Consider the following 527,825-nt stretch of genomic DNA (forward strand, 5'->3'; position numbering starts at 1 on the left):
TTACCACATGATTGATATTTATGTTTACACCGAAATGTTGACTCCTGGGCTGGTGATACCCTCGAGGACGAAACGTCCACAAGCAATGGCATCGACCCAGGGGTTTGAATAGTTAAATAGTACGCCAGACGCAGGTTTCGTATACATTAGACTCATCAATGAAAGTTAGCTATGCCTGGAATAAAAAAGAATCCTAATACTCCAGTCCCACTAGGCCACGATCGCACTACGATCTGTGAAAAACTGCAAATTTTGACGAGCGTAGTGTGATCATGTAGATCGCAGTGAGGTCGTAATACGGTCGTGGTAAGGTCTTGGGGATCGTGATGAGCGAGGTCAACTTTGAACATGTTCAAAACAAGCGTGGTGCGGTCGTGGTGAAATCAGGTCGTAGTAGAAGCGTAGTGAGAGCGCAGTAAGGTCGTGGTAAGATCGCATAGGTCGCTGTACTATCGTAGAGAGAGCGTGATTCTATTCGGGGAGACTACGCTACGATTCCCTATTCGTTACCTATTCCCTATTCCCTATTCGTTGCCTATTCCCTATTCCCTATTCGTTGCCTATTCGTTACCTATTCCATATTCCCTATTCGTTACCTATTCGTTACCTATTCGTTACCTATTCCCTATTCCCTATTCGTTACCTATTCGTTTCTTATTTGATTTTTCATATCCTTCCCCCTTTTTAATTATGGCATGGAATAGTTTAATATGGCTGACGTTACCATGGAAACGGCACAATTGTGAGAAAAAAAAAACAGTTTTGGGTTTTTGGTGAACTGTTTGGATATGCTTCAACTCAGAATCATCATATTTTAAAACAATGTAGGTGCCCACTATGTACAGGTATTGGATGATTTTGGCGATCATTGGAACTACTATGTTGCTATGGAAACTACACCAAAATTATCAAAATTCTCCAAATACTCAAAACTTCATGAAACTTCACAGTAATGATGAGCAACATTGGTAGATGTGGCATTTGGAGTTGGAATTTCCAAAATAGGTCTTGTTACCATGGAAACAATGCAAAAAGGTCAAAAATTTCAAAAAAAAGAATTTTGAGTAAACTGGATGAAACTTTACAGGAATGGTAACTGGCATAGGCAGAGTTGGATTTTGAAGTTAGAATTTTCAAAATGGCCGCCGTAACCATGGAAACAGCAAAAATGTCAAAAATTTCAAAATGTTCAAACTTAATGAAACTTTGCAAAAATGTTACTAGACATCTGTAGATGCTCTCTTTGACTTTGGAATTGTCAAAATGGCTGTCGCTCACCTGGTAATAGGAGAAAGGGTGCCATCCGTTATTGCTAGCAATTACAAATCTAGTTGTTAATACTCTTACATATGGTAATAGTTCTAAATTTGTTGAGGTAAAATGATCTTTTATGACCTATTTATATGTGTTTGTGCTCAACCGATCCTTTTACTTCATGTTCGATACGCATTTGTTCCTTACTTGTTTTTTTATACGTTCTACCTTTTAACTGCTTTATGTCCGTATGTTTGAAGATGGATCTTGGTTCGACGGGATGAAATCACCGTGTTAGCGCTTGCATACAAAAGAAGATGTGGTATGATTGCAAATGAGACAACACTCCACATTAGACCAAAATGACACAAAAGAAGATGTGGTATGATTGCAAATGAGACAACACTCCACATTAGACCAAAATGACACAGAAATTATCAACTATAGTTCACTGTACGGCCTTCAACAATGAGCATAGCCCAAACAGTGTAGTCGCCTATAAAAGGCCCAGACATGACAACCTCATACAATTCAAACAACAAAACTGACGGCCGTATTTCATATACAAAAAAATAAACGGAAATATGTAACACAAAAACAAACGATAACTACTTAATTTCAGGCTCTTGTCTAGGGACAGGCACATCAGTTTCAATTGTTTTGTTGTCTCTGGTGGAAGATTTGGGCTCTAAGAGGTGATATAACTCTATAAGTGCATTTATATCCGTTCCAGCGCTCGGATAATACCCTGTTAAATATTTGTTACTTATTCGCTTTTAAAAAGTTTGTTGTACGTTGCACCTTTTAGAAAAGAATTTTCAATTACAGGGGTATTTCACTGGTGGTAATAATGTGTTCTTATAGATGTACTACCCCTATTAGCGCATATGTACTCGTTCCAGCGCTCGGATAATACCCGGTTACGTATTCGTTCCTTAATTGCTTTAAATGCACGAGGTATAAGTTGCACCTTGAAATAAATCGTTTTTTAATTGTGTTCATGTCTCTGGTGGTAACAATGTGTTCTTAGAGATGAAATGACCTTATTAGAGCGCATGAACCCGTTTCAGCGCTCGGTTAATACCCTGTTACCTATTCGTTACCTATTCACTTATAGTGCGTTTGTTGTACGTTGCACCTTTTTGAAAAGGATTTTCAATTAAATTCACATCTCTGGTGGTAATAATGTGTTCCTATAGATGAAATACCCCTATTAGCGCGTATGTACCCGTTCCAGCGCTCAGTTAATACCCTGCTACTTATTCGTTCCTTATTTGCTTTTTATGCACGAGGTATACGTTGCACCTTGAAATAAATCGTTTTTTTAATTGTGTTCATGTCTCTGGTGGTAACAATGTGTCCTTCGAGATGAAATGACCTTATTAGAGCGCATGAACCGCGGTTAATACCCTGTTACATATTCGTTACCTATTCGTTACCAATTCACTTATAGTACGTTTGTTGTACGTTGAACCTTTTAGATAGGATTTTTAATTAAGTTCATATCTCTGGTGGTAATAATGTATAATAACACATTGTTACCACCAGAGACATGGGCACTTATTTCAAGTGTCCGTTCAAGTGCTCGGTTAATACCCTGTTACCTATTCGTTACTTATTTACTTATAATACGTTTGTTGTACGTTGCACCTTTTAGAAAGGATTTTTAATTAAGTTCATATCTCTGGTGGTAATAATGTATAAGAACACATTGTTACCACCAGAGACATGGGCACAATTGAAAAACGATTTATTTCAAGTGCCCGTTCAAGTGCTCGGTTAATACCCTGTTACCTATTCGTTACCTATTCGTTTCTTATTCACTTATAATACGTTTGTTGTACGTTGCACCTTTTAGAAAAGGATTTTTAATTGTGTCCGTGTCTCATGTTGTAAAAATGTGTTCTAAGAGATGAAATGACCATATAAGCGCGCATGTACCCGTGCCAGCGCTCGGTAAATAACCAGTTACCTATTCGTTACCTATTCACTTATAATACGTTTGTTGTACGTTGCACCTTTTAGAAAAGGATTTTTAATTGTCTCCATGTCTCTTGTGGTAACAATGTGTTCTTAGAAAAGAAATTACCCTATTAGCGCGCATGTACCCGTTCCAGCGCTCAGTAAATACCCTGTTACCTATTCGTTACCTATTCACTTATAATACGTTTGTTGTACGTTGTACCCTTTAGAAAAGGATTTTCAATTGTGTCCATGTCTCTGGTGATAACATAGTGTTTTTAGAGATGAAATGACCCTATTAGCGCGCATGTAACCGTTCAAGCGCTCGGTTAATACCCTGTTACATATTCGTTACCTATTCGTTACCAATTCACTTATAGTACGTTTGTTGTACGTTGCACCTTTTAGAAAGGATTTTTGATTAAGTTCATATGTCTGGTGGTAATAATGTGTTCTTTAAGATGAAATATCCCTATTAGCGCGTATGAACTTGTTCCAGCGCTCGGATAACATCCTGTTACTTATTTGTTCCCTATATGCTTTTAATGCGCAGGTTACACGCTGCACTTGAAATAAATCGTTTTTCGTGTGCCCATGTCTCTGGTGGTAACAATGTGTTCTTAGAGATGAAATGACCCTATTAGCGCGTATGTACCCGTTCAAGCGCTCGGTTAATACCCTGTTACCTATTCGTTACATATTCACTTATAATACGTTTGTTGTACGTTGCACCTTTTAGAAAAGATTTTTTAATTCAGTTCATATCTCTGGTGGTAATAATGTGTTCTTTTAGATGAAATACCCCTATTAGCACGTATGTACTTGTTCCAGCGCTCGGATAATACCCTGTTACTTATTCGTTCCTTATTCGTTTTTGATGCGCAGGGATAAACGCTGCACCTTAAAAAAATCTTTATTTAATTTTGTTCATGTCTCTGGTGGTAACAATGTGTTCTTAGAGATGAAATGACCCTATTAGCATGCATGTACCCGTTCCAGCGCTCGGTTAATACCTTGTTACCTATTCACTTATAATACGTTTGTTGTACGTTGCACCTTTTAGAAAAGGATTTTTAATTGTCTCCATGTCTCTTGTGGTAACAATGTGTTCTTATAGATGTAATACCCCTATTAGAGCGCATGTACCCATTCCAGCGCTCGGTTAATACCCTGTTACATATTCGTTACGTATTCGTTCCCTATTCACTTATATTCATATCTCTGGTGGTAATAATGTGTTCTTATAAATGAAATACCCCTATTAGCTCGTATGTACCCGTTCCAGCGCACAGTTAATACCCTTCTAAAAGGTGCAACGTACAACAAACATATTAAAAGTGAATAGGTAACGAATAGGTAACGAATAGATAACAGGTTGTTTACCGAGCGCTGGAACGGGTACATGCGCGCTTATATGGTCATTTCATCTCTAAGAACACATTGTTACAACATGAGACACGGACACAATTAAAAATCCTTTTCTAAAAGGTGCAACGTACAAAAAACGTATTATAAGTGAAAAGGTAACGAATAGGTAACGAATAGGTAACGAATAGGTAACAGGGTATTAACCGAGCGCTGGAACGGGTACATGCGCGCTAATAGGGTCATTTCATCTCTAAGAAAACATTGTTACCACCAGAGACATGGGCACAATTGTAAATCCTTTTTTAAAAGGTGCAACGTACAACAAACGTTTTATAAGTGAATAGGTAACAAATAGGTAACGAATAGGTAACAGGCTATTAACCGAGCGCTGGAACGGGTACATGCGCGCTCATATGGTCATTTCATCTCTAAGAACACATTGTTACAACATGAGACACGGACACAATTAAAAATCCTTTTCTAAAAGGTGCAACGTACAAAAAACGTATTATAAGTGAAAAGGTAACGAATAGGTAACGAATAGGTAACGAATAGGTAACAGGGTATTAACGGAGCGCTGGAACGGGTACATGCGCGCTAATAGGGTCATTTCATCTCTAAAAAAACACATTGTTACCACCAGAGACACGGACACAATTGAAAATCTTTTTCTAAAAGGTGCAACGTACAACAAACGTATTATAAATTTTGACAATTCCAAAGTCAAAGAGAGCATCTACAGATGTCTAGTAACATTTTTGCTAAGTTTCATTAAGTTTGAACATTTTGAAATTTTTTATGTTTTTGCTGTTTCCATGGTTACGGCGGCCATTTTGAAAATTCTAACTTCAAAATCCAACTCTGCCTATGCCAGTTACCATTCCTGTAAAGTTTCATCCAGTTTACTCAAAATTCTTATTTTTGAAATTTTTGACCTTTTTGCATTGTTTCCATGGTAACAAGACCTATGTTGGAAATTCCAACTCCAAATGCCACATCTACCAATGTTGCTCATCATTACTGTGAAGATTCATGAAGTTTTGAGCATTTGGAGAATTTTGAAAATTTTGGTGTAGTTTCCATAGCAACATAGTATTTCCAATGATCGCCAAAATCATCCAACACCTGTACATAGTTGGCACCTACATTGTTTTAAAATATGATGATTCTGAGTTGAAGCATATCCAAACAGATCACCAAAAACCAAAAACTGATTTTTTTCACAATTGTGCCGTTTCTATGGTAACGGCAGCCATATTAAACCATTCCATGCCATAATTAAAAAGGGAGAAGGATATTAAAAATCAAATAAGTAACGAATAGGGAATAGGGAATAGGTAACGAATAGGCAACGAATAGGGAATAGGGAATAGGTAACGAATAGGGAATAGGGAATAGGGAACGAATAGGCAACGAATAAGGAATAGGGAATAGGTAACGAATAGGTAACGAATAGGGAATAGGGAATAGGTAACGAATAGGGAATAGGGAATAGGTAACCAACTTGACACCCATTTATGAAGATTGGTCACAAGGAAATCCATTTCAAAAATACAATCATGTGATGACTATACAGAAGCCTTTTAACAAGAACTGTTCGAGATCGGTCCATCGATACTGGTTATCTTGCGATAAGACCATTTCGGAGACCTTTGCCTACGAACAGACACACAGTTGCCCGTATCCAATATAGTGCAGAGCTCGCCAAAGTTGGAAAGTACTATCGTGGAGGAATATCCATTGTTCCAATGGATTTCGGTTTATCTTCCTTGGCCCGATCGTAGCTCGAATTTGAACCATATCGAGCATATATGGGACACTATTAGGCGTAATGTGGACGAAGGGGCATTCCAGTTCAAACACGTCATGAAATAAACAATACCCTTCGTCAAGAATGGTTGCTGCTACCTTAGCAACAAATTAGTTGATTTATGGCAGGAACCAGAAGACGTTTAGATGCGGTTTTCCCTTTGAATGGAGGCTGCGCACGAAGTACTAATTCTTCGATGATGCCTGACATTGTAAAGTTCGACTACAGTAATATTTGTAAAATGCATCTTTTGTACAAAAAACACTTCAATAAATAAGGCCGTTAGTTTTCCCATTTGAATTGTTTTACATTGTCTTATCGGGGCATTTTATAGATGATGCAGTATGGGCTTTGCTCATTGTTGAAGGCCGTACGGTGACCTATAGTTATTAATGTTTGTGTCATTTTGTTCTTTTGTGGATAGTTGTCTCATTGGCAATCATACCTTATCGTCTTTTTTATCATTTTGTTATAAAATATTTGGCTAGATAAAACATTTTTTTCATACATGTTTTGTTCGTCTAAATGCCAATGTTATCATTAACTACGTTTCAATGTTGTTTTACAAATATTTTATCATTTTCCATCCAAAGGAAGAGCCTGATGTTTCAGGTTTTAAAACATGAAGGTGTTGCAATACTTTTTCCATGTGTATAATTATCAAAAGTACCAGGATTATAATTTAGTACGCCAGACGCGCGTTTTGTCTACATAAGACTCATCAGTGACGTTCAAATCGAAATATTTATAAAACCAAACAAGTACAAAGTTGAAGAGCGTTGAGGATCCAAAATTCCAAAAAGTTGTGCCAAATACGGCTAAGGTAATGTATGCCTGGAATAAGAAAATCCTTAGATTTTCGAAAATTCCAAACGCTCATTTGAAGACGATTGTCATATTTGTAACACGTTCTAGATGTACGGCAAGTACACGCACAAGTGAATAGGAAAATATACGTTTTCGTCATTATTCCATTTTTCTTAACGAAGAGTGGTCTAGCGAAATCAACAACAGTTGTCGTAAACGGAATAATGTCGGTGACTCTATCCTTTAGAAACGGAGGTGAAATTTTGCTTTGAAAACGATTTTCTGTCCCTTTTCGACACGTTCACATTTATGTACGACGAGATTCACTCACTGTCTAAAAGACGGTATCAAATATGATTGGCGAATTTGTGTAATTGTCAGTCTAGCTCCTGGATGTAACATCGGCAGGTGCGCGTTCAATATGAGTTTAGTCCGTAAATTCCTTCTTCTTCGGTAACAACACATGAAATTTCACAGAGTCGTCAAGCGGTGAATTGTGTATTCGCCCGGCGCATCGAATGAAACATTCAGTGTCTATAAATAAGCGCAATTGTCTTAATAAAGGTAGATTCATATCCTGTGAGTGGATCGACAGTTGTTCCTTTTCACTTCTGATTTTTTTTCCCCTCTGAATGTCTATAATCCGCGTTCGAGTTGCACACTCGATTTCAACTTTCGTTATTTATTTTTCGCGTCTATAAATTTTTCTCAGATTATACGGACGCTTATTTTTACACTGATTCACAAATTCCAACACGTAGCATGTAACTCGTAGTAACTTCTTCAGTGACGAGAATCCTGATAAATAGTTTATTTTCGAAATTCCGTTCAATACAAACGGTTTTATATTTTCTCTGTCATCTGTTGTCGTTAACACAAGAGTGTCTTGTTTCACCTCCGTTGTTCATTTAGGCCATTTTTTTTCATCCGATTACCTTGTATCCATGTGTAAATAGTAAAGGCGAGTAATAGCTTTAAACGCAAGAACGTTTACTGTTTCGTATGCTTAACTTGGAGTCAGTTCGGCAATTGACGAAGTAACGGACCTACTGTTACTTGGAATGGTGCTTTAACGTTAACCAAAACAAAACAAAAAAGAAGAATGAAATGGAGTGAACCGAAATTTAACAAATTCACAATATTAGCTTTTGCAATCACTATAATTTTGACGTCGTCATTAAATTAGTTTTTTTAATCCTCTGTTACTAATTGATCAAATTCTACCAACTTCACCAGCATATAGAATTAAGGAGATGTTATATATGATTGCCAATCAGACAACTTTTCACCATCGACCGTTTTTGGCAACTATAAAATGCCCCGACGTGAAAAGTTTCAAATAATTCCATGGTGAAAGATAACGGCCTATTTTAAAACAAAACAATTTACGACAATTCATGAAAATCAAATATGAGTGACATGAACGAACGACAACTATTGAAATCTGAAGCTCCTGACATGTTCCTAACGGTACCTAGTCATAAAAAGTGTAATGGGGAATTCGATTTATCAACAGACATGACCACTGTTACTATTGATTACCTAAGCCGCATTTGGCACAACTTTTTGTAATTTTGGATCCTCAATGCTCTTCAACCTTGTACTTGTTTGGATTTATAAATATTTCGATATGAGCGTCACTGATGAGTCTTATGTAGACGAAACGCGCGTTTGGCGTACTAAATTATAATCCTGGTACCTTTGATAACTAAAAATAGAACATAGTGTTAAAATGCATCTTTTGTCTTAAATTCAAAAACAGTTTAATCAGATCTAACAGGTGAAGGTCTATCTCCTAAGAAGTTTTCAGAACAATTAGACTATTTATTAAGGAGTCATTGCCTCTGACATGTCAATTTTTTGGTAAATTTTAAATTGTTTTGAAAACTTTAACAGATTCAGAGAAGTTTTAGCACATCAAATGACAAAATATAAGATCTATAAATAATTCAAGATGATCGAAATATCAAAAATTCTTTATCGGACGTTTTGCCCTTGAAAGAATAATTTTACTAGATAAAGAGGGATTACGCTCATATCAAAATATTTATAAAGCCAAACAAGTACTAAGTTGAAGAGCATTGAGGATCACAATTTCCAAAAAGTTGTGCCAAATGCAGCTAAGGTAATATATGCCTTGGATAAGAAAATCATATTAGTTTTTCGAAAAATTAAAAGTTTTATAAGCAGGAAATTTTCATAAAAAAACAAATGACAATGTGCACTATTGATATTCCGAAGTGTTGACTACTGGGCTGGTGATACCCTCTAGGACAAAACGTCCACCAGGAGTGGCATCGACCCAGTGGTGTAAATAGTTACCAAAGGACTATAATTTAGTACGCCAGACGCATACAATAAACACATTCCATTATATTTACGTTTTTACTACTGATATTACAAAAATGGTTTTGATTAATAGTTATCCCACAAGGACGCGGTGTGTTAGTGTAAATTCAACCCGATGGCCGGAGGCCACAGGGTGATCTTACACTTACACACCAGGTCGATAACTATTTTACATTCCAGCTGTTTGAGATAAGACGAAAAAAACATTTACATGAATGTGACCTACCGAATTAGACTATTTACCGGATTTGTAATCACATAAGCAACACGACCGGTGCGGTGCCACATGTGGAGCAGGATCTGCTCACCCTTCCGGAGCACCTGAGATCACCCCAAGTTTTTGGTGGGGTTTGTGTTGTTTATTCTTTAGTTCATGTGTACTATAGTTTTTCTGTTTGTCTTTTTCATTTTTATCCATGGCGTTGTCAGTATGTTTTAGATTTATGAGTTTGACAATGTCAAATCGATCCACTTACCAATTGTCCCACACTAAATCGCAACTTTAAAAAAAAATCGCCCCACTCTTTAACGGTTTACCGAGTCGCCCCAATTTAGAAAAAGTGTAAAATCAAATTGAACAATCAGACTGACAACTGACTTATTAACGAAAGAGGTTTAAACCCTACTGAATAAAGGTCTGACAACTCGCCCCACTTATAGAAATATTTTGCTTCCTTTGAGTATGTGAAATTACTCATTTTCGTTTCCAGTCGTCCTGGTGTACTGGTATGTGTCGTGGCTTGATATGCTAAAGGTCTTGAGTTCGAATCGCTGCACATACACTGGATTTTTTTCTACGTAAATATTGATAGATAAGGCTTTTCCGAATAATTAATTATAAGTTTTATAGTGGATTTGACATTCCCGCAAAAATGTTACAGAACAAAGGAAAGCATGCATTTAACAATGAAATTCAAACTGGACAGTGTCCAGGCAGAGCACCCCTCCTAAAACAAAGGAGCTGGGATGTAAGTACACTTAAGTTTAAACATGTTGTAAATTGATTAGCTCTAAATCAATTTATGTTTTTATAACTCTTAATCTGTTACAAATTATTCAATCTATGCCAACATTTATTCATACAACTTTTAACCTAAATTTCAAAATGTTGACATATGTTAAATGAACCTTGTCCGATCACATATATTTAAAAACAAAATTCAAATAAGGAAATATTAACAAAGGACAACAGCAAACTAAGAACAGACCCCTGTTGCTTTAACTGACAGCAAAGTCAATCAGCTAAAACATCCAGCACATTTAATTGCAATATTACAGTTTCTACAACTCCAATATGTTGTTTTTGGGAGCATGTTTTAGTCCGACGGATCTATGGTGAAACCAAACAGCCATCACAAACGAGTGATGCAGCAATAAGCACGTCTGTAATTCAAACTGTACAATTCCATTCTGTTCTATATATATATTTTCTTTATAAAATTAGACCGTTGGTTTTCCCGTGTGAATGGTTTTACACTAGTAATTTTGGGGCCCTTTATAGCTTGTTGTTCGGTGTGAGCCAAGGCTCCGTGTTTAAGGCCGTACTTTAACCTATAATGGTTTACTTTTTAAATTGTTATTTGGATGGAGAGTTGTCTCATTGGCACTCACATCACATCTTCCTATATCTATTCGAAATTTATTCTATTATTTCCATTATAAGTACCAGTAACAAGATTGTATAGAGTAACAAGAAGTTTCTTATCTTTTCCAGTTACAAGCCTTTTTCCCCCAATAAATAATAGTACTTTATTTGATAAAAAAAATTATTCAGTGGGAATCGGCCATGTTCCCAAAATTATATCATATAATCAGGCGTGGAATTTTTTTAAGATTGAGCAGTAATTTACAAAATTGTAGATGAACCCGTTCTATAACAGAGGTGTTATATTCCCTAGACTTCACACCCTTATAATAATATAGGCTTAACTACTTTGTCAAATAATTCTAGTTGACATTTAATATTCAAATTATGTAATATCCCCTCTTTTTTTTTTTAGAATATCGTACAAAGCCCTTGTTGCTTTGTCAGTTTGAAACTTCCTGTTCTAGAAAATAATACACCAAGATATGTGAATTCTTCAACACTATCTAACTCAATATCAGCATATTTAAAACTTAAAACTCACATTTTGTAGTGGTCTACCTTTAGAAAAAAATAGTGACTATTTTTCGCAAAGTTTAAGGACATTGACTTTTAATTCGTCCATTTATCACAATATTCCTTTAACATGTTTAAAGCGTCTAATTGTTTTTGTAGATCTGCTTGTGTTTCTGACATAAGTACAGTGTCGTCTGCGTACAATACAACAAACAGTTTTAAATAAATATTTAGCTCGTTCTCTATATGATCTGAAAGAGATTTCAAACCATTTATATTTTTGTTCTGAAAAAAAAAGCTTTTTAAATCATTTAAATAAATAGATAACAAAAGTATCGGAGATGAATGTTCTCCTTGTCTTACACCTAGGCTTACATGGAAAGAAGTCTGAATATTCTTCATCACTAAAAATTTAAGATTTCACATTTTCAGTATATACATATTTTAAGAATATAGTGACATGTTGAAACTGGTGGAATCGTTGTTTTCATTGTAGTTTGTGATAGTAATTTCATTCTTATAGGCGAAAAAAATTAAGCAACACGCCTATTGAAGATCATTGAAGGTTTAAGTTTTAATAATTAACCTAGCGTACAAAGAAGTTCGGGAAGATATAAAAATGTACCCAGAGATCAAAGGTTATGTAAACTTTGTATAAAATTGATGATGAATACCATTTTTTACTATACTGCAAACTAAACTCAACTTTTAAGAGATTGCTTATTTTTAAAGATTAATAATTTAAATCCTGATTTTACAAATTATCAACCACTTTTAAAGCTAAAACAACTTTTAAATCCTAAATCTGAGCTTTTGACAGAAATTGGTGACTTTATAAAGCAATCATAAGAATTGCGAAAATGAGGTCCATGTCCATCAAAGGCTACATTAATTACCATTTATAACTATGTTTTTTTTATGTTTATATTTGTAATTCTTCACTGTCTGTATCAAATGTTGTATTTGTGTTTGCTTGACCCATATGGGTGTATTTTTGCAAATAAAATTATTATTATTATTAAGGGAGCTACCATTTGATTTTTATGGGGGGAGCTAGGGTGAAAATTAATTTTTTTTGTCCTGCATTATTTTTAGCTGTAATCTCTGTCCTGCCTTTTCATTTTTCACTCTGTTTGGTCCTGCCTTTTTTTTTTAGTTTATCCTGTAGCGATTTTAGTTTGACTGTATAAATTTGTCATTATGTAACATATCTTTTTATTATTTTTATTAATACGTTTGGGTTAAATTACATTTCTACAGGGCAACGCCCAGTTTTTTTTATTTATTTGAACGGTTTCTATATCATTTAAATTCACCGCCCGGTATCTAATGAACCGCCCGGTACCCCATCTTTGGAACCGTCGGGGTACCGTCCGGTAACCTCATCTTTAAAACTGTCAGGGTACCGCCCGGTAGCCAAACTTTAGAACCTTTGAGGTACCCCCGGGTATCTTTAGAACCGCCCGGTACCCCATCTTTGGGACCGTCGGGGTACCGCCTGAAAATATGTATATAAGGGGATGCGAGAGAGATCAGAGAAGAATAGAGAGATTTGAGATTATAAGCTAGAAGTGTTGAGAGTAATATTGTGTTAGTGAATTAGGATTATTGTTCAACTGTTGTATTATGTCAAACTGATATACATTTAACAGATTACATAGTGATTTGATTTGAAACTTTGTGTTGTGGTTTGTTTTCTTTGTGCCATTTGAGTATGGATTTTACGTAATTTACGCTACCAAAATAACACATCGACAAACACGAATCCATACAAAAACGACAACGCTACAATCCTGACTTTTTTTTACCTAAATTGTCGTCCTGACATTTTTTTTTTGCAAGTGTCTCATCCTTCCTTTTTTTTTACTCAAAACTCCTGTCCTGCCTATTTCATCCTAGCCCCCCCCCCCCCCTAAAAATCAAATGGAAGCTCCCTAATGTAACAATAACGCAAGTAACCTTAGTCTTAATTATTATTGTTACGTTCGTAATTAATCGGATCATTACCCAACCCTGTATTCCGGCAATTAGTCTTCAATGTAACGATAATATTTTTATTATTGTTATATTTTCATGTAACCGTAGCCAGTGCCTGCATACTATGGGGACAATTATTTTACTTTTTGAATCACGTCAGTGTCCTATTCAACGCGGACTTCTACGAAGACACCTGCAGCAGACGAAATATGTTTACCCACAAAGCCCTGTTGTACGTCCGGACAAATATGGCTACCGCCGTGTTGGCAAATCCATAAACACCATTATTTTATTAGATTTTGTCACTTTTAGATGATCATTACTCATTTTCACCTTTGATTATTTATACCTATGATAATGTCCTAACAGAATATTAAGATGTCATGGATTGGGGGCAGTCTTTCGTCAATAACTGGTCAGCTAAGCAACTTGACCAAAGACATCTTAACAGAAGGCACAGAGGAAACAAGTGGTAAACATTATTCATGGTACTCTAAAGGTTCAAATAAGAAAATACGAAAGTATCGTATTTTCCCAATGATAAACGGTTATACACAGTACTGTTTATTTTGAGTAAAACAGAATAGTGTGTCGTCCAATCATGCATGACAACCCTACCTAACCTTTAGTCCGAGATTACTCTGACGTCCAACGGCTGTTTTGTCAGACAAGCTAGGGCTGTGGGACGTCAGAGCTCGTCCCATATCAAAAAGTGGATATTTGCCCACCCAAATTTTGCTTTGTCGCTTCTGGAGCTGACTGGGGGCCTTGGAATTTTATAAATCGGGCATCAATCACTTTGTTTTTCATTTATCTCTTCATTTATGTAAGTTTCACCTACCTGCCAACCTTTATTTTTCTATATTTTAACAGTTTTCATAGGGACCCCTCCATTTCAGCATTTTGACTGTCACTTTCAAATATGGACGTCAAATTACGAGAGAGTTTGTGGCCTCAAGACTCAAATATGCAAATATTTATATTTTTTTACCTCCTTGATAGGAGATTGATGTTTAACATCTAGAAGCAACCACATTTTTTCACCTCCTTTAGAGGAGATCGGTAATCAGCATTTAGTTCCGACCACAATAACAATCGGAAGCTCTCGGATCTTTAGGTAATTGCATCGTAAATGAACCAGGTGTTATAATATGGTCATTTGCACTGTTTTCTCATGGTCACGTGATAATCTTTGAAAATGACAGTCAAATGCTGAAATGGAGGGGTCCCTATGAAAACTGTTAAACTATAGAAAAATAAAGGTTGGCAGGTAGGTGAAACTTACATAAATAAAGAGATAAATGAAAAATGAAGAGATTGATGCCCGATTTCTAAAATTCCAAGGCCCCCAGTTGGCTCCAGAAGCGACAAAGCAGCGCATCTATTTTGGGTGGGCAAATATCCACTTTTTGATATGGGACGAGCTCTGACGTCCCACGGCCCCAGCTTGTCTGGTAAAACAGTTGTCGGACGTCAGAGTAATCTCGGACTACCTAACCTTATAACCTCTATATCTTTAGCCCCTTCAAAGGAAAACATCACAAATTCTGTGCTTTGGGTGGCGGTGCTCATTATTTACAATGGTGCTGTGACTGGATCCCATCATCGCAATTTATCCATGAATTTTGGATCATCCTTCATTGTCCTTCCACTATTCATTTTTGCCATTACATGTATGTACATTATTTACATATGAATATCATTTAATATACCGGTAGTTCATGTTGTATTAGCAATCCACAACAACACCTCCTGACATTTTAAAAGTTATATGTTATAATTAAAAGTTTATGGCGATTTTTATCAAAGATAAAACAAGTCTTTCCACACAGGATTTTGCATTAATATATAAAAGTGATGCCTCAATAATCGTTTAAAATCTCAAATGACCTCACTATCACATACAGAATATATATACAGTGGCTTTGCCTGCTTAAAAAACGTATTTAAAGTTAATGTTCTAAAAATATTTGCTCTTTAATTTAAAATCTAAAAGTTCAGTGTTCACACGGGATTTATACTATATTGTGATTGAAGTATACATTTGTGTATGTATGGTAAAATCTGAAAGTATGTTCACTAGGAATCTGTAGGCAAGCAGGTCCTTTAAGTTCTCCCTACCCCTTCCCCTCTTCATGCAAGTTTATCTTCTGTGCTGTGTCTTTTTGTCCAACTGTACATTCTCTTTATGTGCAGCTTGAAGAAAAAGTTTCTGTAATGGTTTTCCAAACAGGCTGCCTTATATTTATTTAGATTGATGAGTTTTGCACTGTCAAGGAGCATTTGCCTTTTTGTTGCAATGTTCAAGTCATGGAATCTTGTGGTGTTATTCATTTCATTTTGCCACATTTGTATTATACAAATGTATATACAAATGTATGTCCACAAATCAGGCAGGTGGGGTCTGTTTCTTACATGTAGAATTGAAACCGTTTTGTTTGAAGTACATATATGAAGATTATTTTCTGTGAAAACAAATTAATGCAAGATACAGTGACAGAAAGTAATTAATTTTCTGTAACTGTATCTTGCATTAATTTGTAGGAACCTTTACTTAAATAATTGAGCTGATCTGTAACAATAACATCTTCATGCCTTATATATCATGAACTGTAGTACGACACTAGATTAAAACTGACGAGGAAAGGTAACACACGACCACCGAAAAAAAATATTATTAGTGAAGCCCAGGTGGTCATGTGGTCTAGCGGGAAGGCTTCAGTGCAGGCGATTTGGTGTCAAGATATCTCAGTGAGGGAAGAACAAAAAATTTGCGAAAGTAAATTTACCGATCTAACATTGTTGGGTTGATGTTTAGACGAGTTGTATATACATGATATATATATACATGTAAATGAGAGTCAACATCTTCCTAGGTTTATAGCTTTAATAATAAGGATGACTGATACCTGAAATGAATACACAGTATATTAGTAAATGATTAGTTAACATGTACATGTATATATACATTTGTAGACAAGTCTAAATTGAAAACATACTTTGTTCTTAAAGTAAAATCACAAAAATACTGAACTTCTAGGAAAATTCAATCGTAAAGTCCCTAATCAAAAGGCAAAATTAAATGACAAAAAACATCAAACAAATGGACACCAACTGCCATATTCCAGACTTGATACAGACATTTACAAATGTAGAAAATGGTGGATTGAACTTGGTTTTCAAACCTATCATTGTGTTGGATAAAAACAGCAATTTTTATATATGTGCATGTAAACAAATTGTTTTGTAGAGGGTCTAAATACCGGTCAAACAACATTTTGAAAAAAAAACATAAAACATTGTAAAAGCAAAAAAGTATATTTTAACAAAACGCGTTTGACTATATTTGTCATTGCTTTAGGTGTTATCCCCATTTGTTTGATTAAATATTTCTCTTAGTTGGAGGCAGTATGGTTGTCTATAATAGCTTTCATCCCCTTTATTTGAACTTTGGTCGATATATTATGTAATTGTATCATTGACAGTACATGTACTAGTCTTATAACCACATCCCCTTCTTTTTATATGGAAACTTTAAATTATATCCTGGTAGTTAAATCGCAATAAGTAATTTGTTAAAGTTGTTGTTCTAGAGTTGTAGGACTTGACTTACGCAAATTTTGAATGTATCTGATAAAGATCATTTGTTACATACATATAACACATTAACTTCAGAGTTTGCCTAGATCAATTTACTCAGGTTTCAAATTTGTCCTTTACTTATTCAGATGCTTCCTGTAAAACTAGATATCCTCATGGTCAGGTTGGGAAATGTTCAGGCTGAATTTCACACAACTAGATACTTTGGCCCTGTCTTGCGATATTGTACCACATGCATGACATTTACAAATCCATTAAAGATGAGTGTATTAAGTTACAATTTTTCTCATTTGCATCTGTGTCAGTTTGTTCATTTTGGTCCTTCAGAAGAGCAACATAACTAATTAAAACAGCATCAGTAATGCAATTTATGACATGTATGAAGTGTATAACCAACTTTTAAGTTTCTATATTTAGTCTTTGCATTCTCAGATGTGAGAATAGTGGGCTGGCTATCTGGCTGCTCACCTCCAGAAGCAGCTGGTAAAGATATTTCTCTTTTTGATAGGAAAATGTATAAATTTATATATATAAAAGAAGATGTTTGTATGATTGCAAATGAGGCAAATCTCCACCAAAGACCAAAATGACACAAAATTAACAACTACTGTACAGGTCACTGTACAGCCCTCAACAATGAGCAAAGCCCATACCACATAGATTAGATTAGGAACTGTCAATACATGAACAAGACACATGTGAGGAGAATTCAAATGTCATACATGTTTATTAAAAGGATAATTATAAATGTCCTTCCCGAAATTTGTCTGTAACTTCATTCAGAACCTAAGTGACAATTCAAATGATAAAAAAAGAACAACTGTCAGTTAAAATAATCCACTAAAGAAAGCTCCTTTTTGACTTTATCATGCTTATAGGTCACTGCTAGGCATTTTTGTCAGAATTGTCCATTTCTTTTTAAACTGTGTGGACTTCATGTTTGCACACTTATTTTTGTGAATTTAATTGTTTGTATTAACATGATTAAGGACATAAAAGTTGGATTCAAATCTGAATGTCAATTTATTTAAATTCTTTAATTAACCACTGTTTGTAGAAGCGCCTGTGACCAAGAAATATGGAAGGACATTTGTTAAAGAATTTTATTTCTTAATGTTTAATCATTTACATTATTTTAACGATTATTCTCACATCGTTTAGTAGATTTCATACAAAAGTTATCCATAGCATTTACTGCTAAGCATGGAGATATGTTGTGGTTGAAGTATTTGTATTTTATTCAAAGTCAACATTATAATAAATTTAGATCTTCCTTCAATGTATAAACTTGAAGTAGAGTTTCTATTGATTTATGGAACAGTGTTTTAATTTAAAGTTTTATCAGTAAAGTTTGAAGGCACACCTATATCTAAAACATACAGATTGGAAGCGCTTATCTCGTTTTTCCCGGCCAACTTGCAGATGGTTGGACGATCGTTAGAAACTGAAGTATGTGTCACTTAGGTTAATTTACAACAGTAAGCCGGGGCTTTTTGTTTGCTTTTGAGGTAGACGTGGCGAGCTATGCAGGATATAATGGCGTCCCTTGCTCATCTGTAGGACGTTTCAGGTAGAGTTTTTTTTTATTTTGGAAACTTATATTTGCGCCTTTCTTTGGTTTTTAGGAAGATATGTTTTACATGTGATGTTGGTTATTTACATTTTGTATGAAATTTTAAAAAAAAAGAAAGGGTAGTAAGCATAGTTTAATCAATACATCGGGTTGTCATGTTTTTTTATCTGAAGTTAGTCATAATTGTTATCAGACATACCTTATATGGACATTTTGTTTTATAGATCAAGGAACAGAACTAATCATCGCTAAAGAAAAAATACAAGATTGTCAAAATATTATAACAACTTTAAATTCTGAGGTAAGCATTGGAATGTTGAAAGACCAGTTGTCGCAACTGCTTTTTTATGTGTGTTTTTTTTTTTTTAGCAAAAATCACTTCTTCATGTTCTTAGTCCAAACATGCAATTATAAGATTGAAAAGAAAAACTATGCAATGATTTGGACTATAAAAAAAATTGCCTGACTGCATGATTTACATTATCAATTTGGTTTCGTGGAGTTGTAAATAAGTTTAGCTTATTTAAGGATACTGTAAATTCAGAAATTATTGCGATGTTTTTATTATTGTGAAAAATTTGTTTTTATTATTGTGAAAAATTTGACAAAGTCATAATCGCATAATTTGAATTTGCATTTTGAAATTTTTCACATGAATTTAAAAATATAATTTTTTCTCAATATCTCTAAAAATTACTTAAATATAAATTGAAATAAGCCCTTATATTATGTCAGACTGTATGTATAGCTTGATCTATTTCCATTCAAATTGTTTTATTATTTGCATGGAAGACATATAAAAATGGTTGGCCTTTAAAAGAAGTTTAAATGGTTCTATATTTTCTGTGCTCCATACTAATTTTCAAAAGAAGTTTAAATGGTTCTATATTTTCTGTGCTCCATACTAATTTTACCTGTAGGTTAATTTAATCCCCTGCACATGGAACATCTTTCACCATTAAATAGAAAGTTAAATAAAGGATAGTTTGTATTTAGTATTATAATTATCTGTTAAACCTTCCACAATTGTTTGCTGAGCTCTTTGTTCATTAGTGTTTACATTTGTTAATATTTACACAGTATGACAAACTAATTTCAGAACGAACGACTGAAACAACTCAACCATGATTTGGAAGAGAAAGCCGAATCCTCTGAACTGCAAATCAACACTATATCTCAACAATATAGACAACTTCTGGAAGAAAGGCAGGTATGTTGTGTACAGATCAGTAAATCAACACTTTATTCTTTGATTACATAACAGTATAACCTTGAATTTTTTTTAAATGAAATAATATTTCATCTTATAGACTTTCAAAATTGGAAGAGCTTATACAAATTAAGTCTTATTTTTGTCATACAGGTTGAAGGTCTAGCTATTGAATGATCCAATTATAACTATAGCTAGCTCTGTTACCACCCATAAATTTGAGCACACATCCTCTTGTTACCCTTTTTCACAAACACTTTCAGAAAAAGTCAAACTTAAGAACAATATGAGTATCAAAGATGCATTTGGGGATTATTTCTTGTAGCATCCTTTAATAACCATGCTTCTTCTATCTGAATAAAGAGTATTTTAAATCATTAATAATTTATATGTCATATATGTACTTAAATTTATTAATTTTGGGCCTCTGATTTTCACATTGGGTTCCTAATCTTTCAAGCATCAATTTTCTACCTTGCTTCTTATTGAAAAAAAACCCACCTGATTTCTTCTCTTTATCAATCTGTCAACATTCATGGATCTGGGAACTACTTTTGCTAGGCTTAACTGAAAATTCAAGTAACAGCCATTAAGGCCTTAAATTATAGCCAACTATATATTTTGGCTTTTTCTCATTGTTGAAGTCTGCACTTTGTTAAACTATAGTGGATAGTCTCATTGGCAATCATTCTTCATCTCCTTGTTGTTTATATGGTCACATATAGATATAGGAAGATGTGGTTTGAGTGTCAATGAGACAACTCTCCATCCAAATATCAATTAAAAAAATTAAACCTTAAACCATTATAGGTCAATGTACGGCCTTTAACACAGAGCCTTGGCTCACATGGAACAACAAGCTATAAAGGGCCCCAAAATTACTAGTGTAAAACCAACGGTCTAATCTATATAAAACAAAAAACGAAAAAAGAGAAACACAATAGTTTTAATAAGCAATTTCTAATATAGCAAAAAAGAAAGGCAAAAGTAATAACCACACAATTGACCTTTGATCTTTTGTGAAAAGTTCTCAAGTCTCATTTTATATTGGTAGTGAAAGGGAATTACCAATTTCTTTAATCTTTTAAGTATTGACAATATAAAACTCAAAATTTTCAAGCTTTTAAGTACATGTAACAGCAATATAAATACCAAATTATTAAAGCTTTTACCTATCAGCAATATAACATACCAAATTTTCAAGCTCTTGAGTATAGAAAATATAATGGACTAAATTTTCCTAGCTTTTGTCAGTATCAGCAATATAAAACACAAAATTTTCAAACTTTTAAGTATCAAAAATACAAAATATCAAAAGACAATATAAAAAGTAACAGATCCAGAAATTTTCATAAGTGTGGGCCCACTGACTGCCCAAGAGGGGCCTGCTCCAGTCACGCTTCAGTGATTCCCTAAATAAGCAACCAAATTTTTTCCCAAAAAGGGGGGGGGGGGCTGCTCCCCCCTAAATCTGCCTCTGTAAAAAGTAAAAGAATCAAATTATTTGGAACTTTTTTCAGGCAGAGATAAAGAAGTTGAAGGATGATCATCATGAGTTACTGTTACACCAGAGTACCACAGACTATGGTCAACAGAAAACAGAGTATGGAGAATATAACATGTCAGATGGTTAGTACTTTCTCATTTTATAAATGGAAGCAAATTCACCAAAAATTATCCTGTCTCAGAATGGCAGCATTAATAGTAATATTTTATATGTAAGATAAAATCTCTTTAGAGCTTGTGTTTTCTAGGTTGATAAAAACATACTTTTATTTTTTTTAATTTTATTTTGTATATGTCTTAAGGATGTTTGATACTCTGTTAAAAAATAACAAGCTTTTTAAAAGACTGTTAGTTAAAAAATAACAAGCTTTTTAAAAGACTGTTATGAAATGATAATATATAATAAAGAAACTAAAAACACAGAAAAAAATGGAGGGTCTGTGTGCTTGTTTTCGAGATGTAAGCCATTGAAAATTTGCCGGGAAATAATGATCTCTAGATTTTTCATACATTTATCATTGGCACTTTTTTTGTTTCAAAAACTATGAAAAAATAACAAGAATTTTATAAGATTTTGAAATACGGCTTTTTAAACGATGCAATAAAATTATGAAAAGAAATGTAGGGGTCAGTGGGCAAAATATTTTAATGGCAATACATGTATAAACCATTCCGAAAATCTGTCAAAAATTGAAAAAGTAGAGGAGCAAACATCCTTAGTGATAGCTGATGCAATAAAGCATGATTTAGGTACTCATTATTGAAAACAGGGAAGGAAATGTTATATACAAACTCATGAAAAATTTTGTCCTGATTTAATACCTAACCAGGTGATTCAGGTAGTAATCTATATGATCTATTTATGTGGAGATTATTCACAGTGAATGTTGGTGTTTCACTCTGAAATATCACTCTGTATGTCACTATATAGTATAGTTTATACACATGAGAAGGCTGTAAATCAGACTGATCACCTAAATCTACTGAATGCCCTGTAAATAATATAGAATTGACCAATTTATGCTAATTTTGTAGCATAGATGGACATCTTTCATAATATATACTGTTGACATACAAACTGATGGAAATTTGCAGTAAAAGTTACTTCTGAAACCACTTTTTCTATAACGTAAGGGTACCCAAATTGCACCTAGTACCCAAATTGCACCTATTCAGAAAAAATAGCAAGGGAAATCTTGCAACATTTCCTAGAGACTAAACAATTTGTATTTTTATGATTTGATACTATGCACGTCTTTCAACATAGGTAAACATATTTAGATATGCACAAAACGTTCACAGTATGTATCAACAGATGGACTGTTTACTGAAAAATCAAAATGTACGAAAACGTCACCATGCGACGTCATCAAAACGTCATCTTTTTAAAATTCGCAAATACAATATATTATAAGTATCCATTTCATAAAATATGAAGTGTTAGCATGGACAAATATCCAATTGTTCAAAATATTTGAAGAAATTAAACAGAAGCTCGGTTATTAGACTTTTGACGATGTGAATTTAAAAGCATGGATGCAATTTGGGTACTCCTCATTACAGAATCATGGATAGTTTGGAGGTTGATTCAAACCCAATTTTTTATGACTCAATATGGATTAAAAATCAAACTGGTGTACCTATACAACGAAGAAGGATAGAGCTATAAAATAAACACAGTATGGACAATTTTTTCTTGCTCATAAAATAACGTAGGTGAAAAAAATGTCAAATTAGGTGCAATGTGGGTACCGTCACGTTACATCATTTATTTTTAAAATTCTGTTAAAGTATAGAAATTTAAGCCTAATTATATATTTTTAAAAATAACCTGTTTGTTTGTCTGAGATTGATATAATGGGAATCAATTGAGAAACAGTTTGGCTATCTTTTTTTAAATTGATAAATGTATTTATTCAAATTTCCTGCTTCTGACGGTTGGACCCCCCCCCCCCCCCCTCCCCCTTAGTTTGATGAACTATGCAATTGAATGGGGATATATAGTTAGAACACCTCCCCTGTTTTATCTTTAGTTGGAATACCTCTTTAAAAATTGGCTGGATCCACCCTTGTTATTAGATATAAAAAGTTGTGGTAAGAGTGCCAATGAAACAACTCTCCATCGAAGTCACAATTTTTGAAAGAAAAATCATTATAAGTCAAACTGCAGTCTTCAACACGGAGCTTTGGTTCACACATCACAGTAAACTTTCAAGGGCCCAAAAAATGACTAGACATATGTCAACTGCAGAATCCATGCGAAGTTCAGCTTACTTCCATATTCTCCTTCAGATAATCATTTGTAGTGCTAAAAATAGTTGTTTTGGTTGTGAATACTATATATATTGTCCCTGCTTGTGACACAGGTGACGCTTAATGTTTATCAGTAAGATTGTACTCCTGTGATATTAAGGTCATTCAGAATTCACCGACAAACATTCTTCTGTTGGCCTTGGAGGCTATATATATTGTCATCTGAAGGTCACACGAGAGTGAGAAATTATTTATACAAAAATAACCATTTCCAAGGTCAATTACCAATATTGCAATGGTCAATTTTTCAGTGGAATATAAAAAAAATAAAACTTGTAAAAATACAAGTGGATGGAAATAGGGAATCAAGTAGGAGAACAGAGAAAATGAAAATACTGCAAATATTTGAAGGTTGTCATTTATGGTTTTTGAGAAAGTTTTTCTAGTCAATAGAATATTTGGATACAGAAAAGTTATGAAAGATTTGACCTTTTGGTGTAATAAAAACATCTTTTTTTCTGTTGTTTACGAAAGATTAAAAAAAAATCCTATTAAGGTACATGTGACATTTATAATATAGTCTGCAGAAAGTTATTTTTGTTACTACAGTATTTGATGTTGTTTTTTTTTTTAATTTGATATGTATTTAAAAAAAACACTTTTCATTACGGTCATGTTTTAGTGTTCTTTCTTCCTCAAATTATGAGGTCAAACTATTTAGTGGTCAAAGTAAAACTTATAACTACTGTAATATGAGCCTTTCAACACTGAGGTTGTGAGTCTGAATCCAACACATGGCAAGTTTGATCGACTCAAATCTCAATGGCCTTAGATTGTCAGTTTTCCTATATAGCACCACGGCTAAAAAAACACTTCAGTGTTCATGTGGCATTAAACATCAATCTTCCTAAAATTATGAGGTCACAAAATTTGCATTCCTGTAAATTACATTTCACCCCTCCTTTTGTTTGAATCAGTGCATTTGCTGTTCATGCTGTTGCTATGTCTGTTATATTGTCCACAAATGTCAAGTAAGTAGCTTAACTCTTCGGAATTCGATTGAGAAACTCTTCTTTGTCAATGTTATGATATTAATCATGTTAGTAATTCAAGGCGAAAATACTATATGTAAATTATATACTGTGGATTCATTTATTTTCGTGGGTACCAATTTTCGTGGATTGAGAAAAATTTACATGTTCGTGGATATTTAATTATGTGGTTTTGCCTAAATTTGCATACAAGCCTATAGAAAATTTGGTGTTCGTTGAACATTTAATTTTGTGGTTTACCTGTTCCCACGAAATCCACGAAAATTGGTATCCAAGGAATAATAATGAATCCACAGTAACCTGATAAATTTGAAAAGCTGATGAAAAAACGAGTAAAACAAATCTAGAAACAGATAAATAAAAAGATGATACGTCCAGTATATATATCTGAAAACCTTAAACATCACTGTTTTATTACCTAGCATTTTTATTTTGTTTTCCCTTTTCATACATTCTCCAAAACAAAATTTGCATCCATATTATGTCATGGGATATCTGTATCTGCTTCTGCATCTGAAGAAATTTGGTTCACAGACAAAAGCTTCATGATAGACTTTGATAAGTCCTAAAACTGTCTTGAAATGTGGGAAATAAGCTAACAACGCTATAAATGATTGAGCATTTACACCAATTCCTTAAAATATCAGAAACTTTCTGATACAGTCATGCCAGTTGTAAACTTAAGTTTCAGAGTCAAATGTTTTAAAGCACTCAGACAGACTTGATAAACAAACACAAGCCCTACAATCTGCTAGAAAAAAAAAGGTTGAAAGACGAGTGAGTGGTAAAATTGTCTGAAAAGATGCCTTACAACTCACAAGCTAAAATGCTTTAAAGAAATTTGATGTCAGATTATATATTGAGCTTATAAGTCAAACATAATTTTGTATTGATAAGTCACAGCAAGTTATTTGTTTCAAAGATTTTTTTTACCGCATTTTCTCACAGAAAAATTTATCCAATAATATTGCATGTTACATTTTAATGAAATCTTTGTAGGAGAGCCGATTTTTGATAGCGTTACTACACAACGTCTAATCTGTTCTGTTATCGAGTCAAGTTATGCTTTTATCTTGAGAAAAATAGAACATTTTTGTATTTTCTATAAATGGAAGTTTGTCCTAACTTGTCACTGATATCTTATTTTATCAATAAGTTTGTTAGATATCAAACATTCTGAATTACTGTTTTATGCCTCGAAAGATGTCACCATACGGTACCATGTTATTTTTGCATGGTGATGAAAGTTTTGAATGATGTTCTTTTTTGCAATAATTTTATTAGTTTTAAATATTTTTGTTCATTTATGTAATCATTAAAATTAAACTAGGACTTTTTAGGCTCCTTTTTATGTGATTAGGTAGGCAATATCAAGCAATCAAAATTTGATTTTTGGCCTAACAAACAAAACATCCTTAATTGAACCCCAGGAAAACTGAAATATTACTTATATGTAATCATGATCAACTAAAACTTTCACTGATAATATGTATATATATTCAATTCCAAAAAGACCATACCAAAACTCTATGAGTAAATAAACTTATCATAGATACCAGGACTAAATTTTGTATATACACCAGACGCGGGTTTCGTCTACAAAAGACTCATAGTTGACGCTGGAATCAAAAAAAGTTAAAAAGGCCAAATAAAGACGAAGTTGAAGAACATTGAGGACCAAAATTCCTAAAAGTAATATTAACATACAGGAACAAATTCTAAACCCTAGCTACTTATATTTGAGAAACTAAAGTCTAAAGGATTTCACTGACCATCTGACACTAAGAAAACAAGGGGTACTTGAACAAAGCTCACCAATGAATACCTCCAATTCCCCATAAATTTGCATAGTGTGTTTTATGTAATTCCTAAAAATCTTTAATTAAAAAAAAAATAATTATAATGTCAGATGCATATTGTGAACAGACATACCAATTGACAAATGAACAGAGGGGAAACATTAATTTTACAACGTTGCTTCAATAAGTAAGAATATTATATATAACACACCTATCATGCCTATGGGAAAAATCCAGACCCTCTCAGATAAAAATGTTCAAATGATATCTTTCAGACCCTTTCTACATGTAATTATATTAAGAAAAATTGTAGACCTTCACTGACACCAGATAAGAGCCTCATTAGTAATAAAGTAAACAACCTATTAGACAAGACTAGAGCCTCACTTAACTTGCTGCCAACATACAAACATAATCTCAAGGTACCAGATTAGACCCTCGCTGAAGTTAGTCATCATGGAGGGTAAATTTCTCTTTAGAATAGACCCTAACCTAACTACAAACATAATCTAGGGTTCCAGATTAAACCCTCGCTGAAGTTGGTCATCATAAAGAGTTCCAGATTAGACCCTCGCTAAAGTTAGTCATCATGGAGGGTAAATTTTCACTTCAGAACATGAAGCTATACCCAGACAAGAGTAAATAGAAATCTCAATTGAAGGACAAATTTATCATGTTTGTAGTGACAAGTGTAAGCTCCTTTCAATATTTGTTTAAGTTTTTTAAATCTCCGTGCGTTTTACACAAAAATTACCTGCCTTTTTTAAACAAGATAAAAATATATTAGACATTATCAGCTTTGAATTGTTACACATAGGACTTTGTATAGTTCATTTTAGGTGAAGGATAAGAGTGCTTTAGACAATTGTTCTGACAAGAAAGTTGGTACACTTCACCACTTCTTGGAGGTTCAGTTATTTAACATGCTTTTTAAACATTTTTGGCAGTTCTAAAATTATATTATCGGAAATACCTTATGAAATTATTAATTAATTTATGGAGATGACTAAGACAGACTAACTTGTTTTTAAAAAAAAACAAACATTTGTGGATTTTAAATAAACCATTTCACAGATTTACTTTTCATCTGAAGGTGAACATGTGCTTGCACACCTTATTTCAATTTCAGTGATTGTCTGACAAACAAAATTTCCTTTTGGAGCATTTATTTTAAAAGTCAGAATTATTTATAAATCCGAAAATTTCAAATGTGACCAAAATTCACTTTTTTCGTTTTCGAAAAAAATAATTCTCCCAAATTATCAATAATTTTATTTTTGCTCTTTAGAAACAAAAACATGTATAGGCTCGTGTTGAAGGCCGTACTTTAACCTATAATGGTTTAATTTTTAAATTGTTATTTGGATGGAGAGTTGTCTCATTGGCACTCACACCACATCTTCCTATATCTATATATTATTATATATATATATTTCGCTATTAGTTGTAATTGAAAATTCTAACAACTTGATTAACATATATACCCCACACACTTTATTCAAATCATGATTTCCAAAAAATATCAATGGACACAGTGGGAATTTTGTAAAGGTAAAGAAATATTAAAAGTCAGCAATTTTCATACAACCGATTCCATCAAATCACAGGTAGACAAACAAAGTTACCTTTAAATTAACCAATTATATTTGGTGTTAGAGTGATAATGTTATCATAGTCTGACCTATTTATCTGATAACATTTGATCATGCTGTTTATTAGTTGTGGTTAGACCATGCCAGCATGTATCCAGCCAATCTCCGACTAACTTTGAGATCAAAGCCTTGATGATGTTATTGTTGTTTGGTCTACAAGTGTCTGTTTAGTACGGTGTGGTCACACTGATTGTGGTTAGACCAATGTCCATGTCTGTATGTATGCAGACAATCTCCGACTAACTTGGAGATCAAAGCCTTTATAATGCTATTGCTGTATGGTCTATAAGTGTCTGTTTAGTATGGTGTGGTCACACTGATTGTGGTAAGGGTTTAGTATTGTGTGGTCACACTGATTGTGGTTAGACCAATGTCCATATCTTTATGTCTTTATTTTTGTTCCGCCTATATGTGCCTGTTGCTCATCCAGTGGTCATACTGATTGTGGTTTAGACAAAGTAAAAGTTGTGGTTAAGACATAGTAAACATTGTATCTTTTTCCCCAAATTATTATAGACATACTAGTGGCAATATCAAACCCTATGGCTCAAAACATATTTACAAATCAAGTTGAAGAAATTAAGATAGTAAAACATAATCAATTGATAAAATTATTTTGGGTAATTTAGAGAATTCCAGTTGTCTTTGAATTATTGGTAGTTATTGTTAGCCTCTGCAAATCTTTAACCACAAACAGGCACGCCTCTGGGTGTGGGAATTTCCCGTTGCACCGGAGACCTATTGGTGACCTTCTGCTGTTGTCTGCTCTATGGTCGGGTTGTTGTCTCTTTGACATATTCCCTGTTTCCATTCTCAATTTTATTGCATAATATTTGTTTTCCATGCCTCTGTCTCTCAGAACCAAGTGACTGGGACACCAAAGGGAAGTAATTGTCAAGAGTACTTGCACATGCTCATGCTTCCTTGAAACTCCCCGCCGAGACTGGTCTGATGTACTATTATTTCTAATGAGCTACTTCTTTGTCAAAATAAGTTATAGTCTCAAGTTTGAAAAATTAACTATTTTTATTATTTTAATTGTGTAGAACTTGTTGAAAGGGAGAGGTTTTTCAAATAGATATATTTCTAATTCCAGGAGCACAGGATGATTTGGACTTCAGTGATAGCATTAATATGCAACATGAGATCAATAACCTCAGGAAGGAAAATCGTAGGTTACAGACACAGTGCAATCAGCTGAAGGCTTTGTCAAAGGTTAGTTATTTATAGCATAAAATCAACTGCTTTTAGGAAGGTATAGTATAGGCTTCAAACACAGTGTAGACTTTGTCAACGGTGAGTTTAGTGACAATATAAAAGTGCAGCATTAAAACAAGTGTCTAAGGAAGGAGAATCGTAGGTTACAGACTCTGTACTATCAATGATTGCTTTGTCATATTATAGGTTAGTTGAGTGGCTGTTTTTTTACATGATATATTCAGTCTGAATTTAGCTGCTTTATGGTAGGTGTAGCATACTGTGGATTCATTAATATTTTTAGATACCAATTTTCGTGGGTCAAGGTAAACCACGAAATTAAATGTTCAATGAATGACAACTTTTCTATAGGCTTGTATGGAGACTACAGCAAAACCATGAAATCAAATATCCACGAACATGCAAGTTTTCTTCAATCCACAAAAATTGGTACCCACGAAAATAAATGAATCCACAGTACATAGGTTACTGATGGCTTGGTCAAAGGTGAGTTAAATGTCAGTATAAACGTACAGCTTGAAATAAAAAAAACATTACAAAGGAGAGACATTGGTTATTGTTGTAATGTGGTCATTTCAAGGCTTTGTCAAAGTTAGTTCAGAGTCAATGATGTTGTATATTATGTTTGTTTTTCCTTTGTTGTTTTGTACATATATCAGGCTGTTGGTTTTCCGATTCGTATTGTTTTACATTTGTCATTTGGTGGCCTTTTATATCATACTACATGTACTATGCAATATGGTCTTTGCTCATTGTTGAATGCTGTTCATTGACCTATAATAGTTGACTTCTTTATCATGTTGTTTCTGGCAGACAGTTTTCTCATTGTCAATCATACCATATCTTCTTATTTTGATATTAACTGAAAGATTGCATGGTCATAGACAGATAAAGAGTCAGTTTCATCAATTCTAGCTAATTAACAAGATGTAAAAATACCACATTGGATCCCTCAAAAGATGTAGAAATGCCACATTGGATCCCTCAAAAGATGTAGAAATGCCACATTGGATCCCTCAAAAGATGTAGAAATGCCACATTGGATCCCTCAAAAGATGTAGACGTGCCACATTGGATCCCTCAAAAGATGTAGAAAGGCCACATTTGATCCCTCAAAAGATGTAGAAAGGCCACATTGGATCCCTCAAAAGATGTAGAAAGGCCACATTGGATCCCTCAAAAGATGTAGAAAGGCCACATGAGATTCTTGTAAAGATGTAGAAAGGCCACATAGATCCTTGAAAAGATGTAGAAATGCCACATGAGATCCTTGAAAAGATGTGGAAAGGCCACATTGGATCCCTGACTAGATGTTACTAAGAAATGCCACATTGAATCCCTGACTAGATGTAGAAAGGCCACATGAGATCCCATACAAGAAGTTGAAATGGGACCCATTACAAAAAATATGCCACATGGGGTGCCATATTTAATCTCTTCTTTAAAAGAATGAGTAGTATTAATGGCAATTCTTTGCGAGATTGAGAAATGCCACTGTTTAGATCTGGCAAGATTTTGAAATAACAGAAAACTGACGGATGGATGTTTAAAAATGTAAAACATTTCCATCTTATCTGAGCATTATGTGTTTTTAGAAATAAAAGTTAATTTATTTAAAAAGTGAAATAGTTGAGAAATTTCACATTCCAATATATCATGTAATAAATTCCCTAAAAGAACCCTACCATGATTTAACAAGAAAAAACTTTAATTTTAAAAATAAAATCTGAGATTTTTACATATAGTTTAATTTAGCATGCTTGAAGTAAAATTACATTGCATTGTTAACTGTATTAAAGTTGTTTGAAATCCTATAGAATTGAAAATAGAATGTCCTTATTAAAAAGTTGTGAAATATTGTACCATTGAAAGGGTATTAGAAATGTTTAGATATTGTATTTTAACATTTACAAGCGTTGTGATATTGACACAAGACAGGAAATTGGTTGTCGTTTTATTCTTTGTTGAATTTGACCAAAAACTTGTGTGATATTAATATAGCTACCTGTATTTTACCTGTGTAAGGACAAATCTATTCAAACTTTTATTACTCAATCTTTTTAACCGATCACATCATTTCAAGTGGGTTTTTTGTTTATTTAATTGTTTTATGTTCAGTGTGTCAGCGTCGGATAGGATGTCGTAACTGTGAAATACTATTCAGGTTTTATAGAAATAAACGTGTAAGTACCTTAGTACTCTTATACTATTTTTTTTTTTTTAATAATTTCAAGCACATGTTTTAATTTTAAAAAGTATGGCTAGACTTTTTTTGGTTTTAACTCTTTTCAGTGATAAAAAATATAAAAGGTATTGAGGACATGTATGTGTATATTTTTATCTCATGTCCGTGTAGTCCTACTTTTTCCGTCAGGTTGAAAGCGCAATATGTTAGAAACATTTGAATATAATTTAAAGCCCCACCCAAATGGTAATCCAATTAAAATGTCATTTTATTATTGATTCGTACATTACATCACAAAAATCTTTATTCAGTTTTCGCAAAACTGGCTGAAAAATATTTTCTGAATATGTACCTGTAAACACCTGCTTTTATCTACCTTTATATTTCACCTGTTAATTAAGTAAGTTTAGATGATATTTGTAATCCCTACATTTAAAATTGTCATGACAGTTGGGCCCTTATCTGTGGTTAGATAGGTTGGTTTCTAAGAAGGCCATCGCTGATAAGACCAGCTAAAGTAACTGTTGTCAGTTGTTTATCATTAGCGTTACTTAGGACGGGAGGAATTCTACTGTGCATGTTATCAGCTCGGCTTTAATCTGCTCGGTGGTAAGACGGTACCATTGCTCTAGCTGGTACGAGATAAGCTAGGTCAGTAGAGGCCAGCTTTCCCAGGATGTTAGTTGCTGACTCACAGGATCTATTTCTCTCTACGTAATTTTTATACGCCATGAATCGGACTCAGTGCTAGGTACGTACAGTTTGCTTTTTAAAGTGATATGTCTTGATGGTTCATTTTCTTGTCAGATTTGAAGGGAAGTGTCTGCATATGGTATATTTTAACATTTACATAATATCCATGCCAAATAAATCAGTACTGAGTAGTTACTTGATTCTTACAATGCATGAGGTTTTTAAAGTTCAACTGTTTTCTTCCAGATGTTTCTTTTTTCATTCTTTTTTGGTTAACAAAATTTGAAAGGGTTTAAAAAAAAACTCGAGCTTTTTAATCAAATTTTCCAAGTCTGAAAAAAAAATGTTTCAAAATTTTCCATTTCTCAACATGCATTATAAAATGTCAGCGAGAGTTAGCCATATTTTACTGTTAACTTTTAAGTTTAAATAGTGTAAAATAAATGATAAATGGTTTCATCCAAGGTTTTTGTAATGTGCATAGCGTGTCATGTTTAATGTAAGTTATGTAAAGAAAATCGCAAACTTAGCGCAAATTTGAATGAATTACAATGGTCTTGTCAATTTTATCATTTAAAATATAACAGTACAGGAAATGCGTTTAAAGTTAATTTGAATAATTTATGCGTGAAATAGTACTAAAAAGTTGGATTTTAAACTTCTATCAGATGGCATGTACTTTATAGTTGTTACATGAGAGAAGTTTTTTGTCATAAATTATTTTTGTTTAATTGTCTAAAATATCTGTTCCATAAGTTTTGAAATAGCAGGAAAAAGATTGGTTTAATCTTTAATCTGAATTTACAATCCTTTAAGAAAAAATTGTTTTAGAAACTAAGTTTATTTAGACGCAATACTATCATCTTTCTGAAAACTGATTTTTGAATGGATAGGCCAATATGATGATCTTTAGAGAAAAAAAATAATCTTGTAATATTTTGACCTTTAAAGATCGTGACCTTATAATTCGAACAATAGATGAGGAAGCTTTTATATAAATGAGGAAGAACTTTGATCTGTATTCCCAAAAAACTTAATACCTTGAAGTTAGTCTTCATTTATAGGGAAAAAATTATATGAGTTTAAAGCTCCCTGTTTTTAATAGTTTAAGGCTATTTCGTTACAATTGTTAAATATAGAGTTACCATAAGTCACATGATTTCAATTACTTGATTCTGATACCTGAGAATTGTACCTTTTTTTTTAATTGAAAAATCATTTAATTTCATTATAATTGGTCAATTTGAAGAGGGGTACTTGTTCCCCATACCCCCTTTTAATCTGCACATGAAAATTAGTCATTTCTTATGTCAAGTCCCAAACTGATTATAAATTTCTTTCACCTTTTGTGGTAGAGATATAGGTATTTGTTTTCAGATAAGAGCTAAGTATTAGGTGACTCTATGCAAAATAATCCATTAGTCAGCAATATTTAAATTGAAAGGTTTTCTTCCTGAAAAAAAGAGGTTCTCATTTAAATTACTTAAGGTAAGACTAAAAGAAGACTTCTATGAGTTGATAAAGGACTGAAGATTTAAGGTAAATTCCGTTATAAATTTCAGTAACAAAACCTAGCAGGTATTGATGTAATTCTCTTTATGTCTGATTTTATTTTATTGAATTGGTAATGAAAAGGCAGGTTCTATGAATATGTAACATGTAGAAATGTCCCTAACAACCCTATGTACTGTGTCAATATACAGAGTGAATTACGACAAGACGTGCTTCAATGCACAATAAAAGGCTTTGGTAATGAAGGAAGTACTGCACCCTGTCTCAGGTAAATCTGTCTACCAAAGCAACCCCCCTTTTTTCACCTATCAGTAAAGGTAGGTGTGGACATTGAGGCTTATCAGTACTACAGGTAAATTTAAATTTGAATTTGAAATCGAATTTGAATTTGAATTTAAAAGTTTCATGGACTGAATGACATTGCTTGTTAAAATGAAAGTAGACCTTTTATCATGTAAGATATGTCATAAAAATGCATGTCTACATGTAAATTGATATGACGCATGTCAATAAGTGGTATCTTAAATTTAGTTCAGACTGGATCATACATTTATAACTTGTTTCTTGTCTATTAATAGTTGTCATTTAAGTCATCAAACAGCAGTGTAGAAGACATTTATTTTCCCCGAGGCCAAAGCTCCATAACTTTATGGTTCTCATTCTTTGCCACTTTACCTTCTCTGGTCTCCTGAATGAAAAAAAATCCTATATTCTTTCTTTGAACAATATTGGAGATTTTGTTTCCATACCTGCCAACTACCATGACTACTCAAAATCTCCACGAGGGATTTTAAGGACAAGAGTCCCCAAATGCATAATTTATTCATGTCACAGGTGTTTTAATCAAATTATGATATTCTGGTTTTGATAAGAATTTACATATTCTAAAATGCCATTTTAATTCTTTTCAAAATATTTTTTGAGGTATTCAGTTTATAATATGGGTATTTCATGAGTCATGCCAAACCCTTCATGGTGAAAATCCGTAATAACCATAGAAAGTTGACAGGTCTGTGTTGCAGATTTTGTAATTGGAAACATGTGTAACATTGTCATTCAGGGCCTTTTAAGTTTACTACATATGCAGGATGGGTTTTGTTCATTGTGGAAGGCCACACAGTGACCTATAGCTGTTAACATCTACATGTAGGTCATTTTGTCCCTAGTGGAGATTTGTCTCATTGTCCCTGGTGGAGAGTTGTCTCATTGACAAATGGCAATTATACAACCTCTGTTTGTCTTCTTTTTCATTGGTCTGCTGTTTCATTGAAGTATACCCCATATCTCCTTTTATTCGTACAGATAATTTATTTATGCCTAGATGATTATATGATCAGGACAAAAACTTTCATATCTACTTTTAATATATATCAGATAATTTACTCTCTGATCAAGATAAAAACATCAAAATTTTAATCATCTTATATACCAGATCAAATTAGAATTACCTTTACCTTAATTTGATCTTTCCTTTTCTTTAGTGCAGTTATGTCATGTATGTTATTCATTGCATAGAAGGTTTTATGTCAAATTTGAAATAGTGGTAAAATTACATATATATGTAGTACCTATTTTAAGTTTAAATGTATAGAATTCATGTTAAGGTTTAAAATTTATGTTTTCTTTTTCTTGTCATTCTTTTTGACTGTGGAAGAATTATTTTGTTGTCAAAAAATTGGAAATCAGAAAAATTAGTATTTATACTTTATATTGTAACTAATTTTCTCAGAAACTGTTTTCATTTTAGCCATTTATACTGAATACTTTGTTGGTGTTTTAAAAAGTATTTTTTACTTTGTTTAATTGTGTATTCATATTAGAATGAAATAATTTTTACTTTTTCATAAATTGCTCGAGAATATACATGTTGGTTTACAGTGGACACGAAAATTAGTATCATACGAATCTGGCAGAGTGAAACATATTACTCCCCTCCCCCCCCCCTGAAAGCTGGGACAGTTATGTAACAACACATGAGAACAAAATTTAAATAAAAAGTTTTAAAGGGCTTAAAATTGACTCATCAGAACGGGACCTATCACAAAACAAATATTTGGTTTGATAAATTGAGGTCTTAAAATATGCTGATTTTCACATCTATTTAAATGATCTGTAATTGGTTAGAAAAATTTGGATGGTAAACAGACTATTCTATAAAACATTGACAAAAAATCAATGTCTTGAAATTTAACCTAATCATTGAAATCAATACATCTTGGAGATGATTGTTCTATATTTTGACCCGACCACATGTTCTAAGGTTTAAGTGCTAGTGATTTTTTCGTGGTGGAACATACTTAGTTCTGATTTTTGTCGACCACATTTGTACTTTAAGTGTGTAGTGATATTTGAGTTGTAAAACCTGGCTTGTTCTGATTTTTATCTTGTGCATGTTTTTACTTTCAGTCAAGTGGTAATGTTTCAACAGACGATAAACATCAAAAGGAAATAGAAGATTTACAAAAGAAATTAAAGGTAACTTTTAATGATTTATAACGATGATTTATTCTATACTAAAGTTTATTGCTTAGTTCAGTACAATACAATTCAGAAAATATTTCTTACAAGGAAAATAAAAAAAAAGAAAAATACTGAATTTGTCTTGCTTTATCTCAATTAAAGCTGATTGTATTATAAATGAAATATCATTTCACACTATTTAAAAATAATAAGAAGTGTCAAAATTTCTCCACATCTAAATTGGGTTTAAAAATTGGGATGTCTTATTCATTACACATAATCACAAGAGGAGTGCTGAAGGGCTAATTTAAGTTGCAGGACAAAAATCAGACTGTGAAAAATCTAGAGGTTGTATTGCTTCACTGAAAAGATATTATGGGATAGACAACACATTTTAACACAGGGGCTGGATTTAAAAAAATATTTTTTTTTGTAGGAAGTTACTCAACAGTTGGAAACAGAAAATGAGAACCATCAGCACGAAGTGGCCTCATTACAAGATGTCCACCGTCAAAAAGCTTCCATTCTTCGGAAAAAATTCAAAGATGAAATTACACAGTATAAACAGAAAATCAATGAATTGGAAGGTAAGTCCTTTCCCATAATGCATTGCTTTAAAACGAAAATTTCAGGGGCAGAACCAATTTGCACCAATGACAGTTTTGAAAAGGTATCAATTGTGCCACTATCAATTTTTCTGATGGTATTTATTGCGCCAATAAATGTAATCAAATTGCGCCACTTTTACCTATATATTCTTTTTATCTATATCATACATGGAACATCTCCCAAATATCAAAGGTAACTATAAAGAGAAAAAACTCACAACAATAAAATATTAGGAAGCATTTGTTTAGTAATACATCAAATTGTGTTGAAGTAAATTTATGATGTAATAGTTATGTGCAAAAATAGGGAATTTAAGTTCATTTCAACAAACTTTCACCTTTTATTAGGAAAAAGTTTAAGAATGGAAATATAATGTGTACTTATAATTTTGACGGGACGTATTATGGTATACAGGTATCCGTCCGGCTGTCCGGCGTAAACATGTCGCACCATAACTTGAGAACGACTTATCCAAATTACATGAAACTTAATATAGTTGTTTCTTATGATGGTGAAAATAAGATTAAAACTTTTTGAGTTACGGCACTTTGTAACTAAAACAGGGGTGTGTTTTTTTCACATGTCGCACTGTATCTCAAAAACGATACTTGATTATGGCTTAAAACTTTAAACACTGCTTTAAGTTCTCAGTTATATTAATCTTAATATCTGTATACTTTTTGGTGATGATTCAAAATTTTATTTTTGAGTTATTGAGTATTTTGTAAAAAAGGGGGAGGTTTTTTTTACATGTCGCACCATATCTCATAAACGATTTATGATTATTGCTTAAAACTTTACACATGTCTTTGTTATATTAATCTAAAGATCTGTATACTTTTTGGTGATGATTCAAAATTTCATTTTTGAGTTATTGAGTATTTTGTAAAAAAGGGGGAGATTTTTTTTTCATGTTGTGCTGTATCTCAAAAACAATTTATGATTATTGCTTAAAACTTTACACACTTCTTTGTTATATTAATCTAAAGATCTGTATACTTTTTGGTGATTATTTAAAACTTTTTTTTGGAGTTATTGAGTATTTTGTTAAACAGGGGAGTTTTTTTTTTACATGTCGCGCCACATCTCTAAAATAATTTATGATTATTGCTTAAAACTTTACACACTTCTTTGTTATATTAATCTAAAGATCTGTATACTTTTTGGTTTTGATTCAAAATTTTATTTTAGTGATATTTAGTTTTTTGTAAAAAAAAAAAACAGGGTTGGGGGTTTCACATGTCCCGCCGTGTCTCAAAAACAATATATGATTATTGCTTAAAACTTTCTCAGAAACTATTTATGATTATTGCATAAAACTTCCACACAAGACGTCGGGCATATCATGCGCTCATGGCGCAGCTGTTTATTAAGTTTTAGAGTCACTATTCTCATTAAAACTACAGTTTTATTTTGGAATAACAGATAAGGGTAAATATCTATGAAACATTACTAAGATATTATATCTCTTTTTAGATGGTTCTGGAAATGGGGACCAACAACATGTGGTTGTCAAAGAGTCACCAGAATGGAAACAGGTAAACATTATTTCTATTGAGTTTCATCAAAATACTTTAATTTTGCGCTTTCAAAAATTGTGTGGGTTGGAGGACAATATTGTGCAAGAATTTTTCAACAACTTTCACAATAAAAAAAACTTTTTATATATATATTCACTTTGCTTTAAGATTGATAAAATGTTTATTGTAATAAATATTTTATATAAAAAAAACATAATATGGAATTCTCATGAGAAAAAGAACTTGAAACAAAAAATAATCACTTATCTCAAAAATTCTTTAATAGAAATGTTTCAATTTTTTTTCTTATAGTTGGAAGAAAAGCTGAAATCATTGGAGCTTGACCATAACAAACTAAAGAGAGATCATGAGATTGTGTGTCAGGAGTTAAAGCATGCTAAAAACCAACTTCTAGATCAACTCGACTCCAACCATGTACATATTGTTTTATTTTTTTTACATTAGTAGGGAGGTGGGGTGGAAGTTTGAAAGGTTAAGAAACATTAGTTTATATTAAGAGAATTGAGACATGACCATGTATTAAACAAATATAGTTTTTTTTATTGCTGACCTGTATCTTAACAGTTATTAGAGTTGTCTTTCTTTTTGGAGGTTGATTAATGCAAATTGCTAGTAAAAAATGTGCTATAAGAAAAATTTGAAAAAAATCAGAATTATGATTGAGAAAAATTCAGATATAACTGAAGATTCCTAGTGTCAACAAAATTGCAGTTTGAAAAATACTTGAAAGAAATTGAGAAAAAAAAGTCTTTTAAATAAAACCAAGGAAAAGGGGGATAACTGTTATAAAAAAATCAACTACAAACTTTTTGTGGTGATGGAGACCAGTTCCGTTGTCATTTTACAAGTATAAATTGTTGTTTGAAAAAAAGCATGTTGTTATTAAGGATCTCTTAGTTTTCTACCCTCCATTCAAAAAGAATGAATATTAGCCTGGACAAAGGGGAGATAATTTGAATTGTCCCTTACAGTAACTTGATCAAGGGAGTTAACTAATTGATTTGATCACATGTTATCGTGTTGCTGTTAGTTTTACTGCAGATATTTTATCAAACACATTTTCCTTACAAAGTTTAGGAGTTTATTTCTGTCAGCATAATTATTTTGATTTTTTTCTAGATCTATCTTTTCATGATTTAAAAAAATGGTTAATTCATTTTAAACTATGACAATAGATGTTTAAAATTAAATAACTGTTACAGTTAAAATTACTCAAATGGAACTCATATTTAATTAATGCAAAGTTTTTTTTGAAACATTTGAATGGCCTTCTGTTTATTTCCCATTCTTTAGTTTTCTCTGCATAATTATGTAAATTCTTCTTTCACTGTAGCTGTCTGCATGTAAATCATAATTTGTGGTTTCTTAAGACATGCATGGATTCTTCATTATATTTAATTAAAGAGATGAATTTTGACGACATGCATGGTTTTCTTCAATGTGTTTATTTCAGAGAATGAATAGAAGTATTGTTTTCCTCACAGCAATTAACAAATGTGTTCCAATCTCCCAACTAAAAGCATGACCTTCAAAGAATGATTTTATTTATTTTGGTGTAAAAAAATATAAACATGTTACTCAATATCCAAGGTTCAGTTTTAAACAATGAAGAATTTATTATTATTTCAATTACAATATAATATTAAGAAAAATACATTTTCCTATGCTCTATTGTTATGCAATTTTTACGTCTGAAGAGGAACCTCCAGACATAACCATATTAGGTAATCTCCCAATAAAGAAAATGAAAGAATTAAACAGTAGAAATTTAAAATATGTGCATTCAACAGTCTGTATTTGTCTATTTGTAAAACTGTTGTGCACATCCCCTCTTGCCTCAAGTTGTAGGGCATGGAAGAATCAATTACTTTCATGATCAAAGTTTAAGTCACACCCCAAAGCTTAAGAGATGAAAGTTTTAAGGCACCTCATAATAAGTTTCTTGCAAATTGCTTGGATATGAGGGATGTTGAATCCCTATTGATTTATATGGCTGCTGTAGATCACAGTTTGGCTATGAGATTGATAAAGTCAATTTTTACATCTAACATTCTTCAAATATTGCCCAATGCATGGATAGCTTAATCCTCTTTGATTCAATGTCTGAATTCATAGACCAATGGTCACTCCGTCTCAGTAGATAATAACACTTGTAAGTACCAAATACTGCAAATCTTCCTTAAGAATTGCCAAACGCTTTGCCATGGCAGATGACTTTTATCGTAAATGACTCAAGAACAGAAGCCATAGGTTAAGGTCATATTATAAAATTAACACCCATCCTTGTCACTCAATTTAATATTTCTATCTATAGTTGTAAAGGCTAATTGAACAATGATCATTTTATCACATAGGTCTAAAATATAAGCACTAACATATTTAGAGGGTAAGGACCAGTCATTAATTTATCATTCAATAAAAGTTAAACAACTTAAGGGATGAAAAGGACTTAATATTATTTTGAAAAGTTAAAGACTGAAAACCTTGGAATTGATTAACTAAGACCAAATTTCAGGCCCAATCTTTGGAGATACTTGGTGATCTTCGAACATTTCGTAGAAACATGGGATGTGAGATGATAAATCGTAGACAAAAACTGCTGGAGGAAAAACAGTACTTCGTTCAGCAAATCATTGACTCTGTTCAACAGGTTAGACATTTTATGTAGGTTCTTTTTAATTAAAAAAAAACACTTATGTCTCTGTAGACTGATTTCCAAGAGTTGTCTCCCTTTTAGACTGATTTCTCATACAATCTGATTTCTAATAGTTGTCTCCCATACAGACTGATTTTTAAGAATAATCTCCCTTGAAAGTTGATTATTTATCATTTTATAGGTACTATTATATAATTATAATGCAAATGTTCACAATGCAAAATGAATTCATATTGAAAACCCCATCTTACACAGACTTCTTTATATCCAAATTTGAACAATGATTCTCTTTCTGAACTCTTGTATTAGCATGCACAGTTTATAATACTTGTTATTGTATAAAATCTTCAGTCCTCATCCTTTCAGATGTCTGTTAACATAGCATTATGTTTTATAAGCATATTGTTTTATGAAATAGAAGGTATCCAATTTTCCCCCTCAAAATACTACACAGACAGTACCCCTTCCAAAGAGAGATAACTCATGTAGAACTATACAAAAGCCTTTAAGGGAAAGTAAATGTTTGAATGAAGGAAAAAAACGGTCAGAACTATGACTCAGAAATGAAAATTATTGTCATAAAGACTTAATATTTTTTTTTCCTTTTACAGCAGCAAGAATTAAAAACTGAGATAAATGACCTTGAGGGTGAACAAGACCGTGTGATTTCTGAAGCAGACTCAATGGTTACAGAGTTGGGAAAAACACCGCAACAAAACTCTACATCAGGTAATTACAAAAAAAACATAGGTTTAGATTAGAAGGCTTCTAAAATTATCTAAAGTTTAGAATCAGTTGTTGTCTCTTTGACACATTCCCCATTTCCATTCCCAATTTTATTTAACTTTGTCAATTGTAAATTAGTTATATATTTTATATAGAAGTTTTGAAAAAAAGATTACATTGTAAACCCTTCCGGAGCACTTGAGATCACCCCTAGTTTTTGGTGGGGTGCGAGTTGTTTATTCTTTAGTTTTCTATGTTTGACTGTCTCTTTGGTATCTTTCGTCCCTCATTTAAATGTTAAACTTTGAATATGAAGTTTCTGTATAGTTGCAGTGGTTTAACAATTTTCAATTTTTCAGCAGTTTTGGATAGTATTGAGAAGGAAAATCTTTTATTAAAGAAGAAGAACTTAGAACTCCAAGAACAACTCATTATATTAGAAAAGTCAGTTCATACATTGACTGAGGAGAAGAATATATGTAAGTTTTTATCTCACTGTGACCAGCTGTTGTAGTTTAAGTCATAATTTTATATTAAACACAAATGAGATCAGATTAATCTTAGTCATGTGATAAGAACATTCTGATGTTAAATTCTTTGCTGAGCAGGCCCGTAGCCAGGAATTTCCAAATGGGGTGGGGGGTTTGTTAGACTCACAAACTCGACTTTAACAGTCCCAATTGGAACAGAACATTGACTTTAAAAGTCACAATTCGAACTGAATATTGACTTTAACAGTCACAATTCGAACTGAATATAGACTTTAACAGTCACAATTCGAACAGAACATTGACTTTAACAGTCACAATTCGATCAGAACATTGACTTAAACAGTGCTTATTTGTTTTCAAAGGGGTGGTTCGTCCCAACACCCTGGCTACAGGTACGCTGAATACAGGTTGATTTTACATTTGGTTTAACTTGAAGGCGAAATTCAAAAAAGTTATGCCTTGTGTTAGGGTATTATTTTTTGGTACATTTTTAGGAGCCTCATAGGAATCAAATCTTTGTTATATCTATGAAATAGGATGAAACAAAATATTTATTATTCAAGGGGGAGGGGGGAAATCTGAAGATATTGTTGAAAATTTAATCTTAAATATGATTGGATCTTAAGTGTTTTAATTGTTGGTTAATTGTGACAATTTCAAACTTTTTGGGAAAAGATTAGTACTTTAGACATTTCCCATCTCATTATTTAAAAAAAAATGTTTACCAAATATTTAAATCTTTTATAGACAGCAGTAATGGAGCTGATCTGGAACAAATCCAACAGTTTGAGGCTATCAAGTCTGACCTCCAGTCAGAGAAAGAGGCCCTAGAAATGGTATTGATGGACTTGAGAAGCCAATTAAAAGAGAAAGAAGAAGATTTAGAAGAAGTTAAAGCTAAATTAATGAAGCAGGAATCTGATTATCAGTTTCTAAAACAACAGAAGGTGTGTATTGTTCTGTTTTGTACTATGTATCCCATGTATCAAACTCTGCTTAAGGTAGCTTTGGTTTCTTCCTCCATCTTGGATTTTGAAATAGCAGATAACAAACAATCTGTCGAAATTTTTAATGAAATTTGCAAATTTTGACAGTAGTGTGTAATTCATGTGTAAGACTTTTCATGTTGGTATAGAAAATTATGTGTTTTATCATATTTAAAGCTGTATTTTTACAACAAAATAACCCAGAATAATCATCCTTTTCATATAAGGGGAGATAACTCAGATAAAGTATTTTTTACCAATTATATAATTTATTTATCACGTTTATTGTGATCAATAGTTTAGAGAGCTGTAAACCTTTTTCTATGACTTTTTGTCTGTAAATTATAGTAGGAAACAATATTAAAAGGGAAGTGAAAAGATCTTAGTTGTATCTTGTCCTTTATCTTTCATATTTTGTTTTTGTTGTTGCAGGATAAGATGGAAGAATCATTTAATGAGACAAAGATGGGTAAGAGATTTATCAATAACCATTGTATATCCTTGTAGATGTTGTTAATGAAGGTTTAAAGTATCTTAATTTAATTTGTGAAATTAGGAATAATTATATTGAATATCAATAGATTTCCCCCTTAAAAAAAATCATACTGATAACATGCATGACAATTCAAATTTGACAATCTGAATAAGATTTTAAGTTCTAAGCTACTGTTCAGTACCGTTTGTGTCAAAGCACATGACAGCTTTTTACTAGTGAATTTATTTTTAAAAGTATGTAAATCTTTTGAAGCAGTACACATTCTAAAGGATAAAAAAAGAAAAAAATTGACTCAAATTTACCTTCCCAAAATAGTTCAACAAATAGCAGTTTAAACATTATCTATTTTTAGAATTATCAAATACAGAGTTTATCATATCTTCGTTGGAAATGGAAAAGGAAAGTCTAGAGAAAACACTTAATGAATCTAACCTTGAAGGAGGTGAAGATTCACAGAAACTTAAAGATGAACTGTTAAACAAATCTCAGCTTATAGAGGAACTAGCTTCAGAAAAAACTGATCTGGAAACCAGTTTATTGGAACTGGATGCCCAGCACGAGGAAGCCATGAATCAGGTTATCAGTATACGAAATGACTTGTCCGGAAAAGTTGAAAGTTTGCAGACAAAAGTAAAGGAACTATCAAATATCAGGGATCAACTGATGGAAGAAAAGAAATGTCAGGAAAAAGAATTACATGACCTTACAGAGGTTAAAGATCAGCTATCTGGGCAAGTTCAAGGTCAGACTGCAGAGTTAGAAGACTTGAATAATGTCAAGGTGCAGCTGGAGGGACAAATTCTCAGTCAGCAAGCTCAAATACTTGAACTGAAGGAAACAATGGAAAAACTGAAAGTTCAAATAGATAATAAGGAAAAAGAAAAGAATGATAGACAGACTGATGAAGAAGAGGGTCTCAATAAACTGAAAATATCTATTGAGGAGAAAGACCAAAAGATTAAAGACTTAAGTTCCAGTTTACATGCATTGCAGGAAGAAAATGCTGAGCGTATAAAATCTATAGACGATAAAAATAATGAATTAAAAGTGGTAATGTCTTCTGTTGAAGGGTTGACGAGAGAAAGAGATGAACTTGCTCAAAGTTTAGAAGACAAGGATAAATTAGTCTTATCTTTAGAGCAAAAGATGAAGGAAAAGGATGAAAATATAAGTAGTATGGAAGAAAAATATAATTTTGTTAACGAAAAACTTCAGCAGGGTTCGGAAGCTGAAACAAGTGATTTCTTACAACGAATTAGTGACTTACAAGACACTTTGACACAAAAAGAGGAACTGATAAACAATTTAAACTCCGAAAGTCATAATTTTACTGCCGAAAAAGATAAACTTGAAAAAATGGTTAATAAATTACAAGAGGAAAGGGAGACAACTGATAAAAAATTGACAGAAATGAAAGAAAAATTTAATAATGGTGCTATGACTATTAATAATTTACATATGGATGTTAAGGACATGAAAGAGAGGCTTTCTCAGGCCGATAGTGATATAAATGATAAAAGTCAGAAAATTAAACAATTAAGGGAAGAATATGAATCTTGTACACAAACATTGTCAGATTTAAGAAATGAAAATAATGTGCTAAAACAAACTTTAGAAACTAGTAAGGATGATCTAGAAAAACTAAAATTATCTGAAGATGTTGTTAAACTGAAATCTGATCTAGAAGAAAAAACTAAGGAATTGCTAGCGTTAATAGAAAAAAATAATAAACTAGAAAAAATTGAGACTGAATTTTTAGAATTTAAGGAAGAGGCTGAGAAACAGATATCAGAACTGACTGAAAGTGTATCTGGAAAGGACGAGGAAATTATTAACTTTAGAGAAGATGTCGCCATACTAAAAGTAGAATTAGAAGATAAAGTTGAATTTCTAATGACCGAAAATCTATCTTTGGAAAATAAGGTTAAACATTTAAATGAAGCAATCGATGGGAAAGTTCAATATTATGAAACTTTGATTAAAGATTTAAAGAGTGGTGGTGAAGTTAGTGTACCAGTAACTGAGGAAATTAAAACTCTTACAAAACTAAACAAAGAAAAAGATACTGTGATTAAAAATTTGACAGATGAATTAGATCGGTTAAAAGCATCTGTTAGTGAATCAGAAACTTTAACAACATGTGATTCATTTGATTTTGTTGCTAAGGAACAAACAATCTCTGATTTGAGGGAAGATATTTTATCTTTGTCAGCTGAAAATGAACTCTGTCAGTCAAAAATACAAGAACAGATGGTTCAAATTGAAGAACTTAAACAAAATGATGAAAAGTCAAAATTAGATAGCCTAAATTTATCATCAGAACATAACTCGGCAAAGGAAACAATTTCTCGGTTACAAAATGAGATTGAATTACTAAGAAGTACTATTCAGGACCAAAAGGCAGGTATAACAGAGTTGAATGACAAGTGTCAAGATCAGGTACATTTATTGAAAGAGAGAGAAAGTCAACTAAATAAAGAAGAAGGTATCTTAGTCCTATTACGTCAATCATTGATTGAAAAAGATCAACAGATTGAACTTCTTGATAAACAAATAAAAAAGGCCACGCTATTGATCCCCGAGGAAAGAAGGCGACTACTGGAAGCAGATGATGTTCGCGATTTTTCTCTCTTGGCGCTGGAATATCCAGAGAAGAAAGCAATAGAAGGTGTGGAGAAAGGGACTTTAGAACAGGGAGAGAAAGAAGAAGTTTGTGAGGAGATGGTAAGAAAATCAGCTTCTCAAGAAGAAACTGGAAGAAATATCGAAGAAAATGGAAGAGATTTTGAAGAAACTGAATCACGAAATGTCATCGAAGAAATGGAAAACTTACAAAGTTTGATAAAACAAAAAGACGATGTTATTAACGATCTGCAGAATAACAATGCTTCTTTACTGAAGATGTTAGAATCTAAATCTGTCTCTTTAAGCGATAAGACTGTTGTGGATATTCATAGGTTGGAAAATGAAGTCAGGAGTTTAAAGATGGAAAGGGAACAAATAATGGCAGTGATGAATGAGAAATCAAGAGAAGCAAGCTCTTTAAAATCTGAGGTCCATAGGTTAATGAATGTTGTGGCAGCTTCAAAAAGTGCAATAGACAAACTTCAGAAAGACATGATACAGGGTCCAGATGTGAATGGGGAGAAAGACGATATGCATAAGCAAGCTATGCAGAATCTGTCACGCTTGATACGAGATAAAGATCTTGAAGTAGAATCTTTGAAACAGAAAAATGAAACATTATTGACTGTCTTACAGGAATCTTCATCAAGTGGATCAGAACTCAGTACATTAATGCAAGATAAAGATAACTTAGCTAAGCAGCTCAAAGTTTTACAAGATGAGCGAGATCAGATGGTTCTGTTCGTTAATCAGAAACATGAAGAAAGTTTGAAATATCACCAAGAAGTTCAAAGGTTGACCCAATATATAAACACTGAAATGGAAAAACATAATAAGATACAACAAGAATATGCTAACTTGGCTCCACAGTTTGAGGATAAACAACAAGCATTGTTGAAGGCTCAGAATGAACTTATAAATTATAGACAAAAGTATACGGAACTAGAAGTCAAATATGGAGAAATGGTACAAAAAGTCAATACTTCTGGAACTGTTGACGTCTCTTCTTATAACACACAGACAGACGAACTCAAACGAACCCAGGAAAAATTAAAAGAGTTAAATGAAAGTTTACGTGAAACTGAACAGAAAGTAACAACACTTCATCAACAGAATGTGGAATATGAGGAGGTTATAGTTAAACGGGATGCAGAGCTTCACAGCATGAGGAAACAGGTCGATACTCTTACATTCCAATTACAAGGAGCTGAGGGAGAGCTGTCAGATTTGAAACAGGAACACAGTAAATCAGAGAAGGAAACATCAGATAATATATCACACATGCAAATGTTAAAGGAATCCAACAACAGACTGACGTTAGAGGTTCAAGATAGAGAGTTTGAGATTAAAAGTTTACAGGAGAAAATGCAGACACTGACCTCTGTTGTCCATGGTCAGAAAGATGAGGAGGGACAACTCAATAAGTTACTACAGGAGAACGAATCAGTGATGGCACAAGTTAAAGAACTACAACATGAAAGACATCAGACCATCATGGCATTGAAACAGAGACAGATTGAGACACAAGAATTACAAAGAGAGGTAAGGTATTAATTAAAGACAAAATTAAAACGAAATTTAATTTTATGTATTGAAAAACATAGGTGAAATCTAAATCAAAAGGAGATATGGATAATATTCTAGAGACAGAATTAAAAAATAATTAAAAAAAATAAAAACAACATTAAGATACGGAACATGGAAAGTCTAATCTCATTTTGAACTTAGATAAAACACAAATGACCTTTGTGATGACCCTGGTGAAGCTTATAATTCGTGATGAGATATTTTCATCATTCGCCATACTGAAAGGTCACCAGGATACTGATTGGTTTCAAATAAGATTTAAAAATGCACAAAAATATTCAAACACTTCAGATTGGTTAAAAAGCCGTTTTTAGAAATATTTTAAATTGTAGATGAATGAAAACATTAAAAAAATCTTTTATTTTTTCTCTTTATATTTCAGTGTCAGAAGTTGAAAGAAAAGGAAGTAAAATATGCTAAAGAGTTGGAAAGACTTAGAGGACATCTTCTTCAGGTATGTAGGGTTTATACTGACCCAATCATTTCATATTCAGATAGTGTATCACAATGTTAGCATTTATCTAAGAGATGGAAGAGATGGAAGGGAGAAATATATGTCAAATCTCTTATAATGGATCGGTGATTTATGTACTAGTATATGGTATCTGGTCAAAGATAGATAGAACACATATTTTTAACGCAATTGTGTACGAGGCATCATAACCCTTCCCCTAACCTGGGACAGTGGTGTAACAGAACAACATAAGAATCAAATTGAAAAAAGTTTAAACTCATCAGATGGATACAAATAGAAATATGTATATCAGAAAACACAGTGTGGACGTGGCAAGGTACTTATACTTCTGAACGACAAGTAGACACTAAGTACAGATCGCAGAGTACTTGCAGTTACTGTCAGCTAGTTCAAAGCCAATAATAAATAATGGTACTTAATTTGTTTTCTAGATGGAAGAAGCTTACACCAAAGATGCCTTGGAGTCTGAGGAGAGAGAGAAAGATTTACGTAATCGTCTGGCTTCAGCTGAGGAGAAAGTCTTGTCTTCTTCATCAGCTGTGCAGTCAGCAAGGTAAAATTAACCATCAATTGTTGCATATCATAAATGCAAAAGCCCCTAAAAAAATCAAATATATGAGGATTTTGAAAATGCAACACAGTAGTGTGGGAAGAAAAATAATTAAAAAAATCAAGACATTAACCAAGGAATAAAAATAACCAAAATGTATTTTTCCTTTAAAAGTATGGAATACACATAAAAAAAAATTAAACTCCTGCCCCATCTGAAGGGGGTAACAGTCTAAGAATTATGTTAACATGTGGTTTTTTTATGATTATAGTCAGCAAGCTGTCCATCAAGTAGAGAGTTTACAACAACAACTACATACAGTAGCGTCTCAGCGTGATCAGGCCTATCTACAACTGTCTTCTCTACAGGACCAGTGTCAACAGTATGCTGTTTCCCTGTCTAACTTACAACTGGTTCTAGAACAGTTTCAGAGAGGTAGGTTTATGGAAAAGATGATTGGTTGAAATATAGTTTGTTTGAAAAATATTTTTTGGGGTAAATGGAAATTTTCGAAGGTTTTTTATAAAAAAAAATATATAAAAATAAGCACTCATGCCACATCTTCTTATATCTATTAGCAAAAGAAATTTTAGTTTTATATACATATTGTCAAATTATTTCAACTTTTATTATAATCACTGTAGCAGCAATGCATATTTTCATAGATCTTTCTTTTTTTTTTCAATAGAAAAAGATACACAGGTTTCTGGTGAAGTAGAAAAATATCAAAGAGAGAATGAAAAACTTAAAAAGACAGTCACAGAACTTAGTGCAGAATTAAAACTAGTCAAGGTTAGTATATCAGTCTTTACTTGTGACATTTTAGATTTAAAAATAAAACAAATTTTAATTTATTTATCTCTGTAAGATTTTAACAGTCTTTTATTTGAAATGTGTTGTCATGTGAAGTCAAGGAGAAAATAAGTTTAGGTCAATGTGATGGCTACCTAACAACAAACAGACTCCCTCCTCCCAAAAAAATCCAAAAAAAAATCCAATCTATATTTTGTTTTTCTGTCTACACTTATCCTTGTATTTATTCTCTTTAAAACAATAAATAGGAAAAAAAGCCAATAAAATGGATTTGTTATAAGACAAAATTTCATGAAAAAAACAATATCCAATTTTTTAAAGGACAAGCACTTTACATAAATTTTAATAGTCTTTGATGTTATTACTTTTAACAACTTGTATATATTTTGTGACTACAGGAAAAATTATCAGATGCAGAAGATGGCTTAGAAGCAGCGGCCAGACTTCATCAACAGTTAGATAAATGTGATCAGATTATAGCAGCACTCAAAGAAGAAGGTCAGTCAACCATTACACTTTATTTTTTTAAAGGATACAAGTAACATTTTTTATTGATATAAGGAGCATTTTCAGTTGCCTAGTAACACAAACCTTTTTAGCTTCTTGCCTATATTTGCTAATCGTTTTAACTGTAAGTATTTTTAACAGTAGTTTGGCTTTTAGCTCTCTCTACCTGCAAACTGCCCAGGATCTGTGCAACAGTTCGCTTTGACCTTTTTGACCTTTAAAAAGCTTAATTTGGTTCTGGAGTTTTTGCTACTTGCCTACTTTGCTTATTTAAAAATTTGAATTTTTGCTTGAAATTTTCTTGCTTCGGTGGTCATGAGTCAACTGGTTGTTTAATATCAGCTGGTAATCCTGAGGACTCGTAGATCTCAGGATACTCGCTGGTGTTTACCAAACAGCTGTTTAATCAGAATTGGGGCAGTTCGTGCAGGCAGTAGATGCTGTATACATAAATACAGATATATACAAAAGCTTATATAGTATAGACATATTCAGTAGATGCTGTATACATACATACAGATATATAAAAAAGCTTATATAGTACTTACATATATTCATAGAATTATAGAAACACAAGAGCTTTTAATTAGAATCACTAGTTTTAGTGCTTAGATTAATAGATGCTTAAAACCAAAAGCTTCAAAAGAATTTATAACAAGACATAGAACATTTCAATCCCCATATATTCAACACCTTATATTTTATATTTTAATTTCAGATAATTTAATTTTTAATTATTTTTCTAGTTTAGTTTTATTAATTGATTGTTGGTAGCCTAATCTCAGCTGGTAAATCTGAGTTGACCTTTGATCTCAAGTTACTAGCCGAGATTATGTTAACTTCACACCCTTTCACCTTTACCAAGATTTACCTGTGCAAAACACACCTGGTTCACCTGTAGTTACACCTGTATTTGATTGTTGTTTATTGACGATTTTTGCCATGCTGTTTCTTTACATATTTTATTTACAAATAAGTGATTTGTACTTTTAAATCTATCGAAAAAAAATTATTCAGAAAACAGCCAAAATTTATTGAGTATCATATTGGTAAAGATTTTTGGAAATGAGCCTATTCTAAAATTCTATTTCTGAGAAATGCATGTTAGATCTTGGGATATATTTTTTGGCATAACGGCATGGAAAATTAATATGTATATTTTAAAACTAATATCTTCAAAGCATGGTAGCATGAAATTCTCTATTCATTTGATTTTATTTGCTGACAACATTTTTAGTAGTAACCATAGTTACGATATGCTGGATTTAAAAAGAATGGTTTGTCAGAAAGTAAAAACTCGCTTATGCATGAATTGGGCTTTGATAAGAATAAACCAGTTTGAGAAATGCAGTGCAGGAAACCAGCTTGAGAAATTCAGTATTGGAAACCAGGATAACAAATTCAGCATAGTTGAGCAGCTTTGAAAAATTAAGCATTGGTTTCCACTTTAATTCAGCTGTACAATTTTAAACATGGACCACTGCAAATGCAATATGCTATTCAGTCAAAGTAAACATCATGAGAAACAAGCTTGAGAGTGCCAAGATAAGATGATCAGCATTCAAACATTTTTATCTGAAGTTAAAACACTAGCATGAGAATTGTATAACACAAAGTTCAGCATGAGTTCTATATGTTTTATGAATGTCTATAAATTGCACTGAAGAGATGAATGCATGAGAAGTTGAACATCATGAGTAACCAGTGAGAAGCCATTAGAAACCATATAAGCATGAGTAACTAAAAGTAACCATAAGTAAGCATATGAGCATGAGTAACCAAATCAGCATGAGGAACCATGTAAGCATGAGAAAACATATCAGTTTGTGTAACCATTTGAGCATGAGTAACCATATCAGTATGAGAATCCATTTGAGCATGAGTAACCATATCAGTATGAGAAACCATTTGAGCATGATTGTCAAATGACTATGAAGCATGGTGCTGTATAATCCATGAGTAACCGTATGACCATGAAGCATGGTGCTGTATAATCCATGAGTAACTGTATGAGCATGAAACATGGTGCTGTATAATCCATGAGTAACCGTGAGTAACCTTAACAGCATGAGTAACCATATCAGCATGAGTAACAGTATGAGCATGAAACATGGTGCTGTATAATCCATGAGTAACCGTATGAGCATGGAGCTGTAGTTCATGAGTATCCATGAGTAACCATATGAGCATGAAGCATGGTGCTGTATAATCCATGAGTAGCCATGAGTAACCACATGAGCATGAGTATCCATGAGTAACCGTATGAGCATGAAGCATGGTGCTGTATAATCCATGAGTAACCACATGAGCATGAGTATCCATGAGTAACCGTATGAGCATGAAGCATGGTACTGTATAATCCATGAGTATTACATCAGGTACTGAGTGTATACTGTTTTCAGTACCTTTTGTAATTCTCTTAGTTTGTACACTAAAACACTCAGAGGATGTACACTATAACACTAAGAAGACTTTGAACAACATAATGTTTTTGCTCGCTGTGTGTGGCTTTGTTTGATATGCTTTATTACTAACACTCCTTCCTTAAGTTCATTGTCTTGTTATAAATCTAATATTTGTTAATTTTTAAGATATACAGGGTTGTTGGGTTTTTTTTTTGGAGGGGGGGGGGGGTTACTAAAAAACAAATATCTTTTTTGAAAGTCATGTATTAAATATGAAATGAAAAGTTTTATCCAGTTGATTGCCATGTTTATTTCTGTTTTAACATACAGTACAAATCCGTGAAGCTACCTTAAAGAATGCAGAGGTTGAAATTAGTGATCTGAGGAACAGTAAAGATTCAAAGGTCGACAAGTAAGTAACAGTCAATGCTGAAGTGTCATTTTTGCACAAATGGTTTCAAAATTTTATTTGACAAGTTTTCATGCTTGTAGCATATTATCCAATGTGTTTTGAAAAATTTAAAAAAAGAAAAAGCAACTTGTAAGCTATCATTATTTTTTCATAGTGGAATGACCCACTTTAAAAATCATTGAAAACAAATTTAGAAAAATGATTTAACTGCAAAATTTTCACTTCAGAAGATATTAAACTTTAAAAATGTTTATTTTTTTACTAAAACAAAAAGCCATGAAATTGCCAGGTATAAGTTAAAGATGCATTAGATTTCATTTTTTATCTGATAGAAACTTTAAAAAGGATCTGAATTAAGAAAATTGTAGATGATTAAATCAGTGCTTAGACACAATTTATTAATTATTATGAATTATTGAATGATCTTTTATGATTTCAGGTTGGTAATTAAAAGTATGTTCCTTGGATATTTCACTGCCCCTAAAAATAAACGGGATGATGTCCTTCATACTATTGGCAGTGTACTCAATTTTACACCACAGGAATTTGAAAAGGTAAAATTATCTGAATTTGTGAAATAAACAATAAAATTTGTTGGAAAACAAATTACTTGTTTTGATTCTCTATTAAACTAAATGTTTACTTCAGTCTTAACTTTAGTAACATATGTTGATATTTATTTATAATTAAATATCTTAAATTAAAGCAAAGATCAATATGGATATAAATAGTGTATTTGATAAAAACCACATTATTGATTAAAAGAAAACAAAATTTGCTTCGTAAATATGAACTGAAACAACTGTTATCAATTGCTTAATTTTAGTATTTGCAGCTGAAAATTTTGTTTAACTTATTTTAAGATATAAGCAAAGAAAATTAATAGTCAGAAATATTAAAAAAAAATATATGTACATGAATAGATTGAGATTATATATTTTATTTTGATTTTTAGATTACTGGCGACACAGGTAAAGGTGGATGGATGTCTGGGCTCCTAAGATTCGGAGGGACACCAGTAGCCACACCCCCTACCACACCCACAAGACGGCATACAGTCACAGCAGCAGATACACCAGATAGGGTAAATATTACTATAGTTTTGTGAATGATAAATTAGATGTAAATATTTTGATAAACACTGAAAAGATAAAAGTCACACTCCACACTGAAAAGGACAGAAGTTACACTTCAAGCTAAAAAAAAACCAGAGAGAAACACATTATACTGAAAAAGCAGACAAAAACACTTCTCGAGTGTATTGATTTTAATTAACTTTTCAATGAAATTCAAATTAAATATTTAAAATAGATGAATAACAACAAATTTCTTACACAGAAGTCATGTATTATTGCTACAGTTTAAGAATAAAAGGATTAAAAGCTAAGATAACTTGAAAGGAAATATGTTTTGAATTTGACAAATTTTATAATGATATTAATAAATTTTAATATTTTATTACAGTCCTTTTCTGAATTATTTGTGAAATTCTTGGAGACAGAATCCTCACCCAAACAAACAATGAGACTTCCTGCCGAGGAGATGGCCGCAGACGTACAGCGACATCACAAACCTGTGTTTAATCCATTCACAGCACCAAGACATGTGAACAACGAAGGGAGACAACCTCATGATGAACGACATTTACTTATGCCTTCGTCTCCATTATCATCTACACTACCCGTGTTCTCTCCTGCTATGGACACGTCACGTCCAACACAACCAAAAACTTCTAGTGCTTATTTAAATGATGTGTTAAAATCTAGCTGATAGTGGTTTATATTTTATTGCAATTTTAATTTATTAAGAAACATATGTTTTTAAATAGTTGGTGGGCTGCATGACTCAAGTTTAATTATTTATTCCAGTATTTCATCTTGATCAGAAAATAATGTTTTGTCATGATATCATGCCATCTTGTCAGGTTAAAATGCCATGCAATCATGTGATCATTCTGTGTTGCCATGTCATCTTGTCATGTGATCATGCCATATATTTGCCATTTATCATGGTGTATCATGGACTTGGGGATGTGTAAATGCATGATTTGAATTATTTGTCATTGATTTTGTTGATCACAATATTTGTAAGGGTATTATATTTTATCAGTTTTAAATATCAACCCAGTCATATCATGAATGAGATATTTATAAATATATGAATATCATCAGTCTGAAATAGACTCTATATTTTACTGAAAAATTAACTATACAATTGTCAATTTCATCACAGACCACCAATGAAATTAAGGCATTTTAAAAAGACTGCCCTGTGATGACTGCTATCTGTTTGTTTGTTGACCTTCTATTTTACTTGTACTTGGAGGTTTTACAATGTGGTTATTAAAAATGCATAATCCCTACAGTGCTGTATTTTATTTTCTAAATATAATGTGGCATGGATTTTTCTAGATTGAAAATAGTGCAAACATGATTTACTGCCAAACTCTGTGATAGAATTGGGGTGTAAATTAAATGTAAACACATGGATCTGAAAATATTATAAAGGTTGTTAAATGCAAATTATAGATATTTAATTTGTTATATGGAATTTTCATATTTTACAAACATGAAAGTAAAATTTTGTTTGAAGAGAAAGATATTTATTTTATTCCACTTACTATTTATTTTCTCTTAAACAAACAGAAAAATGAATTTTAGTATAAAACACATTTTTGAATTTTCAATCTCAAATTCATTAATATGTTGAAGGTTTGGAAAGAATTAGATTTCTAAATTCTGTGAAAGAATCCACATTCATTTCAATCATGTATAAAAGAAAAAAAGTTTTGGTCTATGACTGATATTAAAGACACAAATTGTTCATATAGTTTGTTATAATATATATATTGTTAATAACTGTACATTATCACAATAAATTAATAAAATATTTTCACATACTGACTGTTTTATTTCCATTACACTAGCGATTTGGGGTATTGAAATTTACACTGATTTAAACTTTGTGGTGATGATGACAAAAGATGGCTGTTAAATATACAGTGCTGAATAAAATGCAACTTGCTAATGTGATAAGAAAATGTTGATATAAAAAAGAAGATGTGGTATGATTGCTAATGAGACAACTCTCCACAAGAGACCAAAATGACACAAATTTAACAACTATAGGTCACAGCCTTCATCAATGAGTAAAGCCCATACTGCATAGTCAGCTATACAAGGCCCGGAATGACAATGTAAAACAATTCAATTTCTATATTATTATGTATTATTAACCCTTGTTTTGTACTAAACAGACAAACTGATTTTCAAATTGCTTGGACACGTGTAATCCTTTCCAGACACATAATTATCACTCCTAGTGGACCAGGCTTTGCTCTTACCAATTTAAGAGCTTTTACAAGCTTTGACTTCTGGGCTTTTGATTAACCCTCAACAGTGTAGTAATTATGTAAATATATAAAACTAGTGTTCATATTTATCTTATAAGTACAACAAGAGTGCACGCTGAAATGTAAAGCCTTCTTTACTGACCATTGATTTATGTTGATATTCTTAAATATAATGCTTTATTACAAGTATCACACAAACTTCAAATGATCCAAAAAATGAGGTCAAGGTCAGATAAACATAACAGGAAATACATGTGTTACTTAAAATAATTCAATACACCTTATAAATTTTACCTATTGTTTATAGTTTTTAAGAAACAGACTTAAGCAGGTAACCAAACATTGTCCCATGAACTATGAAAATGAGGTCAAGGTCAGATGAACCATGCCAGACAGACATGTACACCATACAATCATAATGCTTTTATCATAAAGTTAACCGTTTGCTTTTAGTATCTACGAAACAAACTTATCCATGAAATCTTAACATTGACCAATCAACCATAAAAATGAGTTTACGGTCAGATGATACCTGCCAGACAAACATATACACCTTACACTCCTTCCATACAACAAGGACAGTTGAACTATTGCTTACAATTTAACAGAACAAAACTTATTTTACAACACACCAAATATAGTTGACCTTCTTACTTGTAGAATACAAGAAACATACTTCACCAGGAATATTTAACATTGACCAATGAAACATGAAAATGAAGTCGAGGTCAGATGAACCTTTTGAGGGTCAAGGTTACATCTAACAATCATACACCAAAAAAAAAGTGGACTAACAACAGTTACTGAAACTTATCATTTATCAATGAACCATGTTATATAGGTTAAGGACAGATCATGATAACAGCCAGACACATATGAACACCTTTACTATCATTCAATACACCAAGGTTAACCGACTGCTTACAGTATGGAAAACAGTCTTGATCATATAACTTGATCTCTGATCCATGAAGTTGGTTGAGGTCAGGTGAACCCTGTCTGGCTGACATGTGGACCTTGAAAGGAGACCATATGATATAACAAATATAGCTAGTGAATCTGTGACTATGAGCTACTGCAAACTGATAATGCCCCCACCAAAATACTTGACGGTAAACAAGAAGTTGTTGAGAGATGTATCTGAAAAAAAACCTCACATCATAAAGCAGACTTATATAAACCTGGAAATCAAATTTCCGAAATCCTAGTAGTGTAGTTCCTGTAAAAAAGTGATGAAAATTCTCGATGTGGATGTCATGTGTAAAATGATTTAAGTGTTCGGTATACAGAAAATTGTTTAGTGATGAATCTGAAAACACATCAAAGGGTATAGCTGATTCATATAAACCTTGAAAGTGAAACCAAATTTCATAAATCCTTATAATGTACTTCATGAGAAAATGTTTAACTTGGATGTCATGTGTAATATGATTTGAGTTTTTGGTAAACAGAAAGTTGTTGAGTGATGAATCTAAAAACACATCATACTGTATAGCTTACTCTTATAAACCCAGAAACAAAATTTCAGAAATCCTTGTATTTTAGTTCTTCATGAGAAAGATGCACCCAAAAATATTCAAGGGATGGACTGACAGATGGAGGGACAGACAGAGGTAAAACAGTATACCCCCACTTTTTAAAGCAGGGGTATAATTATCCTATTACTCATAATAAGTTAGAAATTGACATGACAAAAACATTTTTTTTTCAACCAGTTGCTTAACCATGAAATTGAAGATCAGGACATTCTGTGACTTTTATTCCTGGCAAGACAATAAAACCAGAAAAGGTCACATGTCAAATTTTTAACTGTATCATTTTAGTAAAGATGTAAATATAAGCAGTGGACCACTTAAAGACCTGCTTTTATTCACTAGTCTAATTAATGGCTTAGTAACATAGGAAATCATGTTGCTTTGAGCAAGGCATTTGTTTTCTACACAAATTACTACTACTTGAGGCTTTTATCTCCATAAAATAAACAAAAGTCTAGTTTAATTATTAGCTGTTTTATTACATATCACAGTTTATAATGGTTTCATAACAAGGAGGATTACATCCCCTTTAATCAAGTCTACAAAACTTGATTGTCCCCCTTATATCAAAACTACATGAGAGAATTATTTCCCCTTATATCAATTCTACATGAGAGGATTGTGTCCCCTTAAATCAATTATACATAAGAGGATTATCTCCCCTTGTGTCAATTCTAATGAGCCGGTTTAACTATCATACAATAAAAACATCAATGTTATGGTTAGTTTGATAAGAGAATAGTAAAATATTAGTCTATAATAAACCAAGGATTTGTATAGTGATCCTTGAATAAACCTACTATTACATTTCAAAATCATTTTGTTTTATCTGAAAGAGTGACATTTCAAATATAGAAAGGTATTTATTTTTAACTCTTTGTTTGGAAAAAAATGTTACACTTTAAGAGAGCTATTGATTTAAATTAAAATAGAAACTTTTCAATCTATTTCTGTGTAAGTCTATTATTTATTTATATGTGATGAAACTAAAGTGGTGTTTTTAACAACATAACTTCAAAGGTTTAAATAAATGCATGCAGTCTAATTTTAATTGTTATATAGTTGTGATTATTTTGAAGAAAAACTTCAACTGTGTGATCTTGGACATAATTATCTTCCCTTTGACACATTTCTATTATTATTCTGGTCCCTTGACACAATAATATCATCTTCGAATGACACAATCTTATTGTGAACAGGAAGTCACTACATATATATTTTCTAGACATAATATTTTACATACAATCTATTATTAACAAAGATAAACATTACAGGAAGTTTTGTTCTCAAGATAAAAATTATGAACAATATTTTCACATAAAGGCTTTTAAAAACATAAAATTGCATCTTGCATTACTTTTTGTAAGTAACAAATTTATAAAGCTCCTAATCATCCAAATGTTTACTTTCCCAAAATACATATATGGTGACAGAACAGTATTTCTGAATGCAGATCATATTTTGTACAACATATAAAAATATAATTATATATCATAGTGTCTATTGCTACTGTATCCTACTATCTTAAAATCTTTTTAGGTGTAATACCACCAAATCATGGTACATCACATCCAGTTGTTTACGAAAATAGGTTGAAAAAAAAGTATTCCCTTGAATTTGACAGTTGTAGGCAATTAATCCTACATTTTATTGCAGTAAAACCATTTCTGTGTCATAAACACATGTCTTTGGTATTTCAAAACACCATTATTTTTTTTATTTGGGATTTCTATAGAATATTTTGTAATCTTGAGGTTACATGGTTACTGAACCTTGTACACAGATAAAATAAGGGGAGAAATTTGATCGGTTGACTTCCAATTATGCTTATTTTCTTATATGCAATGACATGTTATGTGATTTTTTTCCATAGTACTGGACAGGATAAATCTTTACTCATGCCAAGTATTTCTATATTTGAAACAAAGATAAATTCTTCACATAGGCCTGCAGACTATCCTGATTTATGGCGGTTATTCCCCATGAGAGGTGTTGACCTGAATTTTCAAAATTCTTTATCATATAAACTAAACAACTCAAAACAGGCATTTAAATGAGTTAAAAGGACATACATGTACATTCTCATACAAACGATGTGGCCTGATTAGTTCCAATCAACTCACTTGGTGAGATTCTTGTAAAGGAAAACATAGACGTGACATTAAACAATAAGTGTGATCAGATCATTAAAACATATTCATAATGACATATATAACTATTGAGGTAAATAACAAATGTTCTATTTTCTTCTTCCCGGTTACGAGTCGAACTCTATAACAGTGTAATTGACCTGGGCGCATCTCAAGCAGACAGGAGGTCATTCAAAGAACTTATCCACATATTAAAGAATCATGGAAAAGGTGACTCATGATCAGAAAGCAATCTTATTAGGTTTTTTTTATATTTTGTTAAGAAAGCAAAGTTACTGTAAATTTATCAATAATTGTGGGGTATTGCAATGATCAGAGCATGCATTTTGTAATCTGGTACATATTACTGTATGCAGTGTTTCAAAAAATTGCAATAACTGAACTCACATTTTTGTTCATTTTTCATCAATCTCATTAATTTCTGAATTTAGTTACATTGAAAAGCACTCTTAATTTATACTTTTCCCATGATTATTAGAGACATGTATCATATGAAATGCATTTTAAAAGTTAGAAACAGAAAGACAACTCCATATTATGAAATATATTCCATTGTAATTTCATGTCAATTTTCTTTCCTGACCAGGCAATATGTGAAGAATAATAATCCACTTCATGATGTACATGAATGAGTTTGTGAAATATCAAAAATAAATACAGGCACAGATCCAGATGGGGGGTTTCTGGGGGTTGGAACCCCCCTTTTTGGGGGGATGATCAATGCATTTGAATGGGGACATGTAGTTGGAACCCCCCTTTGTTCTGGGTTAGGAACCCCCTTTCTAAAATGGCTGGATCCGCCCCTGAAATATAAGAAGCTTTTTGTTGGTTGAATCATAAATTGCATGATTTGCTACAGATTAATATCTAAAATAGAGTCCAAATACGATTTAACAAAAAAACAAACAATGGTTGATAAGTATTCAAGAAAGTAATATAAATATCTTGAAGATAGCAAGAATGACAATTTGTATACCCTTATATATGACTTGTGTTAAAACATTTGTATGACCTTAAAATATCATTCCTAATACACATATGAAACATGCATAGCACTTATTGCTTTTAAACTTGTATACCAATTCCATCTTGACTAGTTTATCACATAATAGTCATATAAAAAAATACTATCAATATACCTTATAACAATTAAATACTCACTGACAATTTGCTTTGGCTATTAACAGACTGCCAAAAAAAGTTTTTATAATTGAACTGTTTCACACAATAAGGCAAGCAAGATGATTCTGTTGTAGGACTAATTCACCTTTACAAACAAATCAGTCTTTCAACACTTTGTTTGTTTCTATGATTAATTAAATGAGAAAAGTCTGTGCCCATAAAAGATTATGCCTGACACATCTTTCTTTTTGGTTTAAAAACCACGGTACAAAATATAAAATCTAATTTAAAATATGACTTTTGCTTGTAATATTAGAGAAATGGACTTGATCACAAAATCCTTACATTGATCAATGGAAATTGAAAATGAGTTTAAGGTCAGAGGCTTCTAAACTACAGACTGGATTTTTTTTCATTTTATAAATTGCTTTCAGAATCAGTATCTGAGGAAAAACTTGACAGGAAACAGACTGACACCAATAATTAATGATTTCTTGTTTCTGTTCTAGCTTTGTAAGATATATTACAACTGAACTGTTGACTTTTTATAAAAGCACTAAAACATGGTAACATCAGTTATATATACATGTAGTGACAAAATATTCAATATTATAAATGGCCTGCTACAATATAGTGCAACTCTTAGTATCATCTTCTGAAGAAATACAAGGGCAAGTAAATCCTGGCTGATGTCTTGAACCAAACTGTCGTTGACAATCAACAATATACTGTTCATACATACTGTCTAACATGTATGCAGCTTTGATCTGTTCCTGTCGAGCTGGTACCTCTAAAGCTTTGGCACATTCCAGGGAACAAGTCCAATGCATAAAAGGAACACATGTGTTTCCAAGGTAAGGGTTCTTAAATGTAATCACTTTGTATCCTGAAATAAAATAAATATACGAGATATGAAAACTTTATCAAGTTAAGTTAGAAGCATTATAAGCACACAAAAAATGTACATGAAGTATGAATAAAAAGAAAATGGAGACCCTGCATAATTGTCTTTAAGACAGCAACCAAAGACACAAGAACTCTAAAGATATCTAAACGTCAACTTATAAATATGAAAAGATATATCATTAAAAACTATTATAGTATAGTTATATAATTAAGGAGAATTAAAAATTGTGTTGATTCATAAAGGTTTAATACTAAAATATAACAATGCATGTATAACACACAATGTGATTAGTAAATCAGGAACTGCAGAACCTTTCCATAATGTTGTAGTGGGGTTCATGTTCATGATGTTGCTCAGTATTTAGTTTTCTGTGTAGTGTTGTAGACTATTGTTTGTTTTTGATCTATTGACATGGTGTTGTCTGTATATATTCTTATACTTGTGCTTTCTAGAGCCCTCTAAATATATCGTCGCTGTTATGCAAAAACCTCGTATCTCAATTTTTTGCGGAAATCTTTTTATCGATTACTTAGGATTAAATATGTATGATCCACTGTATGCGAAAATATCTGATCTTCTAACCAATCATTAACTTGAGTTCTGACATGTGACGAAAAAGTGAAGTCGGATTGGTGAGACATTTTCTTGTGCGAAAATATCGTATCTCAAAAGAAAAACACATGGCACGGCAGCTGACATTATAACAGGTACAATTTTAGGTTCTCAAAGCTAATATAGCTTTGAAATAATGAAAAGCTTTGAAAAAACAACATAGGTGCAGAAATATTTGCTTGTCTTGGTAATTGATTGGTTAGAAGATCAGTTATTGTCGCATACAGTGGAACATACATATTTAATTCTAAAAAATCGATTAAAAGATTTCAGTTTTTACTGCCTGGTGTAAAATTATCAAAACCTTAGATACGAGGTTTTTGCATAACAGCGACGATATATCTTCTTACTTTTTAAAAACAATAGAAGACTATATAATCATTTGTACCTTAGCATATGTTAAAGTATGATGTACATAAATATATAATTCTGTATAACGTATCATGTACAATCTAATATAATGATACATAACCTTTTGTTTAGGATAAGAAGTTCCTTAGGATATGTGTTCTGAGGAATCCATTACAGTGGAACATATGTAAACCTCTATTGATCTAAGATATACCTACCTTTAAGATATGTTCTAGTCAATCTAGTGACTCCATTACAGTGAGAACATACATTAAAGCCTTCCCAAACATAGATCTTAGATAAACCTACCTTTAAAACATATTGTATTGACCTCAATACTGTAGGAACACATTTGTATAAATATGGGTACAACAATACCCAAGCTTTGATCTCAGATTTACCTACCTTTTAGATATGTTCTAGTGACTCCATTACAGTGAGAACACACACAAAACCCTTACAGAACTATAAACTTAACCTTAGATTTACCTACCTTTAAGATACGTTCTAGTGACTCCATTACAGTGAGAACACACATTAAACCCTTACAAAACCATAAACTTTACCATAAACTTAACCTTAGATTTACCTACCTTTTAGATATGTTCTAGTGACTCCATTACAATGAGAACACACATTAAACAAAGAATAAATATCAGCTATATAATCTTTCAATATGCCAGCCACATCAGGATCATTAAAAAAGTCTTTACGTGTTCCAATAATTGTCTTAGCTGCAAGAAACTGTAACATGTCCGGTGAAGTGTCTGGAAGGACATTTGTTCCTGAAGTCGGAATTATCCGAAAGTCTACATCTGTGTGATACCACATAAAAGTTGACTTGAAATAATTATGGTTGCCATGGCGATGGACGGTTTCAATGCCTGGCATCTCTAACAGGAAGCCAGGAAGGGCATCCAATTGGTTGTTGTCTAACAGGATTGTTTTTAATTTTGAACAGAAGGCAAGTGTATATGGCAACGAGTGTATCTGCAGACGATTATTTGTTAATGCTAAATATTTTAATTTTCGTAATCGTCCTATATCTGGAGGAATAGCCTCTAAACAGTTATACTTCAATGAGAGTATTCTCATATTGTAGCACCGAAATAACTGGAAAATTGAGAAAAAGTCATCATACATATACATGCATAACACCAAAAAATATGGATGAATTTTTAAACAACTATAAACATGATAAATAAATGTATAGTTCAATGTAGTTTGTGTGCGTTCTTCATGAAAGATGCTTTTACTGATTAGTTTCGGGTAAGGACCCTTTCTTTTAAAATTTCATGCATTGACCTTCTGAAAAGTAAAAGAGCTTCTTATTAGCTTCTTCAATGGATTCCATTTTCTTTTAATGAGTTTTATTTCCTGTGGTAGTCTATACTGGCTTTGTGTGCACCTGTCTAAAGTCAGGAGCCGGTTGTTCAATTGATGTCATTTGTTTGTGTTGTTCATAAGTGTTTTTGGTTTCTGATTTCTTTTACATAAGTACTTGGATTTTTTTACATAAATAAGGCCGTAAGTTTTCTTGTTTGAATTGTTTTACATTGTCTTATTGGGGCCTTTTATAGCTGACTATGCGGTATGGGCTTTGCTCATTGTTGAAGGCCGTACGGTGACCTATAGTTTTAAATGTCTGTGTCATTTTGGTCTTTTGTGGATAGTTGTCTCATTGGCAATCATACCATATCTTCTTTTTTTATATTGGCTTATAGTTTTTCTGTTTTAATTGTTTAAAACTAGTCATTTTGTGGCTTGCTGTTCTGTGTGAACCTAGGCTCCATATTGAAAGCTGTACTTTGACATAATTGTTTATTTTTAAACATTATGACTTACATGGAGAGTTGTCTCATTGGCAGTCATAGCATATCTTCTTCAGTAGCAGTTTCAAGTGCCTATTGTGTTCTTTTCAAAATTAAGTATGATGTTTGAGCAATTGTTTGGCCTATATCGGTCCCTGACAGTGATTTTTAAAATGTAGTTTGGACTTTGACCTACTTGTAAATCATCTTCTACATATTTTTAAGGTAATTTATATAATTGTCTTCAAAATGCATTGTAGTTTTAAATAAACTAACCTCTTTAGGTAAGGTCCTATCCTCACGAAACTTAAATATACTATCTAAATGGAACTCTGTAATCTTGTACAGCTCCACATAGGTTGTCAGTAAGTTGTCTGAAATTTGTAAACAAAAATAAATGTGTTCTGTATATGAGCTAAAAATCACTTGTGATGCTGAAATTTCATAGTGAATGCTGTGATTGTAAGTGATCAAATATGAAATATCTTTGGGTATATTCAAAATGTTTTCCCAAACTAGTATAACTTGAATTTGTCCTTTGGAAAAAAATACACTAACAGTCAGAGCTCAGACATAAACAAGTCGAGTTTTGTTTTTGACTTAAATAAGTCGAAACATGTATTTATTATAAAAATGTAGTTTCAATTTTAGACTTATCTGAGTCAGAAAATGACAGACTTGTTTAGGTCTATTTATGTTGATGAAAATACTTAATTTTACTTGGTGGCCAAAGTACAGCACCTATGACAGCAAAAACCTGTCTGAGAGTTCACAAGGACTTGAGCTATCTATATTTAATTATCTAATTGAACATCCTTACTAAACACTGATGTTATACCTCATTAAGTGTGGTTCCAGGTGGTTGCATTGTAAGGTTAACTAACATTATCTCTGATTTTTTAGACTCTCATTCATATTTTTCTTTAGAAGACAAAGCATTGTCTTTCAATGTTGTCATTATTTGATTTAGACGCATGAACTTTTTATAAATATGCGTGGGTCTTGAAGTTAATCAATTTTGATAACTTATCTACTTGTAGGAGTCGATATTTGCAACGTTTTGATTCTGGACAATTATTTCTTGCTTAACAATATTTTACTTATTAAAGTCGTATTTTGTCTTGCATTAAAGGGAGATAAATCCTAAACTTCCAAATCTAGACCTCTATGAGTCAAAAGCAGATTAAGACTTATTTATGTCTGAGCTCTGACTGACTAAGGAGGACTTCACTGTTACTAATCACCTGCAATCAGCTCAACAGTAAAATGACAGTTTTTACTTTTGGTGTGCAACATATACATAGAAAATAATAGAAGTCTTATGACTTATGTTATCCTTAAACAGTTACATCAGTTTCAGTATTATATTTTTGGTTCTGTGATATAGAATGTTAAAGTTCACACTTAATCTTCTAAAAAGTTTAATTGCAGATTTGAAAAACAAATCTTGAGAAACAATTTCATGAGACGTCAACATGATGGGAAATTATAATCTGGATCAAATCTTACGGATGATAATTTATATAATCATGATAATCATATCCAAAATTTACTTATGAATTGAACAAAGTGTAAGGGATTCAAATTCAACTGTGGATTTCAGATTAGGAAACTGGATTAATGTGATATATATCTGAGGGAGGATATCTGTTATCCGAAGTATCTAACATATTGTTCGTTTTATTGTGTTTTTGGTGATGTTGTACCCTTTTAGACTTGATATAAATCATATTTTGTAGTGTACTGCATTATGTTTATATGATCCATCGCCACGTAAGATTTATCGTTGGCTATTTTTCAGTCATTTTATATATATATATATGTCAATGTATGTGAGATGTTGTGTTGACAAGTATGTAGAAATACAAACCTATAGGTAACCTATGATGCTGCTTTGAGTCATGCTTACAAAGCTGAATCAATCGTTTTGGTTGGCGATGAAGGCAAACTGACAGGTACCATAACTCTTGTGGAACTTTCTGAAACACATAAAAAAAACATATTTATTTTCATTTAAATTTAGATTGAATGGATTTTTGTTTTATCATTCAAAAAGCGATACATTTGTAAATAAAACTTTTAAGCATACATGGAAGTCAAATGCAACAGTTTTTTCATTTGAATTGTTGTACATTGTCTTATCAGGGCCTTTAATAGCTGACTATGCGGTATGGGCTTTGCTCATTGTTGAAGGCCGTAACGTGACCTATAGTTGTTAATGTTTGTGGCATTTTGGTCTTTAGTCCAGTCAAACTAAGATTTAACCTCAAACTAATTGCAACAGAAAATGTTTTAGTTCTAATCTATAGCATTATGCCCTTTATATACACAGAAAAAAGTCCTAAAAAATCTAACTTGAGAAAAACTCAAAATCAACATTTTTAATTTCCTATGGAAATTAACATTAGAAGGGGAGATAACTCTTACAAAAATGAGTCTTTTTAGGTAAGTTTTTGGTTGTTTTTCTTGAAATTTAGGAATAGTATATTACTTTGATGGGGTTGTAAGTTTGTATTTGACTTAATTATATAATCTTCTACTCATTAAATGTACAAAACCGAAATGTTATGGGTAGTTTTATTTTTTTCGTGTATTTTTCATTAAAGAAATTGCAAATTTGAAGCTTAGTGACCATTTTGAAAAAATAATGTGAAAATTTGGTATTGTTCATACCTGCATATTAATTTTTTTCAGCAACTTACCTATCTTAAGAAACTTTAAACCACAAAAAGAAGAATACATGCTTAATTATTTTAATTAAATTTGCGATTCTCAACCTTTACATGTTGAACAATTCAATAAATGGTAAACTAATTAATTACGAAATCGAGATTATAGCTTGATAAAAGATAAGAAAACACCTTTAGAATTGTTTGTTATACTCTAAAGACCACTTAAAAATCAAGAATAAATACATTCTGATGAACAGAAGCGGTAAAAATATAATTTTGTATCAATTTTAATGGATATTTCTGTCTTTTTTGCAAGAGTTATCTCCCTTCTCAATGCAAATCTCCATAGGAATTTTAAATGGTGATTTTTTTAGTCTTCCTCAAGTTAGATTTTATAGGACTTTTTTCTGTGTGTATTTGGGGTATAATGCTAAAGATTGCAACTTTAAAATCTTCTGTTGCAATTACTTTCGGGTTAGGGTCAAATTTATGCTAGATTGACTGGACTACTTTTGTGGATAGTTGCCTCATTGGCAATAATACCACATTTTCTTTTTTATATGTACAGTGGATGTTGACATGCAGATGTATTCTTTAATTATTTTTTTTGTATTGTTGTGTTGTTGTCTCATGTATAAAATCTAATTTTTTTATGGCAGTGTCTGCGCGTACCCTCATGCGGGTACGAATAGTCAAATTGTTGTTCTAGGCTGTGCATACCCACATCCGGTTTTTCTAATAAAATGCTATCGAATCGGGAATGAAACGTGACATATATACGAAAATTATCGATAATAAGGGGATATTTAATAAATACAATTTGAAAGTATTATTTTTCATACTCTTCACTCGTTCTACACGATATTCCCATATTATCGATAATTTCCGTAGATATTTCACGTTTTCCACCCGATTCGATGGCATTTTATTAGAATACCGGATGTGGGTACGCGCAGCCTAGAAAGGCAATTAGACTATTCGTACCCGCATGCGGGTACGCGCAGACACTGCCTTTTCTTATCTATGATGTCTATATAAAGAGACAGCAAAATGTTTTAATGTATGCTTAATTACCTGAACTATATCATTAATATCAATGACATCATCTGAGCTCTTTTCAAGTTTTTCTTGAATCTGCTTCCTCAACCCATACCAAACTTCAGGATGACAGGAAAACTTCTTGAACAATAGAAGTTCAAATCCATGATAAATATTGGTCATATTTTGTATTTCAAGGGTTTGTAGGTCTTTAAAAGTTTTCTCATCACACGAATTTTGGTTGAGGTATCAGGGAAACCTTACACGACTGACTCAGTATGTTTATGCCACCTCTTCATCATCATCCTGTCATGTTGACTATTGAAAAAGGGGAGATAATCATGTTATTTATTTTAGAAGTTTTGTGTTGCAATTCTGAATCTCCTTTATATCAATAAAATACATTAAAAGTACAGGATAGGATAGAGAAACTGCTAGTTTATGTTTTTTCAGTCACGGAAATAATATATTTGCTAGCACTTATCACAAATTAATCCGGAGTTCGCCCATTTTGTGCTGAATTTACACATATCCGTGCACTTCCGTTTCATATCCAAGGTCAAGCGAAGCACAGACCGCTCCGTGAGTATACTAATTTAAATGTTCTGTCTATGTCTGTTTGTAGTCGGCAATTAGTCTTGCTTTGTATGTATTTACCCAAGAAACTTTACACATAGAAAAATTGAGTTAACTTATGTCCTCTCAATGAGAAGTACTTGCCATAAACGAAGCAATGTCCTCTGAGGCTCTGTGGGTACAACTACAAGTCAAATCGGCACCCATAGAAAAAGTCAAATCGGCATTATGTCAAATCGGGACTAGTCCCAGATATGTATAAATTCGATCATGGTCTATTTTTGGAGTTGGATTTTATCTATTCCAAATAATTATGACGTCTTGAAAGGTTATTACATGTATTATAATTGTTTTCTTTGACGCCTAACTTCAACAGATGAGTAGTTTGGTTGTTTTAATAAATTGGAGATGTTATAGTATAAGTATTTTTTATTGATTCATATCAGTTTATCGTTACAGATCATGCCTGAGTACGGAAGACAGATGATTTATCCCTATACAGGGTTTGGGAAACTAGCCCGATTTAACTACAGATATAGATGGCACAATGACAGAATTCTGAGATTCAGAACCTACTTGTTACCATTTGTTATTTATCTGGGTTGGAAAATCCAGTCTGTATGTAAGTGATAGTTTCTAATTTCATCCTAGGCATCTAGTTTGGATTTTTACTTTTAGTAGAGACTTCTAAAGAAGATACCAAAATCATACATGTACCTTGGTATAATATGTAAGGTTTCAAAAAAAAATTATTAAATAAAACACCAGTTTGACATCAACACTTCATTAGACTAACTTTATTAAAAAGCCTGTCCACATGCTTCAACTATAACTATACAATTCATAAACAGAAATTAAGCACTGAATTAAAAACCTGGTACGTTAAATTTTACATCACAATCTTCTTGCTAAATTTAGAATTTAAAGGAAAATGAGAAATAATAATGAATTCTTTTCCCACATTATTAAGTATTTATTTATCTTTGTTTCAGTGAGGGGTGGAGAAGACATGAGAGAGTACTGGAGAAACAAGAAGACAGAACGTCGTAAGTTTTATTTCTTTTTAACAGAAGAACCTGTAAAAATCACTTCATATTAAAAACTGAGAATCTTGTTTAATCTTTACCATGACTCTGTTCTGGTTTTGAAAAAAATGATTGAAATTGCAAAAGAATAAAGAACACTTTAATCCAAGTTATAAGGAGTCTGTTGGGTTATTGTCTTATTGGAATTCATACCACATCTTCTTATTCTATATTAAGTCATAATATCAAAGTTATTGAGTTTATTTATCATGTTTCTAAATGTCGGCTGGTATACATTTTAGTCCACAGTCTATGAATCCAAAATTCAAATTACCATGCCAGGTGCAGTTTAGCATCTTTATAGATACTATAAGCAAGAAAATCTGGATTTGCATTGTTGGTTTATGGTCTTCTAGGTTTGTTTTTGATATTGTATATAACTGTAAAAACAATGTGGCATGGTCATGAGACATCATGGACATGAGTACATTATAAAACATTTTCAAATATTGGTTCTAGTTTGGTTTTTTATACTGCTGCATGCGTTTTGTTTTAGCTAATGTCTCATCGTGTTAAAATTCACTAAATTGCAGTGAGATTTATTTCATAAAACGGTCTTGACAATTGCACCCTGAGATATAAAATTGATATTTTACCTGGCTAATTTGTGTTTTCTATTTTCTCATTTCAGATAACTGGTTTGCACCTGTATCAGAATGATTGTGACCTGTAGAGACAATTTTACTTTCTTATTGATAAATTATCTGTGTTTCGTATTTCATACATAGAAATAAATTGAATTTAAGATAATTAGTTATTTCGACTATATTTATTTACTTTGGTAAACAATTTAAAACCTCAATGGAAAAATGGTTAAGGTTGAGGTTAATTCACCATATCAACACTATTGTGAAGGCTTGAGCCAATGTCATAATTAGGGCTATTCCATTAAAATGTATGTGAGAGGGTAGGAAGGGACTACATATTACTATATTACTATACAATATTACTACAACCAAGAACCATTTTAGATATTTTTTCTTAATTGGCACATACTGAAAAAAGACCCATGATGCACATTCTAACTTCCCTTTGAACCCTCCCACATATGTTTTAATGGAATAGCCCTTATGTGATAGTGTGTAAGTTACTAATATATGGTTCATGGTTTAACCATGCACAATTCAGTCTTAGTTTCTATAGCAATGAATATTTCATCAACTATTTATATGTATTTTGGTGTTGCATAGATTTTCACAGATCCAATATCCTCCTCCTGTCCTACACCAATAAGACATACAGTATTGCCGTGCGTTATTGTGCAAATTTTTTGGAGTAGTGGTTTTAAAACAAAACCAAAAACTTCTGTTATTTTAAAAAAAATGAAAATGTATGATTGCCAATGAGACATCTCTCCACCAGAGACCTAGAATGATGAAGAACTTAATAACTATGAATCAGCTATGGCCTTTAACAATTCTGCATACAATGTAAGCTATTAAAGGCCCTGAAATGACATATGTAAAACAATTAAAAACACCACATTTTTTTGCCTGATTTTGATATAATGTTGTGGGGTAAAACACTTGCTTATACCAAACACTCCCCTAACCTGGAACTGGTGTAAGAGTATAAACCATAAAATTCAGTTGAAAAAGATTGTATTGATCAGATCTAAACAAAGCAGAAAAAAACTAACAAAGACACAAAGTATGATTTCAAGCTTTAATCTTCTCATTTTCTCCAGTGTACAAATTGTTATCTAATTTAAAATAAACACTATAAAAAATCTGAGACCAAAACTGGACAAGTAAAATTAAGAAAGAACTGCTACAACCACTGACAAGGTTCCTGACTTGAATGGCCACATGAATATGTGAAGTTCAACTTCATTAAGCATTCATTACCTTCCCCTTTTTAATTTCAATCAGTATAAAATTAACGCAGTTAAATATTAAAACAAATCTCTTAAAAAGTGTACTCTTCCTGTTGTATGATTTGGTAGATTTACCTTTTTATATTGGGCCACACTAAAAAATATCTTGTTTTGCCCAAACCCTACCCAAAGGTTGAGACAGTGGGTAGGTAGGTAGGCATTTTTTTTTTTTTCAAAAAAAATAAATTGAAGTATCTGATGTTTATGAGTCTTCATGCCTATTTGATTAATAAAAAACTTCTTCAAATCAAAACAATAAAAGAATTTGAGTAGGCAGCTTTTTTCTGGGTAGGTACCGTTAAGGGAAACAAACCTAATTTTTATTATGGCCTTGGGCGTATTAAATAGGTGAACAATTATGTGATTCATGTACAATGATCTGGGTAGCTACAGTATGCAGGACTCACTGGTTTACCGTAGTACAGCCAAGTAATGTTGTGCCAATAACTGCTTCAATGATGATAACTAAATCATCTAGAATAGAAAGGTTTTTGAAATATTTGTATCAAGGTAGCTGTGAATTGGCTAGAATATTTTTTTTTTTATTAATTAAAGGACTGCTATAATGCTGTTTTAGTATTGTGTTATGTTAATTTTGTCAAGGATGTTGTCTAAATATGTCAAGGATGATCTGGGTAGCTGTGAACCAGCATATGTCATAGTATTGTTTAGTATGTTCTGTCAATGAGGATCTTAGTAACTTCTATCCTTTACGGGTAGACTTTTTCATAGATAAATTAAGCCGTATAAGAAAAGTAATATGAGTATGTTAAATTTGATGTATGCCTTTTTGTGCTTCTTCGTTACATTTGTTGTTTTTATACGACCGCAAATTTTGAAAAAATTTTCGTCGTATATTGCTATCACGTTGGCGTCGTCGTCGTCCGAATACTTTTAGTTTTCGCACTCTAACTTTAGTAAAAGTGAATAAAAATCTATGAAATTTTAACACAAGGTTTATGACCATAAAAGAAAGGCTGGTATTGATTTTGGGAGTTTTGGTGTCAACATTTTAGGAATTAGGGGCCAAAAAGGGCCCAAATAAGCATTTTCTTGGTTTTCGCACTATAACTTAAGTTTTAGTTAATAGAAATCTATGAAATTTTGACACAAGGTTTATGACCACAAAAGAAAGGTTGGGATTGATTTTGGGAGTTTTGGTTTCAACAGTTTAGGAATTAGGGGCCAAAAAAGGGCCCAAATAAGCATTATTCTTGGTTTTTGCACAATAACTTTAGTTAAAGTAAATAGAAATCAATGAAATTTAAACACAATGTTTATGACCACAAAAGGAAGGTTGGTATTGATTTTGGGAGTTTCGGTCCCAACAGTTTAGGAATTAGGGGCCAAAAAGGGACCCAAATAAGCATTTTTGTTGTTTTTCGCACCATAGCGTTAGTATAAGTAAATAGAAATCTATGAAATTTAAACACAAGGTTTATGACTATAAAAGGAAGGTTGGTATTGATTTTGGGAGTTTTGGTCCCAACAGTTAAGGAAAAAGGGGCCCAAAGGATCCAAAATTAAACTTTGTTTGATTTCATCAAAATTGAATAATTGGGGTTCTTTAATATGCCGAATCAAACTGTGTATGTAGATTCTTAATTTTTGGTCCCGTTTTCAAATTGGTCTACATTAAGGTCCAAAGAGTCCAAAATTAAACTTAGTTTGATTTTAACAAAAATTGAAACCTTGGGGTTCTTTGATATGCTGAATCTAAAAATGTACTTAGATTTTTGATTATTGGCCCAGTTTTCAAGTTGGCCCAAATCGAGGTCCAAAATTAAACATTGTTTGATTTCATCAAAAATTGAATAACTGGGGTTCTTTGATATGCCAAATCTAACTGTGTATGTAAATTCTTAATTTTTGGTCCAGTTTTAAAATTGGTCTAAATTAAAGTGCAAAGGGTCCAAAATTAAACTAAGTTTGATTTTAACAAAAATTAAATTCTTGGGCCTCTTTGATATGCTGAATCTAAACATGTACTTAGATTTTTGATTATGGGCCCAGTTTTCAAGTTGGTCCAAATCAGGATCTAAAATTATTATATTAAGTATTGTGCAATAGCAAGTCTTTTCAATTGCACAGTATTGTGCAATGGCAAGACATATCTAATTTCACAATATTGTGAAATAGCAAATTATTTTTTAATTAAGAGTTATCTTTCTTTGTCCAGTATAGTAAGCAAGAAATATCTGCAAGATTTTTTTTTAATTGGAGTTATCTTTCTTTGTCCAGAATCAACTTAAATCTTTGTTATATACAATATACAATGTATATTCACTTTTTACTACCAACTGATAAATTTAAATAATCTTTACCATTCAGTGATAACAAGCAGTTTTTTTACATCTTAATATTTTATGATGTATTTAAATGAGTAGTAATTGTTGCAAACTCCATTAGAATATTTTAATTGAAATTAGTTTTGGAATAGGGGAAAGGGGGATGTGATTAAAAAATTGGGTTCAATTTTTTCTCATTTGAAATTTCATAAATAAAAAGAAAATTTCTTCAAACATTTTTTTGAGAGGATTAATATTCAACAGCATAGTGAATTGCTCTAAGAGAAAACAAAAATTTTAAGTTCATTTGAATACATTCATTCTGTGTCAGAAACCTATGCTGTGTCAACTATTTAATCACAATCCAAATTTAGAGCGGAATCCAGCTTGAATTTTGTGTCCATACTTGCCCCAACCGTTCAGGGTTCAACCTCTGCGGTCGTATAAAGCTACGCCCTGCGGAGCATCTGGTTATAGTGATATTAAGATGATAACACAATATTGACTGCTGTACCCCTATTTTTGACATTTTTACTCTTTCTGTATGTTTGTTTTGTTCATGCATCGTTGACAATGTAAAGGAATTTGATGCGACTGTCATACAAGTGAGAGGTTTAGCTAACTATAAAACCAGGTTCAATCCACCATTTTTCTACATTAGAAAATGCCTGTACCAAGTCAAGAATATGACAGTTGTTATCCATTCGTTTTATGTGTTTGGACTTTTGATTTTGCCTTTCGATTTTTGATTTTCCTTTTTGAATTTTCCTCGGAGTTCAGTATTTTTGTGTTTTTACTTTTTGCGCAGAGAAGGATTAAGGTATAGCTGTGAACCCGCTTGAAAAACAGGACTGGTATAGTGTTGTTACGTATGTTGCGGGAATGCCCTAATGTTTGTCAAAGGGGATCCGGGTAGCTGTGAATCAGCTGGAATAGAAGGACTTTAACAGTGCTGTTTAGTATGGTCTCTTAATTTAAAATATCTGTGTGTTTATTTTGTGGCCTAAACGTTTGTGACAAGGAGGAATCTTGGATTTAGAGTTGCTGTGAACTAGTTTGAAAAAAATACTTCTATAGTTTTGTTTGTTATATTATCTTAGGATCTTAGTAGCTGTGAACCAGCTGTTATTGGCTGGACTTCAAAAGTGTTGTTATACCCCCGATTTAAAAAAAAGGGGGTATACTGTTGTTCCTCTGTCAGTCCGTCCGACTATCAGTCCGTCAGTCTGTCCGTCCCATGAATATTTTTTGTCGCATTTTACTCAGGAAGTCCGAACTACATTTCAAGGATTTCGGAAATTTGGTTTCAGAGTTTATATAAGTCTGTTATACCGTTTGATGCGTTTTCAGATTCATTACTGATCATCACTCGACAATTTCCTGTTTACGGGCTTCCAGTTCGTATTTTATTCTGTAAAGGAGTATCTATTGGCTGCCAATATGTTCTCCTCTAAAACTGCTTAAAATGATTGAAACCAACGATTGTCTGTTTCATCTGTATGATGTCAACTATAACGTTTGTGAATATGTCCAGTTAGAACATAAGAGCAAAACTACATGTACAATTTCGGCTAATCACCAATTAAAATAACTGACAAAGTAAAACTCGTAAACATAAAAAATTCTATCTACCCAAGTCAATTTTTTGATAATATTTTTTTTCGGGGTTCGTATGGATAGTAAACCCGGCAAATTGTAACAAACCCCTGCGACTAGATAAACAAATTAGTCAACGTGGCTGTGATCGTCAGATCGTGAGAGCCGTGGTGTAGTGGTTAGGGCATTGGACTACTAACACAGTTTCCTGGTTCGATTCACGTTCCGGGATGAAAATTTCAGGAACCCGTGTTAAGAGAGAGAGACATATCTCATGCACCCTAGACACCCTAGCTTGTAGATTTCGAAAAAAGAGTAGGCTACTGCCGCTAGAAGGCAGCCCCAACATGGCCGATGGTGGCTAGAAATGAATCAATGGGTAAACGGTTAGTTATATCTATTATCTTATTAAACCCGCTTCGAAAAGAGGAAAATCTGAAAAAGGACCAGAATTTTGTTAAAATATTGAGACTTAATTACCTTCGGTTCATTTGAGTAAAAAATGTTAGACGACCTCTTATACAAAAGTTGTTGTCTTTAAAATGTTCTGATTATTTTTCAATTTGTCCAATTTTGTGAAAGCAATAGTAAAAACAGGAAAAATGACAACAAGACAAGATCTGCAAATAAGTTAACATGGCTTCACCTTATCCAATGAGTTATTTCTTTTCAATTAACCGGCTATTTTTATCATTTCTTTTTTCGTGTTGAGCTCATATATATAAAATTGACTTTTAAGTAGAAATTTAAGAAATGATCGGCAAGATTGTGGCTCAGTGAAATCTTAAGTCGACTATTTATTTCCATGTAAAGATATTTTTACCATTTTTTGTGTGTTTTTGTCTTATATTTTGAAAAGTATTTCAACATACTTGCAATTGTCTCCATATAGTCATTTCTCTTTCATACTGCTATACTGAACCAAAAGTGGCTATTGTTGAAGATGCAGGTGAGAAACTGAGAGACACAGGATTTTGATAGGTAATCTATAATGTCTCTATAGGTTTAATTCTGGGTTGGTTTATTTTGCGTACCCAAGGTTTGTATTATATATACATATACAAATCCTTGCAAGCAAGCATCATACACTATTGTTTTTGTCCAGCAAAGCGCGAAATGTTGTATGGAACTTGACATTAAAATCGGGGGTCCTCGGTTGCGGAGGGGTTGAAGTATTTACTACTGTGATCACTCAGTAGCCAGTCAACACCGCAGTGAGGTTGTGAGTTCGAACCCCGCTCGTATGGGTGCACTCGACTTTAATCTTTTAATTGACTATAGGAGTCACGCCAGTTTTCCAAACGAAGGTCGGTGGTTTTCTTCCACCAATTAAATCTGACCGAAACGAATTAGCCTGAATGCGGTGCTTAAAAGTGACGTTAAAACACACACACAAAAAAAGAAAGAAAGAACGAAAATAAAATTAAAATGAATCGCAGAAACTCTGAATTAGAATCATGGAAAATGCCTTGAGGGGAATTGTAATATTTTGCTTTTGCCGCAAAACAATACCCCGCCTTTTCCCTATACATGCATGCTAAGGGGACGACCATTTGATATTCTGGGTGAGGAGGATTTGTTTTGGATCGGTTATTTTTTTTTTAAGAGGACAGGTTATCTATTTTCTGCACTATTGAAGCAAGATTTTTCATTTTCATTAAAGCAACGGACTGATTATTTATTTTCACAACTATATTTATGACTATCATAAAACATACAATTTTTAAATTTTGTGTGTTTATCATTAATAATGTATATAATCAGAATTAATCTAAATGAATCATCTATATTCCGAACTCTATAAACAATATACATACACAGTATCATAGTTTTGGCCCGTTTTTTTGGGGGAAAAAAAGATGAATTAATTTATGAAGAATCAGGTGCTCTTACTTTCGATTAGACCTGCTGAGTTATTTATTTTCAATACATTGCAAGTCACGTAACTAAGTTATTTTTAACTACCACAGAACAAACCATTTATTTTTCACGGTGACTTATTAAAGCCGAGCTATTTATTTTCAAAATCCTCCTGCCCCCACCCCCCACCAGAATTTTAAAATGATCGTCCCCTAAAGTGAGATTTAGTAGTAAAATCCTTGTCGTATTAACGTATGTTCAAACGACTTAAAATTACACATAACACTCTCTAGAGAATAAATCGTTTCGTCAATTCTGGTCGGATCTGCAATACCTAACTTGGTACAACCATTGTAAATTCCAAGATGGCAGCGTCCATATCAACATTTTGCATTTCTGATAAAGTATTTCCCCAGCTGATCTTAGGCCATTAGTACACATGTAAAGCGGTATTTCCTATTTATGATAATATGTAAGCACATTGAATACTACAGGGAAATAAAAAAAAAAGTGTCATATGGCTGAATATGCAGGATTTGTAGCTGGAGTACAGAAAATTAAAAAGTCATGAAACATATGACCTCGGAATTTTATTTTCTCTGCATTTATGAATTGTGATATTTTCTTTGCTTATTTTACTGTTTGCTTTTTAATATATTCACTATTTTATGTCTTTTCTATCTATGCAAAGCAAGCAAAAATCAACATAAACAGGTTGGAAACAACAACCCCACCCCCCAATTTTTACTCGAATGTAACTTAAATAGACAATATAGACAATATTAAAGCTAGAACAGCAGATCATATCTTCTCATTAAAGTCTATTGTAGACAAATATAAAACTAAAAAAAAGAAAATTTTTGCAGCATTTATAGATCTGCGAAAAGCCTTTGATACTGTCTGGAGGGAGGGTTTATTCTACATTCTACTCCAAAACAGACTTCCAGGCAAGCTTTTTAATGTCATCCAATCAATGTATAATGACAACAAATGCAGAATTAAATTTCAAAATGGTATGAGCCATGAATTTATATCAAATTATGGAGTAAAACAAGGGGATGTACTTAGCCCCACTTTGTTTAATATTTATATAAATGGCCTTGTAAATGACCTTGATCATGCAAACACTCAACCAATTATTATAGGAGATGTTAAATTAACATCATTATTATATGCAGATGACATTATTTTATTATCTGAAACCCAAGAAGGGCTACAAAATGCACTAAATGAGTTAACTAAATTTTGTTCCCTATGGAAACTTGATGTTAACAAACAAAAATCAAAAATTATAATATTCAATTCTAATGGAAAATCTCACTGTAATTATTTTAAAGTAGAAAAAGAACATCTTGAGACTGTTAAATCTATTTGTTACCTTGGAATAACTATAAATTGTTCAGGAAGTTTAAGTCATTCAAAAAAAAATCTTATGGAAAAAGGGAGAAAGGCTTGGTTTAAAATTAAAAAAACAGTCTCTTTAGATAATTCCTGCAGTATGCTTGAAAAATTATTTGATACTTTAGTTGTTCCAATAACTCTTTATGGGAGTGAAGTTTGGGGTGTAAGCCAAGTGTTCAAAGATTCAGATCCATTTGAACATTTACATATTAAATTTATTAAAGAAATTTTAGGTGTACAGTGCAAAACAACAAATGTAGCCTGTTTAACTGAGACAAACAGAATCCCTTTGTACTTTAAAATTCAGCTTTCAGCTATAAAATTTCTAAACCATATTGTAAACTCGCCTAACACTTTAGTCCATAAAATATATAATAATGTAGAGAAAACAAGTAAATGGGTTAACATTGTAAAAGACTGGTTAAATAAATTAGGTTTTGGTCATCTCACTTTTGATACTTTTAATTTAAAATATCACATAAATAGTATCCAACAAAGAATCTATGACCAGGCTTATCAAATTATAAATTGTTCTATCAATAAATGTGAAAAATTAAATTTCTTTTGTCATACTAAAAGAATTAGAAAAAGGCCCCCATATATTGATATATGTAAATTCAAAACTGACCGATCAGTTTTCAGTAAATTTAAACTAAGTGCACATTCCCTAGCAATTGAAAGAGGGCGTTATACCAACATTGAAAGAAGTAAACGCATTTGCTTATCCTGTAACAGACAAGAAATTGAGGATGAATACCATTTCTTCTCAATCTGTCCATGCTATACATCATTAAGGGATACCTATATACAAAATATTAATAAAAATCTTAATTTCAATTTTATTAAATTGCAGTCCACTATAACACTTAAGCATTTGACTGTACTTTTAAATAGCAGTCTACCAGTCATTATAAAAATCACCATAAAGTATATTAATGATTGTCTTTTATTAAGAACATCTGTATAACTTGTATTTCTTTTAATATGCAATGCCAACCTAATTTTTGTTTGTGTTCTTTTTTCAATTGTTCATGAACATTAATAATGTGTTAACTGTTGATATTTATAGCCTTTTTTTCTTCTTTGCTGTGAATACCACTGTCACTCTAATATAATTGTAATCAATTTAACTATTGTACGTTTATTGTCTTAATTTTGTATGCCATAACCATTTAATGTAAATGTGTTTGTGCGAATAAAATATTGTCTATTGTCTATATTGTAACTTAAAAGAGGAAAAAATAACTATATTTGGAACAACATTTTAAAGAGGTAAAATTATTTTTAATAATCATGATAATAAAAAAGAAATAAATCCAGGAACATTACAAAATTCTTGGCAATGTTTGGCATGTTTGGATTCAATACCAAACTTTTTCATAGTTCTTTGGGACCCCCCCCCCCCCCCCCCCCACAATATAAATGTATGCTCATTTGTTCTAAAAACAAATGAAAAAGTGGTATTTGTTATCACTTGAAATTTACTACTCATGAACACGATAAAAGGATATTTGTCATCACATTGATGGGTTTGTTCCTCATCTGTTAAAAACTATAAAATTGAATAAGAATGTGAAATGTGAAGTCAAAAGTTGACACACTGTTACAGCACTTCATATAAACATGAACTATCCCTTTTGGCACAATGTTTGGGGTTCTGGAGTCAATTTCACAAAAAAAACTTATGACTAAGATTGATCGTAAATATACTGAATTGTTAATGACTTAAATAATGTCCAGTCTTAGTCGTAAGTTTTTTTGTACAAAGTTTTCCAGAGTAATTTTATGATTGGTTCATCTGATTTTTGCAATTTTTGAAGCCACAAAAATTGGAACAAATCACAGACAAACAATTCAAGTTGGATTCATGGATATTAATTTTTGTAGATTCGGCAAAAAATGCATTTTCATGGGTATTTAATTTATTGGTTTTGCCAAGGTCTGCATATAACCTTATAAACATTTTGTAACTTGTTGAACATTTAATTTTGTGGTTCAGCTGCACTCATGAAATTGGTATCTAAAAAATAATAATGAATCAACAGAAGTCAGCTATAAAAGGCCTTGAAATGTCAAATGTAAAACAATTAAAACAAGAAAACTAATGGCCAAATTTATGTACAAAATAATGAATGAAAAATATGTATGTTACACAGCAACAAATGAGAACCACTGAATTACAGGCTCCTGCTTTCAGACAGGCACATACAGACTGTTGAGGGAACTTGGGTTTAAGTTGTTTGAAAGGCCAATATAATGCATATACATTTGTACATTTGAAAAGATAAAAAAAATCATTTGATAAAATATAAGTGTCTCTCAGCAATGCTCATTTACACTTTTTAGATCTGTTGATATGCATAAACAATGTATGTATTGTCCATATTAACTATTACAATTTGTGAATTATGAAAATATCTTGATTATCAAAGGGGAACAACTCTGACAGCCATTTCTTTCAAGTAAGTTTTATAATGACATCTTCTGGAGCAATGATAAAAAAAATTAAAAAATATTCCAACATGAACAAATTTTATGGCATTGTTAATGTTACATGTAAGTCCAGTGTTACTTCTGTCAGGTAGAAAAAATATATGTTGACAACTTTGTTCTTTTTTTCTTCAGATTGAAACAAAACTAGATCATCATGCCTATCAAGGAATTAGTTGCCTCCCTGAGTGACAATCCATACTTTGGAGCAGGAGCAGGATTGTTTGGTATAGGAATGTTTACTGCCTTAGCCAAGAAGGGAACACAGATGGGTATGATACTATTCAGAAGGCACTGTATGATGAGTCTAGAGGTAACCAGCAAGGACAAGAGTTACTATTGGTTGTTGAACTGGATCTCCATTTGTGGAACACATACGCAGCATTTGAGTGTAGAAACATCATTCAGTCAGTCGGAAACAGGAAAAATAAACACAACATTTGACTTCATACCAAGTCCTGGTAGCCATTTCTTTAGACATAAAAGTACATGGATTCGAGTGGAAAGAAATAGAGAAAAACAAATGGTTGATTTCCAGAGAGCTGCACCCTTTGAAAGTGTTACTCTGACAGCAGTTGGTTTCAATCGAAGTATTTATTTTGACATTTTAGAAGAAGCAAGACAGTTAGCGCTTCAAAAACAAGAGGGTAAAACTATTATGTATACAGCCATGGCTGCCGAATGGAGGCCATTCGGATATCCTCGGAGGAAAAGACCGATTGAATCTGTTGTATTAGATGAAAGAATATCAGAACGTATTATAAATGATGTTAAGGAATTTACCCAGAATTCTAAATGGTACATGGATAGAGGGATACCTTATAGACGTGGATATTTATTGTATGGACCACCTGGTTGTGGTAAAAGTAGTTATATAACAGCATTAGCAGGTAATTACAATATATTTTTACTTTCACTGTATTTGAAGTTTTAAAATTTCACTGAGTTTTGTGATCGGTGAAATCAAAAATAGTAAACAGCAAAATAAACAAGGTAACAAATGTTTAAACTTGCAATTGCATAATATGATTATATATGTACATTTGTACATGAACATAGGTGCTTTATTTCCCTCTTTTGGCACAAGATTGAGATACACTGAGATAAAAAGAAGATGTTTACCACTCCTTTAAGTCTTTTGATGCCTGAGGTAAAAATAAAAAAGAATGTGATTATTTTTCAGGTTAACATTCATGTTCAAATGTTTATTTGATTGCTGGCTATATATTTTAATTTACTCCTTTTGAGTGTTGAATGACTATGACAAGATAAAAGTCACCTAAAATGAAATCTGAAATTCTATTAGGAAATGGCAACATTGTCATTTCAAGAATGTTTTTTTCTTGGTTTTATTTATAATTTACTTCCTTGTTTATTTTAAAGGATCCCTAGATTACAGTATATGTGTGTTAAACCTGAGTGAGAAGGGTCTGTCTGATGACCGACTGAATCATTTACTGGCAGTTGCACCAGAGCAGAGCATTATACTACTAGAAGATATAGATGCTGCATTCTTAAACAGAGATTTAGCAAAAGAAAGTAAGATTTATAATAAAGGATCCTGCAGTTTTTGGCTCTATTGCTTTATGGAAAAGGGAGTGTTTTACACCAGCATTACATTTCTCTAAAAATTCAAATCCTAGTTCAAGATTATGAAGTATTATTCTAATTCTATTGAAAGGTATTTTGTTATGTGAAAAACAGTCTTGAAATTATATACAAGATTTTTCCTATTTATTTTTACCTTCGTCAGCAATGTATGAATACTGTATTTGATTAATTGATTGTAGTTTGATATGAATGGAAGGCAATTGAACATATGTTGAGGTTAATATCTATCAGGCAGAAAGTCAACAATATAGAAAGAATGAGAAAATGATATAAAAGTTTATATATCATGCATATAGTCTTCAACAATGGACACATTTCAATGCTTAAATAGAATTGCTGCAAGTTTAAAAAAGTTAGAATATAAATTTAACACAAACAAGACATAAGAGCCATTGTTTGAGAAATTTCATAGCATACTTTCCTCCTTGATTTGATACTTGTCACAATGTTGATACATGTACAGATATAACAAGATTAAGACCATATTACCAGAAAGGAAGTTAGCCGCTTCTCAGTAGCATACATCCTCTTTGATTACTATTTTGTTTTTTTAAATTTAGACATCATGCCATTACTGTAAAACCTATAAGACTTGGCTATGTCATGAAACTTTCTAAGTTCTATTCATATATACATGTATTACAACTATTATTAGATTATAATATTAACAGATATTATATATAACCACAGACCTTAAACTGATAATTGGTGACCATACATTTATGTCAATATAAGATTAATAAAACTCTTGCCTTTAAACAATAAAAAATCTTCAAATAATTTTGAGTGACCTAAATAATATTGAACAAATGACTCTTTTATTCCAGATCCTGTAGCTTACAGTGGAATGGGACGTTTGACACTCAGTGGATTACTGAATGCTATGGATGGAGTAGCCTCAGCAGAAGCCAGAATTATTTTTATGACAACTAATTATTTAGAGAGGTATTAGTAAAAAGATTTCTTAAAAAAGTCCCTCGTTTGATCAGTAAACAGCATTTATAACATCAAATGTTGTATTTCACTGATTTTTATCATTCTTTTTTTCAATGGATGAAAAATGACATAAGGGAGACAACTCAGGATGAAAAATTAAACAAATTGTCTGATATTGCTAGAATATGATGAGGCCAAGCTTCTGTCTTTGAATAATATTGATACATTTGTACTTGTTCAGTTTCATAAAACATGATGAATCAAGATAGTTTACAAAGAAATATTATAAAGATGTTGAAAATGTTATGGTCCTTGGTTACACAGTTATTTTCATGGAACTAAAAATAGAACTTCTGAAAATAGGACAACAATACAATAATGTTATTCAAAGTATTTCTACACAAAAAAATCTATTTAAATCTATAGAATTTTTTATTTAATTAAAATGGACAAATTTCAAATTTTGCCTACAAATTATTATCAGAGCTAGTTTTTCATTTAATTATATGGACCATAATTTGGTATTCGGCCTTTGGTTTCTTTTTGTATCCTTTTTTATAAGTTCTAAAATTTTAACTTTTATTTTGTGGGTTGTGTTGGTGTTAGAATAGTATGAATGGAACAATTTAGTTTTTCGAGAAAAAATTAATACATTTTGATTCACCGTTTACGTGACATGAAACCAAACAGGAAACCAATCTTTATTTTCTTTATTTTGCACAATATAATTCAAAAGGCATAAATAAACACCATTACTAGTGTTACTAGCTTCATGTTAATATTTAAAATCTATTTTCAATGTTATATTAAAGTTTTTTTTAAACCTGACAGGAAACCATAAGAAACCGAAAGCATTTTTTTAGTTTTATTTTATTGCAAAATCTGCTTAAAATAATCTGAACAGTATACTTTTTCTTAAAATCCATCTTAAATGTATCAGTATTATAAAACTCCTAAATATGTGCTTGTTTTGAAAACAATTAGTACAATTTATTCAGAATTTTCCATATTTTTTCCATTGATACAGGATACCATAATCGTTGTATCTTGATGTTAAAGCAAAAAAAATGTATTTATATTTGGTTTTGATATTCCAGTTATATACAATTGATTCCAAATCATTGGCAATGTAACATTCTTTAAATCCAGTAAAGAAAAAAACTTTTAACTTGGAATTAAAATCTTTAAAATAGGCACAATGTGATACTTGTGACCTGTACACCATCTACATGGTTTCCACATTTTAACCTACTTTAGTGGGCTAAAATCAATAAAGTACTTCCTTTCAAGTCATGCATGGTAAAAGTTTACTTCTCCTTTGACAAGTTTATTGCGTTTCTGATAAGTGTTTGCAGAACATGAATAAAAAATATTAATTAAAAACTGTGACAGGATTCCAACTTTGTACATTCTAAGTGTAACGGTATATTAACATGTATTTGTTATTAAATTATATTTATTCACCTAAAATATCCAGTAATATTTACTGCTGAAGTTAAATCAATCCAACGAGCATTGGTACAATGATAAGAGACGTAATTTGATTGATTTTTCCAAGGACTCTTCACGTCATTATCGGGAAACGAAGTGTGTTCTAACGTCTGTCAAATATGAAATCGATTTTGTCAAGTCATTGGGCATTTATTTTCACACAGGATCGTATGTAACATTATGCACATAGGAAAAATAACAGACCACCGGCGCAATCTCTTTGACAATTGTATTTTCCTCTTTTAAACAAGACGAAACAAGTCTACACATTATGTTTGCTAACATCCCGTTGGAAACAAAAACAATGTTTAGACCTAGTATTTCGTACATCCGGCCGTAATGGCATGATCACATGTTAGTCACATGTTTCACATATGACCGGAAATGGTTAGAACTTAAGGACAAAAACAATTTTAATAAATAACTGGACTTCTGTTTCGTGTGAAATGTAACGCATAACAACAACGTAATTTTCTTACTTAATTATTACGAAGATCAAAACAAGAATGTAAATCATCTCGGATTTACCTGTTTGAACATCTCGCGAGAGTTCATATTTGCATATTGTTTTTAAGAATTCTATTACAATAAAGCAGATTACATCATCTAAAAATTGCGTTACGAAATCGGACACAAAAATCACGCCACTGTTCTTACATCTGCTACATAAATACTTATAGTTCTCGGCATTTTCTTCTCACTATTCTTATTGGTCGATGTTCTTTGTTATTTGAAAGCAAAAGTTACGAATTTGCCGGTGACGATTATCTATAAATCAGTCAACGTTTTGCTTTTCGAAAGCAATAAGTAACGAGAGAAACGACACAAAAATACGGTTGTAGAATCTTTGAAATTCGTATATTTTAATTTTTTTTCTAGGGAAGAGTAGCATACACTTGTATGTTGATTAAAATAATGGCATCTTTAGATGTAGTTACAACTTTTCTTACAGTAATTCACATTTTATCACTTTTCTATAGTTATAGGAAACGGAGCCCAATAGCAAATTATGGTCCATATATAAAATTTAAGATCTGTATTTCAGATTGGATCCAGCTTTAATTAGACCAGGTCGAGTGGATGTTAAGGAACTGATAGATCACTGCACTAGCTACCAGCTAGAGAGAATGTTTATGAGATTTTATCCCGATGAACCTGAATCAAATGCTCAAATGTTTTCACACAAAATACAATCGTTAGGTAAACATGTTAGTGCTGCACAAGTGCAGGGACTTTTCCTTAAACACAAAGACAATCCAGAGAATGCTTTAAATGATGTAGAGTTTTTATGGGCATCTTGATATCAGAAATAAATATTTTTATAGAAGTACTCGTTTTATGCATTGAACAAGCTTGACTGGTGCTACATGAGGAGCAGAAAATACATATTTTGCCATATTTATTTGCTTGTGCCTACTTTTAAGTTTTCTTTTTTGTGTAAGAAAAGAGGCAGAAATAACATAAGGATGACATTTAAATCATAACTTAAAAAAAACATTAACACAATGACAAAAAACAAAGAGATCTACAAGAACTACATAGAAACCTAAATACTGAGCTATATGAACCTTATACATGCTACCAAAACAGATAATGATCTTTGTATAGCTTATTTATCTGTAATATTTTGTGGATGAATGGTGACCAATGTATTTTTACCATTTCTGATTCTTCATCCAACCAATAGAATGGACAGTAAGTTGTTTGTTTAGTTGGTCAACATGGTGAGATACAAGACTAAGAAACATTATCAACACAGAAACACCAACAAAAAAATAGTCTCAGGAAAATATGCCCTTGAAATTATTAGATACATGATACTGTTCTAAATAACAGGTCAACAGATTCCTAGACTAGTCCCAAGCAAGTATGAAAATCTTGTACCTATGATATTAAAAAGGAAGGTTAGAGCTTATCAATTTATAACTTGTTAAACAGGAGCAAAAATTTATACATTTTTTTTTGTACTTTTATTGCTGGTATTCATCATAAAGTCATAGTGAGCACATCATAACAGAGCAAAAACTTGAAGACATTTTTTGCCTGCATACACCTTATCACTATTTGGAATTCTTTTCGACAGTTGATAAAAAAATCGGCACTTCTGGAACTATTGATTTCAAACAACAATCACTTTTCCATTGAAGCGTCAGATATTTTCTATTACAAAATCAAAATCTCACAGAAACCTTCTGGATTTCATGTAATAATAAGAGACAAATAGCGATAAATCGTATTGAAGACATTGATGCTAGAATATCAATAAGCTACAGATAATAATTATACATAGTTATTACAAAAAAAATATATCTTAAAAGTTAAAAGTAAAGAAATATAATTTCAATCGGTTGAATTTATGAATTAGTATGAAATTATTTTCTTCTGAATTGTCTGCCCATAGGTGGCATATTAAGGTTATGTGTTTCATCTGATTTTGCGGTTAAATCATTCGGCACAACAGGGTCCACTTGATCGGTCACGTTTATTTTTTATACTAGGGTTTTCATAGATTTTGTATCATGCATTAAGAGATTATTTTGCATTACATGTGTGGGTTCACTGAATGAACTATTTATATATTTATACGAGGACATTATAAAGATGTTAATATTATGTACATGAGATATATTATTAGATGGTAATTAAACCAGCCATCGGCTCTGTCGTGTGGTATTGCACTTTACTATTTCTTGTTATTATTATTATGAGAATAATATGTGGTTTTGATATATGGGTATTAACAGAAGAAGAACCCTTGAAACAGTGCTGCTTTTGAAGGTCTATTGTTAATCATAAATGAAACATTATTTTTTTCTAAATCCCAATACTTCATGGGATAAAAAAAAAAACTATTTGTACTGACCACAGGCATTGTATCAATGCAGATTATATTATTCACATTGTTTCAAACATTTGCCAAGACTAGGTTGATGTGCCATATTCTGTTAATTAAGAAACTATTGCATGCATTTATTATTGCATTTATTTTTCAAAAATGGAAAAAATATGAGTGTGTAAATATTCCAATTGAACATTACTCACCCAGTTGCATAAATCACTTTACTAAAAACCTTGCAATAATTTCTAAAATAACTGTATATCAATGATGTGGAATATATATTATTGAGAAAGAAATCCAACATAGATAAAACAACAAAAAATGCAGAGGTCTATGTCAGTCTCCAACCATATGCCAATTGTAAACCTATATTTCAAGCTATAAATGGCCCAAGTCAAAATGAATAAGTTTTATGGACATTTGAACTTTTATCAAGACAAAATTCTAAAAACTAAAACCATAAATGACATGGTTCTAAACTCATTGGTGCCCTTCAGCTTTTATTAGTCCGAGATTACTCCGACGTCCAACGGATGTTTTGCCAGACAAGCTTGGACGTCAGAGTAATCTGGGACTAAGCTAGAATCTGCTCTTTGGTGGGGTTGTCTTTTTGACACATTCCCCATTCCCATTCTGAATTTTATCATGGGACCTGCCTAGTGTCTTCTTTTATATCTAATTTTTAGAGGAGCTCAATCTTTTTGTAATAATCTTTATATTTTTTTAAAATTCTACTTGAATGTGTAGCACATCAGACCAAATATAATTGAGCATGGAACATGTATATATTTGTAATAACACCATTTGATTTTCCTCTCTCAGTCTTTGTTAAATTTGCACTTTTCCAAAAAGTGTGCAGAATTTATCCTTGTTTTAAATATAAAAGAAAAACTTGACATGAGTAAAGTTTTATCCTGTCCAGTAATTTACACAAAATTTCACATAACATTCCATTGCATATAAAAAAAAAGTAATCAATGAAAGTTGACCAATCAAATTTTCACCCTTATTCTTTCTGTATATAATCTTTAGTAACCATGTTACCTTCAAAACGTTCTATAGACATACCAAATAAAAAAAATAATGGTGCTTTGAAACACCCAATTTATCTGTCTATGACACAATTTTACTGCAATGAAATTAAGAATTGGTTTCATACAACTGTCAAATTTAAGGAAATAATTACTTTTTTACCCCGTTTTTGTTTGCAACTGGATGTGACGTACTACGAGTTGGTGGTGTTAGGAGTAACACATGGCTGTGCTCCTGACTTTTGTCTTCCTTCTGTCTATTTACACCTTATTATGTTTAAACCTTTTATAGATTACTATACTATATGGGTTTTGCTCATTGTTGAAGGCAGTACAGTGACCTTAGTAGCTTTGATCTACCATATTTTATTTCTTGTGGATAGTTTTCTCATTTGCAATCATACCAAATTTTATCATTTGGTGTATGGAATACCAGTAATTGTATCTGTCTTGCAGAATTTCTCTAACATTCACCATGACCAAAAGTTTTCTTTGATGAGTCTTGTTTCTCAGATGCTATAATAAAGCAGGTCAGCTGGTGTATGAACTGATTGTCATTGGTCTTTTAACTCTTTTTCTTTTTATACAAAATTGAAAATGTTTTTGGTCGTATATTGGTATCACATTGACGTCGTCGGCATCCGAAGACATTTGGTTTTCCCACTCTAACTTTTGTAAAAGTAAATAGAAATCTTAAAAATTTAATCACAAGGTTTATGGCCATAATAGAAGGTTGGGTTTGATTTTGGGTGTTTTGGTCCCAACAGTTTAGGAATTAGGGGACAAAAAGGGCCCAAATAAGCATTTTTCTTGGTTTTCGCACAATAACTTCAGTATAAGTTAATAGAAATCTATGAAATTTTAACACAAGGTTTATGACCACAAAAGAAAGGTTTGGATTGATTTTGGAAGTTTTAGTCCGAACAATTATGGGCCAAAAGGGTTCAAAATTAAACTTAGCTTCATTTTAACAAAAATTGAATTCTTGGGGTTCTTTGACATGCTGAATCTAAACATGTACTTAGATTTTTGATTATGGGTCCAGTTTTTAAGTTGGTCCAAATCGGGTTCCAAAATTTTTATAGCAATAGCAAGAAATTTTCAATTGCACAGTATTCCGCAATAGCAAGAAATCTTCAATTGCACAGTATTGTGCAATAGCATGAAATTTTCAATTGCACAGTATTGCGCAATAGCAAGAAATCTTCAATTGCTCAGTATTGTGCAATAGCAAGAAGTCTTCATTTGCACAGTATTGCACAATAGCAAGAAATATCTTATTTCACAATATTGCGCAATAGCAAAAAAATTTCAATTACACAGTTTTTTTGAAATATTCTTTGAAAGTTGGAGTTATCTTTCTTTGTTCAGAATAGTAGATGAATCAACTTAAATCATTGTTTTATACAACATACAATGTATATTCACTTTTACTACCAACTAATAAATTAAAACAATCTTTACCATTCAGTGATTACAAGCACATTTTTTACATTTTAATATTTTAAGATGTATTTAAATGAGTAGTTATTGTTGCAAACTCCAGTTAACAAAAAAATAAGCAAAAAATTTAGCAGGGGCTTAGCATCCTAAAGAATTTAAATATGAGATTGAACCAAATCAAAAGAAACAGAATCATTAAAATAATGATCAAATTATAACTGAATCGGCAAAACTCTCAAACACAGAAAAATGTATGTATTATGAAAAAAAAGCAAACCAATTAAGGCCATATGACAGGAATTAAGACATACCGGTAATTATATATTGACCCCTTTTTGAACTGGTCTTGTATGTCATTATTATTGAAGATAATCACCATATAAACATGACCCCTCTTGTTTACCTTCTAGTGCTTCTATATAGAACACAACTTACATATGTAAATACTGATTATCATAAGGTGTTTACTGGTAAAAAATGTGTTTGTTGATATACATGAATGTCATAGAATCTCTGTTGTATATCAATAAAAAGCAAAAAATGGACTGCAAGTTAAACTTAAATTTGTATTTGTCACGTACATACATGTAGTAACTTTTTTACAGAAAAAAAATCTGAGAAAAGTGTCTGTAGACAAATTTCTAAAATTTTGTCAAGGTTTGAATGGTTAAATTCAAAGTTAGTCCAGACAATAAATTACCACAGAACTTGCCTTCAAAGTTTATGATAGAGGATTTATCATACTGAGGTCAAACTAAATGAATTACTAGTATTATGCTAATGAATGCCACTTTCGAATTGATCATTATCGGTAATTTATACTTAAAGTTTGGCTATAGTGTAATACTGTTGCTATTTATATATTAAAAGTCTATTTTTACTGCTTTTCCAAAATTGTTTAAATTGTAAATTAAAAGAAAGTTGTACAAATGATACCTAGAAACCATGTTTTAAAATGTGAAACGGATATTAAGGCATGTTAGAACTTTTGAAATCACAAAGTTAGGAAAGGAAAACTAGAAACTGAAATAAAATATTTTGAAAGATGGATATCACAAATCACAAATTCAGTAGCTAGATAATAAAAAGATATGTCTCTGGCAAAGTAAATTAAAGAAATAATTAAGATAAAAAAAGGGATTTTACTTTTAAAATAATTTTCAATTGAAAGAAAATAATGTTTACTTATCTAATCTGTTATATTTTTTTTTTAAAGGAAGTGATAATCAAACAATTTATAACAAAAATGTCACCTCCCCCCTCCCCCGCCCCTGCCCTCCAATAAATGATTTCTGCTATAAAAAGCCTCATTAAATGGAGGAACATTCTTATTTAGCGCATTTTATCTGTTTAAGTGACCCCAAATGATTAAAACAGATGTTTTGGTATATTAGCCAGCAGCCCATTGTCAAATATACCAGTAACTCAAAGATATCTAGTGGGCAACATACAGACTTTAGTGGTGGATCCAGAACTTTTCATAAGGGGGGCCTACTGACTGACTTAAGGGGGGCCGGCTCCAGTCATGCTTCAGTGATTCCCTATATAATCAACCAAGTTTTCCCAACGAAAAAGGGGGCGGCCCCCAGGTCCCCCCTGGATCCACCTATGGCCTTCAATACTAAGAAGATTTGAAAAGGTGTTTACATAAAATATATCAAAATAGTAGAATTTTAAAAAAAAATTGTAAAAAAAACCCAAACTTTGAACAGAGACATTAACCAGATGATTGAAGTTAAAACACATTTCTTAAATGTATCACTCAAGTTTTAAAAGAGCTTCTAAATATCAGTGATTAAATGAGATTCACACTTTACAGTAAAATTTCTGTGAGCTTAAAAACCTCAAAGTTCCATTTGTTATATTTATATTATAAAGCAACATAACAAAGACTTTTAGCTAAGCAATATAATTATGCCCCACAGCCATGATAAAACATAAGAATAATAAAAAGTACGAACAGCAAATCAAACACACCCGGAATTTTATACTCGAAAGCAACACTTTACCATTGTTAGAAAAACACTGCTATGTTTTCCAACTGTGATTTGTGTATTGTATCTTATCATCTCAAAGCTATGGTGTAACTGTGATGATTTGACAGGTTTTTGTAACTTTCAAATAACAAGATTTTAGACAGGTTTATAGAAATTGCTGCAATTTCTATAAACTTGTCTACAATTTGCAAAAGAAACCAAAATTTCAGACACATGAATTTTAAACCCCAAAATTTGGCAAAAAGCATTCACACTAAAATTCCTAAAGATATGAACATTGAGTATAATTTCAAATAAACTTCAATAAAAGATCTTATATTTTATGTCAAATATCAAAAGTTACATTCCTAGTAGTGGAAAACTTTTATAACCTAAAAATAAAATATAAACTACATCAGAGACATAATATTGTATTATATGTCTCTGACTACATGTATAATAATTACCCAAACTATCTAGAAGCTAAGGCAGCAACCATTTGATTTTCTGGGGGGGCTATGGATTTATTTTTTTACAATTTTTTTTTCTCGCCTGTGGCAAAAAACAATCTTTTTTTTTCGAGACAAGTCAAAACAATTTTTTTCTTTCAATTTTAGCTTTACTGGCAGCTGAGGGTGAAACAAACAATTTTTTTTTTTTTTATAATCAAAAACAAATTATTTTTTTCTCCAAAAACTGGAAACAAACTTCCCCCCCCTCTGAAAATCAAATGGTTGCTGCCTAAAACAACACTCTATTTAAACAAGAACTATAATCTTTAAAAAAAATATATCCGACGTATTTAAATTTGAGTATTTGTTTAAAAAAAAAACTTGGAAATCTCACGTGTAGGTGCGTTCTAAAATTCATGTACGTTCGTATAACAAAGTTTACATTAAAAATATATAAATGTCCCAAATAAACAGCTGTCATGGATGCAAACAGCTACTATTGGAGAAATTATTATTTTAATAAAATATAATTCTTTGTGAGATCTAGTTAAAATATTTATAGCTTTTCACTTTTCCAGCACGATATAATTAACGAGATGTTTTTTTAAACACAACCAAATCACACACCATGACAGCATTTTGTCCAATCACAGAAAGGATTTTTCGAGCATGCTTATTCTGTTGCAATAGTAATGCGTCCTTAAGTTCAAAGGGCACAAACCGAAACTATACCGACTATGTCGGAAAAAAACTAGACAAAAATGCTGCAATGGTCTAATTAAGTTTGTCAGTTTGTTGCAGGTGTGCCTGACTCCAATCTCAATTGACACAGATTGTCAGTTTGTTTTCCTAACACGGGTCATGATTCTCTATCCAAACACCCTCAATTAAAAATGACTGTCACTAGAAAGACATAAGTGCTGGAAGTCACACTTAACACGAACAAATCAATCAATCGTATCAAAAATGAGGAGACTGCTGTGATTATGTCGAAGAAAAAAATGAACAATTACATATTACTGTAATCAGTCTTCAACAATGAGAAAATCCTGTATAGCATTTATTAAGCTATATAACAGGCCCCATGAGTGAGTATGACGAATCCAAAACAATCGTTAATATCATTTGAATGTTGCTATTTTGAAAGGATTTGTTAAAATTCCTCTACCATCCATTTAAAGTTTCGTTTGAAGTGATTGACTAAGAACATGATTGTAACCACAGACAACCTCATTTTCAGACAAACATGATGTCAATGAATGTCCCTGTCTTAGTAAAAGAATATTTGATGAGACAGCAATCCTGTAATACAAGTTGTATGTACAAGTAAACTTTTAAATGTCATCAAAAATTTGTATTTGAAATGTGTTTACAAACATATCTCATTGTTATTGTAATTTTCCAGGTGCTGTTTTTATGTTTTTAACTTGTTAGCCAATAGGACATGTGATGTTACCAAACTAGATAATAGAATGGTGTAATGTGGTGCTGTAAGGATTGTGTGGTAGGTTACATATGTTCAGATTTTATAGATAAAACTTTTGTACTACAAATGGCCATCTTGGGGGCTCCTGTTTTGTGGTGCTATAAACTTTGTTTGAAAGGTTAAAAAATTCACAGTTTTGAGGCAAATATTGATATTTTAAATAGATATAGGAAGATGTGGTGTGAGTGCCAATGAGACAACTCTCCATCCAAATAACAATTTAAAAATAAGTAAACCGTTATAGGTCAATGTACAGCCTTCAACACGAAGCCTTGGCTCACACCAAACAACAAGCTATAAAGGGCCCCAAAAATTACTATTAAAACTTATTTTGATACTTATAGAACCTTTTATACTTTTGAAAGAGACCATTATATCAGGCATCCTTCAGGAAAAGTCTTTAATTTTAATGCCAGACTGCTATTTCTATCAAATTTCAATATTTTAGCATTGTGAGCAAGAAATAATTACTGGGATTGGTGAACAAGTAGGTGTTTCCATACTGCAATCCCAGAGGTGTATCCATCCATTATTAAAAGGGGTCCCAACCCAGGAGAATGGGGGGTTTCATCTATATGGTTTCCATTCAAATGCATTGATCTTTAAAAAAAAAAGGGGGGTTCCAACCCTAGGAACCCTCCCCCTGAATCCCTAAGTAATAATTTTATATTGTGATTAGATCTTTAAAAAAATAATATGTACCGGTACTAGGTTTGCAGTTCTTAAAACTAAAGCATACAAGCTAATATTATGAATCAATCCAAGATTTCTATGACTTAGTTTTAGGCTCAAAAGTCAAAACTTCTAAAGTTATATTCTTATAAGAAGTGTCCATATATAAAAGCTACATTTTTGCAACAGGTCCTAATGCACAAATGAGTAATCTATCATGTCAAATTAAAAATTTAATGTGAGAAAGAATTTCAGTCATGCGGTATAATATTACATAACGATGAAACAATAAACTGAGGTAAAACAAGGTCAAATTAGTAATTTACTAGGATAAGTAAAGCACTTATCTATAAATGATAAAGTTTGCATATGTATTATGTCACCTGGATGTGTATTGCCTGTAATTATAGATTCTCAATACACGACATATTAGCCTCAGGACTTGACCAAAAGATTTTCATTTGATTCATAATATAAACCTTGATGTGTTTAAGGATAAACTTTATTGAAATGGAAAATTTACTTTTAAAAATGTAACTTATAGTTTAATAGGTAAGATTTCTTTATACTTGTTATAATTTCATTTCTTAAACTAAATTCTTCATACAGTGAACTTGTTTAGAAAATACTGGTGGTATACTGACTAATTGTGAAAGAACAAAATTAAACTTAGGGTACATTTACCAAGTTTTTCAATGGTTCTGTTTTTATGTATTTATGTTTTTTGAATTATAATAAACAATTAACACAATGAAATGAGTTTAAATACAACTTTGAAGAATTCATTTTGGAATTCTATCAAAATGTTTAGTTGTCAATTATTAAAGTTGGTTTTTTTTGGTAAGTGAATTTTGTCACTAGACACCTATTATTTTTTTCATAAATGCTTATTAACTTTTCAGAAAGGCACTAGGATACAAAATTCCTTTTTGAAGTAAACTGCCTTTACAATAATAATTTCTTATTACTTTGTTCTTTCCTTTTCCATTAAAATAATTTTATAGCCTAGAGTTATCTCCCATTTTGCAGATAAACTTTATTAGAGTTGAAATTGTGATAAGCTAATTTAATTAGTAAAGTAATGTAATTAGTTTTGTGATAACCTTATCGGCAATGGACATTTGAGCGCATTGACAGGACATTTGAGCGGAAAAAAAAGGACGTTTGAGCGCCAAAGTATAGGACATTTGAGCGCCTAAATTTTAGGACATTTGAGCGAAAATAAGAATAAGCGTAGGACATTTGAGCGAAAACAAGTCTTGGATAGAGAATTGTCTTATTGGCAATCATACCACATTTTCTTACGAATATAGTTCATTAAATGAGGAGTTTACCAACAAAAAGATTAAAACATATTTTAATTGTAAAAAACAAAGCACTAAAAACAAAGCACAGTCATAAAACAGGAGTTTACCAACAAAAAGATTAAAACATCTTTTAATTGTAAACAAAGCACTAAAAACAAAGCACTGTCATAAAACATAAAACTCGGCAACGGCATTATTTACAAGTCTGTTCGGGCTTGGAACTTATATCCCAGGCTTCTGACATAAAAATCCCTCGTAATTTCCTGCTGGCAGTATTTCGAATGCAAATCCCGGAGATTCTGTTCCTTTTTTTTCTTACTTTTAAAAAAAAATCTTAATTCGTGTAAAATTATCAGGGAAAATTTCGCTCAAATGTCCTGTCTGAAAACTCAGGTAAGGTTAATATCCCGGCGCTCAATTGTCCTATGAAGTCGGCGCTCAAATGACCCTATGTGCTTTTTTCTTTTTCGCTCAAATGTCCTATGCCCAACCTTATCAGGTAATAAATAGAGTTTTCTTAACATAATATCATAAATTAATCAGAAGGTTAATGGAGTAATGCTTGTTATTTCTTCACTGAGTTCATCATCTTGTTTTTAAGACATGTAAATTTGCATTGTGTTTTGAAATTAATAAAAATGAAAACAGGCATTTGAATTCAATACACAGACTTAATTTGTGATGAAGTTGGAAGGATTTCTTTTCATTGATAAATTAGTCAGTCCAATATTATAGTCACGAATGTAAACAGTCAAACATATTATTGTACAATTTGTCTTTTACTCCATTTCCGTCCAGATTAGGAAAGATGTGATTATTTGGTCGACACAAAAATGTTATGTTGTTTATTTGAATCAAAACTAATTTATACATTTCATTAAAAAATTTATTACCAAACAAATTATTTACTAAGTACTACTCTATACCTTAAAAATGAGATGTTTTTGAGCTATTTAAATTTTCTTTATGAAATTTAATTCCTATCATTTAAATACAGGTAAGAGTGTTATGTCACTTTAGGGAGTTTATTAAAAAATATACTTTATCATTTACGACATGGTTGAGAACTACTTGTGAAAACATCTTATTAATGCAGTGTGGTTTAAAATACAAGTATTTATACCAACAAAATCCTTATGTGGGAAGACACACACTTAAGTTTGGAATTTTAACGTGTAATATGTGAAAAATCTGTTTTTAATTTCACACAGTGTATTAAGTAGTTAATTAGTTGTTGTTAATTATTATGTGTATCTATACTAACAGGGTGTAATGGAGACGGGGAGAGGAATTTATTTGCAGAGAAGACAGGCGCTACGGAGAAAAGGATTTGTGTGGCACAAGGCAAAGGTAAGCCGTACTTCTAAAGATTTGTGTAGGCATGAGATTAACAACAAATCTGTACACTTTTACTTTAAGGCTTTCCTAATACCTATAATGAAGGACATGTACCGATAGTGTAATATAAACATGGTTCTTCAGCGACGTCCAGCATTACGGAGGAAAGGTTTTGTATGGCATAAATCCAAGGTCAGTGTATAACTGTTTAGGATGTGATGATAATACGATTCTATGAGGATTAGCTTGTATAAGATACATATAACAACAAGACTGTTCATTCTGTAATCGGGGATTAACTATACATGTTTAGCTTATGAATGGTTCATTTATAAATTGGATTTTTTGTGAAAACTTGAATAAAAGATAAACCATCTCATTTAAATACTGAAAAGTTGAAATCTGTGAGGAACGTGATATAAAGAAAAAGATTCTAAAGTTTTTTTCATGAGACCCCTCTTGTTGAATAGATACTACAGGATAAGGTGTGGTGATATGTTCAACTAGCCAAGGTCCTGCCCAAATTGACCTACTCTCAGTGAAATTTACTTCTTAAATTGACTTTCCTTGAATAAAACTAGATTGCCCTTTGAAAAGAGGAAATAAATGTAACTGTCTCACAAGAAAGTTGAACTAAGATTAAGTTTGCCCTGTTTAAAATCTGATTTCCATGGGCTATTGTCAATATCTCCTAGTGTAACCCTGTTACATGTGTGTAGGTTCTCATTTTACCTGTTGTATTATCACAATCAAATTAGGATGAGAAGAGAAACTCAATTTAAACAAAAATAATGAATTGACCCAATTTTTTTTATCTATGTAGTTTACAAGCGCAGGAGCTCTTTTCATATATATCTTTATTTGCAAAACATACAAAAACCAATTTTGGTTGTGGCAAATACATTGACAAACAAACATTATGAAACATAATGAAAACTCAGCAATATTATAAGAAATATGATAAAAACAGTTACTGTTCTCCTTTCCTCAGTTCTAATGACTCTTTAATAAAAGAAACAACTGCTTTTACATCATTTGGTGTTGATGGATTAAGTATTATCACGAGTTTATCAGTAAATCATACAAAAATGATGATCATAAGTTTTACTTATATATACTTACATGACTTGCAGATTGTCATGACCCTAAATAACCTCTCTCAGAGACATCTTGGCTAAGGGCCTGGCCTGGCCTGTCTTTGCTTTCTGTCTATCAGATAATATAATCAAAAATGAGTTTTTCCTCATTAAATTATCTTTTCAAATTCCTTATAAGTAAACTGTAAAAAGTCTATACATTTTTGGTTAGTTATACCATATGATACGCTCAGAAGATTTTTTTGTTGAAAAATATCAGTTGAGAGAAACTAGAGTTTTCTTAGCATTTCTTCACAAATACCCTCTCCCCACACTGACCATGATATACTAGATATAAATAGAGATGGTTAGCTTAAACAATCAGAATTGCAAACCTCCTATTGATTGGTCATCAAAATATTAAACAGATGTATCAAATTTTTAGGACAGTCATATGAATTTGTGAAAAATAGAGAAGTAGACATTTCCTGTGCCGCTAGGTGTTTTTTACCAATGCTCCTGCTGAACATGAAGTAATTGTATGATTACAACGAATATCTAAAGTTATAAACCAATAAAAATCTGGATACTTACAATGTATATAGGGTGTAATTTAACAAAGAAAAATTGACTTTAATGGTGTCTCTAGAAATTTATTCTTTTATACATTTTACTTTTGGAAGGGTTTTCATTCTTGAAATCACTAATTCTGTATTATGAAACAAAAAAAAATAAAATATGAAAGACCAGGTCAGGAAATAATGATTTCATTACAGTTTTAAAAAAACAACCTTATCAAGTTATGAATGAATTTTAAATCAAAATGAAAATAGGTTCAACATTGGACAATTGACAAAATTAACTAGAGTTATCTCCCATTATTGCAGATCATTTGACAAGTTGTATTGTTTTTAATTAGTGTTGTGTTAATTACAGTTAATTAATAACAGCTGATAGACCAGGTGTTTCGTTATTTGATATCAGGTAAAAACAATAGGTGTACAAACTTCTGGTTGTAGTTAGTCTTTCTGGAATATATACATATTTTAGTGTATTGGATAAAAAGGTGTTGAAAACTTCTGGTTGCAGTTTATGGCTTTCTACAATATATACATATTTAAGTGTATTGGATAACTTTATTATACATATATTTTCTGGAAATATACTTATAATTTCTTACTGTGTACATTATTTATGGTGAGTAGATATTGAAATTTAAACATTATAGTATTTTTCTTGCTTTCTTTCATGTTGGAATAATTTCTGGAGAAAAAAAATGTCTGTTTTAAAGTTATACCCACCCATTAGAAAATGTAGGGGTATACTGTTTTTTTTTCTGGATTGAACCATCAGGATCCAGGAATTCTTTTTTTTTCGAAATTCAGGAAGTCAGGATTTAAATTTATTTAAATTGGGAACCTTAGGATTTTCGTGTTTTTAAGCCTGGGATCAGGACTCCTCCGACCCCCACCCCCTTTACATGCCTGCAATTCTCAAAAGTCTTATAACTTTAAATCATGGTACTACACCTCCTTTGAAATGGTTTGTTTAAGCTTGTCAGGGGCGTAGCTATATTGAAACGATATGCAAACAATTGCCGCCCAAATTTTTGGGACCCTTTTATGCAGTAAAATGGTTTTTTTTCCGGTTTTCGGTCATAGGACTGTTAAAAGAGGTGCTATATGTAAGTAGAACTTATACAAACTTTATGAATGTAAAACTATTAATTAATCTGATTGATAGAGTAATACATAAGCAACACATATTTGTGATACAGAATTTACTCAAAATCATCCAAAATCTGCTCTTCGGGTCTGGACAAAAACAAACTTCTCTATTACTTTGTCAATATTCACACTGAAATCTCAATGAATATGCAGTAATGCAAGTAACTGTTGTTGTTCATTGTTGGTTGAAACATTTGTTTTCAACATATGTAGTACACTCATGGTAGCACTCGCGAGATGTAATAAACCAGCGTACATGTTAAAATAACATGCCGTGTCAGTAATAAAACTTTTATTTTGAAACCAAATGCTGTTATTTATTGATATTTCATCAATTAAAAAAGTGACAACATAGGTGTTTCCTTAAACATTCAAAATATAAATTTTTATTTTGCCAGCTTCCTTTTTGCATTGTGCATGCAACTGAGTGTAAGCGTATAGGGAGCTACCTGCCTGCTAGTACAAAATTTGAGAGATTGCTATGCAAAATTAGAATCTTCTTGTGAAAGTGGTCTTAAATAAAAATGAAAATAGTACACCTCTCTAATAGTTATAGAAAACTCTGGTAGTGGCAATACAGCCTTTTGAAAGTGTTTAGAACAATTTAACAATTATAAAGAATGACAAAAAGACATTTGAAAAATAAACATTTTCTTATCTCATTAGAAAAAAAGGTTGAGCAAATGATGCATACAATATTGCCATCTGTATGGATGAAAAAAGTTTTAATGTAATTATAATGAAGTATATAACTACAAAGAGAATATCCGTGATTGATGGTACAACTGACTTGCACCAGGTATACATGGTATATCCGCTGCATGTTTTTATAATTAACAGCATCCTGCAGTAACCATCTATCATAATAGATATAATGGTCAGTGGTATGCTTATCACAACTCAAAAGGAAAATATCAAGAAAAAGGGGGGAGGGGGTCAACTGAAAATGACTAATTCTTCTTAATCATTTAATTTTTTTAAAATGGCAGAAGATTATAAAATTAGAAAGGTCTTCAATGGTCAGTTGTATGATATTATGCTCATCACAACTGAAAATGATAGTATCGAGAATAAAGGGGGGAGAAGGTCAAATGAAAATTAAACAACCATTCTAAATCTTTAAATTCTGAACAAAAATGGCTGAAGATTTTAAAATTAGAAACTTCTCTTGTGGTCAGTTGTATGATATCCTATGCTTATCACAACTCAAAGTAAAAGTATCAAAAAAAAAAGGGGGAGAGAGGGTCAAATTAAATTTAACCTATCCTTCCAAATCTTTTAATTCTCTACATAGATTCGAAGATCTTAAATTAGAAACCTCTTATAAACAAACTTTAGTCTATAAATTTTACATTGACACATATTTGTGATAATAACTAAATTCTTTGTGTGTCCTTATTATATTACTGGAGCAGAACACTTAAATACCCTGACCAGGTGAAAAGATTATATGGTCAATTTCACCTGATTTTATAGAACAGACACCTTGATCTGATTATCTCCCCTTTAATCTTAATTAATTGGCTGTTATGTTCACCTCCAGTGACTTTTCGTATATCTATAGTTGGCGTATTGATCTATTAATTTGGCTGATTAAGTTTGCACCTGTAAGGTGATATTAAAACAGGAAATAGTTTAAAAACAGGTAAATATTTTGACGCTTACATCAGGTTTAATTATTTTCAATTTCAAATGCATGTTTTATTAAGACGGGCATGTCAATGAGTAATTTAGAAATTTAAATGCATATTTTCTCTTTAAACACACTAAATCATGCAATGCAAACAGTTTTCTGTTTGAACAAAAATACAATGTTTACTTTCTTTACAAAGTTATAAACATTGTAGCAAAAAAAAAGATCTTTTATTAAATGAAGGGCTTGATTTTTTAAAACTTTCTTAAGTTACATCGGAGGAAAGATGAAGCTAAAAAGAATTCGTTGATAAAATGAATCACTTGAATTTTTAAAATTTTTAAATAACTGTATTGCTGAAAATCTGGAGCTAAAATTTAGTTCTTTGATCAAACAAATCGCTTGACTTTTTGTTTCAATTTTCTATTAATTATATCAGAGAAAGATTGCATAACAATCGCCTAAAATTCTTCGGCACTTAACGGTAATTGAATCCATTTCTTCATGTCAATCTGCACTAGTTTACAGAAATAAAAGTTCTAATCACTTTGTGTTTTACCTACCACTATCTTATCAAAGAGAGTTTTGTTTGACCTATTTTCACGTAACACGAACTGCATACCTTGATGAAAGCCTGCTATTCATTCTAATTAAAATAATATGTAAATTAATTGGATAATTTATACATAGTAACAGGGTAAGTCTGATAACATTGTATAAGTTATGCCAGAGACATATATACACATATATATGTCTCTGGTTATGCGTATCTTTGTTTATTAAATTCCAATTGGATTTGCTTATAAAAAAGCATTGTATTTTTCTCAAAATGAAATTGCATGACTTAAAAATTAACAGCAAATATGAATTTTGCATTATTCTTAATGCAATTTATTCTAAGATTTTTTTTATAAAATAATAGATTTGGTCCAAAGTGCAGGGATAAACAATTACTCTGTTCAATAGAATCTCAAATACTTTTTTCTTTAATTGAATGGATGTATGTTAAATATATCAGACCCCAAAAAAATTAACTTCTGAACTTTGAATGATATGAGAGGATAAGATTTACTGTTATTATGACTTAAAATACCTACGAACCATTATCTGCTCATAAAATATACAGTTATTTCGTAATTCCTCGTGCACTAAAAAATTTCTTAGATTTCAAGAAATGAAAAATTTATAAATACTTTTATGCAAAATAAGTTAACATTCACGAAACCAAGTATATGCTTTTTCCCAATCTTCACAAATTTATGCCCCACAGATATGAAAGCCTCCAAATATAACACCATTTATTTTTACATCCAAAAATACTAACATTCCAATTTCTTCACATTTCTAATAAAAATAGTTTTGCAATTATTTCTTTATCATTTAGTTCAGTTTTTGAAAGGATAAACAACGCTGAAGTATTTTACTTTTCTTATGAATTGAGTAAAATAAGATAGTGTGGTAAAATCAAATATATCTTGCGATAAGAGAGTTTTTTTTATTTAGTGATATAATTGGGATGACATTAATGATGTACTAATGAGACAGCAACCTAAATAGACACAGCAAAAACAAAAGACATCTTGAAGTTTGTGTGTATTTTATGCCACTTTTAATATATTTATTTAATTTAACTTAATGGCAGTCAGTCTACTGCACTGCAAGGCCTAAAATAAAATATTGTTTGTTTCTCCAATCCCTTTCGAGTATCGACCATGCAAAAATGGTCAGACTCATAAAATTTTATTGTCTAAACTATTAAGTCAAATATCTTTTTATCCAAATCCGATTTTCAGGCTTGCCAGATCAATATTACATTATTTCCGTACCTACCTACCCACACATAGCTTGGCAGAGTCAGGATTGGGGAAACACACAATATATTAATTAAGACCCTAAATTAGAAATTATTATGTAGAGATTTTTGAAGAATGGACAAAAATGTTAGATTAATTATTGCGACCTCAGAAAAAGCTGAATACATATATATTTTGTGTATCAGAATGCAAATCTTATTATTGCGATATTCACCTAGTTGTATTATTTACATTATTAAAGAAACTAATAATGATTTACCATTTTGCAGTTATTGGTCGAGGAATAATTAATTGAATATTAATTGAGTAACCTATCAATCTCGGGATTATAAAAAAATTGTGACCATTATACCATCTATAATACTAAAATTACGAGGTCCAATTTGTCAGCCGTCATCACGTAAAAACGATGAATCAAAGAATTCAACCTTATATATAACTAATATAGTACAATAGTGTTGATTAAAAATTACACCACTCCAGGCCCATTTGTTTTCCACGTAATTAATACTGCCAATAAATAAGAAGTTCCGAGTCGAGTCCGACACCGATACCAATAGTATATTCAACTGTTACCTATTCCTACATGATCTGTATGTTCCGCATTTGACAGGCGCACCACCAAACGGTGTATTTAGAATTTTGCTGTATACTGTTAAAAAGTACTCCACGGCCCTTTTGTTTTGCAAATTAATAATATTACCAATAATTGATAGGTTCCAGGTCGACGGGTTCAACATGTTCAAACAGAAAGATTTTGAAAACAGAAAACTGTGCATCTTATAATCGGCATGACTTGATCAGATGACAATACCAATACTAAAATAAGGCATACGCATAGTTATATACTTTGATTAAGTCACGGACCCGCAATATCACGGGTGTGTTCTAGTATATTCAAAAGATATTAGGAAGACAGTGGATCCATATTGCAGAATTGTTAATTATGTGTCTAGTGATTGTATTAAATGTTGACTTTGACCAGTCTGACTTAAAGATCCCTGATTATAAACATGTGTTAGAAAGAAATTGAGCAGAAAGTGAAAATGAGAAATTTGAAAAACTAGAAATCATAGTTGTTTTAAAATTTGAGGAACTGAGCAAACTGACCATCTCAAAAGTAATATTCTGCAGGAAAAAATGTGGTTTAACTAATAGGAAAAGACTTAAGTAAACAAAAGTTCAGATTTCAATCAAATAATTGCTTGTATTAGCCAGTCATCCACTGTGTTGTATGACAAGGAAACTTCCCTGAAGAATAATTGAGGGAAAAGTGGAGAGTGTGAAAATAAGTGGTTCCTATTAGTATATATACTGTTGCAAAAAATTGTAACATTGCATGTGTTTTCAGTGCATTATGAATAATAATAACAACTTTTTGTTTATTTCAGTCCTTGTCACGACTGTCAGAGGGTGGAGGGAACTTGTCATTGAGTGCTGATAACCTGTCCTCCTGGAGACCAAAGAGTCGTAAGTATATATGATCACATGCTTTAAAGTAGTGAAAAGGGCTGCAGCTAATCATAGACATGTATCCCTTTTGCTTTTGGTTAATGCATTTTATCCATTGCATATTTGCAGGTCCAACAATTAATAGCCATTCATCCTGACTTAAAGGAATAAAATTGACCCAAATGACAAAGATCTTTCTAAACATTTTTGTTCATGAAACAAAAGTTGAATCTTTCTCAAGATTGCACATGAAACTGAGTATTCAATTGAGAGCTAAATTGCATGTTCTATAAATAACATAAAAAAATAATTAGTTAAGCAATTACCAATCAAGATTTTTTTGTATGGGTTATTTATATATATATACTAAGAACTTGAAATGGAAAGATATGCGGTTGATGTATTTAAATAAAAAGTTTCACTTGTCAATCAAACTTAAAGTACAAAATTACAAAAAAAAAGTATGAGTTATCTTCCTTTGTATAATAAATGATACATCAATGATTTAACGTGATCCATCAATATCATGCCTGAAGCTGTGACAGGATTTAATCATTAGACAAGTTTTTATAACCTTTGGTAATAAATCAGCTGATTTCTGTGGTCCACTTTTACATTCATCAGTGAGAAAGGTTTAGTTCGAATGATTACGGTTTTTCAAAAATGATAAATTAATCCTGAAGAGTTATGTAACCAGAATTAGGATTTTTAACAGCAGTTCAAATTAAAACTTTCATTTTGGGAACCTTGCCAAGTTTATAATATCTATTTCAAACAAAAAAGTATTTGAAACTATTTAAATTGTTTTACGTTTTTATGTTGCCATGAAATAGTTTGTCTATACACTGTACTAAAAATCTGTAACATTTCAAAGATTTTATAGAGAAGTGTTTTATTTTGGGTTCTTATCTTTTTACTTTGTTTATATTGCATTCTCTTCAAGTTGAAATTTTATAAAAAAATGTTTGTATAATTTTAATCTTGGATTATTTTTTGTTACCAGTTTTCTGTAACAATACATAACAGTTGTAAAAATAGATATACATTGTGGTTTTTATTTTAAAGAAAATTTGACAGGCTGATGTTTATTTTGGTTTTATATTGGGGTATGACCGTTAATGATTTAACAAGGGTGTATAGCAGAGTTGATAATTTATGAGGACTTTGTAGTGAGATGTTTTTGGGTTAAAATGACTATTATGTCATGGCAAAAAAATTATATAGCCTTTAAAGACTTCATAATTATTTGGACTAGATGTATCAATGATGTAACCAGGAGTCATATGTGTGAGTGGTAGAGCTCTTTGGTTCTTAAAAAAAAACCTACTAATGTCAAAATTTCCATGACATAAGTTCCCAAGGGTTTCATTTTCGACATAATAAACCAAACTAATGGAAAAAATAAAAAGGGCTTATGCAAATGTACCAGAAATTTTAAATGCTCAAATGACAATATACATCAGACTACTGTGTAAGAGGCTCACAATTAAGGGTCCAGCTTTTTTCTAAAACTTAAATATTGAATTATAGAAAAAAATTCAACTAGGTCATTCTTTTAACTGCCACCAGACTCTTGTTCTATTTAAATATCCTCCTTTCTCTCTTGTAACACGAAACAGACAGTTAGGGATATATCACATGTTGTTGTTTCATTATAAGGACTAATTCAAACACTTATTTTATATTTTCTTTCACTTTGAAGTGTAAATTTTATGAAGTATAAAGAAATTAATTTTTGTTTAAAAAAAAAAAATACATGTATTTACATTTTCATTTTGTCTTAGTATTGAACAATTGGTTGATCTTAAACTTTGATGAAAGGGAGGTTATGCAGATCTATATGGCAGTCAAAATTCACAAAAAAAAAGCACTCAAGTTTCCCTCCAACAAAACCAGTCTTAACTTTGTGTACTTAACAATGTGTCATACATGTTTCCGTGCATGTATTCTCTGTCGTGTATGATATTACTATCGTATCTTATTGACAAGGCTCCTTCTCAAACAAGGCAGATAAAAATCACAAGGTTAAAAGTTTAGAGTATTGCACTTAATTGTCTGTCAGAAACAAAATAAGAGTCTAATTCATGTAATCTAATAAGTAATAGGATCAATCGAGGGTTTAAATATTAGTCAAAATATAAAGCTATTTATAGTAACACGGGGACAGCTGTTTGTCAGGTTTGTCAAAATTATTTCTCTCATATTTTTTTCAAAATTTAAAAAGTTTTGTTTTTTCAAAGTAAGTAAATAGTCAAAGGAAAATTGTATACTTATATAAAATACTTGTTATATTTTTTTACGAAAGATAAGATTGATTTAGAGTTTTATGAATGAAGTCTGTATTGATTTTAGATTTGTAAAGTTCCAGTATTGTTTACCTTGTTAAAGATCAAACTTTGGTATATTTTTATTTAAGGATTAGAACTTATGAATAAAGACCTAAGAACTTAAAGAACTTTAAGTATATTATTAACGTTACAAAGCTAAGTCACTCTGCCTGCAAAACTTAATTCTTACAGGGTATTTTAAAAACTTGTGACTTGTACCTCACAAGATGTCTTAGTTTTCCTAAATATTAGTTCTACTGACACTCATGTAATGCCTCAAATTGACTTTGGGTATTTTATTTTACCTCATATTTCTCAAATTAAGTGTGTTAAATTAAATTTGTTGAATCCTACATCTTAAACATGATATTGACTGGTATTTGGTACTAATTCAATTCAGATTTTTTTTTGTGTGGCTATTTTTCAAGTATTACTGAGGAGATCAAAATTTCCCAAAATGGTGTTTATGGTTTAAGTATCAATTCCTAAATTATTATGTAATCCTGATTTTTTTTAAAGTTTAACCAAGGAAAGAATAGAAAAAAAATAATAAGGAGATTTGGTATTATGGTTACTGAAACAAGATCCACCAGAGTTCAAATGAAGTGGTTGCAAGCAATTATACATGTATTTTTTTAAACTCAACTTTTACGAAGGGGTCCAACTGAGGTAAAACAAATCCTAAAAGGGTAGGATAGAAGAACTTTGTAACCTGAACGAGTTCATTTTCCCAATTCATTCTTATTTTTAACTATTTCCGAAACTCGTTATTGTGGTTTCTATGGAAACAAATAAATCTTCAGTACGGTAGTTTGGTACATGTGGGGTAATTTCAGCATTAATCAAATAACTAGTCCCCCAACATGTACCTCTTTTTCAATTTTGCTATACCAGTATCTTTTCTTCACACAGTAGTTTGACATATTTAATAACAAATCTTTTATTGTACAATTTCTATACATCTACAGTAGTAATTATGTAGAGTAAAGATGTGTGACAAATTTGGTAAGTCTTTATTGGTGAGAAAATAAATGTTTTAGGTAGGGTCTGTTTAGAAGACAAATATACATCTCTAGTGACTTGAAAAAAAAAGAAGTGTCAGGTAGATTGTGATTATCTGAAGATCTCAGGTATTGAGATGGTTTGACAGCTGGTATAATTAATTGTGTGAGTGTAAATATGCACTTAGTATACACCTGAACATTTTAAAATTACCTGGGGTTCATTAGAAAAAAAGGGAACCAAATATTGTTGGGCACCAGTTTTAGGTATGGAGATATTGTGGTGCACCAGTTTTAGGTATGAGGTTGTGGGGGGCACTAGTTTTAGGTATGGGTTCAATATTTTTTTTAGAAAGTTAAGGTTAACTGGTGAAAGAAAAGATAGGGGCCAGATATAGGGTAGAGTACCAATGAAGGGTATGCATCTGAAATGTTAAGTGAAACAGATATAATAAAAAAAATGTAGGGCCAGATATAGGGTAGGCTGAGGGCTCCAGTTAAGGATATGCATCTAAATGTAAAGTTCAACCTGTATAATAAAAGATAGGGACCCGGTATAGGGTAAGCCCAAGCTTAGAGAGGGGCTCAAAAGACAATAAACATCAAATGTATCAAAAGAAAGAGAAATAGTGATTTTTAACAAATCCCCACTGCAAAGATATCTACTCTAGATTTTGGACACTTTGTATATTGTTGAATTGTTCTTTCAATGTTCGTGTTGTCATTACAATTACAGACTCATAAAAAAGAGTCAGTTTACTTCTAACAATATCATATCCATTGTATTTCATTCAGATTTTCCCCTTTTTTTCACAATTTGAAGCATGTTAGACATAAAGTCGAGCATTGACTTTGTATTGTATTAAAAGAATAAGATGGTATAGTTACATGATAAATTTTGAAAAGAGAAGGGATCAGTGTTGACCTATAGATCGTATCTTGAGTACAGAAATATTGGTGTATTTATTGTTATGGTTCAATAAAACCTGCTAGAGGGATATTCTATTGTCTACCTGTATTTGTACCTGATCATAAACAGCTGATTTTTACCTGGATTACATTATTTACCTTGTAGATATAAACTTTAATGAATTTATTAAATACATAAAAAAAATTGGAAAAAGTTGTTAAGATATGGACTTGCACAATTTCTTATTTACTCAGGCTTGAGTTAAGTATTCAATTCACTGGAAATTTATTTGAAGATTTGTTGACGGTGTTTTATTTATAGATATTTTGGGAACACGGAACTACTGTAGACAAGGTAGGGTTGTTAATGATTTATACATAATTGTATGAAATGATGTTGAAGTTTTTAAATTGAAAAAATATTGGTTGTTATAAAGTTTGAAAGTTTATGGGGGTATTGTGTACAGGCATGAAAGTTTATGAGAGTATTTATATAGAAATTGAAACCTCTCTAGACAGATGTCAATTTTTTTGGGGTATATCTGCCATTATATTGATCTATACTACTGTAAAACGAAAATAAAATTTGAGTTAAAGATTAAATAAAGTGCTATATAACTTATATAAGTTATCTGATGAAAGGGAGTCAATCATTTTAAAGAAACATATATTTAATTATTTTGAGTTTCAGGGGAGTGATTTTTTCTGAGATATAAAATGAAACTTTATATTAAATTCAATTTTTGAAAATTTGATTTTTATATAATATATGATAAAAGTTTTTTTTTTAAATCAGAACTAACTAGAAATGTAGCTGCAGATTTTATAAAAATTATTAAAATCAACATGAACTCAATTAATATATAAACAATACTGATTGCTTATGAAAGGACATCTTTGGTCATTTGTTTAATTTAAATTGTCCACATAATGTAATATGTTGTGTTTGTATACAAGTTGACTTTTTGTTTTTTGCCATGACATTGTCAGTTTATTTTCAACTTATTAGTATGATTATCTGTTTGGTATCTTTCGCCTTTCTTTTCCTGCAATATTTTAAGAAGTAAGAGCGTGTTCAGCGTAAAGCAGGCTATATTATTCGTATAAACTTATATGAGTTGTTTGGTGCTTAGCATTATACCTGAGTTCCCTCTATTTTAATTTTAGCGTCACTGATGAGTCTCATGTAGACGAAAAGCGTGTCTGGCGCAAAAAATTATAATGCTTTGTATTTTTGATGAGTTTGCACATAATTCAGCATGCAATAGGCTACATAATACATTGGAGTAAAATGAAACAGAGACCTGTGCATTTAATAAAGAACAATGAATAGAGTGATAGAAGATCCATTTAAACAGGTTTTTCTCAGCTGTTTTATCCCAGTATAAAAAAACAGATGATTATCACCTGTTTTACGTCTTATCTTTTTAATGCAGTTTTACTAGGATTTATTGTTTTGTTTGGATTAATTTCCTTGATGATGCATGAAATGTATTGACATACCAGAAGGTCTACATGATATGAACACCTCTTTAAATCATTATAATCAAACGCACCTTTGATGCAATTAAAACTGGACTTAACCTATGGTATCACATTACTGCTGGTCAGGTTGGTTCTGTCTTTTTTATGAAGTCAAGGGAGCAGGATTTTCTTGCTATGTTGAAGACCCATCGATGGCCTTTGCCGTTTTCTGCTCTATGGTCAGGTTGTTGTCTCTTCGACACAATTCGCATTTCCATTCTCATTTTCACTGTAGGCAGCTGATTCCTAGTCACTCAAAACTAACCTCTCTTCCTGCTGACAGTGGACAGTAAATTACTAGTCACTCAATTTTAACCTTTTTACCTGCTCACTGTTGGCAGCCCAGTTCATAGCCAATCAAATTTAACCCCTCTTCCGGCTCAAAGCAATAAATTAGAAGCCAAGGGTGTATAAATAACTGCAGAGAATGCATATTTGGACATTTTTGCTGTCTTCATATTTTGAGTTATTTGGTGCCTAAGATGCATGTGCCAAATTCAAACAAACAAAATTAAGCAATTTTTGAAAAAGAACAATGCATAATTTTGAGATATTATGTATATCTTAATAAATGTAATACTGTATAACCTTTGATAAGAAAAAAAACCCACAACAATTGTGCTAATTATATAATTAGAAAGATAAGATCATTTAACAGTGTAACAGTTTAATTTATGACCTGGTGTACCTAATGACCAAATTAACAGATTATTGTAACAACATCTAAATTGATAAAATCTAAATATTAATTAATATTTTCTTTCTTCTAATTATCAAAAAAGGTTTTTGTCTTTATACTAGTCAACAACAATGAATTAAACAAAGAGTTCCTTCATGCTTAAATCAAAATGACATAAAAGCTCAGCGCCAAAATTTGACATACCAGAAAGTACCAGTTACTTATTATTTCTTGCTAGCTCTTTGGTAGTAGAAGAAATCAAAATGGAAAAAAAACTTCAATGAAGTTAATTTGTAACTCTCTATAGTCTTGATATAACTACGGAAATGTAGAATATAACGTCAATTAGGCAGCAACTCAACACTAAAATGAGGTAAATAATAGGTATATATCTATCTTTACAATTTGTCACAATATACCCATTATGTTCTGAGGTGGTGTAAAGCAATCACTAATCAATCAAATGTACTTATTTTGAGCTTACAGTAAAGAAAATGATATATAAAATGACACCTTCTGTAATGCTAAAGGTTTAATGACAGTTCTCAAATACCAGTAACACCTTTTGTCTTTTTAGTCCGTGTGAGAAGTTATAATTGAATTCATGTAGTTAAACATAAAACTTTGAGCTTATATACTTATTCATACTGTTTGTTATAATTCAGGGTGCACTTTAATATTAAAGTATTCATTCATTCATTCTTAAACCAAATGTACCATACCAAGCAGACTGTGTATTGACCTCTAGTGGTCTTCTGGTATTTATTTAGGTGTCAGGTTGCTGTCCCATTCACATGTATATACATTACACATCTCCTTTTACATATATTTTTACCAAGAACTTCTCATTGTTTTGATGATAGATTGAAATGTTTGTTTGTAAATAGGCACTGAAATTGACAATTCATGTTGGACTAGAAGAGGTTATTCGTGTCAAATTTGTGGTTTAATGTTTTATCACCAGACCAATGACAGGGACTGTTTTTCTAAAAGATTATTAGTTCTTTTGATAAATTTTTGTCCTTCTTTTGATAAATGTTTGTCCTTTTAATGATTGTGTCAGATAAGAAGATATTTTGTGTTTTCTTTGTGGATAGTTAGCTTCTTATTCATGAATGTTTTTGTACCCTGGGATAAGAGTATGAATGTTGTTGTACCCAGATAAGGGAATAGATGTTTTTGTACCCAGATAAGAGAATGTTTTGTTAGTTTTGTTCGTCTAATGGTTGTTTTGTCACCAGACAAGATCGGGGTTAGTATTTTGTCATCCCTATAGATTGTCTACTTCCTGTAACTTTATTTATTTAGGTTATCTTTTGTAATATATTTTGCCCAAATAAAAGAATCTAGTTGTAACCAGCCACATGTAAAGGTGCTTGTCCCAAGTCTGGAACCTTGCCTGTTCTCTTTTGTCAAATCCTAATGTTACTTTGATATTTGCCATTGTCAACATTTGAAAAAAACAATAACATTATAACAATAACAAATTAACAAAATAACATTTTAACAATAACAAATTAACAAAATAACATTATAAATAAATTTAAATTTCTTTATTCAATAAAGAAAAATAAAGAAATTTAAATTTATTTATAATGTTATTTTGTTAATTTGTTATTGTTAAAATGTTATTTTGTTAATTTGTTATTGTTATAATGTTATTGTTTTTTTCAAATGTTGATCATTGATTAAATATTTGTTACTTTTTTCCACTCTGAATGATTTATATCCTTGACACATATTGTTTGGGTGTTCATGTAATACTGAAGACTCAAAAGTCTTTTGGCTTATATTGTCCTTGACACTGTATCCCACATCCTTTATATTTATGTGAGGGTTGAAGACCCATTTGTAGCTTTGAGCTGTTTTCTGGTCTTGGGTAGGGTTGTTGTTGCTTTGACACATTCCCCATTTCCATTCTCAATTTCATCTTTTAGTCCCAGTACAGGTGCAGCTTTCTGACCATAAGTTGTTTTTCTTACTGTAAGTACAGAAATTATTAGCTGCATTTATCATTGCAATTTTGATATGAAACACCAAATTGTGAGATTAGTTATGGGGATTATAGGAACAGCAGCAAATGAAATTATGTGTCAGATTTCAGAGTGCAAGTTCTTATCGCAAAACTTACGCAGTCACATTATTCACAATAACAAAAACATTGCAATAATTTCTAAATTTAAATTATCTTTTGTCGAATATATGGACATAATGGTCACCATAGAAGAGACATGAACCATTAGCTTTCTTTGAATATTTTAGATATTCATTAACACATATTTGAATATTCATTAACCCAAATCTTATATGTAAATAACAAGTTAATGACAGCTGTAATGATATTACCTGGACAAGCTTGTCAATGACCAAAGATAAATTACTCATTCAGGTGTAATGTTAATACCTTTTTTACCTGTTGATGACCACATGTCCCACAGGTGTGATGCATATTTTATTTACATGAACTTGTTGACCACTGATAATAAAGTCTGAGATATCTTCTACAGGTGTTTGTAACATTATCTTTGTTATTTATTTACATTTGAAGAGAATGAACTAAATCAAAAATAAAGACAGAAATAATTTTAGAGTTAGTTCCCTTTGTTCATGAATTTATGATAAATTTGAAAAGACTCCTTCTGTTATTGCAAGGATTTGTATCTTGGTTATTGTAATTTTACATTTGTATTGAAAATTGCTATAAAAGAATATGACTTACTAAACCATAGTTCACAAAATAAATTAGAATAATGTCAGAAAAAAAGACATGTTTCATTAGAGTCTAGAGTCTAGACAAAAACACAACCATGACAAATTTGTAATAAAACATATCTATAAATGTTGATCAGTTGGTGTTTTTTTATAAAAAAAAATACCTTATTCAGCAAAGTCTGATCATTTTTATAACAAAAAGTAATCAGTGATTTAGATTTTCAGTAAATATTTGTCTAACTGTTTACACCCAGTATCTAAGTGATAAATGTATCAATAAAGACGTCTAATTGTCACCTTACATAAGTTTATAGTAGGCCCCATAAAACTGAACCTGTTAATCAGATTTATAACCTGTGATGTGTATATGGACAATAAGTATACAATGAGGGGACAACTTGTGTCAATGGAATAATTTGTAAAGATTTACAAAGGTCTAATTTGTTGAAATCAAGGACTTTTTAAATAAGTGGCAGAGGCGGATCCATCCATTTTAAAGGGGGGTCCCAACCCAGGACAAAGGGGGGTCCCAACTATATGTCCCCATACAAATGCATTGATGGGCCAAAAAAAGGGGGAGTTCCATTCCCCAGATGCTCCCCCTCCCCCTTGGCCGCCAATGAGTGGTATAGGATTGGAATCTTGTAGACTCCTGTTCAAAGAGACTGTATTCGTACTTGTAATTATTCTAGAGTTGAATCTTAGAAGTTGAGTTATAGTTGATAAATTCCTCACAATTGCTTTGTTTTTAAATAGCTCAGATACAAGGCTGGAGAAATCATTATACACCAATATTTCAACAAATATACATATATAGTACAAAAATAATTAGATGTTTCATTATAACTAAGTTTATGATTTTAAATTATTACATGCTGTTAATTGACGTTCCTTTTACCTAAAATAACTTTAAAAGTCTTTCAGTGAGAAAGGATTGATGAAAAAATAACATAGATAAGAGAAAATCAAGCTGAGATTTTCACATTTTCATGTAATTAAAAGATATAAATCTAAGAAAAGGTTGAGTAAATCTGGAATTAGGTAAGATAATGGCAAAGCTTGGGTTGATCTAAAACAAGGCTGAGATTGAGAGAAGGATGAATAAGATGAGATCATACAAGATTCTATAATTAACATTGTAAAACAGCTGTATGATATGATATGACAATGTTATAAACATCTTCTTTGTGTCAGATAATAAAATAAACAATCAGGCAAACATCTGCACTGAGGCTCGGGATGGAGGTATGATATGACATTGATATTATAAATACTTGTTGGGACAAAACTAAATTGAGGCATGCAAAGGATGGGTATATTGCAAATAAAATTATTATTATATTGAAGAGATCTGCACTGAGGCTTAGGATGAATGGGTTAACATGTACAGCAAACATCTGAATTTTACTGATAAAATAATCTTTTCCTGTTCATATTATAAACACTTGAGGGTAAAAGTGTGGTCAGTTGATAATGTAAACAAACTTATCAGATGCAGGGACAGTGATGACAACAGAAGAGAATTACTTCAGTCCATACCCATAGGCAGGGGGGGGGGGGTTTGGACGAACCCCCCTTGAAAACAAATAAGCACTGTTAAAGTCAATGTTCTGTTCGAATTGTGACTGTTAAAGTCGAGTTTGTGAGTCCAACGAACCCCCCCTTTTGAAAATCCTGGTTAAGGGCCTGCAGTCCCCTAACAGTTTGAAATATCATTCATCCCCTTTTTCGCCCCTTTTTCGCAGGAGAAGGCCAAACATTAACTCTCCTCCCGACATAAACAATCAGTTTTCCCTGTGTTTCTATCCCCAGGTTAATAAGACTTGCAGAACCTCCTTATTTTCTCTAGTAATATCTTTAGTTATTATAAACCTCTTCATTACCCCTCAAGAATATTGTCATTGTTATATAACCTCACAAGAAGTTTTTATTACATTACAGTCCCCCCATTATCCCCCCAAACAATTCCTGTCTTATGTTCACCTGGTCTTAAGAGGTTTGTACTTTTTGCATCTATAGATGTTTAATTAATCTGCGCTGCCATAAAGTTTTAACTGGCAATTATTTTTGAAAAAAAATGTTTTTGTATATCTATATAACATTGTGTCAGCTTTCTGTTTTAACAGAGAATAATACGATATTTCAATAATTTAGGCCATAAATAATTGAAATTTATGCTTATGACAGTTTTTTTTTTAGCTTAAAGCTGATGTTTTTGATTTGACTTTAGGAGAAAGCTGGAGATTGAAAGTGACTAATATTTGGAAATTTTGAACTATTTAATTGGGTATAAAAGTATATGCAAGGTCATCAACATAACATAGCGTTACCATACTCATCTGTGAATGATGAATTAAAGTTTAAAGGGGTTAACTTAACACAAAAGGAAGTAGATGTTGTGAAATTAAAGAATTTAATTAGCACAGACTAACATACCAGTAGTCTAGGCAAAACCACATCTGCTGTTTTAGCTATTGGATCTCAGTAAAAATCTTGTTAAATTTTGTTAATGAAAATAAAGAGGAATTCACCGATATTGGATAGATAGAAATATATTTCAATCATTTATCATCATTATACTTTTGGGAATCAGGTTAATAAACTTTTTCCAACTAAAACATTGTTGAAGTCTCAAAAAATAGTTTTTTGTTCAAACAAAAAAGGCCCTTTATTATAAGCATGTTATTTGGTGTGAGAGAAATTTTTAGGTTCTGTGTTGATGGATTTGCACACTTTTTGACTGGGATTGAGAATTGTTGCATTGCCACTCATACCACATCTTCTTGTTTCTATGAAATTTTCTGTCTGATCATTGTATTTTTGAGATTTGAGGAAATTGCAGTACATGTACTGCTTTAGTCCTGGTAGATCACTTTTGACAGACGTCCAGGGATTAGTTTACTATTATGAACTTTTAACAAGTTAGATAATTTGATATCGTGTTATTAATCACACCCATATTATTTTTTGAAATTTAATATTACAATTATCGCACTGGTAGTTATACTTAAGTTTGCCATCTTTAGATTGTTTATGAAAAATAGGGGTTGCGAATATATAATTATAATATTGTGAAGTTATTCAGGTTACTGTCAGATGCAATGGTTTAGAATATCCATCAGTTTATTGGTAAATATTTTTTTACGAATCATCTATGTCATTTTTGAGAGATTGTTTTTCCCTCACAGGTAAATGATTGAAATTCCTCACCGGATAAAGTCCAGGCTAGTCCTGTGATGCAATACCACATAAACCTAAAGTAATTATACATCACTTGATTGAAATCTTTTAATGTCTGACTTATTAGTGGAGTGTAAATCTTTTGAACAATCAAACTCTTTTCCATTGAAATTAGTATTTTGCCTAATTTATTAGGCCATGAAGCTTTAAAGATCAATAAACTTATAGTTCTCATGAACTCTTAGACAACAAAGAAGTAGGTAAAATGTACTAAAGATTATCTGTATTGTGAAAAAAAAAATGAGGTCTGAGTTTATCGTGGAAAAAATTGAATCAGGCCTATGGATTGCCATAGTGTATATAGCAGGTGCGCATCCAGGATTTGGGAAAAGGGGTTTGCTGAGAAGCCAACTTTTATTTTGAGTTATTCATGAAGCTTCAATAAGGGCTGAAAAAAAAGTTCTGAATTTTCAAAAACTGCAAACCAGTCCAACATCCATGCACAAGAAAGTGAAAATTTCATATCTTCTCTCAATTATAAAATGGTTAAGTAGTGATATAAATCTGTCATTTCATACTGATAAGGCGACTGATATTATTACAACAAACAGATGTTTGAAACACAAAATTGTTAACTTTAAAAGTTTAGGAAAAATGCACAGGCACTTGTGGGGTTGACCCTCCCCCTTTTTTCTTAATTTTTGGTGTTTAATTAACTTTTTTTGGAAATGTTCTTGATGTTGTTTATCCTGACTTTTAAGATTAATTTGAAAACCCAATTATTTTTAAATATGTTTTCTTTTTAATATTTTAATCTTGCAATTTATTGAAAAAATTAAATTTTGTAAAAAAATCAAAATCACATATATATAAGAAAAAAAAGATACATTTCTTGATTGGTATTGTGTATTTATTTTAATCTCTTCTTGCAATTGTCACCTATAAATTGAGAAAGAAGCCATGTGGCATCTGTGAACTAACATAATATAATTGATGTGACAGTTTAATTTGAAAATATTGTGTTTTGTAAGTGGTGCAGGAGATAAGTTCACTTTTTATTCAATATCATTTTGATGCAAATTCTTGGGCTTAGTTTGAAGACTGAAACAGTATAAAAGTTCCCAAATAATAACAAATAAAAACCCCAAAAAACACTGATCAATGAAACACCTTATGTCTTTGTAAATATGATACACAACTTTTAAATAGCTTACCCATATATGATGATAATGCATTGGTCCAAGATTGTAAAATGTATTTTATAAAGAACTAAATTTGTGGTGATTAAAAACCACTTAGAATGAATGATTGTATTCAAGGTTCATTCGTACATAAATCTTCATTCGTGATAAAAGGCAAACATTTTTAGCAGTAATCCTAGTTGATGGCAATGGTACAGCCAAAACTATTAGAGTTCAGTCTTATCTAGTTTACAAAGGAGAGCAAACACTTTAGTTTTCAGTAAAACTTTATGTATGACATTTGAGTTTGTTTCTGACATCAGCGTGCACATTCTGATAGAAATAAAAATCTTGAGTTATCCCCCCTTTAGAGAACATTTTTGAACATAAATGCAAATGTATTTTATGTTTTAAATTTGAGAATATGCAAATCCAATAAGTGATATATTTTCAATACATATTTCCTCCTAGAAAAACTTAGTCTTTCTGTAAAACATGTCAGAAAATCACATTAATATTTGAAGAAATATGAGATAATTATGAAAAATTGCTATACTTTTATAATACTTTGATAAATTGGTGAATCTGTATTATATTGTATATGATATATTTTATATAATTGGAACTTAATATTTACTGAATGTATTCACCTGTTCATTCAAATTTCAATTAAATCAAAATGTGCTCTTGCAATAAACAATTATATTGATAAGAAATGAAATACCTGAATCATCATGAATTTCAGAAAAATATAAATATATGTTATATAGATTGAAGGGTATAACTTTCAAGCATTTTTTGTCATACATCATATGTTTGAATTCATTGTCAGATGAATGAAAATTTCAAGTGTTCTCTGTTTAAAGTGTTGATTTTGTATAATATGTATGTATGAGGTGTTTATTTACAATGTCAAGATTTCGAAGGAACAGGTTGGCTTGATGTTTAATCCATAAGGGTCAGTGTACGATAGGACTCGGTCAGACAGTTCTGAACTTTTTCCTGTATAATGTCAAATTTGGGTATTACCAAGGTGTTTATTTTTTACTAATGTAGGCTACATATATTTATATGTTTTATTTACGTCTTTTTAGTTATCAATGAATTCGAGATTTATAAATTGTATAGAGTTAAAGATTACATGTCTTCATTCTGCTTGAAACCAGTGAACCTAACGTTGAAGGATACACTTGCTTGTAGATACTTATTACGAACTTGAATTTGCTGACTCAATGACATTTCCTTAAATTGATTCATTTTTACAGGAGTTTTATCTTCTTTCCTTGATTTTTTTTGTTGTTTTTAAATATAATGATTGTTTGTCATGAATGTACTAAAATAATTGTGATAAAGACAATTTTTTTAGGAAACTCAAATCGTGTTTTCCTTCAGGGATTATAACAAGTTTTCATTCATTTATACAATTTGAATTTACAGGAGAGTTAAAAGTTCTATCCAAAAACCAAAATAATTTCAAAAACACCACAAGCAATTAAGTGGTTGAATTAATGGTCCTATGTTGTATAATCTTGAACTATTTCTTCACCACAAAAACAGCAATTATAATCATTATATTGCTGTGAACACCACATCATACCCAATATATAAATGTCTTTTTTTTTATATTTGATCATTGAAAAAATAAAAATAAAAATTGCACCTGCTCACACCAATTGTTCCTTTTGAAAAATTCAATGAATAATAGGATTTGTTTTGGCGTTATTTATATCAATAAAACAATTTTCTAGCGAACAAAAATCTCAACTTTTGAATAGATTAATATAGTCTAACAAAGTATTAAAATTTGTAAGATCAAGGGCAGCAACCCATCTTTATGTTTTATATATTGAAAGGTACAAATTATTGATTGTATTTGCTGCTTGATATTAAGTATACAACAATCAATCCATATCTAATTCAGGGGTGGACTCAGCCATTATTAAAAGGGGGTTCCAAACTTCCAAACCTAGGATAAAAGGGGGGTGGGGTTCCAAGTTACAACCCCTGGAACCCTCTGGGTCCACCACTGTAATTTATAACCATCAATAAGTTACACAGTTGTACTGTTAAATTACACTCTTTCAGATGTTCATAAGGAATAAGTCTAGTATATATTATTAATCACAGTTTTGAGTTTTGTCTTACGAATTTGCATTAATAAGGATTTAAACTTCTTGAACTAGTGAAGAACTAATTGTTTTTGTAATAGCCTTATTTTGAGATCTTGTAATTATTATTTTGATATGAGCAACATCTTAACCCCAAAAAAGATTGTTTACTATAAAATGTATTTTATGATGAAGTTTATGTATGTAAAATAGTTTTTTGGGGGGTATATACAACTGTTGCTCATAGCTATTTTGTCCACAAATAGTGTCCAAAATGGCCAATTTTAGTCAAATATGTCAATTTCAACATGTTTATGACATCAAAGTGACATAACATGTTACCTTTCTGCACTGAAGTGTCCATAGTATATGAACCTTGTTATTTGTAAAAAAAAAACATCATTTTAAAATGCTTGAATAAGTTTTTGTTTTTTAATTTCAGGGGCTTAGTAATGGGCCTTTTTGTACCTCCTCCTTTACTTAATTTTTGTTCTTTACAGATTATATTGTTGGTCATCTCATTCGTTATGGCGAAAGTGAAAAAGCAATCGAGTTGAGATGATGAATAATAATCTGTCTATATCACTATTTTACCTATGATGAGGATGTTTTTAATTTCATCAACAACAGCACGTGCACCCTAAGTTTTAATTGACACCCTACTTCACTGGGAAAGGAAGTTTTCCGTCAGTAAAGATCAAAGAAAAATTTCGTAAAAACGATACAATCAATCTTAATCGTGAAATTCCAAAAAACAACATACATAGATAGTTTGTCTTAGTAATAAGTGCATTATAAGCCTCCTCCTGCCATTAGAAAAAAATATGGCACCAAAAATTTGAAAAATTTCAACCTGTTTGTTTTTACGATCCTGTGTCTTACCCAGATGTGTACAAGTATTGTGTCATAATTCTTGACAAAGCTAAATGAATTTGATCTGTTCTATAAAAAGACAACACCTGAAATAGCGGCTCAAAAATATTTGTTTCTAATGATATATATAGCTAATCTTATGCTTGGAATGATATGAAAAGACAACACCTGAAATAGGGCCCACAAATATTTCTTTCTAATGATATATATAGATAGACACCTGTCTGCTGCCATAGTAAATACACACCTGAGATTTGCTGCAATACCTATATCTCCAGGTAAAATGTGCATTACATTGTATAATCATAGTTTATATTGATTCTTATGAAAACAGTTTATAAAGTTTAATGCAGTTTAATGAAAGTTTGTATAACAATGTCATGGATGTCAAAATAATCACAACTTGATAAATAAAGACACAATTAAGATTGGAAGAAATAGTTCCCCCTTTGTTTTGTTAAATTTCCTGAAATGAATTCAGAATTCAGATATGGCATTTTCATTTTTAACCAGTACATGTCTAAGTTATAACAATTTTTTGAACAGAAAATAAATAACAAGTGTCTGTTAAAGTTTGCATACTTTTTCGTTGTGGTCAGTATTTGTTTGTGGAGGATTATACATTGATATAGATTGAAAGTAAAAAGGGGGGATAGGACCTTTATCCGGACTCCGGGATCGGGTGTTTTTAAGGTCGGGATTTCAGGATTGATCCTTTCGGGATACGGAAATCCTTTTTTTTGAATTTCGGGACATCTGGATTTACTTTGTTTAAATTTGGTACCTCAGGAATCGTTTGTGTTAGTCTGGAATTTCAGAATCAGGACCGCTCCTATCCCCCCTCAGTAAAGGTGCAGAAAGAAAAGTATGGACGAAGGGATTTTAAAGTCTGAGTGAAGCAATATGAAGTATGGGAAAGTATGGACAATTTAGAGAAAGAAACTGAAAGGAATGTAGAAGAGAAAGAAAAGTAGAGACAAGAAATATAAGAGTAAATACAATGAGGTAGAAAATTATTACGAGAGAAGAGAAAAACAGTCGCAAACAAAAAGAAAAAAAAAATTAGATTTTTTTCAGTTTCTCTGTTTCATGTGTGTGACCTTTGTTAAATAAAATTGTCATAGCATACCTTAATCCTAGCCTCAACCCAAAAGATGGCATCCTTGTTTATTTTGTTATCCATACAAAGAAGATTGTTGGTTAGAGGAGCTGGGGTATATTTTCAGACCAGAGTTGACAAAATTGATGATGTTTTTCTAACAAAATTTAATACATATTCTTTGTCCCTACTTTGGTTTTAGCCCATTGGGGACATTTATAAATATTGAGAAATCATTATGGCATTTTTTATAACTAATTGTATTTTAATGGGTTTTTGATTAAAATTGTAACTAATAAATATAGTGATCATTTATGAGCTTGATAATACATTATATAAGAATATTTTAATAATTATATATTTTGACTAGCCCAGAAACTTGAGCTTGAAACTGTGAAATGGATACAAAAGTTGATTTACATCTAAGATCTGCTTTTGGTTACTGTAACATTGTAACTAATTATCTCTCAATATAAGTATACCATACACTTTGAAAATAATACTAAAATCTGAAGTAATGAAAAAGAAAGGATATATGGATCAAATAACTTTGAAGTATCTGTATAAATTTCTTAAATATTTCGACCGCCTCCTTTTGATTGGAAGGGGGAGGGGGTCAATTCAATTGGAGGTAGAAATAGTCTACCTGAATTTAGATTCCCTTTAAAATTTGAAGGGGTATTTTCTGCCCATGTAACTTATCAAACCTACCTATCCATCATGGGAACAGGTAACCAGTTAGACTGTTTACCTGTGCAATGATTCACTGTGCTGAACAGAATGGATGAGATGAGTTGTATAAAACATTAGTAGTAGGAGCATGATAAACCGATCTAGTCGTCAAAATATTTGTAAAATAATTTATAGACTATTTTGGAATAAATAAACATCAAAATTTAAAAGTGCTTATGGATATTGTATTTAAAGTGTTTTAAATAATAGTTAAAGTGGAGTTACAAGTTGAGCTCGTCTGAGAGTTTTATTACATGACAGTTTTATTCATCAGGGATTGTAAAACCGTTTTCTCTTCATTGGACTTTTATTCATCGGGGATTGTAAAAATGTTTTTATTTTTTCTTCATAGACTTTAAGATGACAAAGACTTTATATTGTAGCACTTACATTTGTTAGGATTGTGTAAGTTTATGTTTTCCATTCATAGGATCGGATAAACGGCAAGAGGGAAACATGGAATATAATAATTAGAAAAAAAGTGAAGATTTTTTTTTTCTTTTATTCATGATCTATGATATGATCTTTTTTCTGAACTTTAATACTTTATAACTTTTTTTTTTGGATTTTGTGTGTGGATTTGTCTTGGAAGAAATGAAAATAGTCAATTTTGAGACTTGAAGAATTAAAAAAATATCAGTTTATGAATTTGAATTGAAATGAAGGGAACAATGGATTACAAATTACTCCAGTATAAAAAGGATCTAATTGACATTTGTTCGGAAGAATCAAATGAGGATAGTGACCAGTGTCCAGAGGAGTTAATGGACAATGGGCAGTGCCCACAGAAACTATTGGATAGTGACCAGTGTCAAACAGAAAGGGAACAAAAAGAAATAATCAGAAGTTCTATGCATTGGGATGAATTTTTTGGTAATTTAATTTTACATTTTTATATTGGGTTTTCGTGATTTTGACATGTGATTGAGTTCTACATGATGTTCAGTGACACATTTTAGACTTGAATTTAGAAACAATAAATTTTATTAAAAACATAGAGGTTCGAAAGGGAAATTGGGAAATACATGTAGCATATTTTATAAGTATTGGGTCAGTGTTATTTAATAGTTTAAAGGAAATTATTTTGATATAAGATTTGTAGGATGGAAAAAATGTTTGGTAACAAAATTATAATCAAATTTGGATTTCTTATATTGAATATCCCTTGGAGCTTTAACAAATCTGCATTAATTAAAAAGTAAAGTAATGAAAACATGTCATTTTTTAACCCATTTACTTTTATATAAAGTTCTGTTTTGTTGTTGTATGATATTGGTTTTTTTTCTTTCCTCTTTTTTTCTGGGCTTAGAAAAAGGGGGGATAAAATTTTAACTGAAAATGTGTTAGCTACCTATAAATCTGAAATGAACGTAAAGGAAATTTACATGATATCAATTGGTATAGGTATATGACTTATCTTATAGGAATATCATAAAGAAGATGAGTTTTACAGAGATCAAGGTCTCGGTGCATATCTTTACGGTAATAGAAGATGAATTCACTTGATTGCATCTGTGTGTACAAAAAACATTTATGTAATAATTTTCACATCTGATATGAACTTTTCATGTAATATGTCTAATAAAGATAAGGCGATGAAAGCAACCAGATAATGATAGTGGCAAGGGTAATTTACATCAACTTGCAGGGAATTCTGGGTATTGTTCAAATTTTGAGAGGGCTCTGTGAAAAAGGGGGGGGGGAGGTATTTATTGGGGTGAAACGGGGTGTGGTTAATATTAAAAAAGGAAATTGACATTTATTTTAAAAAGTGGTAGGGATGATTGAGTAAGAAGGATAAATGTACATGTAGGGTATATGAGATTTGGGAAATAATGCATTGTGCAGTTTGTTCAAAGGGTCAGAGTGAGACTAAAGATACAAAGCTATTGGGGTTTTTAAAACAAAGACAGAGGATTTGAGCAGTTTATATTGTGGATTGGAATATTACATTTACTAAAGAGATTTTATAAATTAATTGATTCAAATGATGATTTAAACTTACGACAATAATAAACTGAGACCATAATAGTATAATTCAATAGGTTGCACTGAAAAATAAGAATAAAAAAGAAAAAAAAATGTTAAAAAACAACTTGAATTCCCAATGAATACATTACATACATTATAAAACAAATAAAAGGAATTGTTTTAACTTAGCTTGGTTTTATTGATATAATGCAAAACAGATGAACATTCAATTCACTTAATTTTAAAGAAGCAGAAACATGTTAATTTGTAGTAATAAACAATTACTGTGTAGAATATTTGCAAATTAAGCAAATATTTTGAGTTATCTCCCCTATTTTCATTTCAAAGAAGATCAAATACATTTTTGTCAGTGTTTAGGATTACTAATTGGTTGCAAAATAATTCATGTTTATTCTTCTTGAATAGAATAAATAAATAAAGCATACACATTGTGTGTTGACTGTTCCTCAAACTTTAGCACTTAAATTGTTAGGGACTGAAAAATAAATTGTAGGTAGGGGATATGAGAGAAAGCTGAACAGTTGAAGTCAAGTTTTATGTAATTGTTTGTGAGTACTCAGCCTAGTGTGCAGTTTTTTCTTGTCCACAACACTAGGCTAATGAAGACCCTAGCTAATACTACATGTATTTGTCCTGAATTTGATTAATAATTACACTTGGCCTAGTGACTGTGTGGCTTATGATGACCCTTATATTACTTGTATAACCAGTAATATTCTGAAGTTTTGTTTGTTTACATGTCTGTTTGTTTGCCAACCTCAGTTTGTACTTGTTGATGGAGAGACAACTCTCTGTTCATGCATCACATCTCTGTATTGTTTTAACACAGTCAGCTATAGTCAAGTGTGTATACCGTGTCAGTGCCGATGAGAGGCGAATTATTTGTTTTTTTTCTCTTCATTAACTTAGTAATACAAAGCAAGGTGATCAATTAGTTATGGTATGCTTTGGTTTTGAAGTATTTTGTGATTTCTCCTACTTCAGCAATAAATTGTTTGTGGAATCAAAAGAACAATTCTCGTTCAACCAAGTATTGTGTGATTTTTCCTACTTCAGCAATAATTTGGTTGTTGAATATCAAAAGAAAATTCTCAGTTTTTTTTACTTAAAGACTTATCTATGTAAAAATGCAATTTTCCTCACCATATTGCTTACTGATTTTTTTTTTTAGTTTTTGACTATCATGATTGTCCTTAATATGCTTGATATTATTGCAACTTGAAGATAAGAAAGCAACAATCATTTGATGCTATTTCAATTGGACTTCATACTACAGTATTACTATGCGATCTGCTTTCCCCACTAGAACAACAAAAACTATTATATATATTTAAAGCATTAATTTTTCATTTATTTCATGAAATATAAGCAAAGTTGTTAATAAACTGATGAAGACATTTGGGGAAAAACTTTGTTTTTTGTAAAAACTAAGCCCAGTATGTATGTGTACGTCATATTGTAAATCAGCCCCTCAATTGTGTGCATTTATCATTGCTTTTTTTGAAGAATGGACAAAAATAGTCTAGAACATTTTTGGGTGTTTTTGGTAAAAGCTATCATAATTCACGTTGATATAAACTATCACTAATTTCTAATTTTTCATCACTTAAAGTCTGGAACATCAGACTTAATGAAAAGGTTAGCATCAGACTTTTTAAGTGTTAAAAGGTCATACAATGTCATAGTTGGCTACCTTCATTTCCCCTTGTAGGAAATATTCAATTAAACTTCTTAATTCTTTAAAAATACAATCTTTTAAAACTTATAAGTAAATTTCTTAAAAATGAAAAAAGGTGTTGAAGCGAAAAATGTTTCTATATCTTTAGATATGGTTCTTTCTACCTCTTAGTGGATTATTCCGGATAGAGTAACATTGACACTTTTATTTCTTCTTTTTGTCAAAAGTACATACCACCAACAAGTATTGAAATTGGAGTGATTTAGTGAGGTAGAAATTCTATATAAATATTGGGCATACTTTACAAGGTCAAGGGGTCAGAGAGTGTCCAGTTTACATTCTTGTACTTAACTGTCTAGATATTACTTGTACTGGAAGATCTAAAAAAATAGTAAAAAATATGATGTGAAAATAAATAACTTTTGTCAGGCAGCAAATCAACAATAGCTTACAGTAGGAAGTCAATAATTAAGATATTTAAAGATTTTTATTCCTTCTCAAAATTTCAATTTCAATCTTTTACAACCCTTGTAATAGCAATCAATCAATAAATCCCAACCAAAAATGTATATTAACGAAAATTAAATGAATCCACAGTATAAATGTATTGGACTAAAGAAATTCTTTATCATATGAGAGGAACAGATAAATGATTGGACAATTTAAGGTGAATTCGTTATTGAAATCAGTAGCTGAAGTATTCGTCCTATCTTAGTCTGCATTCCTGAGATAACTTGTATTCAGGCTCCTGACCCCCTCAGCGGTCCATCGTACAAAGTAGGCCTGCTATTGCCGATTATTGAAGTAGAGATGGCCCCCTACAAAGGTTTTGAAAAAAGATATTAAATTTATGATTACGTAATTAATTTAGGACACTGTTTGCGCACTTTAGGTCTGAGAGATGGACAGACGATGAATCCGCATTAGTTTTGAAATGATTATGAAATGATATATGGTTATGACTAGGGATTGATGAATTATGTCAGGGTTTTAATGTATGATAATTATTATACCTGTATTTCATCAGTGTCAGTTCTACAGGTAAATTACCTTTCATCTAATTTAATACAAATCAGGTAGAAAATTTATTATTTTGTGGTGAATTAATTTAAGGGGGGAGGGATAGGTTATGTTGACATTAGTACTAAGGAAAGGATCGTATTACTCTTGTAACTGTAACAATTGATGTTATACTTTTAAATTCTCTAATTAAAACATCAAAGTTACCAAATATATGATTCACCTTTGAGGAATAAGGTTTGGCGAACTTTTAAGAGCACTTCACTGTCCCCTTATTTAGGCATTCATTCACAAACCTTCATCACGTTCAGGATTATTAAAAAAAAAACTTTTATTTTAAATTTCCTTTGTTTGTGATTTATTGCCTGTTCAAAATATCCAAGGTAATTAAAAGTGGAGAAAATGATATTTAGAGTGTTGGAAAACATTTAGGTGTAAATTATATCTTCTCCCCTGAGTTCATAATGGATTGAGAATTGTCCATATTATATCAATAGATCATAACTCTTTATGTTTATTTTCTATTATGTTCCAATTAGTAAAGAAAATCATGTTTTTTTTCTGTTTTTCAGATTTTTTTCAGTGTACAGCATGTAAAACAATTTACTACCACAAATGAGTGGACAAAATTGCAAACAATTGAACTCACAAAAAAACATTTGCTTTCATCCCAAGTTCTTCTGATAACACAGCATTAATTATGGATTCAGATAAAGGCTTCACAAGAACAGTTGTAGGATATGATAACTGGATACAAGTGAATCCCTTATTCGATTCCAGCACCTGACCAGACCATTTTCTATACAACCTGTAGCTAATTACTACACTCCCACCACACAAACCTAATTCCTGTCTCCTCTGAACTCATTACCTATCCAGCCCTTTCTCTATGTAATCTTGTTGATAGTTTTAGAATCAAAACCAATCCTCTCTCTTTTAAGGTGGAGTTGAGGATTTTAGTACTTGATGAGAGAACTTGGCCCGTTCATATTTAAATTTTTTGATAATTTGAGCCCATAATCAAATAATCCCCTAATACCTGTAGGACCTTTTCTCAGAAGTTTCTGTTTGATAATTATAGCCCATGATCAATAAACCCCATTCAGACCTCTTTCTGGGCAGCCTCTTGTTGAAATTTCAGCCCATGATCAATTAACCTCTTTACGGTTTCCTTTCTCCACAGCCTCTTGTTGATGATTACAGCCCATGACCAGTAATCCTCTTTCAGGCCCCTAACTTTACAGCAGTACAGCCTCTTGTTGATGATTTCAGCACATGATCATTGGACAATGATAACAGGAAACATCTTTATAAACACAATTCTCTTTCTGTTTATATGTAATTATAAATAAATCGGTGTTTAGTGATGATGTCCAGTATAGAACAGGTACATTTATTAACAATGTAGAGATCAAAAGTAAAATTGTTTTTTTTTTGTAATTTCCATCAGAAAAAATCTGTTGAAAAACAAATCTTTGATATTCCTGTTAGTAAACACTGGCGGAAAAACACAATTCCATGTGCAAATTGAAGAGTTTCTAGATAATGTTTTAAGCTATCCAGATTTTTTGCAAGCCTGAAATATTAGTTAGTTTGGATTGATAGATGAAAGTTCTATGTCCAGTGGCAAATATAACATATATATTCTGTTATGTAGCCAAGGATTAGACCCAATCTACCACACATGATTTATTAATTGTTGTTAACTTAATATGCAGTGGCAAATATTTCATACATGTTATGGTGTGCCAAAGTTAAACAAAAACAGTTGCAACTACTAAGAGGCTTCTCGATCATTTGGTTTGTTATGTCTTCCTTCTATAAGGAAAGTTGTTGTTTACTGAATGTCCAGTAGGAATTTTTCATGCATGTTGAAGATGCATCTCCCTTAAAGCTTGCACACTATTATGGACTCTGAGGTTTTTCATTTAAGTTTGGTTCTCTTCCATCTATATGTATGATAAGGAATGAGTAAAACATACTGCATTACAAAAAACTTTGGTTTATATGCACAATGCCATGGTCAGTTGTTCTTGTTATGATACAAGTTGTTAATTTCTTTTTTACCCAGATAAGAATTGAACCCATCACTCATGTGGCTACTCCTGATTCCTTGATTGTTGTTTTATTAATGTCCAGTGGCAGATATTTCATGCATATATACATTCTGTATGTTAAAATTAGGAATTAAAATAAACGACATGACGTAAATTGTTGTTAATATTTTGATATGGTCAGTGGTCCTTGCTAGGTTACATATTTTTGGTTGTCACTTTGACACACACTTTGACATAAGACATTATGTATTGTCACTTTTACTGTCAAACTGTCTTCTTAATCTTATAATGCTGTTGTTTTGTTGAAATAAGGACATTGCTTACTGTTTTATTATTTGTACCAGTTGTACTGAAAAGAGGAGTAGCTGTTGATTCATTTATTTTTCATGGGTTCCAAATTTTTTGGAGTGTGGGCTGATTCAGACAGGATCCTGTGGCGTGTGACCCCCTAAAATTTGTAAAGCATGCATGGGTTAATGTCCTCCTCTAAATAATGTGTATTTTGATCATTTAACCTTTTTTTTTTACCTAGCTTCGTTTTGCAAAAATTTCCGTTAGAGCCCCTTGGTGACTTAACCTAAAATCCTGGATGTGGGTGGAAGAAAATAGTATTTTCATGGATATTTGATTTTACAAACTTAGGCAAACATTAGCCAATAGAAAATTTAAACTTAAAAAATCATTTGAATTTGTGGTTCACATGTACTGTAAAAATCCATGAAATTTGAATCCAATGAACAATTATGAACCCCTAGTATGTTTTTTTTTTAATATTGTATCCTGTTGACAAGAATTTTTTTTCAATGAAATTAATTTATACATGTATAAGTTGTTTTGAAGAAAATAGAAAAAATGCCTGTAAAGATGCTTGAGCATTGGTACTCATTGCTCAATATTGGATTCAAATTCATGTGAATATTTAAAGTTTTAAGTACTTTGTTCCACTGATTAGATTTAATTTGACATCCAGTAAACATCTGTATTTTAATTGACCAGAAACGATTTGAACTTAATGTGTTTTGACAGTGTCTTACAATTGACTAACAAGTAAACATCAGTACTTAATAGGAGGGATAGTTGGAGAGGTAGATGTGCTTTCTGACGTAAAAAGCCAACAAAGGGATGTAGGCCCATGAAACTGGTAAATAAAGGCTCAGGTATCAGGGTAGGCCTGTCAAGTCCTAGTAAGCAAACAATGAGAATTTTCTTCTCTAGGAATAGATTACCTTAGCTGTATTTGGAAAAACCTTTTTACATTTTGAGTTCTCAATGCTCTTCAACTTCATGCTTTATGTGGCTTTTTTTCTCTTTATTTATCCGAGTGTCATTGATGAGTTTTTGTCTCAGGTGTACAAACTCGTTATCCGGGTATCTATGATGAATTCATTTAGGTATATAATTTTAGGCTCATATATAAAAAAAAATATCTAGATGTTGTTTTCAACCCTTCATCCCAATTTAAATTGACATGTGGTAAACAAATGTATGGAATGCATTTTTATTTATATTTTCAAACCAGTTCCTTTTTTTTTTCATTCCTGCAAGAGAGTAAACAAACATTGATGTGAACTGGTCATGAAATTGGGAGAGATGGTGCAACTTGTTTTTTTGCAACTGTTTATTTTTGACATGCAGTAAACATGATAATGACATGCCGTCTGCTAACATTGGATGTGCATTACATATATAATTCGTATGATTGTTTACAGATTGGATTCGAAATTGACATCTATAACTAATGAATTAATTAAAGTTTGTTGGAGCCAGTAACCGGCATCTGTCAGTTTGATGTACATGTTTATACAATTAACGCTAATATCAGGGACATGCATTAGAATATTGAACATATTTTCATGAAATTTGACAACAGCGGTTTTTCCCTTGTCATGTCTTTAATATGCTAATAATTGTAAAGTATTAGTTATGTATCACTTTTCACCTATTTTTGATTTACATGGTTGAAATTATTTGTAAAAAAAAGTATATAATACATTATAAATGTTCTTAAAATGAATAAAATAACCTAAAAGTGTAGTTTTAATGATTTCACCGACTTTAAAGCCTATCTATTACTGTTTTTTTCTCTCTGGATGTTTTGTCAAGTTCAGGTAAAATTAGATTATTGGTACACCTCACTGACTGAGACAACATTCTAACCACAAATGAAAATTGTAGAGACATAAAGGAATAGAGATGACACCATGGGGGCGATCAAAAACTAATTACTATAGACAAAACCATGACTGAAAAGAAATTGACCGAAAAAAGAAGTGAGAAACAAAGACAATTAACACAGAAAACTAGAAATTCAGCAACACTAACCCCATTCTTAAAACATTGTGTCCTCATTTTAAAAGCATATGTTTTAGAAGTGAAATTATTCAGCAATGTTTATGGATCAATAGATAAAGATGACCAAGGGCTGGGAAACAAATGGATCTTCAGTTTTGATGTATGCATGTTACTTTAATTGATAATTTGTTTTGGCCTCCAATTTTGGGGTTTCCATTTCAACATGTATAGGCAGGAGACTTACTTAATTGTGCAGGATTCAAAGCATTGACCAAATTTAGTCCTTTCTAATCCAAGGCCAGGCTTTCGGTATTATGTAATCTGAAAAAGCCGAGAACAGACCTTAGGTCAGGCACCTGCAAAGTGTTTAAATGTGCTGAATAAGCTTTTAATTGTGTGATTAAATTGGTAATAGATTTTAGTTGATGCACTTATTTCTAACAACAAGGGAACAATGCGAAATATCATTAAATAGTATCTTAAATTATTAAGTTAATATCAGGTAATTTCATGCAGCGTGATTTATAATAATTCACATGTTAAAATTATCTATGCAGAAGTTATATAATCCGTGGAGAAAATGAGTGTAATTTGTTTCATCTGACAGGGAATGAAAAATAGCATGCTATGCATAGACAGTATAGATGCTGCAGAAACGATTGACTCATTGATATATATACTTACATCTGTTCACATTTACATGGGGGAGACAGGAAATGGAGGGCTATACTTTGAAAATAATTATATAAAGAGGCTCCTTTAATTTTACTTGGGAGACAGGAATTGGGGGATATGTTTTGAAATGAGGAATTTGACAATGATTATATAAAAGAGACTCCTCATTTTGCTGGGTAGGCAGGAAAGGGAGGGGGAGAGGCTATACTTTGAATTGAGGATTTGTTTTGAAATAGTTGAAGAAAAGAGGCTCCTCATGGGAGGTATATGTCCTGAAACAGAGAGGCATCTCATGAATAGTATGCTGTAATCTCATTATGACAGGTTTTTGGCTATACTATAAATACATACTCTTAAATGCTGTTCTTGTCTTGACATAACTTATGGATATCAGAACGTGACATTTGTTTTTCCTCTGATTGAGGTAAAATGGATGAGGGTTTTATAAGTACTAAAGATAGTGAGTTTTACCTGTTACTATTATACTAAGATCTACTAACTATTGTGTCCAAGGATTTTTAAAAACTAGTTTATTTTGGGAAATTTGTCTAGGCCAGTTAATTTTGTCACTTTCAAAGTCTTCTTGTACAAATTTTCTTTTTCAAAGTTATTACAATGTAGTTAATTTTATATACCGGTAGTGAAATTGTCATAAAAAAAAAATGAATCTCATTCTGTTTTTCTTGTAACTTGGATGGACTTGGATGGGAATTATCATAGTGCAGATTTTTTTTTTACCAAGTTTTTGAAGAAATTAGCAGATCTATCTGTCTGAGAAAAAGTAAGATTGTTAACAAAGCAAACAAGTTTAAGAGATGTGCTTTGAAACTTTTTGGTTGACTAAATATTTCTATTGGTAAAATAAATGGTTTAAGAATTGCGTAATATTTTCTGACATTGAGGTTCTGTAATATTATAGTAATTCGGTTAGCAATTTATTTTAGGCGCAATGTGTCATACAACATTTATGACCTTGCTATACAAAATCTATTTTATAAAATATTACAGCAGCTGAAATGAAAGTTAATTAATTTAAAAATGAATACAGCAATTGATTTGAAAGGCACAAAAGATATATAATCTTTAAAAAATTAAGACAAAAAATGAGAATGTATGCTTTTCATTTAAGAAAACAAACTTGTTTTACCTTGACATAAACACTTCCGCTCTATTGAAAATTAAAAGGTCATGGTTGAAATCAGGTATTCTCTTCATCATATATTTCTTATGTTCTAAAATCATAAACCTTGGGCATGTTGGGTATCTCAAATTTATTATCTTAGCTTTTTTAAGTGATGAGACTAAAAATCTGGAGAGGAGGTTAACAGAAAACAAATGAGAATGGTTTATAAATTAAAACAGTATGATCTTCACAGTGAAGGTAAAATGATGGATCAAGGGGATACTAGAGATGAACATCTGTTCTGAGAAATTTTAGGGTTAATGGAGAATAAATGCAGCAATAAATTATATATGAATTATGTGTGAAGGTGTAGATTTCTTGACTTTGTTAAAGTATATTGATTTGAACTAAGTGGATTATGATTTTGGGAGCCTGAAGAAAATTGAATTGACGTGTACATTATAATAGTTTTACTTCTGGTTAAATCAGTAGAAAGTTATTATAAGGAATGAATTATAAACTTTGCTTTTTTAACCTTGTGAATACAGTAGATACCAGTGGCTCATTTAATCTATATAATTTAACTGCTGGATTAAATTTAATTTCTTGATGTTTGAATAAAAGGATATGTTGGAACCCATCAATGAGACAGCAATGTAACAACACAAACAGACAACAGATATATATAGACTTCGATATCTAAGGTCCTTTTACTGTAATAGGTTCTATTTAGGCTGCAACCCTGCATTGTTCCTCACCTGCAATATAGATAGTAGACATAGATTTTATAAAAACATTTCCTTATTACAGTAAGTCACATGATTTTAAATTCATGTCCTCATTTAATTTTGAATTCCAAACTTGTGATAAATTAAACAATGCAGGCTATCAAAGCTGTCAAATATTTATGTTTGTGACATAATGTTAATGAACATAACACTTCATAAATTTCATGCATTCTACATGCTTTTCTTGATTTACATTCATCAGGATTGCTCAGACCTCAAAATTTTGACAGGCAAGGACATATAGATAGCTGAGAACATGAGGACTTCAATAACCAGACAGCAAAACAAATATATTAATCAATCCTCACAATCGAATACAGGTCATAAGGAATTAAGCCTGAATTCTGATCTAGTACTGGCTGGCTTGTCCTATAATTTGAAATGAATGAAGAGATGAAATGTTTTAATGAAAAGGTCAACTGTCGCTTTAGTTGCTTTAGTTCAATATTTAGTAAGGACTTTCACTAAATCTTGATTTTGAAGTACTTTTCTATAACTACCTTTCTTCATCAGAAAACCTAAAAGCTGAATATTTGAAAGCTTAGGATTTATAAAAAGTCTGAAAACTTCGAAGAGAAATTAATCAAACAGGACCTAAAAAATCATAGATATCATGTATATAGAATGCAGTTAATTCTCTAGGGAAAACTAGTTCAAATCAATTGTATTGTGGTGTTTACTTATTTAAAAATCTATTTATCTATTTTATTCTTAAAGTTTATATAATCTTGTCCAATAAAAATTGTTAAAGTTGATAGTTTTTAATCAAATAATCAATTGAAATAAACAGCAGGTGGGTTAATTGAAAAGCAATAAAAATCATGTAAAACATAGACCCCAACATAGACACACTTAAAAAGTCTTGTAAAACATAGACCCCAACATAGACACACTTAAAAAGTCTTGTAAAACATAGACACTGACATAGACACACTTAAAAAGTCCTGTCCTAAATCAGCAACCTCAATGTGTCATAGTGTGTTTTGTCCTTTTAACAAACTGTATACAGTGACCTATAGTTCCTAATTTCTGTGTCAGTTGGTCTCTTGTGGAGAGTTGTCTCATTGGCAATCATACCACATCTTCCTTTTTTTTTTTATATATTTGGTAGTCTCTATAATTTTTTGTTCTCAAATAATTGTCAAAAATACTTGACATATGATAGACTTTTGCTTTGATGAAACAAATATGTTGACCTATAATGTCTTTTGGTCTCTTTTGGTGTATACCCCTCATCCCTTACAATACCAGTAGGTAATTAAGATGCACATATATATATATGGTAGCATGGGTTCCAATCCCGGCGAGGGAAGAACAACAAATTTGCGAAAGCAAATTTACAGATCTAACATTGTTGGGTTGATGTTTAGACGAGTTATATATATATTATATATATTAGAATAAAAGATAATCTGCATTGGCTTTATTAAGTGTTATAAACAGAGACAATTATTTTCTCTAGTAAATGTTTTAAAATAAGATACAAAATGCTGGCAGAGTTTGCATTATATATATATATAAACTGACATTTTTACAAGTCTCAAATGTGAATATTTGCATATAGGATTTAATTGATGACTGTTCCGGAAATGCCATATGACCAGTGTGTCATTCAAATGATGACAGTTTGTTTTGCTGCTTTAAATTGGTTGTTTGATGCAATGAATGTTTGCACAGATAACTTTACTTTCTTTGACCCATGGATTTTTTTTTGGTTTGTTGTTTTCAATCTCTGACATCATACCCAGCTTTTATCCATTCTCTCTAGCAGCGCATATAATATTGGAATTCACCTTATCCTTCTGACTGTCCATTCATCCAACAGCTCTTTTTGTCACACACTTCTACTGAACATAATCACTCCATATTTATTCAGACAGTGATGAGTTGTAATGTGTGAGCCCTTTACAAATCTGTCAGCAACTTACCTCCTGTGATCTGAAATTTTTAAATCATGAGTGTGCTTGTGCGAAGCATGACAATTGCGCATTCTTGTCATTCTGCATTTAAGGTTTCTACTATTTCAAAGTTGAGTTCAAATGTACTCTTATTTGCTCTCTTTTTTTGTCTACAAGTCAATGGTATCCCTGCCTTGCTATTAAGCAGGTCAATATTTTTATGTAACAATTAACATGTATTTGGAACCATTGCTAAAGGGATAAGTGGTGAAGTCACAATATTACTTATTCTGAAAATGTCTGTCTTATCACTAGCAGTTAACGGCATGATGTAACAAAAATATTTTATGGCCAAAACTTGCTCACAAACATTAATCAATTAAACATGAAATATTTGAAACTGGAGCAAAAAGATTGTTTCTTTATTATTCCTACAAACTTTTTTTTGTAATTATTGTTCAAGCTTTTTTTTAAAACTATAAATATTGCTTCAAGGAGGTAAGAATTCTTTGTGACAAATGTCAAGGTCACCTGTACTATTAACAATATCCTTATGTCACCAGAACTTGCTCCTGTATTTATATCTATATAGAACAGAATTGCTGTCAAGAATAACAGTGGAATTACATATTATTTATACATTCTCTTTATATTTTCAGGTTCATCACTAGAGCTTGCGCCAGCTCTTTTATCAATATATGACAGTATCGCTGCCAGGACAAATGGTGGAATCACATGTAGTATTACTAATGGAAATAATCAAAACAAGAAAATCAATACAGACAATCAGAGTTCTCCGGTAAATGTGGATGATAATGATGAAAGCGTGGATAATCTCTGCAAAATGGCATCCACCTCATCAATTGTCAGTGTGGATCAGGATTGTAAGAAACGGCCATTAAGTATTAGCTCAATGTCATCCACATCCTCATCATCGTTAACACGCCATACACGTAAACGACCAAACTTAACTCCATTTGATCAGAGATCTTCAGGTGACTTTGACGATAAAATAGAATCCACCAATAATAATTTTAGTGATAGGTTGGACCATCTATTGTATATTGATGATGATGTTCCGAGTGGAACGACAGATGAGGAAATGTCTGTGGATACAGATGCTGGGAGTAAATCTAGTGCAGAAACAAACTGTGAACAAGTACTTACCCCTAGTCAGTCGAAAGATAGTCTCATAACTCCATCCAGTTCAGCACAAACTCAGGAGGCACCAGAAACAAGTGTTCAGATTCAGGACAGCCCAGAACCTGGTCTACAGAGACGGGACAGTACCAGTCCCCAAAAATATGTCTCTTATGTTCAAAGAGTAGTTACAGAAATTATTGAAACTGAGAGAATATACATCAACAATCTTAAGGATATATTAGAGGTAGGGTAATGCTTTGTGTTTGTATTTTAGAGCAACTAGAGGTAAAGGGGAGGGTTGAGATATCACAAAACATGTTTAACCCCACAGCATGTTGCGCCTATTCCAAGCCAGGAGCCTCTGACCTTTGTTAATTTTGTATGTTTTATACATTTTTTATTTCAGTTTATTTATATGTTTTGGAGTTTAGAGTTTAATTATCCCTGAACTAGTACTCAGTTTTGTTTAGGGACAGATGAAGCCTGCCTCCTGGTGCAAGGTTTTCTTGCTTGCTGTCCTTAGGCTGTTTTCTGCTTTGGACGAGGTTGTTGTCTGTTTCCATTCTCAATTTACTAAAAAATATTTTTTAACTATATATGAGGCTACAACTGAGACCCATGTAATATAGATAAAAGCTAAAGGTCTGAAACTCATTTCACAAAATATAACTAGTTACAATACTTGTAAGGCATGAACAAGTCAGTTGAACTTTTGACCAATTTTTTGCCGTAGGATTTTTGTGAAAGGAGTTGTTATGAGATGTTGTTACATTTAGAAAGAAAACAATATCAGTAACGAAAGTGTATATATATTATAGACGTATTCTGTAACTGTGTCACTCTAAACTACCTAACATTTATATACAATGTATATATAGTAGGTTAATATATAATATATGTAAATATAAATTTCCCAGTATAGAATTTCAGACATTAGTTTGATATTTTGCCAGTATAAACCTCTCCATGACATGAACCGATTTATTTTATGTAAATATTGACCTATTGTGTAATCAAATGTAATTGATTTTCTTTCTCTCTACCCAAAATGTCTTTGTTGTCATAGGTGTCAAATGATTTTAAAAAAGTATACAGTTATATAAGAACATAATGTACCCGAGATTATTAATGTATACTTGATCAGGAATTTTTTACTTTTTAAGAGAAAGGTTGAAGATAATTTTTATTTTTTATGAGAAGGGTTGAAGGAAATTTTTACTTTCTGAGGAGAAAATTTGAAGGATATTTTAACTTTTTTTGAAAAATATTTGAAGGATATTTTTACTTTTTAAGAGAAAGTTTGAGATTTTTTGTAATTTTAAATTATATCTAGTAAAAATTTGTGTAGAATTGATACCAGAGTGCTATAAATACATCTCCTTGTTAATCAGTCAAAAACAGTACATTATTATAAAATCATTTGCAAAATGCTAGCAATCTCACCATAGATGGTAACAAAATTACAAAGATGATTTAGGTATCAATCTGTAATTAAAGATGGCTGTCACTTTGCAAATGATATGAATAATTGATATGAGTCTTGTCATTAAGTAAATCTCACAATAAATCTGTTAAAATATGCATCATTTAATGATTTTTAAAACCATTTTTAAAATGTTAGAATATATAATAATCTATATCTATATCTATTTAGAATTCATACCAAACCATATTTTGTGAATAGTTAATCAAACCACATCTTCTTTTTTATACATATATATATAGATATTAAGGATGATCAAGTATGGGCTCCTTTTGAAGTTTATGTTTGAGATATCAATCTTTAAACAAAGATGGCTGTCATCAGTTCACAAGTAAACATTACAGTTTTAAATCAAAACCTTGGGGAAGATATTGTTATTTAAGATTTAAGTTTTAGTTGATGTTTAATTAAAAATTGAAGGCTTCTTTTTGTAATTTTATTTGGATGTAAAAGCATTGATCAAAGCACATTTTCTAGAAGCTTCATACTAAAAATGAGTGCAACTAGATCAAAGCTTTTACAGTCATATAAAATTACATAGGGAAGCATTTAATTCTTATAATTACTTTCATATGCCACAAAATTAAAATTACACAAGTTTTATATTTGTTTTCTTTCATTTATTTTCCTTCACATTATAGTGACCTTGTCATGAAAAGCATGTGCAGTCGTGAATATTGAATTTTATTTAAAAATACATTTTGATTTTGGAATGCCTCACAATAACCAATCAAAAGTACAAATTCAATGGAAACATACATGTAATGTTATTATTAGAGAGAAATACAGGAATTAAATAATTGAAGCACAGTAATGGTACTTTCTGTAGGGAATCTGTAAAAGGGTATTTTTCCTATATTGATAGGGTACTTTTAAAAAGAGACCTTTAAGATATGGACATGGATCTCTATACCCTTTCTTTGTCACCTTTGTCTAGACCTAACACATAATATTACCTGGTACTAATTTACAATCTCTTTATCATTCAAGTGTTTTTATTGCTGTGTTATAAAATCACACTAAATTCAGACAAAATATTTCTATTGCAACACCTCAAGTGTTGACATAGACTAGGGGTGTGACATGGGTCACATTTAATCTAAATATTTGCAGAATGACACACTATGGTTTTGGTTCGGAAAATTATTGATCAGATATTGGTAAAAATGGGTGTGTTTATTTGACAAAGCCATCATAGTTTACGCTACATTTGGAAACTATAGTGTTTATCTTAAAAGGTCTTTAAAATTCATATTTTTGATGTTTTATAGGATCATCAATGCACTTCCTCGAAAATTCTTTGTTGATGATTAAAAACTATTTATATCTCCTTTTCATAGACATTTCTGTAAACAGGTGTTGATCCAGGGTTTTGAAAAAAGGGGGTTTCCAGGCATTAGCTAACGTTTGAAGTGAAAAAAGTTGATGCATTTATCCAGAAAAGGAGCTTTATAACAGAAACCCCCTCATCTTGTTTAAATCTCTTCTGGTGTATGGGTTTCTGAGGTTATTCCATAGATTTGTGTGTGGACTTCTACCTATAAGAATTGATGAAGATTTTTATGTAAAAAATAATTTTAAAATGAGAAATTGTTATATTTAATCCAATGCTAAGATTTACATTATGAAAAACATGTATTACATCCTGAATTAACAATGAATATGATGATGGGATGTGGAAACATGAGTTTCAAACTGCCACTTACCTATGTTTATAATGATATTTGTTTAAAGAATACACCCAATTTAAATATAGTACTCTCCCTTATATTAACAAGCCAAAGTATGCTTGCTGAGAGAAAAAAAAGCTGCATTTGCAATTTTCTTTTATGTTTCAATGCTGATCTCTGCTTCAGTCTATTAATCCCTCCCCCATGTGGATAAAGATTTGCGGTCACATTTTTCTTTTTTTTTTACAATTAAAGACCAATAGGGCAGTTAGTAACCTTAAATACTGACATTTGTATTTCCATGAATAGTTATATGGGATTCATCAAAAGTTCTCCAAATATATGTGACATTTTGTATTTTCAGGGTTATATGGGATTTATCAGGAATTCTCCAGAATTGAAGATTTCTGAGGACCATATCACTGCACTGTTTGGTAACATTGAAGAAATCTATGATTTTGGAAAGTAAGTCTAATATGTCAAATATCAGCAAAAGGGAGATAACCTATGATTTGTCTTTAGTAACAGTCAATCTTTTAAATTGTATTTTTTTTGTATGACAAAATGATGAAAGCGTGGGGTAAACCTTGATGAAAAGAGCAATTTCAAATCACATATTGTGAACCAAAGAAATCAAATTGATATTTTCATTTGATAATTCAATAATAGACAGGTATTCACGATAGAAAGAAAGATTTCAAATGACCAAGACAATCCAACAAAGAAACAAATTTTTGAATGGATGTAAAGCACCATGAATAAAACAACTTATGGTTACAGAAGTGCAATTATTCGTAATGCATTTTCCATAGGGTACCACTAGTGTTCTGTATTTTTTTTTCTCAAAGACTACACAAACAAGTGAAAAACGGGTGGCAGTTCCTGTTACTAGAAATACCAGTGTTACATTACAACCAAAAATAATATATAGGGTCATGCGGCTCAAATTAACTTAAAATGCAGTTGAAAAAGATCGTCTATTTTTTTTCGCCTAATGAAAAGAGCACATTTTTAATGGCTCCGACGTGCAGAAATGGAAGATATTTTGTATACTCGTAAAATGTGAATATGATTTTCGGCAATGTTTAAACCTAATTGGATAAGCTTTCGATTAAATGTAATTCCAATCCTGTATCAACCAATCAGAAGCAATATAGGATTCTATTCTGAGTACCATCTTGCCTTTAAAATGTAAACAAATAATTGCACTCTTGTAACCTTATGACTAGCACTAATTAAAAGCAGTAGAATATAATGAAATATTTTAAATTATTTATTTTACAGAGATTTTTTACATGACTTGGAAATGTGTGGTGATGATCCAGTTAAAGTAGCTGAATGTTTTGTGAAGAATAATGATGGATTTAGAATTTATGCTCAGTATTGTACTAACTATCCCAGGTATGTTTAAACATGAAAAATATAATTGTTTGTCCAGTGGCTAATATTTCATGAATATTAAAGATGAGAATAGATTAACAATTTATCAATTAGGAGAATGCTTTTATGAAGCAACAGGAATTGAGAGCGTAATATAATAGAACCACAGTGATTGTAGCCTAGTTTGAACCATGTTTATAGGATTTTCTGAATTGATGCTCTTTTATACAAAATTAAGATTATTTCTCTTTTGTTTAAATCTAAAAAAAGCCTGCTTCTTTTATGTGTCCCTTGTTTTTGGGATGATAAAACATTTGGCAAATTATAGACTAGCAAAAATTAATTTGATGTCTAAATTAAACTTTAACCAATGGCTTAAAGTGAAGCAAATGTTATTATGAACATGTTGAGATTAAAAAAAATTATGGTCGAGAAATGGGCCGTTCCAAATATTTTTAAAATGATGTCAAAAGTGTTTTTCTTTGTCAGGACTAAACTATCATATTAAAGAATATGATCCTTTCTTTTATTATTTCAGTGCTGTAGAAGTATTGACCATGATAATGAAGGATCCTGATTTATGTGAAATATTCAAACACCAGCAGTTGTCTCTAAACCACAATCTACCCTTAGGAGCATATTTACTTAAACCTGTCCAAAGAGTTCTCAAATACCATCTTCTTCTACAAGTAAGTACTTCTTATAGTCTCTAAACCACAATCCAGGCTAAATCTACCTTTGGGAGCATATTTACTTAAACCAGTCCAAAGAGTTCTCAAATACCATCTTCTTCTACAAGTAAGTACTTCTTATAGTCTCTAAACCATAATTTACCCTTGGGAGCATATTTACTTAAACCTGTCCAAAGAGTTCTAAAATACCATCTTCTTCTACAAGTAAGTGTGTCTTGTAGTCTCTAAACCACAATCTACCATTTGTAGCATATTTACTTAAACCAGTCCAAAGAGTTCTCAAATACCATCTTCTTCTACAAGTAAGTATCTCTCAGAGCAAAACATCTGATTGCTTGATCGATTAATGTTCAACATCAAATTTTACAGGTATTAAACAATCTAAACTATCAATTTATGCACTTTGATAAATCAACAAGAAGTTTTAAGAAACATTGAATAAAAATGTCTGAGTATAAATTATCTACATAAAAACTCACAAAAAATGTAGCCAGTAAATTTTAATCTAGGTTTTATTTGTCTTTTCTTATTTTTTCAGAATATTCTAAAGAATTACAGTAAATCTGAGCCTGGTCATGACACCCTAACAAAAGCTATGGATCACATGACCAGTATGGCACATCATATCAACGAGATGAAACGTAAACATGAACATGCTGTAAGAGTCCAGGAGATACAGAGTCAGTTAGAGGACTATGACGGGGAGGATCTTACCAGGCTCGGAGAACTTGTTTTAGAGGTAAGGACTATGACGGGGAGGATCTTACCAGGCTCTGAGAACTTGTTTTAGAGGTAAGAACAACGGGGAGGATCTTACCAGGCTCTGAGAACTTGTTTTAGAGGTAAGGACTATGACGGTGAGGATCTTACCAGGCTTGGAGAACTTGTTTTAGAGGTAAAGACTATGACGGTGAGGATCTTACCAGGCTTGGAGAACTTGTTTTAGAGGTAAGGACTATGACGGTGAGGATCTTACCAGGCTTGGAGAACTTGTTTTAGAGGTAAAGACTATGACGGGGAGGATCTTACCAGGCTTGGAGAACTTGTTTTAGAGGTAAGGACTATGACGGGGAGGATCTTACCAGGCTGGGAGAACTTGTTTTAGAGGTAAGGACTATGACGGGGAGGATCTTACCAGGCTCAGAGAACTTGTTTTAGAGGTAAGGACTATGACGGGGAGGATCTTACCAGGCTGGGAGAACTTGTTATAGAGGTAAGGACAACGGGGAGGATCTTACCAGGCTCGGAGAACTTGTTTTAGAGGTAAGGACTATGACGGGGAGGATCTTACCAGGCTCGGAGAACTTGTTTTAGAGATAAGGACAACGGGGAGGATCTTACCAGGCTCGGAGAACTTGTTTTAGAGGTAAGGACTATGATGGGGAGGATCTTACCAGGCTCGGAGAACTTGTTTTAGAGGTTTGAACTTTATTTTATTACATTTTCATGCACCATGACACATTCTTTTTCTTTTTTGTCCCCTACAATAATGAGGTGCAAGGGTTATATACTGTAATCATTCTGACTGTCTTTCTTGTGAGCACTCTCAATTTTTGCCACATGTGGTTTTTGAAATCCTAGATTTATGAAAATTGAATACTACATTTGATAACACTGAAATATAGGTCAATATCAAACTATAGTTATAACTTTGATGGCTGCTTCTAACAGGGAGCTAAAATGCCAATAATCCATCATGGCTAAACAAAAAAATGAGGAAATTTGCTTTGACCAACAAAAACAGTAATATTATCAATAGTTTGCACATGAGCTTGCCATTTAGTTATTATGATTTCATTTTTAGGGATCTTTTCGTATTTATGGTGCTAAAACCTCAAGACAAGTGTTCTTATTTGATAGAGGAGTTCTGATTGGCAAGCGCAAAGAAGATGGGATGCTGCTTTGTCGGGTTATGATTCAGGTAATTTACTGTTTTTACAGAGGGCTTTTAAAGATTGTATTAATAGACCACTTTCGAGTTCATCCGTCACCAGAAAAATCTCATCAATTATTTCCCGCCTTTAAGACGTCATTTACCAGATAGAGGGGATGGCTTGTATCCCTGCACTATTAACATTCCTCCAGCGTTTTAGTGATCGGCATTGTGCAGGATAAACTAGAAATAATATACACATGCAATTCAAAAAGTAAACTGTTTACAACCAGCACAAAAATTATGAAATTTGATAGTAAAGTAAGTTCGGAAAGGAATTTTCTGTGATCACATATTTAATTATATGTACCAATATTTATTATCCAATATAAAAAAGAAGATGTGGTATTATTGCCAATGAGACAACTATCCTCAAAAGACCAAAATGACACAAACATTAACAACAAAAGGTAACCCAAACTTTTTTAAGACATTGACATGCAACAGATCAATTTGTATAAAGGGATATAATCCTGGTAAAACATATGTAAGGGGAAATAACAAATGTAATTACTTCAAAATATTTCTTTGAGATCACTAACAGTTGTACACAGAGATGATTCAACATTTGTTAGGAATTGACTTCAGTATTGCTTTTACTCTTGAAATTCTTTTCTCCATATTTTATCCTCTCTATTTTGCAGTGCTCTAACTTGATGTTGGTGGAGAGTATACCAAAGGAGCCATTAAGTTTCCAAGTCATACCCTTCGATAACCCTAAAGGTTATATTACACTACAGGTTAGTAGTTTTAAAGTAGTTATGTACCGATTATCAGGTTATCTGCATGTTGATATCGTAAAATATCAGCTGTGAGACATAATATGAAGCTTTTTGTCGAGTGAGCGTAGCGAAAGAGATCAAAAAGCCTTCATATATAATGTCAAGCAGCTGATATTTTACAATATCAATATGCAGATAATTGGATAATCAATTTATCGGGCTATATTTGCGTGTTTCATAAGTGTTCTCTTTGTTTCACCAGCACACGATGACTTGATAAGTTCGGGTCAAAGTTATTAACGTCAGTTTAAACATTATGGCGTCGCTGATTTGTCAGGGTCAAAGTTATTAAGGCCGGGTCAACGTATTTGACGTCACAAAGAATTGATTCGGAATAATATTAAGAGCTGAACAGAGTGATATAGACTATAGGAAGACCGATAATAGTAGTTATTAGTAGTTATTAGTAGTTATTAGTAGTTATTAGTAACCAGGAAAAATGTATACTATTTTATAAGAAATAAGCAAATTTTTATTGTGTTCTACCATTGAATATAAAAATCTTCTTTCAACAATTTTACCTAAAATTAGTCATGATATTATGTGAATTTTGTATTTCAAAATAAAATTTGAATCTGATAAGGATTAGCCTGAACATAAAACAAGTTATTCATAATAGAAATGCTTACATATTCTTATATTTTAGGCTAGAAATTTAGACACGAAGAGAAAATGGTGCCAAGAAATAAAAAGATTAATTATTGAAAGTTTTAAAGGGAAAATTCCTGAGAAGGTCAAAGGTCTTGTAATGCAACTTGGTAAAAGTCGTGAAGAAGGTAAACCTTTTTTTATTTAAATTTCTGTAAAGAGAAAATCAGAGATAAAATATATAATAGAATTTATTTAAAAAATTTAATATGTAAAAACACAATTGAATATTTGGAAGATATACAAATTACCTTGAATAGAAAACAATTTGGTATTGATTTTTATAATTCTATGCTAAAAATGCTGTGATTGAAACATTCCTTTCATCATACTGTATAAAACACATACTGTAAATTCAGAAATTAATGCAAGGTTTTTATTATTGCGAAAAATGCGACAGAGTTGTAAACGCAATAATATTTTGAAATATTTTGTATGAATTAATGCATATATGAATATGGGTTTTTTCCTCAAAATGATAAAAATTAAAATTGCATTTAAGTCAAAAATGACCAAAATGGCAATAATAAATGCATGCAATAATTTCTGAATTTACAGTATTGTATATGTTTGCTTCCTAAGATTCCTGTAGGATCCCTCACCATATAAAATATTTTTAATGAATTTCAGAGGCAGCTAAGTATTCTACCGTAGATTCACGTAGAATTTCTCACCAGACTGCCCCTGAGTACCTAGAGAGGAGGCAAAGATTGAGGAGGAAGTCAGGGACTGCTATACTGACAGATCTACTTAAACCACAGAGAGGAAAGAAAGGACAGAGAAGGGTAAGGTCATTTAATGATTGATTGATTGATTGGTGCAACAGGCAAACAAAACAAATAAAAAGAACACTTGAAAAATAGATAGACAAAAATATTATTGGTAATTTTAAGCTATCAAGTCTTGATGTAGGATAGCTAATGTTACTGCTACCTTACACAAATATAGTAAAGCCTTTTTTGAGCTAAATTTGCAATCTTAATTGTAAATATTTGTCTTTTTCAGGCAGAATCAGTGAGTCCTAGATCTGTAAGTACTAGATATATAAATTATAAAAGTACACCTTACTCTTATTTCTTGACTTTTTTAGTTATTCTGAAGGCTTTCAAGTGAAATATTTTTTTTTTTTTACTTTTATAAAAGAACAATGTGTATGTACACATTGTATTTTAGTTTGATATTCCAGCTTTTTGTATTACCAATACTTATAATTTTCATGCTTTGGCCTGTGTTGATATAATTTTTCTAGAAAGCTTTATTCAAAGTTACAAAGGACAACTTTTTTTACCAAGTTTTGTTTTTTTGCCCTGATGCAGTTTTTCTCTGACCTATGAGTTTTGAATGTGCCTTTGTTATTATCCCCCCTCTTTTCTTCCAAATTTTTTGACACATTTTACAGATACATTTTTTGTCTTTACAGAGTCCACCTCCAGAAAGAAAAGTATTGACTCACTCTCCTTCCACGCCTAGTACTAGAGTTAGTATTTCTTCTTATTCATACATTATCTTTAATTAGTTTTTAGTGGTTTTTATCAAATTTAAGTATTCACATTCAGTTTAAGTAAAAAAAAAATGTCAATACATGTGCTAAAAGTTATTTACTGTCATTTTCATAAAAAAAAAACAATTGACTGCAAGATTCAAAAAATCAATTTGTATACATGTATTTGAAATATTTTTAAATTTTTATCAGAAAATTATCTGAGTTATCTCCCCTACACTGATGAAAATTTTGCAGATTTCAGATATCGATTTGTTCTCGGACTTGTTACAGCTATTTGATTGATGGTGAGAACAAGTCCAGCATTAATTAACATGAACGTTTCTACCATGTTATGATTGTTAAAACAATTTATCCACTGTTGGCCTGTCTATTATTTAATTCTGACCATTTCTCTCATAATATTTTTCAACAGGCTTGTGGCTTATGTTTACCTTGAAAAAATTATCAGTACATAAGCATGATGATCATGGCTACTCTTGGTATTAAAAAATAAAATAACAAGTTGAATAAATTATATTTTAACTTTTTGAATTCTTATGATTGTTCCATAAATGCATGTTGTTATTTTTCATCGGCCATTTTGAATTGTTCAAGCATCTTTACAAATCGTTATATATTTTTTACAAATCATGGTTATGGCATGAATATTTTATATTAAAAATAACATTGAAATAATTTAACACTTAAGCAGTAAGTCTTAAATGAAATGGTAAAAAGTTACCACCAGTATATTTTACTTTTTATTGTATAAATTAAGCATTTCTTTTTGCAAATTTATATAAGGTAATTTTATTTTCCAATTTTTTTATCCTTTAAAATCAGATACTTTAAGTTTTCCTATCTCTTTTATCATGTCTTATTATCAATTTCAGACTTCATACATTTGTATTTTAAAATTTTAAGCTATATAGACAAAAATTGCTCAAAAGTGAGTTTTTAGGAAAAAATAGTATGATGGAAATTATTCAGTGAAAGAACGGAACCAACAAAATTAGCATATAATATGTTCTATGAATCAATATTTTTGTTTTATTAAAACATTGTTAGATGACAGTGCCTTTCATAAGTGTGCTTTGTAATGGTAAATTATATCTTTTCTATATTATTGCAAAACACGATAAAAAGGTAAACAAAAAGTAAAAGTTTCCATTGTTAGAGCAGGTCAGTTTTCATCATTCTTATTTCTATGAATTTAAATTACAATTATGATTCTATCAATCAGAAAACTTACCGGACATTTCTCTCTGCTTATTCCTAAATGTAACCAAAAATATTAAGTTTGATTATTTTAGAGTGAATTAATGAAAGCTATATTTATATTTTTCAGGAGGTATTAAATATTTCCAATGTAGACACACCAACTTTACATGTGCCTAAATCTGTCTCACCGACAAAAGTTGGAAGAAGTATTAGTTTTAGGCAGGCTTTAAAACGGCAGCCTTTGAGATCTGTGGACTTTGGACCCTTAGACAACAAAGAGAATACCTCACAAGTTAAACAAGAAACACCTACATCATCTAGGAGGTCTAAAAGTTTCAAACGTGCAACCAAATTGAAACCATTACTCTCAGTATCTAATGATACATTGGAATCAATTACTCCAAACGGTCAAGAACAGGATGCATTTTACACACCATCAAAAAAATCTGCTGGACTGGAGTTTTCCTTCTCTTCCCCATCAACTCCATCTGAAAATTCAAGTTCACCTAAAACATTTAATAAATTCATGAGGAATGAAACAGAAAAATTGTGCAATGAAAATTCAGGGTCTTTGTCAAGGCACAGTCGATATTCTAGTATGCCGGTATTAAACACTATGGAATCATCATCTCCGTTAATCCGTAAACAGAGAAAGTGTAGTGAAGAAATCACTAGTCAGGAAAACTCTTCAATGGGGAAGAAGAGGATATTTGATACAAAAATGTACTTTAAGAGGGCTGGAAATAACAGTCCAGATCTTAGGAGAAGAAATAACTCCGTTTTGGCTTTTCATGATTCTTTCATTAAGAAATCAACAGAAAACTTATCCAGGAAATCAACAGAGAGTTTATCACAAAAAGTGGGACCAATAACTTTAACAAAACCTCGACCATTTATATCATCACCATTTGATAAGCCGAAAAAACAAAACATTAAAAAGTCAATATCATGTGGTGCTGAATCAGGGGAGGTAATCAACGAAGATCCATGGGAACGTAAGACCACAACACTCGTGGTCCCACAGAATCATACAAGGACCCATTCTATTGGGTGTGAAGGAGATATTGATAAAATGGACTGGCTTGTTTATGCCAATAGAAATTCACTTCCTGTAAATGGATTTGACATTGGACCAAAATTGTATAAATATTGTACTCCACCAAGATCAACAATGGATTTAGCTCAGTCTCAAATAAAACGTGAACATTTACAGGGAGATAACTCAGTTAGGATACAAAAGGGAGATAATCATTTAGATTTCATAAAACATATGTCTAAAGGATTACACTTTCCGTCAGATAAATCAAAATCAGACAATTGTTTGGATGACAATTATATAAATTCAGAAGAACTCAATGATTTCCCTAATTTTGGTGCTTTACCCGTTGTAAAAGTTGCTAAATCACAACCGAAATTAAACAGATCAAATTCTAATCCAACGTCAACATTACAAAAACATCCACTGAGACATTTCAGTAGTCCTTCATTATGTGATGATCACCATATAGCCAAGGACCATGAACAGATTATAGCAGAAATGGAGGATTATTTAAAACGTTCAGAATCCACATCGACAGTCAGTTCGGTAAAATTCCCTTCAAATGTCACAAATAACCCTGTAGAAATTGAAGAAAATAAACGAGATTCTTGTGTTTCTAATTTTTCGAACTCTTCCTATGAGAGTACAGATACAGCCCCAGGTTCCCCAGGTGTGGATAACTTTATGGGATCACTGAAGCATAAAATACATGATTTAAAACAGAAACTGTCTCATAGACGTTCTGGTTCCTATGACAATCGGGATAGCTCTGATAATGAATTGGACAATGACAAATTAAAACCTAAGGAAACCAGATCAAGTTTGTTGTCTTTGTTTCATAACAAGGCTAAGGAAGGTACCAGTACAAATTTACAAACAGTTTTACATGCTGGTGATTGGGGTAGCCCTTCCATAGGTCAAAGAATGGCTGAACAGGAGCCGACCTATTTTGACATAACACTGTCTCTCACTCGACCAAAGGATAAAAGTGATCAATATAAAGTTGATGTTAACGGTCAAACAAAACCTGCCAACAATATTCAAATTGGAGATTTGGAGGCTTCCGAAAACTTGCATCTTCAAAACTGTGACTCTGCCTTCTCCATACAAGGTGATATGGCTTTCGGTAATAATATTGATGATTCACCTCGGAGCCAGAGTAGTGATGATAAATCTGAAATCAAAAGATCATTGTCATCAACAGACAGTATATACGAGAAACAATTTTCCATTGCTTTTGATGACGGGGAACCTTTTCGTGACTCTGCTGTGTATTGTGAAATGGACCCAGATCAAAATGCTACGAAATCAGACTTAAAGTTACCCAATCGTGTTCCTATCAAATCATATGTACAAAAAATTGAGGAGAAAACTCAACCTATTGCGATTCCTGTAACTAAGGTAAAACAGAGAGAACCTGGTGCTATTATTAAAAAAAGACTGGAAAGTTTGCATACAAATTGTTTTAAGGCCAGCAGTCGGCCATCTAGTGTTGAACGAGAACTCCGATTCTATAGCAGACCGTCAAGTGTTGAAAGAGAATTACGAATATCTAGTCGTCCTGCAAGTGAAGAGAGACAAGTTAGAAGTGTAAGTGTTGATAAAGAGTTACCTCCACGATTGTCCGAATTTGACCGACCGTCTCTACGTAGGGAGATGTCCGATGCCACTTATCGTCTTCCATCACTAAATCGTTACAGTGATGAGATGTCTACGACCGTGTCCACTAGTAGACTTGACCAATTGAACATTGATTTGAACAATCTGATTGTCATGAGAGGTTGGGTAAGACAGTTGATTGATAAATTCCAACAATCTAAGAACTGATTTGTGGTCATGGTTACATTTTTTATGAAATAGTTTATATTTATTATATCACTAATGTATGTAAAGGTCCTACCAGCATGCTTGTGATTAGTAATAGTGCTCCGTTGATTTTTATAAATATATAGAATTGTTGTTCACTTTTTTACATAACACATTTGTTATTGAAGCAAAATCAAATCTAGTTTTTATAATACTTTAATATGAAAGTGTATACTTTCTGATCTAGATGATTAGTTTCAAAAGAAATGTTTTTGAAAAAATAAGTTTCGAATAAAACTTGATACATGTACAATGTACAATATATTTACACTATAGATCCTATGGATATTAGAGATTGATATGTGTTGATTGTCCAATTTTATTAGTTTAATTTTTTTTTCTTCTGTTTCTTTTTGTTTACAATTGTAAATGTTTTACTGAACCAAGATGTCTGTATTTTAGTGCAATATTTATGTTGTTCTCATTGATAATTTCTGTTATACATGAGAGACTATCAGTTTCGTCTTGCTGCAGTTATTTTCTGAAATTTATTGTTTGTTTCAAAAGTCCTGTTTACTGACTTTAATATTTTTACAGTCTGTTTGGTCATAGTTTGACATAACCCCTAGTGACTTTCAGATTATTATTGCTGACAATGTTGAACCTTGTTACTTGTGATAAACATTTCTCTGTGGATATTTTTTTTTTATTTATTAAATGTCTATTTGATAAAAGTGATAATAAATGGAGAAAGTGTGATGTCAAAAGTTTCAACAGGACATTGCTACCAAAGTACTTTATCACGTCACGATCTGTTTACACTTGATTATTTTTGTTTTTCAAGTGTTAAATTCTACTTGTGATGTAATTATAAAACAACTGTTTGCTGCTGATATTAATATTAAAAAGATTGATTTAACACTTCCATATATGTTACTTTGTAGTGTCACATTAGGTATGGAAAAAGTGTCACTTCATGATATCCTGTATCATAATTGCTTACCTGTTTAGTTGTGTGTAGAACACACTTTTACCTCAAAAAATGACAAAAACATTGGAGACAACTCAAATTTTGTACAAAGAGGCCAATGAGGAATTTGACATCTTCTTAATGATCATTGGGAATATGAGAAATACAAAATAAAGAATCTTTTCAGAGATAAACGATTTTGTTGTTAGAAAATGTGATGATTATTCATTTTTAATATTGTCCGAACAGGGCATTCTTTAGGATTCTAAACAGAATCAAACTTTTGTGTCATTATTATATTTATGTGCTTTTCATTAGTACCTACAATTCTTTGTTTTAAGAGTAAATGTTTTGATAATATAAGGGCAAATTGTTCAAACATCAAGTTTCATATTAGTCAGCAAATTAGCAATATCACACTCTCAAATTTTTTTCACAGCAATTGCAAAACCTGCAGAGTTACTCTATCTGAAAAACTTGAGGACTTGGTCTACAAAGATAACTTTAATTAGCTCCAGACATTATTATTTTTTATAGTTGGGGCTTCATAAATATTTGTACCTTTTATGTCAGTCTGTATGCTCACTTCAACGTCTAAGAAGTAAAGATTAATTGAGGTTTGACTGAATGTAAGTTTTCATATTACCATATTTTTTTTCCATTTAGAAAGGGGGGTATAATTTCTTATGATATATTATTGTTCAGTTTTTAAAGTACCTAGATAAAAAGAGTTTTCCAAAGTTCAACTAATTATCTTGCTTTAAAAAAAATATTTTGGATTTAAGTCCAGATATATCTGTTTAAAAGCTGAACATTTAATGACAGAATTACACAAAAGAGTTATAACTCAATTTATTTATCACTATTTTAAAAAATTATTGTCCATACTGTTTAACTGTTTTAGTAACTTTTTTTTGAGGTGGGGATTTTAAGAAGTACCAAATTGATAAACTAATCATTGGTCTTTTTTTTAGAATTTTAAAACTAACTTACAGTCACATGTTTTTGAACCAAATATGGATGCATACAAAGATGAAAATGATATGTAAAAGTCATAAACTCTCTGGTATTTCGCGAACATAAAAAACAAAAACACTCTTCAGTATTTTAAGTAATGGTCAAAGACATTTAAAAAAACATTTCACACATTATATATATTAAATCTTTACCCTTTAATGATACTATTACACGTGTAAAACATTTAAATGTGAAGAATGAGTAATTTTCTCCTATGGAAATATGTTAATGAAGAAAAAGATATTTCACATTTAATTTCCAAAAGTGGTCAGTTCTAAGAAATTTTTCCAAATATGTATTTAACCTTAAACGATCAGACTGAATATTATTAATATGCAACATTTTAATGTGTTATTTATTATGAAAGTGCTATGCAATTTATTGTTGTACATATATACTACTGTGTACAAATGAATCTATGATTTTATTAAATTAACAATCAGCTTTTGTGTTTTTAAATTAGTCCACACAGAATACAATACAAAACACAGATATTTTTCCACAGTGTTGCAAAGACCCTTTTGTATCGGGGTGAATATGAATTTCACAACTTTTGTGTGGATAGCTTGATTATAAGTAATATCAATTTTCAAGACTTTATCACTACTCCCGAGTCTAACAAACATGACAAATATTACAACATATCACACATCATATCAATGAATATTTAAACATGAAACATAATGGGCACCACTTGTAGAGCAGGTTCTACTAACCTTTCAAGAGCACCTGAGCTCAGCCCTACTTTTTGTTGGGGTTCTTTCATTCAAATTTCAAAAAATTTGAACCAGACTCATCATCAGAAAAAAATGGTTGAATACTGTAATTTCAGAATTATAGTGTGCAGCGTGCATTTATTATTGCGATTTTGTAACTTTTTACTCAAATGAGATTTAATTTTTATGATTTTGAGAAAAATTCTTTTTTATTCATACAAAATATTTCAAAGTGCGAGTTTAAATTATTGCGGTTCAACTCTGTCGCATTTTTGGCAAATATAAAAAAACCTCACATTTCTGAATTAACAGTATATAGCTGTTTGACAAACACTAATTTTGACCATTGGGAAGCTTCATATTTTCTTAACAATTAAATATGATTTAAGGTCTAATACCACCATTGATTTTCCCCCATTAGTCTTTGTTAACGTTATTTTTTATGTGGTAATATAATTTCATAACTCAAAAATGTCGGCATTCACTTGAAAACCTAACCAAACCTTTAAACCTTTAAACCGAATTATTCGGAATATATATAACGATACTTTTGTCAGGTCATTAATGATTGCATATTTTGGAATTTATATTGATTCACTCATAGGTTTTTGCATCGGAAATAAACACATTTATTAAAAAAAACAGTTGTTGGCATGATACGGGTTATGTTCTTCTCATATATATTTTGATATTAAACCGCTAAGGGGAGGATTGTACTTGATGTTCATATGATGAAGACATACTCTTTCAATCAGTGTAATTGGCATGTCAGTAACTGCTAGTAGTCCTTTGTGGATTTATGTATCATTGTCTGCTTAGTTTCTTTTGTGATGACTATGCAGTATAGGCTTTGCTAATTGTTTAAGGCCGTACGGTGACCTAAAGCTGTTAATTTTGTGTTGTTTGGTCTCTTTCGGGGAATTATCTCGTTAGCAATCACAGCATATCTTCTTCTGTATATAAATTTAAAAGACATTCAATACTAGCAAAGGCCAGAGGCTCCTGACTTTGGACAGGCGAAAACATAGTTATGACATACTTCTTTTGTTTGTTGTTAACTTGTTACTAAAAATGACCAAAGAGTTTGAACATATATATTCGCATTCTGACTTTTTAAATGCCTATATGCAGGGTTGTTTTTTTGTGTTCTATTCTTTGCCTGACAGGCACATACAAAGAGAATGTGGTGGGGTTACACATATTAGCGGGATCATAACCTCCCACTCTAACCTGGGGCAGTGGTGTAACAGTACAACATAAGAACGAACTATTAATAAATGCAACAGTAGTATAACGCTGTTCTTAATTCTAAATTCATAAATTGATTGAGGGAAAAACGAATCTGGGTTATAAACTAAAACTAAAACTGAGGGACACGCATCAAATAAAGGAGGAAAACTACGACACAACAGAAACACAACATAAAAATGTAACGCACACATAAAGAACTATAATATAACAATGTCAATTTGCCTGTCTTTGTATAGGACATTTAAAAAAAAAGTGTGGGTTGAACCTGGTTTAGTGGCAAGCCAAACCTCCTGGCAATGTTTAATATATCTCGAAAATGACAACATTAAATGACAGGACTATAAAAATCATTTAAAATAGACTGAACTCATCAGATGGATAATAATACAAATATAACAAATAAGTGGCCGTGGCCGTGTACTTGTACATTCCAACAAAAAAAGACACTAATTATAGATCTGAGAGTATTCGCGATTACTGACAGCTAGTTCAAAGCCAGGAACAACTTATACCAAAAAATCATGCATCTAAGACTAAATAATCAATCACTACACATCCAATATTCAATTCATTTTGTATGAAGATGTCATAGACAGTAAACGAAACAAATGACCTTGTGCAATGTAAGGATAAAAGTATCGGCAGATTGTAAATCCATGATTGTTCTTTTATATATATATTCTGGTATAACAATAATAAGTTGCTTTTAATTTACTGATAACAAAAACAATATTAATACCAATAAAAATGATATACAGTTACCTAGCTATACAGTGTTGAATTGGTGACCTTTTTTAGTCATGGTGTGTCAGTTTATTTTCGATCTATGAGTTTGCATGTCCCTTTGGTAACTTTCACCCCTTTTTAAATGAGGTGTGTGCTTTTTTTCATTATGGGATTATGAGGTAAAATGGTATAAAGCGTAGAAAATCAAAACAGACTCGAAATCTCCAATATGATTTTGCAAATAATAAAGTGCCTCCAACGAATTTTTACGCTCCAAAAGTGATTTATATCACTATTTTCAAAGGCCGTTTTTGAACAATTGATTACCGGGTTTTTGATAGTATATTTCATATCAGGGTAAAGTCAGTGACATTATTGGGATTACAAAAGAGGGACGAAAGATACCGAAGGGACATAGTATACACTATTAATTTCCATAATGTTATAGTAAAACACATAATTGTGATGACAGCGTAGTATTTGTTATAATTTTTTAATCACATTTTTCGTTTTTGTATTTTATGGTGCTGTCGATTCAGACGCCATTAACTTAGCTTAATCCATATACTTAAAATTGAGAATGGAAATAAGGGAATTTTATTTGTTTTGATTCTACTGCATCGATCGAAACTTTTGTAGAAAATATTACACTTGAAACCTGTAAGTGATCATGAAAACTTTGTCAAAATGTAGTATCTATTGATACATGTTCAAAAATATTAAAAAAAATGATAGGTCACCGCGCATTTTCTCAAGCTACAGGTTGTGACAAAATGACAAATTTTGTATGGATTATACAGGAAAACACAACATTTTGTGAATAGAAACTAAACAAAATGATAGAATTGTAAAATAAACTAGGAAAAGATTGCTTTCAGACAATGCTCTGAGAATATCAAAAGAAAAGATAGGGTCACCGTACGTTTTTTCCGGCTAAAAGACAAAATAGGAAAATTTCATGAAGAGCCCTTCAGAAAATGCACTGTTTTAGAGTTACCTCCCCTTAAATTGCCAATTTGAAAATATTAAAAAAAAACAACCAAAAATAATCTACACTTGTAAAAGTATTAATATTTATAAGTTATATTCTTATAAATTGGTTCTTTTAAATGAAAATTCACATTAAAAATCTGCATTCCTGCATAAAATTTTGCTAACTTGATAGAAAATATGGACCTTAGATTCTCTATTTTTATCACAATCCAAGATGGCGAAAGACACCCATACCACCTTAAACATTCGATCATTTGACTTGTTTTATTGTTTGCCCAAGATCCCTTTAATCAATTGGTGTTATAGGTTGGTGTCTGCTTCATCATCTGTTTTTCTATGTGTTGTTTAATCGTACATCAGGCCTTGGATATTCTTATTCAAATTGTTGTACAGTTTGTTATGAAATGCCCTTTATTGAATAATATTAGTTACATAGTGTGCTAGTGACCTAATACGGTATATATGGGGTCAGTAAATTCCATATGGGGTGAGAGCGAATTGTTACAGGACTATAACATAGATTTCATTTGATTATAATGGCAATTGTGGTCATCAAGACATATGTTTCTTTTCCTCAGAAGCCATTCGCTCGACCGTATCATACTTTCATTGGAATTAATGTTAATAAACCCATCATAGATACTAGATTTGAAATTTTATCTTTTGATTTTGTCATTTTATTAGGTATTTTTCCTTTTTGAATTTTCTTTGGATTGCAGCACTTTTGTGATTTTACTTTTGAATAGCATGGCACATCTAAAACAAAGATTTCAATTGAAGAAGTTTTCAAATGTTGTCCATAACTTAAACATAGATTTCATTTGAAGAGCATTGCAAATATTGTTCATCACAAAAAAAAAATGGTAAAATGCTATCTGTCACGCAAACCCAAGTTTTATTTGATTACCATTATACATATTGTTCATCACATAATCATAGCTTCCATTTGATTAGCATGGCAAATCGAGGTTTCATTTTCCAGCAAAAAATGATGACTAACACTTAAACATAGGATTCGTAAATGACTCATAAATGATAATGGCAAATGTTTTTATTTACTCAAACATACAGGTACAAAAGAGTAGCATGGCAAATGTGGTCTATCCATTATTATATAAAAAAAAACATATTTGATTGGCACATATTGTTCATCAATTAAACATTGGTTTCAATTGATTAGCATAATACCTGATATCTATCACTAAAACGTAGGTTTCGTTTTGTCTAGCATTGAAATGGTGTCCACCAATTAGGACAGATGGATAATTACAACCTTCAAAACATTGAAAAACAGAAATTAATTAAATCGAGAAGAGAAATCAATTAGCCTGTATCACTCATCTGTCATCTAAAATGTGGCCTCTGTATATATGAGTACCAGTGATATCAAATAAGGTCATCAAGAGTACAGGGACCTGTACATGTATCAATCACTTTGCATCTGTATACAGTTCGAGTAATGTAAAATCATATCTCAAAACCATTTACGTTTGTTATTAAAGAGTCCGATATCATAGAAATTTTATTAATGAGCTGTAAAATAAATAAAATGGTCGAATAGAATAGCGAATACGTCAGGGAGACAACAAAACACTAAATGATCTTTAACGCAGCAAGCTTCAGCTAAAATAAAGCTAATAAATACCAAAAACAGAAATATCGATAACAAAATTATTATCCGATATTAATATTTATATCTTAAATCAAAAATAATATATGAAGTGTGATAAAGCTTTAACCTCCTGTCATTCCCATAAAGCGTGACATAAAATATTGACATTAAATATGTTTGCATTTTCTGAAAGAATTAATTTTCGTTTTTCTTTTCTTTTCTTTGATTTTTTTTTGTTTTTGTTGGGTTTTTTTAACCTTCCCCCCCCTTTTTTTTTTTACCTTCCACCCTTTTTTAAATTAAGTTTTGGGAGTGACTATGATTAAAATAGATATACCGTAAATCTTAACTAAATAAGTATTGGGTTAACTTAACAAAATCTAGGAAGGAACGCATTTTTAGTAACATAATGTGCTAGTGACCTAATACGATTTGATATCAAAATAACATCAACAATAATCTATTCAGTTGACACTAGGTTCATTTGTTCTTAAACTTGCAGAGATTGTGGAAATAACCTTTCACGAGGCATCGATAATAATGTCTACCAAGGTTTCCACTAACTAGTATGTTTGAAGACCATGTATCCCCTCGAAGTTTGAAAAAAAAATATCACAGGTTTATTAAAAGTGATTTATATCTTATATCTATAATTATCATTAAGCTGAAAGAAGTGTCGTCAAGACATTAAAAACTCTCATTTGAAATCAAGAAATATTGTAGCTTATAAAAAATCTTTCAATTTTGAACTATACGTTGTAAAACGTACCCCAAACATGAGTGGTTTTGTTTCTACCTTAGAAAGAGGAAATGAAATATCTAAGTATACTTACCCTTGTTCGTGACTGAAAAAAGATAATTTGATATGAAATTGTGTTTAAGGACAAATGAAATATGAACTTAACCAATTAAATTCATTCTGAAACTTTACAATTTTGTTGAACTACATATTTTGAAGGAGTTTAATAAGATACAATTGTAACTTAAAACTATTTTATTCAGTATACGGTATACCTTATATATACACACACACACGAGTAGTCAAGCATATTTATTCTTTTTGTAAATCCTTCAGATATAGTAGTGTAAACTAGGGATTATTTTCATCATACAGTAACACCATTAAGATTCTTATGGAATTTTATTGAAATCAGATAACCAGGTGAGATTTTTATTTTACTGCAAGCATGAAAAAAGATGCTTTAAACATCTAAGCTACACCATCAGTATGTAAGGAAGAAAGTAAGCGGATTTCGGTGGCATTAAAAATATTTTGTGTAAATGCCACTAGATTTCAACGACAATGATACAAAAGACTTCTAAAATCAAGTAATTTCACAGTGACTTTATGGTAGGGGCATTGTTTTCTTCTGCTTTTCGTAAATATCTTCTCTTGTAATTTATTTAATTACATGTATACATACTATGAAAATATGCGCCATCATATAAGCGAATTTAAATACACAAACTGGTCTACTGCGGTAACGTTGTTCTCTTACTTAGAATATTTAGTCCTCAATGCTCTTCAGTTTCGTACTTTATTTGGCCGTTGTTAATTTTTTTGATTCGAGAGTCACTGATGAGTCTTTTGTAGACGAAACGCGCGTCTGGCGTAAATATCAAATTTTAATCCTGGTATCTATGATGAGTCTTTTGGTACTGTTATTTGGAAATTGGAAAATTTGTTTTTATAGTATCTATAATCAATTTGTGTTTTCGGATGAATATTTTTTAGGTTTACAAATTAAAGATTTTGATTATATATAATTTTTGTTTCTGTTTTTTCAAATACTTTACTTAAATAGTCTGATAAATATGTTTCCTTTAAAAAATACAGGTAAATCTTAGTAGAATTTTTAATCTACCTTAAATGTTGTACGGGTGCCGTATACGGTGCAGAAAATGCTTACCCTTCCGGAGCACATGATTTCACTCCCAATTTATAGTGGAATTCGTGTTGTTTCTTATTTACTATTTATAACTGTTGATGTACATGTCCTTTGGATTTGAATTCTTTCCTCCTTGGTTTTGATTGTTATTGTCTTGTAAAAAACAAACTATTTATCAAAACATCTATTGTTATTTGATTGTGGGAAAAGAAGGAATAGTGATTTTTAAAAAGTGGGAATCAGTCGTGTAGTCAGCAGAACAGATGCAGTCTAACTTTTAGTCATATAGGGTGTAATAAGTCGTGTTACATTGTCAGCGGATGTTATCTTTTTGACGATGTTGGAGAGATGTAGTATAACTTTAAGTCTTTTAGATTGAAATCAGTGGTGTAGTGAATGGGTAATTATGCCTTTGACGATATAGAATAATAGAAGAGATGTAGTATAACTTAAAGTCCTCTAGGGTAAAATTAGTCGTGCAGTCAGTGGGAATTATACCTTTGACGTAATGGATTAGATGTAGTCTATCTTAAAGTATTTTAGAGTGAAATCAGTCATGTAATCAACGGGTTACTAGTATTAGAACTTTGAAGATAAGAAGTGATTTAGTCTCAATTTAAGTTTTTGAGAATGAAATCAGTCGGGTTATTTTGCTTTTGGCAATATAAAACAGATGCAGTCAAATTTTAAGTCCTCTAGGAAGAAAGCAATAGTGTGTTCAGCGGGTTTTATGCCTTTGGCGATATAGAAGAGATGCACTCTAACGTATAGTCATCTAGGGTGAACTCAGCAGGATATTTTGCCTTTTGGTCATATAAGTCTAACTTTAAGTTCCCGGTGGGGAAATCAGTCGTGTCGTCAGCGGGTTATTTTATCGTTCACGATATATAAAAGATGTAGTCTAACTTTAAGCCTTTTAGATTGATACCAGAGGGTAGTAAGCAAGTATCTTGCCTTTGACAATATAAAATAGATGTAGTCTAACTATAATTGAAATGAAAAACTTTAGGTCGATCAAGGTGAAATCAGCCATGTAATAATCGGGTTAGTTTGCCTTAGACGATACACAAGATATGAGGTCTAAGTGTAAGTATTTAATGAGTAATTCAGTCGTGAAATCAGTAGGTTATTTTGCCTTCTACGATATAGAAGATATGTAGTCTAATTTTATGTCCTCTAGGATGAAATCATTCGTGTATTCAGCGGATACTAGACTTTTGACGATATAGAAGAGATGTAGTCTAACTTTATGTCATCTAGGATGAAATCATTCGTGTATTCAGCGGATACTAGGCTTTTGACGATATAGAAATGATGTAGTCTAACTTTATGTCCTCTAGGATGAAATCATTCGTGTATTCAGCGGATACTAGGCTTTTGACGATATAGAAGAGATGTAGTCTAACTTAATGTCCTCTAGGATGAAATCATTCGTGTATTCAGCGGATACTAGGCTTTTGACGATATAGAAGAGATGTAGTCTAACTTAATGTCCTCTAGGATGAAATCATTCGTGTATTCAGCGGATACTAGACTTTTGACGATATAGAAGAGACGTAGTCTAACTTTATGTCCTCTAGGATGAAATCATTCTTGTATTCAGCGGATACTAGACTTTTGACGATATAGAAGAGACGTAGTCTAACTTTATGTCCTCTAGGATGAAATGATTCGTGTATTCAGCGGATACTAGACTTTTGACGATATAGAAGAGATGTAGTCTAACTTTATGTCCTCTAGGATGAAATCATTCGTGTATTCAGCGGATACTAGACTTTTGACGATATATAAGAAATGTAGTCTAACTTTATGTCCTCTAGGATGAAATCATTCGTGTATTCAGCGGATACTAGACTTTTGACGATATAGAAGAGATGTAGTCTAACTTTATGTCCTCTAGGATGAAATCATTCGTGTATTCAGCGGATACTAGACTTTTGACGATATAGAAGAGATGTAGTCTAACTTTATGTCCACTAGGATGAAATCATTCGTGTATTCAGCGGATACTAGACTTTTGACGATATAGAAGATATGTAGTCTAACTTTATGTCCTCTAGGATGAAATCATTCGTGTATTCAGCGGATACTAGACTTTTGACGATATAGAAGAGATGTAGTCTAACTTTATGTCCTCTAGGATGAAATCATTTGTGTATTCAGCGGATACTAGACTTTTGACGATATAGAAGAGATGTAGTCTAACTTTATGTCATCTAGGATGAAATCATTCGTGTATTCAGCGGATACTAGACTTTTGACGATATAGAAGAGATGTAGTCTAACTTTATGTCCTCTAGGATGAAATCATTCGTGTATTCAGCGGATACTAGACTTTTGACGATATAGAAGAGATGTAGTCTAACTTTATGTCCTCTAGGATGAAATCATTCGTGTATTCAGCGGATACTAGACTTTTGACGATATAGAAGAGATGTAGTCTAACTTTATGTCCTCTTTGTTTAAATGATTAAATTGAAGTCGATCAAAGTTAAAACCAGTCATGTAGTAATCGGGTTAGTATGCCTTTGACGATATAGAAGAGATGATATTCAACTGCAAGTCCTTTTAAAAGTATGAAATCAGTCGATCATGAAGTCAGCGGGTTAGTTTGCCTTTTACAATGTAGAAATGCAGGCTAACTTTATGTCCTCTAGGGTGAAATCATTCGTATAGTCAGCGGATTATTACGCTTTTGGAGATATAGAAGAGATGAAGTCTAACTTTAAGTCATCTTTGTCTTAATTAATAAATTTAGGTCGATCAATGCAAGACAAAAATAGTCTTGTAGTTAGCGAGTTATTATGCTTTTGACGATATAAAAGAGATGCTGTCTAACTATAAGTATTTTAGAGTGAAATAAGTTTTGTAGTCAGCGGGTTATAAGGCTTTTCGATATTTTGAAGAGATGCGGGCTCAGGATGAATTCTTCGTTTAGTAAGCTGATTATTAGGCTTTAGGAAATATATAAGATAGGTAGTCTAACTTTATGTCTGCTACGGTAAAATCATTTGTGGTAACAGCGTATTATTAGGCGTTTTAAGATTTAGAAGAGATGAATTATAACTGTAAGTCTTATTTTAGAGTGAAATCAATAGTGTAGTCAGCGGAATAATAGGCTTTTGGAGATATAGAAGAGATGAAATGTGTGTGAAGTCCCAATGAGTGATATGAGTGCGAGAGAGATGGTGCATAAGAAAACATTATGTAAAGGGCAAAGTTTTGTGCATTGTCAGTGTAACAAAAACAGTTGTAAGTCTGGTAGGAGTAAATGTATAAGAATGAAAGTTTTATGCCAGTCAGAGGTGTCATGTGGGTCTGTCTGGTAGCAACAAATAAAACTAGCTTGTTTCTAAAATGTATAAAAATTAAGTATTTTATGCATGTTGTAAATAATAATATTTTCCCGCGTTTCGATCAGTATAGCGGGAAAATGTTGTATTCTCGATATGGGAATCGTCAATTTTCGGTAGGCCGAAGAAATTTAGCCAATCAGAGGACTGAGTTGTGGTCATATATAAGGTGTTTTCTGTGGTAGCTTCACTTCTAGCCGTCGTATTGACCGTGTAAACTACATTTTTTCTAAATGATGATATTTATCTGTTTGTACATTATAACAAAAATCTTGATTTTCGAAAACTGTTTTTTTTTAAATGACGGGGTCCGACGTTCATTATCCTGAGATAGACTCGAGCATTGATTCGGGCACAGGTTTCCGTAATACGGTTTTTCCTGGTCGGCCTTGGCTATCAATGAGGGGTAATTTTATTAAACGTACAGTATACAATATTTTGCTGTGGTTGTACATACTGAAATGATTGGTAAATGAAAATGCAATTTGATTACTGATTTATATGTCACGATTATAGATTTATTATACAATTATATCTGGCGTCCATCACGTACGACGGGCTGTCGGCAAATTTGAATTTGTGTTTGAGTTTTATTTCTTTTACTGCCATGTGTACGAAGAAGGTATTGTTGGTGTGCTGTCAATGGCAGAAAAGGGTGTCATTTGTGTGTCTGTCGTCTGTAGTATAGAGAATACTGCACCTTCTTTTGCATTTGATTATTGTTCTTTATTATTTAAGAAATTTCAATCGTGAATGTTTATTCTGCTTCATTATTATTTTTCAATTTTGAACAGTTTGAAACCATTTTTCAGCAATATTTTGTACATGTTTAACATGTAAGAATTTATTTTGCATTTTTACATGTACAATATCTTTATATAATATATCTAGAATATATTTACAGAAATTAACATAAACCTTTTCGAAGGGAGTCTTATCCAAATATTGGGAATTATCTATATCTTTGTTTTGGGATTCTAATTGCTTTTGCTCTGTAATAAGAAACATGTATGATATGTCAGCATTATATGTTAAAATTGGTTATATAAGATAATCAAAAAGATTACAGGATACATTAACAGGGAAATTTCCTAAAAAGGCTGCATGTGTTTTTAATGAAAACAGAACTTTTCTAGCTTTTTTGGCTAAATCTGTTAACACTTGCATTTAGATTTCTATTTTTAGAAAAGGGAGAGGGACTAGAACAAAATATGAAAAACAAACAGGATAAGCTAATAAAAAAGGTAAGATTGCATAGAGTGAAACACAACTGTTTCTATTATTACTACGCATGTAATTAACCTCATTTTAGTTATGTTTTTATTCTTAATCATACAATCACCTGAAAACACAATTATGCAAACTGTGAAGCAATAAAACATATCGTGAACTTTGTGATCACTGTGTTTTACAAAGAATTATATATGAGGTTTTTAGTTACAGCTATTCACAATTCAATAAATTTCAAATGTATTTTGACCAATTCAGATATAATTAAATGTTGGATGTCACGCTTCTTCTGATTGGGTAACCTTTTTTTGTTATCAGCCCATATACATAATTTAGTCATGTGACGTGACGTCATCAACGTTTGTTCTTGGTTTTCTACGGTTTAAAATGGAATTTAGAAATGATTGTAATATTTTTACTGTCTATTTGAAATAACATAAAAAAAATGTGGTGCACACTGTTAAAAAACCCGCTACGCGCGTTATTCAGTGTGCACTAATTTGTTTATGTTATTTCTTCATAGACAGAAAAATATTACAATCATTTCTGATAATTCTTTTCAAATTTGTAAAAAAAATTAGTATTGATGTCAATGAAATTTGTTATAACAATGAATTTATTTTCAAATTATGTGCATTTTTACACGTATGAGATTCTTTTGTACACGTTATAACGTTTACATTGTACAAATTATAACGTGTAGAGAACATTGTTTTACATGTTTTAATGTGTACATCATTTTTTACATCTTATAACGTGTACAACATTTTTGAAACTCGAAACTTGTAAACGACAGGTATGTATTTTCTTTATTCCAAAATCATTATAGCTTAATATTCCTGATTTAAACAAATCAGTAAATGTAACAGTTCGACAGATCCTAACGGTGAATTCAAATGATAATACACGTGTGACCAGGTGGAATAAGGCTCAGATAAATTATGCAGAACGTTCATATATTTTAATAAATATAATATATAATAGAAGGCAACGACAGATCTGAAATATACAGATAATGACAAATAAATACAACTTTACATATAAATGCATATGAATATATCATTGTGTAGAAAATAATGTATATTATGTTTAATTACACAATTGCAAATAAATAATAATGCAAAATACAGTTAAATGACCACTCTGAATGTAAACAATTTGTTAATCAATGCAAATGAAAACTGTTCACTAAAGTAAGTTGACCATACTACTATATAAAATACTATATAGCATTGAAAGTTAATTACAGGTAAAAAGAATATATAAAGTTTGAAATACAATTAGCAAAGTAAATGAAACTAAATAAAATATTTAAGTCAAAAACATTTAACCATAAACTAATTTCAAAAACCCTTAAATGTAAATACCTTATAATGCTGGCTACGGCTCTTAATGTTGTTTCTGGTATTTCTTATTCTGCATTGACAATATAGTAAAAAAGTACAATATATATAGTCAAAAGGTGAACTGTTTAACTAGATAGAACCAGATAAAACAACTATTAAGTAAGGTAGTTTGTCCAATAGCCAGTGGTGAGTAAATATCAAAGATCCCAAATAGAGTATTTTGGATTCATTGAACCATATAATACAAAATATGTTCAATATAGTAAGATCATTATAATATAGGGTAACATAGATATAATAGATATAAACTAAGTACAAAGTTGGAAATAATATCAAATAGATAATATGTATATAAATGAACTTGTCCACATACTCCCCAGCTAAGTATTAATCGTCTCGATAATGCAAATATATATATCCACATACTCCCTTTACTATCATAATAAGTATCACAAAAAATAAGTGACAAAAATAGGACAAAAAATTAGAGACAAAACAAAAATAAGGCATAACTATGTACAACAAATGTCATCAATGAATTTACTTAGAAAAAATAGAATTTGGAAGTCTATTTGGATTTGTATGTTTCCCTGCAGTTGTTCTTGTTGTTCGTCTTGGTATAAACATATCATCTGAACTGTCGGATTCACTGCTGTTATCATCCACAGTTTGTTGCATATTACATTTAATGACATCACGACGGTTCAAAGTTCTAGAAACACCAGCGCCATCATTTGGTTCTACAGTGACGGTGTTTTCTGACAAACGCACTACATGATAAACAGTCGAGCTCCAAGTGTCTTGTATCTTATTTCTTCCATGTACACCACGGTTTCTAATATAAAGTTTGTCATCGACACAAATTTCAGGATTGAAAAGTGTCTCATCATGTTTAGTCTTGCGGTATTCAGCACGATCTAGTGTCTGCTCCCCAGCTTTTTCGTAAGCATATCGTAAACGATTCTGATGCGCAATAATCCATTCATCTAATGATTGATCAGTTTCATCAGTCTGATTTGTTCCAAGTAAAAAATCAATTGGCAATTTAGGACTACGACCAAACAATAAATAATAAGGACTATAATAAAAATAATGAAAACCCTATCTCTCAAATGATAATACACTTTTGAAAATAAAGAAAATCCTATCACCCAAATGATTATACACGTTTAAAAAGGACAAAAAAACTATCTCCTTAATTATTATACACGTTTAAAAATTAAGAAAACCTATCTCTCAAATGAAAATAAGAATAAAGAAAAAAAGAAAGAAAGAAAGAAAGAAAGAAAGAAAAAAAAAATGACGTCCGAAGTACCGTAGAGCGGATTTTTTTCGCGGGTGTAAAATTTTGCAAATTTCATTGAACAAGGTATACGAAATATCTGAGCTGTTATTATTTTGGCGGAGTGAAAAACTTTTATTAATACCTTTGTATGTACACCTTTAATTTGCCGGAATTTATTTTTCGCGATTTTCTTCTATCCGCGAAAAATAAGCGAAAATGTGAACCCCATGAAAATAACCAGCTATTATCATATGTTTAGTAGTAAATACAGTAGTTTTGCATATGTGATAAATAGCCTGCTGTTTAATCCATATAGCGCAACCTTGATGCACACCCTTTATCGCATACTCTTTATCACATCCCTACCCTTTATCGCACGCCTACCCTTTATCACACCCTACTTTATTTTATATACATAAAGTCAGTTTTATTTTTTTTTGGCTCAAGAAAATTTTTCCTCAAAATAGGTCAATTTTTTGAAAGACGTCATTGTCTGGTATGTGACGTCACGCACGTCAAGTTTTCTATATTGTATGTGACGTCACGAACGTCAAGTTTTCTATATTGTATGTGACGTTACTAACGTCGAGTTTTCATATTTTTGGCACACTAAATGCATCTATAAAAAGTACAAAACACACAAATAAATACAATAATAAACAAAATATTTTTTTTAAAACAAAAGCACGCAAATTGTAAGGTGCTTCGGACAAGTAATTGAGCAGTTATTTTAAGGCCTTTGAAACAAGACAAAAGTAGAACTGAAGGTAACCCACAACTATGGATCAGACAACAGTTCATATAATATCATACTCTTCTGTTGAAATATATGATAAAGCGTATAATACATGGCAAACTCCGTATCACCTGCCGTATCACCCTCAGTTTAAAGGCCCTTGGGCTGATATTGAATGCTGTCTCGGGATGATGCGACACATGATACGAATTTTGCCATGTATTATTCTCTATTTATCACATATGTAACTATAACAAGGTATAAATAAGATGACAAATAATCATATGTTATTTTTCTACCTTTCAGGTATAAAGACAAAATGAGACACATCATTACGTTCATTGTCATGACAATTGTCCAGACAGTTTTTGTTGAACCAAAAAAGTATTTATCATGTCATTACCAATCAATTCATGATTCCAAAAATGATTCATTCGGAAATAGTTCTAATCACGGACCTGTAATACCTATAACTGTGAGACTGTTTACAAGTAATGGTGAATGTGTTTTTAATCCAAAAGCCATTACAGATAAATATATAAGACAGGATTATTTTCAAGGTGTATTTTTGATAATATGGTGTTATGGCAGTGCACCAATACATTTTGTATTCCCTTCCGAAATCACTGTTCCGTTTAATACGTTTGGTATAGTACTCATAAAAGACTGCCAGTTTGATGGCCGACAGATCAACTTGTTGTTACAGCTAACAAATTCGAGACATTTATACCTCCAAAACACCAACATTTTGAGAACGGCAATTACACCATGGTTTTTTTGCGCATTGAAACAGTTGATAGTTTTAGGAATATTTTATATAAAAGGCTATGTAATGGAAACATTGGATAATCTACTAAGTTGTGAAGCTACACTTCCTCAGATGCAAGAATTTTATGTATCTTCGTGTGGAAAAGGAACAATTAATACAACCGTTATAGAAAACAAATTTCGATATTTAAGGTATATGATGATTACCAACTGTAGAATCGAAATGCCTGTTCTACTAAAGTTCACAAACACACCAAAAAATAGGAGGAGTAACATTTCAAATAAAGATGAGGGCGATCACGGATTTCGGTTTTTGAAGATGTTTAACTATGTTATGTCGGATGTTGGATTGACCAGTGGTGTAGAACTGCGATCAAATTCTCTGAAAAATTATGAACAGATTCATATTTCTGGTCATGTAAATTCGGTTAAAATAACACAAAATTATTTGTTTAAAATAACAGCAGATATAATTGCTGACGCTAAAGGATTACAAATCATAAGCTTTAGTCAAAACAACATTTTGGAAATCAAAAATGACACGTTTAAAGGTCATTTTGATGTTGAACATATTGACCTGAGTAATAATACATTACGCTCATTGCCAGATAAAATCTTTTATAACATGCACAAATTGAAATTTGTTAGTCTTGCAAGAAATAAATTGATAACACTACCAAGAAATATTTTCGCAACGCTTAATGAATTGAGCTCTTTAGATATGGAAGGAAACAGTATTACTCACATACAAAGAACCCAACTTCCTTCCAATAACTTAAAACTAAGCTATATAAATCTAAATTACAATCCAATAGTTGAATTACCAGTGGCAATATTCTATATCGAGGGTTTGAAGACAGTAGACTTGAAATACACACAAATTACTTTTTCTACATTATGGTCCATTTTGGAAACACTTGACCAATTATCGTTTATCCTGAGTATATCTCCTGGAATAGATATTTCTAATGGTGCAGATTTTAATTCATTCCCAGATAAAGCTTCAAATTTTGTTTGGAGAATCGTTGATTTGACAGGATGCAAGGTTTCTGGATTTGATTGGACGGAAGACCAGCGTAATACCACAGCTCTTACTTTTGCAAAAACCAAATTAAGGATTATTCTGTCATACTTTCGTTTTGTTTTAACAGATAATCCAATAGATTGCTTTTCGAATAATATAGTATTTCTTATAGATCTGGTAAGCATGAATCACAAAAACGGCATTTTTTCAGGAAAAGAATATTTTTTCAGTGAATGGCTTTGTGAAAATCCTATCGAATTTCGCGGAAGACCTCTTTTTGATATCAAACCTGACGATACATATTACAAGATGCATGACACTTACTGTCCAATTGAATGTGCATGTTTCTTTCGCTATAACCAGAGTATTACAATAGTTGATTGTAGAGGAGTGAATTTGTCATCTATACCGGATTCCGTACCTCCAGGGCTTATTGATTTGTGGTTACAAAACAACAATATATCAATGTTGAATTTTAGACCATATTTTAAAAAAGTCAGGCAACTTTATATGTCTAGCAACAGGCTAAGAGTGATAACATATAACGTTTTCAGTGAAATGAAAAAATTGAAGTTTTTGAAAATTGACAGGAACTTTTTAAGTTATTTACCGAAAACCATCACAAGTCTCAACTTAGAAGAGATTTATATAGACCATAATCCTTTACTCTGTGATTGCAACTCATTGTGGCTGAAGTATTGGATGTTTGACAATATACTAGTACTAAAAAAACTTGACGATATAAGATGTAGAAGTTTCAACGGAATAGAAAAGTTCTTGAAAGTTCCTAATGAAAAATTCACATGTGCAAAAACTTTTGCAAAGAGTTTTGTTGCTGAAATTGTAGGAACATTAGTTGGAATAGCAGCAATGTGTTTGCTTACGATAGCAATAGTCTTCAGGCAATCAATAAGAGTGTTACTCTATTTTAAATTTGGTTTCCACACATTTGATCGTCAGTTTTTCGAAGATTATGAGACAATAGATATAACATTCGTTTACTCTAAGATGTATGAAGATTTCATTAAGAAAAAGTCAAAAGTTCTAGAGAAATTTGTCGTATGTTATTCAACAGAACATTTTGTCCCTGGCTATGCGTTGGATACTAACATTAGAAACGCAGTTCACCATAGCAAGTACGTATTTATTTTAGTGACGGACGACATTGAAACTAATATCATTAATTCGACATATGCAGCATGCGAACAAAAATTTGAAAAAAGGATAGATTTTCTTTTAGGGTTCGTAAACACAAACAGAAACATAGATGAATTCGAAATAAGCGATGGCTTTAAAAGATATTTCAAACTACATCAGACGTTAAAACCCAACAATATGTTGTTTTGGGAGAACCTCAGCTATAAACTTGCTTCATCTAGGGACAGAATTCGGACAGAAAACGAGATTGAGTTGAATCACAATATTGAAGAACACTTATGTTTCAAGAGCAATGTTTGTGATACTGCATCCTATGATGCATTTGTATGTTATATGGAGGAAGATACGGAATATTCTGAAATTAAATTGAAAATGAAGTTGAAAGAAATCACAGACTATAAAATTGTCTCTATTCATCAAATTGCTCCTGGTTATGAATGGTTTCCTTCTATTGAAAAATGTTTAGATAAGTCGAGACACACTATTTTTGTTGTATCTAATAATTTCAATGAGTGGCAATCAGAACGATATTATGCTTTTAGAATGGCGCAAGAAAAAACTAACAATAACAATGAAAATCATCTTATCGTCGTGTTCAGAGGGAAAAAAACAACCAAATTTTCGGAGAAAGATTTTGAAAAATATTTTCAAAAATTCGTTTTTTTAGAACACGTCGAGGGAGACGAAGTAAACGAGGTAGAATTTTGGAGAAGAATGAAAGCGGCTCTTAAATCAAAGCGTTTAGCCAATGGCGCTCCTTTGGAATGTATGCAGAAATAATCTATATGAAAATACGGCGATTGTTTGAGCTGTTAGACAAATTTGAAATAATTTTGTATCAAGGAGTGTACCTCATTCATGCATACATCTGATTCCTTGTCCGATATCGCGATCGGCTAAACATTTGATCCTTTATTTATTTATTCAGCTTTCTGGCAAAAGTATTAAGGTGATACATAACACATTGACTCAAATTAATTTGGCTCATTTTAACTTACATAAAATGTTGACAAAAGATTTACTTGGACCCTTTGACAAAAATATGAAAATTTAAAAAAAACAACATATTTATTAGAAAAATTTGGTTGGATACATTGCAGCTTAAAAACACTAATATTTGATCATTGTGAAGCTTAATATTTCTTTAACTATACAACATAATCAAAACATTCAGCTGATTTTACAGAGTTATCTCTCTGTTGTGTTAGGTACCACCTTATATCTAGTTATTGAAATATTTTGGCCTCGAACATGACTGAACTGACATTAAATTTCGAATTGCTTGTGTCATTACAGTTGTATCATTCATGTTATTCAGATCCAGCTTAATAGTCGTATGTGCATGATCTATTGAACTTTTTTAAAATTGATTAAGTAAAACATACTATTTAACAGATAGAAAAAGATGAACGAGAGTTAAGACAGAACAAAATAATTATTCTCTGTTAATGCAATAAAAATATGTTAATCTAATTTTTGAATTATGAGAACAATTTATTAAGAAATGTTTCTCATCATCTAGTACTTTGCATTTTTTGCAAAGTCTCTCTCCACGAGGAATTTTAAAATGGCTCTCTTTTTCAATGAATAATGAATGGTCACTGATTCTAAGTTTTGTAATTAATTTTCTAAATTCAAAGTTTGGGTTAGAGAGGTATGGTTTGATCAATAGATTTGGCTCAAGTGCTTTATAAAAATTTAATTTACTTTTATCATCAATAGATGTTAACTTATTTATCAACAGGTTTTTGTAGTATGAGTTTATTTGGGGTTTAATATAACTTTTAATATTTTTTAATTGTTTTAAATTATCACAGGTTTTTAGTCTATCTATATCAATGTTTGATTCAGAAAGAATATCTTTTACAAAAGTGAACCATGAATCGGTGCCAATAGACTCCAAAGTTTTAGTTAATTGAAAAGATTCATGTAATAAGGGATTCAAATTTGAGGTGAAAAGTCTTGCTAAATACATAATAGTTTGGGTTTTTATATGACATTCAAGAGGCTGTCTTCCCAATTCGTTCCTTGAACCAAAATTTGAGGCACTCTTGTTAGTGCCAAGGGTAAACTTGCATTTACCAAGATGCAAGTTTTCTATTGGAGTCTTGTCACTAAAATTAAATGGGTCCACAATTTTTCCAGAAACCAAAGCTCTTTTTTTAGCTTTGAAATGTGTTATATATGAGTCCAAATATGTTATTTCAGAATTATGAGTCAATATAGGTCTCACTAAGGTGTAAAATAAGTTATTTGACACTCTGATAGGAAGGCTGCCAAAAGAATTAGTATATGTTTTAACAGAGAACAAAACCTTTTTTGCCTTTTTTGTTAATTCAGCTGTACTGTGACTGAGATTACCATTTCATTTAATCAGCAGACCCAAGTAAGGATATTCTGAAACATTCTCTATTTTTTTGTTTTTATATACAAATATAGATGATTCAGGCTTTTGCTTTGTTATTGAAAAGGCCATACTTTTTGTTTTATTTATGTTTAGAGAAAGCTGCCAGTTTTCACAAAGCATGGAAACTTTATTTAGACTATTTTGGAGACCCTCCTTAGATTCTGATAGTAAAAGCAGATCATCAGCAAACAGGAGGGAGCCTAGTTTACTATTTATACATAGGAAAAATTGTGACATATGTTTTCATATGTTTAACATATGTTTTTCATATGTTTGAAAACATATGTAAACATATGTTTAGGCCCGACATGAAAACATATGTTTTTGATCATATGAAAAACATATGTTAAACATATGAAAAACATATGTTTATAGAATCATATGAAAAACATATGTTTTTCATACATGTAATCATATGAAAAACATATGTTTTTCATATGTTTTTGATAAACATGTTTTTCATATGTTTTCATCCCAGACCTTAACATATGTTTTCATATGTTTGTCCTAAACATATGTTTTCATATGTTCGGCCCAAACATATGTTTTCATATGTTTTTATATTGGTCCTAAATATATATTTTTTTTTATGTTTTTTTTTTATTTTTCAAATGCATTTATTTTTTCATGTTCTGTATATGTATTTTTGTTTGGTTTGTTTTTAATGGTATTGAATGTTGTTGATGTTTTTCTTCTTCATCATCTTATTTATTCCGTCAGGAACTCATTTTGAGGGTAAATACTTCAATATACCCCAAATACTTAATTCCACAGAAAATACATGCCAAAATCAAAACCTCTTACAAATAAAAAGCAACTGTATACATTAGCATTCCTTTATGCAGAAAAATAATTATCACAGTCAGTGCTCCATAATTTGTATTGTATATCTAGTAAAACTTTTTTTTTATTAAGTTGTTGTCTCTTCTATTTTCATATTTTTGTCTCTTAGGCATACCCCATTTCTATTGTCTATGTTCTATTTTCATATGTTTGTCTCTTTGACATACCCCATTTCTATTTTTATATTCTATTTTCATAGTTTTGTCTCTTTGACATCATCCATTCTATGTTTGCCTCTTTGACAAATCCTAATTAAATTGTCTATATTCTTTTTTCATCTCTATGACATACCAAATTTTTATTGTCTATATTATAAGGGCTTGCTGTTTCGTGTGAGCTCTGTTTTGAAAACCGTACTTTGACCTGTAATGGTTTACTTTTACAAATTATGACCTGGATGGCGAGTTGTTTCATTAGCCCTAATACCACATCTTCTTATATCTATATTTAAGAAAGACAACTAGATTGACTCTTGAGTTCAATATTGTATTAATTTAAAAGGAATGTTCTTTGGTTCTGTTTCTTTCCTTTTCAGTTCCTGAAAATAAAAATAACAGAATAGAGTTTCAATTTCCACTGAGTTGCACATGTTGCATCTACCAAGGGACAATAATTAAAAAAGGCACTTGAATAAAATTATAAATAAAAAAGTGTGCTTTGAAAAAATGTTCTTTTTCTTGTATACGAAATATTTTAAACAGACCTTCAAGGGCATTACTTACAGTATACTATGTGTTTTATAAAAATTGAACAAATGAGAGCGCTTACAAGGCCATTTTCCTTTATTTAATATTTTCGATGGGCATAACTCTTTTGAAAATAGTCAATCTGTCAAAAGTAGTGAACTTGACTAAGATATTGCTGATATTAAAGTATAGTATAAGTTTTATAAAAATCTGGCAAGAATCGTAAGTGCAAGACAAATATAAACATGTTACAATCATTCCATAAACATATTAACCAATGTCTGCCATACAATATATAGTTTTAATTTTTAAATTGTTCTCATTTTGCATCCTTAAACAAGTTGAAGGTTACTTTATGGTATGGATTTTGATTATTGTTCATTGCCTAACAGTGAGTGACCAGTAAATGTTTAATCTTTGTTCTTTAGTTTTTTAATTGATAGTTGTCAAATTGAGGATCATACCCCATCTCCTTATATCAATATTCTAGTTCTTTAAAAATGCTCTACGGTTAAAAGAAAATTATTAAATTAATTTTTCTTGTTTATTTTAATGTACAGTGGCAAATATTTAATGTACATTGAAGACGAGAACAACTTTTGATCACATGTGTAAAATGTACAATTCATAATATACGGTCTGTGATGCAAATGCTATAATTGTTTGGGCTTCTCATTTCTCGTGCGTGGGCAGCAGAAGCAGATGAGACTGGTAAGGATTCCTCGATGCATACATGTACTTGACATCAGAAAGACAGAAAAATAAACAACTGTATACATGTACAATTACACTTGAAAAAGTTTTGAATAGATAACATTAAATTATTTAAATCAAATACAATTCTACATATGAACTTACTTTAATACCAGTTTTTTTTTACAGGACATCTAGATCTCCACCTACATGCATATGTACATCGTAACATGTACCTCAGTGATTCTAATACTGCACTTTCCTTTCATTTGGTAACAAGCTGAAATTGTAAAGTTTAAGTTAATCCAAAAGTCCAGACAAAAACTAGATGTACATGTAGTATGAACTAATTAATACTTTTTTTACTAGTTTCACTAGTGGAAACAAACTAGAGGCTCTTAAGAGCCTGTGTCGCTCACCTTGGTTTGTGTGCATATATATTAAACAAAGGAAACAGATGGATTCATCACAAAATTGTGTTTTGGTGATGTGTTTGTAGATCATACTTTACTGATCATTTTTGTTACTTACAATTTTCTCTATCTGTAATGAACTTGGCCCTCTAGTTACAGAGGAAAAAACTTTGTAAAAACTTACCAAAATTTACCAAATTAATGAAAAATGTAAAAAATTACTATAAAGCAAAGGGCAATAACTCCTTAAGGGGTCAACTGACCATTTTGGTAATGTTGACTTATTTGTAGAACTTAATTTGCTGAACATTATTGCTGTTTACAATTTATCTCTATCTATAATAGTATTCAATATAATAACCAAAAGGGCTAAATTTCTTTAAAAATTACCAATTGGGGGGCAGCAACCCAACAACCAGTTGTCCAACTCATCTGAAAATTCCAGGGCAGATACTGAGATAGATATTTACTAGATTAACAAGTTAACCACTTGTAAGATTTGCTTTAAAGGCTTTGATTTCAGAGTTAAAAGCCAAAATCAACATTTTACCCCTGTGTTCTATTTTTAGCCATGGTGGCCATCTTTGTTGGTTGGCTGGGTCACCGCACACCATTTTTAAACTAGATACCCTTATTATGATTTTGGCCAAGTTTCGTTAAATTTGGTAAAATGGTTTCAGGAGAAAATTTTTGTAAAAGATAACAAAAATTAAAAAATTTGTAAAAATTTACTATTAAGGGCAATAACTCCTTAACTTGGCTTAATGGGTCAACTGACCACTTTACTAAACATAATTGCTTTAAAGTTTATCTCTATCAATAATTTATTAAAAAAAGTATTGTCTATATTGTCTATAATAGTTATCAAGATAATAACCGAAAACACAAAATTTCCTTAAAATTACCAAATCAGGGGCAGCAACCCAACAACCCATTGTCTGAATCATCTGAAAATTTCAGGGCAGATAGATCTAGACTTTAATAAGCAATTAAATCCCCATGTCAGATTTGCTCTAAATGCTTTGGTTTCAGAGTTATAAGCCAAAATCTACATTTTACCCCTATCTTCTATTTTTAGCCATGTCGGCCATCTTGGTTGGTTGGCGGGGTCATCGCACATAATTTTTGAACTATATACCCTAATTATGATTTTGGCTAAGTTTTGTTAAATTTGGTCTAGTAGTTTCAGAGAAGAAGATTTTTGTAAAAGATAACAAAAATTTATGAAAATTGGTAAAAAATTACTATTAAAAGGGCAATAACACCTTAAGGGGTCAACTAACCATTTTGATCATGTTGACTTATTTGTAGATCTTACTTTGCTGAACATTATTGCTGTTTACAGTTTATCTTTATCTATTATAATTTTTAAGATAATAACCAAAAACGGACAAAATGTCCTTAAAATTACCAATTCAGGGGCAGCAACAAACAACCCATGGTCTGATTCATCTGAAAATTTCAGGGCAGATAGATCTTGACTAAATAAAAATGTTTTCCCCTTTGTCAGATTTGCTCTAAATACTTTGGTTTCAGAGTTATAAGCCAAAATATACATTTTACCCCTATGTTTTATTTTTACCCATGTCAGCCATCTTGGTTGGTTGGCCGGGTCATCGCACATAATTTTTGAACTATATACCCTAATTATGATTTTGGCTAAGTTTTGTTAAATTTGGTCTAGTAGTTTCAGAGAAGAAGATTTTTGTAAAAGATAACAAAAATTTATGAAAATTGGTAAAAAATTACTATTAAAAGGGCAATAACACCTTAAGGGGTCAACTAACCATTTTGATCATGTTGACTTATTTGTAGATCTTACTTTGCTGAACATTATTGCTGTTTACAGTTTATCTTTATCTATTATAATTTTTAAGATACTAACCAAAAACGGACAAAATGTCCTTAAAATTACCAATTTAGGGGCAGCAACAAACAACCCATGGTCTGATTCATCTGAAAATTTCAGGGCAGATAGATCTTGACTAAATAAAAATGTTTACCCCTTGTCAGATTTGCTCTAAATACTTTGGTTTCAGAGTTATAAGCCAAAATATACATTTTACCCCTATGTTTTATTTTTACCCATGTCAGCCATCTTGGTTGGTTGGCCGGGTCATCGCACATAATTTTTGAACTATATACCCTAATTATGATTTTGGCTAAGTTTTGTTAAATTTGGTCTAGCAGTTTCAGAGAAGAAGATTTTTGTAAAAGATAACAAAAATTTATGAAAATTGGTAAAAAATTACTATTAAAAGGGCAATAACACCTTAAGGGGTCAACTAACCATTTTGATCATGTTGACTTATTTGTAGATCTTACTTTGCTGAACATTATTGCTGTTTACAGTTTATCTTTATCTATTATAATTTTTAAGATAATAACCGAAAACGGACAAAATGTCCTTAAAATTACCAATTCAGGGGCAGCAACAAACAACCCATGGTCTGATTCATCTGAAAATTTCAGGGCAGATAGATCTGGACTAAATAAAAATGTTTACCCCTTGTCAGATTTGCTCTAAATACTTTGGTTTCAGAGTTATAAGCCAAAATATACATTTTACCCCTATGTTTTATTTTTACCCATGTCAGCCATCTTGGTTGGTTGGCCGGGTCATCACACATAATTTTTGAACTATATACCCTAATTATGATTTTGGCTAAGTTTTGTTAAATTTGGTCTAGTAGTTTCAGAGAAGAAGATTTTTGTAAAAGATAACAAAAATTTATGAAAATTGGTAAAAAATTACTATAAGGGCAATAACACCTTAAGGGGTCAATTAACCATAGTGGCCATGTTGATTATTTTGGCGGGTCACCGGACAAAATTTTTAAAACTAGATACCACAATGATGATTGTGGCTTAGTTTGGTTTAATTTGGCCCAGTAGTTTCAGAAGAGAAGATTTTTGTAAAAGTATACGGATGACGGACGCAAAGTGATGAGAAAAGCTCACTTGGCCCTTTGGGCCAGGTGAGCTAAAAATAGAAACAATTTATAAACATACAACAAATATATGTACAGCATATATCATGTAATCATGATAATAAACTATTCTTCTGCCTAAATTAAAAAAAAATCAATTTCGGCATTAACTCCGGTTTATTACATCTTGATTTGCTGTTTCATAGGCAAAATTGTTGAAATACAACATTTATCTATAAATATTAAACTCATGAACATAACATGTTGTCATTTGTGTTACCATCTGTATACGTCATGCATTTAATAAAAGAACAGTGTTTCAATGTACCTCACCAATTGATGGATATATAAAACTTGCTGTCAAAAAGTAATAACCACAACAAATAAGTATGTTCTTTTTTTAACATTTTTCATAAATTTTAAAAATCATGAAAATAATCTACATGTACAAGAAAAGTAGACATGTGTGAGATGCAATTTTCCTTACAATATCTATTTCCAAGAGGCAAAACTCCTGTATACATATTTTATTGATCTTGTATTGCTTATCAATTTAATAGCCTGTTAAGTTTCTCTTTAATATCTTCTTTAGTTCTTGCTCAAAACACAAAAGAGGAAAAGATTTCAAAATTTACGAGAAAGTTGTTAAAAATTTACTATAAAGGGCAGCAACTCCCTAAGGGGTCCATTGAAAATTTTGGTTATGTTGACCATTTTAGATCTTCCTTTGCTGAACATTATTGCATGAAACGAACTATCCCCCCCTCAATTTATTGAAATCCCCCTCGGAGCAATAACCCTTAAACTCAATCCCATCCTTTTTTTTGTAGTATGGAACCTTGTAGTACAATTTCAGAGAGATCCATATACTCGGTGGCAGATCCAGAAATTATCATAAGTGGGGGCCCACTGACTGCCTAAGAGCTTAAAGAGGGGAGCCGATCTGGACATGCTTCAGTAATTCCCTATATAACCATCCACAATTTTCCCAGAAAAGGGGGGCCATCCCAACCTTTTTTTGAGGTATTGGACCTTCTAAACAAAATTCATAAAGATTAATGCACTTAAACCTAAGTTATTGTTCGGAAACCAATGTGTCTTCGGACGCAGCAGACAACGACAACACCTTTCCATTATACAATCCCAAAAAATTGTGTGTGTTCGTATAAAAAGAACAAGCAATATAGTGTATATAGAGCTTCCAATGCTATTTTCGATAAAATGGTCCAGTAGAAAAAAATAATTTTTCACTGCTTACACAAAATCAAAAGGTGTAACATGTAGATAGTCTGACAAAAACAAAATATTCAAACAAAGTTATTCTTTTTATTACATGTACATACCTCTCATCATAAAATAATTGCCAGCTGCTCTTTATATGCACATCATGTAAATCAATGCCTCAGAGAATTGCATTCTGTTGCTTAGCTTCGTCTTCTTTTTGAAGTACATGTACTTCCATAGAAAATGCTAAAAGAAATAATGTAAAATGAAATGAAATTAAAATATCTGACAAATTGCCTTAAATATTTTTATACATGTTGTATGGCAAAATTGGCTTATTTTGATATTTTAAAACAAGACCAACAGATCTAGACTTGCCCTGAAAAAAAATAATACTAGTTATATACTATATATAAAAGTATTAAATCATTTGAATGTTCTAATCCATCTTATTAAATCCATATGCCTGTTGTATGAATTCAATGGTGTATCAAAGTGGTTAAATTTGATCTCTGACTAAATAAGTTAATGCCAATCTTGTTCATCAGTTAACAGTACAAATGTACATGCGGTCAAGGGGATAACTTAATTCAGGAGCCTGTTATTCAGTGGTTGTCATTTTTTTATGTTTTACATATTTGTTTTTTGTTCATTTTTTTTACATAAATAAGACCCTAAGTTTTCTTGTTTGAATTGTTTTACATTGTCATTTAGGGACTTTTTATAGCTGACTATGCAGTATGGGATTTTCTCATTGTTAAAGGTTGTACGGTGCCCTATAGTAGTATAGTTGTTAATTTCTGTGTAATTTTTGTCTCTTATGGACAGTTGTCTCATTGGCAATCATACCACTTCTTTTTTATATTAAATAAGTTATTAGTGAAAATAACATGCATGTTGTTATGCCAGATAATTTCATGAGTTGTCTACTCTTCGTTTCTAAAATTTTCTTTAGGAGTAACATATATTTGTGGTTTTGGAAGGCATAAGGGAATTTTTGAAACTATGTATGTGCAGTAACTAAATACACAGCTTTTATAACTAATTTTCAAATTAAAGGAATACATATTCAATCAACCATGGTAACTTCTTTTGTCAATGAGACAAGGGATTTCAAGGGATTAAACTTAGCTGTTATCATATGTAAGGCCTACACTACCAATAATTTACCTATACTTTTTTGGTACATTTCTACCCTCGTGCATATCAGTACTGTTAGGAAAGACTGAAAACTTATAATGTTATACTTTCAATGAAATCAGTACTGATTTTGTCAGTACTGTTTCAGTACTGATTTTGACAGTACTGTTTTAGTACTGATTTTGACAGTACTGTTTCAGTACTGATTTTGACAGTACTGTTTTAGTACTGATTTTGACAGTACTGTTTCAGTACTGATTTTGACAGTACTGTTTCAGTACTGTTTCAGCACTGATTTTGTCAGTACTGTTTCAGTACTGATTTTGTCAGTACTGTTTCAGTACTGATTTTGTCAGCACTGTTTCAGTACTGATGTTGACAGTACTATTTCGGTATTGTTATTTTCAGTACTGTTTCAGTAGATTTGGTGTTGTTAATCTTTTTAACTTGAATGTGTATTGTTTCAAAAAATATTTGGAACTGAAAACTTTTAAACTCGGTAAGTATAGTATGCTATATAATAATTTGTGGCATATTTTGTATCTTTTGTAGATATCTCTGATTAAGTGTTTATCATTAGAGAAGTTTTTACAATGTGCATCTCAGTACAATTGGTATCCAAATATAGGTTTGATAATTCTGTGACAATATTATTATTATCCTTTTTTAGCTGGTTACGTTTTTGTCTTAGACTATATCACCCTGCTGCGCAGATATTTTTTAGCGACGTGAACATCACCAAGGGAAATTATCAAGCTTACTCTCGTCTATCGAAATACTATTGAAGCGAAGGAGAAAACAACAGAAATGAAGCAAGATAAGCAGTTTATCGGATTTTACCCATTAGGAGCACCTGAATTCACTCCCGGTTTTTAATGGAGTTCGTGTTGTCTTTTATGTATTTTTCAAAGTGTTGTTGTAAATGCCCTTTTGTTTTGTGATTCTTTGCTTACTTCTTGATTTTGGTTGTGACTGTCTTTCAGTGTTTATAAAAATAATACGCATTAGGAGCACCTGAATTCACTCCCGGTTTTTAATGGAGTTCGTGTTGTTTTTATATATGTAATTTTCAATGTGTTGTTGTAAATGCCCTTTCGTTTTGTGATTCTTTGCTTACTTCTTGATTTTGATTGTGACTGTCTTTCAGTGTTTATAAAAAAAATACGCACTCGACATCAGGAAGATTCACACTGTGGTTCAAGGCTGATATTTTACAGTATCAATTGTATAATAGCGCATAATTTATATATATATCAAACAAGATTAGAATCTTCAATACTGTTCATTTTTTGGTATTTTGCTATTGCTTAAAATATGTTGTAATTAATGCAGTTATATGTTACTATGTTAGGCAATGCATTATAATCAACACAAAACAATGATCTCTCGATTACCTTATTTTTAATCATAACTGGAATTTCTTTTATTTATCATAACCATTTTTTAATATATAATTAAACAATCAATGTCATACCAACATGTGAAGTTTGTGGCAAAAATCTCTGTCATGTTTACGCCCCTTGGTTATTTTATGACCCTTTAAAGCTCATAAATAAAACAATCAAAGAAACAATTAATTTTGCATGTATCATGTTTCATTGCTCTCCCCTTATGCCATCTTTTCTTTGGAATGCTTTGTTGAATGTCAGTTTCCTGGCTCTTTTCCTCAATTCAGTCCCGGATATGGTGTGTCTTTTTACATGTACAGTGGTAATCCAAGAGGACACTTTAGTTCTAATATGAGCTCATTATAAGCATCCACCTTTAATGTTTTGGTACTTGTACGAAACTCAGGATTCAATGGTTCATGATCAAATGTTGGTTTTTTTCTGATGAGTGCCATATTGTCTAGATACATCATTTTGTTTATAGGTCTTCAATTTTCACATCGAACATTCCCATGTCTGCTCCTGTCTCCATTGCTGTTAATCATTCTGAGGGAAAAAAATGTAATGAATTTATAAATAATAAAATTGAGAATGGATATGGGGAATGTGTCAAAGAGACAACAACCCGACCAAATAAAAAACAACAGCAGAAGGTCACCAACAGGTCTAGGCTACAATAAATTATCTTATGTTAAAACTTTCCTCATTTCTGTGTTATGTAAAAATAAAAAGAATGCACAAGTATGGATGGGAATGGTATGACATGAAAATTTACTTATTACTTTATATACAACCATAAGTCCAGTAATCACTAATGGACTGGACTTCTGATACTACTTGTATATATAATATTATAATCAATCAAAGTTGAAATTTGTTTCTAAATAAAATTAAAAAAAAGGAAAATATGATAATTTAATTCATCATCATCAAAGTATTGGTGTTTGCCAGTGGCAAGTATTTCATACACGTGTAGCTTTAACCATCGGTCTATTTATGTGTTCTTTATAATAAGATCCGTGAAACTACGACGAAAGACATTAAAATATATACTAACTACTTTATACAAAAGTACATTAATGTTTAATAGATTGAAGTGGAAATTTAATTTAATTGAAAATTTATCGTACATAGTCATATATGTAGCACCTAGCCAGATATGTTATACATCTATCTATGGTAACACACAGAAACGTGTCCGATTCCTCAAAAACGCGTCAATGTGACGTCAATGATTTGATAAACATGTCAAATTGCACTGGCGAAACCACGTTTGCGGGACTCCGGTCGAGCAGTACCCTCATAGACATACATTTTGTAAAAAGACATTTATAGGCATCACCGGATAATATTAAAACAATTGAATTTACTTACTATTTATAAACGATGATTTAAACTTTACAAAACTTATTAAATGCAATGTTAATGGGTTTTTTTCTAAATACGCATGACATATTTGCCACTGGACATTAAGTAATCAATAGTTAATTATGTGTTGTAAACTTAGCCTGCAGTTATGCTTGTTATGAATTACCTATGCTGAACAAACTAATGTTTATCAATGACATACAGTAAACGTGGTCAAACACCGGGAATAAAATACAATATAAAATGTTCATGATGTATTAGTTTTCTAAATTGTGAAGTACCTCTGTCTGAACTTTATAATAATAATAATCATATTGATAAAGAAAAAAATCATAAATCAAAGCGCTTCAAATAAAAATAACTTTTTATTGTGCAATTTTTTTTTAAAACCAGACCTATAGTCTGTGTCTGCAAGCAGAAGAAAGCGTGCACAGTGTAGCATACCTTGGGCATTTGTCTGTACGGGTTACTAAACCTTTCCTCCAGATTTTTTTTTTGGCACCTGCTTCGACTTTTTTTTCTAATCATTTACAATCCAACCGAACAATACGGGTTCTATCGTATCCCACACCATTAATATTGAATTGCGTTTTTACTTTACAGAGTATCATTGGGGGTATATGAGTTTTGAAATATTCTGGCGTTTTTAACCGGACACATTCTTAAATTATCGGACACGTTTTTGAGATTGTAACAATACAAAAGAGGTTATTGTCTTAAGTCAGGAGTTTGGTATTCTGTAGTTGGTTTTCAAGTTTGAATGGTTTTACACTAGTCACTTTTAGGGCCCTTTACACCTTGATGTTCGGTGAGAGCTACATGCCGGCACGGTGTTGAAGACCGTACTTTGACCTATAATGGTTTACTTCTACAAATTACGACTTATATGAACAGGAGACTTTTCTCATTGGCAGTTATACCACATCTTCTTATATATTAATACAACACTGAGCCACCCAACCCATCCACCCCAATTACTCGTTTGTGAGGGCTGCCTAGAGTCAGAGGTGGATTTAGGGGGGGCTGGAGACCCTCCCCCCCCCTTTTTGGAAAAAAATTGGTTGCTTATATAGGGGAATCATTGAAGCGTGACTGGAGCCGGCCCCCTCTTAGGTCATTCAGTGGCCCCCCACTTATGTAAATTTCTGGATCCGCCACTGAGAGTGGTTACACCGGGCCAAAAATGCATCGGACTGAAACAACACACTGGTTGTGTGTACACTGACAATCAAATTAAAATTAAAATAATGTATAAAATATTGTAAAAAATAATTTTTCATTTGAGTGCATTTACGTAACAACAACACAATGTAACCGTAGACATAAATATCATTGTCACACTCGTAAGTATTCTATGTAGTTCCTTAGTCAACCCTAGGTCTGCATTCCGGCGATATAGCCTAAACTTCATTGTAACAATAACTTTTTTACGACTGTTACATTGCAATGTAACCATAGCCAGTACCAAAATAAAATAGAAATTCAAATATTTCACAGACATCTTTATTTACAATATAAAAATAGGAAGACTGTTGAATGATTTTCAGTGGCGGATTCAGAGGGGGCGTAGAGGGCGTACGCCCCCCCTCCCCCGTTTGCTTGGACTTTTTTTTTTTTTTTTTTTTTGTAAAATGATTAATCAGACTAGACTTCGTGAACTTTGCCATTTCCCGAGTATTTAATCTTTAAACGACAATTCTTTACTTATAAAGACATTTTTCGCTGGCCGGTATTTACTAATTGTCAAAGTCATGTGATTTGCTATGGTGGAGTTGACCAGTGCGTTGAATAAACGGCACTCGGTCATTTTGAAATTCAAATTACAGTAATACACATTGCTTAGGCTGAGGTTGTCATGACAATCAGGAAACCTTCAAAGCGACACAGGATTGAACAAGAACGTATTGACTTCTATTTCATTATTCCACTAAACAGAAAGTAATGGTAAATACTCTATAGACTATTACACTCTCATGAAAAAAAAGTTCCACAATATTATTTACCTACGAAAACATGTTTAACAAATTGAATAATGATCCCCAGTCAGTATAAGCTCTAGAAAGATTTCAAGTCTCAGGTACGAACCATTTGATTTGAGGAGGCAGTCTGAGATATTTGAGAGAAAAAAATGACTCTCTGATTCTTGCTTTAAACAAAAATTTTGGCCGTATCTGGATTGAAAACAATAGTCTTGTCTACTTTTTTGCTATTAAAAACTAAAATTTCCAACAAAAATATTTAGCATGAAATGAACATGATGAATAAAACGGGCGTATTTGTTTGTGGCCGGGGTTTGCATGTCTGACTGGAATGTCTGTTTTGCCGGACTTATATATATATTGAATACTTTTTTCAAGACCAGACTGCATGCAACCTGCCTACTAGGTGTGACTTTTATGTCTCCATTTGTTGACCGTCATTCATAACTTCGTTGTCATTTCAGACACGTTCGTAGTCTTTGTTGGATTTGGAACCCCTCACTTCGGTTCCCTAAGTTATGTTGGGTGAAACATATCAATCAAACATTTTGATAAAAACTGCTTGTTTGTCTTTTTTAACTCGTGTCGGTCGTATTGTAAATTTCATCTAATTTCCATGTCTATTCTTTACTGACAAGTCCTACATCAAATATATCAGTACATAGCTTTGGATCAATACTATCATTTTATGATAGACAATTAATAGGGAGAATACAGCATAAAAAATGTCCAACCCTTACACTTTACAGCAACTATAAAATATGCATGCCCCAAGCCATTAATTAAATAGTGCATATAACACTTATTTTATGGTTTTTTTAGCCCCAAAAAATTCCGACTCGCTCCGCTCGGCAAAATTTAATATCTTCGCCCCCCTTTCAAAAATCCGGGATCCGCCCCTGATTTTTACCACATCAAATGCACAATGAGCAAACCCATATATCGCATTGCCCAGATCGCTTAGTATGCTAAAAAAATATTTAAAAAAAACAGAAGTAACAGAAATGTTGTTGTTAAATCATTTCAAACGAGATCACTTATATATAAAAATATACATATATGCAGCAACAAACACAGCAGTCAATGTGGCGAGATGAAATAATTTTGTAGGCACCTAGGACTTATATATTAAAATGTTTCCCAAATTAAATGAAGCATTGGGCCCTATAAAAAAAAATCCTGTCAAAATAGGAAACCCATTTTTAAAAGGGGGTTCCAAATCTGGAGATAGGGATTTCCCTTTTGAAATTTATGCATTTATCGTTTAAAGGGGTCCAACCTTCGGACCTCTCCCCCTCCTTACGCCGAGGGGTGTACCGCACCTCCTTTTATCCAATCATATGTTTAGAAAGTCAGGCTAATCACAAATATCAATTTGACAAACATTAATACTATAATCTATTTAATAAGGTTTGGCAAAGAAGTAATAATATGTATCCAAAACAACCCGCGATTTTATACCTATTTTGACATTTACAGAAAGTTCTGTAAGTTACCCACCCATTGTTTTAAAAGAGGGTTCCAAACACAGGCACTTGTTTCTATCCATACGAAGGTCGACTATCCATAGTCGACCTAAACAGGCACTTGTTTCTATCCATACGAAGGTCGACTATCCATAGTCGACCTTCGTATGGATAGAAACTAGTCCTATAACATATGACTTCGCATTCTTATTAAATTTTTAACGTTTTTATACTGATATTTCCAATTTTTTTTTTGGCACATTGATAGTAAAAAGAAAATATCAGAACAGCTAATAGAAATAGTAAATAATGCCCCCGAGGTCATTGGACTAGCATAGAAACAAGTGCCTGTGGTTCCAAACACTCTGGATAAAAGGAAAAAGGGGGGTTCCAACTCAGTCCCCTAAAGATTTCATAATTATAGCGAAAAAATGGGGGAAATAAAATATTTTAAGTAGTATTATATAGAATAAATAATGCATTGAACATCCAAAATAATTTGGTGTTCCCACCCCCCGAACCCCAGGGGTCTGCCACTGTGTAACGCGTATTCTGCTTTTTTAACTAACGTAATATGTTTTGAATTAGCTATATGCTACACTTTTCTCAGTTTTAAAATATTCAATGTACTACTATACCTTGATCTACCTTCAATCCCATTGTGGTATTCAATCCAGAAGAAGTTTGAACTGTTGAACTGTTGAAATGTCAGTGCGAGTGCAAAAATAACGTTTGTAAACAATGAATGACGTCATGTGTAAATCCAATCACATAAACGTTTTACAATAGGCAATTGTATGTTCCATATTGACGCGCTTTTGTGATGACGATAACATCAACGGCAAAATTTGAGACAACAGTAGATCAGCCGGGAAGGATAGGATACAGAAATACCAGTCGGAAAGCTGACCCCGGTTTGACCCCATTTCTTAAAGCAACAATGGACGTCATGTGATTACCATATATGGGCATTTTTTTACCAAAAAAAGTGAAGCCCGTTTTTTTGAATTTGTAGCTGTTACAATGAATTAAAACTAATTTGCTTTTAAGTGAACATTCTTGAGTATATAAGGAATATTTTCATTAACTCAATTATGGATTTGACTCATTTTTTTCCTTCAAAATATGTCTTCAAAGTGTAGGTGTTGACCAAAAAATGTGGTCAAAAGAAATTTAAATCGTAATTTTCTTTCTTAACTTCTCGGGAAGCTATGCTGAATTTAAATTATGTTATGTAACATAACTTTGACTATGATATGTCAAATTTGTGCCAGTTGATATGCACAGATACGCAAATGTGCCAGTTAGATGTGTCGATATTTCTGACGAAGCGGGGCCGACGGTAATTCACGAGTTACGTCCCTTTGTTTGACAACTATCATGAACAAACTTTTGTTATATCAAACACCATATGCTGTTATTTACAAGTGGATATTATTAAAAATAATCTCTTAAATACATTTTGATGCTGTATTAAAACATGTGCCAAAAAATAGAAAAACACATTTTATCACTTTTCAGAACTCAGTCCCAGTGAAATAGGCCCTAGATGAGGGGGAGGACAGGGGGTACCCTTCTCCCTTCTCCCACCCATCTTCTCCTTTCTCCTACCCCTCTTCTCCTTTCTCCTACCCCTCTTCTCCTTATTTGATTTTTTTTAATTTACCGGAAAAAAGAGAGATATTTTATTTTTTCATATTTCATTTTTTTCTCCTTTCTCCCAGCCTTCCTCTCCTTTCTCCTACCCCCTTTCTCCTTTCTCCCACCCCCTTTCTCCTTTCTCCTACCCCCTTTCTCCTGTCCTCCCCTCCTAGATGTGTCCCTATGTGCCATAATACTAATAGGGTTATTAATTCAATATTAATTTAAAATTCCAAGAGTTAATTTAATATTCATGTTTTGGTAGGTATTTTTACTGCTGCAACCAAATTATTTTAACACAAAAATAAATGTCTACTCAATTTATTCAAGGGGTAGTATATTCATTAGTAATGGATCAAGACAGTATCAAAATGATAAAAAAAAAAACAGGAGTTCCTTTTCATTACTGACACTTGCAAGTGAAGTAGGTCCTACCTTTTTCATTTATACTTAAAAGAGATCATAATGAAAGCATTCTGAATATAAAATCTTCATTGTTTTAAATAAAAGGAAAATTAGTTTGCAATCCTAGTATGAACAAACTAAATATAACAATAAATAATGTCTCATTGATTTCATGCAAGTTATAGTTCTAATGAATGGACTCAAATTATAAAAATAACACACTAAACCAATAAATAAATGGTGCTTATCATGAACTTGAAAATAAATAAGATTAAAATATACTCAGTAATATTTTTCTTTTTCTATTTGAAAAAAATAATAAAAACATTATAAACTAGAAAAATAAAAATATTTACTGAGTCTATTTTAATCTTATAATAAAGTCTTATTTATTTTCAAGTTCATGATAAGAACCATTATAACAATCTATGCATTTTTATATTTATATGATAGTATTTCAGAGCAGTTTCTGGGGACTAAGTCAACAATTATGTTTTAGATCACTAGTCAAAATTAAGCCACACTTAATGCTTTGAATAAGATTGATTAGAATGATACTCTGAAAGAGATTGTTTGGGCAGCAACCATTTGTTTTCAGGGAGGGGGAACAATGAATTTTTCTCCTGACAAGATGAAAACAATTCTTCTCTTTTCAATTTTAGCATTTCATTAAATGGCAGCTGAGGTAAAACAAACATTTTTTTTCACAGGGTCAAAAACAAATATTTTTTTATCCAAAAATTGGTAATAACAAACTTTTTTTCTTCAAAACAATCAATACTCAATAGCCACCACCCCCTACCCCCACCAGAAAATGAAATGGTTGTTGGCTGCCTAAGTTCAAATTTAGGACAATACTTTTTCATTTACTTTTGCAGGATTCCTGAATATCACAACATGAGTTTTATGTCGGTCATCTAAAGCAGTTAGTGTTGTGCAAAGACAGTAGATTTCCTTACCTTGTTTATGAAAGTCATACATTTCACTGACTTAAAGAGAATAATTAATCCAGTCAAATATTCACAGCTGATCTCGCCATTACTTTTTCAAACAAACCTACTGAATATGTGTACATTGACTGTGTTTAACGTTAGATGCAAGGTGACATCAATGTGTAAGACCGAAAAACTACAATGTCAAAAAATGTCTTTATTTTGGAATTTAGTTCCAACGGGGTTTCCCAAGGGGTGATAGAACGTTATACTTGATCCTTTTTTTTTTAATTTGAAAGACGTATTATTAATTGTTTGTATAGTACATAAAGTCTTTGTTATAAAATATATGAAAAAAAAGAAGAAAATAATTTTAAACGACGATCAACGGCATTGCGGGATCGTTAAAAGACGGCCAATTTGACATGTTTGAGAATTTTTTTCCCTTTTGATAATAAAATCCATGCTTAACAAATCGAAATAAATCTATTTCAGACCCTAATGGCCAGTCGGAAACTGAAAAAAGGATAAACTTTCAAATTGGCGCCAAAAAAAAATCCGCGAAATTAACGCAATTTCAGAATGGCGGGTTTTAATATCAGTTCCATTGTTGTCTTAAGAAAGTAGCAACAACGGTCGTTTCTAAGGGCTTGCTTTCCGACTGTACAGCAGAGAAAATATCGGTTTACCAGCCACTTGCAGAAATTCTTAAAGTTACAGAAAGAGACGATTGTTACGACAAGTCAGAGATGGCGGATCCTTTTCGAATCATCTACGGATTGCTATTGTTCATGTATGTTTTACAAGTCAAATGTAGGCTATGTCTTCTTCCATCACAAGTTTTATTCCGTGAGCATCCTGTCAGATCATATATTTTGCCGGAATCAACATTCTGTATACTGTGTCAACAGAATACAGAATGTTGATTCTGTATTCTGTTGACACAACATTCTATATTCTGTTGACATTTATACAAAATCAATATCTTTCCCTTCAAGAATTTAGTTCAAATTTATGTGGTTCATAAGGGAACAGAACATTCGATTTACATATAAAAAAAGATGCCGTATTATTACCAACGACACAACAACAGCAACAACATATATTTTATTTGCCAATCATGGCACCCAAAATGAGCGGAATAATCACAACTCTCCACAACAGATCAGATGACCAGAAATTAACAAATATAGGTCACCATACGGCCATCAATAATGAGCAAAGCCATATCGCATAGTCAGCTAAAAAAGGCAACAAAATGACAAATGTCAACGAATTCAAACAAGAAAACTAACGTTCTTATTCATGTACAAAAATGAACAAACAATGAATATGTAACACACCAACAAACAACAACCACTGAATTACAGGCTCCTGACTTCGGACAGGAACATATATACAGAATGTGATGAGGTTTAACATGCTAGGGTCTTCCCCCTAAACCTGGAACAGAGTTGTTACAGTACTACATAACAACAAACTATAAAATTCAGTTGAAAAAGGCTTATTTAACTTTAAATAACAGATGAATGCAAATAGAATTTATACATCTCAGTAACAAAAACATAATGGACGTTACCGTTTCTCAACAAAAAAGGTCACTAAATACAGATCTGAGAGTACTTGCAGTTACTGACAGCTAGTTCAAAGCCACTAACAACTAATAACAAAAATCATGCATCTAACTTCAAAGACTTAGTTCATAGTTTTTTTTTATACTTCTGTTGATTATATTTAATCTTAGTTTTTTCCTTCTGTTAAAAAGAGATTAAATAACAGGTCTACGCAATGTTCAACAAATTTGTTTAAAGATGGTAAATTTGTGTTACATTCGTTTAATTTATAATAATACACACAAACTAAAGAGACAGAAAGACAAAGTTTGTCTCCAACGACAAGCAAGAATAAACCAAGAAACAGAAAACAGACAATTTTCCAATGTCCTATTTGGCTGGCTTTCATATTATTCCCATTGTTGTTATAAAGTAGACAGAAGCAATGAAGAATCGATAATAGTGTGGTGCTTGAATATGAAGAAAAGAGAATAACAGGCAAAATTAATAAGAAAAAGTGAAAAATGATATAGAATATTACAGAATACAGAAATGAAGAAACCACTTCCAGACCAGACCCTTTTATAAGTTGCACATTTTTTTTTTTTTTTTTTGCCTTTTAAATCTTTCTGTTCGGACACCATATTGGTCTGACACCCCAATAGCCTGACGCCCTATTAGTCCGACGACCCATTGGACCGACACACGAATACTAGTAATCCGACACATAATTATTGAGCAATACTTTGTATGAATAATATTTATATTTTAAGAGGATAATCCCCATAGTTTAAAATGATCCTACTGAGATTCCTCAAAATAATAACATATTAGAGTACATGTATTAAAAATTTGCTTAATGTCCAGTGGCAAATATTACATGCATGTTCAAAACAATTGTTAAATAAGTTCAATAGGTAAGTCCTGTAAAAGATGTCATCTGGAGTGAAAGAAGGTCAATGAAACTTGGACTGCCACTGGACAACGAAAGCATATTGAAAGTGGACAGGAATTTGCCCTGCTGCATATTCAGACAAAAGGCCACCGACGGCTCCTCAAAGAGTTGTTGCAATAGTTATTAACCTGCAAAGATCATGGCACTCTCTTTCTATACATGCTATATGAGGCATCCGATTAAAGGTGACCAATCTTACATTTGTTGAAAATTAAACATCCCGCACAATTTTACTACCAATGGTTTTACTGTTTTTACTGTATCACATAAACATTATCCGTTGTGATGACTGACTTGCACTTCTGGTGACATTTTCTTAGTGAGAATGTGTTCACATATATGGAACATATGTTGTCCTTATGTCCCACGTAAGTGTCATCAATAACTCCTGAACCACTTTACAGAATTTTGTAAATCATCGATACAAACTTTATCTCATGATGTATTTTTTCAAAGGACAATTTACAAAGTGTTACGTCCATAATTAATACCATAACATGCATGTTGGGAAAAACAACTTTTTATAAATGCATGCAAAGTATTTGATGCAGTATGATCTATTGTTATAGGTATCTAAAAATGGATTCCACCAGAACACAAAGACTAAGTCTATGAGGAAAATAAAGTTTTAGATCAACGACTAAAAATTGTCATGAACAGATAAAATATGAGATAGAGATAGAACTGGTATGAAAGGTGACAGTAGAACATAGAAATAATTTGAAAGGTAGGTATATATATAGTTTAACACTCAATTATGATTTTTTTAAAGTAAGTATTTGCAGTTATTCCTATAATTTTATTTCAATATCATGAAATGTTGTAGTGTGTTCATATGACAACAAACCAACAACGAGCAAGTTCAAAAAAATAAAGAGTAGAAATACAATTCTTCAACAATTGAAATATATCATTAAAGTTAACAAAGAGGGTCTACGGGGAGTACATATCCGTACACACAACTTCTCATTTAACTGTTTCACAGATTGCATTGATATTGTGCTCGAATAATCAGATTATATTAATACATATGTGTTTTGTTGCCGATCCAAAGATGTCAGAGTGTTACAGCAGGACATAGTTGAACTTAGGAACATAAAGGAAATATAAACAAAGATCTCCTTCTCTGTAACCGAATAACAGATTTAAAAGATAGTATTTTATTATAATGAGAATTTCCACTGGTACTAATAATGAAAAAAATCACAAAAAGAATACTTTTATTTAATTTTTAAACTATTGCATATGTATAAAATGATAAAAAGTTGTAGGATTGTCACTAAGACAACTATCAACCAAATTTGAGACGATGTGAATGTGAACAATAATATACAACTGTGCAGACTTCAACAATGAGAAAACCCATACCGTATTGTCGGCTACAAAAGACCATGACATAAACAATATATGAAACAATTTAATTCAGAAAAATTAACGACCTAATTTATAACAAAACAAATTAAAAATGTTAAAAGTGCAGCCCGTATTGAAAACATGGATATTTGCCATGAACCCAGACTTGGGACGCTAAAATTCTTCTCCAAATCGTATAAGATCAGACCCTGAAGTCATACAAAATTTTCTCAGTGCCAGGAGAAAAAAAATCGTGGTCGAAAATTGAAATCCAGCATTTTGATTGGTTGATTTGTTGATTTTGGAGTTTGCGTAAATAACTGACTCGAAAGTTTAATGAATTCAAGGCCAGTTTTCAAGTAGGTAAATCAAACATTAATCCATTTTTTTTCTTTCATTTTTCTCCCTGTATAATATAAACCTTGTATAATTAACGTTATACCACCTTTAGCAATGCATGTACACTGATTCACATTATGTCATGGTTGACCTATGTTTAATCTTATTATTGGACTTTAACAAAATGATAAATGTTATAATCCACTTTTTCCTTTCCAGAAACAAGTTGGCAAAGATATATATCACATGAATAGGAAGAGCAATGGAAAATAATATTGAAGCAGAATTATGAAACAGTTATTAAAAAAACCCATTAAATTGAGAGAGAGAAAAACACATTTTTTTACTTTTTAATGCTGTTCATTCTTAAGATTACTGTTTATTGTATTTCGATGGAAGTTATTGCAGTTGATAAGAAGATAGAACAAAAATTTGAGTTCTTCAGCTTGTTTTATTCAGTCAATAAAAATTAATTTTGAAAAGCAAACCATATATGTTCAAAAATCAAAAAGGTTAATTATGTACCAAATGACCTCCGTCAGACATTAATCAGTCTGTTGGAAATCTTTCTTTAAATTTTTATGCTTATTTTACAAAATGTACTTTTGTTTGTATGTCTGTAAGATTCAAATCAATCAGAGATTTCTGAGGAACTACAAACCAAGAGTTTCTGAAAGTCATCAGTCCTCATGTGAACATGCTATACTGAGTAATGTAGTTCTCACCCTTTCAACTCCCCGTTAACGGGATGCCTAAATATTGAAGCACTAAATTTCATATATCCTTTTCGTAAAATACGCTCTGCAGTTTTATAGGAAAGAGTACAAGAGTTATGCATACATGTATTTAAGTTACTATTCACAATACACTCATTACAAGTGAATGAAATTGCAGCATGATTAATGTTTACAAAAACAAAAAGAAATCTGTCAATAAATGTATTTAACCATTAAAAATCTTACATTGAGCATATGATTGGAAATTTATTTATGAGAAGTTAGACTAAAAAAAGTGGTCGTATTCTGAATATTCGCTGAGCTCACAGTAAAAGGAGAAAAACATACACTGTTCAGTCTGAAGGTACCTGTTCATGTAGGGGGACATGTCTTATAGCAGATTCTCTCCTTGTGGTGAACTAGCATGTTAAAAAGGAGCTCAGTGCATTATTGGTCTAGTTCTGTACAAAATATGTTAATTACATTGTATTTATATCTGAGTATCATGTCCTCTTCCTGCACTTAACTTGCCACTGGATCACATAACATCAATCCATCCACCCATCTTCTCAAAAGTAATATATCGAGTTCCAATGTTCAATATGTTCTGATTTGACTGAAGCAAGATATAAATACCTGTAATATGGTATTGTCAAATAGAAGTATTAATAAGTATTAAAAACATAAACCTTTTAGACCACATAAGATGCAATTCTGACAATAAATATGACATAAAGCCAGAATATTTAAAAAAAAAAGCTAAAGTAACTGTCGAAGAGCTGGATCTAAAGCTGAACCACTTCAGGACAACAAAAATCAGAGAAATAAAAAAAAACATAACGAAAACATTAACATGTCACGATAAAGAAAATAAATGGAAATGGGGTAAGTGTCAAAGAGAACAATTAACCCACCCCAAATATACAAAACAACTAGGCATCACTATACAGAGACAGTCTGATTTAAAAAGTGTTATAATGAAACAGTACTGAAGAAATTAGTAACGAAACACTACTTACGAAATCAGTACTGAATCATTACTGACGAAATCAGTACTGTCTGAAACAGTACTGTCAACATCAGTACTGAAACAGTACTGACAAAATCAGTACTGAAACAGTACTGTCAAAATCAGTACTAAAACAGTACTGTAAAAATCAGTACTGAAACAGTACTGACAAAATCAGTACTGAAACAGTACTGTCAAAATCAGTACTGAAACAGTACTGTCAAAATCAGTACTAAAACAATACTGTCAAAATCAGTACTGAAACAGTACTGACAAAATCAGTACTGATTTCATTGAAAGTATAACATTATAAGTTTTCAGTCTTTCCTAACAGTACTGATATGCACGAGGGTAGAAATGTACCAAAAAAGTATAGGTAAATTATTGGTAGTGTAGCTATCATGGTTATTACAGACATGTATTAATGTACAACAATGTATTACAAATGTATTACATGTTTTATATATGAGACAGTTTAATAATTACTGGAAAGCATGCTCTGGTCATCATGATCATTATGTCTTAGGCCAAATAAAATAATATGTGTGTTTCCTGTTTCCTCTTTGAAAAAAATAGGGTAGGTAGGTAGGGATTTTTTTTTATTTTACCATTTTTTTTTACATTGAGTCTATGGGAGAGAAATCCTGACTTTAACAGTGCTTATTGAAAAATGACCAAAAAAACTTTAGGGTAGGCTATTTCTAAGCTTAAAATATAGGGTAGGTAGGGAAACAGGAAACACACATGCTTTTTTATTTGGCCTTACAATAACTTTAAAAAATACATTGTGATTTTAAAAGCATGATATACTGATAAATGTCTAAGCAAAAGCTTTGAAGTTATTTAGAAAAGCTCTAATAACATACTTCAGTTACAATCAATACAATAATTATTGCATACATTGTACACCAAAACCTGACCTACATGTATTTTGTATACTGTAGTTACTACATGTACTAGTAACTGGAATAAACCTTAACCAGGCAAGGTTTGGTGGTAAATACCTTGTTATTAGCTTTGAACTAGCTATCAGTAACTAAGAGGTAACTCTCAAATCTAGACTAAAGAGGTTATATGTGTTGTGATGATGTATAAATACCCTGCCTGGTCTATGTTTTTGTTACATGTAGATGTTGGATTTTTTTGTACATACATGTATATCTGATGGCAAATGTGTTAAGCCCTTTTCAGACCACTATTTCAGGTTAGGAGGGGGGTTAATTTGGCACCTACTAACTAGTTTGACTCCATCACATCCTGTACATGCTGTATGTTTCTGTCCCAAGTCAGAAGACTGTTATTTAGCAGTTCATGTTGTAGTTTGTTGCTTTACTAGTATATATCATATTTGTTTATTTGTTCCTTGTTTTGTTTATAAATCATTATCATTCTGTAAGTTCCTTCATTTGAATTATTTCACATTTGTCATTTACCATTGTTTACAACATTACATTTTGCATCTTTTAAAGCTGACGTTGCCATGTTTGCATTATGAACTTTGCTTATTGTTGAAGTCAACCTTTAAGATACAAATGAACATGTAGTTCAAATTATTTTGACGTCTAGAAAGGCAATTTTTAATTTTTGCATTGACGCCATTCTGTGACATAGATGTAAATATATATATAAAATTAAGTATGATAGCTTTCAAGATTTCATAATTATTTGGACTACATTTGTACTTGTATTTTAACTTATAATTGTTGGCAGGCCTCGGTGGCTGAGTGGTCTATGTAGTTACTACTGTATTAAATCACTAGTTAGTCAACACTGAGGTTGTGAGTAAGAACCCTACTAGTACAGACTAGTACAGGTGCACTTGACTCCAATCTTAATTGACTAGGACTCCGATTGTCAGTTTTCCCATTGAAAGTTGGTGGTTTTTCTCCAGCTTCCTCCACCAATAAAAACTGGCTGCCTTAAAATTGGTTAAATGCGTTTTTGAAAAGTGGCGTTTATACACCAAAAATCAAATATGATTATTGACAACCATGTCAAACACATCCTTTTTTTTTTTTTATATATTTTCATGTACATTTTTAAAGTACATGTTAATCAATGTAAAAGTAGAACTTTCAGTTTCATGCACTCATATTAATTTGAGCTTCAATCAAATGTAAATAATCATGATTTTTTCGATTATGCTAGAATGTGATTCTCGTCTTGGAACCAATTGATAACAGTGTTTTCATACAAAATGTGGTCTCAGTTTGAATGGTTTGATCATAATTAAAATTTGGGAAAAAATTACATTAACATTAAATATCTTTGGCTACATTGTATGTAATGTATGAAAAGCCAGTATACATTTTATAAATCTAAATTATATGAAAAGAATGGGATCAATTATTATCAGTAATAGAACCTCACTGACATCTATCCATTCATTCACTGTATTGATGCCCCCCCCCCCCCCCCCCCCCCCCCCCCCCCCTTTATTTTAATTTAACTAATCTCTACAGAGTTTACAAATATGGTTATTTGGGATGTACAATGTATTTAAAAATAACCTTATGATAGATATAAATGAAACAGATGATTAATAAATGCAATTACTGATTACTATCGGATATATATACATTACAATATCGTTCAAGAGTTTACAATCAAGTCAAATTGTTTTTTATGAAAAATTTGCACACACATCTTCCTACTTTTGTCCAATTATAATAAAAAAAAAGTGCATAATTATATTTACCATTCGTTTCCTTTTTGAGGTACATAAATGTACGTAATCCATGAAATCAAAACCACTTTCCATGTTTCGACATTTCGAACTTTCGTTGCGTTGACTTTCTCTGTACTTTCATTTCTATGTTTCGTTCCCCGATTTCTTCTAGTTAATGGAATAGTCACCCAATTCAATTAATCTGTTTATAAGTAGTAGAAGAAGTAGAATCTATCTCTGTCCATTCTTAAAACTTAACTAAACAGCTGTAGAATGATGAGGCTGATCGCGTGAGCGTCCATGGTTTTGCGTGTCATAGTGCACAAAACGATAACGGTGAAAATATTTCCGATTTTTCCCGGTTTTAGAATTCTACGTGCCAAGTACGTAATACGAGGGTCTGGAATCAAAATTAGAGATTTAAGAAAAGGGAATAAGAAAAAAAATGCAGAATAAATAATAAAGAACAGAGAGATAATAATGGGGTAATCAATAAAGAAAATTAAAAGAACAAACTATAAATTATATAAAGAATATTTATTCATAGTATTATCTATTAATTATAACTCATTCACTTATTTCACATTCTGTTCATGATTCAGAATTAGAAAGCTCTGCTGTTGGATGATCTATGCTTCAATACTAATTTTGACATTTTCTTCAATTTTCATTATTATTTTTTTAAACATATGAAAACATATGAAAATCATATGTTTTTCATATGTTTACAAACATATGTTTACATGTGTCATAAAACATATGTTTACATATGTTTGCTAACATATGTTTTCATATGTTTCAAAACATATGTAAACATATGATTGTAAACATATGTTTATCATATGTTTGTCCTTAACATATAAAAAACATATGATTTTCATATGTTTTTCATATGTTTTGAAAACATATGATAAACATATGTTGCAATTTTTCCTGTGTAGGCTCCGATGGACTTGAGTTGTCATCTTCCAAACCTTTAGTAATATCATTTATAAAAATATTGAACAATGAAGGACTTAATGAATCCCCTTGTTTCACATCTCTAGTAATGTCAAAATAGTCAGAAATGTGATCTTTATGTTTTAAAGAGGATTTTGTATTTAAATATTGTTGTTTTATTACTCTGTAAAAAGACTTTCCTACTCCCAATTTGCATAATTAAAACAGAAGGGCTGTCCTCCATACAGAGTCAAATGCCTTTCTTAAGTCAATGAAGCATACATATATTTTTTTATTATTTTTGTGTATATATCTATTAATTAAAGATTTTAATATGAAAATACTGTCAGCAGTTCTGTGGTTTTCTCTGAAGCCAAATTGACAGTTATTCAGCTGTTTATCTACAACTGTGATTAGTCTGTTTTTAGTACAGCATTGAATATTTTAGAAAGATTACTGATTAAAGATATATCTCTGTAATTATTGGGATCAGATTTGTCTCCCTTCTTATGAAGTGCGATTATATATGAGTCCTTCCATGATTTGGGGTATATACCCGTTTTTAGAATTAAATTAAATGTTTTAACAATTGACTTAATTATTACTTGATTTGAGGTTTTAATTATTTCATTTATAATTCTATCTGGTCCAGCAGACTTTGGAAGTTTTAGTCCTCTGATTACCTTATTTACATCTGAACAAGATATTGTAGCATCTGTTTCAGCTTTGAAGTCTATATTATTTTCTAATAGCTTTAATTGTGATTCAATGTCTATCACAAAAGCATTATTTATAGATGAAGGTTTACCTTGATCTCGAAAATGTTTTATTAAAACTTCTTCATCTTTTAATACCTCTGGTATTTCATCTTTTTCTGTTTTATTCTTAAGAGATTTTAAAATTTTCCAATATTCCTTTGGATTTCAATTGATATATTCACTTAAACAATTATAAAGTTTTTGTTTATATTCATACTTTTTGTGTTTAACCATTTTCCTGAAGCTTTTTTTAACTAAAAAAACTTTTGCTTTAAACTATTATTATTTGGATTATTTCTTATTTTGTTTCCTATTTCATTCATTTGACGCTAGGTTTTATATGTAACATTGTCTGACCAAACTTGTTTAAATTTACTTTTTTTCTTCCTCCTCTTAGTTGTTGGAGTTGCTTTACAAGAAAGGCTTGAAATATTATCTAAAATTTTTGTCAATTTTTCTGTAGCCTCATCAACACCAAACTGATTTTTCTCGTAATTAACCATTTCAGACTCTATTATCTCATTCTTAATATTTTCAGTCAATAAAGCATCAAGAAGTTTAACTTTAGAATTTTCTGTCAATTTAAATGAGTTAATCCAGTGCCACCCTTTTTCCTGAAGGCCAATTTCTTTATCTATATTTATAGAGCACTTCATATATACAGTAATTTGAACATGATCTGATAGGTAAGTAAAATCGTTTGTTTTAAAATATTTGACTGAGGACCAAAGACTCTCGCTAACAATAGCATAACCAACAGTAGTAAATCCACTGCTTGACATATATGTATAATATCCAAATGAGTCACCTAAAAATCGACCATTTAGTAAACGCAGCCTTGAAGACAACCACAAGTCTAATAACTTTGTACCAACTGATTTACAGAAGTATCGTGATTGTTTCTATTAATTTCTGAATCAGTAATATGATTTTCAGGGAGTAAATCAAAACCATCAAAATTATTGATGTGATCAGAATCATTTACAATAAAGTCAGCTCTTTGGCCAGTTCGACCATTTAGATCTCCAATCAATACAATCTGTTCATTCATGGAGAAAGAAGATATCTCATTTTCTAAAAAATCTAAGTCATTATCATAGTGGGATGATGAAAAGGGGGGTATATAAAAAGCGCACAGATAAATATCATGCACAAATCCAAAAAAGTTCTTATTCAACTTAAGCCATAGTCTATTTGGCGAGGTTGTTGCTTCTTTTAAATAAGTAATGCCTTTAAAGTATTTTTTTATAGTAACAATTATGCCCCCTCTATACCTTCTTGCTTTTTTTCTTTTTTTACGGGACTTAGAAATAAAACAATGGCCTTCCAATCTAAATTCTTTAGGTTCTCTCTTCCATGTTTCTAAAAGTATTTTTATGTCACCTTTTAAATTCTCAATAAACAATTCATCTTCAAGTTTGTCTCCAAGGCCGTGAACATTCTATGAGGATATATTTAAACACTTAAGTGTCTATTTCACTTAATTCAATTAGTAAATATGAAAGATTTTAACTGATTTCGTCCTTACAAACGATTCGATTAAAGGTCAATTATTAAAAACTCTCAAATATGCCATAAAACGTCACTTTTCAGATGGTTTTTATCAAAATGAAAGTGGCCGCATCCGTGTTCATCCACAACCTTTATATATGTTATGTCTTATCATAAACTACAACTTTCATTTCAATATTAAGGATGAACACGAATGCGGCCACTTTTGTTTTAGACGGAAACCGTCTAAAATTTAACTTAAATGATAGAATTTTGAAGATTTCAGTAATTTTGCATGACTTAATGGTGATACAACCCATTATTTGTTAATTGCATTGTCAAAAACAGGCCGTTTTTATGTAGCAGAAGGATTCAACTGTCCAATGAATAACTTAAAGTTTACATTTTAACAATTTTGTAAAACTGTTATATTTTGGGGCCAAAAAGGGGTCTTACCGGACCTACTCCTTTATAAAAATGACCATATAATTGATATTCATGTCAACACCAAAGTGATGACTACTGGGCTTGTGATACCCTCGGGGACAAAACGTCCACCAGCAGTGGCATCGACCCAGTGGTGTAAATAGTTATCAAAGGTACCAGGATTATAATCTGATACGCCAGACGCGCGCTTCGTCTGCATAAGACTCATCAGTGATGCTCGGATCAAAATAGTTATAAAGCCAAACAAGTACAAAGTTGAAGAGCATTGTTTTGACTCTTTTGTGATACACTAAGATCTCTAGTATTGAAAAAAATGAGCATACTGCCTGGTGCCCTAATAAACAAATGGTTATCATCCAACAGACACATTTTTTCCTGAGATTTGAAGAAGTGTTAAAACACAACAAAACTGATGATTTAAGCTTTCCAATTGTGAACTTTCCATTTCTAAGTAGCAACATTCCAGCAGCTCCTGCATACGGTGGTATATATATCCCAATTGATACGATATTTCCGTGCTTGCATTTCCTGTCATGATTTTCTCGATAGAGGGTGTCTGTTGACAAGTAAGCTATTAAACCAAGAATTCCAAATGGTGAAGTTGAAACCATCCCTTCGTAAATCTTACGGACGCCATTACGAATTGGTTGACCGTTATGGAATAACCGTTTCACAAATGATATCGGATATGTTCCTTACGTCGTAACTACAATCCCCTTCCCTTTCATGAATGTGACCAACCAAATTAGACTATTTATCGGATTTGTAATCACATAAGCAACACTACGGGTGCCACATGTGGAGCAGGATCTGCTTACCATTCCGGAGCACCTGTGATCACCACTAGTTGTTGGTGGGGTTCGTGTTGATTATTCTTTAGTTTTCTATGTTGTGTCATGTGTACTATTATTTTTCTGTTTGTCTTTTTCATTTTTAGCCATGGCGTTGTCAGCTTGTTTTAAATTTATGAGTTTGACTGTCCCTTTGGTATCTTTCGTCCCTCTTTTACACACAACCGGTGTCACATGTGGAGCAGAATCTGCTTATACCTACGGAGTACCTGAGATTAACCCCAGTATTTGGTTGGGTTCGTGTTGCTTATTCTTACATAGTTTAATATGTTGTTTCATGTCTGTCTGTTTGTCTTTTTCATTTTTAGTCATGGCGTTGTCAGTTTATTTTCGATTGATGAGATAGACTTTCCCTCTGGTATCTTTCGTCCATCTTTTAGTATCTAGATAGTGTCGTTAAATCACAAACCATGACCTTATTTCTCTGAAGCTGAGTTAATTAAAGCGAGAGGTTTCACAAAAACAGGTTCAACCCACCATTTTTATCTTAAAATGCCCTGAACCAAGTCAGGAAAATAGCCATTGTTATATCATTGTTCGTTTTTGTGTTTGTTACATTTAAATGTTGTATTTCTGTTGTGTCGTAGTTTTCTTATATTTGATACGTTTCCCTCAGTTTTAGTTAGTAACAAAGATTTGTTTTTTTTCTATCAATTTATGAATTTCGAACAGCGGTATACTACTGTTGCCTTTATTTTTTAATTCTCTTTGAAAATATATGCCAGCAAGACTGAATATTGATGTCAGTAATTTAACATTATTTGCTTTCAGATAACGGCTTTTAGCGTTTCAAATGAAGGAACACCAAGAAAATTGCTTCGGACGCATTAATTACATTTACATTGTTGTTTACACCTGGTCGTTAGACCTGATGACACCAAAAAAAAACATACTTTGTGTTTACCCATTTTCAAAGCTCGCATAAAAATTCATGACAGTTGAAAATTTCCAATGATAATGTTTGACAATAAATACATGTTACAAAACTCTACAAACATTTCTAAAAATAACTTTCTAAAATTTTGAATTACGTAGTTTCTGTTTTGAAATAATTTAAAAATCTAATACAAGACGCGTTTGTAACTTTAATGGAGAGAGAAAATATCAGTCATAAATAAACATATCACTGTATATTAACATTATAATTCAAATACGCAATTGTACACCGATTTGTTTTTTTAATGCCGTGTACCAAGCCATGAAAATGGCCATTGTTATATTGTAGTTCATTTCTGTGTATGTTACATTTTAATGTTGTGTTTTTGTTGTGTCGTGGCTCTCTTATGTTTGATAAGTTTCCGTCAGTTTTAGTTTGTAATCTGGATTTGTTTTTTCTCTAACGATTTACTAATTTCGAACAGCGATATACAACTGTAAGTTGCCTTTATTTTTGAATTCATTCTCTTGGAAAATATGTTCGAATAAGGCTGAATATTGATGTCAGTAACTAAACATTATTAGGTTTCAAATAACGGCATGTATTGTCGAAATGCGCATCTGGTGCAAGAAAATTGGTACCGTTAATCTTATTACTACCACTGGGTCGATGCCTCTGCTGGTGGACTATTAGTCCCCGAGGGTATCACCAGCCCAGTAGCCAGTACTTCGGTACTGGCATGAAAATACGGATTTTTTGTGTTATTAAAATTTGCTGTTACAAAATGATAGAAATTATTATAAATTAAGGAATGTATCTCCCTCGTGCAAAGCTCTGATTCCTTTCACGGATTTGGCTATACTTTTTAGACCTTTTGGATTATAGCTCTTCATCTTTTATATAAGCTTTGGATTTCAATGTTTTGGCAACGAGCATCACTGAAGAGACATGTATTGTCGAAATGCGCATCTGGTGCAAGAAAATTGGTACCGTTAATCTTATTACTACCACTGGGTCGATGCCTCTGCTGGTGGACTATTAGTCCCCGAGGGTATCACCAGCCCAGTAGCCAGTACTTCGGTACTGGCATGAAAATACGGATTTTTTGTGTTATTAAAATTTGCTGTTACAAAATGATAGAAATTATTATAAATTAAGGAATGTATCTCCCTCGTGCAAAGCTCTGATTCCTTTCACGGATTTGGCTATACTTTTTAGACCTTTTGGATTATAGCTCTTCATCTTTTATATAAGCTTTGGATTTCAATGTTTTGGCAACGAGCATCACTGAAGAGACATGTATTGTCGAAATGCGCATCTGGTGCAAGAAAATTGGTACCGTTAATCTTATTACTACCACTGGGTCGATGCCTCTGCTGGTGGACTATTAGTCCCCGAGGGTATCACCAGCCCAGTAGCCAGTACTTCGGTACTGGCATGAAAATACGGATTTTTTGTGTTATTAAAATTTGCTGTTACAAAATGATAGAAATTATTATAAATTAAGGAATGTATCTCCCTCGTGCAAAGCTCTGATTCCTTTCACGGATTTGGCTATACTTTTTAGACCTTTTGGATTATAGCTCTTCATCTTTTATATAAGCTTTGGATTTCAATGTTTTGGCAACGAGCATCACTGAAGAGACATGTATTGTCGAAATGCGCATCTGGTGCAAGAAAATTGGTACCGTTAATCTTGTTAGCGTTTCCAATAAAGAAACACCAAGAAAATTGCTTCGGACGCATTACATTTACATACATGTAGTTGTTTATATCTTGTCGTTAGACCTCATGACCACAAATATAAAAAATACTTTGTGTTTACCCATTTCAAAGCCCAAATAAAAATTCATGGCCAGTTGAAAATTTCCAATTATAATGTTTTGATGACAATAAATACATATTACAAAATTCTACAAACATTTCTAAAAATAACTTTTTAATTTTATATTACGTAGTTTTTATTTTGAAATGTTTTAAAAATGTAATTCAAGACGCGTTCGCAACTTTAAAGGAAAGACAAGATATTAGTCATAAATAAACATGACACTGTTTATTTACATTATGTTTCAAATTACGCATTTATACACCTTAGTTGAAAATTGTCAGTGTTGATGATAACAATAGATAACTGACATTAGTTTTATATTGAGAAAACAAGTATTTAAAGAATGATTTTATGAATGTTTGCGATTTGATTCAAAATTGAATTATTACAAAAATCGATTTCTCTTTGAGTTGTGGCTTAAACTAAAAAGACAAACACACAAATAATAGTACAGAAGACACAACATAGAAAAGTAAAGTCTACGCAACACGAACCTCACAGAATAGAAAATAAATTATCACGAGAAAACTATAACTTGCTTAAATATGTCAAAAATTGCAAAGGAGCTGACTATGCGGTATGGGCTTTGTCCTTTGTTAATGCCGTACGGTGACCTGTAGTTGTTAATGTCTTTGTCATTTTGGTCACTCGTGGACAGTTGTCTCATTGGCAATCATACCACATCTTCTGGTTTATATATGCAAGTATGCAAACAACATAAAAGGACTTCCCAACTTTGGATACAAGGTCCACACAGACAATATAGAACAGAAGCTTGCTACTCGCAAGGACTACAAACACATGCTAGCCTTTTCAAGTCTGAACTCAAGAATCATTAATGTTCACAATACTATATAGCGGCGGCGGATATTTGAGTGCTTTGTTAGGGAATTTGAGCGAGAAAAAATCGAACATTTTAGCGCCAAAGTAGAACCCATTTAAGCGCCTGATTTTTAACCCATTTCAGCGACAATTAAGATGATCAAAGCCCATTTTAGTGAAATATTTTAGACCCATTATAATATGTATAAATAAACAAAACTTAAAAGTTATATGAAACGAGGGACCGGTGAATAATAATGTGAATCCAATTCTTTAAATAATGTATACATATGTCATAAACTTAGTCTTCTGTGCACGATATTATCTTTTTTTCGCATACATTTCGTATAATCGTCAAATGGTTTTAATCGGTCAGTGTAGAAGTATGGAAGGAGGAAATTAAAGTTCGTGCTTTAAGCCGAAGTTTAACGATTGTGACCCGTTTGTAAACAATCAAATAAAAAGCATCGACATGAACAGGAGCTTAACATGTACAATCAGATAATAGTTTATTTCAGTGACAAACCTATGCGTATTGTGATTGCCGGACTTTTACGAGGGTTACGGTAAGGTCACTTTGCATACGGAAAATATGCAAGCGAATTACTTCATGGAAGCAAGAAATCAGAAAAAAATAAACCTCTTCTAAATGTGGACAAATTAAAGAAATTTCTTCAGAAAAAAGTATACGTACATAAGTTGAATAATGAAAACTAGCCATTTTGTTAAAAAAAACATATGCTTCATTTCTTTGTCATTTTAGGTTTCATATGACGTTAATAGACTCAAGACAGCAATATATAAAACATGTGATGTACATTAAAATACAGCAGTTAAATTCTAAAAGATTAAATCAACTGTAAAAAGTTCGTTCTAGCCTGGAATTTATGTCCTAGAGAACGTACGTAATGGGCTCTGGATATACGCCCTATAAATACTGTTGAATTGAACAAAACTCCTTACAAGTACTATATATATCATGGTTATTACGAGTTAACATATTTAAACAAACGAATCCGAAGAATTATTTACTAAATAAAGGCAACAGTAGTATACCGCTATACAAAACTCATAAATCCATGGACAAAAAACAAATTCGAGGTAACAAACTAAAACTGAGGGAAACTCATTAAATATAAGAGGAGAACAACGACACGACATTAAAATGTAACACACACAGAAACGGACCAAACATCAGACAACATTCAACGAGAACAACAAATATAACATAAAAACCAAAAACATGAATTTGGGATAGACAAGTACCGTTACACGACTTATAGCAATGTGAATTTACACACAAAAATAAGAGAAAACAAACGACGCAACGTTAAAATGTAACACAGACAGAAACAAACTATAATATAACAATGACTATATTCCTGACTTGGTACAGGACATTTCTGAAGGAAAGAATGGTAGGTTGAACCTGATTTTGTAGTCATGTGAAATATAACATCAAAATGACAACACAACACCACAGGACTACAAAATAAATATATTGGAGAACACAATTGACAAAGAAACACACAAACAACAGCCAACAAAAGGCAACAAGTTTAAAATTTTAATACGCCAGAAGTGCATATTGTCCGCAGAAGACCTACTAGTGACGCCCAAATACAAAAGTTTGAAAGCCGAAACAAGTACAAAGTTGAACAGAATCGAGGACCAAAATATCAAAAAAGTTGTGCCAAAAACGGCCAGGGTATTTTTAATATGTTAATGAATAAGACACATGGTATATAAAATTTGTAATATAAATAAAACGATTGACAGCTTAAAGACCTTGAACTAAATTATTGGAAAATGATAACGTTACAGATTATCCAATGAATGGACGCTCTCGCAAATCACTTTTGCGCCTAGTGTACACGTATGATCTTCTGTGGCATATTTCATTTAAAAGAGCCCTGGAATTTGCAGAAGTAGAGAAAATGTCGAATTTTCCCGATTTTTTTGTTTCGCGCCCCGTATTTGATCGAATGCTCAAGTAATTTCATTATGTCATCAGAAAGTGAACAAAAATGTCGAATTCAAGAGACAAGAATTCAATAATTATTCTAATGACGGTAAGATTTGTTTTTTTTTTGTTGGTTTTCAAGGTATCAAACAAATTAATCATTTTTTACTGGTTCTTAATGTCATTGAAAAAATGCATATTTATACATTTGAAGTTTTCTTACAAATAGCTTTTCTTCCGTCGAATAATAGACTATTTATTTAATTTAGACACAACTTCAATAATAAAACACTTAACAGTGGCTTAGATAGTGTACGTCCCCCTATTTTATCGCAAAAGGAATCATGGTTTTTTTCGCAAATTTTTGTATTTGATATTTATTTCTTTTTCTATAGTTACCCCCCCTTCCCCCCCCCCCCCCCTTAAATCGAAATTTAATTGAATTTTCGCACAGGAAATGGTTCTAACTGTTGTATTACTTCTGATTTTTTCAGAACTGAAAGAAGAAACTATTAGTATTTTTTTCCCAAAATTAAGGAAACTCGTAACAATAGTGTTTGAAAAAAGTTTCTTAAGATGAGGTACAGATGATTTATTGCTTTTTGTTATAAAATGAAAACAAATGAAAATCTTGACCTTTTCCGTTTTTCAGTTTCCTAAATATTTCAGAGGATGATATCATTAAAACAAAATTGAGCTTCAGCCATGGATTAACATGAAAATGAATATTTTGTACCAAACTTAGCTCCGCCTTATTTCCTTTGGATTCTAGTTGAGTTGCATATTTAATTAGCAAAGTATGGTACTACATAAATTTTTATATAATATACCATAGTTTGCCCTTAAGGTGTCTTCCTCCATCTTTGATTCTAAAAAAAAAAGAGAACCAAAGGTCTAGATTTTCTTTCAAGTTAGCAAAAGTTAATGCAGGAATGCAGATATTTAATGTGAATTTTCTATTAAAAGCACCAATTTATAAGAATATAACTTATAAATATTAATATTTTTGCAAATGTTGATTATTTTTGGTTGTTTAAAAAAAAAAATTAAATGGCATTTTTAGGGGAGGTAACTTCAGAACAGTGCATTTTTTGAAGGATTCTACATGGAATTTTCCCATTTTGTATTTTAGCCGAAAAAACGTATGGTGACCCTATCTTTTCTTTTGATATTCTGAAAGCATTGTCTGAAAGCTATCTTTTCCTTAGGTGTTTAACAATTATATCATTTTGTTTAGTTTTTAATCACAAAATGGTGTTTTTTCCTGTATAATCCATACAAAATGTCATCTTGTCACGTCCTGTAGCTCGAGAAATTGCACGGTGACCTATCAATTTTATTATACTTTTTAACATATATTAATAGATACTACGTTTTGGCAAAGTATGAACAAATTCTATCAATTTTATTTAAGACTCTCATACCACCTTAATTCATTAAAACAGCAAAGGAAAAAAAACAATTTATGTTACAAATATAGATTTATTTCATCTTCAAGCTTTTGTTCCACTTCTATATGAACTATTTATTTACTTCAATAGTAGTATTTTTGGAAAAATTTATAACCAGGGTTTTAATTGTATATTTTATACAAGGGTATAGTCCATGATTTTATTGTGATAACAACATAATATGAATAAAGGCAACAACGACACAACAGAAACACACAACATTGAAATATATCACGCACAGAAACGAACTATAATATAACAATGGCCATTTTCCTGACTTGGTGCAGAAGATTTTAAGAAAAAAATGGTGGGTTGAACCTTGTTTTGTGGCATGCCAAACCTGTCGCTTTAGTTGCAATGTTGACTATAACATGAAATAGTAATTAACATCACTGTAGGAATATCTGTTAAGGCAACAGTAGAATATGTTGTTAGAAAGTCATTAATCGACTGAGAGAAAACAAATCCGAGTTACAAACTAAAACTGAGGTAAACACAAAAACTTTACGAGGAAAACAACGAAACAACAGAAATATTGAAGTGCAACAAAAAAAAAACGACAATGCAACGAACTATACGATAATAATTGCCATTTTCCAGACTTTGCGGCAAGCCAACCTTCCGTTTTTATGGCATTGTTATATATAACACTAAAATGAAATCATTATGTGACAGGACTACAGTACAATTAAATGCAAGAATATTACGAACAGATAAATACACAAATAAACAATACAATAGGACATTTCGACATGCTGAATTTAATCAAAAGTACCAGTCCAATACACCATACGCGCGCTTTGTCTACATAAGACCTCTCAGCGATACCAAAATCAAAATAGTAAAGAAAGCCAAAAAAAAGGTACATAGTAGAAGAGCACCGAAGACCCAAAATTCCGAAAAATTGTGCCAAATTTAAACACTGCTACTTTTATCTATACCTGGAAACAGAAAATCCGTAGTTTTTAGCATAATTCGTACCCTTGCAAACAGTTAATTTATCAAAATGACTATATTATTGTATTCATATAAACACCGAATTGGGGACTAGCCACAGAATAATAACAAACACGTAAAATACCCTAGGACAGCACAAAAACCTGCATTGTCTATTATTGTGGTATTATAAAAAAAAATGTTCAAAATCAGGTTTGTAATTATGGTATTTGATGTATGATACAACAATAACAGTTTTTATCTATTTTAAATCTATATCAGCAAATAGTCATTTATATTATTCAAGCACATTTTTTGTTTTCTTATTTTATAATGCTGTTGATTCAGGCGCCAGCTTCGAAATTCTCTCAGATTTACTTTTTTCATAATAATTACTTTTACGTTTCCATTCTTCTACTACTTCTTTCTTTTGTCGTTTGAAAAAACCAAACTGTAAGAAAATAACACAAAATTATTATGTACATGCAAGTACGTGGGAATATCTATAATCTAATGCTACTGAGGGAATTATGGAACATTTTGGTTTATTAAGTAAAAAGAAGTGGTATGAATATATTTTATATAGTCAAAAGAGAAATATAAATTTAGGACAATGTATGAGGATACACATGACATTTTTATAAACTATACATATAGCTGAATGGATTATTCAGATATTGTGTATATTCAATCAAAACATACATAACTGTTTTATTATATTTGTAGATCAAGTCGAATTTTGGCCATGCGTATTTCAGTTTAATCATGTTACAAGAAAGTATAAAAAAAAGGATGAACACAAGGAAACGCTTACAGAACCGAAATATTTTATGAAAATCTGCAATTGACCTGCTGCATGTATAACTTATGTTTGTATGAAGGTATGTAAGCTTGTGTCAAGTTTGCAGAAACATTATGTTTGCAGTAAAATTGAAGGAAAAATTAGAGTGTAAGAAATGGTCGCAGCTATATTGCAAAAATCTTTGAACATTCTATAGTTTGCAAGAGCAACGATTACAAAAAAACGACTGTACGAACCGAACATGTACATATTGGTAGCTTCAAATTTCTTCAAGTTAAAGATTTCAAATTTATGCTTAATTATATTGATGATGTTCGAGTCATTTCATATATTATTATTCATGTGCCGTTTTTTGTTGAATATTAATTGTTGGTTTTCAAATACATCATTTATAAGTAAAAACTCGTCATAGAAAAAAAATACAAATATACAGTCCTCTATAATACGTTTACATTGGTTTGAATTGTAACTAATTTTCAGTTTCAGTTTACTTTTGTTATGAGAATGATTTAACTAGCTGTATACATAAAAAAAAAATACGAATATATTCTTATTCCTTATTTCTTAAAAGGGATTTACTAATGCTATGATAATTTGGCATTTGACTAAGTAAAAGTATGCATAAGTAATTAAGTATGCATGTAACTTAAGTTTTTCATGATTTATTGGGTAATTGAATAAAATAATGTGACGACAATGCAATTTGTAAGTTGTAGTTCATGTAATCTGCAACTTTGCAGCATTACCAAGAAGAACGATGTATTTGCATATAAATATTTTCCGAAGGTCTGCAGCATATTTCTAGCTTTTGCCTTACTACCAGACACATATTTGTTTAGTCTCTTTGTAATCCATAAGTACAAAAATTGAGACAAAATTTGTTGGTGGATAGTTGTTTTATTGGCAATCATATCACATCTCCTTTTTTTTTTTAAATTAAGTCATTTCAGTTCGGTAATTAATTTAGTCACAAAAAAACTTACTGTTACTAAAATACTAACCTTCCTTAGTATAAGAGACAGTATAACAAGAAGTAAAAATCCAGCAACTAATCCACCAACACCGCTACCAATACTAATCCATATATTTTTTTGTCTTGATTCTACTGTATCTACTGTAAATTCTGTAGGGAATATTTCACTTGAAACCTGTAAATTATCACGTAAAAGATATAATCACAAAAAAAACTGAACGCCGAGGAAAATTCACAACAGAAAATCACTAATCAAACGGTAAAATCAAAATCCCCGAAACATCGAACGAATTGATAACAACTGTAATATTCCTAACTTTATAAACATGATAAAAATTGTTTGGCTTGTTCAATTGTTTAAGACAAAGCAAGAAGCCTGGGGTCGGTTTCACAAAACAAATAACGACTATGATTGGTCTTAAGCCATGAACAAATCAGTATACTTACGATAAATCTTAGTCGAAAGTTTTTTTTTTGTGAAATCGACTTCTGGTATTTAGTGGGTGTTGTAGGTTGGTATCTGTTCCTTGACCTGTTTTTTGTTTTTCGTTTTATTGTTAACCAGGCTGTGGGTATCCATATTTGTATGGTTGTATAGTTTGATAAGGCACACCCTTAATTGATACCCATGTAAGGAACAATTTTTAAGAGATCTTTTTTATGACTTATATGTTACATATTATTGACATTGACATATCATTGACAAAATTAATCGAATATATATTGATTCGTATTCAAATAACTCGGAGCAATAGCTGTTTGCCGAAAATAGAATGAATTAACAACTGATTCTTTTGTAATGTAGATATTGAAATCAAACAAGGAAGTCGTTAACATAAAATATCATCACTTAAAAAGAAAGAAGTTGGCCACACTAGTGTGGCATAACAAGCAAGTCGTTTGCTTAATCTTTCTTCTATGCTCGAAGAATTGATAGAGACGATAAATCACACGCAAATATACATGATTTTTCTTCTATGCTCGAAGAATTGATAGTAACGATAAATTACATGCCCATGTATCCGGGATTATTTCTATGATTGAAGAATTGGCAGCGACGATAAATTCCATGCATATATACATTGTTTTTCTTCTATGCTCTAAGAACTGATAGCAACGATGCATTACATGCATGTGTACTCAGACTTACTTCTATGGTTGAGGAATTGGTAAAGACGACAAATTACATGAATTTATACCCAAACTTACTTCTATGGTCGAAGAATTGGTAGCAATGATGAATTACATGCATATGAACCTGCTCCATGGTCTAAGAATTGGTAGCGACGATCAATAACATGAATATATACCCGGCCTTACTTTCATGATCGAAGAATTGATAGGAACAATGATTTACATGATTATATACCCAGAATTACTTCTATGATCGAAGAATTGGTAAAGACGACAAATTACATGAATATATACCCAAACTTACTATTATGGTCGAGAATTTGATAGCGACAACGAATAACATGAATATATACTCGGACTTACTTCTTAGGTAGAAGAAATTTAACGACAATGAATTTCACGCACATGTACCCAGACTTACTTCTATGAACAAAGAATTGTTAGCGAAGATGAGTTACATGCATTTGTACCCTGACTTACTTCCATGATCGAAGAATTGGTAACGGTGATGAGTTGTCTACTATTGTTCCCACTCTTTAGTGTAGCTATACTTTTATAAACTATACCAGCCACCTGAAACAATAACTTGGATTGGAAATAGACATTGTTATGATATTGATATTTATTTTTTCATAATTAACGCAGATAAGGATACGATTGAAAAGGTGGAATTTAAGGTGTAATTCGGACGCAAATGATGTTTTCACTGCTGTTTTAATTTCTCACCTTTATATATTTACCATCAACTTCAAAAGCGTTGATAATGTAAGTCTTCATGGACTCCCCCCTTTTTTTTAATTTTCGATTTATTTTTTTAATCACATTAGAAATACTTAGATATAAAAACAAAAGGTTCCATTTGAAATCATCATTCACAATTACGCAATTTAAATTTTAATAACCATAACCGTATAATACTTAATCGTATTCATACTATTTACATATTTCAGACTTATGATTTTTAACTAATATAATCATCTGTACATTTCATTTTATCTAAATTCCATGAACCTGCTATTTCTGTGTGTATTGTTTTCCAATCAGCTGTGTTACTCATCTACTCTTTCGATAAAACGATTATGTCTTATCGAAATAGCGTAATTTAATTTGCAATTGCTTTCAAGGAAAATTAATTTAAAATTGTTCTTTGAACAGGATATACAATTTGGATTTTTTCCGGCTAAAAAAGGTGCGATTATCTAATCCTTAAAACCTTATATATCGTTTTGTTTAGCAGTTATCCTGTTTCTGTTGTCATAAACACCCATTGTTTTACATTTGCAAAAAATGCTGCAATGCCTCAATACATCGAAAGACCTACATATAAATTGATGAAGTAAATTTTCATTGTACTCACCTTTGTAAAATTAAGTGACTCTTTCACTATATTCACATGATTCACTATAACATCAAAGGTATCATTCTCGTCTTTCTCTAATAAATCGACCTTTATTTCAATGATCGCACGTTTACTCGAATCAACTGTGCAACAGGACTACAACATAGGTTGCATTTGATTAGCATGGTAAATATTGTTAATCACTTAAATAATGGTTTCACTTGAATAGCATGGCATATATTGCCCATATCAATTTTCATTTTTTTTATTTTTTACATTACTTGAGCAGAGTGAGAAAAATATTTCTCATCACTAGTAAAATATCAGGTTGTGTTCAACATCGTAACAGCTTTAAAATGCTACGTAGTGCTACGTAGATTTATGAATATTGAACGTGTAGCTAGCCTAGCTGCTGTCAATATCTATGTAGCAACCAGTCTACCTGAACGTTCAATAGCCATACATCTACGTAGCCCTGTGTAGCCGCTACGAAATTGAACCCTGTTATCAGCAAACTATTGGTTAAAATTTAATGATGACGTTCTGAATTTCCTATTGTGACATACTGTAAAAAGGCGACCATATCTGATGAAGTCACATACATTGAACACAACCTTTCTGAAAATCTTTGAAAATAAAGAAAAAAATCATATTAGAGAAACAGTTTCCACCACTGTAATTCGTGCTTTACGATATTTTTCCGCTCTCAACCGTAAAATTTTAATTATTTTAAAATTTCGGCAAGCCTCGCACATCAATTATTAAAATTCAACTGCCTCTTGAGTAGAGAAATATGTTAATACACTTATTGCAGTGATGGAATCAAAAATATAACTTATGTTCTACCTCGCTTTGCTCGTCCCAACATAAATTATTTCTTGTGCTATATAAAGAAACAACAAAGACTAATATGGCAGGAGATACACACCAAACAGTTTTAATATAACATTTCAAAATACATGTATGCCGTGCAAATGAATATTAAAGTCCATACATCATGCGTCATTGTATTATCTATATATATTCATCTCAAATGTTCTACTAATATCTACAAAAAGAAAATACAAAGAATTAGGATTTATACAAAGCATAATATTTCAATCTTAATGTAATAAAGTTGTCGAACAAGTTTGGTGTGTAAATTCTCGATGAAATGAAAAGGGCGCGTAAAACAGTATATAAAGTCCGAAAACCGAATTACTCAGTATTGCGCAACAGAAATAGAAAGAAATCTCAAAACGAAAAGAAATATAATTACAATTTCCTTAAGCATCTGTTCAGTTTCTCTACGTCTTCGACATTGTGTTGATTTTACATTAAATATTTCGCCTGCAAATTCAACCACACGCCATGTAATCTTCGAACTATGTCCTGATATCTGTAATATAACTTAAGGATGTAATTACTAGGTAAAGTTTTGGAAATTGGTGTCAAATTTTTTATATATATGCTTAATTTCGTTTAGTAAAGATTTATTGATAGAATTTGTTTGTTTTATTATTTCTTGAATCAGATTATCAAGAGTAGCTTTAGTGTAAGGCTTAGATATATGTTTCTTTTAATACAGTTGTAATTTTCATTTTCAACTAACTCTCAGGAACTGCAAGCACTTTAATTATCTGTCCTTTGTGTTTTATGGGTTTTTTTTGGCTAGTTGTTTTAGTGATGTGTACCGATATTATGAATTTAGCTCTTTTCTTCTAAATTATTGCATTTGTTCATGTGTTGTGCTTACTTGTATTTTGTTTTGCTCATGAATCAGGCCGTGAGTTTTGGTGGTTAACATTGACCATTAGTGCCTTTCATAGCTTTAAATGTTATATGACTATTGAATAGCTGTTTATATATCCATTATATGGGGTATTTAGTCTTCAAGAGTTTTTCCTATCAAATATGAAAAACATTAACCTTTTCACTTACCTGTATCATTTCTTTTGTCATCATGTTAGTTCCGTCATCTGATATGACTGGTACACATATCGATAGTGATCCATTAAACAGGGGACTAGGACCCTCATTCTTTATATAGAAGGTATGAACAAATCTAAAAATTTCCTTCTCTGTGATTGTTAGTTGATCTGGTCTTGATATTCTGTACGAAATAAAATAGATTATAATTTGTCTAACGTACCTCATTTATATTATTAGTATCAAGAAAACCATGAAACAGAATGTTCAGCTTGAAAACCATCTTGAAAACTATGTTATTAATTGTTATCGTTCGCAACTTTTTTCTTGAAGATTTCAAAAGAAAAATAAATAAATTTTATAAAAATGTTAGTCTGAGCAGTATTTATCACACTGTTTTTGGAATTTTGGGTCCTCAATGCCCTTTAACTTTATACTTCTTTTACGTTCTATTTTTATCTGAGCTTCACTGATTAGTTTAATGTAGATGAAATACGCGTCTTTCGTATTAAATTGATTTAACCAAGACATTTTTCTGGTCCCAAAATATTTCTATCCTTGCAGAAAAAACCTGAGCCTTCCGACACCCTGCTTAATCCGACATTTTTGTTTCTGGTCCCCATTGTGATGAATATCACATGTATCACTGTGGTTTTTTTGCTAATACGTTAGATTCCCATCATTATTTGGTTTCAAGTGCCGTTATTTCAGCCTTTCTGCTGTTTGGATCTCGTAGATCAATAATCACTTACACTTTAGTTTTTCACGCACGGTTATGATTGAGTTGCTGATTTATAGAATCACGGACTCATTACGATACACAATGATATAAATAAAGGCAACAGGACTATACCGGTGTTCAAAAGTAATAAATCGATCGAGAGAAAAACTAGAGGCTCCAAAGAGCCTGTGTCGCTCACCTTGGTCTATGTGAATATTAAACAAAGGAAGCAGATGGATTCATGACAAAATTGTGTTTTGGTGATGGTGATGTGTTTGTAAATCTTACTTTACTAGTCTTGCTGCTTACATTTATCTCTATCTATAATGAACTTGGCCCAGTAGTTTCAGTGGAAAATGTTAATAAAAATTTACAAATTTTATGAAAATTGTTAAAAATTGACTATAAAGGACAATAACTCCTTAGGGGGTCAATTGACAATTTCGGTCATGTTGACTTATTTGTAAATCTTACTTTGCTGAACATAATTGCTGTTTACAGTTTATCTCTATCTATAATAAAATTTAAGATAATAACCAAAAACAGCAAAATTTCCTTAAAATTACCGATTCAGGGGCAGCAACCCAACAATGGGTTGTCAGATTCATCTGAAAATTATAGGGCAGATAGATCTTGATCTGATTAATAATTTTACCCCGTGTTGGATTTGCTCTAAATGCTTTGGTTTTTGAGTTATAAGCCAAAAACTGCATTTTACCCCTATGTTCTATTTTTTGCTGTGGCGGCCATCTTGGTTGGATGACCGGGTCACGCCACACATTTTTTAAACTAGATACCCCAATGATGATTGTGGCCAAGTTTGGTTCAATTTGGCCCAGTAGTTTCAGAGGAGAAGATTTTTGTAAAAGATAACTTAGATTTACGAAAAATGGTTAAAAATTGACTATAAAGGGCAATAACTCCTAAACGGGTCAACTGATCATTTCGGTCATGTTGACTTATTTGTAAATCCTACTTTACTAAACATTATTGCTGTTTACAGTTTATCTCTATCTATAATAATATTCAAGATAATAACCAAAAACTGCAAAATTTCCACAAAATTACCAATTCAGGGGCAGCAACCCAACAACGGGTTGACCGATTCATCTGAAAATTTCAGGGCAGATAGATCTTGACCTGATAAACATTTTTACCCCATGTCAGATTTCCTCTAAATGCTTTGGTTTTTGAGTAATAAGCCAAAAACTGCATTTTACCCCTATGTTCTATTTTTATCCGTGGCCGCCATCTTGGTTGGTTGACCGGGTCACGCCACACATTTTTTAAACTAGATACCCCAATAATGATTGTGGCCAAGTTTGGTTCAATTTGGCCTAGTAGTTTCAGAGGAGAAGATTTTTGTAAAAGTTAACAACGACGACGGACGACGGACGACGGACGACGGACGACGGACGCCGGACGCAAAGTGATGGGAAAAGCTCACTTGTCCCTTCGGGCCAGGTGAGCTAAAAAATCCGGTTTACAAAGAAAAGTCAAAGGGAACACATCATTTTTAAGAGGAAAAAAAAGTAACAACAGGAACACTGAAGTGCATAAAAAACAAACGCAAACACATATATAGAAACTAAAATTGAGAATGGAAATGGGGAATGTGTCAAAGAGACAACAACCCGACCGTACAAAAAAAACTACAGCAGAAGGTCACCAAGAGGTCTTCAATGTAGCGAGAAATTCCCGCACCCGAAGGCGTCCGTCAGCTGGCCCCTAAACAAATATATACTTTTTCCGACTATTTTATAATAACTGTCATATACTTGGTACAGGACATTTTCAGAAAAAAATGGTGAGTTGAATCTGGAATAATGGCATGCCAAACCTCCCGATTCATGACAATGTGATTTGTTCTCTCGCTAAAACACTACGCGACAGCACTAACACACGAACGAACATGCATAACAGAGAAGCGAACAGATAATATAACAGATGACAATACATGCAATCCACAGAGCAAAAACGAACAAAACTATAAATTAAGATGTTCGAATCATAAAATAATCACCTACCCATTAAATAGTACACTGACATGTAATTTCACACTGGCAATGAATTTCAAAGAATTATCCGAAATATCCATATCGGTACTGGTGGCTTTAACTGATGTATTGAAGACAAGCTGCTGTTTAAAGTTACCAAGATTTTCTCCATCTTTAATCAATAGATCACGTGACACTATAAAGCGAACATTCATGACGACCATTTGTCGCTGCAATAATGTATTTCTGAGGTCACACTGAACATGCGACTCTTTGTTTTCGTCGACAATGTTTTTGCAGTCTACAGGCTTAGTAACTATATTTGTCGGCTGGCTGAATCCAAAATATCTGGTATTGTCAGACATGTAAATTTTTATCCGAGTCCCATGTGACAGATCACCTTTGTTAGTTACTTTTACGGTGACTTCTACTTCAGAAGTTATCCCTAATATAATTTCTTGTGGATAAATTGTGGATTCTATCCGCAGGTCAGGATGACATGTTCCATTACAACCCGTTGAAAAGTTAGCCTGAAATAAAAATATCTAATAAAAGTTCCTTGCTTCTTTTATAACTGTTTTTTATTAATTGTTTACTATAACAAAAACAAACAAGAATGTGTCCATAGCACACGGATGCCCCACTCGCACTGTCATTTTACATGTTTACTGGACCGTGAAATTGGGGTCAATGCTTTAATTTGGCATTAGAATTAGAAAGATCATATCATAGTTAACATGTGTACTAAGCTTCAAGTTGATTGGACTTCAACTTCATCAAAAACTACCTTGACCAAAAACTTTAACCTGAGCTTCACACTATCTTTTTCTTTGTTCAGGGGACCATGAAATTGGGGTCAATACTTTAATTTGACATTACAATTAAAAAGATTATATCATAGGGAACATGTGTACTAAGTTTCAAATTGATTGGACTTCAACTTCATCAAAAACTACCTCGACCAAAAACTTTAACCTGAAGCGGGACGAACGAACGGACGAACGAACGGAGGCACAGACCAGAAAACATAATGCCCCTCTACTATCGTAGGTGGGGCATAAAAATAGGATGTAATCTGTAAGTCAGCATGCACAGCAGGAGACGCTTGTTTTGTTGATGAACCGGTTTCTTCCAGTTTTTAGCGTCAAGCGATTTCTTTGATAATTTTTTCGTGATTATCAGAGAGGGATGAAAGATACCATAAGTACATTTAAATTCATTATTAAATAATAAAATTACTTAAAACAAGACAAACAATAGTACACATCACATCGTATAAAATTGAAGACTAAGTAGCATGAACCCTTAAACAAATTGGTAATTATATCAGTTGCTCCGGAATGGTAAAACAGATCCTGCTCCACATGTGTCACTAGTCTTGTTGTTCATGTTATTAAAAACAATGGGTTAGGTCTGATTCGTTATGTCAGATTCGGGGAGAGACAGACTTTATGTCTCGTCTGAATTGGTTTCGCAATTTGAATATCGATTTCTGGTATATGGAACAGCGACAACTCAGTTTAAAGTTGTGCATATTTTGTTTTGGCAGCCTAAACCAGTGAGTCTTTTGTTTGAAATATAGACGATCATATGCACCACTAGTATTCTAATCAAGTTAATGACCTACACCTACATCTATCAAAATAAATTACATACAGAGTCTCTGTTGGTTGTAATAACATTATCAAGTACAGGTTGAACTTCTCCCAGTATTGGTGAATCACTAAGTCTATACGTTGTTTCCATAACCAACTTTTCCTCAAGTGTTGCAAAAAACTGTCTGTCTAACGCCTAATAGAAATCTATTTATTAATTTTGTATATCTAAATGTATATGCTATGAAAATCAAACATTACAGCCGATTACATTTAGTCTGTAGGCAAAGGTAATAACTTTGATTAAATTGCTTGCCAGCCGAACTGTGAAGTCATTGTTAGGTTAGGTAAACTCTCCTTCTTTAAGATTAGACTAGTCCAACAGATATCTGACTGCAGGAAATGAGGGTAGTATACCTTATCTATCAATGACTTCATGGTTTAGCTATCAAGCAAGCTAACCAAACATATTACCTCTAGATACACGCTCATTGAAATCAGCTGTAACAATATAGGATAGACAGGTATTCTCCTATTCACTCATAATAATAAAGCAGCATATTGTCTTCATTAAGCACCCAATACAGAGTCGTCTTATAGATATTACATTTTGTTTGCCATTCATTTGAATATTTTGAAAAGGAAATATCTCAGCAAAATAACAGAAAAGACAATACGTGCATTGCGACAAGCAAGAAATGATATAATGACAGGATTTTTTTTTATGAGTATACAAATGATAAAGATAGAATTTAATAAAAAATAAAAATCAAGTTCAAGATGGTCGCTGTGTTATTATTCTTATGTTTAAGTTTAATAAATGCATGGAAGTTGTGGTAATATTCGATGCGTCCCTCTTCATTTTCTTGTATTAAAAATTACTGCATGAGACTTATCATGGATTTTTTTACTTGTATGAACAACACAATGAACGTTATATGCGAAGCTGCAACTACTACATAGCTTCCCGGAGATTATTTTCATGTGTTTAAGATTTGGTTGTGGATACTAAATCTGTCATTATCTATGTAATCTGTTTAGTCGATCTGTTGAGTTTTTCCTAGTTTTTAATTTTGCCATAATGAGATCTGGTTTTGATTGCTTCGGATTTTTTTTTATCGTCATCTTATATTTTTACCTCTCTTGGGTGATACATGTGAGAGGTTTTATCCAAAACTTTCTGCATAAGAAAAATTCTGTACCCATTCAGGAATTGACACTTGCTATCCATTCGGTTGATGTGTTAGAGCTTTTGGTTCGCCTTTTACTAATAAAATTTCCGTTTTGCCTTTTTTTAGAAGTTCTTTTTTATTTCACTTTTTTCTGTATAAAAAAAAAAGATTTTTACAAACCGTCACAATAGCGAAATACTCCATACATGATTCTGACAATTTTCTAACTTGAAATCGTTTTCCTTCTAAGTTACCACTTTTAAACTGTTCTGTTTCTGATGAAAAATGAACTCGAGTTGGCTTACTTGGTGTGGACAAAGTTCTCCCAATATCCGAGCTTAGATTATAATCAATCACTGGGAATTTGAAATTCAAAGAAGACATGTTATTAAAAGATATATGTCGATGCTGTATTAATGGATGTAAAACGTATTATTAAGTCTTTAGTTTACTATGTTATGTCTTTTGTACTATTATTTGTCTGTTTGTAATTTCTGTTGTAACAATGGTGTTGATAGTTTATTTTCGATTTATGAGTTTGGCTGTTCCTCTTGTATCTTTATCCCATCTTTTTTACACTGTTATAATATGTGCAGTAGTGCATTTATTATTATACGATATTTGAACGAAAAGCTAGTGTGAGTAGATTTGTTGTATTTATAAAGCTGACAACGCAATGTTTTACAAAAGCAAAATAGACTAACAATAAATACTTTACTAAAAACACTTAAGATTGAACAACAAGAGTCACATCAACAACCATATGTTATGTCACATCAACAACCATATGTTATATCACATCAACAACCATATGTTATATCACATCAACAACTACATGTTATATCACATCAACAACTACATGTTATGTCACATCAACAACTACATGTTATGTCACATCAACAACCTTATGTTATGTCACATCAACAACCTTATGTTATGTCACACCAACAACCATATGTTATGTCACATCAACAACTACATGTTATGTCACATTAACAACCATATGTTATGTCACATCAACAACTACATGTTATGTCACATCAACAACCATATGTTATGTCACATCAACAACCATATGTTATGTCACATCAACAACTACATGTTATGTCACATCAACAACCTTATGTTATGTCACATAAATTATGTTATGTCACACCAACAACCATATGTTATGTCACATCAACAACCATATGTTATGTCACATCAACAACCATATGTTATGTCACATCAACAACCATATGTTATATCACATCAACAACCATATGTTATGTCACATCAACAACCATATGTTATGTCACATCAACAACCATATGTTATGTCACATCAACAACCATATGTTATGTCACATCAACAACCATATGTTATGTCACATCAACAACCATATGTTATGTCACACCAACAACCTTATGTTATGTCACATCAACAACCTTATGTTATGTCACACCAACAACCATATGTTATGTCACATCAACAACCTTATGTTATGTCACATCAACAACCATTTGTTATGTCACATCAACAACCATATGTTATGTCACATCAACAACCTTATGTTATGTCACATCAACAACCTTATGTTATGTCCCATCAACAACCATATGTTATGTCACATCAACAACCATATGTTATGTCACATCAACAACCATATGTTATGTCACATCAACAACCATATGTTATGTCACATCAACAACCATATGTTATGTCACATCAACAACCTTATGTTATGTCACACCAACAACCATATGTTATGTCACATCAACAACCATATGTTATGTCACATCAACAACCATATGTTATGTCACATCAACAACCTTATGTTATGTCACATCAACAACTACATGTTATGTCACACCAACAACCTTATGTTATGTCACATCAACAACCATATGTTATGTCACATCAACAACCTTATGTTATGTCACATCAACAACCTTATGTTATGTCACATCAACAACTACATGTTATGTCACATCAACAACCTTATGTTATGTCACATCAACAACCTTATGTTATGTCACATCAACAACCTTATGTTATGTCACATCAACAACCTTATGTTATGTCACATCAACAACCTTATGTTATGTCACATCAACAACCTTATGTTATGTCACACCAACAACCATATGTTATGTCACATCAACAACCATATGTTATGTCACATCAACAACCTTATGTTATGTCACATCAACAACCTTATGTTATGTCACATCAACAACCTTATGTTATGTCACATCAACAACCATATGTTATGTCACATCAACAACCATATGTTATGTCACATCAACAACTACATGTTATGTCACATCAACAACCTTATGTTATGTCACATCAACAACCTTATGTTATGTCACACCAACAACCATATGTTATGTCACATCAACAACCATATGTTATGTCACATCAACAACCTTATGTTATGTCACATCAACAACCTTATGTTATGTCACATCAACAACCTTATGTTATGTCACATCAACAACCATATGTTATGTCACATCAACAACCATATGTTATGTCACATCAACAACCACATGTTATGTCACATCAACAACCTTATGTTATGTCACATCAACAACCTTATGTTATGTCACACCAACAACCATATGTTATGTCACATCAACAACCATATGTTATGTCACATCAACAACCTTATGTTATGTCACATCAACAACCTTATGTTATGTCACATCAACAACCTTATGTTATGTCACATCAACAACCATATGTTATGTCACATCAACAACCATATGTTATGTCACATCAACAACCATATGTTATGTCACATCAACAACCTTATGTTATGTCACATCAACAACCATATGTTATGTCACATCAACAACCATATGTTATGTCACATCAACAACCATATGTTATGTCACATCAACAACCTTATGTTATGTCACACCAACAACCTTATGTTATGTCACATCAACAACCTTATGTTATGTCACACCAACAACCATATGTTATGTCACATCAACAACCATATGTTATGTCACATCAACAACCATATGTTATGTCACATCAACAACCATATGTTATGTCACATCAACAACCATATGTTATGTCACATCAACAACCATATGTTATGTCACATTAACAACCATATGTTATGTCACATTAACAACCATATGTTATGTCACATCAACAACCATATGTTATGTCACATCAACAACCATATGTTATGTCACATCAACAACCTTATGTTATGTCACATCAACAACCTTATGTTATGTCACACCAACAACCATATGTTATGTCACATCAACAACCTTATGTTATGTCACACCAACAACCTTATGTTATGTCACACCAACAACCATATGTTATGTCACACCAACAACCATATGTTATGTCACATCAACAACCATATGTTATGTCACACCAACAACCTTATGTTATGTCACATCAACAACCATATGTTATGTCACACCAACAACCATATGTTATGTCACATCAACAACCATATGTTATGTCACATCAACAACCATATGTTATGTCACATCAACAACCATATGTTATGTCACATCAACAACCATATGTTATGTCACATCAACAACTACATGTTATGTCACATCAACAACCATATGTTATGTCACATCAACAACTACATGTTATGTCACATCAACAACCATATGTTATGTCACATCAACAACCATATGTTATGTCACATCAACAACCATATGTTATGTCACATCAACAACCATATGTTATGTCACATCAACAACCATATGTTATGTCACATCAACAACCATATGTTATGTCACATCAACAACCATATGTTATATCACATCAACAACCATATGTTATGTCACATCAACAACCATATGTTATATCACATCAACAACCATATGTTATGTCACATCAACAACTACATGTTATATCACATCAACAACCATATGTTATATCACATCAACAACCATATGTTATGTCACATCAACAACCATATGTTATGTCACATCAACAACCATATGTTATGTCACATCAACAACCATATGTTATGTCACATCAACAACCATATGTTATGTCACATCAACAACCATATGTTATGTCACATCAACAACCATATGTTATGTCACATTAACAACCATATGTTATGTCACATCAACAACCATATGTTATGTCACATTAACAACCATATGTTATGTCACATCAACAACCATATGTTATGTCACATCAACAACCATATGTTATGTCACATCAACAACCATATGTTATGTCACATCAACAACCATATGTTATGTCACATCAACAACCATATGTTATGTCACATCAACAACCATATGTTATGTCACATCAACAACTACATGTTATATCACATCAACAACCATATGTTATATCACATCAACAACCATATGTTATATCACATCAACAACCATATGTTATGTCACATCAACATCAACAACCATATGTTATGTCACATCAACAACCATATGTTATGTCACATCAACAACCATATGTTATGTCACATCAACAACCATATGTTATGTCACATCAACAACCATATGTTATGTCACATTAACAACCATATGTTATGTCACATCAACAACCATATGTTATGTCACATCAACAACCATATGTTATGTCACATCAACAACCATATGTTATGTCACATCAACAACCATATGTTATGTCACATCAACAACCATATGTTATGTCACATCAACAACCATATGTTATGTCACACCAACAACTACATGTTATATCACATCAACAACCATATGTTACGTCACATTCGAAAATACTTTTCAATTGATTTGTCACTATTTTCTTTCTAAGAATTAACTAATTGTCTGAATGTTACATTGTTATACTCACAAATTGAATCTGGAACTGAAACTCCAGTGTAGGAAAAGCACAGTCTAACTGTCACACATGGTCTGAATAACTCATCTCGACATTTCAGTTCGGACGAGTTCAAAGGTATATCAGATGGAAATACTTCAATTGTGTTATTGAGTTTAATAACAGGTCTGCCTCGTAATATGGTAACAGTATTGGACATGTAGGATCCAACAAGAAAATCTAAAGAAAATACGATACGATAGTAATCTACTGTCTTTCACCAACGTTCAATAGTCATACATCGATTAAGCGGAAAACATGACCGGGTCTCGCACACCAGATCACTTCTTACATGCATGTAGTAAATGGTGCATAGTTAAACATTTATAGAATAAATCCTCGGCATTTAAAAAAAACCCATATAAGTCATAATGAATAGATTAAATTGATTAAATTAATGAGAAAAAACATCTTTCCACATTACCTTGGTAATCATTATTGTCGATGTCATAAGCAGTTGAAATGTACCAACCAAACGACTGAAGGTTACTACTAATATCTTGAGCCTTAATTTTCTGTGTGAATGTAAGTTTGTCATAGCCTCCGTGGTAGATATATATAGCCCCTTTGTTTCTCTCCTCATACGGTGCACCAATGACTATATCTGTGTAAAGATAATATTTTACATCGTTCAAAAATATTTTTTTAAAATAATAATATGTGTGACACATTTCGTATAAAGTATAAAATACAGCATCCTTTCAACAGAGAAACACATCTGATCAGCAACATAAAACACAATGGTTGTATTGAATAAACTATATTTAATAACTGGCAAGTGTATTCCTGATATAAAAACTGCTCAAAGAACTAAAATTGACTTGTTTATGTTCACGCAACCAGTACAACTGACACTCATCCAACAGATGACATACTATTTCAGTTCTTAAGATACTGGAATCGTCATCTGTTATTTCAATGTTGCTAAGCATGTCATGTTATGCATTTATAACACGTGACAATTACGTTTACAATTTTTTAAGAAGCTTTAAAAAAATATTTCAGGTCTGAACTCCTTTATGCAAAGTTGATCAGAAATCAATTTACGTAAAGGTTCTCGATAGTCATAGAGCTTCCAACCTATTCGAGAAATCACATATCTATTCTATCGGAGTTTTGGATTTTCTTTAGAACTCGGTTGGAACGGAATTTAATGCAACTGTCATACAAGTATGAGGTTTAACTAGCTTTACAACAAAGTGTTATTCACCATTTTCTACATAGTAAAATTCATGTATAAAATTAGGAATATGACAAATGTTGTCCATTCTTTTGATGTGTTTGAGCTTTTTGCAATACACTGACGACGTCCCCTTGAGTTTCTTACGTGTTTGTATATTGTACGACAATCTTAGTACCTTTACAAGTCATTGTGATATTTCTGATATATGAAAATGGTGTATTAAACCGTCCTAGGCTAGGCTCAATTACCCTTGATTTATACTTGCCTATATGTCAATAGATGGACAGTTAGCCGCACCAGTTTAGACCTTCGTGACCTAATATTTATCTGATACACTGATGTGCTTTTTAAAACTTTTTAATTCACCATTTTCGACATTTGAAAATGCCTGTACCAAGTAAGGAATATGACAGTTCTTGTCATTCGTTTATGATGTTTTTTGTTATCTGATTTTGCCATGTGATTATGGACTTTCCGAATTGATTTTCCTCTAAGTTCAATATTTTTGTTATTATTTTTTTCCAATATTATTGACTAACACACCTCTAAATTTGTACTTTTTGTATATAAGCTACTCTCCAGTACCGACTTACTCACATTTTGATATAAGGACACCGAAAATCCGTCTTATCTGTATTTGCACTACAGTGCAGTGCTTAACCAACACGTTAACATTCTAATATATATACCCCTAAATCTCTCCTTGTTTTGTATCTGAGATACACTACAGTGCTTTACCAACCCGTCCCCATTCTGGTGCATACCCTTGTATCCATCTTTATTTATATCGCCTATACACTTTAGTGATAAATCAACTCGTCCCCATTCTGGTACATACCATTATATCCATCTTTATTCACATCACCTATACACTGCAGTGCTAAATCAACCCGTCCCCATTCTAGTACATACCCTTGTATCCATCTTTATTTATATCGCCTATACACTGTAGTGCTGTACCAAATCGTCCCCATTTCGATATTCCTTGTAACTTTTGTCCACTAACTCTGAGAAGTATATTTGGCTATTTATATGTAAAGAAAAATATATTTTTAAATACACAAATCGACGGTGCCTAAAAACAGTGTCACTAAGAAGTTACTCCCTAGCAAATGCAATCAATTACATAATACGAGAAGAGAAAAGTAGTATGATGTTGAAATACAACATGCTCATAATTTGTTGCAGTCCGAGATTTGTAGCTGATTTTATGATGGATTTATTAACACACAAAATATCATATTTATGTTTTCTTTCGACAGTAAATATAACTTCAGTCGAAAAACAGTAAACAAAAATCTATAGAAATGTATGCGTTGGTGTTGTTCCAAAGCTTTCAAAAAATGACACTGATCTGGTATCACAATCGTCTTAATGTTCTTTTACAGTACTCAGGAAGATGTTACCTTCATTTACTTACCACATATAGGCATTTAATATCCATGTTTTGAGAACCTTAAAGTCAACGCTGTTGTGCTGGTACAAAATATAGTTAATGCAGTGTATGTGTGTGTGTATGTGTGTAAATTCAATGTTTAAACAATGATATACTTACATCTGTGTCTCCATAGTATATGTAGACAACGCCTGCATCTAGTACATCATTATATTGAAGAGGTGCTCCGACAAGTAAATCATCTAATCCATCACCGTTTATGTCTTCAAAGACAATAGAACTACCAAATCCACTTCCAGACTGGAACAAAAAAAATACATGATACATCAGGGTTGGTTTTCCCGTTTGAATGGTTTTACACTAGTAATTTTGGGGCCCTTTATAGCATGTTGTTCGGTGTGAGCCAAGGCTCCGTGTTGAAGGCCGTACTTTAACCTATAATGGTTTACTTTTTAAATTGTTATTTGGATGGAGAGTTGTCTCATTGGCACAAACCACAACCACATCTTCCTATATCTATGTAAGACAAGCTACTGCATATATTTTATTTTGGTTTAATTTTGTGGTTTTTGTACTTTTACGTTTAATTTCGTTTAATTTTGTTGTTTTAGTTCTTTTACACGAGTAAGCGTTCAAGCCTGTTTAAACAATATACTTCGCTGAACAAATGCATTTGAAGTTCACAAGTATCAACAGAATCAAGGAAAATTGGTGTAGAATGGCTAATAATTAATCTACAGTACCATAAGCTCCAAAAGTATGGAATTGTATTTGATTTTCTTTTTAATTTTGATTTTTACTGTACGTTCTAATGATGCTTTTTTTTTTATGTTAAACCAGTGTCCCAATACTGGTGGTAAGTTCAGAAAACACGTAGAAGAACAGCATTTAGTTGGAACATTATTTTTTTTTATGCCAGTAGCATATAAAACAGTGGTCGTCTGCTGTTTGGAATAACTAGTTTTACAAAAATTGGTAAAAGATACAAATTAGATAGTCAAAACTCAAATGTTGAAAACAAACTGAAAAATGCCATGTCAAAAATGGGAACGTAAAGTCGATGGAAGCAAGTTAGCTCGTACCAACGAAAACTCGTACCATATTAACTCGTACCAAAAAAAGTTAACTCGTACCACTGGGAAGTCGTACCACTGCCAACTCGGTACGTAAAGTGGTACGAGTTGACGTTGGTACGAGTTTACAATGGTACGGGATAACTATAATTCGTATAAATCTATCAAAACATGGATTTTATCTCTGCATTGCTTACTTATTAATGATCCCGGAGACTTTATAGTATATAATACGTTGTAGGTTTTATCCATCGACGCTGTAACAGCGACACTCTAATTTTGGACATCTTTGTTTTTAAACTCTGATGGAAAAAGTAAATGTCACAAAAATTATGAACTCCGAAGAAAATTCGGGGAAAAGGAAAGTCCCTAATTAAATGGCAAAATCAAAAGCACGAACACATCAAAACAACTTTCATATTCCTGACATGGTACAGAAGTTTTCTCATGTAGAAAATGGGTTCATGTGCAGTCTTATCCGTACTATATCTTAAAGTATACAGAAATATTTGTCTAATTTATAATTCTAGCGAGTGTGTCGTACTTTTCCCGATGGAAACATTTTTTAAAAGTAAAAAATAACAGAATAACAAAAAATCCAAAATTGAAAGTCCCGTATTAAAAACTCAAACACATTAAACCAACAAACATACAACTGAAACATTCCTGACATATGAAAGCATTCGGAGTGACACATGCATAGCAGAGGATTTGCTCTATCTTGTTAATCAAATTCGTATTAGGTTATTTTAGAGTTTATGAGATTTTCAAGTATTGTTTTGTGACTGTGATTTCATCAACATCAGTTTGTGCACTGTGTTCTTATGTTGTATTGTTGGACCACTGTCCCAGACTGGTGGTAAGATAAGAAAACATGTTAAAGTCCACTGTATTCATTCTGTAAACCTATTGTAAATATGTTTAACCCGCCGCATTTTGAGCCTTTCCCAAGTCAGGAGCCTCTGGCCTTTGTTAGTCTTGTATTATTTTAATTTTAGTTTCTTGTGTACAATTTGGAAATTAGTAATTCATTATCACTGAACTAGTATATATTTGTTTAGGGGCCAGCTGAAGGACGCCTCCCGATGCGGGAATTTCTCGCTACATTGAAGAACTGTTCGTGACCTTCTGCTGTTGTTTTTTCCATAGTCGGGGTGTTGTCTCTTTGAAAAATTCCCCATTTCCATTCTCAATAAATTTGTATAAACCAAAAAGTACCTTTTCACCTACAAACTGTTTCCTCAAATATAACTTCCAGTCAGATTGTTTTAAACAAAAAACAAAAACCTATAAAAGAAACATTCGTCTGTTGTCAAGATTAATGATCAGACATATCAATACAAATAATAAAACGTGTGAGCTTAGTTAAAAGTAAAATCACAAAAAATACTGAACTTACAGGAAAATCAATTTGGAAAGTCCATTATCACAAGGCTAAATCTAATAACAAAGCGCATCAAAACCGACAAGAACTGTCATATTCCTGACTTGATACAGGCATTTTCAAACGTAGAAAATGGTGGATTGAACCTGGTTTTATAGCGCTAACCCCTCACTTTGATGAGAGTCTCATCAAATTCAACAACATTTACAATGATGCGTTAACTTAACAGATACAATAAATCAAATAGTCAAACTATGGGTACAGTAGTCATCATCGGGTAACAATTTTAAAAAGAACAATTTAACAGACCACAAAATCATCTATCTGCAAACACATCCATTGATTTGCGCGTCTGACGTCAGAAAATTTTATACGTCACATATATTTGTCGTTCAATGTACATACACACAATTTTAAAATTTCACATAGGTAATGTTAGAAAACAGGGTTAAAAATCAAAAGTATGTAAGAATAAATTTAGAAATAGACTGAGATTTGAAATAGTCCAAAAATTATATAAAATTTATAAGAATCCACAAATAGTCAATTACACTACGCGATTGAATAATTTTGACGTTTGTGGTTCAACGTATTTTGTAATTCATAATAGAAATATATCATATTGACATAAAATAGAACAACACCATACTGACGGGATCTTTCAAAGCACATAGTCACGTTACGTTTAGTCATTTCAGTGGTTATTGTTTTCAAACAAAAGAACCAAGGTTGGCAGGACGTTGCCTTTTATAGCATATATATCATTGATATGGTCATATCTATAAATAAACTGTGTATAAAATGTTGACTTTTTTTAAATACTAAGGCTTTTCTACCTCATGAATAGATTACCTCAGATGTATTTGGCAACACTTATGGGAATTTTGGTCCTCAATGCTCTTCAACTTCGTACTTTATTTGGCCTTTTTAACCTTTTTGGGATTCGAGTCTCACTGATGAGTCTTTTGTAGATGAAACGCGCGTCTGGCGTATTTTCAAAATTTAATCCTGGTATCTATGATATTTTTTTTTAATTATTATTGATAACATTTTTGTATGATTTTAAACTAAGATATATGACAAACGTCAAAACGAACTAATTGCTTGTTACGATGTTTTCGTGTCTCAATTTAATTGCATTTTCGTTGTGCTAAACAAAAAAATCAGTTTGTAATGAAAGCCACCTACGTTTCTGATGTCACAAATGTATCACTTAATACGTATCTTGTAAATCTTCGCTTAATGAAACAATTGAACATTTTAACATACGTTATCATCCAGTTGTCACAATATAGATATTTTGCAGTTTAAAATATTTTGATTTTTAGGGTGAAAATTATAGATAAGCTAGTTAACTCATTTACCGATTCTGACATTTTTCTGAGAGAGGATTCACATTTGAGTTGCTACATCATACGATTAACTTGTGATACAGAATCTGCGTACGCAACGATCTTCCTCCTCTTTCATAAAGAATTTATTTATAGCTTGTTGAATATATATTTAATGAATTCATTAGGTTTTAACCGTTGGTAAATTAAGTTTGACCCTAACATTCTTATTGAAATAACATTCCGGAAACAAAATTGACTAATAACTTTGTTTGTTGCATTTTTAAACTGATAAACGAATAAAATATTAAATTTCAAAGATTCCAGCAACTACATCTTAATTTCATCTTCACTGTGTGTGATTTTAACATGTCATTACGTTCAGTTAACAATTGAATTATGTGTCCTCATGGACTATTTAATTTTGCGCCTGTCCCAAGTCAGGAGCCTCTGGCCTTCGTTAGTCTTGTATGATTTTTAATTTTAGTTTCTTGTGTATAATTCGAAGTTTAGAATGACGTCCATTATCACTGTACTGGTATACATTTTTAAGGGGCCGGCTGAGGGATGCCTCCAGGTGCGGGAGTTTCTCGCTACATTGAAGACCCATTGTGGCCTTCGGCTAAAGTCTGCTCTATGGTCGGGTTGTTGTAACTTTGACACATTCCCCATTTCCTTTCTAAATTTTATAATTGTTTTGTATTCTTATTAAGATATATGTTCATCTAATAAATAAGTGGTGCATTGCATTGCAACCGTGATATCTAAAGCCTCGGTCACATCGGTCTATTGAACTCATTGAGGAAAATTGAGAAAACAATGACATTTTTTGTCTTTTGATCAGATATGCAGTTGGCTTTGTAAATTGAAAACCCCACAATTGTTAAAAAATAGTTTAAGTCAAAATATTCTTCTTCAGAAGTTTTATATCCAAATACTAAGGGTCTTAGTTTTATCTTAAAAGATATTTTACTGTACTTTAAAACTTCCTTTATTTTATTCCAAAAAAGTTTTAAATACGGACACAGTATAAAAAAGTGATCATAATCTTCTTCTTGTGTACAAAAATTACAAGAACTATTGTTTACAATTTTCCACCTGCATATAAAAGTTAGTGAATTCTTATTATTCATAATCGATCTTAAAGTACGATCTTCACAATCAAGCAGCTGTTATTCAGGTCAGACACTGCCCTTTAGCGGCATTTTGAAGAACAAACCAAAACTAGTTACACAAAACATTTTCAATGTCAATGCGATTTACATGCATTATTATTGTCGCCTTTAATTTTTTCGTATATCTTGTTATCCGTTTTTATCCGGTACGCTTCCGTCAGGTGTCCGTTTTATGCGGTACCCGTCCGTTGGATGTACGTTCGACATCTGTGTTGTCCGGTACGTCTCCGTTTCTCGTCCGTTGCATGTCCGTTATGCATTCGTTAGGCGTTCAGCAGTACATCAACGAACTCCCAGATGATAACAATTTTGTCCACGGACAACTTTTATTTTCATCCGTTAGGCGTCCGTTCGTCTTCTCCGGTAAGGTGTGACCGAGGCTTAAAAGCATTAAACTTCCCTGCATTAAAATGGCATATACATTTCATTTCTCGAATATCAAACGATGTCGATTCTAAAAGAAACGATTGGTCAGACTTAAGGTTGTAAATATGACAGGTTTATGACTTTTGACTTTTGGTTGAATGTTCGGAATCCTTGTGGTTTTTCTTATCGTACTGGATAAACTGTTTTGCCAGATATCACCAATATTTCATTTAAAAAAAGACCTCAAAAGCTATAATAAGAATAATCACTTTTAACTAACATTAGATAACAAAAAAAATATATACATTTCTTGATGATCAGGTTGTAAAGATAAAAAAAAAAAAAAGCAACTTACTCCCCCTACTATTCCATTTTTCCATGTAGAGTAGTGCGGGGCTCCTAATACAATAACTCCTGGACATTCTTCATCAGAATCTGAAAGCTTGCCTGTGCTGACAGAGTAACCTTGTATAAAAAAATATCTTTTTAAAATGTTTTAACAAAAGCTTATTTACATTTTAAAATGTAGAGTATAGTGTATAACCGGGTTTAATCGATAAATATTTTTGTAATGTATCACACTATGATATAACCTGGTACAATGTATAAAAACATAGTTCTGAAAAAACTATATTCTTTTGTTTGGGGAACAAAGCCCTGCATGTTCGTATTACAATAAACCATAGACTGCACGTGATTGACGTTAACATTTAAATTGCAACATTAAAACTATTTCAAATAATGCTGGGGTTATTACATGGTTATCCTGGATATATATATTGCGCTCAATATATACTTTATTTAGTGTCTGTTGGTATGAATATATAATTAAGTGACTAATGTTATAATGTAATAATGTTACCCATTAAGCTTCCATGATGTAGACCTTGCTTCGCGGCATCTTCAGCAAAGTCATGTCGGGTGAAGATCGAATAAAAATCACGAATCGTTGAATTACCAGAATACTGTAAAAAACCACCTGTTGATATAGAACGTTTAGTAGATTAGTAGAAGTTCAAATATATATAAAGACAGTTTATTGGTAAAAGAAAATCTCGATTTTAACAGCTACTGGTCACGTATAACGACTGATGAAACCGCGATGGATTAGCAGTACACTAGCAGCAGTAAAGGGTAAAAACTATGTCAGATTTTGTCAATAAATAATTGTGTATATAACATTAAATGAAGCATTATTAACACACATTACCCACTTGCGAAAGGAACAATATAACTTCTCGTGAAGTTGGAGCCTGTTATTTAATTCTTGCTTGAAGAAATATTATTTATAGTTATACATAATCTACGATTGGCTTATCCAGTTAATATTACGACATTTGCATTTGCTATTTGTTAGGCCAATGATGACTTTGAAAGGTTAAAGACTCCCACATAACATCAAATATTGTAAAAAATATAACTGACGTGTGGCAGATATATTTGTGTTAGTGTCCTAAGTTGGAAATTGTAAGAAACAAACCTTCGTTTTCCACGAATCCTGGCGCTCCTATAAGTATGTTTAACAATGAATTATCTTCATACTATTCAATATAAAAATAACATAAAACTTAGTAAGTAAAGCTAATCAGACGGGACAATGAAATAAGATATAAAATACACGATTAGAAGATAAGCACTTTGTGAGAAGGAAGGTATCTGTTCTACATATACATACACCTATCAATGAACATCTAACTGTATCGCAGGGCTCATGTGTAATATGCCAATCTGTCTGTCCTGCATTTCTGTCTTTATCAATTCCAAAAGGTTTCTTTTGTTAGTAATAATGATTTCGTCATTATTCTTTCTCCTTTAGAACCAAATGCTTATTTCATTGAAATATATGGGGAATGTGTCAATGGGACACAGATTATGCCCCATTTGCATATCAAGATATAAAGGGACATAACTGAAAAATGGTAAAAGTGATGCTATTCAAAATGAATAATTTCTACTTGATCTGAATGTTGTGGTAATAAGCATTGTGCATTAGTTTCATTACATGTGGTTGAGGCAATTAAGGCTTGATAACGGAAACGAAAGAAAATAGCATTTGTTTTGATTTGTATAATGACATATCTCTAGAGCGTTAGGGTAAAGGTCACACCACCAACTTCCGAACTTAGTCTGTATCATGTGTATAAGTATAAGTTTCATAACATTGTGTTGAGGCAATCCTAAATAGGCCATGATAACGGAAACAAAACATTCTGCCTTTTTTCCATTAGTAAAGGGACATAACTCAAGAACGATTAAAGTTCCACCACCAAAGTGCATAACTAATCTGTAATAAGTGATAGTAAGCATTGTGTTAAAGTTTCAGAACATTTAGGTAAAGGAAACTAAAGGAAGAGGGCGGAAACAAAAACATTAGCATTTTTCTAATTGAAAAGTGACAAAACTCTAAAAAGTAAAAGTGACGTCACAAAAACTCAAACTTGTTCTGTGTTAAGTGATAATTAGTATTATGTATAAGTATCATCACATTTGATTGAAGAAAACTAAAGTTTCAGAATAGATATCAACTTTTGAAGTACGGACGTACATACAGACGGACGGACGGACGGACGGACGGACGCTACGGCAGGGGCATGAAATGTATGAAATGGTATGTATTATGATTTTCTATATATGTGACACATCAAGTATATCTGTTTTCGTGCTAAATTAAATCGCTCGCATCTCTATGCTATGACTTAAATACTTATATTACTAGACTCAATCGGTTTTGAAGAAAAACGATTGAAAATAACCTTGAAAAACGCATTCCTTTTAGGTCTATACTTGATAAATGCCTATAGTAGTGTTAAAAATTATCAAAATAGTATTTTCTAAACTTATAACCTTAATCTTAACTCTAACACAGCGTTTTCTGGATTTATTCAGACAAGACAAAACGTAAACACTATAAAACTATGAAAGTATACATATGACGATAAATAGGTATAAGCTTCATGACTACCAAGGACAAAAGAGAACAGCAAATTCGAAGGGAAATGGGACCTTAAATTGTTAATGGTTTTTTTTTAATTAATCTTTTAAAAGTGAGAGTTTAACTTACTTTTAATGACTTAATTGGTGGACTCTTTACTATTTCATTGAAATAAAACTATAGATCATGAATAGAAGTTGTGCAATTTTAAAAGACTTTGTTGTCGATGTTAAATGATTTGTTTGCATCAATAGACCGTGACAAAACAAGCTCACAGAAACAGAGAAAAACAGCTCAAAGTAACACAACTTCTTCATTAAGGATATATCATTTGCTTCAAAGGACATCTCAGTTCTGATTCTACACCTAGGAGATAACTGTATTGTATATAAAGCTCCGACGGCATCAATTGGGGATTTGATGGTCGCAAATGAAGTTTACTGGCAACGCATTAGCGGAGACATTTAACGGGTATTTGCGACAATCAAATCCCAAATTGATGCCGTCGTAGCTTAAAATACAATATTGTTATCTCCATTCGAATTAAACTGACAGAAACTAACGTTAAAACATGTATTCAAAATCTGACAAATGCCGTCTGCGCTTGCGCGTACGTCCCATTACATCAATTGTCAATATATATGCCATGTAAGAAAGTGACGTTATCCAATCAAAATGAACGTAACAAACGTTGTTGCATTAGAATAAATATTAACTGTAGTAGTGACAACATTTACAAATTTTGGTGATAAATTAGTACATTAATCTCAAGGAAAATTTTTAAGGTCACCATAGTTTGAAATAGCTGTATTGTCGTCTATATCATTACCTGTTTGTTCGATATTGAAAGTCCTATCTGAGCAGTTTCGGCATCTGTTTGATTGACAAATTTGTTTCTGAAGTATCTGAAGTATTTCGTTGTGTACGATTGCAAATTTCGATCTATGTTAAAACACCTTCCAATAGGATAGACAAGTTTGTCGTATTTCAGAGGAATCATATTCTTCCAGAGAGGAGCACAGGTCTACAAAAAAATAAACAAATAAACTACATCAGTTTAAATAGTAAAATAACTCAGTTAATTGCACAAACAAACCATTGTTCTTAAAGGAGCATTGGTTGTTAAATTTGTATTATTATATTGTTCGAATTCTAAATAATCAAATATGGAATATTTTGTGTGGGATCAACTGATGAATAACTTTTAAGTTTCAATTAAATTAAAGGTTTCCATCTATAATCGTGTAATAAAAATAATACAACGGATATTGGGGAAAAGAAGTGTGGTAACTCTTCCAACTGATAGTAATACTCTTTCAAAAAGTTGTTATTGTGTTGGATGCACAACCACGCATTCACTTAGGGTCGGAGTAGAGAAGTTTAAAGCTGATAACTCGTCAGGAGAGAGGTGCCACGTTGTGTCTGTGAAGAACCCTTGCAACAATTATTTGAGGGTTTCGTAGGTGACTTATTGCAAGTCCGAATTTCTGTCCCTATCCAATTTCCACTTCAATGTCCAATGGCAGACTTACTTTTCCCGACATTCATCACAGATTATATCTATTACAAAACCTCATTATTCCTTATATTTTATTTATTATCGGCCTGGTCATGCATGCAATATTTGTCTTTTGATGTTAAACAACCAACAATCAATCATTATAGTTTCAGAATGTCAATATCTGACACAGACGTGTCATAAAAGGGAGACGAAAGATACCAGAGGGACAGTCAAACTCATATATCGAAAATAAACTAACAACGCCATGGCTAAATGTTTAAAGACAAACACACTAACAAAAGTACACATGACGCAACATAGAAAACTAATAAAGAATAAGCAACAAGAACCCCACCAAAAACAAGGGAAGGGTAAGCAATTCCTCCTCCACATGTGTCACCCGTCGTTTTGCTTATGTGATAATAAATCTGGTAAAAAGTCTAATTCGGTAGGTAACATTTATGAAAGGGAAGCGGATTGTAGTTACGACGCAAGGAACATATCCGATATTATTTGTGAAACGGTTATTCCATAACGGTCAACTAACTCGTGATGGAGCCCGTAAAATTTACGAAGGGATGATTTCAACTTCACCATTTGGAACTCTGGGATTAATAGCTTCCTTCTGAGCAGCAACCCTCTATCAAGAACATCATGATATGAAATGCAAGCAAGTGAATATCGTATCAATTGGGAGATATATACCCCGTATGCAGGTGCGGCTGGAATGTCGCTACTTAGAAATACAAAGTTCACAATTGGAAAGCTGAAATCATCTCTTTTGTCGTAAAGTTTTGTTTTCAACCGACCCTCATTGTCAATTTCTAGATGCAAGTCAAAAGATGAGGCCGACTTAACTGCATCTGTAGTATCCTTTATCTCTAGTTCGATTGGATAGATGCCTTCCACATAGTCACCAAATTTTGAACTATTTGGTGAAAGAACATCATCTTTATACCAGAAAGTAGAGTTAAAGGGTATTGCTAACTTCTTATCTTTCTTCCTAAGAAGTTCCTGTATGAAGTCAGCCTCATAATAACAAAGAAAAAAGTCGGCAAGAAGAGGGGCACAATTTGTTCCCAGTGGAATGCCGACAATATGTTATAAAACACGTCCTCCAAACGTTACAAATATGCTGTCAATCAGGAAATCAAGCATCTTGATAATGTCAGTTTCCGAGATTTTTTTGTTTTTATCAGAGTGATCCCTTACAAAGTATGATTTATCGCTCCCTAAGACTAGACACTTGTATCTACGTTGGCCATTCTTTTTTATGAAACAAAGAATACCAACTCTTTCAATTTGTCTTTTAGTTTAGAATGTGGAATACTTGAGTAAAGTTTAGAAAAGTCAAATGTTTTAATACGATCACAAGATGAAGGAGAGTTAGATTGTATGTACTCTAAAAGATCTTTGGAATTTTTAAGTATCCACATCTGATTCACACCACCTCTAGAATATGCAGTTTCACAATAACTTTGAAGCCCGTCTTTGATTGCTGATAAAAGAGATGTTAATAATTTAGAAAGAGGTTTCGTGGAGCACTTGTAAGACCTAGCAATATTGTTGTTTGTAAGGACACTTGTGTAGTTTAGATATCCAATATAGTGATGAAAAATCCAGTTCTTCGTCTTTGGTTGAAATTCCAAAGGAACATAGAACAGACCTATGATTATCCAGAATGTCTTCTTTCCTCTTTGGTAATTGTCGTGAGGGTATAAGTTGAGTTTCCAAGTGATGTGCCAATACCTTATTCGTTTATCAAGCCGTTAATGTAATGAGTTTTACAGAAAAAAATGTTGTTTGTGGCTTATCTGCGGAGACAACTACATATTTGTCATGGAGGTAGGAGTGTTTTGCAACATTTGGGTCTTTAAAGATTGACGTAGCATGGGTATTGATAGAACAATTCAGGTTTTTTTAAGTCTGATTTGTATCAACAACCTCATTGCCTTAATCAGTTCTGAAAGAGTGTCTACGTTTTCCTTCTCGCGCTTAGCCCATTGCCAAGCATAATTCTTGACTGCATCCACAAAGTTGTATGTCCAATTGATGGATTTGGGCTCCCGATATTTCGAACATTTTGATAACAGTGTGACATGTGTGAGTGCGTCTGAAAGGTAATTATTGTTTCATTGGAATCTTTTTTATTTTTACTTTTACTGTTTTCTTATGTGCTTTGCCTTTATGCCTGTATGTGTTTCTTTATTACATATGACTTTGTTTTATAGTGATTACGATTATAAAATTTTTTTGATAACTGTCATACAAGAGATATTTGGCTAACTATAAAACCACATTTTATGCACCCATTTTCTATTTTCTACATACGAAAATACCTGTACCAATTCAGGAATATGACAGTTGTTATCCTTTCGTTTGATGTGTATGAGCTTTTGATTTTGACATTTAACATGGAGAATTTACGTTTTGAAATTTTCGTAGAGTTTTTTTGATTTTGCTTTTTATACACGACAGGAAGAATAACAACATGTCTTAAACAATTTATAAAAACACTTGTATAACTGAAATTTACATCAGTAACTTAAAGGTACATTAATATGATTAAGAGAAATGCATACAAACCTTAATGAATTATGCATAGATATTGATTTCATGTTAGCCCTTGCTGATAGATAATAAGGTAATCGTCTTAATATAATAAATTCTAAATACATTTTTGGTAGGTCACATTCGGGAAAAAGAGACAGGATTGTGGTAACGCCAATTCCCGGGCTGATATCATGACCTTTGGCTGATAAGGGGTCTCAATTCATTTGCGATTAGAGATAATATACTCCTTTTTATGTAAATTCTAATCAGGAGGATTGTGTTATGCCTCTTAAAATGGGAAAGTGTGTGTATATAATGGTGAAGCATATGTTTAGGTTAATGTTTATGTTATTTACAATGTTACCTAAGTGTGGCATATTTACAACTGTTACAACAGAGTAATAAAAAAAAAAATCAAACGATGTTAAGAAAAATAAAACTTTCATAAAACAATATTTGGTAACTGTGTTGTACTTACAATTATAGTGTCATCAAAAATAGACATTGATGCTCCAAGTAGTTCGTTATCTTCCTCGAACCCAGGGAGATCTGGCCATTTCATATTGTCTATAAAGTATATATTTTTCTGGAATTAATCTAATTGGTTGATAACGAATGATTGCGTGTCAGTTTTTAACTTTTTATTGACATGTTTTTTTGGAGTTTTTTTATTTTCCAAGAGTTTGATATTTTTGATATACCTTTTTTTTAAAGCATAAATCTCACATATTTTATTTAGCTTGGGGCTGTACTCCTTAAAATGAATGCCAACGTTTCATTGTAAATTGTAAACAGTAGCTTATTATTATGTTATAGTCATAGTTGAGTGGTTAATTAAGCCTGAAAGATATGTTTGAGTCACAGTCAGTTGTTAAATGATAAGGTTAGTAGGTCGGTTTCGGAGGAAAGCTACTTAAACAGTGTTCGCTCGCAATATGTCATGAGGATATTATAATGTTGGTTTGTCACTTGTAATAACCAAGGACTACATGTACAAATTCAGCTATGGTCCTGACATGATTAATGACAAATTTTTCAACAATTCCCTATTAATTAATCCAGCAATTATCAAATAATAATTGCTCCCTCTCTCATGCGAAAATGTTTTTTTTACTATTCTTTACTGCTTCTTTTGGTCGTCTACACAGGCAAATTTAGCTCACGTGAATTTCATGTGAATCTCATTTCACATGAATTTCACATAAATTTCACGTGAATTTCACATGAATTTCACATAAATTTCACGTGAATTTCACATTAATGTCACGTTAATTTCACGTGAAGTTATTTCACGTGAAATTCGCATTAAATTTTCACGTGAATTTCACATGAATTTCACGTAAAATTATTTCACATGAATTTCACGTAAAATTATTTCACATGAATTTCACGTACAAAATTTCACATGAATTTCACATGAAAAAATATAAATGGTGTCTTAAGTTAAATAAACTTAACTGAAATCAAAATTTTTGTCAACATCTCATACCTTGTATGATATGTATCATAAATTCCCTGGGAATCTTAATTTAATTTGAGAAATTCTATTTCACGTGAAATTCACGTGAATATTTCACGTTAAATTCACGTGAATATTTCACGTTAAATTCACGTGAAAATATTCATGTTATATTCACGTGAAAAATTTCACATTAAATTCAAGTGAACAATTTCAAATGAAATAACGATGAAGAAAAACGTCTCTGAAAGTTATGTTTCATTTTACCCGAATTAAACCATGAGTTAAGTTCATAAGAGAAATTTATATTTGAAGAGGTTTTTTTTGCAATATGAGAAACAAATTCACTTGAATTTTACACATACTATTTTTCATTCCAATTTTCTTTTTAAAAAATTGAATCATTTCAAAGCTGTTATTTTTGGTGTCTCAAGATGTACATAAAAATGGGACATAGAATCAATGTAAATGATTAATATTCATCCTTTTATAAGCATGAATTATCTCCCTTAATAGTGGGTTAGATGCAACTACAAAAACATGTTGGATTTGAATTATATTTTCTATCACTGTTTAAATTTATCTCTAGTCGAGTCAATAAATCGGAATTTTGTATACATGTTTATCTCTTTTTTGAATTTCTACTGCTTGTCTGTATATATAGTTATCAAAGTGAGCAGGCTTATAATTTATTATGCCAGACGGTTGTATCGTCTACATAAGACTCTATGCCTGGCATAAGAAAATCCTTATTTTTTCTCACACACGTTCTGTGTAATGGCTAACTTACCATTAGATCTGGTGATAATTGGTTCATTCTCACTCACGTTCTGTGTAATGGCTAACTTACCATTATGTCTGGTGATAATTTGTTAACTCTCACACACGTTCTGTGTAATGGCTAACTAACCATTATGTCTGGTGATAATTTGTTAACTCTCACACACGTTCAGTGTAATGACTAACTTACCATTAGGTCTGGTGATAATTGGTTCACTCTCACACACGTTCTGTGTAATGGCTAACTTATCATAAGGTCTGGTGTTCATTGGTTCACTCTCACACACGTTCTGGGTAATGGCTAACTTACCATTATGTCTGGTGATAATTGGTTCATTCTCACACACGTTCTGTGTAATGGCTAACTTACCATTAGGTCTGGTGATAATTGGTTCACTCTCACACACGTTCTGTGTAATGGCTAACTTAACATAAGTCTGGTGTTAATTGGTTCATTCTCACACACGTTCGGTGTAATGAAAAACTTACCATTAGGTCTGGTGATAATTGGTTCACTCTCACACACGTTCTGTGTAATGGCTAACTTACAATTAGGTCTGGTGATAATTGGTTCACTCTCACACACGTTCTGTGTAATGGCTTACTTATTATAAGTCTGGTATTAATTGGTTCACTCTCACACACGTCCTGTGTAATGGATAACTTACCATTATGTCTGGTGATAACTTGTTCACTCTCACACACGCACTGTGTCTTGGCTAACTAACCATTAGGTCTGGTGTTAATTGGTTCATTCTCACACACGTTCTGTGTAATGGTTGACTTACCATCAGGTCTGGTGTTAATTTGTTCACTCTCACACACGTTCTCTGTAATGGCTAACTTACCATAAGGTCCGGTGTTAATTGGTTCACGCTCAAACACGTTCTGTGTAATGGATAACTTAACATTATGACTGGTGTTAATTGGTTCACTCTCACACACGTTCTGTGTAATGGCTATCTTACCATTAGGTCTGTTGATAATTGGTTCACTCTCACACACGTTCTGTGTAATGGCTAACTTACCATTAGGTCTGGTGTTAATTGGTTCACGCTCACACACCTGTGTCTTGGCTAACTTACCATTAGGTCAGGTGTTAATTGGTTAATTCTCACACATGTTCTGAGAAATGGCTAACCTACCATTGATTCTGGTGTTCATTTGTTTACTCTTACTCACAATTTGTGTCATAGCAAACTTACCATTATTTGTTGTGTTCATTCGTTCAATTGTACTCACATTGTGTGTGGGCTTTACTTACTTACTTACTTACTTACCGTTAGGTCTGATGTTCATTGGTTCACAATCTTGTATAGATTGAGTAAAGTTCAGTTTACACTTAAATATATTGCCCGGTGTCTTTATATTTTCGTCATTTGTAAAGTTTGCCTTTATAGCTCCTACCACAACCCTGTAATGATTAAAACAAAAATTCAAAAAACAATTAAGCAAACTTTATCTTAATTACACAAGTACATCTACGATGGAGAAATGTATGCAAGTTTTGAAATATGTTCACATAAAAAAAAATTGTTATTAGAAATATAAGTGTTAAGACATATGTTTACCTTTTATCCTATCATGAATCTTATCAAAGCGACAACTATGTGTAATTCTGCGCCAGCCTTATCAAAAGGGTAATCATTGAAAGCGGGAGATCTAATTTTGAAATATTGGTCCTTTTCATAATTGTTTGAATATCTGGAGACGATGATTACAAAAATTCCAACTTCTGTTTCATTCACATGTTGGATTTATAGTACACACTTCCTGTCCGTTTAATATGTTATAGTATTTTACTACGCACTCGATAGTTCCAGATATGATTTCTGTCTTTTTCTCCTCTAAGAATAAATTTCCTTGAACATAAAATAAAGTTTTATGGTGTTAATTACACACTTATAATCCAGTTTGTTTCACTAGAGGTGTAAAATTGATCTGGAACTTGTCATGCTGAAACGGTCCAATACATAATATACAAGATCTCGGGTTTCGACACGGTTCATACACTAAGGGCTAATATAAAAAAAAATCGTTCCCTCATCTATTCCCATCCACATCATAACTTCATGAGACATTTTTTACTGACCTAGTTCGAAATATGGTCAACAATAGTATACTTCTATTCAATATTGATAAGTCGATCAAGCGAAAACAAATCCGTGTCACAAACCAAAAACCGTGGGAAACACAACAACTATAGAAAGAAAACAATGGATAAACAGGCACGCTGCATTGCAACATAAACAAACGCAAACATACATCGAAACGGACTATTTGATTACAACTGCAAATTCCTGACAAATTAAGAAAATGGTGGATCGAACCTGGTTTTATGACTAGTCAAACCTCCCTCTAATATGGGAATATGTAAAATACCGCTCAAATAACAACATAACGTGACATATACAGTACACAAAAATACGCAGGACAGAGAAATACATAAATAAAATATAATAGTGCAATACAACATGTTAACGACGGAATAACAACGGAAACCTCTCATGAATTTAGGACAGTACACCAGAACACTACAACCGAATTATAAACAGTGAACAAGACAAGAAGACACCAATGTTGTACATTATTAGTACACGTATATATATCTTTTTATGTCTATTAAACAATCACAACACTAACAGAGTAAAATTGGTGATCTGGTCGCAAGGAATTTGACTTTTCTTTAGGAATAAGTTTGACATTCAAAACTGCTAAAAATTTAAATTTTAGTCTCTCATTTCCATACTTAGTCATAACTACAAACCCAGTTTTCTTTTAAATTTTCTTATAGGCCATGCTACAATAATTGGAATTTATGTCGACCGTGATGCATTATTTCAATAGTTTGATCATTTTCAAAGATTTTTTAATCAGTTCTGTGACATAAATATATTTGCTACTTGATCTTGATGTTTTAAGAGAATGACTCTAAATATTCAAACAAATAACTTCTTTTCACCTCAATTGATGATGATATAATATATATAGTATACGATCACGCCAGATGCACCTAATTTTAATAATGACCTATTTTACAACTGAAACCAATAATCTGCAGTTGTAGGGGAAGTGGTATAAGGTTTCAAGATAAATCAATTCAAATGTTAAATGCAATAAGTAATTATTTCAAGATTCTCATTTTCATCTCGGATTTTCATATTTGATTAACGGACTGGTATATGGTATTAAAAAATGCAACACATCTTATCTGTAAATGACTTGTAGTTCTCAGAGCAATGTTAAAAAATAGTATTTAATTTACATTTACAAAGTAATAGGAGATACGTCTTCTGATGCTGACATACTTTCTTTATCTGTATCAAACTCATAATAGCATTCGATGCGCTTTCCTGAATGAACCTTTATCTAGAACGCTCAAAAATTAATATAAGAGATAAAGGGTGGTGTATGAAATCCGATTTTGACACAAAAATTCAAATCCAACAACACGACGCGTCCTTATCTGACATGTCTATCAACACAACATGTGCGTGAACTATAAACCATATGGATATTTATGAATGATCGAAAGATATGCTGTGTGTTTTCCCTTTCAATTCTATGATATCATGTGTATGTAAAACTTCATATTATTCTATTATACTTACTTACCATTTCTGACTGTCCTCATTGCTAAACATTACAGAAGAATATCCAAAATTAGTTCCTTCTGGTCCCAGAATATTAACTACATTGTTTGTATCAATATTGAAGCAATCTTTTCCAACTAACAGCATCATAAAAACCACCACGTACATTGCTATCCTGTATAGTTTTTAAAATTATCCTGCGTAATACTTAACACAGATAATTTTGTGTTATGCACGTTTTTACGTAGAGAATATTGTTATTTACCATGTTTATGTTGTTCGTTCAATTGTTTTTAAAAATACCCTTCGATATATTTAAATTTCTTACTTCGTAATGAGGTTTAAAACTTGAATCGTTCTGTCATATCTGATTTGGTGTTACGTAAATTCGTCAGCACTAAATGCATTTGAGGGTTTGGAAAGGGTACACTTTTGATAATTCATTGTATGTATGGGAAAATTCACGATTATTTACTTATGGTTTAAATATGTTCATTATGACATAATATATATATATTCACAAAGTTTTATCGCTATATGTGCAGTAATAAAGGAGAAATTCAATATTTAATGAAAAAATATTAACTACTTCCTGTAGGTCGTGACGTTTTCTCCTGGTTTTTGCATGCCGGGATTTAAAATACAATCATTAAAAGTCTTGGTTTTTAATCATATTTTAACGTGATCGTAAGCGCGCCGATGACTTTTGCTTTCTAAATAACCATCTGATAATAAGAAGATAAAACGCACAGGCGTTCAATTGTACATATTCATGAGATAAATTTTCTATGTTAAACGTATATATTCGAATTATTTTTGTAGACAACACAAAAAGTTATAAATTTACTTTTAATTAATATATTTTCGGACTGATAAGGTGAACAAAGTAAAGTACAATAATCTGTAAAGACAATATGTTGGTGTACTCTTATTGACCTTTTACTATCTCTGCTATGACTTGGTTGATACGATGTGTGTATTCACGGTTCTGTGGCAATACTCGTAGATGGCTTGTTGAAAGGTAAATTGTTATTTGCACTTCGGTATTTAACCACGCCTCTCGGGCACACCTTGCCAGTTCGGATCAGGGAATTATAAGACAAGGGAGCATTCAATACACATATTTAAAATATATATTCAAGTTGGTGACAAATAAAAATTGATCGCCGTGGAATTATTTAATTATCTTTGAATTCAAATAAGTTAATTTACTAAGAAATACACAATTTTCGGTTAAAGACGGGAAACTTAAATCATAAGTCCGATTGAAATGATTTACACCTTTTGTCCTTGATTGATGTCTTATAAAAAGGAGAACTTAGAAATTATAAATAGCTTTACTAAAGTATTTTTTAATATTTGTCTTTATTAGGCAAATAAATGAATGAGAACACTTAGATTTAGACTTTTTAAAAGCCACGTATAAATTAATAACTGGAACTCACTGAAGATAACTCTACCGAAGCGGAATATAATATGAACGAATAAAGAAAAAATATTTTTCTACTTGAGAAGTTTTAAAAAATTGACAGCAAATTTAAGGTCTTCTTGGAATGGAATCGAAAAATTACGAATAGATATTCTTTATCAAGTGTAAAAAACGTCAATCAAATTTAATCATAATCGGGGACGTCCTTATTAAAATAGTCTTCGTCTCACAACGTATAATACTTAATAACTATTTGACCAAAGATGTTTAAAAACAAAAGACAACGAATTTAATGTCATCTTTCCCTATTTTTGAATGTAATTATAAGTCTGTTCAACTGGCAAGAATACCCCTAAAGCGGACAAATATCTGACAAGCAGTTTATTCTTTAAATTTGCTGTCATTGAATATCAAGAAAGAAAATAAATCCCGAAAATGATTTGAAACTTTAATACTCAATAGCTTTCCTAGAAAATATTCACATCCCTCGGGGATTATTAGTGTACGTCCAGTTGCATATGTTGGAACAATTGTGGTGATGACGAATTTATTTCTTTATTCGAGAACAATCTAATTGATATATAAATCTGTGATTTTACTATGTTCATAACTTCGATGAACCAAAGCAAGTTATAGATCGACCTGTATTTAAAATAAATTGGTCCTCTTCTTCTTCTTCTTCTTTTGGTATACAATAGTCTATCGAATTGGATGATTACATACTGTTGGTATACGTGGACTAGTCTATTTACAAAACTTTTACCCCAATTTGCACAAAATGTATGTTTCTTTCTTATGTTCAATGTATACATGTATATATTTTGAATTGCACTGTAGTTCCGTAACTTTCTATCCGGGCGTATAAACGAATCGTCGACAAGTGCGCACATTTTTTTAATCAACATTTCTGGAATGATCCAACTATGTCCTTTACTATTGACAACGAGTAAATATTACATTTTCCCAGAGACATATAATACAATTATATGTCTCTGATTTTCCCAAATTAACCCCCCTTGGAAAAAATACGTATATTTGTATATCTTCAATTTTTTTTATTTTTTTTTTGTATCATTTTTTTTTTTTATAAATATTATTCTTTACACTTGAAATTTTATTTATAAACAAGCGTATGAGTTAAGTAATGACTAGTATATTATATCACTTTCGGACACGCAAGACAGAGATGTATATTATACATGCACCTGATAGTTCAAAATGGAAAGTTATAAGTTATCGGCCGTGTACACTGATCAATACCTACAGAAGTGAAACGATGCAAGAACTTGCAAGCCCGACAGGAAATCGCTTGAATACCTGGAAGTGTCACCTTACACCCCTCACAATACCTTTGGGAGTAATACCTTAAGCCATGCGGGTGATCAGTGGAGCGAAGATCCTAATTTATTTGAATAAAGTATATTACTTTAAAGAATTATGAACGAATTAGATTTTCGAACACTTATTTATGATTTGAACTTTGACTTTTTAACTAATTCCAATATTAACAGTTTAAAAATAACAGACTATATGGTTATTAAAAAAATAAGAACATTTTCCGTATCAAGTTAGTTAGTCAGATAAAACAACCGTACGATTGACAAGATATCGACACGTAATTAAGACTACATCGGTTACTGTAGTTTTGTTTCTTTGTGGTTTATAGACATATCTTGATTTTTATTTGGACAAGATAACAAAATGGCGGAAGGCAGAGAACTGATACTCAAAATTTAAAATCGATGGTGATCTCTTATCTAGCGGAATAAAACTTTAATATTTATAAATTTGAGCATTTTTATACAGAATGGACATAATATCAATTTTTGATTTTTTTGCGAAGTTTCCCTTTACACAAATAATTTAAATCGAGTTTATTTATCTATAATATATATACATTTTCTTACAAAATGTTTCATCACTAGGAACTTTTATATGAAAAGACATTTCTACTATAATTGTGTGACCAATAATATTATATATTCACAATTTAAAGGGTCCAAGTTAATTTGTCTACTAGTCTCTACTTGATAACATTGATTTATTTCCTGCTTTCCTTTTTCTTGATCGTATGGTTCCCCAGTTGATTTCACCTATTGGATTGTTGTTCTCATTTGCAAGGGCCGGGTTTTTTTCATTATAAATTAAATGTTGTTAAAAATTCATAAATCAATTTTGTGTAATATTTTCTTTCTTATTTCTTCTCAATGCAGTAGGATTTTTTTATATACTAATGTCGACGCCCACCATGTTCAATTTAATTTTCTTATGCATTGTACATGTGCATCATTTAACATGATACACTAAGGTGGTTGTTGCATAGTGTTTGTATATACATTCACATGATTTTACTTTCATACGGAATACAAATAGAAATATAACAAAAGGTACTTTTAATAAGAGAGCTGCTGAAACAAAGATTCTAAATGTAAACAATGTTAGAGTAAAATTCTTTTTTTTCAAAAGTATAACGAGTGGGATCATTATTTGGGTTGGACAATGATTACAGCAAATCTGCTTCATTTATGACAAAATAGACTTTTTTTTCTCGCCAAAGGAGTAGGTTCAGTAAGAACCCTTTTTTGGCCCCAAAATATAGCAGTTTTACAAAATTGTTAAAATGTATACTTTTAGTTATTTATTGGACAGTAGAATGCTTCGGCTACATAAATATGGGCTGTTTTTGACAATATGATGTACATATATCGAGTACTAGCACCATTAAGTCATGCTAAATTATTGAAATCTTCCAAATTCTAGCATTTTGGTTAAATTTTAGACGGTTTCCGTGTAAAACGGAAGTGGCCGCATTCGTGCTCATCCAAAATATTTAAATGTAAGTTGTATTTGATGATAATACATAACATATATAAAGGTTGAGGATGGGCACGGTTGCGGCCACTTTCATTTTTTACAAAATCATCTTAAAAGTGACATTTTTCAGCATATTTGGTATATTTTTCATATTTGAGCTTGAATCGGAGCGTTTTTAATGACTAATTTAGTTAAAATCTTATACATAAATTAATTTAATCATATAAAATAGACACTCAAGTGTTTAAAAAGTGGTCAACATCTTTCGTCAGATGAACCTGAAATTTGAGGCCAAAATAGGTCCTTACCGGACCTACTCCTTTCTGTTTTATGTTTTATTGAAGTTGTTTTATAAGTGTAATAACAAACCAAGTGAATAATCATCAAAAATACCAAACTCCAAGGAAAATTCAAAACGGAAAGTCCCTGTGTTAAAAATCAAAAGTTCAAACACTTCAAAAAATCAAATAACTAAAACACCGATCTCAGAAGAAAATTCAAATCAGAAAGTCTCTTATCAAATAGCAAAATCAAAAGCACAATCGCATCAAATGAATCGATAACATCTGTCATATTCTTAACTTACTACAGGTATTATTTATGTAGAAAATGGTGGTTAACCCCTGGTTTCATACCAAGCTTATTCTGTTATTTGCTTGACAGTCGCATACAATTCCATTATATTGATAACGATGTGTGAACATAACAAGCTGACATAACAGGTAAAAGTGTCAAAAATAGGGGTACAGTAGTAAACATTGTGTCATATTCTTAATAGCTATAAAACAAATAAATATGTCAACAAAGAAAAAAGAGGGCATTCAGACAAAGCGCATTTGCAATACGAAAGACAAGAATAAAAAAAAATACCATATCACAAAAACACAATGACGGGATGTATAAGATTTGAGTCGCGTCAAATGGACACTACAAAAAATAGAATAAACAATAAAAGTAATGATTTTCGAAGACAAAAAAGTATATACATTGTACAAGTTATTAATATGATAAGACAATAAACACTTAAAACCCAGGAGTAAACAAAGACTCACAAAACCAAAGGAAATTTACATTAACAGTTATAAATAAGAAATAAGAAACAACACGAACTCCACTAAAAACCGGGAGTGAAATCAGGTGTTCCGGAAGGGTAAGCATTTCCTGCACCGCATATGGCACCCGTCGTGTTATTTCTCTGTTCAGTTCGGTAATGATAGAAGGTTATTATAACTGAGGAAGAATATCAGATATGATTTCTGACACACTTTTGTCATAATGGCCAATCAGCCCATGATCGCAACCGTAAATAACCACGTTAGTACCTATAAGCTATACTTCAAGATAATCGTGTATTATTTGTATAGTAGTTTTTATCAAAAAGGTATTGATATCCTCCGATGAAATTTCATTTGACCCACCCCTGGTTCGTCAACTTTCTGGTCAGACACTGGTAAGTTTTTAATAAGACAACTGCGGTTTGATCAAGTTAAATACTGGTATTCATACTGATTTAAACGATATGGTTTTCTATATAACTTTTTCTAAAATAAGATAATTTTGTCCCCGCGTAGTTTTCTGAAATTTTGCCTCCTTTCAAAAATCTGAGTCATCCCTTGTTTTTTGGCTTATTACAAATACAATGTGTTTAGGCACAATTCGACCATCGTTGACCTTCAGATTATTTATTATTACCGACATTTTCAATCCTTGTTATAATTATTTATGTTAATATTTGATTTTTTTTAATGAAAAGCCTCGTTGATAAAAGTGATAATAAATGAATGAAGAATGCTAGATGTCAAAAGTTTTAACAGAACATTGCTACCAAAATACTTTATTACGTCACAAAATATATACAGACATACACAAGTCATGAAAACAACATAATTTTATTATGTATCGTCGCGCCAGGTGTCACTGATGTAACTCAGGATCACGAATCACGACGTATTTTGTCGTATATGTCACACCGTTTTTATCCCCCAAAGAATGACAAAAAATAAGAGACAAATCTAATTTGACCATCGAAAGACATTTAAGAACTTGAAGTCTTCTTAATGATTTTGAATAAAGCAATTTATCTTAATAATATACTTGAAAGTCAAATGCTTTTCCGCCCGTTAAGTGTAACAAAAAATGGCGCATACAAAGATGAGAATGTTATTTGAAAGCCATATTTAGTACTCTTGTTTTAATGTTAAAAGTTTAAAACAGTCTTCTGCATGTTGTGTAATGGTGATATACATTTTTAAATCATTTCACACATTATATGCATCAAATCTTTAACCTTCAATGATACTTGTACACGTGTTTAACATTTGAATGTGAAAAATGAGTAACTTCCTCCCATGTATGTATGTTAATGATGAAATACAGTTTTCGGCATATATGTTCTAAAAGAGGGCAGTTCAAAGACATTTGTATTAAACCTTTAAGGATTAGAATGTGGGACATTTTAATGTGTTATTTATTATGAAAATGCTATGCAATCTATTGTTGCACATATACTATGTTGTGCACAAATGAATCGATGCTTTTATTTAATTAACAATCAGCTTTTGGGTTTTCTTTAATCAAACCTCAAAAAATACAATACAAAATGCTGACTGACCCTTTTGGTTTTATTGGGATACAGATACATTCAAAACCCTTATGTGAATAACTTGATTGGTAAAAAGTAAAATATCAAACTCCTGGGAAAATTCCAAACGAAAAATTCCTTGCACCAATGGCAAAATCAAAAGCGAAACACATCAAACGTATGTAATATTCCTGACTTGGTACATACATTTTCTTATGAAGAAAATGATGAATAAAACCTAGTTTTATAGCTAGCCAAAACTCTCACTAGTATGACAGTTGCTGTAATTTCCTTGTGTTGACAACAATACGTGAATAGAACAATATCCGTTCTAGAAATATCAATCATGTCAATGTGTGAATAACTATTTAAAACTTGAGTTATCCTCCTTTTGTCCATAATCGTAGTAATGATATCTCCGCCTTCCAGTCCATTATACAAATAATGTGCTCACTAAAACATGAACTATAACCGCACTGATGAGTTTATTACAACCACAGGGTCGATGCCGATGCTGGTGGAGTTTAGATTCTCCAAGGGTCCCCAGGAGTCAACACTTCTGTGCTGGCTTGAATTTTCATTGATATGTTAAAATTATAAATTTACTATTTACAAAATAAAAATTTTGGAAATACTTATGCTGTTCTATCTCAAGAATAGATTTCCTCAGCTGTATTTGGAAAAATTTATAGGAATTGGTGGTCCTCAATGCTCTTCAACTTCGTACTTTATTGGACCTTTGTAACATTGTTACATTCGAGCGTGACTGATGAGTCTTCTGTAGACGAAACGCGCGTCTGGTGTAAATATATCTTAGTATCTACGATGAGATTATTTTATATACACATTATAGATGGTGTATTGCAATATATATCAAAAGTTACTTTTAATTTTTTCACTTGTCAGGAAAAAAATAGAAATCAGACTATATATTCTTGTGATACCTATAGTCTGAGATTACTTGAACAAATGTATTATAGTAATCTCAGCACAAACAAATCAAATTTCACTGAATTTTGAATTTACATTTTTATGTTTTACCTTTACTCTCAATAAACATCATATCTTTAGATATCAGTTAACAGCAAATTAAATCACACCTTATCAAACGCCTTCTGATATGGTCTTGTCCTTTTCCATAGTCTTATTCTATTTTCATTTGATATAACTCCAGATTTAAATTTGTTAACAGTTTTTAACGTAAAAGAGGGTCAAAAGATACCAGAAGGATAATCAAACTCATATATGGATTGATTTATGGCGTTTAACATCAAAGAAGACGATAGTTATTCTACCTTCAAATTTTGTCTGCCAAATGTTTAACTTTCCACTTAAACTCCCTGCAACCAAACTGCAAAACGAAACAAAGAACATAGCCAGGATTAAGCTGCATTTAGTTACTAAAAAGCATTAAACCTTTTTAAATGGGCACAAATCATAAAGCCACTCCAAAATAAAACTAAGAAATTTTTTTTTGGTATGAGTGAAAGAATAAAGGCAACAGATATATACCGCTGTACAATAGTCATAAATTGAATACGCGAAAAAATAATCCAGGTCACAAACCAAAACGGAGGAAAACAACAGTACAGCAGAAACACTGAACTGCTAAAAAAAAACAAATGCCACCTTACATAAAAATTTGATAACAAATGCCATATTCCGGACTTGAAACAGGACATTTTAAGAAAAACTGATGGGTCAACCTGCTTGTTATGTAATGTTAAACAGACCACTAAAATGACAACATAACAATACAGGAATACAGAACAAACAGAAGCAAGACAATTCTGTACAGACAAACACATAAATAAATGATATAATATTACATTACAAAACCAAAAACAGCCAAAAAATTAAAAGAATAGAGAAAATAGTAAAAAAACTAATAAGGAATACAGAATAATGGGGCCGTGAAATATAACGAATAGAGTTTTATTGGTTAATAAACAGAGAAACTGATGGTATAAGAATTAAAGAATACAGAAACACCCTTTCTTCCATATCATCTGGTATGCTTATGAATTTGCAAGAAATCGTTTAATAACATAAGCAACACAACGTCTGTCTTTTTCTTTTTTTAACCATGGCGATGTCAATTTCTTTCAAATTATGAGTTTGAATGTCCCTCTTGTATCTTTCGCCTCTAGCAAAAAAATGCAATTTCAAAACACTATTCGCACATGTAAAACAACTTAAAAGAATTGGTTGCATTCGGATCGTCTTTTTCAATCATGGAAATTAGAAAATTGTTGTGTCAATAATTAACATGAAAGTGAGATTAATTCATGCGACATCTTTTTGCAATAATGTTTTAATGAAATAAGTTCCCGAAGAATTTTCAAAACTTGATGTTAGATGACAAAGAAAAAGCTTGAGGAATTAAAGTGCTTATTATAAGAAAGTGTAAGAAAATGCCAAGGTGACAAATAAAGGTCAAGGAAATACATTGAAGGGTAACTGAAATTGTAGGAAAACAAATAAAATCTGCAAATCATCTTTAAGTCTTATATTGAAGTTTTGATTATTACTGTTTTTGGTGAGTTTGTGATTTGTGGCTTTTTGGTGACCTTGATTAATCTGTTGCGTTTGATTACTAAGGCTTTTTTATGAGTCTGGTGGTCATGGCTTTTTTGGTGAGTTTAATAAGATTAACGACTAAGTCATAATTATGAACTTGACACTCGATTTGACTACTAACTTTTTTGTTCTGTGAGCTTAATTAATAAGGCCTTTTTGTGAGTTTGTTAACTCAGGCTATTTTGTGACATTCGATGACTAAGCCTTTTTTTGGTGTGTTTAATGTTTAATTTGATATGATTAACAAGGCTTTCCTGTAAGTTTTAACAAGGTTTCAGAAACGTCCTTCCAAGCTTTTTAGATAAAGACCAAGCTGTATTTGTTTGAGTCAAATTACTTAATTTGTAAGCCTATGAAAATGATCAAAGATACCACCATTTACCACCATGATTCCATTGAGTGTGTGGGTGAAGGAAATATCTTTGACACTCAATGAAATCGTCTGTAATGTAAAAATGACTGACTCACTTTTAAAAAAAAACACCTCTAATTATAACGCTTTGGATAATTTCTTAAAAGTTTTAATGCCGGTGGTTTAAGAAACAGGTTACTTGGACATAAGATATGATCTACAAACTAGTTTTGAGAAGAATTAAAGTCTCAATAGAAAAGTGTTTGATCATTTTGTTGGGGTAGCTAGTGGAAAGTTTTCTCATTAGCATTCATATCACATCTCTTTATTTCACACGGTCAATTAAGTTAAAAATTATTGATGTTATCTATAGTTTAATTTGAATTTCATATGTCCAACAATAACCCATTAGTCCATCTAACGTTTTTACATAACGTTCGTTCACCTGATACACACGTTAACTAACGGACTGCACCATTCAAGATATTCAATTTTCCTGAACAAAGAGTATTCATAATTGAGGAAAGACTGCTTGAACTGTTAGTTGCATTTAAAGGGAACGACCATTTAACCTCAAAGGCTGGGTATGTTGTTTATTTTTCCTAAAAAAAAAATCTAATCCACAATTTGATTGAGGATTTGAAATAATTTTGGTCTAGCAGTTGACAAACAAAATATTCTGAATCCAGATTTTCCCCATACTTTAGTGGTAAAAGAAATCTGACTCAGACAAAAAAAAACATTACTCCCTTCTCCTTGAAGATAAATGGTAGCTTCCTTAAATTTGAATATGTGTTTTTTTAATAATATGATCCGTATTTTTGTCTTCTATGTCCAAATCAGGTCTTCATTTGTTTTGAGCTAAGCCGTAACTACAAATTGATAGTCTACAATGCCATCACAGTTGATTCTCACACTCCGGCCTATTTGATACCAGTTTTCAATGACTTTTCCGCTATTGGTAAAGCATTGGAAATCTGCAACATGTTGAACAAATATATATTTTACAATCAATCATTCTAATTTATTATTGATATAAGCATTTTAAAAAACATGAATAAAAGAAATATTGAATATATGTAAATTACACAAATATATATACACTGAACATAAAGACATCAACACTGAGATACTTTTCAGTAACTGAATATTTTATACTGAATATAGATGGTAAGACCATACGGCCTTCTACAATAAGAAAGGCCCATACCGCATAAAAAGCTATAAAAGCCCTGAAACGACTAATGTGAAACAATCCAAACGAGAAAACTAACGGCCTAATGTATGTACTAAAAATGAACGAAAAACAAATATTCAACACATAAAAACAAACGACAACCACTGAATTACAGGCTCCTGACTTGAGACAGGCACATACATACATACAGAATGTGGTGGGAATAAACATGTTAGCAGTAGTTTTGTTATTATAGCATTGTATAAGCGCTTTGAAAAACTGATATGAAATTATGACATGTCATTGGATTGATTAGCATTACACATCTAATCTTTGAATACATAGGTGAAACACAAAAGCTCATTGCTTCAATGTATTTACGTGCCTGTCTCAAATCCGGCATATTTATTGCTTTTCCACTTTTATGAGTTAGCTAATATCTCGAATTACTTATTCGTTAAATTCATCCACGATTTCATATCAGCACTTTAAAAAGTGCAGAATAAAGGGTAAAAATATAAAGAATACAGACAAATGGGCAATTAAATAAAGATTGTAGAATAATGGTGTGCTGGTATATAGAGAAAAGTAAATAATAATTATATGATAAATTTTCGTATACTGTAGATCGTCTATTTTCGTGAGACGTTGGTTCCAAATTTTGTGGATTGAGAATAACTCTACGATGTTTGATTTCAAAGTCCACATACACTTTACAGAAAATGTGTTAATCGGTGAACATTTAAATTCGTAGTTAACCTGAACCAACGAAATTCATGAAAATTGGTACCCAACGAATAATAATGAATCCACAGTATGATATTTCCTCCCACTATCCCCTATCTGCACCTACCTTATATTTTTCTTCTCTTTTCTCTATAGATTCAGTATATTTGTCACTAATGTAACTAATTATTGTGGTGAACCACGCCAAACCGATGTAAATCCAAATGTTTACTAAAACCTTGTATAAAGCTTTGTAATTTTGTTCTGCATTTGAAGCTGCAAATAACATAATAAAAGAATTATTATTCAGAGGGTATTGAGATATTAATCAAGTTGAACTGTCTCTGGTGGAAGAAAACGTAACACAACTTGAAAACCAACTTTCAACTTACTGCATCAAACATAAAGAATATAAAACTGGTACTTTAACTCCAGTAGTAAACGCACAAACCTATACTATGATAGTTTTTTCTGTGATATCTTGTAAAACAATTATTTTTGGAGAAACAAAACGAGAGAGAAAAGCAATACACTAATATACCCTTCCGGAGTCCATGAGATCAATCCCAGCTTTTGGTGGGGGTCGTGTCGCTTATAAAAAAAGAAGGTGTGGTATGATTGTTTATGATACCACTGTCCACAAGAGACCATAATGACACAGAAATTATCAACTTTAGGTCATCGTATGGCCTTCCACAATGAGCACAGCCTATACCATATAGTCATCTATAAAAGGCTTCGAGATGACAATGTAAAACAATTCAAGCGAGAAAACTAACGGCCTTATTTATATAAAAAAAATGACGTATATTATTTTTTTATGTGGTCTTTTGTGTACTATTCTTTGTTTGTCTGTCTTTTGGGTTTTTTTTTACACATGACATGAGCAGTTTATTTTCTATTTATAAGTTTGACTGTCCCTCTGCTCTCTTTTCCCCTTACCTTTAAGTGATAAGTATGATCTATACTAATAAGAGCATTGCAAATCCTTGCTCTTACACAGTGAAACCCCATTTCTAACTCAAACACATACCTGCTACAAAATCACCAAAGCCAATGGTAAACAATGTAATAAAACAATAGTATAAAGATTCCCAGTAAGTCCAGTCTTCTGTATGATGGAAGACCAGTGCCGGTAAAAAGGTTAACAGTCCAACTATAAATACATTGAGCACTATATGTTTTACCAAACTTTCTGTTTTCTCATATTTTGTACATTTCCTATTCTGTATAGAATACACTATGAATTTCAGTTTTTCTCCAAGACCGAGTAACATTATTCCTGTGAGGGGAATCCCCAACAATGCGTAAAATACACAGAACGTTCTTCCTCCTCCTGTTACGGGAGACTGGTTCCCATAGCCTGTAAAATAAAATAAATTATATCAATAAGTTTAATATTGTAAAAAGTAAAATCAGGAAAAAAAACATAACTCCAAGGAAAATTCAAAATGGAAAGTCCCTAATGATCAAATGGCAAAATCAAAAGCTCAAACACATCAAATGTATGGATAACAATTCTCATATGTTTGACTTGGTACAGGCATTTTTTTTAGTAGAAATGGTAGGTTAAACCCGGTTCTGTAGCTAGCTAAACCTCTCACTTGTATGACAGCTGCATAAAAATCGATTATAATAATAATACTTTCCTATATTTAGATTTCTCCTGGATGTTTCCTGGACATCTTTTATTGACACATGCTTCATAGTAATAATATTCAATTGCAATTTATTTCTAAATTGTTCTCTTTAAAATATTGCGTCACTCATTTTCGTGTTGCATTTGACTGTGTTCGGATTTTTTTCTTCTAATTGTACTTTCAAATAATGCAAAATAAGAAAAACAAGAATGTGTCCCAAGTACCTATAGTAGTTGTAACGGTCATGGCAAAAAACCAAGAACTGGGATAATCCCACTGTGTTGCACTTTTTGTCTCGTTTGTCGTGAAAACTCCATTCTGATACGCTGATAGCACTTTATGGAGAAATGTCTGTAACTCCTTGTTACTTAAACAGTCGGTATGATTAGCTGAAAAACAAAAAAATATATTTGTGATTTAGGAGAGCTTATAGATGAAATGAATTCACGGTACTTTAATTAGTTATGCATGTCAGGTGCGGATCCAGCCATTTTAAAAAGTGGGGTTCCCAACTCAGGAGGAAAAGGGGTCCCAACTATATGTTCATATTCAAATACATTGATCGTCAAAATAAATCTTTTGAGGAGGTTCCAGTCAACCTCTTGAACATATCACGGTAATGTAAGACAGCTTAAACATTGGGAAAATTAGTTCCAAAAGCATATACTTGGCATATGAATATGTTTGCATACAATCTTTTTTTTTTATCAATTTAATATTTCAATTGAGTCTCATCTCACATTAATAATATTGTAAATTACAGTAAATTTAGGCATGAGTGATAAGCGCAACATTATCCGACATCCTTTAACGACTTATCATTTTTCATTTCACTTTAAATCAATAAATAACATATCCTTAATCATGACGGAAAAATCATCTCAATATCTTCGATTCTGTAGTGACTTCGACGTCTAGAAAACGAGTTATTAGGACTTACACATAAAACAACTAGCCCAATAAAAGATGCTTTACCATTACTGATGTGTCATATACTATTTCAAAAGAAAAAAACATAAAGAAAAAAAACCAAATAGAGTACCAAGCTAGTTTGCACTTAATTCAAACGGTTAGCTAGGTAATTACACTTACCAAGAAATGCATTGACTGTGGAAAGTATGTCTGATGATGTCGTCTTTTCGTTTTCTGATTCTAATGTCATGAAGATAGCAGCTCCAATACATACATACATCAGATTGACGACACACAACAAACAAACTGTACTTCTTTCCATTTCTTACCTACGTTATACAAATATTTATTGACAAACATAAAACTCAGTAATAAGTATCTATTGTATGCTAATCAATAATTTACATCCACGTTTTATCGACAAACAACTAATAAGGGTAATCAGATGCAATATATTGATAGGCGAAATACAATTATTTTATAAACCAATAGAAGGCCAATTAAGGGCAAGATTACAAGCATATGAGTACCCTTATTAGTGAACATAACAGTGTATCAATTAGTGAGCAATAAATAATTTGAGACAGATTTTTTTCTTTTTAGTTTTCGTCACTTCATTATTTCCTCGACAAAAGTTGTGATTTTAACGTCGGTTATCTCCCATTGAACATTTATTAACTGCATTTCATAGCAAGCCATCCAGCATTTCATTGTCCCGGTTAGGGCACAAACAGCTAGCAGTGGCGGATCCAGAATTTTTCATAAGTGGGGGCCTACTGACTGACCTATGAGGGGGCCCGCTCCAATCACGCTTCAGTGGTTCCCTATATAAGCAACTATTTTTTTTCCAAAAAAGGGGGGCCGGACCCTCTAGCCCCCCCCTCCCCCTAAATCATCCTCTGGCTAGATGTGTTTATTATTTTGAAATATACAGTAATATACATATGTACTATAAAAGTAAAGACTTCCCTATTTTGTGGTAGAGAAATGCTACAGGTGAAATTAACATATTTGTATGATCATTTCTAATCACTGCATGGTACTCTATGCATAGCGCAGAACAATCATAGTAACAACAAATCAACAGATTGAGATAACGAATGAAAACAGTTTCATAAATAAACTAGAAAAGAGAATTTTATATTTGAATGTTTACAGAGTGTAGCAGAAAAAAAACAAGTCAACAATTGGATTCTGGATAATTCGTCCAAACTCCGATTTGTACCAACAATACGGAAATTTATTCATTGGTAATTATATCAATTATTTAATAGGTAAGTATTTCATGACAAATTGAATATGAATAAAATATCAGTGTTTATTTTCAAAGTAATCGTTATCCTTATAATTGCTTATTGTATTTCAATACTATGTGATATAACTAACTGTACTAAACACTGCCAAGGGTCGTTGCCTTTAGTAATCTACAAATGTCTTTTGTATAAAAACCAACTGAAAGGTACTTGCTTCTGTTTGGGGCTATAGTGTCGCATGGTATGTTTAACTTTAAAAACTGTATATGCATGTATATGATGGTCTTCATAAACTATGCCTGTTCTTCCGTTAACCAAAATAGCTGTTAATAATATATAAAAATATTAAAATATATGTAGAAACAGCATTCGCTATAACATATGAAACACATAAGGAGATAGTGTAAGATTGTCAAAGAGAAAACTATCCACAAATAACTGAAGGATGAAATTGTAAACAAATACAGGTCAACGTCCGACTTCAACAATGAGCATACCCAATGGCTAAAGGACATTAATACGAAAGAAATGCAAATAGTGTATCTTACCTTTATATGAACGTCTTTAATGATCTAAGTTTGTCCGCGGATCTTTTAAATGGTCTTGTGTCAGGTCACACCCGTTTCCGTTTATAATATACCTATGCAAATATTTACAATTCTATATTCAACTCCTTCAAGTTTAACAGAGCGTATACGCATTTCCATTTAAATATCATTTTTTTCTCGTTATAAAAAATAGCCGTATAATGAGAATACGTTGTAATTCTACATACTGAACCATTGGCATCTAAGATAAGTGACTTCAATGAAGAGTCAAATATTTAAAATATTTAAAATAAATGCCCACTCTTTATTTTCCTTAAACCAGGAGTACTCTTTAAAACCCAACAAACCTTATATTTTTTTCCTTTTTTGTGCTACTCTTCCCTAGTTGCCAAACATATTAGCCTTGCAGAGTCGATAAAATTATATTCCTTCCTATCCCCAACACCATGAAATGCCGTTCTGACTTATTACAAGCAGCCAAACAGCTTAGCTATAAAAAGTCAATATGAATATCTTTCATCCAAAAAGCGTAATAATGATGAGTTTATTCGGGTAACAATTAATTTATTTTCCAAAAAAGACAATGCTCAGGTTTTTTTTTATGTAGTTCATAAGTATTTGTATCTTTTTAATAAAGGTTAGAGAGTTGGTTTTCCTGTTTGATATATTTTACATCAGTAATTTTTGGGGCCCTTTATACAATTTAGTTTGCTTTTTAGTGTGACATAGAAGACTTCAACACAGAGCATTGTCTCCAAGACCGTACTTAGGCCTATAATGGTTTACTTTTACAAATTGTGACTTGGGTGAAGAGTTGTCTCATTGACACTCAAACAACATCTTCTTTAGTATATCTAAACACACCACATTGAAATACACTTTGAAATAAAACTTTTGAAATGCAACATGACATACAAACATTAATATATTAAACTACAAAACCACTGTCCCAGGTTAGGTTAAGGGAGGGTTGGCTCCTTCTAACAAGTTTTTTTTCTATCACATTCTAGGACCTTGTAGTTCATTTGTTGTCGTTGGTTCATGTCTATCATATTTTTTATTCGTAAATTGTTTTGTTATTACTTAGGCCATTATTTTCTCGCTTGAATTGTTTAAAAATATTCGTGTATGTTAGAGCCTTTTGTAGCCGACTGCACGATATGGACTTTTCTCATTGTTGAAGGCTGTACGGTTCCTGTTAGTGCTTACATCCACTTCATCTGAACTTTGGTGTTTATTTGTCTCATTGGCAATCATACCAAATCTCCTTACTTTCTTTTCTAATGTGCGAGATGCTTAAATATACTGTCACTGTGTCAGTGTCACATCAGATCCGGGTCTTCAACTTTAACAGTGTCACGACCATGGTCAAAAGAGGTAAAAGAACAGACATTATTTAGACTATATTATATTTGCGCGAACAGTTTAAGAATCTATATCCAAAATTGTAAAAGAACTGCGGTTCTTCAATATAATATATAACCAATGTCCCATGTTATTATTATTCAAACCGAAATGATAAACTGACCTTAATTTCCTAATCCAGTTTCAATCAATTAATTTCCGTGATCGTACAAACTTTAAATGAGATTCCCCAGACTGCTTGTTAACTACTTCTAAAGGTTGGACTGTTAAATATTTAATAGGCCCTGGCTATGGTTACATTGAAATGTGACAAAAATAAAAAAAAATGTGATGGTTATATTGGAAACTAACTGACGTAATTCAAGGTTGAATAAATATCCGATTAATTACGAATGTAACAATAATATTAGTGTCTACGGTTACGATATATTATTGAGACGTTAATGCATTTCAATGTATGCTGGAAATAGTAATAGTTATGAATAAACACGAACACTTTTATTTGAATGTTACAATATTGCATAAATTTACAATTTAAATTTTATTTACAATAGCAGTTTCTACCAGAGACATATACACATGTAAATATGTATGATTCTGGTAGAAACTGCCATTGTCTCTGGCATTTGTTAGTCTTGTATGAGTTTCTTGTGTTTAATTCGGAGTTATGTAAGACGTTCATTATAAGTTTTATCACTGATCTAGTATACATAGTTGTTGAGGAGCCAGCTGAAGGACGCTCCGGGTGCGGGAATTTCTCGCTGCAAGACCTTTTTGTGGCCTTCGGTTGTTGTCTGCTCTATGATCGGCTTGTTGTCTCTTTGACACATTCCCCATTTCCATTCTCAATTTAAAATAAAAAATTTAAAATGGTATATATGAATATATATATTATAAATAACTGGTCAAAACATCAAAACCCAATAATGTAAGATGCTTTCACAATTTTTTTGTTTTTCCCTCGCCGTGATTCGAACCCATGCTACTGAGATATTGTGACACCAAATCGCCGGCACTGTATCCGGTGCGCTAGACCACACGACCACCTTGGCTTCGCAATAATAAAGCTTTCGGTGGCCGGGTGTTACCTTTCCTCGTCAGTTTTAATCTAGCGTCATAATACAGTACATGATATATAAGGCATGGAGATGATATTGTTACAGATCAGCTCAATTGTCTATAGTAAAGAATCCTACAAATTAATGCAAGATTCAGTCACAGAAAATAATTATATTCGTAAGTACGTCTGAGTATATGTCTCTGTTTCTACGCATATCACGTATGTTGTTTTGGCAGCATGTTACAGTCCGACGCATTTTTGGCGAAACCGGCTACACTAGGCAGCCATCACAAACGAGAGAAGTAGCAATTTGCATTTGCGTTTTGCAGACTTTACAATTCCACTCTACAATATCCCTTTTTGAATTTACAGGAATTTTAAATGTCTGCCATACTCCATGATTTAACAAATGTCTGCCATGCTCCATGATTAAACAAATGTCTGCCATGCTCCATGATTGAACAAATGTCTGTCATGCTCCATGATTGAACTATATTTAAAACATTTGCTTTTGTACTACTACACTAAAGCAGAGACTTGTCTCTTACTGACGTTTAAAGTTTAAATAACGTAACATTAATGCAACTTTACCGTAAACACGAATATTATTGGACCTTCATAACTCATATTAACGGCTCAGCATCTTTATCGAACCCTTCTATTCCGGCAATTAGTCTAGGTCTACTCTAATAAGTAAGCCAGAGTTGTATATTATACATCTGATAGTTCAAAATGGAAAGTTATAAATTATCAGCCGTCAAGATTTGTATAGTTAGATATAACTATACAAATCCTTGCAGTCGTGTACACTGATCAATACTTGCAGAAGTGAAACGATGCATGAACTTGCAAGCCCGACAGGAAATCGCTTGAATACCTGGACGTGTCACCTCACACCCCTCACAATACCTTTGGAAGTAATACCTTTAGCCATGCTGGTGATCAGATGAGGGAAGATCAAAATATATTTGAAAAAAGTTTATTACTTTAAAGAATTATGAACAAATTAGATTTTCGAAAACAATTTTCACGGAACACTTAATTATGATTTCAACTTTGGCTTTTCACCTAATTCCAATATCAACAGTTTAAAAACAACAGACCATGGTATTTTAAAAAAAGTAAGAATATTTTCCGTATCAAGTTAGTTAGTCGGATTAAACAACCGTACGATTGACAAGATATCGACACGCAATTACGACTACATCGGTTACTGTAGTTTTGTTTCTTTGTCAGTGAAGCCACGGATCGATTCTGCGCCTCCTTCCATATGACGTAAAGGCCAGAAAATCAAGGGCGACAATCGCGATTTTTCATAGAGGGCGACAGTATCGCGCCATCGCGGCAATTTGTTTACATCGTGTACGTGTGATTTTTCGAGAAATTTATCATTAAAGACAATTAAACTTGTGTCATTTCATCATCAATAAGTTATATAGGTAAGTTTTACAGGTGACCATGCTATTTTTTCTTCTTCGAAGATTTTATTTTACAAGAAACGAACATCTGAAAGTGGCAAGTGACGTTGTTAATTTGAGAGATAAAAATATGGCGGGTGTTTTCCCCTTCTGGAAATAACTGACACATTTGCATCCTATTGGCTATTTAAATATAAAATGACCAAAAATAGTATCTATGATGATAGGAGTCCTTAAATATTTGCATAAATACCCATCACTCCGTGTCAAATTGTAACTGAGGCTGCGAAAAGGAAGCACACAAATCGACGCCATTTTTCAACAGATTAAGGTTTCTGAGCTCACGAAATCCTAGTATTATTACTTTTAATGGTTAGTAGAAAGATATTTTAAATACTATCCATAACATAATTTATTGATCTGATCGGGTTATGGCTACATGTTTGCTCTTTTCGATTCTTAAATCCAGTAAATTTCCGTAGACCACATGTAAATAAACGCCCCTTTTCCAGCGTGAGACTTCAATTTGAATGAAACTACAATTTTGGCAGGTCAATGATAGCATTTAAATTTTAATTAAAGTTTTGCAGTTGTGTAATGCATATGTGCTGATTTGTTTGGTTGTCTCGAATAGTAAAAAGGTGAATATTTTTATTTTTGAACCCAAAAAGTGTGACAAAATACACAAAAAACAAACAAAATAAAAATATATGAAAAAAATAACTACCCCAGGACAAAGGGGGGTTCCAACTATATGTCCCCATTCAAATGCATTGATCATCCCCAAAAAGGGAGATTCCAATCCCTGGAACCCTATCCTTGGATCTGTTACTGGGAACTATGATTATTAAAACGTATAAAGAATTAGAGAATTATTACTATAGGAACAAGAACAGGGGCGGATTTAGGCGGGGGCGTGGCGGGCGTGCGCCCCCCCTAAAATTTCCAAAGTATGGGTTGTCTTATACTTGTTTCAGTATCAGAAGAGACCATTCCTTCTTAACATACAAAGTATATAAACAGTCAGTTTAACCAGGGACTTTCTATACTAAGTAACTTAGTAACAAAATCAACGTGTTCACTAATCAACTGACCTGCGATTTATTCAAGTTCTATAAATATTATATATAATACTTCAAAGGAAGGTGTCTGACTGAAAATAAAAAAATGTTTAGCAGTTAAAGTACCAAAAACTGTTACACTGTATTTGCCGTTTTTATAATCAATTTCTTTGATAATCGAAGTGCCGAATTATTACATGCATGGCCGGGATCCCAATGCATCTCATTCTGATTTTACTGGATTGTAGCGAACACAGTATATTTAAAGTCTGGCACGACCTCCGAAAATCCAACCGGTTTCATTTCACATAATTAAACCATGTTGAATGGCTAAGACACATTGACGATCTGCAAACATTACAAGGGCTTCTTGTTTTTGTGATGTTTCTGTTTTTCTGTTTATCACAACTACCAGCACCAATGTCTCTCAAGGACTGGTTGACAGATATTTATGACCTGATATTAACATATAGATTATTTTAGAAGTGCTGGTGTCTTGAGTGTAGATTGGTTTGCATAGGAACACAGAATCAAAATAAAATGTTGGCATGATCTTCAGCTTCTGTTTAGGTTTGCATCTTTATAAACTCAATCATAGATATGCAGAATGAATCTCTTACATGTAGTGCGTAAGTTATTGGTGTTAGGAGATTGTTGAAGATTTTTCAATGTTGTAGGAGACCTTACCTTCATAACTGAGAGGAACATATTGTTTTACATCTGTCTGTCCATGATACTAGTTAGTGATTCATTGTAGATTGTTGTCAGGTTGGATTGAGGTGGTTTCTACTTGAAACTTTAATTCCTTGCTGACTGTACCTTAAAATAGTTCGAAATACCTACATTGCACCCCTTTAGAAGAATATTTAAAAAAAGTAACCTAAAAAAAAATTTCGCCTCGCTCCGCTCGGCAAATATAAACATTGCGCCCCCCCTAATATGAAATCCTGGATCCGCCCCTGAAGAATAGAGAAAATTTACCATAAAATAAGTAAAAAATAGAGCAAATGACATGCTAGTCCAAATTATTATGTAAGTCTGACAAGACTACTTTTTTTCTGGGACGACTTCCTATGCATCCCAGAAATTTTTTTTAATATTCTTAGCAGCAAGCCTTAGGTCTGGTCATAATCATTTTGAACTACTGTAAATTCAGAAATTATTGCGTGCACTTATTATTGCGATTTTGTCATTTTAAACTTGAATGCAATTTTAATTTTTACGATTTTGAGAAAAGTCATGCTTAATTCAGTTAAAATATTACAAAATGCAAGTTTTAATTATTGCGTTTACAACTCTGTCGCATTTTTCGCAATAATAAAAACCTCGCAATAATTTCTGAATTTACAGTATTGATGTGCTAATTTATATATTGAGGAAAGAGAAATTATGGACAAAAAGTATAAAAAAAAATAGAGACCAATGACCTAAAAGATTAAATGATAAATAAATACAGAACACCCCATCCAGACCCTTGTCTATGTGAACAACAGTACTATTATTTTTGCTGAATAGTGCATATGGGCATGTAAAATATCTTTTAAAAGGTTTCAGGTATATGAAATATTCACCAGTAGGAAAGTATAAATTCTGTCCCTCCTTCCATGCTAAAAAAAAATTATGTGATTTATTGTTGAATTTTATTGCCACCTTCAGTATTGGCTTGGTGTTGTGGCCAGGTTTTATTGGCGTTGGATACATTTATTATCAATTACTGGTATGAAGAATTAAAGATATGAATGATTGAATGAAAAGTTATCTTTTAAATAACAGATACCTGTAAGATAATTTAATGTTGCATATTATGTTATACTTTATTAAAACATTATTTATATCTTTTAAAAAGGTTGATATGTTATTATGGTGATGAATTTTAAATATTAAGTAAATGAATTTATAAGTAGAAATTTTTTCCAAACATCTGTTGGTGTGTATAAGTATTACCTTTTCTAGAGAACCTTTTTCGGGACGTCTGGATTTGGTAATTTTATAGCTCAGGATTTCGAGATTGATCCTTCGGATTCCAGTATTTCCTTTTGAACATTTTTTTTTAATTGGGACCTCAGAAGATCATGTTTTTGACAGTAGACAATTAAAATATATTATAATTTACCGATCATATAGAAAATCTAGAGAAGTTCCAATTATATTCATTTGATAATATCATCTGCATAAATTTTATATTTTCAGATAACAATAGGAATAAGAAGAGCAGGATTTCTATATTGAGGATTTACATGTATGGGACAGAGGACTATTTGACTTGATTTTACTTTAAAAAACTTTTTAATTTTAACAATAGTTCTCCTTAAATGTTTAAAATACTTTTTACATATTTTTTATTTTAACATTATTTTTATGACTTTGTATTTATTCATCATTTAATAAACTTTTATTTCTAAACATTTTTATATTTTCAAATATACATACAATGTGAAACAGGTGGGGTAAATGTACATGAGACACTATACTGTTGCAATACAATATTACTTAATGTCATTGAAAAACCTGAGATTCATTGATGCAAAGCTAGCATTCTCATAGGGCCCCCCTTTCATAGGAAAAAAATGGTTGATTAAATAGGGAATCACTGGAGCGGGTCCCTCTTAAGTTAGTCAGCAGCAGCAACCCCTTACCCCCCCCCCCCCCCCCCCAAAAAAAATAGAAAAAGTTCTGGATCGGTCACTGGTATCAGAAATATACATGTATGTACTGTAGTATTTGAGACATAAGAAAAAAAAAGATATAAAAAGTCAAAATGATGGTCTTTTATTCTTTATAAGGTTTGAATGACTTAAATGGAAAGTTTCTAGAATTGTTCACTTCTCCTAGACATAGTGAGGTCTCTCAAGTAGCCTATCATGACATGACTTTTCACTGTTTTGCTTCCATGTAGGTTTCAAAGTGTGGCAACCCCTGCACCTAAATAAATCATTTTCAGTAGATACATATCTCTTTTTTCAGACTTTTTGATGAAAAGTAACTAATATACAAATTAGAAAAAAGAAAACTGATCAACTTGAACCCACAACATATAATTGATCTCATGTGCTCTGGAAGAATAAGCAGATCCTGCTCCTTGTGTAGTATTATGAATGAGATGTCTATGTACCCTTTTCCTAGATATGTAAACACATGATTTTGCAAATTATTGCAATTGTGTGCTTTTAGAATGGAGTAAAATGTGTGAAAAGGTATTCTATTGCAGAAAAATCAGCACACAGATATAGGAATGGTATGATTCTTAATAAAGAATAGATCCTGTGTCCAAGATTTGTTTTCTTGTAAACTGGTGTAAAATAAAAATATGGGTCAAGCAGTTATATCAATGCAACAAAATCAGAGTGAGACATTCATATACCAGACCTTGGAAGTGATATAGCATTTTGTTAATGCTTTAAATGGTCATATACATGTAGCTCTAACATGTATTAAGAATTTGATGTACTAGGCATTGGGCATTCCTATTGAATGTTAATCTCAAGTTCTCAAGAGTTAAATATGCCCCAGGGCCCAGAAACACTCAAACATGAATAGTTAGTCACAGTGTACATCAGGTTGCTTGATAAGCATAATAAGGACAGACATTTATAAACATGTGTGAGTATTTAGGCAGGCAATTCTTGTTGATTGGTACATGTACTTTTTAAAATTGACAAGTTGAAACATTTCAGATTTATAATAATTTACAGAATCAAAGAATAACTTTAACCATTACCCTAAAAATTGGCTTAAAACAAAGACTAGCTGAGTGCTTACACTTTGCACTTTTGCATGCTTATTCAGACAACAACTTTTGACTTACTGAATTTTTTTTTGTTGAAAAAAGGGGGGTAGGTCTACTTCCAGACAATGGAAGTTATTTATATGGACAAATTCGTTCATAGATTAAATCAGTTTCAATGTAATACATAAATCTCGCCCATAAATCTGTTATACATCAGCAGCATAATTAAATAACTACAGAAAATGTGATACGAGGAGTTTGAGCAAATTGTAAACATCAACAAATGACGTTGTAAAGCCTTCAACCACTCAACGTTGTAAGAAAAATATATTTAAAATCCTGAAAACATCATCACCCTTCGTTGTCTCAATCAATTTTGTGCTTAAAATCTGTAAAATATGACATAATTTGCTTGATTTTGCACCGAAATAACTCCCAAAACGTCTGAAAAATGTTGAATTTTGACCTCCGGTTGAAGTATTTATTATGTAAACAAGACTCAGAGTGACGGGGAATACTGTACATAGTCATGTGCCCATATGTTTCTAGGTCACATTTATTTATATCTCGACCAATGAAAAGCTTTAGGATGCATTTGTGTGGTTTATAGACATATCGTTTTTATTCATCGGGAAAGAAGACAAGATGGCGGATCTCGGAGAATTGATACTCTAAATTTAAAATCGATGGTGATCGCTTATCTAGCGGAATAAAACTTTAATATCTATGAATTTGAGCATTTTTATACAGAATGAACATAATATCAATTTTTGATTTTTTTGCGAAGTTTCCCTTTAATATAATGTTTGTAAGGTGTTCATGTACCTATATGTTGTAAAACATTTGGTTAATAAATAATTGAATTGAATTGATGTCCATCTGGCGGGTGTAATTTGACCTTGATCCCGTTTTCTTGGTTGAGTGGACTGGTAAAAGTTTTAGTAATGGACTGTCATATAAGGCTATATGCAAAATGAAAAATATTTTATGTTCTAAATGTAAGTTTGACATGTTTTATCATTTTGACCTTGACATCAGTTTTACGGTTCATTGCTCAATATTAAGTTTTAAGTCTGTGTTTTTCTTCTGTCAACTGTATTTGGTATATGCATAGATATAATAGTCATAGATGATGGCTATTATATCTATGGTTTATGGAATGATTTTAAGATTAAGCCTGTCTGGTAATTATCATCTTACTATGACCTCATTTTCATGGTTCAATGGTCAATCTTTTTTCTAGTTAAGTTTGGTTCTTAAATACTATACGCAATAGGTCAACTATATTTAAAGAAGTACTCGTCTGTCAGGCAGAGCACATCTGACCTTGACCTCATTGTCATGATTCATTGATCAATGTTTTCCTGGTAAAGTTTGTTTCTTAGATACTATGTATGATAGTATCTAAAGAAGTACATGTCTGTCTGGCAAGGTTTTTCTGACCATGACCTTATTTTCATGGATAATTTATCAATGTTTTCCTGGTTAATTTTGTTTCTTAGATAATATGTGCAATAGGTCAACTATATTTAAAGTATATTTGATGTATGGAATGATTGCAAGGTTCACATGTATTTCCAGTTTGGTAATTCTTTGATGCATATATTTTATTGGATCATATTAAATGTATTTGTCAGTTGTAGCAAAGCTTTTATTTAGGACTATCAACATTAAATCAATGTTTTGTAAAGAAGGTGAGAAATTTCAGCAGGTGGGCTGGCATACCTGCCAACCTCTGAAACCTTCAAGAGGGAGATCTCCCACTCAACTATGACAGCTAAGTCGAATATTTTGCGCAAACAACATTTTCAAGTGAAAAATATGACCTGTTTAATTATTATACTGAGCATGTGCCTTCTTGTGAATAAAAACTACAATAACAATAAAATATTTAAATATAATATCTTAAACACATAGTATTCATTCAGTTTTGTTTGTTTAACACCAAGTGGTAAATGTTTCATGTTTATTTAGGACAAGAAGAAATAAAACAATTAATCAATAACAATTTTTTTTTAGACATCTTGAAAAAGGGATATGTTGGGAAGGTACTCAAATAGTGTACATGTATTTGATCAGTTATGGAGTTCTTTTCTTTCAATTGAGACAGAATAGTGCCTAAAAATAAAGTACCAGGTGATGTGCTCAGAATGACAATGTTCTGAAGGCATCATTTCCACATGTCTACCAACTTGTTTCTATTACTCCCTATGTATACCAGTCTCTACTGCAGTAGTGGAGAACATTTAGTCTCATGAATAACATTTAGTCTCATAAATAACATTAAGTCTCATGGATAACATTTAGTCTCATGAATAACATTTAGTCTCATGAATAACATTAAGTATCATGGATAACATTTAGTCTCATGAATATCATTTAGTCTCAGTGATAACATTTAGACACATGAATATATTAAGTCTCATGGATAACATGAAGTCTCATGGATAACATTTAGTCTCATGGATAACATTTAGTCTCATAGATAACATTTAGTCTCATGAATAACATTAAGTCTCATGGATAACATTTAGTCTCATGAATATCATTTAGTCTCAGTGATAACATTTAGACACATGAATAACATTTTGTCTCGTGAATAACATTTAGTCTCATGGATAACATTTAGTCTCATGGATAACATTTAGTCTCATGAATAACATTTAGTCTCATGAATAACATTTAGTCTCATTAATAACATCTAGTCTCATGAATAACATTTATTCTCATGAATTTAGTCTCATGAATAACATTAAGTCTCATGAATAGCATCTAGTCTCATGAATAACATCGAGTCTCACGATAAACATTTAGTCTCATGAATAAAATTGAGTCTTATGACAAACATTTAGTCTCAGTCTCATGAATATCATCCTGTCTCATAAATAACATCTTGTCTCATGAATAACACCCTGTCTGATAGATAACATCTGGTCTCATGAATAACATTTAGTCTCATGAATAACATTTAGTCTCATGGATAACATTTAGTCTCATGAATAACATTTAGTCTCATGAATAACATTTAGTCTCATGGATAAAATTTAGTCTCATTAATAACATTTAGTCTCATGGATAACATTTAGTCTCATGGATAACATTTAGTCTCATGAATAACATTTAGTCTCATTGATAACATTTAGTCTCATGGATAACATTTAGTCTCATGGATAACATTTAATAACATTTAGTCTCATGGATAACATTTAGTCTCATGGATCACATTTAGTCTCATGGATCACATTTAGTCTCATGAATAACATTTAGTCACATGAATAACATTTAGTCTCATGAATAACATTTAGTCTCATGTATAACATTTAGTCTCATGGATAACATTTAATAACATTTAGTCTCATGTATAACATTTAGTCTCATGTATAACATTTAGTCTCATGTATAACATTTAGTCTCATGTATAACATTTAGTCTCATGTATAACATTTAGTCTCATGTATAACATTTAGTCTCATGAACAACATTTGCACACCAGAGAGGATAAGACTGATACAGAATCACCTGGATAACATAATCAGGATAAAAAGGGCCATGGAAAACTCGCATATGGGAATTAAAAAAAACTGGTTGGTATGTTCAAATAAGAACACGAAATAAAATTGGAATTTTAAAATAATAAATAACACCATTAAAACATGTAGAATACAATGATTTTTCTTCCCAATTCATAGGCGATATGACAAATTTTTCCCAATTACCTACAGCACAGGAACTTGTTTCTATCCATACGAAGGTCGATTATCCATATAAATAGAAGCTTCTATTTATATGGATAGTCGAACTTCGTATGTATAGAAACAAGTGCCTGTGGCCTAAGGTTCAGGTTCCATTTGAAAAGGGTTGGAAAATCACTTCTTATGTATGATTGCTATTTAGGCAGCTATGGAGTATGCACCAGACTCTGTGATCCAAGATCAAAGGATGATGTAAACAACACTGTTCTTCAGATTAAATCTTAAACCAATGTTGAAAATCCCTTAACCAAGACTGGTTGTAAGTATCATCAAAAATTATATGCATAAAACATAGAATAAAAACAAATAACATTTGAGCCAATTTATTTTTTACACAACTTCAATCATGACAAAATTTTTGAGTCTCAATAATAAACTTTTATGCAAACTATAAAAATATATATTAAGTACATAGTCCCTTCTGTATCTATGGCAATGAAAGTTCAAAACATTCAGTACAATATGACCATATACAGGGGAGATAATGTAACCTTCTGGGTGCAACTGATTGTCTCCCCTTAATATCTTAATTAAATGGGAATTAATTCCAATTTATATCTAAATTCAGGGGGAGGTAACAACTAATAACCCTTAATTTTAGACAAAACACATACCAGCTGCATTCAATATCATTGCATATAGTAGTTTTTTAAAATATCCTGTGTGAAATTGTTAAAGTGGTCCAATGTATCTTTTTGGAAATTGTGTAAGTTGTCCAATCACACTGTATAACACCAAAGACCAGTTACATTTTTTGTGGGAGGATTTTGTTATTCAGTTGATTTTAAAAAGTATATTTGGCTCTTGCAGAATCAAAACATCATCTATGGAAAGAACCAAAATAAAAGCAACAGTAGTATAGCACTGCTCGAAATTAAAAAAACAAGTGTGGCATAATATGAAATAAAGAAGTGTTTGTAGTGACATTACTCATTTAAGATAATTTTTCTGTTCATATACTTTTCGAAAAAAAAAATTGTTCTAGTCAGTCTTCAAATATTTATGACTATATCATTCCAACATTAAACATTTTTCCTCCTCCACACAGTTGCTTCGGCTACAGTTAACTGATTTTTTCTTGCTGTTTCTCTAATAGAGAAAGGCATATCTACTTCTTCTACAAGGTCAAATGATGGTCCTAATACTTTTTTCAAGGTCATCTTGCCTGTCACAGGCTTGTTATCTTTACCTATATATCCTCCAAGCATATTGCACTAAAAAAATAAAACAAATTAATACAAACAGTTTATTTTTCTCGTTTGAATTGTTTTACATTGTCTTATCGGTGCCTTTTATAGCTGACTTTGCGGTATGAACATTGCTCATTGTTGAAGGTTGTACGGTGACCTATAGTTGTTAATGTCTGTGTCATTTTGGTCTTTTGTGGATAGATGTCTCATTGGCAATCATACCACATCTTCTTTTTTATATGACTTTAATAGATGGAGAGTTGTCTTATTGGCACTCATACCACATCTTCTTATGTAAATGAAATAAAGTTAAAATGATAAAAGATAAATCAGTCCAATCTATAACCTTTGTGAATGTAAGAATGATTTAATATAAAAATAAGAATATGTAGATTTATTGCCAATGAAAAAACTCTCCATCAGAGAGTACACCATGGGAGTCAACTTTTCATGGAGTCAGTAAGGGGAGGTAATCACTACATGATGACAGGTAAAATATTAAATGTATATTCAGGATAATAAGATCATTACAAGAGGGTACATAAGATTTACGCTGCTCTGTACTAAATTGAATCATATTTTTATTGTGGTGCTACATTAGAAAGTAGCAGTACGCTGGAAGACATGTTACTCAGAGTCAATCAGGGTTTTTTATACTACTTAATACTGCATGTCTAGCGGAAAAGCAGCAAATGTTAATTTGAAAATCTTTAGTTTTACACAAACACATATTTAAACCATAACATGCTGCCGCTGAAACAAGCATGGAACTACTTTGTATAACCATAAGAATTGTAATACTTATATGCTATTGAAGTAAAGTTAATTTGATATGAACTTATAAAGGATTGATTGATTGATTTTTGTGTTTAATGTCATTTTCAGCACAATAGGCTATATGTGGCTGTAATTTTTATTTGTGGAGGTCCTTGAGTTACCCATTAACCATCAGCAGGAAACTGAAAATCTTGGTCAAATAAGTTCATAGTGTAACAAACCTGCAATGGTCAGAACTTGAACTCACAACCTTAGAATTAACAGGCTAGTGATACAGATATGGACAAGTACATGTAGCTGTTTCATTGCATTTGGTGATTTTTGTTGTGCACATACTGATTTTGTATCATGAATGGATACCCTTTTTTTTTTCTATTACTTAGACCATTTAACCACTGACTGAGGCCTTAAATTCTGGAGAAATGTAATCAGCATAATATATCAACAAATAATTAATATAAATGAAGGAGACTTACAATTTAAATAAAGTTACACAAAACCAAAAAATAAGTAAAAATATTAGAAATCTGTTTTTGCACATACATGACATTTAATATGAAGTTACCTTGGGTGTAAATTCCTCCAGGAATGTATAAGGGGAGGTAATCACTAAAATTCCACCAGGAATAACTAAATCAGCCATTCTATTGAGGAAGTCTAAAGGAGTATGCAGTCTACAGATAAGATTGGCTGCTAATACACATCCAAACTTTCCAATGTCATGTGGAAGGTCACAGGCATCACCTTGTTGAAAGGAACATCTACTTTTATCCTGGAATAAATTTAATCTTAACTCAAATCTGTTTGTCAAGACAAATAAAAATAAAATAAAATACAAATTTTCAGAGTAAATGATAAACCCAAAACTAAAAAAAATGCTGTACAATGTTTCTTCAATTCTGAAGACTACTTTATTATCTATACTTGGTGTACTAAAATAAAAAAGTTCATTTGTACATTCTTTTGGCAGTCAACATGTTACACACACAAATCACTTAAAATTCATATCATCATTTGACTTGAATGTTATTTTGAATGACAATGACAATAAGATTTGTATACAAACTGTTGGACTGATTTTTCATAACATTAAAGTGGATTAAAGTCATATTAAATTTTAAGTATGCTTTGTTTGATCACTACGTACTTTCACAACTTGATTTAGCTGTTAGTTCAATTTCTGACTAGTTGAATAATTTGGATTAATAAAACAAATTGCATTTTGGTCAGAATATTGAATAAGTTGAATTAGGTGGAGAACAAAAGACTAACAGTCAAGTCCCAGTAAATAGTAAGTCTTTTAAATTTCATCCTCCAAGTTCCCTTTGAATTCAGTGAAAAGTGTGTTATCAATTATTACTAATAATAAACAAAATATGTGGTTCTAATGTATTTAGAGTTGTCTCCCTTTGTCCAGTTTTAGTTTAGAGTAGGGATTGATTTGTATTTGTTAAAATAGTTTTAAGACACATGTAGTGAAACTATTGTAGTAATATTTATTTTTTCATATCATATTGTTTGTACCAAATCAGGCTATGCTACATATGTGTCAATTGAATTGTCCTTATTCATTCAACTAGGGGCCAGCTAAAGCCCCCCTATGGTTAACGATTTTTTTGGCTGTGTTGGAAGACTCCAATACGAAAAATATCCATAAGCACAAAAAGGTTGAACAACTTATTTTCATATATTTTTTTTCAAATTGTAAGAATTAAAAGAGATACATATATACAGCAAATTAAATTAGAATGAATAATTCATTTGGGCCACAATTATAAATATAATGGTTTGCCCAAACCCCCATACCCAACACATAGACAGTTGAAAGGTAGGTAGGCATTTTCCTTCCTTTTTTTTGTTTTAGCATGGAGAAATGGAAGTATCAGATGAGTTTTAGTGTTCAAGACTAACTGAAAAAAACCCAACTTTTTCACATCAGGAAAATAAAAGATTTAGAGTAGGCAGCTATTTTGTAGGGCAGTATGTAGGGTTAGGGCAAACAAACATATTCTTTTTTATGGCATTGAAGATTTTCTCATCCAACGTTATCAGAATAAACTTACAATGCCCTCAGCAACTTTAGCAGAACAGCCTGTGGTTAACTCTCCCTCGTCTGTGATGAAGTAGACTCTGCTATCTTGGTCCTTTAACTGTTGACAAGCATCAACAAAAGCTTGACTATAGTCTATACCTATGACTTCCTGGAACTTCCTGGCTAATTCAAACGATGATCGACCAACTGCACATCCTATATCTAATGCTCGTGAAACAGAATTAAACTGCAAAATAAAACAATGTACAAATAAGAAATAAATTGTTTTTTTCTATTCAATGTGTTATTGGGTTGCTGACTTAGATATATTTATCAATGTGACAGAAACCTCACAACAATATACAACACAAAAGATTTTTTTTCAAATACATATTTGTGTGCTGGTGATATGAGGCAAATTTACAGAAAATTAAAACAAAATGTAAAAAAAACCCATCTATTTATGAGTCAACTGTCTTCAGCCCTTAACATCATGTACATTTTACGAAAACTAAAGCTTTTTTTTTTTCTTTTTTTTTCTTTGCCAGAAAAGATCTTCAATTTCATTTATTTTGCATTTTTTTTAAAGTCAATTTTAATTTCATAAATTTGGAAGGAAAAAATAATAGAATGTCTAAATGGATTGTACAAAAATTAGATTTTACAAAATAGGATATCATTAATTTTTACAAAATAGGATATCATTGCCAAAAAATAATGAATAGAGAAAAATGGAACAAAACTTAAAATTTGAAGAATAACGTTAACCTAGTCCTATAATAATAGTCGACTCTGAAGGTTCATATCATTTACATTCAATGTTTTTTTTTTTAAATCAATGTTGAACATCTGACAATCTGATATTAAATAAAAATATCTGATAAAAAATGTAAATGATCAATATGAACCTTCAGTCTTATATTATAGGACTAAATAATAACCATGATAACTGTGAAAAGTAAAAGAATCAGCCAATAAAATACTGATTACAGAAATGTATGTTGTACCAAGCCAAGATTTATATAGTTATAAATCCTTGGTTGTACAGAATATGGAAAAAATCTTTTTCATGAGAATTTTTTATGGAAATCAAAATTTTCAGGTCCCCCAACCAGACCTTCGTAGGAATTACCAAATTAATTGTAAGATACAGAGACATATAATACAAAGTTCCTAACAATCAACACTGAGCAATGTACTTTAAACAAAAAAATGCCCATATATGATGACTATGGTGATTTTGAAGTTTTTGGGTAGTCTCCCTTTCATCAAACCAGTGGACATAATCCTCTTTTCTATAAAACATACCTTCAGAAGAGTCTCCGAGTGTTTAAGACATAAATCAGCACATCGTTTAGGAAAGTCGAGAGCACTTGCAGGAATAAGATCTAGGCGAATGTTCTTCTCATTTGCAAAATGAAAAGCAAGGTATTCGTTCACTAATTTATCCGATTCATAAACGTTACTTTGAGCTTTTCGCCTTCTTTCAGATAACCATTTATAAGTCGTGAAAACTGCAATTCCAGTGGTGATAGACAGAGATCCTGCAGCTATAACTCTGTGGTCAAATGGACAAATTGTAAACGGCATCCTGTTGTACAAGTTAGAAAATCAATGTTATAATCCAGGACATACATGTACACATGTGTAAAAATAAATACCGGTTTGTTAACTGGTTTACGTTTCAACCTGATAGCTCTCTATTTCTGACTGGTCATTGATACCAGGTTAGAATGAAACATGCTATGACAGGGAACTTGTTATATAAATTTGAAGCGAACGTCTAAGAAAGCATGCTACCTTGCATTATTTAGACGTTCTCTATCAGGTCCGCGTTGCCTATTTACTATTATATTTTTAAGAGGTGTTCTGTTTTATTGAGCTTTCGGATATTTGGTCAAAAATGATAACGATTTTTTTAAATATAGAAATATACGGTTTTCATTACATTTGTTGTTATTACAGTGATAAAGATGATAACACAATATTGACTGCTGTACCCCTATTTTTGACATTTTTACTCTTTGAGTATGTTTATTTTGTTCATGCATCGTTGACAATGTAATGGAATTTGATACGACTGTCATACAAGTGAGAGATTTAGCTAGCTATAAAACCAGGTTCAATCCACCATTTTCTACATTAGAAAATGCCTGTACCAAGTCAGAAATATGACAGTTGATGTGTTGGACTTTGGATTTTGGATTTTCCTTTTTTGAATTTTCCTCGGAGTTCCGTATTTTTGTGTTTTTACTTTTTTCTTAGTAGGTCTTAGTATAGAAAAGTAGACCGTTTTTTTAAAATAGAAAAAGTTAAACTACAATGAAAAGAATTTAGATCTGAGAACTGAGGACTCAAGACACTTATTCTTTGTAATTAAATGCTTGTAAATAGATGCATATCAAATCAAAAATATTTTATTGTTAATTAAAGACGCCCCGCATTACATATAAAATAGAAAAAGTTAAACTACAATGAAAAGAATTTAGATCTGAGAACTGAGGACTCAAGACACTTATTCTTTGTAATTAAATGCTTGTAAATAGATGCATATCAAATCAAAAATATTTTATTGTTAATTAAAGACGCCCCGCATTACAGGCAGAATAATCACAAGTGGTACAAATGATTACCAAAATGATTACAATTATTTGAATACAATTAAATAAATAATTACAATGAAGAGGAAAGAAAGACACACTAATGTATATCTATAATACAATGTATCATGTTTCAACTTTGACAAATACAGTGAACTTGATGTCAGTGATCCTAAAAAAATATAGAAAAATATTCTGGTTTTCCCCCTCAGACTGGTGCTTTTATGATCATACAATAAGAAGCCAAAATTATAAATATCTAAATTATGCCGCTGTCTTTTTGACAGTAAAATATATATAAATTTACTTAGTTTCTAATAGTTGTTTTTGAGCAACATTTAAATTAGTAATTAAATTGCTCACGTGATTAAAAATGTGACTATCTTAATTGGGCATTAACCAAATAAATTGTGAAAGTTTTTGTAACTTTTAACAATGTTGGAAACCGTAGTAAATTTTTACCTATTTTTGGTAATTTTTGTGATCTTTTACAAAAATCTTCTCCTCTGAAACTACTGGACCAAGTTTAACCAAACTTAGCGACAATCATTATTAGGTTATCTTGTTAAAATGTGTGCGGTGACCTGGCCAAACGACCAAGATGGCCGCCATTGCTAAAAATAGAACATAGGGGGTAAACTTATAGATTTTTGTTTATAACTCTGAAACCAAAGCATTTAAAGCAAATCTTACAAGGAGTTAACTTGTTTATCTAGTAAATACCTATCTGCCCTAAAATTTTCAGATGAATTGGACAACAGGTTGTTGGGTTGTTGCCCCCATTGGTAATTCTTAAAAAAATTTAGCCGTTTTTGGTTTTTATCTTGAGTACTATTATAGATAGAGATAAACTGTAAACAGCAATAATGTTCAGCAAATTAAGATCTACTAATAAATCAACATGACCAAAATGGCCAGTTGACCCCTTAAGGAGAAATTGCCCTTTATAGTCAATGTTTAACAATTTTCATTAATTTGGTAAATTTTGGTAAGTTTTTACAAAATGTTTTCATCTGTAACTTAAGAGCCAAGTTCATTACAGATAGAGAAAATAGTAAGTAGCCAGCATGATCAGTAAAGAATAATCTACAAACACATCACTATCATCAAAACACAACTTTGTCATGAATCTATCCGTTTCCTTTGTTTAATATGCACACAGACCAAGGTGAGCGACATATGCTCTTAAGAGCCTCTAGTTTTGATATCAAACACAAGTCAGACCGTACAACACAAACCCCACCGAAAACCGGGAGTGACCCCAGGTGGCCCAGAAGAGTAAGCCGATTCTGCTCCACTTGTGACAGACCAATTTTTCTATGATTCGATATGGATACTAAATTAAATTGAAAAAAACCATTTAGTTAATAATGATACATCTACAAAATAAAAACATAATTGAAAGTTAGAAACGTATGTCTGGAGCATAAATAAACGTAGGTTAAACTACTGTCAAAATAGGTGCAATTTGGGTACCCTCAAGTTAGCTACCATACATCATGGCCATCAACAATAAGCAAGAACCACAACTGTCATGTCTGTTGACCTCTGTTTGGATTTCGAGTGGTATTCTTATACAGCCACGTTTCAATCCAAGATATATCTTAAATATCACATTATATAGATTAATTATCTTCGATTGAAAGATCAAAGTAACATTTTCTTCGGATAAATAATACTTAAATCTTCAGACATTAAAGCATTAATAAATACTTCTATGCTTGGACTAGCAAAGACTATGCTTGGACCTGATAGTAAAGAAAAATACGAGTTCTTTGTAGTAAATTTATGTTCTTATAAAAAAAGAAAAACGTGAAAATAATTGAAATTGATTTAAACGAAAAAATAACGGATTTGGAGAGAAAAAAATATCCTGTCCCCAAGTACTTATGGCAGTGTCACCCCGGTTAAATAAGAGGAACTATAGTCTCTGTGTGACTCTTTGTAATGGAGAAGCGGGTGAACCTCTGTGCTTTTTTTCTTTTAGTTAAAGTTATAATTTAAATCATTAATTTGAAGAGTTGGAATACTGCAAAATTATAAGTATGTTCTCAAGTTCTGAAAAAAATGTTGACCTCAATTTTGTTGTCTTCATTTTTTTCTTCTTATTATTTTGGCCTCAAGCTGAAATTGCAAACTGCTACTGTGTTTGTAGATAACAAATTCAGGTCAAATGGAGTTCACAAATGTTATAGAAACTGTGAAGGCCACGACATCTTTAATCGATAACTAATCATACACTCTAGACTAGCGTGGTCAAGCATAATTTAAGATGTCTTGAATACACAGGTGACGCGACAGGGTTTTTGTTCAATTTATATGTGTTTTTCGGTGGATTTTTTCAATTAAACTTTAACGGTTTTGTGATGAATAACCTTTACTCTATTATTATAGAGTACTTAACGTCGGTCTGGGTTAGATCAACTAAACTTAATGGTACAGCCCTCCCTTTCAAAAATATATTACATTTAAAATTCAATCATAGTTTATTTTTGAAGCTTTAATTTTGCCAAATTTACGCTGTCCTTTCAAAACAGAGCTTTTAATTAAATCTCCCAAAATTAGTCATCAACCGCTTCAGTTTTGAATAAAAGAATAATTTTGAAAATTAATGTCTATAATCACAAATACTTTTGTTCCTCCGGGAAAATTTAAATGTCGACCCGACTGAACAAACTTTTGAGCAAATTTAATAAAGAGGAAAATAAACAATATCTCATCCATAGTTTGCCTAGCCTGTTAAACATTTTTTCGTACCTATTACTATAGAACAAATATCATAGGTTCACAATACATATTTTTTTCCATTGTGCTGGCAACAAAATGTAATCATGGCCGTACCAAAAGTAATTAATGACCGTATCAAAATTACTTCACAGCATACCAACATTCCTTCTTAAGGAGAACTGTCTATTTAAGCAATGATGCAGCAGTTTCTAAATATATTTATGCCCCACCTTCGATAGAAGAGGGGCATTATGTTTTCTGGTCTGTGCCTCCGTTCGTTCGTCTATCCGTCCGTTCGTGCGTCTGTTTGCCCCACTTCAGGTTAAAGTTTTTGGTCAAGATAGTTTTTGATGAAATTGAAGACCAAACAACTTGAAACTTAGTACACATGTTCCCTATATGATATGATCTTTCTAATTTTAATGCAAAATAAGATTTTTAAACCAATTTCACGGTCCATTGAACATGGAAAACGATAGTGCGAGTGGGGCATCTGTGTACTTAGGACACATCCTTGTTTTTCATAAATTTACTTTCAATGCACTGTATCATAATCATTGTATGCATGGTGTGCTTAAGGTACACACACTATTTAATTAAATACAAAAGTTACTTGACGGTGATCTAAAAGATATCACAAAATATTTTATACGATTTTTTTGTATGACAGTGTTTTACACTGTATATCAAACTAATGTAGATCTACAAAACTTGCATGGTTTCATGATGTATAAACCTGGTCACGTCACCATATAAAATTACGTTGAGAAGTTAAAATCAAAATACTAGTATACCAATATTCAAATTCAATTAAATGATGCACCAATTATTATGCATAATATTCATAATTTTTTTTGTGTTGCCGTGTTTAAATTATATGTTGGTTTTTTTTTTTTGCTCTTTATAATCTTCTTCCCTTTTTGGAAAGTTTGCTATAGCTTGCTATAGCAATAAACTTTCTTAAGGCATCGGCCTAACCGGAATAGAGACAGCCTAATTTACTTTATGAAGTGTGTCCTACTTCTAGATAATGTAGTACTGGTGTTTGAAAACTAATAATAGAAAGATGCTTTTGAAATTTTGAGCTCTTCTATTTTAATAGAATACAGCTTGAATAAAAATGTACTGAATTTTCATCGATAAATCAAATAATTCAACTTCATTTGAAAGACGAACAAACACTACGTCGCGGATCTGCGCTACGCGGAAAGTAAAATTAATACACACACGAGACAGCAGTTTCTACGTTACGATTTTATCGGTATTCTTCAGACATGCGTCAGATCCATATATGTGTGCCTCCAAACGGGAGTACTACAATCCCAGTTTGAAAGGTTTCCTCCGGTTGAAGAGAAAATTAATAGCGTGTTTAAAATGTTTCATGAATGAACATTTTTCGTCGCTTACTACGATTTTTACAAATTTCTATTCAATAGGTAAAATCCCGAGAGTATCGGAAGTATCATGGTATCTCATCTGATCTCGGCCCACAACAAACTCGGACTATAATAAACTCGGCCTTTTACATATTCGGCATTAGAAATCGGACTATAACAAAAATCGTAATTATACTAATTGCTATTAAGACTCATAAACAAAGTTTTTGCTCAGTTCTTATTATTTTTCTTCTTGGGGTCTATTTAGTTGTATTTTGAGGGGCCAACAAAAGGGAGGAATTTACTATAGAACCCTAAGGGATTTTTTTTTAAATTTTCAATAACAATAATAAATTATAAACTTGAAGAAAACAGTAAGTGACAGACACACATGGTTTTCAGTAATGATCACAGGACCATAAAACAAATCAAATTAATTAAATTTAGGTTGAGTCCATGGTGTCACCCCACCCAACACTTCATGTTTGAATACTTAAAAACAGTCAGATCCCCACTCCTAAACATTATATGTTCTTATACGTTACAATAAAACAAATCAAATGAAATAAAAGGCGAGTCCCCTGGGGTCACTCTCACCCCCTAGTTTTTTTAGAACTTATTAACAGTTGAGATCTCCACCCATATACCATATATATTATTGTATGGGACAATGAAATAAATCAAATGAAATATAGAGGAACTCCAGAGGGGTCAGTCACCCACCCCTTTCTTTTCGAAAACTTGTAAACGGTTGAGATCCCCACCCATAAACCATATATAATTTGTATGTGGCAACAAAACAAATCAGATGAAATAAAATGGGTGTCCCCCACCCCCTCATGTCTGCGAACTTGTAAACGGTCGAGATCCCCACCCCTAAACCATATATATTTTTGTATAGGGCAACAAAACAAATTCAATGAAATAAAGTGGGAATCCCTTTTGGTCAGCCCCACCCCCTGTTGTTTGACAACTTGGAAATGGTCAAGATCCCCACCCCTTAACCATATATATATTCTTGTACTGGACAATAAAACAAATCAAATTCAAAAGAAGGGGAGTCCCTAGGGGTCACTCCCACCCCCTTGTTGTTTGAGAACTTGTAAACGGCTGAGATCCCCACCCACAAACCACATATATGTACATATATGTTTGTATGAGAAAATAAAATAAATCAAAATGAAATATAGAAGAAGTCCACAGGGCCGACCCTACCAACTTCTTTTTGAAAACTTATACGGTCGAGATGATCACCCCTAAACCTTATAGTATTACATTCTTTTATGGGGCAACAAAACAAAACCAATGAAATATAGTGGGAGTACCTCTGAGTCATCCCCAACCCCTCATGTTTGAGAACTTGTAAACGGTTGAGATCCCCAACCCTTACTCATAAATATTATTGTATTGGACAATAAAACGAATAAAGTGAAATATAAGGAAGTCCCTCGGTGTAACCCCATCCCATCCTGTTTTGAGAACTTGTAAACAGTCAAGATCCACCCCCTTTTCGAAAACTTGAAAACTGTTGAAATCCCCACACTGAAACAACATAGATTCTTGTACGGAATAATAAAACAAATCAGATGAAATAAAAGGCTAGTCCCCTAGGGCCACTCTTACCATACCTCCTGCCTGTTTGAGAACTTGTAAACTGTCTAGATCCCCACCCCCAAAGCATGAATATCACTTTACTAGACCAGACCAATTTGTATTGAACTTTGCTTAATGTCAGGCGACCGTGGGAATGACTAGTTTTGAGAGCTTTGTTTGGGAGACTTCGTTGCAGCATCCTGTTACAATTATTTCTTGATAAAGTTTTTTTCTTTTTTAAGTAGGAAAAAAAAGTTAACCATGCAATCTACACACACTCTATTTAAAATATTACAATCTGCCGTTGCAAACTTTCCACAGGTGCTATCCAGCACTTTGATTTACATAGAATATGAGCATACACATATGAATTATTGTATCAGCCCATTCAGGTTGATCGCTACACTGTATGCAAAAAGAAGCAACACCTTGAAAATTGAAAAGATTTTGCAGACTTCTTGAAATATTACTGTCAGATAAATCATTTATTTACATTTGTTGCTACGCAATATTTTCACTTTTGTTTCCTGCAGTTGGCTTGTGTTTTGCATAATATTCATATATATATATATTTTTGTGTTGCATTGTTTAATTTTATTAAAAACAAGTAGACAAATGTTCCAGGAATGCATGCGTTAATTTCTATTTCTACTATGATATGCACCAGAGGTGACATCTGATTATGATACGTTGCATTTGTGTTGGTCACCGACCATTATTATTTTTTTTTCATTCGAGTGTCAAGGACGAGTCATTATTAGACGTGCGTCTGATGTACAAAATCAAAAACCGATAGTGTCTTTCTTCATTTTATAACTGAATGATATGGAAGAAACCTGTAATGCTATATAACATCAAACCTTCTGTAACGTCATGGCAATACGATGACCTTATTAAGTTATTATGGTCAATAAATCATCTCACCAAACATCCTACTACAGGTTTGTGACATGTTTACATGTAGTTCAACATGTGGTTCAATACACTCAAGGCATGAGGGACTAAAAGTTCAATATTTTACAAACAGTCAAAGACCCTCAGCTGAAAACTAGAAATTATTGACTGCATAAAATGGGTTCCTTCGTCGAAAATGCTTTTGAAAAAAGTTCGCCCTCTTAGAAAATGGAAACAACACGTGTCCGAAGCGCCTTTCTTACAATTCTTATAATTTAATTATAACTTTCATCATGACAATACAAAGTATTTTTTCATAGGTACCAATTTTCGGGTTTGCATGGAATTTTATACTTATTCTTTGGTTCTTCAACTCGTGGATTACAAGTAACGTAAGAAGAAAACAAAACTCAGAGGAAAAAGCTTTACATGACCGCTATTTATTTTTACCAAGTATTTTAATTGAAGTTTCATGGTAGGTTCATGCTAACTTGATCTGACTTTTTTGTTAATATCAATCGTCTATTAAATGGATAGGTACTTGGGGACATGATAATTTTATTCAAACCTCTACACATCCGTATATATATTATATTTATGTTTAAAGAGGGGGGCAAGGGGTTTAACTGTTATGGGGCAATTTAATTCTTTGTTATCTGTTACTTTGAAAATATATTTGCTGTTATCAGTTATTGTCTTATTCTTTGTTAGCTGTTATTGGGCTTTTAGTTTTTTTGTTATCTGTTATTGTGATAATGTATTTGCTGTTAACTGTTATTGAAAATTGGAATGTTAGCATTTTTTTGACAGTCAATATTCGGTATACATTGAAGATCATTGGACATTGGGGTCTATCACTACTGATATGTTTGTCCCGTATTCAGAGAATTCATATACCTATCACAGAAGTGAGATCCAGGATAGTTCAAGTATATCTTATGATTATCCTTTGTAATAAATTCCATTTTTGTTTATGAATCACGGTGTGTTTAGAATTATCTTATTTTTTTGTATGAGAATAATGTTCCTTGTTTCCCCTACGAACATACTAAATTAAAACAATTTATAATATGACAAAAAGGAAAACATATGGCCAGGAATATCTGACAAGGATCTCAAATAAGGACTAGGTCATAACAACCACTTAACCTTTTATATAATATGGTACATAGACTCAGCTCTGTGATTCTTTTCAAAGCAGACCCAAATGCATTTTACGATGAAAGTTCCAACCATGTACTTTAGTCAGAAGCTGCACATTACTTATTGCAAACAAAGATGTATTTCGTGTCAAGCCTTTGTTTCCTACTAAACTATGTATTATATTTACTAATACACTTGGTACAATCAAAATCCTGATAAAAAAATGTTTAAATAAGGCCTTTGAAAATATTGGAATAAATTGCTTTTGAAGTGTCAAAATTCGTTCGAAGTACTTGATAAATTGCATGCTTATAATTTGTGCTTTTGATTTTTACCCTGTTTACCACTTTGCCTCATAGTCTTATTAAGAAAAATTGACACACCTCATTAAATGGTCATTTACAAAAAGTCATAATATTCAAACTCTTTTAGGTCAATTTTTTTATAAGCAACAAAGGGAGCTTCAGTCAATATATATAAACAATACACCAACGTTTCATCATAAAAAATGCTTGAACTGCTGAAAGCATTTAATAGTTATTTTTGAGAACAAAAATGTACCACCTTTTTCTAATGAATACAATCCCTTAACTCAATAACATAAAATCTAAAACTAATAAAAATCGAAAGGGAGTTTACAACAATAGATTTACATTTCAGTCAAGTTTCATGAGAACTGATGAAAACATTTTTGTGTGTTAATGTCTGAAAACTGGAAAAACCCACCCCTTTTAATTAATAAAGCCGTTAACTCGAAAACGTAAAATCTAAAATTTATAAAATTTGAAAGTGACCTCATGTTATAAGATATAAAATGATATGGAATGCACATAATATATTGTAATTAATAGTTTGAAATTGATTAAAACAGTTATGTTGTTAAAAAAACTGATTACAGTATATATATGCAATTAAATCTATAGATTTATAAAATAGTTTAATGAACAAAATTAATGATAAACAAGATATTTTTACATTTTCTCTAGATACTAACTTTTGATTGTAAGAAGCTTCTTTTCAAGTTTTGTAAAACTACATGATGGTTTTTGAAACTTATAAATGTTTTAAAAGCCTAAAATGCAGACTGTTTGTAATGTTAACTGTTAATTTATAAGTAATATACGGAAAAACAGGAAATATTTTGTCATACAAAATTTCCCCATAAATGCTAGCTTTTAATAATGGGCATGAAATGATTTATGTTATGCTGTCTTGAATCTATTACAGTTTTATTTTTATTAATTATATATTATAATTATAATGGGTCTAAACTCTAGCACTCAAATGGGTTCTACTTTGGTGCTAACACGTCCGATACTTTTTTCTCTAAAATGTCCTATCAATGCGCTAAAATTTCCACCGCCGTTTGATCATAAAAAAGCGTCTGTCCAAATTTGGTACAAATCCAGGAAATTATAAGAAAGTTATTTAAATTTCATAATCTTACACCGCACAGTGAATGTAATGTAAAAGTCTATAATTTATAAGTAAAATACAGATCTGATAAAAAAGGATTTTGTTTTTAAGAAATTAACTTCTTGATACCAGCTTAAGTATGAGTTTAAATAAGCTTTTGTTCAAGTTTAGTAGAAATCAAGGATAGTTAAAGAAATTTAAACCCCTTCAGTAAGACTCAAGTCGCAGGCTCGACAAAAAGGGGGAGACGTTTTAAAAATTCTCCGGTCCCCGAATACCTTTGCTTTAAACCGCACGAGTGCACTCGCTGAAATGTCTCGAGTGCTTATTCTTTTTAATGATACTTGAATACTAATGATGAGGTCAAGGTCAGATGAACCCGGACAGATAGATACATTAAAATCATTCTATACACCAAATATATTTGACCTATTGACTGAAGTACAGGATAAACTGACAAAAGAATTACCAATCAACATAGACCAATGAACCATCTAAATGAGTCCAAGGTCAGCAGATGTACCTTACCACTGTCCAGTCAGATAATAATATACATCTTACAATCCTTCCATTCACCAAATATAGTGATCGTTGCTTATAGTATCTGAGAAATAGACCAAACCAGAAAAACTAAACATTGTTCAATGAACTATGAAATAAAAGGTCACGGTCAAATGAATCCCGTCAGATGGACATGTGCCCTCCCTTCAAATTCCATACACCAACTATACGGATAAGACCACCGAACTTTAACCTTGATCACTTATCCATGAAAAAAGGTCGAGGTCTGGGGAACATTTCCAGACGGACATGTAGACGTTGCAAGGAACTCATACACCAAATAAAGTTATCCTGCTCATAATGAGTGAGAAATGCACATGACAACATAAATCAAAATTATTTTTGAAGCAGTTGCTGAACAGTGAAAATGGGATCAAGGACAGTGGGCATATATATAACAGACGGACACTTCGTAACATTAGTAATTTGCATAGGTATACATGAAGCATCCATATCTCCTACCTTCTGAAATATAAGAGTAGTTATGAACAATTTTTCTAGGACAGAAATTGACCACTATTGGGACAGACAATGACTACAATTTGGAAAGAAAAAAAGTAACACTTGGACAGACAATAGCTGCCACTGGGACAGACACTGACTGCCACTGGGACAGAAAATAGCTGCCACTTGGACAGACACTGACTGCCATTGGAGCAGACAATAGCTGCCACTTGGGCATACACTGACTGCCACTGGGACAGAAAAATAACTGCCACTTGGAAAGAAAAAGAGTAACACTGGGACAGACACTGACTGCCATTGGGACAGACAATAGCTCCCACTTGGACATACACTGACTGCCACTGGGACAGAAAAATAACTGCCACTTGGAAAGAAAAAGAGTAACACTGGGACAGATAATAGCTGCCACTTAGACAGACACTGACTGCCACTGGGACAGAAAAATAACTGCCACTTGGAAAGAAAAAGAGTAACACTGGGACAGACACTGACTGCCATTGGGACAGACAATAGCTCCCACTTGGACATACACTGACTGCCACTGGGACAGAAAAATAACTGCCACTTGGAAAGAAAAAGAGTAACACTGGGACAGATAATAGCTGCCACTTGGACACACACTGACTGCCACTGAGACAGAAAAATAACTGCCACTTGGAAAGAAAAAGAGTAACACTGTGACAGACAATAGCTGCCACTTGGACAGACACTGACTGCCAATAGGACAGACAATAGCTGCCACTGGGACAGACACTGACTGCCACTGGGACAGACACTGACCGCCACTGGGACAGACACTGACTGTCACTGGGTCAGACAATGGCTGCACTGGGACAGATATTGACTGCCACTGGGACAGACAATAGCTGCCACTTGGGCAGATACTAACTCCCACTGGGACAGACAATAGCTGCCACTTGGATAGCCACAGACTGCTACTGGGACAGAAAATAATTGCCACTGGAAAATAGTATTTTTTTACCAAAGTAATACTAACTTGAAGAGTACTGCATTTGTATAACCTGTTTTTTGTTTTTTTTTAAATCAAAACAACACAAATATAATTTGTTTTTCCATCTCTTTAATTTCAATTTCTCTACATTCATTTTACGTTGCTACATTTTTCTGCAACTTTCATAAAAACATTTTTTTGCAACAAAATGACAAAACAATATACAGTTTATTAATAATCAATAAAGACATGTAATTACAAACATACAAAACGTGTTATACACGCAGAAAAGATCCTTATTTGATCATCCTATTACTTAAGAAACAATTAACATGTACCCTCCACTTTCATCTAAAGTTGTTTTACATACTAGTATCACAGTGCTGTATCAGCTCAATGATATCAAAAACAGATTGATCAACTTAGGATATCAGACATATCCACTAAAATATAAAATATCAGAGATTTATAATTAAGAAAATGTCATTTTAATGTATTTTAGTTTGTTGAAATGGTCTACCTGGTATACATAATATAAAACCTTTCATGACATTACACCAACATGCCCAAAAGTTGTCTTGAGGTTTAAAATGAAGAACACATCTATAGAGCCTATTCTAGTTTTCTAAGGAAAGTTGTGCTATTTCTATGAAACACTGCTTATGAGCATGTCAGCCTCCTGTTCTCAAGGATCTATTAGAGTATAATATAATCATTTGAACACCAAACTTCTGCAATTTTCTTAGCATCTGGACAGGGGGGTCCCTCCACTTTATATTCTCAACTTTTTTCTGTATATTTTATATCTTTATGTTCAATTCTGTTCTGTTCTTTCTTTATTTTGCCTATTTGTCTCTATACTTAACTTTTTCCATTTCCATTATCCCCATCCGAACCTCCATTTCTGTTAAACCCCATTCAGACCCCCAATTCTGATAAACCCCTTTCCAAATCCTCATTTCTGGTAAACCCCATTCAGACCCCCAATTCTGTTAAACCCCTTTCCAGACCCTCATTTATGAAACCCTCATTTATGTAGAACCCCTTTCTAGACCCTCTTTCAGTAAAAACCTGTCCAAAAACCTCATTTCTGTAAATCAGTCTATTCTGGAATAATCCCAGTTGCACCAAACACTTGTCAACACTCATGGCATAAGAAATCAGCACTTTACTGCACCAAATACCAAATAGAAAGAAATAAAAATAACTGCATAATAATCATCAACTTTAAGCACCAATACTGCAATATCTTATCTTTAACAAAAATACTGTTAAAACTTTTATATCTATCCCTATAACATACATGTACAAAACAAACAACTGTATTGTACAAGTATATATTCCAATAACATACATGTACATTGTAGACATGTACAGTGTATACATGTACATGAGAAACTTTCACTTTCTACTCTTCTAATTGTGCTTTTCTTTTTACTGTGTAGATTTAAAGTCAAAAGTTTAACTTGTCCTAACTTACTGTGAACTTATTGTGAGTATGTGGTTCTCAGGTTTTTTATCTGACAACTCGATTAGAATATATTTTGTTACGTAAATCATGTTGTAAACAAAACCTATGTCAAATTTGTTTCATATTAAACCTGGCATACAATAATTAATATCATTTTTTATATATCAAAGATAGAAATACAGTTTTAGTTAACCATTATCTAATAATTTGTTTAAAAAACATAAAATGCATGACTTGACAACAAAAATATTGAAAACAACTGTATTAAACAAGGATCAAAACTTGACCTTGGTTAAAAAGTAAACAGCACAGAGATAACAACTAAATTATCAACAGTACACAATACATTGACAAATAAAACAAAGCACTAATATATCAATAACATATCGTCAACAAAATAAGATTCAATCGCATTTTCATGCGTTTATCATTAAGCAAATTTATATTTAGTCCACAATTCTGAAATTTGAAAGAGTTGTCTTTCTTATTTTTTTCAATAAGTATGATATGCGTCATCTCCCTTTTTGAAAAGGATCATCAATGCGTTTGTCTAGCAACATAAATATTTCCTAAGCAAAGATAATGCAAATACAACTGCTGAATTCTATAAAACAATTAACATCCCCAGTGTCAATGAAGCTGTTCTTCATATGAAAATTCAGAAAATAAAATAAACGGGAAGAATTAGACACAAATTATGACTATATCACAAAAGTTTTGTTATATTTCCTTATTTATCATTATATGAAATAAACTTGTTGCATATGAGTCGTTTAAATATGATTTTGTTTTGATTGTTTCTGAATTCAAATGAGATCATACATATTGCACATCTATATACTGTGAAAGCATTACTGTTTACAGGGTACCAGTTTTTATGGACTTTCTGGTTCCCTCAATCAAAGAAATTTATGTCAATAGGAAAACAATTTTCCTTTGTGTTTTAATTTGTTAATCGTAAACCCCCAGGAATCCACTAAGTTTTCACAGACCACAAACAAATGAAACCCATTTCTCTTACAAAGTTTTTTATAAAACTTTCATTAATGAAAAGGGAAAATGTGCAAAATTATTTATTAACCTTTTGCAACATTTAGTTAATGCTCTCCACAAGAAAAAAATTCTTATGGCTTTAAATGCTTTAAAAGCAGTACAATGCTATCTCAAAATCTTTTGTTTTCATCATTTTACCATGGAAACAATGAAATTCCTTCTAATCACAAAACTAAAAAAATTTCCCTAAATATCAAAGCTATAGAAACTATATCGTATTATTTTACTTCGTCCCATTTTGTCATGTGGTTATTCATCACCTTCTACAGAATATATAATACATTTCTAAATTATAAAAATATGTAAAAATATCTTTTTGCCTAGTGAAAACAATAACACATTTGATTTGATATTTTGAAGTTATAAAATGTATGAAAAACATTTATGACAAGAACTTATTTCAAAATCAATATTAAAGTCATATTGTTCTGAATTTCATAAGAATGCTCACATTATGCTACATAAAATCACTCTCTGATTGAAACACATTTCTGTGTAATATGAAAAGTTGTCAGATCGTTGTATAAAGTATGTACAAATCAGATTGTATTGAATCACAGTAATCATGACAAAATAATTTGGCTTGTACACCAAATTTGGTAAATTGAAACACTCAGTCTTAAGACATTTGTCCACTGTTTTCAGCGCAGACTATAAAAGAAACTCAATGCTATTTTGATATTCTACTAATTTGAGTGACAGAGAACCATAATCAAATATTATATACTGGAAAGGCCCTTTTTTATTAGTCTTTAAAAATTACCAAATTTAAAATATCTTTCAGATTCTCTGAAATTGAGGTAGATATTTTGAGGTAATATCACAGCAAATGAGGCAGATATGATTTTATAATCTATAAATATGAGGTAGACATATGGAAGATACATATACAAAAGTCAATGTTGACAATGAATTGAATATTTGTTCCTTTGAGGATAATGTTACTAATGTTTTTCAAGAAGTCTGATGTTAGTAACAGAGTTATCTTCCCTGCATAGGATCCTTAGCTGTTACTCAATCCCAAGATAGAAGTTTGGTATTTAGACATTCACATTTAGAGGTACAATGGGATACCTTTGATGTTATGATGATGTTGTCATGACGACACACACTGTTTAAGACAACAATAGCGACAACATTGGTGCTGTTGTCTTTATCACTAGGAGGTGATATTTAGTTGGCGCTGTGAGCACTTTTTGTTCGTTCCAAGATGTTTTGAACATCAACGATATCATGTTGTTGGATTTTCTGTTTTGATTTCAGTGTAGTCTTGAGAGTCTAACATTTCCTTTAACAGATCAGAGAAAGTGACGGTACCTTCTTGTTTAAGTTTTTGGAAGTAGGCTATTGCCCTCGTTCCTGCTTGTCTGATATGCGTTAACATGAGTAAAATTGACGGAACATGTCGTAGATTGTCAGGGTGGTATTTCTGTGCAGTATCCACCACTGCGTCTAGAATAGACTGTCTCATTCTATGTATTTTATCACAACTTGTTAGTCGCCTGACTTCTGTAAAATATTAAAAGGATTCATCAATTATTTATGTTGAAAAAAAATCTTCTGTATATAAATTTTGATTTCATATCATGAAAATTTATATAAATGTTCAATCTACAGGCTATACAAAGTATTGACAATTCTTAACTTTAGAATGTAAGTACAATTTATAAAATGAATTTTTCGACCTACTTATAATTCATGTTATATTTGCCACTGTGGTAGAAGACTTAAAACAACTTCTTGAAGTAAAATTCTTAAATGATAATGTTTTCCGCTTTCGAATTAAGAACTTCATAAACTCGTAATTTGTATAGACATTGACTAAGATAATGCTTGATTATGTGTAGATTATGGGTAGATTGTGTGTAGATTATGTGTAGATTGACATACCTGCATTGACTAATACTGTAGCTTGTAACAGTAGCGACTCATTTTTGTGTAGTTGATATTGTATAAAGTTTTCTGACACGGCACTGACTTGTTCAAATATTTCTGTCATACCCATCACTTCCCAGTGGGATCTAAAAATAAAATCATTCCTAGATTAAACATGCTTTAATGTACAGGTACAGGTATCTTCAATTAATTTGTAAAAGTTTTCAGAATTTTTGGAATACTGCTATGTTGGGAGAACAAAATAGAATGCACCCAATCCAGTTAAATATTTATTCAAATTACTAAAACTCTCACTCTTATGTGTTAATTAACCAATTCTGAAATAAAAGGTCTCTTTCAATCATAGATATGAAGTAATATTTCAGAACAACAACTCCCTCCAATTCCAACTACTTTGATCCCCAAATTAAAACTAATTTATACCAAACTTACCTGTCAAGAACAAAATCTGGAGCAAACACCAATCTCTTTCCATTATAACTCATGGATCTGAAGGTACAGTTGAGTAAAAGTAACTCCATCCAACAACACTCAATGAGATGGACCTGATCACTCAAAGACAGATCAATATAACCTGAAATAGAAGTTACAAATCTTAGCACTATTATAAAGCCTGTAAATGTCTTATATAGCAAAAAATGTGTGGTCTTTACTCAGACTTGACCCACGATCCAAATCATCTTTATTAAAAGCATTATAAAAGGTTCAATAGCCCAAAAATTGGTAAAAATTGATAAAAAATGGGAAAATAATCAAAATTGGGTTCTTTAAAGGGCTGTAGCCAAAAAGAAGTGCACCACCATATAATTTTTAGTCATATAAACCTAAAATTCATGTTAAGAAAAAAAGTTTAAATCTAGAATTTGTTGACTCCTCAGAGGTACACATCCTTATTAGTTTAAAGATTATAGATGTAAGTTCATATCAATCATAATACATCCATATTTATTATGATAATTTCAAAATGTAATCTCATTTCTGAACAAATAGTTATATGATCAACCAACACACAATATAATTCTTTCAGATTTTTTTTATCATCTTGAAGTTAATGACCCATAAAAACCAGTTTTAGGCTTATTGACCATATTATCTTAACAATAGTTTTAAAACTTAATGTTCACCAGTAGAATCAAATAAAACCCCACAATAATAATTATAATGTCTGGACCTTTAATCTTGTTACACTTACCTGGTACATTTTTAGCCCAGTTAATCAGTTGGACCAATTCCCTTTCTGCCAGTTTAACAAGAGAATTTAACAAATGTGTTCTGGATGGTGGCATATTATGATTATGATAACTTTCTACGATCGGCATGTCTGCTTTGGATAGTGCGTCTAATATGGCTGATGTCTCTGACCTTCTTGGACTCTGAAATCAATATTATATATATATAGATCTACATACCAACATAACCTTTGCTGTCTTATAGGCAAATGTAAGAAATCCTCTAAAGCTTAAAGTAGCTTTTCTTCAATGGTTTCTTTTTCCATATTCAAAACCTACATGTAAGTCTTCTTTCAATTTATTGAAGACTCTCTCTTAGACTTTTTAAAAAGAAATTCTAAAATCTAAATTTTGTTTAACCGTTCATGTGTCCTGATGTCTAAATGAGAATTTAAAAAGATTTCAAATTCAGAATCAAACACTAAAAAAGTCATTTGTATCTATAAATAACTCCATATTAATTAGATTCATTCTTTGATCTTTACTTTGTAACACACAGGGTGGGTTTTTCTCAGTTTTATAAATTTTAACACTTTGTTATAAGGAGGTGTGAATTGTTTCTCACTGTATATGACTTCTTTACACTGAATCTGTTGGATGTGTGCTGATTGATTATTTTAGTCTGGGAGAACATAATTAATTTGTAACTAGCTTTGAAATAGCTTTCTTTACCTGTAAGTAAGCTTTTCTAACTACTTTGAGCATAAAAAAAATATGTTTTTCAATTTCTGTGCCTCATACTGATCTTTTGAGTTAAGCTAAGTTGAGAGTTTCTTATATACTAAACTGTTGATACCAATTTTTCTGGATTGAAGAAAACTTTCTGCTTTTTCGATATCTAATTTCAATTTTTGGCCAAAGTCTGTATACAAGTCTATAGAGTCCACAAGTACAGTATTTGAAGAAATACTGAATTTTAGCTAAATTAGGATGCAGACTTGGAGAGCTGTTTTTTTCTATTAATAGAGTGGCACTCCTCTTCCTCTCAGATGTAACCTGTTTATTTATATTTTGATGAGTACAAATGTACTTACTTTTGCTGGATTTGGACTGCCACTTGTAGAGTTGACTATATTATCAGTAGAATCTGCTCGATTTCTTTTTGTTGGAAGTTTACTATTAGCACTTGGCTTCCTTTCTTTTCTTTGTGTTCCTACAACAAACAGAATTGTAGGTAATGGACTTCCAGTACACTTTTTACACCAAAGGCTCCTTAGTAATTTTACTTAGCAATGTGGAAGCATTAAAACAAATTTATCAGTAACCCTTATTTATATTAAGTCTATTTTGAAAAACTTACATTACAAATACATGTTTGATAAAACCTTTAGTTTCCAGTTATTTCTACTCATTGGGAGATCCAGAGGGGGTTCCAGGGGTTGAAACCACCCCTTTTTTTTTGGCCGATCAATGCATTCGAATGGGGACATATAGTTGGAACCCCCTTTGTCCTGGGTTGGGACCCCCCTTTTTTAAAATGGCTGGATCTGCCTCTGCTACTGCACTTTATTACTCCTCATTCTTTTTTTTAAAAACAATTCCTAACTAGAGATCGTTTTCCGGTAATTGTTTCTAAAGTTTTATCTCATAAAGAAAATAAAAGTACACAACATGTCTGTACATATTTTTAAGATTCTTGTTTTCTACATTCATGAAATTTACATAAGAAGCTTCAGTCCTTTATTTTGAATTTCCTTTTACATTTTAGTGATAGCAACTACTGGTAGCTATAATTAGTTTTGCTTAATATAAACAAGACACAGCTAATTTATAAATTTTATTTTATACCCAAAGGACTTTACATGTTTATGTTATTGGGTGGCACTTTGAATGTCCCAAGACCCTATAATTCATTGTAAATACTGTAAACTGTTTATTCGGATATCAAAGTTACCTTTATAGGAGAATGTAAAACTGGCAAGTTATTCGGTATATCAAAAGATACATAAGGTTAGTTAAATATATTCTGAGAGAAATTTGTACCCCCTCAAAGTTGTACCAAGATATGACAAATAGAAGAGACATTTGTTGTACATTATACTGTGGTGTCAGTTAAAATCAGTAACTTACAATTGCCTATAATACTCAAGTCCCATTATTTTTGGTTAACTTATAAAACTCTTTCAGTTTTACAAACTTTATTTTGGTAAATGGAAGTGTTAATCTTTAACATGTTTGATCAATGAATAAAATAATAAACAAAACTTACCAAATTGAAGAAAAATAATTTCCTTTATTAATAATTTTAAACTGAAACACAAGTCACAATTTAATCCAACTTAACAGTTTTGTCCCAAACGATATTTTAAACAGGTATGATAATTACGTTGGTATATATACACGGGAAAGATAATTTATGCAGGACGTAATACTTCGTAAGAGTTAGGGTCACTGTCCTGTGTAGGTATACAGCCATTCAGATATTGATCCTTCAGGTCAACGACCTCTGGCAAGGTTTCAATACTCAAAAAAACATAAAATATATATTGTATTCAATTCTATTGTAAGTCAAAAATTAAAATAGTTCCTAATTTTTATGAATTGATTTTTTTTTATCAAAAAAATTGCTGCACACAGAAAAGTAACGAAGAATAAAAATCAATTCTAAAGTTGAATGTAATTTTTATCGCTGGTCACAATTTTCCAAATTTGAAAATGCTGAGTTAAGAAATAAAATAAAATATATCAAATTTCTAAATTTGATATTTAAAAGGTCTCCGATACTTTATATGTTTTACAATTTCTTCCTTATGACAACTACCTTGAGACAATCATATGTCCTAAAGGTCATTGCTCCACAAATATGTGTCCTTTAGGTCATTCAACTTCTTGTAACTCAATTTAGAACTTCAGATATTGATTTCCCCTCAAGATAATTAATGTACTCATTCAAAGTAGAAAAAATACATCTATATTTAGATTTGATTTGTAAAAGGCTTGATAGAGCTACAGGAATGCTGATGTTGACTAAATAAGACTATTCTTAAGCATTATCCTAAATATCTGTGTATGGACACTACTTACAGATAAGTTTGTCTTTATACAATGCCATAATACTGTCTTCTAGCTACCTGATCTTTATATTTAGAAGTATAAGAATCTTTCCTTTACCCTTCGTTTTCTACGTTTTTGAGGCTTACAACTTTTTCCTCAGTATTTTTCTATGCTAGAAACTTTTTAAATCTGATTGTTACTTACTTCCTAATTTTTAAGGCTTACAATTTTTTCTTGTGCATTTGTCTATGCTAGAACTAGTAAAATCTTACTTTTATCTTTCATTTTCTATATCGCTAGGGCAAGACAATTCAGTTTTCTTGTCTATTCATCTAAAGCTTCAACTATCTTACCTCTAATATCACCAAATTTGCTTGTAGATCTTATTTGTGTATAATTTACCTTAAAGTTTTCTTCATTGTGTCTATAACACTATTAGAATCTTACCATCATTCATTACAACTTAGAAGTCTGCAAGCTTTACAACTTTTTCTTCTGTACTTGTCTATGCTAAATCTATAAGAATCTTACCTTTTTTCATTCAGACCTTGTATAACTTATTAAGTCTGTAGGCTTGGGCAATTTTTATTTAGTGTATGTCTTTCTTGGGAAGTCCACTTCAATACTTAAATGAAAGGGGCTGTTGCAGGGGTTCTATTACCCCACCCTTTTCATATAAATTAGCTTTTAAAAAAGTAAACCTTAATATATATTGGGTAAGCAAATATGTAACCCTTTTACCATATTGATTGGGCTTCATGTGATGCTTTAGACATGTTGAACACCAAAGTGTCAAAAATATTTCTGATAGTTTTCCCCTACTTTTCACATATTTTTAAGCTGCTAAATAGTCCCATTCTAACGGCACGACCTATTACATTTCCTATATAGGAAGTGTCCCCCCCTCCCCAATGAGATATGTCTACCGGTATACTATAAATTTAATAAAAAAACTTACCTTTATTCATGCCTACTTCGTAGCACTTCCTGAGTCTGCAGGCTTGACAACTTTTCCTTCTGTGTTTGTCTATAGTACAACTATTGGTAGCTGGACAAACATAATCTACAGGTCCTGCAAATAAAATTATCGTTAAATAAAAATGTCAGACTCAAATTAGAATAATGAAGATAATATAACTTGAGGTTTCCACATTAGCAGCTATTTATGTCAAACCATCCTTTCTCATTTTTTTTTATAAATCAGATGAATTAATAGCACCAGAGACATATATACACATTAGATTTCGTTGACCACTGTTACAGTTGCCAATCTCTGTGTATATATGTCTCTGATAGCACACACAAGATCACACAACATACATGTAGGTACATGCGGCCAGAGACATATATACACAGTGTATATATGTCTCTGATGCGGCCTATATAGGCTGTGCATTATGTATATAAACATATATATTATAATGAAAATCACAGGAATTTGAAACATATGTACCGTCTGCATATTTTCCTTTTAGAGGAACAATCTGTCATAGAATATCTAAAAGCATGAATATATGAAAGATTAAAAAATACATACTGTCATGAATAGAACATCCAAAGGCATGAATAAAGAAACGATTCCCCAAAAACAAACTGCTAGGCTTGTATTAATTGTTAAAGGTTATTATATATAGGTCATAGACCTTGCACTATTAATAAATATAGGTCACACACTCAGTGACACAGAAAATATTGGTTAAAAAAAATCTTTTAATGTTATTCGATAGAATTGAATGACATATATAACATTATCTACGCTCTATTAACTATAGAAGATAATGTCTCTATAAAAAGATCTCCGTCAAAGTGTAGTGAACATTAGAAAAAATAACCTTGGTCTGAGAAGTTAAAAATATTGAAATGATCAAGACACTATCTTCAACTCAATTTAGCACAAACATATTTAGAGAATATTTGATAATTTGATTAAGAGATCTACCATTGCATTTTAATGGAAAGGAAGGGGGGGGGGGGTCTTTACAAAAAAACAAATGTATGTGATAGAATGGAGATCATACAAGAATAGAGATAATAATTAAAGCATAGAATGAATAGTAGGAAAATGATTAAGGTAATTTAGTTTCTGTTGTACTGGACAGAAGAGTGTCTGTTGAACTGTAAAGAGGGTTTCTGCTGAACTGAAGGGAGACTTTCACTCAGGTACTGAAAGGAGAATTGCACCTGAACTGTAAGGAGAGTTTCATCTGTACTGAAGGTAATTTCCCCCTTTACTCAAGAGAGTATTTTATCTGTAATCAAGGTATAGTTTCATCTGTACTTGAGGGAGAGTTTCACCTGTACTGAAGAGCAAGTTTTACCTTTACTGAAGGGAGAGTTTCACCTGTACTGAATGGAGAGTTTCACCTGTACTTGAGGGAGAATTTCACCTGTACTTGAGTTAGAGTTTCTGTCATACTGAAGTGAGTTTATGCTGTACTGAAGGGATAGTTTCATCTGTACTTGAAGAGTTTCACCTGTACTTGAGGGAGAGCTTGTTGTACTGAAGGGAGAGTTTCACCTGTACTGAAGAAAGAGTTTCACCTGTACTGAAAGGAGAGTTTCATTTGTACTTGAGGGAGTCTCACCTGTGCTTTAGGGAGAGTTTCACCTGTACTGAAGCGAGAGTTTCACCTGTACTGAAGGGATAGTTTCATCTAAAATTGAGGGAGAGTTTCACCTGTACTTGCGGGAGAGCTTGTTGAACTAAATGGAGAGCTTGTTGAACTAAATGGAGAGCTTCACCTGTACTGAAGTGAGAGTTTCACCTGTACTGAAGGGAGAGTTTCATCTGTTCTTGAGGGGGAGTTTCACCTGTTCTTCAGGGAGAGCTTGTTGAACTGAATGGAGAGTTTCACCTGTACTGGAGTGAGAGTTTCGCCTGTATTGAAGGGATAGTTTCATCTGTACTTGAGAAAGAGCTTGTTGTACTAAAGTGAGAGTTTCACCTGTACTGAAGGGATGGTTTCATCTGTACTTAAAGTAGAGTATCACCTGTACTTAAGGGAGAGTTTCACCTGTACTGAAGGGAGAGTTTCACCTGTACTGTAGGGTGAGTTTCACCTATACTAAGGGGAGAGTTTCACCTGTACTGAAGGGAAAGTGTCACCTGTACTGAAGAAAGAGTTTCTTCTGTACTTAATACATACATGTGAAAGCTAGGGAGTATCTGCTGCACTTAAGATATGTAGTTTCTGCCGCACTGAAACAAGAGTTGCTTTGTAGAACTGAAGAAATTCACTCTAGTATCAAAGGGCGAGTGTATATCCATGCTGAAAAGATCATTTCAGATTTACTGAATGGAAAATTGATTCTGCACTGGAGAGTTTTTGCTGTACTTCAGCTGGTGCATGTCCTGATACAAAATTCACTGAGAGGATACCGGTTTGGTAGGTTTAACTTTCTAAAGACAGGTTTCACTGTAGTTTGATAATGATACATAAAATGTTTAAAATATTAACTCACCCTGAATACTGCGTTTGAAGAAAGCTTTACATCCTTCACAAGACCATACTCCATAGTGAAATCCTGAGGCGTTATCACTGCAGACCTGGCACAGTTTGTTGTGACCAGAACCTGAAATGGCAAGGTTTAATCCTGATCAGCGTTGTACAGTGCAGCTGTGTCACTTCTTACAGACATATTGATTTACAGCCGCTACATGTCACAATAATAAGTCTACGGTCACCTTGTTAGCATAATCAACTCTTTAACAATCATATATATACAGGATATAAGTAATTACACTATTGAAGTGTTGGAATCCATGATTTAATGGTTTAATTAAAACAAATTATTAAAAACATAAAGAAAAAATCTTGTCATTGATATTCAGCCTTCTTTTTTCATAAGAAGCTTGTGTACCAAGCATCCAAGTACAAATGTACTTTGCATGAACTGTGCTCCAAAAAAAGAAAAAAAGAAAACTTTGCACTAATAGTCAGTTGAAACAAAACATAATTAATTAGGATTTAGAGTGTCTTCCAACATCTTGGATTTTGGAATACCAGAAAACAATCACCCTGGATCTTTAATAAAACTTGAAAATTTGTGAATAGGGGGTAATTTATGTGTAAGAATTTTCATTTCAATATAGAAAATGACATGTTTTTATCATATTTATGGTTGTATTTTACAAAAAACAGAATCTCTTTTTTAAACTATTTTTTTCCCAACTTTGCCTCATAAGGGGAGGCAATTCAAATGTAAGGGTAGATAAAGTACTTTTACAGTAGAAGGGGTTGTTAGGAATTTACCTATTTTATTATGTAGCAAGAAAATAAGTCTTGTGACCCCATTTTTTCTTTTTCATGATATTAGAGCTATTTTCTCATATTTTATCTGAAATTTTCTGGTGAAGTTTTCTTTTAATGGCAGAAAATTGGGCTTTCCATGCATGATCTATTCAAAACTTGTGGATTATAATTGAGACTCCCCATCTACCTTAACTGTTCTTTGACAAGAAAAAAATGTCTCCAAAATGTAAAGATCTAAAACTGTAGACCCCCTTTTTTTACTCTTGAGAAGTTGTAAAGACTTACCAGAAGACATGATCTCTTCTTGAGTTTGTGAGTATTGGTGAATGATAAAGAGCCATGAAGCATTGTTAACATGTGAATATCAAAGCCTGTGGACCCCCCCTTTTTTTTTTAATCTTAAGAAAACTTACCAGAAGACATGATCTCATGCTTGAGTTTGTGAGTATTGGTGAATGATAAAGAGCCATCAAGCATCGTTAACATACGACCATCATGTGGAGATGTTGTGGAGGACGGAAGCTGACTAGGCATCATATGAGGGAGTAAATATCCCCCAGGATAACCACCCGCAAGGCTGTCATCCTTCAGGCTCAGTTTGTCTATAGAATCCCTGTAATATAAATAATTACCTATTGAATCCCTGTAATCATGGTTTTATAATTGTAATATAAATATCTGTTCAAGGAATCTCTGTAATATAAATAGCTGGTCAAGGAATCTCTGTAATATAAATATCTGCTCAAGGACTCCCAGTGTAATATAAATATCTGCTCAATGAATCTCTGTATAAATATAAATATTTGCTCTAGGAATCCCTATATCATTGCAATATAAATATTTGCCAAAAGACTCCCTGCATCAAGGACTCTTTATAATATAAATATCTGCTCAAAGACTAATTGCAATATATATCAGCTTACATGGCTTAAGTTGCCCTATGTTCTATTTTAGCCATGTTTGAAGGCCAGATCCCTGGGGACATTTTTTTTCAAAACTAGATAAATAAATGCTGATTGAGGAAATTTTAATAAGGCCAAATATTAACAAGAGGCTCTCAAGAGCCTGAATCGCTCACCTTAATTCTTTTGGTTAAATCTCTCATCAATGATTATTTTGGCTTATCAATTTATTTAAATGTTTTTTGGATCGTCCTATTTTCTTCAAAAGCCAAAAAAAATAAGGCCATAATAAATGATAGGTTTGTTTGCCCAAACGCTACCTACCCAGAAAAAAGCTGCCTACTCAAATTCTTTTATTGTCCTGATTTGAAATGTTTTTTTTAATCAAATAGGCATGAAGACTAATAAACATCTGATACTTCATTTTCTTTTTTTGAAAAAAGAAAAAGAAAATGCCTACCTACCTACCCACTGTCTCAACCTTTGGGTAGGGTTTGGGCAAACCAAAATATTTTTAAGTGTGGCCTAATCATTTTCTCCTATGTTCTATTTTAGCCATAGTAGCTATGTTTCTTGACATACAAGGAAATAAAATATAAAATTTATACTAGATACTCTGAAACTCATTTAGCCTTAGTTTGGCTAGAAATTGATACAGCAGTTTCAAAGGAGAAGATTTTTTAAAGTAAGTCACCATGATGAACAAATTGTGAAAAAAAGTCTTTAAAGGGCAATAACTCCTTAAGGGGTCAATTGACAATTTTGGTCATGTAGACTTAATTGAAGATCTTACTTTGCTGAACATTATTGCTGTTTACAGCTATTTTTATCTATAATTATATTCAAGATAATAAACAACCAGATGCTCCGCAGGGCGTAGCTTTATACGACCGCAGAGGTTGAACCCTGAACAGTTGGGGCAAGTATGGACACAACATTCAAGCTGGATTCAGCTCTAAATTTGGATTGTGATTAAATAGTTGACACAGCATAGGTTTCTGACACAGAATGAATGTATTCAAATGAACTTAAAATTTTTGTTTTCTCTTAGAGCAATTCACTATGCTGTTGAATATTAATCCTCTCAAAAAAATGTTTGAAGAAATTTTTTGTTATTTATGAAATTTCAAATGAGAAAAATTTAACCCAATTTTTTAATCACGTTCCCCTTTCCCTTATTCCAAAACTAATTTCAATTAAAATATTCTAATGGAGTTTGCAACAATTACTACTCATTTAAATACATGATGTAAAAAAACTGCTTGTTATCACTGAATGGTAAAGATTATTTAAATTTATCAGTTGGTAGTAAAAAGTGAATATACATTGTATATTGTATATAACAAAGATTTAAGTTGATTCTGGACAAAGAAAGATAACTCCAATTAAAAAAAATTCTGGCAGATATTTCTTGCTTACTATACTGGACAAAGAAAGATAACTCTTAATTAAAAAAAAAATTGCTATTTCACAATATTGTGAAATTAGATATTTCTTGCCATTGCACAATACTGTGCAATTGAAAAGACTTGCTATTGCACAATACTTAATATAATAATTTTAGATCCTGATTTGGACTAACTTGAAAACTGGGCCAATAATCAAAAATCTAAGTACATGTTTAGATTCAGCATATCAAAGAGGCCCAAGAATTTAATTTTTGTTAAAATCAAACTTAGTTTAATTTTGGACCCTTTGCACTTTAATTAAGACCAATTTTAAAACTGGACCAAAAATTAAGAATCTACATACACAGTTAGATTTGGCATATCAAAGAACCCCAATTATTCAATTTTTGATGAAATCAAACAATGTTTAATTTTGGACCCCGATTTGGGCCAACTTGAAAACTGGGCCAATAATCAAAAATCTAAGTACATTTTTAGATTCAGCATATCAAAGAACCCCAAGGTTTCAATTTTTGTTAAAATCAAACTAAGTTTAATTTTGGACCCTTTGGACCTTAATGTAGACCAATTTGAAAACGGGACCAAAAATTAAGAATCTACATACACAGTTAGATTCGGCATATTAAAGAACCCCAATTATTCAATTTTGATGAAATCAAACAAAGTTTAATTTTGGACCCTTTGGGCCCCTTTTTCCTTAACTGTGGGGACCAAAACTTCCAAAATCATTACCAACCTTCCTTTTATAGTCATAAACCTTGTGTTTAAATTTCATAGATTTCTATTTACTTTAACTAAAGTTATTGTGCGAAAACCAAGAATAATGCTTATTTGGGCCCTTTTTTGGCCCCTAATTCCTAAACTGTTGATAATAAAACTCCCAAAATCAATCCCAACCTTTATTTTGTGGTTATAAACCTTGTGTCAAAATTTCATAGATTTCTATTAACTTAAACTAAAGTTATAGTGCGAAAACCAAGAAAATGCTTATTTGGGCCCTTTTTGGCCCCTAATTCCTAAAATGTTGGGACCAAAACTCCCAAAATCAATACCAGCCTTCCTTTTATAGTCATAAACCTTGTGTTAAAATTTCATAGATTTCTATTCACTTTTACTAAAGTTAGAGTGCAAAAACTAAAAGTATTCGGACGACGACGACGACGCCAACGTGATAGCAATATACGACGAAATTTTTTTCAAAATTTGCGGTCGTATAAAAACAGCAAAATTTCCTTAAAATTATCAATTCAGGGGCAGCAACCCAACAACAACATGTTGTCTGATTCATCTGAAAATTTCAGAGCAGATAGATCTTGACCTGATAAACAATATTACCCATGTCAGATTTGCTCTAAATGCTTTGATTTTTGAGTTATAAGCCAAAAACTGCATTTGACCCCTATGTTCTATTTTTAGCAATGGCGACCATGTTTGTTGATAGATCATAACTTCGGATACAATTTACAAACTAGATACCCTTAGGAACATTCAGTTAAAGTTTGGAAGTATTTTGCCCAGTAGTTTCATAGGAGAAGAATTTTGTAAAAGATTTTTAAAGATTTACGAAAAATGGTTAAAAATTGACTATAAAGGTCAATAACTCCTAAAGGGGTCAACTGACCATTTCCGTCATGTTGACTCATTTGTAAATCTTACTTTGCTGAACATTATTGCTGTTTACAGTTTATCTCTATCTATAATGATATTCAAGATAATAACCAAAAACAGCAAAACTTCCTTAAAATTATCAATTCAGGGGCAGCAACCCAACAACATGTTGTCTGATTCATCTGAAAATTTCAGAGCAGATAGATCTAGATCTGATAAACAATATTACCCATGTCAGATTTGCTCTAAATGCTTTGGTTTTTGAGTTATAAGCCAAAAACTGCATTTGACCCCTATGTTCTATTTTTAGCAATGGCGACCATGTTTGTTGATAGATCATAACTTCGGATACAATTTACAAACTAGATACCCTTAGGAACATTCAGTTAAAGTTTGGAAGTATTTGGCCCAGTAGTTTCATAGGAGAAGAATTTTGTAAAAGATTTTTAAGATTTACGAAAAATGGTTAAAAATTGACTATAAAGGTCAATAACTCCTAAAGGGGTCAACTGACCATTTCCGTCATGTTGACCCCTTTTGTAAATCTTACTTTGCTGAACATTATTGCTGTCTACAGTTTATCTCTATCTATAATAATATTCAAGATAATAACCAAAAACAGCAAAATTTCCTTAAAATTATCAATTCAGAGGCAGCAACCCAACAACAGGTTGTCTGATTCATCTGAAAATTTCAGGGCAGATAGATCTTGACCTGATAAACAATATAACCCCAGGTCAGGTTTGCTCTAAATGCTTTGTTTTTTGAGTTATAAGCCAAAAACTGCATTTGACCCCTATGTTCTATTTTTAGCAATGGCGACCATGTTTGTTGATAGATCATAACTTCGGATACAATTTACAAACTAGATACCCTAAGGGACATTCAGTTAAAGTTTGGAAGTATTTTGCCCAGTAGTTTCAGAGGAGAAGATTTTTGTAAAAGATTACTAAGATTTACGAAAAATGGTTAAAAATTGACTATAAAGGGCAATAACTCCTAAAGGGGTCAACTGACCATTTCTGTCATGTTGACTTATTTGTAAATCTTACTTTGCTGAACATTATTGCTGTTTACAGTTTATCTCTATCTATAACTAGAGGCTCCAAAGAGCCTGTGTCGCTCACCTTGGTCTATGTGAATATTAAACAAAGGAAGTAGATGGATTCATGACAAAATTGTGTTTTGGTGATGGTGATGTGTTTGTAAATCTTACTTTACTAGTCTTGCTGCTTACAATTATCTCTATCTATAATGAACTTGGCCCAGTAGTTTCAGTGGAAAATGTTAATAAAAATTTACAAATTTTATAGAAAATTGTTAAAAATTGACTATAAAGGACAATAACTCCTTGACAATTTCGGTCATGTTGACTTATTTGTAAATCTTACTTTCCTGAACATAATTGCTGTTAACAGTTTATCTCTATCTATAATAAAATTTAAGATAATAACCAAAAACAGCAAAATTTTATTAAAATTACCAATTCAGGGGCAGCAACCCAACAATGGGTTGTCAGATTCATCTGAAAATTATAGGGCAGATAGATCTTGATCTGATTAATAATTTTACCCCGTGTTGGATTTGCTCTAAATGCTTTGGTTTTTGAGTTATAAGCCAAAAACTGCATTTTACCCCTATGTTCTATTTTTAGCTGTGGCGGCCATCTTGATTTGATAGTCGGGTCACCGGACACATTTTTAAAACAAGATATCCCAAAGATGATGATTGCCAAGTCTGGATTAATTTGGCCCAGTAGTTTCAGAGGAGAAGATTTTTGTAAAAGATAACTAAGATTTACGAAAAATGGTTAAAAATTGACTATAAACCAATAACTCCTAAACGGGTCAACTGACCATTTTGGTCATGTTGACTTATTTGTAAATCCTACTTTACTAAACATTATTGCTGTTTACAGTTTATCTCTATCTATAATAATATTCAAGATAATAACAAAAAACTGCAAAATTTCCACAAAATTACCAATTCAGGGGCAGCAACCCAACAACGGGTTGACCGATTCATCTGAAAATTTCAGGGCAGATAGATCTTGACCTGATAAACATTTTTACCCCACGTCAGATTTCCTCTAAATGCTTTGGTTTTTGAGTTATAAGCCAAAAACTGCATTTTACCCCTATGTTCTATTTTTTGCCGTGGCGGCCATCTTGGTTGGATGACCGGGTCACGCCACACATTTTTTAAACTAGATACCCCAATGATGATTGTGGCCAAGTTTGGTTCAATTTGGCCCAGTAGTTTCAGAGGAGAAGATTTTTGTAAAAGATAACTAAGATTTACGAAAAATGGTTAAAAATTGACTATAAAGGGCAATAACTCCTAAACGGGTCAACTGACCATTTCAATCATGTTGACTTATTTGTAAATCCTACTTTACTAAACATTATTGCTGTTTACAGTTTATCTCTATCTATAATAATATTCAAGATAATAACCAAAAACTGCAAAATTTCCACAAAATTACCAATTCAGGGGCAGCAACCCAACAACGGGTTGACCGATTCATCTGAAAATTTCAGGGCAGATAGATCTTGACCTGATAAACATTTTTATCCCATGTCAGATTTCCTCTAAATGCTTTGGTTTTTGAGTTATAAGCCAAAAACTGCATTTTACCCCTATGTTCTATTTTTAGCCGTGGCGGCCATCTTGGTTGGTTGACCGGGTCACGCCACACATTTTTTAAACTAGATACCCAAATGATGATTGTGGCCAAGTTTGGTTCAATTTGGCCCAGTAGTTTCAGAGGAGAAGATTTTTGTAAAAGTTAACGACGACGGACGACGGACGACGGACGACAGACGACGGACGACGGACGACGGACGCCGGACGCAAAGTGATAGGAAAAGCTCACTTGGCCCTTCGGGCCAGGTGAGCTAATAATATTCAAGATAATAACCAAAAACAGCAAAATTTCCTTAAAATTACCAATTCAGGGGCAGCAACCAAACAACGGGTTGTCTGATTCATCTGAAAATTTCAGGGCAGATAGATCTTGACCTGATAAACAATATAACCCCAGGTCAGGTTTGCTCTAAATGCTTTGTTTTTTGAGTTATAAGCCAAAAACTGCATTTGACCCCTATGTTCTATTTTTAGCAATGGCGACCATGTTTGTTGATAGATCATAACTTCGGATACAATTTACAAACAAGATACCCTAAGGGACATTCAGTTAAAGTTTGGAAGTATTTTGCCCAGTAGTTTCAGAGGAGAAGATTTTTGTAAAAGATTACTAAGATTTACGAAAAATGGTTAAAAATTGACTATAAAGGGCAATAACTCCTAAAGGGGTCAACTGACCATTTCTGTCATGTTGACTTATTTGTAAATCTTACTTTGCTGAACATTATTGCTGTTTACAGTTTATCTCTATCTATAATAATATTCAAGATAATAACCAAAAACAGCAAAATTTCCTTAAAATTACCAATTCAGGGGCAGCAACCCAACAACGGGTTGTCTGATTCATCTGAAAATTTCAGGGCAGATAGATCTCGACCTGATAAACAACATTACACCATGTCAGATTTGCTCTAAATGCTTTGGTTTTTGAGTTATAAGCCAAAAACTGCATTTGACCCCTATGTTCAATTTTTAGCAATGGCGACCATGTTTGTTGATAGATCATAACTTCCGATACAATTTACAAACTAGATACCCTAAGGGACATTCAGTTAAAGTTTGGAAGTATTTTGCCCAGTAGTTTCAGAGGAGAAGATTTTTGTAAAAGATTACTAAGATTTACGAAAAATGGTTAAAAATTGACTATAAAGGGCAATAACTCCTAAAGGGGTCAACTGACCATTTCTGTCATGTTGACTTATTTGTAAATCTTACTTTGCTGAACATTATTGCTGTTTACAGTTTATCTCTATCTATAATAATATTCAAGATAATAACCAAAAACAGCAAAATTTCCTTAAAATTACCAATTCAGGGGCAGCAACCAAACAACGGGTTGTCTGATTCATCTGAAAATTTCAGGGCAGATAGATCTTGACCTGATAAACAATATAACCCCAGGTCAGGTTTGCTCTAAATGCTTTGTTTTTTTAGTTATAAGCCAAAAACTGCATTTGACCCCTATGTTCTATTTTTAGCAATGGCGACCATGTTTGTTGATAGATCATAACTTCGGATACAATTTACAAACAAGATACCCTAAGGGACATTCAGTTAAAGTTTGGAAGTATTTTGCCCAGTAGTTTCAGAGGAGAAGATTTTTGTAAAAGATTACTAAGATTTACGAAAAATGGTTAAAAATTGACTATAAAGGGCAATAACTCCTAAAGGGGTCAACTGACCATTTCTGTCATGTTGACTTATTTGTAAATCTTACTTTGCTGAACATTATTGCTGTTTACAGTTTATCTCTATCTATAATAATATTCAAGATAATAACCAACTAGAGGCTCTTAAGAGCCTGTGTCGCTCACCTTGGTTTATGTGAATATTAAACAAAGGAAGCAGATGGATTCATGACAAAATTGTGTTTTGGTGATGGTGATGTGTTTGTAAATCTTACTGCAATAAACTGTCTTGCTGCTTACAATTATCTCTATCTATAATGAACTTGGCCCAGTAGTTTCAGTGGAAAATGTTAATAAAAATTTACAAATTTTATGAAAAGTGTTAAAAATTGACTATAAAGGACAATTACTCCTTAGGGGGTCAATTGACCATTTTGGTTATGTTGACTTATTTGTCAATCCTACTTTGCTGAACATTATTGATGTTTACAGTTTATCTCTATCTATAATAATATTCAAGATAATAACAAAAAACAGCAAAATTTCCTTAAAATTACCAATTCAGGGGCAGCAACCCAACAAAGGGTTGTCCGATTCGTCTGAAAATATCAGGGCAGATAGATCTTGACCTGATAAACAATTAAACCCCGGTCAGATTTGCTCTAAATGTTTTGGTTTTTGAGTTATAAGCCAAAAACTGCATTTTACCCCTATGTTATATTTTTAGCCATGGCGGCCATCTTGGTTGGTTGACCGATTCACGCCACACATTTTTTAAACTAGATACCCCAATAATGATTGTGGCCAAGTTTGGATTAATTTGGCCCAAAAGTGTCAGAGGAGAAGATTTTTGTAAAAGATAACTTAGATTTACGAAAAATGGTAAAAAAATGACTATAAAGGGCAATAACTCCTAAAGGGGTCAACTGACCATTTCGGTCATGTTGACTTATTTGTTAATCTTACTTTGATGAACATTATTGCTGTTTACAGTTTATCTCTATCTATAATAATATTCAAGATAATAACCAAAAACAGCAAAATTTCCTTAAAATTACCAATTCAGGGGCAGCAACCCAACAAAGGGTTGTCTGATTCGTCTGAAAATTTCAGGGCAGATAGATCTTGACCTGATAAACAATTAAACCCCATGTCAGATTTGCTCTAAATGCTTTGGTTTTTGAGTTATAAGCCAAAATCTGCATTTTACCCCTATGTTCTATTTTTAGCCGTGGCGGCCATCTTGGTTTGTTGACCGGGTCACGCCACACATTTTTTAAACTAGATACTCCAATTATGATTGTGGCCAAGTTTGGTTTAATTTGGCCCAGTAGTTTCAGAGGAGAAGATTTTTCTAAAAGCTAACGACGACGGACGACGACGACGACGGACGACGGACGACGACGACGGACGCCGGACGCCAAGTGATGGGAAAAGCTCACTTGGCCCTTCGGGCCAGGTGAGCTAAAAACAGCAAAATTTCCTTAAAATTACCAATTCAGGGGCAGCAACCAAACAACGGGTTGTCTGATTCATCTGAAAATTTCAGGGCAGATAGATCTTGACCTGATAAACAACATTACACCATGTCAGATTTGCTCTAAATGCTTTGGTTTTTGAGTTATAAGCCAAAAACTGCATTTGACCCCTATGTTCTATTTTTAGCAATGGCGACCATGTTTGTTGATAGATCAAAACTTCGGATACAATTTATAAATTAGATACCCTAAGGAACATTCAGTTAAAGTTTGAAAGTATTTGGCCCAGTAGTTTCAGAGGAGAAGATTCTTGAAATAGTTTACGACAACGGACGACGACAGACGACGACAGACGACGACGGACGCCAAGTGATGGCATAAGCTCACTTGTCCCTTTGGGACAGGTGAGCTAATAAAATAGTATGTGTGTTATCAGTTACATCTGAAAACATATTAGGGTTATTCAGCTGATACAAATGTATATTTTAGGGGGGTAGAAATGTATAAAATGCCATCTGTCATATTTGTCATGTTTGTGTTTGTTTAAAAAATGTGATAACATGTCAATCTTAACTTCAAAGATCAAAAATAAAAATGAATAATCAATGGTATGAAAACAAAGAGATAAGAAATAACAATAAACCAACTGTTACTGTAGTGGTCAAGCCTTTACAGTAGTGGTCAAGCCTGATCATAGAGAGATATCAACATTTAAATAGATTTTCTCAAGTAGATCAAATATAACTGACATGAAATTAATGCATTTCTACAGTTAAATATCATTTCCAGTGTGTAAAGGTCAAACTGACCTTCTATGATTACAAATTGCAGCTGGCTACTCTATGACCTCACATTTTCTAAACTCTTATCAATGTTACCATGGTAACTAGGATATAACTGTTTCTTAATTATTTTATCTGCATTACTAAGGTTCTGATACTTTTAAATTCATACATGAACTTTTGATCATAGAAAATCAGTTTAATAAAATAAAAGCATGTAATCAAAACATCAGATGTGTGTAAATGTTTATAAAAATGAAGAAAAAAACATGTCAATTTCCCCCCTCCCCTCCAAAAAACCCCAACATATGTCAATTTCCCCCATCTCCCTCTAAATAAAAAAAATGACAATTTCCCCCCTCCCCCCTCCATAAAAAAAAAACAAAAAACAAAAAACGTTTATGTGAGATGGGAGTTTGTTCTATTTGTATAGAAAACAACAATTCCATAAATTTGTATCCAACAAAGTCCAACTCATTCATTTTAGTCATTTGGTATTCAGAAAATGAGGGGCTGGTATCAGATTTGTTTAGAATTAAGTTCCCTTGTTCCAACCAAAGCTTTGTAAGATACTTTGTATATAAGTTTACATTTACATTCAAGGACAACCTTAAATTAAGTTGCTGAAGACAGTTTTAAAGAAAAATAGCAAATAAAAGGTCTGGGAATAATCTTTAGAGAATACAATCTGTAATAACTTTATTTATTTATTTATTAATGAAATGCACATTTATACCCCTGGGGGTTGAAGGCATATACAAACAATACAATACAATATACACAATAGAAAAATTAACATATTAAACATCATATATAAAGTGGTAAAACAGTAATATTTATGCAGGCGTTGTGTCCACTCCCCTCAGTGCAAATGACTTTTTAATGAACGGAATAACATCACTATGTGACAGGAATATATTTGCTATCATAATATTAAAAAGAAGATATGGTATGATTGCCAATGAGACAACTGTCCACAAGAGACCAAAATGACACAGAAATAAGAATTTGTCATTAGAAAATTTTATTGATCTGATATGGTTCTGATAGTGATATTTAAAGAAAGAAAAAGAAAGAAATTCAAAAGAAAAATGTAGCAAAAAATAATTATAAGCAAATGAGAGAAAGACAACCATAGAGAAACTAAGTCTATCTAAAATATTTGGGGTACACTTACATTTTGTAACTTGTAACAATGACTCGAAAATATTAAAAAAAAATGCCTCTTGGTAAAAACTTTATTAGTAACATTGTTTTCTATAAACACCACACAATGTTTTGTAACTGAACAAACTAAATAAAACTCTGTTTAAAAAGTACCCCCACCCTCAATACATTGTACAAGTACATGTATATATGTTAAATGCATCTACTTTTTACAGTATCACTCTAAACCTTGGCTTACCACGGGGCATAACCCTTTTTTAAATCCGTGATCTGCACCTGATTGGGGAGATAATTTTATAATCATTTTAAAAAAAAAAATTTGGATGCAGTTAATTGGCTTCACACAAGTTAATTTTGTATTCAAACAGTGGCTTTCCATTCTAAACCCAGAAAACAGTATATATGTATATTTGACCTCTTCCTTGTATAATTATAAATGAAGTTTATATATCAAGTTCTGATTTACATTTGTATTCTTCTTTTAAAATACTAAAAAATATTAAAAGAGAAGTACAAAAATGTATGTGTACTTTATTCAGCGACACATTATTCAATGTATTTACTGAAGGTAAATTTGTATTTTATAGTTTGCTTTTTTTCATTTGTTCCATAGATTTTTGGTCTATGTATAAATTTAAAGTTTTAAATAAAGGTAGATAACTCCTGTTTTCAATAATTCTCAAACTTTACTAAATAAATTAAATATTCCCAGGTACAATGGACACAATCAGATAGTGATGCACTTCACCAACTCTTTTCAAGCATTCCCAAAAACTTAAAAACATCTAAATGATTTTTTTTCCCGATAAAATTCCCAATATTAAAGTACAGGAGCACTTAAATTAACAATACAACATATCTATAACATATAAATGTATTCTTTCTGTTTTGAAATTATTACTGTGGGAACAATCCATTTAAAGCTCATATTGAATGGTTACCGGATACATAGCAATTATTAAACTGCTGTTGTTTTTCAAAATAAGATTAAGTTTTCCTCTGTGCATCCACAGTTGCAAATATGGCAGTTTCAGAAGAAAAAAAAGTGTTTTAAACTGAAAATGTGTATTTAAAAAAATACATAAAAAAATCTCAAATAATTTTACACTACACAAGTATGATAATAGAGGTGGAGTGATTCATTGTTATGTGTGTATTGACCATTGTACAAATGTATAACATACTGTACAGGTGACCTGCACAAGTCCATTACAAATCTCTGCAGGCTACACAGACAGACATGCACAAAAAGTTACATAACCACTCTACATACCCAGACATATTATTTCCACAATCAGTTAAAATCCTTATAACTGCACCAATTCCAAAATTATTATCAGAAAATCCCTTTAAAACTGTGAGAGCATCTTCATAGTCTTCATCAGGAAAGTTTAACCTTTCGGCCATAGCATTACTACGTCCAGTTTGTGTATTACATTCCAAGGAAAATATTCTCCATACATGTATTTTGTACTCAAAGAGATTAACAACTTTACAAATAATGTCTTTTTAACTTTTAAAAATAGAAAGTTTCAATAATCTTCATCATAAAATAGAATTATTCGACCGATATGCTGGTCAATACATTGGTCATTCACCTGTGTACTCCAGCCACTACACAAGCTACTTGGTCAGTGTGCAGTGACCCGTAACCATCTAATCTTATGACCTGGTCAGTTTGTAATTGTAAACGTCAAGAATGGACAAGCGTCGTAGCAGACGAAACAGATTTTATAACTTATTATTATATTTCATTCAAGTTACCCAGCCCATGTGTCGGGACTATTGCTTTAAATTAGTTTTTATAAACTTAAAATAATGTTTATAAATAAGAGAAATTGTATTGCAATCGCATTTTGCTTGTGGTTTTGACTTTCGTGTTTTGGGGAAAATGTTTCATAAAAAATATTAGACTAAAATCACCTTCATTTTGAAGAGTGATATATTTTAGAACAAATTATATTCTACCATCCCTTACAAGCACAACAGACAAAAGTTGCTATTTCCAGGTACGTGTCATCACTTATATTAAGAATGACATTGACAGAGATATTTTGTTCAATTCAAAATTTAGTTCAAAATAGAAAACGCTTGATTAAGGTCGAAAAAGCTATCAGGCCTAGCAGACAACAGCAATCACTGTATGGCCGTGAGGAAGACGAAACCATGAAATAAATAATACTTCCACGATGAAACCAACGACAATCTGGATGGGGTTTGCAGAAATGGGAATGTAAATGGAAAAAAAAAGAAAAAAATAATATTAAGAAAATGTAACTGGAAAAAAATAATAGAGAAAAATGACAAATTATTATAAGAAAAGAAAATAATTGGGTGCAAAAGTAGAAAATATAATATCTCAGTGTTGAAAATAAAGAATAAGGTAACACAAGACTGTTCTTTTCACGATAACTCTAAATATGTCCTTAGACCTAAAATACTAAAGAATGCAGAACTTCAAATCCTTTTTTCAAAGACAATTACCTTAGGGGCTAACCATGTTTTTTTAACCTGAGTATTGTAAAGTTATGTTTAATGTTATAATAAAGATCTAACACATGTTTAACTTAACGATGTATTCTGTTCTTCGATCGAAATCATACAAAGATTATTAAGCCATGGCTTCCCTACATACGTTTTTGAACCCCACACACAGTTGACCAGCAGCGCTAGCCTAAAAAACTATTGATTTACAATCGAGAGAGAAAAATCGGATGTTTAGCGCTAACGTACGTATCGGTGTCAAGAACAACCTTTTTAACTTTTAGCGCCAGATTCTTAATTAACACTGTTATGCCACCGAAAATTCAGTGGCGTAGCTTGCATGTATGCTCAGATGCTCAAGCATCCACATCATTTTGACAAAAAAAAAAATAGCAGCAGTTTAACTCGGAAGTATCAAAATGACACATGTGTAACAAGGCTGAGGATATGAGGATAACTTCCAGTAATTTTCGAAGCAGTATGCCTGGTCTCTCATTTATGATAATTTAGTTTATGTAAAAAATATAGTTGAATCGCTGAATAGTGTTTCAAGTTAACTTTTGTTTGTAAAGTAAAAAAAGTCTACGTCATTGGCTAAGTTAAGCGGAGAGGACTGATACGCAGACCCGTGGACATGTTTCATTTGAAATTGAACCTAGTGGTGTGATGGCTTCTCATTTGACTATAGCAACTAACAATTAAAACACCATATCCAGATTCCTGACATCGTTTCTTGCGACATGGACTAGTAAACGACGTGATTTAAAATATCAATTTGTAATAGATCGTGATAAGTCCTATGCTTACGAATTCCCGTTTCTATCTAGGTTCAAATACTAATTTTATTTTCAATCAGTAAAGAACAAATATCCAATGTTCCCCGCCATGCACCTTACATGTCATATTTTATCTATCAAAGGGCAATGAACAAGGGAATAACTATAAAAAAAACAACAAAAAAACTTGTTTTTCTTTTTCTTATTTATTTTCAACATCTTTACTGGTTAAAAATACTTGATTACGACTTATTTTCCAAATTATCAAAGACATTGCTTATGATATGAGTTTCACTTAATCTGGCAAGAATGGAACACATAAGGTGCTAACAATACCGGACGATCGGGCGTCCGGTATTTTTTTATGTCTCCTGCAGAGCGTTGGGCTCATTAATCAAAAATCAAAAAGCCAACGTTGTAGACTCAAATTCCTGGAAAGAAAAGTCACTTCAGTTCCTATATTCCGAAGTTACTATATTGTACAGAAGTGTCGCTGTAATGGCCCGGGGTCCGTTTTTTATATGTCAAGATAAGATTGGATGAGAAACTTAAAATCAAATATTTATGAATTGAATGATGGTAGTTTCGAGAAAACGATAAAAAGTTGGTTAAAAATATAAATATATGAATTGGTGGGTATTTTGAATCTAAACAAAAATCTAACTAGGGTCGGAATCTGAGGGAGTACATGTGCTTAAATAAAAAATAATTTTCTGCATAAAATGGTCCCAAAATTTTTTCGCCTCGCTCCACTCGGCGAAACATCCACATCGTTTCAACCCTGGCTACGCCACTGGAAATTAACTCAACATACATAGTTAATTTATTTTTGGTGGTTATTGCAATCCTTGTTGTGCATTATGTTTTGTTTACATCATTTGTCATGTTTTTTTGTGTGTATGAATACCGTAGTCACATTCATATAGGATGTAATTTATGCAATTTCAAGTCTGGATAAAATAATAGAATCCTTTATTAATATGTAAATGTAATTATGACAAAAGAAGAGGTTTAAGCCAACACCATTCCTATCAACTAATAGCAATTGTAGATGACATAACTGTACTGAATATGAAAAAAAACTGCTTGCTCATACCGAGGCTCATACAAGTTCACGCTCAGGATAAATATATCTGAAACGTTAAACTACCACTCTCGCTACCACTATATTAACTTTTTTCTCCATATTTGTCACAGGCACTTGTCTCAGAATTTTTAAGGCATATATGAAAAAAATTCTGAAACAAGTGCCTGTGATATTCGTACATAATGCACATAGGTTCTTAACTATCTCAGCCTGACAACCATGACACAGTACGAATCGGCTAGCTAGCAAATGACGTTTCGGACGGAGGTAAAAACCTGTCTTGCAAATGGCGTTGAGTAATGAAATTTTGTTGGCAGGGACTTGTCACTACAAGTTGATCTGGTTATGGGTGGTCAATCATGAATAAATCCTATCTGCTTGTATCGTTGTTGAAAAGATTGTATTTAGGGTTTCTGACGTGAAATTGTCCAGCAACAGCACATTGGCGTGTTCCTGTCTGCAATATTCTTAAGGTCCTGGATGTTCATTGCTCGATCTCAGCATTATGCCAATTGGCAACATGTTTTTACTGATTTAATTTTGGATATGAATTCCAAGAAAGGTTTCATAAAAGAAAACCCACTAAAATCTGTGTTGCCTTTATAACTCCGTCAGTACACTGAATCCCATAGTAAATAAATGTAATTATTCCTAACAGGTATATAACTTATATGTGAGTTTCATTGAATTAGACTAGGAACTAAAAGGAATTTCTCATAAAACAATGAGTAGGTGATTTCTGTAAAAGAGTTGCATTGCTTCCTAGGGGACTATGCGTTTCAAACGTCAACAATAAAAAGAAGACTGCACTTGAAGACATCAACCGGTCTTATATTTTCATATGTGTCATAATCATTAAAGAATGTGATCAATGTAATCTGATTGTTCCAATCATATTGTACGGCCGGTCTTGAATGCCCTCCTGTGAAACCGTTTAACTTTTAAGGACAGCATTGATCAATGCTTTATTTTATTTACATTGTCACGGCTTTATTTTATTTACAAGCACAACCGGAAATTCCTCTCACGGTTTTCATTGCAGAACCAAATGTTCTGCGTGTGTAGATTACCAGCCGTGATTGTGCTTTATTAAATTATCAACTGATTGTCATATAACACTTGAAATCAGAGACATACATCAGTGATTCAATATCATCTTTGTTATATATTCACTACTCAATAACCATAAGTATGTCGCAGGACCAATGAAACAATTAATAAATTTACTGAGAGAAAGAAACAATGCAAATATTCAGTAAATAAAACACCTTTCAGTTAGCATGCGTCATAATTATGCAAACAGACACATATTTTTTATAAGAGGACCAATGGAAACTTTGACCATTTTTTTATGAGAAATTATTCAGAAATGTACCAAAATGTACGCGCAATGATAATGTTACCAAGAAATTATCATTTGTTTTTTTAATAATATGATATCAAGGAAGTAACCGAAACTAAATTATCACATGATTGTCATATAACACTTGCAACCAGAGATTTATACATCAGTGATTCAATATCCTCTTTGTTATATATTCACTACTCAATAACCATAAGTATGTTGCAGGACCAATGAAACACTTAATAAATTTACTGAGAGAAAGAAACAATGCAAATATTCAGTAAATAAAACACCTTTCAGTTAGCATGCGTCATAATTATGCAAACAGACACATTTTTTTTATTTTATAAGAGGACCAATGAAATCTTTGACCTTTATTATGAGAAATCATTTAGAAATGTACCAAAACGTTACCAAGAAATTATCATTTGTTTTAAAATAATGCGATGTAAGGGAAGTAACCGAAACTAAACCAAGTACAGCGGTTAGGTAACGGACACTTTTACTAATGTGACATAAGGGAAGTAACTCAAACTAAATCATGCACAACCGTTATTAAATTGGACAATTCTGTATCAGTCTCATCATCGAAGAATTTAAAATACGGAATTGTGATATGATCGTCATTGTGACAAGTATCCATTACAGACCAAATGATTTGGATGTAAGCAATTAAAGATACTTAAAAGTATTGAAAGTCGGTATATATGTACATGATACATGTATTCTGTATATAATGGCTGTTACCAATTAATTATTATGTCAATTTTATGCCCTTTATGGGCCCTGTAATTTGGAAAATAAAATTATCTTTTCTATTCTGTACACAATCAAAAATAGAACTGGTGAGGTACGAGTACGACTAATGCATAAAAATCATGAAGTTTCTGCCGTACAGATGATAAATAAATATTAAGGTCTTGAACAATAGACAATTTCTCCTCGTTTCGGAAGTTATGAATGTCCCTAGTATGGAAATAATATGCCACAACTCACTGAACGAAGATATCAATAAAAGCCCAACAAAGCTTATAAAAGTTTTGTAAATCATGCCGACTCTAAATAAAACTAATTTATCAGTATTATCGAAATATGCAGTTTCCACGTGACATCAATTTAACCCGTCCTTTGTAATATAGTTTATAACTAAGAGTTAACAAAACAAAATAATTTAAAGTTTAAAGTAAATCAGCTTACCTTGCGGAATCGAATCCATTTAAATAAAAAGAAAATGCATCTCTCTCATGGATTGATGAAGGAATTCGTAGACCAACTGAATTTTGTCCATAACGGGATTCTGTTAAAATCCCAACTAAATTTTTCCTGGAATCTAGAAATTCTTTTCTTTCTGGGGAGACTTGTCCATATTGTCCAGATCCATAAGCCGACACAGGATCACTTCCGTACAAACTTTCAGTCAAACGGGGATGTGTATGTAGCTTAGTACTCAAATCTCGAGGTTCATTTGATAAATACGGATTAACGGCTGTCATTGAACGAGAATACAAGTATGGAGAAAGATAGCCAGACATTGAATGTATTCCTTGGGGCCTCGGAACGGTTGGCATTAATGAAGAAACAACTATACTATTTAAAATCTTTTCGTTTTTACTGATACTCTCTTGTATAGTTTGTGAAAGAGACATTTTTTCCTCTCCAGAAAGAAGTACGGGACTTCCAGATGAATTACTTCGACATGTATCCTTTTTGTCAGAATTAAGTCCTTCATATTCCTCCGGAGTTGGAGGAAGAGCTCCATTATCACATTTATTTTCAGTCATTCCATTCTTTAAAGTGTTGTTCTCACTTTTTGGTATTAGTCCATCCTTACAATCTTTTGTTGCCTCCTGTTTCTTTAAGATAAGATCTCGTAGCAGTTTGAGACCTGGCGATTTGTCGTCTGAAAATGCTTGGTTAGTAAAGGTATCGATTCCATCGGCACTGCAAACCGACGGTCTTCTAGTGGAGAGTCCCGACACGCTGACATCTGATTCGCCCGAAAATGATTCTTTCCGAGAGCGATCATCGTCACTCAAATCACCCCTCTCCATAAACTGTTCCATTGTAATTGGGCCATTTTTTGGCTTTTTAGGTGGCGGCATATTTAAATATCACAGATTTTATAATCACAATCACCATTTCATCTGAAAATATATAAGAAAACTTTGTAATTCATTTAACTTTTTAGCAATTGTCTTTCTTCCCTGACACGACCAATTTCGTCAAAGGGGCACACAAGAAATAATCGGTTGTGTATGACACAGCGACTCCGTTAGCGGATATAAAAAAAATGCTAAAGCTTTTCGAAACAATAGTACTGAATTTTAATTAAGTAAAAATCTTGACTTTCTGCATTCCTACGATAATTCAGTATATGTATGGTATACTGCACATTGCCGGCTAAGGCCCCGGCTTGTAAACAAAGAAATAGTGATTCAGACGACAATACGATGAACAAAATAAAACAAATAACATGAAATACCCCAAAAATAACATTTTCTAAATCCATAGATATATGCGGGGACCAATAAGTCGTTTTCGTCTATATTATTAAAAACGTAAATGAGAAAACTCTCCTCTCAGATAATCTCAATACAATTCAGGTATCTCTGAAAACATGGCAACTTTAAAAGTTTTGTAGTTACAGAGCTTTCCTCAGAATAGCTGTGTGTAATAATCCCTACAAAATCTTCGCAAGTCATAATATTTTTTACGTATAAAGTCCGATAACTCTAGGACGAAAATGGTAAAGCGAAAGCTCATATATATATATGAAAGTCTTAGTTAAACTCTGAAAACATTACCAGTCCCCGGGGATAGTCTACACTACTTGGTCAAGCTATGACAGAATAAAGACAAACTATTCGATAAGGAAGTAACCAATATGAAAATGAGTAAAATGGAATGGGATGAGTTTCCGGAAAACTTTGGCTTCGTCATCAATTTAATTTTTGCTTATAAGTTTCATAAAAATATTAAAACAATTACTAGTATGAGCATGCTTTACGGAAATAAATATGGGCATTATATGTCTACCGTCTGATGGTTTGATCACGTGACTTCTTTTAATGAACTTTTAACATATGACCAGCTGTACTTGACAGATCTGAGGACATGTAAAACTATCAGACAACCTTATAATACCTCAAAATTATTGACATTTATAGACAAATATGTCCTTATAAAAGCTCCATGATACACATATGATGTACACTAAAATGATACAGCATAATTTAAAACCCCTCTTGGATGTCAACTTGACGTCTTCAACAATAAACACAACATTGTCCAAACATTTGTTTGCAACATCTCATCATGACCGTGTTTCATATATCGCCTTCAATTCATTTGGGGGAAAACCTTGAAAATATTAAGCATCAAATACAACTACTGACAACATTCCTTACATGCCTATAGTAGCGGGTTGAATCTATGATTGAGCGAGTACACTCAAACCTCCAACATTTTGTATGTCGTTTGGGGGTATATCAAAAGGTAGAGATGAAATATTTCATAACAGAATGTAGTTATGGTAGCCAATGGTGTATAAATGTTCCGTAACTGTAGCCTGACATCCTTGACAAACCGCCTCTCAGTGTCGGAAACTGTCGAACAATGAACCAGGATCACAAGCTAGTTTATACTCGAGGCTAGTTATAACCGATAATCAACACTATACAAATACTGCTCATATAGTTATTGTACGGGATTCATTCTCTTTCTATTTTGGGTACCATTATACTACTCATAGAAAGTTTTGCAAGTTTTCTATTGAGATAAATAGGGGTCAGACTTTGATGTCTCATATCGTTGATGAAATTGCTCGAAATGATAAGAAAGCAGCAACATTCAATGTTTTAAGAATGTTGAATTGATCAAATAAGAAAATTATACAATTATGATACAAGTTGGGAGGGTTAGAAAAGCGCCTGTCCCAATCAATTTATGTTTTTTTAAGTAAAAATGTTAGTTTCAGTCCTTTCAACTTTTACCCTTTCCTTCAAAGTTTGCCAACAGATAGATATGTTGTATTTTTTGAATACACAATTGATCGAAGAACTTGAAAGATAAATCAAGCTTTTGTTTGATTTTATTTCCAATTAGAAATTGTGGTGCTTAAACCTTCTAAATATTTTTAAAGTAGCTTATACATGTAATTATACAGTCAAAGTTTCTCAGAAGTTATTGCTAGGGACGGGTAACTATTTCTCGATATAAAGACAACAGAAAAAAGACTTATGAGTAGAAAAGAGCCAAATACAGTTGGACGTCGATATAATTTCCCTTACTTTGAGGATATATGACCATATAAGAGTACGAAAAAAAAGTGCAAAGAATAATAATATTTATTGTTCCAATTAATGACCCTCGCTGAGCAGCATGTCATTCACGATCACAAACTAACATCATAATTTCGTAAAAACTTTTACGAAAATCTGATAATTTGCCATTGTTACACTCATAGGGAACTATTTCTAGTGTACTTTGCATCGAAAACGACTGACCTTTTCTTCACACCACACACATGCTATAAATACATATATTGATGTTTGCATAAAAATACAATGAACTTTAGGAAATGTGTTATATTAAAATATTGTAATTAACAATTTTCAATAATTTTAGTTGTTAATTATAAAGCGCAGCAGACATGTATTTATATAATATAAAATGAAGGAGTGTGTGTATGTCATTTTATCTAACTCTAAAAGTCTGAAGTGTATTAATCTCAGACTTCCAGGGAAACATTTTTCTTTTAGTCCAACCAACCCTTAGCCTTATAAGGAAACGTAGTATGATTGCCAACGAGACAACTATCCACCCGAGTTCAAATGAAGAGGTTTAAAGCAATAATAGGTCCAAGTTCGGCCTTCAACAATGAAAAATACCCAATACCGTATATAGTCGGCTTTAAAAGGGCCCCGACATGAAAAATGTGAGAAAACAAATGATCACAAATACAAAAGAGAAAACTGATAAAAAGTATGGTATTGACATTTGAGACGTACTTCATGACTTAACTTCAGTAGTTATGTAAACACGACATCCAATCTTTTCAAAAAGAAAATAAGGAGATGTGGTATGATTGCCAATAACACTACTGTCAACCAATATGACGTAGATGTTAGCAACTATAGGTCACCAAAACGGCCTTCAACATTAAGCAAAACACATAATAGTAACAGTAACGGACGACAACCACTCAATAACAGGCTCCTTATTTCGAACAGACACATACGCCATGTGACTAGGTTAAAATGTTTGCAGACTGCCAATCCACCTCCTCCCTAGGGCAGTGGCATTAAAATGAAATATAAGACCAAACTATGAAAGGTTTTGGATCATCAGATCGACATAAAGCAAAACTTTGAATCATCAGATCGTTACAAAACAAAACTCACAACAAAAAAATGATAATTGATAACATATTGTTCTATTTGTTTAATTGATGATAGATTGTTCTATGTGTTTAATTGAGGATATATTGTTCTATGTGTTTAATCGATGATATTAACTTGACCGGTATGTGTAATTGATGATGCTTTGTTCGATCTGTTTAATTGAACATAAACTACCCCATATGTGTAATGATACATTGATCCATGTGTTTAATTGATGTTGTGTAACTAATAATATACGTATTGCTCGATGTGTGTAAATAATAAAACATTGTTCGATGTGTTTAATTTATGACATTGCTCTATGTGTTTTGATTGTCGATGCATTGCTCGATGTGTGTGATTGATGATACATAAGTCAATGTGTTGAATTGATTATTGCTCGACATGTTTAATTGATAATACATTAATCGATGGTTGTTATTGGTAATGCATTACTCAATGTGTTTAATTGTCCGATATGTGAAATGATACATTGTACCATGTGTGTAATTTATGATACATTGTTCCATGTGTTTAATTGAGCAATTGTTCGATGTGTTTAGAAAATTATATTTCTTCAAATTGCCCCACAGGTGCTTGAGGACAGGATCCTGTATGAGCCCCATATAGTCCCTCCCCCTTTTTTTTTTTTTTTTTTTTTTAACATAAATCTCAGATTTTTCGATATATATCACATATTTGTACCATATATATACTAATATACCATATTTATACTGATAGTAAACATGCATATTTAGAGTATAAATATGGTATATTAGTATATATATGGTACAAATATGTGGGGAGAGACTATATGGGGCTCATACAGGATCCTGTCCTCAAGCACCTGTGAATTGCCCCACTGGTGTTTAATATTTTTACTGCATGTCCAGTGGCAAACAGTTCATGCACAAGTCTCTGCAGTCATTTTGATGCAACATGTAGATTTAATTTAGGAAAATAATATCCTCTCTCGAAAACCAAATTAATATAAACCGTAAACTGACGTGGGAACTATGTATCTACTCTGTCAACCTGAGCTGCACTTGAACCGAAAGCATGAACTTAAATGTGGTTTAATTATTTTATTACAACCTGACACATTTGCCTCTTGCAATTGGTGCAGTTCCGTCACCGGAAATCTGTGACATTCTTATGTTTGAAATAATGAATGAAATTATTTCTGCATTTCAATATAAAGACAAAATATTCTATCATGGCAGATATAGAGACGATGGATTCATAATATATGATGGAACATCAGATGAAATTACAGATTTTTTTCGTCTAGCAAATGATTATAACCCCTTATTAAAGTTCACCTATGAAATCAAAAACGATAAAATGTCGTTCTTGGATGTTGATGTAATTAAAGGTCAAAGATTTACAACATATGGCATTCTTGACCTCGAAATACATTTTAAAGAAACAAATTCTTATCTGTTTCTGCACAGAAATAGCTGTCACTCACAGCATGTATTCAGAGGATTTATTAAAGGTGAAGCAATACGGCAAATTAGAAATACAAGTGACCATAACAAATTAATAAACAATCTAACTAATTTCAAAGTGAAATTATTAGATAGGGGTAATGATAACTTGGAAATAGATGATAGTATTACTGATGCTTTAGCAATTGACCGTACTGATTTATTACAACAAAACAAATCTAAAGAGAATCAAAGTATTCCGTTAGTTTTAATAACTAAATATAATCCATATATACGTAAAATAAAGAAACGTATAATGAAACACTGGCAGTTATTACAGTTCGATGAAGACTGTGCACAAATATTCAATGCAGCACCAATAGTTGCGTATAGCAAACATAAAAGTATTGGAGATATGCTTAGTAGATCAAAGTTAAAGACTTTAACATTAAATTGACAGTTGGACCCCTGATGATGGTAGATCTGTCATAATAACTAGATATAAAGAAGAATAATAAAAATATAAATATATCAATATAAATATGAATAATGTTCATATTTGATTATATTCAAATAATGCATCTTAAATTGACCATCCCAAGCTTAACTACCGAAACACGAAATTGATATTTGTGTCGGGTCCTATCAGCAATATGGGATGCGTGGTTGCATGGGTGTTTTATTATAACATAATATAAAAAAAAGAAGATGTGGTATTATTGCAAATGAGACAACTATCCACAAAAGACCAAAATGACACAAACATTAACAACTATAGGTAACCGTACGGCCTTCAACAATGAGCAAAGCCCATACCGCATAGTCAGCTATAAAAGGCCCCGACAAGACAATGTTAATCAATTGAAACGAGAAAACTAACGGCCTTATTTATGTAAAAAAAAATTAACGAAAAACAAATATGTAACACATAAACAAACGACAACCACTGAATTACAGGCTCCTGCTCCTTTTTCTCGACAGTTAATACCCATAGTTAAAGTTATTCTAAGTCAAAAGGTTACGTCAGAAGCAATAGTTGAAGGGAGCCAACACCAGATATATCCAAAGTTAAAAGTGGAGCACTGCCATATTGTCCAAAAAGTTAAATCTGGACCACGTCAAAAGTCAAAAGTTAAAATGAGGCCACACCAATAGTCAACGTTAAAATGAGGCCACACCAATAGTCAAAGTTAAAGTAAGGCCACGTCCAATAGCTAATGTTTATATGATAATACACTTTTCAAATAAACTCATCATAGATACCAGGACTAAATTTTGTTTATACGCCAGACGCGCGTTTCGTCTACAAAAGACTCATCAGTAACGCTCGAATAAAAAAAAAGGTGAAAAATGCCAAATAAAGTACGAAGTTGAAGAGCATTGAGGACCAAAATTCATAAAAGTTTTGCCAAATACAGCTAAGGTAATCTATGCCTGAGGTAGAACAGCCTTAGAATTTCAAAATATTCAAAGTTTAACATATGTCGTCAAGTCAATTAAAAGTTGTTTCTGTTATGGTTAATCCTTCAATGGTAACTCCTGGAATAAATTGTCGAAAATAAACGATTAAACCACTATTGATCGCTTATGTGTTCTTAATTTTCAATCACTTTCTCTGAAATTTGGAATTCATAACTACGAAAAAATAATTTTTCCGTCTCAATAAAATCATAAAAATTAGTAAAAGTATCAAGATATTCCTGGAATATTTCCTTGTCTTTTTATAAACTGCTTATTTCAAAATCAAGAAGAAGAAACAAAATATTGGTGACCTAAAAGAAATTCAACATATTAATTTGCCGAGGCAATGAACACAAAATTCAATTTATAGAAGTAATTTATGTTGAAAATAAAATCAACTTAAATGTTTCTATAATATTTAACGAATAGTACTAGTGTTAGGAAACCAAACAAAATAATATTACAAAGATAGAAAGCTTATATAAATCATTTTAAAATATTAATTTCTAAAAATGTTTTCTGTTTTAATTTTTAAACTGCTGTTTGTCGGTTTTTTTTATTTGCCATTGCATGCCAGTGTTGTTTGAGTTTTTTCCATCTTATGATCCATTCTTTCTACTCCTAATTCTGTGTTAACTTTTCTTTATTATCTCAAACGGTTAAGTATTTTATAACGGTCCCCCTTTTCAGTACTTGCAGCACGAACATAATTAATATTTCTTTGTAGTATTCCATGGACTTTGAAATATTTACTTGTCTACATTTCACAATATATTTTCACTTCCTAGTATACACATAAAAATAATCCTATTGCCTTTAAAAATCTTATATTTCCTATTTTAAAAATTGAAAATTTCAGAAATATAATACGCATATCTCTTTTTATACGTATCAAACGTATTTAAAAAGAAAAGTATATCCTTTTTCAAAAATATAGAAATCATATACTGTTTAAATGGAAACAAATAAATAAATAAATTAAATAAAATAATAAATAAATAAATAAATTCATAACAAGTGACTAATTCATCTATCTTTGGTTATCTCAAATTAATTTTGTAATTAGGGTTTGAAAAAAGACAAATAAAGTGAAAAAAAATAATGAAGTGCTTACCTTTAGTTGTCTACATATTAAATGCCGGTGGGCTGTGTTAGATATTTACCTAACCCTATGTCAGAGTATTGACCCTCGAGTCTGGTTCGGTCTGACCACTCTCTCGACCTTTACGTAAAGTTACATACGATCCCATTTTCTTAACAAAATAATATTTTATTGAATGCTTTGTACAAAGGTAAAAGGATTAATGCATTATTTTGCCAGTTGGAAGGCTTTGAAACGGTAAAAAAGCATTGAAATCTTTGGGTCAACGTCAGGTCATTACTGTTCAATGTACCTCCAATGCTTATATCAATGTAAAAATAGCTATGTGCCCGCTAGATGAACTCGGTATTTACCTCAGATGAACTTATCCTTGGATGACCCTGACATGCGCGGTAGGGTCATACTGAAACCAATAATCAATAAATCATACAAACACGTTTAATTTTGAAGAAATTTACAGGAAGGACATAGTTCAAAACCAGACAATGTTGTCATTTAACAATAACGAATCAAATTATTCTTATTCACTGATTTTAATTAAATCAATATTGTATATATGAGTACATATTCATTGTCAGAAAAGTACAAATAAAAAAAGGGGGGTAGTTGATGTGATGAATCCTATTGATATTCTTTAAATAGCATATGATAACCAAACAACAGAAAATATTTCTCCGGTAAATGCCTTTCAAAATAATTAAAAATAAAAAAATACAAGGGTGAAAAACCATTAGATGACCATTGACTTATCATTCATGTATGTCAACATGACTCGAATTAAAAACAAAGACTGAATCTTCATTTGATCAAAGTGGAAATTGGAGCATATAGATGTTTTATTTACAAATTGGATAAGAATATTGAAATTCTGGAGTTCATGTCACAGTCACCGGAACCTTGGGAAATTGTCCTTGATTTGAGAGTTGTTTTCCGCCTAGTCATTAGTGATCAATAACCCAGTTATATCTAAACCCGTACAAGTTTGGAAGATGCTGGCACAATAATATGTCAATATGTCAAGTTCTAAATCGTCCATTCCCAAGTTTAAACATTAAAAAAAGGGTAGAAAAATAACATAAGGGAACGACCATTTAAAGGAGGTAGAGGTTATGCGTTTTTCTTTTTTCTTTTTAAAAGAAATAAGCTGATCCCCAATTTGGCAAAATAAAGAATATTAGATAAGAATACGACTTTAACAACCGCTGATTATTTCCGGATTTGAGACTGATGTAGAGGTGTTAAACGGTTAGGTGTTCCCCCTTTTTATATCAAGCATTTGACTATGTAATTAGTTACATACATCTTAGTAGCTTTATATTTTCTTCTGTTTAGAAAAAGATGGAACAGTTTACAAAATGGCCAGATGATATCTTTTACATTACCGTTTTAAGGCTAGTAGCAATCGAATGCAAAATAAAACAAAGACGAAAAAAACAAATTACATAAAAGAACAAATATAAACTGACTTACCAAAAGAAAACAATAAACAAAACAAAACGCACTCTTAAGTTAATTAATGACTTTTTGTCGGTACCAGTCGGTCTCGGTGACAGGGCCGATATGCATAAAACTACTTAAGTTAAAGATATCCAATCGCAGAACTAATTTATAGCTGGACATATAGAAAATCCTTCCGTTTGGAACAAATCTTAACTTAAATGATAGTTTAATTCATATGTCAGCCAGGTGATGAAACATTCAAGTGTGACGTAAAACAAACAAAAAACTGTTAAACAATAATTGACTCTATTATCACACATCAGCCTCCATGCGTGAAACTTCGGCGGATTTTGTTTCAAATTATATACACACTTACGGATTTTTGTCAAGTCATGTGAAATATCATCTTTATAGCATACCTGTGGTTTAAATCTATGTAACAGTTTTTTGTTGTTTTTTTTTTTATCATTATTCAATTTAAGTTAATTTTCATATTAATTTTAGGGGAAAACAACCGAAATTTTGGCTGCACATGTAAGAATTTAAAAAAAACAAAACATCGGTGATTTGTTCATAAAATTTGGTATAAATTATTTTATCGCTATTTTGTGCATTTTTCCTTTGATCTTTTTTTGTGATAATTTTCATATCATGCTTCTCGCTTGAGATGGAAAAAATATCGCTAGTAACTAAGGAGACCACGTGGCGTTGCTAACGAAATTGACATTGGAATTGACAACGTCGTCATAGGTAAAATAGCGATAAACAGATTATCATTGGTCATCTCAACTCGCTGTTCCAGCTCAAGCGAGAAAATCAATCTTGTTGAGATGATCAACGATAATCTATAATTCTAACAAAACGGGGTCTGTGTACTAGTTTTCATTCTAATGATTAAACTCAACAATGCATCTTTTCCAGATCTATCGCATGTTGAGGTCGAAAAAAAACAACATTTTCCATGCAATCGTGCGGCCTTCAACAATACGAAAAACCAATATCGTGAAGTCGGATATAAAGAACGTGTGTCGATTGGTTATCTTTGGACATTTCTGTCCATTTTAACAACTTTCATGAACACGGGGCTATCTGTAGCTTGGTATATGGTGTAGTCATCTGTCTGTGTTTGAAGAGACTTGTATGATGCCCTCTAGATGTCTTTTGGTTGATTCATTAATTCGTCTCATTAATCTATAGTAATAACTATATTTCCTTTAATTCTTCTTAATGAAAATGCCACTGTATGCATTTCGTGCTTCCAAAAAGATTTTATGGATTTACCTGCAAATCCAAACATCCGAAAGCCAAGGTTATAAATGTGGAGTGATATGACCAAAATGGACCTTAAATGAGGGTAGTAATAGGTTTTTCGTGCAACGTGTTTTGCCATTTTTATCTCACGTGCAGCAGTGAAAAAGGTTCGTTATTCGCCTTGTTTCGTGAAATCGGTAAAAAGATCAACGACCAAGAAATTTTTAATTGTTCGTTTATAGTGAAATGGCAATTTTGTTTCGTGTTCTTTCGTGCAGATACCCCCCTCCTCCCCCCCCCCCCCCCATAGTATACTGCATCTGCTGAATTTATCTATGATGACAAAACAGATGGCCTATATGAAAAGTTATTTCGTGGTGCAATAGACGGTAAATGAAAATTTAAAAAGAATGCACCTGCTCTATCTCAAAAAGATTTTTTTATAAGGTTATAGTGTTATAGTTTATCAAAATTACAGAATTACAGAAAAGCCGACCAGGGTTGAGTGCAATGTCATAGCAGCTACGTAGCGGCTATCAATATCTATGTGACAACTAGTCTATAGCTACACGTTCAATAGTCAAAATCTACGTAGCACCACGTATATAGCTGCTACGATATTGAACGCAGGGCTCCCAGCTCTCACTTAAGATATTGACAATTTTATGATACAAGGGTCATGAATACACTTTTGACCTTTTTTTAACTGGACCAAATCACTACTAAACAAAAAGATTCAGCACCCAAATTATTTTAGACATCGAAAATCTAAGGACGATAACTGTGTCCTCGGACCAGGACAGAAGAGTCTTTCTTCTTTCAAAGTCAAACTTTCAATACAAGGAATGTAATGACCCAATGCTTATCTGAGATGACATGATAACCCAACTATTCTCGTGGGATTTAACTCGTGTATTTTATTATCCATAAGAATTAAGGCTGCAACTTTCCTGAGTACAGAAATGGAAAGAGTTTTATGTCAGGCAGCTGCTGAAACAAATACGAATTGATGATTGCTTTACACCACATCAGCACAAATAAACTATATAGCGTCGAGCGGATACTACTGTGAATTCATTATTATACGCTGGATACAAATTTTCGTGTATTTCGTGGTTACTCAGGAACCACGAATTCCAATGTTCAACGAATTTCAAATTTTTCTTTTAGAGTTTATGCAGACCTTGGCAAAACCACGAAATCAAATATCCACGAAAAAGATAGCTCTTCCCAAACCACGAAAATTGGTATCCACGAAAATAAATTAATCCAAATTTACCGCTTTCCACGATATAGCATAAACTGCTGATGTTGCGTAAATTAAGCGCCAATCAATCATAGTATTCGTTTCAGCAGCTAACTGACATGCCAATAGCGGATACTATGAGAAAAGAGATTGTTCGATTCCTTATGACTGAACATTTTTGTTTTTAAAATATATTTTTTACTGTTATATCATTTTTAAACTTTTTAAAGAAATGTTCATTTGTTTTCATTTTGCACAATACTTGTAATTCTTTCCTCGTCCTTTTACGTGAAACTCTAGCTGGGACGCATGTAAAACCAGAGACATAAACTTATGTGTATATATGTCTCTGTTAAAACAAATAAGAAAATAGATGTGCAAATAAAATAATGTTCATCTGAATTAAAACACGAACTTAGAGCTTTTCAGCCTTTTGTCACCAGAAGCAAATAATATAAAATTTATATAAAGTAAACAAAAGAATTCCAACAGTTAATTTATCAATATTTTAGAAGAATGCAAACAATGAGATAAATAAATAAATAAATAAATAAATAAATAAATAAATAAATAAATAAATAAATACATAAATAAAAAATAAATAAATAAATAAATAAATAAATATAAAAACATATAACTGATGACTTATTTAAAATAGACACATGATGAAAAATTAATAACAAATAATAAAAAATGAATAACAAGTAATGAAAAAAAATATATATACTGCAATCAACTTTACCTAAATTTAAGAATTTGTTTTAGTACTTATTCTTACCGTGTTAGAAAACCTTTAAATCTTTGGATAAGATTAAATAGAATATTGAACTTAATAATCCTATAAACAGAACAGACACTCAGGTCAGCGGCAGGTCATCACCGTCCACTTACAACTTATACAACGAGACGTAATGTCCGTCAATTCTTGACCAATCATGGATCTAGTCTGGACGACATCTGCATGCACGACCATGGGAAAAAATCAAAACTTCACAAAAAACACACCAACAATGTTTAGATCTAATGAAGATGTATGGTAGCCTGACCTGAGCTGACCCTTATATCGCGAACATTATATTGATTGACCAGTACGGTTTAATTGAGGGAAAAATAATTAAATGAGAACTCAAACAGCATGCTTCTTCTCCTTAAAGAAGGTACAAAAATGTAGTTACAAGATAGATGCATTTGTACTACAAATGCTTACTGCTTACATTAGACTGAAGTATAAGAATTATTAAGTCAATAACCGATTTACTACATCAATCCAGTTTCTTAACTATCACAAATACTATATTCTATTTATTTTTTGTAACCAGACAGTAATAAAGGATATACTCTAGCAACAGAGACACGGATCTTGAATATCGACATATTACGCAAAAAATGCCCAAAATATTCAAAAATGGTAATCAAATTTACCAACTTTTCAGAGGTTATCATCCATAAATGCCAAAAATAAAAAAAAATCGCAAATCATGGATCTAGTGCATTTGACCAACCAAAATGGATTGTGAGCAGCTATAAATAAAACGACACTTGTACAGGGGTGATTTGGGAATGTACAGCGGGAAAGGGGGGGGGGGGGGCGATCCATTCTCGCTCAAACGGGATAAAGCCAAACTTGAATGTTTTATGTTCTCTTGACTTTCATGTAAAATTTATATGATTACTTGAACATTTGATATGAGTACAATAGCATAAGAGGTCTTAGTAAAATAGCATGAGAAGTCTTGAGTACAATAGCATGAGAAGTCTTAGTAAAATAGCATGAGAAGTTCTGAGTACAATAGCATTAGAGGTCTTATTAAAATAGCAGTAGAAGTCTTGAGTATAATAACATAAGAGGTCTTAGTAAAATAGCATGAGAAGTCTTGAGTACAATAGCATGAGAAGTCTTAGTAAAATAGCATGAGAAGTTCTGAGTACAATAGCATTAGAGGTCTTAGTAAAATAGCAGTAGAAGTCTTGAGTATAATAACATAAGAGGTCTTAGTAAAATAGCATGAGAAGTCTTGAGTATAATAGCATGAGAAGTCTTGAGTACAATAGCATTAGAGGTCTTAGTAAAATAACATAAGTCTTGAGTACAATAGCATGAGAGGTCTTAGTAAAATACCATGAAAAGTCTTGAGTACAATAGCATGAGAGGTCTTAGTAAAATAGCATGAGAAGTATTGAGTACAATATCATGAGAGGTCTTAGTAAAATGGCATGAAAAGTCTTGAGTACAATATCATAAGAAGTCTTAGTCAAATAGCATGAGAAGTCTTGAGTACAATAGCATAAGAGGTCTTAGTAAAATAGCATGAGAAGTCTTGAGTACAATAGCATAAGAAGTATGAGTATAATTGTCACAATATAATGAGAGCCCTGGTTTGAGTGTAATAGCATGAGAAGTCTGAATACTAAATCACTAGGAGGAGAGCTTGGTCGAGTATATGGCAATGAATCAATAGTATACCTTAATTTTTAAGCCTTTTTCTCTCTTCTTTATATAAATTGTTCATTATTCCAAATTCTTTATTTTTTAGTCCTTTATTTTGCTCTTTCTTCATTATTTTCTTTTCCCTTTATTTTGTATTTTTTGTCCATCAATTTCTAAGATGTAAACTTCATCAAGATCATCTTGTATAACTGAGTTCAGAAAGAACGAGACATCATGATATTAAAAGTTAAATAGTTCTAGAATCTGACCTTTGCATTAATATGACAATAACGTCAAGAAACAAAAGGATACAAATGCCAGAAAATAGAGACCCAACAAAAACAGCAATACTGTATTTATTATTTCAGGTAGACATCAATACCAAATATAGTCATAAACAGGGTTAAGTGTCTTTCTGTGTTGTGATGTTACACTATTGTTTCAAGTAAGGGTAAAGGTTGGTACCTATTTGCATTTGTTTGCACCTGTTCAGCTTCTAAGCCAGTGGTTGTTGTTTATTGATGTGATTCATAAATGTTTCTTGGTGGGTTTTTCTATATATATATTAGACCGTTAGTTTTCCAGTGTGAATGGTTTAACACTAGTCATTCTGGGGACCTTTTATAGCTAGCTGTTCGGTGTGAGCCAAGACTACGTGTTGAGGACCGTTATTTGACCTCATGCATAGTTTCCTTAAACAAATTACGACTTGCCTGGAGAGGTGTCTCATTGGCACTCATACCACATCTTAAATTCTTATATCTATTTAGATAATCGTAGATGTGAAGAAATGCACAAAAAATCAGCAGAAAAACGCACAAACCTAATTTCAAATTTTTGAACCCCTTCGGTTGCTGTTACTGTCTGACGCATCTAAACTGGTTTTTATTAAATCTTCTTATATTGTTTGTTTTAAACTCTATACTACTGATTTTAATTGTTAAGTTGCTGTCTACCTGATGCATATAACAGTACATGATTTTCGAGCAATTAAAAAATCGACCAATGCTCGAATCAGACGAGATTTATATATAAAAAAAAAACACATTTTTTTTTAATAGGTGGATTGGAAGGGCTAGGAGACCCGGGTTCCCCTTTTGTGGGTGAAATTTGTTTGATTATAGAGGCAATCACTGATTCAAATCTGGAGCGGACCCCCTCTAATGCAAATTTATGGATCAGCCACAGATTTAAGACACGTGCATCTTAAAATATTGTTTATGAAAGATGTCAGAACACTATGACAAATTTCATTACCAAGGTGAAAATAGAAAGTTAATGAAATTTTTGAAATTGAAATATTAATAGAGTCTAAACTCATATATACCTTAATTATTATGATTAGTTACATTTATTATTGACATTTACAAAATATCATGCATTGCTCTTGGAGACAATTTTAAGACAATTATTAATTATTTTTTTCTACAAATAACCGTACAGTGACCTTAAGTTCCTAACGTCTACGTCATTTGAACTGTCTCAATAACAATAATACCACATCCTCTTATTTTATATTAAATGGTATTAATAAAATTCGTCAAAAAAAGAAACCCCAACTATAAGGAAACCTAGTTTTAATCAGGTAGAAGTTTGATGTTTGGATCGAAATGTCAGATGAAAGATTTTGTTTTTAAATAAATACTCAATAGTCCTCAATAGTTTTAAAAATTTCAGTTCTGTGTGCATAGATAGAATTTGATAACATGTATTCCGGGTGCGGGAATTTCTCGCTACATTGAAGACCTGTTGGTGACCTTCTGCTGTTGTTTTTTTATTTGGTCGGGTTGTTGTCTCTTTGACACATTCCCCATTTTCATTCTCAATTTTATTACAGATGTACGACTTAATACTGTTAATTGTTAAAGTACACAGGTATTCCTTTTAATTAATACTTCTTCGAATCATACTTTTTTTACATTTTAAAATAATATTGAATCTTCAGCAAGTAATAAATATCGAATATCCATGTTTTTATAGAGGTTAGGTCAATGAAAAACACCAAAATGTATAATGTTTTGCATATAAAAAAACAAAATAATAATGTATCCCCCCACACAAATCCTTCAACAATTTGTACATCTACAACACAAAAAAGTGCACTGTTGGTGAATTATTTGATCGTTTCTAATGCACCATGACAAGGCCAATATACATGTGACCTCCTGACCGAGGTCGTGTAAGGCCGTTATACCTGTGTAAGTTATGTACGTATGACCCGATCAATGTTCTAGAATTGCCTGTCACTCAACCTTTGTACAAATATACAATTATATATTGAATGATATACATGATTTACGTGTTATCAATCAAGAACACTAATGATGTGATCAAATAGCCTGGTAAAGTGTATATAAATGTGTATGGGCTACTTGGGTGGGGGCACTTGTTATATGTGTGTTATGCCATTGTCTTTATCTATCTCTAAGATTATTAATTCTCAGAGTATCGTAACAAGTTGTGCTCGATGAAGAATTAATACCATTTTTTTCTTCTCAAAAAGTAAATTAATCTTGCAGGCAGTTTTAATTATTAGTTTATTGAATAAATGCACATTTATACCCCAATGGGGTTGAAGGCATATATAAATGATGATAAACAGCATAGGCGGATCAAGGTGGGTCCCGGCCTCCCCCTTTTCGTTTGAAAAATTTGGTTGATTAAATAGGGAATCACTGAATCAGGACTGGAGCCCCCCCTTTTAAGGTCAGTCAGCGGGGCCCCTCACGAAAAGTTCCCGCCACTGAACAGATTGTAGTTTAAACAAATGTATGATGCACATGATGACACTATATATATATAAAATGAAGATGTGGTATGATTGCCAATAAGAAAACTCTCCACAAGAGACCAAATGACACTGAAATTAACAGCTCTAGGTCACACAGCTTTCATCAATGAGCGAAGCGCATACCACGTAGTTAGCCATAAGAAGCCCCGAAATAACAATGTAAAACAATTCAAACGAGAAAACTAACAGTCTAGTTTATGTACAAAAAATGAACGTAAAACAAAAACTTAACACATCAACAAACGACAACCCCTGAACTACAGGCTCCCGACAGACACATACCATGGCACATACATATAGAACGTGGTGAGGTTAAGCATTTCAGCGGGATGAATTGTAGATGAACGCTTAGTATATTTTTTTTTTCATTTGCACAGCCACAAGGAGGACTAGATAATATATAAAAAAAAATTTAAGAAATGTGTGTTATATTTACTGTATTGTTATTTAATTATTTGAATATTTATGTTTATTTGGTTTCAAAATCGGTATAATTTCGCCGTTTTAGAAATCTAATACATTCTGAGTAATATTTCCAAAAGCGAACACCAAAACGTAGTGATTGTTGAAATCCATCCAATGACGTAACGTTATTTTCATTTTGGTGTACGAACAATGAGATTACTCATAGTCCTCTAGATTCTGAAAAGGCGACATCCGTTAAGCACCTTCGAGCCCTTGGCGACCCCTGTATGCATCGGGATACATTGAATACTCTATCTAACAAAATAAAAGTCGTCAGCTATAAACTAAGTTCTGCTTATAACTAAAGCGAAGGACCTCAGATAACAATAAGAAAAAAAATGATGTCACCTGACTTGTTTTGATGCTACATATTGAATAAATTTAATTTACAACACTTTCTGTTTTAAAATTAGTTTATCTGAGTTATCTCTCCTGCTATCTGAGTTATATCTCCTTATTTGATAAAAGTTGAAAAAAAAATAATCAAACAAAATATTGCGTTTTTTTTTTAAAGAAAGTACATCCGTTAATATGATTAAACGAATAAATTTCTATATTTACATAAAAAGTCTTTACACATAAATTACATACTACTCTAAATATTTGCACATTTGATAAAAGATCTAAACCAATAATTATCCGCTGCTTCAAAATCAAAGATGGAATTAGACACCGAGCGACTTTTAATCAAAATTGTTGTTTCTAATTTTTTAAGCGATTCATGATTAACAAGAATAAGTGGAATTTCATGATTAAACATATACATATGTGACAGGACTACAGACATGACAAAATATTTTTTGTTTTAAGTGCAATGAAATGTTCAAATAGCCAGGCAACATGCTCCATCAACGTGTAGAACTCAACCCCTGAATTCTTTCGATCCACAAGAGGTCACCACAAATCACTGAACGCTAATAACCACAATATTCAACAACACCTGGTCGATTCTGGTCCGTACCATCATTTTTCTAACCTTAATATAGCAATCGGAGATCGGCGGAATACAACGACTGGCAGCAATTGGAGATCGGCGGAATACAACGACTGGTATTAATCGGAGATCGGCGGAATACAACGACTGGCAGCAATCGGAGATCGGCGGAATACAACGACTGGTAGCAATCGGAGATCGGCGGAATACAACGACTGGCAGCAATCGGAGATCGGCGGAATACCGGCAACGACTAGCATGCTTAGGGTTTTGCACTTTGGTTCGTTTGAGCATAGCAAAGAAAGATATTAAAATTTCAAAATTTGTTTTTAAGCATGAAGCAGAAAATATTTATTTAAATCCAAGAGTTAAGATATTAAATTAAACTTTGAAATAATTAACTTAACGTGCAGTTTTAATCATTTCGCAATTTATGTCCCATGCAGCGACCAAGCATACAAAATGATCGAAGCCGGAGATTTAATTTAATTAGATTGGATCATTTTGCTTTTTAGAAGTTTGATTTTTAATGCTAAAACTAAAAAATATTCAAGCATCATATACCGGTAGTAAAAAGTAATAACGTACGTTTGCAGTGGTGTCCATCCTCCTATGTGTAAAGTCACGGAACAATAAGCTGCATTATATCAAATGATGATAGAGGCAAATCTTCCCTTATGACAAAGAAAATATTCACTATTAAATAACTCAAATAAGTGTTAACGACAACTTTGATGATTTTTATCCAGTTTCTTCTGGACCATATCACTGATATAGATTCGACATCGACAATCTTCTCTTCGCCTTACAGCTATTTTCCTAATGCATGTAAAGCAATACTTTGATTAGCTTGCTTGCTTGCATATATATTTTTTTGAGATGTTAATAAGAAACCTCGAATTAACGTTTATACAAACAGACCAAGCAAGCAAAGTTTCAATCTACAAGCACTAGGAAATCAGCTGTAATAAATCATCCGTTTATGTTGTAAGTACATGTATATATCGACTATTGAATTTTCTCCCAATGCTTTACTCATTGGTTTCATAACGAGTGAGAACGCATTTCGTTTGATATCAACTCGAGTTACTTAGTTTCAATATGTAAATAATATCGAGCATCGGTTAATTTATAATAACTGTTTATATAGAAATCTTATATGGTCTTATATCAACCCATACCAAAATCCCAAAAGTTGTTTCAGCTATTTTCCTTATGCATGTAGTTTAAAGGTTGAGTTGGCTTGCTTGCTTTGTTTGTATACTAGTTTTCAATTCAGATTTACAGTTGTAATCAATAGATAGATTCTTCTTCGATCTTCTTCAGATTTTCTAATCATAAATGCTATTGGATGCTTGTGCAAACATTTATACAAACAAATCAAGCAAGCCAACCAAACCTTGAAACTACATGCATAAGGAAAAGAGTTTTTCAAAATTGGTCTAGTCTCAGTGGGTGTTCAAGGTGTTAGACCCTCCCCCCCCCCTTTTGCCCGATCAATGCATTTGAATTGGGACATATAGTTGAACCCCCCTTTTATCCTGGGTTGGGAATACCCCCCCCTTTTTTTTGTAATGGCTAGATCACTGGATCCGCCCCCAGTCTTTTGCACATACCTGTATGACGTCATAATATGTCCTGTTCCGAACACAAACTTTAGCATCAGACATTCAAAACTTTTTTGTATTTCATGAATGTAATATAATTTGTCGATAAGAAGATTTTCAGGTGAAAAGTGTGAGTGTTTTGTATATAATATTATTGAAGAAATCATATATAGCCGTTCAAGTGACACTGACGAAAACTGCATCGTCTTAACCTTTGAAAGTCACCATAAACCTACTAACAAATAGCCAATGGAAACGTCGTAAGATCGTATCCTAATAATACTGGATAAGCCAATCAAAATTAACTTAGTTTTCGTATCGCTTTTTCATATCACACTTCATGATACGAAAAATATATTTTCATACAAGAAATAGACAACAGGCTAGAACCATTTAGAGAATATTTTGTTTCCTTTAAAGTGTCGATATCGATTGTTCTCTGTGCTTTATGTTTATGTCCCAAATGTTTATCTGAGACGGTTGTTCATAAGGACAGTTTAGTTTCTCCTAGTGGTTTGAATGTTCTCGATATTGAAAATCGATTTATAATCGAATACATATCGACAATTGAATTATAAAATATCTTCATGATGTTTTTTATTGCTTTTATTTAGTTTAATTTATGTTCTACAATCAAGTTTTCAAAATTTAGTAATATAAAAATAAGAATATTTTGTGCGATTTCTAATGAGACTTAAAAGTTTCCTCAACTTAAATTTTCTTTTAATGAGTTAACACTATATTCATCAGAAATATAGTTGCCAACATCGACGACTTCGAGTCAATATCGACGTTATCAATGGTATCGAGTCGTCGATAACGACAAAGCATGTACAAAAGTTTATCGATCGCGTTCAATATCGTAGCTGCTACGTAATGCTACGTATATTTTGACTATTGAACGTGTAGCTACTGACTATCTGCGACATTGATAGCAGCGACGTAGACGTAGATGCTACGATATTGAAATCAACCCTGCTATACTAGGCAATATAAAAATTTCCTTGTTCGTATTTTTTCAAAGATGTCGATATTGATTTCATAAAAACATCTTAAATTTTTTTCACTATTCATTTCGTTTAGTTAACGTACCTTTAATATATGTTAAGTTAAAGAGATGCTGTATTATCGGGCGTCCCACAGTCTATATCACTCTGTTCAGCTCTTAATTTTATTCCGTATCATGTATTTGTGACGTCAAATACGTTGACCCGACCTTAATAACTTTGACCCGGGCATATCAGCGACGTCATAATGTTTGAACCGACGTTAATAACTTTGACCCGAACTTATCAAGTCATCTTTTGTGTGCTGGTGAAACAAAGAAAACACTTCTGAAACACGCAAATATAGCCCGATAAATCGATTATCAGATTATCTGCATATTGATATTGTAAAATATCAGCTGCTTGACATTATATGAAGGCTTTTTGATCTCGTTCGCTACGCTCACTCGACAAAAAGCTTCATATTATGTCTCGAAGCTGATATTTTACGATATCAACATGCAGATAACCTGATAATCGGTACCTATTTCCAAGACAATAAATCAAAGATGCTGATGTAAACACTATAGGTCACTGTACATTCTTCTCCAAAGGGCATCACTTAGTTCTGGCATGACAAAATGTCAAATATTTCAAATTGAAAAACAAAAACATGCTAATTGAAGTACTTGATAATCGAACATTAATAATAACGGAAAGCAACTAAACGAAAGAGCTGTGAAGTAGGAAGAATGGTAGTGTTTGCATTCCAGAATGTATTTGAACAATGTGTTTGGACTGAAATATAGTTTCAAGTACATACTTTTCCAAACTGAAAGGTGAATTACACTGTAAAAATGGTGTTTAGATCCTAAACACAATTCTAAGCACATCTTTTGTGCACTCTTTTTTACATGTTTAGATCTAAACGTGTCTCAGTACAATGTGTTTAGGATTGTGTTTAGAATCATGTTTAGCTTAGAAAAATGTGTTTAATTTTTATACACTTTCATTTTTAAACGTGTTTAAATTCATGTCATGTTTAAATATTATGTGCTTACTGAAAAATGTGTTTAGAAATTAAACACAATCCTAAACACGTTTAGATCTAAACATGTATCACAAGCGTTTAAATTCTAAGCACGATTTTTACAGTGTAGGTGTAGAAAAATATGAAATAATTTTACATACATTTGAAAATGAATTTTTGAGATTTGAAGAAAAAAAAAATTATTCATGGCATGATAAAAGATCTTAGAGCACTAGTGACCTTAGGTTTTCAAAGATGTAACATTAAAAAACAAATAAACGGTCATGATACATATTCAAATTTATTTCTTAATAGTATAACTAAAGTACTGTTTATGCAGAATTTTTGGCAGTGTTAAAAAGTGGTGAAATTCTAAGAAGGCTATCATTATTTCATAAGGGCCAGGAAAAACTATCGTGCCAACAGTAGGGTCTGGTCATTCACATTGAAAAAGTGTCGATATTAAAGGTGTGTATGAGCGCTATCAATTCCCTTAAATGATCTTTAATCTAGGACGGTGGTGGTGTAGCATCGATATAAAAAGAAAATACAAAATTTAAAAAAAAATGCGTTTGAAAGAGGATATATCAGATCGCTTATGACAACACATACACAAAATCGCATGGCAACGATCAAAGAGTGCTTATGACAACACATACACAAAATCGCATGGCAACGATCAAAGAGTGCTTATGACAACACATACACAAAATCGCATGGCAACGATCAAAGAGTGCTTATGACAACACATACACAAAATCGCATGGCAACGATCAAAGAGTGCTTATGACAACACATACACAAAATCGCATGGCAACGATCAAAGAGTGCTTATGACAACACATACACAAAATCGCATGGCAACGATCAAAGAGTGCTTATGACAACACATACACAAAATCGCATGGCAACGATCAAAGAGTGCTTATGACAACACATACACAAAATCGCATGGCAACGATCAAAGAGTGCTTATGACAACACATACACAAAATCGCATGGCAACGATCAAAGAGTGCTTATGACAACACATACACAAAATCGCATGGCAACGATCAAAGAGTGCTTATGACAACACATACACAAAATCGCATGGCAACGATCAAAGAGTGCTTATGACAACACATACACAAAATCGCATGGCAACGATCAAAGAGTGCTTATGACAACACATACACAAAATCGCATGGCAACGATCAAAGAGTGCTTATGACAACACATACACAAAATCGCATGGCAACGATCAAAGAGTGCTTATGACAACACATACACAAAATCGCATGGCAACGATCAAAGAGTGCTTATGACAACACATACACAAAATCGCATGGCAACGATCAAAGAGTGCTTATGACAACACATACACAAAATCGCATGGCAACGATCAAAGAGTGCTTATGACAACACATACACAAAATCGCATGGCAACGATCAAAGAGTGCTTATGACAACACATACACAAAATCGCATGGCAACGATCAAAGAGTGCTTATGACAACACATACACAAAATCGCATGGCAACGATCAAAGAGTGCTTAAACATATTTAATTCAATTCAAAACCTTTCACCAATGAAATAAACTATTGTTTTCTATAAATTTTTATGACAGAAGTTGAAAAAAAATAAGATAAATTAAGGTGCTCAGTTAAGATGGCTTCTCCCAGCACCGTACTCCCCCCTCCAAACAAAATTATGCGACCATACCCTCTGAGTGCGAATATAAAAACCGATATGGCTGTACGGTTACCTAATGTTTGTGTCATTTTGGTCTTTTGTGGATAGTTGTCTCATTGGCAATTGAATAATACCACGTTTTTTATATGATATTTGTTTACAGTATTAGGTAAAAAAATTATCAACATTACAGAAAAATTCTTCACCTCTAACTCAAAATATGAACAACTTTATGTTGAGGTCTTAAATTCAACTTCACAGCCTCAAACAGACTTTTTTTTTTACCTTTTTGAATTTAACCAAATAACTCGTACCTTTTTCTAAAAAAAGGGAATTCCATTACGAACTTCTTTTGTGAAATTCAAAGGGCGATGATTATGTCATTGGACCGAATAAATTATAACTCTTTATCAAACACGCTATCTTTCATGCATCCAGTTGTCACCCTTTCCCCGCATTTAGTAAATCAAAGTACCGAAGTACTGATCATCGGATGACCGCAAGTTCTGGTGGATGATCACAAGCACTCGGTGTGTCAGAAAAAAAAACAATCTCTATGTCTGAAAGTTAGATAAAGGTGGATTGAATTAAAAAAAAAATCGGAGACAAGTTCGTATGTGAATGATGAATAAATGTCAGGAAATTCAACCTCACCGTTATAACTATTATACTGTAGCGATATAAGTATTTGTCTCCTGTATACTCTAGTTTGTTGTTATACATGATATTTATATTTGTATAATAGTTAAATGAAATTTCATTCATTTTTATATCATTCTATTCAACTCTTCTAATGAGAGTGCAGTGCAAGTGCATGGTGCACACCATGCTTTTTCTGTAATAATCTTTTCAACTTAATAGATTGGATTTGAGTAGCATTCATATTTTCCCGCGTGTGTTACAAAACCCTTAAAACAATTTTAATAAATTTTGTAATTTTTACAAAATATCAAAATATTTTCCACTGTTACTTCTTGGTCAAGTTCATTATAGATAGAGATAATTATAAGCAGCAGGAATGTTTAGTAAAGTAAGATCTACAAACACATCAACATCACCAAAACATAATTTTGTCATGAATCCATCTGTGTCCTTTCAAAAATACAAGAATGTGTCCAAAGTACACGGATGCCCCTCTCGCACTATCATTTTCAATGTACAATGGACCGTGAAACTGAGTAAAAAATCTAATTTAGCATTAAAATCAAAAAGATCATACTATATATATAACTTAAGGAACATGTATACTAAGTTTTAAGTTGATTAGACTTCAACTTCATAAAAACTACCTTGACCAAAAACTTTAACCTGAAGTGGGACAGACGGACAAACGAACGGACGAACGAACGGACGAACGAACGAACGAACGGTACGACGAACGAACGCACAGACCAGAAAACATAATGCCCCTGTACTATCGTAGGTAGGCATAACAATTCAAACGAGAAAACTAACGGCCTTATTTATATATAAAAAAAATTAACGAAAAACAAATATGTAACACATAAACAAACGACATCCACTGAACTACAGGCTCCTGACTTGGAACAGGCACACACATAAATAATGTGGCGGGGTTAAACATGTTAGGCTTTTTGCGAGAACATCGTACGGTATTATATTATAAGAAGCCGTACACTTGCAAGAACAATGTGTGGCATTATAACATGAGCAAGAACTTATAAGATCGGTATTTGGTGATTATGCGAGTACTCTCAGATCGGTTCTTGGTGTTTCTGCAAGTATGCAGATCGGTACTTGGTGCTCTACGAGTACTCTCAGATCGGTACTTTGTGTCTCTGTGAGTGCTCTCAGATCGGTACTTTGTGTCTCTGTGAGTACTCTCAGATCGGTACTTTGTGGCTCTGTGTCTGTGAGTACTCCCAGATCGGTACTTTGTGTCTCTGCATTTACTCTCAGATCGGTACCTTTGTGGCTCTGCAAGTACTCTAAGATCGGTATTTGGTGCTCTACGAGTTCTCTCAGATCGGTACTTTGTGTCTCTGCGAGTACTCTCAGATCGGTACTTTGTGTCTCTGTGAGTACTATCAGATCGGTACTTTATGGCTCTGTGTCTATGAGTACTCCCAGATCGGTACTTTGTGGCTCTGTGTCTGTGAGTACTCCCAGATCGGTACTTTGTGTCTCTGCATTTACTCTCAGATCGGTACCTTTGTGGCTCTGCAAGTACTCTAAGATCGGTACTTTGTGTCTCTGTGAGTACTATCAGATCGGTACTTTATGGCTCTGTGTCTATGAGTACTCCCAGATCGGTACTTTGTGGCTCTGTGTCTGTGAGTACTCCCAGATCGGTACTTTGTGTCTCTGCATTTACTCTCAGATCGGTACCTTTGTGGCTCTGCAAGTACTCTAAGATCGGTATTTGGTGCTCTACGAGTTCTCTCAGATCGGTAATTTGTGTCTCTGCGAGTACTCTCAGATCGGTACTTTGTGTCTCTGCGAATATTCTTGAATAGGTACTTGGTGACTCTGTGAGTACTCTCAGATCGATACTTTGTGTCTCTGTGAGTACTCTTAGATCGATACTTTGTGTCACTGTTAGTACTCTCAGATCGATAATTAGAGTCTTTTCGAGTACTCTCATATCGGTACTTGGTGTGTCTGTGAGTACTCTCAGATCGATAATTTGTGTCTCTGTGAGTACTCTTAGATCGATACTTTGTGTCTCTGTGAGTACTCTCAGATCGAATATTAGAGTCTTTTCGAGTACTCTCATATCGGTACTTGGTGTGTCTGTGAGTACTCTCAGATCGGTACTTGGTGCTCTACGAGTACTCTTAGATCGGTACTTGGTGCTCTACAAGTACTCTAAGATCGGTACTTGGTGAGTATGCGAGTACTCTCAGATCGGTACTTTGTGTCTCTGCGGGTATTCTTGGATCGGTAATTGGTGTCTCTGTGAGTACTCTCAGATCTATAATTTGAGTCTTTTCAAGTACTCTCAGATCGGTACTTCGTGTCTCTGCGAGTACTCTCAGATCGGTTCTTTGTATACATAAAAAAAAAGAAGATGTGGTATGATTGCCATTGAGGAAACTCTTCACAAGAGACCAAAATGACACAGAAGTAAACAACTATAAGTCACCGTACGGTACGGCCTTCAACAATGAGAAAAGCCAATAACCCAAAGTCAGCTATATAAACTCCCAACATGACAATGTTATACGATTCAAACGAGTGTATGAGATATATACATATGTACCCTATTGGTATACAGGCCCTTAAGTCTTCTATAGGATTTTGGTTACATATTTTAAAGTCAAATGAAAATGAGTCTTTATTATATAATGTTTATAAAGCTAACAAGCAGTTAAATGATGGATTTGCTTCAAAAGTTCAAATGCTACTTTCAAAATTAAATTTCACTCATGTTTGGGAAAATCAATGTACCTTCTCTAAAAAACGATTACTATTAGCCGTCGTGAGGAAGCTCAATGAAAATTACATTATATATTGGAAAAATTGTCTCTTTAATGATGAAAATTCAATAAATGGAAATAAACTAAGAACCTACAGAAAATTTAAAGTTAAGTATGAACTAGAAAAGTACCTTTTATTGAATTTAGATAAAAATGTTACAAAAAATTATGCTAAAATAAGAATAAGTAATAGTATGTTGGCTGTTGAACGTGGAAGATACAACAAAACAGCTCTAGAAAATAGAATATGTCCTTTATGCCATAAAGAGTTGGAAGATGAATTTCATTTCATCATTACATGTTCAGAAATTAATAAAACTAGGATCAAAATGTTTAATGAAATTTCTAATATTGTCCCCTGTTTTAATTCCATGAGTGAAGAAAATAAATTTGATTTTTATATTTTCCTGCGAAGAATGTGATATTTTACTTATCATTGTTAACTACATAAGTGAAATGTATAATGAGAGAAACAATTATAATGTCAATATATGAACTGTGTAATGTATATTATAACAAATTTTTTGATACATAAGCATAATATTTTAACACATAACTTTAAAGAGGAGGCATGCTGTCAAAAATAGTATTATAATTAATACTATTGATCTATGTTTTTGTTTTTCTTTCAATGCTACATGTTTGTAGTGTAACTGTTTATTGACTATCGTTTTGTAACTTTAATATGCCTGTTTGTTTGTTTTTTTGTTGTGTATTTTAGTAACAATCCTATTGTTTGGATTTCAAACTAATAAAATTCTTATTCTTATTCTTATTCTTATTCTTATTCTTATACATATCGGTAATTTGAGTACTCTCATCGAGAACTCTCAGATCTGTACTTTTAGTCTCTTTGTATATTCTCAGATCGATACTTTCTGTCTATACTAGTTTTAACATGGTTAATTTTAGAAAAATAAGGATAAACATGACGCATTATTTGTGATATTTTTAAAAAAAGACATAAAATATAAAAATTTAGTGTGAAAACAATTAATAATGGCCTCAAGAAAGTGTTGAAAAAACGATATTAGATATTTTATTCCATACCAAAAAAAGGGGAAAAAATCAGTATTAATTGTTATGCATCTAGTGTGAAAATGAATAATAAAAAAAAAATACAAATTACGTAGAAACCATGACATGTGTGATGTTTTAAAGAGGGTCAACATGAATCATTGTGTATGTCTTATAAGTGCTGTTGACATTTAGTTTCGATTAAGGTCAAGGTACAAGAACATTATTCGCCGATTTCATTAGCTTTCTATAAAAAAGTTTACATTTTTCAAAAAACATAATTCCAATAGTATTTCTGAGAAAGTATAACAAGAGACCAACGCATTGCTTTTTACGGGTTCAGTTACAGTTCAGGGAACCAAAGATGTGCGCATAAGTTTACTAAAATATGTCACACAGTATATTTTCTGTGCATATACCTCTTGAAAAATAGATATTTCGTACACTAGTATGCGAGACTGTTGTAAGAAATTTTAAATCGTAACATTTTTAGACATTTTTTTAACATGGACAGTCAGTTCGTGAATTTTTCTTACTAACTGATTGGAAGATATTACGAGACGTGAATAATTAAAGATTATTGATTGGTTAGGACAATCCAAACCTAGTAAATGTCCTTCAATCCCGTAGAGTATCGGATTTGTCCTCTCTTTTTTAGCAATTAGATTTTGCCTGGTCATTAATCATGCATATTCATGATATTGGTACACAGGTAACTTCCCCTTTTTGAAAGGCTATTTCTTGTAATGGTATTGCAATATAAAGGAGCAATCGATTTCATTTACTCGGACCTGGGACGTAATTATATATAGTGTAATAGTCCCAAATCGGACTGACTGGCATTACAACCCGTTTGAAAATACCTATTTCAATTGAAACTCTTATCAACTTGAACAAATCGGACAATTTGCTTTAGCTGTACTATTTCACATGCATACCGTGATTCTAAGATGGTTCAACACAGATCGCATGAAGAACATATACTTCATACATAATATCCAATTTTGTTATGCACAGTTAAACTAGTTTAATTCTTAACAATATAACTGGGCAGGCACATACCATAAATCAACAAAAGAAGTAAAAGACAAACAGCATTATCAAACTACATATCGACTAACACTAACACTAACCCTATCTATCTATATATATATAGGACTCTAAAGTGCGATGGTACTCTGAAGTACGATGGTCACGCTAAAGTGCGATTGTCTACGCTAAAGTGCGATTGTCTACGCTAAAGTACAATAGTGTCTCACGCTAAAGTGCGATGGTTGTTTGTTCTCGAAAGTACGATGGTGTATCACGCTAAAGTGTGATGGTCCAAAGGGTAAAATTCGAGGGGTTAAAACATCGAGGTTAAAAAAGTTATGCAAAAACTAGTATGCTAAGGTATAACATATGTAAAAGGCTTTATAATTTACCGGTAGGCTTAAGTGATTGTTTCTAAATAAACAAGTTCGACCAAGTAATAATTTCTATAAAGGTACTAATTTATGTGTCGCAAAATATTAAATTTCATGTAAAATGATTTTTTTAACAATTTGGAGCGTATTCATGGTATTGAATATTTGGATAATTGGTATATATTGTCGTTCACACCAATGTTACAACCTCCCTTACAGTCGTCATTGAAAATTTATAAATACAAAATTCGTTCATTGTCGGAATATGCAACATTCATATTTTTATTTATAAGCTTTTAATCATGTCAAATACGAGAGAAAGGCAATGTTCGCCTAGCTTTCTCCTTTTTCTTAGCGAGAATAAATACATGTTTTATTTTCCTATAATGTACAGTACAAACAAATGCAGAAAATTTATAATTCACACATGAAAACATGTATGTCTATTTTACCGTCGGACGTATCTTTTATTAAAATCGACAGCATTTTAACGAGGATCACAAAGTAAACTGCAACATAAACAATGCTTCAAATGTATCCGTATTCTAATAGAAGCAGGATAAGTAGGCGTATACTGTTTTGTATGTATTTAGTAAATTTGTTGACTACAGAATACAAGTCCTTCCAGCACTCGAAAAAAATAAACATTGCGCTACAGCCGACAAAGAACGGTTAAGTTTAAAGCAATTACTAGTATTAAAGTCAAGGACATTTATTGTGAAAATTGTTAATAAAATATTCTGAATCTATCTTCCTGCGTGTTAATTTTTGGTTTGTATAACCGACTGATAACGTCATAATCAAACTACGTTTCTTGAGTCTATAATTTCGCGGACCATCGCACTTACAAATATCGTGTGGATCCATCGCAATTAAGCGTATACCATCGCACTTTTAGCGTGACCATCGCTTTTTAGCGTCCCAATCGCACTTGAGAGTCCTACATATATAAACGAGGCACAGGCGCTTGTCTCAGAAAAAAAATCCCATTAAGGTAAATAGGAAAAAAAAAATTCTGAGACAAGTGCCTGTGAAACGAGGGTCAACTGAGGTTCTCCGAAACCGTACCAGTTCCTGCTCCACAAATGATCCTCGTTCAGTCGTTACTTCTAATACATCCAAAATAGAATCAGTGACACGACATTACACAGTAACGGACTGGTAATGACTTCTCTGTATAGAATCAGTGACACGACATTACACAGTAACGGACTGGTAATGACTTCTCTGTATAGAATCAGTGACACGACATTACACAGTAACGGACTGGTAATGACTTCTCTAAATAGAATCAGTGACACGACATTACACAGTAACGGATTGGTGATGACTTCTCTATATAGAATCAGTGACACGACATTACACAATAACGGACTGGTAATGACTTCTCTGTATAGAATCAGTGACACGACATTACACAATAACGGACTGGTGATGACTTCTCTATATAGAATCAGTGACACGACATTACACAATAACGGACTGGTAATGACTTCTCTATATAGAATCAGTGACACGACATTACACAATAACGGACTGGTAATGACTTCTCTGTATAGAATCAGTGACACGACATTTCACAGTAACGGACTGGTAATGACTTCTCTATATAGAATCAGTGACACGACATTACACAATAACGGACTGGTAATGACTTCTCTATATAGAATCAGTGACACGGCATTTCACAGTAACGGACTGGTAATGACTTCTCTAAATAGAATCAGTGACACGGCATTACACAGTAACGGACTGGTAATGACTTCTCTATATAGAATCAGTGACACGACATTACACAGTAACGGACTGGAAATGACTTCTCTGTATATAATCAGTGACACGACATTACACAGTTACGGACTGGAAATGACTTCTCTGTATATAATCAGTGACACGACATTACACAGTAACGGATTGGTGATGACTTCTCTATATAGAATCAGTGACACGACATTACACAGTAACGGATTGGTGATGACTTCTCTATATAGAATCAGTGACACGACATTACACAATAACGGACTGGTAATGACTTCTCTATATAGAATCAGTGACACGACATTACACAATAACGGACTGGTGATGACTTCTCTATATAGAATCAGTGACACGACATTACACAATAACGGACTGATGATGACTTCTCTATATAGAACCAGTGACACGACATTACACAGTAACGGACTGGTAATGACTTCTCTGTATAGAATCAGTGACACGACATTACACAATAACGGACTGGTGATGACTTCTCTATATAGAATCAGTGACACGACATTACACAATAACGGACTGGTAATGACTTCTCTATATAGAATCAGTGACACGACATTACACAATAACGGACTGGTAATGACTTCTCTGTATAGAATCAGTGACACGACATTTCACAGTAACGGACTGGTAATGACTTCTATATATGGAATCAGCGACACGACATTACACAATAACGGACTGGTAATGACTTATCTATATAGAATCAGTGACACGACATTTCACAGTAACGGACTGGTAATGACTTCTCTATATAGAATCAGTGACACGACATTACACAATAACGGACTGGTAATGACTTCTCTATATAGAATCAGTGACACGACATTTCACAGTAACGGACTGGTAATGACTTCTCTATATAGAATCAGTGACACGACATTTCACAGTAACGGACTGGTAATGACTTCTCTATATAGAATCAGTGACACGACATTTCACAGTAACGGACTGGTAATGACTTCTCTAAATAGAATCAGTGACACGACATTACACAATAACGGACTGGTAATGACTTCTCTATATAGAATCAGTGACACGACATTACACAGTAACGGACAGGAAATGACTTCTCTGTATATAATCAGTGACACGACATTACACAGTAACGGACTGGAAATGACTTCTCTATATAGAATCAGTGACACGACATTTCACAGTAACGGACTGGTAATGACTTCTCTAAATAGAATCAGTGACACGACATTACACAATAACGGACTGGTAATGACTTCTCTATATAGAATCAGTGACACGACATTACACAGTAACGGACTGGAAATGACTTCTCTGTATATAATCAGTGACACGACATTACACAGTAACGGATCGGTGATGACTTCTCTATATAGAATCAGTAACACGACATTACACAATAACGGACTGGTAATGACTTCTCTATATAGAATCAGTGACACGACATTACACAATAACGGACTGGTAATGACTTCTCTAAATAGAATCAGTGACACGACATTTCACAGTAACGGACGAGTAATGACTTCTCTGTATAGCCCTATCATGTCCCATACAATTTATATACCATCGGTACATATAGATAGTAAGTTCTCTAAGGAAAGAAGTACATATATATTTCAATTTTCTGTCTCCCCGATTTTGACTGCCTATACCAAGGCATAAAAATTTAAACGGGGAATATGTCAAAGAAACAACAACCCGACCAAAGAGCACAAACCAAACGAATGCCACCACAGCGATAAATTCAGCACCCGGAGTCGTGCTTCAACTGGTCCTTAACATACTTTATATAGTTAACAAAATTGTAAACATCCTGACATTTAGGGATCATGACAGCTGACGTCTATAAAGTTTCATTAAAAGTATATGTACAATATTTTTCCAAACAAAATTACAAACTGTAGTCAAACTTATCTAACTTCCATATTTTTCTACCATGGAGCAAGAAACAACACTTACACCACATCTTTCTATATCTATAATTATTGTTTGGCCTTTTCCGTATTCATGACCTAATGTAAAAGATTGAAATAATGATTTCACCAATACACGTAGTAGGTTGATATAAGTCTCACAATAATGAATTCTAATTTCTCTTAATTTTACAATTATACCTATATTTTTCGTAACATAGAAGAGAATGTGGATTATTATTTAGTCGATTTCTATTTTGTAGGCATTCCTGTTACAGGGATTAAGGTTCCTATTATCTTGGGACATTTTGAGACCATATATTGAGGTCCCTCATGGGGTAGTCTAAGTAATCACATAATCCCAAATTTTAGGCCAATAAAATCACACAATCATTGATTATTTTTTTTAAACAAGATAATAAATTAATCTATAATCATGAAATATCTGGTCTAGTTATTCAAACATTCACCATGCGAAAAGCTAAGTAATCACATAATCACAATACCCATGAAGAGGCTCTATACATCGCCACTAATCACATTTACGTAATTAACCTCGGTCGTAGTTTCAGAACTTAATATGTTTATTCATATTAATTCTTTGTAAGGTTCTATATTTTGAATGTTTCCCTGGTACCTATTTTGAGAAGTGGTAAGTTAGAAAATTCTAAAATGAGAAATCAAAGATAAAACTGACTTACCTTCTGTTTAGGCTACGTCTGACCAGTATATACCTGTGGTCAGTCTGACAAGTTGACCCAACGTGACCTTTTGGAAATAACACTGTCTATCTAACATATAAACATAAACTCTTTTTTATTGCCAATTTCTTGTTTTCTCAAGCTCTAAAATACATGTAGTACGAAAATATGACATGTCCATATATGATATATTTATTCTGAGTATTAAGGGTTAATCCTGGTTTATTTGAGGACGAAGGTTTGTCATTATGACCTGGTCACTGAGGTATATAAAGGGAAAATCAATATTTCATATTTATAATATTTAGTTGGTTTTGTTTGGATCTCGTATAAAGTAATGCCAATTTAAAAATTATATTTGTGAATTTGAACTCTATGTGCTTGCAATCAGCAACCCAGAAAGATATAAAAATGCAATAATGGAGTCATACAATATTGATTAATTAATATATATGGGTCAACCTGTCTTTATACCTAGGGTCAATTATCGGTCAAGTTCGTATGATATATATATATGTACTAATATATTGACGTATCTCATTTGTCGTTACGGGAAAAAATCAATATAGTATATATACTGTCAGAGATACTTATCCCATGGGAAAATGTTTAATTTTTTGAAACGAGACATTGTGGGTTTTTGTTTTGGGCACCCAGAAAACAAATCAACCTTTTTAGGGGTAGGTTGAAAAAACGCAGATCGGAATATAATGATAATAAAGCACTGATTTAAGATGAAGACACTTAATTGATAGATTTAATTAATTTGTCAAAAAAAGTATAAGCATATTAAAATAAATTGAAAAGAAATCATTACATTTAATTTTCAATTTGATGAAGAAAAAAAAATCGGCAAAATTATTGGAAGAATTCTAGGCCAACTCTTTATTTAATCCCCTATCGACGACTCTAAGGGTCTGCACGTCATCCATGCATCCAAACGTCTGTCTGAAGTCCGTCAGTCCGTCTGTCCAGTAAGAATTCTGCAATTTGTTCTGTCTTGTTGCAATATTTGGTGTCACGAAAATTTAGTCAAAATATAAATTTCTAAGTTCGTTATCTTCATTATCACGTACGCGACTTGTGATAGATCTTAATTCTAATTTGGTGTAAATGTTCTAGTTCACCGATTTTCGAGGAATTTGTTTTCCCTTAACGTAGAAAAATGATTGAAATTAAGTGGGTTTTTTCTGTAATACATGAAATGATTATTTTATATGTTTGGTATATGGTCATACGCCGACCTAGTTAACTTATGTTTCGTATTAACGAAAAACGCATTTCCAATTAGCCTTTTCGAATTATAAAAGAAAAGTATGTGAACCCGATTAGCGAATTCGAAATTAAATGTATGTGTGAATTTATTTAATTCGCATTTGAAACGATTTACGTCCTTACGTATATTTTGATACGAATTGCAATGCACGCACGTTTAAACGAGGCATTATTTTCTCATTTCATGGCCTTTTATAGCAGACTATTGGCAATGTGGTTTTATAACTGTTGAGGGCCTTTTTGTTGCCTATAATTGCGTACATTCAATTCATTTGAACTTTATTTGATGGTTGCCTCATTGGCATTCATACCACATCTTCTTTTTTTTTTAACGAATAATTGTTTAAAATATCAGTTTTCCAGCATTTCTTTACTACATTTCTTATGGTTATTGGAGTACATAGGCTTTTAAAAATTAATTGTTATCCCAACAAGTGTGGACACAAATCAGTGCGGACAGTGATGTTTGACTATTCTGACATAAAAAAAAGTCCTCTGTTTTTTCCGCATAAGGTTCTTTGTTGAACTGTTGTATCCAGGGATATCGAACCTGTACTAAACACTGAAAATAGCAGTGTCCTTTCTATTAAATTGAGTTTTAATATTTAAGGCTGTCATGAAGGAGACACTACTTAGATCAGTTCTGACCGTTCATAGATGATTTTATTTAGCTGGCCATTGCTTTCAATATTAAATTTTTATTCCAGTTAGATAAAAATCGAGTCTTTCACCTTGATACGTTAGATTTGTTCGTCGCTTTGGGACATTGTATTGCATACAGTACCATGATCTGAAGGCTCGTTTTGTTTTGTCCCCATACCCCGTAAAACAAAATATAATGTAGTTGTCTAAAACGTCACGTCGTGTATTTTATATAGCTACGCCCTATTTTAAGCCTTATTTTTAGTATTCGTTTTGTCATCTGATAAAGTCGGTCTGATTATAAGGTGCATAGTTTTCGCCGCTATCAAAATCCTCTCGTTTGAACCCGTCCTAGTTTCTTGCTAAAAACGGGAAATTCATGTGACAAAGACTGAATTTAGTATTATTAATCACTGTATACTGACGAACTTGTTCATGGCCGGGTCGTGATTGTAGATTTCGCGGGCTATATGTCGACTGAGCATGCGCGAAAGCGTCACAATAAGATAAAGATCGATGAAGGTCTTTAAATGTGGATATTTTATTTGGAAAAAAATGGCGTTTTCTGTGGAAAAAATATTGTTTTTAAAGAATTTAGTTTGTACAAAACACTACGTTTATATGACATATATTGCCGACATTAAATGATTTCAAAGGAGATGCGTCTCAAATATAGTAGGAAAGATATCCACCATGCGCGTTGTTTTCGTTCATACCTGGATCATATGGCACAATTTTGGGTACTTTGCTAATTTGCATAGCGGCCAGTTTGCCTTAATATCATGACGGCAGCCATTATATAAGGATTATATATATGCCTCTATAATAAAAATGTCAATATGCCAATTCCTATGCTGTATCAACAATTTGTCCGCATACAGGTGATTTGCACATGTTTTAGGGTTCAGTTCGTGTCAAAGTACAAATGAACATACCTATTCAACACTGTAATAAGATCATTGAATATTGTTTTTATTGGTATAAATATTGATTTTGTTATCAGTAGATTAAAAGCTAACTAAATATTACTCGCATGTTACTCGAGATGTATAGGGGACACAGCCACGTTTTCTTTTATTTCTATAGAAGTCGCTCTTCACTATACTACTACCTGTCGATACATTTATTTTTGGCATTGCACAAGTCATGTCTTCTTTGACTATTAATGACGTTAAAATACTAAATCCCTGTGATGAGTTTTAGTCGATTTTAGTCTCTGATGCATGATTTTTTACTATTATTTGGTTTTGGCTTTTAACTAGCTGTCAGTAACTGCGAGTACTCTCAAATCGTATTTTCTTGTTAATTCGACCTGTTGATACTGTTTATAATGCTTTTTTGTCATTTTTTATTTATATGGATCTTGTCTGTATACCAGCTTTGATTATTTGTAATATCTTCAATTTTTCACTTATTCTTACATCATTTGTATAAACTTCAAGATTATAAAAAAAACGTTTTTTTTCTAAAGTGAACATTGATTGGTTAAATATTTCTCAGTGTGTTTGAATTTGTTTGTTAGCCTTTTGGTCATGAATGTTTGTCTCTAATATTTAATTAACTGAGCATTTGTATTCAGATATCGCAGATCAAATTTATTCGTTCATTGTGTAATTATACGTTTTTTGATTGAGTTAAGTCTGCCAATTGATATTTTATCGTATGTTTTTCTATGTTGTGATGTTATGCTATTGTTTCAGAAAAAGGGAGAAGGTTTGGGTCCATTAAAACGTTTAATCCCGCTGCAAATGTTTGCACCTGTCCTAAGTCAGGAATCTGATGTACAGTAGTTGTCGTTTGTTTATGTAATATATACGTGTTTCTCGTTTTTCGTTTTGTTTATATAGATTAGACCGTTGGTTTTCCCGTTTGAATGGTTTTACACTAGTAATTTTGGGGCCCTTTATAGCTTGTTGTTCGGTGTGAGCCAAGGCTCCGTGTTGAAGGCCGTACTTTAACATATAATGGTTTAATTTTTAAATTGTTATTTGGATGGAGAGTTGTCTCATTGGCATTTACACCACATCTTCCTATATCTATATATATTTTCATGGATCTACAATCTGTCGATACCTGTAACTTAGCATTGCACAAGGTCATGTTTTTCTCTGGCTGTTTATGACGTCTTTACACTAAATCCATTTTATGTTGGATGTGTACGGATTGAGTGTTTAGTCTTAGAGGCATGATTTTTTTATTAGTTGTTAGTGGCTTTGAACTAGCTGTCAGATAACTGCGATTACTCTCAGATCTGTTCATTGTGTCTTTTTGTGTCGGGATGTATAAGTACCCGGCCACGTCCACTTTTATTTTTTGTCTATCTGATGAGTTAAGCCTTTTTGAACAGATTTTTATAGTTCGTTTCGTATGTTGTACTGTTATACCACTGTCCCAGGTTAGGGGGAGGATTGGGATCCCGCTAACATGTTTAACCCCGCCACATTATTGATGTACGTGCCTGTCCCAAGTCAGGAGCCTGTAATTCAGTGGTTGTCGTTTGTTTATGTGTTACATATTTTTTTTTCGTTCATTTTTTTTCATTAATAAGGCCGTTAGTTTTTTCGTTTGAATTGTTTTACTTTGTCTTATCGGGGCCTTTTATAGCTGACTATGCGGTATGGGCTTTGCTCATTGTTGAAGGCCGTATGGTGACCTATATTTGTTAATGTTTGTGTCATTTTGATCTTTTGTGGATAGTTGTCTCATTGGCAAGCATACCACATCTTCTTCTTTTTTTGTATTGTCTACATTGAAAACTTTCCGCCTTTTTAGTTTGAAAATCGAAAGCGTAACCGTAGAATAATTGCTATATAAAATCGCAAAAAATCGTAGAAAAACAAGGTTCAAAACAGAAATCAAGAAACAAGAAGATGTTGTTCATGATTTCTGATCGGTTGAATTTTAAAGTTAAGTAACTTTTAACTTATCTGCTTTCGTAAGTTTTCGGCCAAATTTTTTCAAAAACATAATGATTTCAACCTTCCCATTTCGTAAAAAGTACTTGAAAATTTTCAGCATTTCCCCTTAAAGAAGTACACGGTAACATTTTTGTAAAGTCCGCCAAAGGAAGTTTTCAAAAACACATTAGTGTGACGGAAAATGACTAGGTTATCCGCTGATATAATTTATATTTTCAATCTTAAACTAAGGGAAGTAATTTTATCAAAAGGGGCAAAAGTCACGTGGTGCAAATCATATGAACAAAGTACCCCTCATTTTGCCATATGTCCAATTATTAGATTAGATACAACTGAAATATTTGTCTTTTATGGTTTTATTATTGGAACTTATTAGTTTGTTTTCAAACAGTTTGCATGTTTGAACAACAAGAGCATGTTGGTATACATAAGGTAAATCACGTAGCATTAACTATTCTCGGCAATGTTTGAATAACAGGAGAATTTCGGTATACGTTGGGTATATCACGTAGTATACACTTTTTCTCAGCATTGTGTGGGCGAGGTACTACTTACTATTCCTCGACAATGAGTGGGCGAGGGTAGTATGACATGTTTCCAGACAATGAGTTGGCGAGGTACTACTTACTATTCCTCGACAATGAGTGGGCGAGGGTAGTATGACATGTTTCCAGACAATGAGTTGGCGAGGTACTACTTACTATTCCTCGACAATGAGTGGGCGAGGGTAGTATGACATGTTTCCAGACAATGAGTTGGCGAGAGTTCTACTTACACCCACAAGTTCCATTTCCACTTGCTATCAGTAATATGGCTAACTAGTTTGTTGATTAGCTTAACCTTGGGTTTGTTTTGGGTTTTTTAATTGGTAATTGGAACTTATTAGTTGGTGTACAGACGGTTTGTATGTTTTGAATAACAAGATAATTTTTGTATACGTAAATGAGACCAAAAAGGCATGCACAAACAAATAACATCAAGGTGACAATAATATCTAAAACATCTAGAGGTGAACATCCCGTCTAAAACAATAGACAAGTGTTATTGACCATCTCTAAATCGTCCATCTTCAAGTGTTTGTATCCTGCCTATGAATTTCCTCCCTTTAAAAGTTTTCAAACATCACATAGAGCAAATAACACGGATGATTAAATATTTAACAATTGGTACACGATTGGTTCTCAGCGACGCGTATCGGGTCCTCCACCATTCTCAGTGTATCCTTGGAGGACTTTTGTATACGAAGGACACATATAATAACGAATTAGATGGTTTTAGTTGTAATATTTTGCACTCAAATAAAAATAACGACTGCTACTCTCACCGACAAGAAAAAGAGATAGAGAGAGAGTTAATATTAGTCCGGATAAGGAAAAACCCTTTCCGATTCCGGAGTGATACAGATACCAGACTGTCAACTAGCAACCATTATTTATAAAGAAATATGTATATATAACAGCAGATCACAAATTAATTTGTCGACTGAAATCGAATATTTAACTACTGGGTTCCGGAAGAGGTCCATTAAGTTTTGAGCTAGGATTCTTTGCCATGGTCAGGTCCCAAATAGCCCAAATACCCTTGTTTTACCGTCAAGCTCAAAGTGGCTTATAAAATAAGTGTGTGTACTGTCAAGCTCTAATTCGCCCATTGACAACTGTTTTTACTTGAAAGCTACGTGTCAAGCTACAAATCACATATAAACACATGTTTAACTGTCAAGTTCTAGCTAACGCATAGACAATTGTTACTGCCAAGCTCTTACTCGACCATTAACAAGTATTACTGTCAAGTTCTAAATCAGAAAGACATGTTAATGACATGTTCAAAATCTTCCATAAACATGTGTTACTGTCAAGCTCTTAATCACCAATATACTAAAATATTATTGTCAAGTTCTAAATCAACCAATGACATGTAACTATCAAGTTCTAACTCGCCCATAGACAGGTGTTATTGTCAAGTTCTTCATCGCCCATAGAAAAGGTTTTTTTTTATAGTGAAGCTTTAAATTATCCAAAGACAAGTGTTATCGTTAAGTTTTAAATCACTTATAAACAAATGTTAATGTAAGGCTCTTAATCACCCAAAATCATGTGTTACTGTCAAGTTCTAAATTTCCAATTAACAAGTCTTATTGTCAGACTATAAATCGCACATTAACAAGTGTCATTGTCAAATTCTAAATCGCCCATTACCAAGTGTTATTGTCAAGTTCTAAATAGCCAATTTACAAGTGTTATTGTCAAGTTCTAAATCGCCCATTAACAAGTGTTACTGTCAAGTTCTAAATCCCCCATTTACAAGTGGTATTGTCAGGCTCTATATCGCCAATTGACAAGTGGTATTGTTGGTCTATAAATCGCTCATTAACAAGTGTTATTGTCAAGTTCTAAATCTCTCATTAACAAGACTTTAGTGTTACAATATGTTACAACAAGTGTTACTTTCAGGCTCTTAATCGCCCATTAACAAGTGTTATTGTCAGGTTCCAAATCGCCCATTAACAAGTGTTATTGTCAGGTTCCAAATCGCCCATTAACAAGTGTTACCGTCAAGTTCTAAATCCCCCATTTACAAGTGGTATTGTCAGGCTCTATATCGCCCATTGACAAGTGATATTGTTGGTCTATAAATCGCTTATTAACAAGTGTTATTGTCAAGTTCTAAATCTCTCATTAACAAGACTTTAGTGTTACAATATATTACAACAAGTGTTACTTTCAGACTCTTAATCGACCATTAACAAGTGTTATTATCAGGTTCCAAATCGCCCATTAACAAGTGTTATTGTCAGGTTCCAAATCGCCCATTAACAAGTGTTACTGTCAAGTTCTAATTCCCCCATTTACAAGTGGTATTGTCAGGCTCTATATCGCCCATTGACAAGTGGTATTGTTGGTCTATAAATCGCTCATTAACAAGTGTTATTGTCAAGTTCTAAATCTCTCATTAACAAGACTGTAGTGTTACAATATGTTACAACAAGTGTTATTGTCAGGTTCCAAATCGCCCATTAACAAGTGTTACCGTCAAGTTCTAAATCCCCAATTTACAAGTGGTATTGTCAGGCTCTACATCGCCCATTGACAAGTGGTATTGTTGGTCTATAAATCGCTCATTAACAAGTGTTATTGTCAAGTTCTAAATCTGTCATTAACAAGACTTTAGTGTTACAATATGTTACAACAAGTGTTACTTTCATACTCTTAATCGACCATTAACAAGTGTTATTATCAGGTTCCAAATCGCCCATTTACAAGTGTTATTGTCAGGTTCCAAATCGCCCATTAACAAGTGTTACTGTCAAGCTCTATATCGCATCAACAAGTGTTATTGTCTATGTCTAGATCTTAATCTCACATTTAGAAGTGTTATTATCAGGTCCTTAATCACCAATCAACAACTGCCATCGTCAAGTTCTAAATCACACTAAGACAAGTGTTATCGTCAAGTTTTTAATAGACCGAGGACAAGTATGATGGAGAGTTGTCGCATTTGCACTCATACCATATCTTCTTATATCTAAGTATTGTCCAACTCTAAACTATCAATATACATTTGTTAATGTCAAGTTCTAAACCACCCATAAACAAGTCTTAGTGTCAGGCTCCTAATCATTCACAGACAAGTGTTTTGAAATTAACTAAAGGAGGTCAAGTGCAAAAAATTTCTTGGTTAACTAAGACATTCGCATTTGCTAAAAAATGAAAATATTCTTTGGGAAAAATCTTATAAAATCAAAAGTTATCTTATCTGACTCAGTGTTAGTAAAGTTCCTATCAAATGACCTTCTATAAAAACAATCATTCAAGGTGGTACCTAACACTACAGGGAGATAACTCTGTAAAATCAACCAAACGTTTTAATTACGTTGTGTTGTAAAAGGAATATTAAGCTTCTTAGTGATTAAAATTGGTGTTTGTCAAACTGCTATATAAACAGTGTAATTTTTCTGACAAAACGATTGGTTCAAAATTTTAGAAATTTTCATATTTTTGTTAAAGGGTCAAAGTATATACTTTCACAAAATTTAATGAAAATTAAACGAGTCAAAATTATTAAGAATCGTTCTTAATTTTTTTGGAAGAATTTAGAAACTTAGTATCTAGTGTAATTGTCATTGAGGAATGCAAGCTTTTAGTAAATAGTTTCACACTTATTTAAACCATAATGGACTGCATAAAACATACAATTACATGAAAACACATTTTGCCAACATTATTCATGAAACATATATTTCTGAAACTTTGTGATCCTTTACAGAAAAAGACACATTCTGGTCTATTTATTGTTGTTCTTTCTGCATTCGTGAATTTAAATGTGTATATTTTACTTCTTTAAGATTTATTTAAAATTTTGTACAAGTTAAACCCATTTTTAAGCAATATTTTGTACAGGTTATAACATGTATGAGGTACTTTTGTACGTGTTATAACTTGTATTTTTGCATTATACAAATTATAACATGTACAATATTTTTGTACATGTTATAACCTGTACAAAATCGCAACTTGTACACGACATATATATATATATACAACTCGTCTAAACATCAACCCAACACTATTAGATCTGTAAATTTGCTTTCGGAAATATATATATATATATAAGTACGTCTGAGTCAGTGACAACTCTACAACAGATTGATCCATCGGATCGCCATCAATGATGGTGATACATGGCTGTGTACATAATGTATATACAACTCGTCTAAACATCAACCCAACAATGTAATACCTGTAAATTTGCTTTCGCAAACTTTTGTTCTTCCCTCGCCGGGATTCGTACCCATGCTACTGCGATATCGTGACACCAAATCGCCTGCACTGTAGCCGTCCCGCTAGACCACACGACCACCTGGGTTTCATAAAATAAAGGATCCTACAAATTAATGTAAGATACAGTCACAGAAAATAACTATATTTATAAGTACGTCTGAGTCAGTGACAAATCTACAACAGATTTATCCATCGGATCGCCATCAATGATGGTGATACATGTGTGGTCTAGCGGGACGGCTACAGTGCATGCGATTTGGTGTCACGATATCGCAGTAGCATGGGTTCGAATCCCGGCGAGGGAAGAACCAAAAATTTGAGAAATTTCTAATCGGACATTAGAAAGTGGTTTTGTCGGACTCTTAATCGCCCATTAACAAGTGTTATTGTCAGACTCTTAATCACCCATTAACAAGTGTTATTGTCAGACTCTTAATCGCCCATTAACAAGTGTTATTGTCAGACTCTAAATCGCCAATTAACAAGTGTTATTGTCAGGCTCTTAATCGGCCATTAACAAGTGTTATTGTCAGACACTTAATCGCCCATTAACAAGTGTTATTGTCAGACTCTTAATCGCCCATTAACAAGTGTTATTGTCAGACTCTTAATCGGCCATTAACAAGTGTTATTGTCAGACTCTAAATCGCCCATTAACAAGTGTTATTGTCAGACTCTTAATCGCCCATTAACAAGTGTTATTGTCAGACTCTTAATCGCCCATTAACAAGTGTTATTGTCGGACTCTTAATTGCCCATTAACAAGTGTTATTGTCAGACTCTAAATCGCCCATTAACAAGTTTTATTGTCAGATTCTTAATCGCCCATTAACAAGTTTTATTGTCGGACTCTTAATCGCCCATTAACAAGTGTTATTGTCAGACTCTTAATCGCCCATTAACAAGTGTTATTGTCAGGCTCTTAATCACCCATTAACAAGTGTTATTGTCAGACTCTTAATCGCCCATTTACAAGTGTTATTGTCAGACTCTCAATCGCCCATTAACAAGTGTGATTGTCAGACTCTTAATCGGCCTTTAACAAGTGTTATTGTCAGACTCTTAATCGCCCATTTACAAGTGTTATTGTCAGACTCTTAATCGGCCTTTAACAAGTGTTATTGTCAGACTCTTAATCGGCCATTAACAAGTGTTATTGTCAGACTCTTAATCGTCCATTAACAAGTGTTATTGTCAGACTCGTTGTTGCTCATTAACAAGTGTTATTGTCGTACTCTTAATCGCCCATTTATAACAAGTGTAATGATCAGGCGCTGAATGCACATAGACAAGACTTATTGTCAAGTTCAAAATCAATTATCGACAATTGCTGTATTTTACAATAAGTCACCTATTCGACTCTAATAAATGCATATACATCCTTAAAAAATTTCCTCATAAGTCAATAGGTTATGACGTTAAAATCTAGTAACCAGTTCAGATTATTAATTTTGAAACAATGCTTCTAAATTGTCTAATAAAAGTCAGTATTAAAAATCTGTACTTCAGTGGATGTCATTTGTTACTGTTGACTTATTTGTTTTTCATTTATTGTTTTGTAAACAAAATTGTCCGTTCTCTCTTTTGGGATATGTCACAAGTTGTCATGACATTGCCTTTTATGACTGGTTATTCGGAATCGGTTTTGCACCTTGTTAAATGTCGTATGGTAACCTATAAATGCTGACATCTACGTCACTTGAACTCGGGTGATAGTTGTCACATCGACAATAATATAACATATCTTTATTTTTCATATAATATAATATAGGGTTATTGTATGAATATTGTTCCGAGAATAATTTTATATTGCACGAGCTTGCGAGTGCAATATATGTTCTACGAGGGACAATATTCCCCAAATTTCATGCAATTACCCTTAAATTATTGTTTAGCAATATAATATGTGAAGGTAAACATTGAGTTAAACTAAGATTTTGTCGTTGATGACTTCATGAATTTTGAAGATTTATTGCACTAGTGCAATATTGGAATTTTTGCACACTGACTTTTTTTTACTTTCTGTGGGAAATATTATATTGCATTATTTTTTAGAAATGAAGATCTGTTCACCCAATAATATTCATATTTCACGAGGGCTAAGGAAAATGTATGTTTTATTCCACTGTCTATGTTTTGTTTACTATCTGAACATAAAATATTTGTAAGCATTCAATATATTCTACATTATCTAAAAGTAAAAATATTAAATGGACATTAAAGTGTAAAAAAACGCCAATCACTCAACCGAAATCCTTTACCCAAGCGCTCGTGGATTCAAAAACCAACATTCTATCAAGACCAAAGCAACCACTAGAAACCACTGGAAACAAGGGGAAAACATGCTAACAACTACACTTTGATTAAAGACTTTATAAAAGAAAAACATGCAATTAAGGTGGTACCTAACCTTACAAGGAGACAACTCTGTAAAAATCAGCTTAACGTTTTAATCATGTTGTTTTGAGAAGCTTCTCAATGATAAAAAAAAATAGTGTTTGTCAAACTGCTATATTACCAACGAAATTTTTCTGATAAAGTGGTTGGTTCAAATTAATTTTTTTATTTTTTTTTATTTTTGTCAAAGGTGTAACTTATGTTTTGTCAAAACTTTATGAAAAAACCGAGCCAAATTAATATTAGTCAAGGTGTTAGGTATCACCTTAAATGAAAGAAATACTAATTTAAAATTTGATATAAGAGATTTAGTGCCAAATATGGTCGCCTCCTTTAACATTGTTTATTTTTTCATTTCCTAAATGTCTCTGGCTAATATTACTAGTCACTTTTCTTTATTTCTACATAGTCATATAAAAACACGTGTTTTTTTTCAGAAACATGTATTGTTGGATTTTGACAAACCGTGTGTTTAAAGACACATATTTGTCTATGTTTGGTCATTCTTTTGTCGTTCATCTTTTTTGTTTTATCGTTATATCAACAAGTTACAGCTATTATAACTTTTTACAATTTAATACACGCCAAAACAAAAATAAAACCCAATAAACAAATAGCATAAACATAGGAAGATGTGGTATTATTGTCTATGAGACAACTCAATCTAAATCCCAAATAGGCAAGTGTAGCTATCAAGTTATGAATCACCCATAAAAAAGATTTACTGTCAAGTTATTAAACAGCAATAGCCAAATGGTACTGTCAGGTTTTAAATCACAAGTGTTACTGTAAAGTTCCGAATCACCAATAGACAAGTGTTACCGTCAAGTCAAAATCACAAGTGTTACTATTACGTTGTGAATCACCAATAGACATGTGTCACTGTCAAGTTATAAATCACCAATAGACATGTGTCACTGTCAAGTTATAAATCACCAATAGACATGTGTCACTGTCAAGTTATAAATCACCAATAGACATGTGTCACTGTCAATTTATAAATCACCGATAGACAAGTGTTACAGTCAAGTTTTACATCACGTATATACAAGTGTTACTGTCAAGTTCTAAATCACCCATAGACAAGTGTTACTGTCAAGTTTTACCATAGCCAAGTGTTACTGTCAAGTTCTATCATAAACAAGTGTTACTGTCAAGTTCTAAATCACCTAGAGACAATTGTTACTGTCAAGTTCTAAATCACCTAGAGACAATTGTTACTGTCAAGTTGTGAATTACCAATAGACAAGTGTTACCGTCAAGTTTTAAACACATGTGTAACTGTCAAGTTGTGAATCACCAAAAGACAAGTGTTAACGTCAAGTCTTAAACACGTGAGGTACTAACAAGTTCTTAATCACCAATAGACAAGTGTGACCGTCAAATCTTAAACACATGTGTGTTACTGTCAAGTTGTGATTTATCAATAGACAGATTTTATTGTCCAGTCCAAATCACAAGTGTTACTGTCAAGTTATAAATCACCAATAGATAAGTGGTACCGTCAAGTCTTAAACACGTGAGTTACTGTCAAGTTCTAAATCACCAATAGACAAGTGTTACCGTCAAGTCTTAAACACATGTGTCATGTTGTGAATCACTTAAAGAGAAGTGTTACTGTCAAGATTTTAACACATGTGTTACTGTCAAGTCGTTAAACACCATTAGACAAGTGTTACCGTCGATTCTTTAACAGATGTGTTACTGTCAAGTTGTGAACACCAAAAAAACAAGTGTTACCGCCAAGTCTCAAACACATGTGTTACTGTCAAGCTGTGAACCACCAATAGACAAGTGTTAACGTCAAATCGTAAACACGTGTGTTACTGTCATGTTGTGAATCACTAAAAGAGAAATGTTACAGTCAAGTCTTAAACCCACATGTGTTACTGTCATGTTGTGAATCACTAAAAGAGAAATGTTACCGTCAAGTCTTAAACCCACATGTGTAACTGTCAAGTTGTGAAAAATAAACAAAAACAAGTGTTACCGTCAAGTCTCAAACTCATGTGTTACTGTCAAATTGTGAATCACCAAAAAAACCAAGTGTTACCACCAAGTTTCATTCACATGTGTTACTGTTAAGTTGTGAAACACCAAAAGACAAGTGTTACCGTCAAGTCTTAAACACATGTGTTACTGTCAAGTTGTGAAACACAAAGAGACAAGTGTTACTGTCAAGTTGTGAAACACAAAAAGACAAGTGTTACCGTCAAGTCTTAAACACTTGTGTTACTGTCAAGTTGTGAAACACCTAAAAACAAGTGTTACCGTCATGTCTCAAACACATGTGTTACTGTCAAGTTGTGAATCATCAAAAGACAAGTGTTACCGTCAAGTCTTACACATGTGTTACTCTCAAGTTGTGAACACCTAAAACAAGTGTTACTGCCAAGTCTCAAACCGTCAAGTCGTAAACACGTGTGTCACTGTCATGTTGTGAATCACTAAAAGAGAAGTGTTACCGTCAAGTATTAAACCCACATGTGTTACTGTCAAGTTGTGAAACATACAAAAAAAAATTACTGTCAAGTCTCAAACACATGTGTTACTGTCAAGTTGTGAAACACCAAAGACAAGTGTTACCGTCAAGTCTTTAACACATGTGTTACTGTCAAGTTGTGAAACACAAAAAGACAAGTGTTATTGTCAAGTCTTAAACACTTGCGTTACTGTCAAGTTGTGAATCACCTAAAAACAAGTGTTATCGTCAAGTCTCAAACACATGTGTTACTGTTAAGTCGTAAAACAACATTAGACAAGTGTTCCCGACAATTCTTTAACACATGTGTTACTGTCAAGTTGTGAACACCAAAAAACAAGTGTTACTGTCAAGTCTCAAACACATGTGTTACTGTCAAGTGGTGAACCACCAATAGATAAGTGTTACCGTCAAGTCGTCAATATGTGTGTTACTGTCATGTTGTGAATCACTAAACAGAAAGTGTTACCGTCAAGTCTTAAACCCACATGTGTTACTCTCAAGTTGTGAAACACCAAAAAACAAGTGTTACCCTCAAGTCTCAAACACATGTGTTACTGTCGAGTTGTAAAACACCAAAAGACAAGTGTTACCGTCAAGTCTTGATCACTTGTGTTACTGTCAAGTTGTGAATCATCTAAAAACAAGTGTTACTGTCAAGTTTCTAAATCGTCCATAGCCAAGTGTTATTGTCAGGCTCCTAATCACACAATGGCAAATGTTTTAAAATTAATTAGAAGAGATTTAGTGCTGAATTACTCTTGGTCTAGTTAGACAGTTGCGTTTGTTAAAAATTGAAAATATTCCTTTTGGAAACATCTTGTAAAATCAAAACTAATCAAATTAGACAAAAGTGTTGGTAAACATTTTATCAAATGACCTTGTATTAAATAAATAGTCATTTCATTGTTAAAGTGCTGGTAAACTTTGTATCAAATGACCTTCTGTAAGAAAACATATAAAATTTGCAACTTGTTCAATATGGTCGCCACCTTAAACATCGTTTATTTGTTTTACTTTCCTGGATATCTCTGACGTAAAGTTCATGGCTAAAAGTATTTGTCATCTGTGTTCTTTCTTCTACATAGTCATATAAAAACACATGCTTTCGAAAACATGTGTGATACGTAATACACAGGGACAGAATTGTCCATATTTGGCCTTAGTGTTGTCGTCCATTGTTTTTCATGATATAAACAGTTTACATCAATAATAACTTTTAACAATTTAACTGGTTGAAATAAAAATACCAAATTGAAAACGCTCTACAACAACAATATAACCAAATAAACAAATAGCATAAAAAAAGAAGATGTGTTATGATTGCCAATGAGACATATCTCCACAAGAGACCAAATAACACTAAAACTATAGGTCAACGTACGGCCTTCAACAATTAGGATCAATTAGCAAAGTCTATACCGCATAGTCAGCAATAACAGGCCACGAAATGACAAATGTAAAACAATTCAAACCAGAAAAATAACGGCCAAATTTATGTACAAAACAAATAAGTTACATAGCAACAAACGACAACCACTAAAAACAGGCTCCTAACTTGGGACAGGCACACACATAATATAGCGTGATTAAACTCGTATGAAGGCGCCAACCCTCCCCTAACCTGGGACAGTTATACTCGTGCTTCTATAGATACACATTGTTTTAACACCCTACCAGAAATGACTCCCAAATATTTGTTTAATAAACGTATTTTAATATGCAATATAAAGCCAAAAATCACAAGTGGCAAATACTTTTGTCAATGCATATTGCATATACGGAGAGTTGGTGTGTTCCTGTGACGAATACAGCATGTATAGATAAATAAAAAGTGGCCCGGTACATACGTTAGATAATTGTTCGCATAGCACATGTTGCATGTACTGAATGTTCCTTTGACCTTTGACGAACACAGCCTGTATATCAATAATAAGTGGTGTTTTTTTACGAACTTATTTGGTCTGTTGCTTTCGATGTGTATCATACTCACATGGAAACGATAAATAACAGTAGTATACCGCTGTTCAAAACTCATAAATTGATTGAGAAACTTTAATGCACTTTGTACACAATCAAATAAATAAGTTGCAATGGTTTAATTGATGAGATTAAAAGATAATCATTTAGTTCCAGAAAAACATCCTGTAATAAAAAAAACAAAACCGGATTACAAACTAAAACTGAGAGAAACACATCAAGTATAAGAGGAGAACAACGACACAACATAAAAACTATAGGTCAGCAATCAGCAAAGACCATTCTTTTTTTGAGAAACAGAATATGCATATAGCAACTCTGTATTAGTTGAAATTTGTTTTGACTGTTACTATCATAAAGCTACCTTGAACTCGTTGCCAATAGTGCCAAGCATTTAGAGTTCGATTTGTTGTAGTGGTTCCAGGGGGCTGGGCGTAGATTACCTCTTTTTATATTATGTTTTTTCACGATTTATAGTTGTCTAAGTTTTCGATTTGTAAAAAGTAAAGTGTGCATGTAAATAAGTTTGTAGATCATACAAAATTAAAATAAAACAAGAATAGTTACAATATTTATTAATATTTGATAGGCGTACACGGCCTATAAATATGTGAAGTTCTAAAAAAATATGAACAAGTAAAATGAGGAAAATGAATAATGCATAAAATTGCTAAAGCCTTCTAAAACCATTCTGGTCAATGAAAAACATTAAAAAAAACCAAGAATTGCTGCCTTCGCTTTTACTACCCTTTTCTGGCAAAAGATAGACAACTCTAATGAAAAAAACACAGTGTCTTACCCAATCGCATACCGATATCTATGTACCTACTATTTGTGATCCACTTTACAAACTCCACTTTTAAATTAATGCATTTTGTACACAATCAAATAAATAAGTTGCAATGGTTTAATTGATGAGGTAAAACTATAATCATTTAGTTCCAGAAAAAAACATCCTGTTATAAAAAACAAAGAGTGTCAACATTTGTGATATATGAAAATTTATTTTGGTATATTTGTTATGAATTTTGAATCAGAGTATATCAACTGCTGTATTTGTATCTTAGAGCAACAAGAACATGATAATAATTGAGCTCACAGTACTAAATTTCCTACGTTTGCCTTTGAGACAAAATCGAAATTTGAGGTTATAAACACCAATAAGATATACGCTTGGCACAGATTTGTATGGTTTTGGTCAAATTCAAAGTATGAACGCTTTTTTCGTTTCATAACTATCCTGCAGGCCAATGGTTACTCTGAAACTTCCGAACACGGACAGATAATGTTAATTCGAAATGTGTTTCGATGTACATTCTAAATGATAAATCATAAGACATTTTTCTCCGTTGAAATGAACCGTGACACAAACACATCTGGTATGACCAGAATAAAATTGTCCGAGATATACATGTACGTTGTGGGATTTCAAAAGAAAGAAGAGTCCACTGTCATTCATTGCCCGACAATACTTTGATTTCCGTGATTTTCTACGTCATGAATTACAATCGTCCAGATCATCTTCACTAGACTGACAGTCGTCCTGTTGTTTGTTATTGTCCAACATGACACGGATAGTAGCAAAATCCGAAGGATCTACTAAATCTAAAGGTCTTTCTCCTTCATCTGTAAGAATGGTCCTATCTGCTCCATGGTCCAGTAATATTCTGTGAAAATAAAAAATGCAACTGTATCCACTAGGTGGTTGACTAATTATCTTAATAATAAAACAAATGATAATATTTTTTTACTTGCGCAAGTATCTATAATTGTTTAATATTAGACTATATAGGAGAAGAAATGTATATTTTTTGTAGTGTCAGTCTTGTATAACCTTTTGTCTACAAAAGACTAGTCAGTGACGCTCTAATAAAACAAATGCCGAAAAGGCCATAATAAAGGACGACGTTAAAGAGCATTGAGGGCACAAAATTCCGAAAGGTTTTGACAAATAAAGTATATGTATAAGGTCATTTATTAATTGGTTTAGCATTTAACCAAAAAACACGTTGTTTTCCTCAACGGTATTCGAAACCAAGCGTATGTAACATCAATTCGTTGAAACTCTGCCTGCATATCTCAAGATTGTATAACCTTCGAGAATATTAAAACCACTATGGGCCTAAATAGAATTAAAAAAAAAAAAGTTAAAAGTTATTAGTGCAATGTGAAATAATGGTCAAGACTCTCAAAAAAATGTTAATGCCTTTATATGTTTCAAAAATCAAGTCAATGTCTTGTGTTAAGGCACCTGTTAAATTTATGACCAGATTTCGAGACAAAAAAATATGTATATACTAGTATATAAGAAATTAAAAAGACTTCTACAGAAGTTCACCTTTCATAGATCAGTATATTCTTAGGTATTCAGCGGGAATATTTATAAACTTAATATAAAAGGATCTCTCATACCAACACTTCTTACAGTTTCTGTGTCTTAAATAATGTTTTTATGAAATAAGGGAACAGTGTATTATGGAATATGTAACTATATATAATTAAGAATCGAAATGGGGAATGTGTCAAAGAGACAACAACCCGACCATAGAAAAAACAACAGCAGATTTGAAGACCTGTTGGTAACCTTCTCACCAACAGGTCTTGAAGGTCACCAACAGGTCTCCAATGCAGCGAGAAATTCCCGCACGCGGAGGCGTCCTTCAGCTGGCCCTTAAACAAATATATATATTTATACTAGTTCAGTGATAATGAACGCCATACTAAACTCTAAATTGTACACAAGAAACTAAAAGTTAAAATAATGTATATGCAAATTTAATTTGGAAGGACATACTGAACAGACATTCACCATTGTTCACAAGCAATAAGTAAAAGAAGATGTGGTATGAGTGCTAATGAAACAACAGAACTCTCCATCCAAGTCACACTTTGTAAAAGTAAAGCATTATACATGTAGGCCAAACTCCAAAGTACGGTCTTCAACACGGAGCCTTGACTCATACCGAACAGCAAGCTATAAAAGGCCCCAAAAATACTAGTGTAAAACTATTCGAACGGAGAAAGCCAGTTAAAGTTGAAGTTGTCGTTCTTACATCAGTATTTTTGTATTACCATTTATGTACCTTATTTCATGCAAATATGTTTTGGTGATTTACAGGATGACATGTTTCGCTGTAAAGTCTAGTGTGGGAATTTATTAATTACGCTTCACTGGTGGTACATTGATTTATAATGCTGAAGTGGGTGGCACATTGATTTACAATGCTGAAGTGGGTGGCACATTGATTTATAATGCTGAAGTGGGTGGCACATTGATTTTTTATTCTTAAGCGGATGGCACATTGATATATTATTGAAACTTGGTGGCAAATAAGTATATTTTTATGACCAGTGGTCATTAATACATGTAATATTATTATAAACTCGAACACGGTACAAATAAATGATAAAATTGAAGAGAAAACATGTAACACAATTGTTTCATATTTTTCATGTCTAGCCAGTTAAAGTTGACCATATACGGTATGGTGGTTTTTCGCCTGATTGAAGTCTGTTCGGTTGCCTATCCTTGTGTTCATCAACTTCATATGAACTTTTATGGATAGTTGTCTCATTGGCAATCATACCACATCTCCTTTTTTTTTTATATAGATACATGTATATATGACAAGGGAGGAAAGTTTATTCTGGAGAGGATTGTGATAGTTGTCGCGGAGGAGTCAAAACAGGGTCGTACATCAAGGACATGTGAAATCTTCATCCAAATTCAATGTGATATTCAACACAAATAAATAAAATATAAACTACTATCCAAAGAGGCTTTTTCGTAGCCTTTCTTTGTTTTATGTATTTATAATAGACTTTTTTTAAAGAGCTCTCGAATGATTTTAAACAGTTGTGATATTTCAGATAATCTAAAAGATTCTTATTGTTTAGATTCACATATAAATGAGGCAGACCGATAGTTGATACATATAATTTCCTTTTTTAGCGATCTCATTAAAACTAAACCCCGTTTGATCAACCGAATAATTTTTTTTTAAGCTTCAAGTGATCTCCCTTAAGTTAACCCGTTCTTTCTTTTCAAAGAAAAAATATAGTTTATCAAGATTTATAAATCTCTATTTCCTATTAAAAATGGGGCAAGCTGAGGGAACTTTTTAAGACGAAGCAGTGCACTCACTATTAATTAGTGGGATATCACTTCTGTTGTTGAGTATATATCGGCTAGAATAACCTATCAGTCGGCCTTCAAACACAGATAACTGTTGTCTATTGAACCAGATGTATGTTGGGTAATTAGGGCTGGAAAATGCATTAACTTTATATCATTATAAACACACTGTAACGCATAAATTCCATTTTGTAATAATTTGGCTTCATTTCAAACCAGACATTTTTATATAAAACTGATGGCTGCTCACAGCTATTGTATATCAACAAAATTTTAACAGTTTCATCTTCAAAGAAAAATAATTTATCTAGGTTAGCTGTACTTGACTGGTGTTCGTACGATGTTATTATCTATGGGACGCATCTACTTAGGATATAATTGCACCATGTGCTATGCATATAATCTATGTAGAATACACAATTCTAAAGTATACAAGACACTGAAGGCTATGACGACCGTGCCAAAAAGCCTGTATAAAATTCTCAATTCTGTTTATGTGCAAAAAAAAAGAAAGAATGGAACATGGTCACAGGCACTCGTCTCAGAATTTTTTTTACTATATATACCTTTATATAAACGAGGGTATCAAGATACCTTTGATTTACTTGTCTTAAATGTTTATCCTGGTCAAAGAAAGATAACTCTAATATTTAAAATGTCTTGTAATTTTAAGTATTACATTTGTCTCATAATAAAGGTGGGGGCTGCATGGCCCCTCTCTAGAAGCTATTTTTTTGGTTGATGCAGGGCTCACAGTCTTCTTTTTTTTTAAATCCTTGACTTGTGAAGTGACAAGCGTAGGAACACTGCGATTTTCCTCACTAGTATGTATACGATTGTAGACTTCTGGTAAAGAGATTCTAGTATAAATATATATGGTCAACCGTCAGCGCACTTTTAATCATGGTACACTGTGTTTACTAAGCAAAAGTTTTATTTTATCCTTAAAATATGTTAAAAGTTTCAGTAAATGAGTAGCAAAACATAACTTACTGAGCTATTTCGGCATGCCCCTCTGCGCATGCGGCATGTAAAGGGGTCCAGTAATCGTCGTCTTGTTTGTTGATATTAGCACCATGTTCTACCAGTAATCTTACTGCCATTAAGTTTCCATCTAAAACTGCTTGATGCAATGGCGTTAAACCTGTATAAATCATAGCAACATCATTTTAAACTAATAAAAACTATGTACCGATTTCACAGTAAGGAGAATGTAGAAACTAGCGAAGCGACGTTTTAAAAGTTTTACCTCTGCTTATTGTTTTAATAGTATGTGTGTTAATTTCATTTCAAAATCAAGTATGCAATACTTTTCCCAACTGTTCTTTGGGTCAGATTACTGGTAGCTCTCCACTCTGCATGATTAATTTGTCTACTGCTTGACGTGTGAGATACCAGTATTTGACTACTTCAATGACATGTGATATGTGGCCACTGAGTGAAGGACACGCAAGAGATCTCTGTTTGTTGACATACGCGGAAATACTCGTCCTCTGAATAAACTGAGTGTTACATACTAGTCTGTCGAATGACGTGGACTATATACATTGACAACCCCTGAATTATAGGCTTCTGGGGGAGAAACATAGCATAACTTGACCGGGTCAAACAATTTTGTGCGTCCGTAATCAGAATTTACCAGCTGTTTACCGTTTTATGGCTAAACCTAGTTGCTTACTTTACTACAAATGCACTTGTGTGTTTCCCTACATGACAAAGCTTAGTTGAGTTGCCTTAATCGGAATATATTTGCTGGTTTCCGTACATGACCAAGATAAGTTTACTTTCCTTTATCGTAATTCAGTAGCTGGCTTACTTATCTCGAAAAAAAACTAATTACACTACACTTTCATTAGAATTGAATAGCTGGTTTCCCATGCATTCTCGACAAAGCACGGTGTACTAACCTTAACCGTAATTCACTTGCTCAGGCGCGGATCCAGAAGGGAGGGTTCCGGGGGTTGCATTTGAATGGGGACATGTAGTTCCCCTCTTTGTCCTGGGTTAGGACCCCCCCCCCCTTTTTGGAAATGGCTGGATCCGCCCCTGCTTGCTGGTTTTTCTTTAATGGAAAGTACTAGTGTGTTTTACACTTTAATCAGACTGAAGCATAGTGAGCTTAGTCATGTTAGTTTAACCGAATTTACCAGTTGCTGGTTTCCATTTCTCGATAAAGCTTAAGCGTTTTTACTTTCATTAAAATTTACCTACTGGTTTCCTTTTCTCGCCAAAGTGCTTACCTAAATCAGAATATCTTGCTGGTTATTTTTTATACTGACCTGCATCATTTATTCCACTAATGTCAACTTGAAGACTGGCTCTCCGTAACATTGATCCAAGAGCTGGAATATCATTCTCCTTTATATTATCCAAGAATACAAGTTCATCGGAAAATCGAACTTTAGGACGAGGTTTGGTGGGATTTTGTTTAGCATACAAACTAGCACGCCGACTCATTATTCTCGATCGTGCTGACGCGCGTGTCTAACACACATGAAAGTTTACAATATAATCGTGTAGTGATTTGTTTACAGTATGTCTGTTCATTACATCTTAACAGTGTCAGATTTCATCTTCTGTATATCAGCTCCACATACCTAAAAATAACAACCACAAAATATTCAAAATTGCATTTTTCAACGCGTAATTTAATTGATTTTTGGTATCTAGCGAGTGCAGCATTTGTTTCACCTACTCTGATAATTGGTTCAGTTATATGGTATAGAATTAATCAAAATTGCTTCTCGGTTATGAAATAAAACGTTTCGTATCGGACAGACCATTGATATAAGGATACCACTTTATCTATCAAATACTGAAATAAGATCATTATTGTTGTCAATAGAACTATTCAATACGACACCCATTGGTTATTACACTGCTAATGTGTTCTTCGGATGCAAATTTCGATATATACAAAGCAAATTATAGTTATCTCAGATTTTTTTGTGGATAAATTGATTTAGGGAGATTCATATAAAAGATATAAAATCTTGTTTCCATGACCAAATCTGACATCTCATTTGAATAACATCCTTATCATTGGTAAATAGAGATTGAGTATTGTTTACGCAAGCATTGCAACATCCCATCAAAATATCTCAATATTTTTTGCGAAAGATATAAAATTTTATTTCCATGACCAAATCTGACATCTCATTTGAATAATAGCCTTATCATTGTTAACGACATATTGTTTACGCATGCATTGCAACAAAGATGAGAAGAATCCCATCTAATTATCCAAAACACTTATTTCTTTCAGATATAAAACCTTATTTCCATGACCAAACCTGACATCTTATTTGAAAAATAGTCTTATCACTTGTTTTTACGAATATATTGCAACACCCTGACATCAGATGGATCCAATTCAAATAGTATCTCATTATTTTTTTCTAAGATATAAAAAGAGGTATGGTAGTTTAGCCAATAATATAATAATCTATTAAGACTAAAGGGCAAGGGTGTAAACAACAGTTTACCAAAATTGAAGAATGTACATGTATTGCCTAGTAATCTATAAGTTATATAAAAAAAAGAAGATGTGGTGGTATGATTGCCAATGAGACAAATGTCCACAAGAGACCAAAATGACACAGACATTAACAACTATAGGCCACCGTACGGCCTTTAGTCAGTTTCTTCTATAATCTTTAAAGGTTTGTATGCAATAAAATAAAAGATTGGGAAAAGTTGGCAGGGTGAAAACATAGTTTCTTAAAAGTGACAACTCCCCCTCCTCTTCCATGGCTCCTACGTCAGTTCACAATGGCACATTTAGACTTACATGATTGGGCCTTTGGTAACTTTCTTTGTGAAGTAAAATCATGATAATCATACAAAAGAAATTTAGATATTTTAATGCAATTCATTCAAATTTGTATTCAAAAATAGTTGTTTTCATATAAAATCTATAGAACATCACAACTGTCTCGGGATATTAGAACACATTATATAATTTACACACTACAGAATTTCAATTTATCGTTCATATTTGAAGTGTGCGGGACAGACAAAGGATTTTAACAAAGATCTTTATTGATTTTATCCGTTTTTGTTGCACTCTAAACAAACAGTGAAAGTAAAATGCGAATTCAAATGAAAATTTAATTTAATTCCATGTTCTGTAAAATGTACAATTATTCTTAACATAAAAACGCACATGTTAAAGTATAGTTATAATGTGATTGTCGATCAATTTAAAAGATCTGAAATTGAAATAGTTTTATTGTGTTGGAAAAGAATGCACATTTGAGTGAATGACAATCAAGGAACAATATGAAATTCATCAAGGAAATTGTGCTTTTGTTGCTGCTCGTCATCTTGATGTAACCATATTCTCCTGCTTTTTTATACATTAATTTGGCCGTTAGTTTTCTCGTTTAATGTTTTACATTTGTGATTTCGGTGCCTTTTAAAGCTGACTATGAGAAATGAACTTTGCTCATTGTTGAAGGCCTATGGTGACATATAGCTGTTCATTGCGTCTCTTGTGGAGAGTTGTCTCCTTAGCAATCATACCACATCTTCTTTTTTATATTTCATAATTCATTATATGGGAATAATTAAATAACTTATAACCTAACTTTAATCATGATAAAGATAAACATTTCTCTAAATGTCATTATGAGTTAATTTGATTTGTATAGTTAAATGTATAATGAATCCGGATCGTTTGCCCTTTTGGGACCATAACCAGTCAGTAATGAAAAACTATGTTTGATTATATATACCTGCTTTCCTTGAACTCGCTTCTATTTTTTCTAAATTCTTATACCCATAAGCTTAAATTCTATATTCAAGACGAAATAGAGAGAATTTTATATCAAAGAGACCACAAGTTGACCCTTGACAGAAAGTTACTCATCTTTGTCATTTCATACGTAATACCTTATATTTTAAGGCTAAATTCACTCGACTTGCGTACCCGTTCAACCCCCTAAGTAAAACAAAGCAAAACAATAATACTGAATGTCAACAAAAACGAACAAGACTATTCATTATATTGACCAAGTGTCCAAGAGGAATGTTATTGCTTGTTAATTAATAAATCACAAAGGTAATAGCTTTATCAACATAATTCGGTGATGAAATGTACATAGTGTGAGCCAAGGCTCCGTGTTGAAGGTCGTACTTTAACCTATAATGGTTTAATTTTTAAATTGTTATTTGGATGGAGAGTTGTCTCATTGGCACTCACACCACATCTTCCTATATCTATATAGTTTTGTTGTCATGTCCACTATATCGTCCAAGTACTGGTTTTAACCTCAGTTGATCTGATAGGTTTTCAAGATAAAATTGTTAAAAGTGTTGACTTTTACAAGTTTTTACGTCAGTATTTTATCAGTGTCTTTTGATCTTTAATGGTGTTCCTTAAGTTCAAATAAATAACAAATACGTAAATGTAAAATTAAAATTTAATGCATTAATCTGTCGTTACGGGAGAGCTGATTCTCATCTGCGTTTTTTTCTGATTTATCAAGAAGATAAATTGTAAGAATTTTTATGAACCCCAAGCAGTTTTTAATGTTTCATGTAGATGTATATGTATCGTCCGAACAATGATAGGTTAATTGTAGATGAAGAGATAAATGGTATTATAATTATATTTACATACATTGCTAAAAACTCATATACAATCAAAATTGTTAAAGATCAACTTCAAAACATTTCGATTTGATTTCAATATCACCAGTATAGAATCATTACTTATAACCTCTTATAATATTGATATTTATAATATAAAAAATGCATTCATTCCTAACTTTATCTAAAGTAAAACTTTTAAATAACATCTATATTTGAAAATGAATATATGTAGGGGTTAAATTGTCCAGTGCTTATTTCATTTTTACATTTTCATAAAGAATGAATGATGGAAATAGATTCGAGCGAGCGAGGTTTTATATTGAATCATTTTTCTCTAAATTCATAATTAAAAGCTATATTGACAGTAAAATATTCATTTGAACGACTCCATCCTCCAAATTAGACTAATTTTTAAAGATATTTGTAAAATTTTGTCTTGTCTTCTTTCCAACATTTCATTTATTTTGCAATTAAATTGTGAAAGATAAAAATGACTACTTACTTCGCCTAAGATTATATGATCGTCTTCCTTTACGAATTATCTTTGTATTCTAAGCCTCCTATAACCTCTGAATAAAGGAAAATAATCCTACATGTGCCGGCTCTTCTTATAACCTCTGAATAAAAATAATAAACCTACACGTGCACCTTTGTTCTCCGACTCCTCTTTTAACCTCTAAATAAAGGAAAATAAACCTACGTAACACGTGTGCACATGCAATGACGTAATTTGAATTAAAAATGTTCAAATCACAAATATTTTCTGTAATCTAAAGTAATATAACTCCAGTACACCTGCTTGTTCAGTGTAAAGATCTATACCTCAGGGACAATACAAACATCTAACTCCGATCAGCTACAGGTAATCTCTACGGAACACGTTATTAATATCTCTACTTTCATATCATAGAATTGTGTTTTAATTACAATTTCGACAAAAAACACACATATAACAACACAACTATGTGTAAATAATAATTGTAAACGTCTAGATTTTACTTTGGTGTTAAATTCAACACTTCTTTTGATAGTTTCCTGATCTTAAATCAAAATATTAGTAAGTATCTGTTCAACTATTAACTTTGTTATTGAAGAGAATTTGACGATTTGTTATTGACACGAGTAAAAAGAAATTCGATTTATAACTTGACGTCTAGATGTTAATATTCTTTGGTTAATTAAACCGGGATCATTGACGGTAACGAGACGTATCTTTACACCGAATATTGAAAATTATAATTAAGTGTATTATAGATCAAGCTTCAAAGTGAAATGATAACCGATCTTAATTGCTCGAATGTGTTTCAGATTCGTCGTTTAGTTTGAAGTTAAAATGGTATTCAGGTTCTTCAAAGTGAGCTTCAAAGAGGCTTTACAAGTATATGCAGGATTTTGTAAAGAGGTGGTTCTTTCACGAGGATCTGTGTGTTCTGACAAAATTGTTTAGCTTTTATTCTGTACATAAAAAGATATATTCCGAGGAGTTATTTTGCGCAATGTTTGAGATATGATTTTTAAACGCAAAATTTAAGAGTTAAAAATATGCGATTGTATTGTATGTATATAATCAAAAGAAAAAAATAGGAACGTTCCTTAATCTGAATCAAATTGTCCGACTTGTTATGACATTAAATCAGAAATGTGCAATCATAACACAGACAACAAGTTCGTTTTCATATGGCGATGTACTTTCGGAGTCGATTTTCTATTCATTTTCTGTATGGTCCCATGTAAATGGATTTTCGATAGTAGACGCGCAGCCATCTTGGATTTGAGATTGGATCATCCTAGTACGTTAAACAATGATAATTATACATGTAATTACCCATATTACATCTATGGTTAAACAGATACATGTATTATAAATATTAGGGAGACAGTGAGACAGCAATCTCATTAGACACCTATAGGTAATATAGAACATTGACACGAGTTGTGTGCGTTCAATATAATAGCTGTCCTTGTTAGTCTGAATAAATTACTAGTTATAGAAATCATCAATGATCTGATAAACCAAAAATAAATTGAAATAATAATAAATGAAAATTTACAAATATGACAAAAGACAACGATTTACTAAGTTATTACATTATAAAAAATGTTGTTCTAACAGGATTTTATTCAATTTCGTCTGTTATTTATGTATATTATCGCAATGTTCCTGATATTGGATTTTTTTTTATTTGCTTTAAAGATAATTATGTCAAAAACATCCACAAGAAGTTAGAGAAACGAACCTTATTTTCATCTGTAATCGAATTGCATGGTGAAGAAATGAATATTATACGACAAAAGTATGCCACTCTTACCTATATTTGAAATATTCCTATACGATAATAATAAAAGAAATAAAATGCATATTTTCAAATTTCGTCTGATGGCGTACCACTGAGTTGTATAAAGTTACTTGACAATACGACGTTTTGTATGTAGAATACTCCCTGCTTCCAATATCGTTTTACATCCGAGGAGAATATAAATAAGGTTAAAATTACATTACATCTCTAGAATTTTGCTCTCAATGAATGGAACATCAATACAAAACAGCTTAATGGTAAAATAAATCTAATTTACCTTTCATTTCAATATCAAGAATATGGAACAGCTTTATATAGTTATTGTCCCATTAACATGTTAACCTCAATTCAAATCTTTGTAACATATCTAGCGATTTGTTAGAATATCTATTATAAGGAGCTACATCCATAAACTTTGACCTTACAATAGAATTTGTTAAGTTGTTAACATCCATATAGATGTAAACTTTTATTTAATGTGATCTAACCAGAAAACGTTCAATGGTTCTGAACATCTATATTGATGTTAAATGTATCTAATGGATCAGAATTATTGTTTATATAGCACTTGTACCCATTCTTATGAATGGAAACAGATTAATTTGAACTAGATGACATATATATCTGACAAGTATTTCTCTATAGTACTCACGATGCAAGACATTTATATGGGGGTATAGGATATAGAAAGTACTTTTAAAATCAAATGTGATGAAGAAATGCCTATGTGGTCATTTTGGTCTCTCGTGGAGCGTTGTCTCATTGGCAATCATACCACATCTTCTTTTTTTATATACATAATGCCTATGTGGTCATTTTTGTCTCTCGTGGAGAGTTGTCTCATTGGCAATCATACCACATCTTCTTTTTTATATATAATGCCTATGTGGTCATTTTGGTCTCTCGTGGAGAGTTGTCTCATTGGCACTGAATCATACCACATCTTCTTTTTTTATATATAATGCCTATGTGGTCATTTTGGTCTCTCGTGGAGAGTTGTGTCATTGGCAATCATACCACATCTTCTTTTTTATATATAATGCCTATGTGGTCATTTTGGTCTCTCGTGGAGAGTTGTCTCATTGGCAATCATACCACATCTTCTTTTTTATATATAGTGCCTATGTGGTCATTTTGGTCTCTCGTGGAGAGTTGTCTCATTGGCAATCATACCACGTCTTCTTTTTTTATATATAATGCCTATGTGGGTAAATGTTATTGAAGCCATGGACCTATAAGAATTATCATAGAGTCTGGTTTAGATAGGAGCGCATTCTACTTAAAGATTTTACAGCAACAGCATATTGGAACAAATCATAATTAAGTAGGCTGAACTATCCTTCCAATTTGGTTTGTTTATTGATCAATTGGTTATTGTTTGCTTTAATTCCAGTGGCAAATATTTCAGTGCATGTTCAGGACGAGAACAAATTAACAACAAATACAATAGATCCTGCATATATAGGGATGAAGGTCGAAAAAATAAAGGAACAATTGAACGAAATATTAAAGCAGTTTTCGAGCTTGACACACTGGTTAGCTCTAAACACACTAGTAAGAGTTTGACACATTTGTTAGAGCCTATAGCTGACACACAAGTACAATTACCCAATGCCTAATGTTAAAGAGTTTGACACATTGGTTAGAGCCCGGGTATCTGACACACAAGTACAATTACCCAATGCCTAATGTTAAAAGAGTTTGACACATTGGTTAGAGCCCGGCTATCTGACACACAAGTACAATTACCCAATGCCTAATGTTAAAAGAGTTTGACACATTGGTTAGAGCCCGGCTATCTAACACACAGTTACAATTAGCCAATGCCTAATGTTAAAGACCTAGCTGTTCAATTTCCATAATATTGAGTTCATTAGACGTGTACTCCAAATCTTTAATTTTTCATAAACAGTTATAAATTTTATATAAAATCAGAATGTTGTCTATGTTTTGTAGAGGTTTTTGTTGGACGAATTCCCACGTAACATCTTCATTCTGTCAGAGAATGACACCTGTTTATCAAAACTTACTAATAACAAAATAACAAAACTCACCTTAGCATATGTTTAAATTAACTTTCCCAATCTAAAATTTCAGTGATCAAACGTAAGTTCCAGTGATAGGTTCAACAGTTTACTGCAGATTAACTTCGCTCTCTGCAAACCTTAGATAATGGTTAATAGAATTGGGAAGTCTCTCAATAAACTTTCACAAATAGAAAGTGGTCGCTAGAAGATAACTTATCTCGACTTCCTCTCAAATCTCAGAACAAGGCTAAATATCGTCACAATTCAAAGCGTAAATATTTAAAAATGGTTTTGCTCAACTTCAATAACTTAGATCAATTTTATTATTGTGTAAATATGAAGAGTGATTTTTTGCTGTCATATTATTGGATAACAAGCTATTTAAAGGTAATTGATGACAGTACTTATTGGAAATCTAATATATCTTAATCTCAGCGGCGATCTTCATAAAAAGGCTGTGACCATGCTACGTAATCGGTTATTGTAACCTATACATTTCATGCGTACCTAACTGAGGCTGTGTACATTATTAAATAAACATCTTTGCACTTGAAACATTTCATTATTTTGGAATTATTAAATGCAGAAGGATTTAGAATTTCTTTGATAATATTGAACTGTTGACAGAAATGGATTTGAAAAAGGTTTAGAAAAAACGTCTCTATACACGACCCCAGAGCGAATCATCAAACATAAAATATATTTGGTTTGGACTTTTTTATTTTTAAGTTTTGAAGATCTTTGAATGACTTTCTTTGTCAACTATAATAAGCATTATTAATAAATACAATTGAGCACGAAACAAAAACAGAAACGAGATTGTTTAGTAGCTACATTAAACTAATGTCAAGTATAAACTTTCCATTTCTACTGAATTTAAATTTACTATATTTATGATTGCGTGTTGTTCCCTATCCACATCATTACTTAAGTGAAAAGTGAAATTGATTTCCGCATTAAGTGATGAATTAAACATTTTAATAACTATGAATCCGTACGCACACAACACGCGATCTCATCTGATCTTCAAGTTCTTATTCTTTCAATATGTGCATTTCCTTTTTATCATGTTATTAGAAATATGCAAATCTTTGCCCATGGATAAATGCAAGTTATGTTGACAACATGTGTTACCCATTCTACATTCTTTGTCTTGCTTGTTACGTTCGAATAATTAACATGGTTCTTTAATGTGTTCTACAGGGCACATTTGCTGAACAGATGTTACGAGCAAAAACATTACCCGAGATCTAAGAGTCGATTTGAGATTTATTATTACCATGGAAGTAATATTTAGATATAACTTCCATGTTATTACATAGACTGTGTTTGGATATACGCCTGGGGGTACCTATGGTTTGGTATTTTATATACCAATAGATTAAGCGTATACACAAACACAGCTTATGTTACGATGTCGGTCTATGTTTGGTGTTTTTAAATAACTACTTATTTATTCTTTAAATTTATTTACCATTTTTCTCTCTATTCTTTATTTAATTTGATCATTCATTATTCTCTATGTGGCCTATTTTTTTCTCTGTTTGTTAATATTCATACACTTTTGTTTGTACTATTTGCCCTTTATTATTGTATACCCCATCCACACCCTCATATAAGAAATTGATAACTGAATGATATAACAGAATACGATTACTTAATGAAAGTTTTTTTCTGCATCCATGTTGAAATGAAATAACATTAGCCAACTATCAAGTGCCCCCTGCCATGAACAGAATTTAAAACTTCGTGTATGTACCCTAGCAAGACAAGCTATTTAAAACTAGAAATTTCAACGTTACCAATTTACGTATAATAAAATATCAAGCGTTAATTTGATAAAAATGTCAACAAACCTCGTACTTACAATAGATGAGTGTAATAATTGGATCCAAAAAAAACACGATGAAATGTACTACACGACAGATGTTATCAATAAAGTAATCGATTTCAGGTGTTGTTGATTGCATTTATTACATCGATCCTGATACACATTAAAAATGTTGTTTGATCACAAAATTACATCAAAAGGCTAATCAACTCCAAGTTATGATACTAGTCCTGAAAAAAGGTATAAAACTGTTTGCCTTTAAACGTTAAATTACCAACGATTTATCAATCAAATGAAAATTACCAACAATTTATCAAATATTTACAACACATTCTTTTTGTTTTGATTTAGATTAAAACAACAGGCTATTAAAATTTCAGCAAATTGGGGTTTTATTACATTTATTAATGTCATTGTCAAATAAGCCAAGGGCAAAAACTCCTGTAGTCGTTATTACCAAACTTGACCTACATTTTGCTAAATGAAAAAAAAAAATCATCAAAATTTGATACGTAAAGGTTGAATGAACCTTGGAATAACTATTGTAAAATAAAGTTCCTAGTTCTCACTTGGCTCAGACAATTTTCGAATTATTCAAAGTGGTAAAAAAAACCTAATTATTGCAGGGGTGAGAAATTTTGTTGTTCCTAGGTGGAAAGAAATGTTGCTATTATATATTAGGTAATTTGAAATGCTGTTTTTGCTAGGTGGTAAGAAAAGTTGCTATTGTTATAAGACAGCAAGAAATGTTGTAATTGCTAGGCTGTAAGAAAAGTTGTCATTCAAACTCATAGATGAAAAATAAACTGACAATGCCATGGCTATTGTAAGAAAATTGTAACTTTTGCACATTTCTGAAATTTAAGTGGCACAAAAAAAATGTTCTCAGGACCCAGGTCTTCCCACCTGTTCCATTGTCTATGAAAACATAGTTTGACAAAGAAACTAATTTATTAAAATTCTCTGGGACAAGGATTATACAATAGACATTATTAATTAGATTTTAGTTTTTATAAAATTATGAAAATATATGAATTCCCATGTTATCTCTGTAAACACCTTGTATTGTAAAAGATTATCCCAAAAATTAAATAAATAAAAAATACCAGTTGTTTTAAGCAGGTATTTACATTATATTTTGTCTTAATTCCAAAACTAATCTGCTGAAATCTATACAATGATACTCAATGTAAATAAACCTGTTGACATAGAGATATGTCTTGTGTTTTTTAATTTACCATGTAAGGTATGCAAATCAAAAATATTTTGTTGACAACGACAATGACATGAAATGAAACCAACATAGGAAAAATTGACCATTCCTCTGATGAAAATATATATCACTAATACACAAATTATATAAATAAATAAATATGACTAATTTACAAACAATGAATAAAAATAATTTACATTATATATATATATCATGTATATAAGACAATCTGGTTAAAATTAATAAAAATATTACTTACCGAATAGAAATCATTCGTTAGGAAATGACCTTTGCAATGTATGTGTATGTTCTTAATGTAAACCAGTATAGAACATTTTATTCAAGTTTTGTGCTTTTATTTCCTGGTCTGATACAAGATCAAACAGTTAATTATCTTGAGTATGTACTTGACATGTTTCTTTTTATCTAATTGCCTCTTGTGGACAATCTGGATACTTCCTGACTTAGCACAATTTACATAATAAAGTCTTATGATTTAAACTTTTTCTTCTGACATATTAGTTTTCAATTGGTTTAATATTTGTGTGGTTTTTTTCTAAATTATTTCCTGTTATTTGCACTGATATACTGATATACTCTCTGACAAATTCAATAAGTTCATATTTCAATATAGTTACTTGAAGACAAAGTACACCATTTCAATGGTTCCGTGTTAGCCTCAAGTGCGATAAGTCATGGGTTTAAAACTTTTTGAGCAATTTGGGCGATTTTTTCATCACTTAAAATTTGAAATAAATTTTTAAAAGGAACAATGAGGGGGGAAAGGACCTTTATCGGGACTCCGGGATCGGGTGTTCTTAAGCTCAGGATTTCGGGATTTACCCTTTCGTGATCCGGGAATTCTTTTTTCAAATTTCCGGACCTTGGGAATTCGTTTTTTTTAGCTCGGGACCACAGGATTTAGTGTTTTTCAGCCCAGGATTTCGGGATCAGGACCCCTCCTATCCCCCCTTAACAATAGAATGGCACTGTCCAACTGATATTTTGTTCTCTCTTTATTTCAAATATGAACATTCTAGCTATGGCTGAGTTGTTTCCTCATTCATATAACTAATTGAAACAAGAGGCTCTCAAGAGCCTGATTCGCTCACCTGAAACGTTTTGCTTAAACCTTTCGCAATTATTATTTTTGCTTTAAAATGCCATTTATATGTTGATCATATTGTTTATTTGTAGATCTTACTTTGCCAAACATTTCTGTTGTTTACAGTTTATCTTTATATTTAATAATATTCAAGATAATAAATAACCAAAAACTGCAAAATTTCCTTAAAATTACCAATTTAATGGCAGTAACCCAACAATGGATTGTTAGATTCGTCTGAAAATTTCAGGGTTGATAGATCATGACCTGTTTAACCATGACAAATTTGCTTTTAATGCTTTAGTTTTTGAGATATAAGCCAAAAACTGCATTTGACCCCTATGTTCTATTTTTAGCCGTAGCGGCCATGTTTGTTGATGGATCAAAACATCGGATACAATTTAGAAAGTAGATACCCCACTGAACATTCATTTAAAGTTTGAGAGTATTTGGCCCAGTTGTTTCAGAGGAGAAGATTTTTTAATTTAAGCAAGTTTGATGAACAAATAGAGCAAATTTGTCTTTAAAGGGCAATAACTCCTTAAGTGGTCAATTGACAATATTGGTCATGTTAACTTTTTGGAGATCTTACTTTGCTGAACATTTTTGCTGTTTACAGTTTATCTTTATCTTCAATAGTATTCAAGATAATAAACCAAAACTGCAAAATTTCCTTAAAATTACCAATTAAGTGGCAGCAACCCAACAATGGATTGTTAGATTCATCTGAAAATTTCAAGGCTGATAGATCTTGACCTAATGAATATTTTAACCCCTGTCAAATTTGCTCTAAATGCTTTCGTTTTTGAGATATAAGCCAAAAACTGCATTTGACCCCTATGTTCTATTTTACACCATGGCGACCATGTTTGTTGATGGATCAAAACTTCGGATACAATTTAGAAAGTAGATACCCCAACGAACATTCATTAAAAGTTTGAGAGTATTTAGCCCAGTTGTTTCAGAGGAGAAGATTTTTTAATTTAAGCAAGTTTGATGAACAAATAAAGCAAATTTGTCTTTAAAGGGCAACAACTCCTTAAGCGGTCAATTGACAATATTGGTCATGTTAACTTTTTTGTAGATCTTACTTTGCTGAACATTTTTGCTGTTTACAGTTTATCTTTATCTTCAATAATATTCAAGATAATAAACCAAAACTGCAAAATTTCCTTTAAATTACCAATTAAGTGGCAGCAACCAAACAATGGATTGTTAGATTCATCTGAAAATTTCAGGGCTGATAGATCTTGACCTAATGAATATTTTTACCCCATGTCAAATTTGCTCTAAATGCTTTCGTTTTTGAGATATAAGCCAAAAACTGCATTTGACCCCATTGTTCTATTTTTAGCCATGGCGACCATGTTTGTTGATGGATCAAAACTTCGGATACAATTTATAAACTAGATACCCCAAGGAACATTCAGTTAAAGTTTGGAAGTATTTGGCCTAGTAGTTTCAGAGGAGAAGATTCTTGAAATAGTTTACGACGACGACGGACGCCAAGTGATGGCATAAGCTCACCTGGCTATGCCAGGTGAGCTAAAAATAACATATTCTGGAATTAAATGACAAAATTCATTTTCAAAAACAGTCTTTTTATTTCAAAAAGGGATGAAAATAATAAATAATTTTATAGAAACATAAATAATATTATTCAACCATTTATAAGTTAAAACATGCTTAAACAATTCAATAGAAAAAAATACATGGAGTTCTTTGAGATGCTATCAGTATAATGATTTATAACCACTTGATCAACATAGATTAGGATCTACCATCTTTCAATTGAGATACATTGGTGGTTGGGGGGGGGGGGGGATTTAAAGCCCACCTTTTTTTTGGCTGATCAATGCATTTGGATGGGGACATATAGTTGGAACAACCCACAACCCCTGCCACACCCCCCCCCCCCCCCTTTTGTCCTGGGTTGGGAACCCCCCTTTTTGAAATGGCTAGTAAAAGTATATTCAAATAGAATGCATCTAATTTTCAACTTCTTTTGAAATGTCTATAATGGAATATTGTCAGAGAAAATGGTCCGAATTTCATAATGAATTTAACCAAGGGAACAAAATGACCATATTAAAACAAACAGCAGTATTGCTCTCTGAAATGCCAGTTGTTACTCTTCAAGAATTATCTCAGAAACCATTAGGTATGAGTATGAGAAAATGATTGAAATGCATTTAAATACAGGGGGGGGATATGCCCTTCAAATATGATTAAATTATAATTTACACAGAACAATATTCCAGACCAAATATATAATTATTCATTAAAACAGATGCTGAGTGATCATAATGTATTTCAACACTGACAAACAGATTTAAATAAGACAGGACGGAGGTCAATGCAGTAATCCATCAACTCTACTAGACATGACACGATTACATGTATTACTCAAAACAAAAAAAAGATACTGTAAATTAATTGGCTTTAGATCAATATCCCAATATAAGCCATAATTCTTAGAATTTGTTCTGTTCATGTTTTTTTTGGCCCCAAAAGTCATATTTGACTGAATCAAATAAGAATACATTTATTGGCAAATTATGTTCAAACCTAATCATTTCTTTCATATATGTTCACTAAAGTTTGAATGGGCTGGGGAGGAGGTGATAACATTTAAGATTCATGAAAAATAGTAAAGTACAGTCAAATCCAATAACTGTTATCAATGATAAATGCATGACATGGAATATGTTGCAAAAAATCAATTGCTTTATGAATCAAATAACTTGCAATAGACTTTTACTATGACATTTTATAAATATACAAATAATGATAAATCTGGTGAATTATGGTAGAAAGTTTGATAATAAAGATCCCACTTACACATATTATGGTACATTATACAGAATGTATACAATTAGAGATAATTATCTTGAAATAGTCTCATTACCGGTACATAAAATCAATTTCCAATACCATGACCAACTACTGAAGATGCATGTGTGTACATTTTATATAGAGGTCTAAGTCAGAAAGAAATTAAAACAATGAAACCAGGATATGAACATGGGGGGAGGATCAAATGCATTGTTTGTCAAAGATTGAAACACAGGGCTTTGAAACATGTCTTCCATAGATCTGTAACTTTCAAAAGGTTCTCCATCTTTTCCAAAATATCTTGGCACAATCTTGACATAAGAAGAGTATATTTCCTATTGTTCTCTATCATCAGTTTAGCCATTATTTGACAAAACAGTGTTTTGAAACATGATTTTTAATGTAAAGGTTTATTTGTTGATTAAAAACATTTTCCCAGAAACTATGAAAATGTACACCAACAAATGAAAGTGCTCTTACAAGTAGCTGCGTCATTGGTTTATCAAATTAAAAAAAAAAAAAAACACACACACACACAATTTGTTGGTCCACATTTCCAAACCAAACAAATGCTAGACTCTTGCTTATGTCCTTAGCTTGACTGATATGTTAGATATAAACCAAGTCTTGTCATAACAAAAACTATCATAGCTTTAATTGCAATCTTTGTGTCAAACATTTCAGCAAATGTTCCAATAAACAAACAACACTTTTTTGAAAAAGTAAAAAATAAAATGACAATGCTGTTAAAAATATAACTATGTTTTACACCAGATCTGTATATGAAGGTCACAGACACGTGTCTCTGAAAAATAAGTTACTTAAATATCCAAATTTTCAAAAAGAAACTCAACACACAATTTTGAAAATGTCACTTGGTCGCAAACTTTCATTTTTTTGTTTTAGAGTAGGTCTTTTATCCCATTGAAACTTGTTATGTCATAAATCATAGATAATTTACCAGAGATTGCATTATGACATAACATGTTTAATTGAAAAAGACAACTGTGAAATTTAAATATAACATTACAAGGCAGCACTCTTACCGGCAAAGTGGAAAGGAAATCCTCTTAGTTGCAAAACTTGTTTCCCAATCCACTGTAAATAAGTTTTAAAATTAAAAAAAATATAAAAAATATAATGACAAATTGGTCTTTTTTTTTAGAGAGACAAGTGGCTATGTTCAGTATGCATATATGTAAAATAACAAATCAACAATCAGTATTTCTCTTCTTTCTGATCGTCCGATGGATTGTCTGTTTTTAAAACTTCTACTTTGATATCACTTGTCTCAGTAATAGATTGTTCACTTGAATGTATCTTGGTGTCAACTTCTACATGAGATAATTTTTCTTCCTCCATTCTTTGTCTTCTTTTTTCATCTTGCTTCTTTTCTCTTTCCTCCTGTGAAAATAACTTATGTTAAATCACCTTTTATGATACTTTTTAAGCACTTTAAAAGTACATTATTCTATAAAGAGTCTTTCAACACATTTATTACACTAATATCTGCTTACTATAAATATGTCAACAGCTTTCATTAATATTTTTCTGTTTTTGGTCATGTATAGTCCTAACTTATTCCAAAATATGCAGCTGGTAAAAGGGTTGCAGATTATATACAACTTAGACTATTTTTTTGGATGTTCATAATATTTATGACCCTATCCAATATTCCCTCATATTTCTGTGGCAGTCCAAATTTCCCCACCATCATTCCGGATGGCTTCTTATATTACAAAACCTACCTATTTTTTTTTTAACTTGTTCTTGTCCTGAACATGTATGAAATATTTGCCACTGGATGTTAAGCAATCGACAATCAATCAATCATGACGTTCTTAATTATTACGACTGGTATTCTATTTGGTATGGCAGATGACGATTTAGGGAGGCCCAGCACCCCCCCCCCCCCCCCCCCCCCCCAATTTTGGGAAAAAAATTGGTTGCTTATATAGGGAATCACTGAAGCATAACTGGAGTGGGCCCCCTCTTAGGTCAGTTGGTTGGTCCCTCTTATGAAAATTTCTGGATCTGCCACTGTAGGGGTTAATCCAAAAAACAAAATCTAACCATATGAAATAAAACTAGAGGCTCTAAAGAGCCTGTGTCGCTCACCTTTGTATATGTGAATATTAAACAAAGGAAGCAGATGAATTCATGACAAAATTGTGTTTTGTTGATGGTGATGTGTTTTTAAATCTTACTTTACTAAACAGTCTTGCTGCTTACAATTATCTCTATCTATAATGAACTTGGCCCAGAAGTATCAGTGGAAATGTTAATTAAAAATTGACTATAAAGGACAATAACTCCTTAGGGGGTCAATCGACCATTTCGGTCATGTTGACTTATTTATAGATCCTACTTTGCTGAACATTATTGCTGTTTACAGTTTATCTTTATCTATAATAATATTCAAGATAATAACCAAAAACAGCAAAATTTCCTTAAAATTTCCAATTCACGGGCAGCAACCCAACAACAGGTTGTCAGATTCATCTGACAATTACAGGGCAGATAGATATTGATCTGATAAGCAATTTCACCCCAAGTCAGATTGCTCTAAATGCTTTGGTTTTTGAGTTAAAAGCCAAAAACTGCATTTTACCCCTATGTTCTATTTTTAGCCCTGGCGGCCATCTTGGTTGGTTGACCAGGTCACGCCACACATTTTTTAAACTAAATACCCTAAAGATGATTGTTGCCACGTTTGGATTAATTTGGCCCAGTAGTTTCAGAGGAGATGATTTTTGTAAAGATAATTAAGATTTACGAAAAAATGGTTAAAAATTGACTATAAAGGGCAATAACTCCTAAACGGGTCAACTGACCATTTCGGTCATGTTGACTTATTTGTAGATCTTACTTTGTTGAACATTATTGCTGTTTACAGTTTATCTCTATCTATAATAATATTCAAGATAAAAACCAAAAACAGCAAAATTTCCTTAAAATTACCAATTCAGGAGCAGCAACCCATTAACCGATTGACCGATTCATCTGAAAATTTTAGGGCAGATAGATCTTGACCAGATAAACATTTTTATCCCATGTCAGATTTCCTCAAAATGTTTTGGTTTTTGAGTTATAAGCCAAAAACTGCATTTTACCCCTATGTTCTATTTTTAGCCGTGGCGGCCATCTTGGTTGGTTGACCAGGTCACGCCACACATTTTTTAAACTAGATACCCCAAAGATGATTGTGGCCAAGTTTGGATTAATTTGGCTCAGTAGTTTCAGAGGAGAAGATTTTTGTAAAAGATTACTTTAATTTACGAAAAATGGTTAAAAATTTACTATAAAGGGCAATAACTCCTAAACGGGTCAACTGACCATTTTGGTCATGTTGACTTATTTGTAGATCTTACTTTGCTGAACATTATTGCTGTTTACAGTTTATCTCTATCTATAATACTATTCAAGATAATAACCAAAAACAGCAAAATTTCATCAAAATTACCAATTCAGGGGCAGCAACCCAACAACCTATTGACTGATTCATCTGAAAATTTCAGGGCAGATAGATCTTGACCTGATAAACATATTTACCCCATGTCAGATTTGCTCTAAATGCTTTGGTTTTTGAGTTATAAGCCAAAAACTGCATTTTACCCCTATGTTCTATTTTTAGCTGTGGCAGCCATCTTGGTTGGTTGACCGGGTCATGCCACACATTTTTTAAACTAGATACCCCAATGATGAGTGTGGCCAAGTTTGGTTTGATTTGGCCCAGTAGTTTCAGAAGAGAAGATTTTTGTAAAAGTTAACAACGACGACGGACGACGGACGGCGACGGACGCAAAGTGATGGGAAAAGCTCACTTGGCCTTTCGGGCCAGGTGAGCTAATAAAAATACAGTAATAGTTATCCCTCTTCACTTACCTCTTCTTTCAGTCTATAGTATTCATCTATTGCATATTGATATTTAGGTGTTGTAATACCAAAGAACCAGGCAAGATGTTCTCCACATGTGTCAGCCACTTCAAGTAAATAAAATAAAACTAGTATGCAATATGGAAATACATATTTTTTTAACATTTAAAGTAAGGATTAGAAGGTGATCCCTTATTTGAATGAAAATCACTGTTTCAAAATAAGTCCTAAAAGGGAGAAGATGTAAAACAGATTTTCAAATGCACACTTACAATTTTTTCAAACATGAAATTATCATCAAAAATAAAGGTAAATTTGCATTTGGTATAAGTCAAAATCACACAGACAGCAACCAATATTAAAACTATCTAGCATTTTCCAACTCAAAATCCAGATAGAAATTCTAAGTATACCACTAATTTTTTTATTTCATTTTTCTCACTTTAAAAAAATCAATTTAAAAAGATATTGTCACTGACACAACTATTTTGCTGAATAGTAGCTCATAATGATTTCAGTTCAAGGGGACACAACTGTGAAAAATATTTTTTTAAAAACCATGTAAATGTTAATACCTGATAGAGCTTTCTTTGATACAGTAACAACATGGTACCATACCCATGGCACCCATGTTAATGATTTCTGTAAATTAAATAAATAGATATCAGTCGTTATTATAACATGTTGCACAAGTATGAAGAACATGTTATTCATGGTTGAAAAAAATTAACCTTGTCTACTGGTATGAATTGGAACTACTATGCAGAACCTTTTATTAATTTGTATAAATAATCATCATATATGTTGTAGTTGATTTGAAGTAATTCACAAAGAGATTACTAATACTTTTCAGGAATGGATTTTGTGATAAAATTATAAAGAAATAAAAAATAGTGAACAAAGGGGTGTAACTCTAACACTTCAATTTGCCTCTCAAACAGGCAGTAGACATTTACAATACAATCTATTCAAATCATATATTTGTTTAATTATATGTGATTTTGCATTTATACGAAAAAATCAATTGTACATGTATTAAAGAGATAACATGTCAAACTCTAATCCAGAATTAAACAAAAATGCATGATCTTCAAAGGAAGTTATGTATATGTGTTACCACAAAAAAATGCCAGCTTGTAAATCAGTATATTGGTAGGGAAGACCCAAGCAATCATTAAGATAAAAAAAAATATCGCTATTTTGTGCATTTTTCCTTTGATCCTTTTTTGTGATAATTTTCATATCATGCTTCTCACTTGAGATGGAAAAATTATCGCTAGAAACTAAGGAGGCCTTGTGGCGTTGCTAACGAAATTGACATTGAAATTGACAACGTAGTCATAGGTAAAATAGCGATAAAAAGATTATCATTGGTCATCTCAAATATAATCTATAAGTAGAGGCTTTTAATGTTAAACCTACAGTATCAACCACTGGTTGTGGAGGATTTTCATCTTCTTCATCTGTCGAATATTCTTCTAATATACCATCACTAAAGTGTAATATTCTTCTTGGCACTTTCTTCTTTTTCTTCTGTCCTTCTTGCAGTGAAATATCAGTAAATTCTGTACACTAAAATCAGAATATTGAACAAAAATTTAAAACAGTTCTTAATTTAGTGTCAACAATTTATTACAACACTTCACAAAATTTTGTGCTTCTACACAGATGACTTTTTTTTACAAGGACAAGTGACTGTGTGTTGTTACAGACAATTTCATTCATTTTTACTAGAGCAATCTTATGTTTATGTTTAAAGTTTGTGGAACCACTGATAAAAGACAACGTTTTATTATTAATACATTGTACATATGTGTAGATTTATGTGTTTATATACATACATGTACATTGCATGTAAGAGTCAAATCTGTGTCCTTTTTTAGTAGACTTTCATTAAAATGATGTGACCCAATGCAAGACAAGGCCTGTCAGACAGGCAAGTAAAGAAGGTTCCAGATATAAGACTCACTTCTTCCTGAAACTAGGAATGCAGTAACAACACAAGACTATAACAAACTGTAACCAGATGCTCAGCACCCTGCAGCTTTATATGACCGCAGAGGTCAAACCCTGAACAGTTGGGGCAAGTATGGACACAACATTCAAGCTGGATACAGCTCTGAATTTGGATTATGATTAAATAGGTGACACAGCATAGGTTTCTGACACAGAATGAATGTGGTCTACCGGTAATGAACTTAAAATTTTTATTTTTTAGCAATTCACAATGCTGTTGAATATTAATCCTCTGAAAAAATGTTTGAAGAAATTTTCTTTTTACAAATCGTTAAGATCAGCAAATTGACACAATATTTAACTAATAAAAACAAAGAAGACAGTAATAACACATCTATTATACTTTGTGACATGCAATAAAATTGAGAATGGAAATGGGGAATGCGTCAGAGACAACAACCCGACCATAGAAAAAAACATCAGAGGAAGGTCACCAACAGGTCATCAATGTTGTGAGAAATTCCCGCACCCGGAGGCGTCCTTCAGCTGGCCCCTAAACAAATATATACTAGTTCAGTGATAATGAACGCCATACTAATTTCCAAATTGTACACAAGAAACTAAAATTAAAATAATACAAGACTAACAAAGGCCAGAGGCTCCTGACTTGGAACAGGCGCAAAAATGCGGCAGGGTTAAACATGTTTGTGAGATCTCAACCCTCCCCCTATACCTCTAGCCAATGTTGAAAAGTAAACGCATAACAATACGCACATTAAAATTCAGTTCAAGAGAAGTCCGAGTCTGATATCAGAAGATGTAACCAAAGAAAATGAAGAAAATGACAATAATACATAAATAACAACAGACTACTAGCAGTTAACTGACATGCCAGCTCCAGACTTCAATTAAACTGACTGAAAGATTATGATTTCATCATACATGTATGAACATCAGGCACAATCCTTCCTGTTAGGGGTTTAGTATTATACCATCATAACATATATGAGAAGAACATAATCAGTGTCATGCCAACAACTAGTTTTTGAATAATGGGTTTAGTTCCGATGCAAAGACCCTATAAGTGAATCAATATTAACGCCAAAATATGCAATCTTTAATGACCTGACTTCTTTTTATAAAAAAAAATGAGCATCGTGTTTAAATGAGATAAACTTAATTATTCTATTTCTGAGTTACTGTTTATACATGAAGTCTTAAACTATTTCTTTCTGGGATTTAAATATAATCAAATCAAGACTGGATAATAAAAATAAACAATAACTGAAATATAACAAGGTAGAAGCTTTTTTTCGGTTTCCCATGTATTCATCTTTCCCTCTACTTTAAACCTTTCTTTGGTTTCTAACCCTTTGGCCTTATACATTTTTACCCTACATTGGGCACATCATGAAGTTTAACATGCATTCAATTTTTGAGCAAACACTCCTGGCTTTGACATGTTAGTGGATGTTGATTTAATTCAAAATAAAGTCATATTAAAGTCTCTGGTGACATACATATAAATATTTCCTCAATTCATTCTTTCTTAGGCTTAAATTAAAATATTGTTTGTTTGCAGTTTACCGACCGACCCTTGAAAATCCTCCCGACTGTGAAAATTTTATTGCTTTAAATTTGAAGAATTTTTTTTTAATACCTCTATTGACGCGATCCGGAACTTTGGGTCCTTTCCGGAAATGATTTAAAGTCTGGGTCAATTACGCATTTCAAATTCGGTTTTTCTTAGCTTCCCGTCAAGCGTTCATGATCATTTAAAGATAAAGCACATGGAAATTGTTTACAGGTATCCATGAAGTCACGGAGGAGTACTTTATGCTGTCGTCTCGTGTCAATTTTAAGACAAATAACAAACAAAAAAGTGTATAAGTAAACTGTTTATACAGATTCAGGTACATTTTGTACATGTAATGATGTGTGATGATATCATTGACAATGATGCAGCGGATATTCATAACTGACACGATAACCATTCTGTCTCAAACAAATCGGGATCAGAATCTGTGGAGCCTGACTTTATGGAACCAATTTAAGTGGTTAAATAATTTGACAGCAGCTTGAAGTATGGCATATTTTCTACAAATTGTTGTGAAAATGACAAAGATGAAACCACTCCTCCGTGACTTAAATTTTCATGGATATCTGTAAACACGCCTGTACTGAGGAAGGGCTCATTTGAAATGTAATTTGTTAATGGATATAGATCATGCCAAATCAATAAGAAGCAACCCTAACTACACAAAGATGTAGAGAAAATGAATGTTTAGCTTGAAAAATAAATATACTCTCTCTATATTAAATCTATCTTAGATAGCAATGAGTATGCTCCTTTAGGATAAGGGGGGCTGCCCCACTCATTGCAATTATTCTCTTTCTTACAATATTAAATATACCCAAACTGTGTGGCCTGTGTGAATTCAATTAAAACATGTCCTTAGGAGCTATGCTGCCAATTTTTTTTTTTATGCATTAAAAACATTTCAGTACAGACCATTTACTTTTAATGGGGTGCTATGGATTTCACCCCAAACTTTAGATTTCTTTGGTTTTCATTAAAGCCTGGCAAAAATATAACCTTATCACATATAATTAAATATTGTTAGAAATATGACAACAGTCGGATGTCTTAATACTTTTTTTCGAGTTGCCTTTTTTTTCAATTGAGGAAGATTCAATGGTTATTTTTTTTATATTAAAAATACACTCTTTAATAATTGTCTTATAAATCTATAATATATACATTTTTCTGATGAAAACATTCTAGTCAAGAAACAGATATGTCTGAATATATTTCTTTAAAACAGTTCTAGTCATAATGACATTCCTTGTTTAAAAGTGTTCCAGTATTTAATAATTATACCATATTTTATGTCATAAATTGGATGCCTGTTCATTTGACGTTGGTTTTCAGCATGTCCAGTGTTTGTTGTTTTATAAATATTAATTTTTCTTCACACAAAACTTGGTTTAGTGTAACTGCTTTAAACTGTATTTTGGCTGATAAAATAAAATATTTTTCCTACCTACCAACCCTTCAGTCTGAAGGTCAATCGGAAAACTGCAAACAAACATATTTTTAAGGTTGGCCTCATAAATTGGATGCCTGTTCATTTGACGTTGGTTTTCAGCATGTCCAGTGTTTGTTGTTTTATAAATATTAATTTTTCTTCACACAAAACTTGGTTTAGTGTAACTGCTTTAAACTGTATTTTGGCTGATAAAATAAAATATTTTTCCTACCTACCAACCCTTCAGTCTGAAGGTCAATAGGAAAACTGCAAACAAACATATTTTTAAGGTTGGCCTCATGTCAACATCCATGTACAAGACAGTGCACAAATTGTGGAAAAGGACAGATTTGAGACAAGAAAGAGGCAATAAGGGGAAGGTGCGATAGGGAAAGGCATAGATCTAAAAAAATTACTGATTTTTATAGCACATCATCAACACATTTATGTGTATGGTATCGCACTGTAATAATTTTTTTCTTAAAGTAGTCAAATACAGGCACTTGTTTGTACACAGGAGTTTGAAATCCTATCAATAAGGGGGTAAAAATATACCAAAGTCGACTATCACAGTAGAGCTTCTTTCGACGAGAGAAGCGACTAAATAAGCTGTAAATGAATAATAAGAGACCTGCAAAGAAGTTTAAAAGGTAAATTGAAGTAAAAATATGTTTTGTAGTTGACAGATAGCGTTTATTCTGACCCAAAACGTCCTTTTAAAAAAATAGGAAAATGCGTTGCATTCCTGTCGCTTCTCTCTTCAAAAGAAGCTCTACTGTGATAGTCGACTTTGGTATATAATTTTTTACCCCCTTATTATTATTATTATTATTACATAGCTTTTATATAGCGCCTATCTAATAAACATAATACTCTTATTGATAGGATTTCAAACTCCTTTGGTTTGTATTAGGAAGGTCCTACGTGTATTACTGTTTACTTGATAGTGGGTCTTCGTATGGATACAAACAAGTGCCTAACAAGCAGCCTGTGACTGAGTATTCAATCCGTGGGTGCCTTGAACACAAAAACAAGCAATTTTTTTTAATTTTTTTTTTTGGATTTGGAACAAAACAAAGTTGAATCTGCCCCAAAAATATCATGATTTTTCGAATGCCTTTGTTCAAGAATAAAAACTTCTCAATGTTTTATCGTAAGGGCTCCGATTAATGTTTGTTATGAATGGAATTTACCACAGGACTGGATCCGTTTACACTTTCTGTCATTTTTCTTCTTTCTGTTTTTCGATCAGAAAATATTTAGAAAGAAACAGACTACAAAACGGGAACCAGTTAAAAATACTAACATCATTGTCGAGTCCGGTTAACTTAAAATTCCGGAATATTCCCAAAAGGAGAATTCCCCTAACTGTGTACAATCAGGAAAGATTTATAATCATACTGTTCCCAGGTACAATGTAATCGCATAAAAGACTGAAAAAATAATATTCCATTTGAAAAAATAGATTACACAAAATAAGAAAAATATGATATTTTGTCATAGAGACAACCGTTTCCACCAGAGACCAAATGATATAGAAATTAACAGCTATATGATCCTATAGGCTACCGTACTGCCTACAATAATTAGAAAAACCCATATCCTATACTGAGCAAGCTTTAACAGGCCCTGAAATGGTAAATGTTTAGCCGTGATTGAGGATGTAATACCTATTAGGTCAGGGAGATGATGTTATATTGGAGGTACCAATTTAGCAACAATTAAAGCCAGTCAAAATTGTTGTCAGTGAAACTACATATTCTAGAGATGGCGTGTATCTGATGTAAAGGCTGAAAAATAAACAGATCTTTTAGACAAGGATTTGTATAGTCTAGTTTTAGATTATATACAATCTTAGACTCTTTCATCTTGCAATAGTATTAAAACATTTCATTTTTCTATACTTTACATAAGAATACCCCATTCCAAACTAATAGATAAAATTGAAAGAGTTGGTTCCGCTTTGTTTTGATTTGTCGCGTAGTTTAAAAATATTAAACTGCACGGCCAACGTAGTTACAAGTACTTTGTCCTAGGGAGAGACACATCCTACTTTGTGAAAAAAAACACTCTGATTTAAAGAACACATTTTCCAAAACTGCTATTATCAAGATGCTTGATTTCTTGATTGACAATATATTTGTTACGTTTGGAGAAATCGGGGCCTTTCATAGCTGACTATGCGGTATGGGTTTAACTCATTGTTGAAGTGCGTACGGTGACCTATAGATGTTAATGTCTGTGTCAGTTTGTTCTCTTGTGGACAGTTGTCTCATTGGCAATCATATCACATTTTCTTTTTTATATTAACTTGCAATCAGCATTCCAATGGGAACAAACTGTGCTTCTCTTCTTGCCAATTCGTTCCAATATTCATATGAAGTCAAATTCAAAACAGGAACTTCTAATGTAGAAAGAAAAGAAGTTAGCAGTATCCTTTAATTTTACTTTCCAATATAAAGATAATGGTTTCTCACTAAATAATTCAAATTTTGGTGAATATGCTGTACAAATCCGTCTATCGAACGTGAGATAATTGATAAAACAGATACAGTTAATTTTGCCTCATATCTCATATCTTGAACAATTAGAATCTAGAAATTGACCATGAGGGTAAACTAAGTTCGTCCATTTTTTTTAAGTTTGAATCCTGTAAACTATTATTTAGATAGGAACAGGAATTATCCAATTTAAATCTAAAAATGTGTTAAAGTGTCAATGAAAAGATTATAGGGACAGGGATACACTGAATTATCCCCTTGAAATTTCTAGTATGGTCTTAGTTTCAAATGGAAGAACAATTTTAAAATGTTACTTTTATTGGATGAAAAGTTTTGAAATGTTACTGAATAAATATTATAAAATTTATTACTGATGGAATAAAGGGTGTATACTAATTTGTTCCAAGTAGCAGATATTATAGCATTGTTTAAAGCAGTTTCCAAAGGAACTTCTGTAAGGAGGAACAACTGTACTTTAGCATATATAAATATGTCAACGATGTTCACACAGAGTAACAAGAGTAGCTTCCCTTTGACTGTACAACGTGTGAAAGGTTTCGGACCAGCTACCGTTAGTACTATTTTACACTGAAGTTATGAGTAAATATTAATTGAATTTTGACCGCTGTATCTAGGGCACTGAGGAATTTCATCCTCTAAATCAATAGGGGAAAAAATGAATTAAAAAGTTCAACCTTTCTTATTTCTAAATTAGTCATGGGAATCCTTAATTTTCAATACGTTTTTTCTTTCTTGGCCTTGGAATTGTATGTTTTCATATTATCATAGGAAAACAACATCTCGTGAAAAAATGTAGACGATCTTCCATTCTAAAAGATCATTATAATCTACAGATTTGTAGCAACGATAGTGTATACTATTTTATTATGACTTAATATAGGGTAGGTGTCTCGTGTGTTTTATATGACCAGATTGATAGGACTTTGATTTGTGATATAAGTTATAATTGTTTTCAACATTTTAATCTTTCAGAAGGTTTCTTTTTTTCCCTATTCGTCATATATTTCTTTTCTTTCTATACTTTGTCGTTGATTCAGACATGAATTAATTATCATTATCTTGGACAAAGGACCGGATTTTATTAACTCTTTTAATTTAATTACTTTTCCTCTGTGGCAGTTTTGAAGAATTACAAATACTTCTAACCCGGAGTAGACACTAATTACTCCGAGACTATTGTTATTCTTTTTGGCATCTGCTAATAATCTTTTAATCCTTTAATTACTGTTACTTATACATGTATATATATATTGCAATTTCTGATATGTTCCATTACATTTAGTTCGGAGTTTGTTGCACGGTATGTATCGCCGGACTGCTAAAATAAAAGTACAAGGTACGAAGTATTCCTTAATTTCATAAAATTAATATTCTTTAGGACGGAATTGGTATTCTAAACCACAGGAGTTGGTAATCTAAACTGACGGAGGTGTAAATACATTCTGAATGGAGTCTGACTCTTATTGGACGGAGTTGGTATTTTTAGAGACATACGATATGTTTTTGGTGTTTCGAATAGACATAGTAGATTTTTCAAATGAAAGGCACTATTGCTCCTAAAAGTAAGAGGTTTTATACTTTGTTATATGGCTAGTAATTGAAGAAATCAATCCCCAAAAGGTTCGTTTTGTATTAGATATGTATCTGAAAGTCGCTTCATTGGATGGTATTCCTCTGGTTAAATATTTAAAACAAATACTTCTGGTTTTACGCATACTAACTCGAAATTAATAATGAAAGTCAGATTAAACTTTATGATGTCGATGAAAAGTCAATGTTAAATTTATAATTCAGTTCAGACACATTCAACAAAGCCTTAATACGTAATATAACAAGGAGCTAAGCATGCAAGTTTATTTGATACATACAAGGGAGTGACCGGTAAGTGTTGTTTAACTGAGATTTCTGATCATTTCCTTAGCTGTATTTGGTAAAACTTTTAGGAATTTTGGTCCTCAATGCTCTTCAACTTCGTATTATATTTGGCCTTTTTAACTTTTTAGGATTTGAGCGTCACTGATGAGTCTTTTGTAGACGAAACGCGCGTCTGGCGTACATACTAAACTGAGTCCTGATATCTATGATGAGTTTATTTTTGATATAAACTTCTATATGATGCGATATAAAGATATGTTATGTATGACACTAGTCATTATATTTTGAACAAATTATTAGTCTGTTACAAGAGATGGTGCACTTTGTTCAAATTGATTCTGAAATATGGCAAACTGTTCTCGTCAAAACAATGTGTAAGCCGTTTTCAAAAATAAATTGAAACAGTATGATACAGGATAAATTATTTCATTACACTTAATAGTGTTATAGTACAGGACAGGTTGTTACAGTACAAGACAGGCTAATGCAGTACATGCTAAGGTGTATAGTACAGGACAAGGTGTTATTGACAGGACAGGTTGTTACAGAAGAGGGAAATTGTTACAGTACAGAGAAGGTTGTTACAGTAGAGAATGTATTGTTACAGTACAGTCATCTGAGTAGGTTGTTACAGTACAGGTCAGGTTGTTACAGTAGAGAACAGATTATTACAGTACAGTCATCTGAGTAGGTTGTTACAATACAGTTCAGGTTGTTACAGTAGAAAATGTATTGTTACAGTACAGTTATCTGAGTAGGTTGTTAAAGTACAGGTCAGGTTGTTACAGTAGAGAACAGATTGTTACAGTACAGTCATCTGAGTAGGTTGTTACAGTACAGGTCAGGTTGGTACAGTAGAGGTCAGGTTGTTACAGTACAGTCATCTGCGTAGGTTGTTTAACAATACAGACCAGGTTGTTACAGTATATAACATGTTGTTACAGTACAGACCAGGTTGTTACAGTATAGAACAGGTTGTTACAGTACAGTCATCTGAGGAGGTTGTTTTATAGAACAGGTTGTTACAGTACAGGTCAGGTTGTTACAGTAGAGAACAGATTGTTACAATACAGTCATCTGAGTAGGTTGTTACAGTACAGGTCAGGTTGTTACAGTAGAGAACAGATTGTTACAGTACAGTCATCTGATTAGGTGGTTACAGTACAGATCAGGTTGTTACAGAAGAGAACATATTATTACAGTACAGTCATCTGATAAGGTTGTTACAGTACAGGTCAGGTTGGTACAGTAGAGGTCAGGTTGTTACAGTATAGTCATCTGAGTAGGTTGTTTTACAATACAGACCAGGTTGTTACAGTATAGAACATGTTGTTACAGTACAGTAATCTGAGTAGGTTGTTTTACAGTTCAGACCAGGTTGTTACAGTATAGAAGAGGTTGTTACAGAACAGGTCAGGTTGTTACAGTATAGAAAAGGTTGTTACAGTATAGAACAGGTTATTACAGTACAGGACAGGTTGTTACAGTATAGAACAGTTTGTTACAGTATAGAACAGGTTGTTACAGTATAGAACAGGTTTTTACAGTACAGGTCAGGTTGTTACAGTATAGAACAGGTTGTTATAGTATAGAACAGGTTGTTACGGTACAGTCATCTGAGTAGGTTGTTACAGTACAGGCCAGGTTGTTACAGTAGAGAACAGATTGTTACAGTACAATCATCTGAGTATGTTGTTACAGTAGAGAACAGATTGTTACAGTACAGACTTCTGAGTAGGTTGTTACAGTAGAGTCATCTGAGTAGGTTGTTTTACAGTACAGACCAGGTTGTTACAGTATAGAACAGGTTGTTACAGTATATAACAGGTTGTTACAGTATAGAACAGGTTGTTACGGTATAGAACAGGTTGTTATGGTACAGAACATGTTGTTAGAGTATAGAACAGGTTGTAACAGTATAGAACAGGTTGTTACAGTACAGGACAGGTTGGTACAGTATAGAACAGGTGGTTACAGTATAGAACAAGTTGTTACAGTATAGAATAGGTTGTTACAGAATAGAACAGGTTGTTACAGTATAGAGCAGGTTTGTTACAGTATAGAACAGGTTGTTACAGTATAGAACAGGTCACAGTATAGAACAGGTTGATACAGTGCAGTCATCTGAGTAGGTTGTTTTACAGTACAGGCCAGGTTATTACAGAAGAGAACAGATTGTTACAGTATAGAACAGGTTGTTACAGTATATAATAGGTTGTTACAGTATAGAACAGGTTGTTACAGTATAGAACAGGTTGTTACAGTATAGAATAGGTTGTTACAGTATAGAACAGGTTGTTACAGTATAGAACAGGTTGTTACAGTATAGAACAGGTTGTTACAGTATAGAACAGGTTGTTACAGTACAGACCAGGTTGTTACAGTATAGAACAGGTTGTTAAAGTACAGAACAGGTTGTTACAGGATATAACAGGTTGTTACAGTATAGAACAGGTTGTTACAGGATAGAACAGGTTGTTACAGTATAGAACAGGTTGTTACAGTATAGAGCAGGTTGTTACAGGATAGAACAGGTTGTTACAGTATAGAGCAGGTTGTTACAGTATAGAACAGGTTGTTCTGGTACATGAAGGTTGTAACAGTATAGAACAGGTTGTTACAGTACAGGACAGGTTGTTACAGTATAGAACAGGTTGTTATGGTACAGGACAGGTTGTTACAGTATAGAACAGGTTTTTACAGTATAGAACAGGTGGTTACAGTATAGAACAGGTTGTTATGGTACAGGACAGGTTGTTATGGTACAGGACAGGTTGTTATGGTATAAAACAGGTTGTTATGGTATAAAACAGGTTGTTATGGTATAAAACAGGTTGTTACAGTATAGACCAGGTTGTTATGGTACAGGATAGGTAAAGAAAGGAAACATATTTAAAGTAAAGAAAATATTGCTTAAGTACAGGACAGATTGTTGTGGTGCATGACATGTAATTACAGTACAGTACAGGCGGTTACAGTACAGGTCATTTTCTTAAGGCTCAGATCAAAATCCTACGGTACCTGTTATGTTGGTTTTATAGTTAAGGACATGTTGTTATAGTACAGGACAGTTGTTACTTTACAGGACAGCGTGTTACAGTATAAGACGTAAGGACTTATAGTAAAACTAATCGCCGTATTTGAATATAAAAAATAAGACAACGCGTGACCGAACGACGCATGGATTAAACGAGTGCGCAGTCGACGGATTGACAACGCCTTTTGTTGTATGACGTCAGAGAGTGAAATAACCACGTTTATTTCACTTGTGAAATTATCGGTTTTTATTTTAATAGGAAATCAATGTAACTTATTGCAACCAATGTAATCAAATATGTTAAACAAACGGGACTGGTTGTGATAGTAATTAAAGAACAGGATTGTTTTAGTACAGTAAAATGTTTAACTGCGCAAGGACAATTTGTAACAGTACAGGACAGGATGTTACAGTATAGGACAGAGTCTTACGTTACATTACAGGTTATTATAGTACAGGTTTTTATAGTTAAGGACATGATGTAAAAGTACAGGTTCGGTTCTTTTAGTTTTTATTACTGAAATATATTGTTACATGACAGGAGTATAGGACAGGGTGATACAGTACAGGACAGGGTTTTGTAGTACAGTTCACTGTTTGACAGTAGAGGGTAGGTTGTCAGAGTAATGGACACGTTTACAGTCCAGGACAGGTGGTTACAGTACAGGACAGTGTGTTACAGTACAGGACAGGTGGTTACAGTACAGGATAGGTGGTTACAGTTAAGGACCGGTTGTTACTGTATATGACAGGTTGTTACAGTATTGTGAATTTTTATAGTATAGGGCATATCCTTACATTTCAGAACAGGTTGGTGCAGTAAAGGACAGGAAGTTGCAGTAGAGAACAGGTTTTTACGATACAAGACCGATTGTGATAGTACAGGAACTGTTATGTCATTACAGTAAAAGCTATAACAGAGGAGAACAGTTTCTGTTCAAGTACAGTATTCGTTGTTACAGTACCTGGTATGTTGTTAAATGGCAGGACAGGGTGTTACGTGTAACAGTATAGGACCGTGTGTTACAGTATATGACCTTGTGTTACAGTATAGGACCGGTTGTTATAGTGTAGGACAGGTTGTTTTGGTACAGAAACAGGGTTTTACAGTACAAGAACGGTTGCTACAGTTCAAAACATTTTTTTTCACAGCAAAAGACGGACATACTGAAACAATAGTGAACAAGTTGTTCAAGTATACGAAAGATTGTAACATTACAGGACCGCATGTATTAGGTTTTTAGTAAATATTGTTTTACTGTACAAGTCAGGCTTTTATAGTACAGATTGTTAAAGTTCAAAACAAATTATAACGGTATTTGACATGATGTTACAGTAGTGAGCTGGTTTGTACAGTATATGACAGGATGTAATAGTGTAGGGTAGTTTATATAGTACAGGTCAGGTTTTTACATTTTTGGACAGGTTGTACAGTACAGGACTGTGTGTTAAAGTACAGAACAAGTTTTACAGTTGTCAACAAGATGGATGTAGAAATATCCACATGACAGGTTTGTTACATTTCAAGACAGAGTGTTTCAGTACAGGACAGGTTGATACTGTATATGACAGGCTTATTATTATATTACAGGGGTATAGGACAGAATGTTACAGTACAAGACAGGGTGTTATAGTACAATTGACTATGTGACAGTACGGAACAGGTAGTTACAGTACAGGATAGGTCGTTACAGAACTGGAACAGTTGTTACTGTAGAGAACAGTCTATTTGAATAGTATTATAAATTGTTACAGTAGCTGTTGTGTTGTTATAGTACAGGACATATTGTTATAATAAAGATCAGTTGTTACATTACAGGACAGGGTGCTAAAGTACAGGACTGTTTATATTTAGAACAGAAACAAAGTTTAACAGTACAAAAACAGGTGGTTATAGTAAAATACAGGTCGTTAAAGTACCAAACATTTTGTCACAGTACAGAACTGGCTGTTGAAGTTCACAACAGGTTGTTAACGTGTTACAGTATAGGATAAGTTTTTAATGTATATGACAGGTTAGTACAGTATAGAGTCGTTTTCTAGTATAGGACAGTTTCTTACATTTCAGGACAGGTCGTTACAGCAAGGAGAGGTAGTTACAGTAGATGACAGGTTTTTACAGTAGAGACCAGGTTTTTACAGTAGAGACTAGGTTTTTACATTAGAGACCAGGTTGTTACGGTATAAGACCGGTTGTTACAAAACAGGGCATGTTATTTCAATACAGTACAGTACAAGCTGTTACAGTAGAGAACATTTATTGTTCAAGTAAAGTAATCGTTGTTACAGTACCTGTCATGTTATTATGGTACGGGACATGTTGTTAGACAAAAGGTCAGTTGTTTACTGGACTGCCCGTTACAGTACAGGATAGGCTTTTAAAGTACAAGACAGATGGTTACGGTAATTGACAGGTTGCTACAGTAAATGTTTGGTTACAATAGTACAGGAAAGGTTCTTACATTTCAGGAAATGTGGTTAAAGTAGAGAACAAGTTGTTCAAGTACACGACAGGTTGTTACAGTATAGGACAGTTTGTTACAATGCAGGACACGTTGGTATATGACAGGGGTTTGGGTTACAGAACAGGTAATAACGTACAGGACAGGTTATAGTTGTATTGACAGGTTGTTAAAAGAACAGAACAGTTGTTACATCATTTGACAAGTTGTCATCGTTGTTACAGTACCTGTCACAATGTTATAGTACGGGACATGTTGTTAGCCAAAAGTTGCATTTCACCACAAGCTGTTACTGTTTACGACTTGGCAGTAGACAGCAGATGTTTACAGAAAAGAACGTGTTGTTACAGTTCAGAACGTGTTGTTACAGTTCAGAACATGGTAAAACAGTACAAGACAGGTTGTTACAGTCAAAGAAAAATTTTCGCAGTGTAGGACCAGGTTTTGCGTTACTTGATAGGTTGTATTGAAACATAACAGGCTGTTGTATTACAGGACATGTTGTTTATCGCAGAATAGGTTGTTACATTAAAGGACATTATATTACAGTGCAGCTTTTACAGTACATGACATCGTGTTTCAGAGCAAGACAGGTTTTAACAGTATAGAACTTGACAATAAACAGCAGCTTTTTACAGTATAGGACATTTCGTTACATTACAAGCTAGGGGGTTACAGTATAGTCCATGGTATAACAGGTTTTTTAAAGAACAGAACAAGTTGTTTAAATACAAGACATGTTGTTACAGTACAATACAAATGTTTGCAGTGTAGGTCAGGGTTTTACGTATCAAAACAGGTAGTTATAGAACAGGACAGGTTGTTGTAGTACATGACATATTGTATAGTTCAGAATGGGTTGTTTCATTTCAGGACTGTTTGGACAGGTTGTTATAAAGTAGAACTGGTTGTAACAGTATATGGTAACTTATATAGAACATGACAGGTTGTTACATTTCATCACAAGTTGTTACAGTATATGAGATGTTGTGTTAAAGTACAAGACATGTTATTTAAGTACAGCACATGTTGTTTAGTTGTAGACTTTTTTTTACAGTAGATAACGGGGTATTTATGAAGCAGAATGTGTTGTTACATTTCAGGACAATTTTTACAGCATTTAACAGGTTGTTACAGAATATAGTAAGTTATATAGTTTAGGATAGGTAGTTACATTTCATAACACGTTGTTTACATATAGAACAGGTTGTTACAGTAGGCAGCAGGTTTTTACTGTAAAGAATGTTGTTATAGTACAGAACATGGTATTACAGTTTTTTACATGTAAGAATAGGTTGTATAGTACAGAACAGGTTGTTAAAGTTCAGGACACATTTTACAGTATATGGTAAGTTAAATAGTTAATAATAGGTTGCTACCATATAGGACAGGTTGTTACAGTATATGATATTTAAAGTTATATAGTTCATGATAGGGTGTTACCATATAGGACAGGTTGTTGCAGTAGATAGTAGATTTTTACTGTATAGAATGTTGTTACAGTACAGGACAGGGTGCTACAATACAGGACATGGTATTACAATACATGACAGGTTTATACAGGTGAGGATAGGTTTTTACAGGTCAGAATATGTTTTTAAGTACATAACTGATTGTTATAGTACAGAACAGGCTGTAAAAATTGAGGAAAGGTTTTTATATTACAGGACATGTCGTTATAGTACAATACAGAGTGCTACAGTAAAAGACATTTGTCTTTTACTGTATAGGACATGTTGTTATAGAACACAGGTTGTTGTAGAACAGGATGTATTTAATAGTGCAGAGTATTTTGTAACATTACAGAACAGGTTATTATAGAACAGGGCAAGTTTTACATTTCAGGACAAGTTTAACAGTATTGGATAGGTTGTTTTTAGTATTTTTAGGACAGATTGTAACATTTCATCACATGTTTTAACAGTATAAGAGATGTTGTGTTATAGTACAAAACATGTTGTCAAAGTACAGCACAATGTGTTTTAGTATTAGGCAAATTTTTACAATAGAGTATTACGTTTCAGAACAGTTTGTTATAGAACAGGACAGGTTGTTGTAGTACAGGATATATTTACTGTGCAGAATAGGTTGTTTCATTTCAGGACAAGTTTTACAGTATTTGTCCCATTTTTATAGTATATGACAGGTTGTTACAGTATAGGGTATGTTAAAGTCCGTATACAACGTTAGTTGCACGCCAGAGAATGCTAAGCAATCATTAAACGCGTGTTGCATAAGTTTGAAGTACGTCAATATTTAAAGGTATACGCTTGGTGAACGCTAAAATTCCCAGAAATTTTTATGCATCATCTAGTTCAATCGTTTGTCAAGTGTATACCTGTACGCTACACGCACGTAATACGTACGGTACAAGCGCGTTGAAAACGCTACAGATAAGTTTGAGACACGTTAATGGCACGTTGTATATTTTTCAAGATAGTTCGACTTTAACTAAAACGTATGCGGATGTGTTTGAAACAAAAAAACCATAATTAAACATCCGAGACACGCCGAAAGCACTGATTATCGTCCCAGATATGACCGGGACGCGTCTCAAATACGTCCAGGGGACGTTTTTTCATTTGTAGTGTGCATTCCATATATGTATGGCTTAGACAAATGCCATACCTATGCCATCATAAGTTACTTGAACTCCAGATACACGCTTATGTAAGCTTTTCGTACGTCAAATACACGCTTAAAGCTCTTTGTACCCACGATACAGATATGATTGACAAGTTGAATGCATCCAAAATTACTAGCGTATTGGAAGCGTATATGATTTTTACCACGCCCGGCGTACGTCGGAGCTATACGCTGATGTGTGACGCCGGTATTACATTGCAGAACAGGTTCTTACAGTATACAGTATATGACATGGTGTTTCAGAAAAGAACAGGTTGTAACATTTCAGATCAAGATGTTACAGTATTGGACAGGTTGTTATAACATAACCGGCACCAGATGCGCATTTTAACAATACATGTCTCTTGTAATAGTTTAGTTAAGAGGTAGTTACAGTAGACTTTATGTTGTTGCAGCAAAGGAGACGTTGTTACAGTTTTTGACAGATAGTTATAGTATGGGTAACAGTATAGGGTAAGTTGTATAGTTCAGGACATGGTATGTACAGAACATTTCTTACAGTACAGCACAGGTTTCTAAAGTAAAGGACAGCTTGTTACAAGATATGGTGTTATAGTAAATGACAGAGTTTGAAGTTACAGAACAGAGTGTTATAGAACAAGACAGGTTGTTGTAGTACAGAACTTTATTTGAAGTAAAAAAAAACAGGTTGTAACAGGACAGGAAAAGTTGTTACAGTTCGTGAAATATTGTTCTAGTACTAAAGTGCATGATAGTTTGTTTCATTACTAGACAGGTTGTATAGTACAGGAAAGATTGTTACAGTTTAAGACAGGACAGTACAGGACATATTGATCATTACAAGACAATATGTTACTGTAGAGAAGTACACGACAGGTTATTATTAAACAGAACGGGATGTTACAGTACAGGACAGTATGTTAGAGCACAGGAAAGTATGTAACAGTGCAATATATATTGTTACGGTACATGACAGGACAGGTTGTTATAATATATTTTAGGTGTTTTTGTGTAAAAGAACAGGCAGGTATAGGACAGGACATGCTTATAGTGCAGAATATGTTGTTAACTTACAGAAAAAAATTATCATTAGGGATGGCAACGAGTACTCGAGTACAGTTTTAGTTTGTTAACTTACAGAAAATGTTATTAATAACTTATTATAGTACAGGGCATGTTTTACAGTACATGGCATGTTTTACAGTACATGGCATGTTTTACAGTACAGGGTATTATGTTACAGTACATGACATTGTATAGCAGTATATGACAGGTTGTGACAGTCTGTTACAGTATAGGGTAGGTTATATAGTAGATAACAAGTTGTTACATTTCTGAATTACAGTAAAAGACACGTTATCACAGTACATGGCACATTGTTATTGTATAGGACAGGTTGTTACAGTTAAGGACAGAGTGTTACAGTATGTGACATGTTGTAACTGTATATGCCACGGTTTACATTACAATAAAGGTTATTATAGTATATGACATGTTGTCACTGTATAGTACACGGTGTACATTACAATAAAGGTTATAGTATATGACATGTTGTAACTGTATAGGACACGGTTAACATTACAATAAAGGTTATTATAGTATATGACATGTTGTAACTGTATAGGACACGGTTTACATTACAATAAAGGTTATTATAGTATATGACATGTTGTAACTGTATAGGACACGGTTTACATTACAATAAAGGTTATAGTATATGACATGTTGTAACTGTATAGGACACGGTTTACATTACAATAAAGGTTATTATAGTATATGACATGTTGTAGTATTGGGTAGGTTATATAGTAGATAACAAGTTGTTACATTTCAGAATTACAGTAAAGGACAGGTAATCACAGTACATGGCACATTGTTATTGTATAGGACAGGTTGTTACAGTTAAGGACAAAGTGTTACAGTACATGACATGTTGTAACTGTATAGGACAAGGTTACATTACAATAAAGGTTATTATAGTATATGACATGTTGTAACTGTATAGGACACGGTTTACATTACAATAAAGGTTATAGTATATGACATGTTGTGGTAGTAGAAAACAGGTTGTTAAAGTACAGAAAAGTAGGTATTGCATTACATAACAAGTTTGTTAGTACTGTTTAATGTACATGACAAGGTGTTACAGTACAGGACAGCACATGACAGATTTTAACAGTATATATAATATTGTTACAGTAGAGAGCAGTTGTTACAGTACAGAATAGGTTGTTATATAAAACAAATGCCAGGTTGTTATAGTAAAATACTATTGTTCACAGTGTAGTATATATTGTTAAAGTATATGACAGAGCTTTCCGTTTGAAACCGGAGAGCATGATTTTACGTACAAAATCATCGTTTTCTCCACTGGGAATCGAACCCTTGATCTCTGTGTTACAAGGCAGCGCGTTAACCGATTGAGCCAAAGAAGTACTTCATTAGCTCAACCGCTTATGACTGACTAAGTATCTACCACATGTTCTAAGCGAAGCAATCCAATCACACGTTGCAGACAGGTTTTTGTATTTCAAGACATTTTTTTTTACAGTACAGAAAAGGCCTACAGAAGAGAACAGGTTGTTATATTACTGAACAAGTTGATATACATTACCTAAAATGTTGTTTAAGTACAGGATAGGTTAACATAGCTAAGGAGAGGTTGTTGCAGTACATGAAAAGTAAAAACACAAAAATACTGAACTCCGAGGAAAATTCAAAAAGGAAAGTCCAAAATCAAAAGGCAAAAATCAAAAGGCAAAAGGCAAAAATCAAAAGGCAAAAATCAAAAGTCCAAACACCAAAAGACGAAACGCGCGTCTGTCGTATATATTAAATTTAGTCCTGGTATCTATGATGAGTTCATTTACAACCACTGGGTCGATGCCACTGTTCATGGAGATTTATTTCCCCGAGGGTATCACAAGCCCAGTAGTCAGCACTTTTTGTGCTGACATGAATTGTCATTGTTATGGCTATATTTATAAATTTACTGTTTACAAATTTTAGAATTTTTTGAAATACTAAGGCTTTTCTACCTCAGGCATAGATTACCTTAGCTGTATTTGGCAAAACTTTTAGGAATTTTAGTTCTCAATGCTCTTCAACTTCGTACTTTATTTGACCTTTTTAACTTTTTTGGATTAGAGCGTCACTGATGAGTCTTTTGTAGACGAAACGCGCGTATGGCGTATATACTAAATTTAAACCTGGTATATATGATGAGTTTATTCGTTACAATACAGGACATGTTATTACAGTACATGAGCTTGTGTTTCAGAACGGGGCATTTTGTTACATTACAAGACAAGTTGTTACATTAAATGACAGGTAGTTAAATTTAATGACAGGTAGTTATCGTAGAGATCAGGTTGTAACAGTAACTGAAATTTTAATATCATATTGTAATATACTTACAGGACAGGCTGTAACAGTACAGGAATATATGACAATACAAGACATATTGTTACAGTACAGAACAGGATAAGAACATGACATGCTTTTACAGTACTGAACAGAGTGTTACAGTTCTAGTATATAACAGGTTTAATAAGTATAAAAGGACAATTTAATGAAGTACAGGACGGTTTGTTACAGTATATATGTATATATGACAGGGTTTTGAGTTACAGAACAAGTTGTTATAGAACAAGACATGTTGTTGTAGTATATGAAAGGTTATTGTAATACTTGTCATGGTGTTTCAGGACATGTTTTATATTCCAGTCAGTTGTTACAGTATAGACCACATTGTTACAGTTTATGACAGGTTATTACAGAACAGGACGGTGTTAAAGTACGTTACAGGTGGTTTCAGTACAGGATATTGTATTACAGTGCAGGAGATGTTGTACCAGTATAGGACCGCTTGTTACAGCACTTCACAGGGTATGACATGTTATTATATTAAATGACAGGGCGTGACAGTACAGGACAGGCTGTTGAAGTATATGACAGGTTGTTACGGTATATTAAAGGTAGGTTATATAGTAGATCACAAGTTGTTACATTTCAGGATTACAGTAAAGGACATGTTGTAGTATTGGGTGAACAGTACAGGACATGGTATAACAGTACAAGACTGGGTGTACAGTACAGGATATGGTATAACAGTACAAGACCGGGTGTACAGTACAGGACATGGTATTACAGTACAAGACCAGGTGTACAGTACAGGACATGGTATTACAGTACAAGACAGGGTGTATAGTACTGGACATGATTTAACAGTACAAGACCGAGTGTACAGGTAAGGACATGGTATTACAGTACAAGACAGGTTGTACAGTACAAGACATGGAATTACAGTACAAGACCGGGTGAACAGTACAGGACATGGTATAACAGTACAAGACCGGGTGTACAGTACAGGATTTGGTATAACAGTACAAGACCGGGTGTACAGTACAGGATATGTTATTACAGTACAAGACAGGGTGTACAGTACAGGACATGGTATTACAGTACAAGACAGGGTGTATGGTACTGGACATGGTATAACAGTACAAGACAGGTTGTACAGTACAAGACATGGAATTACAGTACAAGACCGGGTGAACAGTACAGGACATGGTATAACAGTACAAGACCGGGTGTACAGTACAGGATATGGTATAACAGTACAAGTGTCATGGTGTAAATTTCTGTGATTTTATTTCATAATTTTTAATACTGTTTTATGTTGTTACAAACTTTCACAAATCCATATGTCGTAATTTTCTTAAAGTACAATTAGTAAAATAGAACTTAATGTCATTTTGAGATAACGGATTAAGCTTAACAAGTTCTCGTGAATAGACCAAATTTGTCAAATTTGTATTAATTAGTGTCATTCTATATTAGAGTAACTCAACATTTGTTATAAAAAGAAACATTCAAAAATTATGGTCAGTGAGGATTACCGAACGTTAGAATACGGAACTCGTATTGCTACTTTTAAGGACTTTCAAGCGGACTGTGCCGTTGTTATTGTTTTATGGACTTCCATATGTAACTTTGATTTATGTAACTATATTGAGATAATTTGATTCAACAATAGAACATTGAAAGTACAACCTGTGTATTTCTTATTTATTTAAATCTACCGCTTGTTCCCCCGTGTTGTAAAATTAGAATACGTCAATTGGTGCGAGGACCCGGAACATTCTGCTGATTCTATAACATCAATCAACAGTTTGTGTTGCAAAATCCCGTGTATTATATACAATATGAACATTTACGGAATTCCAATCGTTTACGACAGAAACCACCCAAGACAAGAAAACAGTGTGAATCGACAAAAGGAATTTAAAGGAGTCGCTTATCACCAAAGTAACTTTCAACGGCCTCAAACAAATTCGACTTTTGATCGCCATGTGAACTTCAAGTGCTTTAGGTGTGGACAATTTGGACATTTTAAAGTAAACTGTACATCACCCAGCAAGGTACCAAAGTCAACGAAAAGGAAAGAAAGGGACTCAATCAGACTTCGTGTGTTTCTCGCAAAGAAAATGAACAATGATTTTCCATTCTCAACTTTAGACGATGAAGATTTTCAAATAACTGTGACTAAAACCAATCATCCGGTTAAAATGGAAATGAACAGTTTAAAGATTAACATCCAAAAACTCAGGAACGAAATAGTCGCGCAGGAAAAAGAGATTGTCAACAAAAATACAAGAATTAGCGATTTGGCTTTATCCTTAGAAGTCAAAGAAATGCACGACGAAGAATGTGAACAGCTGGAGAATTTTATCAAAGCTCAAGGAGAACAATATGAGGAATTAGAAAAACAAAGACGTTTTGCCGAAATAACTTTGTTTTCCGTTCAAACATCAGTGGAAAGTGCAAACCGCGGACTTTATCAAGAACTTCAACAGGAAAAGCAAACTGTACAGGAATGGATAAAGATCTGTGAAAAGAAAAGTGAAGACATAATGCACTATCGCTCGTTGTGGGAAAACGTTAAATTGAAATTAGAAGAAACACAAATTGAAATATCTATGTTGAAACAATCTTCAAGTAATGGCAACAACAATACTGCGCCGAACAATATGAGGTACTCAAGAGGTCAAAACCATCGATCGAGAGGAAACCGTCCTAACAGAAGAGGCTTTGGAAATTACAAAATAGTGTCAGTTCTATATCCTTGAGACTCTGGGTCAGAGTCTAGCTGGAGCGGAGGAGAGTTGTCATGGTGTAAATTTCTGTGATTTTATTTCATAATTTTTAATACTGTTTTATGTTGTTACAAACTTTCACAAATCCATATGTCGTAATTTTCTTAAAGTACAATTAGTAAAATAGAACTTAATGTCATTTTGAGATAACGGATTAAGCTTAACAAGTTCTCGTGAATAGACCAAATTTGTCAAATTTGTATTAATTAGTGTCATTCTATATTAGAGTAACTCAACATTTGTTATAAAAAGAAACATTCAAAAATTATGGTCAGTGAGGATTACCGAACGTTAGAATACGGAACTCGTATTGCTACTTTTAAGGACTTTCAAGCGGACTGTGCCGTTGTTATTGTTTTATGGACTTCCATATGTAACTTTGATTTATGTAACTATATTGAGATAATTTGATTCAACAATAGAACATTGAAAGTACAACCTGTGTATTTCTTATTTATTTAAATCTACCGCTAGTTCCCCCGTGTTGTAAAATTAGAATACGTCACAAGACCGGGTGTACAGTACAGGACATGTTATTACAGTACAAGACAGGGTGTACAGTACAGGATATGGTATTTCAGTACAAGACAGCGCGTACAGTACAATACATGGTGTACAGTACAGGACACGGTATAACAGTACAAGACCAGGTGTACAGTACAGGACATGGCATTACAGTACAAGACAGGGTGTACAGTACAAGACAGGTCGTACAGTACACGACATGGTATTACAGTACAAGACAAGTTGTACAGTACAGGAACTGGTATTACAGTACAAGACAGGTTGTACAGTATAGGACATGGTATTACAGTACAAGACAGGGTGTAAAGTACAGGACATGGTATTACAGTACAAGACAGGGTGTACAGTACAGGAACTGGTATTACAGTACAAGACAGGGTGTACAGTACAGGAACTGGTATTACAGTACAAGACAGGGTGTACAGTACAGGAACTGGTATTACAGTACAAGACAGGGTGTACAGTACAGGACATGGTATAACAGTACAAGACCGGGCGTACAGTACAGGATATGGTATAACAGTACAAGACCGGGTGTACAGTACAGGACATGTTATTACAGTACAAGACAGGGTGTACAGTACAGGATGTGGTATTTCAGTACAAGACAGCGCGTACAGTACAATACAGGGTGTACAGTACAGGACACGGTATAACAGTACAAGACCGGGTGTACAGTACAGGACATGGCATTACAGTACAAGACAGGGTGTACAGTACAAGACAGGTCGTACAGTACACGACATGGTATTACAGTACAAGACAGGTTGTACAGTACAGAACATGGCATTACAGTACAAGACAGGGCGTACAGTACCTGACATGGTATTACAGTACAAGACAGGACGTACAGTACTGGACATGGTATTACAGTACAAGACAGGGTGTACAGTACCTGACATGGTATTACAGTACAAGACAGGACGTACAGTACTGGACATGGTATTACAGTACAAGACAGGGCGTACAGTACCTGACATGGTATTACAGTACAAGACAGGACGTACAGTACAGTACATGGTATTACAGTACAAGACAGGGTGTACAGTACAGGAACTGGTATTACAGTACAAGACAGGGTGTACAGTACAGGAACTGGTATTACAGTACAAGACAGGGTGTACAGTACCTGACATGGTATTACAGTACAAGACAGGGTGTACAGTACAGGAACTGGTATTACAGTACAAGACAGGGTGTACAGTACCTGACATGGTATTACAGTACAAGACAGGACGTACAGTACTGGACATGGTATTACAGTACAAGACAGGGCGTACAGTACCTGACATGGTATTACAGTACAAGACAGGACGTACAGTACAGTACATGGTATTACAGTACAAGACAGGGTGTACAGTACCTGACATGGTATTACAGTACAAGACAGGACGTACAGTACAGTACATGGTATTACAGTACAAGACAGGGCGTACAGTACCTGACATGGTATTACAGTACAAGACAGGACGTACAGTACAGTACAGTACATGGTTGTACAGTACAAGACAGGGCGTACAGTACCTGACATGGTATTACAGTACAAGACAGGACGTACAGTACTGGACATGGTATTACAGTACAAGACAGGGTGTACAGTACAGGAACTGGTATTACAGTACAAGACAGGGTGTACAGTACAGGAACTGGTATTACAGTACAAGACAGGGTGTACAGTACAGGACATGGTATAACAGTACAAGACCGGGTGTACAGTACAGGACATGTTATTACAGTACAAGACAGGGTGTACAGTACAGGATATGGTATTTCAGTACAAGACAGTGCGTACAGTACAATACAGGGTGTACAGTACAGGACACGGTATAACAGTACAAGACCGGGTGTACAGTACAGGACATGGCATTACAGTACAAGACAGGGTGTACAGTACAAGACAGGTCGTACAGTACACGACATGGTATTACAGTACAAGACAGGTTGTACAGTACAGAACATGGCATTACAGTACAAGACAGGGCGTACAGTACCTGACATGGTATTACAGTACAAGACAGGACGTACAGTACTGGACATGGTATTACAGTACAAGACAGGGTGTACAGTACAGGAACTGGTATTACAGTACAAGACAGGTTGTACAGTATAGGACATGGTATTACAGTACAAGACAGGGTGTACAGTACAGGAACTGGTATTACAGTACAAGACAGGGTGTACAGTACAGGAACTGGTATTACAGTACAAGACAGGGTGTACAGTACAGGACATGGTATTACAGTACAAGACAGGGTGTACAGTACAGGAACTGGTATTACAGTACAAGACAGGGTGTACAGTACAGGATATGGTATAACAGTACAAGACAGGGTGTACAGTACAGGACATGGTATTACAGTACAAGACAGGGTGTACAGTACAGGACATGGTATTACAGTACAAGACAGGGTGTACAGTACAGGAACTGGTATTACAGTACAAGACAGGGTGTACAGTACAGGAACTGGTATTACAGTACAAGACAGGGTGTACAGTACAGGACATGGTATTGCAGTACAAGACAGGGTGTACAGTACAGGACATGGTATAACAGTACAAGACCGGGCGTTTAGTACAGAACATGGCATTACAGTACAAGACAGGGCGTACAGTACCTGACATGGTATTACAGTACAAGACAGGTTGTACAGTACTGGACATGGTATTACAGTACAAGACAGGCTGTACAGTACAGGACATGGTATAACAGTACAAGACAGGGTGTACAGTACAAGACAGGGTGTACAGTACAAGACAGGGCGTACAGTACCTGACATGGTATTACAGTACAAGACAGGTTGTACAGTACAGGACATGGTATTACAGTACAAAACCGGGTGTACAGTACAGAACATGGCATTACAGTAGAAGACAGGGTGTACAATACAGGACATGGTATAACAGTACAAGACAGGGTGTACAATACTGGACATGGTATAAAAGTACAAGACAGGGCGTACAGTACATGACATGGCATTACAGTACAAGACAGGGTGTACAATACAGGACATGGTATAACAGTACAAGACCGGGTGTACAGTACAGGACATGGCATTACATTACAAGACAGGGTGTACTGTACAAGACAGGGCGTACAGTACATGGTATAACAGCACAAGACAGGGTGTACAGTACAGGACATGGTATTACAGTACAAGACAGGGTGAACAGTACAGGACATGGTATTACAGTACAAGACAGGGTGTACAGTACAGGACATGGTATAACAGTACAAGACAGGTTGTACAGTACAGGACATGGTATTACAGTACAAGACAGGATGTACAGTACAGGACATGGTATTACAGTACAAGACAGGGTGTACAGTACAGGACATGTTATTACAGTACAAGACAGGGTGTACAGTACAGGACATGGTATTGCAGTACAAGACAGGGTGTACAGTACAGGACATGGTATTACAGTACAGGACAGGGTGTACAGTACAGGACATGGTATAACAGTACAATACAGGGTGTACAGTACAGGACATGGTATTACAGTACAAGACAGGGTGTACAGTACAGGAAATGGTATTACAGTACAGGACATTGTCTTGCAGTAAATGTTGTTACGGTAAAATACATATTTCACTGTATATGTCAGGTTGTTATAGAACAGGTCAGGTTGTTGTAGAGCAGTCATGTTTTATGGAGCAGAATAGGATGTTACATTGCAGGAAAGGTTATTATATTTCAGGACAGGCTCTTACAGTATACAGTACAGAAAAGGACAGGTTGTAACATTTCAGATCAAGTTGCTATAGTATTGGACAGGTTGTAATAGTTTAGTACATGTAGTTACAATAGATTGTATGTTGCTGAAGTTAAGTAGAAGTTGTTACAGTATTTGATAGATAGTTATAGTATGGGACAGGTTGTAACAGTATAGGGTAAGTTATATAGTTAAGCACATTGTATTCACAGAGCAAGACATTTGCTGCAGCACAGCACAAGTTGCTAAAGTATTAAAGAACAGCTTGTTACAGGATATGACAGAGTTTGAAGTTACAGAACAGGTTGTTATAGAACGGGAGAGGCTGCTGTAGTACACAACTTTACATTAAGTACAAAACAGGTTGTAACAGTACTGTAATAGTTTTTACAGTAAAGATTAAGTTGATACAGTTCGTGAAATGTTGTTATAGTACAGAACATGTTTTTATAGTGCACGACAGGTTGTTTCATTACTGGACAGGTTGTTGCAGAAGTACACGAAAGGTTATTATTAAACAGAACGGAGTGGTTCATTTCAGGACAGGATTTTACAGCACAGGACAGGACAAGTTGTTTAAGAACAGGACAGGTTGTTACAGTATAGTTTAGGTTATTACAGCAAAAGACAATTTCTAACAGTATTAGACAAGTTTTTTGTTACAGAACAGGCAGTTATAGAACAATACGTACTTATAGTGCAGAATATGTTGTTACCTTACAGAAAAGGTTACTATAGTACAGTACATGTTTATAGTACAGGACATTGTGTTACAGTACAGGACATTGTGTTACTGTACATGAAATTTTATAACATTATATGACAGGTTGTGAAAGTATATGACAGTCTGTAACAGTATATGATAGGTTATATAGTAGATAAAAACTTGTTAAATTTCAGGATTACAGTAAAGGACATGTAGTTACAGTACATGACATATTGTTACTGTATAGGACAGGTTGTTATAGTACAGAATAGGTTATTATTGTATATGACACGGTTTACATTACAGAATAGGTTATTATTGTATATGACACGGTTTACATTACAGAATAGGTTATTATAGTAAATGACAGGTTGTAGTAGTAGAGAACAGCTTGTTAAAATACAGAAAAGTTGTTACATTACATGACATGTTTGTAAGTACAGTTTAATCTACAGGACAAGGTGTTACAGTACAGGACAGTACATGACAGAAATAAAATACTGCTACAGTTGTTGTTACAGTACAGAAAAGTTTTTATATAAAAAAAAAAATGCCAGGTTGTTATAGTGAAATACTATTGTTTACAGTATAGGATATATTGTTAAAGTATGATGACAGGGCATTACGTTTGTAGCTTGAGAGCATAATTGTACATACAAATCATCATTGTATCCACTGGGAATCGAATCCGGGACCTCTGTGTTCCAAGGTAGCGCGTCAACCGATTGAGCCAAAGAAGTACTTCTTTAGCTCAACTGCTTATAACTGACTAAGTATCTATCACATATTCTAACCGAAGCAATCCCATCACACAGACAGGTTGTTGTATTTCAAGACAAGTTTTTTTCTTAATACAGAACAGGTTGTTACAGTACCTGAAGTGTTGTTTTAGAACATGTTTGTATATGATAAACTTTTACAGTACAGAAAAGGCGAGATCAGGTTGTTATATTACAGAACAAATTGATATACATTACAGAACAAATTGATATACATTACAGAACAAATTGATATACATTACAGGAAATGTTATTTTGGTACAGGAGAGGTTAATATAATTAAGGAGATGATGTTGCAGTACAGGACAGGACAGGACGTAACAGTACAAGACATATCGCTCATGACATAACAGGTATTTCTGTAGAGAACAGGGTGTTACAGTACACAGAAGGTTACAACAGTATATACCAGGTAATTACAATAACAGACACTTTTCATAGTATAGGACATAACAGAACAGGTTTTGATAGAACAGGACAGGTTGTTGCAATACACGACAGTTCGTTACAATACAGGACATATAAAAAAGAAGATGTGGTATGATTGCCAATGAGACAACTGTCCACAAGAGACCAACATGAGACAGACATTAACAACTATAGGTCACCGTACGGCCTTCAACAATAAACAAAGCCCATACCGCATAGTCAGCTATAAAAGGCCCCGATAAGACAATGTAAAACAAATCAAACGAGAAAACTAACGGCCTTATTTATATAAAAAAAAAATGAACGAAAAACAAATATGTAACACATAAACAAACGACAACCACTGAATTACAGGCTCCTGACTTGGGACAGACACATACATAAATAATGTGGCGGGGTTAAACATGTTAGCGGGATCCCAATCCTCCCATTACCTTGGACAGTGGTATAACAGAACGAACTATAAAAATCAGTCGAAGAAGGCTCAACTCATCAGATGGACAAACATAACAGTACATGACCTTGTGTTTCAGAACGGGATATTTTGTTACATTACAAGACAAGTTATAACATTAAATGACAGAGAGTTACCGTAGAGATCATGTTGTTACAGTACCTGAAATGTTACTATCATAGTATCATATACTCACAGGACAGGGCGTAACAGTACAAGAATATAGGACAGTACAAGACATATTTTCATTAAAGTACAGTCTGTTACAATACAATACATTTTGTTACAGTACAGAACAGGTTAAGAACATGACATGTTTTTACAGTACTGGACAGTGTGTTACAGTACTAGTATATAACAGGTTTTAACAGTATAAAATGACAATTTTGTGAAGAGCAGGACAGTTTGTAACAGTATATATACAGAGCTTTGAGTTACAGAACAAGTTGTTATAGAACAAGACAGGTTGTTGTATTATATGACAGGTTATTGTAATACTCGACATGGTGTTTCAGATGTTTTATATTCCAGTCAAGTTGTTACAGTATAGACCACGTTGTTACAGTTTATGACAGGTTATTACAGTACAGGATATGGTGTTAAAGTACGTAACAGGTGGTTTCAGTACAGGATATTTTATTACAGTGTAGGAGATATTGTAACAGTATAGGATCGCTTGTTACAGCATATCACAGGGTATGACATGTTATTATAGTACATGCCAGGGCGTGACAGTACAGGACATGCTGTAGCAGTATATGACAGGCTGTTACGGTATATTAAAGGTAGGTTATATAGTAGATCACAAGTTGTTACATTTCAGGATTACAGTAAAGGACAGGTAATTACAGTACTGGACACATTGTTAAAAAATATACCTGGTTGTAACAGTATATAGGACATGTTGTTACAGTTTAAAGGACAGATTGTTACAGTATATGACATAGTGTTACGGTATATAGGACAGATTGTTACAAAATAAAAGGACAGGTTGTTACTGTATATAGGACAGGTTGTTACAGTGTAGAGGACAGGTTGTTACAGTATATAGGACAGGTTGTTACAGTGTAGAGGACAGGTTGTTTCAGTATAGGACTTGTAATGATAGTAAACTGCACAATGCTAAATAACAAACACATATTTGTTTCAACGTTAATAATTTTAGTAAAGTGAGAATAATGTCAATTTGACCTGCTTTATACTATAACTGCCCTTAAAATTTTACTAGATAACTTTTTCTTTGCGATGGAGATTCCGTATGTCGTTATCAGAATTTCAATGGGGACTAACTGTGCACCACTCAAAGGGGTTTCTTTATTGTTATAAGTTACAACTTATGATTAAAATCAACTAAGACCCATCGAAACAACATCTGATACAAACATTTAATAACGCTTTTAAATATTTTGGTAATATATTGGTTCTCATAATTGTACACTAAAAAGATTTATCCGGCTGAACTGACTTTTCAAGAAAAAAGATAATAATAACACGGAACACTGCCTTTTCCTGATTCTTGATATCTATATCTAAAACGAGAAGATTAAAAGCAAAATTTATGATAAAAGAGACGATTTTACATTTCCTATTTTTGAATATTCATTTTTAGATGGAAGCGTTCTCTTGTCAATATCTTTAGTTTATATATCTCAACTTGTTGGATTCGCCTGTGTATGTTATGAAGTAGTTGATTTTAACAAAATAAATCTCTGCGAAATTATTACACCAACGTTTTTGAAATCACAAACTAGTAAACACGTCTACTAAATTTTATCATTCGTCAATATGAAACAACATACATACAGCCTATGTATGTATGTATGTGTGTACTGGTAAATGCCTGCGATATCCGATAAACCCCTCGAAAGCGGCGAGGGTACAGTGGCGTCCATGTACACTCCCTATCTAGATTAATTGAGATGTGTCACTAACGTATATTCATACGAAATTTATTTTTAAAAGGACAATTCAATCCCCACCAACACAAAGGGAGTGCTAGGATACCGGGAAGTCTGTTACTATAGTGGAGGAAGTCGAAGTACTCGGAGATAACCACCGGTCCACTCGGTGGAAACAGACAAACCAAAGAGATGACAGAAGATTGATTTCCAGGTAAAAGTAGGAGACAACTTTGACCAACCGAGGCCCCCAAAGTACCCATTCTATTTTAAACTCCGGTCTGGGCATCAGAGTTGTGTGTGAGAGGGTGAAAATTACCCTTCTGATTTACTGATATTTAGCACCCCGAGTGAGAATCGAACTCGAGACCTTCAGCACTGTAGCCATCGGTCTTAACCAATAGACCACGAACTCACACAAAATATGATAAAGTAGTTCACATCCATTCTTTTATGGTAATATTCTTTAAAAAGCACAAAAATGTCGGTATTCACCTGAAAAGCTTACCAAACCTTTTTGCTTGATGAAGACATACTCTTTCAGTTTTATTGAGATCTAAACTGGCATTATCAGTAACTGCAAGTAGTCCTTTGTTAATTTATGTGTTATTATCATTTTGCATTATTTCTTTTGTTACCTATTCAGACATCGCACACTGGCTTCTATTAAACTGTTATTTGTTAGTCTTGCATTTTCTTTTGAATTCTAAAATGTTATTTACACTTCAGTGTTCATGATGCTCCTTTGCTTTCCTCTTATAGTTGCTGTGTTTCTCTCGATTTTATTTTGTAACCCGGATTTGTTTTCTCTCAATCGATTTATGACTTTTGAGCATCGGTATACTGTTACCTTTATTTATACTATAATTTGAATGAACAGAAAACCAGAGTTCAGAGATATCCACCGCCCTTTCCTCGATCTTGATATCTATATAACTAACGGAAAGCTTAATACTAAAATTTATTATAAAAGAGATGATTTTTCATTTCCTATCGTTAATTATTCATTTTTAGATGGTGACGTTTCCTTGTCACCATCTTACGGTGTTTATTTATCTCAACTTGTACGATACGCTCGTGTATGTAACAATGTTTTAGATTTTAACGAGAGAAATGTATGTATTACTGAAAAATTATTACACCAGGGTTTTCGATATCACAAACTAGTCAAAACATTTACTAAATTTTATCATCGGTATAAGGACAGCATTCGTAAATATAGCTCAACATGCAGACTTCTTATACGTTTAGGTATTTCATATCCATTTTTTTATGGAAATATTCTTTTTAAAGCACAAAAATGTCAGTTTTCACCGCAGAAACTAACTAAACCTTTAAATAGACTTATTAATAAGGGATAGAGTTACGATACTGTTGTCAGGTCATTAAAGATTGCATATTTTGGCGTTAATATTGATTCACTTATAGGGTCTTTGCATCGGAACTAAACACATTTATTCAAAAAACAGTTGTTGGCATGACACGGGTTATGTTCTTCTCATATATGTAATGATGGTATGATACTAAACCCCTAACGGGAAGGATTGTGCCTGATATTCATATGATGAAATCAAAACACTTTCAATCAGTTTAGTTGAAGTCTGGAGCTGGCATGTCTGTTAACTGCTAGTAGTCTGTTGTTATTTATGTATAATTGTCATTTTGTTTATTTTCTTTGGTTACATCTTCTGACATCAGACTCGAACTTCTCTTGAATTGAATTTTAGATGTGCGTATTGTTATGCGTTTACTTTTCTACATTGGCTAGAGGTATTGGGGGAGGATTGAGATCTCATAAACATGTTTAACCCCGCCGCATTTTTGCGCCTGTCCCAAGTCAGATATCCTCTGGTCTTTGTTAGTCTTGTATTATTTTAATTTTAGTTTCTTGTGTACAATTTCGAAATTAGTATGGCGTTCATTATCACTGAACTAGTATATATTAATTTTGTTTAGGGGCCAGCTGAAGGACGCCACCGGGTGCGGGAATTTCTCGTTACATCGAAGACCTGTTGGTTACCTTCTGCTGTTGTTTTTTTTTCTATGGTCGGGTTGTTGTCTCTTTGATACATTCCCCATTTCCATTCTCAATTTTATTTATATGTATTGGAGTTTAGTATGAAGTTCATGTTCTCTGAACAAGAACAATTTTTTGTTTAAGGACCATCTGAAGCCCGCCTCCGGGTGTGGTATTTTCTTACTGTGTTGAAGACCCATTCGTGCCACTGTCGCCTTCGGTTGTTTTCTGTTCTTTGGTCGGATTGTTTTCTCTTTGGTACATTCCCTATTTCCATTCTCAAAATTATGAAATACGAAAAGCAAATAAAATGACAAGTGCTTAATTGTATAATATATATAACCGTTAACCGAGTCCCTGTGGCTCTATAAACAATTTTATATAATAAGAATAAGACGCGACATCCCGTTTGTGCGTCTAAACTAATTTTTTGTAGTTATGAAAGAGTTTTGTGGTTTAGATACGAGTTGTTCCCCCTTGATTCAAGCTGTTCTAATGTACGAGTCACGGAGTAGTATGTTGTGGTTTAGATACGAGTTGTTCCCCCATGATTCAAGCTGTTATAATGTACGAGTCACGGAGTAGTATGTTGTGGTTTAGATACGAGTTGTTCCCCCATAATTCAAGCTGTTATAATGTACGAGTCACGGAGTAGTATGTTGTGGTTTAGATACGAGTTGTTTCCCCATGATTTAAGCTGTTATAATGTACGAGTCACGGAGTAGTATGTTGTGGTTTAGATACGAGTTGTTTCCCCATGATTTAAGCTGTTATAATGTACGAGTCACGGAGTAGTATGTTGTGGTTAGATACGAGTTGTTCCCCATGATTCAAGCTGTTATAATGTACGAGTCACGGAGTAGTATGTTGTGGTTATTTGATATCACTGTTTGTTACGATTTAATAGAATGATACGGTACAATTAGCTGGTAACAATTTCATTGCTTTATAACACTGGACAATGTATCTTTCACCTAAAATCGACCTTTATATTATACAATAAGACTGGATGATTCGTCTGGGGACACACCGTTACATTTCAAATGTTATATAATGCGTCATTTAACTTGGCTCTTAAACGGAAATTAATGGTGTGTATCCAATACCATTCCTCATTAGAAATCTCAATTTATTAAACATTAAATATATGAAGATAGAATCCTTTCCACAGAAATACTTCGGCAAGCATTTTAATCGGCGAGCAAGTTTTTGCGTTAAACATTTAACAAATAATCTTTTTCGAACACCGGCGGAATTCACTGTGCCTGCAAATAAACGATATTTCCTAACTAAAGACTCTTATTCTCTCTCTCCTTCCGTTCCACCTTTTTCTCTATTTCTCTATATCAAATGATCTTATTCTCTCTCTCTCCCTCCGTCCCTCTCTTTCTCTATTTCTCTATTTCAAATCAGTTTTCCCAGTCTTTCTGAGTACTCAGTGTTCGCTAACTGACCCTTTAATGACGTTGTGAAGCGGTATTACCTTACTATAACAACTATAGGGTGTTACTTGGTGGGTTAGCTTTAAGTTCAAATCACAATTTCCTTTGATGTCGTGTCACAAATTATACTGAGTATTTTATGGCGTAAGAAAAAACTGCACACTTTAAAATTCTTTATGTCCTTAAAATATCAGCATGACCCTGTGTGTTTGGGTCAGAAAGATCTTACTTTGACCTTGGAAGTACACAATTTATGAAGGATTTTCGTTAATGCACTTTTTCCTATTATAAATATGATAAAAAAAAAAAGGCGTATTCTAAAAGTTTTATTTTTTTATGAAGTCAAATAGCTATAAATAACATACCAGTTATAAGTGACAAATGACCTCCTGGGTTCATTAATGAAGCGTTAAATTATTTGATACTTACATAGTTACTAATATCAATATATTTTCTAGATAGAGAGCTATTAATTTAGGAAAAACAATAAAACATTTTTCTTTCAAAAAAGTTAAATAACAAAAATACCGAACTCCTTATGAAAATTCAAAACGGAAAGTCGAACGTCAAAGTCAAAATCTCAAAATCATCATACAAATGGAAAACATATTCCTGACATCAATATTAAAAAGTATGTGGAATAAAAGATATATGGAAGAATGGTTTAACCGTCTATCTTGTTCTTAAGCACGGATGACTTTCTTTTAGAATAAGCGAGCGAACACAAAATTTGAGATAATTATGATAAAATTCATATGCAAAAAAAAAGCAAAATAGAATGCCATATTCCATCGATATGAAACGTGGAACTGATACTAGAACCGTTATAAAAAAAAGACTATATTTTACTAAAATATTAAAAATAGTGATGATTCTTTAGTTTATTGTATTGTTTTTACATTTTTTTTTGTTAATTGCTTTACGTCCTCACCCCTTTGTCGTAAATTCCTTTAGGCAAGCACGGTAAAATAATCAACACCTCTTAGGACCGGGGACTCTTGATATATTTACTGAAACTGCCAATAAAGATGTGTCTGAATTAAACTATATCACCGTGACAGCACAGCTAAAAATCGCGACAGCCGTACTCGTTTTATATGCTTATATGCAACCTTTTAGTAAAATTGTTAGTACTGTTACTACAGGTCTACATATGACATATTCAGTCATTAAGCGCCAACCGTAAATTCCTTTAACGCCTGTGATCGATTGCAGTTAAAATTCTATTTTCAACTATTTCTGAATTTTGATCCATTTCTATTGAAATAAATTAGGCACGAATACATTATCGTGCGAAGCCATCATTATTCATTGCTATAAAATACACATATAAAGTAAAAATGAACAGTTCATGTTATTCTTTTTTCATGAATCGTTTAACACTTAAACCCATGCCTCTGTATTATGTTAGATGCTTTTTGTTTAATTAGTTGATAATTTTAATCACTTAATATGCTTTTCACGTTAATTCTAATATTTTATTTTGGAAACTAAACCAGCAAATAAAAGAAACTTTATAGCTGTCCTTACTCCTCTGGTACAACCTTGAGTCTTGTAATTTGAGAAAAACAAATGAAAAGACCATTTTGTTTCTAGTCAACCAAATAAGACAAAGAGATGTAAAGAAAGTGTTGGTAATATTGTTGTAATGAATTAATGGACTCAGAAAAATCCTATTATTGTCATAAATAAATACATTTAGTGATAATTAACTTTCGGTAATGTGACAAAATGAACAAAGTGGAATCTTGAAGAAAATTATCCGATGATGCAGCTGTAACCAACTATTACATTCATTATACCACATATGTATAGCTATATTAGTGAGAGAGCTAATATATATAGTTATATTAGTTGCCCCCCAAGAGCACATTTATTTCGTATTTGCATTTCCTTTAGACAATAAATTGAAATTAAAATAAAAATGCATCAGCCATATCTCAAAAAGATTTTTACGGCGTTTGATACTATTTTTCGGACATTTATTTCAAAATTATAGAAAAGTATACTATCTCTAACTCAAAATATGGATAATTCATTGTTAAGGGAGTATATATTTAGATGGGTAAAAACATTATTATGTTTTTACCCATCTAAAATGATAATTCTTTCCCGCCAAATTATTTTAAACATGAAATTTCGTCCACTGCTTTATATTTCATACATAGAAAAAATGTGTAAGTAACCTATCTTCTCCTTTTTTATTTCTGTCTTATAGATTTTGTCCTAATACAAATGTGTTTTTTCATGAACAGTCTAAGAAAATTTTTGCAATTTTGAACGACTCGTTCATTGAAAAACTAGCGCAGTGACCCATATTTTATTATTTTTGTGAAAAAGCAAAGTAAAATCTTCTTTTTGGGAAAGTATAAGGAATTTCTGTCATTTTTTTTTTCTTTACCCCTGAACTACCTTGAAATAGTTATAACTCAAGCCAGTTCAAATACACATCAGCTGCTCGGTCATGCTTAGTCACATCCTGGTTCTTTTTGGTCCATATCACATCCCTACATTACCTTATTCTTTCTTTGCGATTTGAAATTTAAGAAATAATTCGAGTGAGAGAGAAAGAGAAATAAGTTATGTTTATTCAGTGACATTTGACCTCTAAATAAAAATCAACAAAAATTACCCTGGTATTACTGGCATTAGAGATTTTATCTTATAATAATAATAACTGAGTTATGTACAGAGGTACTTTTATCTGGATATCTGGGAGAGTTTGCTAATTGTGGTACATGTTACATGTTTCTGACCAGCGAATGTTGGCAGGTCTGAGCTTATCTTGACATTTTCAGATAAACATCAACTTTAACTTCGCAATATGAGTAAAGCTTATATATACATACACTTTTGACCTGCCAGCTGCAATTGTTAAATATACATTGTAATTACGCATATCAAAATTCATATCGATTCATTTGAAAAACCTGCAGATCTTTACGGGGAGTTCTTTGAATGAAATCTTTCGTTTATGATAGTATCAAACTGAAATCTTTCCTTTATGATATCAGAATAACTGCATTCGTTTGTTGTATCATTTGAATGTAAATCTCATATACAAAAAAGTATTATAGCCGTCTTTTGTTGCGCCTTTTATTTCTGTTCCCTCAAATTAAAACAAATCTTCCATTGTATTACAGTAACTGAATGTGGTCGCGCATTCTGCAACTTGCAGTGCCCGATATTACAGACCTGTTTAGAACAAAATAAAGTTTCAGTATTTTACTGAAACTAAAATAGCTGTATTAAACACAATTTTCAAATATTGTCATCATATTTTTTATGCGTCTTTAAAATACACATGAATACACTATTATTTGTACTTTATCAATGAACAAATAGATACTGAAGTTAGAAAAATAAGAAAAAAATGCATTTATGTTGGAATAAGTAAACAAACAGCCATACATAAAGTAAGTGCCTGGTTATGGTTTTTGAGTAAATCGTTATGTAACAAATAGCATGAGTTTTAAAATGAAAACAGTACCACATACTCCATTGAATATATCTGTATGAGATGCGTCAGATAGAAATCGACCTTATGCAAGTGCACGTATGTACATGTATGCATACACGACTTTGAGGGATTTTAGTATATTCAAATACGAAATAAAGGTGGCTTTTGTCTGTTTTGAATAATTTCTTATAACAGTTCAATTTTTGTACAGTTACACACTTTCCACAATAATTTTTTCAACCCGAAATATGTATTGGTATGTAATTGCAAAAGGTCAATTTCCATCTAGCTCATATTATGTCACTTCAATTAAATTATTACAAAAATTAGCAATATGAATGCCAAAAACAATAAAACCTCATATAAAATTCAGTAGCATTCTTTCAAAAATAAATGTTTATTGAACTTTGAAGTTACATTGTTCTTTCATCTTTTTGCTACAAACACATATTTCCCACGACTATGAATTATATGATTGTATCATGCCTGCATCCAATTAAAGTTAAAAGTGACCATTGAATGACATTACTGGACTATTGCATCTGTCATTATTTAACGTGGCATATGGGAGTTACCCGCGGTCAGTCAGCTGTTATGACTTAAAGTTGACCTGCATAGTACAATAAAACTGCAAAAGGCACACATAATAAAGTGTAATTATCATACTCGAAGTGTTCATAGTAGTTCACCATTTAAATAATCACCAAGCTTGTCTCTGTTAAATTTACACTAGAAATGACTGAAAAATTTCGGAAGTTCACGATTAAAACAAATCCATACGTAACTACTATAGGTGTTGCTAGCGACATTGACTAGCCATTAGTGACTCAGTATAATGCACGTGCATGGTCAGTAACAAACGTGACAATCTGGAATTGTTTATATACCCCAATAATTCAATTCCAAAATAGTCAATTGTTTTGTCAAAGTTTTTTCTGTATCTCAAACTTAAGACACGTGGCTTTTGTAGTAATTCAGCTACATGTATTTGTTTTTATTAATAATTGTCCTCATGTGAAAGCATTACAGTTTTATTTATTTTCACTGCTCTCCCTTCCCCCAAATAAAAAGTTACATTTTGTATACTTGCCCATCTTGACCTGTTGTCAAGCACTGCAGAAATCTTCCTTTTCTATGCAACAAATTCAGTATGCAAAAAATGCAGACTACTAACGAGCTGGCAAATAATGCAAAATAAATAACCGTATTGCGATTTCAGAGACGGATCCAGAAATTTTCATAAGTGGGGGCCCACTGACTGACCTAAGAGGCGCCCGCTTCAGTCACGTTTCAGTGATTCCCTATATAAGCTACCAATTATTTTCCCAGAAAGGGTGGGCCCGGGCCCCCTGCGCCCCCCCCCCCCCCCCCTAAATCCGCCTCTGCCTCGTTCCGCGTAATGCCGCAAATATTTGAATGTATCAAAATTCTTCTTTTGCCTTTGTTTTATGCCACGGAAAGTCAATTAAGCCGAAGCGCATAACTATAATTTTATAGTGCAAATCGGAAATGATATTTGGATATCAGCAGTACTAATAACTGTAAATTTTGAAAGTATAGTTCAGTAAGCATGCATGATATCTGTTATTTTAAAAAAAAATCTTAATTTCTTTTAAAGTTCTTTCAACCTAATTTTATAAATAACTTGTTTGTTTCTTTAAAAGTTATACCATATTAGTTAAATTCCTAGTAAGCTTGTTCCTGGATGCTGTCTTAAATCCAGGTCAAATTTGATTCGCTGACCCTAGCAACAAATGTTTGAGCAATCAATGATTATATAACAAACTGTATAACATTAGATAAGTTGTAAGTTTGACCGTATTATTTCTTAGGTAATATATCAATAATATACATGGTAACATTTGGCTACTTTACAAGTACTGGGTTCATGTAGTATTCAATTAATATCAATGTTAATAATGTACTTAGTACAAAATTGTTATATATTTTTATTACATATTTATTTCTAAGAGGTAACGCAACATTTTGTTATATCGGTTTAAGTTTCTGGATCAAACCGGTCATTTTTATAGAAAGGTAGAATTTTATTTAATGGAAGGCACAATTATATGACTTTATATACCCTAATTTTCATACAACGAAATTTGATAATTGACAATTGTCTACTTTTTACAAAACAGTTATGCGGTGGGTTTTTTTTCAGTTTTAAAATTTTAGAAAAAATAAGTTCTGTACCAAAACGGTCATTTTCATTAAAAGACAGAGTTTGGTTAACTGTATAAATCTGCTTTACCTCCCCAATCTCCAACTCTGCTTTACCCCCTCAATCTCCAACTCTGCTTTACCCCCTCAATCCCCAACTCTGCTTTACGCCCTCAATCTCCAACTCTGCTTTACCCCCTCAATCTCCAACTCTGCTTTACCCCCTCAATCTCCAACTCTGCTTTACCCCCTCAATCTCAAACTCTGCTTCATCCCCTCAATCTCCAACTCTGCTTTACGCCCTCAATCTCCAACTCTGCTTTACCCCCCTCAATCTCTATACAACCAATTTTTGAGAATTTTTGTAGCTGTGAAAATGTGAAAATTATTAAAAATTGTCTATTTTAGACAAAATAATTATCATGTTTTATTATAGATCTATATTTATTTCTGTGTAACAAAACATTTCTTCAGTTTTAGAACTTTAGGAAAATTTAGTTCTACACCAAACCTGTCATTTTCACAGAAAGCCAGAGTTAAATTTGATGTAGGGGACAACAATATAAAGCTATCTATACCCATCAAACTCCACATAACGAAACTACTGAATTTCTGCACCAAACCGGTCTTTTTTATTGAAGGGAAAAGTTTATTTTGATGTAGGGCATAACTACATAACTGCTTTACCCCTCAAACCCCATACTTCGAAACTTTTTTTCTTCAAATATTGACATTTTTTCACTTTAGACGTGTGGTGATATCCATAAATATGATCCGATCGTTTGTATTAAATTTGTAAATATTGTCGAGGTTGGTAATCAGATAAATTATAAAACTCGATCAGATATTTTTTGCAAATGAAAGGGAACGAATGGTACGCCCCAGAACACAGTGTATGACCTTTTTGGGAGGTCAGACTTGGTCAAACCGTTATTGTATTCTTATGACGAAACTTTATAAAGAAGTTGAACTTTCTTAACCGATAATTGCCTCTACTCTGGTCACTGTTAGGTCAAAAAAGCGATGCAGGTGGAATTTGGACAATAGATGACCACTCGGTCATCAACGGTCAATATTGGGCTACATTTTTATATTTTGCATATTTGATTGATAATGATTTTTTTAAATAAAATTTTTTTAAAGAATTAAGATCGGCGACAACACCATTAGTCTCGCCTTACTGGTCAAAGATATCATGAATATTTATCACAAATATCATATTTTTATTTTATTTCGTTTGTGATTGTTTTAATTGAAGAGGGACATTTTTTACCCATTGTCATCAATCAGACGTATTTATTCAGATCCCGTGCCAGATGTCGGGTTTCCGTAATTTATACGTTTTTGACGCAGCGTTTCTACAACTGATTATAATATTAACGAAGGGTTCTCATCTTTTAGGGCGCGTGTCTTTTATTGTCTCCGACCTCACGGCAAGGGATGAAAAAACATTTGGACAGATTTTTGTGCATGTTTTATTATTAACAATTAGTTAAATGTATTCTTGTCCATTGTGTTAAAAGAAATAATAATGTGATTTAGGATTATTTGATATGTCTAAAGGACAAGTCAACGAGGTCTTTTTAAAATGTTCAATTAAAGACGCATCGCTATCATTTAAAAAAGAGACTAGATATGCACATGTCCACGTGCCAACGCGTGCTTTTTGATTTCATATAATTTTGAATTTGAAAATAAAAATATGGGTGGTTAGAATAACAAATATTTATTCAGTAAAATTATTGTGAAAATAAAAAAATTTGATACAATTTCGAATCAAAACTACCAATAACTGAATTGATTATTTAATTTCAGCAATAAATTGATCAATAGTTTAACTCATCCTGAACATGCATGAAATATTTGCCACTGGACGTTAAGCAACAAACAATCAATCAAAAGTTTTAGTTAATAGTTATTGTTAAACTAGTAAGGAGCCTGTACTTCAGTGGTTGTTTTTCTTTGCTGGATATCATATTTGTTGTTCGTTTATTGTTTTTAAAACTTTGTACATAAATCAGCCTTTTAGTTTATTGTTTGAATTTTATTGCAATTGTCACGTTGCCGTTGTCATTTTGGTGCCTTTATTTCTTACTTGCTATTCGGTCTGGGGTTTTCTCATTACAGCAATCATAGTTGCTTAGTTCGAAGTATTTTTTTTAATTTTATTTTATATATAGCACTAACAATTAGTTCCTCATAGCATATTCTTTTTATATAGCTGCATGAATATTCAGAATCGTATTGCTATAATTAGAACTTTTTAATTAATCAAATTATAAATTTACATTTGAAGAGATTGGATTCGTTAATTAGTTTTTATGCTTTAACTAATCTTATAGAATTGTAATTCAAAAGACAGATCAGTGCTCAGAAATTTGAAGAAGTTATAACTTCTTCAAACAGATGTTTATAAGAGATGACATTTTATTTTTGGTAGCGCATGACACGACGAACAATTGACAAACTAATTATATAATTATGTGGATTTGTAAGGTGGCGTATGACTCTGTACAGCACGGTTCACTAGCAGAATTATAAATGACCATGAAATTTAATTTGAATTGTGAGATATATTTAGCTTGTCCAACACAAGAAGCGATGTTCTCTCAAGAGACATGCCAAAGGAACCGTATCTCACTTGGCATCTAATCAATTGATATAACACATGTAATTCTATAATGTCATTTTTTTATTACTAATTTCTAGTTCTATCTTTTTTATTAATTTAAGCTTGGATGTGTATATATTATCTCTAACCTTTTTCGTTTCATTTTTCTAGGTTCAAATATTTTGTAAACACTACTATAGTATATATGGTCATTAACACAGGTTTGTCCATCATTTTCCAATGCATTGAACTAAATAATTTTTCATTTTAGCAAGTATATACAGGAGCTAGAGAATACCGGTTCCATGGCACATTTTGATGTATAGTCGTAAGACAAAAAGTGAGTTCCCACTCAAAAAATGTCCCATTATTTCAACTAAAATCGACGATTTTCAAAACGTTATCACCAAGTAGCTCTTTGAGCGATTTTCTATAAAGTCTCTAAAGTCTCATTGTTTATCAAGTTGGCCATTTATTATTCATACTTATATTAAATTTATGACGAGGCGAAGAAAAATATTTCTTGAAGGGTTTGCTATGTATTCTTACAAAATTAAAATCGTAAAAACTTGCATTTGTGTTTAACCCATTAGATACTGAAACCGAACATCACCAAAATTATGGCCAAATAAACAAAAGAACTTCCATTTCTGCATCTTATGGTATCTTTTCTTATAAAAATCGCTCATAAATTTACTTGTTGATAACAAAAATTAAAATATCGATTTAAGTTAAACTGATAGGACTTTTTTTGAATGAGAACTCACTTTTGTCCTATAGCTGTACATGTATCACATTTATCACAATTATGAAACGTTCGAGAGTATAAATATATGTCGAAGTAACCATAATGCGACAATAAAACAAACAAATCCCTCTTAATGTTAACTTAACCTAAAATATGTATACCTCCAATAAACCGATACATGTATATCTATCAAATCGTCCTGAACACCCATGAAATATTTGCCACTGGACATTAAGCAATCTATAATCAATCAATTAAATAAATAAAGTAATGTTGATTTAATGAAATATCAAACTATTACAAATGTATCTTTATAGATATTTATATTCAACCCTTGATGTATACAAACCAGTATTACGTCAATATAACTCATATGTGGATTTAGTTTCTCTATTACAAATGTATTTCGTATATATTAATGTAACTAGTAATAAATAACTCTTTCTTAGATAACCATGGCAGCTTATATTTTAGATAACCAAAAGTAGATTATTTTTTAGATAATCAAAGCACCAGATATAGAAAAATTATTGTTGAGATTTCTGTTTATGGGGTTAAATATATAATTCAAATCTGAGTTTTAAAATCGAATTTTGTCATATAAGTGGCATTACAGAAGAAATACAAAAATACTATAGTATAAAGGTAAAACCAAATGCGCATTTATAGTATAAAGAAAACAAAGAAAGAACAACATGCACTTTTATTTTCCTTTTTTCTTTTTTTTTTATTAGAGAGACCCTGGCGAAACACGTCAGGCGTAAACATTGTAAGTTTGGGGCCGTGTCAATGAAAGTATCCTAGGATATGTCCGAAGATAGGTATAATGACATGATCATTTAGGATGGTCTAAGAGCGTGTCTGAGACATGTCTTAGGATGTGAAACAAAGCTATCTTAGTACAGTCCTAACTATGATGGTCCTTTTATTTCGTTTAGGACATCGTAACTTTAAGGAATATCCGAAGACACCTACTTATATATCCTAACTTTAGGACCAAATTTAAGACATATCTTATTTTAGAAGACTTTCGTTAACCTGACTTAGGACTAATACTTGTCCTAAGACCGTCCGAAGACATGTCCTAGTCCTAGGACAGCTTCGTTGACAAACCTGGTATCTTTGAGTTTTGTTTTATATTATATACTGATATTACAATCCGCAATTGCATGATTTATGAGCCAATATATAGGTGTCCTTGTTTTAACCCATACTTATAAGTTACAAATATTACACAAGATACAAGTATCCGGTATCGTTATTATTATCGTTATAGTTTCCTATTGTCTCGACTACTGATTTATCATAATCTTGTAAGAAAGTATTAAGTAACATACAAAAGTATCCTTCCGAAAAGTTGTTAAATATATGCATGAAATGATTTATCTGGTCATTCTACGGGCACTAAAAATATCAAGGCATCACCAGATAAGTTTGCCCCAGGCAAATCCATCGGAACTTGCACCATATCTCCTTCGAAAATACACTTTTTAAAATAAATTATCTCATAGGGCCTGTTGTTGGTGATGTTTTTGGTCTATTTTTGGCTTTCTTAATTTCAGCAATGCGTCATCCCTCTTTTTGTATCTAAAACAAAGGTATACATTAAATAACGGGCGAATCAATTTTACGGAAACAATGAACCATAAAAAAAATTATTATCGTTTAAAGAAGATATCAAGGTTTTATAAACCTTATGTCAGCAGTGCGGCGGTCGACAAAGAGGGCGAAATAATGTTCCTATTCTATAGTACGGAGCATACTATGCATTTCCTGACGGTAGGATTATGATGGGCAACAGCATACCTATCCTATAGCGGATACAACATAATAGATATCCTGTATACATATCATATAAGGCGAACAGCAGGTTACATACCTATTATGATATTCAACAGTAAACATATCCAAATAATTTATTTATAAGGCTGTATGACAGTTCCCCTTTCATATTCTTTAAGGCTAAATTACAGTATTGCCATCATATCCTTAAGGCTAAATTACATTATCCCTAGCATATCCGACTGTATGGCATTATTGCTATTATATCCTATAGGACTGTATGGCATTATTGCTATCATATCCTATATGACTGTATGGCATCATTGCTATCATATCCTATAGGACTGAATGTCATTATTGCTATCATATCCTATAGGACTGAATGGCAGTATTGCTATTATAAGCTATAGGACTGTATGGCACTATTGCTATCACATCCTATAGGACTGTATGGCAGTATTGCTATCATATCCTATAGGACTGAATGGCATTATTGCTATAATATCCTATAGGACTGAATGACAGTATTGCTATTATATCATATTCGACTGTATGGCAGTATTGCTATCATATCCTATAGGACTGAATGGCATTATTGCTATCATCTCCTATAGGACTGAATGGCATTATTGCTATCATATCCTATATGACTGTATGGCAGTATTGCTATCATATCCTATAGGACTGTATGGCATTATTGCTATCATATCCTATAGGCCTGAATGGCATTATTGCTATCATATCCTATAGGACTGTATGGCAGTATTGCTATCATATCCTATAGGACTGAATGGCATTATTGCTATCATATCCTATAGGCCTGAATGGCATTATTGCTATCATATCCTATAGGACTGTATGGCATTATTGCTATCATATCCTTTAGGACTGTATGGCATTATTGCTATCATATCCTATAGGACTGTATGGCAGTATTGCCATCATATCCTATAGGATTGATCGAATTACGTTATCCCTATCTTATCCTACAGGACTGTTTGACATTATTGCTATCATATCCTTTAGGACTGTATGGCATTATTGCTATCATATCCTGTAGAACTGTATTGCATTATTGCTATAATATCCTATAGGACTGTATGGCATTTTTTTCTATCATATCTTATAGGACTGTATGGCATTATTGCTATCATATCCTATAGGACTGAACGTCAGTATTGCTATCATATCCTGTAGAACTGTATTGCGTTCTTGCTATCATATCCTATAGGACTAAATGGCATTATTGCTATCATATCCTAAAGGACTGTATTGCAGTATTGCCATCATATCCTATAGGACTGAATTACGTTATCCCTATCATATCCTATAGGACTGTATGGCATTATTGCTATCATATCCTATAGGACTGTATTGCATTATTGCTATCATCTCCTATAGGACTGAATGGCATTATTGCTATCATATCCTATAGGCCTGAATGGCATTATTGCTCTCATATCCTATAGGACTGAATGGCAGTATTGCTATCATATCCTATAGGACTGTATGGCATTATTGCTACCATATCCTATAGGACTGTATGGCATTTTTGCTATCATATCCTATAGGACTGTATGACATTATTGCTATCATAACCTATAGGACTGTATGGCATTTTGCTATCATATCCTATAGGACTGAATTACATTTTCCCTAGCATATAGGACTGTATGGCATTATTGCTATCATATCCTATAGGACTGAATAGCATTATTGCTCTCATATCCTATAGGATGTATGGCATTATTGCTATCATATCCTATAGGACTGTATCATATGGCATTATTGCTATCATACCCTATAGGACTGAAGGACAGTATTGCCATCATTTTCTATAAGGCTAAATTACAGTTTTGATATCATATCCTATTGGGCTATATGACAGGGCATTTTCATATCATTTAGGACTAATGACAGATTTGCTATCATATCCTAGAAAGCTAAATGATAGTACCCTATCATATCCTATGAAGGCTAAATGACAGTTTTCCTATAATATACTATTAGGCTGTATGACAATATCCCGATCATATCCTATAAGGTTGAAAAACAGTTTCCCTTACATACCCTATAAGTCTGTATGACAGTATCCTTATCATATACGGTTGAATCAAAGTATCCCTATCATATCATTAAAGGCTTATTAACAGTTACTCTTTCATATCGTCAAAGGCTGAATGTCAGTATTCCTATCATATCGTAACGTGCTGAATGACAGTATTCCTTGCATCTCCTATAAGGCTGAATATCAGTTCCCCCTTTATATCCAATAACTCTGTATGACAGTATTCCTTGCATATTCTAAAAGTGTGAATGATAGTATCCCCGTCATATAATATAAGGCTGCATGCCAATATCTCTTTCACATTCTTTAATGCTGAATATCAATTTCCCCTTCAAATACTATAAGGCTAAATAACAGTATCCCTATCATATACTATAATTTTAATAACTATCGTTCTGTAATTTTAATATGCCTGTCTGTTTGTTTGTCTTTGTTGTGTATTTTAGTAACAATCCTATTGTTTGGATTTCAAGCTAATAAAATTCTTATTTTTATTCTTATTATTCTTATACTATAAGGCTAAATAACAGTATCCCTATCATATCCTATAAGCCTGTATGACAGTATCCATATCATATCCTATAAGTCTGAATGACAGTATCCCTATCATATCCTATAAGTCTGAATGACAGTATCCCTATCATATCCTATAAGTCTGAATGACAGTATCCCTATCATATCCTATAAGTCTGTATGGCAGTATCCCTATCATATCCTATAAGTCTGTATGACAGTATCCCTATCATATCCTATAAGTCTGAATGACAGTATCCCTATCATATCCTATAAGTCTGAATGACAGTATCCCTATCATATCCTATAAGTCTGAATGACAGTATCCCTATCATATCCTATAAGTCTGTATGACAGTATCCCTATCATATCCTATAAGTCTGTATGACAGTATCCCTACCATATCCTATAAGTCTGAATGACAGTATCCCTATCATATCATATAAGTCTGAATGACAGTATCCCTATCATATCCTATAAGTCTGAATGACAATATCCCTATCATATCCTATAAGGCTGAATGACAATATCCCTATCATATCCTATAAGTCTGTATGACAGTATCCCTATCATATCCTATAAGTCTGTATGACAGTATCCCTATCATATCCTATATCCCTATCATATCCTATGAGTCTGAATGACAATATCCCTATCATATCCTATGAGTCTGAATGACAGTATCCCTATCATATCCTATGAGTCTGAATGACAGTATCCCTATCATATCCTATGAGTCTGAATGACAGTATCCCTATCATATCCTATAAGTCTGAATGACAGTATCCATATCCTATCCTATAAGTCTGAATGACAGTATCCCTATCATATCCTATAAGTTTGTATGACAGTATCCCTATCATATCCTAAGTCTGAATGACAGTATCCCTATCATATCCCATAAGTCTGAATGACAGTATCCATATCATATCCCATAAGTCTGAATGACAGTATTCCTGTCATATCCTATAAGGCTGAATGACAGTATCCATATCATATCCTATAAGTCTGAATGACAGTATCCCTATTATATCCTATAAGTCTGAATGAAAGTTACCATATCATATATAGGACTAAATGACAGTTACCCTGTCATATTCTATATAGAACTTATGGATAGTTACCCTATCATATCTTATAGGATATGATGAACAACAGTATCATATCATACAATAATCATTGTAATCATACGTTTTTTTATTGAGTTAAGTCTGCCAATTGATATTTTATCGTGTGTTTTTCTATGTTGTGATGTTATGCTATTGTTTCAGAAAAAGGGAGAAGGTTTGGATCCATTAAAACGTTTAATCCCGCTGCAAATGTTTGCACCTGTCCTAAGTCAGGAATCTGATGTACAGTAGTTGTCGTTTGTTTATGTAATATATACGTTTTTCTCGTTTCTCGTTTTGTTTATATAGATTAGACCATTGGTTTTCCCGTTTGAATGGTTTTACAATAGTAATCTGAATGACAGTATCCCTATCATATCCTATAAGTCTGAATGACAGTATCCCTATCATATCCTATAAGTCTGAATGACAGTATCCCTATCATATCCTATAAGTCTGAATGACAGTATCCCTATCATATCCTATAAGTCTGAATGACAGTATCCCTATCATATCCTATAAGTCTGAATGACAGTATCCCTATCATATCCTATGAGTCTGAATGACAGTATCCCTATCATATCCTATGAGTCTGAATGACAATATCCATATCATATCCTATAAGTCTGAATGACAGTATCCCTATCATATCCTATGAGTCTGAACGACAGTATCCCTATCATATCCTATAAGTCTGAATGACAGTATCCCTATCATATCCTATAAGTCTGAATGACAGTATCCCTATCATATCCTATAAGTCTGAATGACAGTATCCATATCCTATCCTATAAGGCTGAATGACAGTTTCCCTATCATATCCTATAAGTTTGTATGACAGTATCCCTATCATATCCTAAGTCTGAATGACAGTATCCCTATCATATCCCATAAGTCTGAATGACAGTATCCATATCATATCCCATAAGTCTGAATGACAGTATCCCTGTCATATCCTATAAGGCTGAATGACAGTATCCATATCATATCCTATAAGTCTGAATGACAGTATCCCTATCATATCCCATAAGTCTGAATGACAGTATCCATATCATATCCCATAAGTCTGAATGACAGTATCCCTATCCTATCCTATCAGGCTGCATGACAGCATCCCTATTATATCCTATAAGTCTGAATGAAAGTTACCATATCATATATAGGACTAAATGACAGTTAACCTGTCATATTCTATATAGAACTTATGGATAGTTACTCTATCATATCTTATAGGATATGATGAACAACAGTATCATGTCATACAATAATCATTGTAATCATACGTTTTTTGATTGAGTTAAGTCTGCCAATTGATATTTTATCGTGTGTTTTTCTATGTTGTGATGTTATGCTATTGTTTCAGAAAAAGGGAGAAGGTTTGGATCCATTAAAACGTTTAATCCCGCTGCAAATGTTTGCACCTGTCCTAAGTCAGGAATCTGATGTACAGTAGTTGTCGTTTGTTTATGTAATATATACGTTTTTCTCGTTTCTCGTTTTGTTTATATAGATTAGACCGTTGGTTTTCCCGTTTGAATGGTTTTACAATAGTAATTTGTGGGCCCTTTATAGCTTGTTGTTCGGTGTGAGCCAAGGCTCCGTGTTGAAGGCCGTACTTTAACCTTTAATGGTTTACTTTTTAAATTGTTACTTGGATGGAGAGTTGTTTCATTGGCACTCACACCACATCTTCCTATACCCGCAATAAAACACCAATTATGTTAAAGACAAACAACAGTATACATAACTTAAACCTGTAGGACGGACAGCTTCACTGAAGCCTATTTCGAAGCACAGACAACTGTACGCCTATATTGCAGGACGGAAAACTTTAAGCATATCCCACCAGTGCTAACGTTTGGGACGAACAACCACCAGTCAACAATCTAAATACATGAAGGACCAATCATTGTTATCCTTTCCTGTAAGACGGAAAACTGTATACATGACCTAACGGATGGGCAACACTAAACCTAGCTATAGCATATGGAATGGGCCTGAAACATGTATCATGTAGTTGGAAAATACATCACGTATATCATACAACTGGTTCATGGTACACAATACTACATGTGGGCGTTCAACATTAAAATTTGCATACAGAAGAGATATAGTATATCCATCCTGTAGAACTTTCAACTTATATGATATCGGGGGACCAGAGTTATACATGCTATGTAGAGTTTCATAGTAGGGCTGTCTATCATAAAAGGGATGACCATAATATTGATATGGTAAATAAGGTACTACTTTGTCTTCCCTTTTAATACACGAATACCAGGGATAACAATTTAGCCTTCCCTTTTAATACATGAATACCAGGGGTAACAATTTAGCCTTCCCTTTTAATACATGAATACCAGGGATAACAATTTAGCCTTCCCTTTTAATACATGAATACCAGGGATAACAATTTAGCCTTCCCTTTTAATACATGAATACCAGGGATAACAATTTAGCCTTCCCTTTTAATACATGAATACCAGGGATAACAATTTAGCCTTCCCTTTAATACATGAATACCAGGGATAACAATTTAGCCTTCCCTTTTAATACATGAATACTAGGGATAACAATTTAGCAACACAGTTGGAAGGACACAACGTACAAACAACCAACAATATAACATGTACTGTAACAGGTATCATGCAAGAAGCAGTCATCGGATCCCCAGGAAGGATCTTTAGGAATTATCCCATAGGACAGGCAACGGCAGAACGTTCCTCTTAGGAAGGACTATAGTATATCCTTTTGGGAGGACTTGTAGTGGCGAAGACAGGGGGATGTTCAGGAGATTGTTAATATCCCCCTTTTTTGGACGATCAATGCATTTGAATATGGACATATCTTTGGAACCCCTTTCTCCTGGGTTGGAAATCACCCTTTTAAAAATTGCTGCATCTGCCCCTTATCTGAGTATATCTTATCTTGCAAGAATACTCCACAATTTCCTATTTCTTTCATTCTGTTTTTGGACTTATTTATGTTTCCCTTAAACTTCAAAATCAGTTTAAATTTTTTTTTGCTATTTTCGGGTGTACGAACAAACATATTATTAATAACCTTTACAGAAAATGTTTAACTCTAATGTTCTAATATATATATGTTCCTAATTCAATATCTGACATTTAATTTATTTATTGAAATATTTTTGTCTTTAACATATCTATAATTTTATATACAGTCATATAGCTCTTCTTTACAACACTATAATTATTTATTTATTGAAATGTAGTTTAAAGTAACTTTATTACACGACCTACACATTCAAACAAAGACCATTGATATCATGAGTAAATAGGTTTTACCTGAGACGAGAAAAAGATTATGTAAGATTTTAAACTAAGGCTAAAAGTTCAAACTGTCATTATGCAAGATTTTATAAAGGCTTACGTTTGACCGATCCGATAATTGTGCAAGTATTCCGTAAGACGGTCACTTGACCTCGGCCAGTCACTAAAGCGGGGAGATTGGGGTCAATAGAGAATTACACACCTTATATAATGTTAAATTATTAAAATCAACTAATGTTAAGACTCGAAATGAAATATTAAATGATTTTAAACACTAGTATAAAAATAGATATATCAATTTTTAAAGTGTATTCGCTATCAGTTGTTACAAAACATTGGCACTTTGTAAGTAAATTGGTAAAGTCTCTGTCCGATTTTTAGAACAATTAGAAAAAATCTATATGTAGCATTAACTATAAGGAAATATCTAAATATGATTAAAACAAATTTAACACATTGTACATTTGTTGAATACTTTGATACTTTTTTTGTTTTCCCAGAATTCTTTAAGATTAAGTTTAAGTACACTCTCATCCTTTCTCAAGTATCACAAGGATTTCTGGGAAAATGTGTATGTTAAAAAGTTGGTAATTAAAAATGTCGACGAATTAGAATTAAGATAGAACCGGGAAATTAGTTATATAATACATACTAAAACAGACTTAGTGAAAGGTAATACAAGATAGAAAAAAATCAACCTCTTAAACACATTTAAAAACAAACAATATCGAAATAATATTATAGTATCATTTAGCATCTTAAGTTATCATGTAATTTTAAACAAGTCTGAAGTTTCATTTGGTTTTCATATGCATCGGAAACGATATTAAATTTTCATTTAAATTTCACGTGCATTGGACATGTTGGAAACAAGTTTTAAGTTTCATTTAGTTTTCGCGTGCATTTGAAACAAGATTCCCAGTTTCCAGTGTGTTACATGTCAATCGAAACCTTTAATGAAATTTCATTTTCAAAACCCAAAACAAACTTTAATTGATCATTTGAATATATATGTAAGAGAATAAATATTTTGTTTCAAAAATAAAATAAATGAAGAAAAGAATTTGAATAAATAAATAAAAGACAGCATTGGAATCAATTCTGATATGATTAGCAATGTCGATAGGTTCGGCGTTTGGTCAATCCTCGTAAATTTGAATTCGAAAAAATAAAATAAACTTCTGCAATTCTATATCTGAGAAGCATTTAGAAATCGTCGTTCATACAAGACATGTAATAAAGGACTCTGTGGAATAAATAATAAGCACTAAGACAATCTATATAGAATACTTTACTATATAAAACATAACAATATGTTTAATGATAAAATTTGCACCAATTTTTGAGTTTTTAAATCAGTAAGTTACATTTATAAAAATCTAAATTCTCTCTACTTTTACTAAACATGCACACGTACAATAACATACATATCAAAAATTATGCTTAATGGTGAATAATGATTTATGAAAAAATAAAACGAAAAAGCAATTAAATCGATCACCTGAAAATAGTAAGAGTTGTTTTCAAATTTAACAAAATAAAAAAAAAATAAAAAAAATTGAAAGCCAAAAATTTAGAACAAGTTCCAATCTTTCCAAAAACTAAAATGTAAAAAAAAACATAAGATCGCGCATTTTTTTGTTTTCAAAAAATATAAATGATTCAATTAAATTCTTTTAACAGACAAATACAAAAACATAAAATGGCAGGAAGAAATTAAAATAAAAAAACAAACAAAGAGATTACATCCCTAAAATGAAACAATGGACACATACATGACATACGCACGCCTTGCGTTACATAATAAATACACATTCAAACTTTAGCACTAATACAAAGTCAAGCACTGCACATATATACCAACATTTGATCAGGGGGTAGGAGATGAAAGGATGCTGTCCTGATATACAATGTAAATAGTTTGTTTTTCGATAACTGAGGTAGTTCTTTGTGTCTTATATCGCATTCCATTTCGCATAGCTTTGGTAGTCGTCTATATCGTTTCAAATCGCCAATGTTTGTAGCTAAGACTCGCATATAAGTAATATAGCTGTTCCTTTCTTCCGTTTCACCAGATATAGTCTGAAGAAATCTCACTTTTAATTCCATGCTTATAATATCCCAAAATTTATAAGCGATTATACAACATGTAGTGTAATTTAGCAGTTTCATTTTTGAGTATTGTCACTTGCGCTCGAAGTTTTAAGTTTTCTTGTTCCAGAAAAGCTGCGCGCATTGCTATTTCTTCTTCTTTCTCTCTCCTAGCATCTCGAGATCGTTTAGCTGCTTCGTTATTTTTCCTCCGTCTTTCCCAATAAGAATCATCCTTCCTTTCCTCTGGCACTGGATTTGTTGCTTTTTTAGAATCACGACTGTCAGATCTACTTTCCGCGCGCCTCTTGCGATGTAACAAATGTGATGTTAATGGCGTCAGCGGAAAGGTTGGTACGGCTGTATCGAACACAGAAGACATACCAGCAGAGGTTGGCATCGGTGACAGGGGAGATATTTGTGTGCTCATACTTAATGATGAGAATGGATCCATTGGATATATCTTAAAAGGTCTATGTATTTTATTTCTTTCTGACGGTTCACTATTGTCACTTGATCCGCTATTTTGTAGATTTTCCTGAGAATTCTCCTCCGATTTAATTGAAGACATCGGGGATGATGTTCGGGACTCCTGGTCACTTTGAGCTTTGAGGTAAGCATCGCTACAAGTAGGCTTCGACAGATCTAATGCAGTTTCTGCCATACCGCACATTTCTGCAAAGAAAATGATTAAGTTAATAAATAAACAATAAAAAATAATTAAAAGAAAGTAGATATGAAAAGTTAAATTCCATAGACTTAAATCTATATGAATATATACACTATATATACACTGTATATAAATATTCTGTCATTTAAATTGTTTACATATACGATCACTGAATGAAATAATATAATTCATATTGACATGAATTTAAAGAATTCACATAATAAATTTAAGTAATTTTCCTAAAAACTAAAAATTCAAAATATTTTGAAAATGACAAAAACTTACAAAAACGTGCTATTTCCTAGTGTAAGTTATGGTATAATGAATGTCCGTTATGTGCTAAGGCCAGATGACCATTGAAATTGACCAACCAATGACCAACGCTTATACGGTTGTTTGCAATCGGTGAACTCGCAATGACCCTCTTGCACAATAACTACATAAACTTCTGCGCATGTGACGTGTATGACCTATATAATCTAATATTACCAATTGCTTCAAGGAAAAAAGATCATTAGATCATAGTGGACAATGCTATTTATATAGGTATTATGTAAGAAATTTAACATTGTGTATTCGTAACTAAACAACTACAGGTAAACCAAGAAAATTTACAGTTAAACAAAATTACCGGAAGTAATTTTAGAAAGGTCATCTTGACCATCAGTAAAGTTTGGCCATAGTTCACAGTCAGATTGAATTATGATTCATTATCTAAAGAGAAACATAAACAAAGCATGTCTGATTTATTACAAGGCTGTACCTCGTTTGATGGTAGCTGGTCAGCGTAGCCTCATTCCGCCTGCAACAATTATATAAGAATCAAGAATATGAAATCCTGATCTTTATAATCATGCACATCTTGATTTCATATTTGAAAATATTAAAGACATACGCAAGGAACTTAATTATTTTGAAAATAGCTAAAATTAAGCATTCAGATGAATTCGTGTAGTTTTAAAAGAACCTCTCATGCTAGCAAAACGATTTCGTAGAAAATGTTAACTGATTTTAAATGAAAATATTTCTTTCAGAAATATTGATTTCAAAAGAAAAAAAAAGAAGGCAAATATCGAAAATATTTTAATTAACTATTTTTATCCACAATTAACACTTACTGAGGAAGAAATATAGTACATCTAAAAACAATTCACATAAAACAAAAAAATAAACTAAAACAAAAAGAGAACTCCCTGTAAACTTACATCTGATTGTATAAACGTCTCAGCTTAAGTGATGTCTTAGACAAAATGACCTAAGATAGTGGTCAAGCATCCCGGACATAGTATGTCCTGTTATTATGAAAATCTGATAAATTTTCTACATTATTTGATAACAGCAGCTTAAAATGCGTCCGGAATTATAAAATTAAGTAATAGGTTGTATTAATACAAGTTCGCAAGTTCAAACGGGCAATGCAAAATATAAAAGGTTAATATAAAGTTAAAAAGTTAAATTAAAGATGATGCGGATTAAAAAAAAAATCAATTATATAACTGCGACAATCCACAGATATTTTTAAACAACAGTCAATTAAGTTACAAACCAACCATTTTTAAGACACATTTTGAAGACAACTTTGTTTTATATCTATACATATTGAATCATTCAATCCGACAGCAAATGAACCATTAAACTCGGATCTGTCTTCGTCAAAACATACTGATTGGTTATTTTTCAATTGAGTAATATTTTGTACCCAAAGATGTGATCAGAATTTCAGATGGGCGCTTGGCTTCGTAGAAATACGAGTAAGAGGACCACGTTTTGACAAAAAAAGCTCTGTAATTTCACCTTCAAATTAAATTGTTTTTTGACCGGTTTCATGGTAGGAGTGCAGGTTGTGTGTGCGCCTCTGTCTGAATCCGCGACTGGTACCCAATTAAAATATTCATTGATCCAGTAGTGAATGAAGACCAGTAACACCTGTATAATTCTTCATTATTACATGTAAAGTTTAATATAAACCAGATATATCAGTGATAGTATTGACTGATAAATGTAATGAATGACGCAAGTTTAATGAGCAGGAAGACTCCAGGGATTTATTACTAATACATCACCAAAGTTTATCTTGATTAAACTGACCATGTCCTTCTAAATCTTACATAACAAATCATTATCTCATCTTAGTTTAATGAACCATTCTGTAATGTACTAGTGTTTATACTACATCATATTTTATTAAGTTAGATATCCTATTTATGACATATCGGATGTAGTAACTTATCACGGGAAAACGTTTTCTAAGAATAGGGATGTGGCCTTTGCAGCAGCGGATCCTGTGTGTGTGTGGAGGGGGGTCTAGGGATTTGACTCACCTTTTTTAACGAGCAATGCATTTGAATCGGGACATATACTTGAACACCCCCTTTTATCCTGGGTTGTTAACTCCTTTAAAAACGGCTGGATCCGCCCCTGCTAGGCGATTTTAAATTATCTAGTTGAGGAAGGGAGATTTTATGGTCTTGGTGTTTATTGGCTGAAATATATGTATCCTTGGCAAGACAATACTATCTACAGAATACAATTTTTTAGCTTAGGAGGTGTAACTTCTTGACTTTATGAGCAGATACAAGAAATAGATACTTTTCCGTCACAGTTCAACTGTAAACTTATTTGTTTAAGTCAGAGACCAGTACTATTCATTTTGGTTCATCTAATATAGACTAACTGTTTTTGTTTTGTGTTAGAGGCCAGTTATAGCCACAAGTTCCGGGCCCGGGCCAAGTTCCTCACAAGTCAACTTAATACCAAAGAGTATTTGTTTAAAATCAACAATTATAAATAACTTTAATTGAATATCTCAGATGCAATAACTTATTTAAAACGTTTTATGATGGTGAAGAAGGGGGTGTCTTGAATGATTTATATTTAAGCAAGTAGTTATATTTTCGAATTTGCACGGAAGTAACCTCATGTTAGCTGTGTAAATCATTGACGGAGGGATGTGTATTACCAGTAATAAATATGTACGTAATCCAAATGTAATACTAATTAGCATGGACGTTTTATTGTTGTTTTATTATGTGTTTTCGTATTAACGTGTGCCAAGAAAGTAGACTGACACAATAACTTACTTATTTTTGTCCTATTTTATATTAATTGTGATCTGACATAGGCGATGGACTGACATAACATATATTAATTACTATTGCATTAATTTGTATATCTAGTTCATAAGCGAGCCTCTGACATAACAAAACACATATTAATTAGCATGTCATAATTAAGATATGTATATAGTGTGCTACTGAGAAATTCTTACATCAGTAATAAAATATATTAAGTGTTGACCTGAAGTATGTACATTACTATAATTAGTTCTGTTGTTTTATTCTATATTATTTGTGTTATTTATTAATGCTAAATAGTGTTTTTGTATGGGGAAGTGATTTACAGGGGATATCGACTTTTTTTTAGCATTTTCTTAGGCAAAATAAACAATTGATAAACAAAATGTGTGTTTAAATTTTTGTCAATTAGCTCAAAGCATCAATATAAAAAAGAAGATGTGGTATGATTGCCAATGAGACAACTGTCAACAAGAGACCAAAATGACAGCATTTTCTAATAGTCGATTACATGTCAGACGACAACAATTTGGAATGCAAACTGCTACTTAAATACAAGCAATTTCAATGTAAATTTATTCAAATGCATACATATTTGTAAACTGTCTTTCTATGTTTGGATGTTACACTATTGTTTCAGATTAGGGTGAAGGTTGGTACCCATTTTAAACAAAACGTGTCTTAAATATACAGTGTATATGCATCTCAGTTAAAAAAAATGTACGCCGTTTATGTGCATCTTTATCTGTACAAATAAAGTTTGTGTTCATTTCAATTTTATTTACATTTTATCAAAGTACAGTTTACATGTACTGTAAGGTTGTTTGCACTAAAGTTTTGTAGTATCAAATATACATGTATCTATATAGTTGCAGTGTCCACCATAAAATTGAATAATAACGTACATGCTCTTGTCCATAAATAGTATGAGTAGATAATTATAATAAATCAAACGAACGACAGGCTGTTGATAAAAATGTTGACCTACATGTTTAGATTAGATCATATTAGTTTATGGTCAATCATAAAATATTACACATTTATTGCCTAACTTCTTTGACCTTGTAAGGACATTTAAATATGGATGATCTTAGTTGTAATACACTTAATCTAGCCACATGGCAACCCTTTATCATTATATACGATCTTTTGTTAACCGAAGTAGCTTTTATATAACATTGCCCCATGGGTTTTATACAGATTAAAAGCTGTACAAAGTTACGGCTATATAAAGAACATAAAGTTATTCAGAAGTCAGCCGCAGATATTAGACTGGATGAAGGCATGGATTGTGTTGTAATAATATATAGCCATTATTGCATGTTTAATTACTCAACAGAAAGTATCAAAATTATTTTTTTCAATGAAACTAAATCTTCCTGAAATATTTGCCGCTGATAACAGAACATATAATTTTTCTCTCTTTATCTTTCATAAATTATATACATACTATGATAATGTAACACTACTTCTAATTCGAATTGAATTCAAAATTGTATGCATGTACTGATCAACTTTTTATCATTTACATTTGTCAAGAAGAATGAAAACTATATATGTTTTATTAATTAAACTTGAAATTGAGTATCTATACCATGAAATTGAGAATGTGAATGGGTAGAGGAGGATCCAGCCATTCAAAAAAGAGGGGTTCCAAAACCAGGACAAAAGGGGGGTCCAACTAAATGTCCCAATTCAAATGCATTGATCGTCAAAAAAAGGGGGGGTTCCAACCCCCGGAAACCTCCCCCTGGATCCGCCACTGATGGGGAGTGTGTCAAAGAGACAACAACCTGACCAAAGAGCAGAAAGCAGCTAGCCGAAGTCCACCAATAGTCTTCATTACATCGAGAAATCCCGCACTCGGAGGGGGGCTTCAGCAGCACTATGCTATATAGTGATGGTCATGGTTCTATTAACGGAATGCCAAAAGAAAACCACAGACCTTCGACAGGATCACTGAAAATCTCTGATTCCGTTACCTTACGCGAGTTGTGATAGATCTGAATTGCAAGACGGCCAATATAATGCCATGATTATGTCACGCTTACCGTTACCCATCTTGAGGATTTAAAATAGTGTCTATGCAACGATATCATAGTGTTTTGCTGACAAAAGCTTTTCAAAGCATTAACACGATATTTGTCATGTTTAAGGGACGTGTTTTTTTAATTTTTCCCCAAAAAATAAATCGACATTCCCATGGAAACCAACTGTGTCCCTCTTCATGTCGAATTTCTCCTTAATTCACATAAGACAAAATTTTAAGGAAGAAGAAAAGAAGCGCTTTACCCCTTAACATCACTTTCCGCTAAATAGATGATGTCATCTCACTAAATAATTCAACGTTTGGTGGCTATGTTGAACACATTTATCCCATCCAACTTATAATGGATGCACCCGTATATAGTTACTTAAACCTTATATATTTACTTAAATCTAAACAAAATATACAGTAAGAGTCGGTTGAGAATAAAACTTTAAGAGAAAATAGATGACTGCAGATTCCCAAATTTGTATCTTTATATAAAAAAAGAAGATATGTCTGGTGCTTACGGACTTTTTTTTTCGAATACACTTTTTCATGCATAACAACTCCCATTTATTCATTAACTTGTCTAAAGCCAGTTAAAACTGCAGTCAAATACTTCAGGTCGTTCCTTGTCGTACTCAATATTATCAAAAACAAAAACGGTGTAATTTGATGCTTCAAAGTGTGTTTCGAATGGTACTAAAAGACATGCATGTTCTTTCAGGATTTTAATTTTTACCGTTAGCTTTAAACTTCTTGTCATGAAAAATCAGTGAATAAATAGAAATAATATGGCAGTTATACAAATGTTCAGACATATCTCCGTTGTTTGCGTTTCGTTCAATCAATATGTAATAATCCGTAAAATAAACTTTAGGTTATAAATGGAGAATTTTGTTTGATTAAGTCTCGGTCATTATGTTGTTACATAGTTATTACATAAACAAATACAAATGTGTCAGCTAGGGGTAATCAGGTCATAGGTACACCCTTGGTCAAGAGGACGGTGATCGAGTACTATGTAGAAAGAATCAAGTACAAGACAGTGAGGTCAATTAATTACATTGTTTAACAGTCGTTTTTGTTTCACCTCAAAATGTGTGTTAAATTTACAACGCTTCCTGAATACTTAGACCATTTGCAATTTTTTTGGATGGTGTGTTGGAGTCCTGTTTCAAAGAAGAGTTTTCCCGCCCACAATCCTGACCGTCTAACTTGCAGTACCTATTTGATCGACTGATTGATTACTTTGATCTTGTCATAAAATACATGAAATAATTGCCACTGATCGTTGGGTAACCACCACTCAATCAACTTTTATATGAGTCGACATTTTTACATTGAACCAGGCAACCGACGGACCAATCAGAGAGTTCTTCCTACGGGGCGCCGAATGGGACTCTTGTGGTTTTGTACAAAATTCAATTCTGTCATAACAAAATCATTTTTGTCTTACAAAACTATGTGCTACAGACTTGTTTTGTGAGAACTTCAATTTTGTGATGACAAAATTCATTTTTGTAGACAAAATTCATTTTTGTCATGACAAAATTCATTTTTGTAGACAAAATTCATATTTGTCATGACAAAAGTCAATTTTGTCTTAAAGGAATGCAAATATGTTTATATTTGCATACAAAATTGACTTTTGTTACCTGATATGGAAATTAAATCACAAAAGTCAATTGTGTACGGTAAGATTCAATTTTGTGAGACAAAATTGACTTTTGTGAAACAAAATTAACTTTTGTGAGACTAAATTGACTTTTGTGAGACAAAATTGACTTTTGTGAGACAAAATTCAATTTTGTCATTTTTGTTGAGACAAAATTCAATTTTGTCATTTTTGTTGAGACAAAAGTCAATTTTGTTAATTTTGTTGAGACAAAAGTCAATTTTGTAAATTTTGTTGAGACAAAAGTCAATTTTGTTAATTTTGTTGAGACAAAAGTCAATTTTGTCAATTTTGTTGAGACAAAAGTCAATTTTGTCAATTTTGTTGAGACAAAGGTCAATTTTGTGACGACAAAATTCATTTTTGTGATGACAAAATTCAATTTTGTAACAACAAAATTGACTTTTATGAGACAAAATTGACCTTCGTGAGACAAAATTAATTTTCGTGAGACAAAAATCAATTTTGTTGAGACAAAATTCAATTTTGTTAATTTTGTTGAGACAAAATTCAATTTTGTCAATTTTGTTGAGACAAAATTCAATTTTGTCAATTTTGTTGAGACAAAAGTCAATTTTGTCAATTTTGTTGAGACAAAAGTCAATTTTGTCAATTTTGTCTCACAAAAGTCAATTTTGTGTTACAAAAGTCAATTTTGTGTAACAATAGTCAATTTTGTGTAACAAAAGTCAATTTTGTGTAACAAAAGTCAATTTTGTGTAACAAAAGTCAATTTTGTGTAACAAAAGTCGATTTTGTATGCAAATTAGTTCACAGAAACCAAACTAAACTAATTTAAATACAAAATTGACTTTTGTCGCTCAATTTTCAAATTAGGTAACAAAAGTCAAGTCTGTGTAACAAAAATGAATTTTGTCATGACAAAAGTGACTTTTGTCCGCTGATAGATAATTTTGTATGCAAATTAGTTCACAGAAACCAAACTAAACTAATTTAAATACAAAATTGACTTTTGTCGCTCAATTTTCAAATTAGGTAACAAAAGTCAAGTCTGTGTAACAAAAATGAATTTTGTCATGACAAAAGTGACTTTTGTCCGCTGATAGATAATTTTGTATGACAAAATTTCAAATTTGTAGTATGATACAAATTTTGTTAAACTGAACTCATTTTTGTTGAACAAAAGTCACTTTTGTCCGTACAAAATTGAATTTTGAGTACAAAACCACAAGAGTCCCATTCGGCGCCCCGTACTTCCCATGATAAGGATTGAAAACGTAAACATCTCAAATTGGAACTTGCTTTACGGAAGGTGTTCGTTGTAACGTCCCCATTCATACCAGAGATGTCTGTAGGTTAAGATAGCACTCCACAGTTAGGAAAAACATTTGCAATTAACTCACAAAATGTTTGATCATCTTGTTTGATTGGCTTTCTAATACTAGTACACTAATATTGGTAGACCTTTTTTTACTTTGAACCAGGCAACCGCCGGACGGACCAATCAGTTGTTTTCATAGGATAAGAATTTAATGTGCGTAGCTCAGTACTCTCCTTACGCGAGGTCTTGGTTGTAAAGTCCCCAGTCATAACGTAGGTGACTGAGGTTTGAGGTAGCACTTCACAATTATATTTAAAATTGACATACAAAGTGCATGCATGTTAGATTATCTTGTACTCCTGGCCTACATTGAGCTAACTGTATGTGTCTTACATGTACATATTTATGCAATCAGTATATTCCATGATTTTGATTTTCAACAGGTAATATGATGAAATATAATTAATTTTGTGTATATCCATGGCAACATCTATTTGATTGGTCTGTTATGAATCAATTTTCCGTATTTCATTGGTCTGTTATTCTTCGATTTACAGTATTTCATTGGTCTGTTATTCATTGATTTACAGTATTTCATTGGTCTGTTATTCATTGATTTACATGAAACGTTTGATTGGTCTGTTGTTCATTGATTTACAGTACTTTTTTGTCTGTTATTCGTCGATTTTCATTATTTAATTTGTCTGTTATTAATACATTTACAGTCTTTGATTGTTTTACTATTCTCTGATTTACAGTATATTTGATTGATGTGTTTATCATTGATTAACAGATATTCATTGTTCTGTTATTCCTCGATTTACAGTGTATTTGATTGTATGATATTCTTTAACTAACAGTATTTGAATTGTCTGTTAGTTATCTATTTACAGTATTCGATTAGTTTGTTACTCATCGATTAACAGTATTTGATTGGTCTGTAATTCTTTGATTTGCAGTATCTGATTGGTGTATTACATTTCTATTAACAGTCTTGATTCGTCTGTTATTAATGTATTAACATTATTTGGTTTGTCTGTTATCCATCGACTTACATTATCTGATTGATCTGTTAAATGTCGATCTACAGTATTTCATAGTCTGTTATTATCGATTTACAATATTTGATTAGTCTGTTATTTGTCGATTAACACTATTTGATTGGTCTGTTATTTGTCGATTTACAGTATATGATTAGTCTGTTATTATCGATTTACAGTATTTGATTGGTCTGTTATTTTTTGATTTACAGTATTTGATTGGTCTGTTATTATCGATTAACACTATTTGATTAGTCTGTTATTTGTCGATTAACAATGTTTGATTGGTATGTAATTATCGATTTACAGTATTTGATTGGTATGTTATTATCGATTAACACTATTTGATAAGTCTGTTATTATCGATTAACAATATTTGTTTGGTATATTATTATCGATTTACAGTATTTGATTGGTCTGTTATCGATTTACAGTATTTGATTGAATAACATTTTTGATAAGTCTGTTATTATCGATTAACAATATTTGTTTAGTATATTATTATCGATCTACAGTATTTGATTGGTCTGTTATCGATTTACAGTATTTGATTGGTCTGTTATTTGTCGATTTACATTATTTGATTGGTGTGTTATCGATTAACACTATTTGATTGATCTGTTATTTGTCGATTTACAGTATATGATTAGTCTGTTATCGATTTACAGTATTTGATTGGTCTGTTATTTGTCGATTTACAGTATTTCGGGTCTGTTATTTGTCGATTTACAGTATTTCATTGGTCTGTTATCGATTAACACTATTTGATTGGTCTGTTATTTGTCGATTTACAGTATATGATTAGTCTGTTATTATCGATTTACAGTATTTGATTGGTCTGTTATTATCGATTAACACTATTTGATTAGTCTGTTATTATCGATTAACAATATTTGATTGGTATGTTATTATCGATTTACAGTATTTGATTGGTATGTTATTATTGATTTACACTATTTGATTGATCTGTTTTTTGTCGATTTACAGTATTTGATTGGTATGTTATTATCGATTTACAGTATATGATTAGTCTGTTATTATCGATTTACAGTATTTGATTGGTCTGTTATTTGTCGATTTACAGTATTTGATTGGTCTGTTATTATCGATTTACAGTTTTTGATTGGTCTGTTATTTGTCGATTTACAGTATATGATTAGTCTGTTATTATTGATTAACACTATTTGATTGATCTGTTATTTGTCGATTTACAGTACTTGATGGTCTTTTATTATCGATTAACAGTATTTGATTGTTCTGTTATTCATCGATGCACAAGATTTGATTTGCTGCTAACTGTCTTCTTATCAGTATTGAAAAAAGACAAACGGTTCTATTGAAATTAACGGATTTTTCTTAATTTTAAATAAAAATTTGAGTAGGCAACAGCTTCCCTCTCTGTTGTAACTTTCTGCACAGTTTCTTTTAAAAATATAAATAATATGCTATAATTGTGAGGTAAATGGTAATAAGCTTTGTAATATTCATTGTCAAATAACTTGAATGATTTCTAATAATATATACGAATATTTATTAAATCTGACCAAAATACATAAAAATCTAAAAAAATATATATAAATTCCAAAATGATCAAATAAATCAAATTAATCTTGAAACTATAAATATTTGCACCAAAAACTTCATATGACTGACTATTATGGACGGTGTATCACCACTTTTAATTTAATGCCTAAGAAATTTGGACGGCTCTATCTACTTTATATATTATATACACACAGTAAAAGTACACCATTGAAAGTTGCTCCTCTGATTAGCGGTCACAAGTGTTTTCTATCTTTGTAGTTGACAGATGAGGTGTTTAACTGAGTCCTGCACAATCAACCATGACAGATCTCCAGAGACAGTTGAAATTAATCAATAGACTCAACGAGTCAAGCGAGACGGATCGGATGTTAAATTGAGCCTGGTGAATCAATCAAGACAGATCTAATCTTTAATATTTGAGTGGGCACGTTGATTCAAACAAGTCGGATCTAATGTTTATTTGAGTGTGGTGAATTAATCAAGACACATCCGATTGTTAATTCAGCTCGTTAAATCATTCAAAACAGATCTGATGGTTTATTGGGCCAGGTAAATCAATCAAGACAGATCTGATGGTTTATTGAGCCCGATGAATCAATCAAGACAAATCTGGCCCTGTGGTCATAAAACTTCCGAGCACAGCTATTGTATTTGAATCAAAAATCAACCAATCAAAATACTGGATTTGGTGTTTTAAGTACAATTTTTTAACTCCAAATACGGAGTAAAATTTTATGATGTTTAAATTTAATTATATAAATTGATAATTGTAGGTTTGAATCATTTAAAAAAAATCTGTCAATCCATACGATCATTTGAAGCCACAGGCACTTGTCTCAGAAAAAAAATTCCTATGTACCTTATTGTAATAAGGTATATAGGAAAAAAAAATTCTGAGACAAGTGCCTGTGTTTGAAGCTCTATCATTTCAATATGGAGACGAAAGTAGCGCATAGCTTTCTCTTTGACTTAAAATCAGTTGATCAACATTCAATGTGTACTGAAACTACTTTATAACCCTATCTAATAGACAACTTGTGTATTAAAGTCTATTTTCGTATGGCGTAGATCGGGTCTCCAACATGGATGACATCCTCTACGTCATTGGCAAGATGGATTCCAAACAAGGGTTTACTTGGAGGGTAAGGTTCAAAGGCTCGGTACCTGAAATTGAAAAAAAAAACGTGTTATTTATATGGATACTTACTTGCTTGGAGAAGTTTGGTACTCAGAGACATACCATACATGGAGAAAATCAGCTAAGATCACAAAAAGAATCTAGAGTCCGTTTTCCACAAAAAAAAATATACAACTAAGATTGGTCCAAGGTCATGAACAATTCAGTATATATTTGTGACCAATCTTAGTCGTAAGGATTTTTGTTTACCCGAAGTCCTATAGTTTTAAAACTTATATTATAACTTTTTTTTCTCAAGATACGTCATTATTTTTCATCCTGAAAGGATTTTTGAAACTGATAGAAGGTAAGTAAATGAGTATAAACTTTACTTTTTGTTCCCAACATATATTTTTCTCGTTTTTTTAAGAATCCCCAACATTTCAATCATGTCTTTTAGTAATATTGCTATTGCGTTCTGGGAAGAATTTTCACTGTTTCGCTTTATTTAATTAAGATCTAAAGTCCTTCTAAAATAAATGTCGACTTATCCTAAAGTGCGCCTTCATTTATGTACTATCTTACAAAATAATTTTTAAGAAATTAATATCCCTAAAAATTACGACTGTTTTTATAAAAAGAAAATTAACAACATGAAAATATAATAACAGAAGAAGGGAAATAACTCAATTTCATAAAATGGCAAATCTCACGTTTGCAAGGTCTTTAACGGTTCTTCGTCTTTCGACTTTTCTCCTTTGAATGGATCCACTGTCGTCAGAATACATCTGCAACAATTTAAAAAGAAAACACATGATTATCAATATATATAATTGTATATATTTTGACATCTTAAGGATGAAGCATATTTGTTATCCAAATATCCAATATTTGTTCATGACTTTTACAATTTTTTGGACTTGTAAATATTAAAATGCACAAAAAAAAAACCAATCAAAAATACAAAAGTAATAAACATTACAAATGAAGAAATAATCAAATTAAAACTTCAATTAAAGAAAGATTTCAAGAAAAAAATCTGTTCAAACTAATGTAAAGAAATACCTACCTTGTACATGCATCTATATTTCTGAATTTAGCATCTCGTATCTTTATAACGTCCCATTCGTCCTGAAATAAATATGGTACAACATCAAGTATAATCAACTCCGCGTAACAATAACCGTTAGATAATAATAAATTGATATAATTATTACGTTCAATTTTCGTATGGGTCGCTATCCGGACACACATTTCAGCAATTAGTATCCGAAAAAAAAACTGTTATTCATTGTTTACTATTTGCGGGTAAACGTAAATACTGTCAGATGTAACACAGAGGAAAACATAATATCTCACTCAAAATATTGTGCGCATAATGATATTTCCCTAAAGATGTTGAAAAACGGCATAAATTTATACCGTACAATTCTTGATATTCTCCGAAAATGAATACACTAGCTGATTGGATTCTGGAAAGTTCAGTCACAAATTCGGACAGAAACTCAAATAGATTATATGGCCGGTCATATATTCTAATATCGGTGGCTGCACTTCAGAGTTAATTCTATTTATCAACTTCAAAACAATATAATGCATTGTTTTCTGCATGTCTGTTTTTTTAAAAGTCACACGCTCTAATCTCCACATCTTCTACCACAAGGGTGACTGTGGAATAGAAATATGGTCACTGGGTCTTCTTCCAACAAGCAGTAAAACGCTTGCCAAAGTAGGGCGTCTGTTTGGCTGTGAGGGATGTATCCAGTTTGCAGCCACGTCCGGTCAGAATGGGGACGTTAAAACCGGTGCCTTGTGTAAAGAGAGTGACACACTCTTTGCACGTTACGAAATCTTGCAACAACTCATTGAAAGGTCCGTAGGTGGCCTGTTGCAAGGCCAAATTTCTGTTCTAATCCAATATACCCTCATTTTCCTGTGGCAGTCCAAAATTTCCCAACCATCATCCCGTATGGCCTCTATATTAACAGACCTAAACATGTTGTATTTATTGTTAACTTGTTCTCGTCTCGAACATGCATGAAATATTTGCCACTGGACGCTAAGCAACCATCAATCAATCAATCAATTTAACTCTTATTTTTTCTAAATATTGCATCATGAATTTTCAAAAATGTGATATTGCTATAAATAGTATACCTCGTCATATGGTGGACATCCTTTAACAATGATGTTAGACCTGAAGTTAAGGCACGTGACTGGTTCGGCGAGACGATTATTTAGTTCATCCAGACCAGACTGAGATAACATCATGTAAGCGCAATAGTCAGAAAATGCAAACTAAAATAAAGAAAAGTTCGAATATCACTTAGAGAAGCTTAAATCAATGAAAGAACAATTCACTTATATCAGCTAGAATAACATGAAAATTATAAATTAACTGGAATAAAATACTATGGCAGACAATATATATAGTTCAAATTCAAGAGATAGTTAAACTTTATGTATATGTTTATTCCAAGGAAAACTCATATCAAGTTAAATTTAAAGAAATTGTAAAAATAATATTACAAACTGGAATAGTTTAAGTGATTTGTCAAGTTATAGACGTAAATACACGTAATGCTAATTTTTACACAAATATTCGGATTGATGACACAAACACACCAGGATTTACACATCTTTAATAGTTTTACATTATATTTTTTACCGAAACAATTGTAGTGAAATAATTACCAGATCCCCCTTTTTAGCATCATGGCTCCAGAGCTTTTGAGCATTGACAGCATCACGTTTCTCCATATCACTGGGTGAGTAGTGGAGACACATCTTTCTGCCCAGAAATTTACTAATCCATGCTGCAGCCTCGGTTCCACAATCCAGAGATTCTATAATATCCATCTTAACCCTGCAGAAGAATACAGACGAACACTTCAAATGCTGTTCGGTTAAGAATATGAAGATTGTTTTAAGTGTACTATGCACGTGGATATTTTGTATAAGCCCTTTATATAATAATTTAAATATTGTACTAACACGAGCAACATGACGGGTGTCACATGTGGAGCGGGATCCGATTACCCTTCCGGATCACCTGCAGGCTGAGATTATCCACATGCAGTGTTCAGGGTTTTTATGTCGCTCAGTCCTTATAGCTTTCTGTGTTGTATTCAGTGTTCATTTGTTTGTCTGTTTTTTTGTTCTCTTCTGGTTTTTCCTCTGCATGGTATCTTTGCAAAACACTCTTTTCGATATTTCTAACGATTTTAATTTATTTTCTTTTCTAGAGACAAAACGGAAGCTAGATGCCAATGATCCTAAGAGAAAATAAGTAATGCTTTCCCCACTCCTAACGTAATCAACGCAACCCCATGTTACGTCAATTCTTTAGGCTTTCTGACTATTCTTGACTTTAAGTATAATAATCAGGCGGGCGATGCATGATCTTTAGAAAGCTCTTGAACATATTTTTTTCACTCATGTGATTTTTTTTTAGGTGGAACTACGTATACTTACTGAACTTTTTTAACTTTACATTGGTCTTTCTTCGGGTCTTTTGGCAACTTCAGCGTTGTCATTCCTGGTGCATCAAAGTGTATTTCATCTCCATGTAAAGAAATTGATATAAGAGCCATGCGCGGCTCTTGTCTCTGTGTAATCCACTGACCGTCTTTTTCTGTGGCAAAAACCCAGTGTCTAGGATAAAACGTTGGATATCATAAATAAGCATGAATTTTCCGGAGACATAATATTTTCAGCAATATATGACTTTTTTTGAAGAATTTAAGGACAAGCAACTGTAAATGTGCTATGTCACAGATTTTGATAAAATTTTGGCCTACAACCTTGTTTCGATTAGGTGTTGACATGAATATTAATTGTATATGGTCATTTTTATAAATTTCCCGTTTACAAAAGTATAAACTTTTCGAAATACTAAGAATTTTCTTTATATTCCTGTTATAGATTACCTTACATGCTTAGCCGTATTCGGCACAACTTTTTAGAATTTTGGGTCCTAAATGCTCTTTAATTTGTTTGTCTTTATAACTATTTTGAATTGAGCGTCACATATATATATGAGCTAGTCGTATGTAATCAAAACTCGAGTCTGGTGTATGAAATTATAAATCTGGTTCTTTTAATAACTATTAACTTATCTGAAAATCGAAAAAAAATAACGCATATCATCTAAAAGTTACATTGTTCTGATTGAATTCTGAAAAATTGTATAGAAAGCACATAACATAGGCGAAAAACCTTCGTTTTGTCTTAAATCATTTAAAACTCTGTAATTTCTAACGGTAACTTAGATTTTTTTCTTAATTAAACTACATGTTGCTGATAAATACATTTCCGTTTTAATGATGTTACGAGTATTTCGACAATTTGTGGTATGTTCCAATTTGAATGATATATACTGTAAAAACTTTCATGATCAAAGTTCCATAACTCAAACTGACAAACGTGAAAATGTTTCACAAACTGATGAACAATTCAAGATCTGTGATCCCACGTTGTCTGTGAATTGGGTGTATATAACATAAGGGTTTCAAGTTCAAAGAGTAAAAAAGTGAGATGAATGAACAATGATAATTCTTCAAAACGTATAATCCTTGTCGAAAAAAAAGTTTTGACAAGAATCCGAGAAAGTTACATTCTTATGAAAAAGTGTTCTCGGAAGAAACAAGATATCAAGTCTGGAATTTATTATAATGCCCAAATTAATATGTTTTTGTAAAACTTTTCAGACAACGTTTTGGTTTGAACGATTAGATAAACTAAACATGCTTCAAACACGGAGCAAATCAGTGGCTTTATTTTTTTCAAATCTTATAGACTAATATGTATAGTGAAAGATTCTGGCCAATTAAGTGACAACACTACTTTATCAACTGGTATAAAGGTTTTGGCCTCTCAGTGTTTAAATCTGTTCCAATGGGAGTGACCATCTTGTATTACACCACTGTCTGTTTGGTAATTAGACTTGTATTTTTTAGTAATGTATCATGGGTAAAACAAGATATAAAATATTCACAAATCTGCCGAAAAAAGCAAAATGATTGGTGCGTATAGAGCGTTTTCCCTAGATTCTTGAACCCAAGAAACCCCAAAACTTTACTATCCATGCACGAGGGTAGTAATGCCCTTTCCCGTCAGTCGTCAAACGGTAACTTTCGGCTACTGTTAGCATCATATTGGTGAACCGTGATTCGTCAGAGGTCTCAATTAATAATGATTAATTGTTGGAGAAAATAAAAATCTGGATGTTATTTTATGATGATAAACAAGCTTCTGTCCAAGATTGGTAGAAATCAAGGATAGTTCAAGACAGTTATTAAAATTTTAACCAATTGAGTGAATATTTGTGGCCGCCGCCGACGACGACGGAATGTAGGATCGATAGGTCTCGCTTTTTCGAAGACTCGACAAATATTAAAAGTAATTCGTCAAAATCATTCCATTTTTTTTTGGGTCTTCTATAAGAAAGTGCACATGCTATCGTCATGGATCACACATTACCTTTAGACAAGGTTACCGTTATACGTACCCCCATGGCTATCGTCATGGATCACACATTACCTTTAGACAAGGTTACCGTTATTCGTACCCCCATTGCTATCGTCATGGATCACACATTACCTTTAGACAAGGTTACCGTTATTCGTACCCCCATGGCTATCGTCATGGATCACACATTACCTTTAGACAAGGTTACCGTTATTCTTACCCCCATTGCTATCGTCATGGATCACACATTACCTTTAGACAAGGTTACCGTTATTCGTACCCCCATGGCTATCGTCATGGATCACACATTACCTTTAGACAAGGTTACCGTTATTCGTACCCCCATTGCTATCGTCATGGATCACACATTACCTTTAGACAAGGTTACCGTTATACGTACCCCCATTGCTATCGTCATGGATCACACATTACCTTTAGACAAGGTTACCGTTATTCGTACACCCATTGCTATCGTCATGGATCACACATTACCTTTAGACAAGGTTACCGTTATTCGTACCCCTATTGCTATCGTCATGGATCACACATTACCTTTAGACAAGGTTACCGTTATTCGTACCCCCATGGCTATCGTCATGGATCACACATTACCTTTAGACAAGGTTACCGTTATTCGTACCCCCATTGGTATCGTCATGGATCACACATTACCTTTAGACAAGGTTACCGTTATTCGTACCCCCATTGCTATCGTCATGGATCACACATTACCTTTAGACAAGGTTACCGTTTATATTCGTACCCCCATTGCTATCGTCATGGATCACACATTACATTTAGACAAGGTTACCGTTATTCGTACCACCATGGCTATCGTCATGGATCACACATTACCTTTAGACAAGGTTACCGTTATTCGTACCCCCATTGCTATCGTCATGGATTACACATTACCTTTAGACAAGGTTACCGTTATTCGTACCCCCATTGCTATCGTCATGGATCACACATTACCTTTAGACAAGGTTACCGTTATACGTACCCCCATTGCTATCGTCATGGATCACACATTACCTTTAGACAAGGTTACCGTTATTCGTACCCCCATTGCTATCGTCATGGATCACACATTACCTTTAGACAAGGTTACCGTTATTCGTACCCCCATTGCTATCGTCATGGATCACACATTACCTTTAGACAAGGTTACCGTTATTCGTACCCCCATTGCTATCGTCATGGATCACACATTACCTTTAGACAAGGTTATCGTTATTCGTACCCCCATTGCTGTCGTCATGGATCACACATTACCTTTAGACAAGGTTACCGTTATACGTACCCCCATTGCTATCGTCATGGATCGCACATTACCTTTAGACAAGGTTACCGTTATTCGTACCCCCATTGCTATCGTCATGGATCACACATTACCTTTAGACAAGGTTACCGTTCTTCGTACCCCCATTGCTATCGTCATGGATCACACATTACCTTTAGACAAGGTTACCGTTATTCGTACCCCCATTGCCACCCTCAGATGAATGCATGTATAAATACTTGGAGAGTAATATGACATAAGCAGTACATACACAAAAAATCCAAAACGCAATTCAAATTTCATCTGTAACTCCGTGCATTTTAACAGTCAGGATTAACGACGTGGAAGGTATATATATGGAGCAGGAATTGTTTTCCCTGATTAACGACGGGGAAGGTATATATATGGAGCAGGAATTGCTTTACCTGATTAACGACGGGGAAGGTGTATATATGGAGCAGGAATTGCTTTCCCTGATTAACGACGGGGAAGGTATATATATGGAGAAGGAATTGCTTTCCCTGATTAACGACGTGGAAGGTATATATATGGAGCAGGAATTGCTTTCCCTGATTAACGACGATGAAGGTGTATATATGGAGCAGGAATTGCTTTCCCTGATTAACGACGGGGAATGTATATATATGGAGCAGGAATTGCTTTCCCTGATTAACGACGTGGAAGGTATATATATGGAGCAGGAATTGCTTTCCCTGATTAACGACGGGGAAGGTAAATATATGGAGCAGGAATTGCTTTCCCTGATTAACGACGTGGAAGGTAAATATATGGAGCAGGAATTGCTTTCCCTGATTAACGACGTGGAAGGTGTTTATATGGAGCAGGAATTGCTTTCCCTGATTAACGACGTGGAAGGTGTATATATATGGAGCAGGAATTGCTTTCCCTGATTAACGACGTGGAAGGTATATATATGGAGCAGGAATTGCTTTCCCTGATTAACAACGTGGAAGGTATATATATGGAGCAGGAATTGCTTTCCCTGATTAACGACGTGGAAGGTGTGTATATATGGAGCATGAATTGCTTTCATTGCTTATTGATTGGATTCGTGTAGCTGAATCTTCATTTTCCCATTTAGTGCGATTTGGACTGCTGTAAGAACTTACATTGTTGTTTGTTCTTTCGGTCATGGTGTTGTCGGGTTTTTCTTATATTTAATCCTTTGTTTAAGTGCTCATCCTCTCTTCTTTAGAACTTTTTTATATAATTTATATTAAACTTTGATTTCTGTTTTCTGTTATCCTAATGATAAAAAAATTGGTGTCTTTCGCCTCATTTTTGCATAAAATTTAATCACAAAGTTCGTGGGACAAAAAGTTGAAAAAAAACTTACAATCCTACCGGACCAATGTATGGTATTGGTATGTAAATACGGACTGTCATACAGAAAACACCCCATATTACAGACATTACATAATCTTGATGTTCTTATAAACCCAATATGAAGGCAATTTTAATCCTCAGCTATCCAAAAATGAATTTTATTGCACATCAGTGCTCATATTTGAAAAATCCACAGGGACCAAAATGCGAAACTACACACATAACTGTGGAGTGCTTCCTTAGCCTATGGAGGAGTGTTCTTTTGAATTAATATTATACATTGTAGTATTAAATGGTAGACGAAAACATAATGCTAATATATTAGGATCTTTATTAGAACCCAAAATACAACATAACAAAGTACAATACTATGTACTTTGTACTTAAAAATGATCAATTTAAACATAATATAAACGAAACCCAACATTATGTTAACATTCAACTTCAGTATTGGAATTTAATTTACATACACAAAAATACAATGATTCTTAACATGCAGCTTTTCATCATTTGAGAACACAAAAAATGATCAAATACTTCAAAACGAGGCAATGCCAGTTATGATAAACGAAAACAAAAAAATATGAAAATGTTTTTTTTTCTTGTATACTATAATGTATGATGATGATGATGATAAAAAACTAAAGTCTGGTCAGTAGTTATAATAGTAATCGTCGTCAGAGTCAGAATCCGATGAGTAATATCCGTTGCCATGGTGGCATTTACACTCACAAACAGATTCATCAACAGGTTCATATTCAACAACTGGGCTGTTGTCATGGTAGCCGAGAAAGCCACCCGGATCACCTCGTATGTCTATCTCGTAACTTCGATACCTCCATTTCTTGGGAGGGACCCAATAAACCTTTCTCACTTGGATCAGATTGGCCTCCCCAAGCATTTCCAATTCTTTGAATATCCATAATCGTCTGTTGTCTGTGGTCAAGAATCCGTCACCAGGGAGACATTTCACTGATATCATTGGAAGGTCTTCTACGTTCATTTGACCGGTCATAATCCAATCACGAATGTCTCCGAGCAGGTCACCATTTTGGAACGAAGGACGAATTGATCTCTGCGAATACATAATATCCGATGGCGCCAATACCATAGTTTCCATTGCTTATAATGAATATGCAATTCCTGAAGAAAAAAAACAAATGGAAATTTTTGACAAAAAAATGTCACGAATTTTAAATTTATGTCAAGGTCTAATGATATATAACATGTGTGACAAAAATGGAAAAAAAATGCTTTTTATTTCTTTCGTATGCAAATGCCCTTGGAGAAGAAGAAATAAGTTTCCCAGGGAGATCCATATGCTTTATACGGAATCACAAAATCTGTATAGAGTTGACTTATGTTAAAATTGAGAATGGAAATGGGGAATGTGTCAAAGAGATACGGAAGCCGATAAGGGCCATTAATAAAAATAATTATGTCGTAATTACGACATAGCATGTCGTAATTTCGACATAACATGTCGTTATTACGACATCGCTATGTCGTAATTTCGACATAACATGTCGTTATAACGACATCGCTATGTCGTAATTTCGACATATCATGTCGTAATAACGACATCACTATGTCGTTACAACGACATCGCTATGTCGTAATAACGACATCGCTATATATAAAAGAATATGTATTATGATTGCCAAGAGACTAAATGACACAGATATTAACAACTATACGTCATCATAATGCCCCCAATAATTATAAAAGCCCCCGCATAGTCAGCTATAAAAGAGAGAGGAAATATACCAGAGGGAGAGTCCCCGAAATGCTGTGTTGCAGACAGTGTTATTATTCAATTATTAGCTCCCTTGGTAAAACTCCAAATTTCATATTTAATGCATTTTATTGTTAAATAATTTACATGAAGCTTAATAAGTATATATTTGTTAATTGCATAGCTTTTGCTATTTGAATTCATTGGTTAAAGATATTTATTTATATTGTAAAGTTTAATGTTTGCGTCGTCGCAAAATCTTTGGATACCTTCTTCGAATACCTTCATAGAGAAACTTATATATTTTCTAAAAAAGGAATTGTGGCAAATGAACGTTTGCGAAAAGGCTGAACAGACAGATTACTATGTGATTAAGCGAGCCTAACTCACTAAGCATCCCATCTCCCTCAAAACAAGCGCATACTACATGGCTGCTTCAAATAAGGGTGAAATAAAGTATCAATTGCTCAAATGCAACTTTCAAACGTTGGGCACGATATATCTACAACACGTTACACTTAAAATGCGACGTCGAAGAGGGTCTTTGACTTCGATTATAATCTTTGCAAGTTTTAATTGGTTTTTTATATTGTTGGTTGATTCTGGTTCTGTTCGTTTTGTGATGTCATTTATCAAAAAATTACCTCGAGTTGTGGAAATCGATATAATAATGTTTACCCTTTAAGTTATTTCAACTTAAAATGCAGTACTGTCGCAAGTAATGTAGGAAGGAACGATGGGACGGAAGTACATGTATACGGTTTTCATAATTTGTTTTATCATAGGATGTTTAACTTTCAAGTTGCATATCATATGTCATTGTAAAACTTCTATATCTTAATTCATCCCCAATACAAATATATCTGACACTCTGCAAGTAAATCGAACATTTTTACCCTTGGTTAAATTTGAATAGAATTGTATTTTCCCTGACACATAAGTTGTCGAAATACACCCCTTCAATTACTTGAACCTTGGCTTGAGAATTATTTCCGAAGTCATCTTCAGATATTTACATTTTAAAATATAGTAATCTACTCCTGGGTCGTCCGCGAAAACGACAAACAAAAATATAATCCCGTTTTTTTTAATTCGATGAAACGGTTTCCGTTGCTGTTTGGGATTCGTCTTTCAATCACCTCCATTTCATGCACAAGTTGATATTGACGAAAAGTTCCGGCTTCGCTAGTACAGGAATTACTTTCATCACGAAATAGCAGGACAAATCGCGAAGTAAAACATTCCGTGAACTGGTATTAAGTGTTTTGATATTGGTGATTGCACCTAACTGAAGTGACGACTTTAAATGATCTATTTCGGAGTACTTCCGTAACATAAATTTCAAGTTATTTTACAAAATGGGATTTCCCCCCCATTTCCAAATTCTTTTAAATAAATAGTTAAAAGCTATACAATTAGTTTAACCTGTGTCGAACCTATTTCCCCGGGCGGAGTCTTTAGCAACATGCACTATTTTTTTCGGCAGCAATCATTAACATCTTTCCATAAATTTCATAACACGATTTGTTTTAATCATCATAAACATTTAATTGAAATTTTAGCACATTTAACGTCGGAAATTAGCGTCCTTAGGATTTTAGACGTTTTCAGACATTTGGAAAAATTAACTACCGTTTTGTAATGTATGGAAGCATTTTATTCCTTTAAGACCTAAATATGTAGTTTAAAAGGAAAGAATCTTGGCATTTTTTACTCTTCGTATATCTAACTTTTGTTTTGATCAATTATAAAAAAAATACGGCGTAACTGCTTTGAAAAATGAAATATCAGCTTGGACAAAATGGCTACCGCTTGAAAAACGACTGTGTAGAGAAGATTTTATTGAATCAGCAATATTTGAACTGAGGCAAATATTTGTACTTTTGTTAGATATTATTATTGTCTTACTATTTTTATTCATTTTCTACTATAATATGCAGTCGAGTCAAATGAAATTTGGTAAAATAACGGCTTTAACGCCACAAAGAACCGACACATGTCGTTGTTCCTGTCAAGAATCAAGAAGATCAGAGAATAAGAAATAGGATCACTATACATAAGAGTTAAAACAGTTTTTCATAAATGTAACGTTGGATGGGGACATCCGTTTTTTTCACATAGCTTTCTTTTTTTAACCCTCAAATATACAGGATATTACTTAGGAGATGATCAAGAGCTGTAAAAACATAATTCAAAACATATATTGAATTTGTTTTAATATTGGTTCGTGTTTTCTAACATTTTTATTTTGTTTTGCGGATGAAATTTCGAAGATTCTGTTTTAAATCCTAGGGGTTGTAGGAACATCGAGCGTGCCCAACGTTTGAAAGTAGAAATAGAGCTATTAATACTTCAATACACCCTTATACCAAGAAGCCATGTAGTTTGCACTTATTTAAAGGGAGATGGAAAGCTTGACTTGACTTGGTTGTACAATTTCAGACAGTCCTCTAATAATTCCACATTACATTCTTCCAACATGTGTGACTATAGCTTTTCTACGACCGGTAACTTGGTAATCTAAATTACTTTCGGTTGTTTGACTGTACAGCCCTAGCACTATGAGCCTTGATAATCTAAACTGATATCTATAACATATATAAATTGCAATTAATAAATATATACTTATTTATCTTCATGTAAATTGTTTAACAATAGAATACATTAAATATGAAATTTGGAGTTTTACCAATGGAGCTAATAATTGAATAATAACACTGTCTGCCACACAGCATTTCGGGGACTCTCCCTCTGGTAGCTTTCTTCCCTCTTTTATAGCTGACCATGCGGGGGCTTTTATAATTATCGGGGACATTATGATGACGTATAATTGTTAATTTCTTTGTCATTTAGTCTCTTGCCAATCATAATACATATTCTTTTGAATATAGCGATGTCGTTATAACGACATAGCTATGTCGTTAAAACGACATAGTGATGTCGTTATTACGACATGATATGTCGAAATTACGACATAGCGTTGTCGTTATAACGACATGTTATGTCGAAATTACGACATAGCGATGTCGTAATAACGACATGTTATGTCGAAATTACGACATGCTATGTCGTAATAACGACATAATTTTTTTTTTTTGAATGGCCCTTATCGGCTTCCGTAAAGAGACAACAAACCGACCAAATAAAAAAAAAACAACAGCAGAAGGTAACCAATAGGTCTTCAATGTAGCGAGAAATTCCCGCACCCGGAGGCGTCCTTCAGCTGGCCCCTAAACAAATATATACTAGTCAAGTTCAGTGATAATGAACGCCATACTAATTTCCAAATTGTACACAAGAAACTAAAATTAAAATAATACAAGACTAACAAAGGCCAGAGGCTCCTGACTTGTTGATTTATATCCATTATAAGAAACAGTATTACTGCAAAGTTTGTACATGTTATTTTTTTTTAAATAACCACATATTATAGATTTTTTTTTAAATATAATAATCAATGTTTTTATTGTATTATGAAAATTATTGATGTTGTAATGTTTATGCCCTTTGGGACCCATTATTGGAAATAAATAATTATATCTTCTTCTCCTGTACAATTAATTTGAGAATGTTTTATGAGATTTTCATATCTTAATTTTGATAAATAAAAAAAAAATATATATGAGCAAAATAGAAGAAGAAATGTTTGTAGATTACAGAAGATAAAGGAGAACATTTTCGCGTTCAAATATATTCCGACAACAGCAATAGTATTATTTCAGATACTATGAGGTCAAAATTAGCAACGACAACGCACATCAATCACAAAATACTTTTTCATAAAACAAAACAAAAAAGAGCTTTACTTCAGGGGTAACTTTTTATTTGATTTTATTTTTAAAACTTTTTATTCGTGTATGTGGACTACCACCATTGAAGATCCATTGTGGCCTTCGGCTGTTGTCTGCTCTGTTGTCTCTTTGACACATTTCCCGTTTCCATTCTCAATTTTAATACTAAAAATTCAAAATCAAACTGGATTGCTGTGTTTGAGCATCCACTTCTACATAAGCAAGGTATTGAACCCTGGGCTTTTTTGTATTATTTTGAATTATTTTTTAAATAACGATTTGAAAGAATGTTTTCCAATAATTTCAATACAAGACTTGAACAGGGTGACATTCAGAGGTAGATAGTCCTAACAGTGCCTTGGTGCCTCCCCTTTTCCAAATCCTTGAATACAATTGACATGCTTGTATCACTATTAATTTAGTAATTCATTTTCGTAACTAATTATTTCAAATATACAAAGAACTCTTTCGAAAATGTGTATATGTCGTGTACAAGTTGCGATTTTGTACAGGTTATAACATGTACAAAAATATTGTACATGTTATAACTTGTATAATGCAAAAATACAAGTTATAACATGTACAAAAGTACCTCATACATGTTATAACCTGTACAAAATATTGCTAAAAAATGGTTTTAACTTGTACAAAATAAAAAAAGGATATGTTTCTATTATCGCAACAGATGTTATTAACCTCCATTATATTTTCATAGCTTTTTTATTATTCCTTCATGTAAGTGTGTTTTGTCCTTTTTTGATACAGTTAATCATTCCAGGGGTCGGTATTACGAAGCATTCCTAAGACCTATCATAAGATATTTCTTAAGGACATGTCTTATGATCCTCTTACTAGTGACTTTCTATGGACATATCTTTATTTGATAAATTATAATTGTGAGTGTCCACTTTGAAGACAATAGTAAAATACTTTCATTCTAGTTGACACTTAAAGACATAATAGGATGGCCAGGATAGACGTGTCTACAAATGAAATTGGGAATGGAAATGGGGTATGTGTCTAAAAGACAACTGGCAACCCGTCCATGGATCAAACATCATCCAAAGGCCACAAATACATGCTTTCAAAGTAAAGGATTTAAAACATCAAAATGACATTCACCTCATGCAATGATCTTAAAGTTTATAAAAAAATAAGTTATCAATTTACACAAGTCATGCTGAAGGTCAAAATGTTGAAGAATAGATCCAAAGATATTGATAAAGAAACGTGGTCCATTGAAAACTATTTCAGCTCTCTCTTGCTTTTACAGAGTAAGCATATAAGACATTATTTTAGTCTTGCATGGTATAAAACGAGAGGGAGGAGTATTGCCCAAAATTATTAGGCATTGTTCTTAACTTTTTTGTAGAATTTAGTTACTAATGTATAATGAATTGTCATTAAAGGAAATGTTTGCTTTTAGTAAATAACTTATGTAAGCCATGATGGACTGCATAAAACATATAATTACATGAAAACACATTTTGCTAACATAAGTCATGAAACATATATTTTTTAAACTTTGTGATCATTGTCTCTACAAAAAAGACATATTCTGGCCTATTTATTGTTGTTCTTTATGCATTGGTGAATTTAAATGTTAATTTTACTTCAATAAGATTTATCTTAAATTTTGTACAAGTTAAAACCATTTTTAAGCAATATTTTGTACAGGTTATAACATGTATGAGGTACTTGTGTACATGTTATAACTTGTATTTTTGCATTATACAAGTTATAACATGTACAACATTTTTGTACATGTTATAACCTGTACAAAATCGCAACTTGTACACGACATATATATTATATACACATATGTCCTAGAACATATTTTACACAAAAATATAAGGTCCTATCATGGAAGTATTATATTGACTATATGATACTTCCATGGTCCTATAAAATAGTGTTCTTCTTCAAATTATGAAATATACATAATACACTAATATATTGTTTCCGATTTGTTTCTGTGGTCAGTGATGGTCTGATTACCATGGTCACAGATAAAAGTTCCATTCCCATTCATCTGACTTTCTAATCTCTTCCAGCAGGGAGTTGGATAAGGGGTGTTGTAATGGATTAATTAACATATTCATAAATAAATTGTGCAATTTGATATCTCCTAAATTTCAGGATGAAATTTGACGTTTGTAGGAATGTCACGTTGTTTAATGGAACCTCAAGGTACCCCTTAAAAGATACCGTGAATGAAAGAGTTTTGATGGAAAATGAATCTTACCTTACGATCATAATGAAAATATTTTTTTTAAGAAGTTCGATTTTTGAACAAATCAAGGATTTGTATAGTGACTATACAAATTCAAATCCAATACTGGCAAATTAAACTTAATTTTTCTATAAAGAATAATATACAGATATTTTATGGGTTTAATATCCAAAATTTCGAGATTTTCAACCAATTTGGCAATGATCATCGGCTTTACATACTCATGTATGTTTCTGCAAATATTTACATTTTTGCACCAAGAAATTCCCCAAGGGTACCTCAAATTCATTGTTGACAAACACATATGTATACTGCTACTCGGTACCAGTTTTGAATTTTGTAAATAAATTTACATGCCATGTCACATTATGTGTGCGTGGTCTACTGTTGATCTTATTGGAAGTTATGCCATGTGACATCGTGTGTACAGATACATTTGCATGTCGTGAACACGTGTGTGTGTGCGCGCGTTTTTTTTTTTTTTGGTTCCGATTTGAACATTTGGACATATCAAATGTATTGTTCATTGCATAACATAGGTATGCAGTATGCAGTAAAATGTATCGTGTTCATAAAATTATATTAACAAAAAACTAATTCACATTTTATAGGATCTTCTTATATTAGAAATATGCAAAAATAACTGACAGATACTCACCTCAGAAAGTCCACGACACGTGTTGGATTCTGAACCACAGCAGGCGACAATACCACGTGTTGACTTTATCGAATTAGTGGAATGTCAAATCAGTGATGCAAACTTTTAGAGCGGTTTAGAAAAATGGTAAACAATATATTAAAACATAAATTATTGTTAAAACTGTATTATGTCGAATATAAACGTGATTAAGGTTTGTTTGATTTAATTTGGATTTGCAAAAAAATCAAAATGCACAGACAGGCACATGTCTTAGAAAAAAATTCCGAGACAAGTGGCCCTTTCTAGCGCGAGGGAAAATTCATTGATGACATTGATGATCGCTTGAAATTGCAACTTCTGCCAATATATTCTTTGAATAATATAAAGGGCCTGTATAAGCTACGATTCAGACGAAAAAAATAAATACGATTATATTAATTTGAGCTGAATAATAAAAAAAATATCTTGTTTAATCAGTCAGTTCAGCCCTTTTTCAAAATGTTCTTAATTGACTTGCAAGTCAATAATTCACTCAATTGACTGTATCCATACTCGAGTATTCATTTGGCCTTCAATTTAGCACCTTAGCTGGAGATGGATTGCATGTGACTATGCTACTCACTGGTGCTTAGCTATTTGCTATCAAAAGGAAAAAGTACAGCTTGTGTGACAAGGGTTCAAACCATTCCGTTTGATAAAACCAAACGTTATCATTCAACGGAACGCATGACAAACAATTGTCATATTCCTGACTTGGTAATAGAGTGGTTTTTTTTCGGCTGCTGATTGTCTTAATGTAGTTTTATTCTCATGGCTGGGGTGCTTCTCGTCTCTTGACTGTGCCCTATAAAAGTGATTTTTCTTTGTATATCCAATATATATCATTGAACTGATCTAGATAAAAGGGGAAGGGCTGTTGACAGGCACCACTCGGAAAGGGGGAGTCGTATGCAGCCCGGATTTCCCCTCCCTTTTGAACAATTTTCAGCCGTTAATTTTAGAATGGTTTGAGAGTTCTTTAGCCTATAAAGTTAATCACTTATCTAGTTGCTGCTAATGGTTGGAGTAGTAACTTTTCTGGCAAATTATTTTGGGTTTTACCTCACCTTGCTTAAAATAAAATTCAACCAGACCTACATTTTTGTCGGTTTGTGGTCCTGACATGCAAATACCTTCTTTTTACATGTTTATAGATAACCTGGGCAATTCAATTTGTAGTAATGAGTATGATATTATAAAATTCAGTATAAACACCATAAACTTGCTTTAATGGATGTTAATAAGCCTGTGGTAATACAGTTTATGAAGAAATTTATTCATTGAGCTTTGGGTTTATTCATATGTCATTATATATTACCAAACGTAAAGAAACAAAATAATTTTAACAATTGCTCTTTTCAGAGAAATCAAGGTTATCGCAAGTTCTGTGTAGTGATGCACAATATGAGAATGGATTTTGGCGAATGAATGCACCAAACGAATTTGTGTTTCGTTTTTGTGATAATAGCTTGGTAATGTGTTACTATCATTTTAATTTGAAAGCATTTTTCTCGATTTTTTCTTTTTTTGTAAAATATTTAAGCATCTTCAAGTGATTTCAATTTATCTAAGAACTGGTCAAAAGTTATAAAAAAAATCTTCGTCATCGGAAATCAAATCTAAACAAGTGAAAAGAAATGATCGAGTTTCCTAAAGAAGTTTCATATCATGTCTGCAGCCATGGAAATACAGAAAAAAACTGATCATACTTATTTAATTTATTTATTTATTAATGAAATGCACATTTATACCCACCAGACTCAAGCTAGCGGACAATAGATAGTATATAAACAATACAAAACAAATATGTACACAATGCAAACATTATAACATATAAAAACACCAAATATAGATTATTATTTTTTTTCTTTTCTTTTAGAAATTCAGTTGCACCAGGAACTTCAATTAAAGAATTGTCTCAAGATAATGACATGCACAGAAAGTAGGACTTGTAAACAATTTTACCGTTACAAGTATATTATATACATATCATGTAGATCTCATGAAAACTTTTGTTTTTGTTCTAACATTAACATATATATATTTGTGACTGTTTTGAATTAAGGAGATCAGGCATGAACACTGACATTTAGTCAAGTAAATAATTTGAAAATAAATACATATGCATGTATAATGTAATTTTATTATTCTTTTATTCACAATATAATATATGTGGGTTTTAGCTTGATTCTGACCAATGCTTATATTCCAATTATATATGTATATGCCTCTATTATTGCTGTTGTTACTAATTATGTAAATCAATTGTATCTGATTTTATGCCCTTTATGGGCCCTGTAATTTGGGAAATAAAAATATTCTATATTCTATATATATATGTCGTGTCGATGTGGTCATTCAACCATGCTATAACATACCGTTATTTTTACAATCTTTTACGGTCTAATGACCTATAAGGAAAACAATTTTACATATTGATTTAAAGAGGTTTATGAACGGTTTTAAAATAAATAATTGTAGATAAAGTTTGACCTTAATATTAATAAGACATGTGTAGCTCACCTGTCATACATGCCGTCGTACTCCACGCCGAGCCGGGTACATCGTAAACTGTTTACTTTGAGCCCCTTGCAGGACTTTACGGGATAGAGGTAGAGTTCAGAGACTGTCCCAACACATTGGTAAGTTCGTTTGGACATATACATATATGCAGCATACTTAAAAAAAGATGTGCCAGCTAGTGCTAGGAGAATATTGTCCATGTCTCGTCAGCTCTGTAACTTGTGATAAAAGGAATGTTTACTTTTTACCCGTAAATAAAATTCAGTAAAAGATAACTCTTTACAGTTTGCTACCTATTTATAAAGGGGAAATAATCTGGAATTTCAATTTGAAAGTAGATATCCTTATTGGTGTTCGGCGTAGACTAGTATATATAGGTATATATATACGAGAGGGGATAAGGGGGTACCACTGATGATAACAGCAACATTAAAATTTGGCTTAGATCTTAGTTTATAACTGGTTATTTGGATCTTGCTAGACCTAAACAGAGACATATATATATTCACTTATTTAAAGGATATTTTGTCGAGAACTTATATTGAAGCTGTTAAAGACACATCTTTATTGGCAGCTACAGTTTTGAGCGGCTTCACTTTTCGCTATGTGAACCAGTTAAAAAGCTTTTCCCATTGGTATTCATGTTCTCTTTCGTGTAATTACAAAGAGGAGGAGTAGCACTTCTAAATTTATGTGAATGCTAATAGCAAAAGATGAACATTGTGTAATTTCGAAAGGCAACATTTCACTCACAAGCTCAAATAAATGATACATATACTCAATAATTTTGTATTTTGTAAATATAAAAGGAGATGTGGTGTATTTAATTGCCAATTATACAACTCTCCAAAAGTGACAAAAAACATAGAAACTAACACTTATAGCTCATCATACCGCCATCGACTATGAGCAAACCAATACTGCGGCATAGTCCGATATAAAAGGCCTTGCAATGACAAACGAAAAACAATTCAAACGAGTTTAACAGCCTAAGTATCTACCATAACCACTGAATGACAGGCTCCTGACTTGGGACAGGCACATACAGAATGTGGCGGTGTGAAACATGTTTGTTCGTGCCAAACCCTTCCCTAGTCTTGGACAGTGGTGTAACAGTACAACATAACGTTTATCGTTTGGTCATTGAATTTTAATTGTATCAATGTTTTTTTATAATAAAATCCATCTGATAAGTTATTGTAAAAGTTATAAGTGAATTTTAGTAAAATTTTATACAAATTGTTATTTTTGCAAATTATAATTTGTAAAAAAAATTGTGTACAATCTTTATACTCTTCAACCGAACTTATCCATGGTGGCCGAAAATTCGCCCAAATGATATAATTCATTGTGTATGTGTATGTCCCAATAGACCACTTTCGAGTTCATCCGGCACCGAAAAAAACTCGTCAATTACACACGCCTTTATGACGTCATTTACCAGATCGAGGGGCTCGCCTGTATCCCTGCACTATTTACGTTCATCAAGCGTCTTAGTGATCGTCACTGTGTATGATAAACTAGAAATAATGGTTGTTCTGTAGGTACTTAATGGCAATTCCCTAATGACAGCAGTGCTGGTTGTCAATTTTGATAATTCAATTTGCCGAATAATTCGTGCAATATAGAATTATAGTTTTCCAACCACTCGCTCAACATTGGAATGGAAGTGACGACGCCCCTAAACGCACAAATGACGGTGATAAAGGCGCGTATAATTGACGAGTTTTTTTTCGGTGACGGATGAACTCGAAAGTGGTCTATTAAGGAGCCTGCAATTCAATGGTTGTCGTTTGGTGCTGTATATCATTTTTGTGTGGTGTTTTTATACAAAAATCAGGCTGAAAGTTTTTCACATTTAAATCGTTCATTTATATATCATTGTTATTACGAGGCCATTTATAGCTGACTATGCGATTTGGGTTTTGCTCATTGTTGAAGGCCGTATGGTAATTAACTTCGATGTCATTTGGTCTCTGGTGGAGACTGAGTTGTCTCATTGACGATTATATCACATCTTATTTTTATCAAGTGTAACTTGGTACTGTCGTATAGTTTTGTTGAGATTTTTATAAAATCACAATAAAGTGTGGCTTCCAATAGGCTTCTTCTTGTTTATATAAAATGGTAATTTCCGTTTTTCAGTAGTTATTTGCTATGAAACTAAACCGTAGAGCGTAAGCGTTTATTACAATTCGTACGAAAGTACATATGATTTTAAATCAATAGGACAATTATTCATCTGTCTAAGTATATTCAATTTAATTTACATATCCAAGAAGGTTCTATAAAGTACGTTGATCGGAAATGAGGTCGGAAAGTTTGTATTGCCTTTTATCTTTCTATATAAAGGCAAGTCCACCGTTAAGAATTAGAATATTGACAACTTATGTGTTAGTTTCTTTTTATGAATCTGTTTTTAATGTTTCATTTTTTTCCCCAAAACATTTATCTTCAATCTAAAAAATTTGAAAGTCATACTAATTATTTGACAAATGTTAGAGTGATTATCAAGCTAACATAAATTTGCTTCACACATGCAGTCTATGAAGATTTTCAAATATTTCGACCAGACTGACTTCTGGGCTTAACTGACAATCTATATAAACATGTGTAAAAACAAGATTTTTTTTAATTGTTTGTAACACGTATTATATTTACTTAAATCAAATGGAAAGAAATCATGCTAATAGTATAAGAGAAACGGATCTTGTACTGAAAACTTCATCAGTTGACGAGTCGTTGAACTTTAAAAAATGAGGTCAAGGTCAGATAATCCCTGACACCTTCGAACATTCTATACATTGCACATAGTTGCCGTGTTGCATAATAGTATGTGAAAAACTGACTTGATCACGAAAACATAACCTTGCCGATCATTTATTCGTGAAATAATGTCAAGGTCATATGAACACTTAAAAGAACTCAAAAATAGTTATCCTATCACTCATGACAAACGAGCAAATCCCATGACCCAATAAATACAATATTTTAAGCAGTCATTGGATCAGGAAATTCAGACCATGGACAACGGACATTGGCCAATTCAGTGGATACTTTGTCACACAAGGCATGAAGCATCTAGGTTGCATCAAGAGAAAATGAAAACGAGAACAAAAAGCTATGACAAAATAAACAACATTCTCTAGATTACCCAGCATTTATTGAAACCAAGTTAATAAAAGCCTACAAATTATTTTTTTAAACATAAGTAGTAGAAGAGTGTCGAAAGATACTAGACTAACTAGAGGGACAGTCAAACTCATAGATCGAAAACAAACTGACAATGCCATGGCTAACAAAGAAAAAGACACACACAAATAAAAGTACACAAGACTAAAACTAAAGACTAAGCAACTCGAACCCCACCTAAAACTGGTGGTGATCTCAGGTGCTCCGGAGGGTAAGCAGATCCTGCTCCACATTCAGTAGAGAGTTATTTTAAACATGCAGAAACTTAGGTTTAAATGCATTTTGATAAAGATGTTCATTTTTATAGACATATAGAATTTTAGGTAAAACATTTTATCAAGGTGATTGTAAGCACTGAAAGGTAAAGATTGCATTAATGTATCAGTGGGAGGTAAAATTAAACATTGCCATTCATAAAGCATTGACTGAACCCCGATTCAACTACAATTGTGGACAAAGAAAGATAACCCCAATTTTAAAGATTACTTAAACAATGACATCATTGATATGTTTAGAACGGGGCTGCGTTCAATATCGTAGCAGCTACGTAGTCAGTCGTAGTGCTAAGTAGATTTTGACTATTGAACGTGTAGCTACAGACTAGTTGTTACATAGATATTTATAGCAGCTACGTAGTCGCTACGTAGTGGCTACGATATTGAACTCAACCCAGATAATAATTGCCTGCAACTTGAACAAGTTATGTAATTTTCTTGACAAGAATAATATTATTTTGTAACTTGAATATCTTCAGGAGCATATATTTCTTTGTTAAATTTCTGAATAGGATGGTGAGACTGAAATGATCAATACAGTATTATATTTGGTTTATTTAAAAATTTGTAAGGGTTCCGCGGAACCCAGTGTCTCGCCTACTTTTGCTGAAATTCACAGGCTCAACAAAATGAGGAAAAAAATCAATAAAAATATACCTCTTGATACTATCTTTTGATTTTAAGTAGCTTCTGTCCAAGTTTAGTAAAAATCCAGGATAGTTTATGAATCTAATAAATGTTTAAAAACTTTAACTGCAGACTGTTTGTAATGTTAACTGGAAGAAAACTTAGTCCATTTATAAGTAAAATACAGATACACAGGTACAAAATATTATCAAAATTTCCTTCTAAATACTAGCTTATGATCTTAAACAAGCTTCTGTCTAAGTTTGGTACAAATTAAAAGTAGCAAAAGAAAGTATTTTTTTTTTTTTAAATTTAACCACAGAGTGAACATGTTATTTCCTGGCAGAAAATCTAAGTCCATTTAAAAGTAAAATACAGAAAAAATGGATTTATTTTTTTACAAAATTTCCTTATGCATATTATCTTTTGATCATAAACTAGCTTCTGTCTAAGTTTGGTATAAACCCAGGATAGTTTAAGAAAGTTATTAAAATTTTAAAAACTTGAACCACAGAGTGAATGTAATGTTTCCCCGCAGAAAAAAACTAAGTCCATTTATAAGTAAAATACGGAAAAAATGGAATTTTATTTTTACAAAATTAACATTTGGATACTATCTTATGATCATAAACAAGCTTCTGTCCACGTTTGGAAGTAATCCAGTATAGTTTAAGAAAGTTATTAAAATTTCAAAAACTTTAACCACAGAGTGAATATAATGTTTCTTGCAGAAAAACTAAGTCCATCTATAAGTAAAATACGGAAAAAATGGAATTTTATTTTTACAAAATTTACTTCTGGATACTATCTTATGATCATAAACAAGCTTCTGTCAATGTTTGGAAGTAATCCAGTATAGTTTAAGAAAGTTATTAAAATTTCAAAAACTTTAACCACAGAGTGAATATTTGTGGACGCCGACGACGGAATGTAGGATCGCTTAGTCTCGCTTTTTCGACAAAAGTCGAAAGCTCGACAAAAAGTGGTGATCGATCTTCAAAGATTTAGATATCTAGTTAGTATCGTAATTTTGGTTACATTTCATAAATGTGTGCGCAGAGATGGCCTATCCACTTTATACCCGAGTAAGTTGTAAAATCTCTGCCTTGAACTTCACCTCATCAAGAGTTTTTCCTTTTTAAAGGGGTATCAGAAAAGATCCAACTTTTTGGTGCCGATTTGGGTGTATATTGGTTCAGAAGAAATCTGGAAACCTTATCTAATAACTGATGCTGCGTCCTTCATCATTAAATCACCAATGTGACTGTCCTGCTCTCACCTAGATGCTTCATCTCCAAAATATCTATGTTATGTCTCGAAAAATATCACCCAGAAAGAAAACTTGTCAATTATATTCATAGGCAAAACGACCATGACATTTGGCTCAATTACCTATAGGGTTTTGTATTTTTTAAATGAGCATATTGTCAAGATTGGACACAAGACTTAAGATGTCACCAAGAAACCATATATTTGTCAAACAAGAGTGCACACACTGAAATGTCTCGCCTTCTTTACTAATCATAGATATTATGATGATAGACCAAATATAAAGCTTTATTACAATTGTCACATAAACTCAACACTAACAAAGAAAACCAAACATTGATCAATGAACCATGAAAATGAGGTCAAGGTCAGATGAACCATGCCAGGCTGACATGTACAGCTAACAATTCTTCAATACAACAAATATAGTTGACTTATTGCTTATAAATTAAGAAAAATAGACTAGAACACAAACACTTAACACTGAGCAATAAGCCGTGAAAATGAGGTCAAGGTCAAATATAACCCGTGTAACAGACATATAGATCATAAAATATTTCCATACACCAAATATAGTTGACCTAATGCATAAAGTATTAGAAAAATAGACCAAAACTCAAAAACTGAACTTTGACCACTGATTACCATGAAAATGAGGTCAAGGTCAGATAGCACCTGTCAGCTAGACATGTACACCTTATAATCATTCCATACACCAAATATAGTAGACCTTTTGCATATAGTATAAGATAAACAGACCAAAACACAACCAGATGCTCCGCAGGGCGTAGCTTTATACGACCGCAGATGTTGAACCCTGAAAGGTTGGGGCAAGTATGGACACAACATTCAAGCTGGATTCAGCTCTAAATTTGGATTGTGATTAAATAGTTGACACAGCATAGGTATATGACACAGAATGAATGTGTTCTAATGAACTTAATTTTTTTGTTTTCTCTTAGAGCAATTCACTATGCTGTTGAATATTAATCCTCTCAAAAAAATGTTTGAAGAAATTTTCTTTTTATTTATGAAATTTCAAATGAGAAAATTGAACCCAATTTTTTTAATCACATCCCCCTTTCCCTTATTCCAAAACTAATCTCAATTAAAATTTCTAATGGAGTTTGCAACAATAACTACTCATTTAAATACATCATAAAATATTAAGATGTAAAAAAACTGCTTGTTATCACTGAATGGTAAAGATTATTTTAATTTATCAGTTGGTAGTAAAAAGTGAATATACATTGTATATTGTATATATAACAAAGATTTAAGTTGATTCTGGACAAAGAAAGATAACTCCAAATAAAAAAAATTCTTACAAATAGATATTTCTAGCTTACTATTCTGGACAAAGAAAGATAACTCTAATTAAAAACAAAATTGCTATTTCAAATTATTTTGCAATAAGATATTTCTTGCCATTGCGCAATACTGTGCAATTGAAAAGACTTGCTATTGCACAAAACTTAATATAATAATTTTAGATCCTGATTTGGACCAACTTGAAAACTGGGCCCATAATCAAAAATCTAAGTACATGTTTGGATTCAGCATATCAAAGAACCCCAAGATTTCAATTTTTGTTAAAATCAAACTAAGTTTAATTTTGGACCCTTTGGACTTTAATGTAGACCAATTTGAAAACAAGACCAAAAATTAGGAATCTACATACACAGTTAGATTTGGCATATCAAAGAACCCCATTTATTCAATTTTTGATGAAACCAAACAAAGTTTAATTTTGGACCCCGATTTGGACCAACTTGAAAACTGGGCCGATAATCAAGAATCTAAGTACATTTTTAGATTCAGCATATCAAAGAACCCAAACGATTAATTTTTTGTCAAAATCAAATGAAGTTTAATTTTGGACCCTTTGGACCTTAATGTAGACCAATTTGAAAAAGGGACAAAAGTTAAAAATCTACATACACAGTTAGATTCGGCATATCAAAGAACCCCAATTATTCAATTTTGATGAAATCAAACAAAGTTTAATTTTGAACCCTTTGGGCCCCTAATTCCTAAACTGTTGGGACCAAAACTCCCAAAATCATTACCAACCTTCCTTTTATGGTCATAAACCTTGTGTTTAAATTTCATAGATTTCTATTTACTTATACTAAAGTTACGGTGCGAAAACCAAGAAAAATGCTTATTTGGGTCCCTTTTTGGCCCCTAATTCCTAAACTGTTGTGACCTAAACTCCCAAAATCAATACCAACCTTCCTTTTGTGGTCATAAACATTGTGTTTAAATTTCATTATTTTCTATTTACTTAAATTAAAGTTATTGTGCGAAAACCAAGAATAATGCTTATTTGGGCCCTTTTGTGGCCCCTAATTCCTACACTGTTGAAACCAACACTCCCAAAATCAATCCCAACCTTTCTTTTGTGGTCATACACCTTTTGTCAAAATTTCATAGATTTCTATTAACTTAAACTAAAGTTATAGTGCGAAAACCAAGAAAATGCTTATTTGGGCCCTTTTTGGCCCCTAATTCCTAAAATGTTGGGACCAAAACTTCCAAAATCAATACCAACCTTCCTTTTGTGGTCATAAACCTTGTGATAAAATTTTATAGATTCATATTCACTTTTACTAAAGTTAGAGTGCGAAAACTAAAAGTATTCGGACGACGACGACGACGACGACGACGACGACGACGACGCCAACGTGATAGCAATATACGACGAAAATTTTTTCAAAATTTGCGGTCGTATAAAAAGTTAACTATAACCACTGAACCATGAAAATGAATTCAAGGTCAGATGACACCTGCCAGTTGGACATATACACCTTACAGTCCTTCCATACACCGAATATAATAGACCTATTGCTTATAGTATCCGAGATATGGACTTGACCACCAAAACTAAACCTTGTTCACTGATCCATGAAATGAGGTCGAGGTCAAGTGAAAACTGTCTGGTGGGCATGAGGACCTTGCAAGATACGCACATACCAAATATAGTTATCCAATTTCTTATAATAAGAGAGAATTTAACATTACAAAAAATCTTAACTTTTTTTTTCAAGTAGTCACTGAACCATGAAAATGAGGTCAAGGACATTTGACATGTGACTGACGGAAAGTTCGTAACATGAGGCATCTATATACAAAGTATGAAGCATCCAGGTCTTCTATCTTCTGAAATATAAAGCTTTTAAGAAGTGAGCTAACACCTCCGCCGGATCACTATCCCTATGTCAAGCTTTCTGCAACAAAAGTTGCAGGCTCGACAAAAATCTTCTTATTCATTTCTCAAACCCAAAATCAATTTGGAGGTCTTTTTCGTCCTAAATTGCATTGTCAACCAGATTGGTAAAACTCTGATCCACACCTCAAAATCTTTATTTCAGTAACTTTTTTTTCAGTTAACCTTGACCCATTAACTTCTGACCCAAAAATTAGAAGGGGTCTTGGTTTTTTTTCCAAGAGGCATTTTAACCTGAGCTTGGTGAATAATGCACATACTTCAAAATGACATTATAATGTTTTCTGAACTTACTGTTGTCCCTATTCTAGTCTTAATTGTTGTGTGACCTTTGACCCAGTTATTTCAAAATTAAATGAAGCTTCATCCTTTGGGACATTATCAATCAACCATTGAAAAGATTTTCTTTATGACCTTGACAGCATTCATGTGACTGCCAAATATTTCAAGACAAAAAAGAGAAACCTCATTTACTCTAATGAATGAAAATCTTTAGGCTGGTTCCTAATGTTCTCTTTTATCTTTTTTCAGATAAGGGGCGACATAAAAAAATCAATGAAGGATAAAAAAACTTTATTCAAATAGTTAAGGATGGGGTCAAACTGCTGCAAGTTTTGTTTAAATTGACACCGATTTTACATACATCCTAATTGGTCAATCAATTTTTTCCCAAATTAAGTTGAGAAGGGGGTAGGGGGGGGGGGGGGGGGGGGGGGGTCAGTGAAAAACTATATGAATTATGTTTTTTATCCTTCATTGAACTTTTGATGTCGTCCAGTCCCTAATTAAGAATGACAAAATTTAATGCAGGAAAAGACAAGTGATATCTCGGCATTTCATAACAATTTGACAGATGGCCACACCGTGATACCACAATACTTCAAACAATGATGCCATAATAAATCATGACATCTCTCCTACTCTCTCTGGGTTTATGAAGGCAATAAAGAATAATAAATCAAAATCTGTTTCATGTTGCATTTATTTTTTTAGTTTTTTCATATAATTCAACATGTTTTACATTATAATAAAAATTTCATTTGATAAAATGCTGACTTTATGTGTATGGTTATGTACAATAAAACAGAGCATGCACCATTTCATGCCAAAAATAATTCTCTTTCATGCTGCCTGAAGTTCTACAATGGTGTTCTCAATACTAAAATACTTTATACTTCCCATAGATAGCTGTTATTAAGTAGAGTCAAGTATTAAACTTGTCAGTCAGTAGCCATTTTTATTTTCCTAAGAGATATATGATATTCAGATCTTGTGTAATAGATTTGATGTTTTAAGTACTGTAAGTGACTGATGTCTTAGCATACATAGAAAGACTGGAATACTTTGTACTACATTTAACTATTGATGATTTAATCCCAATATGGGGAAATTTTAATGTCATCCTGTGATATTCAGAACCAATTCAAATCAAATACTGATGATACGTGTAAGTACTAAAGGGCTTCAATCTTTGTTTACAATGAACAAATTGAGAACTAGGTTTTATTGTATTTATAACATTCAGTGAGAGGTGTTAAGATCTGTCAAACGTTGACACCATTATAGATAGTTAATGAAATACCTAAGATAGAATAAGTTCTTTTTGAAACATCCCAGGTAGTTTGACTAGATAATAGATGGTCAGAATACAACAATAGATAATTTGATGGAGTGTCTTAATCATAGGAACCCTATAAGAAGACTCATTAACACTGGTGCTAGTTGTAAATGAAAACTGCTGAATCATATTAAATTGTTATTTTGAAGTTTTAATACAGGAATGTTCTATGGTTTAATTTAAATGAAATTACATGTGAAATTATTCTAAATTTAACATTATTATTCTTCTCCATTAGAATGTTTGGTCTTAAAATGTTACATGTTTTTGTATATCAATTCCTATTAAAATTGTGTTAAGAATTTCACAACCTTTCTGTATATCAGGCTAATAAAAGACCTTAATTCAGAAAACTTAATTACCATACATTTTATCAGTGGTGTAATCAGATTCAACCCTTACTTGAACATTTAACACTGGTTAAAATATCTTATAAATTATCACAAGAAAGTTTCCCTTTATCCTCACATTACCCTTTCAATGTATAGTAGGAGTATTCATTATCTTGATTTTTTTCTCTTGTAGCTTATTCATCATTTCAAACAGTTTATAAAAGTTCAGTCAACAATCAAATGACAAAATATTCAATTTTCATGATTTTTAAATACCTTCTAGCTATGCAACAACTTTCATTTCATATAAATATAACCTCACATTAAACTGAAGCAAATCTTTGCTGCTTCTTCTCACTATCCTTCATTATAAAGTCAAGTTTGAAATTAAAATAAATGTTCTTTAGTTGTAAAATGATATTTAAAAAAATAAATAATGAATTTTCCATGTGAATCTGAATATTTGCCAATTGACAGTTGAATAAGTGTACTAGGTGCTTTTAATATGATAAAAAGATTTCCTTAATTATTCATGTTACAAGCAGAGCTATTCCCATAAAAGGCTAACACTTACAATTCAATTCAGTTTTTATTTGTATTGCCTCATTCTATATTTTTACAATCATTGAAATATTTTGCATCGGGGTAAAATTGTTGCAACAATGCAATGAGCTGAAGTATTTTGATTGCACATAGTTTTAAAATTATTTAAAGTATTTCCAAGACTCTTCTATACTAAAATCCTATGAATATTGCTTCAACTTCTCAAAATTTACTCTGCAAATATAATAAAAGGGAAAGTTGGCAATATCTTTTTTTTTATATAAAACATGGAAACATATACTGACAATAGAATGAAATACAACACACCCAAAACATTCACAGACAATCAAACAGTATTATCTCAGCAATCAATACACTGAAGTTTGTCTACAGATCATCATGAAAAACATCAGTATATATACATGTATTTATAGAAATGAACACATGTTTTCATTCAGATTGCTACATTTATATCTCCCTAAAGAAGAGTTCTGCATTTTTCTCTTGATATCTACAGAAGTTCACAACCAGTAGAGTTTTGCTAGAATTATTTTTTGCTCTTTATTTCTTGCTGAATTTTAGTTGAGGCAATTTTTCAGTCTAAACCTTAGTATATTTCAAAGGAATGTAAAATTTCAGAGACTTTTCTCAAAAAAATTAAAACTTATCAGTTTGAAAATTTATATATGTTTCTGCTTTAAAAAATAAACTTTCAGGTAGAAGAGGACATATAATACTATCTTTAATGGTCAGAAAATACTTTTAAGTGTGACTCTGTCATATACATTTTACAAACAATATCAGCATTTGAACAAAAATACTTTAAATTCTTATTTTCAAAAATATAACATGCACAAACAAATAGACAATTTTCAGATCTATGAAGGAATTTTCCTATGTTTGACAAATTCTATCTTTCAATGGTCTAAATATGCCATTTCAAAATAAAGATCAGAATAGGGCCATTTTAAGCATTTTAGTACAGAATTAACCCAATAATGATTAATTACTTAAACAAGTCTTCCTCATTTATTTATGTACAGCACATAAATTAAATAATTTTGGTTTTACTCTTATCGAAGAACAATAGTAAATGTCAAATTTCTCCTATTAGATGTTATAAATCAAAGTTAACAATACATTACTCAATGTGTGCTTTGTACATATAAATGAAACATGACTTACAGAAATACTTAAATGCTAATAATTGTACAAATGCAATGATAAGTTTAGAGTTCAATATAAAGAATTAATTCATGGTAGCAATTTTGGCATAATGTGAAATAAGAGAACTCTTAAAAAGGACGGATATCAACCGAATGATATAATAAATAAATACATAAATAATTACAGCGAGTGGGCAAAATACTAATCACTTATCTTAATTTACCCATATTAAAGGGGGAAGATATTTTTGATTTTTAAATCTTTTCTTTCCAATTCATTCTTATTCTATTATCACCTGAAAAAGAAGTAGTACACTAGTTTGACCGGCAGTATTGAGTTAACAACCTGATAACCTAGTTACCGGAGAGTAATATGATAATGAAAGTATTGAGATCAGATATTTAACTTCATTCTGATAAAACATGACATGATGATCCCAGCCGTTTACCCATCAAGGGTCAGACGTCACTTCAAAGGCAGTCCTTTATTGGCACAAACCACAGCCATCATTCGGGGGCTTTTCTCTGGACCCTTAAATCACAGGTAATCTAGCACCATTCTCAGAGACACAGTCTCGGCTAGCTAAGTCGTAGAAGTCTTTCTATCACTATGTTATATCACTACGTTGCCAGTCGTGGACGTTTAGCTGTGGGGGTTTCTGAATCCTCTTCCTCTTCATCAGAGTCTTCATCAGGATAGTCCACAAGTCCTACTAAACCTGCCTGTTAACATAAAATAAATAAATTAAAGTCAGAGTTCTCTAGTCCTACTAAACCTAACTGTTAACAAAAGATAAAAAATTTTTAAAACAATTGAATGACAGCTCTTTAATTAAAAATTTGTAAGGGTTCCGCGGAACCCAGTGTCTCGCCTACTTTTGCTGTAAATCGCAGGCTCAACAAAAAATGAGGAAAAAATCAATAAAAACATTCCTCTTGATACTATCTTTTGATTGTAAGAAGCTTCTGTCCAAGTTTGGTAAAAATCTAGGATAGTTAATGAATCTAATTAATGTTTTGAAAACTTTAACTGCGGACTGTATGTAATGTTAACTGGAAGAAAATCTAAATCCATTTAAAAGTAAAATACAGAAAAAATGGAGTTATCTTTTTACAAAATTTACTTCTGGATACTATCTTATGATCATAAATAAGCTTCTGTCCAAGTCTGGTACAAACCCAGGATAGTTTAAGAAAGTTATTAAAATTTTAAAAACTTTAACCACAGAGTGAATGTAATGTTTCCACGCAGAAAAACTAAGTCCATTTATTAGTAAAATACGGAAAAAATGGAATTTTATTTTTACAAAATTTACTTCTGAATACTATCTTATGATCATAAACAAGCTTCTGTCCAAGTTTGGTAGAAATCCAGTATAGTTTAAGAAAGTTATCAAAATTTCAAAAACTTTAACCACAGAGTGAATATATGTGGACGCCGCCGACGACGACGGAAAGTAGGATCACTTAGTCTCGCTTTTTCGACTAAAGTCGAAGGCTCAACAATAATAACAATAAGTGACTTTGTTAACATTTTTGTATTATAAAGACTTTGTTCGTGGCTTCAATATTGTTTAAATTGAGGTAGTGCTGCAATAGTGTTAATGTGTGTTGTCTGACAAGAAATGATTGTATATGGCATAGCAAGTCATCAGCACAATTTGTGATATCTCCTGTATAAATGTCTTTCAGATCATGTAGAGAAGCTCAGGCCAAAATAAATTAATAGTGTGTTTCCGGTTTCCCGACCCTACCTCCGTTTTTGACGCCGACCCTAAACTTTTTATTGCCAAAATTTAAAAAATTATGAAAAATCCGGATTTTTCAGTCTGTCCGGATCCGACTATTTGTTAAGAAAACTATAGATCTTCAAAACGTTTGATAGCAACGACCAATATTAATAAGTCAAGCGTTTCAAAAACCAAGATTTTAAATAAACAAGCATGGCTGCAGCTATTTATTAGCTGTCAAATATGCAAAATGTGATCACATGTTTGCAAAATATAATGACATCAATTCTGGATTATTGCAATATGATGAATCTCTTTTAAGAATAACATGATGGGCAAAAAAGTTTTATATGACATACGAAAACATTTGACAAGACCATAATTGACATATAATTTTAAGGGTAAAATAAGATCAATTGACTGCTAAAATCAATCCAGCTTTTGTGTAAAATATTCTCTTACCAATGTTGTAAAACATTGTTCTCAGACATAATATGCTTTTGGGGATTTGACAGTTTGAGTTATAATGATGACAGACAAGAGCCAGACAATGTGTAACAAGAAATAGAAAGCTTTCCCCAGTAGACAGACATGGTGTATGATTCATGTTCATTTATAAATGAATCTGCCCCTGCACCATGTCTACTTTTATTCTTTTAAATTTTCTATGACTGATCCCAGAACAGTTTATACCAGCATGACTAGAGATGGAAAATAAATCTACCATGTTTTTCCATATATTAAATATAAAGACAAAAGATTCTCACTTTTTTCTCAAATCCTGAAATTTTAATATTGTCAGAACTCCTAAAGATTAAATTCTGTCAAATATCAAAACACATCTGTTTATTAAATAAAGAGGGTGCAAGAGTATTGCCCCTCAATAAATCATAGGCTGCTGCTTAGCAACGATTTAGTGTTTCTACTACTAAAAACTAGAGGCTCCAAAGAGCCTGTGTCGCTCACCTTGGTCTATGTGAATATTAAACAAAGGACGCATTTGAATTCATGACAAAATTGTGTTTTGGTGATGGTGATGTGTTTGTATATCTTACTTTTCTGAACATTATTGCTGCTTACAATCATTCTATCTATATCATTATATTGAACTTGGCCTAAGAGCTTCAGTGGAAAATGTTAGTTAAAATTTACAAATTTTATGAAAATTGTTAAAAATTGACTATAAAGGGCAATAACTCCTTATGGGGTCAATTGACCATTTAGGTCATGTTGACTTATTTTTAGGTGTTACTTTGCTGTACATTGTTTCCCTTTACAGTTTATCTCTATCTATAATAATATTCAAGATAATAACAAAAAACGGCAAAATTTCCTTAAAATGACTAATTCAGGGGCAGCAACCTAACAGCAGTTTGTCCAATCCATCTGAAAATTTCATGGCAAATAGATCTTGACCTGATTAACAATTTTACTCCCTGTTAGATTTGCTCTAAATGCTTTGGTTTTTGAGTTATAAGCAAAAAACTGCATTTTACCCCTATGTTCTATTTTTAGCTATGGCGGCCATCTTTGTTGGTTGGCGGGGTAATTTGACACAATTTTTAAACTAGATACCCCAATGATGATTATGGCCAAGTTTGGATTAATTTGGCCCAGCAGTTTCAGAGGAGAAGATTTTTGTAAAGGATTACCAAGATTTACGAAAAATGGTTAAAAATTGACTATAAAGGACAATAACTCCTAAAGTGGTCAACTGACCATTTTGGTTATGTTGACTTATTTGTAGATTTTACTTTGCTGAACATTATTGCTGTTTACAGTTTATCTCTATCTATAATAATATTCAAGATAATAACAAAAAACAGCAAAATTTCCCAAAAATTACCAATTCAGGGGCAGCAACCCAACAACAGGTTGTCCGATTCATCTGAAAATTTCAGGGCAGTTAGATCTTGACCTGATGAACATTTTTACCCCACGTCAGATTTGCTCTAAATGCTTTGGTTTTTGAGTTATAAGCCAAAAACTGCATTTTACCCCTATGTTCTATTTTTAGCCGTGGCGGCCATCTTGGTTGGTTGGCGGGGTCACCGGACACAATTTTTAAACTAGATACCCCAATGATGATTATGGCCAAGTTTGGATTAATTTGGCCCAGCAGTTTCAGAGGAGAAGATTTTTGTAAAAGTTAACGACGACGGACGCAGGACGACGGACGACGACGGACGCCGGACGCCAAGTGATGAGAAAAGCTCACTTGGCCCTTCGGGCCAGGTGAGCTAAAAAGGGGGTGGGGGAGGGTAGGAATCTGTTTTAACATGTATACGCTTAACTTAAAGTTAAGTTTAGCTTCTGCAGACACAAAAACATTAAATTGAAAGGATTTTTTTTTATTATTAATGAAAATATATGTAGATTAATTTAATTAAGTACTATTATAAATATCAAAGAAGCATTCAGGCACATGAAATGATTTCATTTGAATCTTTTTATGCTATCATCGACAGAAAAAATAAAAAGTCTTCATAAAATAAAATGTTTTACCTACCTACCCTACCTAATTTTTTTCAGGGTGAAATAGGAAACACACTATTTATTTATTTTGGCCTCACTGACAAAGACCTTTCAATAAACATCTAGATGATAAACAGCAGTTAAAAAAAGTTTTTTTTTCCCCCAATTTAAACTCTTATTGGCAATAAAGACCAATGTTTATTCCCCATCGTTTTGTTTACAACTCTGGTCTATAGTCTGGTGTAAATATAAAATTTTAATCATTGTATTTATGACAAATTTATCTCAATGAAATTGAAGTTTTAAATTGAACCTCACACAACTAGTGCCTTTTCTGATAAACTGTTTTGTAATTTCAATTTTGTCAGTTTTTCATTTGTTGCTAATCTTAGATTGCAACTTACCCTTTTGGCAGCTAATGCCTTTTCTGAAGGTGTAATCGGTGATGTGTTTGGTGTAGGACAAGGTATAGTTGGACTTCCTGTCGGTGATGTAGCAGGACTACCTACTGGACTCGTGTTTGGACTGTTGTTTCTGAGGTTAATGTTTATACATGTTGATCTGTTATTAAATAACCTTGGTGGTGATTCTCTCGACTGGTCTTTATTGACTGTAAAATATAAATAAACAAATTCTTTTGACGGATCTAAAAACTAAGATATCTACTGCACAACGCATCCATATCTACGAATCTTATTCAAATTTAAATCCAGCATCCAGGCTTTCCTTACAAGAATCTGACAACATTCTCTAATATTTTCTAATCTGGAAATATTATTAATTAAATCAGTCAATGAAATTTCTGCCTCCCACTTTTTGAAAGTGAGTATCATTACAACTAATGAGAGGATCTAGAAAGTAGAATGGCGAAGTCAGATCCTAGTGATCAAAGTGTTTAAACATGATCTGTGTTATAATTGTATACCAATAAAGAGCATAAGCTATGAGATAAATAAATAAATAAATAAGATTTTTTTTGTTTGTTAAAACATTAATCAAAGTGATTGATTGACTGTTTGTTGGTGTTATAATGCCACTTTCTGGGTTTTGTGGCATCATTTTTTAAGGTTGGAGGAAGCTGGAGTGACAGGAGAAAACTGCTGACCTTCCATAAGAAAACTGACAATCCTAGTCACTTAAGATTGAAATCAAGTGTACCTGCACAATTGGGGCTCATACTAACAACCTGTGTTGACTGGCCAGTGATTACAGTATTAGAACTACTTTGAACACCTGGCCAACAAGGCCCCTTAATAAAAGTGAAATTAAAATTTGCTTTTAGCAGCCAGTTTGATTCAGTTTTGTCAAAATCAGCAAAGAATTATTGCAAATGAATTATTCACTTAACCTATATAGTGATATTGACATTACCTTTTCTATTGCCTATATATCTGTTTATATGGTCAAAATCTGCATCTAAACTAGATCTTAATACATCAGAAACAGGGACCAGGGAATCCAAGTCCTCAGTTTCATCGTCTTCATCAAACCACATTTCTTCCTCCTCTTCTAGTGTCCTAGCATCTCGTCGATATCGATGATTCCGCAACACTGATGTACTGAAGGAAAAAATAATGTGTTGTTTAGTCAGCAAGTACAACAGTACAATAACAATTCAATAATATCTAATTGATCAAATGGAATTTTCTTTAAGGCCAAAAAAAAATATATGTTTGTTTCCTGCTTCCAAGGCATATAAATCAGGGTGGGTAGGTCGGGATTATTATTTTTTTTTTTTTCACTCACTGTGTCAGATTTTCAGTTAGTTGAGGGTTCTGTACCCCAAAATGATTTAAACTCTAAGCTTTAATTGAATAATACTCGCAGTGCTGACATTTTTTAAACCTTAGTTGTAGCACATTTGTGCAGGGAGTAGCCATATTGATTGTTTGGACATAGTAAAATATAGAACTTTTCCAGACTGGTAACGTTTTTTTCTGAAAAAGATCTAGGGTTGGGGGTTTGAGTCAGGGTCGGTCGGGAAACAGGAAATAGACCTTTATTTTTTTTTGGCCTAATTAACCTAGCCATTTTGATATTTTTATAATATATCAGACACAAAATTTTATTAAAGCAACCAATTATAAATTAAGAATTCTAATATAATATGTGGTATATAACTCTCAAAATCATAGATTATATATAGGATATAAATATACATAGCCATAAATTTCTCATTGTTGAAGATGGTAACGTGATCTATAATTGCATACTACCACCTCATTTGAACTATGGTAGATATTTCTCTTATTGACAATCATATCACAAGTCAAAGTCTATGTTAATGATATGTATAGTTGGTAAAATTAGAACTCTGTGTGACCTTTCTCAGCAAGGATACCTAGGATTATAACTAAAGAAGTTTTATGTGAGTCATATGGAAACATTTATCATTTAAATTTTTCAGCAAGCTTAAATCATTCTAAGGCTTGGACATATTTTTTGGACTGAAGTTCCTTATTTATGACCAGTTTTTTTGGCTTCAGAGGTATTACCGTATAGCGGGTTATTTTCGCGGGGTGTAAATTTTCGCGGAGAGAACAAAATCGCCAAAATAAATTCCGCCAATTTAAAAGTGTACATGCAAATATATTGAAAACAGTTTCGAAACCAACAAAATAATAACCGCAAAAATATTTCGTATACCTTATTCAATGAAAATCGGGAAATTTTACACCCGCGAAAATAACCCGCTATACTGTATTTGAAAATAATCTGACTAATTGTTTTGCCAAGCATTGAAGATTTCAACTGAATAACAACAGGCTCTATAAAAAATCTCTTTTCAACTATTGTTTTATCAACATACCTATCAAATAATTTGTCCTTGAGGCCATCTTGTTGTTGTTCGTATCTCATCTTGAGGGAATTAAATGTACTAACATAATTAACACTCTCTAGTTCTTTCATGTGTGTTTCTACTATGTGAGCACAGAGAGACTTGATATCCTCCTGAAAAACAATATTTGTATAGTAAACATCAATTTGTCTTAACATATTTTATTGTCTTAATGAACTATTTGGGTTTTAACAGAAAGTGGATCATAACACTCTGTTATGGTTTGAATAAAATTAGTCTTAAAAATTTCCTGAATACAAGGTTCTAAAATATGTTTAAGTAAAGTAAAAACTTGTTGAACACTTCCATAGTATGACAAGAATACATCAAATATGTAAATGTTCTTTAATATTTGAACTGGCAGGTTTGAAACTTAATTCATTTATCCAAAATATTGTAATATGTTGATAAAAATTCAGCCATTTATAAATTAATACTTTAAGCCAGATTTTGCACTATGTAAAATCATGCAAAATTTCATGTCAATTACTTAAAAAAAATCCTTATAATACTTGTATGCAACAAAACAATCCATTTTTTGCAGTAATGACTATTTTATTAAAAATGTCTTACCATTTTAATGAATTCAAATAATTCAATGATTGCAGAGTTAAAGAGATTATATCTTGTGCCATTTTCTATAAAAGCTTCTACGATTGGTTTAAATAAACTTCCTTTGATGATATATCTGTAGTAAAAATCGTCTTTTATTCCAACAATTTTACGCATAAATCTTAATGCACCTGAAAATAAACAAAGCCACTTTGAATTAACTTTGAGTTTAAGAGTTATCTTTATTTTTCAAATTTAGTTGGGAGTTTTCTTCAATAATGAATTGCAATCTTTTATTTCTTTAATCTTTCATGATCCATGAATCATGAGCTGTTGATAAATAAGATACTTCAGTCTGAATAATATATAGCACAGTTCCAGAAAACAATTAATTTGAAGCCTTAAAACATCTACAAATACTTTTCTATGACTGGGCGATGTTTGAAACAAATTTATTAAACCATAAAAAAAATACTAGATATGGGTGAAAGTGTGTCTTATTCAGAGCATTCAAAAACTAGTCCATGAACCTGTGCTTGGCTGAAACAACAGAAGAAATATTCTTAATAAATGTTTTACTTACACAATGCCAGAAACCTGTGACGTGACTTTAACAACAGTAAAACTCTTCTTAATAAATCTTTACTAATAATGTAGTTTTTGATGTGGAATGTATGGTGCTCTATACAAAATGTTAACAGCTCTAAGATCAGGGATTGTAGCTGTGCTGACTGGAAGTCATCTACAAAAAAAACAATAATAATTTTATTTATGTTTCTAATCATATAGATAGGAATATCAGCAAAGAGAACAATACAATAACACTTATTTTATTTGTCAAAGATATTTTGTTATATGGTTCAGGGCTCACACTACTTCAGAATTATAGGGAGAAGTGACTTCTCTTTTAGAAACTGATAGGGAGAAGTGGTTAGATTTGAAAGAGAAGTGCTCATTCGCGCAGTGCGCTACAATGTTTGGATTTTACTGTAGTATAAACGGTCAATGGTAAATTATGTTATTTTTATATTGTTCAATTCATATCTGAGTATTCAATTAAAGTACCTTTTCAAATTAAAAGTTGTTTAAATTTTACTAAGGTCCTTGTGAGAAACTACCAACTAAATGTCTAGCACTAAAAAAAAAAATTTTTTTAAAAGGTAAAGAATTTATAATATATCAATTACAATTTAATTAAAAACTATCTTGTGTATTAAATCAGTGTTTCTCATCAAAAGATATATAAAGGTAAGCTGGGCCATAATATATTAATGATATTAGTGTAATAGTCTAAGAGTTAAGCAACTTTACAATAGTTTACAGCAATCCATATAAATTATAGGGAATCATATACACCAATCAATGATGAGTTTATTAAGATGTAACCAAAAGTCTTTTAATGCGTGTGGAATGCATATTTTTTCCTTTTGGGATCAATATTCTACTGTCAGCTGTTCCATCCGTGCGTCCGTAGTAATTTTTTCTAAAAATACGGATTTAGGTCATAGTTGGTCTGTTTCCGATCCGTAGTTTAGAAATCGGACAATGGCGGACGATTGCAAGAAAATTTACAAAAATAAACGATGTTTGACAAGTTATTTGGAAAGGATCATGACTTTTTTAAATGCAATAAATGGATTGAACATTTACTGGGGGCAACTTTTATCAAGTTAAAATGAAGTAACAAACTTATGTTGCAGCCGAAAGTTAGGTTGATGTACGTTTTCGAGTAACAAGCACCAGAACTTTCGGAAGTGCAAGAAATGATAAAAAGTTGTATTTTTATCAAATAACCTGCTACACACTGCAAAAACGATGCTTCAACCTCATTTCATAAGATAATTAATCGTTTATGTCTAAATTTCTTTAATTATCATTAAAAAGTTGATAATGTCCGATGGAGGAAGCGACTGAAAGCGAGGAATCGTAAACAACAGGGCGACTCGTCTTCGCTTTTGGGGGTCGGGGAAAGCGACTTCTTCGCCCAAGTCGCCTGGTAGCGTGAGCCCTGTGGTTTAATTTTGTCTACATCCCATCCAACATCCAAAGACTTATTTTTTAAGAATTATCTTTGTTTTTAGTTTTGAAAAATATCAAACACAACAGTTACTGTTTGAAGGAAAAGAACAAGCCTGTTCAATGTTTTCAACCCACTCACCCTTCATTTATTTTTAGAACAGCCCTACGATAACAAGTCAAAAACATTCAAAATTTCTTAAATTGTGGAAGAATGATTATTGTCATTGTTCTGAGAAATATCACCTCACCACATTCACACTACACTCACCTTTACTTAAGCGTCCCTCTGATGTGTTGGCATATAATGGTGCCGTTAACACATGCATGCTGTGTTTGTAGAAGAACACTAAGAACTCAGACTTCTCTGTTTTCTGTAAATAAATAAGAACACTAGTAAATATCTTTGCATCTGTCCGTAAATCACAAACATGTTTCATACGGACAAATTAAAAATACAATCAATCAACTGACATTAAATAAGAGGTTTGACTTGAAGATATGATGAAAATCCATAAGATGATGAGTTGTACTGAACTGTTCTTAAAACAATGGAAAAGGGCCTATAACTAATATTTATAAATATAGATAAAATTTAAACAACTCAATATTGGGTAACACAAGGTATTCAATGTTTCATGCTGTTCAACTAAATATCTTGATAATCATTAACCCTTTCATTTTAAAGGTAAGATACATACACAGAAATTATCCGAAACCTTTCAATATAAGATAAACTTGTAGTATCTTTCAAATACAACATTAAATCATAATGACTGCAGATCAAGTTCATTATTCAGCTTCTAATTAGCTATCAGAGGTACAACAAGTGAAACTGCGAGCTACTGCTCACTGATGATACCCCCGCCGCAAGTGGATAATATTACTAGTGCAAAAATATGCAAGTGTTCGGTAAACAGGAAGTTGTCGAGTGATGAATCTGAAAACGCAACACACGGTATAGCTGACTTATATAAATCCTGAAACCAAATTTCAGAAATCCTTGTATTGTAGTTCCTGAGAAAAATGTGACGAAAATTTTCAACTTGGCTATCATGTGTAAAATCATACAAGTGTTTGGTAAACAGGAAGTTGCCAAGTGATCAATCTGAAAACGCATCACACGGTATAGCTGACTTAGATAAACCCTGAAACCAAATTTCAGAAATCCTTGTATTGTAGTTCCTGAGAAAAATGTGACGAAAGTATCATGGGACGGACTGACTGACGGACGGACGGACAGACAGAGGTAAAACAGTATACCCCCCCCCTTTTTAAAGCGGGGGTATAATTAAGTGAAATTTACAATATGACACTTAGTTCACATTTAAATTTGTTCATGTTTTCGATCTCCTTGGTGTTTTGACAGACATGTTTGTTGGCAAGTGTGATTATCAGATAAACCTGTATGAATGGTTGGTTCAAAATTTGAACCAGTGTTTGAACATTTGTAAAAGCAGTTAAAACAATATTTTATTACTTTTGACACAAATAAACCTTAGATTAGTTGAGTTAGAATAGATATCAGTATATGAGGATGATAAGCAATGATTAATACAATTACTAAATTCACTCAGATAAATAAAAAATAAACTTTATCACTCTTAAATCAGAATTTTTGTTCAGTTGAAGTAAATTAGAAAAACAATGTGTTAATGCATTTTCATTAAAATAACTATTTTTTTTTTCTCAAGATATCTTAATTTTTTTTAATTTCTTTGTTTTATTTTCTCACTTCAAGAGTAAACAAAAAATCTCTAGTTTCTTTTAGTATTTAACTCCTGGAATTCTTAACCCTTACTTGAGAATTGTATTTGATCGGTAGCATCTAGCATACATTAACAAATCTACAGTAGAAGAAAGTTATGATGATATTATACGATTCTGATAGAATTTTTCTGATGATGTTACACAAAATATTTAAGTGAAAAGAATGTTTCTAGAATAACTGAGCAGTTGCTTTACTTATAAAATATATTTACTTAAAAAAACATAATTTTGTCTGGATATTCAAGAATATTTTAAATTTAAAACAATCCACTTTTGTTGACATTTTTATAGGAGAGACGCTTCATTAAGACTGGCTATGAAATAAATCAAGCTTTCATCAAAAACATGTACACTAAAAAAACTATGTCAATAAAAAAATATTAGAATTTATACATTGTAGCCATTTACTCTATCAGAAATTATAAAATCTGTCCTAAAAATATTCTGTCCTTGCCAATAGCAACAAAGTTCAAGGCGATTTATAAATGTAAAATTTAAGCATTGCAGGAATATCTCTTAACCTACATGAATACTTTACTTAGTAGATAAAAGGAGAAATTTCACCTAGCTTTGTTCAGTTATTCTAGAATGACTTAGAATGAAGACAAACATACATTGAAGTAGTAAGCATTTAGGCTTACATTTGATGTAGCTATCATGTTTTCTGGATCTATCAGTAGTTTAAGAACACCCATCAACTGTAATGCACCTCCCAGCTCTGCAACATAAAACATAAAAAATTAAAACAACATGTGCAATTCTAGAATTTGACATAATTGGAAACATCAGAAACGAATCAAATAATCAAGAACAACAATTCTCATTATATTGGACAGAAAAAGCTAATTGGAAAAGATTTCCCAGAAAATTTAAAGTTTTTAATCTGAAATTCTGATTAATTAAAAGTTAAATCCTTTTATCATGGATATTAGGATGTTTAATGAGATATGAAATCTTTTAAGAAACATATATGGAGCCAATCTTTGATAACAGCCAAATTCAACTTTTTTTTAGTTTATAAACTATCAAATTGTATAGTGGAACTACATCATGCAAATCTTGATTTTAGAAAGTTATGGCTGTCCTTTTTAGTTCTAGCATTTTTGTATCTCACAAATATTGGATTAAGTTTGCTTTAGGTCATAAGCAACCTTACAAACATGTATAAATAATAGATTATCTAGTGATGCAGTAAAGCTTTCATATAAAATTTTGATGGACTTCACTTGGATCCTAAATTACCCCTAAACAATACTGTTTATGATTTTTGGTAACTTACCTGGATCCGGATCATTGATCATCTGATCTATCACCAGATTAACCAGTAAATCATCCTACAATACAAAACAACAGCATTTAATCTAAGTAAAAAGGGTTGTTCCAGTTTAGAACACAAGCAAACACCCACATTCAATAAGATAAATTTTGGAATAGCCATTACATCTCACAATGGTCTGAGGGCCAATTATGTTCTTGATACTTGATTTGGTATACTATAGACTCAACATTGTAATATATATTGGGCTAAGATCTGATCAACCTAAAATTTGTCCACAAAACAATCACAACTTTAATTCTAATTGAGGAAATGATTTCAGAATATATTTAAATGTTCATGGTCTTATTTTAAAGATTTGTTTCAAATTTGATCTGTGTATCTATCCTATAGGAAGCCTATCATTCAAACTCAAACTGTCACTCAAATTTAAATCGTTATATTTTTAAGCAACCCTTTAAAAGTGAGATCTGTCATGCAAACTTGCATAGTCTGTTTTTAGGCGACCCTTTATTATATGTGGAGCCTGTCACTCAAACTTGCATCTTCCTGTCCTTTTGGACCAATTATAATGAAAGCATGTCACTCAAACTTACATCATCCTGTTTCTGACCTTCCTTCATTATGAATTCTCTGACAGTGGATGGACTGAACTCCACAATGTATGAAAATATATCTATTGCAGCTGATTTAATTTGTGGATCATCCAGTCCCTAAAAATGAAAGAAATATACACATTACATATCTCATCGGACAGTTACTAAATATTGAAATTTATGTGTTATTATGATTATTTATTTCTTAAGTAATTGAATATTAGACCTGCTCTGATTTCACGATTCATGAACTTTTTTTTTTTTACATAAATGCTGAACATTGTTAAACCACGATACATTTTTCTACCTTAGCTGTATTTGGCAAAACTTTTGGGAAATTTGATTGGCATGCTCTTCAACTTTATACTTTATTTGGCCTTTTTAAAAAAAACTTTTTTGGATTCACTGATGAGTCTTTTGTAGGCGAAACACGTATCTGGTGTAAACACAAAATTAATTACTGGTATATATGATGAGTTTATTCACACACCTATCATTATTTTTTCAAAAAGTAGATGCATTGTACATACTACATAATTCATACCGATACTTACTAATATGACTTCTATAGCTGATAAAACACCAAAAGATGACAATGTCTGAAATGAATAGAAACAGAAAATGACACAACAGTAAACTTTTTGTAATTATATTCCAATGGTCAGATGATTAAGTTCCTGATAAATGAAGTACTCTCACTTCATAGATGTATCGAACCAACACAATTTGGAGAACATTTATAACATTTTCAAAGATTTTCTTAGCCATATTTATTGCTTACCATGAAATATAATCAAAGGATATTCATTAACCATTAATCAACCACTTGTACAATATCTTACACAATCAAAAAGATGAATGGTTTTATTGGTATTCTTTTTATAAATTCTTTGTTTTGCATGATGTTTGTTTCTATCCTCATGCTATTTATTATTTTAATGTTCAAAAAATGTCTTTCGCTGGTGCAAGAAACAGTCTTTCTACAGAACAAGGATACATGTAAAGAAATAAATAGATGTCTTTTTTTGCTTGTTTGTTTTGTTGTTGTGTAGTCAGAATGCAGTCTCATTGACAATTATTAGACGCTGTAATAATATCATGACTTAATTGTATTCTTTATTTTAAGTGGTAAAATAAGATATCAGAAAATTTAACTACTGAATGCAAAACAAAAACTCTCAGTATTAGGACTTTCTTAAGAGTAAATGCAGGTGATTGTGGGCGATTACTCAAAAAATCTCCTCTGAATTTATGATTTAATACTAGATGTTTGTATGCTAGGATCGTCAATTGGAATCAAAAGATTTTACCATGTTTTCAGTGATTCACTCTACAAACTCAACACCAGCAAGAGAGATAATTAACTGATTCACCTACATGTAGGGCTTGAAATAAAATATTGTGTACTTCCCCAATCCAAACCGATCCTGTAAAAACGGTCCTACTCATTTTAATACATTTTATTGTCAAAAGTCAAGTATTATTTTATTCATTTTGAGTTTAAGGCTTGTCAGATCAACCTATATTGTTCCAGCTTTTTGGAAAAAATAAAATGATTTTCCTACCTGCAAACCCACAACTGGCTTGGCAGGGTCAGGATTGGGGAAACAAGCAATTTATTAATTTAGGCCTAGTGGAATGGATACTGTACCTTGAAAAATGATTCTCTGCTATCTTGTTGCAGTGTTTGTGAAAATGTACAAAATTCTTTCAAAAATAGCACTAAATCTCTTCTGACAGCTTCCTCTGTGTCGTCACTTGTCAACTGTGTAAACAGTGATGATAAAAACTTCTCATCTTCCTGAAAAATCACACACAAGTTAAAAATAAATTCATGTTATCTCAAGTCTACAAATCATCAACAGCTTCTTACTTGTACTCATAAGTTAATATCCCTTTTATCAAAAAAATAAAAGTATTAGCCAAAACTAATAAGGTGTCAGACAGATCCATAAAATGCTTTCCAACATTGAATTCTTTGCTGAAAAGGCAAAATATGCTGAAGAAATAAGGAATAGTAGCCAAGGAAACAGGAAGTAATTGTAACAGGATGCTGTTACGAAGTCTCCAAAACAAAGCTCCTATATGGTCCCATGTTCATTTGATTTGATTTTTTGTCCCATACAAGAATATATATGGCTTACGAGTAGGGCTCTCCACCATTTACAAGTTTTCAAACAGGAAGGGGTGAAATATCACCAAAATAAGGTGAGTGTGGTATAGTCCCAACTGTTAGAGGAAATACCATAGATGATTCTCCTGATTCCTTCTCTTAGAATCCTTACATGTACTAACATTTTGAAATAATACTACTGGGTTTGAAATAAGTAGGGATCCACTCGTGGATAACCCTAAAAAATTGAGAGCTACTAAAATTTCTATTTTTCTTGTACAATGTATAGAACTATATATATTGGGTACCAAAATTAAACCTGTGGGCTACTATGCCAAAGCTTCAAACAATGCACTAACCTGTATCATACTGACAATCTCTACTTTGTTAAAGAATATAAATGACGTTAATGACGATAAATGATTCTCCTCGAACACAGAGGGCGTTGGTAAGATGACGTCCTGTATGTACTGTACACGATATGTTTGGTGGATCTTATTCAGAAGTTCCTTGTTTGTCATCGGCACAACTTGTTTAAACTTTGCCGTCTCCTTTAAATATGTTCTGTGTTGTGATGGCTGTGGCGATGATGGCTGATGTTCTAACACTCCTATCACATCAAATATTGTTTCCTCTGAGAACATGATCTCAAATAGTTCGTTTCTGTTCAATAAAAATATATTCTTAAATATTTCATACAAATGATGAAGTCCTTCCATGTTATCTAAATCCTCACACATGTGAAACAGATCCAGTAATTTTTTGATATAGCCACTGTTTTCAATGGCCATTGAGAGTTTTTCTTTGCGTATGGGTGTAGATTGAATAGATGACTCTGTAAATATATTCCATATCTCCTCTAGTTTGCTAAGTTCACAGGGAGGTAACTCGATCTCCTGAGCAGCGTCTGGGGCATCTTCTATAGTGCTGTCTTCCTGAAATTCTTCATCATGTTCACCATGGTCGATCAAACAATCTTGTGTGATGTCCACTGATGGATCTTTTCCTTGTACCTGAAAAATTTATAATCACATACATGACACTATTATAAAAAACTTTCTTTGAGATGCTTTATTAAAATTTGTTTCAACAACAAAATTAGAGATAGGGAATTTTTCACAATTTATGAAATATTTTGATTTTTTCCCTTCACAATTTTGATGAAAGCTCCTTATTAATTTTTACAATTTTCTAAGTTTAAAAGGGACCTAACTCTACTGCCAGAATTTGAACTCTGTCTTGATGTTGTGGTTCTTTCCTTTGTGTAAGAGTTAAATAAAATTTGGATGAGGAAAACTTAAATTATAGTGCAGATACAAAAATGGGACTAAATACAGACAGAAGATCAAGGGCATCAATTTATGTCCTCATTGCCAAAAACTATAATATTGCCTTTAATTTGCACTATTTTGAATTTGTATAGGAAAAGAAAAAAATTTAAATTGGTAAACTGAACTAGTTAGAATTTGTAACACAATAAAAATATGTAATTCAGCTTTATAACACATTTAGAGAATGCATACTTAAATCTAAATTGAGATGTTTTACCTGACAAATTTTCCTCCAAATCTCAAGGCAACCAGCTTGTTCCTGGAAACTTAATGCCAAGTCATAGTTAGCTGCTTCTGACCATACTATCAAGGTTTCCTAAAATATATATAATATGTCAAGTGTCTTGGGTATAAAACAACAATAACTTCACATGCTGTCAAATTTTGTATATAAGTTGTTATGGTCTTATTGAGTCTTAGTCACTTTAAACCGGCATACATATACCTGGGCCTAAAATAAAATATTGTCAGAACAAAGTCAGGCTATTTTATTCATTTCTAATTTTCAGGATTGCCAGATCAACCGATATCCAGCTTTTAAGGGGGAAAAAATTACCTCCCTGCATTACCTACCAGCACCTGACTTGGCAGGGTCAGGATTGGGGAAACAAGCAATGCATTAATATAGGCCCTATCATGCATGACCTCTTTTTATTTTTTTTTTATTTTTCATGTTGATTATGTTTGACAAAAAAAAGAAAGTGATGGAAATTTTCCAACAACCTGTATCAAATTGTGCCATTACCTGTTGTTTCTGGTACATGGTATCAGGCTGAATCTTTGACTCCAAGAGAACAGTTCCTGTAATAAATAAAACAAATTCCATTGTTACTGAAAATATAAGTCTTGGGGCTTAAACAACAGGTACTTATTTGGGAGAATAAAATAAAGCCTATACTTACATTTGTATATGTTTACAAATTACATGCATTTGGGAAAAATACAAATTTGGACTTGCTCTTGATTATTTTATGAAATAGGGTTGTGAGGTTAAAACCCTAATTCATAATATTCAGGCTTTGGCCATTGTTAGTATTGTATTATTTTTTAATTTCTTGTGATATGCCGCATGGAACAAGTATTCATATAAATGGCAATTTAGGTCTTGTACCTTTTTAGTTGCAATATTTTGCTGCATCAACAGAGAAATTTTTTTAAAATAACAAATCTTTGCAGCTGACAGAATTATTTGGACCAAAAAAGTACATGGTCATATCATCCTTGTTATATATGTTGATATTTTAACTTTGTTTCATTGAATTTTTATGTATGCTGATGAAACTGAATTTATGATTGAATCTAAAGGTCATTGACCCTTGTGGGGTATCAGAGGAATAGACATATATTGTATAGGAATGTCAATGCATACAAGTTAACAGAGATCTAATGATAAAGATTAACAAACTAACCATCCGTCTCAGATCGGACTTGAAGTGACATTCCTTTCAATCTTTCAACAAAAATGGAGGACACATGCCCGGTGCCTTGGTCATCCCACTGGCGTTCTTCGTTTAACATGTACAATTTAACACGTCTACGTGTGCTTGTTGTGTCCGCCATTTCTGTATGCTATTATTTGTTTATTAAACTTATTGGTATAGTTTAATTTATGCTGAAATCCTTTGTACTATTCGATTCCACACGAAGGCAATCTGGACCGCGTACTCACATCACCTGAAATTATTGATGAGCGAATTAATATTGCATTTCAAATATCGACAGTTCATTCAGAACTGTCCGTAAAATATTATTGCCAAATACCAATAAACTGATTATCTTAAATTATAATCTATTTTGTAAAATTACATTTGGTAAACATAATGTCGAGCAATCAATTGGTCCGCCATCTTGAATGTGTTTAGTCAAATTGGGGTTTCCAAAATTTGTTACACGGTTTTTCGTAATTTTTTCAAAATCAATATCGGTATGGGATGCGATTTCTTTTACCGGAATTTCTTTATGTACTGAAAACTATCCATCTACCAAATCAGGTACAATTTTATACAAAGGAAAATTTTAAAATATAAAAACTTATCACTGTACAACCTTCAACAATATGAAAAAGACATACCGTATAGTAAATTTCCATTTGACTTTATATGTTACTACATTTTTGAATCGAAACAAAAATGCATACAGCGCTATAGATGTAATTGGCTAACTAAAAAAGCACTATTCTGTTTTTAAAAGTCATACTGAATTCCCAGTCTTGTATGTTCAATATCAACCAATCAATTAAATAACTAATCAATAAATAATTGAAGGACTTTTGAAAGAAAATAAACAATAAATGAATAGTTCCCTATTGGAATTTTGAAAACCGTGAAGAATAAATTTTAATAGACTGACAAATGTCAATAAATCAGTTGACTGATTCAGTGTTGATAACTTAGAATTCTTTAATTGTTTTACTTATGGATGCTTTATTCAATCAAAACAAGAATAAAAGAGAGACGAATAATATCGGAGGCACATTTAAACTCATCATTCTATGAAAAAACTGAAACTGACGATGTCATGACAAAAAACAAAACAAAACCCAGAAATAACCAAATAAAAAAAACAACAACCCAAAAACCCGAGAAATGACCAAAAGACAAACAACAGATAACAAAACACAACATGGGTTGAAACCAAAGAGCACTCCCACCCAAATCCCGTTTTATACAGAGGGATTTTTTTTTTTTTTTCAATTGAGAATTTACCGTCGATGTCTACTCTTTTCCGCAATATGATTTACTATTACTGGAAACAGATATAGTTAACCCTCCGGAGCACCTGCGAACCCCACTCAAAATCGGTGGTCATCGTAGGTGATCCAGAAGGTTAACTTTATCCTGTTCGCAAAAGAACGTATTTAACGAGACAGACGTATATATACATCTCACCATGCATTTTTATGGTGGCCGGATGCGGTCATTTCGACTTTTCGCGTTTTTGCGTTTTCTACATTCACTTTCACGCGAAATCGATAAATCGGGAAATCAGGAAATTGTGACATTGAGAAATCAGGAAATTGTGAAATCTTAAATTCGAGAAATAAAGAAAAAATAGCGAAAACGGGAAATAATTTTTCGATTTCTACATTACTTGATTTCCCGCATTCCCGATTTCTCAATTTCTCTATTTCGCTCTTTCGATTTCTCGATTTTGCGATTTCCTGTTTTGTGGATTTCTCAAATTTGCGATTTCGCGTTAATTTTCAAAGAGAAAGGTGAATACGCGAACACGCGAAAAGGTGAAAAATTCAGCCATCCAACATACATTTTGAACATTTAAATTTATCCAAAGTATGTTATATTTAAACCAGTAAATATGGTAATTATTGTTTATTTCAGTGTTGGTCATCCTCAATTATATTAAAGTGCTTTTTTTTTAAACGGTAGTACCTGCTCTTAATATGTGCTGTGTAATAGGTTACTACCTTTTGATTTGATTTAATTTTTGGTGTTGTAACACCACAGTTATGTACCGCAAAACTGACAATCCAAGTAAATTGAGACTGGAGTCAAGTGCACCTACATGAGCGAGGTTCGACATAACCTCGGTGTTGACTGGCTAGTGATTACAGTAGTAACTACTTAGACCACTCGGCCACCTTCACTACCTTTTGTATTTAATTCATTGGTTGATTGTTGGTTGCATCACGCCCAGCTGCAAATATTTCATTCATATTTAGGACAATAACACAGTTTTGTAATATAGTCTTCCGGGATTCAAGATCTCACGAGGAATTTAACGACCCCATGCTGATCGGACGTGTACTGCAAATTTATACATTCCGCAGAAGCAAAAGGATGCCCCACTTTGGCGTTTTTTTTTTACTGCAAGTCGAAGGAAGAGCATCTATTCCCCAGTCAACTGGGGGGGGGGGGGTCTTAAGTTTTCTATTTTGTTTTGCTTTTTTTTTTTGCAGTATTGTTTGTCTGTTTGTCTTTATCTTATTTAGCTATGGAGTTGTCAGTCTATTTTCGATTTATGAGTTTGAATTTTCCTCTGATAGATTTCGCCCCTCTTTAACCATAAAAATCTATTGAAAATGTTGACCGGAATGATCAGCTCTCTAACATTCGTTATGATTGACTCTCGAACCAGAAAAGACAGTTGGTGGAGTTTAACAACGATTTTACGATTGGGAAGATTGTGAACATGGTAGAAACACTTGACGAATTATAAACTTTTTAACGATCATAACGATTGAATACGATCGACAGTCTTAAAAATGATGAGAAGAGACAGTGAATTGGACTGATCAACTCAAACGCGATCGTAACGATTGAATACGATTGACCCTGGAAAACCACAAAGGTCTGATTAAATACGATCGATACAATCTTGAGTCTGAATTGAAAACTAAAAAGAGAGAGTTTGCAATTGATCATAATTTTTTATGTATGAAGTGACCTAAACTGCGAGACCTCTATATTAGTTGGAAATCTGAGCACCGCACAGCATAGGTACATGGGAAATCGTGACGAAAGAATTAAAAGACAAACGTGCACTAGAAGGCAAATAGTAATTATTAATTCTGAAAGAACAAATTAAATACAACAAATCCCTTTACAGCCGATTTCAAAGAGTGTGTAGCTAAAGGTAATATATTTGGTTAGCTTGCTTGCTAGCTGAACCGTGAAGTCATTATTATGTCAGGTTTACTACCCTTCTTTCGCAGTAGCTTAGTCCTACAGACAGAAAGATTTGTTATCTGTCGGACTAGTTTACTCTTAAAGTATGGTAGTTTATCAAACCTAACAATGACTTCACGTTTTTTTTAACGTGCTCTATGAGTTTGTGTCGATTGTTTATCAATGTCACGATCCGGTAAACGTCAGCAATAAACTAGAAAATTTATAATTTGCGATCAACAACCACTAAACGAAACATAGATAGTAATTTCTGAAAAAAAGTTGATTCATTCGATGGTCGATGGAAATTGCAAACACTTGATCGTAACGATAGAAACGATTGGTCTCGATTTATTATACCACAAATCAACTAAATCAGCCCAATCAAAATTGCAAACAATCGATAGTTACGATAAAAAGGATTTATCGCAGTTGATTGTCAAATATCGATACACTTTGATAATGAGACAGTCTATTGAATTTATCCACTTCTAAACAATCTTAACGATTTAATACGATTCGTACGATTAAGAGCAAGAGGGGATGGTACATTCAATTGACCAACTATTCAACGGTCGTTTATACGATCGTGACCCTTGATCACACTATTTGGCAATTGATTAATCGATTAACAATTGATAGGTCGTCACGACCGATAACAATTCATACAATAGTGCACCTGACACACCAGAATTAATGACTGATTGATTGATAAATTCTTACACGATTGTAACGATTGATGAGGATTTAGAAATTGTGAATCGTGACAGCAGGACGAGATAATTGATCGAATTTATCGAATTGATCAACTTATAACGAAAGTGTCAATTGAAGAAAACAAATGTTACGATTGTAACCTTAAAAAAGAGGCATTTGATTGAATTTACAAACTCTTTAACGATTCTAACAACTGAATAAGAATGATATAATTATAACCCCTGAGAACCTGACGATCAAACTGATCAACTCTTACATGAAAGATAACGCTTGAATACGACTGACGATGAGACATCTGACCAGAATTGTTTAAACCTTAAAACGTCGGAACGCTTGAATACGACTGACGATGAGACATCTGACCAGAATTGTTTAAACCTTAAAACGTGGGAACGCTTGAATACGACTGACGATGAGACATCTGACCAGAATTGTTTAAACCTTAAAACGTCGGAACGCTTGAATACGACTGACGATGAGACATCTGACCAGAATTGTTTAAACCTTAAAATGTCGGAACGCTTGAATACGACTGACGATGAGACATCTGACCAGAATTGTTTAAACCTTAAAACGTCGGAACGCTTGAATATGACTGGCGATGAGACATCTGACCAGAATTGTTTAAACCTTAAAACGTCGGAACGCTTGAATACGACTGACGATGAGACATCTGACCAGAATTGTTTAAACCTTAAAATGTCGGAACGCTTGAATACGACTGACGATGAGACATCTGACCAGAATTGTTTAAACCTTAAAATGTCGGAACGCTAGAATACGACTGACGATGAGACATCTGACCAGAATTGTTTAAACCTTAAAACGTCGGAACGCTTGAAAACGACTGACGATGAGACATCTGACCAGAATTGTTTAAACCTTAAAATGTCGGAACGCTAGAATACGACTGACGATGAGACATCTGACCAGAATTGTTTAAACCTTAAAATGTCGGAACGCTTGAATACGACCGACGATGAGGCATCCGACCAGAATTGTTTAAACCTTAAAATGTCGGAACGCTAGAATACGACTGACGATGAGACATCTGACCAGAATTGTTTAAACCAATGTCAGAACGCTTGAATACGTCCGACGATGAGACATCTGACCAGAATTGTTTAAACCTTAAAATGTCGGAACGCTTGAATACGACTGACAATGAGACATCTGACCAGAATTGTTTAAACCTTAAAATGTCGGAACGCTTGAATACGACCGACGATGAGACATCTGACCAGAATTGTTTAAACCTTAAAATGTCGGAACGCTTGAATATGACTGACGATGAGGCGTCTGACCAGAATTGTTTAAACCTTAAAATGTCGGAACGATTTAATACGACTGACGATGAGACATCTGACCTGAATTGTTTAAACCTTAAAATGTCGGAACGCTTGAATACGACTGACGATGAGACATCTGAACAGAATTGTTTAAACCTTAAAATGTCGGAACGCTTGAATACGACCGACGTTGAGACATCTGACCAGAATTGTTTAAACCTCAAAATGTCGGAACGCTTGAATATGACTGACGATGAGGCGTCTGACCAGAATTGTTTAAACCTTAAAATGTCGGAACGCTTGAATACGACTGACGATGAGACATCTGACCAGAATTGTTTAAACCTTAAAACGTGGGAACGCTTGAATACGACTGACGATGAGACATCTGACCAGAATTGTTTAAACCTTAAAACGTCGGAACGCTTGAATACGACTGACGATGAGACATCTGACCAGAATTGTTTAAACCTTAAAATGTCGGAACGCTTGAATACGACTGACGATGAGACATCTGACCAGAATTGTTTAAACCTTAAAACGTCGGAACGCTTGAATATGACTGGCGATGAGACATCCTACCAGAATTGTTTAAACCTTAAAACGTCGGAACGCTTGAATACGACTGACGATGAGACATCTGACCAGAATTGTTTAAACCTTAAAATGTCGGAACGCTTGAATACGACTGACGATGAGACATCTGACCAGAATTGTTTAAACCTTAAAATGTCGGAACGCTAGAATACGACTGACGATGAGACATCTGACCAGAATTGTTTAAACCTTAAAACGTCGGAACGCTTGAAAACGACTGACGATGAGACATCTGACCAGAATTGTTTAAACCTTAAAATGTCGGAACGCTAGAATACGACTGACGATGAGACATCTGACCAGAATTGTTTAAACCTTAAAATGTCGGAACGCTTGAATACGACCGACGATGAGGCATCCGACCAGAATTGTTTAAACCTTAAAATGTCGGAACGCTAGAATACGACTGACGATGAG

At 32.4% G+C, this 527,825-nt stretch overlaps 15 protein-coding genes and 2 long non-coding RNA genes across 37 annotated transcripts; 5 read left to right on the forward strand and 12 right to left on the reverse strand.

Annotated features, from left to right (window-relative positions):
* Positions 1-13,859: 13,859 nt before the first annotated feature.
* LOC134710048 (thyroid receptor-interacting protein 11-like) lies at positions 13,860-56,119 on the forward strand. Of its 6 annotated transcripts, none has more exons than XM_063570201.1 (23): positions 13,860-14,100; positions 19,026-19,102; positions 19,901-20,011; positions 21,532-21,640; positions 29,370-29,488; positions 36,288-36,356; positions 36,778-36,928; positions 38,427-38,488; positions 38,783-38,905; positions 41,759-41,876; positions 42,233-42,352; positions 43,112-43,311; positions 43,783-43,819; positions 44,199-48,013; positions 48,441-48,512; positions 48,965-49,086; positions 49,355-49,518; positions 49,772-49,875; positions 50,295-50,394; positions 53,139-53,220; positions 53,660-53,774; positions 54,176-54,304; positions 54,685-56,119. In XM_063570201.1, the coding sequence occupies exons 1-23, from the start codon at positions 14,007-14,009 to the stop codon at positions 54,988-54,990; spliced, it is 6,399 nt and encodes a 2,132-aa protein (XP_063426271.1). In that variant the 5' UTR covers positions 13,860-14,006; the 3' UTR covers positions 54,991-56,119. The 6 variants fall into 6 exon arrangements, with proteins under 6 accessions (XP_063426271.1, XP_063426272.1, XP_063426273.1 ...); XM_063570202.1 differs by having other exon boundaries at positions 42,236-42,352; XM_063570203.1 differs by lacking the exon at positions 13,860-14,100 and adding an exon at positions 18,593-18,798.
* A 2,446-nt stretch (positions 56,120-58,565) lies between these two features.
* On the reverse strand, positions 58,566-69,136 carry LOC134710049 (uncharacterized). The gene is made up of 5 exons (XM_063570207.1): positions 68,807-69,136; positions 66,931-67,039; positions 65,337-65,434; positions 63,843-64,362; positions 58,566-62,265 (listed from the first exon to the last, which is right to left on the reverse strand). The coding sequence occupies exons 1-5, from the start codon at positions 68,951-68,953 to the stop codon at positions 62,003-62,005; spliced, it is 1,137 nt and encodes a 378-aa protein (XP_063426277.1). The 5' UTR covers positions 68,954-69,136; the 3' UTR covers positions 58,566-62,002.
* Positions 69,137-78,408: 9,272 nt separating this feature from the next.
* On the forward strand, positions 78,409-87,301 carry LOC134710051 (mitochondrial chaperone BCS1-like). 3 transcript variants are annotated; one of them, XM_063570208.1, is made up of 5 exons: positions 78,409-78,523; positions 82,078-82,832; positions 83,326-83,481; positions 84,381-84,498; positions 87,026-87,301. In XM_063570208.1, the coding sequence occupies exons 2-5, from the start codon at positions 82,100-82,102 to the stop codon at positions 87,279-87,281; spliced, it is 1,263 nt and encodes a 420-aa protein (XP_063426278.1). In that variant the 5' UTR covers positions 78,409-78,523; positions 82,078-82,099; the 3' UTR covers positions 87,282-87,301. The 3 variants fall into 3 exon arrangements, with proteins under 3 accessions (XP_063426278.1, XP_063426279.1, XP_063426280.1); XM_063570209.1 differs by having other exon boundaries at positions 78,410-78,492; XM_063570210.1 differs by having other exon boundaries at positions 78,412-78,500.
* A 5,982-nt stretch (positions 87,302-93,283) lies between these two features.
* LOC134710056 (uncharacterized) lies at positions 93,284-153,510 on the forward strand. 3 transcript variants are annotated; one of them, XM_063570214.1, is made up of 16 exons: positions 93,284-93,397; positions 95,127-95,225; positions 98,453-98,536; positions 106,166-106,244; positions 138,734-139,461; positions 142,735-142,835; positions 143,655-143,771; positions 144,289-144,439; positions 144,981-145,181; positions 146,247-146,363; positions 147,020-147,115; positions 147,804-147,933; positions 148,436-148,590; positions 148,811-148,834; positions 149,226-149,282; positions 150,637-153,510. In XM_063570214.1, the coding sequence occupies exons 2-16, from the start codon at positions 95,202-95,204 to the stop codon at positions 153,373-153,375; spliced, it is 4,803 nt and encodes a 1,600-aa protein (XP_063426284.1). In that variant the 5' UTR covers positions 93,284-93,397; positions 95,127-95,201; the 3' UTR covers positions 153,376-153,510. The 3 variants fall into 3 exon arrangements, with proteins under 3 accessions (XP_063426284.1, XP_063426285.1, XP_063426283.1); XM_063570215.1 differs by lacking the exons at positions 93,284-93,397; positions 95,127-95,225; positions 98,453-98,536; positions 106,166-106,244 and adding an exon at positions 110,627-110,818; XM_063570213.1 differs by lacking the exons at positions 93,284-93,397; positions 95,127-95,225; positions 98,453-98,536; positions 106,166-106,244 and adding an exon at positions 124,511-125,424.
* Positions 130,338-363,004, reverse strand: LOC134710057 (estrogen receptor-like). Of its 3 annotated transcripts, XR_010106091.1 has the most exons (11): positions 362,901-363,004; positions 328,641-329,587; positions 310,545-310,744; positions 309,341-309,451; positions 306,837-306,950; positions 303,919-304,037; positions 302,848-303,028; positions 302,088-302,229; positions 301,650-301,780; positions 298,261-301,268; positions 130,338-130,349 (listed from the first exon to the last, which is right to left on the reverse strand). XR_010106091.1 is itself a non-coding variant. In XM_063570216.1 (10 exons), the coding sequence occupies exons 2-10, from the start codon at positions 329,543-329,545 to the stop codon at positions 300,991-300,993; spliced, it is 2,181 nt and encodes a 726-aa protein (XP_063426286.1). In that variant the 5' UTR covers positions 329,546-329,587; positions 362,901-363,004; the 3' UTR covers positions 297,345-300,990. The 3 variants fall into 3 exon arrangements, 2 of the variants coding, with proteins under 2 accessions (XP_063426286.1, XP_063426287.1); XM_063570216.1 differs by lacking the exon at positions 130,338-130,349 and having other exon boundaries at positions 297,345-301,268; XM_063570217.1 differs by lacking the exons at positions 130,338-130,349; positions 328,641-329,587; positions 362,901-363,004 and adding an exon at positions 323,025-323,415 and having other exon boundaries at positions 297,345-301,268.
* On the forward strand, positions 161,682-174,385 carry LOC134709190 (toll-like receptor 7). The gene is made up of 2 exons (XM_063569366.1): positions 161,682-161,801; positions 170,785-174,385. The coding sequence occupies exon 2, from the start codon at positions 170,798-170,800 to the stop codon at positions 174,206-174,208; it is 3,411 nt and encodes a 1,136-aa protein (XP_063425436.1). The 5' UTR covers positions 161,682-161,801; positions 170,785-170,797; the 3' UTR covers positions 174,209-174,385.
* On the reverse strand, positions 177,149-201,643 carry LOC134710053 (uncharacterized). Its single transcript, XR_010106089.1, has 4 exons — positions 201,567-201,643; positions 182,744-182,870; positions 178,223-178,337; positions 177,149-177,216 (listed from the first exon to the last, which is right to left on the reverse strand). It is a non-coding gene; the product is annotated as an uncharacterized LOC134710053 (long non-coding RNA).
* Positions 193,614-198,082, forward strand: LOC134710052 (uncharacterized). The gene is made up of 3 exons (XR_010106088.1): positions 193,614-193,736; positions 196,021-196,178; positions 197,363-198,082. It is a non-coding gene; the product is annotated as an uncharacterized LOC134710052 (long non-coding RNA).
* LOC134710054 (integrin alpha-4-like) lies at positions 214,108-251,480 on the reverse strand. Its single transcript, XM_063570211.1, has 21 exons — positions 251,137-251,480; positions 248,802-248,935; positions 245,761-245,849; positions 242,058-242,252; positions 239,777-239,837; positions 239,159-239,275; positions 238,652-238,761; positions 235,259-235,327; positions 233,127-233,267; positions 232,484-232,595; positions 230,813-230,992; positions 230,362-230,568; positions 225,721-225,896; positions 224,430-224,564; positions 222,804-223,303; positions 220,068-220,239; positions 219,406-219,525; positions 218,166-218,303; positions 217,289-217,381; positions 215,703-215,849; positions 214,108-214,350 (listed from the first exon to the last, which is right to left on the reverse strand). Exons 1-21 carry the CDS (start codon positions 251,280-251,282, stop codon positions 214,228-214,230), a joined length of 3,165 nt encoding a protein of 1,054 aa, XP_063426281.1. The 5' UTR covers positions 251,283-251,480; the 3' UTR covers positions 214,108-214,227.
* On the reverse strand, positions 261,031-267,220 carry LOC134709191 (potassium channel subfamily K member 10-like). Its single transcript, XM_063569367.1, has 6 exons — positions 267,127-267,220; positions 265,506-265,654; positions 264,638-264,802; positions 263,807-264,136; positions 262,901-263,049; positions 261,031-261,847 (listed from the first exon to the last, which is right to left on the reverse strand). Exons 2-6 carry the CDS (start codon positions 265,645-265,647, stop codon positions 261,794-261,796), a joined length of 840 nt encoding a protein of 279 aa, XP_063425437.1. The 5' UTR covers positions 265,648-265,654; positions 267,127-267,220; the 3' UTR covers positions 261,031-261,793.
* Positions 279,817-285,192, reverse strand: LOC134710055 (uncharacterized). The gene is made up of 4 exons (XM_063570212.1): positions 284,817-285,192; positions 283,540-283,755; positions 282,042-282,248; positions 279,817-280,723 (listed from the first exon to the last, which is right to left on the reverse strand). The coding sequence occupies exons 1-4, from the start codon at positions 285,096-285,098 to the stop codon at positions 280,532-280,534; spliced, it is 897 nt and encodes a 298-aa protein (XP_063426282.1). The 5' UTR covers positions 285,099-285,192; the 3' UTR covers positions 279,817-280,531.
* Positions 363,005-379,934: 16,930 nt separating the features above from the next.
* On the reverse strand, positions 379,935-395,411 carry LOC134710059 (protein phosphatase 1 regulatory subunit 27-like). Of its 6 annotated transcripts, none has more exons than XM_063570222.1 (5): positions 395,297-395,411; positions 389,608-389,722; positions 385,790-386,107; positions 384,504-384,654; positions 379,935-381,042 (listed from the first exon to the last, which is right to left on the reverse strand). In XM_063570222.1, exons 3-5 carry the CDS (start codon positions 385,965-385,967, stop codon positions 380,871-380,873), a joined length of 501 nt encoding a protein of 166 aa, XP_063426292.1. In that variant the 5' UTR covers positions 385,968-386,107; positions 389,608-389,722; positions 395,297-395,411; the 3' UTR covers positions 379,935-380,870. The 6 variants fall into 6 exon arrangements, with proteins under 6 accessions (XP_063426292.1, XP_063426291.1, XP_063426289.1 ...); XM_063570221.1 differs by lacking the exon at positions 395,297-395,411 and adding an exon at positions 393,457-393,678; XM_063570219.1 differs by lacking the exon at positions 395,297-395,411 and adding an exon at positions 393,457-393,678 and having other exon boundaries at positions 389,608-389,781.
* Positions 395,412-401,552: 6,141 nt separating this feature from the next.
* On the reverse strand, positions 401,553-410,566 carry LOC134710060 (protein FAM177A1-like). The gene is made up of 5 exons (XM_063570225.1): positions 410,468-410,566; positions 405,712-405,861; positions 404,865-404,931; positions 404,299-404,396; positions 401,553-401,817 (listed from the first exon to the last, which is right to left on the reverse strand). The coding sequence occupies exons 1-5, from the start codon at positions 410,498-410,500 to the stop codon at positions 401,632-401,634; spliced, it is 534 nt and encodes a 177-aa protein (XP_063426295.1). The 5' UTR covers positions 410,501-410,566; the 3' UTR covers positions 401,553-401,631.
* A 48,696-nt stretch (positions 410,567-459,262) lies between these two features.
* Positions 459,263-461,676, reverse strand: LOC134709192 (transcription factor ces-2-like). 2 transcript variants are annotated; one of them, XM_063569369.1, is made up of 2 exons: positions 461,613-461,676; positions 459,263-460,412 (listed from the first exon to the last, which is right to left on the reverse strand). In XM_063569369.1, exon 2 carries the CDS (start codon positions 460,408-460,410, stop codon positions 459,775-459,777), a length of 636 nt encoding a protein of 211 aa, XP_063425439.1. In that variant the 5' UTR covers positions 460,411-460,412; positions 461,613-461,676; the 3' UTR covers positions 459,263-459,774. The 2 variants fall into 2 exon arrangements, with proteins under 2 accessions (XP_063425439.1, XP_063425438.1); XM_063569368.1 differs by lacking the exon at positions 461,613-461,676 and adding an exon at positions 460,693-460,877.
* A 10,375-nt stretch (positions 461,677-472,051) lies between these two features.
* LOC134710061 (mitochondrial amidoxime-reducing component 1-like) lies at positions 472,052-491,518 on the reverse strand. The gene is made up of 7 exons (XM_063570226.1): positions 491,232-491,518; positions 475,647-475,826; positions 474,867-475,038; positions 474,330-474,470; positions 473,242-473,303; positions 472,886-472,960; positions 472,052-472,219 (listed from the first exon to the last, which is right to left on the reverse strand). Exons 1-7 carry the CDS (start codon positions 491,429-491,431, stop codon positions 472,105-472,107), a joined length of 945 nt encoding a protein of 314 aa, XP_063426296.1. The 5' UTR covers positions 491,432-491,518; the 3' UTR covers positions 472,052-472,104.
* LOC134710062 (uncharacterized) lies at positions 480,585-488,798 on the reverse strand. Its single transcript, XM_063570227.1, has 2 exons — positions 488,688-488,798; positions 480,585-481,413 (listed from the first exon to the last, which is right to left on the reverse strand). The coding sequence occupies exon 2, from the start codon at positions 481,388-481,390 to the stop codon at positions 480,923-480,925; it is 468 nt and encodes a 155-aa protein (XP_063426297.1). The 5' UTR covers positions 481,391-481,413; positions 488,688-488,798; the 3' UTR covers positions 480,585-480,922.
* A 9,269-nt stretch (positions 491,519-500,787) lies between the features above and the next one.
* Positions 500,788-522,073, reverse strand: LOC134710063 (serine/threonine-protein phosphatase 4 regulatory subunit 3A-like). Of its 4 annotated transcripts, none has more exons than XM_063570232.1 (17): positions 521,987-522,073; positions 521,590-521,854; positions 520,926-520,981; positions 520,398-520,496; positions 519,209-519,862; positions 518,388-518,537; positions 517,291-517,335; positions 516,737-516,853; positions 516,144-516,198; positions 515,506-515,582; positions 513,366-513,468; positions 511,662-511,820; positions 511,100-511,269; positions 510,497-510,639; positions 509,059-509,246; positions 508,092-508,297; positions 500,788-504,205 (listed from the first exon to the last, which is right to left on the reverse strand). In XM_063570232.1, the coding sequence occupies exons 2-17, from the start codon at positions 521,738-521,740 to the stop codon at positions 504,104-504,106; spliced, it is 2,475 nt and encodes an 824-aa protein (XP_063426302.1). In that variant the 5' UTR covers positions 521,741-521,854; positions 521,987-522,073; the 3' UTR covers positions 500,788-504,103. The 4 variants fall into 4 exon arrangements, with proteins under 4 accessions (XP_063426302.1, XP_063426300.1, XP_063426301.1 ...); XM_063570230.1 differs by having other exon boundaries at positions 515,479-515,582; XM_063570231.1 differs by having other exon boundaries at positions 515,506-515,588.
* Positions 522,074-527,825: the final 5,752 nt, after the last annotated feature.

This window comes from Mytilus trossulus, chromosome 3 (genome assembly GCF_036588685.1).
Source record: "Mytilus trossulus isolate FHL-02 chromosome 3, PNRI_Mtr1.1.1.hap1, whole genome shotgun sequence".
NCBI lineage: Eukaryota > Metazoa > Mollusca > Bivalvia > Mytilida > Mytilidae > Mytilus > Mytilus trossulus.

Excerpts from the sequence above, each read along its gene's own strand:
- LOC134710054 (XM_063570211.1), bottom strand. The coding sequence starts at position 251,282 with ATGTACGTGGTGGTTTTTATGATGCTGTTAGTTGGAAAAGATTGCTTC. Across the intron at positions 245,850-248,801 it reads AATGAACATCAGACCTAACG|ACAATATGAAATGGCCAGAT; the intron begins GTAAGTAAGTAA and ends TATACTTTATAG. Across the intron at positions 225,897-230,361 it reads TTCAGTTCCAGATTCAATTT|TGATTGATTATAATCTAAGC; the intron begins GTGAGTATAACA and ends TCAAATTCCCAG.
- LOC134710051 (XM_063570208.1), top strand. The coding sequence starts at position 82,100 with ATGCCTATCAAGGAATTAGTTGCCTCCCTGAGTGACAATCCATACTTT. Across the intron at positions 82,833-83,325 it reads TTATATAACAGCATTAGCAG|GATCCCTAGATTACAGTATA; the intron begins GTAATTACAATA and ends TTTATTTTAAAG. Across the intron at positions 84,499-87,025 it reads ACAACTAATTATTTAGAGAG|ATTGGATCCAGCTTTAATTA; the intron begins GTATTAGTAAAA and ends TCTGTATTTCAG.
- LOC134710056 (XM_063570213.1), top strand. The coding sequence starts at position 125,211 with ATGAAGGGAACAATGGATTACAAATTACTCCAGTATAAAAAGGATCTA. Across the intron at positions 145,182-146,246 it reads TCGGAGAACTTGTTTTAGAG|GGATCTTTTCGTATTTATGG; the intron begins GTAAGGACTATG and ends TTTCATTTTTAG. Across the intron at positions 148,835-149,225 it reads AATCAGTGAGTCCTAGATCT|AGTCCACCTCCAGAAAGAAA; the intron begins GTAAGTACTAGA and ends TTGTCTTTACAG.
- LOC134709191 (XM_063569367.1), bottom strand. The coding sequence starts at position 265,647 with ATGGAAAGAAGTACAGTTTGTTTGTTGTGTGTCGTCAATCTGATGTAT. Across the intron at positions 264,137-264,637 it reads GACCGTTACAACTACTATAG|GCTATGGGAACCAGTCTCCC; the intron begins GTACTTGGGACA and ends TTTATTTTACAG. Across the intron at positions 263,050-263,806 it reads CTTTGGTGATTTTGTAGCAG|CTTCAAATGCAGAACAAAAT; the intron begins GTATGTGTTTGA and ends TGTTATTTGCAG.
- LOC134710057 (XM_063570216.1), bottom strand. The coding sequence starts at position 329,545 with ATGCCGCCACCTAAAAAGCCAAAAAATGGCCCAATTACAATGGAACAG. Across the intron at positions 310,745-328,640 it reads AATGGATTCGATTCCGCAAG|GGATTCTATAGACAAACTGA; the intron begins GTAAGCTGATTT and ends TTTATATTACAG. Across the intron at positions 303,029-303,918 it reads GCAGTCCAAATCCAGCAAAA|AGTCCAAGAAGGTCAGAGAC; the intron begins GTAAGTACATTT and ends TATTGATTTCAG.
- LOC134710063 (XM_063570228.1), bottom strand. The coding sequence starts at position 521,740 with ATGGCGGACACAACAAGCACACGTAGACGTGTTAAATTGTACATGTTA. Across the intron at positions 520,497-520,925 it reads CCATGTACCAGAAACAACAG|GAAACCTTGATAGTATGGTC; the intron begins GTAATGGCACAA and ends TATATATTTTAG. Across the intron at positions 504,206-508,091 it reads AGGCATTAGCTGCCAAAAGG|GCAGGTTTAGTAGGACTTGT; the intron begins GTAAGTTGCAAT and ends TTATGTTAACAG.
- LOC134710049 (XM_063570207.1), bottom strand. The coding sequence starts at position 68,953 with ATGACCAATATTTATCATGGATTTGAACTTCTATTGTTCAAGAAGTTT. Across the intron at positions 67,040-68,806 it reads ATATTAATGATATAGTTCAG|AAAGTTCCACAAGAGTTATG; the intron begins GTAATTAAGCAT and ends TATGTGTTTCAG. Across the intron at positions 65,435-66,930 it reads GCATCATAGGTTACCTATAG|ACAACTTACTGACAACCTAT; the intron begins GTTTGTATTTCT and ends TACAAATTTCAG.
- LOC134709192 (XM_063569369.1), bottom strand. The coding sequence starts at position 460,410 with ATGTGCGGTATGGCAGAAACTGCATTAGATCTGTCGAAGCCTACTTGT.
- LOC134710060 (XM_063570225.1), bottom strand. The coding sequence starts at position 410,500 with ATGACAGAAAGTGTAAACGGATCCAGTCCTGTG. Across the intron at positions 405,862-410,467 it reads TAAACGGATCCAGTCCTGTG|TGTACAGAATTTACTGATAT; the intron begins GTAAATTCCATT and ends TTCTGATTTTAG. Across the intron at positions 404,932-405,711 it reads CACAACCAGTGGTTGATACT|AAATCATTAACATGGGTGCC; the intron begins GTAGGTTTAACA and ends TTTAATTTACAG.
- LOC134710061 (XM_063570226.1), bottom strand. The coding sequence starts at position 491,431 with ATGGACAATATTCTCCTAGCACTAGCTGGCACATCTTTTTTTAAGTAT. Across the intron at positions 475,039-475,646 it reads TGTAAAGTTAAAAAAGTTCA|GGTTAAGATGGATATTATAG; the intron begins GTAAGTATACGT and ends ATTCTTCTGCAG. Across the intron at positions 474,471-474,866 it reads ATGCTAAAAAGGGGGATCTG|TTTGCATTTTCTGACTATTG; the intron begins GTAATTATTTCA and ends TCTTTATTTTAG.
- LOC134710059 (XM_063570222.1), bottom strand. The coding sequence starts at position 385,967 with ATGAGTCGGCGTGCTAGTTTGTATGCTAAACAAAATCCCACCAAACCT. Across the intron at positions 384,655-385,789 it reads TAGTGGAATAAATGATGCAG|GTTTAACGCCATTGCATCAA; the intron begins GTCAGTATAAAA and ends TGATTTATACAG. Across the intron at positions 381,043-384,503 it reads GGGCATGCCGAAATAGCTCA|AATATTACTGGACCATGGAG; the intron begins GTAAGTTATGTT and ends TTATTTTCACAG.
- LOC134710055 (XM_063570212.1), bottom strand. The coding sequence starts at position 285,098 with ATGCCGTTTACAATTTGTCCATTTGACCACAGAGTTATAGCTGCAGGA. Across the intron at positions 283,756-284,816 it reads ACTCGGAGACTCTTCTGAAG|TTTAATTCTGTTTCACGAGC; the intron begins GTATGTTTTATA and ends TTTATTTTGCAG. Across the intron at positions 282,249-283,539 it reads CTAAAGTTGCTGAGGGCATT|GATAAAAGTAGATGTTCCTT; the intron begins GTAAGTTTATTC and ends AATTTATTCCAG.
- LOC134709190 (XM_063569366.1), top strand. The coding sequence starts at position 170,798 with ATGAGACACATCATTACGTTCATTGTCATGACAATTGTCCAGACAGTT.
- LOC134710062 (XM_063570227.1), bottom strand. The coding sequence starts at position 481,390 with ATGGAAACTATGGTATTGGCGCCATCGGATATTATGTATTCGCAGAGA.
- LOC134710048 (XM_063570201.1), top strand. The coding sequence starts at position 14,007 with ATGTCATGGATTGGGGGCAGTCTTTCGTCAATAACTGGTCAGCTAAGC. Across the intron at positions 21,641-29,369 it reads AGAATATAACATGTCAGATG|GAGCACAGGATGATTTGGAC; the intron begins GTTAGTACTTTC and ends TTCTAATTCCAG. Across the intron at positions 49,087-49,354 it reads TCAGCTGTGCAGTCAGCAAG|TCAGCAAGCTGTCCATCAAG; the intron begins GTAAAATTAACC and ends TTATGATTATAG.